Below are 534,221 nucleotides of genomic sequence, written 5' to 3'. Positions count from 1 at the left end.
TGTCTCTCTGTAAGTGAATCGAGTGGATGTACAGAAGGAAGAAACACAGCATTGAAAATCAGCTATACCCCATTATAAAAATTAATTAGAAAAGAAAAAAGAGAAAGACAGTGAGAGGGAGAGAAATTCTTACAAAATTTGTTCAGGAGCTGTGATGCAACCTGGATTGACCACATCTAGACCCACAGAAGAAACAGCCAGAACAAAGGTTCAAGGATAGTGTCCCCAGCATGTTAGAAAGCTTGCAAGAAAGGCAGTGTTGCCGGAGCACAGTGAGCAAAGGAGAGAACAGTGAATGGAGAAGTGATTTCTTCACTTGTTTCCTTCTAGAGTTTAACAATAACTTATTTGATCAGACGTTTCTTTTTAAAAAAATCACTTCCTTGAATAACAATAGCCAAATAAATATAGGAATTGGTTTTTTGTTTGTTTTTTGTTTGTTTGTTTGTTTTGCAGTATGTGGGCCTCTCACTGTTGTGGCCTCTCCCATTGTGGAGCACAGGCTCCGGACACGCAGACTCAGCGGCCATGGCTCACGGGCCCAGCCGCTCCACGGCATGTGGGATCTTCCCGGACCAGGGCACGAACCTGTGTACCCTGCATCGGCAGGTGGACTCTGAACCACTGCGCCACCAGGGAAGCCCAGGAATTGTTTTGATATTTCTTATTCTTCATAATAATGCTAATAGTGAATTGCGTTTATATTATTAAATATATTATTCCATGATAAATGGATCTCACTGGGAGTTATAAAAGGTAAATGGACAGGACCCAATTTATATATGCTGCCTTAAGTGAGAGAGTCACTTCAGTTTTAAGGACACACACGGACTGAAAGTGAAGGGATGGAAAAAGGCATTCCATGCAAACGGAAACCAAAAGAAAGCTGAGGTAATATATAATACAAGATAGACTTTAAGACAAAGATTGTAATAAGAGACAAAGAAGGTCATTATATAATTATAAAGCAGTCAATCCAACAAGAGAATGTAACATTTGTAAATATTTATGCACCCCAAAAAGGAGCACCTAAATATATAATATTAATGACACAAAGGGGGAAAAAAGACAGCAATACAGTAATAGTAAGGGACTTCAACACCCCACTTTCGTCAATGGACAGATATAGAATATCAAACAGAAAATCAACAAGAAAACATTAGATTTAAACAATATGTTAGACCAGATGGACTTAACATGCATTTACACAACATCCATTCAAAAGCAATAGAATACACATACTTCTCATTTACACATGGAACATTCTCCAGTATAGATCATGTATTAAACCACAAAACACATCTTAAACTTAAGACGATTGAAATCATATCAAGTATCTTTTCCAACAACAGTGGTGAGAAACTAGAAATCAATTACAAGAAGAAAACAGGAAAATTCACAAATATGTGGAGATTAAATAGCATGCTACTGAACAACCAGTGGGTTGAAAAGAAATTAAAAAAAAAATTTGACACAAATGAAAATGGTAATACAATATACCAAAACTTACTGGATAGAGTAGTAGCAGTTTTAAGAGGGAAATTTATAAGGATAAACCCCTACATGAAGAAAAAAGAAAATATCAAACAACCTAACTTTGTACCTAAAGGAACTAGAAAAAGGAGAAACTAAGACAAAAGTTAGTAGAAGGAAGAAAATAACAAAGGTCAGAGTAGAAATAAATGAAATCGAGACTAAAAAGGCAACAGAAAAGATCTGTGAAACTAAGAGTTGGGTCTTTGAAAAGATAAACAAAATAGACCATTAGCCAGACTCATTAAGAAAAGAAGAGAGAGGATTCAAATAAATAAAATCAGAAATGAAAGAGATGTTACAATTCATACCTCAGAAATACAAAGGATCACAAGAGTCTACTATAAAAATTATATGCTAACAAATTGGACTATCTACAAGAAATGGATAAATTCCTAGAAACATAGAACATACCAAGACTGAATCATGAATTAACAGAAAATCTGAACAGACCAATTATTAGTAAGGAGAATGAATCAATAATCAAACCTACCAACAAACAGTAGTCCTCACCCAGATGGCTTCACTGGTGAATTCTACCAAACATTTAAAGAAAAATTAACACCAATCTTTCTCAAACTCTCCCAAAAAAGAGAACAGGAGGCAACACTTCCAAACTCATTCTATGATACCACCATTACCCTGATACCAAAACCAGACAAGGACACTACAAGGAAAGAAATTTACAGGCCAATATCCCTGATGAAGATGGATGCAAACACTCTGAACAAAATATTAGCAAACTAAGTCAACAATACATTAAAAAGACCATACACCATGATCAAGTGGGATTTCTTCCAGGGATTCAAGGATGGTTCACTATCTGCAAATCAATGTTATAAACCACATTAACAAAATGAAGGATAAGAATCATATGATCATTTTAATAGACACAGAAAAAGTATTTGACAAAATTCAATATTTATTTATGAAAAAACTCTCAAAAAGGTGGGTATAGAGGGAACATATGTTAACGTAATAAAGGCCATATATGACAAGCCTGCAGCTAATATCATATTCAACAGCGAAAAACATAAAGTTTTTTCTCTAAGATCAGGAATAAGACAAGGATGCCCAGTCTTGTCACATTTATTTGGTATAGGCTTGGAAGGAAGGAAAGAAGAAATAAAACTGTTTCTATTTGCAGATGACATGACATTATATATAGAAAACCTTAAAGACTCCACCAAAAAAAAGTTAGAACTAATCAATGAATTCAGTAAGTTGCAGGATACAAAATCATTACATAAAAATCATTTGCATTTTTATATGCTAATAACAAGTTATTATGAAGAGAAATTAAGAAAACAATCCATTGACAATTACATCAAAATGAATAAAATAGCTAGGAATAAACTTAACCAATGAGGTGAAAGATCTGTACACTGAAACCTATAAGACACTGATGAAAGAAATAGAAGACACAAACAAATGGAAAAATATTCCAGGTTCATAGATTGGAAGAATAGATATTAAAATGTCCATACTATCCAAATCAATCTACAGATTCAATGCAATTCCTATCAAAATACCAATGGCATTTTTCACAGAACTAGAATAAATAATCCTAAAATTTATATAAAACCACAAAGACCTGGAATAGCCAAAACAATCTTAAGAAAGAAGAACAAAAAAAAAGAAAGAAAGAAGAACAAAGCTGGAGGCAACATGCTTCTTGTTTTCAAACCGTATTACAAAGCTACAGTAATTGAAACAGTATGGTACTGGTACAGAAATGGAAACATAGATCAATGGAACAGAATCAAAAGCCCAAAAGTAAACTCTCATATGTATGGTCAATTAATTTACAAAAAAGGAGACAAGAATATACAATGGAGAATGGATAATCTCTTCAATAAATTGTGTTGGTAAAACTAGACAGCCACATGCAAGAGAATGAAGCCCTATCTTACACCATATACAAAAATTAACCCAAAATAGATTAAAGACTTGAACAGAAGACTTGAAACCTTAAAACTCCTAGAAGAAAACATAGGCGGTAAGCTCCTTGACATCAGTTGTAATGACTTTTTGGATTTGACACTAAACAGAAAGGCAAAAAAGCAAAAATAAACAAGTAGGACTATATCAAACTAAAAGACTTCTGCACAGCACAGGAAACGATCAACAAAATGAAAAGGCAACCTATGGAATGGGAGAAAATATTTGCAAATTATGTATCTGATAAGTGGTAAATATCTAAAAAGTATTTAAACTCATACAACTCAGCAGAAAAAAGAAGCAAGAAACAATCTAGTTTAAAAATGGGCAGAATATCTGAATAGAGATTTTTCCAAAGAAGACATACAGAAAGCCAACAGGCACATGAAAAGATGCTCAACATCACTAATCATCAGGGAAATGCAAATCAAAACCATAATTAGATATCACTTCATGCATGTTAGAATAGCTATTATCAAAAAGACAAGAAATAACAAGTGTTGGCAAGGATGTAGAGAAAAGGGAAACGTCGTACATTGTTGGTGGGAATGTAAATTGGTGCAGCCACTGTGGAAAACAGTATGGAGGCTCCTCAAAAAATAAAAATGAGAACTGCCATATGGTCTAGAAATTATATTTCTGGGTATTTATCTAACAGAAACAGAATCTCTGTCTCCAAAAGGTATCTGCAGCCCCATATAGATTGCAGCATTATTTCCAATAGCCAAGGCATGGAAACAAACTAAGTGTCCATGGATGAATGAATGGATAAAGAAAATATAGTGTATATACACAATGAGATATTATTCAGCCATAAAAATGAAGGGAATCCTGCCATTTGTGGCAACATGGATGGATCTGGAGGGTAAGTGAAATAAGACACTCGGAGAAACACAAATACTTATAATATCACTTATATGTGGAATCTTAAAAAATACGTTAAAATTAAAAAAACAAAACTCATGGATACAGAGAACAGATTTGTGATTACCAGAGCAGGTGTGTGTGTGGGGTAGGAGGGTGTGTGGGAAAATGGGAGAAATGAGTCAAGGTGGTGCAAAGGTACAAACTTCCAGTTGTAAGATAAGTAAGTCCTGGGAATGTAATATACAGCATGGTGACTACAGTTAACAATACAGTATTGTATATTTAGAAGTTGCTAAGAGAGTAGATCTTAAAAGTTCTCATCACAAGGAAAAAAATTGTTACTATGTGTTGTAATGGATGTTAACTAAACTCATGTTAATCATTTTGCAATATAAACAGGTATCAGATAATTATATTGTATGATTAAAACTAATACAAAGTTATATGTCATTTATATGTCAATAAAAATAAATTCTGCATAGAGCCCAAATGGCCAGGTCGTTATACTGCCATCTTGCTCAGTCAGTAGAAGTGGGCTGCCCTGGGAAGGACCTAACCTCCACATACGTGGTTCTCTGCAGCTGAGACAGAAGGAGCTGATAGCTAGAGGCTCTCTGCAGACCACATCTGAAAGGTACACTCAAGTATCTACCACAGTAACTTATATAAATGTTTCAGTATGGGGCACTTAGGATTAAGGCTGCTACCAGTAATATAAAAAAAGAAAAAATTAATTTGGAAAAATCCAGTTTTAGAATAAACATTAAATAGATAAACTACCAAGTTCTAAAAGTAAAGTTCAAGGCAATGAAAAATATTCAGAGACCTCATCCTACTACTCCTATTATAGTATCTCCATTAATGTTGGCTAGTTCCAGAATTAGCTTAAGTTTTTCTGGTGATTAGTGTCATCTCTTGGTATAGCACACAAGAGTTTTAAAACATTAGGTTTTCTTTATCATTTTAAGAAAATATCACTTGTCAAATTGGTATAAATTATAGGTGCTTTGGCAACACATAATAATTAATTAAACCTCTTAAAGTTTGTTAAAATAGTTACAAAGGTAATGGGATATTTTTCTCTAAGCAATTTTAATCCAGTTAAGTTTTGGGAGTGTCAAGGAATCTAAGACAGAAGGTTATACCACCACCTTGTGATAAAATGACTGTAGAGCAAACAATTAAATTGTTCTGAAAAAATGCAAAAATGAAAATACTGTTGCCTAATACGGATACCTAATATCTAGGAGAAGAGAAATCTAAATACACAAAGCACTATAAATATTTTAGATGCAAAGGGAAATGTTCTGCTAGCTGTTGTCACTGGATTTCAGTACTTTGTTCATTTTTAAACTTCAGCAGTGTAAAGCTTGTGAGGTGAAATATTACATGCTTTTTAAAAAGTTGGGATCAGTTATGTTAAAGAGATTTTACTAACTCAATATTGCCATATAATATTTGAATTAATAGTTTATATGCGTCCCTAAAAGATAAATTAGAATTTTCAGTGTTTTTAAACTGATAAAGCATTTTATATCTGTTTTTACTACATTGTGTAGTATGAATTTCACCAGGATATTTCTGTAACAGAGCACAAAATACTTTCTTTACATATCACTTTTTTTTTTTTACAATAAAATACAAAAGCATTCACCTCTTTATAATACATCACTTGCCCAAATCCTCAAAATCAGGGTGAAAGTGGTATTGAATGAAACATTATTATAATTTTATAATCTTGATTTTAAAATCTTGAGATAAATGATGCAGTGCTGGAAATAAGTGATTTTAAGCATCTTTTAAGCAAAGCAGTTAAACTCAAAGACAACTAACTATCAATCAATAGTTTTTAAACTTGTTTAACAGTAAGAATCATAAGGGACATTTATTCAAAGTACAGTTTACTAGGCCCCAATTCCAGACCCTCGGAATTAGAATCTTCAGGTTAGGACTCTGCAAAAATTATTTATGGAAAAATGTACCCCCTGGAGATTACTGTCCTGCTAACTCAGGAAACATAGCTCTAATTCAACTATAAAACCTAACATAAGACACAGTAGTAAAAGACCAGATAAATAAGAATCCCTCTTAATATAAGTGTTGGTTTTCTTATCTGCAAAGAGGGTAGCAGTGATTGTATTCAAGTAATGATAGGACAGTAAGCACTGACTCACTGTACGTAAAACACCTCGCACAGTGCCTGGCACAAAATAAGGCCTTAGATAATGTTAGCTGTGATAACTGCACATCATCATCATTATCAGTGACTTCAATTCTTAGAATTTATATATTATTGAAGAAAAATTCATTTGCAATAGAAACATAATTTCTACAGTTATTAAAGCTGTAGAGAAATTAAACTATGAAACAAAAATAAGCCGTTCTCATGAGTTATATTTGTTTTTATAAATCTTGAAATTACACTTTTTGCAAGTTTTTTTTTTTTTACTTCAAAGAGTTATACCACCACCTTGTGGCAAAATGACTGTAGAGAAAACAACCATTTACCAGCTTGTTCCTTAGTCATCACGGAGAAAATAATTATTTATTCAAGTGAAGAAACAAAACGTAATTGTACAAATATTGGCCGATAAACGTAAATGTGTGAATGAATAAGTGAACAAATAAGCAAACCAATCCCTGAACAAAAAAGTAAAACTGAGAAATGCAGCTCTCACTTGAAAATTGCAAATCTTTCAGAGGCAGGAATCTGCCAACTTACTGTCTTGCCAGGTGTTCAAGGTGCCCTGGGCCTGCGGAGCCAAGTGAAGAGCCGCAGTTCAAACTTTGAAAAGACAGCGGTGTCAGGGCATTGGGTATCAGGTCCCGGTTAGAGGCAACTCCCACGATATCTCAGACAGCTCACTGTAGGTAGGACAGTAGGCAGGTGTGTCAGTCAAGTGATGCTTGCCGTAACACGTTTGCAGATAGATACGTTATACACAGAATGGGCATCCCTGAAATCCTAAGTGTGTTGTTCAAATCCTCTTAGAAAAATATTTCGGATGAATTTTACGTGGAATTCCATCTTTCTACCTCCCCTTCCCATCTTGACCATTTTCAAAATGATGGCATAACTGATTTAGAAGGTCAGCACAGCTTTCATGAAAATTTTAGGTTATTTCAATTTTGTTGTTTGAAATGAATGTTCAAAAATCAAACATTTATCTAATCTACCTCAAATGTGAAACGTGTCAATATTTATTTCTCTTCTGACAATTTGTATCAGCTCAAATGTAGATTTTACTGCTTATCCATTTTTTATGACCAGATGAGATTAATTTTAAAAAGCCATTTGGTGTAAAATAAGCAATTGATTGTAAGCTCCTCAGCATTTTCCTATTTTTTTCTTTAAGGAAACGTCTCTGAACTCACCTGGACATTTCCTACTTAATTCTTACCCACTGGTATCCAATTATTACTCTATTAACATATACACCCAATAATAGCTTCCTTAATTTACTTCACCATGCTAATAATTAACAGGAGATTACCCATGAATGTAGGGATGCAGAAGGGAACATTTACTAATATATATTTCTGAATTTAGAGAACTATGATAGTCCATAGACTAACATAATCAGAAAAAAGTTTCCCGTTTAAAAAAAAATGCAGGGGTGGGATAGGGAGGGTGGGAGGGAGGGAGACGCAAGAGGGAAGAGATATGGGAACATATGTATATGTATAACTGATTCACTTTGTTATAAAGCAGAAACTAACACACCATTGTAAAGCAATTATACCCCAATAAAGATGTTAAAAAAAATGCATCTTAAAAAACAAAATGCAGGAAGATGAAACCTAATAAGAACATGAAAAAGCAACCATTGTATAGCACAGGGAACTATATTCAATATCTTGTAATAACCGATAATGGAAAAGAATCTGAAAAAGAATATATATATTATACAATATATATATAACTTAATCTTAATATATGCATATATAAAATTAAATCACTCTCCTGTATACCTGAAACTAGCACAACATTGTTAATTAACTATACTTCAGTAAAAAATCAAATCAAATTAAAGTATATTACAAACACTGAAAAAAAGCCAAGGCTTCAACAAAGCTTACTTATTACTCAATAACAATTAAAAATTTTCCAAATATAATGCACCAAGCCATCCACATATATTGATCAAATTGTACCTTATAAATGTGGTCTTCAATGAGCATCTCAGATAAGGAGAAGAAAAAAAATATACTATGGGAACAATTCACTGCCTAAGTAGCAAATGTGAGGAGACTTCAGAGATGGGAGAGATGACTTCTGAGAGCAGTACCACTCCCCTGCTACTAACTCTTCTCTCCTTGCTAATCACTACTCAACACAGTGTGACCCTTCTCACCATCTAGAAACTTCCTCTTTTTTGGCTACCTTGACAGCCTCTTACCTGGTTACTGAAGTAGGGAAGAAAAAGAGCTGTTTCCTCTACCCTTCTAAGTTCTTGACAGAGACCCCTCTAACAAAAGACAGATGGACAAGAGAAAAGCATACAAATTCGTTTATTGTAAGTTTCACATGACACTGGAAACTTCATTAGAAAAATGAAGACCTGAAGAAGTGGTTAAACCTGGGAGTGTTTCTGTTTGGTTGGAAGAAGACTGGAAAGCCATGGAAAATATGATAGGACAAAAAGCGGTATGAGTTTAATGCGGTAAATTAGGGGAAACAGCAAAGCCTTTTCAGTCTAATTCCTCTTGACGTCTTGGAGATGGGGATGAACATTTTCTCTGGGTAAAGAAAAGGCGCCCCTCACATAAGGGTCTTATGATCTCCTTCAGGGGAAGGTCAGAGAGTCCTTCTTACATATGCTCTTTCTCAAATTCCTTCAGCTTAAAATATTCAGTATGCCACGGTGTCATATTTTGGGTTAGTGTGTCCTGAACCCCAATCAACAGATTCACACAATTAGTTTCATAACAAAATGGAATTTAATTGGCAGCTCTAATTTCCAGAAGTAAGTTGTTCTGCAGACTTCTTCAAAGACACTGAGAATGTAATTTGAAATGAGATCTAAAGGGTGATTATTAGGTGGGCAAAGGGAAAAGCCTAGGCAAATATTGTGTGGCAACATGGAAACAAGGGTGATTTGAGAAACTGCAAAGTAAGCATGGCTGCAGCAGAGAGAAGGAGGGGAGAGTGATGAGAGAAGAGGCGAGGCAGGGGCCCAGTCACATCAGCCTTTGTAGGATCTATCCTAAAAGCAATGGAAGCTCTATTTTTAGTAGATTTTGTTGTTGTTGTTGTTTTTAATTAGTCATCAATTTTATACACATCAGTGTATACATGTCAATCCCAATCGCCCAATTCATCACACCACTACCACCACCCCGCCGGTTTTGTTTGTTTTTAAGGAACCTCCATATTGTTCTCCACAGTGGCTATACCAACTTACATTCCCACCAACAGTGTACAAGGGTTCCCTTTTCTCCACACCCTCTCCAGCATTAATTGTTTTTAGAGCTACCGTAAGTTCTAGCAATCCTGCTCCCAGGCATATATCCAGAGAAGACCATAATTTGAAAAAGATACATGCACCTGAATGTTCATTGCAGCACTATTTACCATAGCGAGGAAACGGAAGCAACCTAAATGTCCATCAACAGATGAATGGATAAAAAAGACACGATGTGTGTGTGTGTGTGTGTGTGTGTGTGTGTATACATATATACATAATGGAATATTATTCGGGCATAAAAAAGAATGACAAAAAATAGTAACATTTGCAACACGATGGACCTAGAGATTGTCATACTGAGTGAAGTAAGTCAGAGAAAGACAAATATTATATAATATTGCTTATATGTGGAATCAAAAATCATGGTCGACTGCACCAGTGGGAGAGAGCTGTGAAGGAGGAAAGGTTTCCACACACTGGGAAGCCCCTTCATGGGCGGAGACTGCGGGTGGCGGAGCGGGAAAGCTTCGGAGCTGCGGAGAAGAGCGCAGCAACAGGGGTGCGGAGGGCAAAGCGGAGAGATTCCTGCACAGAGGATCAGTGCTGACCGGCACTCACCAGCCCGAGAGGCTTGTCTGCTCATCCACCGGGGCGGGCGGGGGCTGGGAGCTGAGGCTCGGGCTTTGGTCAGATCGAAGGGAGAGGACTGGGGTTGGCAGCGTGAACAAAGCCTGCAGGGGTTAGTGCGCCACGGCTAGCCGGGAGGGAGTCCGGGGAAACGTCTGGACCTGCCAAAGAGGCAAGAGACTTTTCCTTCCCTCTTTGTTTCCTGGTGTGTGAGGAGAGGGGACTAAGAGCACTGCTTTAAAGGAGCTCCAGAGATGGGCGTGAGCCGCGGCTAAAAGCGCGGACCCCAGAGACGGGCATGAGATGCTAAGGCTGCTGCTGCCGCCACCAAGAAACCTGTGTGTGAGCACAGGTCACTCTCCACACGCCCCTCCCGGGAGCCTGTGCAGCCCGCCACTGCCATGGTCTCGGGATCCAGGGACAACTTCCCCAGGAGAACGCACGGTGCACCTCAGGCTGGTGCAACGTCACAATGGCCTCTGTCATCGCAGGCTCGCCCCACACTCCGTGCCCCTCCCTCCCCCCAGCCTGAGTGAGCCAGAGCCCCTGAATCAGCGTCTCCTTTAACCCCATCCTGTCTGAGCGAAGAACAGACGCCCTCCGGGGACCTACACGCAGAGGCGGGGCCAAATCCAAAGCTGAGCCTCGGGAGCTGTGCTAACAAAGAAGATAAAGGGAAATCTCTCCCAGCAGCCTCAGGAGCAGCGGATTAAAGCTCCACAATCAGCTTGATGTACCCTGCATCTATGGAATACCTGAAGAGACAACGAATCATCCCAAATTGAGGAGGTGGACTTTGAGAGCAAGATTTATTATTTTTTCCCCTTTTCCTCTTTTTGTGAGTGTGTATGTGTATGCTTCTCTGTGAGATTTTCTCTGTATAGCTTTGCTTCCACCATTTGTCCTAGGGTTCTATCTGTCCGTTTTTTTGTTTGTTTTCTTTTAAAAAATTTTTTTTTCTTAATATTTTTTATTTTAATAAATTTATTTTATTTTATCTTTGTTTTATCTTCTTTCCTTCTTTCCTTCCTCCCTCCCTCCCTCCTTTCTTCTTTTCTTCCTTTCTTCCTTCCTTCCTTTCTTTCTTTCTTCTTTTTCTCCCTTTTATTCTGAGCCATGTGGATAAAAGGCTCTTGGAGCTGCAGCCAGGAGTCAGTGCTGGGCCTCTGAGGTGGGAGAGCCAAATTCAGGACAATGGTCCACAAGACAATTCCCAGCTCCACATAATATCAAATGACGAAAATCTCCCAGAAATCTCCATCTCAACACCAGCACCCAGCTTCACTCAACGACCAGCAAGCTACAGTGCTAGACACCCTATGCCAAACAACTAGCAAGACAGGAACACAACCACACCCATTAGCAGAGAGGCTGCCTAAAATCATAATAAGTCCACAGACACCCCCAAAATGCACCACCAGACGTGGACCTGCCCACCAGAAAGACAAGATCCAGCCTCATCCACCAGAGCACAGGCACTACTCCCCTCCACCAGGAAGCCTACACAACCCACTGAACCAACTTTAGCCACTGTGGACAGACACCAAAAACAACGGGAACTATGAACCTGCAGCCTGCAAAAAGGAGACCCCAAACACAGTAAGATAAGGAAAATAAGAAGACAGAAAAACACACAGCAGATGAAGGAGCAAGATAAAAACCCACCAGACCTAACAAATGAAGAGGAAATAGGCAGTCTACCTGAAAAAGAATTCAGAATAATGATAGTAAAGATGTTACAAAATCTTGGAAATAGAATAGACAAAAGGCAAGAAACATTTAACAAGGAACTAGAAGAACTAAAGATGAAACAAGCAATGATGAACAACACAATAAATGAAATTAAAAATACTCTAGAAGGGATCAATAGCAGAATAACTGAGGCAGAAGAACAGATAAGTGACCTGGAAGATAAAATAGTGGAAATAACTACTTCAGAGCAGAATAAAGAAAAAAGAATGAAAAGAGCTGAGAACAGGCTCAGAGACCTCTGGGACAACATTAAATGCACCAACGTTCGAATTATAGGGGTTCCAGAAGAAGAAGAGAAAAAGAAAGGGACTGAGAAAATATTTGAAGAGATTATAGTTGAAAACTTCCCTAATATGGGAAAGGAAATAGGTAATCAAGTCCAGGAAGCACAGAGAGTCCCATAAAGGATAAATCCAAGGAGAAATACATACACAAGACACATATTAATCACACTGTCAAAAATTAAATACAAAGAAAATATATTAAAATCATAATGGGAAAAACAACAAATAACACACAAGGGAATCCCCATAAGGTTAACAGCTGATCTTTCAGCAGAAACTCTGCAAGCCAGAAGTGACTGGCAGGACATATTTAAAGTGATGAAGGAGAAAAACCTGCAACCAAGATTACTCTACCCAGCAAGGATCTCATTCAGATTTAATGGAGAAATTAAAAACTTTACAGAAAAGTAAAAGCTGAGAGAGTTCAGCACCACAAAACCAGCTTTACAACAAATGCTAAAGGAACTTCTCTAGGCAAGAAATACAAGAGAAGGAATAGACCTACAATAACAAACCCAAAACAATTAAGAAAATGGGAATAGGAACATACATATCAATAATTACCTTAAATGTAAATGGACTAAATGCTCCCACCAAAAGACACAGATTGGCTGAATGGATACAAAAACAAGACCCATATATATGCTGTCTACAAGAGACCCACTTCAGACCTAGAGACACATACAGACTGAAAGAAAGGGGATGGAAAAAGATATTCCACGCAAATGGAAACCAAAAGAAAGCTGGAGTAGCAATTCTCATATCAGACAAAATAGACTTTAAAATAAAGACTATTAGAAGAGACAAATAAGGACACTACATAACAATCAAGGGATCGATCCAAGAAGATATAACAATTGTAAATATTTATGCACCCAACATAGGGGCACCTCAATACATAGGCCAATACTAACAGCCACAAAAGGGTAAATCAACAGTAACACATTCAGAGTAGGGGACTTTAACACCCCACTTTCACCAATGGACAGATCATCCAAAATGAAAATAAATAAGGAAACACAAGCTTTAAATGATACATTAAACAAGCTGGACTTAATTGATATTTATAGGACACTCCATCCAAAAACAACAGAATACACATTTTTCTCAAGTGCTCATGGAACACTCTCCAGGATAGATCATAAATTGGGTCACAAATCAAGCCTTGGTAAATTTAAGAAAATGAAATTGTACTAAGTATCTTTTCCAACCACAACGCTATGAGACTAGATATTAATTACAGGAAAAGATCTGTAAAAAATACAAACACATGGAGGCTAAACAATACACTACTTAATAACGAAGTGATCCCTGAAGAAATCAAAGAGGATATCAAAAAATACCTAGAAACAAATGACAATGGAGACATTATGACCCAAAACCTATGGGATGCAGCAAAAGCAGTTCTAAGAGGGAAGTTTATAGCAATACACTCCTACCTTAAGAAACAGGAAACATCCTGAATAAACAACCTAACCTTGCACCTAAAGCAATTAGAGAAAGAAGAAGAACAACAACAAAAAACCCCAAAGTTATCAGAAGGAAAGAAATCATAAAAATCAGATCAGAAATAAATGAAGGAAACAATAGCAAAGATCAATGAAACTAAAAGCTGGTTCTTTGAGAAGATAAAGAAAATTGATAAACCATTAGCCAAACTCATCAAGAAAAAAAGGGAGAAGACTCAAATCAATAGAATTAGAAATGAAAAAGGAGAAGTAACAACTGACACTGAAGAAATACAAAAAATCATGAGAGATTACTACAAGCAACTCTATGCCAATAAAATGGACAACCTGGAAGAAATGGACAAATTCTTAGAAATGTACAACCTGCCAAGACTGAACCAAGAAGAAAAAGAAAATATGAACAGACCAATCACAAGCACTGAAATTGAAACTGTGATTAAAAATCTTCCAACAAACAAAAGCCCAGGACCAGATGGCTTCACAGGCGAATTCTATCAAACATTTAGAGAAAAGCTAACACCTATCCTTCTCAAACTCTTCCAAAATATAGCAAAGGGAGGAACACTCCCAAATTCATTCTATGAGGCCACCATCACCCTGATACCAAAACCAGACAAGGATGTCACAAAGAAAGAAAACTACAGGCCAATATCACTGATGAACATAGACGTAAAAATCCGCAACAAAATACTAGCAAACAGAATCCACCAGCACATTAAAAGGATCAAACACCATGATCAAGTGGAGTTTATTCCAGGAATGCAAGGATTCTTCAATATACACAAATCAATCAATGTGATACACCATCTTAACAAACTGAAGGAGAAAAACCATATGATCATCTCAATAGATGCAGAGAAAGCTTTCGACAAAATTCAACACCCATTTATGATAAAAACCCTGCAGAAAGTAGGCATAGAGGGAAATTTCCTCAACATAATAAAGGCCATATATGACAAACCCACAGCCAACATCGTCCTCAATGGTGAAAAACTGAAACCATTTCCACTAAGATGAGGAACATGACAAGGTTGCCCACTCTCACCACTCTTATTCAACATAGTTTTGGAAGTTGTAGCCACAGCAATCAGAGAAGAAAAGGAAATAAAAGGAATCCAAATCAGAAAAGAAGTAAAGCTGTCACTGTTTGCAGATGACATGATACTATACATAGAGAATCTTAAAAATGCTACCAGAAAACTACTAGAGCTAATCAATGATTCTAGTAAAGTAGCAGGATACAAAATTAATGCACAGAAATCTCTGGCATTCCTATACACTAATGATGAAAAATCTGAAAGTGAAATCAAGAAAACACTGCCATTTACCAATGCAACAAAAAGAATAAAATATCTAGGAATAAACCTACCTAAGGAGACCAAGGACCTGTATGCAGAAAATTATAAGACACTGATGAAAGAAATTAAAGATGATACAAATAGATGGAGAGATATACCATGTTCTTGGATTGGAAGAATCAACATTGTGAAAATGACTCTACTACACAAAGCAATATACAGATTCAATGCAATCCCTATCAAATCACCACTGGCCTTTTTCACAGAACTAGAACCAAAAAATTCACAATTTGTATGGAAACACAAAAGACCCCGAATAGCCAAAGCAATCTTGAGAATGAAAAACAGAGCTGGAGGAATCAGGCTCCCTGGCTTCAGACTATACTACAAAGCTACAGTAATCAAGACTGTATGGTACTGGCACAAAAACAGAAATATAGATCAATGGAACAGGATAGAAAGCCCAGAGATAAACCCACGCACATATGGCCACCTTATCTTTGATAAAGGAGGCAGGAATGTACAGTGGAGAAAGGACAGCCTCTTCAATAAGTGGTGCTGTGAAAACTGGACAGGTACATGTAAAAGTATGAGATTAGATCACTCCCTAACACCATACACAAAACTGAGCTCAAAGTGGATTAAAGACCTAAATGTAAGGCAGAAACTATCAAACTCTTAGAGGAAAACATAGGCAGAACACTTGATGACATAAATCACAGCAAGATCCTTTTTGACCCACCTCCTAGAGAAATGGAAATAAAAACAAAAATAAACAAATGGGACCTAATGAAACTTCAAAGCTTTTGCACAGCAAAGGAAACCATAAACAAGACCAAAAGACAACCCTCAGAATGGGAGAAAATATTTGCAAATGAAGCAACTGACAAAGGATTAATCTCCAAAATTTATAAGCAGCTCATACAGCTCAATAACAAAAAAACAACCCAATCCAAAAATGGGCAGAAGACCTAAATAGAGATTTCTCCAAAGAAGATATACAGACTGCCAACAAACACATGAAAGAATGCTCAACATCATTTATCATTAGGGAAATGCAAATCAAAACTACAATGAGATATCATTTCACACCAGTCAGAATGGCCGTCATCAAAAAATCTACAAACAATAAATACTGGAGAGGGTGTGGAGAAAAGGGAACACTCTTGCACTGCTGGTGGGAATGTGAATTGGTACAACCACTATGCAGAGCAGTATGGAGGTTCCTTAAAAAAACTACAAATAGAACTACCATAGGACCCAGCAATCCCACTACTGGGCATAGAGTCATGTACCAAAATGTTCATTGCAGCTCTATTTACAATAGCCCAGAGATGGAAACAACCTAAGTGTCCATCATCGGATGAATGGATAAAGAAGATGTGGCACATATACACAATGGAATATTACTCAGCCATAAAAAGAAAGGAAATTGAGCTATTTGTAATGGGGTGGATGGACCTAGAGTCTGTCATACAGAGTGAAGTAAGTCAGAAAGAGAAAAACAAATACCGTATGCTAACACATATATATGGAATTTAAGGAAAAAAAATGTCATGGAGAAGCTAGGGGTAAGACAGGAATAAAGACACAGACCTACTAGAGAATGGATTTGAGGATATGGGGAGGGGGAAGGGTAAGCTGTGACAAAGTGAGAGAGTGGCATGGACATATATACACTACCAAACGTAAAATAGATAGCTAGTGGGAAGCAGCCGCATAGCACAGGGTGATCAGCTCGGTGCTTTGTGACTACATAGAGGGGTGGGATAGGGAGGGTGGGAGCGAAGAGATTTGGGAACATATGTATACGTACAGCTGATTCACTTTGTTATAAAGCAGAAATTAACACACCATTGTAAAGCAATTATACTCCAATAAAGATGTAAAAAAAGAAAAAAATCATTGTCCAAACAGAAGGAGAGTCACAGATGTAGAAAAGAATCTTATGGTTACCAGCGAGGATGGGAGGGAGGGATAAACTTGGAGATTGAGATTGACATATACACACTACTATATATAAAATAGATAGCTAATAAGGACCTACTGTATAGCACAGTGAACTCTACTCAGAACTCTGTAATGACCTATATGGGAAAAGGATCTAAAACAGAGCAGATATATATATATATAATTCATTTTGTTGTACACCAGAAACTGACACAACATTGTAAATCAACTATACTCTAATAAAAAATTTTTTTTAAAAAAGCAATGGAAAAACATTGAATCTTAAAGCTAGGGCGGAAATGATGATATTTCCCTTCTAGGTAAAAATTTTCCTTCAGACAGTTCCTTCTTGCCTAGTGACCATGACGTGCAGCCCATCTCCAGTTGTCCTTCCTCCAGAGTTCGTTGCTCAGGTGTGGGCACGTGACTAATGGACAGCAGATCCAAAGGTGACAGGTAACCAGTGAACTCGATGGACAGGCTCATTAAGATTAGCTAGACCAAACCGATCCACTTTCCAAGGAATTTGAACTAATACATAAAAGTAATATTCCAGTTATCAGAAGCTGTCATGTGGTTGAGGATCTATCCCAAGAAGCCATGAATTAGCTCGTTATATTCATAAAGTTATTCTAGATTTTGACTTGGAAATAAAATTAGGTAATTTTATAATTTTAAAGTCATCTGTAGGGGGCCTCTTAAATTTACCAGCACATGTGCTACATTTTTATTCAATATCTGAAGTCATAGATTGTTGTCTGATTCAATGAGTTTATTTACTTCTACTTAATGAGGTTTGTATTTTTTTTCTTCCCCCCACACACTGACAAACCACCTACTCTATTAAATAAATGTGAATTTCATGAACACAGTGAAGGATTTATGTGTGTCTGTGCACACACATCTCAGTGTCACTTTTGAACTGATCTCAATTATTTTGGAAACTCACTATTTGGTCCTCTGAACACCTCATTTCTAATGTGTGGAGGGAGGGTGTTTCCCACCACCAAGAAGTTTTCTGGACGCCAACTTGGTGTCCTACAGTTCAACTCAATTCTAACACTACATACTTGGAAACAGCATCAGATTCCACAGGTTATGGGCTCAGTCCTACCAGACCACATGGCCCTCCACTGCCACCCACCTCCTTACAAACACACATACACACACACACACACACACACACACACACTTCAGATATGAATCGCAAGTCCAGGTTATCACCTGTGCTTCTGACTGATTGACTATAGATCAGCAATTCCAGCGACCCTCCTTGGTTTGGGGTAAATTTGCTTGAGTGGCTCACAGAGCTCAGAGAAACATTTACTTAACTGATTGCTGGTCTATTATAAAAGAATATGACTCAGAAGTAGCCAGATAGAAGAGATGCCTAGGGTAAGGTATGAGAAAGGGCATGGAGCTTCCTTGCCCTCTTTGGGTGTGACTCCCCAAATCTCCACTTGTTCACCAACTCAGAAGCTCTTGGAACCCCTCTTTTTGAGTTTTTATGGAGGCTTCCTGAAAGGCATGACTGATTACAACACTTATGGCTGAACTCAGTCTCCAGCTCTGTCTTCTCCCTTGAGGCTGGAGGTTCAGGGGTGGGGAGGAAAGCGAAAGTTCCAACATTCTAATCAAATCTTTGACTCAGCTAGCAACCAGCCCCCATCCTTGGGTTCTTTCCAAAAGTCACCTCATTAACATAAAAACACACTTTTGTTGCCCTTATAACTTAGGAAATTCCAAGACTTTTAGGAGATTTGTGGCAGGAACAGGGTTTGAAGACTGAATATATACTTTTTATTATAAATTGCAACATCACACTCACCAAAATAGCTTTCAACATTATAGATTGTGAACTCTATCAGGAAGGACAACTTGATTTAGTCAATTAAGTTTTTGGTGCTGTAGTTTACAGAAAAAATATAACCCTGAATTGTGGTGCTAATGTCACCTGGTTCAATTTTCTCTATCAGCTGACCTCAACTTCGTAATCCCATACCTTATACACAGTTTTGTTAACTCCAAGAGTTTGTTCTTGTAACAGGCCCTCACAAACAGTAGATTATTAAGGACGTCAGTGAAAAGAAAAATTCCATTGAGATAATTTTTAAGTGCCTGACACCTCTGCCTCCTAGTTATCCTAGTTCCTTCACATAAATTGTGTTCAAGTGAGAGAATGTAATTTTATTTATTATTTTTTAAAATATTTATTTATTTATTGGGCTGTGCCAGGTCTTAGTTGTGGCATGAGGGATCTTTTAGTTGTGGCATGTGAACTCTTAGTTTTGGCATGTGGTATCTAATTCCCTGACTAGGGATCAAACCTGGGCCCCCTGCATTGAGAGCACAGAGTCTTAGCCACTGGACACCAGGGAAGTCCCAAAAGAACGTAATTTTAATAATAAATCACAAAATTGGGTGTGTGTTAGCAAGCTGGGGAAAAAACAAATTCCCGAAGTAGCAACCAGGAGGATTCCCTCCAAACAGGACAGAGGAAGACTATGCTTGGGAATTTGAGCAGCCCCAGAGGAAAGCTCTAAATACGCCAACATCGGGATTTCCACAAGGAAGTGTCCCCGCCAGATCACTCTACATAAAGATCACGGTTTAAAAAATTCATCTGCTCTCAGAGTTTCCATTTGGGTTTCTAATGTACCACTCTTAAATATGAGCAAACACGCAAGCAACAGAACAGGTAGAAAAAAAAAGAAAAAGAAAATGTGAATTAAGTGGAGAGAAGAAAAACATTATTAAAATATCATAAGTATCCTCAGAGCCATGAGATATTGCATTCATAAACTAAAATGGATGCTTTGAAAAAGTAACATTCAAAGAACTAATAGAGATATTTTGAAAATTGAAACTATTAGAGCAGAAAAGAAAAAAATTCACAAGATTTGGAATATGAAGTCAACAATTCTCGCATAAAGTAAGGTAAAGAAGCAAATAAATAGGAAACAGTGAGGGGGAAAAAGAAAGGAAACAGTCCAAGAGATCTGATAAAAATTTCCAAAAAGAGAAAAAAAGTCCGTAGAAAGGATAAAGTCATGAATAAAATATTTTTCAAAAGATTAGCAGATCTGGAGAATATAAATTTGCACTCAAAAGGGATTCACACACAGAGTGCCTAACATAATGGAAGGAAACAGAGCCCATCAAAGTATATACCTGCGAATCAGAGGAATATTGACAAGGTGAGAGAGAAAGAGAGAGAGAGAGACAACTAGGTTTCAAAGAAAAGATAAGAATTTGAATGATTTCAGTCACATTTGGGCCTAGAAGACAGCAGAGAAATACCTTCAAAATTTTGTGAGACACCAATTTCCAATCTAGTGTTCTATACTTTGCCAAGCTATTAAGTAGAAAGATGATAGAATAAGGGAATATTCACATATGCAAATTCTCAAAAAATGTTTCACATGCATCCCTTTATTAGGAATATGCTGGAAGATATACTCCACCCAAACAGGAAGTAAACAAACAAACAAACACTCCCTTCTTCCCCAACAGGAACCCAGGAAATAGGAGATCCTACAATGAAGGGAATTAAAATGATAGTGAAGTGTGTCCAGGACCAAAGGTGGTCACAGAGAGGATCGAGTCCAGATTTTAGCAGTTCAGAAGTTTCCAGGAAAGTTATTTTTTAGTAAGAAGAGAAAATTCGGAGAAGACCTAACGTGTTTGGATATAATAAGAAGTTTATAATATAAGAGAAGGAGCCTTTGGGGGTGAATTAGTGAAGAGTACATAAGAAAATATTAGCTCAAAGTTAAACAAAATGTACAAGAAAAAGTGATCATAGTATACGGGATTCAGTCCTAAAAAACGAACCCAAAATTTCACTCTTACCAAGGTGAAAGGATGTGTGTGCATGTGTGTATGTGTGTGTGTGTGTGTGTGTGTGTGTGTGTGTGTGTGTGTATGTGTGTGTGTGTGTGTAGTGGGGGGTGAGAAGGGATTTAGAAAAGATATAAATCCTCATCTTCCAAAAATGGGAAGTCAAAAGGTAATTTCAATGAGAAAATACAAGAAGTAGAAACATGTTTAAACATGTTACATGGAGATGCAGAGGTAAATACCAAAAGATCAAGTTGAAAAATTCAAAGCGGTTGCCACTTGGAAACAGGAAGTGGGATGGTAGAAGCTTAATAGAGTCATTAGAAACTTCAAGCTTTGGGCCAGCCTTTCCATAAATAACAACCTCAAATAAAGGGAGGAAAGTAAAAGGAAGTGAAAAATAATAAAATCTGGAAGAATATAATGAAAAATGATTCTGTGCCTTTCTCTATGGCTTGAATATGTAGCAATGAAGATATATTTATAATAAAAGACTTATTTTAAAAATTAAGTATATACATAAATAAACAAGTAATGTACAAACACACTGGCCTAGCCAGCCTATGGTATAGTGAACACATCATTATTAGCAGCTTTTGGAAACAAAACCTTATTGTTCCTTTAGTTTTATCATTATGAGATTAACATTTTAAAAGGAAAAGAAGCATAAAGGTATAGAAATTTTCTCCCACCGCTGTAAATACTACTCTTCTCTCGTTGCCTTTCATGTGACAGTAACACGTTCTCCAATGATCACAGTGATTTGTGTACTTGAATAGTACTTTTACTTAATTGCCTGATTCTGCTCATGATACTTCTTTTAAAAATTAGACTAGTTTTCTGATATGGGGGGAATTTTCAAATTCTCTAAATTTCACTGTTTTAGGTGTATTGAGTATCAGAAAGTTATAGTCTTCCTATCTTAATACAGACATAGACTTTTGTATATGACAAGACAGGTTTAAATACTAGCTCTGCTGTTCAATAGCTGTGTAAATGCTCAGCTTATATTGTATTTCTGAGTTTCAATTTCCTCATTTAAAAAATGGCAACTATAATGCCTACATTGCAGGTGTGTTATAAAGATTATAAATAATTTGTGTAACATAGTAGGTGCTCAATAAATGATTACTTTTGCTATTAATTTAGGTTCGCTAGGAAAGGGAAAAAATGCATCTTATATCTGAATTTTCTAAAACATGATGTCTCAAATTGATAGAGACCGTGATTTTTTTGACATAAAATACAATGGAATAGTATTGGGGTGTTCTTCACGAACTGCAAACAGCCTGTTTTCTGTTTTCCACAGGAACTGCTTTAGGGATGCTTTTAGGACAGCCTGAGTGGCATATTGGTGGTACTAACGGTATAAAGTATTGATTTTGGTTTATATTAAATGCAATTTTATTTAAACAGGGCCCCCCTCCCCCCTCCCCCCTCCAAATACACTCTCTGCATAAAGACAAAAGTCTCCACAAAATACTGAGAGGTAGAAGTAGGGAAGGGTGCATTTGTATAGGATGTTGACATTTTTTATCTATATAACTATGTATAAGTGAATAGAAAACTAAAACACTTTAAATCTAGATTTTGCTATTAAGGACAAATGATGAAAGCAGAAAGCTGAAGACCCAAAGCTGTCAGAAAAATCTGACTAAGCCACGTTAGTCATTTAAGAAATAAATCATAAATAGATCACAATAGAAAAGCTGTCATCTCTGAGGGACTGCTGAGCATACACTTTGTGCATCTTCTCCATTAGCAGGATTGGCACTGATGAAAGAGCTCTTGGTGCACTTAGTATAATCATGCAGTATTGATCCCACATCTTTAAACCAAAGCTGTAGGACTCCAGCAGAGGGCATGATTCACAAATGCCGCAGAGGGGGAAGCGTTATCTATTTATTCTATCTATCTATCTATCTATCTATCTATCTATCTATCTATCTATCTATCCATCTATCTGGAGATGGATCTGAAATTTCCAATTTCTCTCAACCTCAGATTGCTTTCCTTTTGTAGTGGGCTCCATTCAGGGCGTTAGTAATGAAAGCTAATATACTTCATGTTTTTTACCCTAGAAAATGGCAATGAGGGCTTCCCTGGTGACGCAGTGGTTGAGAGTCCGCCTGCCGATGCAGGGGACACGGGTTTGTGCCCCGGTCCGGGAAGATCCCACATGCCGCGGAGCGGCTGGGCCCGTGAGCCATGGCCGCTGAGCCTGCGCGTCCGGAGCCCGTGCTCTGCGACGGGAGAGGCCACAACAGTGAGAGGCCCGCGTACCGCAAAAAACAAAACAAACAAACAAACGAAAATGGCAATGAGAAACAGGAAGCTGGTTTTCTAGAGCGAGATTAATTATTGAATAAAATATTTAAAAATATTTACTGAAAAATGATTCTTTTTGGCAAATTGCATTTTTCTTTAAAATGCTTATGTTTCTTTCTTTATGGATATGAGCTGCCTTATTGAGTCCAGAATCTGAAGGAGGGGGAAAAAACATATTTTTTAATGCCAAGTTAACAGCCTATCTTAGGAAGGAAAGGTGACTACAGTTGGGAAAGCACCCAGAGCTTGACAAGAGTTCTTAATAATGAATTCTAAACAGCACATGTATGCACACACACATAAACCCCACCACTGAATAATAATTAGCTTTTCTTCTCAGGCGAGTGTCTTAAAATCTATATGTTGTAATTTAAAAATATTCCTGAGGTCAAAAATATTCAGGGAATATGAGGAAACTGGTAGAGGAGCTGAGGGACGAATCTCCATCATCAGGATTTCTCCGCCTACCCAAAATGTCCTGACCTCAGAGGAGCTTCCATACAACGTTCCTCTGTGGGTGGGGTCACCCCACCCCACCGCCGACACCTTGTCCATCATAAACTTTATGATGACTGGAAGAAAAAAATCCCCAATAGCTCTCTCTCACCTTCTGACTCAAGATCCCAACATTTGATCTCGGTGTTTCTGAAAACGATGGGTTTGAGTTTTTAGCTTTAGCTTGTATTTGGCCCTCAGCCCTGAATCTGTCCTGTTGCACATAGGAGATTTCAGACATTATCTCAGATTGGGTAACATATAACACATTGAAGGCAAAGTGATAGTTTTAATAGTGACTTTTGATAATGTTGATGATGGTAATGAAAAACAACACCGTGCAAATAGAACAAAGAACAATAGAGAACATAGAAAACAAATACGAATAGAAAGGGCAATAGGCTGTTTCAACTGAGGTCCTGGACCCCAGTGAAAAAAATAAAATATCCATCTCAATTACATATCTAAATGTATGTAGGCCCTGGGATTTTTCTTCTTCCTTGGGAGCAGACACACTTTCATTTTCCATTTTATGAGAGTACCAAAGAATTGCAGAGGCAGTGGCTCGCCATTCCTTTGAAGTATTTACTAAGGAGGCATTTCAAGCTCTACTAAATGTCTGCTGCACTATCATTAAAAGCCAGTATTAAAATTCAGGGACCAAAAGCATGTTTACACTAGGCTCAAACATTTCTTTCATACATTAAAAGAACATCAAGCCATCCAAAATCATTTGTTAAAAAGGGCTCTTCTTGTTTACTCATCAACAAATAAAGCACTTGGCCAGCATATTCTTAGCATTTTTAGTGTTCTGTTTGTATAATTTTTTTATTATTTTTATTTATTAAAAGTAATAAAGACATAAACACTTATGCTTCCTAAAATTTTTACTATCAGATTCACATTTGATTTTTTTTAAAAATGCTTAACTCTATTCCTGCACTCAAACTTCTCAAATTATTTGAATCTATTTGGCTAGAAGGCATGATTTGTTTTCCAAAACTGTTTTTTTTTTTTAGTAAGCAAACAAAAATTCCAAAAATAAAAAATCTTTTTCTCGAAAGGAAACTTAATAGAACACTAAAATTAGAGTTTGCAGATTCTAACCTAAGACCACTAAATTTCTGACTTTGGGAAACATTTCAAAAGCCTCTCCTCTGAGCTAAAGGAATAAGTAGATAACATAGTTCACACAACATATTTCTGAAAATTCCAAGATCACCAGACTTGAAGCTACAGTTGAAACATTGTATCTCTCTTTAATTGCACATTTATACAATTGCAAATTGTGTAATTTTTTAAAGGGCAAACTTTACCTATGCATTGTATTTGGTGTAAGAAATAGACTATTTGAGGGAAACATATTCATTTGGGTTAAATATCTAAACTTTACTTAAACAAACAAAAGGTCGTGTTCAGTATTTTCTAAAGTAGAATGGAATATGAGGTACACTGGTTTCTAATTCTAAACCCAATCCCAATTTTTCCATAGTCTTAAGTTTTAATTGCCTTTAAACTTCTCTAGCCTGTTTCTGTGTCGTACAGTGGATTCTTGCATGTGAATTGTGGTAGCTGGGGAAGTGGCCACGCCTTCATGAAAACCTGCTGTGTGGAGACTAGGGGATCAAGCACGTTGATGAGCTACCCCCATGAGCCTTGAAGCCATGCATCCCAGCTACTCCCAGCCAATGGCTAAGCAGGACAGGGGATGAGACCCAGCCCAGGCCTGCCTGAAGTCATACTTCTAACGAACGAATTTTCCTTGGAGCCTTCCCTTAGCTTGCCCAAGATTTTCTCAGACTTGTTCTGTGATCTGAGGCTCCCTTGCTTGCCCAGCCTTCCTTTTCTTCTCTGTCTTCAGTTGTCACCCTTCCATCTCATCCTGAACGCTCTCCCTGCCTGCTTCCTCTCCCCACTGCCTTATCCTTCACAGGTAATACCCCAAATCCCTGACACATCCAATCCTGCCCAGATGTCTACTCCAGATGTCTTCTTGGAAGACACAAACTGACACAAATTGTATACAGGTGACGAGATGTGGTTTGGGGTCACTGTCCACTTGGCAAGTGAGACCTCATCTTGAATGAAATGTGAGGCAAAGAAAGTTCCTGAATAAAGAGGCAGCCCAGGGCTTCCCTGGTGGCGCAGTGGTTGAGAGTCTGCCTGCCGATGCAGGGGACACGGGTTCGTGCCCCGGTCCGGGAAGATCCCACATGCCGCGGAGCCTGCGCGTCCGCAACGGGAGAGGCCACAACAGTGAGAGGCCCGCGTACCGCAAAAAAAAAAAATAAATAAATAAGGCAGCCCAATTGCCATGAGTTCATGAGTGGTGACTTAGGAAGATGTCCCCATAGAGAGGAATGTCCTTGCTGGTGTGATGATTAAGGCGTTTTAAAGATATAGGGTTAAAAAAGCCCATAAGGACAGCACAATTGACTGTTTACTACTGAATTAAATTGAGGCTTTATAGAAGGACAATGACAAATTGAGGGCAGTTAACAAATAATTAAAATGTGATGGCTGGAGGACCACTATTGTAGTGTGAAGTAGAAGCCCTTGTTTCCTGTACTGGAAGAGCAGATGCAGTAGGGGAGCTGACCCACATTTCATATTTAGAACTGCAGAGCTCCAGAGACAAATTAAATGTTCAGCACAGACAGTACTGGTACCCTGAGGTCAGGGCAGTGGCTGGAAAAACGTGAACCTTGGAAATGCTGACCAAAATGGCCTTAACGCTCCCCTTTCCTTGACTAAACTTTAGACAGGCTTCATCCTGCCTCTAAGCCCCTGACCTCTCTTTCCTTCGAGCATTTACTTTAGAAAATGTGTTATATATTTTTCTTTGTCCTTTTCCTATGTAAATCCTTTAAAAAAACATCTTGACTGCTTTACAACCCAGGGAAGTATTTCTGGGGTGAACTGGGAGCCATCCTTTCAAAACCTAACCATCAGGAAGCTAGGGCATCTTCTCCCAGTTTCTCTGGGAAAGTAGGAGACTAACTTCCATGGGCACCAATTATACAGAAGGCCTAGTAACAGAGAAGAACATTTGTGAACTCAGGAATGACTCAATGTGCTAGACACACCCCATTGTCAACCCTGCCCCTGACATCCTCCAGCATACTTTTGCTAGCTCACCCCAGAGCTGGAAAACCCTCTTGACATTTGTTTCCATGGGGTTGAGGTCAGATGAGTTCTGGTCTCTCTCCCCTATTTCAACAGCCTTGAGTAAAGTTTTCCTGTGCAATTTTTGTTTTCACAACATCCCTGAGAATAGTAGTTCTTCAGATCCCTCTGACCTTGGGGACTTACAGAGGGGAGGAGGCTGTCCCTCCTTAGTAAGAGCTAATGCTTCTCCAGGCAGGAATAGGCTGCAAGACACCAAGCAGGTGTCCTTCTCAAGAGTTGCCCCTCCCTGCATCCTGGCTACTAGGCTGATGACTATGATTAAATCCTAGCATCATTTAATGAGAGATATGATGGGCCTGAGAAGGGAGGAATGAGGTTATACACTGAAGAAGCTACAAGTGGTAGCCAAGGGAATACCACTGGGATTAGGTTTTGAGGCTGTTTGATCAAGGGGGCCAGAATTAAAAACTGAACAAGAGCAATATATTGACTCGGCAGCATCTTCTTGGAATGTTTGATTTTATACCTGGGTAAGGACCCCAGAAAATGGAACACTCACCGCTAAGAGTGGCTCCTAGAAGCTAAGAATAAGATGGTTCACACTGAGCAAAGTGCAAATGCCTTCGTTGCCTGGCAGTTTGTAGAGGAAGAAGAAGAAGATTCAGGAATGTGGGCCCGGTGGAACTGATGTTATGTGAGGTCAGAAGACCCATTAGAGGATGCCAGCATTCAGGGGAATCCAGCATTCAGCAGGGCAGTCAGGAATGCATTGGGAGGGGTACCAGCATCCATAAGTTCAGGGGCAGCTCATCTCGGAGTGACAGGGCAGTCATTAGAAGAAGTGCTCATAGAGCTGGTCTGATCACTATCCGTGAGGATGAGAAGCCCTGAAGTAATTGAGTCTAGGTGGCAGTGATTAACTGCCGGAAACAAGGGGCCCATAGGATTGGAGTAGTAGCCAAAGGGGGCTGGACTTGCAGGGAGTTACAGAGATTGTTAATAGAACATGACACCACCACACGCAAAATAGACAGGTAGCCACTGAGTGTGATGTTTGACTTGTACAATCAGAAGCAGCCTAGAACGGAAAAGCAGGAAGCTGAGGGCTATTGTCTCAATAAAAACTCGAAATTCCTTGCTCAGTTCTCAAACCTAAAACAGAATTCATGGACTAAAGAGAGGACCACGTATCCAGGAGGAACAAGTCTGTAACGCCACAGCAAGTATATGCTGTACTGATTCCCCAGGTCCTTCTCCAAAGAGACTTACAGACATTTTCTCATGTGATTATATACTGGGGAGACGGAAACACCCAGAGGACTATTAGACACAGAGTCTGAGCTGACAGTGATACTTGTAGATTTAGTGTATCATCATGACACCCTAGTTACTCTGCGGATTACAGGAGCCATGGAATAAATGGAATCCTGCTAAAATCTGGCTTAGAGTGGATCCACTGTGTCAATAGGTATAACTGATAGTCATTTCTTGGTCTCTAAATACACAATTGGCATGTCACTTGGAAGTTGGGGTATTCCCCATGTTGAGTCCTTGAATTTATTGGAAAGACCAAGTGGAAGACTCCAAAATTACTTCCTCTACTCTCCTCCCAGCCAAGATAGTAAATCAAAGCATCCCTGGGGGACAGGAAGGAATATAGAAATTGGCACCACCATTACAGACGTAAAGGATGCATGGCCCTAATGTTCATCATTCTGGCCCTCCGAGAAAATGAATGGATTGTGGAGAGTGACCACAGACTACTATAAGCTCAGGCAAGTAATGGCTCTGGTCGTAGCTGCTATGTTATATGCGGTATTGCTGCTAAAGCTTACTAATAAGGCTTCAAGTGCATGGTATACAGACATGGGTTTTGCAAATGCGCTTTAAAAAAAAATTTGATCACAAAAGATCAGGAAAAAGTTGCATTTTTGTGGAATGGACAACACCATTTACTTATGGCTTTCCCCCAGGACTATATTAACTCTCTCACTCCTCTGACATAATTCAGATTTCTTCTGAATATATTATCTGGACAGATTATCACATTATTACACTGATGACATTACATTGATGCTAAGTTAGGCACTATGAAAAACTGGTGGCTATTAAATTGGAGGCCTTGCTAAGACACATTTCAGAGAACTGCTATTTCAGTAAAGTTTTTAGGGGTCCAGTGGCCAGGGACATTTGCAATATCCCCTGAAAGGTAAAAGACAAATTGATGTGTCTTACAATTCCTATAATAGGAAAGAAACCACAACACATGGTAGAACATTTGGGGTTCTGGCCGGAACACATTGTGCACATAGAAATGTTATGATGCTTAAGTAAAATGATATGGAAGCTTACCAGAATTGAATAAAATCCCAGAGTAGAAAAGCGTTCTGCAGCTGGCCCAGGCTATGGTACAAGCGGTCCTGCTACTCGGGCCACATAATCTTGTAGGTTCTATATTGTTAGAAGTGTCAGTGGTGGGAAAGATGGAATCCAAGTTTACGGCAAACCTTAGCGAGAGAATCCTAATGCATGCTACTGGGCTTCTGGAACAAGGCCATGCCATCTGCAGTGGAGAATTCTACTTCATTAGAGAATCGTCTCCTGGCATGATACGTGACAAAGGGGCACCAAGTGACCATGTGTCTGGAACTGCCCATAATGGGTTGAATTCTCTTAGGCCCACAACCTCAAAAAGCAGAAGGCTGAGCAGCAGTCCCTCATAAGTTAGAAACAGTGCATTTGGGATCAAGTGTAAATGACAACAGAGGGCATAGGCAAGCTGCATGAGCAGGTGGCCCAGACCCATGTCATTCACAATTGTTGTACTAGAGCCCCTTTGTGGGTAAATTCCCTATGACGAGCTGAAGAAAGAGGAAAAGGCCTAAGCTTAATTTCTAGATGGGTATAAGAATGCAAACTGAAACTGGATAACAGTGGAGAGCAGTATTTCTTGATAATAGTGAAGAGAGAAAACCTTCCCAATGGGTAGAAGTCCAAACGGAGAATCTGATCACCCACTCTTTGTGGAAGGAGAAGTGACCTAAGGGGAGAACATATGTACATTTCTGGCCATTTGCTAATGGCCTAGTAGACTGGTCAGGAGCATGGAAGGAAAAGATTGGAAAATCAGAGACGAGAAGGTCTGGGATAGCTGTGGATGGATATGTGGGAGTTGGCACTGAGTATAATTTTTGAATCATATATTAATGCCTAACAGAAAGTATCCACCAAAGAAGAGGCACTGAACAATGAAGTAGACAAAATGATTTGGCTCAGTTGACATTAGCCACTTTTGTCATTGTCCAGTCTAGAACTGGCATTAGGGACACATGAATGGAATGGCCACAGTCACACTACAGGTATTTCTTGATCATGGGCAAAGATTTTTTTTTTAATGGGCAAAGCTTAAATGATGTTTATGCTTACAGCTTTGTCTTTTAATTGTCCCCATACGTTTCTATTGTGTTTAAAATATAGAACGAAGAATTATGATAATTATATAAACAAGTCATGAGGTTTAGAAGAAAATTATCAATACCAGAATTATGTAGCAAGACAGTATTCAACCAGAAGCACAGCAAGTTCCACAGAAAGTGAGCCTTACTTTATTTTATTTATTTATTTATTTATTTATTTTTGCTGTATGCAGGCCTCTCACTGTTGTGGCTTCTCCCGTTGCAGAGCACAGGCTCCGGACGTGCAGGCTCAGCGGCCATGGCTCACGGGTCCAGCTGCTCCGCGGCATGTGAGATCTTCCCGGACCGGGGCACGAACCTGTGTCCCCTGCATCGGCAGGCGGACTCTCAACCACTGCGCCACCAGGGAAGTCCGAGCCTTACTTTTTTTAGCACTTATTTAGATTCAATTTTGACTCAGACTTTGTAGAAAAATCTTGTTTTAAAACATGGCTACTTATAGTGATTTGGTGGGGGTGGGGGGAGAAATTACATAAAATGGGAGCAAATGAGTCAGCAGAAAGGTTTTGTTTCAGGAATGCAATTGCATTCTCAATTTTGTTAGATTTGTGGGGTACCTTGCAGATTATGTAGTTCAACTCTTTAGTCTGGGAAAATCAGGCCTTGAGAAGGGAGACAGTGTCATAGCACTAATTAGTGGTAAAACTAGTGTTAGAATACAGCTATTCTGACAGTCTATTATTTTTCCACTATGTCATATAGTCTATTGTACTTAGAATAATGTTATTTGAAAATACTGTCGTTACCCACATGAAATTCATATTCCTTGAAATAACTGATCTCTTAATTCGTCTTAATGGTGGCCCTGAATAAATCCTGCATTTGCTTTGTCCAAAAGAAGAATTAGGGTTTCCCTGGTGGCGCAGTGGTTGAGAGTCCACCTGCCAATGCAGGGGACCTGGGTTCGTGTCCCGGTCCGGGAAGATCCCACATACCGTGGAGCGGCTGGGTCCGTGAGCCATGGCCGCTGAGCCTGCGCATCCGGAGCCTGTGCTCCGCAACGGGAGAGGCCACAACAGTGAGAGGTCCGCGTACCGCAAAAAAAAAAAGAAGAAGAATTAAAAATGCAACTTGAGGAAATGGTGATAATGCTGAAAAGTATGAACATTGATAACAGGTAACTTTCTAAATTATGAATTTATACCAGCTGTTTTCTCACATATTTAATAGTGCCATTTTTTAGAAAATGTTAATCAACCTATTCTACCCCTGGACACTCCTCTTTGATTACCATGTACCTTCTTGAGATGAGGTTATAGATTATCCATCCTCAACTCTAAGATTTCATTTAAAATTTAAATTTGCTTTTGATCAGTTTAACGACAAGAGCTCACTTTCAGGGTTTTTCCCATTTCCAATTCTAAACTTCAGATTATTTCTGTAGCACTAGCTAATCAGCATTTCACACCGCTTTTCTTGAATTTTTTTTTCTTTCTCAGATTCCTCATCAGTGTAAGTATTTTCATCACTCAGGTGATGATTCTGAGATCATAAGGTGACAAAAGTTTATCTGAGAATAATTTTCTCCTTCTTCTCTATATATTTTATAAATTCAATAGCCTTTTACTGTGAAATATTTTTATTATGTAAAATGTACTTTGTATGAGCACCTTACATTAAATTCATTGACAAAAATATTGAATGACAAGAAATGTTCTATCAGAAATTGTAAGAAAAAAGGTCCACTTGTCTAAGATTTGACTGAATGCTAGAATCAGAAAGGAAATAACATAAGGCCAAGAAAGTTAAAGTGATTTTTCCACTCTCCTATTCTCTAAAGTACTGAAACTTGTGAAAATCTTTTACTGTTATACCAATACCATTCTGGCCTCAAAGTCCTTTTTCCCCTTCTCCCTTTCCACACCACACTTTCTGACAAGCCATCACCTCCCTCCTAACCTTACTGCTTATAAAGACTAAGACAGATGTAACTCTCTGTTCTATCAGTGTTTCTCCTGACTTTCATCCCACCTGGTATTTATCCTTTTTCTTTCAAGAGAAAAGGAAAAGTGTCTGTGTGTATGTAGTATGTATGTGTATGTGTGTGTGTGTGTGTGTGTGTGTGTGTGTCTGTGTGTATGTTGAAGATGGGGGGTGAGTGAGAAATAAGTTAGTGACCAAAATGGCCTTAACATTTCATTCAGCTTTGCCAAAGTTTAGACAAGCTTCTTTCTGCCTCTAGGCCCCTGACCTCTCTTTCCTTAGAGCTTACTTTAATTTTAATTTCTTAATATAATCTTGATATACAAAAGATATATATTTAATGGATAAGATTCAATGAGTTTGGACATATACAAATGTGGAAACCATCACCACAATCAAGTTAGTAAACATATTCATCGCCTCCAAAACTTTCCTCATGTCTCCCTTTTTAGTGATAAGAACACCTAACATGAGATTTACCCACTTACATTTTTAAGTGCACAATTCAGTATTGTTAACCCTAGGCACTACATTGTACAGCAGATCTCTAGAATTTACTCATCTTGCACAACTGAAACTTTATACCCATGGAAAAACAACTCCCCATGCAAGTGGGTGAACCGAACAAGAAGCATTTGCAATAGTTCAAGTGCGAGAGAGAATTAGAAAAACAGAAGGATGCAGTTTTTTTAATGGCTTGAATTTGAGGGGGAGAGTATAAGAGAAGAAGGTGTCAAGGATGTTGTTCAGTTTCTTGGTATGGTTTGGCAATAGGAACCACTATGAAGTTTTAGAAGGGACCTGTTATGGTCAGATATGGATTTTAGATAAGTCACAGGTGACTGTGCAGGGGATGCATTTGAAAGAGAGGAGGTGGCAAAGCCATTAAGAAGCTACTGTGGAAATCCAAGTAGGAGTTGATAGAGTCTGAATGAGGCATAACTGAATCAAATATTCTAGGCAGCTGTAATTCATTTAGTCTGCAAGTCCTAACTACTGTTAAAAGGAAGTAATTCAATAGTGTATGACTTTCTTTTCAAGGTCTACAGCAGATTTGAGTAGTCCCTTTCAAGGGAATATGGGAAGCATTCAAAAGCTCTAATCAATTGACAAAAATAGTTCCTTGAATTTCACAGGTAGAACAGAAAATTAAATTCTCCAGCTCAACAGAATAAAGCTGGCCCCCACATTAGAAACTTTTCTTCATTGAAAGCAGAAATGTCATCTGATGAAGGAAAATTGGTCAGTTTTGCTAATAATCAGTTATTGTCTCTGGTTCAGCTTTTTTCAAACTTTTAGGTGCAATACTGTATATTTTGAAGAAAGTGGTAATCTCTTATTTTTTTTGGAAACATTCTTTGAAGAATAGAGACTAAAATATGTTTAGAAACATATTATTATTATTTGAAAAATTTTCAATTGATAAATAAAAGATAGAATCAGATATTGCCCCCCTGGAATCATAACACTTATTTTATAGCAATACCATTATTACCAAAAATCAGAATTTATGACAGTTTATGCAATCTGATCCTGATACTTTATAAACCTCTCTTTTCAGGTCTTCTTTACCATTGTAAGCTTGGGAAATACAGTTTCTCAGTATTTTTGAAATAAGCAATGCGTTTTCACAACACTTGTTTACAATATTCCCTTAGCCTAATTCTTAGTCTCTTGTTTCAACTGGTAAATTCTAGTCCCCTTCTAAAACTTTACTCATAGTTCCCTAAAATTTCCCTGATTTTCCCAGGAAGAATTAGTTATTCCATCTTACTTAATTTTTTATATTATTCTTTTACCCAATCCAATCATCATTCACTTTCTTTACTTCCCTCCTTAACAATTATACCAGGACTTCCCAGGTGGTCCAGTGGTAAAGGCTCCACCTTCCAATGCAGGGGACATGGGTGGGTTTGATCCCTGGTCAGGGAACTAAGATCCCACATGCAGTGGTGCAACTAAGCCCGCGTGCCACAACTACTGAGCTCGTGTGCCTCAATAAGAGGGCACACTTGTCACAATGAAAGACCCTGTATGCCTCAACAAAGATCCCCCGTGCCACAACAAAGACTTGACACAGCCAAAAAAAACCAAAACAGTTATGCCTTCTATGGTCTGGCAATGTAAAGGTCCTGAGACCTGTGCTCCCTTGCACATCTATCTTTTTGTCTAATTCACTTAATTAAAATTTACAGTGTCTGTTCTCTGCTCCTAGAAATAAACCAAGTCAAGGCAGGGGAAAGCCATATGGAAGGAAGATTGGTGTGACTATGTGCTGTCACTAAGCTCCAAAGAGCCTTCAATACAGCACAGCATCCTTCTCTTCCTGTCTACTTGCTCTCCCACTCATTTCCAGGACTATTTTAAACCTCCTTTGCTCTTCAAATATCTAACTTCTATTCATTTCCTCTTCACTCAAAGCAGATGACCTCATAGCTCACTGAGAAAAATATAGCCATCAGAAGCAAAGACTCTTAACCTCTTCCTATCAAACTTACAATGTCTACTTCTGTACTAAAGATCTCCCTTTCTTTTTTTGTTTCATTAGGGTAGTAGTTTTAAGCCTTGGCTCCACATTGATAGTAGCACCTGGGGAGCTTTCAAAAAATACTTCTACCTGGGCTCAAACACCAGTGATGCTGGTTTAAATAGTCTGGGTTGGAGTTTGGGTATCCATGTTTTTGAAAGCTCCTCATATGATTCTAATGCGTAGTCAAGACTGGGAATCAATCCTTAGAAAAATTTTTCTTTCTCCTCTTAAAGAGGAGTTGCTGAACAAGTATTAACATTCCATCTTCTCATATCATACACTCAAACTAATTTGTTTGTTCTTTATATATAGAGGGAGTTTAGAGAATCACTCCCTCTCAAATTCATTTTTTCCATTGACACTGCAATTTACTCAATCTTCTCTCATATTAAAAACCAAACCAAAGGGAGGACCTTCAAGATGGCGGAGGAGTAAGACGTGGAGATCACCTTCCTCCCCACAAATACATCAAAAATACATCTACATGCGGAACAACTCCTACAGAACACCTACTGAATGCTGGCAGAAGACATCAGACTTCCCAAAAGGCAAGAAACTTCCCACGTACCTGGGTAGGGCAAAAGTAAAAAGGCAAAACAGAGACAAAAGAATAGGGACAGGACCTGTACCTCTGGGAGGGAGCTGTGAAGGAGGAAAGGTTTCCATACACTAGGAAGCCCCTTTGCGGGTGGAGACTGCGGGGGGCAGGGGGGGAAGCTTCGGAGCCACAGAGGAGAGCGCAGCCACAGGGGTGCGGAGGGCAAAGCGGGGAGATTCCCGCACAGAGGATTGGTGCCAACCAGCACTCACCAGCCCAAAAGGCTTGTCTGCTCACCTACCGAGGTGGGTTGGGCCTGGGAGCTGAGGCTTGGGCTTTGGAGGTCAGATGCCAGGGAGAGGACTGGGGTTGGCTGAGTGAACACAGCCTGAAGAGGGCTACTGCACCACAGCTAGTCGGGAGGGAGTCCAGGAAAATGTCTGGATCTGTCTAAGAGGCAAGAGAGCACGAGGAGAGGGGATTCAGAGCACCACCTAAACGAGCTCCAGAGATGACGTGAGCCGTGGCTATCAGCATGGACACCAGAGATGGGCATGAAATGCTAAGGCTGCTGCTGCAGCCACCAAGAAACCTGTGTGCAAGCACAGATCACTATCCCCACCTCCCCTCCTGAGAGTCTGTGCAGCCCGCCACTGACAGGGCTCGTGATCCAGGGACAACTTCCCCAGGAGAACACACGGCACGCCTCAGGCTGTTGCAACGTCATGCCAGCCTCTGCCACCGCAGGCTTACCCTACATTCCGTACCCCTCCCTCCCCCCAGCCTGAGTGAGCCAGAGCCCCCTAATCAGTTGCTACTTTAAACCCGTCCTGTCTGCATGGGGAACAGATGCTCTCAGGCGACCTACATGCAGAGGTGGGGCCAAATTGAAAGCTGAACCCCAGGAGCTGTGTGAACAAAGAAGAGAAAGGGAAATCTCTCCCAGCAGCCTCAGGAGCAGCAGATTAAATCTCCACAATCAACTTGATGTACCCTGCACCTGTGGAATACCTGAATAGACAGTGAATCATCCCAAAACTGAGGTGGTGGATTTTGGGAGCAACTCTAGACTTGGGGTTTGTTTTCCACATCTAATTTGTTCCTATTTTTATGTTTATCTTAGTTTAGTATTTAGAGCTTATTATCATTGGTAGATTTGTTTATTGATTTGGTTGCTCTCTCTCTCTCTCTCTCTCTCTCTATATATATATATATACACATATATTATTCCTTTTTCTCTTTTTGAGAGTGTGTATGTGTATGCTTCTTTCTACGATTTTGTCTGTATAGATTTGTTTTTACCATTTGTCCTAGGGTCCGTCTGCCCATTTTTTTATTATAGTTTTTAGCACTTGTTATAATTGGATTTGTTTATTGGTTTGGCTGCTCTCTTCTTTTTTTAATTACTTTTTAATTTTAATAAATTAAAAATATTTATTTTAATAACTATTTATTTTATCTTTTTTTTTCTTTCTTTTTTCTTTCTTTTCTTCCTTTTCTTCTGAGCCATGTGGCTCACAGGGTCTTGGTACTCTGGCTGGGTGTCAGGCCTGAGCCTCTGAGGTGGGAGAGCCAAGTCCAGGACATTGGTCCACCAGTCTTCCTGGCCCCTCATAATATGAATTGGCAAGAGTTCTGCTAGACATCTCCGTCTCAATGCTAAGAACCAGCTTCACTCAACGACCAGTAAGCTCCAGTGTTGGACACACCATGCCAAACAACTAGCAAGACAGTAACACAATACCACCCATTAGCAGAGAGGCTGCCTAAAATCATAATAAGTTTACAGACATCACAAAACACACCACTGGATGAGGTCCTGCCCAGAAGAAAGACAAGATCCAGCCTCATACATCAGAACAGAGGCACCAACACCCTTCCACCAGGAAGCCTATACAACCCACTGAACCTACCCTGGGGGCAGACACCAAAAACAACGGGAACTATGAACCTGCAGCCTGAGGAAAGGAGACCCCAAACACAGTAAGTTAAGCAAAATGAGATGACAGAGAAATATGCAGCAGATAAACAAGCAAGGTAAAAACCCACCAGGCCAAACAAATGAAGAGGAAATAGGCAGTCTACCTGAAAAAAGAATTCAGAGTAATAGTAAAGATGAGCCAAAATCTTGGAAATAGAATGGAGAAAATACAAGAAACATTTAACAAGGATCTAAAAGAACTAAAGAGCAAACAAACAATGATGAACAATACAATAAATGAAATTTAAAATTCTCTAGAAGGAATCAATAGCAGAATAACTGAAGCAGAAGAGCGGATAAGTGACCTGGAAGAAAAAATACTGGAAATAACTACCACAGAGCAGCATAAAGAAAAAAGAATGAAAAGAATTGAGGACAGTCTCAGAGACCTCTGGGACAATGTTAGACACACCAACATGTGAACTATAGGGGTCCCAGAAGAAGAATTGAAAAAGAAAGGGACTGAGAAAATATTTGAAGAGATTATAGTTGGAAAGTTCCCTAATATGGGAAATGATATAGTTAATAAAGTCCAGAAAGCACAGAGAGTCCCATAAAGGATAAATCCAAGGAGAATCACACCAACATATTAATCAAACTATCAAAAATTAAATAAAAAGAAAAAATTTTAAAGCAGCAAAGGAAACACAACAAATACCATACAAGGGAATCCCCATAAGGTTAACAGCTGATCTTTCAGCAGAAACTCTTCAAGCCAGAAGAGCGTGGCAGGACATATTTAAAGTGATGAAAGGGAAAAAACCTACAACTAAGATTACTCTACCCAGCAAGGATCTCAATCAGATTTGACGGAGACATTAAAAACTTTACAGACAAGCAAAAGCTAAGAGGATGCAGCACCACATAACCTGCTTTACAACAAATGCTAAAGGAACTTCTCTAGGCAGGAAACACAAGAGAAGGAAAAGACCTACAGTAACCAACTCAAAACAATGAAGAAAAGGGTAATAGGAAAATACATACCGATAATTACCTTAAATGAAATGGATCAAATGCTCCAACCAAAAGACATAGACTGGCTGAATGGACACAGAAACAAGACCTGTATATATGCTGTCTACAAGAGACCCACTTCAGACCTAGGGACACATACAGACTGAAAGTGTGTTGATGGAAAAACATATTCCATGCAAATGGAAATCAAAAGAAAGTTGAAGTAGCAATTCTCATAACAGACAAAATAGACTTTAAAATAAAGACTATTACAAGAAACAAAGAAGGACACTACATAATGATGAAGGGATCAATCCAAGAAGAAGATATAACAATTGTAAATATTTATGCACCCAACATAGGAACACCTCAATACATAAGGCAAATGCTAACAGCCACAAAAGGGGAAACTGACAGTAACACAATCATAGTGGGGGACTTTAACAACCCACTTTCACCAATGGAGAGATCATCCAAAGGGAAAATAAATAAGGAAACACAAGCTTTAAATGATACATTAAACAAGATTGACTTAACTGATATTTATAGGATATTCCATCCAGAAACAACAGAACACACTTTCTTCTCAAGAGCTCATGGAACATTCTCCAGGATAGATCTTATCTTGGATCACAAATCAAACCTTGGTAAATTTAAGAAAATTAAAATCATATCAAGTATCTTTTCCTAACAGAATGCTATAAGACTAGATATCAATTACAAGAAAAAAACTGTAAAAAATATATTGGGCTTCCCTGGTGGCACAGCGGTTGAGAGTCTGCCTGCCAATGCAGCGGACATGGGTTCGTACCCTGGTCCAGGAGGATCCCACACGCCATGGAGCGGCTGGGCCCGTGAGCCATGGCCAGTGAGCCTGCGCGTCTGGAGCCTGTGCTCCGCAATGGGAGAGGTCACAACAGTGAGAGGTCCATGTACTGCGGAAAAAAAAAACTAACAAAAAAAACACATGAAGGCTAAACAATACACTCCTAAATAACCAAGAGATCACTGAAGAAATGTAAGAAGAAATAAAAAAATACCTAGAAACAACTGACAATGAAAACACAGTGACCCAAATTCTAAGGAATGAAGCAAAAGCAGTTCTAAGAGGGAAGTTTATAGCAATACAATTCTACCTCAAGAAAAATCTCAAATAAACAACCTAATCTTACAGCTAAAGCAATTAAAGAAAGAATAATTTTAAAAAACCCAAAGTTAGCAGAAGGAAATAAATCATAAAGATGAAATCAGAAATAAATGAAAAAGAAATGAAGGAAACCGTAGCAAAGGTCAATAAAATTAAAAGCTGGTTCTTTGAGAAGATAAACAAAATTGATAGATCATTAGCCACACTCATCAAGAAAAAAAGAGAGAAGACTCAAAACAATAGAATTAGAATTGAAAAAGGAGAAGTAACTGACACTGCAGAAATACAAAGGATCATGAAAGATTACTACAAACAACTATATGCCAATAAAATGGACAACCTAGAAGAAATGGACAAATTCTTAGAAAAGCACAACCTTCCAAGACTGAACCAGGAAGAAATAGAAAATATAAACAGACCAATCACAAACACTGAAATTGATAGTGGGACTGAAAATTTTCCAAAAAAGAAAAGCCCAGGACCAGATGGCTTCACAAGCGAATTCTGTTAAACATTTAGAGAAGAGATAACACCTATCCTTCTCAAAATCTTCCAAAATATAGCAGAGGGTGGAATACTCCCAAACTCATTCTACGAGGCCACCACCACCCTGATACCAAAACCAGACAAAGATGTCACAAAAAAAGAAAACTACAGGCCAATATCACTGAGGAACAAAGATGCAAAAATCCTCAACAAAATACTAGCAAACAGAATCCAACAGCACATTAAAAGGGTCACACACCATGATCAAGTGGGGTTTATCTCAGGAATGCAAGGATTCTTCAATATACACAAATCAATCAATGTGATACACCATATTAACCAACTGAAGGATAAAAACCATATGATCATCTCAAGAGATGCAATAAAAGTTTTGGCAAGGTTCAACACCCATTTATGATAAAAACCCTCCAGAAAGTAGGTACAGAGGGAAATTACCTCAACATAATAAAGGCCATATATGACAAACCACCAGCCAACAATGTTCTGAATGGTGAAAAACTAAAACCATTTCCTCTAAGATGAGGAACATGACAAGGTTGCCAACCCTCACCACTACTATTCAACATAGTTTTGGAAGTTTTAGCCACAGCAATCTGAGAAGGAAAAGAAATAAAAGGAATCCAAATCGGAAAAGAAGAAGTAAAGCTGTCACTGTTTGCAGATGACATGACACTATACGTAGAGAATCTTAAAGATGCTACCAGAAAACTACTAGAGCTAATCAATGAATCTGGTAAAGTAGCAGGATACAAAATTAATGCACAGAAATCTCTGGCATTCCTATACACTAATGATGAAAAATCTGAAAGAGAAATTAAAGAAACTCTCCCATTTAGCATTGCAACAAAAAGAATAAAGTACCTAGGAATAAACCTACATAGGAGACAAAAGACCTGTATGCAGAAAACTATAAGACACTGATGAAAGAAATTAAAGATGATACAAACAAATGGAGCGATATACCATGTTCTTGGATTGGAAGAATCAGCATTGTGAAAATACGTATACTACCCAAAGCAATCTACAGATTCAATGCAATCTCTATCAAACTACCAATGGCATTTTCCACAGAACTAGAACAAAAATTTCACAATTTGTATGGAAACACAAAAGATGCCGAATAGCCAAAAAAATGTTGAGAAAGAAAAATGGAGCTGGAGGAATCAGTCTCTCGGACTTCAGACTCTACTACAAAGCTATAGTAATCAAGACAGTATGGTACTGGCACAAAAACAGAAATATAGATCAATGGAACAGGATAGAAAGTCCAGAGATAAACCCACGCACATATGGTCACCTTATCTTTGATAAAGGTGGCAAGAATATGCAATGGAGAAAAGACAGCCTCTTCAATAAGTGGTGCTGGGAAAACTGGACAGATAGGTATAAAAGAATGAAATTAGAACACTGCCCAACTCCATACACAAAAACACACTCGAAATGGACTGAAGACCTAAATGTAAGGCCAGAAACTGTAAAACTCTTAGAGGAAAACATAGAACACTCTATGACATCAATCACAGCAAGATCCTTTTGAACCCACCTCCTAGAGAAATGGAAATAAAAACAAAAATAAACAAATGTGACCTAATGAAACTTAAAAACATTTGCACAGCAAAGGAAACCATAAACAAGACCAAAAGACAACCATCAGATTGGGAGAAAATATTTGCAAATGAAGCAACTGACAAAGGATTAATCTCCAAAATTTACAAGCAGCTCATGCAGCTCAATATCAAAAACAAACAACCCAATCCAAAAATGGGCAGAAGACCTAAATAGACATTTCTCCAAAGAAGATATACAGACTGCCAACAAACACATGAAAGAATGCTCAACATCACTAATCATTAGAGAAATGCAAATCAAAACTACAATGAGATATCATCTCACACCAGTCAGAATGGCCATCATGAAAATCTACAAACAATAAACGCTGGAGAGGGTGTGGAGAAAATGGAACCCTCTTGCACTGTAGGTGGGAATGTAAATTAATACAGCCACTATGGAGAACAGTATGGAGGTTCCTTAAAAAACTACAAATACAACTACCATAGGACACAGCAATCCCACTACTGGGCATACACCCTGAGTAAACCATAATTCAAAAAGAGTCATGTACCAAAATGTTCATTGCAGCTCTATTTACAATAGCCAGGACATGGAAGCAACCAAAGTGTCCATCAACAGATGAATGGATAAAGAAGATGTGGCACATATATACAATGGAATATTACTCAGCCATAAAAAGGGAAGAAACTGAATTATTTGTAGTGAGGTGGATGGAGCTAGAGTCTGTCATGCAGAGTGAAGTAAGTCAGAGGGAAAAACAAATACCATATGCTAATACATATATATGGAATCTAAAAAATAAAAAAAAGGTCATGAAGAACCTAGGGGCAAGATGGGAATAAAGATGCAGACCTACTAGAGAATGGACTTGAGGACACAGGGAGGGGGAAGGGTAAGCTGGGACAAAGTGGGAGAGTGGTAGTGTATATATGGACATAAATACACTACCAAATGTAAAATAGCTAGTTAGTGGGAAGTAGTCACACAGCACAGGGAGATCAGCTCAGTGATTTGTGACCAGCTAGAAGGGTGGGATAGGAAAGGTGGGAGGGAGACACAAGAGGGAGGGGATATATGTATGCATATGGCCAGGAAATCATTATAAAAATTGTTATTGGCCTTAAAAAACTAAAAACAGAACCAGCATATGACCCAGCAATCCCAGTACTGGGAATATAGCCTGAGAAAACCATAATTCAAAAAGAGTCATGTACCAAAATGTTCACTGCAGTTCTATTTACAAAGCCATGGAAGCAACCTAAGTGTCCATCAACAGATGAATGGATAAAGAGGACGTGGCACATATATACAATGGAATATTACTCAGCCATAAAAAAGAACAAAACTGAGTTATTTGTAGTGAGGTGGATGGAGCTAGAGTCTGTCATGCAGAGTGAAGTAAGTCAGAGAGAAAAACAAATACCGTATGCTAACACATATATATGGACTCTAAAAGAAAAAAATGGTCATGAAGAACCTAGGGGCAGAATGGGAATAAAGACGCAGACCTACTAAAGAAGGGACTTGAGGACACGGGGAGGGGAAAGGGTAAGCTGGGACGAAGTGAGAGAGTGGCATGTACATATATACACTATCAAATGTAAAACCGATAGCTAGTGGGAAGCAGCCGCATAGCACAGGGAGATCAGCTCGGTGCTTTGTGACCACCTAGAGGGGTAGGATAGGGAGGGTGGGAGGGAAGGAGATGCAAGAAGGAAGAGATATCGGGATATATGTATATGTATAGCTGATTCACTTTGTTATAAAGCAGAAACTAACACACCATTTTAAAGCAATTATACTCCAATAAAGGTGTTAAAAAAAAAAAAAAAAGACAAGACAACCCTCAGAATGGGAGAAAATATTTGCAAACGAAGCAACTGACAAAGGATTAATCTCCAAAATTTACAAGCAGCTCATGCAGGTCAATATCAAAAAAACAAACAACCCAATCCAAAAATGGGCAGAAGACCTAAATAGACATTTCTCCAAAGAAGATATACAGATTGCCAACAAACACATGAAAGGATGCTCAACATCACTAATCATTAGAGAAATGCAAATCAAAATTACCAGGTATCACCTCACACCGGTCAGAACGGCCATCATCAAAAAATCTACAAACAATAAATGCCGGAGAGGGTGTGGAGTAAAGGGAACGCTCCTACACTGTTGGTGGGAATGTAAATTGATTCAGCCACTATGGAGAACAGTACGGAGGTTCCTTAGAAAGCTAAAAATAGAACTACCATACGACTCAGCAATCCCACTACTGGTCACATAACCTGAGAAAACCATAACTCAGAAAGAGTCATGTACCACAGTGTTCATTGCAGCTTTATTTACAATAGCCAGGACATGGAAGCAAACTAAGTTTCCATCGACAGATGAATGGATAAAGATGTGGCACATATATACAATGGAATATTTCTCAGCCATAAAAAGAAATGAAATTGAGATATTTGTAATGAGGTGGAAGGACCTAGAGTCTGTCATACAGAGTGAAGTAAGTCAGAAAGAGAAAAATACCGTATGCTAACACATATATATGGAATCTAAAAAAAAAAAAAAAAAAGGTTCTGCAGAACCTAGGAGCAGGATAGGAATAAAGACACAGACGTAGAGAAGGGACTTGAGGACACGGGGAGGGGGAAGGGTAAGCTGGGACGAAGTGAGAGAGTGGCATGAACTTATATATACTACCAAACGTAAAACAGATAGTTAGTGGGAAGAACTGCATAGCCCAGGCAGATCAGCTCGGTGGTTTGTGACCATCTAGAGAGGTGAGTTAGGGAGGGTGGGAGGGAAACGCAAGAGAGAGGAGATATTGGGATATATGTATATGTATGGTTGATTCACTTTATTATAAAGCAGAAACTAACACTCTATTTTAAAGCAATTACACTCTAATAAAGATGTTAAGGAAAAAAAAACCCACAGAGGCGTTAAAAACAAACAAACAGAAGAACAAACCAAACCAATCCACCAGCAAACGAACCAATCAACCAACCAAAACAAAAAACTTTAAATTTCTCCAGCCTACCTGTGGTGAGCAGTTTTCTGTATCAGCTTGGCTAGGCTGTAGCACCCAGTTATTCATCCAAACACGACTGGAGGCATTGCCGGGATGGCGTTTTGTAGAGATATATAACATCTCTAAACAGCTGATTTTAAGTAAGTTGATTATCCTCAATCATCTGCGTGGGTGTGGCTGATCTCATCAGCTGAAAGTCCTAAAAACCTTTCAAAAGCTTAGGCTCCAAAATGAAGAAATTCTACCTGTGGACTGCAGGTCCACTTCTGTCCAAGAGTTTTCAGTCTACCTTTGATACAATCCAGAGGTCTAAAAAGAATTAAATATTTGTTGAGTCCATTAAAAAAAACTGGTTCTGTCCCCATCACTCCACTCAAAACAGGCTACACATGTTCTAATTAACCTTATTTTGCTAAGCACCTTTTTCAAGTGGCTACCCAACTGACCAGTGCTTAGAAAGTTCATGCTTTTTTGCAGCTCTGCTTTATCTCCTGTTAGATATGAAGGGTCCATTCCTGTGCGAGTCGGCTGGTCTCACTATTTTGTTCAGTTGTTCAATTTATAGATATAAATAGATGTTGGATTTTATCAAATGTTTTCCACCATCTTATGATTTTTATACTTTAATATATTAATGTACTGGATTTCGTTAATTCATTTCCCAATATTGAAATAATCTTGTGTAACTGGGATAATTCAACATGGCCATGAGTCTACCACTTTTATACACTGTTTGATTGGGTTTGTTAAATTTTGGCTTTTGGTATTGGCATCTATGTTACACTTGATCTTAGCAAAACATTGAGAAGGGATAGCACATTAGATAAAAGTTTTTCAATCAGTTCAATGCATTCCTAAATTTAATTATTTTATAGAGATAAATAGAAAGAAAAATAAAAGTAAAAATTCAAGTTAAGTAGATTTCCTACACTGTTTTAAGGTTAAAGAAATGATATATAACATTCTTGCCACAGAGAGAAAGTTATCGAATAAACTAAGATACATGTAAGTCCACTCAAAGACTTACCTGCTGGCCCAAGAGGGTAAATTTGAGGATTAATAAGAGTAACAACTTCAATGAATTAAAATGTATCAAATATGTTAGAGTTCAATTTCTTGATCTGGGTGGTGGTTATAAGAATGTCTGATATAATAATTTATTAAGTTATACATTTGTTTAATTCTGTAACCGTGCTGTTTAAAACATACTTTTTAAACTGAGCGAATGTATCCATCATATAATTTTCAGAGAAAATGTTCCAGAAAGTTCCATGTCTATATTAAGTATCAATCTATCAAGTTGATAAACACAAGAAGTCGAAGTTGATATTTTCAATATTTATTAGTAAGGCTGAGGCCACAGCCTTTATACAGCACAATTTGCGTAAGTTATCAAGATACTTCTTGTATACAATCACAAAACCAAGACATATTTTTACATAGAATAAAACTCAAGACAGATTTACAAGCATTTTTATACAAATCTCATGTATTTCAGTTCAATTTACACAACATTTAGCCCAAGAATTTTTATTTGTTCATTAGATTTTCCAGAGAGATTTGGGTAGAACAGAAAAAAAGGACACATTAGCAAATCACCAACACAGCATGCAACATACAGTTAGAAACAAGACATATCTCCAAGTACTCTATTTTTTATCTTGAAATCAATTTTATTAGGTTTTTATTTTTTCAGACAAGAAATTTATTTCCTTTAACATCAGATGTGTTTTTGTTAGGATATCAGCACACACATTAATTGGTAGTGGGAGCACCTGAGCACATCACCAACAAATATACAGACACAATCAAACAAGAATCATATTCACATGCTGAATGCCACAAGGATTTAATATTTCAACTTCGTCTAGGTTACCAAATGTATAATTATGTACAGGGTAACGAATTAAGAAAATGCTGTCAATCTACGTATCAGATAAGGAATCACTTGATTAAATGCTTTTGATTTATTATCTTTAATAATAACAACATGGAACATACAGAAAACATCAATGTGTCATATTCAATGAGATTATCTGTTTCACTCATTCATTCTTGTGTTACATCAAAGGCAAGTTATTATTAAAGAGACAGCTCATAATTATTCATTGAGCTTTCTTTTACTTCCAGCTCCAAGCTCAAAAAGAGGGAAAATCACTCTGTCACACATAGAGTTATAAACACATATATAGCTGTAGTTGGCTGCTTTTGGAATATTAGACATTGTAGCAATGAAAATAAGTTTTTAAAAATATTGTTAGTTATGATTTAAATAATAAAGTAAAAAAATACTATAAACATCTTTATGATATCTTAATGAAATGAAACACTGATCAAATCGTTTCTAATAAATTGGGCACAATATAGTATATTATTTCATTTTATTTCACATCACCACCAACCTAGTTCACTACCTCTATCACCATGATCATCACAACCGTTCCTATAATAAGAATCAATATCAGCTGGTTACCAGCTATAATATTCCCACAATATGACTATCTTAATGTGTGTGATCCACAAAATTAAATCCACTGATATGCTGAAAATATGCATTTACTAGTGTGATTAATTACAATATGGGCAACACTAAGGAGCAAAGACAATCACTACCCCTTAGTCTTGGATACTCTTCCTTTAAACTGAAGTGATAAATAAAGAGTTCAGAGTCGCCAAAAGTCTCCTTAACCTTAAGTAAAACAGGGAAACACCAACTTCTTGCTCCTAGCGTTGTCTGTGTCTGTCACGACCATTCTAGATATCCCTGTCTTTTGTAAAAATTCACTCTGTGCTTTTGCTTCACAGCTAAAGGTTTCTTGAGGACCGAATTTTAAACCAAGAAGCAACTTCCGTCTCTGATGACTCAATGAAGTTGTAGGAAAAATTAAGATGCTTTTCAAGGTATAAGTGCTATAGTCGGACTAATCACGTGTTATTTAGAGACTACAAACTTTGTCTCTATTAGGATAAAAAAAGCTAATTCTGGTAAAACAAATGAAATAAAAAGTGGAAAATCATGTGCTGTGATATATACAAAAAGTAAAAAACACCACGAGCCCTATTTGCAATTAAAAAAGAAATAGTTTTGTTGTAAGAAGGGTAATCAATATCATTCAGAAGAAATGCATTTGTAGAAGGATCAGTGTTGCATAGAATAATTCCAGTACAACCTAGGTGTTTGGTCAGCTGCAAACTTGGCACACTTATGCTCTCTGAAGGGGGATGCTGGTGCACAAAAAGAAGCCCTGTCACTTAACTCTCTGGATTGGCCTGGCCCCATCACCAGTTGTTGGAACAGAGGGGCACCTGTAATGGAAAGACTCCTACTTTTTCAGGTCAAATAGCTACCAAGGTATGACCTTTGTTTCGGTGGCACCTCCTTTTGTGTATCCTAAAAGAAACTGCAGCTGGAATGAAGTAAACTAACTGGTCATAAACCTCTCACGCACACTTCTGGATGTAAGTGGCTGCAGAAAAGGATCCACGGGAGCCAGAGTTTCCTTTAAGGACAAACAGCAGAGCCTTTTTATGTCAGAAAGAGATCTTCCTGAACCCTTCCCTTCCCCAGTTATGAGTGATGATTATAAGCTTCCTAAAGTGCTAAATTCTGCTGGAAATAACCATGGCAACCATCAGCAGATCTAGTTGTCTCTAAAAATAGAATCCTAGCAATATCAAATCCTTAGCGATCCCCTCGCTGCACGTTCATTTTACAGCAATATCAATGATAAATGACATTGCATTTTCGGGGGAGAGGGTCTTAAAAAATAGAGGGAAGAAAAGTGACTTATCTTTCTCAGATTGGAAAGGAGTGAATTTGTATTTTTTATGAATATAATAAAGATATGTAACCTGGTATTTATTAGAAATTATTTTTTAATGTCTTAAATTCAATCAATTCCTCTCAGATTTCAAGTAGGTTTTTCTCTAAAAATGAGAAGATTCAATATCTGAGCAATAGATTTGGAGATGATTTCTTTGATCCCACTAAAACCTCACCTTTGAATAAAGAATCAGCTCTTAAGCTCAGAATTCACAGAGAAGCAATTTAATTAATTTATTTTTGTGGATATGGGAATAGGATAAAATCGGCATAATTTACTTAATTTATGATAATCCGATTTGCAAGTCATTTACATTGAATTTTCTCCCCTTTTTAGGTTAAACGAAAGTTTATATTTTAAAGAAAAAAATAGTTTTGGAGCCAATGTACTGCTTTTATCCATGTCAGTGCTTGCTATTGGTTTGGAAGATGCTTTTTCACATATAAAAATTGGGAAATAAAAAACTGCATAATACTTATTCCTCACTTATGTGTATAAAACTGTATTTGGAAATGTGCTTTCATCTTCTCTCATAGATCACTTAGCTTGATCATCCCAACATCCCATTAGGAAGGCTAGGAATATATAATTATATTTTCCCACAAATAAGAAAACTGAGGAAAATTGAGTTTAAGTGACATGTGCAAGGTGACACAGTTCGTCAGTGGCAGAACCAAGACCAGAAGCCAGGCTTTTAATCCTAGCCGAGTGCATATCCTATAAGTCCACGTTACCTCCTTTGTTCACGTTGTTGGTTGATGGGGAAGAGGATGCTTCATTTTAATGACTTAGACGTTGGTCCTTTATTCCATATTATTAAAATAGCTCAAAGGATATTTTCACTTTAATATAATGTTGATTTTTCACATATTTTCCCAACATTGATGAACTTGATCACTGTGATACTGTCACTAAAGTAGGAAAATAGAGCACTAAAGAGAACTTGAATTTAGTGTCAGGATTTTCATTGTACAAGTTAATGTACTAAGGGGAAAAAAAGACCATTGTGGAAGAGCAGGAAATGACACCAATTTAATCAATGTCACAGATTAATACGATTTGTTTGCCAGAGGAAGAATTTTCTCTCTGTCCATGTATCATTCAAGAGAAAGAAAATATATGGGATAATACATTTATTTGCAATTCCACAAAGAACAAGTTATCATGCTTCCTAGAACATACTAATTTAATCTAGGTCCTTTGCTACGTAGACTGAAAATGTCTTGGATTAAGGGTAAATTATGGAGTTTTTGATGTTTCAACCAAGGTTCCAAAAGTTTGTGGGGCAATATTCTTTTTTGTTAGCCAGTCATGGCTTTATTTCTAGATAAATGTCATTTCATTTCTACTTAGTATTGTCTTAACTATACTTTATTTCAAGTTTTACTAGTGTGCTTTTACAACATGAATTCTAAAACTGGTGATGTTCACCCTTGTAACATTTAGACACAGAGAAAACCTGTACAACATGATCTAAAAGCTATAATTTCTACATCCCTGGTTCCCTTTTTCCTGTAAACACAAGCTCCTTACTTCTAGTCTGGACACATATTGTAGGTGTATCCTATGTCAGAATCTCAAAACAGTTAGTTGTCTGAGAAGATAAGATGAAGAAGAGACTTTTTAAAACTGAGATTTGTTCCATTAGTTTTTTCCTTTCAACCAAGTTCTTTTGCATAAAGGATTACTTTTGTCTGCATTAGAAAACATATTAATCTTTGAGTCTCAGCCTTTAGATAGCTGTAGCTCAACTCTACTCAAAAATTTTTGCATTAAGCAAACAAAATTTCTCTCACCGTTTTTCTTGACAGCCACAAGAAATCCAAGGTTTGAGAACTTTTTTTCTTGTCTTCAATATATGAACTTTTTCATTTGAGGTTTTTTTTTTCTATGTTCCACAACAATACATTTGCAAGCCTTTGAGTATGTTTTTGCCTTTCGTTCTTCTTCTCATGGTTACCCCTGTAAACATAGCTTAGAACAATAGTATTCGACTATAGTCTTGATTTAAGACTGTTTAAAGCACTTTCTATACCCTGAGCAGACACATTTCTTCAGTGGGCTTGAGTAGGACTGACCAAAAGTTTGTGCCAGTTGACTATTCTTTTTCTGAGATCCACTTTGTCTAGCCAGATACAGGCTTCACCAATCAAGGTCTTTTTCATAAACTTCCCTCCATTGGAAAAAAGTAAAATCTAGAAAAAATAGCCAAAATTATATATATTTGTGTGTATATTTTCAACCTCTTTTATGGACATTTGCTCATCAAAGAAGTAACAGAGACAAGAAAGGGTGAGGGTGAGAGAAATAGCAGGCATACTTGTAGGAGAACTAATAACTAACATGTCCTCAAAAGATTTGCATAATATTAATTAATTTACCTCAACATTTCCCAAAGGCAAAGACATATCCTGAAGGACAGGAGAATTCTAGATAATATTAGCTAGCTAGATAAACCTAGCTAACTCTAACTAGGTTTGTGATTAAACTGATTGAAAGTTTCAAAAAAGAAATTTGCTAGGTGCATGTTTTATTACTTAATGAAATATTAACTCAAATACAGAATTATTTGAGTGGTGAGTACATAAATACGAGTTTACAAGGCGGATAGAAAATAATACTGTTTTAAATGGCATTTAATTTACTGGGAATTTTATTATAGGAAGCACTTCCAAAGTGGCTTCTTGTCATATGTAGAGCTTACACTAGTTGAAATTCCACGGGATCTCATACTCAAGGAATATTTTTCTTTTAGGGATCAGTTGAAAGAAAGGTAGAGAAATTGAGATGGAGATAATCATTAATCCTTGACAATTCTTCTCTCATGCTCTCTCTTTCTTTTCAGAATCTCCTTCAGATAATTCATCTTTATTCCTGATTAAAATTTACTGTTATGTTTCTGACTTCAAAATCTACTTTTCTGTCTCTTTTAGCCTCTGGTTTGGGGATTTCAAATGGCACATTATATGTTTTACTTGGACCCTGCCTTCCTATCAAGTTTATCACATTTCAGAAAAACTCATGTTCTTTCTCCCTATCCATCCCTTCTGTAACTACTCAATCTCTGTGATTGACACATTTGTTCACACAGATTTCAGAGTATCCTTTAACTTTTTTACTCCCTTCAACTCTAATGTCAATTAATCCTCTCAGTGCAGTTTTTGCTTTGCAATATCTCTTATATAGGTCTCTAGTACAGGCCTCTAAGTGCCAGTACCATGGTCTTCTCTTCCCACATTTTTTCATCTCTTCCCTCCCTCCTCCTTTTTCCTCTTTCATTCCATGTCTCTCTATCTACTAAAGATATACTATGCACAAGCATTGTGCTAGGCTACAAAACAAAGAGCAACGAAAATCAAGCCTTGCACTAGAGAAGCTGATAGTACAGAAGCAGTGAGAGGTTAAGTACACAAATTGTTGTACAAGACTGGGATTAATGGCCTAATGAGATAAGCAAAACATTATGTGAATAAGGTGTGATAAATTATACCCAGGATCATTATTAAAGAGCTGTTTACATCAAAAGACATGGAAAATTGCGATAGATGGAGAGAGATGGAGAAGGGAGTATTGAAGGAGAGGAAGAATATGAGCAAAGAATTAGAGGTTTAACTTGATTTCAAGATTCTGGTGTGACTGGGGTCAAGCGTGAGTGGAAATGTATACAAGGAGATGAAATTAAGTCAATACAATTAGAACTCACCTTAGAGGACTCTGAATGAGTCAGGTTAATGATGAATCACTGGAGGGTTTCAATGTAACCTAGCCAGTGTTTTTAAAAGATACCTCTGCCATCAGTGTGATAAAATGAATTAAAGGGTAAGATATTGATGGCAAGTAGGCCAGGTATATACTGCTGAGATGATTTGCATAACAAAGATGAGGACACAAAGAGAATTAGTGTGGCAGTAAGCATGGAAAAAATCTATGTAAAAGAAACTGAGTTGGTAGGAGACGCAACTTGGTAGCTAAATGGGTGGGATGAGCGGGTTGGGGAATTTTAAAGGGCCCCTGGGAAGTTACCTCTAAAAATTAACTTATAAAATATCACATAGTGTATGATTGGCATTTAAATATTGAATAATTAAATGGGAAATAACTACAGTATAAATGAAAATCTAAAAATTGGAACTGTATGAGTTACCTGAAGAGAATGTCCAGCAGGACTTAGGCTGAATCTAAAAGTTTCATTGAATGAAGGCTCTCGATCATGTCTACATACTCTTGTTTTTTTCTTGATCACCTTTTTTTGGGTAGAAATATTCATCACATATATTTTCACATATAAATCTGAAAATAAGAATTCAGCTTGTTAAGTGTCCATTAATAATACAATTTTCCACTGAAAGAGTTATAATTTTATATGGACAGTTCTCCTACATTTTACACAAAGCCAGTAGCCTGTGAACAATTTGTTTCAGACAACATAGAGTAATTAAAATATACATCAATTTTCTTAGCAACTTAAATGTTTTCTTGTTGTATAATAAATACATCACTCTACATTTATGTTGAAAAAATCTAATTTTTAACTAGTAAAATATCAACTTGCTCTATATAAGAGAAACTCATTCTTATTTCATATTTTTCAGATATATTTGGTACACAGCCCAAATTTTAATTAGCATTTTTTAGCTATTTAGGACATACTCCTAAAGAGTTCCTAGATACATTATATTGCTCATGATCATAAAATTAGATACCTGGTAAGTGATCAGGAGATTTAAATTTGTAGGTGATATTTCTGCATTGGAGGATTTCAACTATGAGTTGTTCCCCATCTGTCTTCATTTCTTTCTTCAGTGCAATCTTGATTTCTCCCATTACCTGAGTTTTAACTGGAACAATTTAATTAAAAAGTTAAGGAATATGTCATGCCATTAATTAAGTGGTTAGTTCAATAATTTACTCATATTTTCATTTATTGAGTGTTTATCAAGTGCTAAACACCTTATCGCATCCCGTGGATACACAGATGAATAAAATACAGTCCCAGCCCTTAAGGAGAGGAAGGCCTCATGGGGAGACTGATAAATTATATGCTTACAATAAAGTATGTTAAGTATAATGATAAGCAAGTAACAAGAGGGGTATGGAAGAAATGCAAGTAGGTATTACTCAATTGTAGATTTTTAGGCCAAAAGAGGTAATAGATGAGACTACAGGGGACTATAGGAAGACAGTCATACATAAAAATAATAGAATTCTAATATAATATATAGGCAGTATTAAGTCAAGTGAAATGCAAGAAGTTGTTTGCCGACAATTGCTCACTACTTACCAGGCTTGCAAAAGAACACTTGCTAATACAACTAAATGTCGTTGTATATTATATCTACTTCCATTCTATTTTTCTTGTAAAAGAAGTAGGCAACAAGAGTATATGGCAATAACATTACACAAGGGAAAATATGAGTGATTGAAATGAATTCAATGTATTTCTTTCCAGTGTTTATCTTGAATCTTTACATTACTGAAGAAGCTATTCATACTAGGTCAAATTCTTTATAGTTTCATCCTTTTCTCTATCGATGCATATATTTATCCACTTACCATTCACCAACAAATATTTTATTTTCCACCCTACTCTGTGATAAGCACTCTGTTAGGAAGAATGGATACAATGATAAGCCAACATACACATGCTTATTGGTTTTATGGTTTTTCTGTCTATTGGGAAGAAATCCATCAATGAAATATTTTCGTCAATAAGTGTACAATTAGAAAGAGAGGAAAGGTTCTGAAGTACAAGAGCATGGATACAGAAAAGCCTAGGAAAGGGCTTCATGAGCTGAAACCAGAAGAATAAGAAAGAATTAACTAGGTGACATGGGCGGGGAAGAACATTATAAAGAGAAGGAACAGTGTGTTCACAAAAGGCAACATAATGGGACTGAGGAACTAAATAAATATTCGTGTGATTATAAGATACTGTTAAGTGGTACTATGTTAAGAATTTGGGTTTTACCTTTAGAACAACAGGAATCTATTAAAGGTCTTTAACACGGATGTAGATCATTCGTTCTCAAATGTTTCCGTCTCAGGATTTATTTATAGTCTTAAAAAAAATGGTGGTACTCAAAGAACATTAAAATTTCTAATTAAAAAGTAAAATTGGATATTTAAAAATTTATTTATTGATTCAGTTAAAATGACAACAATATATCTATAAATAAGTATTTTAATGAAAAATAACTGTATTTTCCAAAGCAACAAAAAATAGTGAGGAGTGACATTTTATATTTTTCAAATTTCATTAGTGCTTGGCTTAATAGAGGACAGCTGGATTCTCATACCTGTTTCTACACTAAATCCAGATCAATATGCTGTTTTATTTGAAATATATGACAGTCTCACACAGATATATATACATAGTTGGAAAAGGAAGGAGTATTTTAATATCCTTTCAGACAACTGTGGACAATCTTTGATACTACATTAACACTTGAAAAGTGGTAGTTTCTTTAAGATTAGTGTAAATGTGAAATCTGAAACCGTATCAATGAACCTTTGGACTGTTACTTTAAAATACAATTGTCTATCTTGCACCTTGAATGGACCAGTTAACTATGCCTGAATTGGTAACATCCTATATTGTTCGTTTTGGAAAATACCGGTTTACTGAGTTATGCAGGTTTTCAAAAACATTGACACAATTCATACAATATTAAAAGCACATTTGTTAATATCACCATCGATATCATAAAAAAATTCTGACTATTGAAAAGCTGACAAGCTCAGGGAGGCAGGTATAAGTTTTGGAAATTTTTATTTTTACTTAAAAGTTGATTTTTATTATTGACAACAACTATTGCCAATTGTTTTTATCAAAGTGAAAAACTCACTTTGTTAATTTTTGAGAAAATGGCAGCTGAATACAGTCAGCCTTCTGCACCCATGGCTTCTGCATCCATGGATCCAACCAACTGAAGATCAAAATATCAAAAAAAAATTTTTCCAGAAAGTTCAAAAAAGCGAAGCTTGAATTTGCCACATGCAGGCAACTATTTACATAACATTTACATTGTATTAGGTATTATAAGTAATCTAGAGATGATTTAAAGTATATGGGAGGATGTGCATAGGTTATATGCAAATATCACATCATTTTATATAAGGGACTTTAGTGTAAGCAGATTTTGGTATTTGTGGAGGTTGAGGAGGCTCCTGGAAAAAATCTCCCATGGATACCAAGGGTTAACGTTACCAACGTTTGAATAGGCAGAGTTTATCCGTCAGTTGTCTTTCAAGTAAAAATGATATTTCTTGTAAAAAGAGGCTGGCTCAGCTTGCAACTCAAATAAATTGCACTAACATGTTTTCTCAAGTCAACGTTCATATTTTGGTATGCAGCAGAAGTGCTTTGTGTGTAGTTCCCATTTTATCACACAGAATAGTCTAGAACATAGACTATTAGAAACACATGTACTTAAGGGTCTAGGTTTAATAACAAGAATCTTAATTTCTTTATAAAGGATATTGTTAAGTGAAACAGGCAAGTTTTTCATATAAGTGCATGGTGGTAAAAAATAAATAAATACAGTCACTATTACTACAATTTGGTGCTGCTGCCCTGATTTATGCTAAGTCACCATCAGTTTTCTGCAGCATTGCTTTTGCATTATCAATGTAAATGTCAAAACAGTAAAATGGTAAATAATATCTTAGTATACTTAAAAAATAATTTTCACCTGGATGCACTTCAACAGTCTTGGGGACCCACGAGGATTTCTGAACCATGCTTTGAGAATGACTGTTAAAGAATATAGTTGAGTAATCTCCAATTGGAAATTAAAGTAACAAAAGCATCATGTACAAAATCTATTAGATTGTAGTTATTTAATCATTTCAATTTAATTTTATCACACATTTGGATATGGGTTTTTAGAATGCATTTCTTCCCTGCATTAATTTTTGCTTTAATTAACTTATATTTTCATGTCTAGATGTACCCTAACATGTGGAAAACTATCTACCAATACCATACTTTGGCCTGCTCTCTTCCTTCTTTCAAAACACTAAGTTCCCCAAATAGGCAAAGTTGCCCTCCATATGTTTTATAAACTGAAACACAGTTCTTCTAGACATAGTTAAATCGTGATAATTCAGCAGCCAATGATCATAGATACTTCACAGTAGCTGGGTGTTAGCTTTACCCTTGAGAAATTCAAGAAAATAAAGTGCAAGCCAAGGATTTTTTTATACAGCTAAAGTGTCTTTCAAGCAGCAAGCCCATAAGTTTAAGCATAAGGAACTCAAGAATACCATAGAAAAATTCCTTCTCAAGAAATATATGAGAGGATGAATTTCATCACATCAAAGAGATAACTAGAGAGACTTCAGCCAAGGGAGTGATGGTGAATATTTAATACATTTAATTGTAGAACTGAGACTAAAGTAAGAGTCAGAATATAGGTGGGTAGAAGGGCAGCATGTAATTGTCATGTATTCTGATAGAGTATAAAGAATGAAACTGAAAGAGATGGATGACAAAGGGAGAGAAAGGGACAAGTAGAATGAGATTGTTGATTTTTGTATAGGTAAATGGTAGGTGACACAAGTTATACTATTTAAAATTGACAAGACAGATGGTAAATGGTAAGTAAGAAGAGCAAACATAATAAAAGGTATAAAAAAAGACAATGATTGGAACAAAGATACAAAGCTTTCTTAATTACAAAATAAATTTAAAAAAATTAAAGACACCAAACGGAGGAAGAAACACAACAAATCTAACATCATATACACAATAGTTATAAAACAAAATGCAGAGTTGTGATCAAACATATCTGTCATATTAATAAACATGAACAGGCTCAGTGAGCATATTTTTAAAAAGATATTCAGATTGGCCCATAAAGCAAAGCTTATGAGCTATGCTATGCTAAAACTTAGTTTCGTTTCAAATAGTCACAAATACATAAATTGTAAGCATGCCAGATGTATGGAAACAATAAGAGAGTAGGGGTTGATATCTTATTGTGAGGCTAAATAGAAATCAGTTTGAAATGTAGTAAACAAGACCAAAAAAAGGACATGTTATAAAGTTAAACATCCATAAATCATAATGAAGACACAATTATGAATATCTATGCACCATTAAAATAGGTTGAAACTAGAAAATAAGGTGTAAAGATGTAGGAGATGAAAGCCAGAATAAAGAGAATAATAATAAAATACTTTAACACAGTATTTTCAGTACAAGACAGGTGAAGTAGACTAACATACGTAAAGACAGAATACTGAGACACCAGAACCAATATAGCAGATCTCAGGATGTATATATTAAACACTATACTCTGATAAGAAAACAAATATCTTTTCCTCAATTAAATATGGAACATGGATCATATTGATTGATTATGTATTGACTTACAAAGTAGACAACGGTAAGTTCTATAAAATGAAGCTAATACATTGTCTGATAACACACACACACACACACAAAGGCTTTAACGAAACAATTCTTGGCTGAACAGAAAAATACAATGAGAAAATACAGAAGTTCTGAAAAACAATGATAATGAAAACACTATCAGAATCAATGAGAATTAAAATAGTGATCAGAGGAAAATCACCAGTCTTAAACACCTATATCATTTAAAGCAGTGATCAGAAGAAAGTGCATATATGCATTAATATTCCATCAACCAAATTTTAAAAAATACAATAGATTTAAAATTCCAAAAGCTAGAAAAAGAACAACAAAGTAATATACAAGAAAGTACAAGAAAAAAAAATATAGAAAAATAGTAGATAAAATTAATGAATCAAAATTCTGGTACTTTGACTAGCATCAATAAAATAGAAAAACCAATAATGAATTTAGTCAATAACATGTGGCCTTAATATTATGATTTACAAATGGCATGTGGCCTTTTAACTATGACACTATGCTCCTCTCAGTGATTTGGTGTAAACATTTTAGTGTCCTGGATATACCCTAATACTATCAGCTCACATTCTGTTTACACATTCCTGACAGGCAGAAACAGCAAACATGTCTAATATATTTCTTTGAACTTGTGAGGGACCATCTAGCTCAGGTTACTGAACGATTTTAAATAAGTATAAACAAGCCCATTCAAATCAACCTGTTTTATTTTAAAGAACTTTGCAGGAAAATGAAGAATCTTCAATATAAACATGAGAAAAGAAGACAGATGTTAGAATCTCCTTTCTTTAATACCTAGAAAAACTAGGGGAAAAAGTAAAGTTCAGGAAAGTATTAGCCAGTAGCAACTAACCAAAGAATAGTCTCCTGCCAGAAAATGCTGAGTGGTGTGTAGGAATGGAAAGGCAGATTCTGGGAAGGCTCAGCTTAGCAGCATCCCCAACCATACCACGTATCACAAAATTTTGCCAGGAAAAAGAGAGATGAATTGCCAAAATCCTGAGAATTATCACCAAGTCCCCAGCACAGAGAAGTGGATGAACAATGAGTTTAGGCAGCCCCAGAAAAGTTATACTAAACCCTTGAGAGTGGCAGCTTTGGCTAATCGCTAGGAAGATCTGAGGGTTTCACTGAAAATAGGAAAAACAACAAGTGCTCCCCATTTACTGGGGATCCAAGGTTAAGGAGGAGCAAAATCCAAAGCTGAGAGAGTCTTTTCATTGCAGTAAGACATACCTGGGCTTGGTTGAGTGAATGCTGGCAAAACAAAAGCAAAAACAAAACCAAAAACCATTTAAATCAAATCTCAAGAGAGAGCAAAACGTAGTCAATCAGGGCAGCAAATCTACCTGTGAAACAGCTCTATTTCTTTCCTCCAAAGGCATAGAAAATTGGATAGAACTACTACTGCTCCATCTCTCAAACAGTAACTGGGATAGAGGGGAAAAAAGAGTATTCTACCGGATAAGGAGGGAGTCAAGGAAAATACTCCCAGTATTTGGAGCCAATAGGAGTTGTGGACAGAATTGATCACACCACTGAACATGATGAAATGAAACATCAAGACAATTTTTTTCTCAGAAAAATTCACTGTTATGGGTCATATTCCTCTAAAACTCCAACATGCCAAGCATATAAAATTTATTGTTGCTGTTTACCACTTTCTCACTTCAGAAGAAAGGTAGAATTAAACACTTGCTAACTAAAGTTCTCAAAGCATCACATTGCCTGTTTTTTTCTTAGAAGGTTAAATTCACATGCTTCACAGTGTGGTACTTGTGAAGTTCTTGTTAAATTTTTCCTACTCCAGATTGTTCCTTATTTTTTATACTAAAGGAGGAGAGGAACATACTTACTGAGGTGGTCTCAAAGGACGCTTGCATTAATTATGAGTTATCACTATCAATCGTGCTTGCCCTTTCACTGGTTCAGAAAACCTTTGTCATTGGAAACAGATGCATATGGATGGTGACAAAAACCTGTTTTCACTCTCTCCACAGGATGAGGGAGAGTGGTGGGTGGGGGGTCAGAAACTATAGATCTGCTTGGGCCTCTGAACTGAAGAAGACAATGCACACATAGAGGCCATGTGTGTTTTGTCATTGTGTTTGGAGTAGAGAGTAAATGGGCAGTAAAAACTGCTTTGACCAGCCTCCAGGTCTCTTGGTGTCCCAAAATTTATGTTTTGGTTGTAATAAAGAATAAAAATTAATCCTACTCTAGAGAAGATATTTATCTTACAACATGATACATAGCTATGATTAAAAGTAGAAAGAAGACTGTCTTTTCTCCATTGTATGTTGCAAGAATTAATTGACCATAGGTGTGTGGGTTTATTGCTAGGCTCTCTATTCTGTTGCATTGATCCATATGTCTGTTTCTGTGCCAGTACCATGCTGTTTTGATTACTGTAACTTTGTAGTATTGTCTGAAGTCTGGGAGGGTTATACCTCCATCTTTGTTCTTTTTCCTCAGGATTGTTTTGGCATTCTGGGTCTTTTATGGTTCCATGTAAATTTTAGGATTATTTGCTCTAGTTCTGTGAAAAATGTCATGGGTAATTTGATAGGGATAGCATTAAATCTGTATATTGCTTTGGGTAGTATTTTCATTTTAACAATATTAATTCTTCCAATCCAAGAGCATGGGATATTTTTCCATTTCCTTAAGTCATCTTCAATTTCCTTTATTAATGTTTTAGTGTTCTCAGCATGTAAGTCTTTTGCCTCCTTGGTCAGGTTTATTCCTAAGCATGTTTTTCTTTTGGATGCAATTTTATTTTATAATTTTTTATTTTTATTTATTTTATTTTTGGCTGTGTTGGGTCTTCGTTGCTGCGTGCGGGTTTTCTCTAGGTGCAGTGAGCAGGGGCTACTCTTTGTTGTGGTGCACAAGCTTCTCATTGTGGTGGCTTCTCTTGTTGTGGAGCACGGGCTCTAAGTGCACAGGCTTCAGTAGTGGTGACACGTGGGCTCAGTAGTTGTGGTGCATGGGCTTAGTTGCTCCAAGGCATGTGGGATCTTCCTGGACCAGGGCTCGAACCCATGTCCCCTGCATTAGCAGGAGGATTTTTAACTACTGTGCCACCAGGGAAGCCCTTGATGCAATTTTAAAAGGGAGTGTGTTTTTACTTTCTCTTTCTGATATTTCGTTGTTAGTGTAAAGAAATACAACAGATTTCTGTATGTTAATCTTGTATCCTGCTACCTTGCTGAATTCATTTATCAGTTCTAGTAGTTTTTGTGTGGAGTGGTATAGGGAAAGCTAGATAGCCATATATAAATCAATGAAGTTACAACACACCCTCATACCATACACAAAAATAAACTCAAAATGGCTTAAACACTTAAATATAAGACATGGCACCATAAAACTCCTACATAGGCAGAGAACATAGGCAGAACATTCTCTGACATAAGTAATACCAATGTTTTCTTAGGTCAGTCTCCCAAGGCAAGAGAAATAAAAGCAAAAATAAGCAAATGGGACCTAATCAAACTTACAAGCTTTTGCACAGCAAAGGAAACCATAAACAAAATGAAAAGGCAACCTATGGACTGGGAGAAAATACTTGCAAACAGTGTGACCCACATGGGCTTAACTTCCAAAATATACAAACAACTCATACAACTCAGTAACAACAACAACAAAACACCCCAGTCGAAAAATGGGCAGAAGACCTAAGTAGACATTTCTCCAATGAAGACAAACAGATGGCCAATAGGCACATGAAAAGATGCTCAACATCACTAATTATTCGAGAAATGCAAATCAAAACTACATCAGTCAGAATGGCCATCATTAAAAAGTCTACAAATAACAAATGCTGGAGAGTGTGTGAAGAAAAGAGAACCTTTCTACACCGTTGGTTGGAGTGTAAATTGGTGCAGCCACTATGGAAAACAGTATGGAAGTTCCCCAAAAAACTAAAAATAGAGTTGCCACATGATCCAGCAATACCACTCCTGGGCATATATCTGGACAAAGTTATAATTCAAAAAGATACATACACCCCAATGTTCACAGCAGCACTATTTACAATAGCAAAGACATGCAAACAACTTAAATGTCCATCAACAGAAGAATAAAGAAGCTGTGATCAATATATGTATATATAACGGAATACTACTCAGCTATAAAAAAGAATGAAATAATGACATTTGCAGAAACATGGATGGACCTAGAGATTATCATACTAAATGAAGTAAGCCAGAAAGAGAAAGACAAATACCATATGATATCACTTATATGTGGAATCTAAAATATGACACAAATGAACTTATTTATGAAACAGAAACAGACTCACAGACATAGAGAATTTTGGTTGCCAGGGGGGAGAGGGGTGGGAGAGGGGTGCAAACTATTATATATATAAAGGATAAACAATAAAGTCCTACTGTATAGCACAAGGAACTATATTCAATATCCTGCAATAAACCATAATGGAAAAGAATATCAAAAAGAATATATGTATGTACAAATATATACATACACACACACACACACACACACACACATATATAACTGAATCACTTTTCTGTACACCAGAAACTAACACGACATTGTATATCAACTATACTTCAATTAAAAAAAAAAAAGAATTGGGGCTTCCCTGGTGGCGCAGTGGTTGAGAGTCCGCCTGCCGATGCAGGGGACACGGGTTCATGCCCCGGTCTGGGAGGATCCCACATGCCGCGGAGCGGCTCGGTCCATGAGCCATGGCCACTGAGCCTGCGCGTCCAGAGCCTGTGCTCCGCAACGGGAGAGGCCACAGCAGTGAAAAACCCGTGTACAGCAAAAAAAAAAAAAAAAAAAAAAAAAAAAAAGAATAGAAAGAAGAAGAGATGATGGATATATACAGGGCATAGTTCAAAAATGAGATGACAAAATAATAGGTGGGGTGAAAATGGGGATAACAGAGCTAAAACACAAATAATCCCATTTGAAAGCTGTTAATGAATTAGAAACATCCTGGGAACAAAATTAAATAAGATAGAAATCAATATTATTGACATAGAGGGAAGAAGGCTCAGGATGATACAGAGAGAAAAGTAAAGAAGTTACAGAACAATGGCAGATATATTAGAACTGAAAAATATGATCCAATATAACTTATTGCTCAGAAAAAGTAAATTCAAGAGAATAGGAAATAACATCTATTTAAAACATAAAGATATTTCTCTGAAATAACAGGAGAGTGAATCTCTGGACCAAAAAGATCATCCTACACTCACTGAAGTGATAAGTTGGTACACTGATATATCCAGCTTAAGCTACTTCAAGGATACAGAAAACATTCTTTAAAAATCCAGGGGGAAAAAAAAAGTCCTCTGAAAGAGTACATTTGTGTATAAAAGAAACAGCCTTCCTAAAATATTTAAAAGACTATGTCAAGGGTATAGAGGCTATAGTAATGAGGGAATGAAAAAGAGAGGAGAGAGAGGGGGAGAGAGGGAGGGAAGAGGGAATGAAGGGAAAATCTGAAGATGAAATCCAGGCCACCAATAAAACAATGGAAAAGGAAAGTGGAAGAAAGTGGATGAGTGTTGATTTCCTTTAAGCGGAGAGTTAATCAATAAAATTTAAATTTGAAATAGAGTATTAAAAAACATAATTACTCAACCTCTTAATATTTTCCATTTTGTTTCTTAAACTTAGTGAGATCTTTTATAAACTATGGCTAAAATATTTATCGAAATATTTTACATGACTAAAATAGTTATTGAAATTAAGTTATTTCTTTATTTTTACAATGTTATATTCTTTTCTGTTAAATTTAAGAACAATATAATTATTTTTTGACAAAGAACAGGACTAGTTTAATTCTATTTTAACAAAATTGTGTGTGTCCCTCTCTTTAGCTAGCTGAAGTGCTCCAAGTAAGTGGAACTGTACAACTGGCTTACTTTTATCTTGCCCAGCTTTCTTTTTTCACACTCTCCAGTGCTTTATTCTCCTTTAAGATATGCAGTGTTCTTTCCACTTTTTTGTTTTCTTAAAAAAGAGTTTACATATATTTTATCTTTGAAAAAATGTGTATGTTTTATCTGTAAGCAACATTTATACACATACCTAGATCTATATCTCCAACTACTTTATATTTTTAGTAAAGTATATTTTAAGAAAAAATTGCAATTAACAGAACACAATCATTATTTCACAAGAAATAAAGTTGGTAAAATCCCCATTTTACAGATGAGAAAATAGTGGCTTGCATGTGTTAAGTAACTTGCCAAATTGTTAAGCATCCTAGGCAGAACTTTACTCTAGATCTTCTTATTTTAAGCACAGGGCTCTCTTCTCTCATGCACACCTTATATTTTCTTATGTATAATATTTGTAGAACACTGGCTCATTCACGGAAATATTCATTTAAAAATATTTTAAAAAAATATTATCAGAATGAAAGGATTTTTCAGGGGCTATTTTGCTATTTTATTTTACCCAGACATAGGACTTTAGAAAGCAGGGAAGGCATAGCAAACAATTATTTTAGTTGGTTAAACAATAGCTAGAAGTTATCGTCTACCTTTATACATTAGATTGATTATACAGAATATTTATATTAAAGAACAAAAACCAGCAATAAATACTTTCGGAAATATTCATAGTTATATGAGAGTCTATATGGAATTGATTTAGATACACAAAGTAAAAGAAGTGTCTATTGATTAAGAAAATATTTCTTTTTTATTTGCATTATTAGTATTTTTAACACTTAACTGGATGGAGTACAAATTGAGGTTTACGTTTTCCCAAAATTGTAAGCATATTATATTGCAACTTGAGCAGTTTTTGCCAATGCAAGACCATTTCCAGCAAAAGTCTCTTTAGAGGCAATGTTTAATGAGCTGGAAGTGAATAAAATGTGGAAAAGTAAAGAAGCAAAGAATGTTACTTTGTAAAAGGAAAGTCTGTGTAAGGAAAAAAACAGCGAATACAATTCTCAACACTTAGATTTCTTTGCATTTGCAAATTTTCGTTAATAAATACTACATAGCAATGTTGCAGGTCACTGGTGCTAGCTAATACAGTCTGAAATGGTTTTAGGTAAGACGCATATTTAGCTCTGACAGTCTATCACCTCATAATTTGTTTCCTAGCTCCTATCACTCATTCTAAGTCTAAGAAAAGTTCAATATAGAATTAAGATGGATTAAAAACCAGGAATTCTGGCTTCTAGCCCTGTGAGATGGCAGGCCTGTCATTAAATATCTCTGTTTTGTATTTCCTCATATTGTAAAGTGAAAATATGTAATATGATTATTTACAGACCATTTATAATATCTGTCAACTTTACAGAATAATAAATTTTTAGGCATTTTTTGATATTATCTATATATTATTTAGTCCTGACCCTCTACTAAGCATATTCTATCCTAGATAATTTTGTCTGTTTACTCAGGAATTCTAAACCTTCTCATTATAGAAAGTCTTAATAATGTGCTAATACCTGTTAATAGCCAAAGTAGTGATGTATAGTTGTATTTTCCTTCATTTCAATTATTTTTACTCTATCAGTTTTAGTCTAAGTGATGATCCTCTAAAAAAAAGCTAGCACAACAATGGCAAATTGTTAGCGGAATGCCTAAAATGGTAATTATTCAATAAGCATTAATTCTTTTTTATGTCTCAACATTTGATGCAATGGAAGATCAGTTCTAGAAGTAATTGACAGTTTACACCTAGCAAGCGTTTCTATAGCATTAGGTCAATTGCTCAATCTATTCAAAGTAAACAAACAAAACAAAAAAATATATCTTGATATATCCATATAAATCAAGACTTTTTAAATGGAAATTTCTTTAATTAAAGGTCTTCTTCTACTTCACTGAGCCTTTCAGAGAAAGGAAGTGAGCTAACTGTAGCTTGTTCTATTCAACAGTCTCTCTATAATTTGCAACCATGTGTATCAACCCTACCCTACAGCCTATAATAAATTTTACCTTCCATGCTGAAATTCTCTCTCTCTTCCAAAAGTTCAAAGTGGTACTCACTAATTTGATGGTGGTATCCAATAATTATCTAAAATTGGTACTTCCTTTTTCTTTACACCATGTCCTTGAGTAGCAGGGAAAGCTACTAGATCTTTTAACAAGTCTGGTAATCTTATTTGTATTGAATTTCATCTCCTAGTATATTGTTGTTTTCTAGCGGCTGTATTCAAGTCATTGATATGTTTTAAACTTAGTTCTCAGAAACATGTTTTCTGGACAAAGGTTCTTACCTGTATAGAACACTTTATATGCAGGATTGAATAGAAGGAGTGAAGAATTAGTTTTTAAAGGTTTATGCTAGTAATTTAATGTTTGAAAGCAAAAATGAAACTAATTTCTTCATTCTATATTGTATTAAATTCTGTTCCAACTACTCTCACTGTAAGATCTCCTGAAGTTGACGCTCCATAAATCAGCTTGCTCATACAATGAGAATGACACCATGCAGCCAACTCCATTATCTGACTTCTTTGCTACCTTTGTATATAACAGATGACTGTAAATGCTTGGGTCCAGCACTTTTTACTAAAACATACCATTAATAAAGTGTTAGAGAATTCCCAAGACAGGATATGTGAAATGCTTTGTGATTAGATATAAGTAATTCCTTTATAGGACAATTCAATATATTTGGTTTTCAAAATAAATGAATCCTCATCCCAAATATATTTCACAAAATGTAATTTTCCACTCTCTAACAGTTTAAGTATATATTCATCTGTAACCAAGTGAATAAATATTACTATAATATTATGGATAAAGAATACAGATTAAGTAAATTTTAAAATAACATATGTATAGCACAGAGAACTGTATTTAATATTCTATAATAAACCATAATGGAAAAGAATATATAAAAAAAGAAAATGTATATGTATACATATTATAACTGAGTTTTATATATATATATATATATATATATAACTGAGTTACTTTGCTGTACAGCAGAAATTAACACAACATGGCAAATAAACAGTACTTCAATTAAAAAACAAAAAAATAAAATAACATGTAAACATCAGTCATATCATCTCAATTTTTCCTAAACCATTTGAAATAGACAAAGGAATGACTAACTTCACTTTCAAGAAAAGAGACTCTAAAGCTCAGGTTGATTAATCTGCCAAAAGTCACATAGCTAGATTAGATGCTTCCAGCAAGACACCCCAAGGTTAATGCCAAAATTTTGATTATCTATTATGTAACAGCGATTATGTGCCAAATTCATGTATATGCTTGTGAGCATGCCTGTGTTGGGGGGTGTAAATTTCAGGTTTTGTGGGGAAGTTGTGCTGGAAAGACCAGGTACAGACAGGAGCAAATGCTCACCGATTCCCTTTCCAAAGCATTAGTTTGTGATCATATACTTCTTGATTTGCTGCATGTAGGGAATTACAGTATACTCAAATGGTATCCACAATGCATTCAATTTCTTAAACAACTCTCCTATTCCAGGCACATTATGTATGTAGACTACTACAGCCTTTAAAGGGTAAAGACTGTTCCTTATTTATCCTGGTCTTTTTAGCCCACAGAAAAGACACCTAGAATATGTTAGGTATTTAATGAATGAATCTGTAAAACTTTCTCTAATATTTACAGCAAACCTACAAATGAGGTATCATTTTCATTTAGCTCTTAAGAAAGTGATTGATAAGGCTTGACTTAAAAGCCCATGCTCTTCCCATTAAACTAAGCTGAGACCATAGATCTGGAGATATTTTGGAATCTTTTTTCAAACCTATGGTTTTCACCCCCAAATAAATGCTTTTTTGTCAGTTTATTAATTGCATTCTCTGTTTACGTGCATATACAAGCCTCTGTTATTCAAAGCCATGGGGAGACATCCTAATACATGGTCATGTCTCAGGGCTGAATGGAGCCGAAAGAGGAGGCATTTTGTTATGTTTTCATTAAGTTTTTTTTGCAAGGCAAAAGAGTTCTATAAGCTTTCATTAAGGCCCTTATTTGAAATAACCCAGATTCAAGGAGATATTTTATACAATAAGGCAGGCATTTGGGTCTAATATGACTTAAGAGTTTTGTGAAAGTAGGCCAGGCCTGAACATTCTCTATCTCTTTTTACATAAAGAAAGCCTTTCTTTCTGAGACAAAGCCAGAAAGAACATCATTTTAGAAGGAAAAAATAGATTTTTCTGATTGATCTTCAGTGTTTTTGGCATCTTTTGTCCTTTTGGTACATGATTCTTAGCATTCATTTTGCTGTGACTGAAAATAACCAGAGCTCTTTAAAAAAAAACTTTTAATTAAAGCCTCCCATCCATTATCTTGTATGAGACCTAAAAAAAACCCCCAAAATCCTCACAAAAACAAAACAACATCCGCTGTTAGAGAATAAAAATTGAAAACCTAAAAGGACATTACATTTTAAACATGTGCAGTTATGAAATACCCCTCAGATGTGTCAGGAAAACAAATCCTAAAATGACTGAAATGGGAGAGCTGGTATGATATTACAAGAGGGCAGTAATGTTCTTTTCCAGAGAAGCGTCAAGTTTAAGAAACAAGGCTAGTTTCCTGAGTTCACAAGGCATTGACTAGACCTCCCATCTAAACTTCTTGACCTCTGGTCTAAAACCAGGAAGATTACCCACCCAGGAGAAGTGATGGGTCTACACATATTCTCTTTTTACAGAGAAACCTTAGCATCGTCATGTAATGATTTTAGAAAATAAAATCAGGTAAGAGTATAATATTAGGGAAACTAGAAGTTCTTGTGAAAAATAAAAAAGTTTGTCTCTGTAAGAGTGAAGCTACCGATCCACTGTAGAACAATCCCCAGTTTCTTGTGATCAGGCAGTCAGGTAACCTCTGAATAAACCTGAGAAAACCACCTGAATGAGGGTTAAATAGATTATGAGAGTCATATGTTTCCATTGGCCCACTAGGTTACTTATATCATTTTGATTTCTTTGTGTTTAGATTAATTCTACCACTCTTAACGTACAGTACTTTTGATCCTCCTCTCAGTTGTAACCAATTCTCCAGTTTTTCACTTACTACTAATGCAATATTTGTTCCATTCTATAAAACCATTCCTCAATTCCTCAGTACAATTTTTGCAGCAATCACTTTGTCTTCCTTGTCCTCAACTGCCATGCTAGATAAAAGAGCACACTATAATTCTACCTCAGTCTTGTATTCTCAGTCCACTTGGACTGTATGTGTATATATTTGCCATTCCAGTTCCCCTCTTCATCAGTCTTACCTGCTTTGCCCCAAGAAGAACACTCGCTTGCACTTCATCACCGGGGTGTCCTTACCTTAAATGACTTCTGTGGGGTTTTAGAAATGAAGAGCCAGAAGGAGATGTGAGGGTAGGAGCAGAGAGGCTGGGCTATTTTTTGTCTTCTTTGTCTCCATCCTCTTTGTCAGCTAGTTTTGCAGTGGCCGTGCCTTGTTACAAAGGCTACCACTCCTGTCTGCGATCTCCTGTACCGTGGCTGTATATCTTGCTGGGTTCTGGCAATAGCTTCCCTCCCCATGCTTCATTAGACCCAGGGTAGGAATGGCTTTTTGTTGTGGCTGGTCCTTAATACGCATCACCTTTCCTTGTTAGTTCCTTTAACCTTCCCCACCTTGTAAATGGTCATTAAATTCTTTTATACTTCCCCTTTGAATGTGTTACCTGCTTCCCACTAGGGCTTCGCAGGACATCCCCTGTTGCATATAAAGTCAGACAGTAATCCAGGGTTTGTTTTGTTTTGTTTGTTTGCTTTTTCTCTATAGGGAGACATTCTCCCAATTCCATCTATGAAACAGTCCCCTTTGATTTGTGGTGCCACTTTGAGTTCCCATATATTCCTGGGTCTATATCTATGCTTTGTATTCTATGTCATTGTTCCTTTCATCTTGCACAAGTACCAGGCTCTTTTGTCTTTATGTTTTAACACCTTGCAGGGTAACCTCACCCTTGTTTCAGTCAGGATAGATTAGATTCTGCTGTAGTAAGAAACACTACCAAAAGAGATTATCATACTAAGTGAAGTAAGTCAGAGGAAGACAAATATCATATAATATCACTTACATGTGGAATCTAAAAAAAAAAAACAAAAAACAAAAAACAAATGAACTTATTTACAAAACAGAAAAAGACTCACAGACATAGAAAACAAACTTATGGTTACCAAAGAGGAAAGGGATAGGGGAAGGGATAAATTAGGAGTTTGGTATTAACAGATACACACTACTATATATAAAATAGATAACCAACAAGGATGTACTGTATAGCACAGGGAACTATATTCAATATCTTGTGATAACCTATCATGGAAAAAAATCTGAAAAAGCATATATATATATATGTACATATATTCAGTTTGCTGTACACCTGAAACTAAAACACTGTAAATCAACAATACATCAATTAAAAAAAGTTAATTTAAAAAAACTGCAAGATTTTATTCTCTCTCACTGTACATATCCAATAAAGGTTGGCAGGGTCTCTGCTCTTTTTAGTCACACCATCTCAGGCTGATGGGGAGTCACAATTTTCCCCCTTGCTGACTGCCATGTCTGGAGGAAAAGAGAACTCTACAAGTCTCTACCAGCAGTTAAATGTTCAGTCCAAAAATGGCACACATCTTGACCATCCATGACTCATTGGCTAGAACTAGTCAAAGGGTCAACTGTGTCACAAAGGAGCCAAACAGTCTGGGAGTCAGAGAAACAGAAATAATTAGTGAGCAACAATAATGAACACCAAAACTTCCTTTGCTCCTTTTCAAAGTTGACTTGGATGTTGAAAGTTCTCTATTATTTCATATGAATATTCGAATAATTATATTGAGTTCCTCAAAAATATCTAGCTGGTAATTTAATCAGAATTTTATTAGATTTACATTTTCATATTTAAATTGTTTCACTACAAAGCACGGAATGATTCTACATTTATTCAGATTTCCTTTTATGCCCTTTAATAGAGTCTAAAAGTTGCCATGGATATCTTGGTTATTGTACAAGTTAAACCTAAGATACTGTTCAGTTTTGATATTATGAGTGATATTATTATTTTTGTTGCTTTGTTGCTATTGTGTATTTATGATTAATTATTGGTGATCTAGAGTAATTCTTATTAGTTCTAACATTTATCTGTTGATTCCATCAGATTTTCTGCATACATATTCAAATTGTATACAAATAATTTGTTTTATTCTTTCCCTTCCAATCACTGTACCTCTTACTCAATTTTCTTTCCCTATATATTAACCGAGACCAATGCTATGTCAAATATTAATAGTAGACATCCTTGTCAATCCTGATCTTAAAAGGCATGTGCCAAAACTTCACCTATAAGTAAAATAATTTTTAATATAATCTTTACAAAATTAAGGAAAGGCCCTACCTTTCCTAATTTGCTAGGAACTGTCATCAAAAACAGATGTTTAATGTAAATCAAATGATTTTTCTTCATCTATGTAGTTTAATTTATTATATTAGTGAATATATTAAAATTATGTATTAATCTGTCATAAATATAGTTTTCCAATTTACATTATTATAAACAAAGCTAAAATAAACATTTTTTACACAACTCTTCACACATGGATAAAAGAATTTAGCTAGAATATAGTAGAATATTTAGGATATGTTGGAATCATTAGCCAATGATTAATCAAACATAATGCAAATTTTCAAATTTAGTTGTTACTGTCAAATTAGTCTCGAAACAGTTTATACTAACAATTTATGTACTGCTTTTCTATCAGCACTATAATAATTTTGTCACACTTCTGCAAATTCTGAATTTTTTTAAAGGACTTTTAGAAAAATAATATATACATACACATACTGAATCCTGATCCATTTCTTTTATATGCATCACAAATATCTACTTTCAGTCTTCATATTGTTTTTGTTTATGTTATAATTTTTTGAACAAAAGTTTTATTTTAATTGCAATGTGGTCAAATTTGTTAGTTTTTTACACTACAGTTTTGGTTTTGTGTTTAAATAGTTTTGTTTTTTAACAGTTCTTTCATATTTTGCCATTAGGAAGAAAGTCTCTATTTTCTTCTAAAAGTTTTTCACTTTAGATACTCAAAACATCCTCAGTTATTCTTTATTGCTTTTTTACAGTGTGAGGTAGTAGGAATTTATTTTTCTTTGCAGGCAGCCAAATTTTCTTTAATCATTTCTTTATTTGCAATGCAAGTTTTGTTATAAATTAAGGTTTCATATACAGGAAAATATTTTCTGGTCCATCTGCTCTGTTTCATTGTTCTACTAGATAATACATGTGCTGTACCACAGTATTTTGTATACTATAACTCTCTAATTAATCTTGATAACTAGGAATAACCCTACTTTATCATTTTTATTCAAAACTTCCTAGCCTTTACTTCCTTTATATAAATTTCAGGGTCAGCTTTCAAAATTCCACTACAAACTTTTAGTTATTTAATTGAACTTTCATGGTATTCCCATATTAAGTGGGAAACAATTACAATCTTTATGATATTAATCTTTATGACATGCTCTATATGCCTATTCATTCAAGCCTTCTTTTTGGAATTTCAACAGTATTTTGCAATTTTCTCATAAAAGTGTGAGTATTTTGTTAGATTTATCTCCTGGAATCTTAGACTTTATCTCTACTGTGAAGAGTTTCTCTTTTTAAATAATGTTTTTGAATTGGTCATTATAGGTGACATAAGAAGGCTATTATTTCCTGCCTTGATTTTTCTATTTTTTCTGACTCTGATACCATTTCACCAGCTTTATTTTGAATAATAATTGTGTGATGTATATATTTCCACTTCTTTTATTTTCAACTCATCTGTGAGACTTTTACTTTAGGTAGATTTTCTGTAAATAGCAGGCAGCTAGATGTGTTTAACTACTTGGATGAAATTTCTCTTTCATTAGGTGATTTTAATACATCAACAAGTTAGAAGTAATTTGGAATTAATTTTACTTTCTGTTTAACTCCTTTGTTTTAAAACTGCACTTTTCTCTATTGTTTTCCTTCTGCCTCCTTAAGGAATGCTTTCATCTGTAAGTAACAGAAAAACTTACTTAGAATGATTAAACAAATAGGGATTCATTTCTTAATATAAAAGAAATCCAGAGATTAGCACAGGTTTGTCATTTCAGTAATGAGGCAGGCACCCAAGTTCTTTCTTTCTACTATGTCATTTTTAGTACTTGTTTTTTTTGCCCTTTTTGTCTAATGGTTGCAAGATGCATGCTACATATCCAGGCATCACGTCTACCTTCCAGACACAATAATATGGGTCAGAGAGAAAAGGATTTTACACCACAGGGTTCTCACAAAAATCAAATTAGCTAACATAGTGCTCAGCATGTTTAAGCTCTTGACAGATTTAAGTTATTTACATTTCCTCTTTACTATAATGGAAATCATTTCTTATTATCCAATTTTTATAAACCCCAAATCATTTTGATCCCCAAGTCCAGGCAGTATATTGTACCCTATCCTTCTGGCAGGAACTTCACACTGATACCTCCAGAGTGTACCAATCACTAATTGGTTTAGGTGAACAGTGCCTCCTGGAACTGGGCTTTGCTCATCTTACATACATGAGCAGCACTGACCTCAGGCTTCCTAGTAAATGAAGCATGCAAGATCATTGATACTCCTGATAAATACAAAACACAATTACTATTAAAGTTGAAATTATTAAGTAGAGAACTTAGTAACCTATCTTCAAAGAACAAAAAATAGAATGTTCTATGGACTAATTGCTACTGCTTGCCACCACTTCTGAAAACCTGCTACCAATTTTACTATTTCTGATTGACTGAAGCTAAGCCCTTTTCTAATCAAAAATAGCTATCATTTCCTCAAGTGCTTCAACAGCAAAATAAAAGCCTCCTATATTCTCTCTATACTCAGTTTACACAGTGATACTCTGAATAAGTAGTTAATATTAGCTCTCTTTTAAGTCCTCATAAGTCAATCATTTTCCTCAAATGACAAAGATAGTATCTGGTACAAAAGCACTTGGCATTATTATCCCCCAAGTTAGTAAATTAGACTTTCTTTGGTTTCTTTTTTAAAGGTTGAAATTATAGGAAATGGATGAACCATAATTTTAGATTGGCCAAAGTATATTGAGAATATACTACTAGGTATTGCAAAGATCGGCATGTCACTTTAGCTCACAGTAAAATAATCCTTGAAATCAGACTCACATAAAAATGCTTCATCAATAGTGGATTGACATGAGTAAGTTTTCTGAAAAAGAAGAGTAAATTATTTTTAAATAATCAAAACACCAATAAATATTTTAAAAATTAAATAATCAGTGCTTTGAAAAGAAAGGCAATGACCTGTAAATTTTTAATTGAAATTTACCCAAATAATATTATCTTTTTCAAAATAAATTGATTTATTTTACTTTTATTTATTTTTGGCTGCATTGGGTCTTCGTTGCTGCACGCAGGTTTTCTCTAGTTGCGGCGAGTGGGGGCTACTTTTTGTTGCAGTGTGCGGGCTTCTTATTGCAGTGGCTTCTCTTGTTGTGGAACATGGTTTCAGTAGTTGTGGCACATGGGCTCAGTAGCTGCGGCTCGCGGGCTCTAGAGCACAGGCTCAGTAGTTGTGGCGCACGAGCTTAGTTGCTCCGTTGCATGTGGGATATTCCCAGACCAGGGCTCGAACCCATGTCACCTGCATTGGCAGGCGGATTCTTAACCATTGTGCCACCAGGGAAGCCCTATGTCAGTTTTAAGAGGACTGATAATGCAGTAGTGCATCCAAGATTGTAAATCTATTGTGGTGATATATGTTTAGCCAGAAGAAGCCGAAATAAAAAAGAGTAAAATGTTGAATTTCTGGAAATAGTCCCCATGCCACATTGGAAATGATACGCTAAATGAATTATCCATTAATACTTGATGAATTTTGAAACTTTTTTCACGTTATTATAGAATATCAAAACACATTTCAGAAATTTATTCTAGTCCTCTGTTCTGTATTTCATTCCAAGCAAAACTCTTCTACCGTTTCTATGTAATAAGTAGTTATGATACTTATTTTTATTATTATTCTTATTAGTTACATTCTTTATCTATTTAAAAAAATTCCCTTTAATACTTAGTAGAAATTTTTCTAGCATCTATTTAAGAGGTTTTTGTGTGTGTTTGTTTTGTCATATCCCTCACTGCTCCATTCAGATTCATGGATTTCAGTACATGTTTGAAAGTATACGCGGATATATTCTAACATAAATCTCTTATTTTATCTTTCCAGTATCCCTTGTCTTCTTCTACCACTACACTGGGAAGGTCTGCCCCCAAATCCAAATGGATCTGTTAGGTTGAAAACCACCATATTTCATTTTCTTTGCCAGAGTGATTGTTCCAGAGGTGGGCATCTGAGCCACGTAGGAAAAAGTAGAGTGCTTCACTTAGGATATTTGAGACATATTCTCTCTTTCCCTTCAGTTAAGAGCTTAAAAGTGGGTCCCAGAACAGCTGGGAGCTCTGTCCCCAGCCTCATGGAACAGCCTGAGTACAAGGTTAACTTGCAGGGAAAACTGAGAAAAGAGTTGAGAATCTAGAACAGGCTGGAGGCTGGTATTTCCTGAGGCTATTTCCAGCTATCAACTTCTCAGTTATAGCAACCTATAAACATTCTTTTCTTTTAAGTTAGTTTGTGTTGTTATCTGTCTCTCAACAGTGAAAGATACTGCCTTATATAGGTATAGTTGAGGAAATATCATGTTAAAAAATTGCACCCTGGATGTAATGAACAAATAAATGTCAAAATTACTCAATATTGTTTTCTAAAAATTTAAAATACTTTAGATAGGTTTAATGGAGTATAAATAATATGTAGTAAGCACTCATGTAATGACAGGTCAGCTTAAGAAATAAAACATAAATTCAGATGAAGCCAATTATGGAACCCTTCCCCAATTGCGTCCTTTTCCCACATCCCCAAAGTAATCATTATTAATTTGATGATTATATTTTAATACTATTACTATGTATATATGTATCACCTAAGCACTTCTCACTACACTGGACCCTAAACCTGGTCTGAGACATCATCATCTGTTCCCTGGATAAGTGCAATAAATACCCAACAGTTCTTCCTTCTTCTGCTTTTCTTCCCTGCAGAATAGTCTCAAAAGAGTAGTTGGGATGAATGTTTTAAAACTTAAGTCAGACTGTTGCATTCCTTGGCTCAAAACCCTCCAACAATGTCCCACACCACTTTCAATAGGAGGCAAAGTTCATGCTGTGTTCTCCTAGGCTCCTGTTCCTCCTCTGACCTCCTCACCTCTGCTCTTCCTTGACACACTAGCTCCCTTTTCATTGGATGTGTGGGGCTCATTTCTCCTTAAAAACATTTTGTTCTGCCTGGACAATTCTCCCCCCAGGTATCCGCATGGCTCTCTTTCATCTCCTCCAGTGTTGACACAACTGTCTCTCAGTGAAGCTTTCCCAGAAAACACTATTCCCAACTTTTTTTTTAACTGCAGGTGCCCAGAATTGAGCTGCTCACACTCCTCAATTCATAGCCCACAAGCACTCAATCAGCATTGTCTCTGCCAGGATCCTTCTTTGTATAGTATTTAATTATCTTTATAGTTTTCCCTTTCATCCCAATAACTTCAACTCATCACCCTCCCAAAAGCAGCCACCCAATCTTGTATATTTACTACAATCCTTTCAATTCAACTTCCATATATTTGTTTATGTAAATATTTACATAATGAGGTAGCTATAAAAAATCTAGTATTACTTTGTATTTATTTATTTTTAATGGAAATAATATTGTGCTATAAATCTCTTTCTTGATTATGACAAATTATATGCCAACAAATTTGACAACCTAGAAGAAATGGACAAGTTTCTAGAAACATACAGCCTAGAAGAGAAATAGAATCTGTAATTTAAAAACTCCCTACAAAACAAAACTACACTAAAATCTGATACATTTGGGTTGGCCAAAAAGTTTGTTCGGATTTTCCATAGCATCTTACGAAATATTTTTTGCGTAACTATTCACTTCAATTTCACAGGTGTATTACTAGGCTTGATTTATCCTTTAGTCTCTTGGAGTCTTAATGTCTTGATTCAAAAAATATTTATTGTGTGGGTATTTTGTAGAAGTCTCAGTGTTAGACATTGGGAATATCATAAATATTATAATATCTATTTTAGAGGGTTATTGTGAGAATGGAGCTGCCAAATTTTTAAAGATCCCAGCAAAATGTTTAGCAAATAAATATCAGTTGTAATGTTGCCGTGGTTATTGCTGTTAAGGAGGATGTGCTGGGTTTTTTGAGAGGATGAGTCATCAAGTAGAATGGATAATATGTATATGTATTTATTTATTCAATAGCAACAATGTCACAATAAAATATGTAAGGTAAAGCCCTGTTACTGCTACTTAGTATTTCATACACCAGTGATAGTTGTCTGTGTGCCAGAGGGTTATGTAAATTACAGGAATCACAGTGGTATGTTATTTAATGGGTAAGAAGCATCTTCTGTGATAACAGTCTAAAACTGCATTTGCTTGGTGCAGGAAAATACTCAGATGCACAAGATGACTTGAGTAGATAGCAAAGCATATTTTTAAAATAAAACATTTAAACAGGCAAATGCTTCTTTTCTACAATTGTATTGTCGCAAAGCAAACAGTAGAATATACTGATTTTTTTAGAGACCAGCAGTCACTTAATAAAGCAGTGTGGACTTTCCTCAGAGTGTATTATCTCATGCCTGGGTTACTTTCTTACCTGTAAAACTGGTTCCTTTAGGGAAAGTGTTACTTGGTTGAGCAAGGGCTACTTTTGTGAAATGTGCTGTTTTTGTGGGGTTTTTTGGGTCAGTTTTACTCTTTTTTACTTAAATGTAGGGTTTCTTTTTCCTGTAGAAAGTTATATAAATTTCCAAATGACTTTCTGGATAAATCAGAATGTTTCAGTTAGAGAAAGTAACTAATAAACTAAATGGTAGAAAAATGAATTATCTTCAATGAATTTTGCATTTTCCAAAATTCTGAAATTTATTTCTTGCTGGGCATTTAGAAAATTCATTTTGACTTTTGATTGAAGTGAAAAAAAGGTTAAAACTACTTGGTAGTTTGAATTCTACAGCATTTTTTCCCCAGAGATTTTGTATTTTATTGTTATTAGTTACAGTTAAATTTCTTAAAAGTGAAAGAGCTCCCTGTGTATAGCATTGGTGCTATCAGAATATCTTTAATGAGTATGTTAAACAGGGTACTTAGTTGCAATAACTATTACTTAAAAAGCTTTAAGAGAATGGATATTCATAATCATTTAGGGTAATAATAGGAAATTATTTATTACAAACTGCCACTTTTTTTCTCATACTTGTTAACACTGATCATTATCCCTCATTTTTTATTTCCTCATATATCAAAAGGTTGAATCATTTTACATAATTTTATGACTTCTTTTTCAAAAATCAATTCTCCCTTGGCCCAACTCTTCATTTCCCCAAACCCTTAATAAAATTGCCAAGAAAAATCTACTGTCAAGTCTTTTTATATGTTTCTTTGCTTCTTTATATTCATATTTCTCAGAATAATTTTGTATTGCCCTCATTAATTTATTGATATTTAAATTTTGGTAGATGAAGAGTTAGCCTTCCTCCACCTTGACATATAGTTATGTCACAATCTTGATTAAACTAATGTTTGGAATTTACATTAATGTGACTAATATTGTTCACTTCTGAGACCATTGGGTATTTCATGGAGTTCTCAAAGATTTCTTTTGTGTTTTATCCTCAAGTTATTAATTACTCTGTTTTACAATTTGCTTTGCTTTCTATGTACCTATTCCTAACTGTTCCCAAAATTTCCAAGAGTACTCAACCCCTCTGAAGACCATTTTACACTTGGCTAGATACTGACGCCTGTCAATTCCTCTTTTCCTTCCCACACTAACACCTCACTCGTCATCCACTTGCAGCTAGAACTCACCATATCTGCTCAGATTTTCCCACGTGTTCTCTCTGCCTGCTGCATGACTACTGTCTTTAGAATCTCCTCATTTCACCATTGACGTCCCCACTCTTCTTTTCTCTACCCTTCTTGTCTCTTGGCTCTCAAGTTGTGTGTGTGTGCGGGGGTGGGGGGGGGAGGGGTCAGTGTGAGTTTGAGTGTGGTTTATTCTCTATGTTGGTAGAACATACCCTCAAGTAACTTCCAGATAGGTAGCATGGGGACCTAACATTTTTTGAGAACTAGACATCCCAAAATGATTTTATTCAACCCTTATACTTAATGGATAGTTTGTGGATAGAACTTTAGTTTATACTCTCTTCCACTTGGAATTTCAAGGGCATTACGCATGACCCTCTTCTACGTGTCAATTATTGCTGTTGAGACATCGTATGGATTCTTATCCTTCCTCCTTTGTGTGTAATGTATTTTAATTAGGTTTATGGGAATATCGGAATCTTCTTTATATCTCTTGCTGTTTTGAATACAGTAATTTTATGGACATTTTTAATATCAGATAGAACAAGATTTAAAATGGTTTTATAAGCTACATAGTACCTATAATGTAATTGATATCAATCTCGGTTAACTGGCCATAATCATCAACAATGTTAGTTTTCTTTCGAATAGTTGCAGCTAGTTTTATAAATTTATTTTTCATGCAATAGCACTGTAACCATTAATGTTAAAAAATCTTGGAAAGTACAATAGGCAAGAGTCAGTTGATATTAGATTATATATCTGTAGATTTTAACCCACACTGTTTAATTAGTTGACTCTGGGTGAATGGTGTCATTGCTCTATGTCTCTGTTTCCATAACTTTAAAATCGAAATCATTATTCTATGTCTATATCCCCTACTGTTTTGTGACAATGAACCGGATAATGTAAAGGCATTTAGAACAAAGTAAAACTATATATCTGTAATATTTATATGTCTTGTTTTGTTAATTTTCTACAACTATGCTAAGAGAATATTCTTAGTTTATATTCATTCACTACCCTTTGCTATGTTTTAACGTCCTTATCTTGATTCAAAAGCCCCTCTCCCATAAATAAATCAGAGCACCAACTCCCAACGCAAGCAGTTTGGGGACTTCTAGGCAAAGAAGACATTTTCAAAAAATATTAAAAACTGCCATTAGAGATATGAATCCCTGAAAGTCTAAAATATTCTGGGCTTAAATTTAGCAAATGTCAATTCTTTGATGAGTGCTTAAGGATAAGAAACAGTCAAGATCTATTCCAGAAATTTAATTCATTTAATTCGTTTTTAGTGGTCAATTAATAACCTCCAGTGATGCATCTGTCTCACAGTAAAGACCCAGAATTATTTTTTGTTTCAATAATAGACAATTTTTAGGATATGCTTTCAATGTTAAATTCCCAGTCAGTAATCCAGGACTAGAAATCAGTAGCACTGAATTTTAAACTCAGGCCATTTAGTAAAGCATAATAAGGTCTAGAAAAGACATCCTTCATAGAGGGGAGACATTACTATACAAGGGATCACATCAGATTTATTCTGGGAAGAAGAGTAGTTTGAAATACTGTAATAAATATATGTATCATCTTTTCAAAACAAACTGGAAAATGCAGGACCTTGAAAACATCTTTTCTGGTGGAATGCCAAAGGCAGAAAAAGAAACCATTTTAGAAAACATGAGTTTAAAAGTCTTGGGGAAAATCAGGTCAGAAGTATTCACTTACATGATATAGGCGATGACTGGGACAATGACCGCTAGCATTTATTGACTACGTGCCAGCCACAGTGCCAAGCGCCTTACACTCGTTATTTCCATCAATCCTTGCAATACACTGATAAGGTAAAATACTACTGTTATTCTTACTTTTGTAGATTAGGAATCAGAGACTTAGAGAATATGAGTAACTTGTCTAATATCATACATATAAAAATTGTCATGTGCACACTGGCGTATAAAGATATACCATGTCGTGCTTCCCTAGTGGCGCAGTGGTTTAGAGTCTGCCTGCCGATGCAGGGGACGCGGGTTCGTGCCCCGGTCCGGGAAGATCCCACATGCCGCGGAGCGGCTGGGCCCGTGAGCCATGGCCGCTGAGCCTGCGCGTCTGGAGCCTGTGCTCCGCAACGGGAGAGGCCACAACAGTGAGAGGCCCGCGTACCGCAAAAAAAAAAAAAAAAAAAGAAAAAAAGAAAAAAAAAACCCGACAAAATTTACATCATACATATACCTCAAGTCCAACACAAGGTTAAGTCCATATTTCTATGGGGACAAAACAAAATCTTACACTTTAAATTGGTATCTTCTTCTTATCTGCTTAGAACAAATAAATTTCTGTCTGATTCGATAATTTTCTCCCCAACCTCTGCCTATATATTCTTCTTAATGTAAAATTGTTCATAAAGGTTTTTTTTTAAATATCTTTATTGGAATATAATTAGTTTACAATGGTGTGTTAGTTTCTGCTGTACAACAAAGTGAATCAGCTATATGTATACATATATCCCCATATCCCCTCCCTCGTGAGCCTCCCTCCCACCCTCCTTATCCCACCCCTCTAGGTGGACACAAAGCACCAAGCTGATCTCCCTGTGCTATGCAGCAGCTTCCCACTAGCCATCCATTTTAAATCTGGTAGTGTATATATGTCAGTGCTACTCTCTCACTTCATCCCAGCTTCCCTTTCCCCCACCCCTGTGTCCTCAAGTCCGTCCTCTACGTCTGCGTCTTTATTCCTGCCCTGCCACTATGTTCATCAGTACCGTTTTTTTAGATTCCATATATATGCGTTAGCATATGGTATTTGTTTTTCTCTTTCTGACTTACTTCACTCTGTATGACAGACTCTAGGTCCATCCACCTCATTACAAATAACTCAGTTTTGTTCCTTTTTATGGCTGAGTAATATTCCATTGTATAATGTGCCACATCTTCTTTATCACACTTGTAATAAATGTTTAACATTTACTCTTCTTGCTAGATTGTAAGCTCCATGAGGGCAGTCTGTCTTAATCATTGTATGTAGCACAGTACTTGGCACATAGTATTTGCTCAGTAAATATTGTTGTCTGACCATAGTTTAAAAGAAAACTATGTTGAAATATTATTTAAGATTTCTTTTTAAAATTTACTAATGATATGAAAATTTTATTACATGAAGAGCATAGTGAAAAGGTCTTAATGAAATGATTTATAAAATGAATCTATACCAAGAGTTTTGTCTCCTTATTTAGCTATTTCCTTTGATATGATCAGTACCAATTTGTTTTGTGTTTTTGTTATACTATTTCAAAGGAGGGGACTTTCTAGTGCATTAATTGTAAGTGTACACACTACACCCTGTGAAAAATAATACAGAAAAGCAAAGAAATGTGAAAATGAATTTTTTCATAGATTTTGAAGACTCGACTAAATAAATGGAGAAATTTTGTGTTCCATTTTAAAGCTCCTACAAGTATAATGTATATTTACTTGGTATCTAAGTAAAATTTCTTCACTTGGGACTTTAATCATCACAGTACTTCACATAGTACTTCTTTGTTTGTTGTTAGACATGGATGCTTTCTAACTCTGGCACGTGGCTAGGCCTAACTGAGATACCCCTCTCTGTGGTATGCTACTGTTCATGTGGGGGCAGGGACCCTGCTACAGCCAGGGCACTGCTAGCCCACTGGCAGCTTCTCTGAGGCCAGAATATCCCTGTAGCTGGTCCAGGGTATACCTGCTGGATTTTGAAGTATAACTTTCCTATAAAGGTTTAATATTTATTGCAGTTTTCTTTTTCATATTATTAGCAATCTCTTATGTATCTCTTATAGAACTACTCATAACTTCACATAAATGTGTTACCTGTAAATTTGCTTATCGTCAAAATGTCATAAGTAACTCAGTCAAAAATAATTTGTCCAAAATATTGCTGCCAAAAGGGCATGACTCACATTACATTACATATTCCATATGGTTCCCGTCCTCAACTCCCACCCCTCTGCTCAGTAACTAATCTGAGATTAACTGTTGATAAGGGTCAGTTCACTAAAATATAAACACATTGACTCATAAGTTTAAATAAAATATAAAGTAGCCTCCGACTGGCTTCTTCTTGGAAAACAAGCATGTTTTGTGTGGGACTGATAGGAAATAAGAAGGTAGCATTAGGATGAACAATTTCTATTCTTTTCAAATGTTAACATCTATACTAAAATAATTTTATTTATAAACTTTAAGGTTAAGAGAAAGATGAAGTTAAGTAGTTAAAACTTTTGGGAAAAAGCCCCCATGAATTGCTTCTCTGTATACATGAAGTATAGGGTCAGATGAAAATCAATGGCCATTACTTTAATACAAGATTATATTGTTTATTCATTCACTTAAACATTCTTGAAGCAACTTTATGGGCAAGGCTTTCTGCTAAGTGCTGGGACACCAAGATGAATAAATCATAGCTCTGGTCTGAGAGTTGTTCAGCCTGATGAAGGAGACAGGCATAAAAATAGGTAAATTTAAGTCAAAGAACAATAATAACACAAGATGAAAATTACGGTATAAATAGGCACAGATTTTGTGAGTGATAGACAAGTATAGGAGGAGAAAGAGGGAAAACTGAATTCAGGGCATACGTAGTTTGATGCATCTATGGAATTTCCAGGTAAAGTACTGTACCAGCCCTACGCCTGTGTGCCCTTGGATGCATCTTTGGTCTTTCTCTGCCCTGCTTTCAGAAGAGCTGCTCCCTAGCATGTTTTCCAGCCTCCCCTGTTAGTTGGCTTCCAGCTGATTTGACCAGGCCCTGGCAGAGACTGGAGAAGGGGAGGAAGGGAGAAACTGGGATATTTCTCCCCATCCTTGTCTATCTCAATATATATTTCTATCTTTTGTTGTGTCTCTTCCTTACCTGCTGATCCCAGCAGACAGGCTTATCTTGGTTTCAGCTCTCCCTGCCCTCCAGCCTTTAGGGACAGTAGCTTTCTTTTGCTACCTCCGTACCCCCTGCTGGGTTTCTCAGCATCTTCCACACGTATATAATAATTGCCAGCCATAAATGTCCTATTTTTAAAATACGTATATTTTTAATATGGTTTCTATTTTCTTGGTTGGGCACAAATGCCTGGTGGATATCTGAGTCTGAATTCCAGGGAGCTTGGATGGCAATCAACATATAAACAAGAGTTGATGAGTTTATGCAGAAGGAAGATGGGTAAAAGGAATGGTGGATTGAGGATGGGACCGTGGGACCATGGCAACAAGTAGAGGAAGCACAGTCTTTGAATGAGTTCAAATAAAAATTTTTAGTAGAACCAGAAATATGTGATATCTACTTAAGTCCACTAGGAAACTTAAGCATCACTTAGACCCAGCATTTTTCAGATCAGGTTTCTAAAGATAGAAAGATCAGGTCACCAGTCAAGACAAGATTTGAACCTTAAATCTGGGTTTCCTATTTCCTCATCGAATGTCCATGTGGTACCATGGCATTAATGATTCTTTTTAATAGCGTGTGATTTGGTGTCATTTTCATGGATTCAATCACTTGCTCTTACCTTGTGTGATGTTTGCACTTCAGTTTCTTTTCATGTAAAACCAGGTACCTTCATAGGTAATTGTACGAATTAAATGAAATAATATGTGAAAAGTACTTAGAATAGTGTTAAGTACTTAGAATAGTTAAAATTATTGAGAGTGTAAATCATGATGTATACCAGTGCTATCAGATCTTATCAAAACATTAGGAAAAAAATTTTTTAAACGAAGGAAAAGTCATTGTGCACCTTAGAGATACTGATTATGTGTGGAATAAAAGGATTTTTTTTGCATTTTGTAATACACTTATAATACTATTTAATAAAATAAAGTTTAATTTAAAATTAAGTTTTCACTTTAGAAGTTAGTTCAGTCATTATTTTTCTACAAAAAGATTTTTACACCATTAGTTTCCTCTTAGTTCCACATTTTTAAGGCTTGCCATTGACTTAAATGAGGTTTCATGATTTTCTATTTGTATAGTATTTTAAACAAAAACATTTTTTTAAATTTCAAGATATTTTTTCCCAGAGAAAGTCTTCAAGTTTCATTCTGTAATCCTCATTCTTCTTTCCCTTTAAAATTTGTAGTACCCCAAAGTGCTTAAATGTTAAATATGAATGTTAAATGAAGTGACAAAGTCATTCTAATTTAATAGATCATATGGATAATGGTGACTTATTTCCTACTGCTTTTGGTATTAGTACTTAGAAATTAACGTTCATATTAAAACAAAAACAAAGCAAACAGTATAGCATACAGATACAACCAAAATCCAGTGTATTGTAAACTGTAACTTACCTTCAGTGTCTGCTAGTCCTACGCCTACTCCTGGCTGTTTTATAGTCTCTTGCCCATTCTGCCCCATCTTTCCTCTGTTTAAAAAGGAAATAAAAGTTTATATATTCAATTATAATCCTAAATGCAAATGAGGAGTCCAAGTTTGAAAAAATAGAATGATATCATATATTCAGACCTGCAACAAATTACTTGAATGGCAAATGTTGTACGAACACAATAAATCACTCTATATCATATTAATTTTAAAGTGGAAATTTGTTTATCATTCCTATTGAGTCCAAACATAGAACCTCAAAATTCAGTGTCCTATTCATGGACTCATTTATCAAAGACATGACCATCATGAAATCTTCAAATTTTGTTTTAGAATTTTTTTTTTCTGCCATTTTTAACTCAAGAAGGAGAAGGGTTTCTTATATATTCACACTTTGTTATAAGGAGTTGTATAGATCCTTTGGTGGAAGGGAATGTTGAATTGAATAATTTATAAATATAATATTATAATTACATGGATTATTATTTCTTTCAGATCCTTCCTGTATTTTCAGCTGTGTGTAGCACATTGGCTTTTGAAGTCATACAGCTTGGTTTCTACTTCTGGCTTTGCTACTTTAAGCTATACATCATGTAAGGTAAATCTTTCAATCTGGTGAAGACTATTTCTTCTTTTGTAATTTAAGGATAGTAACATGAGCTACCATTTGGTTATGGGAAAATCACATGGAAAATGTAGGTAAGTGCTTAGCATAGTGCCTGAAACATCGTAATATTCGATAAATATAAAGTACTAATAGGTAGATGTGTACATAACAGCTTTAGAATTCAGCCAAAGGCTGCAAACCATTTTTAATTTCAGCCTTAAACGTCTTCGAAGGCCAAACAAATGAAGAATTCATTATACTCTGAGCACTGTGGGTTCAGAATATTGATAACGTAAGAGCCAAACGATGATAGGTCACTTCTTATTTCTTCAGAGAAAAAGCTACATGGCGTACAAAAGATTTGGAAGTTGCCTTTATATGTAGTTATATAAGATGTTCTAAAAAAAATGGAATAAAAATGCTTAAGTGTTAAAAATGGTGCTTGAACAAAGGAATGTCTTGATACTAGACTTTCTAGACAATAATTCAAACATAGCAGTATTTACTAACAATTCATTCTTACTCTCACAAAAAATATTTAGTTTGCCCAACCAGCTGAAAATGTAACCATACTTATTGCTTAAGACTCCAATTAGATCTTACTTGAAAACTGCTCTAACGATCCTCTCATCATTCTACTGAAATGGTTCTGCACATAACGAAAGAGGAACTGATGTAAATTCAAAAATCATTTTATCTTGAAAGCCATTACATTGCTCCAAGATGACAATTCTAGGTCAAAGTTTTAAACACAAATTTTTATTAAGTGATTATGTGAAGGATAAAGTGCATGAAGAAATGTTATAAATTATATCTATAATTATATATAGTTTGCATCTGAATATATACAAAAAAGTCTTGATTAAGCAATGCACAAAACTTCAATTTGTGTAATTACTTCAATGAGATTCAAGACAAACAGCTGATAAATTAAAAAAATTAACTTTGTCTGCCAGGATTAGACATGGAGAAAGCTTAATAACTTAGTAGCAATCTCACCTTTAGCAGTATACTATACAAGCAGAGCGGGCCAAAACACCTCTTGTTACTGAGCCAAACTCAATTGAAAGTGAGGATCGTTTTAGTAGTGCTAATCGAGTAGATGAGAGTCCTGAAAAATTACTATCCTATACTTTGCCAAACTTTAACAAAATAAGTATAATTTTTAGTAATTGTAATAAAAAATTTTTTGATAATTTTTATTTGATCTTGAGGACTGCATTTCATATTTTAATGATGCTATTCAGCTGCAGTATTTGCTTCTAATGAAAACTGATTTTAACATTTGGTATTTAGCCAAAATGTGGATTAGGTGCATTTCTAAGATTATACAGAAAACTTGCAGCACTGTGGAGCTAAATGAAGTACAAAGGAAATGTAACTGTGTGGGTCTTAAAGGATGCAATTTTTCTGAATTCCCAATAAATAATCTTCATCTCAGGACATTCTGACTGCACAGGTTATAATTTATCTTTGTTAAACAATCACCAAATAGTTATTGAATACTTATGCTAGCCCAAGCAAAACTGTGTCAGATACAAAGAGAGACAGAAAAGAACCACCAAATGCTGCTTTTTACTTATATCCGGTAATGCTTTAGAAAAGAGAATTTTCTTTGTGCTCATATGGCAAAAACAAAAGCATCCTACGCAGTTTTAAAAGCTTTTGATTTACAAGAGAAACAGGAAAATGGGAAAAAGCAAAATTGAAATGTGGTTTGTATGTAAAAAAACCAATCTACTTCCACTTCAGACATTCAGATATTGAGGAAATAATGTATTTTACGCTCTGAAAGTTGTAACTTTATCATCAGTGTTAGATTATATATTTTGAAAGATACAGATAAATTGGAAGGATAGTAAGTGATGTGTGGTGCAAAACCTTTACAAATTTATATGATATTCACAGCTTGGAGAGAGGAGTGTAATGAATTTGTAGAAATTCTCTTCAGTTAAATTGGATCATCAGAGTCTGCGGACTAATGAGATCACACTCCTTTTAGAAATAACTGTCAATATAAAAAGAACTGATTAAATACAAATAACTCCATTGAATCCACAGCCTAGGTCTCAAAAAAATAGACAGATAATCCAATAATTAGTCAATTTAAGTAGGAAAAATGTAACCCGAAAATCACAAAATAAACACATTTTTCACCTTACAAATCCATTTTCCCCATTATTTTGCTTTTATAAACGTGAGCCATTATCTAAATATTAGAACTATTCTGGGGATCAAAAGGAAAGATTCATAAAAAACTGTGATATTTAAACAAAAAGAAATAGAAGTTCCACTCCCAGAGATGGTTTCACTTAACAGAGAAAATGAAAAAGACCCTCTAACAAGGGCCCAGACTAGGGATCTTCAAACTCACTTTGCAAAGGGCCAGACAGTGAATGATCTGAATGGTCCCTGTTGTAATTATACAAGTCTGCCCCTAGAGCACAGACAACATTAGGCAACACATAAGCAAACTGGTGTGGCCATGTTCCAATAAAAGTTAATAATGGACACTGAAATTTCAAATTCATGTAATTATCATGTGTCACAAAATGCTAGTCTTCTGGGGTTTTGGGAAACATTTAAAAATGCAAAAGCCATTTTTAGTTCTTCACAGACCTTACAAAACCAGGCAGCAGGCTGGACTCACCCTGGGTTAGATCCTGGAGCTGCATGGCCCAATGTTGTTTTTGTAAACTTAGAAAACTAGTTACTGGAGAAAGTCAGGAAGTTTAGATTTTGATATTGGAATAGAGATAACATATTTATCTTGGATGCTGCTAGATTTTGCCACCGATATGACTAAACCCATTCTAACACATTTTAAATACAGTCTGCTTTAGTTTTGCATTTTATTTGCAATATGATTTTCTCGAGGCTTAACGTATTATAAATTAACTTTATTCCAAGAGTATCTATTTGGGGACCTATGTCCTGCTTGTTATTTGTTCTAGAAAATATGGATCCACTTCAAAATCTTCTATTTTAATGGTAGAGGAATTTATAATTGAAAAGTCTATATGAGTGGCCCAATGTGCTATTTCAAATGTGATATATGAGTTCTTTAAATATGTTCAAATATCTCCTGATTCAAAATCAATTAATCTATGCATTATGCAATTAAAGCAGCCATGTATTACTGCTGCTGAACTTGATTCAGGCATAGCTAAGTTATTATTATTTTAGCAGTTTTTCTATTAAATACAGAATGCACTGATTAAGTAGTCCTGGTGGTGACCAGCATTCATGCTTAGAATTCAATAAGTTAATCCAATCTTTCCTGAACAGTCTATTTTTTACATAGGCATAAACAGCTGAAGTCCTTCAGGGACACTGACTCAGACTTGGATAATTATCTAGTTATTTCCTTTTCAATGTTAAGAAAAGCTTACTCATGAGGCTGTTAACGTTCCAGTGGAAAAAAAAGCAAACAAACCACCACTTACATCCTTGGAATAGGAAATAGATTAGTGTCCCCTGCAGTACTGCTGCTTCCTTCACTGTCCACGCTATACCCACTGCCAAAGCTGCTGCCCGAGGAGCCAGTGGACACGGAGCTTTCTGCAGGCCGGTGATTGGTGGGCTTGGCTGCATGGTGTGGGAAGAGTCAACACCACAGTCAATCAATGAACCTCCCATTGATATCCGAATGCATACTTATATGTTTCTTCATTTACGGGTGTAAAGAAACAGCTCTTGCAAGAACTCCACATCTCTTAACCTGCCTTTCATTTTCTTTTCCTTAACCAGTAACTCTCAGTGGCAACAATAAAGCCCTTGATTGTTTTTGTTGGATATAAAAGAAAAAAAAGATTAACTTCTAGGAATCAACCATCACATTTTTAGACTGAGTTAAACAGTATTATTACTTGTGATTTCTTTATAGAGTATTGCAATAATGATATGGCAAACAAATAAGAATTGTGGCTATTTCATGGAGAAAGGAATTTAGGAAGACTTGGGTAGATAGAAATGACAGAATATGTGAAAATTGCTTAATTATTTCCCATATTAATAACCAGTAATTTGTTTTTCTCCTGAGAAGTGAAGATGCAAAATAGAATAGATAATTTCAGGAAATGACTGAAAATCCTGGACTTGTTTGTATGTAGCTCTATCAACTACCTCCAGCATGTTTTTAAATTTGAAGATATTTATTTCCCCTTAGGCACATCCTAGTTTATGACTGGGATTTGTTTTAAATAACCCATGAGTTTGATTTTTTGTATATAAGAATCCATATTCCCATAGAAGAGTTATGAATTTGTGTTATAAATTATGCAGTAAGAGAATGGTAATATTGTTAGCAGAGTTCTAGATTAGAGATTTGGGAGGAAATTTTGATGCAAAAGGAATGAAAAGAAGGCAGGTGTAGGTGATTGGGATTGACATGTATACAGTGATGTGTATAAAACTGATGACTAGTAAGAATCTGCAGTATAAAAAACAAACAAAAAAACAACTAATACTAAACTTTCTTTGGGTTATTTGTATGGAAATATGTTAATATAAATGTTTCAGACATTACATGAAATTTCTAAACATCTTATATGTTCTGGTATAATGTTATAAATCATAATTCTAGTTATTACTTTAAAATGTATATCTCAGAAATAACTAAAAAAAAAAAGAAACAGAAGGCAAGTGTTTCCTCTTTTTTTGTGGGGGTGGAGATTCTCTAGGCAAATTTTTGAAATTGTCATTTGTCTTGTGACATATGGTCAGAGTTTAAGAGCATAAGCTCTGATCACACGGATCTGGTTTTGTATCCCAACTCCTGCTGAAGTTAACTCTAGGTGGTCTCGGTTTCCTCACTTTAAAATAATGGGGTCAGTAAAGCCCCCCTCATAAGATTGTGATTATGAGGAGTGAGATAAAACTGGAACTCACTCTTCTTTGTCTTGTGATTTAATTTGCTGTACCCCCAAGCTCTTCTTCAGGGCTTTATCGTCAATGGCTGTTCCCCACTGAACAGCACACCTAGTCCCGGACAATGAATTCACCTTGATTCTCTTCTAATTTTAGATGTATTCTAGGCTGCAAAAGTACTTAAGAGTCTCTCTCCTCCATAAATACTCTCCTCCTGTTCACTCAGGAGTTTCTCAAGCAGTTGGACAGATCCACACAACGGGGTAGAGAGTTGATAATCATTTAATGATTCTAAATTATCAACATTTTTCTTAAGGAAATGTATAAAAACACAATGACAAGCCGGTGGGTGGAGTTTTAACCAATATACCCAAATAAAGTGAAAAGCATAGATGCTGTGAGGGAAATCATCTGAGGGCAGGAAACTCTCCATCAGATTAGCCAGGATCAAGTCTTGCAAAGGCTTTAGCTTTTCCTCACTTCTTCCCTTCTATTTCTGAACTAGCAGTTTCTCTAAAGCCACCAGAAATTTTCATACTATCTATTCCAGTGATAGTAGGATTCCTTTCTCAGAATAGAGAAGGAAGAAACATTTGATAATTAGTCAGTTATATATCAGGTATCTATAAATTGGGAATAGCTAGTTAGAAAAGGCTCTGAATCCTGTTACATAGCCAGTCACCAGTGAATTAAGAGTAACTCATAGGACTAGATTTCCAGGAAAAGACTAATAGTCATAATGTTTGTTTAATATTTTCTTCAACTTACGTAGAAGAAACCCAGCTGACGTATTTAGTGTTAAAGACCTTTTAAAAGGATAAGTTAAAAAATGTAAAGGTAATATGACTGATATAAAATTATGAACATTATAAAGAATATTAAACTGTATAAACAACCACATGAGTCAGATAAGTCAACTGATTGTAAACAAGGAAAAGCTATCATACCTTTTGATTGTCATTATATAATACAACCTACTAGATTGTTAACAATTTTTAGTATGATATTGAATGTAAAAATTTAATTTCATCAACTGGAAAATCTCAATATACCATTTTCAAAGACAAACCTTAATTAATAGACATTAATTTTAAAATCAATTTATCTTTACTAATTTAAAACTCTTTTTTATCCCAGAGAAATCTCACAATATATCAAAATATCCACATTATAGAAATGATGTCTTCTTATTTACATATCAAAATATCCAATCTTTCTTTTGCAAACTTTGATTTTACCTGATGCAATTTCTAGTTCTATTCCTCTTCTGGGAAATTTGAGAAATGTGAACAGAATGTAAAACAATATAATAATAGAAAAGGATCAAGGATAGAAATAAATTTAAGGAAAGCCAGTTTTGTCATACTGCCTAGGTGAATAGAAATATCATTTGGAAAACCTGTGCAAGTGTCGTCAATATTTTAAATGCAATATTTTAAACGCAAACAAGTCACAGTTTATAAGAAATATTACAAGAAAGAAAACTAAATATAGGGCATATATACATATTTCAGAATAACTCTAAGTCTGCCTTAACATCTTTGCAAAACAAAATTACACGTAATGTTGAATCTAAAGAAATTCTGGGCGGTTAGGTGAATAATTCAAATGAGTCTAGATATTAGGCATTATCTCAAAACATCTGGTGCATGACTGAATTTTTTTAGACTTAACCTGGTATGTAAGCGTAGAGATAGATAGCCTGACAGTTAGTTTCTGAAAATGACTTAAACTAAAATGCAAAGTGGATCTTCCCTGTACAGGGCTATATATACATAGCATAAAATGAGACTAAAAATACAGAAATGGTGAGGTTTTGATAAGCTGGTGCTAAGAGTCCAAAAATTTTAAAAGTTCTTTTTCAGTTACTTGAAACAACACGTCTATTTGCTGATTTCGTTTAATTGAATCAGCCCCCACATAAGAAACCATCAACTCAATTAAACTGAACTAAATCTGTATTACTGCAAACTTCTTAATGAATAAAGTGCTTTTAGGATTTAATATTGGAGGCCAGGTCGTATGCAATTTCAGGACATCTCACGATTTCAGTCAAATTCTTTAGTTTGCCTCTCGAAGTCCTTTATCGTCTACTTCTTTCCATATATACCTCCCATAATTTTCCTTTGTATACCCTTCACTGAAGCCCATTCAGACCACTCACTCTGAATCCCTATAGTTCGGCTTTTTTTCTCCTGAGCTCTAGCCAAGCCTCTTCTTACCAGTTTTGTTATACCCTCCTCTGACCCTGTCACTTTCTCATATCTAAATTATACTCATCCAGAAAGGCTCAGCTCAGATAGAACCTGCTTCATACATTTTCCTCATCTTTACAATCAGAAGTGAACTTCTATACCTAGACTCTCATAGCACATAATTTTTGTCTTTTATGGCAACTGTCACTTTGTATCTTTAATCGTAGTTGTTACATTCATGTGGTTATTGGAAACAGAACCTACCTATGTTAGCTCCATGGTAGCATTCTTAAAAGCTTAATCCTGGGACTATGCTTAAGCAATATTTAATAAATTGACAGTAAAATTATAATAATGATAACATATTAATAATTCTTTCCTTTAACCAAACAACTTAAAACATCTGAGTGATTTAGTAGATTTTTCATTTTTAATCCAGTTCTGTTGACACAAATCAAAAAAATCTCATCAAAGATACCACAATATAGTTTTTTAACCCCACTTTCTTTGTCAATGAAATTTTGGGTAACCTATTTTTGGCAGCTTTTAAAATCAGAGATTCAACTTTAATCTGTCATACTGTATATAAAAATGTGATCACTCAACCAGATGTTCTGTTATCCCAATTCCCTCAAAACTGGCTTGACTGAAATATTTAATAATACATGAAACATGGGAGAGCATAGGCTTGTGAATTTAAAAAATTCATATCAGACCATGAATATTATATATATATTTCTAAATTGAAGTGACAAAATAATTTGTATGGTAACATTCCATGGGAGGCACTAGATGGTGCTAATACAGACACTAGTACTTAGGCTGATTGCACCTCTTGGTATACAGACAGATGGTGAGCTCCAGTTTATATTTCAGTGTAACGTCTCTCTTTCTATGTTCTTGTAGAAAATATTATTTTAAAACATTAAAACTAAATATGACTTTCCATAATTTTATGATTTCAAAATTAACAATTTAAAAATATTCTACCTGCTTTTTCCAAATCTTGAAATCAGAATTTCAGAAATCCTGTATTATGTACCTGTGTATTACATATGGAAATATTTATTTTACATTAGAATTGAGATTTATTTAATAATGAAAAACATTTTTGGAGCCATTTTCTTAAAGAGTTACATTTTGGGGGGCCTACCTTCTTTTTGAATTTTTATTTGTACTATTAAGTACCAGCCAGAAAAAAGAATGTATCATATAAATATGAGATGGAAGAAGTCCACTCCTACAAAGAGGGTCCCTATATGCTAGAAGAATAAATACTAGCGTGTTGAATAATTTTGTGACTCAGTTATTGAGGGGGCATTTCAGGTAAATGAATTTTATTTTCAGTGAGGCAATTCAATCTGTTTTAAATTATTCTTTGACCTCTTCATTTTCTGCGGCTGCTAGGTGGTTAGAAAACATTTTGTTTTATTACTCCTCTGTGGCTAACCTTAATTAAACCTGGTAGTGTCTCTTTGACTGAACATCTGTCTTCAATTAGTTTGCTCTGTTGATTTTTCCCCTCTACTATATATACATACTTAAAAAAATGCAGAACTATCACTGTGCCTACCACACGATGGCAGCACCATGAGCAAAGTCTCGGATCAGAATTGTAGATGATTTTATAATTGCGGAATCATGGAAATTAAAAGCTGGTAAGGACTCTAAAGATAACCTGTTCCAGAACCATCATCTTGCTTATAGAAAAACTAAGCCCTGGAAAGTTTTAAGTGACTTGTTCCAGGTCACAAATCAAAACTGAAAAGTGCTCATCCACTTTTCTATCATATTGAATTGTCTCAAATTAAGAGAGGTTACCTACCTTAGAATTCAGTGCCTGGAATGTATGAAGCCTCACTTCCATTGGTTTTATATCTTTGGTCTCGCTCAAAGGTATTTCCAAATATTTCAGGAGTAATTTATTATGTAGGTAACCTGTAATTTCCCAAATTACTTGGTTGATGCAGTATTAGTATTATCTTCATAGATACAATGTATAGGATTTTAGGATCAACTGCTTGAAATTAAGAGAAAACAATCAATAATTCTTTTGTTTATTCCAATAGTATAATGATGGAACTGAAATAACTACCTGGCTATTTTAGAAATTATATACTTACAGCATGCTTTTTTTTTTGGTTCTTTAGCTGGTTTAACTTTAATTTAGCTGGTATTAACTTTAGTGACCTTTTCTACTTTATCTCCTTTACCTTTCACTCTCTATTTATCTATCTACCTTTTATTATTGCTGTTGTTTTAGTTGTTATATTTACTAAAGAGACTTTGCAGTTTTATCTCATTTGTTGATTGCATTTGGATGTAGCCCTGAAAAATGTCAACTTTTAATTTCCTCTGTTACCAGCACTGTTGGTAGTTTTCCCCTTGAATTACGTGCAATAACATTTTTAGGTTTTCTACTATCATCCAGGGGTATTAAGAAGGGGTGTTGCATCTTACAAGGACTTTAGAAATTTAATATACTTTTTTCTGAATTTACTTCAGTATATTCATTATCCAATTTGGAAAAATTTAGAAGAAGACACTAGAAAAATGGCATAGGTAGCTTCAATACAACTCTTTGTAGGAATGTTCACATACCTCCAAATTACAAGTTTTCACAAATAAAAGTATTTAAAATAGACAACTCTGATTTCTACAATATATCAGTCATTTGTAAACCCCTAGGTGGGGTCAGTGAAAGGAAGGATGTCACTGAAATACTTTTTAAATGAAAAATTATTGGTGATTATATTACCTCTCTCCCAGGGTCGCTGAGGATGAAATTAACACTAACACTTGGCTTGGTCACTCAGAAAAAATAATTATATATATCAGAAAGTTACAACAAACTTATAAAAAATCAAAACATGTCCCTCAAGATATTCCATATTATTCACATAGTAGCTTCTTTCAGAGAGGGAGAGGAAGATGTGATGCCTCTATTTTCTATGTCGTGGGAAAGGTGGTAAAGCTTTAAATCATGTTCGCACTCTTCCCTCTCCATCCACACTGGCCTTACAACTGACTTTTTCAAGACATTTTAATAATCAGTTCAATCTTTTTTGATCTAATGCATCACTATTTTGCAGGTGTCTCCCATTCACTCCCTAGCTTTATGGATAATAGGATCAATGATCACTTTAGGGAACAAAAGTAAGAGCATATAACTTCAATACAACATGTGTTTGAAATGAGAGTAAAGTTAGCTTAATAACATGGTAGAGAAGGTTTTTTTCTTACACAAATACAATATGTGATGGCTCACTGTACTATAGTTCTTGCATTTATGCTATAATGTTGCCTTTTAGGTGTGTCTTCCTTTCTAAAGGTGTTTTTGGTTCAGAACTTATTTTGGAAGAAGACACTTAAAATAAATACAGTTTAAGTGGGGACCAAAATTTCAGAGTAAATAATGGAGTTTGATTAAGACATCACAAAGATAGTAAATTCATTTTACCTTTAATAAGTTTAGTTTATAATTCTAGCTACGTCCAAATAAATAGAATGAACAAAGAGTTTATCAAGGACCAAGTTTTGGTTTTGTGCTAAAAAAAATGCTAACACAATTAAGATCTTTACCTTTAAATAACACAGGAAAAATCTTTACCTTTAAAAGATTAAGAGTAAGGAGAAATATATTTGACAGAAAAAAATCTTCAAGATCTACATCAATTTTTCAAGGGCAACTCAATTTTTCAATATTTATTTCATTCTCCTTTGAAACTGAAATATTCTCTCTCAGTTTGCTTGCAAAACAAGTGGTCCTGTTTGAGTGAAAGTAATTATAAAAATAGTTTTGAAAAATGTCCTTATATAATCCTGAAACTGATCACCTAGATCATGAATACTAAGATAACAAGGATGTTACCTTTAAACGGAATCCAAATAATTTGATTTATATAAAAATCCTGCCCAAAGGAGACATTTCCAGTGTAAACAAATACAAATTAATAATAGCATACTGATTTACATGGCTAATGCTACAACAAACACTGAGTATTATTTTTCATATCATTCAAATGTAGTCAGTGGCCATAAAGTAAAGAGGAATTTGGACAATTATTTGGTAAACACCTGTCCAGTCCCATGGAATACAATGTCTCTAATTAATTTCATTAATATTCCTACCTTCTCCAAATAGATCATTTTCAAACACTTTCTCTCCTCCTATACTTGGTTATATCCCAGTGAACTGTAAAGATTACGAGAGATAACCAGACCAGAACAAATAACAAAATAATTCTATTTTCAGATATTTCTAAACATGATGGTGTCTGTGTATATAAACTTAAGTCAATGACTAACTGCAATGTTCTACTTCAATTTCAGTTGAAGATAGACAAAAGTCATGCTTTTGTCAGTCTTCAAATTTTTCCCACATATCTTTAATCCGTTATTTGATAAATATTACTAGGATGGGATATTTATGGGGACAGTGATTTTTGTCTATTGTGTCCACTGCAGAATCACTAACACTTTGAAGAGTTTCTGAAACATACTATTCATTAAAAAAACTGTGTGTATGAATGTGAATAAGTGATGAGCAACTAATAGGGGTAATTCAGATAATATTTTCTATAAATGATAAATATTTTCAGAATTCCCTTTTTAGCTTTAATTATTTAAAAACACAATAAATTGTATGTTTGAAATTAAGGATCAAGGATTAAGTAAGAGGTAAGAAGCTTAACATTTCCTCAAATTTGAATCAAAGTGATGATCTTCAGTGTTTCTATTGTTATTTATGCCAACAATGAATTTGCAAAGTATAGGACTACTAATATAGATAATACAATAGAAGATTAAAGAAACAAATAATTTATAAATGTTTTTCCAATAAATTTTATCATCAAAATAAGGACACAAATAAAATGTATTCTACCTTTATAATACTCCCTTTCATTCTACCTTAGGCTAGGAACAACTTGATTAAAGTTGACAGACAACTTACCAGTCAAACTGCAAATGTAAATAATGAAAATGGGCATATAATCATAACTTAATCTAAATCATGCCCAATAAAATATTTAAAATAAGAATATAAAATCATTTGTCAATCTTAAGTTATAAATTAACATTAAATAAGAAAAGAAAGTAGGGGTTCCAAAATGCAATACAAGATAGAAAAGGCATAGAAAATTTAGAGGCAAATATGATAATTATATCTTGTAAGAAATTTCTAATTATTCAACATCATTGACTATTGATAAAATTATGATTGTACCCAGGTATAGATCAGTGGCTCTTAAATATTTTGGTCTCAAGACCCCTTTTCCAGTCTTAAATATTGTTGAATTTCTTAAAGAACTTCGCTTTATGTGAAATATATCTATCAATATTTATCATATTCAAAGTTAAGAAAAATTTAACATAAGCAGTTGACAAATACATATTCCATTAGCCATCAGAGCAATGATGTCATGACATCTCATGGAAATGTAGGAAAAGTCCACTGCACACTAAGGAAGGAATGAGAGTAAAAAAGGCAAATAACATCTTAAGAGTCTTAAGAATTTTTTGACCTTGTAGAGTCCTGAAAAGGTCTCTGGGACACCTAGGGATCAATGGACACACTTTGAGAATGACTGGTCTACATCTACAGTGATGAAAATGAAGTATGAACTGTGAAAATGAAAAAAAAAAAAAACAATTAGCACCAACCTTTTTTGACAATCATCTTAAACCAGTATATACATGACAATCATTCTATGGTGTCTTTTATTTTTTATTTTCTGCACTAAAAAAATCAAGTTCTAACACCTTACTTGAAAAGATTTATTATTATTATCATCACCCTTTGAATTTCTCTAAGCTTCCTCAGAATTTGTTTCACCCAGAACTTCACAACTCTAGAATTATAAGGTCTGAGTTAAAATATTATATGTATCATAAAAATTTGCTTGTCTGTTCTATTTTTGCCTAAAAACCCACAAAAAACTATATTACACAGAAATCCAGAGTAAATAATGAAATTTGGCAGGCATAAAACAATGCAAATTCGTCCCAAAACGGCTTTTCTCTACATTGTCTCTTCAATTTTCTTGTACATTAATAGTTGGATGGAGCCAAAGTAGTTATTTACTTTAAAAATATCAGTAGCAATAAGAATGCTTTACAAGAAACTAAAAGTATATATAGAAAGTATAAATATATCCATATAGAAAGAAATTTGAATTGTGTAGTATAAAAATTACATTTTCTCTCTCTCTAGATTCCGACCTCATTTTACCTAAAGAGTCAGATAAAAATATAATGTGACCAGTATGTATAACTGAATCACTTTGCTGTATACCAGAAACTAACACAACATTGTAAATCAACTATACTTCAAAAATTTTTTTAAATAAAAATAAAAGCTATAAGATCTCTGAAAAAAAATGTGATCTATAGAATTTAAAATAATGTGGTTTTTAGTTTCAAATGTCTTAATGAGGAAAAGTAGATTTTGCTTCTGTGTTCTTTTAAGAATAAAGTAGAAGTAGAAATTTTATTCCATTTTGTTTCTTATGTTTAGAAATAGGGACCTACCTCCTGACATTTTCTCTAATTTTTTTTTTTTTTTTTGGCTGCACTTTGAGGCTTGTGGGATCTTAGCTTCCCAACCAGGGATTGAACCTGGGCCCCTGGCAGTTGAGAGTGTGGAGTCATAACCACTGGACCACCAGGGAATTCCTAACTCCTGATTTTCATCAAACATTTTCTTCTTAAAAACTTATCTGTTCTTGTTTGATTTGTATTATTAATATTTTGATTAGTTTCTGTTCAAATGATCATTTAATTAATTTTAGCTTTCAGTATTTTAAAACACATTGAGGTATAAAGCTATGGTTCTATCTACATTATTTCTCTTTATACATCTGAAAACCGTAATACCCCAATCAAAATATTTCATTTGAAATCCGAAAGTTTTTTTTGTCACCTCAATGATTAAAATATATATTTACAGACTCAACAAAGTAATAAAATAAAAAGGCTATTTTTCACGGTCTGACTCATTATACATAAAGATTCCTTTCATCCTGTCCCATCCCCATATGTCCCCCTCCCTCCCAAAGATTATCTTGCACAACAGAGAATGGGTGAAATATCATGATTTTACATAATGTAGTACATTCGGATGAAAAGTGGGAAAAAAATCAAGTAATTCATGGATAGATATCTGGAATTAGGCAATGTCATTAAGCTTTAGCTATTAAGCTTTAGCTATTAATTTAGCTATTATTAAGCTTTAGCTTAAGCTATTAGCTTTTGGCATTCTTCTGCCTCTCCCCAGGTGGCACTTCACCCAGTTCCAGGATCCTTCCTACCCAGGCGATAACGTTCCCAGCCCCAAGCTCAGATTGTACCCTCTGTCCATGGTCCCGCAGTGTCCCCATCAGCCTTCTCATCTTCCATGCTTCTCATTTCTTTCCTCCATCAGCATTTACTTGCCTGTCTCATTGGCTCTGGGTCCTGCTCTCTGCTGGTAATTTGGTAAATTAACTTTTTAAAAATAAATTTGTTTAAACCTAAAATACAATAATTTGCAATCAAAAAATAAGTTTAACTTTGTTAAAGACATGTCATAAATAGCATTTAAGGCACTTTGACATGTTAAAAATTAGGCCTTTCTCTTCTCGGATCATGTATTAATAGTCCCGCTCAATCATATAGGCCCCTGGTTAGATCACGCGACAAAGGCACACTGCAGTATGAACCAGTAATTCCTTACGTGGATGGCTTGACACACTCATGGCTACTACTAGAAAAGAACAAAAGTATCCATTGATGATACGTCAGTGAATTCACCTTTGGGAGGGAAGGTGCACAAACAAGAGACAGTGTCATATGTTCAGAGCTATATATTTACTGTCTGTGCCTCTGCATGTGCAGCAGAGATATTTCTGGCAATGAATATTAAATGACTATAGAAAGATTTGAAAATGCATAACCAATCTTTCTAAGAAAATATGGAAACTCTTAAAAACCCAGAACTTTAGAAGAACACTTTGATTTTCAGAGACAACAAAGAAATACAACCCTTGCCCCCAGAGAAACAGGCAGAAAACTTTGAAAGCTGAAATCCAATTTGATGCTCTCAGATTTTTGCTGGCTATTTGCTGTGTTCACATCATTACAGTTTGTTTTCTTTCTATTTTAAACTATGCAAAGTTTCCTTTTTAAAGCTTTGCTGCCTTTCTTTTCTTTGCACAAACACATTGAAATGAGGAATGTTAAGTCTGTTTCTATTAACCTCTTACACACATTCCAGAAGACTTCACCTCCAAATGATCTCATTCTGATTTCTTTCCCTTTTGAACCCTCTCCTTTCCAGAAACAGAGAACACCAAATTCTTTCTGATCAAAAGTGACCATCTGCTTCGGGTCAGAACAGAATGGACCACTGATCAACTACTGCCTTTGTAACCAACACTTCTCTCCACTCCCAGTGCCCGCCCTGTTTCCCAACCCAGCCACCCATACCACTTGCCCAAGACAGCAGCTCTCACAGAGAGATGGCTTAGTCAGAGTTCACCACGGCAATATGGATAGGAAACTCTTCTTTGACAGGTGCCGCAAAGGAGCCTTACGGAAAGTGGAGTTTCCAGCAGCGGTCTGTGGAAGTAGCTTCAGGACCTTCTCCTAAAATTCGGCCACAACAAGGGACCTTCAGTCATAGTTCCTCACACAACTCAGTCAATGATTCATCTTCTTACTAACCTCTCCAAGCTCTCATCTTACTGCCCAGGGTGGAGGGATACTTCTATCTATCCTGCATGAGTGTTTCTAAACTTAAAGCTTACCTAAAATCTCAGATCAAACAAAAACAGCTCAGGAATTTAAAAATGCCCTTTATATATATATATATATATATATATATATATATATATATGTAATGTAATATATGCCATAGCAACTAAATTAATTTTCAAGGTTGTAAAAATACTTCAATTTGTTTTAGTTTGGGTATGGTTTTAAAAAACAACCTATTTTGAAACTCTTTTCCCTGGTTGGCGTTACCTTCTAAAACAGCCGGGCCTATATTCCACCAAACCAACTGGCTTGGAAAAAAACATTTCCAGGGATTTCTAAATACAAATGGAGAGTTGTTTAGGTGTCAGGATGACCTGGCACAATCTGTCTAAATCCTGTCCTTCAGGTTTCCTAGCATGCAACTAAACCCTGGAGGGAGAGAAAAAGTTCCTCCTTTCTTACTCCATAATTCTTACCTGACCCATATTTTCTGCTACTTCAAGCAGAAACCCGCTGAAAAACTCACCAAAAAAAAAAAAAAAAAAAAAAAAAAAAAAAAAAATATATATATATATATATATATATATATATATATATGAAAAGCTCTTTAGGGACAATTTCGTCACCCTTGATAGCAATGACTGCAGATGTACACACCGCCTCCTCTACAGAGCCTGCTTACTGCTGCACTCGGCTTGTGCAGTGGGAAGGTTTTACTTCCCTGATTTGTGGCAGTTTAATTATCAGCCTTCAGAAAAGAGGATCAAGTAGGTAGACCAAGTCTAAATTGTATTCCGTCATAATTTCTAGCAACCTCTAATCATTTGTAAGGACTGGAGTGTAAATAGCAAATAAGTAAATGACAATTGTTTTTAGTGAAATCAGGAGGGTTTGATTTCAAAGGTGCCAATGTATTTAAAAAGCAAAGGCTTATTAGGTGCGGTCATAAACAAGGGTTAGATTGCCGATTCTGACAATTTCCAGGTATGTGTTCTTCACCAGTCATGCTGCCACACGCACACCCCGACTCTCTGATGGCTCACTCAGAAAACAGAAATGAAAATATCTGCAACGAATCCCTCACCCACTAGGTGTGACAAAATGAGAAAATGGGTGATGAAACACTTTGCACAATGTGAAGAACTATTCTAAATGTATGAGAATATCCATTAGAGCATTATTCAAAGAAAGGGAGTTAAATGCATTTTGCTGCAAATTTTAAGACCCACATCTAGGAAAACTAGGACAAACTATCATAGGAATACTTAAATCATGATAATTAAAAATAGAGTGAAATAAGAGAAGCATTTGACTACTGTGACATTTACAATTATTAAATATTTGCGGCAAGAAAATGAAGGAAGAAATCAACTGAACTTATTTGATGGAAAAAAAGGTGAGAGGTGAAATTTTAAGTACTCTTGGACAGTACTAGTAAGGCCAACTAGAAAAGGGAAACTGCTTTGGTGATAGTCTATAAACTGGGCTGAGTAAATGCATATTCACAATTATCTTAATATTTAAGCTGTTTCCTTAATTGCCTGCTAATTCAAGGAACATCACAGTGGTTTGGCCTTTGTACTGCCACATACATCCTCCATTGCTCCTAAATGTCTGATTAGTTGGGACAAAAGCATACTAAATTTTAAAAATTTCTGAGAATACAGAGAAATGCAATAGGAAAGTACAAGTCTTAATTTTAGTTTGTGGAAAGTACAGAATCATAGAATCAAGTGTTTTACGGCTGGAAGGGACTTAAGGGGGCAAACGCTGCTATCGTTTTTTTTTTATCCTTTCTTTGATATATGTTTTTGAATTAAAATTAAATTTAAATTTGAATTACAATGAAGATAATTTTATAATCACCCTGGTTTGATCCCTGTCACTGGCAGTGAGTGGCATGCTTTCTTGGGGAAAATTCCACAAATTGTTGGTGTCAAGTTAGGGACAGATATTAACTTGCTTTCCTTCCTAACAAAGCCATGGATCAAGTCTAGGTGCCTGTCTGGAGCAAGACTCATTGGATTTGTCTTCCTTTATCCAGAAAGCTGAGAAGATTGTGAAGTAGATCAGACGTGCAAGAAAGGAAGAGTGGAAGCATTGCCTAGAGTAGCCCAAACCCATTATTTATTGACATGTTTATGTAAGCTCTGGTACTTTTATTTGGTAATAACTCCCCATCTATCTTATGTTTCCGACATGAAACTTTGTCCTGCAACTCAATATTCTATCATTATAGCTTGCACTAGCAACGAAGCAGTAACTTTAAATTCTCTATTGCAAGGAATCAAATGAGAAAGCAAAAACTGACACACTCATTTTAAGCTGCATCATATAACAATGGCTCAGAACCCAGTGGTTTATGAATGAAATAAAGATACTTTATTTATTACACAGGCACTTGGATATTCACATGCCCAACACATCTGATACACTTGAAAACTATGGAAACATGAGTGGAAAAAATGTGTTCGTAGGATCAAGAAAGAACTTTCACCATGTAAAGGTGAATGAGTGCATTAACAATTTTTTCCTTTACTTTCCTCTAAGATTTCCAAAATCCACTGAATTTTTTAAAAAAGTTACACTTGAAATAATATTCAACAAAAACTGATCTACATTCCAACTGGTATGCTAACTCGAATTGTGAGCAGTTTAAACTTTTATCACAGTGCAACATATTTATAGTCATGCTTGAACAGATTATGTTAGTAGCATGCGTTCCATTCTGCAATATGAATACTGTTAATCTATTTCCCAACAAAAGTCAAAAGATGCCCAGTGCATAGAAAAATACAAATCACTGTAGTCAATATATTATGGGACTCATCTTGGGACTTACACAGTGATGATGAAGTCCTGAAATGCCATGCCCACAAAAGCACATTAAAAAGTGGATAAACATACTTTATCAGACAATCTCTAAAAATTAAAAGATGAGGGCTTTAAATTTGGGGGATGTTCTTGCTGTGTGCTTTGAATAGCGCCTTTCTGCTCACCTCCTTCTGGCTTGACTGGTCCATCAGACATCACCTTCCTGAGGGCTAGCTGGCTTTGGTCTTGGTTGCCATTAGCTGGTGGAGGCAGATTATCAGACTGAGTTCTTTGAATGGGGAGGACTCCTGCTATGCTGTGTCTGTGCTGCTTCCTGGCATGATTAGACTGACCGCTTTTATGTGCTGCTGTGGTAGTGTGGGTGAAATGGAAACCCAGAGTATGTATCCTTAGATGGAACCAGCTTGAATGTTATTCATGCAAACAGAAGTGATCTTTTGCTCTATCGAAGGAAGTTTTGTTTTCAAATGCCAAAATGACACCACATGCACAGCACTAAAGGGGGTTAAAACTGGCTGTTTCTTTGTAAATGATGACTTTGGGAGATGGGGAGAACATTCATCTATCTCCGTTGTTTGCCTGATGCCTCTTGGAAGTAACAGTGCTCCTACATTTTAAAGTGTCTGTACTCACTAAGTTCTTATATAATTCTATCAATTGAAATTACAGCAGTTAAGATGGGTGAATTGTTACGCTTTAATTGACATCTTGGCTTCCAAATGATTTCCAGTGGTTAGAAAGAAGAATAACCCTATAAATTCTCTTGTATCGTATACAAAGTGTGATCCAACAGAATGGATCCTTAATGAGGTAACATGGCCTCATCGAATATGCTTAGACATATATTAATACTACATACTTTTTTGAGAATATAGGAAACATTATTTTCTTTACAGATTTTTTTTTCTCCAAAAGACTACAAAGTTTCTCACGTGGAAAGCCTCATTATTTCACATGCATAATCTATTAAAAATTTTAAGCGTAAAATGTTTTTTCCATTTCCCCTAGGTTCTAGAACTTGACTGTTGGTTACATGACTCTTCTGCCTAAAATTTTTTAGTGTTTTTCAGAGGTGAGACTCTCATTGCTAATCTGCTCAATGCTTATGTGTGTGCCTTTTTTTGGTGTAATGCCTGGAAAACTGGCAGCCACTTGTGCTTATAATTCCTGTATTCTAAAGGATATTTAAGTGCACACAAAAAGGACACACAACATAGTTTTGCCTGCACACATCACAGACACAGCTACCAAATACTATGAGCCAGGTTGGATGGATGGTGGAGACAAAGGAGAAACAGCCAGTTTTATTTCGTTCTATGTAAAGTAAAACAAAAAAGAACTAAATGAGAGAGAGCGTATTTATGTATCGATACTGTTCCTACACAGACAAAGGGACAGAGAACAGAGGGAGCAGGGAAAGCACAAAACAAAGCAAATGGGGAAGGACAGCAGGAAAGAAAGGCAACAGATGAACATTAAGCTGCCATGCTGAGGAATTTATTTGCGTCTTTTACTTGGTTGAAGGCGGAGTTGTTGCACGGCGGCTTCGGCAGCGGCTATAGCAGCCCCTGCATCTTCCAAGTGGGTCTGAGTGACGCTGGTTTTGCTTTGACTGCGAGATGGTCCATGAGAGCGGAGATGGCCTTCGGATGAGGATTTCGAGCTACCGGGACTACTATGGGATTTCTCAATGGTGGGAACCTGCATGTCTGGTTACAAAAGGGTAAAACATGAGTTAAATTTGCTCCAGCGTTCCTCCTGTCAAGTTGGGTCTCACATAATTTGAAACCGTCTAAGATTTAAGTTAACTCTGTTTCTTTTTTGGCGCGTTTATGCAACTGCTCACCATACAGCGAGGTGATTCAACATTTGGGAGACAATTTTTGGGAGGAAAGGCAAGAGGATGATAATCTTGAGAAGAGAGGTTTGAGAAGAGGAATAAATACATTCTAAGTAGTCTCATATAAATGAATATATTAACTTACAGTTTCACCAAGCAACTCTGCTAATTCTAGTAGGGACCAGGGAAGAAACAATAGGCTGACATTGCCGCAGGAGGAGTTTTAAGTAAAATTCCTGGAGGAAGGTGTGCGAGTCACTGGGATACATGGAAGTGGGGACTGTATTATATCATCATCTCAGGTGATTTTAGAGAATGTATATATAAGATCACACATTTACTGTGGTAGTCATAGAGAGACAGGTCTTTATACCAATCATCTTCCAGAATGTTAATTAGTGCAGAGCTGGTCTGGCTAAGTGGAATCCAGAAATGATCTATACAACTCATAAGTAATCTACAGCACTTATTGTAGTCAGTTGTTTATTGTATTAACTCAGTGGCCTCCTGGACACGACCTCAGTTTTTCGTCTCCTAGAACACTTGCATTTCCAATCCAAATTGCAAAGAACCACTTTTCAATTTGCTGTACTTCCTGAGAAGAGGCGAAAAGGAAGGAATACTCAGATCCAATATAAAAATTTTTATTTAATACTTATAAATAGCTCAGCATATCCTGGAAACATACTACATGGTTCCCTCATACAGGCAGTAACTCATTTTATGATGAAGATTACTGTTGTGTTGTAGGATAACTGGTTATTGAACCTCCCAAAGGAAAAGCCCATTCCAATGGGAAAGCTGTGCATACTGCCAAACCCAATGTATGATGCTGCAATTAAAAAATAATAATAGTAGTTAAAAAAATCATAGAATTAGTTTGAATGCACCACTTAGGAAAGGTTTAAGTAATTTTCAGCATACCAATTGTTTTGATGACATGAGGAAAATGTTTTTGATATCATTAAAAAGCAGAATGCAAAACTGTTTATGTCCATATATTACATATATGATTTATGAGTAAGAATATACATATGAAAAAATAGGGATTTAAACAGAAGAAACATGCATAAATGGTAATGATGATTATGTCTAGTCAATGAACTGTTGAGGATTTTTATGTTTTCTTTATGAAATACCCCAACGTATTTTATAAAGTCATATTAACCTAGATTTTGAGAGCTGAAAAAGACCCAATAGCTCATATAACCCAACCTCCTCTATTTTAGAGGTTGAAAAACAGAGAACCAGAGGGGTGAAGATCACAAAGGCATCAACCTAATTAAGGGCTGATCTGAGACTAAAGCCCCTTTCTCCTGATTCCACATCCACTACTCTTTGCATGATATTATATTAAATATTTCCCAATATAATACCTTTCAAAAGATATTAAATATACAGGCACTCATATTCAAGAATATACTGAGTGAACAAAAAGACAAAAGCTTTTTTCTACTTGAAATATCTCCTACCCTTGGATGGGTCAGGGAAGATACCATGGCTTCTGCTTTTGATGACAGACGGCTTTGGGGACTGCTGGCTGCTTTGACTGGAATGGGACTTGCCATGATCAATGCTTTCAGTCTGTTCTTTGAGAGGATACCACCTAGGCGTGTTATCGAGGTGAGATGTGCTAGATAAATCAATCAATACCTGGAAAAAAGTGCAATAAGTGAGTAAAATTTATGGATTAAGCTGTAATTCGTTTGTTGTTTTTTTTCTGTGATCTGAAACTTATTCAAGGACATAAGTCAAAGGATATAGTATAACCTTTAGGATGATGAGGTCTTCCTCATTTTTCTTCACCCATGATACTGAGAATGTCTTGTGCATACCAGATGCTGTATAAACGTTTGGTTAACTTGAACTGTATGACATCTCTATTAATTAAATTATTTGGAGATGATGCAAAAAGGTAGAGTCACAAGTCAATCTCTTCATGAAATAAAGTCTTCTTTTGTTAAATGGACACATGATATTCTTAAACTGGGCTAGTGTTTTTTTGCAGATTGTTTGATTTTAGTTACAAGAGGGACAAAATGAAAAAGAATGGCTAATTTTCAATTACTAACTTATTCCCTCTATTTTAAAACATACTTTAGTTCACATTTGAAACAGAGAGATTACCAACAGTTTACAATAAGAAAGCGCTGTGTCATGGTTTAATTGGCAACATTTTTTCTTAGTGGTACATAAACAATGGTGCATTTTACAGTAGTTGGCATCTTATATTTGAGCAGATATTAAAAAATAAAACCACACAATGGATATATGCTTTAGGTTCATGTGAACAATAAATTATAAGGACTTCAATAAATCAGCTTTTTGAAATAGGACAATAAATCAGATATAACCGTACTCTAGAGTAGTCCTGTCTAAGACCAAGATTAGTCCAAGTGGCTATACCACATGGAGCCTGTAGGTGAAGTTCAAATGATCTAGTTTTGATGGGAAAAAGGTACAGAGTGTAGGAGCCAAACAAGACATCATGTCACCTAGACTACTCAACTGTTTTCTATTGTCTCTATCAAAAGGATATTGTATTTTCTAGGTGTTATATATTTTTGGAGATTTATTTTTTTAACATTAATTCATAACTTCTGCTTTAAGCAAAGATCACTAAACAAAATATGTATTTTTGGAATATGATAGATGAAAAATATCACAGAATCTGACCATCCTGCCACACTTCATAATTAGGTTACATTCCTTGTGAATTTATAAAAATTGTTTTTACTGCTTTCTCCTACTTCTAGTTTTGCTTCTTAAAATATTTTGAGATGTTTTGTGGGACACTTAAACGAAGTATGTAAAATGTCACATCAAGTCATTCATACGTGCAATGAGGAATAGCAATTAAATAAACTGAAAATGCATTTGAAAAAAATCCAGCTCATTTTATAATACAATAAATTTATCTCCAATCTTTTACATAATCATTTGGATTCACAGCATGATTATATAACTTTCTATCAAAACAATTAATATTTCATCTTTCAAATTAATTAGAAAGTACATCAAGTGGTAAAGTGAAAATTATTTCTCCAGTTGCTATTCATCTATTCAGAGTCATTTGTAAATAAATTCTATCCACCAAAGAATTTTATCCAGAAATAGTTATCTTATACACTTAAGAAATATGCTTTCCATAAAGATTTAATTGATGGTTTATAATGAAGCAAATAAAAAAAAGGAAACCATAGGCTCACCTCACCAAGAAAATCATTGGAAGAAAATCTATCATAATCCCAGACTGTCACCTCCAGTGTTTTCTTCTTGAGCTACAGTTCAAATCAAAATGTCATTAACCTCGTTTCTCATCATAAATTTTCATTATACTCATATAATAGACTCATTTATATTTTCATTCCTTGAACTCTTTCCGCTTATGTAAAAATACTTTAAGTTTATATAAAACTGTATACTTACATTCAATATTATGTAAACTGTCAATCATTTTGTGGTCCAACCAAGTATTTGGTCATAAGATACCTCACTATTTTGCAAAAAAAAGGGTGATTTTTACTTATTTCCTGTTATTCTACCCCTGCCCATTATTAAAAGTACCAAGCAGAATCTATATATACTCTTTAAATACATGAAATTCATAGGTTGCAAAAATGTCTAGGTTATTCAAAGTATTTGGGTTATAGTTTTTTGTTTCAGTAAATTGCCAAAACACATTAGTAGCACTGTCTTATTTCTGCAGGTGAACGTAACTTATTTTAAACTCAAGAACCCAGATTACAATTTATATCCAGCTTCAATTTCATAGTCAAATTAGAAATCTTCCAAAGGATAAATGAGAAACCTCATTTTGAAAGACAACTCATTTGTAAATTGTTTTCATGGATGTCTTCTTCCTATTCTATTTGTATTCTTTTTTCTCTGAATTCATCTTGATAAACCATCAGTTATTTTCTATTATTGATACAAAGTTATGACATGAAGATTTTCAGAAACACATTGATGCAATTTTGCTTAGAGTCATCTATTTGTTGTGATAATCCTTTACACTAGTCTTCTTCACGCTTTCTTCTGTACAGTTTAGTTGCACAATGCCAGATCCGTAGGAAGCCTCAATTTAGAAAAGAGATGATCCCTAAATTGTTGCCAGGAGGGGTAATTCATTTCAGTGCATCTGAATCTTATTTTTTCTTTGTTTATGAAAGTCAAAATACAGCTAGCTGGAAAATATTTTCCCTCAAAATATGATAAATAGAGCCCAGTCTACTGAAATATTTGATTTTGAAATAATCAGTGGAAAATGTCCCACTAGTCTTATTCATTTTATTTTTTAGCTGTTTTGTGAAAATGTGCACATTTTCTTTCACTGTATCTTCGAACTGCACCCAGTTCCTTTTACTGGCTATATTTCTTGCATGTATTTTACTTAATTTTTTTTGTTTGTATGGAAAAATTGATATGAATCACAATCTTTCAGTAATTCTATCATCACTATTTTTATATTAGCCTGAATCTGTCATATAGAAAATAATCATTGCATACCTGTTCCATGGAGATACTTTTATAAATTACTGTTTGATTCCACTCAGGATTAAGACTTTTCTGAACATATTTAGTCCTTCTCTTGTACTCAGCACTGAATTGGAAAAAGAGAAAGAATTACCCTGATTATTTACCTTGACCGATGACTTCATAGTCAACCTGAAGGGCATGCAGACTTTTAAAGGTATTTTGTTTTGAATCACTATGTAATCATCTCCTCATCCTCATGTCTTAAACTGTATTTTAAGTTGAATGCACAATGACAATTCAAAAATATCTTGGATGCCTTTAGTTTTATTTTCCCTAAGGTATTTTTTTTTTAAAGAAAAGTTTTTAGGTCTTCTAACTAGAATACAATTTTAGAAATCTTAATCTCTCCTGAATGTGTGAGATAATTACATGAACTATACAGTAATGTCAATATCTTCTTGTCCCATAAATAATAATTGGATATTTAACTTTCCAATAGTTTTGCAACTGATCATGTCAGCAAAGCCAAATGGTCTCTCAATTCATTTTTTTGTGTAAAAAGCTGAAATAACTGTACTGACTGAGGAAAGGATGAAAAATGGCTGTTGCTATAGGTGAGATTCCATGAACATTTGTTACCTTATATAGTAGATTTTGACACTCTTGGTAAAGTAGAATACTTAATCTAGTTATGAAACAATCTTAATTAAATACAAATTCTTGGTTTATGTCAATAGCTTATGTTACAAATGATGAACCAAATCAAAATTTTTCCTCATGCATTATAACTTGGGGCATTTCAGTTTATCCTTGACTCTTCCATACCCTCTGATCACCAGTTAGAAGCTTATATCTTACACGTTTAAGCATAACGTACTTTCAAAACTTATTCTAATTAAGTCTGACAAAACATTTATAACAGGCATCAACCAGCTAATGGGGTTGGAATTATTGCTATTTGCTATGAGCCAATGGTGCCCACATAGACAAAGCTTTTCTCTAACACTCACTGGCTTTTTCCAAATGTTCTGCCTAGAAAACAAACCTATTTGTTTGGGGTCCATTCACGTGCCTGGACTTCATAAACTGCCTTACCCTAAAGGTACTGCATCCTGACCCTGGATCTGTAGTTCTATTCCCAACTGCTGTCAGCAGACTAACTCTTGTTATATTCCTGGTCTCAAGCATTGCCAAATTCTGGAATACCTACTATTGTTCCCCAGATGCTAATTTACTTATTCATCCTAGATAAAACTATCCTAGATAAAACTAAAGAATCAAGCTCCAGTTCACCACTCACTTTTAGAGATGGGTCTACAGCCAAGTATCTTTTTTTCTCCCTCTGGCTTTATTCTCTTTCTTATCAGACATACACAAGGGCAATAATTTCCAACGTTGACTGCATATTAGGATCACTTTGGGATCTGAGTTCCCAGGGTGGTAGGTGGGGCAACTAGCACGGCACCCACATCCCCCTGCCCTTCACCCACAAGGAGAGTCTTATTTAACAGGTCTGGGGTGAGGCTTGAGCATCAGAATTTTAAAAATGATCTAGGTAAATCTAAAGTATTGCCAAGATTGAGAACCACTGAGAACCACTGAGCTCACGTCTCCTGAGACCTCACATTTCAGCCACTGTGAACTGAATCCAATTTAAGAAATGAAGCAGCACTATTCTCATTTGTAACCAACCTATCTGAAAGTACAAAAAAAGAGAGCAGGATTTGACAATTTTTTCATTCAGCACAAAGTGCAAATAATTCTGGGGAAATGTATAGGCAATGATTCAAAGACACAGGAACTTTCATAGACTGTGAACAGAAAGTATACATTTGTACATATACTTTTTAGGTAAATTTGTCTATGTCTAGTGAAGTTCATGCACTCAAGTACCCAGAAAATTCCACTTTGACTTAATTCCACTTCTACTTTAGAGAAATTCTCCCACACGTACAAAAGGAATTTGTTAAAGAGCATTCATTGCAACATTGTTTCTAATAGTGTGTTAATAATATAATAAATAAATACATTATGATATATTTATTCAATTAAATTTAAGCAGCAGTTAAATGAAATATACCTTCATTTATCAAGATAGATAAATCTTAAAAAAAATCTTGAGCAAATAATTTGCAGAAGAAAACCTATGGTAAGTTATCATGATATAAAGTTAAAATTACATGAAATAATACTGTAAATTATTTATGTCTACTTGTATATATGTATGACAAACATTAATATCATATGACAGCTTGGGAATTATAGATGTTAAACTCTATTATGTGGTTGTCTCAGGAGGACAGGGGAATGGTTTCAGAGGACTTCAGGGGTACTTGTAATATATTTTTTATTAAAAAAAATCTGAAGCCAATATAGCAAAATGTTACGATTTGATAAAATTGGATAGCAAGAACACAAGTATTTGTGACAGTATTATCTATAATTTTCAGTAAGTTTAAAATATTTTATAACAAAATTCGAAACTATTTTAGCAAATTATGTCTCTTTATACTTTATGATTTTGATTCTTTAAATTAATGACATAAGAAGAATGAATATGACCACTTTTAAGTTAACAGCCAACTCTGGTTGCTATTTAGAATTCATGGCTATTCCTGTAGTAGGTACACTAAGAAAAAAACACATTGTGTAGTATGAGCTTTAAAGTTTCTGTCTGTTTTGGACTTAATTATCCAAGTGGTGAGACCATGGGAAAAACATATTAGGGATTAAGATTCATAATACACTGAACAGTGGTAAAATTGTTATTTTTTCAAATTCTGAAAAATTGAATGCACAAAATTTTAAAATAAGATTGAAGATGGAAAGTTAATGTCAAATGCAAACTCATGTATTTTTACTAAAATTCTAGATATGTCAGTGTATATTAAAATAGCCTGAACTATTGAAATGTCTTCAAAAAGATATATTAGTTAACATATTTTAATTTATAATATTAATAATTGTTATATTTCACATGCATACTTTAGTCATTTTTTCACCCATATGTAGCAAAATTATCGAATGCCAACTCTGCACCAGGAATTATGCTCTATCAAAATGTACAACTGCAAAACTCTTAATTGTACTGACATACCATTATGTCATGAGAAGCACTTTATAAAGTAAGCACATTGAAATAATAACAGCTAACATTTACGAAACGCTACTTTTTCACAGGCGGAGTTCTAAGTGCTTTTCATGTGTTACATTATTTAATCCTCAAAGCAACTCTATGTGTCCAGTATTATTTATTACCCTATTTTATAGCTGATAAGAATTGAAGCTCAGAGGAATTCAGGCACGTTGGCAAGGGCATAATTATTAATTCATAGGACCAGGTTTCAAACACAGGGAAACTAATTTCTTGCTCTGAAACATGAGCTATATGAACTCAGTTGATTAGGCCCATCATAAAATTTCTTAATTGCATATTTCATTAGCTGAAGTGTCTAGTTTGTCTTATTTTACAGTCAAAAACTGTACACTTCAACTTAAATATATGTTTTATATATATAACATAAATTATTTATAGTGTGTGTATATATACACATATAGAAAATGAGGACAGCTTTAGAGTTGCCTAGGGAAATATTGAATGGTATATCCTAAGACTAAGAGAGTGCTGTGGAACAACTAGGGATAATTATTATTAAAATTTACTTTTGCTCAGATACATTCACATATAACCCCAATTAGTCGGGAAAAATCTAGATGTTCACTTTACTAGGTTATCTTAATCTTACTAATAAGTTTGAATCTCTAGTTCTCTCAAGTTTCAAGGTCTGTGTCCTTTAGGGTTAACGAGGGTAAACACACCTTTCTCCTGATCCTGCCTCTACCAGCCCTGGTTGACCTGTGTAAATGCCAATGAGATCTCTTTGCAATCTTTTCACGCTTGAATTTCCTGACACGCAGAGATGGCCACATAAAGCTCTTCCTTCAAGAACCCTTGTCTGATGGCTACCATGTACTGACCATCTTGGGCATGATGTCAATGGGCTGTGTTCCCACTTTACACAATTGAAAACTCCACAGTTCTCATCTCCATATCAAAATCTGTGGATTTACAAGTTGAAGGTGGCCAGGTAAGCAGAGGGATTCTTGAATGTGAGCAGAAATCCAGGCTGAGAAATAAGTGGAGTTCCTTTTCCTTTCCTACCATGTCTGTTAAACACACTGCAATCCCTCATGGGAAGATTGCAATAATGACATTATTTTAGGACAATTAAGCCATATGTAATAATCAGAGAAGTTTTTTAATAAGGGAAAATAAAAAGTCAATTAATCAAGATGGAACATGGTGTTTATCAAACAAAAATCTAGGGACTTCCCCGGTGGTCCAGTGATTAAGACTTTGCCTTCCAATGCAGGAGACGTGGGTTCGATCCCTGGTTGGGGAACTAAGATCCCACATGCCGTGGGGTGCAGCCGAAAACTTAAAAAAAAAAAAATCTAAACCTTTATTTCCTTAAAGTTTTGACTGATTTCCTTTTTCTTTCTCTTTTTCATTATTGGACAATCATTTTCTCATAGGTAGATATGATTTTAAGGCTGGCAGAAAAAGGTATTTAAAATTCAATTACCCTCTCCTAAACCAGAAGAAAAAAAAGTTCTCTCTGTAAAAAAAAAATTGAGAAAGAAGAATGGAATATAATGGCTTGTTTGTTCTTAACTTTCACAGAATTATCTAAAGTACTGAAGGTCTTCATTTCTTTTGTTTTTTCTTGATTGGAAAAAATACATATAAATTTCTTTATTGAAAAAATATATAATGAGTCCAATAAAGATATATATATATATTTGTGTGTGTGTGTGTGTAGTTTTTTTCAAAATTACTCCTCTGAGGATGTTGCCTTTAATTTAGAAAGAAGCACAGAGCATATGCCATTTTATAAGCTCTGTTTCTCTGTGTGCAATAGTGCATTTATGGGCTGTCACTTGATTGTCCTCTGTGCTCCCTGAAGTCTGACACTATGGCTGTGTTCTCAATTCCAGCAGAGTCTGGAGCAGTCTGTGCTAAATAAATGTTTTCCGGATGTATCTTTAAAACATGTTTGTACTTCTCTTTTTCCTTTAAAAATCTATTAAAATAAAATGTTTTGGCCTTCAAATTGTAAATACATACAACACCTGAATCTGCTTTACATTCTTTCCAGAGGAAATAGTTTGAGATGCTAACAAGGCTGTTTAGAGAAAGTCCAGCCAGGAATTAGGCTTCCAGCTATCATGAGAGTAAAAATCAGCTTCAGTCATGGCAAAATCTCATTAGTGTGAAAAAATCTGTACTTTGTCCAACAGTGTAATGAGAGAAAACCACAGCGAAATCCTTCAGATATGCTCATTTCCATTTCTTAATTATCCGGGGACAAATTTTGAGTTCATGGACTCTTCAGGCTATTTCCTTGTCTTTCTTTCACCTCATCTTGGCTGACATTTGGGCTGTCAGAGCTTATGAGTATCTTGATTAAAGGATGGCAAGAGGAAATGAAAGGAGACAAGAAAACTGGACCAGTGAAATTCTTTTAGTTAACAGGACATTTAAAAAAAAAATTTAAGAGTGAAGGATGTATTATACTTATTATTGAAGAAAAGTTGTTTTATTTTCTATATAGTGTTGTTAAATAATTTGGTGTAATTCAGTAGCCCAAGCATTCTGCATTTCTTTTTTGCAGGGATAACTGACCATTGGCTACGTGGAGTTTATTATACATATTTCTAGCAATAATAGCTACTGCCATTTATTGAGAGCTTACTACGTGCCAGACATTATGCTTATCATTTTTGGTGCATTCTCCCTGTGTTTCACAAAAATCCCTGGGAGGGGGGCTATTATGATTCCTAGGTGGAAGAGGAAACAGTTTTAGAGAAACCTCACAACTTTTAAATGGCAGGACTGAAATTCAAATCCAAGTTCTTAAGGACTTCGCTCGTGGGCCTCCTCAGCCTAACTTACAATGTCAGTACCTCATCAGTATAATTCCTTTCCACACTGACAATTCTCGAAGAGATGATGAAAGTGATTTCAAGATGAAAGATATGATGAGAAAGTGACTCTAGATCTTCTAAATTGTAATCTAATACATCCCAGATTATTTCGACCATTATTTACATTTACAGAAAACACGTTCTAAGTTAAATATAGACGATCATTATCATTCTGACAATTTCCCCCTGGTTTCTCTGGATAAAAGAGAGAAGCTTCTGAATAAAGTGACTGATAACGTTTGTTCTAAAATGACACTATCTCTTTGAAACAAAACTCATTTCGCGTATCAGTCTGAGAGATCTGAAGATGAGAGAGCCAGTCATAACAAGCAACCTTTCTCAGTATCAAATTTTACTGGTTGCCATAATTATGTGGTTGCAAAGAAACAGGAAGTTTCTGGGCACCAGAAAGGTTGTACTGACTAATACTATTCTTTGAGATATTTAAATATTTAAGCCTTTACAAATCAGAAACTGCCTCTTTTGGGCAACAGCTTGTCAGGTTTAGTAAAGATGCTGAATTTTAATGTCACAGACAAAAATCCTGTACCACTAATATTCTGGGTGGGACTAAAATTCCCATCACCCTGTTGCTTCAGATGGTACAAGATTCACCTCCCGAATTAAATAACACATTTAATTTACAATGCAATGAGATGTGCAAAAAAATGCTTTTGGCTATGTGTTGAGAAATATCCTTAGCTGACAATGTAATGATGCAACATGCTCTAGCAGAAAACAGACAAACCAAGGAGGTTGCTCTTATGCTGTTGCTAACACCCTAGAGCAGGCAGATTATGGCATCCTATATTACACAGCAATAATTTTGTGGTACAGAAGGTATAAAGGCATGAAAATGTTTCAATATCAGGTCTAAGTGAGGGTAAAAGACCAGACAGCTATCATCTTTAAGATGACATACACACCTAGTACTGGTCATCCAGAAGATCAGTTAATTCCTTTTGAAAAATGACTAGATTTATTTGTTTGGTTGTCATAGAAGACTCAGAAGAATCTGAGCCATAATTTTTGCAAGAGAAGCTAAATGAATTTTAGCAGACAAATTATAAATGAAAACTTTAGTTATATCTCATTTCAAAGTGATAGTTCCTTATTCATACCTTTCTATGTTTTTGCTCTTTTCTACTTTTCTGGGCTCCAATGCACATACCTGCTACACATATTTAGTAATAATGTTGTGGTCAGAATAGTCTGCTATTAGCCTAATTCAACTGATACCAACATGTAGAAAAATAAAAATTACAGCCGAAGTTGAACTGCAGGTGAATGTACTTAAAAGGCAAACAAGAGAACTCTAGACATTTCATTGAAGGGTGACACTGAAAGAGAACCAACTCTACCTTGCATTCTGGACAACCATGACTTGACTGCATTGATTCCAAGAGCGAGAATGAAGGATACAGCAGGAAAGTAGGAAAGACAGGAAGAAAAAAGTTAGGAACAGAAATAAGGAAGAAAATGTGAGAATAAAAACTAGAGGAGCTATACCATAATATATTAACAACATGAGGCAGAAAATAATCTTAGAACTAAAGTGAAAATAATACCTCACAAGTGTAGTAAATTCCAAGGTCTTGGCCACTGTAATAATTAAGAGTAATTTAATGAAAGGGCTAGGAATTGAATACGAGTAAGCACATTAGCCTGCTTTTTGGTCAAATTCCACCCAGAAGGCATATTTTGTTTGACAAATGGCACGGGGATAGCTTTAGGTGGGACCTCACTCTTCATTTCACTATAGTTTCAACACTTTCTCTGTTACCTACTCCAGAATGGATTGACATATTCATGCCACCTGCCTGACCTTTCCAGTTATTCAAGTTTGCAATAGTCTAATGGAAACATATCCTGTAACAAATAAAGGATAACTACTCTCTTATAGTATAAAAGGTGATACTAGGATATTAAAGAAGATAGAAAATAAAAGACAGTGCTTTATTTTCATTCATTCATTAGCAAATGCTGATTGGAGATATACCCTTGGCAGTCATTTCCTCTTGTCCCATAATACTGTCATTAAATAACACTGAAGGTCTAATGACCCAAATCAAAGGCAGAATGAAGTTATCACTTTGTTATATTCATGTTAAAAAAAAAAGTGGTGGGATGAGGGATAAATAAGGAGTTTTAGATTAGTAGATACAAACTACTACATATAAAATATATAAACAACAAGGTCATACTGTGTAGCACAGGAAACTATATTCAATATCTTGTAATAAACTATGATGGAAAAGAATATGAAAAAGAATATATATACATATATATGTATAACAATCACTTTGCTGTATACTACAAACTAATGCAACATTATAAATCAACTATACATCAAAAAGGTAGACAAATTACAGTTATAACTACTACATAAAGATATAAACTAACATAAAATAAAAAATTCCCTTTCCTGTTCTATATGGCTAGTTGGTAGTGTATGAATTAAATTCATTTCAGCCTGCAGAATTCTCTTTAATATTTCTCGAAGGGCAACTCAGCTGGGAAAAAAACTGTTTCTCAGATTTGTTCTTCTGGCAATGTCTTATTTATTTGTTCTTCTGGCAATGTCTTATTTATTTATTTAACATCTTTACTGGAGTATAATTGCTTTACATTGTTGTGTTAGTTTCTGGTGTATAACAAAGTGAATCAGCTATAGGCATATTTCTATCCCCATATCCCCTCCCACTTGTATCTCCCTCCCACCCTCCCTATCCCACCCCTGTAGCTGGTCACAAAACACCAATCTGATCTCCCTGGGCTACACGGCTGCTTCCCCTTAGCTATCTATTTTACATTTGGTAGTGTATATATGTTGATGCCACTCTCTCACTTCGTCACAACTTACCCTTCCCGCTTGCCATGTCCTTAAGTCCATTCTCTATGTCTGTGTCTTTATTCCTGTCCTGCACCTAGGTTCTTCAGAATCATTTTTTTTTTTTTAGATTCCATATATATGTGTAAGGATACAGTACTTGTTTTCCTCTTTCTGACTTACTTCACTCTGCATGACAGACTCTAGGTCCATCCACCTCATTACAAATAACTCAATTTTGTTTCTTTTTATGGCTAAGTAATATTCCATTGTATATATGTGCCACATCTTCTTTATCCATTCATCTGTCTATGGACACTTAGGTTGCTTCCATGTCCTGGCTCTTATAACTAGTGCTGCAATGAATCTTGTGGTACATGACTCTTTTTGAGTTATGGTTTTCTCAGGGTATATGCCCAGGAGTGGGATTGATGGATCATATGGTAGTTCTCTTTTTAGTTTTTTATGGAACGTCCACACTGTTCTCCAAGTGGCTGTATCAATTTGCATTCCCATGAAGTGTAGGAGGGTTCCCTTTTCTCCACACCGTCTCCAGCATTTATTGTTTGTAGATTTTTTGATGATGGCCATTCTGACCAGTGTGCGGTGATACCTCATTGTAGTTTTGATTTGCATTTCTCTAATGATTAGTGATGTTGAACATCCTTTCATGTGTTTGCTGGCAATTGGTATATCTTCTTTGGAGAAATGTCTACTTAGGACTTCTGTCCATTTTTGGTTTGGGTTGGGTTTTTTTGATATTGAGCTGCATGACCTGCTTGTATATTTTGGAGATTAATTCGTTGTCAGTTGCCTCATTGGCAAATATTTTCTCCCATTCTGAGGGTTGTCTTTTCATCTTGTTTGTGGTTTCCTTTGCTGTGCAAAAGGTTTTAAGTTTCATTAGGTCCCACTTGTTTATTTTTGTTTTTATTTCCATTTCTCAATGATGTGGGTCAAAAAGGATCTTGCTGTGATTTATGTCATAGAGTGTTCTGCCTATATTTTCCTCTAAAAGTTTTATAGTGTCTGGCCTTATATTTAGGTCTTTAATCCACTTTGAGTTTATTTTTTTATATGGTGTTAGGGAGTGTTCTAATTTCATTCTTTTACATGTAGCTGTCCAGTTTTGCCAGCACCACTTAATGAAGAGGCTGTCTTTTCTCCATTGTATATTCTTGCCTCCTTATCAAAGATAACATGACAATATGTGCATGGGTTTATCTCTGGGCTTTCTATCCTGTTCCATTGATCTATATTTCTGTTTTTGTGCCAGAACCATACTGTCTTGATGACTGTAGCCTTGCAGTAGAGTCTGAAGTCAGGGAGCCTGATTCCTCCAGCTCCGTTTTTCTTCCTCAAGATTGCTTTGGCTATTCAGGGTCTTTTGTGTTTCCATACAAATTGTGAAATTTTTTGTTCTAGTTCTGTGAAAAATGCCATTGGTAGTTTGACAGGGATTGCATTGAATCTGTAGATTGCTTCGGATACAATAGTCATTTTCACAATGTTGATTCTTCCAATCCAAGAACATGGTATATCTCTCCATCTGTTTGTATCATCTTTAATTTCTTTCATCAGTGTCTTATACTTTTCTGAATACAGGTCTTCTGCCTCCTTAGGTAGGTTTATTCCTAGGTATTTAATTCTTTTTGTTGCAGTGGTAAATAGGAGTGTTTCCTTAATTTCTCTTTCAGATTTTTCAGCATTAGTGTATAGGATTGCAAAAGATTTCTGTGCATTAACTTTGTATCCTGCAATTTTACCAAGTTCACTGGCTAGCTCTAGTAGTTCTCTGGTAGCATCTTTAGGATTCTCTATGTATAGTATCATGTCATCTGCTAACAGTGACAGTTTACTTCTTCTTCTCCGATATGGATTCCTTTTATTTCTTTTTCGTCTCTGACTGCTGTGGCTAAAACTTCCAGAACTATGTTGAATAATAGTGGTGAGAGTGGGAAACCTTATCATGTTCCTGATCTTAGAGGAAATGGTTTCAATTTTTCACCATTGAGAACAATGTTGGCTGTGGGTTTGTCATATATGGCCTTTATTATGTTGAGGTAAGTTTCCTCTCTGCCTACTTTCTGGAGAGTTTTTATCAAAAATGTGTGTTGAATTTTGTCAAAAGCTTTTTCTGCATCTATTGAGAGTATCGTATGTTTTTTTCCCTTCAACTGGTTAATATGGTGTATCACATTGATTAATTTGCATATATTGAAGAATCCTTGCATTCCTGGGATAAACCCCACTTGATCATGGTGTACGATCCTTTTAATGTGCTGTTGGATTCTGTTTGCTAGTATTTTGTTGAGGATTTTTGCACCTCTATTCATCAGTGATATTGGCCTATAGTTTTCTTTTTCTGTGACACCTTTGTCTGGTTTTGGTATCAAGGTGATGGTGGCCTTGTGGAATGAGTTTGGGAGTGTTCTTCCCTCTGCTATATCTTGGAAGATTTTGAGAAGGATAGGTGTTAGCTCTTCTGTAAATGTTTGATAGAATTTGCCTGTGAAGCCATCTGGTCCTGGGCTTTTGTTTGTTGGAAGATTTTTAATCACAGTTTCAATTTCAGTGCTTGTGATTGGTCTGTTCATATTTTCTACTGCTTCCTGGTTCAGTCTCAGAAGGCTGTGCTTCTCTAAGAATTTGTCCATTTCTTCCAGGTTGTCCATTTCATTGGCATATAGTTGCTTGTAGCAATCTCTCATAATCCTTTGTACTTTTGCAGTGTGAGTTGTTACTTCTCCTTTTTCATTTCTAATTCTATTGATTTGAGTCTTCTCCCTTTTTTTCTTGATGAGTCTGGCTAAAGGTTTATTAATTTCGTTTATCTTCTCAACGAGCCAGCTTTTAGTTTTATTGATCCTTGCTATTGTTTCCTTCATTTCTTTTTCATTTATTTCTGATCTGATCTTTATGGTTTCTTTCCTTCTGCTAACTTTGGCAGCTTTTTGTTCTTCTTTCTCTAATTGCTTTAGGTGTAAGGTTAGGTTGTTTATTTGAGATTTTTCTTGCTTTTTGAGGTAGGATCGTATTGCTATGAACTTCCCTCTTAGAACTGCTTTTGCTGGATCCCATAGGTTTTGGGTTGTCGTGTTTTCATTGTCATTTGTTTCTAGGCATTTTTGGACTTCCTCTTTGATTTCTTCAGTGATCTCGTGGTTATTTAGTAGCGTATTGCGTAGCCTCCACGTGTTTGTATTTTTTATAGTTTTTTCCCTGTAGCTGATTTCTAGTTTCATAGCGTTGTGGTCAGAAAAGATACTTGACATGATTTCAATTTTCTTAAATTTACCAAAGCTTGTTTTGTGACCCAAGATACTATCTATCCTGGAGAATGTTCCATGAGCACTTGAGAAGAAAGTGTACTCTGTTGTTTTTGGATGGAGTGTCCTATAAATATCAATCAAATCCATCTTGTTTAATGTGTCATTTAAAGCTTCTGTTTCCTTATTCATTTTCCTTTTGGATGATCTGTCCATTGGTGAAAGTGGTGTGTTAAAGTCTCCTACTATGATTGTGTTACTGTTGATTTCCTCTTTTATGGCTGTTAGCGTTTGCCTTATGTATTGAGGTGCTCCTATGTTGGGTGCATAAATATTTACAATTGTTATATCTTCTTTGAGGATCGATCCCTTGATTGTTATGTAGTGTCCTTCTTTGTCTCTTGTAATAGTTATTATTTTAAAGTCTATTTTGTCTGATATGAGAATTGCTACTCCAGCTTTCGATTTCCATTTGCATGGAATATGTTTTTCCATCAACACTCTTACAGTCTGTACATGTCCCTAGGTCTGAAGTGGGTCTCTTGTAGACAGCATATATACGGGTCTTGTTTTTGTATCCATTCAGGCAGTCTATGTCTTTTGGCTGGAGCATTTAATCCATTTATATTTAAGGTAATTATCGATACATATGTTCCTATTCCCATTTTCTTAATTGTTTTGGCTTTGTTATTGTAGGTCTTTTCCTTCTCTTGTGTTTCCTGCCTAGAGAAGTTCCTTTAGCATTTGTTGTAAAGCTGGTTTGGTGGTGCTGAATTCTCTTAGTTTTGCTTCTCTGTAAAGGTTTTAATTTCTCCATTAAATCTGAATGAGATCCTTGCTGGGTAGAGTAATCTTGGTTGCAGGTTTTTCCGTTTCATCACTTTAAATATGTCCTGCCACTCCCTTCTGGCTTGCAGAGTTTCTGCTGAAAGATCAGCTGTTAACCTTATGGGGATTCCCTTGTATGCTATTTGTTGCTTTTCCCTTGCTGCTTTCAGTATATTTTCTTTGTATTTAATTTTTGATAGATTGATTAATATGTGTCTTGGAGTGTTTCTCCTTGGATTTATCCTGTATGGGACTCTCTGCACTTCCTGGACTTGATTGACTATTTCATTTCCCATATTAGGGAAGTTTCCAACTATAATCTCTTCAAATATTTTCTCAGTCCCTTTCTTTTTCTCTTCTTTTTCTGGGACCCCTATAATTCGAATATTGGTGTGTTTAATGTTGTCCCAGAGGTCTCTGAGACTGTCCTCAATTCTTTTCATTTTTATTCTTTATTCTGCTCTGCAGTAGTTATTTCCACCATTTTATCTTCCAGGTCATTTATCTGTTCTTCTGCCTCAGTTATTCTGCTATTGATTCCTTCTAGAGAATTTTTAATTTCATTTATTGTGCTGTTCATCATTGTTTGCTCTTCAGTTCTTCTAGGTCCTTATTAAACAGTTCTTTTATTTTCTCCACTCTATTTCCAAGATTTGGGATCATCTTTACTATCATCTGAATTCTTTTTCAGGTAGACTGCCTATTTCCTCTTCATTTGTTTGGTCTGGTGGGTATATACCTTTCTCCTTCATCTGGTGCATATTTCTCTGTCTTCTCATTTTGCTTAACTTACTGTATTTGGGGTCTCCTTTTCACAGGTTGCAGGTTCATAGTTCCTGCTGCTTTTGGTGTCTGCCCCAGTGGGTAAGGTTGGCTCAGTGGGTTGTGTATGCTTCCTGGAGGAGGGGACTGGTGCCTGTGTTCTGGTGGATAAGGCTGGATCTTATCTTTCTGATGGGCAGGACAGGGTCTGGTGGTGTGTTTTGGGGTGTCTGTGAACTTATTATGATTTCAGGCAGCCTCTCTGCTAATGGGTGGGGTTGTGTTCCTGTCTTGCTAGTTGTTTGGCATGGGGTTTACAGCACTGGAGCTTGCTGGTCGTTGAGTGGAGATGGATATTAGCGTTGAGACAGAGATCCCTGGGAGAGCTCTTGCTGATTAATGGAGCTGGGAGGTCTCTCATAGTCCAATGTCCTGAACTTGTCTCTTCCACCTCAGAGGCTTAGGCCTGACAGCCAGCCAGAGCACCAACACCCTCTTAGCCAAACGGCTCAGAATAAAAGGGAGAAAAAAAGAAAGAAAGAAAGGAAGAAAGGAAGAAAGGAAGAAAGAAAGGAAGGAAGGAAGGAAGGAAGGAAGAAAGAAAGAAAGAAAGAAAGAAAGAAAGAAAGAAAGAAAGAAAGAAAGAAAGAAAGAAAGAAAGAAAGAAAGAAAGAAAATAAATAAAATTATTAAAATAAAAAATTAAAACAATATTATTAAAATAAAAAAATACATACATAATAAAAAAAGAAGAGAGCAACCAAACCAATAAACAAATCTACCAGTGATAACAAGCGCTAAAAACTAAACTAAGGTAAACATAAAAGTCAGAAACTGGTCAGTTGCATATAGCAAACCCTAAGTCTACAGTTGCTCCCAAAGTCCACTGCCTCAACTTTGGGATGACTCATTGTCTATTCAGGTATTCCACAGATGCCGGGTACATCAAGTTGACTGTGGAGATTTAACCCGCTGCTCCTGAGGCTGCGTGGAGAAATTTCCCTTTTGCTTCTCTGTTCACACAGCTCCTGGTGTTCTGCTTTGGATTTGGCCCCGTCTCTGCATGTAGGTCTCCCTCTGTTCTTTTGGGAAGTCTGAGGTCTTCTGCCAGCATTCAGTAGGTGTTCTGTAGGAGTTTTTCCACATGTAGATGTATTTTTGATGTATCTGTGGGGAGGAAGGTGATCTCCATGTCTTACTCCTCTGGCATCTTGAAGGTCCTCTCCAATGTCTTATTTATTAAAAAAAAAGTCTTTATTTTTGAAGGACAGTTTTGCTGGATACAGAATTCTTGTGGACCATCTTTTTCCTTTAGTACACTGATTATGTCATCTCCCTACCTTCTGGGCTCCATGGTTTCTGATTGGCAATTAGTTGTTTATCTTATAGAGGATCCCTTGGATATGATGAGCCACTTCTCTTGCTTCTTTCAAGATTCTGTCTGTGGATTTTGATAGTATGATTAAGAAGAGACCTGGTATAATTTTTTTCTGTTTATCCTGATTGGATTTTGTTGAGCTTCTTGGCTGTGCAGATTTTTTCCAACAAATGTGAGAAATCTTTTGCCATTATTTCTTCAGAAATGTTTTCTGCCCTTGCCTCTTTCTCTCCTCTTGGAATTGCCTCTCTGTGTATGTTCGTATACTTTATGATATCCTAGGTTTCTAAGGCATTGTTCCCTTTCGTTCATTCTTTTTTCTTTCTGTACCTTAAACTAAACAAACTCAATTGACCTCTCTTCATGATTGCTAATTGTGTCTTCTGACTAAATATATTGTTTATCTCATTATTAAGACAGTAGATCCTAAGACCTCACCACAAGGAGATTTTTTTTCCTTTCATTTTATTTTACCTGTATGAGGCGATAGATGCTAACTAAAGCTTTATTTTATAATTTTAAAACACCCATTTGAAAATATGCATATGAATAATAATATATCAAGTCAGTTAATGAACATTTAATGTATTGAATAATACACATTCTATAAAAGACTAACTGATTAGTCCTTGAACACTGGTTTCACAAATACATTTTGAAAAGTAAACTAATTCTTTAAATCTTCCACAAATAATTCCTGAAATGATTTTACTGTTTACCTGATTGGTCATAGCACAAGTGCTTTCCAGAATTGAAATACTGATGTGTTCTCATCCAGTCAGGTTTTGTTACCATCATGGCTCTCCTAAAACCCTTTAAGGCCTAATTACAAATTTTTAATTCCACCTTACTTACTAATTGGAAATAAATAAATATGACATGTAGATAAAACTAAGGAAAAGATATTAAACTCCTTAAATTAGAGACCAGAAGACACTATCACTATTTTTTAAACCACAGGGCAATATTTACAATACCAAGAATATAGTGCTTCTTTACTTACCCTCGCCCTGGAAGAAGGTACACTTTAACAAAGGGGTCTGAGTAACCATTGTTGTCTCGAGCGACAAGGTTTCTTGCTTGGAGAATATGTATTATGAGATTTCCAAGATCATAGTTGATTTGAAGCTTAAAGGGACAGAAAATATTCCATGAACATTATGTTTTTTTGTATAAAAAACATATAATAGTTATTCAGTATTTTACAGTATTTAAAAAAAGTTCTCATAAGAAGCATCAACTGCTACTTTCATTTTATTTGAAACTGAACAGACCAGTTAATGTCTAATTTAATTGGGAACTCCCAGGCACACATTAATTACTAGTAAATGTGCTGTTCATTCTTTCTACGGTGAAAGTTCTGGCCTGTCAAAAATTCATTTAGGATAATCACACAGTGAATGCTAGTTCCATTTTTAAACTAAATTTGTACTCTTAGGAAAATCAGAAATGTTAACATTCATAAATACAATTGGCAGAATTTTGAAAATAGATTAATTGATGGATTTATTAGAAAATATCTTTTGCATTTCATCAAGTAATTAGCAGTGGGTGGAAACATTATTTAAAGACAAAGATGTTAGTACTGAATTGTAAGAATATTTAAGAATGTGTAGATTTTATCCCTTCCTATATTACATTAGCTGATAAACCTATAGCTATTCTTTCTGTGCGTGCTTTCTTAATAGTGATGCTAAGAAAATGAAATATTGTTCTTTAATTTTAGAAGCTGAAGAGAAAAGAAGAGGCACTGTCTCATAGATGCTTAATGGCTGTTGTAAAACTGTCACTGAATAGTAAAAGACTTACAATTCAAATTAATATTTGAGAAGCCTGCATGATTCAAAATAATCAAATTAACTAATTTTTCACCATTAAAAATGAAAGATTCTTTTGGCATCATTTAGAATAAGACAATTCTGTTGGTTGCTCTTTCTGTTTATCAAATAACAGAAGGGAAGGGATCTATATTTTGAAAAAGAAAATCCATAAATAAAAAATGAATGTATTTTTTATAATCATACAAAACAGATATGCTATGTTTATGTTGAAAATGGAATAATTTAGATGAGATAATCTTCATGTTAATGATTAAAATAATTTCCTAATTTCAGCATAAACTTGATCTGGTTATGTTTTGTGGCAGAAAACAAATCTTTGCTTTCCTCAGTACAGAAAGGCCCAGAGTCTCTCTGACTATCATGGAAGCAATATGAAACATGAAACAAAGGGCTGTGAAGGAAGAGGAGAAATGAAAAGTTTAGAACTGCAGTAACTGTGCTCTAATGGAGTACTGAAATAGAAGAATTATTCTGCAATTAATTTCACTGAGGTTTAGAATGGCTTCCAAATCTTTAAGGAGAAATTCTTTTCAATTTTCTCCTTTCTCTGCTAGCCTGAAAGTCCACTTTTAACTGGTAAGGCAGTAAAATCATTTCTTATTGAAACTGAGATTTGCAGGCTACCCTAAGAGAGTGCTTTCCAAAATGTACTCTGTAAATTTGGTGCCTTAGAGAACACTTAGAGTTGCTTGGAGGTTACATCTGAGAGAGAATGAGATGCCCCCAGTAACCCTCAACCAGAGCTACGCCATGCTGGTAATTCATTGTTTGGGTGTTTACATAAGGTTTCATTTGGAAAAAGGTTTTGCTAAAAGACAAAAGATAAAATGTAAAAAATTGAAATCACTGTCATAAGAAAATATCCCCCCCCAAAAAAAAGGAAAAGAAAAGAAAATAACCTGGGTGTGAAGACGGAAAATTATTAGAGTAAATTTCCACTATAGAATTAAATATAACGACTGAAGGGAAAGGAAAATAAAATAAGGACAAATAAAAACAACAAGCCAAAAAGAAACAGCACATATTGGCCCATGAGCAAGAAGTTTAAAAAAATGAGCAGAGAGAAGGAGATATTATGAATGAGAACACATAGCATTTTCTGTGCTGCATGTGAAATGAAGAAAGATCAGGTCTGTTTTTCTAGAAGTGGGAAATAGCAGCGATACAGCAAGATCAAGAGCACACAGGTGATCCTGACTCCATCCTGCTGGGTCCTTCTTACTAAGGTGCCCACGTTCTGCACTCTTTCTCCATTTCCACTCTCATACTGCGCTTCTGCTTCAATCAGGGTGTACCTAGATAACACTTAATTGATTTCTTTGTCTTTGTGTCCTACCCTTCATAATACTTTCTAGAGGCCAAGGCTCTATGAATTTTCTATCACATATTGCTTTGAATTAGCCTCTCCCTCACTCGAAAATATTTATTTCCTGATCACTCTATTATGTCATGGCTAACATCCCTTGGCTTCTGTTCAAGGTTCTCTTAATTTAGTCTCAACTTACCTCTACAGGAACATTTTCCTGAGCAAAGCAGATCTGTTCCTTTCACTACCCTCTGGCAGAAGAATGTTCCCTTGTACCATTTCTTCCAGGAAAACACTCCCCCTTTCTCTATGCTTACCCTCAAATTAGTTCAAATCTGTTACACTTTGTGAAAATGTACTGTAGATGCAACTAAGACTCACTGTTCTCTTTCCCTTATCTGAAATGTACTATCTTCAAATAGTTATTATTTGGTATTGTGTTAACTCTTTCCACATGACATTTCTTATCTACACTAAATTACTTTTTGGTACCATCTAAAGTACAGTTTTTCTAACATTTTTGAATTTGCCCATGTACAATGCAATATAAACACAGAAACACACATACAAAACTAAATAAGATAGTGATTTACACTATTTTCTTCTATTTTCCTGGTCAAAATACTCTCAATTGATTTGATAAATTACAGATTGGTTATGACCCCCAATATGAAAAACACTGCTCTAAAAGAACTGCTGAGCAATTATTTGACAATTATTGATCAGAGGAAGAAAAGAGGACAGCATTAGACGCATGAAACTCTTAAAGAGGAACCTTCAAATTTCCCGGAGAATCTGTCATGTTTGAAACACTTTCAACATGTATGAAGTAACCGAGGCATAATACATTTATACTGTTATCAGGCAGACTTTGAAGTATAGTATTCCACAGATATCGTTAGATTTAATAAAACACGTATTTGTGTTAAAATACTTTTCTGTAAAATTGTATTTTTTCATTATACATCTACATATGTTATAAAACAGGAAAGGTCCTAACAATGCTTACAATTTCAATAGACCAGTGGGAAAAAGAGCCACAAAAGATGGTATAGCAATGATCTTTTAAAAACTTTCATACCTGAATTTCCCCCGTAATTGGATGAGAGACAACCTTTGTTGCATCAGTAGGCTGCAATATCAAAACACAGATTAATGGATAAACCTTTCATAGGATTTACCATTTCAACTTCCTTCTGAATTAATTTCTGTTGGTCAGAGCACACCCTGCCTGGAGAACACATTTCATCCATTTGGCTGCTCCAGATTAGGGTGTCTACTTACACTTCTCAACACATGTTTAATCTTATAAATACATAAATCCCTTTTTCATTTTGTGAAGCCTGTTTTGAGGCTATAATTTTATACCTGCAGTAATCTACGTTCAATTACCTAAGAAATGGAACAATTTTGGTTGAAAGTATTCAATTTCAATATGAACAGATTTTAAATATCTATAAGAGAATGAAAATGGTACTGTTTTCATTCAACTGCCTAGGAGCCCAGAAGTTATAAAAGTCCATCCGTATATTCCTTTGTTGGGTTCTCAGCCTATTCCTACTCTATTCTAGAGTGGAACACCCAGGCAATCACTTCTTAGTACTTCATACTCCTTTAATTAAAATTCCATCCCAGTCTATATAAGTTCTCATCTCCTTAATAATTTCCTTATGTCAGTAAAGCCTTAAAAACCGTTAGGACTGTGATCTGGTAAAGTGATTCATTCTGCTGATTAAGTGACTAATTGCTGAATTGTTACATTTCAATAGAATGTACAAATCTGTACCAAAAAAGAGATGCTGTTCCTGACTAGATCTATAATAGAATTTCAGGCAACGTGGCATCACTATAGGGAAATATTTACTAAAATGGAGGCAAGCTTGCTACCCTACAAATAAGGTCCTGTCTCCCTATATATACATAATATTGGTTTTATTTTCATAATTAACGAGAAAAGGAGAAATTCATAATACTTAGGTGTATATACTTCTTCTGCTACCTTTTCTTTTATAAATTTATGCTAGAAATGAGAGCAATCAAAGAAGACAGCTATATTCCAGGTCTTGTTCTGTGAAATAAGAATAAAAATAATGTAATCATTGGTAAAGTTATGGAGTAAGGGTTAAATTTTCTAAGCCATATATCCTTTATTAGTTCAGCTCTTTTATAAGAAACTATGCTCTGGCTGCAAAGGATAAACTGCTAGGTAATGAACCATTATATTTACTTAATAATTATTTTACTGTTTAAATTTTAAGAGAAAGAAACTGAATCTAGAAAAAGGACCACACAACTTCCTCAAACTATTTCTATCTCAATTAAAGAAGGGGAGTTTCCTAAAACCAGATATCCTTGCATCTCAGTTAGGAACGTTGGGGAATAACTAGAGATAAAAAGTCAAAAATAAGACCAGAAAAAAAAAAAGAATAATGATAATGTATTTTGTTTTGATTTATTTTTGACAGTTGTAACTCATTTGACATATGATTGTGCAAACATAACTAGATTCAACACAGAGAATAAATGTATGGACCATCTTTAAATGTTCTGGGGTATGGCAGTGAACTCATAAGAGCACAGAAGGATGTTGTAATATCTGTTGTACAGTGGGCAAACTACCAGCTCCAGATAATTACAGTTTAAGATTAGAGACAAGTATTTCTTTTCGATAATGTCATACCTTTGTGAGGCTGGTTTGTGATGACTGTGGTGATAAAAAAAAATGTACTGCAAGAAAATCAGTGAGATCAGTGTGGAACAGGAAATGAGAATGTCAGTGTCCAAACCAATTCCACCATTTGAGTAGCTGTGCAGTGCCCATCAGGCACATACCCCACTGATACATAATTTGAATTATTAACAATGAAATAAATATATTATTTTTATTTCATTTTATGGGTATTATTTTTTCCAATGGTTACTAAGACGTTAGGGTATAAATACTAGTTAAATTGTTAGGACCTAACTCCATAATAAATTAAATTGTTTTATGTATTTCTTTGGGCATAAGGGCATCAGGAAAAAATTACTGAGATGTTGTGTGCCATGATAGAAAAGTTTGGGAAAGCAAGAACCTATTTCATTAGAACACTTAAAACTAGTAAGCACTTAGTTCAATTATTTATTTATACCATGACTTGGAAGAAATTATTCAGATTTTAAAGATAAAATGAAAAAAGTCTGATTAGATTTCAGACATAAAAGACCTTGAGGCAGTAAACTAAAAATTTTGAAGACAAAAATTCATATTGAATTAGTAAGCACAATAATAAAAAGTCTTATATACATAACATTTAACTTAAACATATATCTAAATAGATTCATATTTTACTTACATTTACTCAGAAGTAATCACCTAAACTAGAGTATTAATAGATTAATAATTACTTATGAATAATCATTCAAAATGTTTAATAGATGGTGCTCTAAATATCTAAATGTATAATTATGCTATGATTTAAATTTTTAGTTTTAATACATTCTATTACATTAATGTTTTATTATTTAATATATAGTTAGCCTCATACCTAGTAAAAACAAAAGGATGTTAAAACTATAATTTTCTAAATTAACTGAAGAACATATGCTATATTTTTAAATATTATATTACCTGACTCAGGAACATGTGAGTTTTAGACAACTGCTTGATATTTCTCTAATCTCTCAATATCAATTTTCTTAACATTGCAGAATTTAGAGAACAAATAAAAGTATTGCTTTTTATGCATACTACACGTTGACTGGCCAAGAAATATCGTTAAATTCATTCATTCATTCAGCAAAAATGTTTTAAGAAATTCAGTACCAGCTAAATGTTGATGATACCCCCCCCAAAAGATGAATAGGTGGTAGTACCTTTCTTCAAGAGTGTTAACATCTATTGACTATACATTTCTATATATATATAAAATCTCAAAAATAACCAGATTTGATTATTATTACTACTAATAAGAGTTAAAAAGGAATATACCAACGCTGTCCAGTAGAATATAATGTGAGCCACACAGGTTATTTGAAATATTCTAGTAGTAACATTAAAAATATAAAAATAAATGGGTGAAATGAATTTTTACTGACATATTTTATTTGATCCAAATCATTGAAAATATTATCATTTCACGATTAAATCAATATAAAAGTTGTAATGAGCTATTTTACATTCTTTTTTTATACTAAGTCTTTGAAATTTGCTGTGTAATTCACTTTTACAGCATATCTCAATTAGGACTAGTCACATTTCAAGAGCTCAGCTGTCACATGTGGCTAGCAGCTACTGTCAGGGACAGCGCAGCTCTATAACTCTTTATCTTAGCAAAACTTCTATAAAAACTACATAGGCCACATTCCTGGCACAGAAAAGAATGACCACATATCATAAAACCTGCTCATATTATTTCCTTGATGTTTGTCCTACAATACCTGTTTTCATCTTCTACTCATTACCAAAAAAGTTAACATATTACAAAACAATTATATTTTGTACCCCCATAATATTACAGAGACTCACAGGTGCCACTGACGTTTTAATTTAATTTTAATTTATTCTGTTACGGTCTATGCAAGCTACTCTACCATGCACTTAGGGAGCTAGAAGAAGCAAGATGGTTCTTGGTTCTCAATGAGTTTGCAGCCCATTTGGGAGGATAAAATAAGGAGACAAGTAATTATAATCAAGATACAAATTGTCTTAGGAGGTACATAAAGCATCTGGCACTTTGGATGGAGGGAAGGAGGAAGGAAGGATAACTTCTGACTTAAGGAAGGATTAGAATACGGAAAGACGTTGTGGAGGAAGGCTTCCTGTTATTTTATTTTCACTTATCACTGGCTCTTTATTTTCCACAGATTGTAAAAGCCATACATGGCATGTAATGTCTTCCAGTTTACAATCATCTAGGCTTCTCCTCTATTTCTTACCCCTATATCTTTTGTACACCTATGTCCTAAGCACACAATTTTCTGTTTCTGAGATTTTCTTCATGTTGCATTCTCTTCTTTGGATGTTGGTTCCTTTCTCCCCTTTACCAAACCAGTTCATTAGCTAAATGCCAGCTTTTCTAACCCCACTCTCCTAAGAGTGCTCCGTGTACTTCTTAATGACCACCAACATTACAGCTTTACTAAATTTGTTTATATATCCTCTTCATCTATATGTAGATCAGCACTTTTCAAATTACAAGGGGCACCACACTCACTTGGAGAACTTATTAAAACCCAGGTTGCTTGGTCCCATCCCTGGGGTCTCTGATTCAGAAGGCCTAGGGTGGGATCAAGAGTCTGCATTTTTAACAAGTTCCTAGATGATGCTGGTGCTGTTAGACTGGGAGCACGCTTTAAGAACCACTCATCTACGTAGTATACAGGGAAGGATTTTACCCCTCCTTGTATCTTGGGTACCAATTATGACCCGTGACACTGAGGTGGCATCCAAAAACGTCTGTGGAAAGTAGGAATGAGTTTAAAACCCTAATAAATAGAGTACTTATTAGCAAGGCTATTGTAAAGATCTGACAACATTAAGCTTATGGTGATAATCTTCTAAGGAAAACCATTGACCAGGCTCTCTTAGAATGAGCAGGACAGGGTCTTAGACAGAGGTAGAGAAGCTGACATTCCTGGGAGCAGGGCTTCATTTTTGACAGGACAGTGATCCAATCAGAACATGGTGCCACAGATCAGATAGTTGTAGGGTAGTTTAAGAGGAAGGAAAAGAGACTGGTGAGTGGAGTGACCAGCAGTGAGTGCAATACTGTTGGCCAAAAAAATAATGCTTAGCTAAAGAAGTTGGCAAGTTCAGAGAACATAAAAAATTATTAAAGACTTATTAAAAAAGTAAAATTCACAGGATTAAGATTCAGTGAATGAAGATAAAAGAAGAGGCAAATGTCGTACATTTGTACTTAATTTTCTGGGAGGATGGTGATGTCAAATGCTGAAATAAAAAATATCTGGATGACAGACTTATAGAACTACAATGTGCTTGGTGTGAAAACTTTGCTAGCCAAGTCTGTCATGTCTTTAGTTCTACTGTGTGGAGATACTGAGAAAGGAATCAGAAATGGTATCAGTGTGTAACTCCAGAGACAGGGTGCCTCCACGAGGTAATTCTTCAAAATTAACACATGTGGTAAAATACAGTTGTGTTAAAATTTATTTTGAAATTGAGTCGATCCTTGAACTTATTCCTCACAAAACCTTACTATACTTAGTTTGAAACAAGTCATTTTATGATGCAATGCTTAAGATCATCCTACCATTCTTTTTTGCTTCTGAATAAAAGGGTTTTTTTAGTGACATCTGCTGTGTTTTTACACTTAGTAGAAAAAACTTTATTTTCTGAAGTCTAGTCAACTTATCCAACCACAGCCTGTCCTTCCTATATATCTCAACATATAAAGAAAAAATCTTATTTGTGGTTAAACAAACAAACAAAAAACCTTTTTAAATGTATTTATCAACCATGAAGAGAGTTTCTCTATTAATAATCAAATCTATGGGGGAAAATCACAAATTGTCTATATTATCATCTGATTTTATAAAGTTAAAAAATTAATTCATGTTTTCTTTTAATTCCCCAGTAACTCCAAAATAATAATGTTAGAAACGTTTGTTCTAAATGAAGAGCTGCATCAAGAGAAAATTTATTACTACGGAATTCGGGATAAATTTCAAAATGGCAATACTATATTACTGGCTTTCCTTCTTTCTTGTTGTCCTAAATTATCATCATTTCTTTGTCCGTTTTACCTTCTACTTAAGTTACAAAATCTATTGTAATGTATATCTTGTGTTTCCAAAAAGATACAAAGATATATTTGATATACAGAGGCTCAGATTTGTGTAACAACAACAAAGAAAAAGACCATGAAGCATTAGAGACATTTTTCAAGTTCCCCATAATAATAACTGCTACAATATTTTAAGAGATGTAGAAATACATCATTTTGATACATCCTGATCAGTTATAAACTCAGAAATGGAAACATTTTTTGTTTGTTTCAGTAGATCATTAGGAAAGGAGAAATCACATGAAAAACACCTTAGGAAATAATATTGTATTTCCTATCTCCTAGTCTGAATAAGGAGCTAGAAAATAAGTAACTCAGAGGTTGCATTGGACACTTCTCACCTTGCTGCTGCTGTGTTTCTTTTTGCTCACTGAGGGTGACCCTGGTTGCCCAGGGCTGGGAACAGAACTGGATCCTGCTGATGTAGGACCTGAATGAACGTGAGATCCTTTTTCAACGACGGACGACAGAACCAGTGGTGACTGCTGTAGCGAGACCTTCTGGAGCTCTGCAGCCAACTGCTTAGGATCAACCCCTGGGGATTTTGCTTTATCCACTGCAACAAAATGAAATGGCTTCACACAGTCTCAGTTTCATAGGTACTTAATACCATGGAACTTATCTGAGTTCTAGATAACAAAGTCATCTAGAACTTATAAAAGTTTTATAGTTACTTATAAAACAAGCTAAATAAAAAAAATACATGCAATTGTACCTTTATGAATCTATTTTTAAAGCAGTCTGGAAGGTTCAGAGAAAAGTGAAAGAATACTAAATTACAAAGGAAAATGGAGGTTCCTATTATATCTTCAGAAAAATGTTTTTAAATGTTTTATATAGAGAATTCTATGCATGATAAAATATTGTTTTACTCACTGGCATTTAATTTGCATGACTGGCTGTTTTTCCTTCTTGAAATCTTATATATCTATTTCTCTAAGCGAGAAATTTCAAAGAACATATTTACATTTACAGATGTATGAAAATTTCTATAGGCCTTGGCCTGTTCTCTCAGTGCAGTGACCCAGCCTCTTAGAAATGCTGACTACAACATAGGAAGTGCCCAATAAATATTTGTTGAACAAAGCTATAGTGAAACTTTTAGTCTTATAAGTGATTTAAATGTATAGACTGTATTTGTTATCTAAGAGATAAATCTACCTCATCATGTAGTTATGAAATTATATGTTGAATTTTATTTATCATAAAAGGCAATCAAAAGGTTTAGGAGTAAGTGTTCCAAAACCAACTGCTAAAAAAGAACCAGTATCATCTAAAAATTATATAGAACCCCAAACAAATGGCTCCATGGATTACTTTCATACAATGAATTTAATTTTAAAGAATTAAAAATATAAACTCTCACAGTAAGAATTTCATATGAACTTCTTTAATGGGTCTAACATGTAAATATGTGTTTTCCTAGAACGCTAAAAGTGTAGTTACAATGCTTTTGATTTTCTTTATGATTACATAAATATATAAACATGTCTATAAATTTATTTTTGCCTATATCTATGTATATGTCTATGTCTTCATCTACAGCTACATCTGCCTCTACAATTACTCCTCCATTTAAATCTACATCTTTACCCACAGTTGGAAGCAGACTGCTTTCACCTACCAGCTTTTGGTGGTTCATGAAGTTCTAGGTGCTGGGGATTTTCAGAATCTGATAGCATACTGAGGTCCCTAAAAATTAAAACAAAACAAAAAAAATTAAGAAAGCAACTGAGGAAGTCTGAGACAAAAGGCCTTTTTTCCCAACTATGCTGAATATATTTTTTCAGTAGGTAAATGAGAAGTGGTTAATGATATAAAGCAATTTCAAAGCATGCTCACCCTTCTAACCAAATCTATATTTGCAATGCTGTTAAAAGTCAGCTGATAAAAATGATTATTTAAGGTGAAATCTTTATGGATTAAATATAAGTTCATTTTGAAATACTGTACACATCCATGAAATCTAAATGGGTTTAGGCTTTCATTTAAATGACGCACGTTTCAATAAAAGCATGAAAGGGGACATAATCAGAAACAAAATTAGCTGGATTCTTTCTATGCTTTAGACTTTGATTCTGAACACAAGAAATCTATAAAACTTGTATTCACTTCATGTTCTAATTACAGGAAATCTTGCTGACTGGCAAAGGTTCCACCTTAACAATTTTAAATTAAAAGAGACATGAATAGCCAAAAAATGGAAACAAAAAGATGGGGAAAAACTCACAGTCTTACACATATTTCTGCTTCCCCACTTTGCTGACTAATGATACTCTGCACTTCTTCATATGTTTTGGAAGTTAAAGGAATTCCATTCCATTCCAATACTTGCATGCCTACAAAGACAAATTCAAGTATAAAATAAAAAAGGTGTGCTGTCTCATCTGGGTCCACAAGGCACAGAAGACATTGCTTTGCATGTAAAAACCAACTCAGCACACCATTTCAGAGAACATCAGTTCAAAGTTCTCTGGAACATTAATATCAAAATCATATGAAGTTTGATTTCATCAACTTACCTGAACATATAAAATATGTCAAACAGAACATGCAAAACGTTGCTCTTGAAAATCTATTAAATAGTATCAAACACATGCATTTTGTTCACACTGCTTTAAAGAAAACATTCTTGACTGTATATTGCTTAAACCAATTTTGTGTGGGAAAAAAATAATTGCAACCACCAATATAATTTTTCCACGGGCAACAAGCAACTAGAAGAGTGTAAACTTCCATTCTATTGCAGAATAGGAGTGGTAGAAAAAAGTCATTAGGATTTTGTTGCGAAGCTCCCTTTAAGAAATTGTTACAGCTTCAACTTTGCTCAAATAAAAAAGATTCCCATGGTGTGTGTTTTTCTTCGCTGCATGCAAGACAGTCCTGAGTAGAAGCAGCAGAAATGTTATACAGAGGGCAGCGTCATGGGTGTGTGTGTGGCCTGTGCAATAGTATGCCCTGTGCTCAGAAGGGCCCCATGTTTGGTTTAATGCTTTGCTACTGCCATCTTGAAATTCTTAACACTGTTTGAACAAAGAGTCCTATATTTTTATTTTGCACTGGGTCCCATAAATTATGTTGCTGGACTGATTACAGAGCATTTCATGTTTCCTCTCTTCCTAGAAAGGTAATTTTCATACAAAAAAGTAGTAAAATAATTAATATTTCAATATTTTACATTTAGTATTTTTGTCCATTTTATATGAGCTGTCAAATAATTTTGGGAACGTATTTGGCACAAATCACATGGTCCTAATATGTAGCTATGTGGGCTAGATATAAATTCGATGAAACCATCCAGAGTTATAGTGCCCAGATATTTGTGAATGCTACCAGCTTTACCTGAGAAAAAAATACCTGTATGCCATGACTAGGTTATAATTTAAATAAAAAGAAATACTTGTTGAACAATTAGGTTTTCAATGAGCTTCACAGATGCCAATGTGAAATTCCCTATTACTCACTATTGGCTTCCATGGGAAATTCTCAACATGGCATGACTGGGTCTTTAAAAGTTTTAATGATTTTGATATACATTGGAAAGCATATTACCAGTTGCAAACAAGTAAGGGAAGTTCTTTTACTATTGGGAAATGGCAAAAGAAGTCCATAAAAATGCCCACAATAACACAAACAAGAATGACTTTTCTATAACTTACTCCAAGAAAACTTTATCTTCAGATGGGCCTTAGGTTTATTTCAACAATCCCAGGCTGTTGTACACATAAAATGAGAAAATTACATAAAAGACAGTGATAATACCACTAAAGAAAAATTTAGAGCTGAAAGAGGAAAAGCACACTGAAAAACACACTTTTTCTTAGTCACAAGAAAGAGTACATTTATGAACAGATGATTCTGAATTGAAACAAATTAATAGTGCTATAATTCAGAAATTGCATTGTCATTTTTCTGCAGGAGCAAATTCTATGAAAGGAAATAGCTGCATAATCTTCATGCTTCTTCTGTTGAATTTACCTGTTCATTTTTCACATCTTAAAGGGGCAAACTTATAAAACATATTTATCCAGTGAAATGAATAAATGCTTCTAGTTGTAAACAGGAAAACTATTTAGACACATTAATAAAACTGATGAAAAATACAGATAACTAGGATCTTAACCTAGATATATACCTGAGATCATGAACTACATGATTTGCTCTGTCCTAAGATATACCAGCTGAACTTCTTTTTCCCTTACTGAGTTTCCCACTAGCACTGGGGCAGTACTGCAGTTCAAAAGATTTTGCCAGTTCTTTTATCCTTTTATTTTTGGTTTCAATGGTGAGAATGCGATCTATAGGGAATGTGACTTGAACACAGTTCCCTTTCCTCTGCCTCTCCAACTTCCTACAAATCCTACAAGAACCACAGTAAAATAACCAAGTGAATATACAAACTACTTTTAAATTCATAATATGGCTTTTAGTCATTGTGAGAATTAAGTACTCTTAAGTATGTGTCTTCAAATATGATATCTTTGAAAATACTTTAATTGTAAAATCTTATAAACTATTTTAAAATGCATGCAGAAATTGTTTGATCATACTACACAGAAACCAAGGTAGTATTTTACCATTTCAATGATTTGAATGTAAGCATATTCAATCTTAAACTTTTTACTCTGATTTTGGTTTAGAAATAATTCCCAGAACACAGTGAATACATGAATGGTTTTATCTATTATTTAGCATTATGAGCAAACACATTTTCTTTATGTTGAAATTATATCAACATGTATGTTAACCAGTTGTTCAAGTTTGAGATTGCATAGATGATACTTCAATTATATCCCTAGAAAGTGCCTCTTCTAATAACTTTTAATAGGAAAACTAAGATAATATGAATTTTTTTGAATGTGCAACAGTCATGATAGAATTAGCTGCTCAAAGTCTTACACCTAATAGGTTATTAAAAACTGAAAAAAGACAATAATCAGGTAATTTTTGAATTCTAAAAACATCAATCACTATAAAACATTCTCAAATATGTGTTTTTATAACTTCTGGGATTACTGAATTTCATATGTTTCTCAAATTGGCAAAAGCTATTCTTATCTTTACAATTCAGAAGTTCATGTATGTTATTTCTCTGTCTATAATATTTACCATTACTGCAAAAACATCTTCTGTATTAAAATTATTGCATTAACAGTCAAAATCTTATAAGTTAATGTATATCCAAACATATATCACACGAAAGCTCATGTCTTTTATTTATTCCACAAATATTTATGTGGCAGGCACTATACAATTCATCACCTTTGTGATGATCCCCACCTATGTATCTACTATTTTATGCTGTTATAAAAATTAATAAAAATGATACTCTACTAGAAGAAGCAGAAGTATCTTGGCAATTCGTAAAATGAAGATTCACAGAGAAGGAAATTCAAAAGTGTTTTAAGTATATGAAGAAAAGCCCAGACTCATTAGACATTAGAAAGTTCAAATCAAAGCAATAATGATGTATTACTTAACGCTCATCATATTGAGGAAAGTTTGAAAGCCAGAAAATACAGCATGTTGACCAGGATATGGGATTTAGGGGACCTTGACTTCAAGAGAGATTATAATTGCTTGGAGGTTTTTTAGCTTTATCCCCACTCTATGATGTGAGAATACTATGACTGTTAGGATGAGAAAAAACAACTGCTCATTTACAATTTATAAACATGTAATTATTTTAATGGGAATGCAGACAAATGCAACCACTCTGGAGTGCAGTGTGGCAGAACGTCGTTAAATTAAGCATATGTACACCCTAGGACCCAGAAATCTTCTTGACTTTCTATTTGTGTGGAGGTGGTAGTATCAGGAAAAATGGACAACGAGAGCTTATTAAATACTCATGATGGAAACACTTTGCAGTTTTAGGAAAGAGACCATACCAGGTATTAACACCAAAGGGCAGATCCATCTTAAAATCATCTGCCGAGTAAAAACAAGCGAGAAACAGGATCTGATCTATAGGGCAATGACATTTATGTTCATTAAAATGATATTCACACATACTAACATTATATATCATACAAATAAACAACAGACCATTACATAAATTATCATGGTTTTTCATGGAGGGAAGAACAGATAGGAAAAGAAAGTGAGATAAAAAGAAAGAAACGAGTTAATAAATGAATGAATAAACAAACAAGCAAACAGCCCCCTCCACCACACACACAGAGGAGGGGACCTTATGGGAACCAACAGGGCTGGTGTGCTGTGAAATCAGAATTGGATGCAGCTGGGATAAAAAACCCCACAAAACAATTTAAAAATATGCATATAATAAATTATTTATAATTTATTTTTTATCCTTTTTTCCACTGATATTATTAACTATGACTCTAGATTAATTTTCTAAATTTGGACATCTGCTCTCAATAACCCTCTATAAACTAGCAGCAGTAGGAAAAACTCAGCTGAACTGGTTATCTGCCCTGGCTTTCTAAATAGCAAACAAACCCTGCAAGTGATTTTCAGGAGTCCAATACATTGTCCCCAACAGTTATACTAATTACTCATTCATTTTCAAGTTAGGCAATGTTAGTATAAGAGAAATGCATAGGTAGATGGATTTTATTATTTTTCAAAACTACACTTTAAAATATTTTACAATTTTAGCCTATTTATACATTAATATGAAAGAAAGAAAGAAAGAAAGAAGGGTGGAAAAAAGGAAAGGAAAAAAGAATGGAGGGAGGTAAAGTTAAAAAAATAGTATTTGAGTAGTGTCTTGCTTATTTACAGATTAAAGGAGATGTCCTCAATTATGATAAGATGTTCAATACTGTACACCTGAAACACTTTAAAAATCAGCAAGGTATGGCTTGCATATATAAATTCGCAAATGAAATTTACATATTACAAAATTATCACATTTTGAATATAAAAAATTATCTAGGAAATATCAAAGACTACTGTTGAACTGTCTGAGCTTACCCACAGTTTTTTTTTTCTAGGTCTGAGTCTACTGAAAATATTTAGAATTAATGACTTCCACACTTCCAGATGTAAAACAGATATGCCTCCATTCATTAAAAAAATTGTAAAGAAAACAGATGATCACATATTTTGCAGTATTAATGGTCAATAATAAAAGGGTCATTGAAGGAGGATTACATGAATGAAATGTCTTGCAAAGGCATGTCAACTAATTCATAGACTCATTATAAAGCAAGATCTGTATAGAGGTGCTAGTTTTAGTCTTTTGTACAATACATTAGAGAAGTGAAACATGAAGTGACATGACTTTTCTAACATCACACAGTTAGCTGATGGTAATGCAGAAATATGAACTCCATTTAACTCTCAGGCCAATGCTACTGTCAGTAAAGAGGAAAACTCATTCAAATTATGCTAACCAAAACTACATAGTAGCCCACTTGAATATAAACAATGTTCAAATGTGTAAAACCTAGCACAAAGAATACATATATTATCTATACTGACATATTTAACCACAATAAAGAAAGATAACTTAGAAATTATTTCATTATCTATATGACAATATCATTTGAAGATTTGGGCATGCAAAAATTGAAGATCTTATTGAACAAACAGAAAGTTGTTGTGGGATATATCATTTTATGGTGGGTAAACAGTGACCATTAGGAAAGCTGATTGGTTTTCTCATCTCTTTTCTCCACTTCACTCCCAGAAGGGAAACCAATTTCACATTTCTACAGGCACAACGATGGGAAATTAGGCTGAGGCCCGCTGGAAGGGAAAATGATGTAGGAAGGATTGTTCAATATCACTAATCATCAGGGAAATGCAAATCAAAAGCACAATGAGACATCATCTCACACCTGTTAGGATGGTTATTATTTAAAAAAAACCCAAACAAACAAACAAACAAAACCCCACAAAAGACAATGAAAGTATTGGTAAGGAAGTGAAGAAATTGGAGCTAGTGTACTCTGGTGGTTGCAATGCAAAATGGAGCAGCCACTATGGAAAACAGTATGAAGCTTCCTAAAAATTAAAAGTAGAATTACCACATGATCTAGCAATCTCACTTCCAGGTATTTATCCAAAAGAACTGAAATCAGGATCTTAAAGAGATATCAGCGCTCCTATGTTCTCTGCAGTGCTATACACAAGAGCCAAAATGTGGAGCCAAAATGTGGAAATAACCTAAATATACATTAACAGATAAATGGATAGAGAAAATACGGTTTATAAATATTAAGGAATATTATTCAGCCTTTATTGTTCAGCATTCAGGAAATCCTGTAATATGAGGCATGAATGAACCCTGAAAATATTATGCTAAGTGGAATAAACCAGTCACGGGAGGACAAATACTGCTTGATTCCATCTATATGAGGTATCTAAAATAGTCAAACTCATAGAAGCAAAGAATAGAATGGTGGTTGCCAGGGCCTGGGGGAGGGGGAAATGGGGAATTTCTTATTAACTTGTATAAAAGTTCAGTTATACAGGACAAATAAGCTTTAGATATCTGATAAATAACATTGTGCTTTTAATTAACAATACTGTATCGTACACTTAAAAACCTATGAAGAGGTTTTTAAGTTTCAATGTTAAAAGTACTAAACAGAATTTTAAAAAGAAAAAAAGAAGAATGTAGGGTGAATGAAAGGAAGGGGAGGTAGAGAGTTCTAGGGAGAAGATCTCCCCCAACAATGGTGGCTGGAGGTTGCAAGGGCAGTAGAGAGCAGTATCCTGCTTGCTTATATTATCCAGGGAAGATGGCGTTACCTAAAAGAACAATTTCTGTACGGTGCCATTAGAAAACTTGACCTTAGATTTGGTGGCTCAACCTAGGCAGAATTACTCTCGTGAAAATTTGGTCACAGTTTAAAGGAGCCACCCACTGCCAAGGAAGCATGCAGGCTTGGACACTGCTCTCAATGCGGTGTGGGTCAAGGTACAGAGGCCCAACCCCCAGTGTTCTAGAATGTGTAAGAGCCTCACTGGGAACTTCCCCAGTGCTCGTGGGGCAGGCAACGTCAAAAAATTGAAGTGTTTCAACTTCTCACCAGTAGATGAAGGGAAGATTGGAACTGACTACATTTGATTTACAGAAGAAGTCGTACGTTTCTTACACTCCAGTATAGGTGTTGCAAATTCATGCTTTTTAAACAGAGTTAAGGTAAATAGGGGAATATATCCATGATTTGTGGGTACAATTTGAAGAAGATTATCGTGATAGGATTCTGTTTCTAATCACTCTGATCACTAAAATAATCTATTATTCCAGTTCAATATTTCCTGGAAGGATTGGTACAGATACCAAAGTCACTCTATGGCTACGGTTTATGGTGTTTAGAATTAGATATGTTACTTGAAACAGGCTACAACAGAATGTGGCTGAATAAGGCAGGAAAGGGGTTATGCATAGATTAGTAAAATTTTATTGACCCCCCCCTGAAAATAATATAACATGTGGAGATATCCAATGATAGGTTTGTGATGCTATCATCTCATTTCAAATAGGGTGCAGTTCATAAATTTATAAACTTTTCTCAGTTTAATTTCCCTATTTATTTTGTTAAAATACTCAGAATGGATGTTTTCTATTGACTTTCTAATTAAATGGCATGAACAGATTAATGTCATCAAATCTAAAGGATATCATGACCAGCTAACAGTAACAGATTAATCCAAAATGCACTCAAGATTATATATAGAGATACAGAGTTGGGTTAAATGGACATAGGAAGCTAGGGAAAATGACACAATTGTGCGTGAGAAATGCTTGTCTTAACTGGTGCCTCCTCTACTTGCAGTATCCCTAGCGAACCAGCAAGGATTTTAACTTTAATTATGTTCTTAACCTTTTTTGATACTCATGTGTTCTGTACTATTCCCTTTATAAAGTTATTTAAATGTACCCCACTACTCAGACAATGGATTTTAACATAAAATATCATCAATTTATACCAGGAAAAGTGTTTCTTAATAAATACAGGAAACGTTTGAACCAGTGGCAAAATCATCATCCTCTCCACTGAGCATATATATAGAAGATACAAATTCCACTTCATAACATTATTTGATAGACAAAATGCACAGAGCTTTGCTTTGACTTCTGAGTTGTAACTTTAAATCATGTGCAAAATTGGACAAAAAGGAAACTATGTTTTGAAAAGTAAAGTTATAAAAAGAAATCTCCCAATCAAAATTTAAGAGCAAAAAATTCCAGTACACTATTCTAGAGTATAAGAAAATACATTTTTTTTTTACAAAGAAGGAGAGTTTTTAAAAAAAATCATAACCTAAGTACTCATCACTAGAAATATTACAACATGGTCAATTTCTGTGCATAAAAATGTTGTTTTTATATTTTGCTTATTTTGAGCCAAAGACACTATATAATTATTATGAATGGTATAATCAAAACTAAGAGTAAACTTTAAATACATAAATTCTTTCATCATTTGAAGAGTTAAAGGATAGAAATAAAACAGAGAAGTCATTTCAAACAATAAAAAAATCAATAACCATTTTATCACCCTAAGAGAAACTTTACAAAAATAAAATGAATTATGTGTTAAGTTACTTCATAAGAAGTGCCAGTATTCTATTAACATCATGAAGAAGAACTAGCAAATAATTCACTTTGGCTGGATGGATGTTCAACACATAACAAATGCTATTTGATGGTAGAATTCTATTCAAAAAGTTCTCACAGTAAACAGAATGTAATTTCAATCTCTATATATAATATAGTATATACAACGTATTACAATTATTGATTTTTCCATTAATAAACCAGAGTTGTTTAAGAAGACACCTTAACAGCAATATCTGTCAAATAATAGAGAAAAAACTCAGCTATTTTCCCTCCAGCTCTTTAAAATTCACGTAGAGAAATGATCTCCTCTAATTCAGAAGCAAACATGATTAACAATCACAAAAAATAATGGTAACATATTTTAGATGAATTACACAAAACTTTCAGATGTATACCATCTAATTATAAGAAGTCTTTTTGATTAAAATGAATAAAATTAGATCTATTTCACTTATGTTAATCGTACCAACATGGGACTTCATTGTTGTTTTTTTACGAAGTTATTTTGACCATTTTTTCTCATTGTATCTTTACAGCACTTCAGTAAAATAGGTAGGGTAAATGTAACTATTACTATGTTTACAGATCTGAAATCTGTTTTAGAAATTATACCGAGTGGTAGTTCAAAAAGCCAGGACTCCTGATTCCTCATCTACGTTCAAGAATATTAGCATTCTGAGGGTTTCATTTCTGTTTAGGTTGTATGACTTCTATTAAAGAACGTATATTTATTGTATTAATTAAAATAAGATTTAAGACTTGAATGTTAAATGCTCTGTAGGTCTGTTATATTATGTAGAGATTTAAGTTTTTTAAAAAAATGGTGAAGTACATTTTGGCCTACTAAACTTGAATACTGTGTACAGGAACAAATGAATGAACATATCGAGGTCATTTTCACTGAGCTGAAATTTAATACACATGTTGTATTAGTATTTATAGATATATGATATAATATCATTTATCTCCACATCCCCTGTTTCCACCTTGGTCTGAACAGCCACATTTCATGCCTGGATTATTTCTACAGCATCCTAACTGCTCTCCTTCCTATTCTTTACTCCTTCAAACTGTTCTCCTTATAGCAGTCAGAGTGATTTTATTTAAATGTCATTCAGCTTGTGTCAGCCCAGTGCCTTCTCATTTGACATTAATAGAAGCTGAAGTCCTTACACTGACCTAGAAGATGCTACCTCTGTTACTTCTGTTATTCTGTTACATCGGTTACTTCTCAGCCGGAAATTCCTGCTTTCTTCTCTCTCACTCACATCCTCACTCAGTGCCAGCCATGCTGGCCTCCCTGCGGTCTTATTATTCCTGGCACACACCGGGCAGGCTCTTGCTCTGGGCCTGTGCCCTTTTCATTCCTCTGCCTATAATACCAATAACTCCAAGCTCACTCCTTCCTCTCCTTGGGGGCTTTCCTCATTTTTTGCCTTCTTGGCGAGGCCTTCCCTGACATCCCATCTAAAATTTCAACCCTACCTTCCTATTTGGCATATCCACTCTCCTTGTTATCTTTTTCTCCTTAGCACTTATTACCACTTATTATGTGATACTTATAAGTAGGTTTTACTTTCTGTCTCACCTACTGAAATGTATGGTCCATGTTTTCTTCATTCATATCCCACAGGACCAAGAGAGGTTGCTCTATAGACCATGTATTTACAAACACACACACACACGCGCGCGCGCGCACACGTGCGTGTGCGCACACGCGCTAGAACTTAGAAATCTCAAGCACCATACCTGACAGTGACGGGGATCTAGTAAAAACTAGAGAGTAAAAGAAAACAAAAGTAGCCTAAGAGGAAAAAAAAAGCAAATTTATTTTCTTCCACCACTCTCAGTGTAACTTAGTATATATATGAAAAACCTGTAGTCTGATATGAAAATCTGCATTCCCACAGAATATTCTTTCTGCTCCAGCCTCGTCACTATATCTGGAACATGGCTGTACTCCATCACTATAAATAAGTAAAATATGAACTATGTAAAAAATTAACCAATGAAAGAGATAAAAGTCTAAAAAGATCTGTTTCAGTTCCTGGAGAGTTCTTTGCCCTCAGGAGCTTACAGTCTGTTCTTAGACATTACCTGAAAGTTACCTGGAATTCTCTGGGAGGGGAGGAGGCATATCTGTAACCCACACTTAGTTATGATACTGGTTCTGACAGAAGCCTGCAGAATCAACCAATGTATTCTGCATTTCTATATTTCTCTTACTGAAACTAGAAGAAAATACACATTGTCAAAAAAGTTATTAAATCATGGGTTTTCTTTCCGTAAATACATCTTTCTCCTAGTTCTTCAAGTTTATTTTATATTTTTGTTCATTCAGACCCTGACCAAACTTTTCCTCCACAGTCAACATCCTCTATCCACTGCCCTTCTAGGCTGTAACCACCTTGAAAGCAAGGTGGAATTATAGAATGATAGAATTCTAGGATATACCTGTAGAGTAGTTACTGAAGAAACGTTTTGACCCATTTGCATTCTTTATTATTTCCCATATTCCTGATATTCTCACCTCTACTCCTTCCTAAAACCTTCTTTCTGAACTCCCTTTTTATCACCTCCATCTATCTTGTCAGTATATTACTGCTGCATACCAATACGTCCTTACAGTTCCGCAGTAAGCACTTCAGTGTTCTCCCCCAATAAGAAACAATATCTCATGCAGGGATGAATTCAAGTATTGTAAGGCCTGAAGCTTATGCAATTTTAAGAAAAAAGAGAAAATTATGAATACAAAATTGATACATGTGAATATCTGTTAAAAGGACAAAATAAATCACAACAAATTACAAAAGTTAAAAAGCTGACAAATGCCACAAACATCACATATGTTTTTTAACTTCCTGGAGCCTTGGAAGGGACGTGTACAGGTGAGGAAGGAGCCCTGAGACGTAAGGGTCATGATTTATCCATTCTGATTTCATTCCTTTCATTCTATGTAATTAGTCTCACATTCTTAATTCTAGGGCTCACATTTCCGTCTTATGTAACATACATAACTTATTATAGCACACATACTACTGTTTTGCTTCCTCTTTCCACACCTTAGATTGTATGATTCTTCTCAAGGTTCAATCTCTCTGCATCTCTTCAACAGATAAAGTGTCTCAAAAGTATGCATTACAGAAGGGTCTTGTGGAAGGCCCCCTTCACTTAATGCTGAACACCCAGTGAGTTTCTGTGATTTGTCAACAGCCATAAAAAGGAGTTGATGAGAAAGATCAGTCCACACACTGGGTGCCAGACACCTGACATCTGACACCTACACCACGATTCTATTTACTAACAAGATATGCTTTCAGCGACTTACAGACCATGAGAGTTACATAAGCAGATATTCATTGTATGTATGTCCATAGACTTTAATCAGACATGAGATTAATAAATTGTTGATAAGAAGAAAAACTTAGAAGCCTTTTTATAAGACTAGCCAAAAGTATGGTTTTACGGTTAGGAGGTGATATATTTACATGGGACATGACTTAATCACTTCAGGTTTTAAATTTTTTTAAAATTTATTCAGGCCTAATAAATACCTAAAATGATATTCCATTATAGCAGAATACCTCTAGCAGATCAATGCTCCTTTACAGGAAGCCTGAACTTTGTGAGATTAACTGTCATCTATGAAAATAATTTCGTCTATCCTTAACAAAGTAGTTTCTTTAGTCTAGATCTTCCTAGTTAACTAAGCATGAAAAATACATCAGCTCCTTTCATACTCACAGTTAGCCCCATGAGATAGGTCTTGAAACCTCCTAACTGAAACATCAACCCATCCAGATGAGATAAAAGGAGACTCAGAGGACATAAACAACTTGCCTAACATCATGAGGATGACATTAATTCAGAGTCTTCTGACTTCAAATCTGTGCTTTTTCCATTAGGAATATTCCAAATCCCTGCAGTTCAGAGCTCAGACCTGACCACGGTCAATTATCTACGCATGTTCAGAGAGAGGGGACGGAATTCAAGCTTAAGTAGCACATACTATTCTTATCATCAAAGATCTCCAAAGTAAGTACCATCTTTTCACTACTTCTGTGAAATACTATATCAAACACTATATTAAATGTTTCTGACACATTATTTGTAAACCTGATAACAATTGTGCAGCCACGATTATTATCCCGATTTCCCAAATGAGAACACCAAAGTACTAAAAGTTAAACGACTTATCCAGGCAAAAAGTAGCAGAGCTCAATCTAAATCCTGATGTGTCTGACTCTAAAAACATTCTCTTTATATAATGAAGACCTTGAAGCACTGGCTGTTTGAAGATTTTTTACAGCTATTAAAGACAGTTCAGCATCCTTGCTTCCAAAATAGCAACTCCAAGTTCATACACACCAAAATGTAGCCTGTTATGGCATACTGATTAGACAAATCCAGAAATTTAAAAACAGAAACAACTGTTAATCATTAATCAGTATCACTTGAACATACATATATATTTCAAGCTATACCACTCTTATTGATAAAAGCAATCAAATTAGGATATGGAGTATTATACATACTAAAAAATGTGTAAAAAAAAAGGGCAATTATTTCATTTTCTTGATGTCCCTATCGGAAATACTGACTCAAACATAGTTTCCTCTGATTAATTTCAAAATAAATGGATAAAGAAGAGAAACATCTTTCTTTGTCCTGGCAATACAGCTAATCATTAATATGTAAGTATGATATCACTGCATCTTAAAAATAGTATATTACAACCTACCAGTCCAGGTACCCACAATTTATATTCTTTCTTTCCAGAAGATAGCTTCCTAAATATTTTTTAGAAAAATCCTTGTATCAACAAGAAATATGATCTTGTGCCATGTGTACCTGACACACTATCTTGCAGGAATTCTGAGAAATCTCATGCTAATGACCAATCCGTACCTGGTAATCCCCCTGGAACAAGAATAAGGAAGCTCACTCATCTGTGTGGTGTGTTTCCTGGTCTCCAGCTTTGATCACTGCCATGCCATCTGTAACATATGCCAAAAAAGCATAAGCAGAAGTAGAGACTTTCTTGCCTCGGAACATTATCCTTTAAGTCACACAGGAGTGTGTCCTCTACTGGAATTAGCTCTTCTACCATAGTTCTTCAGGACAGGGAATTCCAGAGGCGAACTTCTAAAATCAAAACCACCATGCCAAAAACACCTAACCTCACCTCCACTCCAATCACTGATTCTCAAATATAAATCCAACAACATTTTCTTGCCCGAAACCCTGTCAGTTCATCTTTAAGAGGTGCTAACTAGCCGAATCAATATCCCCTACACCGAGACAACTAGAAACTGAGAATTTGGAAATATCCATGAACTAGAATTTATGCCACAGGTACATTTCCTCACAGAATAGCATATAGACAAACTAAGATAAACTAATTTCTTTACAGGTCTACCTACTGGCCTGGGAGAAGGTAATTTTCCACATAGCTCTGGCTAAGTCCTTAAGCAAACATTGTATATCATTGGTTATAACTTTTTGCTCTCCTAGTCTATGTTCCTACTGATTCATTAAGAAGCTTCTTGAAGCTACATTCAGAGCTTAACACTATATTCCTATCTTAGCTCCAAACAGCATTGTCCAAACAAATATGATTTTATTATCAATAATAAAGACACAATTTATCTTCAAAATACTTCAACTAAATTGATTTTCAGCTGGAAAACCTAACAATATAAACAAATATCTGTTTTTGGTTCAATGGCTAAAATGTGTTTAGTTCTTATGGGTTCACTGTTCTCTTGTGAAAACTGTTGAAATACGAAAGGTATCATGCAGGTAACATATTTCACAATTATGATGTTATGATACACAATACTAGGGGGAAAATCATTTGGAGAATAATTTCAGAAGTCCAGCGATTAAATAAAGCTTAGAACCAATGATATGCACATAAAGGATTAGGTTTGGCCCATTATACTTCCTAAACAAACTTTTATTTTATTTATATTTTCTACTCTTCCTTTTCTGCAGATATAAAATTGTTGTAAGTTGATACAAAATGATACAACTTGTTAATAAGTCTAACAATTGCTATGTGTTAATTTTTTTAAATGTCCTAATGTATTTTATTGTATTGATTCAAAATACAATGATTAAATCTCTAAGAAGAACAAAGGTCCAGCATTGTGAACCCATGGAAGACTCAAAATAAAAATTTTTTTTTTCTAAATTAACCTATACCTTCAATATAATCACTACCAATTTTCAACAGAGATTTTCCTGAAAACTGACAAGCCGGTTCTAGAATGTATATGCAAGACCAAAGGTCAAGAATTGTCCCAAGAGGATTTTGAATAACAACAGTATGGTAGATTACCTACCATATGTCAGGACTTAAAGTCATCATAATTACAACAGTGTGACGCTGATGTAGGGATAGACAAATAGACAAGCTAGAACAAACATCTCATAAAAGACCCACACATGTACAAAAAAATCAATATATGACAGATGGGGCACTGTAGATCAGTGGGCGCAACGATACACTCTTCAATAAATGGTGCACAGGCAACTGATTATCCATACTGATGGGGGAGAAAACTAAAATTTCCAGTCAGAGCACGATAGACTAAAAATAACTTAATTCTGTGTCTATAAGGACATTATATAAAGAGTACGATTTCACAATTTTTAGAAGGAAATATAGGCTAATATTTGAAGACTTCAGGGCAAGGAGAATTTCCTAAATAATATAGAACATTTATAAAACTTAATAGAAACAAAACAAGCCAACTATGTTAAAATTTCAACTATAAAAAAAAAAAGACACTAAAAAAACAAGCCACATACTGGGAAAAGATATTTACAGCCTACATACTTGACAAACGATTATAACCAGAATACATAAAGATTCTCTAAAATTCAATTTAAAAGACATAAACAATCCAAATAAAGAATAAGCAAAAGAAAAAGCAAATCACAGATGAGGAAAACCCAAGTGCTAACAAGATTAGTAACATATTATCATACTCAACATGACTGAAGGTAAGGTGAACGAAGAAAACAATGGCCTATCATTTCACATTATATTTGAAAAAGAAAATGTTGAGAAAGAGGAACAAGGATATAAAGGTATAAGAACACTAATTTACTACGGATGAATGTAAAAATAGCGTAACACTTTGGAGAGCAACTTGGAAAAATCAACTACTGTTGAAGAAACCACACAACGTTCTCCTATATTATTTAATAAGATAGTCACTATAACCCAGGAATTGAACTTCTTCTAAATTTTTTTGCACTTTTATTATAGAAGAAACTTCTGTACATGTGCAAAAGGAGACTAATTCAAAAAATTAATTACAGCATTGTTGGAAATAGTAAAAAAAACTCATATATAACCGAAATAACCAGAGAATGTTTAAATTAAACTGTAGTAGAGACATACAGTAATAGAATTCTGTCCTGAAGTGAAAATAAATAACTAGAACGACATGTGTGTACACGTAGCTATTTTAGATAAACCATTTTAGATAAAACTCATAAACTCTGGAACTAAAAAAAGTGGCAAAAATACATGTACAGTAAACTATCATTTATATAAAATTTCATAAACAAGCAAAATGAATCCTTATAAAATTTATGAATACATACATAAAACTATAAAGAAAAGCAAGTGAAGGGTAATCTCAAATTAAGTCTAGTGGTTTATTTTGGGCGAGTAAGAGAGATTTGGGAGAGGAGAGGTAACTACAGGAGGCTTTAATTGGTTTATAGGTACTTATCTCTCCTAAAAATATGAAACAAATAAGCAAAATGTTAAGACTTAAAACAATATGGTGAGTACATGGTTGTTTGCCATATTATTCTCTACAGCTTTTTTGTACACTCAAACACTTGTAATGAAAATTACAGGTCAGTGCCCAATTAACTGTTAAACTGCATACATCAAACCGTGAATGCTGAGACGCTCCCTCTGCCCCACTTCCGTCGGGGAAGGCAGAACAGAAGATGTGTGATGTGGAGTTGCACAACCCAATAGATGAGAAATCTTATAAGGCAAATGTTTTTGTTTTTGTTTTTGTTTTTGTTTTGCGGTACGCGGGCCTCTCACTGCTGTGGCCTCTCCCGTTGTGGAGCACAGGCTTCGGACGCGCAGGCTCAGCGGCCATGGCTCACGGGCCCAGCCGCTCCGCGGCATGTGGGATCTTCCCGGACCAGGGCACGAACCCGTGTCCCCTGCATCGGCAGGCGGACTCTCAACCACTGCGCCACCAGGGAAGCCCCCAAAGCAAATATTTTAAGGCAGTTTTCCTGATTGTGGAGGAGGCCCAGACTAAGGAAAATCACATCCACTTTCAACGAATTAGCAAACATCAAACCCTGACTTCCTGTGTTTACCGTGTAACGGAGAAATGCAACCACTGAGCTGCTTCAGTAAAATTTTCCAAGATTGAGAGCAAAGCTCACTCACCATTTAAGTGCAAATGAATCAGAAAGCGACGTGTCAGGCAGCAAACATTTCCATGTAGGACTTGCTATTTTGAGTTTAGATTTTAATTTCTAATTTAAAACTCATCTGTTTTGTGCCCTTCACCCTCTCTCCACCAGACAGCCAACACAAAGACTGGGAGATTCTGGACTGGTGAAGAACCCAGTAGACAACTGTAGATTCTGGGTTGTACTGGCAAAAACAGGATCTAGATATTGACAGTCAAGATAGCATTGTAAGTCTAACAGAAATACTACCAAGAGTTGTAGTAAAGATTTATGTTTTAAGAGAAAATAGAGTAAATCTGGAAATCATAAATAACAAATTATATGTGTGAGTTATGTAACAACTGGATTCTAATAATCAGAGGATCTATAGTCATAGAGAGGCCTGGCTTAGCACTTGGCAAAACTTTGGGAGAATTAATAAATAATACAATTAATAAAAGTAAAATCTTAAGTCACATGCACACAGCTTTTAATGATTTCCCACTTTACCCAATGAAACAAACTGCAAAACTATTATTTCCAAAAAAGATGATGACTTTAATGGCAGTCTCTGAGTTTATAAAATCACAGATGTAATTTTAGGTTCATTTCAGTTTCCTTTCTTGAATGAGTTTGTATTATATCTATTATTAATTTAGGTGCATGAACTTAAAAATGGTCACGTAAGCTGCCAAATGCAAAGAGCATCACTTCATCACAGAGTGCTTCACTGAAACTGTACATAAAAATCATCCTGATTTGTAGCATTTGCTGATTTTCATGGTGTAAGGACAAAGAAGGGTATGAAATTTTATCTTTAAATTATTCGAGTATCTTTGTCAACTATATCAGGCAAAGTTACTGTTGCAAATTTTATCTTAAAATAAAAAGAGCATATTCATTTCTTTCTGAAGTATGCTATCAGAAAGCAATCATATCACTCCCATCCTTACAAACAGGCCTCAATTCCTGTATCTTAACTAGACTGCAATACCAACAGAGTAGCATTAGGCATGATAGGATTATAGTCATAGAAAATTCACAGAGACCCAGTGTTTGCTCATAATGGTTATTTCTTGATTCATATAGTCTTTTCCTTCATTTAGCTATGTGGCTAAACCTCCAATTTTCCCTGTTGTATGAATACCATTAGAATATTTTCAATAATATGCTTTCAGTTATATATGTGGTGATGTCCTGGTAAACTGGCATTCTGAAAATCAACAGGCAAATAAATGGACAAAAAAGGCCTGATTCATAGCATTTGCCTATTTTCATGTTGTAAATACTGTCACCATGGCCAATTCCAGCTAACAATGTGATGGTACTGAGTGTGAAGTTGGGAAGAGATATTCAAAACATCTCTTAGTGAGTTGGGCAAGCTGCTTCCAGCAGAACACTGGGATGAATAAATACTGCCTCACATTTGTGTTTATTCGAATTGTCTATCAAAATATCTAGGGATTTTTTTCAGTAGGTTCCAATATATTTAATTTAAGACAATGACAGGGAATAATCTTAACATAATTGAGTTTCAAACAATAACAGGCAACATTTTATTAAACGATGAAACGACAGAAAAATGCTTTCTAAATAACATTTAATTTAGGATAAAAATAAAAGGATAGACTGAGGCTGCTTTATGATAAATATATTCGTGGTAAGCAATCTAACTGAAACTTGTAAACTATATCTATGTTAGGTTTTGGAAAATGCAAATGACCACATCGTCTAATTAATGACTGAAAATTATCATTGTGTATCTTGAGAATCAAGCTGTAACCTTTTACTGAAAGAAACATCATTTTATGGCCCATAAGACACATCTGTAAAGTTCATTACTTTAAAATACTTTATGATGTAATGAGGTGAATAGAACAGTACCTAGCACAGGAGTTGGCAATTTTTTTTCTTGAAAGGGTCAGAGAGAATATATATATTTTAGGCTTTGTAGACCATACAGTCTCTGTTGTGAATGCAGTTCTGCTATTGTAGTGGGAAAACACCCGTGTTCAATATGTAAATTAATAATCCTGGCTGTGTTCTAATGAAACAATGTTTACAGAAACAGGCAGCAGATGGATTTGGCTTGTGGGTCATCCATAGTTTGCTGACCTGACTTTACCATGTACTGAATCATGTGATGTTTTTATGGCTCTGATTTCAATATAATTTTTCCTGGTGTTTATGAAACACTAATCCTTTTAATCAATGTGTTTTTTAAAAATATAATGTTGCCCCAGTCAGTAAAAAATCTTGACTAATTACTGTTTCTTAAACAAGATATTCCCATAGCACTCCAACTGCCAAAAAGGACAATGCAACTGAAAATAAAATGAATATAGCTGTGGACATACCTTCCTTTATATTACTCTACCAAAATATCATAATTAACCAAAAGGAGAGTTTTACCTAGACAGTAAAAGAAGCAAAAACTTTCATATCAAATTAAGATATATTTAATATGAGCACATTCATTTTAATTTACTCTGAAATCCTTATTCTTACCTTCTACAAGTTTCCCTGTCTGTTCTGCACTTCCCCCAGGAAGAATGTTGGCGATATAAGCTCCAATTTCTCCGCTATGTCCAGGGATTTCTTTACCACCCACAATTCTAATTCCTAATCCATTACCTGTATTGAAAAATTAGCAAATTATTAGCAATAAGTTAAGAAACAACAGTTATCACAAGTTATAAGGTGCACAAAAAATGGGTTCTGGTATCTAGAAGTTAACTACAATATGAATATTGGAACTGGATACCAATATCAAAAGAACAATATTCTGATTTCAATAATTGTTGATAGGAAAGAGAACTTTCTGAGATCTTGGTCGGATCTATAATGATTAATCTGATATTAACAAATAATTTTTATTTTAGCCATATTCAGTAATATAATAAGGCTCTGTCCATTTTGATCAGATATTTTGTAAAAATTTCATATGAGGATGTTCCCAGTATAAGAAATTCCACAGCATATAATTCATTTATGAAATCAAGGAGCATTTAACTTACAAAAAGATACTAACGGCTATCATAAATTGAGAAGACACAATCTAAACATATAAATGACTGCAACTGATAAAGTGAAAACACGATCATAACTTATGAATTATTATTCACATTTCAGCATTAACTCATAAACTAATACTGTTTGTGCATTAATATGGCACTTAGAACAGGGACAATAAAAGCATTCTTGATTGATGAGCAACTGAGTAAACTGTTCCTTATTCCACAGAACAGATTTTTCTGTAATTAGCCACATGAAAGAAAGATGGAGAATGATTATTGTGAGAAATCTAACTGAGACAGAAATAAACTGTTGATATTTTATCTTTTTAAAAAAATAATCTAAAAATTAGCTAGTGTTTACAGCACCAGATATATTTTTGTTACAAATGTCAAGATTTTAAAATGAAAGCACTAAAAGAAAGCAGAATTCTCCTTTACTGAAGACACAATTATCTCTTTAAAATAAACTTCATTCCATTCAGTGATTGAAGTGCCATTTTCAACTCTTTCAAAATCTCCAAAATTAAAAGCCAGCTCTCTTCCAAATCCTGTTCCCTTCCTACTTAACTCTTCAGAAACCATCCCTGGAGTCAGCATCAACGCAGTCCAAACATTCAACAAGTAGTAGCGGAATTATGGAACCCTTCTTCATTGATCTAGTAGGGATATATTTTGGAAAAATACTGTTTCTTATTTCTAGGTGATGTGATACTTCCAAATGAATTTCATCTTTCCTTTTCTTCCCCCCCTTCCCTTCCATCTTTCCATCCTTGTTTTTCCCCTCTTTTCTCCCTCTCTTTCCCTAGTACCCCCACCTCCATCCTTACCCCCCAGACCTACTTTTACAATAGAGCAAGTGTTCTGAAAAATGATTTAGCCTCAAAACAAAAACAAAAACGAAACAAATTAACTGTTCTTCTACAAGGGGTTGTCAAGGGTCAGAGTTAAGTAAGATACTAGCTCTCTCTGGCCCCACTTGTGGACCTTTTCTGTCACAAGTTTCTTGGTTCACTGTTACTGTTCTTTGTAGAGATTAATTGATGATACAAGCTGAACATAACTGGATGAATGAAGACTATCATCTACTATATGATTTTTAGTCTCAACTAAGCCTGGATAGAGACAGTTGATTTCTTAGACATTAGCCTTTAAAGATTCACCAGGACTGATTCTACAGTAAGACATCAGATAGATACTAATAAAGGGTAGAAGATGAAGAAAAGTTATTAGCCACTCTTCATTCAATTAGGTTAGCCTAGTTTTTTTCTTTTTTTAGTGTACTAAGACATTTTAGAAATTACAAAATGAGGACTTAAAAATAGCTGGTCATATTTAAAGGGTTATTCCATGGAATTTATCCAAAAAAATAAAACTAGATTCTTAATCTAAGGTTTGGTTTCACTTTCCATGGTTGAATCACTCACAAATTGTAGTTCATCACTTATTAAAGATTTCATAAAACCCACACAGATCCTGAATTTCTAAGTAGTCAGTATAACCATATCAATTTTAAGACATGGTCAGTCTGAGATCCCAAAAAATGATTCATGAGATTTCCTTAGTGTAAAGCCATAGTTTCAAGACCTTGCCTTATATCAAAATCTATCATAATTTATGCTAGACTACAGTGGAGTATATAGAGTGCTTGTGGCATGGGTCTTACTTCTTTCTTTTTTTAATTTTTAAATTTTACTTATTTTATTTATTTGGTTTTGCCAGGTCTTAGTTGCGGCAGGCGGGCTCCTTAGTTGTGACTTGCCAGCTCCTTAGTTGTGGCACATGGGCTCCTTAGTTGCAGCAGGTGGGCTTCTTAGTTGCAGCTCAAGAGCTCCTTAGTTGTGGCTTGCCAGCTCCTTTGTTGCAGCTAGTGGGCTCCTTAGTTGCAGCTCACCAGCTCCTTAGTTGTGGCATGCGAACTCTTAGTTGCGGTATTCACGTGGGATCTAGTTCTCTGAGCAGGGCTCGAACCCTGGCCCCCTGCATTGGGAGCGCAGAGTCTTAACCACTGCGCCACCAGGGAAGTCCCACTTATTTCTTTTTAAGCTTAAAAATTAGAATATAAATGTAGCTCATAAAAATAATTTCAGCACTATATAATATATGGTGCAGCCATATGCTTAGACTCTACAAAGAGAATTGTTATACCTTGTAAAAGTATAGCTAAAAAGTAGAACTTCAAAATCTATTAACATGTGACTATTTTTAAAAATTTGATTATAGTTTCATTCTGTAGATGACATTGTCTTGAGGATTAAGTAGCTGGGTCCTTCATGTCATTTGATTTTTAGTGACCGAGTACATTCTAAAACCCTGTAGTATAGGATGTGTGATAGGAAATTACAATCATACCTATCTTCATAAAGTAGCATGACACAATAATTTAATTTTGTAAGATACAGTTTCATGCTAGTGAATTCAAAACTTTCTAAATATACTTTATAAGCTTCAGTGTCTTTGGTAAAATGGGAGTAATATACAGCCATGAAAATACTATGAGAAATGATATTTGATATACAGTTGACCATTGAACAACATGGGGATTAGGGGTGCTGACCCTCTGTGCAGACGAAAATCCTCATATAACTTATAGCAGTCTTCCGTAGACAAGGTTCGTCTGTATACTCGGTTCCATAACCCTGGATTCAACCAACCATGGATTGGGTAGTACTGCAGTATTTACTATTGAAAAAATCTGCATATAAGTGGACCTATGCAGTTCAAACTCTTGTTGTTTTCAAGGGTCAACTGTATATAGAAACTACTCAGGCATATAGTAAATTTTCAACAATTACTTTTCCTCTTGTTGATGTTGCTATGGTGGCTCCCACTGTTTTTCACGTATAAAGTACCATAGAAATATTAAAAATCTGTGAAAGAAAAAGCAAGGTAGAAAATAACAACCCAGGAAAGGTAACATTTTTTGTTTATTTTACAATAGTTGCTTGTATCCTACTTTGGATGTCACAAGTACAAATTTAATTTACACAATTTCTAAGAATTTAAATCTGGATGTTTTGATTTAACGCTTATATAGTTGTACTTTTTTTTTTTTTTTTTTGAGGTACGTGGGCCTCACACTGTTGTGGCCTCTCCCATTGTGGAGCACAGGCTCCAGACGCACAGGCTCAGCGGCCATGGCTCACAGGCCTAGCCTCCGCGGCACGTGGGATCCTCCTGGACCGGGGCACGAACCCGCGTCCCCTGCATTGGCAGGCGGACTCTCAACCACTGCACCACCATGGAAACTTTGATATTTTATGTATTGAATGCAGATAAAACAAATAAAGACACTTCTATAAAGATAAAACACCTCAGCTCAAATCTAAAAAGCAGAATGCCAATAAAAGAGTTGATAAACTCAAGAAGCAACATTAATTTTTAACTGAAATGCTTAAATCTAAATGGTCCTTGATAACTGGCATTTATATTATCATTGTTTTCAACTTTTACAAATTTTTATCAACATAAACTTATTTTCTTCTCTGCTTCTAGTCCATCTAGAAACATTGCTAAAATGCTTCCTCAGTTAGATGCCATGAAAATGCACTGGTCTTGCTCTTGAGTTCACAGTATGGCAGAGTAGAGAGGCCAACAGTTACTATAATGAACATAGAAGCTTTAGGAAAAGAGATCACAAAAAGTTAGAGTAACTTCACACCATATAAGCATAAATGTGGTTAAGGAAGTCTCGTAGGGAAATCTGAATTTCTGAAATCCATTAAAATATATAGGAAATATTTATAAAAAAGAGAAGTTCTATCATAAAAGTAACAAAATCACTAAGAAAATGTATTACTGTATCTTGATAACCTTAGGATGAACCTTAGGATTTAAATGCATTGACCTTTTTTTTTTCTTAGAATCCATATATATGTGTTAGCATACGGTATTTGTTTTTCTCTTTCTGACTTACCTACTAGGGGCAAGACGGGAATAAAGACATAGACCTACTAGAGAATGGACTTGAGGAGATGGGGAGGGGGAAGGATAAGCTGTGACAAAGTGAGAGAGTGCTTTTACGTTTACCAAACGTAAAATAGATGCTAATGGGAAGCAGCCACATAGCACAGGGAGATCAGCTCGGTGGTTTGTGACCACCTAGAGGGGTGGGATAGGGAGGGTGGGAGGGAGGGAGACGCAAGAGGGAAGAGATATGGGAACATATATATATGTATAACTGATTCACTTTGTTATAAAGCAGAAACTAACACACCATTGTAAAGCAATTATACTCCAATAAAGATGTTTAAAATAAATAAATAAATAAATAAATGCATTGGTGTTTTCAAGTGTATGTATTTTATAATTATGGGATCAGTATACTATTATGTAGTCAGTTCTAAAGTTCTGGTCCAGGATGGCAGCATAGGAGGCTCCTGAACTCACCTTGTCTCATGGATACATTGAAATATACAGCTATACATGGAGCAATTCCCACTGGAAACAATCCAGAAACTAGCTGAGCAACTCCTACACGTGGGGTGAATGAGAAAATACCCACATCAAAACAGGTCCTGGCATACCCTCAACTACTGGGAGTTGTTGAGAACAAAGAAGGCAGCTTGTACAATCACATAGGTTTGATAGACAATCAAGAGTTTGGGCTAGGTGGAATGATAATGTTTATCTCCTACATGAGACCACTCCATCAAGATTGGGAGAGGTGGCTGTTTTATCCAGTGTGCAGAAACCATCTGAGAGTCAAGGAAAATGAAGAAACAGAGGAATATGTTCCAAATAAAAGAACAAGATAAAAGTCTAGAAACAGATCTTAATGAAATAGAGATAGGTTATTTACTTATAAAAAGTTTAAAATAATGGTCATAAAGATGCTCACCAAGGTAGGAGAACAATGCCTGAACAAAGCGTAAATTTCAACAAACAGAAAATATAAGGACATACCAAACAGAAATTACAGAGCTGAAGAATACAGTAACTGAACTGCAAAGTTCGTAGGCCAGTTCAACAGCAGACTAGAGAACTGAAAGAAAGGATCAGTGAATCTGACAGGGCAGTGGAATCCATCCAAGTAGAGGAGTAAAAAGAAAAAAGCATGAAAAAGAATGAAGGTAGATTAAGGGACTTAAAGGATACCATCAAAATGAAAAGGCAACCTTTGGAAGAGGAGAAAATATTTGCAAATATATTTCTGATAAGGTGTTGATATGAAAATGTATATTACTATATAGACAATTCATACAATTCAATAACAAAAAAAATAAACAGTCTGATTGAAAAAATGGGCAGAGGAAAGGTATAGACATTTTTCCAAAGAAGACATACAAATGGCCAACAGGTACACGTAAAGGTGTTCAAAATCACTATCAGGGAAATACAAATCAAAGCCACAGTGAGATGTGACTACACACCTGTTAGAATGGCTTTTACCAAGAAAAAACAACAAGCATTGGCGAGGATGTGGAGAAAAGTGAACCCTTGTGCATTGTTAGTGGGAATGTAAATTGGTACAGCCACTATGAAAAACAGTTTTGTGCATTGTTAGTGGGAATGTAAATTGGTACAGCCACTATGAAAAACAGTAAGGTAGTTTCTCAAAAAATTAAAAAAAGAACTACCAAATGATCCATGTATCCCACTTCTAGGTATATATCTGAAGGAAATGAAAACAGGATATTGAAGAGATATCTGTACTCCCACGTTCACTACAGCAATACTCACAGTAGCCAAGAAATGGAAACAATATAAGTATCCATTGATGGATGATTGGAAAAAGATGTGGTACATATATACAATAGAATACCGTTCAGCCATGCAAAAGAAGGAAATCCTGCCCTTTGGGACAACATGCATGGACCTTGAGGGCATTATGCTCAGGGATATAAGCCAGACAGAGAAGGACAAATACTGCATGGTATCACTTATATGTGGGGAAAAAAAGTCAAACTCATAGAGAGTGGTTGCCAGAGGTTGGAGATGGGGGAAATAGGGAGAAATTGGTAAAAGGGTATACAGTTTTAGCTATAAGTTGGAAAAGGTCTGACTGGTGACTATAGTTGCTAACACTGTATTTTATTTCTTATTTATTTATTTATTGGCCACACCGCGCAGCACGTGGGATCTTAGTTTTCTGACCAGGGATTGAACCCACGCCCCCTGCAGTGAAAGCATGGAATCTTAAATCTGCCAAGAAAGTAGAACTTAGTCTCATACACAATGTATTCATAAATCAAATCACCACGATGTACACTTTAAATATCTTATAATTTTATAAGTCCATTATACCTTGACAAAGCTGAAATAAAAAAATTAAAAAATAAGCTGTGCATAAAATAAACATGAGCATACTAAGGAAAAATCTTCACATTTGCATTTAAATTTGCAGTTTAAATCTACTTTAATTTTACATGTTTATTAACATGTTACATTAAAAGCTCTGATATTTTAAAGTCTTACAAAAATGTCATTTCTATTATTAAAATAACATGAAAATATTATGATGTTATAATTAGAGCATTAAGTGTGGACAAAACTAAAATACTTGTTTCATTTCAATACTATCATGTTCTACATCTAAGCATCAAGGAAAAGCAAAATTTTTATCAGTGAACATACTATCTTATGAATAGTAGTCTTTAAATCAATAGAGTTTATTATTCATAATAAAGTTATTACAGAAAGAAGATACACTGCATAGTTTAGTCATGTCATTAGTTGGGCTGAAGAAGAAGATTGTCTCTATACATATTAATGCTAATGAAGTACTAAGAATAATGAAAAAGTCTCCAAAGGATAGTTCAATTAAATCTATTTTTATAGTTCTTGTTAATTATATTCCTGCATAAGGCTGTGAAAATTTAGTTTTACACTCTTGCACCGACTAATGTTATCAATTATCCAAGTAAATATTTAGGAAAATAAACCAAATTATATTAGAAGTCCATAATCATTTCCTTTGCATGTCTTATCAAATGGTACATTAATTCATTAATACTTGAATACGAAGACCTAAAGAATATTTCACTATTTGTTTTTTAACTTTACTTACTTTCGCTCACTATAAGAAAAACATTTCTACAAATATAACAAAGTATATCAATTGCCTTATTAGCAATCCCTACTTGACTGTTTCCAGAAACATCAAAATGGCAACACCACATTCATGCCAAATACAATCCAACTCTAAGTCTGGGCATGCAAATTACAAACTCATCTATTCCCATTAACTTTTTCTAATCCAGCCAACTGCTGTATAACATCCTTTTTCCTAGTCTTAAATATGTAAACATACATGAAGAATTTGAAGTGAACATTGTATTTCACATTTCCACGAACAAAAGTTCACCACTTGTCTTTTCTATTGTAGTTTGAATAATATTAAGGCAAAAATGTTGCATGGGATTCATAGCATGTATAAGATGATATTCGCACTTACATCATACTGGATGAGATGGGTCCAAATTGGCCTGCCGTAAGACTGAAATGGCCATTGCCATGGGAAATAAGGAAGATAAGTCATGGATATACATCAAAAGACACTGGTATTTTGGATTTGTTGAGCAACATCTTTCAAATGGCAGATGATGTATGTACTGATAAAGTATTTTTACTAAAAGGGCATAGGATTTCCTCTTCCTGAAATGCTTCAGAAATAATTCTCATGAAGAGTAGTTCTCAGGACTTCCACATCATAAATGCACATTTCATTCACACAATAAGATAAGGATTTTTTTCTTTATTTTAGCTTATATAAGTCAATTGCAAAGCTACAAGCATAAAGACAAAATCTGAGGGGTTTGCACGCTACTCCTATAAAAGGCAATTAAAATAAATTTATTCCCTGGAAGCATCATGCTAATTTTCAAGCAATATTACAAAGCTATAGTAATTGAAACAGTATGGCATTGGCATAAGAACAGACATAGACTAATGGAACAGAAGAGAGAGCCCAGAAATAAACCCAGACAAACATGGTGAATTACAACAAAGGAGCCAAGAATACACAATGGGGAAAGGACAGGCTCTTCAGTGAACGGTGTTGGGGAAGCTGGACAGCTACACACAAAAGAATGAAATTGGACCATTATCTTACACCATACATAAAAATTAACTCAAAATGGATCAGAGAGTTGAATGAAACCATAAAATTCTTGGAAGAAAACACATGTGGTAAGCTTCTTGATACTGACCTTGGCAATGATTTTTTGGACTGACACCAAAAGCAAAAGGCAACCAAAATCAAAAATAAATAAATGGGACTACATCAGACTAAAAGGCATCTGTACAGCACAGGAAACCATCAATGAAATGAAAAAGCAACCTACTGAATGGGAGAAAATATTTGCAAATCATACAGTTGGTAAGGGGTTAATATGCAAAATATATAAAGAATGCATACAACTCAATAACAAAAATAAAAACAATCTGATTGAAAAATGGGCAGAAGATCTGAACAGACATTTTTCCAAAGAGGACATACAGATGGTCAACAGGTACATGAAAAGGTGCTCAAAATCACTAATCATAAGGGAAATGTAAATCACAATGAGATTTCACCTCACACCTGTTACACTGGCTATCATCAAAGACAAGAAATAACAAGTGCTGGTGAGGGTGTGGAGAAAAGGGAACCCTTGTGCACGGTTGGTGGAAATGTAAATTGGTGCAGCCATCATGGAAAACAGTATGGAGGTTCCTCATAAAATTAAAAATTAAATATGATACAGCAAGTCCATTTCTGGGTATTTATCTGAAGAAAATGAAAACACTAACTTGAATAGACACATGCACCCCCGTGTTCACTTCAGCATTATTTACAACAGCCAAGATATGGAAGCAAACTATATCTTGTCTATTTATAGATGAATGGATAAAGACTATGTGGTATATATACACAATGGAATATTATTCAGCCATAAGAAAGAAGGAAATCTTGCCATTTGCAACAACATGGATGGACTTAGAGGGCACTGTACTAAGTAAGTCGGACAGAGAAAGACAAATACTACATGGCATTACTTATATGTGGAATCTTAAAACAAACAGAAAACCAAAAAAACAAAACAATCAAACTCAGGGATACAGAGAACAGATGGCAGTTGCCAGAGGCAGGGGGTGGGAGGGCATGCAAAATAAGTGAAGGGGGTTAAAAGTACAAATATCTAGCTATAAAATAAATTAAGTCATGGGGATGTAATGTACAGCATGGTGACTATATTAATAACACAATATTACATGTTTGAAAGTTGCTGAGAGAGTAGATCTTAAAAGCTTTTATCACAAGAAAAAAAAATTTGTAACTGTGTTTGGTGATGGATGTTAATAGAATTAGCGTGATGATTATTTCCCAATATATACAAATACTGAATCATTATGAGGTATACCTGAAAGTAATATAATATTATATGTCAACTATATCTAAATAAAAAATTATTCCATTTAGCAGTACTTAGGGTCCAAAATGAACTGATTCTTTGATATGAAAGTGGATGCTATGAAGTGAGAAAATAGGGTCAATTTATAGATATGGCTTTAATACTGACTTGTTTAGATACTGATCTCATTGATGGCAGGCCAGGACTTGGGGTAGGGTCATCTACTACATGTGTTAAAGAAAAACGTTGTACTGGGAGATGCTTATGTAACCCTATGATGTCACCGGAAAGAAAATAGTTTACACTTATTTTAGGGTAAAGCTATGATGTGCTTTCCCAAATGGTAGTTTTACTTAAACAAAAGATAGTAGGAAGAAAAATAATATCCTAATTCAAAATAGAGTATTAACTGTTCCTTTTGTACTTCTGAACATAATAGAGATTGTGCAGACATACACTATTGACTCGCAGTGAATTATTTCTGTATAAACCACACCCTTTGAGTCCATGTACCTGTGACTTGTTTTTAACCAATAGGACCTGACAAAGGTGATGTGATAGTCACCACCATGATTATACTATGTAAGACTCCATCTCAGCAGACTAGAATGAATCTTCTGCTGGCCTTGAGAAAAGTAAACTGGGATATGTGAGGGGGACTGAGTGGGCCCCGCAGATGCTGAGAGTGGTCCGCAGCTGACAGCCTGCCAGAAAATGGGGAATTTAGTGCCACAACTTGGAGGAACTGAATTCTGCCAACAATCTCGTGACCCTGGAAGAAGATCCCCAAGCTCTAGAACAAAATACAGCCTGGCCAACACACAGATTGCAGCTTTGTGGGATCCTTACCAGGGCACCCAGTCCATGCTTAATTTCTTGAACCATGAAAACTGTGAGATACTAAATGTGTGTTGTTTTAAGCCATTAAACTTGTGGTAACTTGTTATGCATCAATAGAAAATTAATACGAAGATGAAAGTTGTATTCTCTGCACAAGATATATAGGGACCTTATCTTGGTAGCAAAACCTGTGGAACATTTTATGTTTATAGTAGCTACCACAGTGATTGAGCAGCTACAGAGGATGGACTTAGAGGGCACTGTAAGAAAAAAAATAAGGAGATAAAGGGAAAATAGGCCATGAATAGATAACATTTTGCCCTTCATAAATGAAGAGGAAGAGATTTGTGTATCAGTTCTGCAGTGCTGGGGTTATGGTATAATAGATGTAGCAAGTACATGGCATCTAGGCTGCACTAAATATATAACTGAATGAATAATGAATGGATGAAAATTGAAATGCCTAATTTTCCCCAGGCGGGGCTGATGCATCAGTGACAGTGATGTTAAAAATAATAAATTCGCATTGTATTCTGCTCTTAGAAAATGTCTGTAAAAGTATATTACCTCAATGAATCTTAAAAGTAAAAGAACAAACAAGAAACCCTCTATTTTACACAAATAAAATTAAGTTTTGTGAGGTTAAGTGCTCAAGACAACACCTAATATATGGCAATGCTAAAGCGGAGCCCAAACTCTTAGTCCAAATAAATAAGTGGCTTAGTGATGAGTCTCCTGTTGGGTTAGGGCCAGGGAACCTGGTTTGGAATCAGAAAGGGTGGTTTTGGGAGCAGCATAACCAGTCCTTCCCTTTCTCATTCAGTTGCAGAGGGGAGAGTGATGAGAGACATCACAATCAGGCCATTAAAAGGAGAAACTACCAAGATATAAAAAATGTTGGGGAGTCAGTATCTCTCAGTCAGTAATGAGGAGAGGAAACATTTCTGGCTTAGGCAGTTTGCAGATTATACTGTACCATTTAATCTGAAGCTGTAACTGATCAGTTGGGACAGATTGTGCTCATTTTATCAATATAATTTCCATTTTTCTATTGATGCATAAATGTCTATGACTTGTTTATATCTTTATCAGACATTACAAAGATGAAAGTGTTACTTTTTAAGTATTACAGATTTTATCATTTTTGTATTTTACCATTTGTGTTAAAAAGATGAATGGCATATACATATCTGTTAAATGAATAAGTAGTTAATACTTACATATCTTAGTATACAAATCTATATAGAAGAAAGTATATACAGGCCTGGTACCATAATAATATTACAATTACCACTATTTGGGGGAGTAGTTGAGAAACTGATTTGGAGAGAAAAGTTCTGAATTTGCTGAGTCACTTTAGGGATACTGTAAATAAAATCTAGGTGTCCGTATTATTTTTGTGCTACAGGCTAAACCTGCTCTCGTTGAAATCAATTTGCTTTTGGTGAAGGAGGTATTCAATGAAGTTCAACAGCTTCTCCTGTCCAGTATATGTCAGGGAATATTTTTCACTAAAGAGTTATTTAATAAAATTAATTTGGTTATATTCGTTACCCTATTTAAAAAAACTGTTACTACTATCTGTAATGGAGAAGAAACGTTATATGTTGTTAGGTGACCAGGCTAAGAATAAACATTCCACTGAAATTGTGCTTTAAACAAAAAAAGAGCTGCTTTTATTTATTTTCATCTAGTTTTCTACTACATCAGATTTATTGAACTTTTAGTTGTCAGATGTCTCAAAATATATGACTTGAAACCAATGAATTCTATTTGGTGTCTCTACCTTGTGCCAATATTATTTTATATTTAATATATTATTTGTTCCTAATCTCTTCACTATCATCTTCGGGGATAGAAGGAAAAAGAAAGTAACTAACATTTCTAGAGTTTCTCCTATTTGTCTTATACTATTTTCTGTGTTTTTTAATCATCTCTATAACTTTTCATGTTAGTTACTATCCATACCATTTCAGGACAAAGCAGCTGAGACTAAGGAAGGTTAGAAACTTGTCTAGGTTGGCTAGCAAGTAAAAAAGCTAATATTAGAGCCCATTATCTTCTTGAGTCCCACGTCCTTGTTCTTTCTATATAACTTTGCTCATCGCTCTAATTGTCAAGAAAATATTCCAGAAGATCAGTATAAATCCTTTCTCCTTTAACTTAATCTCATTTCTTATTACCTACTTTCCATGGCCCATTCATATACATTTTACATTTATACCCTTATATTTAACATTAGCATCACCAATTTATCCTCCGTAACCTGTAGGTTAAGTATCTTGAATGTCTTCACCGTATCCTCACAGAATCAATTATTACTTCCTTTAATTTTGCTTTATTAAGAAAAACAGAAAAATATGTTCCTCTATCTCCAGTTAGAAGCATAGCCTATAATGTCACTTCCTTAGCAGGAACACACTTCCACAAGCAATATTTATCTTGACAGATGTCAGGAGAAGTGATGATGTGAATGAGGAACTAGTCCTGACACTAGATACTTCCTTTGTCACTAAGGAAACGCACACAAGCTTTCACTAAGATGTACCAGGAAGAAACTGGGATTTTAGAAGAGATTCAGTCCAAATAGTATTTTATTTCTATAGCTGTATACTTTGTTTATTCCTAAAAATAATTTGAGAGGCTTGCAAGAAATTATGTCATACATAATTTGGACCGCTGCTAAGAATGAAAGAGGAAAAGCCATCCTGAATGGGGAGGGAGAAATTTGGGGGCCAAGGCACCTTGGCAGAATCTGTTCAGTTTCCCAGAACTTGCAGCAGTTACTATGGAACACACATGTTCCCAAATGGACAGTGACACTTTTTCTTCGTGTCCCACAAGAAACAGAAGATATGACAAAACTGTTTTAACTTTCTAAGGCTTGGCCTTAAAAAAAAGTTTTCTCATGAAGTGTTCATGTAAATAACATCGGAGGCATGTTAAGTGTATGTCAGCTATAATTTATATCAACTGCATGGAGCAGAGTTCACCACATTTTTGCCTCAGTTCCCTTTTATTTTATATACCACATGTGAGGACAGCAGTGCAGTCTCAAATAAAAGTGATCAAACATTTTTATTTGATCACCTGGTGCAACTTATTTGATTATGGTTAAGTTTCTTTCAGAATTCAGCTTTGAAGCAAACAAGACAAAATCATGCTTCAATGATTTCAATGATACCCATACCACCTATCAAATTAAATTCAGATTCTTTACTTGTCTGGTCCACCATGATCTGGCCCTAACTTTGGTTCCTTTTATGTACTCTGTGTTCTATCAAAACAAAATGGAAAAAAAAATAAAGAAAAACCCAAACAAAAATAATCTGTCTTCCTGCAATGATAAAGTCATTGAAAAGAAAAAAACAGCACTAATTACGGTCTAAGGCCTAAAATTAAGACTCAGTATTATGTGCTGCCTCATGAACTGCTCAAATTAGCAGGGTCTTAAATGGTCTAACCATAAGATCCCCTCCCTACTCTGGTGGATATAAGGACCCCTAGCCAAACAGCCCCCTTTATCAAGGGGATCAAGTACAATTTCTGCTTATCCCTGAGCAGCTGGGTTTGAGTTTCCTCCAAGTCGAGGAAATTATTCAACCAAGTCAATCATATCTTCCTTCAAGAACCAGGGGAAGTCCAACCTTTTGATACTAAAATGTTGGCCTTCCACAGCTGGTTGTTTACGCTTTTCCTAAGTAGAACCCCCATGTGGCCTATATATTTTAAGGAAATAATGAATATCATGGCAGCATTTTTTCACTGCAGTATTGTGGTATCGTTTATAATACTGAAAAGGGGAAGGCAGCACAAATGTCCAACAATTGAGGAATGGTTGATGTAGATGATTAAATATCTACAAACATGATAAAAACAAGTAATTAAATTTGTTTACGAAGAACTTTTGATGTAACAGGAAAATGTCTTTGTTAGGCAGTTTACACTATATTAAAAATACGTATGTAAGCTACTTTACAATATACTCCTAACTTTTACGGTGTGTGTACATGGGTATAAACAAGATAAAAAGGAAAGAGAATATAAGTTGTCAAATTACGATGGCTTTTATTTTCATCTTTATATTTTTCACTACTACCATAATTTACTGAGGATCGATAGCTCTATCTATCTGTCTATCCATCCATCCGTCCATCCAGCTATCTACACATACACAACACACACACACACACACACACACACACGCTCATTTTACGTATACATACAAAGAACACAGTTGAAAATGATACATGCATTTAGCCATTTAGCTACTGGTAGCTGAAAGCCAGATGGGAGGTTTCCCTTATAGATCTCTAAAAGAGGAAAAAGAAACGAAAATCTTCATGAGAAAAAGGGGAAAGATGTGTTCTCTACATCCCATTGATAAAATTCTTTGAGCAAATGAAGATATGCAGTGCAAAAATTGTATGTGTACAAACATGTACCCGTGGTTTGTGCCATATTTTAATTTTCATTAGATAGTCTCATGTATTCATTGCTTCCTATGTATTAGCTCCACTTCTTCAAGTGTCTTGCAAATTTTTCGAAGCAGAGTGGTCGCCACAGGCTCTTCCCGTATCTGCCTCATAGCTAGGTTAAGGTTGAATCTATATTCAATATGAACTATTTATTTTTTTACAGTGGGCAAGTGAAAGATAGGTCTTTGTTTATCATAACTCTACTTTCTGTAATCCTATATTATTTGAAAAATTTTCAAGTAAATGTAACAGTTAAAAAAGGTAGCTATGGCTTCCCTGGTGGCTCAGTGGTTGAGAGTCCGCCTGCCGATGCAGGGGACACGGGTTCGTGCCTCGGTCCGGGAAGAACCCACATGCCGCGGAGCGGCTGGACCCGTGAGCCATGGCCGCTGAGCCTGCGCATCCGGAGCCTGTGCTCCGCAACGGGAGAGGCCACAGCAGTGAGACGCCTGCGTACCGCAAAAAAAAAAAAAAGGTAGCTAAATTTTTGTTTCAGTATTTTTATTGACTATGGAACATATTCTATGGAACATGGGGGTATTTTTTTAAACTAATTTGCTGATCATATCTTTGAGAAATACTGGGTAAGATATATAGAACTATTCTTACCACCTAGAAGGTTCCATCTAAAGTCTGAATACACATATCTATCTAAGTCACCTCTAAGTTTGTGGATTTTCTCTGTAAACACTCATAAGTAAGAAAAAAAGGAGGAGAATGATATCAGTATTTGGTGGAAATGGTTATACTTTCAATTTCAAAAGTGAACAGAAAATATGCAAGTGCAAAGTAAACAGTATAATTATTTTCATATCTTTTTAACATATTTAAGATTTTCATTTGCTTTCTTAGGATTCTGCATACATAATTTCTTTGGTTGCATATTGGGACAACATAATGGACTGACCAAACTATGTAAATAAGGCAATTATCACAAATGTAATCATTTCCATTAAAAAAATTATTGAAATATAAACCATAGTGAGTATGAGGGTTTATTTGCTGTGTATATACGTATGTATGCATGTATGTAAACTCCCTATCCTCTTCCAAAAATGAAAACATAATTCACTCAATGCCTATTCATATTGCCAGGATTTGAGATCTCCATTGATTCACAAAAGGAAGCGGAAAGTCTGACTAGCTATTGTTTGCTTTTAAAGTTGTTCTTAAATACTTCTGCTCAGATTTTTAAAATTTTAGGCCAATAAAACTCCTTCCAGTGAGTATTAAATGGGAAGAGACGAAGGAATTCTATGGCAGGTGGTACAGTTCCTGCACTGTTGTCACAACGAGTCACTAATGTTCTTTAGGAACAAAGCAGGGATGTCTGCTCTCACTACTCTGTTCAGTATTGTACCACACTTTTAGCAATTGCAATAAGGACAAAAATGAAACTTATCCCTATTGGAATGGAACAAGTAAAACTGTCTTTACTTGCAGATAACATAATCTTGCATGTAGAAAATCCTAAGAACTCCACAAAAAACTATTAGAACTAAAAACACTAGCAAGATTATAAGCCAAAAGGTCAATATACAAAAATCAAATGTATTTCTATAAAATGGCAATGAATAGTCCAAAATTGAAATTAAGAAAACAACTGCATTCTCAATAGCATCAAGAAGAATAAAATAATTTTGGAGACATTTAGCAAATGAAATGCTAGTTTTGTACACTGAAAACTATAAAACTTTACTGAAAAAAATGAAAGGATATCTCAGTAAATGAAGAGGTATTACATGTTCATGAATTAGAAGATTCAATGTTGGTAAGAGAGCAATTCTCTCCAAATTGATCTATAATTTCAATGCAACCTCTATCATAATCCCAGTAAGTTGGTACTAAAAAAATATGGAAGTTAAAAGGATCAAGAAGAGCCAAAACAATTTTGAAAAAAAAAGTTGGAGGACTTCCACTACCAGATTTCAAAACGTAATATAAAGCTATATAGTAAGCAAAGGAGTGTAACAGTTAGGCGTATATTCAAACAGTACAGAATTGAGAATCTAGAAATAAATTCTTGTATTAATGGTAGATTGATTTTTGACAAAGATACCAAGGCAATTCAATGGGGGACATTTTTTTAACAAAAGGTGCTTGTACAATTAGATATCCATTAGTGCTTCAAAAAAATGAACCTGGATCTCAGCCTCATACCATATACAAAAAACAGCACAAAACAGGTCACTGACCTGAATGTTTAAAGCTTCTGGTATAAAACACAAGAGAAAACATTTTGACCTTGGGATAGTTCTTAATACATTATCAAGAACAGCAAGGTTCACAAACAAACAAAATCAATAAATTGAATTCCATTAAAATGTTAAAACTTTTCATTAAAATACACCTTTAAGAAAATAAAAAGACAAAACACAGATTAGAAGGAAATATATGCATGCCATGTATCTTATAAAAGACGCATCCAAATATATAAAGAACTCTTACAACTCTCTATGAGGACAAACAACCCAAATAAATATGGGCAAAATTTCTTAATACATATTTCACCGAAGAATACGTATGCTTTGCTTATAAACCTAAAAATATGCTCATTATCATAAGTCATGAGGAAAATGCAAGCTAAAAATAACCATGAGATATCATCCACACTCACCCCAAAAGACAGACATTACCAAGTGTTGACAATGACATGGAGAAAGTGGAATCCTTACACACTGCTGGTGAGAATGCAACATGGTACCTTCACCTTGGAAAACTATTTGGCAGTTTCTTAAATAGTTAAGAAACTTACCATGTAACTCAGCAGTTCCACTTCTAGGATGCCATACAAAAATATCGTATGTCCAAACTAAAACATGTATGCAAATATTAAGAAAAGCCAGGCAAAATCCAATGGATAAACAAATATACACAATTAAACAATGGAATTCTTCTTAATAATAAAAATAGCAAACTTCTGATACATGTTACAAAATGGATAAACCTAAAAAATACTGGTAAGGGAAAGGAGCCAGACACCAAAACTGTAAACTGTGTGATTTAATGTATGTGAAGTGCCCAGAAAGGGTAAACTCAGAGACATAAATTTCCTGCCTGTGGCTGGGAGAGGAGTGTTGGAAGTGGCTATTGCTATCAGACTCAAGGGAACTTTTTGCAACGATCGAAATGTTCTAAAACAAAATTGTGATGATGGTCACACAACTCCATAAATTTATAAAAGTCATTGATTTGTACACATACAACGTGCATATTTATGATATGTAAAGTTGTTGAAATAATAATTTAAAAAGGGCTATCCACAATGGTATTCCTACCAACTCAGATCCAATGAGATCTGTTATATTTATCTGTTTCTAGAAGCTCATGAAGATGGTGGACTAAAGAGGAATAGAAAATGAGCTGCTATTTCCACAGAAGACACTGCTGTCTTTTGAACCCAAACATTTTTAATGTTCTTCACTATTGCACTTCCTAATTAGTCTTTCTAGCCTTGCAGATGCAGCCAGTCTATTGCAGAACTATACATAAGCAAATATCTTTTTTATAATCAGAAGAATTTCTTTGACTTGTTTCAAACAGCTGTGTTTCTGGAGCCATAAGACGAGTTCTAAATAAAAAAGAGACTAATTTCTTGAGCATTACATTTTATCTTTTTTTCTGATAATTTCTGTCTAAGAGAAGGGGAAATAACATTTGTTGAGTGTATAGTAAGTATAACATTTTGGGCTAGGTGCACTTGCAATTATGTGAGATGGAGAGAGCTGGTCTTATTTTATGGTTGAGCAAACTTATTCTCAAAATTTAAGTAAGGATAGAGCTGCACTCCAACTCAGGTCTTTCTAATTCTAAAACTCATGACCTGTTTTCTCCATTTTGCTGCCTTTTACTTGTTTGAATAAAGGTTTTCAAAACCACTGTACAGTTGTTGATCAACACCTATAAGAGTATCTTTGAAGTTTACGGTAAAAAGTTAAAGTGTCTATTTCCTTAAAATTATGGGCCGCTTAATAGAAAATTGTATGCATGTATTTTTCTCTGCATACATCATAAAAATACTATAAATAATGGTACATATGTATATGTGTGTACACACTTATACATATATACATATGTCTATGAAAAATAAAAGTTTTATAAATTCCCGGCTTTGTCTCAGTTGTTCCTAAAATTTTACTGTAACAATTACTCACATTTCAGATTCTCCTACTAAAGTATGAGTAATTTGTAGATCAAGGTCTTTGTTGGATTCATTCTAGTACTACAGCAACCAACACAATGTAAATCACACCATGGGTGTTCTCTCAATAACTATTAATGAATAAAAATTTTTAAATGAATTCAATATAAGTTTAAAAGCAGTTATAAAATATACTTTATTTGTGTAAGTTTTTTATAGGAAGAAATAAAAGCTTATTTAGAAGTTTTTAAACTTTCTCTATAAAGATCCTTAGAGAAGTATTTCTCAAACATTTTGGTTCCAAGGAGCCATTTATATTTTTTAATATTATTAGAGACCTCAAAAAGCTTTTGTTTATATGGGTTATAATTATGTGTATTTTCTGTATTATAAACTAAAACTGAGAATTTACAGTACTTATGAATGAATTTAAAGTATTAAAAACTCATTCTATGTTAAAATAAATCACATTTTTAATAAAAATGTATTTTAAAAACAAAATATTTATGAGAAAGGTGGCATTGTTTTATATTATTGCAAATCTGCTTGATATTAAGTTAAATAGAAGACAGCTGAATTCTCTTATCTGTTATATACAGTCTGTTGTGATGTCACACATCAATTAATCTCTGAGAAACTCTACTGTATATTCACAGGAAAATAAGAGTGCAAAAGGCAAATGCTACCTTAGCATTACTATGAAAATAATTTTGACCTTGAAAACCCCCTGAAAGAATCTTGGGTAACCATGAGGGTTCCCAGGTCCACATAGTAGAAAGAATTAAGAAAAAAAAACCAACAAACTTTCTAATCCTGTCTGCTATTTTGAAATTACTTTTGCTTCCAATAAATAGAAATATATTTTTTCCTTTTCTGTGATGTATGCTGGTTTCATATAATTCTTATAAAATATTTTAATGCTAGACCCATTTAGAATGGTCTATTAAAATACTAAAAAAGATATATTTTATTTCTACTTTCGATGGGTTTATATAACTAAAATGAAAATTTACTAACGACAATTTGCCCCTCTGTTTAGGAGAGCAGAAATACTACATTTTATTCTTCTCTCCTTCCTTGATTATATCCTTATCTTTTTGACAAAGGGAGTTAAATTATTAGCTTAGATAGCTTTTTCACTATTGATGAAGCTATTGGACACTGCTGTTTTTCTCTAAATGTGAGAGACAAACAGGAATTTAATTATTTTTTATTATGAAAAATTTCATGCATATAAAAAAGTGGTGACAAGACTATAATAAAACCCAGTGTGGTTGGTCTTCCAACTCCAACAATCAAATCATGGTCAGTTTTGTCCCATCTATTTCTTTACCACTCTCTACACAGCTAATTGTGAAGCAAATTCCACACAAGATATTGTTTCATCTGTAAATATTTTAGTATGCATCTCTAAAAGATATATTCCATTTTTAATGAAAACATTAACATAAAAATGACACTGATAGCTACAAATAACTTTAGTGTCACCAAACATTTTGTCACTCACACTAAGCTTCTGGTAGACCAGCAAATAACAGAGATTAGCCAGGAGTGTAAATGCTCTATGACAGGGTTTGCCTACTAACCTCAAATTACTGGAGGCTGTTTGCTAAAAATTGCTGTTTCTGGTTCTAGTCTTGCATATACATGCATTTAAATCCCTTTCAGGTACTTAAAGACTTATCTGAAGACAATACAAATTGCTTCAAAACGTTTACTTTAGAATGAGATCGTGCTACCGGATACATGGAAAATATATTCAGTAGTAACGCAGGGTAAGTACAACAAGGAAAATATTTTTTTTTTTTTTTTTAACATCTTTATTGGGGTATAATTGCTTTACAATGGTGTGTTAGTTTCTGCTTTATAACAAAGTGAATCAGCCATACATAAACATATGTTCCCATATGTCTTCCCTGTTGCGTCTCCCTCCCTCCCACCCTCCCCATCCCACCCCTCCTATTATTACTTTAGGCAAATATCAAAATAAAAAGGAGCTTGAAGAGAGATAATATAATACTCTAGTAAATTTACCGTTCAAACCTATAATGCTCTTTTCTCATTTTGCAAAATCTATATACCAAGGAAAATGAATTTAGTTTTCAGACTAGAATATTATAACAAGAAATCAATAGCTCTTATTTCTGTTATTCTTATATTTTAAAATAAGAATTATTTTTTCTTAATTGTAGTAAAAGAAAACAAATTAAAAATTTTCCTAATTGTAGTAAAAGAAAAATTTAAATAAGCTGCAAAAGAAAAATGATAAAGTTGAAGGGATAATTACTTTGACATAGTATATTAATAGTAATACAACTAGAAAACAGACATATTGATATAGGGTCCTGATGATTTAGTAAAAATGCTTTGAAGATTTTTGTTGTACTCCCTGAAAAAAATAATTTTGGTATTGCTAGAAAGTATTATGTTGTTTTGCTTTATGAGCTGGAGGGAACTGAAATAGTTTGTAGCAGGTAATTATTTCTACAAAAATAGTCCCTGGATTTTAAGTCTCATCCCTGGAATGTTCATCAGTACTTAAAATACAGTCTGCATGCAATAAAATCTTGAAAGGTTGAATTATCTATCTCTGGCAGAAGAAAAATTACCCAATCTCAAAAGGAAAACAACAATATTAGGCTCTAAATCAATTCATTCTCTATGAAAATAAAGAGGACAATTGCTCAAAGCAAAACCTGTTCCGCATCTACATTCTCTAAGGTCTAAAATCTGCAAGGAAAAACAGGAAGAACACTGAAGAAATACCTCTTTTTTATTCTCTATCAGTCCTTAAAAAAAAAACCCTCCAACACATAGGCCATGTTAGCTATACCACCTATACATATATCCATATATATTCATGAATATTTTCTGTTGATGTACGGTGTCTATGAAACAAAGAGTGAGAATATAGGGAAATACTTGAGTGAGAATACAGGTAATTGTCATATTTTAAAAATTTATTAACTTTGAGAAAATTTATACTTCCATCTCACAAATATAAGAGCACTTTTTATTTGTAAACTAAATGCAACTTGAGATCTGGATTAGATTCTGCATCAGAAAAAAAAAATTAGCGGGGATACTCAAAATTTGGATAAGGCTTGTAGATATTTCAGTACTATCATAAAAATGTTGATTTCTTGTTTTGATCATTTTTTGTGGTTAGATAGATGTTAACATTAGTGAAACTGGGTAAAGGGCGGGCAAAAGAACTGACTGTTATTTTCTGGGAGTCCAAAGTATTTCAAAATAACAAGGTTAAAATTTCTGTCATAAGTTTGGTTTACAAAAGAACACAAACAAATAAAAATCAACAAAATTGATACTCTTCAAATTGATAAGGTATAGGGGAATCTATTCTTTAGAAAAATTCAAGTTAGTTTTCTACTTTCTGTGTAAAAATGTTTCATGGTCCTATGACCATATTACTCAACAGTGCAATAATTACGTAGCATTGTAATGTCATGCACATTTTTAAAAATGAAGATAATTAATAGAATGATCTAAATATATATGCCATTTAGTAATGTATCATACTAATGATTATGCCATTATTGTCTTTTATATTCAAATGCACAGCCTGCTTATTTTTTGAAATTTTCCAATACACAACTTTTGACATAAAAAGTGGTGTTTTCTAAAATTTAATGAGTCATCTAAACTGAAATTCAAATACATATCTCAGTGCGACATTAAAGTGAAAAGAACTAGATTATTTGATTTCCTTTACCTGAAACTGTGTGATCCTTGGAGTCTCTTGTTATTTTTATCCTTGCATGAGGAAAGATGTAGTGCACAGTTTTCCCGTTCATCTGTATAATCTAAGACGTACATGTGATAAGGTGAAAAAGCAATGTTAAAGAGACTTAAAAGGCAATTTACAGAATTCACTTATTTTTCAAAGCACATTGATTCAATCAATGAAAATATATTAGAAGACCCTCAAACGATGACAATTTTAAGCATTTAATACTACACAATGACGTTATTGGTTTCTGAGTTCATTATAGTCTTTAGGTTTACAACCCGTTTCTCTTGCAAACTGATTTGTTGTGTTTGGAAAATCAACGAGCACATGTAACACCTAAAGGATGTCTGTTACTATGGTAGTGCATAGTAGTGATGACAGTGGATAGAGGAAGTATATGGAAAATTGATATCTGCTGACTTTGTTCTGGACAGCCTAGAAATAGGCATTGTCAATTTTCAGCAATCAAGTGATCCTAAGGGAGAAAAGCCAGAGAAGATCCTCATACGCTGCAGCTCTATCACTCTACTAGGAATGCATATTTATGTTATTTTGATTTCATTGTGGAATTTTGCTTCTGCTGAGCACATCTACTAGCAGTTTCAATGTATACCTGATGCTGAGACTAATTCTTATAAATAAATCAAATCTTTCCTCATTCTAATATTTCTGAAGCCTTCTTTGTATGCAAAGGTGTTACTTCTCATTTACTTCTGATGTTCCTTCGGGTAGAAGAAACAACACTCAAAGTTCCTGTTACAAGCCTGTGATTTCAATTCTCATTACTGAGACTTGAACATGAGAATACTATAGACTGCATTATTGCTGTTTCCACCTGGCAAAATGAGATTTCTGAAACAAAAGTAAATTAGCAAATCCAAACTTATGCTTTATATTTTATGGAATTTGGCTTTCAAAAGAGATTTGTGAAATAATGAAAGATAGAAATAGTAAAATATTTATATACCTATATTAATAGGATTTTATTAGGATAGAATCTTGTATTTATCACCTCAGGAGAATTTTTGACTATAATTACAAATGAAATAACAGTAAAGAGACATTCAATACTAACAATTTCAGAATACGTTTAAGAAGTTTTTGGAACTACCAAACCAAAATATTAAACAGAATTTAGAACTAAAGGGATCTACATTTTGTGAAGGAAGATTCCTTGTAATACTCTTGTGATATTAATGTGTCTTTGAAAATCCATCAGTAAAACTGCTAGACTTCTGGATTTTAAAAGGAAAATGTACTAAAAAAAATACAAACTTAAATTATAGCCTTTAGCTTTTATTCTCTTCGGCAAAGAATAAGCTTAATCAGGCCTCTGATAGATACAAAACACTCCCCAGTCAACAGCAGAATCCTGTCAAGTCCAAGAATATTATATGAATTCTGCAAAGTAAAGCTAAAGTATTGTTTGCAAGATTGTAAAAATATTATGGTCAGTATAATCAGTCAATCTTGATAATTTATACTGAAGCTAACTTTGTATACCACTGAAAACCTTGTATATATTCATAACAAAAGAGTGTGCATTTTCCTCTTTTCTTCCATACTCTTGCCTCCCATTCTGTCTCTTTCTCTTTCTTACTTTCTCTCCTGGCCTCCTTACTTTCCCTCCCTTCGTCTTTTCTCCTTCTTCTACTTTCCTTCTTCCTCTCCTCCTCTCCTTCCTCCCTCCCCTAATCTGCATTTAAAGATCTTTATTTTTTACTAAAAATCAAACCATGTGCATTGAAAATCCTACAACTATTAGATATAACTCTACTTTGTTACTGTAGATAATTCACTAAAATTATGGATATTATTTCATTTTACTTCAAATGTCTTCTAATTTCACTTGGCCAAAAATAAACTAAGAAAACACAATTTTGCCTTTTACTCTAATTCTCCAGTCTAGGGAGAAGCTGATATAATCTGATAGTCCCCCTACTGCATAGTCTAGAAGAGTAACCAGGTTTCCCAAATGTTTCATCAGTTTTATCAACTAGTCCCTACTGCCTTTCAATATGTATCTATGATGATATTAAGTAGAAGGGATGTTAAGCTTCTTCATTTCCATGAATATTGCTTTCAGAGCATCTCACAGAATTTCCTGTAATTTCAGCTTCATGAATTCGTTTAATCAATTAAAAACATTAAACTGCCTCAATTTTGATCAATGTGACCAAGACTGTGAGGAAAGCAGAAGTATCCATCTCCCATGTTTGCACTAGCTGGATATTGGCTTTTTTCTAACCAACGCAGGTAAGTGTTGAGAGAGTTCTCTAGCAGATGAAGTCTTACGGCAGGTGTTGCTTCTGCCAACTAAGAGTAGGAACAAGGCCAGAGGGCGGGACTGACGTCAAGTAGTGTCTCATACCTCTCCCCAAGAGCCAGGTTTCTGATAGCATAGTCTTTTGATGATTCTACATTGACAGAACTATCACCTGTATGCTGCCCAGAAAAAGGGTTCTTCCTCTTCCCTACCTACAAATATTTCAAGAGAAATTATGTTCATGAACTGGCCCTTCATACTTATGAAATAACAACTCTTGTGTTAATATATCTTTTATTTATACAGTCATTCATGCTTTCCCTCACCTAAATACCTTGTATGACAGATGCAGGGGACAGAGTGCCCCTCTGGGGATCCAAACCCTGTGTTAGGCACTGCACATATACCATGGTGGATGGAGGAGACAGCAATTGCTCTCTAAAAGCCCGTAGACCAAGACACAATGCATGGAGTGCTACTGGAGCACAAAGGAAGAACACTTGTGGGGAGGTGGTGGTGGTAGTGTCAGAGAAGGCTCCTTGCAAGATGAGGCATGTACATGGAGACCTGAGCGATGAATAGGGTTAGCCAAGAGAAGAGAGGAGGGGGAATGATCAGGAAGAGGAAACAAGACATTCAAAAGCCCAGACGAAAGAGAAAGAGTGGCTCTTTCAGAGGAGCTCAATGTACCGCAATATAGCGGTTGCATGGGAATTGCACAAGGCATGGGCATTAGTGCAGAGTGAAGGCATTTTGTACTAGTAGAGAAATGTTGACTTTTGTAACAACCCTGTGAAGGGTATTAGTCCTATTTATAGATGAAGAGACTGAAAAAAATAACAAAAAATAAAAAAGAGAAAGGAGGCAGGTGATCTGTTCAGTTCACAAAGCAGAGTTGAATTTCTACTGAACAGTGCAGAGGTTAAACATAAATATATATATTTGAAAAGAAACAAATATAGTTTTGAAGATTTGGTTTATTTTTATGGTTTATATGATTTTTGACTCTAACTTCAGAAATACTCTTCAATTTCTCTAATGTATGTTTACATTAAATATTTTTTAAAGCAGACAAATTAGTGCTTGCATTAGTCAATTTGGTTTTATTACTTCTGCCTCCAGAGCATTTTATGAACATAAATTCTTATTATGCATAAGTTTTCAAATAAAAGCAGCTGGACTTATTGGTACCAAGAGTTCAATATTACCTTTTTGTGATTAAATATGCAAAGAAGTGACTAAAACAAGAATGCTATTTTGCTATTCCTTCTAGACCAAAATATAGTTTTGATGAGTTAATGAGGAAGACAGTATTTGAAGATAAATATTAATGCAAAAAAGCATGAATTTTGAACTTTATATAAATGTAATCAAAGCATATGTTGCCTTCAATAAAGCTTTTATTTAGAGAAATCTATAAAGCAAAAGAAATTATTGTCACAAAAGTCAGTACATTTGCTACTTGTTTGGGAGAGGTTGAAAATTACAATCTGCAAAGGGCACTTGGAGGTTTCAGTGCGCAGAAAATCCTCCCTTTCTTTGTTTGTGTGGTGGTTATATGGCTGTTCACTTTATAACTAGTTTATAATTCTACATATTTTCAGTTTTGAGTATTGCAGTGTTTTTGTTTGTATGTTAGATAACAAAATACAAATGTAAAAAATATCTTTTAGCAAGAAAATACACATTATTACATTTACCTGTATATAATTCTAACAAGGATCCTTACATTTTCTACGTTATCAAAGAGAGAAATTAATTAAATGATTCTCAAATATAGCCACTCTAATTTTGGTATTAAATTGCTCTATAATTATATATTTAAACATGATGTGCTATGTCTTCAGTGAACCAAAATCATAAATATGTAGATGTAACAGAAAATTATGAACAAAAAAGTCATTAGGAATATTTATGTTTAATCTATATACAATAATTTTAGAAAATATTTTTGGAGATGGACACAGATTATTTTAAAATATATCCTGTATAATATTAGTTGGATAAATTAGTTGGACAAGACTATTCTGATTGGATCCTCAGAAGTTTAGGGAAATAATTGTATGGAAGTTATTATTTCTTTTAGCTCTTCAGTTTTTATAGTTCATCTTATTAGGATTTCTTTAAAGGATCTGTGTTTTCATTAACTTGATCTAGGTTTGTCAGAAATAGTAAACTTCAGAGAAACAAACAAGATGGGTAAGATATAACAAGTAAGTCATTACAGAGAGATTCCTGTAATAAAAAAAATTCAAGAAATTATTTTCAGTTGACAAATTGATTGTTTTAGTAATTATAGATAAGAGGTAAATTGAAATTTTTAAACATGTTCAGAATGATTTTAATCCTTTAATTTTCCCACTTCTGAGCTAGATCTATTCTAGATCTAGAATACTTACAATATACAGAGAAGAACAGATTTCTACAAAATATGATAGCATCTAGAAAAACAAAATAAAATTCTGAGAAAACATTCAGAACAATTCTGAAAAATTTAGAACAAACTTCTGAGAAAAGAAAATTCTCATCAGCTGGAAATTTGTCTATGAAAGCTGAAACTGCTTAGGAAAAAAATCAAATCTAAGACCATAGATAATATGTTTTAGACAGTACTTATACATGTAAAAGTCTTGTTTTCTTTTACACCTTAATGTGACAAACACTGAATTATAGTAAATTCATATGGTTCTTCTGTGTTGTTCAAAATACAGTTGTCATTTACATCAGTAAGTCATTAATCAGACAGGGATGATTTAGGAGTTAATGTACATGATATAAGTAACTATCTCTTTGTGGGTATTTTAATGATCATAATGAATATACAGCCTGCAAAAATCTGGTCTGTTAAGGCAACGGATTTAAGGCCACGTGGCTTACCAGAGGAATCTCCCTCAGATTATCCAACTGTTAATCTCCTAAGATCTATCAAAATTCAATTCAAACATCACCACATTTGTTCTAAAGTGAATAAGATCATGAATTATAATATTATATTTATGTAATAGTGAATAGTACCTCTAAGTTTAAGTTTTTCACCTATAAATAGGTATTAATAAAACATACTTTATGAAAGTTGTTCTGAAGATAAAATCCAAAAATGAATGTAAAACAAAAAAACACTTCCACATAATAGACCCTAAAACATCATCCCTTCACCCGCAACTGACGCCTTCCCTGTCCCCAGCTGACTTGGTTTGGTCATCCTCTTATTTGCTTGACACCTGAACATACTGTTATGGAGTATGTTACCCATACTGTTACCCAAATCTATTTCACCCAATATTCTGTAAGCTCTTTAGGAGCTTCATGTATTCTCTGTGTATGGCAGTGTTGGGTATATTGCACAAACTTAATTATCTGTTAGAGGAAAAAAATCACTTAAATTGCCTTGGTAGAAGCATCATGGTTATGGTGTGACGTCAGTCATGGATGATGAAGTAAGGTTACTTAGTACTTTAAGATACTGAAAAGAAAAATTATTTGTGAACTTGATTGACAAAAGTCCCATTCATTGCAGGATAACTGAGACCATTTTAGGATGAAATGAATTTTTTTTTTTTTAATAAATCTGAAAGAGATTGCTCAATATAGCACTTACCTGCTCTTGATGTTGACTGAGTGGTCTAGAGTGGACCAACCTTTCTGGCAGTTTTCGATCCAGACCGTGTCCATTTTCCAAACGAGATTCCCTGGGTTTGTCAAACCAATCTGTTTCTTCACGACGCAGGTGATAGGCTTTGGAGACCAAGGAAACATCAAACATTCCAACTCTAACAAATACAGATGACAGAGGGCAGCAGATGTTCTGAAGTACTAACATGCTCCAGGCTTATTAATCATTCATGCATTTCAAGCACAATTCCCAACAGGATCAGAAAAATCACTTCCAATACTATGTTAAAAATTTTGTACCATGGAATAACCTAGAAAAAATGATGTGCCACCTGTGAAACTTTTCAAAGCAAAATAAAACAAAATTTAAATTTAGATTAGGTGAAAGAAGAAATTTAGACAGTGATTAAATACATAAATGTACAATGAATATTTCTCAAAGGTCATTCTATTCAACCTCAGTCCATCAGTATCACCTCCTCACCTCTCCCCACTACCCATCACCAAAATCCAAGGAAAATATATTCCTTGAATACAGAAGATTCTGTTATTTCCCCACTCTCATATCAACCCAGTACCACTATGGCTTTGGACATCAAGTGAGCATTTTTTGAAAACGTGACATTTCTATGACATCCATAAATAAACAAAAGCATTTATTTTTAGGAGAATCCCAGGTATCATTGCTAGGAACATGTGTGCCATAATCACCTGGTAGCCTAATACTAAAAATATATCTATTAGCATTTTTCATTAAAAATTAAATAATTATTTTCTGTGGGATCACAGATTTTGGAATTAAAGAGTTGGTTGACTGCTTTTTGTACTTAAAATGTGCCAAAACTTGACATCTTAAAATACTGTTTAAAAAATACAACCATATTTGAGTATATAAATATTATTTAAAAATTTTCACCCCATTCAGTTCTTGGTACTTCCAAGGTCTTTTTCTTATTTAGTACCCCCAAATCATTGTTTACCTAATATACAGAATTTGACTTTATGTAATTTTATTCTTTGTAAAAGGATCCCTAATTAATAGCCTCTGGAAATACATTCTTGCTTCCTAAATGGCAGATGGAGTACCCCTTCTCAGGTGCTCATCCTGAAAGATCTGTTGATGATGCTATCAACCTATGCCTTCTTGAAACTCTAGCTTCTACAATGCCGTACTATTGAGTGTTCCTCTCTATCTCATTACACTTCTCTTTCTGTCTACATCACTGACTTCTCTTCTACTACTTTCTCCCAAGACTTTTTCCCAGGCAATTTCCATTAGCTTTTTACTGGCAGGGCTGGCAAACCCACAGCATATACAGCATTACTCACCTCTACACCTCCCGTGATCTTGGTCAAGGCCACTGATTAACCACAGCACTTTCCCCGAATAAACACAGAATGATAGATGATGTGTCATAATTTAGTCAGTCTTAGATTTGAGGAAATACGATACATACCTGGTTTGTGGCTGCATATGTACTTATCTGATCTCCCCTATTAGACTCTAAGCTGCTTGAGGGTAAGGCTCATGTCTTCTTTTGTTGTTTTTTTTTTCTCCCTCAATACTAAAAACAATGCCTTGCAAATGTCATAATATTCATTAAATATTCAGGAAATGAATGAAACACAGGAAAATTAGTCATCAACTAAAGAAAGCTAAATATCCTAATTATGATAAGCACATGTTAAAATAAATATTAATTTGTCCCTTGAATCTCATTAACAGTTACACAATCTTTTCTCACAATCTACTCAATATTTATTATGGTTTTTCATAGTTTTGACATCAAGTGACTAAATTTATGAAAGAAATATTTAATATAAACTTGATAAGTAAATAGAAAATCCATTATTTAATCTCTAAAACTTATTAGATTATCAACAAACAAACATCATTTTATATTAATTTTTGTATATCTTTATTACATGTTTCTCATAAAAAATAGTCTATACTGATTTTAATAAATGACTATCTTGGATAATGCACTACATGATTTCACTTGAATATACAACTTTGCTTAATGCATTTAAAATAACAATCCTTTAAAATGTTTCCTTGGTTGTGTCTATACAGATAAGGCAGAATCTCAACCTGATATATAAATTTTGTCAATTTATTTCCAATTCTGATGACATACTTTGATTGTGTTATGTCTTATAATGACTCTATACGTAACCAAGTTAGGATGGCTAGCATGTTTTGCATAGGAATTTATAGATCAACGAAGAAAAACCAGATTATATAAATCTGCTCTTATATTGGATTCTGTCTTCATCATTTACAGCAAGTTGGACTTAATTGCTAATTGTTTATAACTGCAATTGTCTGATCTGCCATGGTAGATCAGAACTTTAAAAACTAAATTTTATAATAATAATAATATTTTCCAAATTAAATAATTTTGCTGGAGATTAACATCCCATCGTTTTAAGCCACTGATATTTTTCTTTTCTTAAATGTAAAATGCAAGAAAGCTATTTTGGGGTCTAGCATTATTCACATTATTGACTGTAACAATAGTTATACGAACAGCTTACTTCTATTCTGTACGAAATATTCACTGGAATTTTTTTTTAAAGACTGTATATACCGATGCTTTTTTTCTCTTTTTACATGGAGTATATTTTGAAAGAATGTTTTCAACAAAATATTTGCAGTTGTAGAAATACAATTTGACTGTTTCTAGTTTAGTTTTTCTCTTAACCATGAATGAATATTAAGTTGTAGACTTCAAGCTGATGGTCATAAATAGTAAGCAACATAAATTATGCCTACCTAGATTATACCTCAAATGGGATATTTCAAAATTAATTGGAGTTATACAGAATACACCTGAAAAACATCCTGTTGTCTATAACCTAGAGTTTGAGTTCAGAGAAAGCGCAAAAATTTGAAATCAGTTAAATTTGCTTTGTTTACATGATACTAAATAGCCTGTTGGAATGTTATACTTTTCAAAGTTGTTTTAGTATCATTCAAACACAGATATAGTATATATGTGGTTAATTGTTATTTTAAAAATCCCTAATATTTCATGAGTTTATAATGTCTTGAGTTATGTAATTGGAAAGAATATTTTCTACTATTTTTCTTAATTACCCAAGGAATCCAAGATTTCAAAAGAAAAGCAGACCACTGTTCACCAGAAGAAAAGTGATGTGCTTATGAGATATAAACACAAAGAAAATAGATAGCATTTTAAAACATACATCTTTTAAAGATAATCACTACAATTCACACACATAATATTACATATGTAATTCAGTTTGTTATAGTTTTTCTTTGTAGAATTCTATATCAACATGATTTTTATGACTAAATTTCTTGTCTGCTTAATTTAAAAATACATTTTAACTCAATTTGACTTTGTGTAAATTTCATTGTAATTGTTTACTTCTCTGGTGTCATCGTTACATATTTCATAATTTTGTATGCTGCATGATGTCTTATTCAAATTAGTTTAAATAAGTTTCTGGAGATTAACATGCTTTTTTTAAAGCTGATGATATTTCCAAATACTTACCAAATTGTATTTGATAAGTATTTTTTGATGTGTCTTAATATTTTATCAAGTTTTCATAGTCTTTGATGACTATAAGTACACATCATCCGAACATATGAGAAATAAAAATTTGGTTATTTTTACATGGTTGTACGTAAATGACTGCCGTATTTTGGAATATCTAGAAACATCTGTATGTCTGGAACCATGATGGCAAAACATCTGTGATGAATAAATTAATTTGTCAAATTCTCTCCAGGTATATGTTCATCATGCACACACAGATTTTAGGTGTTTAGTTATGTGATTGACCTGTTAGTTTTTATTTTGCTATTTTACAGATACAATTATTGAAGAGCCTTTTTATTCTTCTGTAGCAGTCATTTTATATATATATTTATATACATATATAATGTGTGTAAAATGTGGATTGTGAAAAAAGAAAAAAAGTAAACGTTTCTGCATTATATAACTTACTTAACTATGTAGATTGATTCAAACAATCGGCTAAATAAAAAAAACACACAGAGTGTTTTATTTAATTGGCTGGTTATCAATAAAAAATGGTCAATCCAATAGCCTGTAGAGAATAAAACAAATCAGGAAGTGAATAGTCTCTTGGAATTTCACTAGAAAAAGCAGTCTCTCCTCCTTCAGATCCAGTGATTACCTCAGTCCTGATCAAACCTACATTTGAACTTCTAAAATTATATTGGTGTCTAGATACAGAAGAAAGAAAATCCTTTTCATGAAAACATATTTTCCTCTAAGTCCTCAGGGAAGATGTTAGATTTAAAATAAGAGATGTTCATGTTAACTTAGTGTTTTGCACTCTCTAAAGCCATGAAGTAATACATTTTTATTTGATGAGAAATATTTTATTTTTAGGACTCAAACCACACCTACATTCAAATGTATACCACAGAGGGGGGAAAAAAAAAGAACCAAGTGTCATGAGTCCTCTTGGCATGGGCAAGACTTCACATCTCTGTACCTGTCAAACCCTGTCTTCAAATTTAGACTTGGTCTAGGTCATTTTCTAAAATCCTTATGGTTCTATATGATTAAACAAAGAAAATTACCATGAACCAGTTTTTAGTTAAGTACGTACTTGCCATAAATCTCTTGTTCAATATGAAAAACCAGTAATGACAATTTAGGTAAAAAAAAAATGGAATAATGCAAAAAGCAAAGTCATGGAAAAGGCTAACTGAACACACAAGGAAGGCTTCAGCTCAAATAGCTAAATTCACAAAAGCAGTGTACAAATTTCCAATTTTAAAATCTAAACAATGCTTCATACATATTGACAAGCATGTGGATAGTACTGTTATTTATTGTCAAAACCATACTTAGTACTAAGCTTTCTAGTATGTAATGCAAAATGTACAAACTTGTCAATTATGACATTCATAATGAGAGAGATTAAAATACAAACCTTTTATTTAAGTAGAATTATAAAACTCTACATTATGTTAACATTAAGGACTTATTTGAAAGTTCTCAAAAAGAGAACATTCTCTGAATTAACGAACACTGATCTCACAAAATGACATAAATAATTTTCTATTACAGAGTCTAGCAGAATAGTACTTAATGGCTCAAAACCTTAATCATTTCACAAACTGAAAGAAACTAATAACTTTAAAAATGCCTTTTAAAAAAATAAAAGAAACATACAATGAAAATATTTCCAACTATAGATTTAAAGGATGACCATATTTTATTGACACAATTATTTGGTAATGGTTTTGGAAAAGTGGACACCAAACAAATCAAGCAAACAACCAAGAAACAACAGTAAAAGAATAAACTAAAAAGAAATAAAGAAGAGCATGCTACGAAATCTATACACAAGATAAAATTTCCATTTACAAGAAATAAAATAGAAGTAAACATGCAAAAGACGCACCAAGAAAAGTAGAATACGTCCTTGGAGTAGGAAAATTAAACATGCAGAAACACAAGAGTTTGAGTTTTGAGAGTAACAAGGTAGTTTGAGGCCCAATTTACCTTCACTGTCTGACATGGCATGTTGGAAGTCATCCATGATGAAAGCTATGTCACGATCGTAGCCTCGAGTCCGTGATTCTTCTCTCATGTGTTGTTGAACTTCAGGCAATGAGTGACTTGATCCAAACTGATCCCTGGTGTCTGCAGATATTGGTGGCAGGGGTCCAGCTGCAGCCCTGGCCATTCCCATTGGCTGGCCAACAGGACTGAGTGGACTTTCCTCTTCAGAATTCTGGGCCACAATTGGTATTCTTCCTCTACTCTGGCTAATCGGCAAACTGGTAGGCTTAGTTCTGCCAGAGGGTGATGCATGACTAAAGGAAACATCTAGAGCTTCCGCCTCTTGAGCTTTCAGTCTTAGAGAAGAGCTGGAAGAATCTCTTTTAATTGATAGATCAAGCCCATAGACAGAGGAAGGTCTGGAAGAAGGTCTGGACCTGCTGCCACTGCTGTATGGCTTATCTGCTTCATCCTGCAGAGCTGACCGTATGGTATTTCCTAATGTGCCCAGCCCTGTGCCAAGAGATGATCCCAAAAATTTGTGTTGGTCTGTAATATTTTTTCTGAGGCCAAAAGTGATATCATCTTGAAGAAGCCTTGCCCTGGAAGAAATGCCACCAATAGATGAACTGCTAGAAGTCATATAGCTCGAATAATCAGGCTCAAGGTCTCTACTTTCTTGAATAGGTGAAAATTTGGACATTTTAGGGTCAATTAGTGGTTTCTTATGCTTTGACTGCTTTTGATAAAGTATGGCTGCTGGCAGTTGTTTTGCTGCTTGTTTTTCAAGTGTGAGTCTACTAATGCTATACTTTTCAGATTTTGGAAAATGTCTATAGCTAGTATCGGCATGGTAATAATGGGAAAGACCAGCGAGGTGATCTAAGCTCTCTGCCCCTCTACGGAATTCTTGTTTAATCTGATGTTTCAGAAGCTTTAACTCATAAGGATCCTCCATCGGGTCTTCCTCTGCTTTCACATAACTATGCAATCTGGAAGAAGTCTGCAGAGGTGCTAGGAAATCTGTCACTTCTTGAGACCTACGTGTCTCAGTGGTTCGAAGGAGACGGTCTGTTTTTGACAGATCTTTTTCATGAAGGCTAAATGCAGTGCTTAAAGCGGCTGTTCCTTTTGTAATCTCTCCAATGTCATCAATTAAGACATAATTTCGTGGAGTATGATGGTCAATATCTGCATAGAAAGAATCTGCAGATATGCTTGATATTGGGCTGCTTGCCATGCTACTTCTTTCCTCCAATCCTATTCTCAAGTCTAAGCTGTTGTACTTACTACCAAGGTGGGAAACAGCATATGTATTATCAGTAGAAACAGGTGCTATCATCAGGGGTTGGTTGCGAATCACCTCATAGTTTGAAGTTATCTTGGGCTCCAAATATAATGCAGTTTGCCGGGGCTTTTGTTGTATTACCATCATCTGTGATGGTAACTGATAAGCAGGTTGTGGTGTTGGTGTAGGTTGAGCTTGAGGTGTGAAGGACATCGTTGCCACAGCTTGGAAGGCTGGCTGAGTCTGATAAGGTGAAACTTCCTGATGGTACAGAGTCTGTTGCTGGAAGTGGGATTGTTGGGTGTATGGGGTGGGTGCTTGGGTAGGAAGAGCAGGGGAAGAGTACTGGTATTGGGTATAAGGACTTGTAGGGGGGACTAGCTGAGATTCTGTTTGGGTTTGTGGTGGTATAAACTGGCTGAACTCAGTTTGGGGAGCAGTCCTCGGTCGCTCTATGCCGTGCTGACTCTCGATTCGGGCGGGTCTGGTGCTGCTGACCTCACTGTCGGACATGTAATCACGATCCTCAGCTACTCCCTGGAGGTAGGCTCTTTCTCTCTTTTCCCTCTCTTTTAACAATGCCTCTTTCCTCCTGTTAATCCCCATTTCCAGGTACCGTAACTTGGCATCAATCTCCTTCTCTTCCTCATCAAGTTCTGCTTGTTTCTTTCTAAGCTTTGCAGATTCCCTCTCCACAAGATCGAGCTCTCTGTCTATATCCTGGAGAATCTTGGCTCGTGCCATCGTGTTGGTTCTGCAGATCCTTCTCCTGGAAACTGTGCCCACAGTGCTGTATGTTGACTGAGTTCCTGTGGAGGTCTCCTCGGGAGGTGGGTTTGGCAGAGTTCTCTTCACTTTTTTCTGAGTGCCAGAGGGTGTCGTGGTTTGAGAACCTTTTGTCTGTAATTAAGTAAACAAAATACTTAACAAAATACTTTATCATCAACGAAAAAAAGTCAAAAAAACCATAATTTACATTTAAATAAAAGTGAGTTCATATATGTTTTAGCTATGAGTGCATAATAAAATTAAAATTCTACACATAATTTCAAGTATTAGTCACAAATGCAGTTAACTGAAAAATAATTTTCCTCTTCTTGGTAAATTGATTATTATTACAACTTTGTAACATTAGAAGTGAGTTCTGAAATCAAGCACAGAGTACACTGCTAGGCAGGATTATATTTTAGTTAGACTCTCAGGAGAACTCTTAAAAACTCATTTTCCATCCTATTGAATATACATAGTATTACTTACTGAAGGTATGCCCAGAGCATTCGTGTTAACTATCTAAAGGTTAAGTTATATTTGTTGAAGATGCTCATTGTGCTGTTCAATTGTTTGCTTCTATCTTCCCATTCCTACTTTCACCCCCTGAAGTGACTGTAATTCCTATTCCAATCATGAAGTGTTTTGAAATGAAATCCTCTCATTTGCTACTGTCTCTTTTTCCCCAAGAGTTATCTGAACCAATTTCCTATTTAATCTTTCAATATTTTTCTGACTATTTGAGTTTTCTATTTTCTTTCAATGCTATTATTCTTTAGTAATTTCAGCTTCTTCTAAATGCTTTAGTAACTTCTACATGAAGCAAAAGGAAGTGACTACAAACAATTCAAAAACTCATTAAAATCTTAAAAAAAATCAGATAAAGTTTATCAGTGAGCTGTCAGATATTTTCAATTTTATTTGGTTAATTTGTCATAAACTTGCATTCTAAGAATCACTGGTCTTGAGAATCATACAATTTTAGCATATCAGAAGACATGAGAGATTATTTTGACTATAATTAAAATAAGCTGATATACTCAGTTACCCAACCATGTAGCAGCATATTCACAACTAGATCTCAGGCCTTCTGCCTTCTAGTTGCATATTCTTTACTTTTTTCTTCTTACTAATAATACAAAGACCTTAATTCTTCCCTTTTTCCCAATCACTAAAAATCAAGGACCCCAAAATAACAAAAAGTATATGGGAATTATGTCTAATTAATTATATCATATTTGTCCAAGACCCCCCTTTTTTTTTTTTTTTTTTTTTTTTGCAGTACGCGGGCCTCTCACTGTTGTGGCCTCTCCCACTGTGGAGCACAGGCTCTGGACGCGCAGGTTCAGCGACCATGGCTCACGGGCCCAGCTGCTCCGCGGCATGTGGTATCTTTGCGAACCGGGGCACGAACCCGTGTCCCCTGCATCGGCAGGCAGAATCTCAACCACTGCGCCACCAGGGAAGCCCAAGACTGTGAACTTTTATTGCCTTTTTACTACTCCCAAATTTGTTACCTTGGTGTTTTTTTAATCTGTTTTCTGTTATTTTTCTGCTCCATTTATCGACCTAATTGTTTAATAGAAATAATCAGAAGCAATATCCTAAAGGTCAATTGAGGTTTATGTGTATTTCTGAAATTTTAAATATCTGAATGCAAATTCACAATGAATAAATGTTGTGAGTTTGTAAAATATGGCAGAGTGATTTTGAAATCATAGCTTATTCATCCTCACAGAGAAATCTCAAGGGGAATTGGAACCACAAAAGCAGCTGTTTGGCATGTTATTTATTCTCTCTCACCCTCAATTATTTTCATTGTATTTAATACTCACAATCAAGTCATAGGGTTGTTATGAAGAGCAAATGAGACCTCTGTGTAAAATATTTAGTACTCATTGTAGGCACCCATTTAAGTATTATTTCCTTATAAAATCCCCTTATTTCCACAGAAAACTGTGGAATTTGGTAAATTCATATTCCAAATATTTTTAAAAACTGTTTTTTAAATAAATGAATGCACATGTTATTATGCTTTTTAATATCAACTGACCATAATAAAATAGTAATAAAATTAAAAATTTACTACTTAATAATTTTCCAAAATACTAACAAATATATGTCTTCTGTTTTTAAAAAGTTTTTTCACAATAATCTTCTCAGTTCTCTGAATATAATGGAGGTCAACAGGAGGCTGAAATTAATGATTGTTTCTTTTCCTAGACTAGCATTTGGAAGATTTGGTATATGCATTAAGAGTTTTCAAATTTAAGATGTTCATGTGTACTACATGATTGTGGTTGTGAAACTGTTTGAGAAAGAGCGTTTAAGTGTATTACTCTGAAAGTGTAATGGCATTGCATAATATGAAGACATTTGAAAAGTCTTACTTTGAAAGTAAGAATTCTCCCTACCAAAGGAGGTTAAAAATGCGCACGAGGGCTTCCCTGGTGGCACAGTGGTTGAGAGTCCGCCTGCCGATGCAGGGGACACGGGTTCGTGCCCCGGACCGGGAAGATCCCACATGCCGCGGAGCAGCTGGGCCCGTGAGCCATGGCCGCTGAGCCTGCGCTCCGCAACGGCAGAGGCCACAGCAGTGAGACGCCCGCGTAGCGCAAACAAACAAAGAAATAAAATATATGAACACTGGTTAGCATACTCCTTTAACTTTGTAAAGTTAGGATGGAGGATGAAGATGAAGCTGTAAGATAAACACAAGGCTGCAAGCTGGAAAATATGACTACACGTCCTTCCTTGAAAAAGGACTAGAAGCAGAGTTTCACTCTCTGAAATGTCAGTGAAAGCATTAATTCACCTTCCAGGGGTCTCTCTACCCCAACATCTACAGTTTCCAGTTTTGACACAAAATAGCAGTTGAATATAAAAATATTCAGCATTCTATCCTATACATTGTATCATTAATAATGTGCTCCCAAAACAGACCCATTATTTACCACCATCCCACCCTTACCCCTACACACAGCTAAAACATTCCAAATGTTGAGTGCAAGGGCTCAGTAATTTCTATTGCTTTAAGATATACAAGAAAAATGAAAGACAACGGAGGAGTGACCTGTGAAAATGAAATTCTAAATGATACCACTCATGGAAAAATACTTTAAAAACTGATACAACATCTAGAATCCACTAGGCATTGCAATAAGGCACAGTGCCTGGCACACACAAAATAAAGCCATCAAATTTCTTCAACTAGAGTACTGTGGAATAATTTCATAACTATTTCCATGAATCAAACTCAAAACAAGCAGTATCATCATTGCTATGAAAATATCACCGAATCACTGAAAAAATATAAAGACCTTTATCAATAAACAGTCTTGAGTCTCTACAGCTATGGGAGAGAATTTACCATTTGTGAATGTACTTGAAATTGTTTTTTTAAAGTAGTTCTTTAATTATTGTAATATTCTAGTAGCTAGAAAAAAGTGAGAAACTGAAACACAAGACGTTATTAGTCAGAAAATAAAAACAAAGTAATAGAACATATTTAAAAGTTACACACAAGTTATTTTTCAAAGTCTAGTAGCAGAGGTAAAAATGTTCTCCAATTAATATTGTGAAAGCGGCACTCAATATTTCATCAGGCATCTTTAAGCTTTTCCTTGATGTGCCTCTTGCCCCAGTTCGTCTTGTTTGCTTGCTGAAAGTCACTGCTCTTGGGCTGGCAGCCAAGCAGAAAACTAGTTTCCACCTCACTGGACAGACGCATCAGAGATGTCAGTCTGTGCAACACGTATTGCCTTCTATTTTCTGGAATGTCCCAAACAGATTAATTTCTTTTCTCCTAAAATCTGTATAAGGTATTTTAGAAAGCCCTCTTAGAAGTTTTTAAGGTGATCATTTTTTATACATATGTATGTGTATGTATTTCTCCCTCCTCCCTTCTACCTTCTATCCCTCCCATCCATCCATCTTTGTTATTTCTAGATTTTACATTTTCATTAGAAAAACACATTTCTGTGCAAGACTACAGATATATTTCTTCACTGGTGTGTTGCTTCATTCAAAATTACGTTTTCTTGATCATTTTCCTAAGAGAAAAGAAAATGCTTAAAGGTACTGATGACCTCCTTTTTCTTTTCCTTTTAGTCTCCCAACATCCAGTTATTACTATGTTTAAAATCACTCTTTTTGTAGTTATTACTTCAAAAATTTATTGGGGCAGCAAAACGTATTTTGCCTATATGCTCTTAGCTAAGCAGAAACAAGGTTTGATAACCAGTGAGTATAAAGAGAAACAAAGAAGTAATTTAAAAGCACTGACTAACCTAAAGGCTATGAAAACATGATAGCATAAGAATTAAAATCAGATCAGATCACTGGAAAATAAACACAGATACCTCCTATTTTCTCATTTCTATACCATTTAACTTGTACATAGTGCTGCTGGACTAGGAGACGGAATGCTATGAAGAACTATCTAACGTTGACTTCTTCTTCAAGGGCAAATCCATTTACAGTTCTAACATGCTACCACAATAACGACTACATCCCTTTACCAGAAAATGTGTTAATGGTTTATACGAGCAATCTGAAGTGGAAAATTAAAGTTAATAAAAATTTCCAAGAATTAACTTGAAAACTTACCCTAAAACATAAATGTATATTTAAAAAGTAAGATACATCTCTTCCACCTGCTTTTTTTTTCAGCATGCTGAATATTATAGTATTGCCTGCCTGTGACTTACTTCATTTTGAGAACAAATTATTGATCCACAAAGAGGGATTGTAGTGATTCCAACGCTTCCAAAAATATCTCCTCATTTGCATTTCTCATTGACAATCTCTCATCAGAACAAAAATAATTGTATTCAGAACAAAAATAACTGTATTTCAAATGCTGTAAAATGTAAATCTCTAATTATGCTACAGTTTTGTACATGGAGTATTAGAATGATGATTGATTACTATGTGATATGTTTTCCAGCACTTCAGATCATTAGCAATTTAAGGGATGATTCAATAACTACTCACCTAAAGCCATGAGAAACATCATGACCTTTTAATAGTGGCACAGTCTTTACTAAATTATCTTGAGATAATAAAGATAATTTATGTTTAGACTCTTGAAATGCCTAACCACAAAATCACAGGAATCTCTGTTATTGTTTTTTGTTCCTTTCTCATTGATTTATTATCCTCTGGCCTATAAAACCTTGGAACATGACATTAAAATACTTCCAAGCTGCTTTGACCTACATGAGTGCAGTAAATAAAAATAGTTATTTTTCATAAACCTAAATCACATGAATAGCTTTCCCCAAGTTAAATTAAACAACAAAATTTCCTTGGCAAGGAGGACCATGGTCCTTCTTCCATATGAACTGGAGAACCATCTGGTTCTTTAGAAGACAGTGCTATTAAGAACTGGTAAAGGATGGCAATTAAATTAAGTGGCAAGAAATATTTTTTTTTGGGCTTCTAAGATGATAAAGCTCATGCATGGACTTATGTAAATTCAACAATATTTTTTCTAAGTGTTATTTTAAGAGGTTAACTTTTCAATCCTTAATTCTATAAATTCAGTTACATGAGAACAGAGGTATACTTGGATGGGTGATTAGATGATTTTCCAAATGGATAATTAATGAAACCTGAGCTTATTGACTGCAGTGCATTTGAGTGAGCATTTACAGGCATCAGCTCATGCCATAAATGGAAGAACTGGTTGAAAGCGCCGCAAAGAAGCTTATTCTAAACAAAATAACATTGTTTTATTAGAAACATTACTATCATTTTAATACCTATGACACACTGAAGAAATTCATGCACATTTATTAATGTCAAAAGGAGAAGTGTCATGATGTTGGGTCTTTCGTGAAGTATCCGGAAACTCTCTACAACTAGCGCTTATTAGTACTTTAAACAGTGATTTCAGCTCGACCTTCTAAAAAGTAAATGACTAACCCATAAAAGTAGCCTCTATGCCCGGAGACTGAGCTCTGTGATTAGGGCTGAGTTTTATCAGAAAAAACACTGGAGACTTGTCTTGTCCCTGTCATGTTAAAATATACTACCCAACAGGTCAGAAATTAAAATGTGGTCCAACTTATTAAGAGTGATTTACTTATGTAGTTAAAATGGTTTATCCGTGAGCCCAAACAATTTTCATATATATCTTTTTCATTCAGTTGAGGAAGGAGGAGGAGAGAGGATGAGTATAATCACTTTTAGCTTCAACTCTTCTAATGTTACTGTTTACTCCCTCATAGGGGTTATTTACTGTTCTTCACAAAGTTAAGCTTTTATTTGTCATCTTATAAAATTTTTTCAACGAAAATAAATAGAGATAGCAGTTCTATAATTTAGCTTAAAGATTTCTTATATTGTGCTCAACCATCGCTTTTCTCTACTGTTTTAATTTGAATCTCTAGCAAACTGTTCTTAAGGAGAAAAAAAATAGATAAAAATTCCCTTTGTTGTTTAAAGCTTTTGACTAAGTTACCTCAGTTTATTTAGCCAGTTCATTTCAGGCTCAATTTACCTCACTATACTTGTTCTGGTGCTTTCCTAATTCAAACTCTACACATAAGTCAAGATACAGAAGAGGAGCAAAAAGAAAATCCTGTTAAATAGAAGAAATTCATTTGCGACAAATGGAGTTAATGTTGGGTGGGTATGGAGGTGCAAAGAACACTGACCTGGACTTCAGATTTCTCATCTTTAAAATATGTAATAAAATAAATATAAAACCTACAGAAAAGAAATGGTTTGGATCTTTACCAAGCAACTGAATTTGAAACTATTTTATTAGTTATATAAGGCTATAAAAGTATTAACTAGCTTATGTATAGATGTATATGTATAGGCATATATGTCTATTACAAACATGTATTTTTATGTTGAACATAGTGATAAGAAAAAGTAAAGCAACTAGTGGAATACATTTTGATGCCGCTATGTACAATATACCTCAAAACTTTTCCAAATTTTTATATCACAATCATTTTAGTTGCTTGTTATTTTATTTCAGTAATAGCACATGTGGCAGATTATAGAATCCTACATAAGTAGTAATTTAAAAAAACATGAACAGGGCTTCCCTGGTGGCGCAGTGGTTGGGAGTTCGCCTGCCGATGCAGGGGACACTGGTTCGTGCCCTGGTCCGGGAAGATCCCACATGCCGCAGAGCGGCTGGGCCCGTGAGCCAGGTCCACTGAGCCTGCGCTCCGCAACGGGAGAGGCCACAACAGTGAGAGGCCCGCGTATCGCAAAAAAAAAACAAAACAAAAACAAAACATAAACAAATATACAAAAGTGCATGTCTGTTTGTTGGGACGAGATGTATTTTCGAGAACATGTAGGTAGCTTTATGTAGAGTCAGTTTTAAACTGCACAACTGTTCGAAACAGGTAGTGTACTGAATTAAGAATATTATGATAAAATACTTAGGAAGCTAATAACTGTTAAATGATGCTCAGTGTTTTTAAACTGGGTCAGTAATAATCAATGCTCTATTAATTCAGAACTCCCCCGTGTTAAACTAGTATTTCCTAATATTTAGGGTTACATTTTCAGCAAAGGTCTTTCACTGAACATTAGGAACATACGTCTGTTTCTTATGTTTATTGGCATAGTTTGAAATGTTGACGTTGAGAAAAAATAACACAAATAATCTGATTTTTTTCCCCTTCAGTCTGAAAAGGTTTGCTTTGAAATTAATCCTTAGATACTGATTACAATGAAATAGCAAAGGTTACCTACTGAACACTAGATTGATGAGATCAATTTAAAAATTTTCTGGTTTTCACTGACATTTGTCTACATGTATACATTCAATCTGATTTTTATCAGACCCTAATAATAATGACCATAAATTATTATTTTACCGCCATTTATTTTGAAAAACACTTTAACATACTATTTCCTATTTTATAATATAATAGTATAATAATATATAATAATATCCAAGATTTTAATCATAAAGAAGAAATATGATAAGAAAAGTGTACTAGCAATGAAGAGGGTGTAAAAGCTATAGAAAAAAATGAGGCCTCAGCTATTTAGAAAGCCAGTCTTTAATATATGAACACTTTTTCTTTCATATATGTAAATACTACCATTATAAAACAGCTTATTTCGTCAAAGTCAGTTTTAATAGACTGGTTTCTTATGTTGCTTTCCAAAGACAGTAATGAAAAACAATCCCTAAAAAATATTATTCTTCAAATCACACTTGGTTATCATGGTCATTATTTCTTAAATCTGTATATTCTGACAGAAATAAAATTGACAGAAATAAAATTTCTCAATTTAGGTTATGGAAATTACTCTCAGAAATAGACATTAAAGGGTTCTAAAAATCTTAAAAATAGCTATCAAAACAGCAGTCAGTGAAGCAAAACACATTCTTGTAAAAATCAGCTCATGAATACCATCTGCTTTGCAATAGGATCCTGGCTTAAACTCTAGAACAAAAATATTTTAATAAGGAGTTTGTCTATTACTAAAAAAGCTCTAAAATTGTTCAACAAGTCTAAGGGTAGGAAAAACAGTTTTAACACTTGGCAGTTTATGTAATTTTAAGACCAGACAGAGGTGACAACATTTTAAATGTAGCTTATTTTAGTGCACAAAAGTGGCATGTATCATTATTGATAAAATGTGCTATTTCTTTTGATAGAAAAAAAATCATTGCTTTTTTTTTGAAGACAGATAAATCTTGGAATGATAAATCTAGTTCCAAACAAATCCTTTGAATTTACACTGCTATTTCTTCCAATGGCTATGACATTCTCTCCTGATTTTGTAGAGAACATGCTACATTAACCTTTTTTTTTTTTTTTATAACATTTTAACAATTTATTTGAGCAAAATCCACTTGAGTCAGGCGGCATCCAATCTAGCAGATAGAAAGAAGCTCTGAAGAGCTGTACAAAATGAGTTTTACAGGTAGAGGTGAGTGGGAACAAGGAAGTTATACTTTGCAAGAGTGAGTTTAACCTCCTTTCTTGACGTTCGTGATCATCTGGGGTCATGATGTAAACAGTTTCATTGTGTGAAAGAAAGAAAAAGAGCATGAGGAACACGTTTTGGTGCTCTGGTTTATGAAAGTTTCATAGGTGTGATGCTCGAGGTAATCCACAGACACACACAAAAATACTGGACTGAAATAAATTTGAGAAAGCGCATTGTCATCCGTTCAGCAAAAGAAGAAAAACACAGGGGAAAGCAGAAGGAAAAACTGTAACCCTGAACTACACAAGAAGTGTCGTACGGATAATGAGTAAGATTTTATTTGTTTTGCTTTGTTTCTATTTTTTTTTTTTTTTTTTTTTTTTTTTGTGGTACGCGGGCCTCTCACTGTTGTGGCCTCTCCCGTTGCAGAGCACAGGCTCCGGACGCGCAGGCTCAGCGGCCATGGCTCACGGGCCCAGCCGCTCCGCGGCATGTGGGATCCTTCCGGACCGGGGCACGAACCCGTGTCCCCTGCATCGGCAGGCAGACTTTCAACCACTGCGCCACCAGGGAAGCCCTGTTTCTATTTTTTGTTTTAGGTGGGCGCAAGGAATTGGTGAATTACCCCCAAATTAAAAGCAGTTTGGCGGATAAAGCGGTCTGTTCACTAATTCATCAAATTAATTTACTGCTATAGAGAACCTACTGTGAACCAGGCATTGTTCTGGGCACTGGGGATATAGCAGTGAATATAATTAACAAAAATGCTCACCCGTAAATTCTGGTTGGGGAAGAAAGACAATACATGAAATTATAAAGGAACAGACATAGTACTGTTGATAATAATATGTGATATGGAGAAAAATCAAGAAAGGCATAAGGATAGAGTGTTAGAAAGGTGGGTGGTTTTCATTTGGTCAGTCAGTAAAGGCCTTATTACCTAAAAGAATAACTTTAAAATGGTTATAAAGAAAAGGAATCTAAAATTTCTAGAGAAGCACCATTATATACTTCATAGACCATGAAAGGTACACAGTTACTAGGAGATTTGAAATTTTTTTCTACTAACCCATAAGGTAAAGCTCTTTAATGACAGTCAGCAAATTTCTGCTGAGGAAATACAGAAACTGCCAAATGTACCCCCCCACCCCCCACCGTGAGGAAAGGGAATTAACAGGATATCTACAATTGCCAGACTTAGTGATGGGAAGGTAGTGTTACTTTCATTCAATCATTACAGATGATTTGATCACTCTCCACTAGTGTCCACTCATTTTTCATTATGTGACTTCCATAAAACATCTTAATTGAAGAAGTCCACTGATGAAAGTTAGAAAAAAAATCTGTGTGCATACCATTTCTTCATTACAAAGCTTATTCCTTTCTGTGTTTTTACTAAATCATGATGAAAATACATTATTTTCAAGTGGTATCTAAGTAGCAAGCTCAGTCCCATGGGAAGGAATACATTCTAAATTTACTTTAGTTGTATCTCTTGGGAATTTTCCTGGGGAGCAATCAGAAGAACTCAAGTAAAAACGTGGTAATTTTTTTCCCATCTTTACTCAGAGTTAAAATTTTCTATTTGTAAAAGGAAGCAGACCACAAGATAAAAGTGTTTGGTTATATAAAGTTGTCAAAAATAGAATTTGGCTTTGGGGCTGTGACTTTGATACCAGAGTGATAAGGTCTAGAAAAGAGATATAGCTCACCTCTTACAGACACAGGGGAATATTACATAACTCAATAAAATGATCTCTGATAACTCCCTGCACCAGTTATGCCCACTCTGTATTATTTTATGATTTTATGTTAATTAGTGCTAATTTAACCAATTAAATCTATGCAATATCTTAGGGCTAAGCATGAACTCAAAGTGTCAGTGAAAGACTAACCAGATGATATAGACTCCTGCCTTGAAATTTGTGTGTCAAAGGTGTAACCACAGTTCCATGATGGAAAAACTCAATCAGAGTTAAAGGATCTCAGATAGTTGGATTCCTATAGAGTAGGAATGGAATAAATTTAAATCTCTAATGTTTAAAATTGCAGAATTAAGACAAATGTTTGGAAACTCCAGGAAGAGAGATTTTACCCATATGGAAGAACTTTGTACTAATGAAAGCTCTCCAAAAAGCTTGGGAAATAGTTATTAAGAAAAAAATAACTGAGTATGGAAAGAGGACCAAATGCAGACAAAGCAACAAACCATAAAAACAGTCTGGGCTTCCCTGGTGGCGCAGTGGTTGAGAGTCCGCCTGCCGATGCAGGGGACGCGGGTTCGTGCCCTGGTCCGGGAAGATCCCACATGCCGTGGAGCGGCTGGGCCCGTGAGCCATGGCCGCTGAGCCTGCGCGTCCGGAACCTGTGCTCCGCAACGGGACAGGCCACAACAGTGAGAGGCCCACGTACCGCCAAAAAAAAAAAAAAAAAAAAAAAAATAGACAACAAGCATGGTACTGAATTAGCGAGAAGAATCAGAAAATGTCCCATAAGCCTCAGAAGAGACTAACAAAGAATAACTGTCAGGCGCCAAGTTTAACATTTTAACCCTGGCCAGGTCACTGGTTTATTAAAGAACCATGATAAAGGCACTAGCCTACTCTGGGCTTTGCTCCTTATCTGTAAGGTGGCTGGACTAATAGCTAAATGCTATTTAACTTGTGCTCAGTTGTTTCAAATATCTATTCCGTAACATCTTACAGAAAAACCCAGACCAACTTTTTGGTCAACCCAATACATAAAAGTAAACAAAGTGGAACTGACACTTTAAACAAAGGAGGTATCGGTTTAGATTATCAGCAGGACTTGCTAGGATGGGTCTGGATTGTGGTAATGAAAAGGTCAGCAGCCAGGGCCTTTTAATGCATGTCTTAACCCATTGCTTCTATGCTTATAATCCTTTCTTTAATACATTTATTCAATAAATATTGAAGGTCTGCTTTGTGCCAGGTGCTCTTCTAGGCTCTTGGGACTACAGAGGCAAACAAAGTAAGATTCCTGATCTTGTACAGGTTATCATCTACTGGAGAAGGAAGATGATATTTGATTAAATATATATTAATAAGTAATACACACAAATTTAGAGGGTGCAGGGATTCATGCTGATAGACATTTAGAGAGTGAGGTAAGGACAGCTTCTTTGTGGAAGTGAAATTTAAGCAGAAAACTGTACACAGGAGCGAGCCAGGCAAAGATCTGGGGAGAGAGAGATCCCAACAGGGGTCCTGGGTGGGGATGAGGTTGGCACATCCAAAGAAAGGCAAGGTCAGTGGTTGGAGCAGAGCGAGAAGGGGGGTAAATGCAGGAGTGACTAATGAGGTTGTGAGTTGGGATCACATGGGTCCTTGTTAAGAAATTTCTAATGTATCCTGATGAACCTGTTGAGAATCTACTGGAGAGTGTGTGACAAAATCTGACGTACACTTAGAAAATCACCCTAGGTGCAGTTCGGAGAATAAACTGTAAGGAAGGCAAGGGTGGTGAGGTCCATGGGCTAGGGCACAGGGTAAACAAAAAATGATGGTGGCTTGGTCTAAGCTCCCCACAGCCAAGGGAAGTAATCCAAACTTGAACTCAGCAAATCAGATCCCCCGGGACCTAGTCCTTCCTTATCTTTCCAGTTTCACTTATAGTAAACCCCTTCCTCCCCCTCTTTGCTTTATGTCTGTTCACCAGTCTGAACCTTTGCACATCTGTTTCCTCTATTTAGAATAACCTCCATTTTTCTCTTCATGGTCCAACAGAGATCTCACCTTCCTGTTTCAGAACCTCCTCTTTGAAACATTTCCTGGAACTTCCAGGAAGAGAAGTTACTATAGAATCTCATATAATATAAAACTGATCTTTCATGCTGAATTACAAGTGTTACTATGTCGAACTGTATGGTGTAATTTTTTTTTCAATTTTATTGGTGTAAGAAAATTAATGATATAGAAATTATTGAGCTAAACTTAAACTCACAACACTATGAATATCACTTAGGTTATTCTTTTCAGTACAACTGACATTTAGTAATTCATGCTTATAATTGAGAAGCTCGTTTTAGTTTAAAACACTCGAAGAGTGTTTAGAAATTTGCCAAGAAATAAATTTAAATATTCACATCTTAGAATCAGAGTATCTAAAGTGCTAAAACCATTGCCTGTATATAAAATGGTCTACCTTGTGTGTGCAATAAAACAGTATTTTTGAGTCTGTATACAATTATTCCATATTAAAGTATGCATTGAGTGTGACCAATTAGAAAAAAGGAACTACTGGATTGTGCTCCAAGGCTCAATACTCTTAGGATTTTTCAGGCTCAGAGTATTTGGTAATTCTGTTCAACTTCTTTTACGATTAGACAGTTAATCAGTATCGCTGGTACAATCAATAATACAACTAATATGACCCACTGTATCTTTCATTTTGTACTTCTAAATCCAAAGTGAATACTGCGAGGAAAAAATATTGACACCTGAATCTCTTCTATCCCAGAGCTCATTTGAATTAAGGCTATAGGGCCATACGTTAAGTAAATGATGAATACACCAAGTGGAAAAGCCTGTTCTTTCTAATGACAGAAGCCTTGAATATAACTTTAAAATACTGTTTAAAAATGTATTTTCAAAGATTTCCAAGTAACTCTTTGGATGAGTTCATAGGGCACAGCTGTAAAAATAAATACCTATACATTATAGCCGAGTTAAAAATATTTTTTGCAATATATTTAATTCTAGAAACAGTTATACATTAAAACAAATCTCTGTAAACTGAATGAAATCTCAGTGCACCAGTGGTTCCCTGACTTAAAACAGTTATGACCTGTCCCCCACATAAAGACAATTACACACTGTTTGAGAAAGTCCATAATAACAAAATGCCCCTACGAAACTAGAAAACTTGTAAGAATTTTTAATTTATTAATATGTCTATCAATATGCCTATATACCTAAAAATTGACTTACATATAGTGACATATTTTTCAGCCCACAGCCAATGTTTAATGTATATGGGTTGCTGGCAACAGAGTGATATCTCAGAAAAACCTATTTAGATGCTTCGGGATTTGAAGATCTAGACTTCAGAAACCAATGCATGAGGGGAACTCTTAATTTGAACATAAATCTAGTTTTAAATAGAACTATCAGATTTATCAATAACCTTCTGAAGAATTATATATTAGGTTTTCTTTAAGTAGGATACACCTTCTTTTATAACTGATTACTAACATTTCTTATTTTCAGCTATAGAGATCTTCACAAATGTGTCCACATACCTATATATGTTCTTTTCCCTTTGAAGCATATTTTTAAATAATTAAACTCTATTATTCAAAGGAACATTAAAAATTAATTTTTCCTCTGTAAGAACTAGGACTAAGGCTTATCTGAGGTAGATTAAGAAAGTTTCCAGAAACAAAATAAACATGGATGAACTATGAAGATTATTTTACACTTTCTGCTCTAGAAATGCTCTCTCTGGAGCAACAAAGGTTAACATTCCGGAGGAAGGAAGAACAGACTGATTAAATGATCTCCACAGATCTTCCCACTAAAGAATCCCAGTATCCATGGGTTTAAATGTTTGGTCATCCTTTGCCTTAGCTATTTATCTTCAATGTTTATTCCATCATACTTGAATATGAATATTAACTGTACTCACCAAAATCAGTCTACAATTGACACCTGGGAGATTTCAAGATTAGAACAAAATTTCAATCTCATTACATCATAATAACCTTCTCTCTCATTTTGGTCTCACATAATATGGTCTTTTTTTTGGCATTTTTACATGGATGTATACTTTTCTATCTTTTCCCCCAAATTTCTAATGAAATAGTCCTCACTGAAATTTAGAATTAGGCACCAGGAGCCTTTACTGCCTCCTAAAGTCTGCAAACACACAGTTAATATCAACTCATCCATTGTCTTCTAACTGAAAAGAAGCACTCTTACCGTGTAGCCCTCGGTATACTGAAAAGGAGCCCTGGAACTTTCGTCTGCTGTTGGACTCAGAGGCTTGGGGTCAGACATGGAGCGTTGCATCATCTTGGCTGTCTTAGGACTTGCTGGGGGAACTTTAGCCATATCGGGGTGCAGTACTTTCTGTGGACTTATATCATCAGGGAGGGGTTTCTCATAAGGTACAAAGGCTGATTCTAAGGCTTTGCCTGGTGAAAGTGGTGAGATGGGTGAATAAAGGACTTTTGGAGATTTGGGTGGGGAAGGAGCCAGCTGTAATGTGGAATCTGCCCGAAGGTGAGATGAATACCCGATCTCTAAAGGTGTTGGGCGTTTCTTGTCTTTGGGTGGAGATGTGGTACCCAGATATTGAGGACTCTGTGTGTCTGAATCTGCTTCTGTTTGACATCCTAAACTGCCCCCTTTGTAAGTCTTTTCTGGTGCTGAAATGTGTTTAATTATTTCTACCTTGGCATCCACGCGTGCCCGTATCGAAGGCGTTCTTATGGTTCCGACTGGTTCAGTTTGCACAGATATCTCTGCTACTGTTTGAACTGCTATACTGGAGACTTTGGAAAGGAGTTTGGCCTTGTCTGCCTCTGTAGTGCTGTCACCGTATTTCCCTACGCGAGCTTTTCTCCTTGATCTAGTAGGCATATCCCATTCATCCTGATCTTCATCATCCGTTTGGACGCTTGTATCGACACTCTTTTTAGTTCTCCTTCTCCTACTCACGTAACTCCGATCCGCTGACTCTTCATCGTCAGTTTGTACCCCGCTGTCCACTATCTTTTTAAAGCAGCGGGGATCATCTGCCAGATTTTCCCCCATCTCATCATAGTGGCCACGGACTTTAGCTCCAGAACTTCTCTTTTTGGGCTGCTTCTCCTCTTTTACAACCACGTCTGTCAGAGGTATTTCTGAAACAGTACTCAGGATGCCAGGTGGGGCAATGTACTGAGTAACCCCGTCCGACTGCACTGTGTACCATCCTTGGCTTTGTGGTATTTCAATCGCCACCACGGCAGAGGCTGTGGTGGTTGCATCTTCGGTCGCCCAAAACTGACCACCTTCTGGGGCAGCATACTGACCTTCCAGAATGGCCTGCTCTGTAGTGGTTTGTGGAGAAGCAGTTCCAGAAGGGTCATAGTTATACTGGTAGATCTGGCGGATCTTTTGCTCCTCGAGCTGCTGGTGAAGCTGTTGCTGCAGCTGCTGGATCTGCTCCAGCTGCAACTGTTGCTGCGCTAACGTCTCCTGTCTCATGATGAACTGGGCTTGCCGCTCCTCTTCTTGCTGATACAGGAGGTGCTGCTTCATTGACTGCAGCTCCTCCAGCTTTTTTTGAACCATGAGCTTTTCCTGTTCTCGGAACCTTTGAATTTCCTGCCGTTCCCACTCTAATTCCTCAGCAAAACGCTGCTGCTTAATTTTCTCCAGTTCCAAGAGCTCGCGCTCCAAGTCCAGTTGCTGTTGTTGCTTACCTTCTTCGGGGACGATTAGAAGCGCACTTTCCTCTCCCACCACTTCAGAAAAGACTTCAGACGCTGTGGTTAAAGTGGGAACCGAGTCCATCGTCTCAGCTGTCAGAGTTTCCATAGTGATAGTTTGCAAACTGGCATTGATATCAACACCAGTCACTGCAATGTCTGTTTCAGATGCCCCTGTTGTCAAGAAATATGATCTAGGCATTGGCTGGCTCTGGTGCAGGGCGGATAATGAAGTCACAGCGTCAGTTGTGTGCACACCAGACAAATCCCTCACGGTTTTGCTGAAAATGGAGCCAGGTTGTGTGGTGATAGCAAATGTGGAAGGAATTGGAGTTGCTACTGAAGAATAGACAACACCATTAGATGACCTCAAAACACTCCCCACACCATACTGAGGTCCTGGAGGTGGAGTCATTCTTGCTGTGGAATACTGTGGGGTACTAATCCCAACTCCTGAAATGACTTGTCGTGTTTCTGGATATGGACCTGTAGTCTTGCTTGAATAATCCATTACCTCACCTGAAACACAGGGTAGAGTTATAGTGCAGTTCCCAGAACGAATGATGCTTTTGGGGTTGGAAAGCCCACTCAGTCTTGAAGAACATAATGAATGGGACTGCATGCAAATCCACAGGCTAACCTACCTAGGTGCGGAATAAAAGCAATGTTGAACATGCAGGCACATGCAGGCGACTTTGCGTGGAACAGATTAAAAAAAAAATGAAGAAACAAAAGCGCACATGTACTCCAAAATATGGTGCCAAAACATCCAAAGAAAGATGAAAAGTAACAAAATTGGGAAAGGGACCACATTGTCATCCTGAAATGAGATGAGGAACACCATAATGGTATTTCACGGAAAGGTCTGTTGCTACATCATACTGACCTGTAGTAATTCTCCCTGAAGTTAGATCTACTGCTGCATCAGTTCCTCCAGAATAATCAAAAGCATTCTTACTTTTATAGAAAAAATGTCCAGCTTCTGCTAAATTAGTGTCAGACATGGAAGGTTTCATTCCCCCAATCCCTCTATAACCATACGGCCCTGCTCGATCATATTGATAGTGATCATCCCTATAACCAAAACGATCCTCAGGAAGAGTTGTTGCAGGCTGCTGTGCCGTGCAGCTCCTTCCAAAAGGTAACTTATAAACCATATCACAGCACACAGCTCTTCTTCCTGCGGTCAGATCAACAGGTTTTTCATCATCTTCTATTATTTTGGTCACCACATTTGAAGTAGCTTCATCCATTGTTACAACAGTTCTATGAGACTTGGAGGTGCTGAGATCCACTACTTCCCCATCAGTGATGCCCTGTGATGTGGTGCTATCAGTCCATCCATTTGTGACACCACCAGGAAGTGCAGTGATGGGTTTCGTAAGAGCTGATGTCACTGGGTGTACAGAAGTGCTTAAAGATAAGTTTATTGGTGCTTCCTCCCTAACTGTAGGAAAGGCCTGGCCACTTGGTACCCTGCATGGGGGCTCTACATGCTTTGATGTAGTGAGCTGGAGTGGCATTGCTGTTGCATGTTCTAGACTCACTAGGCTTTCTGTGGCTGTGGTGTAACTTGCAGTAGCTGTGCACGTGACAACAGTCACTGTCTCAGCGACCAGGGATGTTGGAGTCACTCCTGATGAAGCTGCACTGAGATTTATAATAGAGGGCTGGACAGCACTAATTTGTCTCCCATACATTTCACTTATTGTGGTCTGCCTCTTCACATCCATCATGGAAGCAGAAAGATCCATACATTTTTCAGTTACTTTAACTTCTACTTTGGGTACTGTACGCAGATCAATAGCATCACCAACAAGTTGCAACTTGACATTTTCTTTATACTGTTGCTTCTCTAAATGGAGGTGATCTAGAGCAAGAGGCTCTGGAGGAATGGATATAGAGACGCTGCTGAGACCAGTACTAGCGATTGTACTTTTGGCTGTTGAAAACTCAGCCTTGGAAACTTCAGCTGGGAGAAACTGTGTAACTGAAGTTGGGGGTTCTTGAAATGAAGATAGCGTTGTGACAGGGATAGCAGAAAATGTCTCCAAAGCTCCTGAGATGTACAGGCTCTGTTGTGAAGAACTTGAAATTTCTGTAGCTTTTATAGGAGGAACTACAGAAAATACTGGCTCAATGGAAATCAGATCTTTGGTGGGTGATCCCAAGGGCCAGCTGGTAATCACTTGACTCCCTGAAGAATCTGTTGGAGTCCCAGGTTCAGATGGCAATGTGATAACCACATAAGTTTCCATGAGGGACTTGGAAAATCTTGGCGAGGACTTGTTAGAGTGAGGGGAAAGCGGAGAGGTAGGGGAAGGCAATTTATAATCTGCTGAAGTCACTAAATTTAATGTCATATTTGAAGTTATAGGTAGACCTGTTGGTTTGGGCTGCATATCTGTTGGTTTTGCGGTAGTGACTGGAGGTTCAGGAACTGCTGGTTTAGGGGCAACTGGAGGTTTGCTTGGCTCAGGTCTATGTGTAAATACAAGTCCAGATGGAACTGAAGATGGCTTAGGGGGGACAGGAGGAGGTACAGTGGTACATATTTTTGTTATAGGTAACCCATTACTTCCTGGAGCAGCTGTGGTCTCTACTGTAGCAACAGAATCTACTAGAGGTGGAGCTGCAGTAGTTGCAGTAACTGGAGCTGGAACCGTTACCTTTTTTTTAGGATGAATAGTTGGTTTAGGTGAGGTTGGTGGGGGAAGAGGTGGGGGTGGAGGAGGGGGTGGAGGGGGAGGAGGGGGTGGGGGAGGAGGGGGTGGGGGAGGAGGTTGGGCTGAGGCATCCAAAGAAGAACCTCGAAGGAATGGACGAGCTTTAGTTGGAAGACAGGAAATAGAAGGAGTGCCAGATGGCACCTGAGATGCAGGCTTTGCTGGACCAAAAACGTCTTCAGATAAAAAGCATGTAGTTGAAACCTGCTCCTTCATTGGAAGGGCTGTTAGAGAAGAAGGTGACTGATCAAACACAGTTTCAGAGAGGCTAATTTTTGTTAGTTCGGCCTCCGACTCCTTCCTTGTATCTCTGTAAGCTTCCAAAACTTCCAGAATAATTCCATCCCCTGTTTCCTTCTTGGCTTTCTTCACTGCGTCTTTTTCAGATACAGATAAGTCAGTGGAAATAGTGTCAGCAATTAGCCCCTCAAGTTTAGTTCCTACAGATTCTATGAGAGAAGGTTCCCTATCAGATAAGGAAATCACAATGTGACCAGCACTAGTTCTACCATCTGGTATGCTCGGCCGATCTAAAGATATGTCTTCTGGATAGTCTATAATGCTGCCTGGGAAATATGTTGATGAAGAAATTTCCGCAGAATCTTCAAATTTAGTTACAATGTCCACGGGCTCAGTATAAGCTGTGGTTATGCTATCCAGGGTACTAATGGGCGAGGAGCTATCTGTGGTACAAACTGAAGAAACAGATGATGTGAGAGAGGGTGTGTCAGAGGGTGGGGCAGACGTAGCACTTTCTGAAGGCTCAGAGTAGGTCAAAATCAGTGACTCATGTGCAATTATCTCTTGAATTTCTCTTGTATAATCAGTCACATATTCATCCTCAATTTCTTCTGTTGAAAAATGTTGGGTTATTTTAACATCTGGGATGGAGAGTGTGGCACTGCTGGTCGAATCTGTAAGAGATACGCCTGAGAGAACACTTGATGTCAAAGATGCATCAGGCACCCTGTCAAAGTCCACAGTAGATTCTGTCATATCATCCCTGATGGGGGGCTTGGTTGGGCTGGATCCAGGTGTTAATTGCATCTGTTGCCTTTTTATGAGTTCTTCGTAGGCAGCATCAGCATCTAATAACTGCTTTTCTTCACTGGTAGAAGTTACCATACTACCCAGATCCACAATCTCATGGCTTTCTGGGATGATAAAAGAGCTTGAAACAATGTCTTCTTGAGGCAAAACAGCATGTAAGCTTTCTAGCTCATAAAACTCTTTCTGAAGGTCTGTAATTTTCTGCATGGGATCTTCATAAATCTGTTCTGGAAGTCTTATTTTTTGCTCTCTCCCTCTCTGCTGTAAAAATCCATTTTCTTCTTCTTGCCTCGTGAGCAGACTGCCATCAACGGAACCATTATATGTGTCCTCTACTAAAGATTCATAAATATAATCCTCTATTAACATCCCACCGTACAAAGGCTCTTTTTCAAACATTTCGTCTCGTTCACTTGCAGCTGGAAAAGCTTTATATTTCTGGCTTTTATGCATCATTTCTTCATACATCTCCTCAGCGCTTTTTAATGCCTTTTGGCTACCTTCTTTCTGCAAAATAGATTGCTCATCTGTCGGTGAGTATAAAGACACAGCTGTGGGCAATTTATAAACTTTTTGTACTTCGATTATCTTTTCTGGGCTTATTTCAAAGCCTTCTGGGTCTGACTCTATGCTAGGTGAATATTCAGAACAAGAAGATCGATGGAGCTCTTCCATTTCTGCAGCTTGACGTAATTCTTCTGTTGGAGACGCATCTTCGATGGGAGAGAGATTACTGGGTGGTGTCTTTGGTCTTTCCCTCCTTCTCTGAGCTCGAAGTTCATCTTTGTCTTTCTTTGATTTCTTACTAGAAGTCTTTCTTTGCTGCTGTTCTAATTCCCGTTGCTTTTCTTGCTCCTTCAATAATTCTTCTTCCTCTCTCAATTCTTCTTCTTCTGAAGAATCTTCAATCGTAGGTAAAAGAGGGCCATGCGATCTGTGTCGAGCTTTGCGTTGCTGTTTGCTCTCTCCTTTTTTGTGACTTGGGCTACTGTCGCTGTCCTCATCAAGTGACGAAACTGATGTAGGGGATGTGCCAGGAGTGAAGCTGGAAGCATGAAGACTAGAAGATCCTTCCCCCCTTGACCGATCTTCCGGAGAGTCTGTCAAGCTTTCCATTTCTAATTCTGGCTCTTCATCAAAGTACAAAGCTGTTTTTTTCTGTGATGACTCTGCAGAGTATTTATCTGCGATCGTGCTATTGAGTTCAATCGTTTTGAATCGGCGTAGCCCTCCTCCTCCAGCAACTACAAGTTCTTCACTCTCCTGACTTTTAGTTTCTCTGTATTTAAGTTCAGGACTTTCATCAAAGGTCTCGTCTTCATCATGCCATGAATGGCGTCTCCCTGCATCATCATCAAAGCTTGCACTACTTTTTCGCGTCAGCCGCCTGTGTTTCCCTGCTGTTCCTTTTCCCTTCCCTTTGGTTTCTTCCTTCTTCTGGCTTTCAGTACTACTACTAATCTCTTTGAGCTGGTTCCTAATGAACTCATCATCTTCAGAACCTGAAGCATCTTCATCAGCACTCATTTCTATGATTTGCTTTCGAATGAAGTCTTCCTCTTCACCTGATCCTTGACTATCTTCATGTTTATAGTCATCGCTGCTTGATGAACCAACACTAGTTCTCCGTTTTCTTTGTGGAACAGGTGAGTTTTCACTTTCACTACTGTCTTCAATTGAATCATAAGGCTGTCTTCTTGTAGGCAACTCATCAACAAATTCAGACTTTTCTTCATGGTCCTTTCTGGAAGGGATGCCTTGTTGGCTCTCTTTCTTAACAGTGTCTTTCTCTTCTTGACTCTCTTTAAGCTCCTCTGAAACTGTAGATTCCAGTGTTTCGGCTAAACTCTGAGTTTTCTGTTGGTCCTTAGGCTGCTCAGAAGAAACCTCGTGGGGTTCTGTTTTCTTTTCTGACTTTTCTTCAAGTGTACTTGCCTGAGCTTCCAAAATGGATAGGACCATACTTTCTAACTTAGCCAAATCCGAGGGGCTGGATGGGCTGCTTTCTTGTGAAAAGGAGTCCTTTTTGAGTCCCTTGAGCAAATCCTTTTCGTCACTGGGAATAAGACTTGGAATTTCACCAAGCGAACTTGATATTCCGTCAGAAGAATATCCTGTGTCACTCAGACCTTGTGGGCTTTTTGGCTGCTGAATACTTGAAGTGTCTGATTTGTCATCTTCCTTTTCCTAGCAGGAAGGAAAAGATACAGGAAAACTTAACATGGTTAAACTAATAACATGGCCTCTCCAGTACTCTCAAATAACTATTACAAACTGAGGAATAATTATAGGAATTTTTTCAACTATATAACAGTATTTTTTTTAAAAAAATCTTTGAGCACAAAAATAAAAGTGGTTGATACATATAAAGGTTAGTTTTCATTTAACTTAAGTTTAATTAAATGTCTATTTTCAATCACTAATTGATTTTATTTCATCAATGTTGTATCCTTTTACATCTCAATACCATTTTTCTTCAAAAACATGATTATCTTTCTCTGTACATTTACTTTGGGAAAGAGTTCAAATGGTTGAAGAAAAATTTTAGTAAGTTTCCATTAACATAATTAATACTTTTGGATTATGAGGACAGGCAAACAAAGAATCAGAGGATGGGCACTGTACTTGCCTCCAAGTAGCATGGGATATTGAAAAATTTACTTAACAGAAACAAGTAGGTAACATGGCCACAGTATGATACTCATCTCACCTACCGCTAAGGACTTTTTTTTTTTTTTTTTTGAGAGAGAGATTCGAACAAGGCATTGCCTTTTAAGTACACTTTGAAAGATGCAAAACACTATATTTTACTTAGTATGACTGTTAATATTATTATTCTGTATCACTTGAAATGAATGTTTAGAAAGCGTAAACTTTGAAGAAGCTATGACATAATTGGTCTGACTCAAGGTTTTAGAAAAAGAGAAATATCCAGTGAGTATTTTTCTAGAGTTAAAACACATTTATCTTCAGCAGCCCATCTCAAAGAAATTTAATAAATTTCTTATAAATGTCTTCGGATTTTAAAATACTTGGAATTTTACCTTCACACTATTTCAAAGTCAGCTCCCTTCAACCAGCACCATAACTAACTTGTGAATGTGAACAGGGGCTTTCCAGGGAGCTGGGACACTTCAGAGACACATCAGTCTTAAACAGCTGCTTTCTTTGGGCTGTGATGAGGCCATGCCAGCAGTTTGCTTTAAGAATCAGAGAGGCCTTAAGCGAAAGTATGAAACAGAGACCTTTTTGCATAAATCCAAATTAAAAATACCTATGGGCAAAATGAAACCCAAGTGATCCAGTTAGTTTCCATGTTTTACAGTTAGTTTCCATGTTTTACAGAGTGTCAAAATAACCCCACAGCCCTATGGAATGAAGAGGTCAGAGGAAGAGTTGCAGGAGGACATGCTCTGTCTGACCCTGGCCTATAAGGCCACCTGGATTCTACTAAGTATGTATCTTGAACTAACAATCTTGATATTTTCAGTGGGTGTATGGCCATGGGTTTCTCCTACCTATCCACAGCTCGAATGAACAGATGTCAGGTTGCACAAAAAACAAATACCATGCAAACACCTCTTTCTTCCTTCTTTCCTGCCTTGTTCCTTCCCTACCTTTTTCTTTCATTCTTTTTCTCTTCCTCCTTCCCCTCGTTCTCAAATATAAAAGTTGTTGGGTTGATACTCATTTTACATTCATTTCCATCTCAATATCTGTCTTTATTATGAATGGCTAAGGATGTATCTCGAGCATATAGGGTAAAATGCACATTATATGGTAAAATGCTTTTTGCTGAATTTACAACATGGCAATTCAGAAAGACAGTCGGATACATTCTTTACAACTGTCATGCAAAAGCAATGAATACTCTCTGGTTTACTAAGAATTAACTTTCCTAGACCATTTCAGATGTCTTTCCAGAAAAGGATTACTTATCTGCTGTTGTGAGACTATAGTAGTTGGGTCGACAAGCACGCAACCAATTGGTTTGTTTCTCTTAAGAGCTACTAGACACAAGAAAAAAAAAAAAACAGGAAAAGCAGTGTTCTCATAAAATATTTCTGGATGGTCACAGTGGAGGGATATTTCCACCTCCTCACATCCCACACAATACCAGCACAATATTTTGAGTCCAGTATGCTTTCTATGCCTTTCCTTGTCTGCCTTCCCACCCTTCACTAAATCACAGTAAATACCGTAACCACAAGGGTGGGGTACCTAAACTTCTTGTGGAAAAAAGGTCAAGAAAACGATCTTTCATAATCAAATTTTGATGGTGTCATTTGTGTTCTTTATTTTGAGTCTGCACATATTATAAAACATAACAATGTAATAAAATTATACATATAAGGAGGAAATGCAACTGCGGTTACATATAACAATTCACTGAGTATAATAAAGAATAAATTATAATTGTATACAATGAACTCTGAAGGTTCTACTGACATTTTACAAAAATAAGATTAGGATCAGACATACATAACGTAACAAAGAAAATTAAGGTACACTAGACAGAAGACTCAGACGCATAAACATCAAAATCCCTACCTTACAATCCCCCTTACGTGCCCTTCTGGATGTGTTCATGCTTTCCTGCTTTTCTCAGTGCTATGTTCTACCCACTTCTCCCTCTTGCCACTTTCTTCCTGGTCTCTTTCCTCTCCTCCTCACGGGATTCAATCATCATTTACCTATGATGATGCTGTGATGATTTTTCACCTAAATGACTTCCTCTCCATATTATAAGGTGGCAAAAGTCTGCAAAGATGTTGCCCTACAGGTTTGTGGGTCTAAGATAAAGTGTTTGGAGTGGTTAATAAGGAAATCAAGTTAGGTGACCAAAGGGCATCTGGCTGAACTGTTTAGAAGGAACAACTGGTCATGTACTTATTGTACCACGAGATATTGAAAAAATTCAAAATGTCAATTCTTCTCATACTAACTACCATGGGTATAAATTCCCCTGACAGAGGTGAGTGACCTTCTACTTCATTACTGTTAGCTTGTTAACTATCAGATCATATACCGACTAGCCCTTTTACCTCTTTAAGATACGTACACATTCCTCTTTTCACCTGCTGCTGCTAAAATTTAAAAAAAAAAGCTTTTCTTCACATACAGAGATCAGCATACTGAGGTGCTTATGTGTCCATCCATTTACCCTTTCTGCAGCTCTCCACTCTCATTTGTGAGATATCTGGGTGAAAGTTCTAGTGCAATTTGTTCCCATGCAGGTTAACTGGTCTCTCATAGATTTAACATCACAAACCCTTGCTTTATTGAATAACATTCCTTAACGAGGGAATAATTTGATCAAATAACAAAGAGTAGCTGGCACTGAGAAGAATGTAAAACATAGCATGTAAGTTGGGTCTGGTTTTCTCTATTCAAACTTCAAATGGATGTCTGAAGTACTGTAACCTAGATGACTATATTCAAACGATCCATGTGAGGGAGGCTTATATTCTTTCAAATTTCTAACTCCCTAGGACTAAAAGATTGGCAGTTTTCTCTCAGTTGCCTCAAAAATGTGCAGTTGCATACACATGGAATCTAAGAATAAAAAAAAATAAAAAGGGGCAGGACAGGAGTAAACACATAGAGGTAGAGAATAGACTTGAGGACACGGGGAGGGGGAAGGGTAAGCTGGGACGAAGTGAGAGAGTGGCATGGACATATATACACTACCAAAGGTGAAATAGATAGCTAGTGGGAAGCAGCCGCATAGCACAGGGAGATCAGCTCGGTGCTTTGTGTCCACCTAGAGGGGTGGGATAGGGAGGGTGGGAGGGAGGGAGATGCAAGAGGGAAGAGATATGGGGATATGTGTATACATAGAGCTGATTCACTTTGTTATACAGCAGAAACTAACACACCATTGTAAAGCAGTTATACTCCAATAAAGATGTTAAATTGAAAAAAATGTGTAGTTGTATGCTTATTTCTGAGAAAAATATTAAGTTATTTAGTAACATATTAAGATTTAATAAAATAGATTCAAATGATTCTTCCTAAAGTACATGCGTAGATTACATATATAACACATATATACATATGTGTTTAAATATCACTGAATTTTCTCATTTATGCATTATTTTCTTCATTTGAATAGATAGGAGTTGGAATTAATTATCCATTTAATATTTTACATGTAGTCCAAATACAACCTAGAATGACCTCCAAAATTATTACATAAGAATAAAATTACAGGCCTAGACCCCTTGCATGAGAATTTTGTTTGTCGTCTTAGATTGAGGCAGTGAGTGGGAAGATCCATAACTTAAGCACTTTAAAAAAGAAAAAAAAGCAATGTTATTTTTCAGGAACACATTTTCCCTGATGAACACATTTTCCTTGTATTTTCCTAAGTACATTTAGCATTCAACTCTATTACACTGACTTTTATTTTTTTGTATATATTGCAGTCTTCTCTATGTACAGAATTATGGTACTTGAGCCTTTCTAGTCTGTGTATATGAAACAAATCTTCAAAATTTTCAGAAACCAAGATTCATATTTTTTACTTACTAACGAAAAGCAGAACGCACAGAATTCTTTTCTTTCCAATACTCCACTGCCATTTATTGACCTGAAGACCAGTCAGAGAGAGGCAGTGATGAATTGAGACCCGCTTGAAACCTTCCCATGGTGTCATATCTTGAGGCCTTCCCTAGTACCAAGACACTTGTGTACTGCCAAGCTTAGTTCTGCCCCTTTCACAGATTTTGAAACTTTTAGCCTTCCATGTTGAAGGAAAACGGAAGGTTTTTAAAAACTAGCATTGGGGTTATGAACTGAATTCTTGGTTAAATATAAGACTGTACAAAGAAAGGAGGCAATATTAAGTTTTTGCCTAATGTATCCCAAGTCATTTATATTAATGGGCCAAAGTAAAACAACAGATGAATAATCTTTAATCATTTATACAATGTTTGGGTCCAAATGGATTGCTAGTCTGAGTGTTCCAAGCACTGTAAACAAGATTAAATCCATAAATTCACTGGGTCTGGAGATAAAAACTGGATAGTCCCACATACATGGGAATCCTTTTCACTTCAGAAAACCTCATCATTTTCCATCCTATACAATTATGCTGCCTTTAGATACCATGGCTATATATAACTTGAATACTAACCCTGGGTCATTTTAACCATAAATAGAAGTTTATGCTAAAGGATGTTCAATTTTTTTTTTTTATCAAGAGAGCTATAACGTTTCAATGTAATATATCAAATGTAGACAAGCAGTATTCTGTTTAAGTGTATAGGTAGAAAGCGAATTCTGTAGTGACGTACAATTTTAAAATATTAAACTAAAGAAGGAGAATGTACATTTCAAAATATTTATTATATTTCAGGATAAATTTTAATTCCATTCAACTAACACACTTTGAAAGACAGGAATGAGTGGAGAGACAAAATGATGTAGCAATAAAGAAACGTAAACAGTATACTATAACGATATGAATGACGCAAATGACAAATAAATGAATAAATAAAATAATATAAATATATAAACAAAGTAAAAAAATCACACAAACTGGAAGCTGCTAAGGGAGACGAATACTTAAAATAATAAAAAGGCAGCATCCTAAAGGTGTCACAGGGAAGAAGCATTCTGTGCAGTGTTTAGGAGCCCAGCCTTTATAGGCAGAACAGGACTATAATCTTAGCTTTGCTGCTTCCCAGCCATATGATCTTGGGCACAACAAATTTAGTTTCCCCCTCTTTAAAACAGATATAATATTTACCTCAACAACAAGTTGTGTGGATTAAATGATAACATAACCAACACAATGCCCAGAACACAGTAAGAGATAAATTGAATATTATTTTGATTTCAAACAAAAAGTAATCTAAAACTAATCAGCATAGGGTGTTCAGCAGTAGAAATGACTGCCACCAGGGAGAAGAGTGGCCCAGATGTCCAGGTGGGGTTTTTCTGATAGGATGCAGTGCCAGTGCACAGACAAGAACTGACTGCAGATCCAGAGGGCAGAAAGCATAAGCCACCTTCGGGAATCGTACAAAGGCATATGCGGCTGGTTTTCTACCTCTCACTCATGGGGAATACTAAGTTGCTTGAAAGTTATAGTGGAACCATAGTCCAGAGGGCTGAGAAAGCCAAGCTAGCTATTTAGACAGAAGTCTCGGTTGTGGGGTACAGAATCCTGGGCGGGTGGGCAATATGTAAATATTTTTAGAAAGTATTCGGATCTTTTTGTATTTTTAAACCCAAATAGAAATTACATTTTACTAATATTTAATAAATAGATTGACATCAGTATTCTTTTACTTCTTATGTCAGTTGGTCAGATGTTCTATGAAGACTCCTGGGAGAAAACTGGGAATTACACTGTAAAAATTTATAGCAAGGGCAGTCACTTTATTGCTCACCTTTATATTGAAGGTTTGGCTGGTTTGGTGGTTTGACTATAATCTTAGCTTTGCTGCTTCCCAGCCATGTGATCTTGGGCACAACAAATTTAGTTTCCCCCTCTTTAAAACAGATATAACCAACCAAACCAACGTTCCTATAATAGGTAAGTGGTAGACAAAATATTCTTGCCAAAAAATCATGTGTCAAAGTTAATAGTAATAATGCAAGACATACACAAACACATTAATAAAGAAAACTGACACAAAACTGGCCAAAAAAGTTGGACATTACCAGGAAAACCATTTGATATCTGTCTTACATATGTTATTGCTAATAACAAACCTTGACTAAACACATAATGTTCTTAGGCTACTTATAGCAAGTCATCCTAAGACACTATCACAAACTTCTAGAATTTTTGGCAAATAAATATTCCAGTACTTCACACATTTTCAATGAATTGAAATAAACACTTAAAATCGTCTTTGGAGCTGTCTTATTTAATAGTAAAAGACAAAAAAGTCACATAACATTTGGGGAAACTTGATTTTTCTGCCATGGAAACAATATGGTGACAAATTAAACTACATTTCTTTGTCAGCCAATATTGCTGGAAAGAAAGAAAGAACTGTGGAAGGTTCGGGGGAACATCATTAGAACAAAGTAAGTAGCAAAAGGTCTGGTAATAATAAAATCAACATGCAGATATTTCTAACATGCTCAGTTTATAATATTCACTAGTTCTGTTTCAATAATAAAATACTTAAAGGATTACTACTGTGAGCCACCAAATGGCTCAATATTCAGTGATTTGTTTAAAAAGGTATATATATATATTTAAATGAAAAAACTGTATATTAAATTCTGAGGAGTGGCTCTTTTAATTGGAATTAGTTTTTTGAAAAGGTAAAGTTACATAGATAGCAGTGCATGTGAAATTCATTTACTGCATCTGTTACAAGTAAGCCGGTAATGAAGATGGATAATTGGAAATCATCATGTAATTATGCTACATAAAATGACATATCATTTAAAAAAGTTGTCATGTCTGCCTTTTCAGACAAACTTTAAACAGAATACTTTAATCTTTTTATAAACATTGCAGATGAAGAACTGCAGTGGGTTTTAAAGTCATTTGTTAAAAAACATATTTTAAAACACCACATTTTCTGATAGTTAGCAAGAGGAAATGATTGGTATCACGTTAGAGTAACATTTATTTCTGGAATTTCCACAAGTTAAAAAAAACAGTTTTCAATTCCAAACATAGAAAACAGGTAGCAAGATTTGGCAAGTACAAACTTTGATACACTTCTCTCATTTCTGGTATATCCTGTGGACTAGCTTTTTTGTAATTGAGCGTCATTAAAACTAAAAGTCAAAATATCAAAATAAACTTAAGCTGAATTTCAAAGAACTCTATCATAAAATGTTAGAACAAGATTTTCAAACACTGAAGCACAGTCAATCAAAGCTCTCTCTAAAATGCTATTATTAATCATATTTTACTGTGACCAAATGTATATATTTAAATAAATATAATAAAAATGGTGATTTTAGCTTATTTCACTGACACATTTCTGTGAATGTTTATATTGCAAATAATATGTTAGTAATAGTGCATAGATTTAATTTAGAAATAAATATATATACACATATTGAACTCGTTAAAAGAAAAAGTAGTGGTAAAAGGAAATTATTAAAAATGACACATTTGTAAAATAAAATAAAGTACATTAACAAAATATTTGGATACTTCTTGTTTAGATTATATTTAACAAACAACAGAGGATCATTAGAAATATCTGAGTGACAGAGTTAAATTATCTGAACTCTGGAAAATAATTATCTGATAACTATATACTGGAGAAGGGAAAAAGAGAAGGCCTAGTGACTAGTAATTAGATTACCCAAATCATTGGTAGAAGGTCACGAAGGCCGTTAGGATACTGTCCTTAGGAATAGGAGCTAAGCAGAAACTGCTTCTATAGAGAGTTGGATATGATTTGAACACACTGAGTTCCAGTTTACAGTGAGTTTCTGAAGTGGAATGATCTACTCAGTATTTGAAAATGTAGGTCTAACACTCAAGAGGGGCAGAAGGCGCACAAGGAGAGTTAGGAAATGTTCATGTGGCTCCCCTAAGAGGAAAGAAGACAGAGTTCAAAGAAGAACCGATCGGAAAAGAGAAAGTAATAGAGATAATCAAAGTAGAACTCATAAGGGGTGATCAGAAAGACAAGAATAGAACAAAAAGGGAAGAGTCATGAAGCTTCACAAAGAGAGAAATGGTAAAAAGCATCAAGTTTTGCAAGGTGGTTAACTGGGAGAAGCAGCAGGTGGTGGTGGCGGGGTAGCTAGATCCAGCCATTAGAATGGAGAATACATAGGCATCTGCTTTCTCTGAGTTGGATAAACTCATATAACAAAGGAAGATCAGGATTTATTTAATGAGCGAGGTCTTATATACCAGAGACAGTCTAGTAACCATGTGTTAAAACTGTAAACAATACAACAGCTGAACCAGGGTTGGGATGGACTAAAAGTTCTAATTAGAATTCTAATATTAAGTTTTAATACCAATGAATCATTTCGTTTTCCTGCAAGTCATTGCTGCCATCTGTGAATTAAAATTATTCAGCCTGATATAAGATTTCTTGAAGCTCTAAAGAGTTCAGAGTTCCTCTAGAAATGGTATTATTGCCCGTGCAAATATAGGTTAAGATGAGGTACCCTTAAAAGTTTCCACTAAAGAAAAAGAAAATATATAAAGAATAATATATATTCCAGATGATGCTTGGATTATAAATAACCCTCCAATATTAAACACACTGAATAAAACTGAACAAAATATATTAAACTGATTTCACACTAAATACTAAAATAAACTTTAAAAAAAGTTTCTCCTGAATTTTAGCCATACTTCTTTTTTTAAAATCACAATTATTTAATCATTTTATGGTTGACCACACCTTAAAAAGCTTTCAAGTGAGAAGAAACTTGAGTCTTGCTTAACCAAGTGGCTAAGTAAACAGAAATTCCAAGACAAACATTATTTTATGTTAAAGGAGGATACTGATTTTATGTTCATAGTGGAAGGAAAAAGCAATCATTTAAAATTATAAGAGGGCTTCCCTGGTGGTGCAGTGGATAGAACTCCACGGTCCCAATGCAGGGGGCCCGGTTTCGATCCCTGGTCAGGGAACAGATCCCACACACATGCTGCAACTAAGAGTTCACATAACACAACTAAGGAGCCCACCTGCCGCAACTGAGGAGCCTGCCTGCCACAGCTAACACTCAGCACAACCAAATAAATAAATATTAAAATAAAATAAAATAAAATTATATGAAACCCTTCTTTATCACTCCATAGATTTTTATAAATTATTTGATCAGCATAAAAGCTAATAAATGTTATATCTATGCTTTATTTAAATTAATTAAGCTGTCAGAAAGCCAAAGTTCATCATTTTAGCAAACAACTGTTACATTTTTCTGAAAACGCTATTAATTGAAGGCTTTCACTTACAAAATTACCATTAAGCACTCAGTGTACTTAGGTGGACATTAGTAAATTATAGGGGTAAATCTGCAAAGTTAGGAAAAAAACATAACTTACTGTTTTTTCCTTCCTAGGTTCCATCTGATCAGGCTTTGCCGAGCATGTTGCCTGTGGCTGTTCTTTTATTTTTTGAGTCATTCCATCATCTTTCTTAGACAAACTCTGAGGTGCACCAGATGGTAAATCTTCCATCTTGGTCAGTGGTTGTTTCTTTTCTTGCACTGCCTCTGGAGCCACTCTGCCTTCAGGTTTTTCTTCAGTAATCTGTACTTGAGTTTTAAGTAAGTCATATTTCTGTTCCTCCTCTAGAGCTGATGTTTTTGCTCCTGGGGGTAACTTTTTGTCTTCAAGAGCTGGCCTTTTGTCTTTAAGCGTTGGCTTTGTTTCTTCAAGAGGCGGCTTTTTTTCTTCTACGAGTGGCTTTTTGTCGTCAGGGGTTGGCTTCTTTTCTTGAGGGGCTGAAGTTTTGTCTTTCTCTAGTTTACTCTCCTCCTGGATTTGATCTGTGGTTCCCTTAGGGGGAATTGTTTCAACTGAAGGTGTTTCTTTCACTTCTTCTGGAATGATTTTTTCACCTTCTGTTTTTTCTTCTTGTTCCCTCTTTTTCACTTTTACTTGGGCAGGCATTGCTATTTTCTGAGACGGTTGTTCTGTAGGGACAGGCATAGGAGAGGCTTTTGGTCCTGTCTGTGCAGGTGGCATTTTGCCCATGTCTCCAAGCTGTCCTGATATTGCTCTCTGGGTTTGGCAATTTAAACAAAGCCATTCCTGAATCTGCAGATAAAACAGAAATTAAAAGATTAACTATATTATATACATCTGTTCTGGTGCATTTACCAAGGTTAGCACTTGGCAATTTCTAGCTGCTTTTTTGTATATGGAGAAGGTGGGTCATTGTTTTCTGGATCAATGAAACGGTGACTTAAAGAAGATTGCAAAAAGACTATTTGAAATCTAAAAAGAGGAGCCCTTAGAGATCAGCAATTAACTCACCTCACCATAAAAAAAAAATGCATCAAAGATAGACCCAGGGGAATATCAATTTTTTGGTTAAAAAAAAATCTGAATTTGTTCCAAATACAACTATTTTTAAGCCTCGTGCCTTCAAAATTGTGTTTCCATTCAAAAACTATTAAATTTCATAGTAATTTTAACAGCCAATTAATCATAAGTTTTTTTTAGGACTTAGCCTATAATCTCCTGTCTCTTGACTTGGATCAAATGTAGTTCTATCCACCAGAGCAGAACTTTTACAAGGCACACGTAGAGTTTTCAAGAATCACTTGTGCTAATTCTCCATCTAATTTAAGATTAAAAAACAATGTCATTCTTAATAAGTCACATTTCTCATGCAATTGTGTCAAGAAGCATTCACAGGTTAAAACTGTCTCATATTCTTTTTCCCCAGAGTTTTCTCAATTGCTAATTAAAACACTTCCTTATACCTCTAAGTGTAATCTATGGGCCACCTGCACCAAATCACCTGTGGTTGTCCCTAGACATGCAAATTCTAGGAACTACACCAAAACAAGTTTATCAGAATCCTGGGATAGGAGAAGGAGGATCTGCCTTTTTAATAACCTGTTGGTTAATTTTTTTGCAAACTAAAGGCTGAGAACAACCCTCTCATAATACATATAAATAATCACATGGGAGAGAGATTGTCAGACCAATAATATTGCAGAATTCCCCCCTTATTGTTGTATGTTGTGCTTTTTCTTACATCATACCTATTAAAATGTAAGAAATAAAGACTATACATGTAGCTTCTAATTGTTACCATTTAATGAGTACCTATTCTCTAAAGCGCATGGGTGGAGAGTCATGCAAATAATATCATGTTCGTATATTGTATTGTCTTCTGAGAAGTTCAATTTCAAACTGCTTTTCATATTGGATCATTCTTTCCAGTACCACAACTTTAATTATTTAGAGACAAAAATCATTTATTGTTCTAGAATATTATTGGACATCTGAGATTCATTTCTTACTTCAGCTTTCCATTTCTTTAAAGACATAAAAACGTTGCTTAATACTAATGACTGTTTTGCAATCTGTAAGCTGTTATAATTCTTACTTGGTGATCTAAAAGAGTAAAGACCCAAGTCAGTTATTTAATTTCAGTAAAATGTTGTCTATAAAACATTAGTATGTATTACGGGTTCATTTGCTTTTTGTGTTATGATCATCCAATACCAATTCTGTTCTTGATTTCATGTCTAAGCAGCAAAAAAGTGAACTGTGGCTTCTCTATATAGTAACTTTATACAGAGTCTTGGGAAAGAAACTGATTTGATCCCTATGTCAAATTCTAAAAGCTCCAGCCCTTGTGCTGAATAGTCCCTAGAGGAGGTACTTCCATAATACCTACAGGAAATCAATCTTAACCTGTCCTGTGGTTTTAAAAAACATTACTTGGTGGGGCCACATCTTAGGATATTTTCATTCAGAGACTGACATTTTAAAAAACAAAAACAGACACAAATAGCTGTGTCATTGTGCTGTTTTGTCACATGGACTCTAAAAACCAATGCAGATGTGTGCTATGCATTCCTGTCAGGGCAGGTCTGAATGTAAATAAGTTAGGAAGTTTTTAATATACCAGAAATAAAGGTTTCATCCCACTGGAAATTCTTGTCAATTATAAAAATGTGATTACTTTATCTGAGTTTTAGGGACAAATTATACTTCAAAGGTGTCGCCTCTTGCTACTTATAGCATATGATGCCACAATGGTACACAGCTCTTGTTAAAAGGAAAATGTGTTGAGAAAATAAATGTAGTGATTATTTCAAGGTAGTATACTCATTATTTTCATACATTTGAAAATTTAGGTAAGAGGATAAAGAGTATACTCTATTTAATCTACTATGTCACATAAAATGCTCCATTTTCCTGATTTAAAATAATGTTTGATAAACCTATAAGCAGTGATAACCCACTCACTACTAAAAGCAAACAGAAGGCAATAGCGTCAGTCTAAGAGAAAAAGGACCTTACGTTGAGAGACTCATTGGCTAGTTCAAATTCGTGTTTTGCTTAAATTTGCATCCTGATTCAGTTAAACGTAGTATCTTTTTTTTTTTGGCCGCGCCCTGCAGCTTGTGGGATCTTAGTTCCCCAACGAGAGATGGAACCCAGGGCCCTGTCAGTGAAAGCGAGGAGTCCTAACCACTGGACCGCCAGGGAATTCTCTAAACCTATTCTCTTTAGTCAGTACTATCCTGTAATTATTTTTAACATGATGTTGCTACACGTGGTCACTTGGTTACATGACTGATTTGTGTTTTGAAGAAGATTATAAGGCCAAGCTTAATTTTTTTTGACTTTACACTTTGTCACCAAAATTAATTTGGAAACTGATGTTACTATCATATCAAACAATTATAACAGCATTCACTTATGCATCTATTCTGTATATCTCTAGTCTATTTATAGCTATGGATTACATATACTCTTGGGAAATTATACGTGCAAGGCTTATTTGATCAGGAACTCATACTCGAGTAGAAGAAAGATGACATGGGTTAAAAATAAGTATAATATGCAGGGGAAAAATTAAGGAAGATGGAATGGATTTAAAAGGATTATCTGATGAATCCATTTAGAACATAAGGAATTTGATAAATTGTAAAGCACACAAGAGTATTTTTTCACCAATTAGAAATACTGAATTGGTGGTCTCATATGTGTGTCTCTTCTTTCTGCAGCCCTAGAACCAAAATTAGACCACCAACAAATTCAGCAAGTAGAGGAAATTATAAAATCAAAAAGGACTGAAAGGGAAAAAACACTATAGTAGCATCAAAATTTTGTATTTCTTTAAACATATAAAATTAAATTTTGTTTATTAAGAGAAAAGACAAGAAAAGGCAGAGGCTAGGGTAAAATCCAAAGTAGGAAGGAGAAAAGTAAAATTGATCAAATTTTGACAAAGTGGAGAAAGTAAAAATGAATTTTCAAGAAAGTTCATTCAGGACAATATAGGCCATCATCATTATCACATCATCATTAATTATAGACACAATTACTAGAAAAATTTTCTTCACAAAAGACAATTTGGGAAATACTCTATAACCACATAAGATGATGTAAAAACCTGTGGTTCACAATTTTTTTTGCCTTTTTTATCAAAAATAATCCCAAAGATTTTTGTATCACTGTTCAGGAGCCTAACTTAAGAAGTATTATATTTCTGGGTCCAAAGAAATGTATCTCCACTCTTAGTTCCTCAATAGCCTCGATACTATTAGACACAACATTATTAAATAGTCATAATGTTCCTAGTTCAGCAGCAATCTGGAGAATTAAGCAAGATTTCTTAAATTCTATTAAAATTCAATGCATAATATATCACTGCCATATATGACTTTTACTAGCTGAAAACTCTTTCTATAATAGTTACAGTTGTGACACACATGACTATTCATATTTTGCCTTAAGGTTAAATATAAAGTGAGTTACAGTTTTATCTTTGAAGCATTGCCTTATAAAGACAGTGAGACAATCAGAAAATGAATATATATTATATATAATGTACTGTATATTACATATATAAACTGAAGGCATTTCTATTATATTACTGAGTTTATTACATAGAAAAATAGAAAACATAGATCTTATGGAGGCTTTTTTAAAAACATACTAGTCATTATTATGGATGCTCTCAGGCCATTTCCATTTGTTTTTCTGTGTTTTAAAATATATTTTATTCTCAGTATACTGTAAGTATCTCCTAATGGTATAAACATATTAAAAGTTTACATTTCATCTATATTATTATTAAATGTTTTAAATAAATTCAGAAGAGTCTATACTATGAGACCAATCACATTTTTTAGTACTTTAATGTTAATATCCAGGATATCAAAATTCATCTCCAAGTAGGAACAATTCTGATAAAGTGTATAAAAATAACTCCATGTTGATCATAACGTATTAGAATATATCCAGTTGCCAGCTAGTACACGTTAATAATGTATTTATTTTAACATCAAATCACCAGGGCTTCAAAACAACACTCCAAAAATCCATTAATCTTAAGAGCAGAGTAGGAAATGAAGGCAGTAAAAACCCCCCAAAACGGATGCTGCTGTGCTACTCAGCATTTTTCGATCAATAAGTAATTTTCTTTATATAACATTTCAGCTGTAACTATAGCAACAATACCATTAAGGAAAATCTCAGAACTTCAGGCCCGTCTATTTATTTTTCTAAAAATCTTTTCTGAAGCATGATAATAAGACCTGCAGCAGGTTTAAAATCTGCCATTAGACTATAAATGGTAGAGAAGTGATGGTCCCAAAACCTACACAAGCATTCATATTTGTGTCTGAGAAATCTTAATAGTATCTTAACATGAATTTTCATTAAAAGACCAACTGGACTGATTTGGAAGCTCATATACTTTCCATCAACAGAAGTATTTAAGTAGAGACTGGGTGGCCCCTACTTAAAATTCTGTAAAGGAAAACCAAGCAATCAAGGGGACTGGTACTATAATACCATTGAGTTTCCTGCCTACCATGAAGCTTTTGGGTCAACAATAAATATTTTACACACATTTTTGTCTGTTTATTTGCTTATCATTCAGAATGTTATTTTTTTTTTAAGCTAAGAAATACTTACACTAATAATCTGCTTAGATGTCACTGTTTTACTTACTGACACATTCAAAAACTGGGAAGCAATGTTATCTGCAACTTGTCACTTGTATCTATGCCCCCTATAGTCTCGGCATTAGTGTTGTTCTATTTCTCTAAGGCCCACACACTCTTCAACTTGACATTCTGAAAATCAGATGTTTTGCTTGTTAAATTCCTAAATTTATTTCCTTTGGTCATTTGTAAAAGGGAAAAGGATTGAGTTCACAGTTGACACACTTTTTTTTTTTTCAGATTACACAATTGTTCAGACTACACAATCAGGATATTAAAAATCTGTGATCATTTATGAGACTACATTTTACAAGTGAATGCAGTAATGTGTTTGTGATACTTCTATTACTGTGTCCCTCCTAAAACTGAATGGGATTATTTTTGTTCCTTTTATAATCATTGAAACAAGAATAACTCATATCCAATATATGTAATTGACTGACTGAGGCTCTTCCTTATTTACTTCATATGTAGATGTAAGAATTCTATTAGAGTATATTAGAACATTAACATTGATATGAAAACTAAGAAAAAACCAAGTAGGCAATTTAAACATCAATTTCCAGTGGAGTTAGTGAATGTGAAGGGTAACATATCAATAAGGAAACCTAACAGAATATTCGTACTTTTAGGAACCTGCACTGGGGTTATCATTCTTAGGTCTAAATTGATCATTGGTCATGTCCCTATTCATCTCTTCTTTTATGTTTATTTCTGTAAGACCTCCAAACCCTTATCTATCACATGAAGTCTGTTTCACTCATTTGATGTAAGTTTCTATATAACATGTGTTTCTGCATAATGTAAAACTACATAAACATTTCCATAAATAGCAAGATGCCAACTAAATATACATGCCATCATGTATATTACAACAGGGTTAATATTACTGCATACTGCTGATTGACATTTTTCTACGTCCATTTTTCTTTGAAGAAAACCAGGATCATTTTTCTAGTCACTTTCTCATCACAACTAATAAGTATTTTCCTAAACTAAGAAAGTAAACTCTGGGGCTTCCCTGGTGACGCAGCAGTTAAGAATCCGCCTTCCAATGCAGGGGACACGGGTTAGAGCCCTGGTCCGGGAAGATCCCACATGCCGTGGAGCAACTAAGCCGTGCGCCACAACTACTGAGTCTGCGCTCTAGAGCCCGTGAGCCACAACTACTGAGCCCGTTGTTCCACAACTACTGAAGCCCGCGCGCCTGGAGCCCGCGCTCCTCAACAAGAGAAGCCACCGCAATGAGAGGCCCTCGCACCGCAACAAAGAGTAGCTCCCGCTCGCTGCAACTAGAGAAAGCCTACGTGCAGCAATGAAGACCCAACGCAGCCAAAAATAAATAAATAAATAAAATAAATTTACCAAAAAAAAAAAGTAAACTGTTTGATGTTTTAAATACCATTACATAAATAATATATAAATACACACAAGCATTCATTAAAATACTTCTGAATAATTACATTAACACAATTTTGACAGAATTTGTTGAGGAAAATCAGGGGCTTAGTTTTCTTTTGGAAATATAGATACCTGAAAATGAATACTTATATTTATGTAAATATGTATATTTATTTGCATGGATGAGAACTAAATAGGGTTAATTTCCCTATAATGTCTTCTTTCCTTCTTTCCTTTCTACCTTCTTTCCTCCCACCCTCTCTCCCCTCCTTCCTCTCTCTCTTTCTATCTGGATAGAGGGCAGCAGGAACAGAGAACAGCTCACTAAAACTGTTTTGACTAAGTAATCTACCTGATTTGGGTTCAGTCAGAAGCACTATGATAACTGATCGCCTACCAGTGTGTATAAAGGACAACTCCAAGGACACAGATGATTTCTCACTGGTAACCTATGATGCACTAAACTTAAGGGTAATCATATGTACTTATTATGTTGACCTTAGCTAACTTGGCTCTAAGCAAAAATTGAAGTCTCAAAGGTAAGATATCTGTGGATTCACATTTCTATTTGTGATTAATTGTTCTAGTGTACTACACTTTGGGCTGATATTTATATAAGTTTAACATAAAAAATAAGCAACAGTTTAAAAATGTATTGTTTATGTTATATGAATATCAACTTCAAGTTTTTATATAATCAGTTCTCATCCCTCTGCTTTTATAGACTTGTATTTTATTATCTCCTATTACATGAGGTATATATTTTGCATGCGTGAATAATTACATCAAAGAAAAAATACCTTTTTAGTCTTAGTCACTAGTCAGCACTTCAGGCAATGTGTGACTGAATTTTAAAATAAGATTTATTCTGAAGATTTTAATACACTTCATCACAGATGTTAAAATTACGAAGTTATATGCATTTGGAAGACAGATTATTTAAAGCACATTACAGCTGAATAAAATTTACCGAACATTTTACAGGATAAATAAAAACCAATCCCAATTTTAAATTTAAGCATCATTGTGAATATAATATTCAAAGACAGAATAATCTCACAGACTAGGGAGCCTGAAGTATATCGGAAAGGGGCTTGCACAACTGGATGATAGAGAATGAATGCAAGGTGACTGGGGAGACTGGCTGGGTGTTAAGCCCTCCTACAACGCAGTAGAACGTGGTGCAGTACTGGAGGTTCTTTGTACCTGGAAGAATCAATGTGTTGATTCGGCAAGGTGTAAACTTGTCTAAGCTGAACTATGCTTCCTAGGATTCCCTTCCCTAAACGTTTCCCATTATAGTTTAGCCCCAGAGACCTTCTGTGTGAGATGTGGAGGCCAGAAGTGAAGCAGCAGCCACCTTACTCTTTGGATGCTCAGACAGTTTGGGTACAATCCCCAGGTGCTGTTGAAGTTCATCCATACTGTTGCTTACTGTTTGGCTTCGGGCAGCAGGCAGGCGTGCAGCTGCTCTACTTTCCTCTGAATTCTCCTTCAGCATCTTCATCAGCTTTTAGGCTGGAGGCAGTGAAAACAGACACGTGTTCTGGTCCGTCCCCATGGCTTCCAGCTTGTCCTTGCTCTCAACTACTCTAAATTCATCGTCCTTCCCTCTACCAGCCCTTTGGACTGCAAGCTCCAGAGGGCCTTTCAGCACCTTCCCTGCTCCCACCAATGTGTAAGGACAAATTCCTAAAATAAATCCCTGTTATATACATTCTATACTTGCTAATAGTTTTGCTTTTCTAATTAAAGTCGACGTGATACAGTCACGCTGAGTCTGTCGTTATTCAAGATATGATGACTTTTTATCATGAATGTTGGTGTATGTTCAAAGTAATTATGATAGACTATTTCTGATTTTAAGTTGCATGGCAAAGAAAGTACACTTCACTGGAATTCAACAGAAATAGTGACTGTCTTTTGAGTCTGTCAGTGTGACATGCATAAATGAGTCATTTGAAAGGTTTTACTTTTTAAAACTGTTATGGTAAAATATTAAAAACAGTCATCAAAAATAATTTGTGACATACACATACAATAAAAAAATTTTAAAGGGTTGAACACCCATGTACCCACTATCCACTTAAGAAACAGAACACTGTCAATATCATTAGAGACAACCAGGTGCCCTCTGCAATACCATCCTAGTCTATACTCACCACCAAAAACTGCTATATTAACTGCTGTATCATTAGACCTTTGTTTTTTGTTGTGGTTTTAACATTATACATATACTTTTAATATACTGTTTGCTTCTGGACATTTAAAAACTATATATAAATAGTTTTGTGCTATTCTTATTTTTTCTTTTTATTCTTTTCAGTGAACACTATCTTGGTACAAAAATCATCTATGAAGTAAGTGTGGAGCATAAAGAATAACTTTAGGGCTTCCCTGGTGGCGCAGTGGTTGAGAGTCCACCTGCCGATGTAGGGGACACGGGTTCATGCCCCGGTCCAGGAAGATCCCACATGCCGCGGAGCGGCTGTGCCCGTGAGCCATGGCCGCTGGGCCTGCGCGTCCAGAGCCTGTGCTCCACAACGGGAAAGGCCACAACAGGGAGAGGACTGCGTACCGCAAAAAAAAAAAAAAAAAAAAAGAAAGAAAAACTTTATAGTGAACACCTGCGAGCCACTGATCCAATTAAAGAAATAGAACATTATCATTATATTTAAAGCGTCTTTCAGACTCACTCCTTTATCTTCTCCTTTGAGTTAATTACTATCCTAACTTTTGTGTCTATAGTTATGACATTTTGGGGTATATTTTTACCCTATGTGTTTGGATCCCTAATAATATACTGTTTGCTATTGACAATTTTGAAAGATGGTCACTACATTTCTTTTTTATTTTGATTCCCTATGATTTTAGAGTTAAAATTAAAGTGTCATCTATCTATCTATTTATCTATCTCTTTCAAAATCAAAGTATTTCCTCAAATCCAAGCTATGGTGCCATTAGCAAGTATTGATGATGATAAACATTATGTATAAGACCATAGCTAGATGTAGGCATTGTTACAAACTAGAGAGTGCATGACTTACCTGAACTCATTTAACTACATTTTTTAAAATATTAGAGACCCAACAAAACACATCTGTGTCAAACTCAGGTTAGGAGCTACCAGTGTACACTCCCTTCACTGTAAGGTCTTCACCAAGTTTTTAATTAAAAACTTGGTGAAGACCTTACAATCTGAGTTATCTCAGATTACTCAATTATTAAGAGGCTAATTTTTAAGAGAGACAGTATGATTATTCAAATATTAAAAAATATGGATAGAGTTTAACTGCAGGGCAAGAATAGAGACGCACATGTAGAGAAAAAACGTGTGGGATGAATGGGGAGTGCGGGATTGACATATATACACTACCATGTGTAAAACAGATAGCTACTGAGAACCTGCTATATAGCACAAAGAGCTCAACTTGGTGCTCTGTGGTGACCTAGATGGGTGGGATGGGGGGGGCAGGGAGGTCCAAGAGGGAGGAGTACATGTATACATATAGCTGATTCACTTCGTTGTACAGCAGAAACTGACACAACATTGTAAAGCAACTATACCCCAAGTAAAAAGATTCTGAATACTCAATTTTTAAACAGCTTTTACTTTACACTTAATAACGAACCAATACTGAGAAATCTCAGTGAGACTCTGAAGCAGTGTTATTAAATTCATTCATAGGGTATTTATCACATTTGCTATAATATGCATTTTATTCTGAGTATTAAATGTTTGATCTTTGCTCTTAGAACCAAAGTGATTATATAAGAACCAACAAAAACACAATAAATATATATTCATAAATTACGTGTAAATAATACATACTATAGTATACTATAATATAAATTCATATATATACCTCCTCATTCAGTCAAATGATGTAATTAAGGTAAAAATGATAAAATCAGGATTCGGAAGGTAGCAACCAAATTGGTCAAGTCAAGCAAACCTAAATGCAGTAGAATTTACTGTGGGCTCTATGACAGGCCAGACAGATTCAGAAAACAGAAAAAATGGACCAAAGCTTAAAGGACAGGACACACACACAATGTACATCCTTCTTAGCTGGAATATTACAAAAAAGTAGATAGCTACATGGATAATGAAAACAATATATAATTCATAATTCATATATGGAAGACAATTATCCATTATATAGCCTAGGCTAAAATTAGTAGGAATAAAGAAAAAATATCAAATTCAAGTAAACATTTAAGAAGGACTTTGTTCCTCAATATGGTATGACCAGAAGCATCTGTTTTAAAGCTAGTCATTTCTTTAAGTTGTTCTTCTTCCTGTAGCCATTCATAGACTTTAGATTGAAGTCTCTTATACTGACCCTGAAATCCATTTGTATTTTAAAAATATATATACATAAATATACACACATAAATATATTGAAATATTGCTTTTTTATAGGATTACCTGTTCATGGAAAATTTTTGAACACTTTGAAACAATCACTGACCATTAAATTCAATATTCTGATTCCACTAAATATTTTTTAAGAATGTAATTTTTAGTGATGATGCAATGACCAATTGTGTGGATGGATTTTAATTTATTTAATGATCTCTCTATTAGAGGAATATTTAAAATACGACAATGCAAATGTAAGTCAGAATGTCAATGCAAGGATGCAGAGAGTGGTTTAAAGTAGCTTGTTTAATTTCATATATAAAATATTATTCATTTGCTTCACTATCTGGTACTCAACACTATGCCAATAATGTGTATTATATATTCAAGACATTCATGGTTCAATCTTTTGTTTAGTATTATATTGCTGCCAGCAAATAGGCAGATGTAGCCCGTCTAAGCCTGAAGACTCATTAGTTACTCGTGGAATCTAAGAAAGAAGAGATATTTCAAGTAGGTTTAACTTCCACATGTGTTGCTTGTCTCTGGTCTTAGAGCCAGTAAGGATGGGATGTGGTGATGAGGGATTGAGATTGGCAGACTAGACAGTATGAAAAGTCAAACTGGCAAAGATATTATTAAATATTAGGTATCAAAAACACTACCATTATCCTGTTCATTTGTGCATTGCATATGCTACCAATTGTAGAACTATACTATAGTTTAATGGATACATAATAACAAAAAGTAAATACCAGCTTTTTAATAACCAGGTATTAAATAAAGGGTATAAATTCAATTGATGTTTTTCTTTTTTTTTTTACTGCTAAAGAACAAGCGAATTTACTGATGGATCCTACCAGATTCCAGGTCTTAGCCTCACAACCAGCATCGACTAGAAAGACCACTGAAATAATCTGAGGACTGAGCCCAGTCTGTATACCTTAGCTATCTCGAGGAGCCTACAACACCCCCGTCAATTCTTGCTATCTAGACTCTCATTCTCCATCTCATCAAATTTGCTCAGTGTTTCCCAGACAATGAGAATGTGACAACAGGGATGAGCCAGGGCGAAGGGAGGGGCAGACAAAGAAAAAAGGGAAAAGGTCTCACCAGAAACACATGGGATGTTTAGTTTTCACACCTATTCATATTGCTGTCAGGATCAATGTCAGAGTGGTGTCGTCAGGAACATGTGGTGTTCTAAAGCCCTTCGAACATACCAGAGGCAGAACTGCTCTAAGGGGAAGTTAGCGGTGAGCCTCACTGCCTAAAATGTTCAGCTGAATCAAATGAACATTTCTGAGTCAGAAAGTGGCATGATTGAGTATGTCATCTTGGAAAGAATCTGGTAAATCTACCCTGAAAAAAAACAAGAACAACACTGCTTTCTGAGTCTTTAAGTATGCATAGTGCTCTTGGCTAAAAAAAGAACTATAAGACAGAATTCTCATTTTTAACAGATAACTGATTTCCATTTAGCATGTAACTTCCTCCCTAGGCTATATGCATTTATTTGAAGAGGACAAGTTTTCCCTGAAGGAACGACAGTGCAAGGCAGAGATTACAAGCTTGCACAGATGACTAGGGTGGCAACAGAAGAAACTGAATGAGGGAACTGACAAAGTAAAGAAAAACTATTCTAATTTACAAGTATCCTAATGATTTAAAAATGGAAGGAACACAAGTTTGGGGAGCCAGTCAGTACGCCTAACTCTTTTAATCCTTGTAACAAACCTAGGAAAGAGTTTCTTTAAATATGTTCGTTATACAGATGAAGAAATTGAAGCACAGAAAGAAGTAATATCCTTCTCAATATCTAAAGCTAGAAGTGGCAGATGTCAGAGATGAGGCCATAGCTGTAGATTTCGATCTTAAAAAATATAAGGGATACTTAAACCAGAGTTAGAGGTGGGATTTCCCAGGGATGATGTGGAAAAGAAGAAAACAGAGGGCAGATTCTTGGAGAAGAGCTCCATTTAGACAAGAAGAAAAAACAGCAAAGCATACTAAAACAGGATCATACAAGAAAGTGGGAGGAAAACCAGCAGTGTTTAGTAAACTCAAGCAAAGAAAGGTAAGGACTTCAAGGAAGTGATAGGCAACACTGCCAAGTATTGCACTGAGGTTAAATAACATAGATCTCAAAAAGGTTGGCAGACATGTCTTTTTTTATCATTGAACCAAGTACCCTATTTATATATAAACATATATATATAGATTTCTTAATTGTTTGCTTTGTTCCTCTCATCTTTGCAATAATTGTTTTGATTTTTCTCAAGTGGTCAGCATAACTGACTGTGAACAATTGTTTTACCAGTGATTAAATATGTACTTCTACCTGAAAACAGTGAGTTATGATGTATATTGCATTGTTTCATGTTTATGTGATAAGTTTAAGAATTTAAAAACACAAATGAAAAAACTCTAGAATTAAATTCACGTTCTAAGTTAGAATATTTCTTTAAACAACATTAGATTTTGAAGTAGAAATGTATTTGTGGGTATCATTTTTTCCTTATAGAGCATTAAATAATTAGACTTTATGTGAACTAGTTACCACAGAATGAAACTCAATACTTCTTCCTTTCTTCTCTCCCAGTTTTTAAAATGGAAAAATTGGTTAAGATGTAAATATAAGAATATTCTATATGTTTTGTATATTAATGCATTCACTGAAACTACTGTGATAACCTTTATTCCTGGAGAAGTTACTGAGCTATCATACTGTATAATTCATTCAATTAATTTCTCATTCCACATATTTTCACCAGATACTATTGGGCTCTGTCAAGATAGAGATTAAACACACAGTTATTTAATAGGATGAGCCCAAGGTCTAGCAGAAAAAAACCCCACAAACTTACTATCCTTATGATAAATGTCAGTAGAAAGTGCTCTGAAAGCACGATAAAGATGCAACTAATGTAGAATAGAAGACAATGAGAGTCAGGGAAGGCTTTTCAGAAGAAGTGACAACTGGGATCAACTGTGAAGAACTAGTGTTAGCCAGACAAAGGAGAGCATGCTAGGCTGAGGGGCAAGTTTGACAGGGAATTTATTATGACCAAAGGGAAATGTGCATGGAAAAGGAGAGTGACTAAAACACAGCAAATTCTCAATAAATGGGAGTTTTGCTTTCCTGCATTTCCATAAATTGTTTTATACCATATTATATGTCTTATACCCATATTATAGGTACCCCTTTGCATTGAAGACCAAGCTAAAAAAATATTTCAAACTTCAGGTATTAAAGCTTCATTGATTTTTTTAGAAGGAAAGAAAAACTTGATATTTAGCTTTAAATGTATGTTATATAATTATTAAAGTGGACTGGCTATTTAGCATTGAGATCCATATTATAAAAGTAATACTAACCAATATATAGCTTCCCATAAATTAAGGCACACAACATTTTGGTTGTGTTTTAATACTACTGATATACTGATACAATCTATGCTAAATAAAAAATTTTGTATATTTTGGAGATTAATCCTTTGCCAGTTGCTTCATTTGCAAATATTTTCTCCCATTCTGAGGGTTGTCTTTTCTTCTTGTTTATGGTTTCCTTTACTGTGCAAAAGCTTTTAAGTTTCACTAGGTCCCATTTATTTATTTTTGTTTTTATTTCCATTTCTCTAGGGAGTGGGTCAAAAAGGATCTTGCTGTGATTTATGTCAAAGAGAGGTCTTCCTATAGGGTCAGGACAGGAATAAAGACGCAGACACAGAGAATGGACTTGAGGACACAGGGAGGGGGAAGGGTAAGCTGGGACAAGTGAGAGAGTGGCATTGACATATATACACTACCAAATGTAAAATAGGTAGTGGGAAGCAGCTGCATAGCACAGGGAGATCAGCTCAGTGCTTTGTGACCACCTAGAGGGGTGGGATAGGGAGGGTGGGAGGGAGATGCAAGAGGGAGGGGGTATGGGGATATATGTATACATACAGCTAATTCACTTTGTTATACAGCAGAAACTAACACAACACTGTAAAGCAATTACACTCCAATAAAGATGTTAAAAAATTTTAATGAAATAATAAAATTTTAAATGTAATTTTATTATTTAGGAGACTTTTAAAACCTAATCTTTCTATATTTTCATTTTCTTCCTGCAAAACTAGGACAATCATATTCATACCTATGCTATTTAATTTCCTGATTTAGTCTGGAGAAGAGTGACGTGAAAGTTACTTGGTAATTTATAAGCTGTCTATAAACTTTAGCTGTCCTAAAGTTACTTTTGCTGTTATTTTTAAAACACGCTCTTAAATCAAGTTATACATATTCTTTATTGACATCAGTCTCAGAGAATCTCCTGACTTTTATAAGAAAATATTATTTGTTAATCATAATGTAATTTTATACTCATTTTATACTGTCAATTTTTAAAGGCAATCCTAAAACTACTAAACTATATATGAAATGTAAATAGGACTTTGTCTAGTTTTTAAAACTATCTTTCTATAACAGTCGACAGAAGAATAGGACTTAAAAAAGATATCTCTATATATTCTCACTGGTTTTACAGAATTAAATATATTTCATATCAGTAATATTCTAGCTCATATTTAGCTTATTAAATGCTTATTTCACATTCTGTTTGATTCTATTTGATTTCTTAGAAATTAGGATTAGGAAAAAGAAATGCTATATATATTAACATTTTGCTAAATAATATATAACATATCATTAGCATAAATACTGAAGATCTAACTAAACACTAAATTTTAGTACACGGTGCCAAACTTTCAAATATATATTTACATTAGCATACATACATATTATGTAATTATTTAAAACAACTATAGTTAATAAAATGTAATTTACATTGCAAGTGTGAATGAGGTCTTGGGCAAAAGAGCAAACTGAAGGAAACAGTACTGCTAAAGATATAATCAATCCTTATTTCAGAAGAATCATTTTTCCAAATGCCTTTGGGTAATATGTTCTTTTAGTTTCTGCATAAAAAGTCAAGGTAACCTTACCTCATTAGTCAGAAAAACAGCTAAAGATGATATCTGCCTAGACTGAATAGGACTACTTTAAAACACAAATCTATTTTAGCAGCTACTAGGAAAATAAAATTTAAAAAACTGACACCTTGAGATTAAGCACGTTTCAGTTTCATTTGGTGTTCTATAACGATTTAGGTACGTGAAAAAAGAAAGTTTTTCTAATAATCGCTCAACATCTACAATCATGATATATATTTATGACTATAACAAATATAAAACATTTAGTTGTGTGAAGAAATTAATCTCAGTACTAACACTACCTCAGGCCATATCAAAGGTTGATTTTCTAACATGAAAATTTCCTTTCTCTTTCTGAGGGTTACTTAATTTTGTGGTGTCCTTTTCAAATATTACGATTCCAAGAAATATATTTGTTTTACTCATTTAATCAATATCTCTCATTAACTATTATTATCTTGAACAAAACAGACTTTAATTCTCTTATGGTAATGTCAAAACTGTCCATTCTCCTTAATTTATTCCAAATGTGGGGTACAGATGTGTTGCAGAAATCATGAGACAGGTGTGCATTAAAAAACAAAAAAAAAATAAAATCAGTATTGTAGTCAAGGGCTTAGGTATGGAGATCTTGAGCCTAACTCCAGAAACACTGTCAATATTGTAACAACCTTGAACAACAAAAATGCATCATCTACCTACCATGCGGTAAGGTCCCTCCTGTGACCTTAAACCTGTTTGTTTGTTATTTTGTTTTTCCAGCCTGCTACCAAAGTTCTTGCTCACGTAGCTACATTTAGCCCTGTATATTTTCTTCTCTATTTGAATAGAACATAATATTTTGGACCCTTCATCCCTGAGAAAGCTTTCAGTAAGGTCTATGCATGCTTCTTGCTTCATCTGAAGCTGTTCTGGGATGCTAATTATCAGAACAGGTGTTATTTTAAATGATAAATTTACTTATATTTTAATTTGAAAAATATCCTTGAGTAGAAAACGTGTATCAAATTGAAATATTCTTAGAATGTTGTATAAAATCAAGTGTGAAGCTGAAAGTACTTTCTATTGATAAAGTTGGAGGAATATTACAATAATTTATTGTTACCACCTGAACTTTCCTAAACCTGGAGCTTCTCCCTATATAAACTGACTGAAACTATTTAGTCCAACTAATGTTGCTAGGAGACCAGAAATGGATCCTCACAGAGAGCAGTTACTGACCCATTACATAACCGTATGTCCTTAAATGTCCTCGATAAAGGCTGATGGTATAGTGACAAAAGTTCAAATTATGAAAAACAGTTATAATTGTTATGAAAGCAATTGCCTGGAGGTAGAGCAGGTAAGATTACAGTGCCCAGGCAGATGGCTTTCTGATGTTCTGTTTCAGTCCTAGAGTCCATTTAAAAGGATGAGAAAAAGGGCTTCCCCGGTGGTGCAGTGGTTGAGAGTCCACCTGCCGATGCAGGGGACACGGGTTTGTGCCGTGGTCCAGGAGGATCCCACATGCCGCGGAGCGGCTGCGCCCGTGAGCCATGGCCACTGAGCCTGCGCTCCGCAATGGGAGAGGCCCCAACGGTGAGAGGCCCGCGTACTGCAAAAAATGAGAGGCCCGCGTACCCCCCAAAAAAAAAAAAATGATCAGGAAGAGTCAATAGACTGAACATTCTTCAAGCAAACCTCCATGATGTTTATTTTGACCAAGCTTTAGAAAAATCTGACCTGAGGCTAATTCAGCATTATACTGTGTCAAGCCCCTTCAGTGTAGTTATTTCACATAGCCCACTTGTTGAGGAGCCACGTGTTTTAATATTTAGCCAAACTGGGGTTCTAAATGATATACTGGTATCATCTTGTGAATGCTAATTGCTGAACAAGAGCATATGTTCAACAGGCAGTGCTGTGTATCTCTTTGGACTTGCTTTCTGTAGTGTCTACTATCAGATTCATAAAACATCTTAACTAAATATTTGATCAAAATTGTCAATGTATGTGGAAATAAACCAACATGAATCCAAAGCTACACTTATTACTAAGTACTAAAAATATTATAAACCAAATAGGGGAAAAAATAAAAATGTCCTCCATTTTAAGAATGGATAACAGAAGAAAGTTGATCGCTTTTTACTTATTAAAAATATCTTATAGGGCTTCCCTGGTGGCGCAGTGGTTGAGAGTCCGCCTGCCGATGCAGGGGACACGGGTTCATGCCCTGGTCCGGGAAGATCCCACATGCCGCGGAGCGGCTGGGCCTGTGAGCCATGGCCGCTGAGCCTGCGCGTCCGGAGCCTGTGCTCCGCAACGGGAGAGGCCCCAACGGTGAGAGGCCCGCGTATCGCAAAACAAAAGAAAAAAAAATCTTATAATATGCCCAGTACAGTTATTTAAAAAATCATTCTGCATTTTAACCATGTGCTTAAAAATCAGAGATAATAATACTGTTGTCTATCTATTCTCAAGTATACTTTCTACATTTTTGTATGTGTGAATAAACTCTATTAAGTTTAGAAAAGAGTATTCATTTTATGTACATTTGAAAGAGAAATGGTATCAAATACTTAGTCAATGTCCTTATTTTTCATATACTTTTTTATATCACGCCTACCAATACATTATAATTCAGGGCAAGTCATTCTGATGAGACTACATTTTTCTTATAATTACTTAATAAAGTCACAAATTAGGTTACAACTATATTTAAGAAGGATGAAGGAGGAAAAAAACCCATAAGAACTCTACAATTGAGAGGACCACTGGAATCAGAAAAATAGATTATAGGTTGTTTTCCTTTTAAATCGGTCATCAAATTTCATCATAACTTACAAATATTATTGTTTGCACTCTCTGCAAATGGCCTCACTCATATACGATTTGTAGTAGTTTTCTTCTCAAATATAGTATACACAAAATAAACTAGAAATATGCTGTCATAATTAACAAGATATGGCATTTTTTAATAAGTCCAAATATGTTCCCTCTAAAGTAACAAGCCACTTCTTTTCCCATTAAATACTGAACAATATTTGAGTGAGGAGAGCTTCACTGGCACAAAGGAGAATGATTTTCTTAACTCTTTCATATTTCAATTATTCATATAAGTCCTATTTTAATTTAGCTGATTTTCACATTTTACTATTAATATTAAAATTTAGATCTAAACCAGGTATTGTTCTTTAAACAAATGTATAACACAAGATGCTGAATAAAATCCACTCAAACGAGTTAAATTATTTTAGAAACAAAATTTAAAGTACATTTAATTTAAAGTTCAATTTTCTTATGTGTAAAATGCGGCTGGGTTGGTGAAAAACTATGTGTTACTTTTCAAATTTAAAACTTGAATAAACTTCTATAAACACATAATTTAAAGAAATTAATATGGGGATATTCTATCAAATTATTGCAATATTATTTTTGATCACTCAAGAATTTCATTACCTCCAGAAATTTATTTCATTAAATGAACCTGTGATATTTCATAGAGGCAAATGGAAATTGGCAAGGGCAGAGCAAGTCTTCAACAGTAAAAGTTTTCTTACTTTTATATAATGTATAATCTATCTATCTATATATTGCACCAAAAGAGGTAAGCATACAAAAAAAAAAAAACAACAGAAAGGGGTATTCCATTTTACTTAAATCAAACATATTTTACAACTGATGACTCACAGTAGCTAGTAAGCACATTAAATATATGTAATGTGCTGCCCAGTTTAAACTATCAATCAACTTCAACGGATGAAGATCTGAGGATACAAAATTTTGACTGGGTTTTACAAATAGAATTACAGCAAAGTGGCCAATAGTCTAGGATAGATACTATATAAAGTAAAATCTTCATTTTTCTATATACTACTGACTTGACTTTTGGAAAAATAGTCAACTTTCTCAGTTTCTTCATCTCTGAAGTAGAAATAACAGCACCTATCATCTAAGCCTTTTTGGTTAAGAGAGGTAATGCATGCATAGTGTTTTTCAAAGCAACTGGTGATAATATGCCAGACATAATGGTGTGTGCAGGAAAAAACAGTAAAAATTTAGGGTTGAAATATTTGCTTTATATTATTAAGTCTATTATTATATGTCAAGTATTGAACAGAACTCTGCCTAATCAGGTAATACTTCAGAATCAGGTAGTAGCAAATAAAGTACAATTTTAAATAGTGCTCAAGTGTGCTATATTACGCAAGAATTTCATAAGAAAAATTCCTAATTCAAAGAAGGTTGCAGAAATATGTTTTGCATATAGTAAATTTAAATCTATTAGTTCCAACCAACAATCAGCACTGCTTTATATGTTTATATATTTTATATGTTTAAAGATGAAATTAAAAATGGAGAAAATTAACCTGCCTATTGCTCCCCATGGCCTTAGTCCTTCCCACTCACAGACACAGCTGTTCTTCTTAGATATGAAAGGTGGGAGTTAAAAGGGGAAAAACAAAGTAAGATGAGGGTAAACTCATTCAGATGTTATATGCTAATGGTGGCTAACACTGTAAACAGTTTTAAAAAACTTGGAGATAGCGCATTATCAATTACATAAAATTAAATTTAGTAGGTATTAATAATATAACTCTAAGCAAAATGAATGGATTCACACACATACACAAACACATACTATTTATGCACTTTTTCTCTTTGTTATTAAATAATTTATACAACATATAGGTTATTCTGGTCTCTTATCTTACTACTGTTTGTTTCTCAGAAGTTTGAAGGTTGTTTTTAATTATTAACAATTCTGACAGAAGAAGACTAAAGAAACAGCAGAAATGTCTGTTGATATTTTAAAGGCAGTAAATAAGAATTACTGAAAACTTGGAAAATGGAAGAAATATGAAAAAAATCACATGAACTTGTAATTTGTTATATCTCATTCCAATCTATTTTTTTTATTCCAATATTCTTTTCTACATTAATACAGTCGACATCATATACTACTCATTTACTTTATCTGTATCTATCAATCATCTATGCAGGAGGAGTTATATATTCATTTGGTACATATACACTTTTTCCTGCTACTTCCACTTAAGCTTATAATATGAGCACACTCAATGCTATTTATTAATATCTTTGCTTACATCGTTAAAAACAGAAATAGTATTCCACTATGAAAACAAAAATTATTTAACCATTTTCAATTATTACATACTTAAAATATTTCCAGTTTTCACTAAGGAAGCTCTTAAATTGTATTTCTAGGGCCATCACAAATCCATGTGTAACAATGACTTGGATGAGTAGGGTTTTCTTATCAGAGCATTTATTTCTGAATAGGCTGAATTTCTAAAGTACATATAGATCCTCCTAAATTAAAAAATAAAAGCTGGATTATTATTAGCTGCTATCTGGTGAAGGAGTTGTTTTCTTCTTCTTTGTAGAAAGGTAAAAACTTTTAGGGCAAAAAGCAATCCAATGATGTACAGAAACTAAAAAGTAAAATCCTTGGGTTTCCTGATCAATTACCTCTAGTCAAGAAAGGTTCTACCATTTTCTTTAAAGGCAGAAAAATACCAGACTAAAATCAAGTCTATTTCAAAATACCTTAGAGAACTTATTTGTTTCTGTGCTTCTAGATCCTTAAGAGGATATAATTTATTCAAATGATAAGATAGCATTCTTAATAAAAGAAGAAAAAGCCAGTGATTTTTAAGGTACCACGTTTATAAAAATTATCAGATATATATTCTCTGTAGATAGAATGCTGTTAATTTTGAAATTTTTTTTTCTTATAGAATTTCCCCTTTCCCTTTATTTCCATCATATGGTTTATCGTGTATTGAGTGCCATGGGGAAGAGGTAGAACATGGCTAAGAGAATTAGTAGTTACCTAGTAGTCTCTGGATTTGTGTTTCCCCGAAGTTCAATCCATTAAGGAGAATATGTTTGGTGTATCTGCAGCATCATATAGGGAGTACCTCAGATGAGAAAACATTCAAACTTAAGAGTAAAGAATTTCTTTGTGACTATGAAAAGATTTACTAGCCTTGGATGATAAGAAAGATTAAAGGACGTTTATGAAGAATAGTGAAAGGAGATGGCGGGAGAGGGGCCCTAAGTTATGCTTTCTAGGAAAATGCCTAAATAGGTAAGCATGAAGAAATCCTTCCCCAGAGAAGTTGTGGGAGTTGAGGGCAAGACCCAGAAAGTCCATGGATTCTTTGTGTAGGAATATAGGACCACTGAGTGTCAGAGCTTAATATGACCCAGAATTACACCAAAGCAGAGAAACATTTCTGTAACTCCTTTATTGCTTCCTAAACTAATGGAACCATGGGAAAAGGAAAAGAAATGGCTCACTAAATAGTGCAGACCAAGACCACGGACAAGATAGATTTTTCAATATTTACCTTATAGACACATGACTTAACTAACATACAGGTAATTATATTTAAGGTAACCACCCTGCCATGACTCTTTATAAATCTACTGGATCTTGTACACAGTGGGAGCTAGTCTAGGGGGATTCCAAATTGATTCAGATTAAGTTTTCACCAATTTAATGAATGGGGCTCAAAACAGAACCTGAGTTTGCTTACAGACAAATAAATGAGTGTAAGTTTGTTATGTGCACAAGACAGAATGTCAACTGTAATTCATAATTACTACAAACAGAAAAGACTTTTTTGCCCTCTATGATGTCTTTAGAAAGACTTATTTTGCATAAATGGTGTTGTTATTGATTCAATATGCTATCTCCTGAGAGATATCTAAATGTGATTATGCTCTCTGAGAAACATCATTAAACACTGATATAATTATTATCATATAAACTGAGAAAAAATTATTATAAAACACATTATGAAAAGACAACCTACGGAATGGGAGAAAATATTTGCAAACAATGCAATGGACAAGGGCTTGCTTTCCAAAATACACAAACAGCTCATGCAACTCAACAACAAAAAAACAAACAGCCCAATCGAAAAATGGGCAGAAGACCTAAATAGACATTTCTCCAAAGAAGACATACAGATTGCCAACAAATACATGAAAGGATGCTCAACATCACTAATTATTAGAGAAATGCAAATCAAAACTACAATGAGGTACCACCTCACACCAGTCAGAATGGCCATCATTAAAAAGTCTACAAATAACAAATGCTGAAGAGCATGTGGAGAAAAGGGAGCCCTCCTACACTGTTGGTGGGAATATAAGTTGGTGCAGCCACTATGGAAAACAGTAGAGAGGTTCCTCAGAAAAACTAAAAATAGAATTACCATATGATCCAGCAATCCCACTCCTGGGCATATATCCGGACAAAACTCTAATTCAAAAAGATACATGCACCCCTATGTTCATAGCAGCACTATTCACAATAGCCAAGACATGGAAACAACCTAAATGTCCATCAACAGATGAATGGGATAAACATGATGTGGTACATATGTACAATGGAATACTACTCAGCCATAAAAAAGAACGAAATAATACCATTCGCAGCAACACGGATGCAACTGGGGTTATCATACTAAGTATCAGAAAGAGAAAGACAAATACCATATAATATCACTTATATGTGGAATCTAAAATATGATACAAATTAACCTATCTACAAAGGAGAAACAGACTCATGGACATAGAGAACTGTCTTGTGGTTGCCAAGGGGGAGGGGGGTGGGGGGGATAGACTGGGAGTTTGGGGTTAGTAGATGCAAACTATTACATATAAAATGGATGGACTCTAGAAGGTTCTACTGTACAGCACAGGGAACTATATTCAGTATCCTGGGATAAACCATAATGGGAAAGAATATAAAAATGAATGTATATGTTGTGAGAAAACCATAATTAAAAAAGACACATGTACCCTAATGTTCATAGCAGCACTATTTACAATAGCCAGGACATGGAAGCAACCTAAATGTCCACAGAGGAACAGAGGGCTTCCCTGGTGGCACAGTGGTTGAGAGTCTGCCTGCCGATGCAGGGGGCACGGGTTCGTGCCCCGGTCCGGGAAGATCCCACATGCCGCGGAGCAACTGGGCCCGTGAGCCATGGCCGCTGAGCGTGTGCGTCCGGAGCCTGTGCTCCACAACGGGAGAGGCCACAACCGTGAGAGACCTGTGTACCGCAAAAAAAAACCACACACACGCACACACAAAAAAACCAAAAAAAACCCAGAGGGACAGATAAACAAGATGTGGTACATATATACAATGGAATATTACTCAGCCATAAAAAGGAATGAAATTGGGTCATTTGTAGAGACGTGGATGGACCTAGAGAGGGTCATACAGAGTGAAGTAAGTCAGAAAGGGAAAAACAAATATTTTATATTAACGCATATATGTGGAATCTAGAAAAATGGTATAGATGACCTTATTTGCAAAGCAAAAATAGAGACACAGACATAGAGAACAAATGTATGGATACCAAGGGCAAAGGGGTGGGGTGGGAGGAATTGAGAGATTGGGATTGACACATATACACTATTGATGCTATGTATAAAATAGACAACTGATGGGAACATACTGTACAGCACAGGGAACTCTACTTAATGCACTGTGGTGCCCTAAATGGGAGGAAAATACAAAAGGGAGGGGATATATGTACATGTATGGCTGATTCATTTTGCTGTGCAGTAGAAACTAACACAACATTGTAAAGCAATTACACTCCAATAAAAAATTGTTTTGAAATGTATATATATGTATAACTGAGTCACTTTGCTGTACAGCAGAAATTAATACAATATTGAAAATCAAGTATACTTCAATTAATAAAAATTAAAAAAAATAAAAGCACATTATGATAAAACAGGCAAATGAAATCAACACCAAAGATACAGATCCATAACAGTAAAGCAAATTATCAAATGAAGCATTATGAACTATTTCTAAGTTTTTCAAAAATGGTATTAATTTCTTGCTTATTAATTTTAAAATCAGCTACCACTTGCTAGTAGACCAGTAGTAATGTTTAATCCAAGTTCTCCAAAAAGCAGTCATCTACTTTTGTTTCATTTAATTATTCAATAAATATTTATGAACAATAATGCTCATAAAAAGTAATTATGAACAATAATGTTCCAAGAACTCTTACTATCCAGTGGGGATAAAATGTGAATTAGACGTGGACTTTTCCACCACATAACTGTGTATCTCAGTTATCTTAATACATCTGTCTGTCTATCTGTCTATCCATATTGTTACCATAACTTTAAAATGCTATGCTTTTATATACATTTGTAATATAAATTTTATACCTTCAGACATTTTTAAATGTGCCATGAAACACTGAAGTTAAGAGTGTCAATTTAAAATTTAATATCATGAATTAGCCATAATAATTTATTCATATCTTATTTACTCAAATATTTTATGATATACATTATTAAAACTTTAATGTCCCTTTCTATTCTTATCCTCACAACATCTTTGATAAACATAAAGAAAAGGGTATACATTTGTTATTTGGGAAATTTATATTCATGACAATGAACTGATTTTCTTTGAAGAGACTGACTTGGTGGTATAATGGTAGAAGTCATTTTCATTTTGAGAAGTTGATTAGTAATTTATTCAAATGTTTTGGGGCCACCGTTCCTTCTCACCACCTATCAGCAACCCTTTCAGTCATAACTTGATCATAGCTATATCAATGCTATTATAATTTAATATTTTTCAATAAAATTTTTATTGGAACTATTCAAAGAGATTTTTCAAGGATACACACTAGGAAAAGAAATACATGCCAATTCTAAACATCTAAACACTGCAGGATCATACAGTGATTTTAAAAGCTTTCTGTGTAGACTATTTTAGCCATATTCAGTGAAAAGGCTGTTCATTGTCAAAACAAAATATCAGTGCACTACAGTGCAACATTATCAAACTGCATGTAACAACTACTAGGGTCTCTTCCCAGGGGGAATAATACATAGAGCAAATGTAAAAATGTTCTCAGTACCAGCACTTGCTTAAATTAGTTTCATAGAGCAATCATTTCAGACCTCTGTCCTATATATTCTTATTGGTATGTTAAACGATCTTATGGCATTATTATGTATAGTTCTGAAATTGCATTTAACATCAAAACCTACTACTGGCTCAAGAGACACAGGACTGTCAGACTCAGGAAGTCAGGCATCATCTTCTGCCTACATGAGAAAACACTTAACTCTCTTATTTCTATTTGCCTAAATGCTTAACATTAGTAAACTGACTGACACCAAGCTCAGCCCCACACTGTAAGAGCTACGTGTCTTACTATGTGTGGTCTTCTTTCCACAGACAGCTACAAAGAGAGATGTAGGCTCATCCTCCTAGTTTCCCTCCAAGATCACAGAGCTCAGCCCTGGAGGGGGAAAGAGATGAATGGCTACTCTCTGTGTTCCAGCTGCTCTCCACAATTAATATCAAATAAAAGAGTAATTAGTTAAGAAAGTAGCCTAAACTTCTTCAAAGAGTTTACAGTGATGTGTTGTAATAATGGAACACCCTATTTACCTTGTACTTTAAAGTCATCATACTAGATTGATACACCTCAATGTCTTATAAGACTTCCATAAAAATTGATGCCTTACTTTGTGAATTCAGAAAGAATACTGACATTTATATTATTGCCACTCTTTTAAAGTACATTTCACAAAGGAATTATTTCAGAAATGATTTCAAATTTTTCTGAAGTAGGACAGGAATCATCTAGTCATCTATACTCAATGTGTTGGAGGGGTACTTTAATGATTAAATATACCTAACAGTAACGATACATCTGATAATCAAGATATGTTCTCAGTACTGACTATAAATTTAAGCTCATTGAAGGTGCACTTGATCTTACCACCCAAGGTGAAACTCTATAAAGTGTCATTTTTTCCTCCCTCCAATAAATTGTATCTTTAGAATCAAACATGTTCCATCTCGAAAGAAAACTTGCTACATTTGGTTAAGTTTGTTCATGTATCTTACTCAAAGACAAAATTTACATAAAGGGACACAGCAAATGCAATGTATTTCTGTAGAATCTAAGAGAGTAAAAGATCCACCACTGTCTGCTATAAAGACACTGTAAGCCCTCTGAGGGTAGAAACTGTATCTGTTTATTCACTGTTGTAATAATAGTCTATCAATACCTAGTTATTGAATGATTAATGATACTTTAAAAATAGTTAGCTGTACTTTGAGATTTTATATATTTGTTGTGTTTTATATTGAACCTAAGATTATTGTTTAAATTACTTCATGCAATGAGTCAAAACTGCCTCTCATTTAAAAATTTTAACGTTCAACCTTTTTCCATAATTTAGATGTCCTCACTTCAACCTTTACCTCCCAAGTTAGTGAGATATTACTGCATCCACTAACTAGCTTTCCTAAGGCTTAAAGCCCATTTTTTTTCTTCTTAATAATTTTTTCTCATTAAAACCAGACACAGTCTATTATCATATCTAATTAGCTTTGAAAGTCTCATTTTACGGCTTCAGTTAATTATTTCACTATTTTTCCTATGACAAAAGAGATGGTTAAAATAATTACTCCAAATCAAACTGCTAACATGTGGTAAAGCCAGAATTGAAATTCAGGGCTTTATAAGAGGCTGCAAAGTCACTCCTCATTCTGGATCTGTTCCCGATTATGAAACAAAAGAATTCAGCTTACAGCCTCAGCTTGATAACTGTGTAGTGGACTCCGAGAAAGGAAAGATCCCACTTCCCTGTGGAAGTGACATATGAGGTGAAAACTAGGTAATGCAAAGGGTGAGGTGGTTAAATTGGGAGATGAGAGCTTGTGGATGGAAGTGATAATGTGTGGGAAACTGAGGCCCGAGGGCATAGGCCTTGTCAGGATTTTAAACGTAATATCTAAAGCACTCAAGAGGCCACCAGAGTGTTTAGCCAGGGAATGACTTGATCAGATATCTATTTTCAAAACAGCAGTTTATGTGGGAAATAGATTGGAGAGAGACAAAAATGGATGAAAGACTGGATTGTAAGAGTCCAGATAAGACATGGAGGGTGAGGTTTTGGTAGTGGGAGAAGGAATAAGAAAACTGAAGTTCTTTAAGAAAGTACAACTGATAGACATGAGTGTTTAGCTGAACGTGGGCAGTGAGGAAGAAAAGAAGTGTAAAGGTCACTCCCTGATTACTGGCTCAGATTTCTGAGTGGACTATGGGGTCATTTACTACGATTGCAAAATCAGAGAGAAAAAGATATTTGGATATCCAATATTTTAAAGGCAGTCTTTAAGATATCAAGTGATGATGCTGAGGTAACTGGATATATGGGTCTGAAATTCAGAAAAGAGATATGGTACAGAGAAACACATTTGGGAGTTACAGTGACTAAAGAATCTTTTAAGCTATGGAAACTGATGAACTCCAAGGGAAAGGACGTACAGTGAGAAGACATGTGGAGCCATGGTCAAGCCCTGAAGCTATGTAACATCTGGAAGACAGGCTGAAGACCAAAATCATCTGATGCCCAACAGCAGAGGCTGAGAAGGAGTAGGCAAAGACATAGGTGGAACAGAGGAGGAAGGCTGTATGTACCAGGGAAACCGAGAAAAAAGAGTGAAAGAAGAGTAGCCCCTGCCCTTGGTAGGTTGATAGTACAAACAAATTGGGTAGCCAAAGCATCCCCTGGACTAAAATTCATTAGAGACTCTATAGCAAGAACCAACAGTTTTGGTAAACTGGTATAAGAAAGTGCTGGGGGCTTCCCTGGTGGCGCAGTGGTTGAGAGTCTGCTCGCCGATGCAGGGGACACGGGTTCGTGCCCCGGTCCGGGAAGATCCCACATGCCGCGGAGCGGCTGGGCCCATGAGCCATGGCCGCTGAGCCTGCGCATCCGGAGCCTGCGCTCCGCAATGGGAGGGGCCACAACAGTGAGAGGTCCGCGTACGGCAAAAAAAAAAAAAAGGGTTGGATTGGAGTATGTCACAAAGTGGTAGGGATATGAGGAAATGCAGCCATAAAATACAAATAACTCTTCAAAGAAGTCTGGCTATGACAGGGTGGGTAGAAATAAATCACTGCACAAAGTGAATACAGTATCATGGGAGAAGCAATATTACACACTTTTCAAGGTCATAAAATCTAGAAACAGATGGCCTGGGTTTGGACATTAGCTCTGCTATTTCCTAGTTGTGTGGTCTTAGGTAAGTTATTTAATCTTTCTGTGCTTTAATTTCTTCATCTTAAAATTGGCAACGAGAACAATGTCATAAGGTTTTGCGATAAAAAAGGTTGACATATGTCTAGTACTGAGAATCATGCCTGGTACATAGTAAAAGTGTTTGCTATTGTTTTGTTCAACATGTAAAAATCTTTATTACGTGCAAATGTCGATTGGAAGAATCTAATACAGGAGGGAAAAAGTTAAATATCTTTATTATTATCACAAAGAGAGATCAAAGATGATTCTAATCACCTTATTTTTGCTTAAGAGTAGATTCTATTATTTCATAATGAGCATTTTGTGACTTTTATAATAAATATACTAAATATTGCTTTAGAAGAAAATGCATAATGTCATGAAAATTGCTCATAATATGCTGGGAAGAGAATAAGAATGATGATTAAAAAATAAATATTATAATGATTTTATTGAAATCATATATATATATATATATACAGGAAAATCACTAAAATAATATTTGTCAAAATATCAATAGTAGAGACATGTAGGAAGATGGCGGAAGAGTAAGACGCAGAGATCACCTTCCTCCCCACAGATACACCAGAAATACATCTATACGTGGAACAACTCCTACAGAACACCTACTGAATGCTGGCAAAAGACCTCAGATCTCCCAAAAGGCAAGAAACCCCCCACGTACCTGGGTAGGGCAAAAGAAAAAAAGAAAAAACAGAGACAAAAGAATATGGATGGGACCTGCACCAGTGGGAGGGAGCTGTTTAGGAGGAAAGGTTTCCACACACTAGGAAGCCCCTTCGTGGGCGGAGACTGCGGGTGGCGGTGGCGGGGAGCTTCGGAGCCGCAGAGGAGAGCACAGCAACAGGGGTGCGGAGGGCAAAGCGGAGAGATTCCCGCACAGAGGATCAACAGGACCGACCGGCACTCACCAACCCAAGAGGCTTGTCTGCTCACCGCCAGGGCGGGCAGGGCTGGGAGTTGAGACTCGGGGTTCGGTCGGAGCACAGGGAGAAGACTGGGGTTGGCGGCATGAACACAGCCTGCAGGGGGTTAGTGTGCCACGGCTAGCCGGGAGGGAGTCCGGGAAAAGTCTGGACCTGCCAAAGAGGCAAGAGACTTTTTCTTCCCTCTTTGTTTCCTGGTGCGCAAAGAGAGGGGATTAAGAGTACTGCTTTAAAGGAGCTCCAGAGATGGGCACAAGCCGCGGCTAACAGCACCAACCCCAGAGACGGGCATGAGATGCTAAGGCTGCTGCTGCCGCCACCAAGAAGCCTGTGTGTGAGCACAGGTCACTCTCCACACGCCCCTCCTGGGAGCCTGTGAAGCCCGCCACAGCCAGGGTCCCGGGATTCAGGGACAACTTCCCCAGGAGAACGCACGGCACGCCTCAGGCTGGTGCAACGTCACAACGGCCTCTGCTGCTGCAGGCTCGCGCCGCACTCCATGCCCCTCCCTCCCCCCGGCCTGAGTGAGCCAGAGCCCCCGAATCAGCGGCTCCTTTAACCCCGTCCTGTCTGAGCGAAGAACAGACGCCATCCTGCGACCTACACGCAGAGGCGGGGCCGAATCCAAAGCTGAGTCCCTGGGAGCTGTGAGAACAAAGAAGAGAAAGGGAAATCTCTCCCAGCAGCCTCAGAAGCAGCGGATTAAAGCTCCACAATCAACTTGATGTACCCTGCATCTCTGGAATATATCAATAGACAACGAATCATCCCAAATTATGAAGGTGGACTTTGAGAACAAGATTTATTATTTTTTCCCTTTTTCCTCTTTTTGTGAGTGTGTATGTGTATGCTTCTGTGTGAGATTTTGTCTGTATAGCTTTGCTTCCACCATTTGTCCTGGGTTCTATCCGTCCAGTTTTTTAAATTATTTTTCTTAATAATTATTTTTTATTTTAATAACTTTATTTTACTTTACCTTCTTTCTTTCTTTCCTTCCTTCCATCCTTTAGACAACGAATCATCCCAAATTGAGGAGGTGGACTTTTAGAGCAAGATTTATTAATTTTTCCCCTTTTCCTCTGTTGGTGAGTGTGTATGTGTACGCTTCTGTGTGAGATTTTGTTTGTATAGCTTTGCTTCCACCTATCCGTCCTTTTTTTTTAAATTTTTTTTCTCTTAATAATTATGTTTTATTTTAATAACTTTATTATATTTTATCTTACTTTATTTTATTTTATCTTCTCTCTTTTTTTCCTTCCTTCCCTCCTTTCTCCCTCCCTCCCTCCTTTCTTTCTTTTTCTTTCCCCCTCTCTCTCTCTCTCTCTCTCTCTCTCTTTCTTTCTTCTACTAATTCTTTCTTTCTACTTTTTCTCCCTTTTATTCTGAGCCATGTGGATGAAAGGCTCTTGGTGTTGCAGCCAAGAGTCAGTGCTGTGCCTCTGAGGTGGGAGAGCCAACTTCAGGACAGTGGTCCACAAGAGACCTCCCAGCTCCACATAATATCAAACGGCGAAAATCTCCCAGAGATCTCCATCTTAACACCAGCACCCAGCTCCACTCAACGACCAGCAAGCTACAGTGCTGGACATCCTATGCCAAACAACTAGCAAGACAGGAACACAACCCCACCCATTAGCAGACAGGCTGCCTAAAATCATAATAAGTCCACAGACACCCCAAAACACACAACCAGATGTGGACCTGCCCACCAAAAAGACAAGATCCAGCCACATCCACCAGAACACAGGCACTAGTCCCCTCCACCAGGAAGCCTACACAACCCACTGAACCAACCTTAGCCACTGGCGAAGGACACCAAAAACAACGGGAACTACGAACCTGCAGCCTGCAAAAAGGAGACCCCAAACACAGTAAGATAAGCAAAATGAGAAGACAGAAAAACACACAGCAGAGGAAGGAGCAAGATAAAAACCCACCAGACCTAACAAATGAACAGGAAATAGGCAGTCTACCTGAAAAAGAATTCAGAATAATGATAGTAAAGATGATCCAAAATCTTGGAAATAGAATAGACAAAAGGCAAGAAACATTTAACAAGGACCTAGAAGAACTAAAGATGAAACAAGCAACAATGAACAACACAATAAATGAAATTAAAAATACTCTAGATGGGATCAATAGCAGAATAACTGAGGCAGAAGAACGGATAAGTGACCTGGAAGATAAAATAGTGGAAATAACTACTGCAGAGCAGAATAAAGAAAAAACAATGAAAAGAACGGAGGACAGTCTCAGAGACCTCTGGGACAACATTAAACGTACCAACATTGGAATTATAGGGGTTCCAGAAGAAGAAGAGAAAAAGAAAGGGACTGAGAAAATATTTGAAGAGATTATAGTTGAAAACTTCCCTAATATGGAAAAGGAAATAGTTAATCAAGTCCAGGAAGCACAGAGTCCCATACAGGATAAATCCAAGGAGAAATACGCCAAGACACATATTAATCAAACTGTCAAAAATTAAATACAAAGAAAACATTAAAAGCAGCAAGGGAAAAACAACAAATAACACACAAGGGAATCCCCATAAGGTTAACAGCTGATCTTTCAGCAGAAACTCTGCAAGCCAGAAGTGACTGGCAGGACATATTAAAAGTGATGAAGGAGAAAAACCTGCAACCAAGATTACTCTACCCAGCAAGGATCTCATTCAGATTTGATGGAGAAATTAAAACCTTTACAGACAAGCAAAAGCTGAGAGAGTTCAGCACCACCAAACCAGCTTTACAACAAATGCTAAAGGAACTTCTCTAAGCAGGAAACACAAGAGAAGGAAAAGACCTACAATAACGAACCCAAAACAATTAAGAAAATGGGAATAGGAACATACATATTGATAATTATCTTAAATGTAAATGGACTAAATGCTCCCACCAAAAGACACAGATTGCCTGAATGGATACAAAAACAAGACCCATATATTTGCTGTCTACAAGAGACCCACTTCAGAACTAGAGACACATACAGACTGAAAGTAAGGGGATGGAAAAAGATATTTCATGCAAATGGAAACCAAAAGAAAGCTGGCGTAGCAATTCTCATATCAGACAAAATAGACTTTAAAATAAAGACTATTAGAAGAGACAAAGAAGGACACTACATAATGATCAAGGGATCGATCCAAAAAGAAGATATAACAATTGTAAATATTTATGCACCCAACATAGGAGCACCTCAATACATAAGGCAAATACTAACAGCCATAAAAGGGGAAATCGACAGTAACACATTCATAGTAGGGGACTTTAACACCCCACTCTCACCAATGGACAGATCATCCAAAATGAAAATAAATAAGGAAACACAAGCTTTAAATGATACATTAAACAAGATGGACTTAATTGATATTTATAGGACATTCCATCTGAAAACAACAGAATACACATTTTTCTCAAGTGCTCATGGAACATTCTCCAGGATAGATCATACCTTGGGTCACAAAGCAATCCTTGGTAAATTTAAGAAAATTGAAATTCTTTCAAGTATCTTTTCTGACCACAATGCTACAAGACTAGATATTAATTACAGGAAAAGATCTGTAAAAAATACAAACACATGGAGGCTAAACAATACTTAATAACGTAGTGATCACTGAAGAAATCAAAGAGGAAATCAAAAACTACCTAGAAACAAATGACAATGGAGACATGACGACCCAAAATCTATGGGATGCAGCAAAAGCAGTTCTAAGAGGGAAGTTTATAGCAATACAATCCTACCTTAAGAAACAAGAAACATCTCGAATAAACAACCTAACCTTGCACCTAAATAGAGAATGAAGAACAAAAAAACCCCAAAGTTAGCAGAAGGAAAGAAATCATAAAAATTAGATCAGAAATAAATGAAAAAGAAATGAAGGAAACGATACCAAAGATCAATAAACCTAAAAGCTGGTTCTTTGAGAAGATAAACAAAATTGATAAACCATTAGCCAGACTCATCAAGATAAAAAGAGAGAAGACTCAAATCAATAGAATTAGAAATGAAAAAGGAGAAGTAACAACTGACACTGCAGAAATAAAAAAGATCATGAGAGATTACTACAAGCAACTCTATGCCAATAAAATGGACAACCTGGAAGAAATGGACAAATTCTTAGAAATGCACAACCTGAAAGACTGAATCAGGAAGAAATAGAAAATATCAACAGACCAATCACAAGCACTGAAATTGAAACACTGATTAAAAATCTCCAAAAAACAAAAGCCCAGGAACAGATGGCTTCACAGGCGAATTCTATCACTTAGAGAAGAGCTAACACCTATCCTTCTCAAACTCTTCCAAAATATAGCAGAGGGAGGAACACTCCCAAACTCATTCTACGAGGCCACCATCACACTGATACCAAAACCAGACAAGGATATCACAAAGAAAGAAAACTACAGGCCAATATCACTGATGAACATAGATGCAAAAATCCCCAACAAAATACTAGCAAACAGAATCCAACAGCACATTAAAAGCGTCATACACCATGATCAAGTGGGGTTTATTCCAGGGATGCAAGGATTCTTCAATATACGCAAATCAATCAACGTGATACACCATATTAACAAATTGAAGGAGAAAAACCATATGATCATCTCAATAGATGCAGAGAAAGCTTTCGACAAAATTCAACACCCACTTATGATAAAAACCCTGCAGAAAGCAGGCACAGAGGGAACGTTCCTCAACATAATAAAGGCCATATATGACAAATTGACAGCCAACATCATCCTCAATGGTGAAAAACTGAAACCATTTCCACTACGATCAGGAACAAGACAAGGTTGCCCACTCTCACCACTCTTATTCAACATAGTTTTGGAAGTTTTAGCCACAGCAATCAGAGAAGAAAAGGAAATAAAAGGAATCCAAATCAGAAAAGAAGAAGTAAAGCTGTCACTGTTTGCAGATGACATGATACTATACATAGAGAATCCTAAAGATGCTACCAGAAAACTACTAGAGCTAATCAATGAATTTGGTAAAGTAGCAGGATATAAAATTAATGTACAGAAATCTCTGGCATTCCTGTACACTAATGATGAAAAATCTGAAAGTGATATCAAGAAAACCCTCCCATTTACCACTGCAACAAAAAGAATAAAATATCTAGGAATAAACCTACCTAAGGAGACAAAAGACCTGTATGCAGAAAATTATAAGACACTGATGAAAGAAATTAAAGATGATACAAATAGATGGAAAGATATACCATGTTCTTGGATTGGAAGAATCAACATTGTGAAAACGACTCTACTACCCAAAGCAATATACAGGTTCAATGCAATCCCTATCAAACTACCACTGGCATTTTTCACAGAACTAGAACAAAAAATTCACAATTTGTATGGAAACACAAAAGACCCCGAATAGCCAAAGCAATTCTGAGAACGAAAAATGGAGCTGGAGGAATCAGGCTCCCTGACTTTAGACTATACTACAAAGCTACAGTAATCAAGACAATATGGTATTGGCACAAAAACAGAAATATAGATCAATGGAACAGGAGAGAAAGCCCAGAGATAAACCCACGCACATATGGTCACCTTATCTTTGATAAAGGAGGCAGGAATGTACAGTGGAGAAAGGACAGCCTATTTAACAAGTGGTGCTGGGAAAACTGGACAGGTACATGTACAAGTATGAGATTAGATCACTCCCTAACACCATACACAAAAATAAGCTCAAAATGGATTAAAGACCGAAATGTAAGGTGAGAAACTATCAAACTCTTAGAGGAAAACATAGGCAGAACACTCTATGACATAAATCACAGCAAGATCCTTTTTGACCCACCTCCTAGAGAAATGGAAATAAAAACAAAAATAAACAAATGGGACCTAATGAAACTTCAAAGCTTTTGCACAGCAAAGGAAACCATAAACAAGACCAAAAGACAACCCTCAGAATGGGAGAAAATATTTGCAAATGAAGCAACTGACAAAGGATTAATCTCCAAAATTTATAAGCAGCTCATACAGCTCAATAACAAAAAAACAAACAACCCAGTCCAAAAATGGGTAGAAGACCTAAACAGACATTTCTCCAAAGAAGATATACAGACTGCCAACAAACACATGAAAGAATGCTCAACATCATTAATCATTAGAGAAATGCAAATCAAAACTACAATGAGATATCATCTCACACCAGTCAGAATGGCCATCATCAAAAAATCTGGAAACAATAAATGCTGGACAGGGTGTGGAGAAAAGGGAACCCTCTTGCACTGTTGGTGGGAATGTAAATTGATACATCCACTGTGGAGAACAGTATGGAGGTTCCTTAAAAAACTACAAATAGAACTACCATATGACCCAGCAATCCCACTACTGGGCATATACCCTGAGAAAACCATAATTCAAAAAGAGTCATGTACCAAATGTTCATTGCAGCTCTATTTACAATAGACCACAGATGGAAACAACCTAAGTGTCCATCATCGGATGAATGGATAAAGAAGATGTGGCACATATATACAATGGAATATTACTCAGCCATAAAAGGAAACGAAATTGAGCTATTTGTAATGAGGTGGATAGACCTAGAGTCTGTCATACAGAGTGAAGTAAGTCAGAAAGAAAGACAAATACCGTATGCTAACACATATATATGGAATTTAAGAAAAAAAAATGTCATGAAGAACCTAGGGGTAAGACAGGAATAAAGACACAGACCCTCTAGAGAATGGACTTGAGGATATGGGGAGGGGGAAGGGTAAGCTGTGAGAAAGCGCGAGAGAGGCATGGACATATATACACTACCAAACGTAAGGTAGATAGCTAGTGGGAAGCAGCCGCATAGCACAGGGAGATCAGCCCGGTGCTTTGTGACCGCCTGGAGGGGTGGGATAGGGAGGGTGGGATGGAGGGAGACACAAGAGGGAAGAGATATGGGAACATATTTATATGTATAAGTGATTCAATTTGTTATAAAGCAGAAACTAACACACAATTGTAAAGCAATTATACTCCAATAAAGATGTAAAAAAAAAATATATCAATAGTAGTAACTTATGAGTGGTAGGGTTATAGAGTATTTTGATTTTATTTTCGGTGCTCCTGTATCTTTTTAAAATTTTCTACAATTAACATCAATGGTATTTTTATAAGAGGAAAATTCTATTCAAAAAATTAAAGACATTTTTCTCTGTTGACTGAAAGTCTACAAATAGAGCTTGAGCAGAACGCAAAGCTACTTAGTTGATATTTGCATCAATCTTGGGCAACTGAGTCACCACCAGCCTTTTCAACCCAAATCCCTGAGGTTTAAGCAAAAATCTTGTTATCTACTTACTGCTGTTCAAGCAATTTCACAAAATGCAAATCTGGCCAAGGCAAACTCCTACAGTGACTCTCCTTCCTTATGAATAAAACAGCCTGTTTGCAAGCTCTGCCACATGCATTCAGAAGTGGAAGATTCACTTAATATACTTTCTCTCTCAGGGTTTAATGGGTTTTTTTACATGGTTTATTTACTTAGAGGCCGTTCCTTTCCTTTCTCACATAACCAAATTGTGCCTTTCCTTCAAAGCACTGCTTGGTTACTTAATGCTGCCAAAGCATATACTGTAGTGATCTTCTCTTTCTACAGGTCTTATCTAGACTCTCAGCCACTTGGATGCAAGGACAAGCACGTGCACACACACACAATTTTTATATCTATGCATCTAGCTCAATACATTTTGCTAAGTGAGATGAATTAATTTGAAGCAAACTGGTTAGTGGACTTAAAGATTCTAAAGCCTCTTTGACATTTTGATAAAGAAGTTAGACTTTGAAAAAAGCTGTTGAAAAGAAGAGCAATCCTATACTTTTCTCATTTATGTCCAAGGAAAAACCTAGAATCAGTTTTAAATTTAAAAAATTTAGACAGGAAAGACTAGAGAATTTAGAGTCATAGACCAAATACATTTAGGTCATCACTGCCCTTCAATAGATAATTACACTTAAGCCTTCAATGAAAAGGGTCTTCTCACTACTAACACTGAAGACTAAATTGGGGAATAAGAGTGCACCAGCTGGGCTTCCCTGGTGGTGCAGACGTTGGGAATCCGCCTGCCGGCGCGGGGAACACGGGTTCGCGCCCTGGTCTGGGGGGATCCCGCATGCCGCGGGGCAGCTGCGCCCGTGTGCCACGGCTGCTGAGCCTGCGCTCTGGAGCCCGTGAGCCACAACTACTGAAACCCGTGTGCCTGGAGCCCATGCTCCGCAACGGGAGAGGCCACCGCGATGAGAGGCGTAAGCACCACAGCGAGGAGTGGCCGCTGCTCGCCACAACCAGAGAAAAGCCCACGTTCAGCAATGAAGACCCAACGCAGCCAAAAATAAAAAAAAATTAAAAAAAAAAGACAAACACGATAATGTCCCTTACATGTGGAATCTGAAAAAAAAAAAAAAAGAGTGCACCAGCTGATCTGACCATGGTAAATGGGTAAATAGAATAGCAACCATCTGTTAGGAAAAGCTATTATAGGCTACCTCAGGAGAGTACAAGGTTGAATGCTGTTGGATCCACTCCAAACTGAATTTAAAGCCATTAGCTGGTGGCTCACCTTCTTATATCAGATAATTTTCTCCATAACCCAAGGATAATTATAACCATCATACTCTTTCTGTTATGTTTAAGAAAAGATGGAAGAATATATCTTTTTTCCTTTGCTTTTATGGTTGTCACTTTTCAAATCTTGAATAATTCTTTTAACAAGCCCAAGTGTAACACATAGTAACTGATCAGTAATGATAACTACAACTACAAAGTAAGAAAAGAAATTCTTCCTCCCCACCAAAAAAAAATCTATAAATTGCTTATAAAGAGGTAGAGCTGTGTCAACAAAAATTTTCAAGGTACAAACACATACACCACAGACAAGTTTATAAAGGTCACACATATAAGTCAGCTAGATGTCGTGCCCTCATATCAGTCACATGCATAACATTCCTCCTCAATTCTGGTGAAATCGGTCAAGAGACCTGGCAGGAAACTGCTGTTAGCAAATGAAGAACCAGTTTAAACTCATTCTGATTGGTCACTTAGATGGTAAATGCACATGAAGTCTTCGATTTATGTATATTTTTGTATCTCCAAAGACAGAACATTTTGCTATATCCAAAAGAGACACTACATAGTTAAAGCACAATGTAATAAAAACTGTACAATTAACACAGGACAAAACACAAAAAGGAAACAGTGAAAATGGAGGGGAAAGGAAAGGAAAACAATAAACTCAAGTTTAGTGGAGTCACAGGGGTTAAGCATAAACCATTTGCCGGAGCTTTCTAGAAGTCAAGACAGAGAAAATGGATTGGCTTGTTAAAGTACTAGGGGGAAAACAACAAAAATTAGCTGAAATTTATGATATATTGTAATCACATTTAGTGTAAATATTTCACATATATTGAACTATTCACTAATCACAAATAATTCCTTTTTGTATATGAGGAAATTAAAGAATCTGAGTGACTTGTTCAAATGACCATATTCTCAGTCACAGAGTTCTCCAGAGAATCAATGAGAACCAACAGAATGTGTGTGTGTGTGTGTGTGTGAGAGAGACAGTGAGAGAGTAAGAGGGAGAGAGAGAGTGGGGAGAGGGAGGGGAGGGAAAGAGAGCGAGAGACTGACTGATTTGTCTTAAAGAATTGGCTCACACTATTACAGAAGCTGGCAGGCCAGCAGGCTAGAGACCCAGGGAACAGCTGTTGTTGCTTGAATTCCAAAGTAGCCTAAAGGCAGAATTCTCTCTTCCTTAGGAGACTTTAGTCTTCTTCTCTGATTGGATGAGGCCTACCAACATACAGAGTAATATGGTTTACTCAGTCCACTGATATTAATGTTAATCTCATCTAAAAATACTTTCACAGTAACATCCAGACCGGTGCTTGATCAAATATCTTGGTACTGTGGTCTAGTCAAGCTAACATCACATATGTTTAACATGATTTTGAAGCACATGGAACTTCTTGTGTCCTGTGCCAAAAATATCATTTTATTAATTTTCCACAAGTATATGTTTCAAGCCATTCGCCAATATAATGAGTCAGGATTAAGTAGGTTGATTTCTCAGAGGAGTGATATCCAGATAAATAGATAGGATAGATGATAGATAGATGATAGACAGATGGATGGATGAATAGATAGACAGATGATGGACAGATGATAGATGGATGGATAGATGATAGAGAGATGATAGACGGGTAGACAGATGATAGATAGATGATGGATAGATAGATGATCAATGATAGATGGATGGATGGATAGATAGATGATGGATAGATGATAGACAGATGGACAGATGATAGAGATGATGGATAGATAGATGATAGATGGATAGATAGATGATAGATGATGGATAGATAGATGATACATAGATAAATGGATAGATAGATGATAGATGGATAGATAGATGATGGATAGATAGATGATAGATGGATAGATACATAGATAGATGATAGATAGATGGATAGATAGATAGTCCATGGAAGAGACAGTAGAGTGAACTTGATAAGAACATAGTTAGTGGATTCAGACAGATCTTGATTTCAAGTTCCAGGCTCCACTATGTTCTGTGTGAGCTTAAGCAACTTGTAAACTTCTCTAAACCTTAGTTTTTTCATCTGTAAAATGGAACATAATACCTAATTCACAGAATTGTTGTAGGAGTAAGTGTAGTAATCATTATAAAGCTCTTAATACAGACCTACAACAATTGGTCAAAAACAAGTTGTATTTTTTAACAACAGCAATTCTGATTTGATGATGATGATGACAATTCATGGAAAAATAAGGTTTTACCTCTGCCACAAAAAGAAAATAACCTCCGAAGCAGCTGGGCAAACATACTCTCCTTGGCTTTCTATTATAGTTATAAGAGAAAAACAGCCAAATAATGATGCATTCAATAAGCATGAGATAAATGAGGAAAAACAAAGGAAACGAGAGGATCAAGCAAACCAAACAGTATTGAAGAGGTGGCAATCCACTGGTCCATGGGTTACTGTCAACCCACTTTTATTTTTACCTGTCTCCAACATAATGAAAACAAAATTTTCAAAGCCAAACATTTTCAACTAAAGGATACTACTTAATTTTGAGATCATATCCTTCCTACATTTTTGACGTTAACAATATCCACACCATTTAAAATAATGATAGTAGCATTTAGTCAGGGTTTTTTTCTTTTCTCTTTCTATGACTTTAGGTGACAAAATAAAAATCTGACAGATTTACTTCAGACACACTATTTTCTCTTTAATATTCTGTGAATTCTAAAAGTCTGGAAACCATGGTTCTAATGTATGTCAGTGGAGTTTTAGGTAAGAAGATTTTGAGATGTGTGATTGCACAAAGAGAAATAATCAGGACGCTAGCTATTCCTGTCATGGAAAAGAATACCAATTATTGGAAGGAATATCTATGCATGGTGGAGTGAAACAAGAATCACTAGCATATACAGAAAACCTTCATGACTAATTCACACTCTGTATTACATAACTAAATGTATTAGCAGGTGTGTCAGATAAAAAAAAGAAGAAGAAGAAAATCAAGCCTCTGCCGAGGATCTTCCTTCATTCTCAAATTGAAAAAGAATGTTGGGAACTGAAACAGATATCTATTACTGAGTTTCAAACCTCCCAATACTTAGTTGCACTTCCCATGATCCTGTGTGTTGTCTGGGCTCCCTCCTGTGGTTTCCACTTAGGCTGGGGAAGACTGGGCTGGGCAGAACAAGATGTGGCCTCATGAGCACGCCTGCCACATGGTGCCCCTTACAGCAGGGGCCCACCCTCCACACTGTCTTTCATGCTGGCACGTCATGGTAGTCTCAGAGCAGCATTCCAAAAAGGTCCCAAGGCATACACGCTTATCAAGCCTCAGCCTGTATCAGCATCATGTTTGCTGGTATACAATTCACCAAAGTAAGTCCCTGGGCCAAGTGAGTACACAAAGACTTGGATTCTGAGCGGTGTGCCTCACGGGGGCATGTTACTGCAATATGCTACAGTGGGGACCCCATGCCCAGGTCCTCTGTTTTATCCCAATCATTCTGTACAGGCGTATTTGAAAACATTATGAATGTATACACTTCTTAAGCTCTTTTTGTCCTGGCAAACATAACACTTGATTTTAACTGTACAGAAGTGCGGATGATGAAGGCCTTTATTTAATGCAATTAACAAGGCCCTCCAACAGGATTTCATTAAGATAACAACGTCAACCAGGAGTCTGGGATGGAAAACAGCTACAGCTTCACAAATGATTTCTTCTATTGAATTTTAAATGGGGTCAGATTTACGCTGGGCTATACAATTTAAGAGATAGTGATGAGTTAATAATGCATAGAAATTAAAAACCTTAACCTACAGAATACAGTACTTAAAATTAGAATTTTGTGTTTTAAATATAATAATAAAACTTAAAGTAGCTGTAAAACTTGAAGTAATTGAATACATATCACGTAACCTGGTAAAGTTAATAGATATTTTTAAGGCTTACTTTCCCAATTTTTTGAAAAAAAGATTTTTATGGATTTAAGAATTATGGGGGCTTCCCTGGTGGCGCAGTGGTTGAGAGCCTGCCTGCCAATGCAGGGGATACGGGTTCGAGCCCTGGTCTGGGAAGATGCCACGTGCCGCGGAGCGGCTGGGCCCGTGAGCCATGGCCGCTGAGCCTGCGCATCCGGAGCCTGCGCTCCGCAACGGGAGAGGCCACAACAGTGAGAGGCACACGTACCGCAAAAAAAAAAAAAAAAAAAAGTATGCAAACTTTATAAGTTTAACTGGGGAAGACTTCTTTATCTCTGGCCTAGAATAGTTCACATAATATTGGATTTATTTATCTGATCTTTAAAAGTTATGTAAAACTCAGCTGTGAACCCACCTTGTTTTGTATGTTTCTTAATGACACATCTCTAAGCAGCTTTACAATTTCTTCTGTGGTAATTGGCCTACTCAAGGTTTCCACTTATTATTGGGACAATTTGGGTAATTTATGCTTAATTTGTCTTTTTCCTCTCATTTTCAAAGTATTTGCCATAGTATTACATGTAATATTTCCTTATATTTTTTCTAAGTTCTCTTTTATCTGTGATTCAATTTCTTTTCTCACTTTTATCTTGTATATCTCAACCACTGCGCCACCAGGGAAGCCCAGTTTGCATACCTTTAATAGCAAAACCTGACCAAAAACTTATCAAAAAGGACAATGATACTTTGATAAAGATGGATGTTTCTACTAGAGTTACCAACAGCCCCTTGTAATATTTATAAAACCATACAGCCTGCTTTTCTTCCTCCCTTACTTTTTTTTTTTTTTTTTTTTTTTTTTGGCGGTACTTGGGCCTCCCACTGTTGTGGCCTCTCCCATTGCAGAGCACAGGCTCTGGACGCGCAGGCTCAGTGGCCATGGCTCACGGGCCCAGCCGCTCCACGGCATGTGGGATCTTCCCGGACCGGGGCACGAACCCGTGTCCCCTGCATTGGCAGGCGGACTCTCAACCACTGCGCCACCAGGGAAGCCCCCTCCCTTACTTTTATTACACTCTTTTCATGTCTTTGCTCAACCATTAGCTCCTCATTGATCACTACCTATTGAAAACTGCAATTCTCCTCCATGTCTTAGCCTCCACAATCTCCCTTTATGCTGGTCTGCTTTTAATTTTTTCGTTATCACTTGCCACATTCTAACATGTTAGATTTTCCATATTTATTAGATTAATTCATTTATTATCTGTTTACTGCCATAGATTGGAAACTTCACAAGGACAGGGAAATGTTTTTGTCTATTGTGTTTGCAGATGTATCCCAAGATCCTTAACCATAGCTTGTCAAGTACTAGGACCTCAATAATATTTGTTGAAATAATTATGTTGATTCAAATGAGATATATGTCTCCTCCTTAGAAACTTAAGTATTCTCCAAAAATAGTCAAGGCATATGGCAGGAAATTCTCAAAGGAAAAAAGTAAAGAGGTACAATTTCACTGCAAAACAAACATCAGCGAAAAATCACCCTGAAAAATTATAAAACAGGGTAATGCATAGTGTTGGCAATGAGTTAGTGAGACAAAAGTTGAACATATTGCTCTAAGATATGTAAATTGGTATAATATTTATTGGCTGTTTTGTTAATGTAGAGGGCAATGTAGAATTGCAAATTTAAATAGGTAGTCATCATTGAGGAACTGATATTTGAGCAAAGATTTGAAAAGACTTTGCGTAGTAAAAACAAGGAGGGAAAGGAAAGAAGGCTGTAAAACGTGTGTTATTTTTGATATGAAAATTGGATAAATAATGCAAAAAAGATGGTATTACCTATTTTATAGCTGTGAAAAAATAGAAACAAATTTCTAACAATAGGGAATTACTTAGGCAAATTTGTTCTGTAAATAAGACTACATAGCAATTAAAAGATACTATGATGAGATATCCATTTATTATTACCAAGTGGAAAAAAAGGCAAGGAAACATATGTATCACAAAATATCTATGGGGAGAGGTCATTCAAGGTAAAATTTAAGAGTGTGGGCCTGTGGATTCATATTGCCTGGGTTTGAATCTCTTTTCCATCACTTATAGAACATGAAATAATGGCAAGTTACTTAACTCTGTAGTATCTCTCTAGCCTTAGTCTACACATCTGTAAAATGAGGGCATAATAGTACCTGTTTTAGAAAGTTATGATTAGGCTTGTGTGATAAAGTCTACGTAAAGCATATAGCAGAGTGTCTGAGTCACTGAAATGATGAATAGATGTTAGCTACTTTTGTTGTTTTTGTTGTTGTTATATGCTTTATTTGGACATATGTGTGTGAATAAAAAATATGGAATGATATATAATAAAACAATAATTGTGATTATTTTTAAAGATTGGTTTTCTTGTACTTTTTATGCTTTCTTTCCTGTTTTAAAGCCTACCTGTATATTCCAAGTAATACCTGTTATTTGTGTAATAAATACGTTCACATGAGCAGACACATGAAAACACATACAACATAAGAATATGTAAAACACATGACCAAACTATGTTTACTGCAGGATTCCCCTGTCCTCTAAAGATATAGATTATATACTAGTAATCTCTCCTCAAAGGACTGAATTATTTTTAATCTCTTAAATTTAAAGGCCTAAATAACCACTTTCAAGGTCAAAATAGTCATTTGAATGACGCTATTCGTTAGAAATCAGCTTATATGAAACAAAAAAGGTTCTAGAAGTTTAACTGGCTACATACTATTGGGGCAGGAGTCTAATCTTTTTGAGTGCTTCCCATATATAAGGCCCTTCATGTATTTTGTAATTTGGTGTTTCTACTATTTAATACCAACATTTAGAGTTTGCTAATATGAATACTTGAAATGGCGAAGAATGTGTAGTCAAGAGAAGGAATAAAATATTTTGCATGGGGGAAGTATAGAAAAGAATAATTTCCATAGAAATGTATAGGTTGTCTCAGCACAGCTAGTATTAACAGACTGAAAAATTTCAGCAAATATATCTAAATATATCCATCATCACATTAGTATACATAAAGAAAACTCACTGGTTAAAACTGAGATTACCGGAATATATATATACACACACACACACATATATTCTGTTAATCTCAACTTTATATATATATAAACATATGTGTGTATATATATGTGAATATATATCTATCCAGATAAGATGCACACTCAAAATAAAATGGCATAAAGGGAATGGGATGGAAAAAAATCTCTATCAAGCAAATATACCACTTGCAGCAACATGGATGGACCTAGGGAATATTATGCTTAGTTAAATAAGTCAAACAGAGAGAGACAAATACTGTATGATATCACTTTATGTGGAATCTAAAAAATGAAACAAATGTATACAGCAAAACAGAAACAGACTCACAGATATGGAAAACAAACTAGTGCTTACCAGGGGGGAGAGGAAACGAGGGAGGGACAAGATAGATACTGGATTAAGAGATACAAACCACTATGTATAAAATAGATAAGGAACAAGGGGCTTCCCTGGTGGCACAGTGGTTGAGAATCCGCCTGCCAAAGCAGGGAACACGGGTTCAGGGCTTGGTCCGGAAAGATCCCACATGCCGTGGAGCAACTAGGCCCATGCGCCGCAATAGGTGAGCCTGCGCTCTACCGCCCAGGAGCCAAGACTACTGAGACCCGTGTGCCTGGAGCCCACGCTCCTCAACAAGAGAAGCGATCGTAATGAGAAGCCCACGCACTGCAACGAAGAGTAGCCCCCCGCTCACCATAACTAGAGAAAGCCTGCACACAGCAACAAAGACCCAACACAGCCAAAAATAAATAAAAAAAAAAATTAATTTAAAAAAATAGATAAGCAACAAGGATACACTGTATGGCACAGAGAATTATTATAGTTATTATTTTGTAATAACTTTCAAGGGTGAATAACCTATAAAAATACTGAATTACTATGCTGTACACCTGAAACTAATATAATACTGTAAGCCAGCTATACTTCAAGAAAAAAAGGAGAGGAGATGGGAAAATTCACAATCATGGTATAAAAATTTTAAATAATTTCTTAGTTACTGATTGCTCAAGCTGACCAAAAAATTAGTAAAACTGAACAAATGTGACCTGATGATCATATATATGATCCTGTACTTAAAAAATAACAAAATTAATATTCGTTAGAAGCAGAATTGGCCATTTATAAAAAGTGATTAGATGTCAAGATACAAGGCAAATATCAACAAACAGCAATAAACCAACATCATGCAAATGATGTTATTTAATCACAATACAAAAAATTCAAAATTAATAAAACCCATAATATGAGTCCCTATATAAAGAATTTAGAACACACATCAATACACACACGTACATACACACACACAGGATGTTTCATAGCTAACATTTACATCAATGTATATGTAACATTTTTATTGTATACGTGACTCATATTCAAAGAAAGTATAGCAAAATGCTAATATCTGCCTAATTTTAGTAGTGTTTCTTACATTATACAATTTTTAAACTTTTACTACATGTTGCTGTTTTTTATATATTAAGAAAGAGAGGTAAGGAATGAAATAAAAAAGATCTAAAAAAAGGAGGTACGAAAAGTAGCCACCCAAAAGCATATATGCAATGATTAATTTAAATGTAGAATGAGGCCTTAAAAAGCAACTTGTCACAGGAACTATTCAATCAGAGCCTAAATGGTTACTGATCTGTTATATAAAACAGGTTCCTACGTTTAGTAAGTAAATGCATTAGGCAGCACTTTAAATTCTTAAGATTTTTATATTTCAAAATCTGATTTTGGGGGGGGGGGCCAGGCTGCACTTTCTTGAGATATTTACATAAAGGCTAAGACAAAAATTCATCTCTTTACCAATTTCTATGTCCAGTAATATCCCATACAGAAAAATCACCTTTATCCTGATTCATTTTAGCTTATTTTAAAATAGGATTTTTAGTGGGTACTGTAAAAGGTATTTCAAAATTTCTGAATATAGTGGCTACTGGTTCCTTTTTGCCTCTATTCTTAGCTCCCAGACTAGCAAGTAATGGATCAACCACAGACCTAGAATATTATGTAATATCTGAACATTTTCAGAGATAAATAATTCCACTAGCACCAAATGCACTCACTGGCACAATGTTTAACATAAAGATAGAGAGTAATAATTTGAACAAATCATTTTGGTACTGTGAACTTAACACTAGAGAAGGACAACAGCCTGAAGTTGGCATGTTTTCTCTGTAATTTTTGGGCAGGTTACTTGGTCCATCTGTGACAAAGATTTCCAATTTCTATTTAATTATTTAATTTCTGATTTCTATTTAATTATGAATTCTATAAACTTTAGATAAATGGTTTAAGTGTAATAGAAAAGAGGTAATAGCTTGCTTTTCAAAGAGCATTTTTCATCCTAGGACCTGAAAGCACATAATAAAATCCTTTTCCACTTTTATACTACTTTGAGAGATTAATTAACACAACATTTGAAAACGTACAAAGAATATAAAGCCCATATCAAATCGAATGGCTTCTCAGTATAAGCAACTACCTGGAGCTGAAATAATACAGATTTAAAATAAATACTTATTTCTAACATAAAAATTGGGATTACATTAAAAATTTATGTAAGAGTTTCTTTATTCTAGGAAAAGAAAAATAGTATTAGGTTACATAATGGTTAGATGGGGATTAACTAAGCATGATGTTTAAAAGCACTTTCTAAATATTAGCATCACAAAGTCTTAGGGTTAGAATATAATTTATCATTTACGAAGTATTATCAAGTACTCAATTAAAATTTTTTTCAACAGTATATTAATTTGTAACATGGTAAGTCCTAAACACCACTTCCTTTCTATCTTTTTTTTTTTTTTTTTAACATTTCTAGATTCTACTTCTCACTGTTGAACAAGTTACCTGTTATCTTTCTGCCTCAACTAGCTCCACATTACGCTGTGGATAAGGTCTGCACCTGTTTTATAGGGTAGTTATTAAGGTTAAAGTAGTAACTGCCGTACAATCTTTGTTTCTTATTATATGCATTCATTCTATTCTGCATGCCCTTAATTATCAGTGGCCCCTAGGACTCCGTTCTAGCACCATTTGAAGAGGCACATCCTTTTCCAGTGTTGACTTGAGTTTCAAATCCATATTTAACAACTGTTCTACTTGACATCCACAGTTGACTATTTTTTAGGCATCTCAACTCACCATGCTCCAAACTAAACTCATGATCTTAAACCACATCTCCACCACCAAACTCTTCCCACACTTAGGTATCTCCAAATTCAAACGTAGTGAATAGCACCAACATCCATCCTAGCTGGCTGACAGGCAATTCTAGAAAAATGGAAATTATCCTTTCCTTAGCACCAATACTATTTTGGCCATCAAACAGGATAATTCTGCCTCCTAAATGTCGATTTACTTGCACTCCCACCACCATCCTTCCTTAGCTCTCACCCCAACTTACTGATATTACCTCTTTACTTGTCTCCCTACCTCCAGTTTATCACCCATCTGTAGCTCAGACCACCCACCCTTCACATAGTACCTTAGTGATATTTCCAAAGCACTAATATTATCATGTCACTCCCTGCCCACAATATATGAACATGCTTCCTCATGTAAAGAATAAATCTCCAAATATTTGGTCCAAGAAATCCTTCAATCATTTGCCCTATATCTTATCTGGCCTCATCTCTTACCACTCTCTCTCACTTCACACTCTGCTTTAGACCCATGCAAACACTTGCCAAACTTCAAACACATCATATTCTCTCTTTCCGATTTCAGCCCTACATGCTCTTCTTTCTGGCTTAATACCCACTGCCCATGCATTTGGGAGCCTCAGCACACACATGATCTTCTGTGCAACTATCCGGAATGCTCCCCTTATTTCTGCATAGTTAATTGTGATCCCTTTTGATCATTAATGTCTTGAGCATAATTCTAACATTAATGCCTTGAGCATAACTGCTCTTATAAAACTGCCGTAATGGTTTGTATTCTACTTGTTTTCTCAAGAGAAAACGATGAATTTGTCTTATAGGTCTGATTTCTTAACACCTAGGACAAGACCTAGCATACTCTGGCGACAGAATACAGAAATAAAGGAATAAAAAAAATAGAGATTGGTATGTCCATATATTTAAACACTTTAAGAAAAGTAAATCATATTTCTTCAAATCTACAACAAAAGTTAAATCTTTAAGTTTTACCAGCTATATCTCAGTTTGTATTTTTTGACTGCATTGTTGTTTTTTATCTTTAATTTCCTGTCATTAGTAACCTCCTCCTAATAGCCTAATTTGCTTTATCACTTTTATGTTTATCTTTTATTTTTCTTGTCTTCCCCATACCACCATATAAAATTTATCCAATTTAAAAACAAACATCTTTAACTTCTAAAAATTAACTAGATATATGTTTTATATCCAGTTGTGTACTAGATAAATTTCTTTCCTAAAAATCTATAGCTATTATATTCTTGTTTCTATATGACTATTTCTTACATAACGTTTTTGTTGTCGTTTATTTGTTTAATCTGGTATTTGTTAGATACTTGTTGGATATATTCTATACTGGGAATATACATATTCTACTAAAAGCATAAACACCTGAATTGGAGAGTATTTTTATTCTCTACCAATCTTATTATGTGATTTTATTTTGAGGAGCTTACTAAATAGAGCAAGACAAATTCATAGCACAATGTAAAAGTATGATATAATATTAAAGCTGAAAAACAAAGTCCAAGAGAATTTAAGATATATCTTCTAAATTTAGTTTTAAACTACTGACCTACCTCTTCTAAACTAGACTTCTTAAAACCCAACCACGACTAAATTTTCATCTCACTTTAAACCAGCTAAGAAGCCCAAACAACTAACAAATCAACAGTGGTTGATCTGCACTTTAAAGGTCCCTAGATTAGCTTCTCTATCCCTAGATTAGAGATAGTATTGAAATCTACAATGAGAGTGCATTAATGCATTCATACAACAAACACTGAGCGTCTCCTGAGTGACAGATTCCGCCAGGAACTGAGAATCAGAGAAAAGTATATCAGTCACAATCTCCAAAAACTCACACTTAACAAATTATGGTTTAAAAATTCAAAGGATCGGGCTTCCCTGGTGGCGCAGTGGTGCAGTGGTTGAGAGTCCGCCTGCCGATGCAGGGGACACGGGTTCGGGCCCCGGTCTGGGAGGATCCCACATGCCGCGGAGCGGCTGGGCCCGTGAGCCATGGCCGCTGAGCCTGCGCGTCCGGAGCCTGTGCTCCACAACGGGAGAGGCCACAACAGTGAGAGGCCCGCGTACCAAAAAAAAAAAAAAAAAAAAAACAAAGGATCAAAGTGTCCAGGCAGGAAACACAAACAAGTAAAGCAAATCAGACACAGGAAAAACCACAACGTCAGCATAATGATGTTTTATGGATATTTTTAGGGATATAATAGGACGTGGTACGGGGCTCTTGTGAACTGGAGAATATGGGTCCTTAATACGGAGGGAAATCACTATGGAGAGCTTACTGTTGCCCTAAGGAATTAGCCCAGAGCTGCCTGAAACACAATTTTCAAAGAGAAGCCAGAAACCCTGATTTTCATATAAAACTCCTTGTGGTTCAAGTATTCATAGTTACAACCACTCTAAAAACAAAGCAGAACACTATGGGGACCAGTACAGTACAACTCAAGAAAAAACCCCTGGGGACTGGTTCTGGCCTGTTGGCCACCAGATCCTACCTCTAGGTTAAACTCTAGTTTTATATAATAACATAAATCTATTTAGTTATGGATATTTTCTTTCAACGTCCCACCAAAATGAATTTTATAACTTACAAGATCATATTGGACTTGAGCCAAGGTAGAGAAGGAAAGTCCCCTTGTCCACGCTGCCCCACCGGAGAAAGGCTGATGGGTTTCAAATTAGCTGTGAGTTCAAAGCTCATCCCTCATCCCATGCTTCCCTTCTCTTACTACTGTAGCTTTCTAGTCAGCCTTCTTATACCTCCATCTTCAGTTTGTATATATTTTCCAGATAGGAAATACAAATAAACATGAATATACCATTTATAATAAGAATAAAAATTAGTCACACGTGAAATATTCTATGATGATAATACATTTTATGAAGGCGTCTGATAGAAACTGAGAACTCAACACACGAATAATATGTTTTACCTCTCAATTTGGCAGTATGTATATACGTGAAGTATTGCAGGATTGAACAATTAAATTCTCCTTGGTATGCTACTGTATATTATCAGATGATGCCTCATGAAATCAACATGCCTTCTGATATATTGTGATCCTCAGGCAAATTTTAGAAACTGGTTTCTCTTCCTACTTGATAATGTTCACTTAGTGTCTTGTCTCTTTATAATAAACCAGTTTGGGGAAAAAAAACTCTCTCATACCATTTAAAATATTATTATTTGTCATATACATACACTATATATGTGTGTGTGAGTGTATATATATCTTATATTAAAATACGAGTATGAGGGAATAAAGGAACTTCGGTAACATACAAGTCTTTGTCGCTTGAGTAATCACTCATATCCCTGGATCTCTCTGCTGCTTATTAGCCCTCTTAATAGTTGTAAATCACCAAAAGATGTGAAATTCAATACAATGCTGGGAGAGATAACTGGCTTGATACTTATACCTAACCTTAGATTCCTGCGATTAAGAGACTTCATTAGGCGCTTAAAGGTGAGCTAGAGGCAGAAATAAAATGTAGCAGAAAAAGATAGTCTTAAAAGATAATTTTCAAAATAAGAGCCGCTAAAATTATTCTCATACAGACATAAAATGAACACTTATCAAAGATTTTAATTAGCCCTTAATGAATGAGGTAATTAATACATGTTAAAACTGGTTCACAAGAGAACTCAAAGTACCAGACATTTACAGTCAGATAAGAATACTGAAATGAACTTACAAGTGGATACAAAACGGCTGATCATTACTTACAGTGAGAAAATCAACTGACAGGAAACAATTTTTTTTTTCCTATGGACAGGAATTAGGAATTATTTACATTACTATCAGGTTTCAACAACTTATAGCTCTGTGAAGATGTAAAATGGCCTAATCAAAGGCAAGATAGATATAGACAGATATAGATATATCAGGTACAGATAATCGAGAGGGATAAGCCAGTCAGATTCTACCAAAATTCAGCCTTTTAAGACTTCTCCTTATAATATTCAGGAACATTTGCTAATTTCAGAATTAGGCCAAACACTGGCCCTGAACGAACATTAGCCCTGAAAAATCAGTGCCTAACATTACCTCGAACACATTTCCATCTCAATAAAGAGAGCAGCTCTAGAAATTTTAGCTAGATAACTTCAAATCCTTGATTTGACACACTGAAAACTCATATCAGAAAGAACTTAAAAGAAATGGAATTCCTAACCAGAAGAGACAGAATCAATCTTCACCAATCAGTCTTCACCAATTAATGTAGATATTTCATGCTTTTAAATCAATGTAGTAGAAGTAAAAAATCAGATATCTGAAAATTTGATTCCAGTAGACAAGAAAATTGGCGAAGATAAACTTAAGCACTGAAGTTTAACACAACAAAACTCAGGTTAGAGTATTTGCTCTGGAATGTATTCTCTATGTGATCACAGGCAGTTTAATCTTTTAACCTCTATATGCCTGATGCTCTTCATTCAAAGTGATGAGACTATCGCTCTCTCATGGTTGTCGTCAGGAAAAAATTAAAAGTACATGCACAACAAGACCCAACACAGCAAAAATAAATTAATTAATTAATAAACTCCTACCCCCAGCATCTTCTAAAACAAAAAAAGTACATGCACAGAAGCCTTGCACAATATCTACCACAAGGTACATCTATTTACTACTAGGTAAATGACTTTTATGGATGCTTCCTGGAACAGAAGCTGGAACCTTGATGCCAGAGATGTCAGTCTAAATAAGGCAAATCCCTGCCTCAGAAAATTTTACAGTAGGGGATCCTAATATTTTGTCTGGATTCTAATCAATCCAAATAAAAAAAGTTTTTCAAACTTTCTACATGAGGAAACAACAGATGGAAATGAAACTTCTGAGACTATATTCCAAGAGTTATATAATGGATTTAAAATGGAACAGTGGGGCTTCCCTGGTGGCGCAGTGGTTGAAAGTCTGCCTGCTGATGCAGGGGACACGGGTTCGTGCCCCGGTCCGGGAAGATCCCACATGACGCGGAGCGGCTGGGCCCGTGAGCCATGGCCGCTGAGCCTGCGCGTCCAGAGCCTGTGCTCCGCAGCGGGAGAGGCCACAACAGTGAGAGGCCCGCGTACCGCAAAAAAAAAGGAACAGTGGTGTGAATAAACAAATTTGCAAGGCACTTAATGTTTTTGGAAATATCAGGATAATAATTCCTATAGAAGAATTATTTTAAAATATATATTAGATATTCATAGTATGTTATTAAACATAGTCTGTGAGGAGTTTTATTGCTGTTGTTCCTGTATCCTTTGTAGCATAGCAATTCTTATGACAGTCTTAATATACCATTTTATACCACTAGCCGCTGCAAAGCAGGAGGAAACAATACATGGTTTCATGGAAAACAACCAAATACTTATTCAGCATCAATTCTGGGTCCAGCTTTATGCTTGGCACTGTGAAGAAAGGCATTAGTATTAAACAGTCTCTTAAGAAATTTACTATCTTCCTAGGAAGGCAAGAGACACATATGAGACAGATAAGTCAGCAAGTAAAAAACAAAGTCAGAATGAGTGATATAAATGAGAGGTCAAGTCATGCCTGGAAAGGTCTTCAATTAAATATCTAGCTTGATCTACTGTCAAATCCAACAGAAATATTTATCAGTTGCTAGGAATTTATAAGAATGATGAATTATGCATTTGTATATGCACTGAATAGAGAATACAGGATGATAAAAATAAATTCCCCTCAAGAACTTGGAGCCAAGATGTGAAAGCAACCTGTGTCTATCAACAGATGAATGGATAAAGAAGTTGTGGAATATATATACCAGAATATGACTATACTACTATAATGGAATATTACTCAGCCACAAACAGAAGGAAATTTTGCCATGTGCAACAACATGGATGGACTTGGAGGGCACTATGCTAAGTGAAATAAGTCAGACAGAGAAAGACAAATACTGTATGATATCACCTGCATGTGGAATCTTAAAAATACAACAAACTAGTGAATATAACAAAACAAGAAACAGACTCACAGATACTGAGAACAAACTAGTGGTTACCAGTGGGGAGAGAGTAGGGGGGAGGGGCAACACAGGGATGGGGATTAAGAGGTACAAACTCTTATGTATAAAATAAACTACATGGATATATTGTTCAACACAGGGAATATAGCCAATATTCTATAATAGCTATAAATGGAATGTAACTTTCAAAAACTGTGAATCACTTTATTGTACACCTGTAACTTACATAATACTGCACATCAACTATACTTCAATTAAAAAAGAAGGAATTGGAAATAAGTACAGTTGCCTGCTGAGGTTTAACTATAAAATCAGTACATAATGGATCAATGAATACAGTATTTTCTTTGTGAAGCTCTTAGAGCAAAATTTCCTGAAAGTAACATAAATATAAAAAGAACGTGTGAGTCATAAGGGAGTGGAGGGGAATGGCTGTGTAACACTGGAAATAGAAAAAAGAATAGCAAAGGCTCAAAATTAACAGTACTCATCTCAGCACCAACTGGGAAGAATCCTGATTCATAGACCGACCAACTTTTTGGTTCCCTGATGCAAGACTGCACCATTTATAAAGGTGGATGTACCAGGCTACCTCTTCCTAAATGCATTAGATGATCAAATTCGGCAACTAACATCTCTGCTGTCCTAATCTCTTGCTTAAAACAGCAAAGGCTGGATTGCCTTAGACCTTCTCTGGTAGCTTCCCAAAGGAGAGTAAGAGAAAAATGCCAGAAAAAGGATGCAAGTGTCCTGCTCCTTTTTGGTTGCATTTCTCACAGTAAGTAATTATAGTAGGGAATATTTTTTGAGCAATTACTATATGCTAGACACTTCCCTAAATGTTTTACATGAATTAACTATTTAAACCATCACAACAACCCTATGAGCTATGCCTAGCTACTATCCTCATTTTGCAGATGAGGAAACTGAGGCACAAAGGGGTAATGGTTATTGCTTGAGATCACACAGTATGCCACAGAGACGAGATTCAGAGTCAGGCAATCTGACTCTTAAGTCTTTGATCTTTCTTAAATACTATATACTCTACTGCTTCTTATAGGATCTTATTAGTTGACATTATAATTTTTGTGAGCTTGGTGGGCATAAATCAGTATCTCTAAATCCCCTACCAGTTCTAGACCCTGTAAAGATTAAATTTCTGGGCTCTCAATACTAGGTCTAGATTAAAAAAAAAAAAATCACATTCTTGGGACTTCCCTGGCAATCCAATGGTTAAGACTCCATGCTTCCACTGCAGGGGGCACAGGTTCAATCCCTAGTACGGGAACTCAGATCCCGCATGCTGCACAGTACAGCCAAAAAAAAAAAAATCATATTCTTGGGTGGACATTCAGCCCCTTCCATGTGGAAAATGATCTCAACAGGAGTTTCTTTTTATTGATACATTCATCTGCACATATACTCTACAAAGTTCCACACATTCTCATTTATTTCTATAAAATGTACATAAAACACTTTGTATCTCTGAAATAAGACTATATTTTAAAAATAAACAGATTTAGTAGTAAAAAATTGATATTTGTATATAAGATACTGCTTCCTGATATAAACAGATGGTATAGGCAATGATCTATAACAAATTATCATTAGAAATTTTTACTGTGAAAATCAGGCTAGATAAAAAATAACATGTGACCCATATATGCACCATTTTGAATTAACTAAATGATGCAGAGTCATTATCTTCCCATTTCCTTAACACTGAAATATATCACAATCTTCTACCACATTATGAATTAGTTCCTTTTTTTTTTTTTTTGAGGCAAGGAATACGACTTTATTCAGAAAGCTGGCAGACCGAGAAGAAGGCAAACTAGTATCTCCGAAAAACCATCTTATCGGGGTTCAGATGCCAGTTTCTTTTACAGCACAGAGAGGGGGAGGAGATGAGGAAGTAAAGTAAAAAGGCCATAAGTTTTGCAAATATGCCCTGTAATGGCCAGCCTTGGCGAGGGGATGTGTTAATTTCTTCTCTCTTGCAGCCATCCACAGGTGGACAGGGTCCGGGTGTTTCCCTGTAGTTCCCTTTTTTTAAAGTTTGTTTTTCTCCCACAACAATACAGGTTCTTAAAAAAGATCCAAGAATATAACTCTTTTATTTTACCCTAAAGAACGTATGCTTCTTGGCATGGCCAAAAGCCAGGGTTAAAAAAAACCTTTCCTTCGCACAATTATTCATCACAGACTCTATTTTTTGAGATGTCACACATTCTTATGTCTATTTCCTTAAAATAATGCAGAAAACTGGCAATATCCAAGCACCAGCTCCTAATTTGTTTTCACGAAAGTGCACAGCCTGGGTAGAAAATCAAAAATCGGGAGGCAGGGGATTCTCTTCTCACCAGCTCACTGAGTTCCTGGTGTAGAAAGGACATGGCACAAGGTTGGACACCCACTATCAGAGGCTCAACAACAGATGGACTGACTAAGAATTAGCACTGCTGCCAAAATCTGGAAATGTCACAATAAAATAAACTAAAACACATAGGTTGAGGAAAAAGGGAAAAAAATATGTGTGAAAATGGGGACATGAAATTAGAATCAATGTTGAAGGAAGCACAATTAAACACGTGATTTCAATTGCTGTAAGAAAAACTCAGTTCATGTGTAAATGTTTTAACAGAAGGAATGAAGAGGGATGCTTATTTTTTGATAGTTTTAAATGATGGTCATGACTTTCTTCTGTTTATTTAGGAAGCTTATGCTAAGAAGCAAATATAGAAGTCTGGGCCATTACAGAATGTGTCTTTTGATGTTCGCTTCAAAGGAAAGTTATTTTTTGGACAATTGATAGAGTTGGGAGAGGGTAGAAACATAGAATTGAGTTGATGTTGGAGAAATAGGTCTGTTATGCAGGGTCCTGCACACCAGGTACATGAAGTCATTCTTAAACAAGAGAGAAATCACTGCAGTATTTTGAGTAGAAAAATGTTAAGTATGACATCAAGAAAGTAAATATTCAGAAAATGATTCTGAGTGTTATACAGGGTGAGAAGAACGAAGGCTGGGCAGTAGCTTAGCTGAAAAGTACACTAGATACTCAGAAGTCAGGAGAAATTGAATCAACTTTGCTTTCAGGCTGTGGGAAGGATTCAACCAACACTCCTAGGACAGAGAGCAGAGTCCAAGACAATTCAAGTGATTTACCTGTTGGCATAAACCATGTTAGGAATAAGTAGTCCTCACTGGAGATGGGCTTCAAGTAGATAGAAAGAGGGAAACACGCTGTATTCCCTTTAGGAAGAAACTGTGGCTCTATGAAGGTCTAAAGGAGAACAAGAAAGGTGAAAATTTGAAGATTTGGAAGAAAAATAAATCTCTAAAAATAATTTATAAAGACTCAGAAAAAATAATTAGAAAACAATTTAGCCATTTTAATACAATGTTAAAAATGCTTTTTATAAAGTAGGAGGGGGAGAATTAGCAATGAAAATATATCTTCTATAAGGTTGTAGAAATGGGTGAGGAAAGGAAGAATGGAAAATAAATTAATAATACAGTCACAGGATTAAACTCTATTTTGATGTTAGAAAAGAACAGTATAAACATTAAGAAAAATGTGGAGAACTTTACTGGAAAAAGAAAGAAAAATGAAGACAGACATGAAAAGACACAAAATGAAAGAACTGTAAGTACTCTAGGGAATAAAACCAGAATAACTGGCACAGGAGTAACAATCAGACACATTTGCCAATATCTTTCCAGAGTAGAAAAAAGACCAGATTATGCAGATGGGTTCACTGAATTCCAAGAAAAATCAATGCAAAGAGGTATACCTAGATTTCTTATTTTTAAGTTATTATTATAGCATCATTTTCTTGCGGAGTTAATAAAATACATATTACATTTACATCCACAAAATCAGATTGCTCTTTTGTATCACTAAATACAAAAGCAAACCAAAAAAATTTACATTTTCAGAGAAAAGAGACATTAAAAAACACAAACTATAAACAACTCAGTTATAGTTCCTATATGATGACAGGAAAATACACTATACCATATATAAAGACTTATGATGTAACATTAACTGTAAGATTTTTATGGGGAAAAATACTTGACAACATACTTCAAATGGCTAAGAAATAAATGCAAAGAAGCACTCTGAAATGGCAATGCTGTATTATGAATGAATTGAATTTACTCTCCCTTTATAAGAATCTTTCCTAATGAAACACCTCAAAATGCATAAAATTGTTTATAGCGGTATTATTTATAAAAAAGCTAAATTGTTAGCAAGTTAAGGACTCCACAAACTGTCACACACTGACATAAAATTTATGCATCAAAATGTTTACAAAGTATTTTGGTGCCATAGAAAATGTTTACCACACAACTCTGTTAAGTGAAAAAGATAAAATATAAAGTTGTAAATGTGTGTAGAGAACTAATCTGTACAGAATATCAGAATAAATGTGAGGAATAAAGAAAATAAGTAATGTTAAGACTAGTTTCATCATCAGGGGAAACAGTTATGATACACTGCTTTTGTTTTGTTTTGTAAAATAATTTTATGTATTTTTAAAGTTTTCTAAAATGTTCTACTATAACCAGAAAAAAAAATAGGTACAAAAAATGTTAAACTGTGATATTCTGTCAAAAGAGTTTGTGTATTTTGGTATTTGAGCTGTAATACATGTGACAGAATTACCTAGTTTTAGAATGTTTCTAATATGGGGCATATTAAGAATATTATAAACCCCATTTTAAGTAGGGGTCTATAAATCATTCTGCAAGTATATATATATTAAATATTAATGAATATTTTAAGAGTAATACTAATTTCCCTTTCATTTTAGGGAGGAGTTAAACTACAGTTTAAGTTAGTGTTTTATTGTTTGCTTTAATTATTATACAAATGTCTTTGAAACTCAGTTTGGAAGGCTGTACATCAGGAGATAACTGGAGTGCACTTAGTGAAATATTCCACAACTTCAAAGAATTGATGGCAAGTTTAAAAGTATTCTATGTTTTAAACGTCACTTTCTTTAGAATTCTGTTAGAATACATAATAGAGAGAAACCCTTTTTGAAAATTTAAGTTAGGCAGAAAATACAACTTTGGAAGGAAATAAAGGAGGTGGAATGAACGAAAAGGGCTGGCACACACAAAGGTAGGTGAGAGTTCCAATTTACTTGTATTTTACAATACCTACTATGGAATTTCAATAAATATTGAAATAAAGTTTCAATAAATATTCCTGAAATCAATGTATTTATATATGAATGAATGAATGAGTAAATGAATAAATGAAAGTATCAATGTAAATTGTTAAAAAATCTTACAGAATTTTCAGTTCCCTCAACATATGTGCATTTTGCTTTGCTTGCTAACAGTGTAGCTATTTTAGCTTAAGTAGCCCAAATGAATTTTAAATCTTTTAGGGGTGGAGAAAGGCAGGAAGAAGAGCAGAAATAAAGACCTAAGTTTTGTTTCGATTTAAACCTATTTGGGCAAAAGTATGTAAATCTACGTTATAGTCTAATACACTGCATTTAATCTATTGTAATCAGTTGTCTTCAATCATGAATGTTTAACAGGATGATGAGATTTTAAGAGAAAAACAAATTAATGTAAAGCTATACATGGAATATCATTGGCTGGCCCATTTTTAATAGTCAGATTTGCTTTGCCAGAAGAGTGCAAACAAAGGGCAAGTGTCCGCTGTTAGTCTTTGAAGTTAACAGAAAGGATGGCATAAAATCTGAATGAATTACAGGAATACACAAAGCTATCATGTAGGAGAACCAGTGTCTCATTTTTACTGTATAAAATAATTTCTAATCTCTAGGCACTATGTGGCCCTTATTACGCTCTATCTCTAAGAAGCAGGGTGTTTCTTCCTTACATATATCCCAAATCACTCTTTCTATACAATATATTATGGCTAGAAAACCATTCAGATTTGGAAACAACTGATGAATCAGTAAAAGACACTTAAATACCAGAAAGATGCAATATCTTATTTCAAAAGAGACAGAGAAAGGAAGCACTTGAGAATGACTCTTAGAGCATTTCAAAGTCACTATCAGTTAAAAAACTCTTAGGAGATGAGTGGCTCTCAGAAGTAAACAGAGACATTCACAGAAAGATAGACAAGATGAAAAGGCAGAGGGCTATGAACCAGATGAAGGAACAAGATAAAACCCCAGAAAAACAACTAAATGAAGTGGAGATAGGCAACCTTCCAGAAAAGCAATTCAGAATAATGATAATGAAGATGATCCAGGACCTCGGAAAAAGAATGGAGGCAAATTTCGAAAATATGCAAGAAATGTTTCACAAAGACTTAGAAGAATTAACAAACAAACAGAGATGAACAATACAATGACTGAAATGAAAACTACACTAGAAGGAATCAATAGCAGAACAACTGAGGCAGAAGAACGGATAAGTGACCTGGAAGACAGAATAGTGGAATTCACTGCCACAGAACAGAATAAAGAAAAAAGAATGAAAAGAAATGAAGACAGCCTAAGAGACCTCTGGGACAACATTAAACACAACAACATTTGCATTATAGGGGTCCCAGAAGGAGAAGAGAGAGAGGAAGGACCAGAGAAAGTATCTGAAGAGATTATAATCGAAAACTTCCCTAACATGGGAAAGGAAATAGCCACCCAACTCCAGGAAGTGCAGACAGTCCCATACAGGATAAACCCAAGGAGAAACACGCCAAGACATAGTAATCAAACTGGCAAAAATTAAAGACGAAGAAAAATTATTGAAAGCAACAAGGGAAAAATGACAAATAATATACAAGGGAACTCCCATAAGGTTAACAGCTGATGCCTCAGCAGAAACTCTATAAGCCAGAAGGGAGTGGCATGATATACTTAAAGTGATGAAAGGGAAGAACCTAAAACCAAGATTACTCTACCCGGCGAGGATCTCACTCAGACTTGATGAAGAAATCAAAAGCTTTACAGACAACCAAAAGCTAAGAGAATTCAGCACCACAAAACCAGCTCTACAACAAATGCTAAAGGAACTTCTCTAAGTGGGGAACACAAGAGAAGAAAAGCATCTACAAAAACAAAACAATTAAGAAAATGCACATAGGAACATACATATCGATAATTACCTTAAACGTGAATGGATTAAATGCTCCAATCAAAAGACACAGGCTTGCTGAATGGATACAAAAACAAGACCCATATATATGTTTTCTACAAGAGACCCACTTCAGACCTAGGGACACATACAGACCGAAAGTGAGAGGATGGAAAAAGATATTCCATGCAAATGGAAACCAAAAGAAACCTGGAGTAGCAATACTCATATCACATAAAATAGCCTTGAAAATAAAGAATGTTACAAGAGACAAGGAAGGACACTACATAATGATCAAGGGATCAATCCAAGAAGAAGATATAAGAATTATAAATATATATGCACCCAACATAGGAGCACCTCAATACATAAGGTAACTGCTATAAAACAGGAAATCGACAGTAACACAATAACAGTGGGGGTCTTTAACACCTCACTTACACCAATGGACAGATCATCCAAAATGAAAATAAAGAAGGACACAGAAGCTTTAAATGACACGACAGACCAGATAGATTTAATTGATAATTTATAGGACATTCCATCCCAAAACAGCAGGTTACACTTTCTTCTCAAGTGCACATGCAACATTCTCCAGGACAGATCACATCTTGGGTCACAAATCAAGCCTCAGTAAATTTAAGAAAATTGAAATCATATCAAGCATCTCTTCTGACCACAACACTATGAGATTAGAAATGAATTACAGGGAAAAAAACGTAAAAAACACAAACACATGGAGGCTAAACAATATGTTACTAAATAACCAAGAGATCACTAAAGAAATCAAGGAGGAAATCAAAAAATAGCTAGAGACAAATGACAATGAAAACAAGACGATCCCAAACCTATGGGATGCAGCAAAAGCAGTTCTAAGAGGGAACTTTATAGCTATACAAGCCTACCTCAAGAAACAAGAAAAATCTCAAATTAACAATCTAACCTTACACCTAAAGGAACTAGAGAAAGAAGAACAAACAAAACCCAAAATTAGCAGAAGGAAAGAAATCATAAAGATCAGAGAAGAAATAAATGAAAGAGAAACAAAGAAAACAGGAGCAAAGATCAATAAAACTAAAAGGTGGTTCTTTGAGAAGATAAACAAAATTGATAAACCATTAGCCAGCCTCATCAAGAAAAAGAGGGAGAGGATTCAAATCAATAAAATTACAAATGAAAAAGGAGAAGTTACAACAGACACCACAGAAGTACAAAGCATCCTAAGAGACTACTACAAGCAACTGTATGCCAATAAAATGGACAACCTGGAAGAAATGGACAAATTCGTAGAAAGGTATAACCTTCCAAGACTGAACCAGGAAGAAATAGAAAATATGAACAGACCAATCACAAGCACTGAAATTGAAAGTGTGATTAAAAATCTTTTAACAAACAAAAGTCCAGGACCAGATGGCTTCACAGGTGAATTCTATCAAACATTTAGAGAAGAGCTAACACCCATCCTTCTCAAACTCTTCCAAAACATTGCAGAGGAAGGAACACTCCCATACTCATTCTCTGAAGCCACCATCACCCTGACACCAAAACCAGACAAAGATACTACAAAAAAAGAAAATTACAGACCAATATCACTGATGAATATAGATGCAAAAATCCTCAACAAAATACTAGCAAACAGAATCCAACAACACATTAAAAGGATCATACAGCATGATCAAGTGGGATTTATCCCAGGGATACAAGGAGTCTTCAATATATGCAAATCAATCAATGTGATACACCATATTAACAAACTGAAGAAGAAAAACTATATGAGCATCTCAATAGGTGCAGAAAAAGCTTTTGACAAAATTCAACACCCGCTTATGATAAAAACTCTACAGAAAGTGGGCATAGAGGGAACCTACCTCAACATAATAAAGGCCATATTCGATAAACCCACAGTAAACATCATTCTCAATGGTGAAAAACTGAAAGCATTGCCTCTAAGATCAGGAACAAGACAAGGATGTCCACTGTCACCACTATTATTCAACATAGTTTTGGAAGTCCTAGCCATGGCAATCAGAGAAGAAAAAGAAATAAAAGGAATACAAATTGGAAAAGGAGAAGTAAAACTGTCACTGTTTGCAGATGACATGATACTATACCTAGAGAACCCTAAAAATACCACCAGAAAACTACTAGAGCTAATCAATGATTTGGTAAAGTTGCAGGATACAAAATTAATGCACAGAAATCTCTTGCATTCCTATACACTAATGATGAAAAATCTGAAAGAGAAATTAAGGAAACACTCCCATTTACCACTGCAACAAAAAGAATAAAATACCTAGGAATAAACCTACCTAGGGAGACAAAAGACCTGTATGCAGAAAACTGTAAGACACTGCTGAAAGAAATTAAATATGATACCAACAGATGCAGAGATATACTGTGTTCTTGGACTGGAAGAATCAATATTGTGAAAATGACTATAGTACCCAAAGCAATCTACAGATTCAATGCAATCCCTATCAAGTTACCAATGGCATTTTTTACGAAACTAGAACAAAAAATCTTAAATTTTGTATGGAGACACAAAAGACCCCAAATAGCCAAAGCAGTCTTGAGGGAAAAAAACGGAGCTGGAGGAATCAGACTCCCTGACTTCAGACTATACTACAAAGCTACAGTAATCAAGACAATATGGTACCGGCACAAAAACAGGAACATAGATCAATAGAACAAGATGGAAAGCCCAGGGATAAACCTACGCACCTATGATCAACTAATCTATGACAAAGGAGGCAAGAATATACAATGGAGAAAAGACAACCTCTTCAATAAGTGGTGCTGGGAAAACTGGACAGCTACATGTAAAAGAATGAAATTAGAATACTCCCTAACACCATACACAAAAATAAACTCAAAATGGGTTAGAGACCTAAATGTAAAACCGGACACTATAAAACTCTTAGAGGAAAACATAGGCAGAACACTCTTGGACATAAATCACAGCAAGATCTTTTTTGATCCACCTCCTACAGTAATGGAAATAAAAATAAAAATAAACCAATGGGATCTAATGAAACTTCAAAGCTTTTGCACAGCAAAGGAAACCATAAACAAGACGAGAAGACAACCCTCAGAATGGGAGAAAATATTTGCATACGAATCAATGGACAAAGGATTAATCTCCAAAATATATAAACAGCTCATGCAGCTCAGTATTAAAAAAACAAACGCAATCCAAAAACGGGCAGAAGACCTAAATAGACATTTCTGCAAAGAAGACATACAGATGGCCAAGAAGCACATGAAAAGCTACTCAACATCACTAATTATTAGAGAAATGCAGATCAAAACTACAATGAGGTATCACCTCACACCAGTAAAAATGGCCATCAACAGAAAATCTACAAACAACAAATGCTGGAGAGGGTGTGGAGAAAAGGGAACCCTCTTGCACTGTTGGTGGGAATGTAACTTGATACAGCCACTATGGAGAACAGTATGGAGGTTCCTTAAAAATCTAAAAATAGAATTACCATATGATCCAGCAATCCCACTACTGGGCATATACCCAGAGAAAACCATAATTCAAAAAGACACATGCACCCCAAAGTTCACTGCAGCACTATTTACAATAGCCAGGTCATGGAAGCAACCTAAATGCCCATTGACAGACAAATGGATAAAGAAGATGTGGTACATATATACAATGGAATATTACTCAGCCATAAAAAGGAACGATATTGTGTCATTTGTTGAGAGGTGGATGGATCTAGAGACTGTCATACGGAGTGAAGTAAGTCAGAAAGAGAAAAACAAATATCGTATATTAACGCATATATGTGGAACCTAGAAAAATGGTACAGATGAACTGGTTTGAAGGGCAGAAATTCAGACACAGATGTAGAGAACAAACGTATGGACACCAAGGGGGGAAAGCAGTGCGGGGGTGGTGGTGGTGGCGTGATGAATTGGGCGATTTGGGATTGACATGTATACACTGATGTGTATAAAATTGATGACTAGTAAGAGTTTGCTGTATAAAAAATAAAATTCAAAAAAAAAGAAGTAAACAGAAAGAATCTAAAAGAGGAAGGGGAATATGATAGTCCTGGTTTCAAGTCTTTTTCATTAGATGAATTAGAACTTTTAAATAAGATCATTACTTGGTAATGTATCCTATTTAATTATTCACAATCTGGAAAGCAGTAGCATAGTCCTACATACTAAAATTATTAAATGGCACACATCCAAAGAAGACCTTTAATTACTCAGATGCAGTTTGATCCCTAAGTGTTTATGTGATTATTTCTTTGAAAGAAGTAAGGATTTTAAAAAATCCATGTTTCGTGTGCTGCTGCATTCTGTTACATCCCACTTTTCATAGAGGTGCAGAATTTGCTAAGAGTGGATAACATTTGCTAACGAATGTCATGTTGACTGTGACACTGAGAAGAGCTAACAGAGCCAGAAACCACTGGCCAGAGAGTCCTAGATCTAAACTGAATTCACCATTCACTGGCAATGTGATCTTGGACAAGTTATGTAAAGTTTATGGCCCTCAGTTTCTCCATCTATCTAGCAAAGATAAAAATAGCTACTTCTTAAATCAATATTGAGAATGAAATAAGCAAACATACTGGAAAAACCGAGCACACTATAATATCGTATGTATTCAGTAGATACCCCCCCCCTCTCTTTTTCTCTCCTTGCTTGCCTCTCCCTTCCTTTCCTTCCCTCTTAACCATGCATTTCCTTATATACTTACCATACCATAGAAATAAAAACACATTTTGGCATATTTGGAACAAGATTAGCATGCATTAAAACAAGGTAAAATAATATTATGATTAAGAATAAGGTGTCAATTTTTAGAATGCTTCATTGTAAGTGCTCTGACATATTTTAGTTTTCCTAAAATAGTATTATATATAAAAGGTAAAATTATAATCTTTATCACAAAATACGAAAAATAAAATATATTTATAAGGATCTCTTAAGACTACAAGGAATTGTAGTGTGTATGGTATAAAGCTGTTTATATGGACCCGTAAGCATTCTGGCAAGAGAAAATTATGTAAACTAAAATTTTAAAAATTCTGTATATAATTGTCAATCACATATGCAGTGATTTAGCTCAAAAAGCAAAGTGACTTCAAGGGTAGCTGGAAAATAATGGCAGTGTTACAAAAGGTAAAAAAATACCAAAATCTTATTGCTCAGGACCAACAAAGAGTCTTTACTGGAAGCCCATAGGATTGTTTTAAGAATCATCATCAATATCGGTGGAAAATCCTGTGTTCCATAAATATGTAAAAGACATACAGCAGGTAAACAATATATATCTGTTGAATGAATAAAATAAATCATTCATGTTTCATATATTTGTTATTATAAGATTCCATATTTTCTCTTGAAATAGAAATACCCATTTTTTAGACTCATAGAAACTACTTTAGCTACAGGTCTTTTTTAAGCCTGCACAGAAAAAAATTCTTTAAATTGGAAAAGGTTATAGCACATTTATTTGCTTTATGTAAGAAACACAATAGCTCTTAAGTGCCTCTGGCATGAACAAACTGAAAAGCCTGCATATATGGCTACACATCTTGTCTTATTTGTAAGATAAAGGTATTTTTTTAAACTATATTTTTAATAGATCTTTACTGGAGTTTAATTGCTTCACAAAGGTATTTTTAAGAAAGAGATTTCTTATTTGTTCCCCAAGAACTTTTATGAACAAATGTTGAAAAACAGAAAGCTAACGAGATCTGACTGTGTCCTTAGACACATGACCCTATTTTTATTATTTCGTTTGAAGTAAATATCACATGTAAAATGTATACACCAAATCACAAAATCACACTTTTCAAAAACTGTTACACTAGCTATTTTGACATACAAAATTTACTGTCATAAAGCATGTTAATTTTTACACATGAATTATTGATGGCATATAAAAAGCTGATCTTGGTATATAACAAAGTGAATTTATAATTTCTAAATCTATTCATGTATTGATTTTGCAGATTATAATGTAAAAATTATAGCTGCAAGAGCAAAGTACAAAAAGTTATTCTTTTTTAATAAATTTATTTATTTTATTTATTATTTTTGGCTGTGTTGGGTCTTTGATGCTGCGCGCGGGCTTTCTCTAGTTGTGGCGAGCGGGGGCTACTCTTCGTTGTGGTGTGTGGGCTTCTCATTGCAGTGGCTTCTCTTGTTGCAGAGCACGGGCTCTAGGCACGTGGACTTCAGTAGTTGTGGCTCGCGGGCTCTAGAGAGCAGGCTCAGTAGTTGTGGCGCACAGGCTCAGTTGCTCTGCAGCATGTGGGATCTTCCCGGACCAGGGCTTGAACCCGTGTCCCCGGCATTGGCAGGTGGATTCTTAACCACTGCGCCACCAGGGAAGCCCCAAAAGTTATTATTCTTAAATGTAAAATATTATAGAGCTATTTACAGTATGATGACTGACAACATGACAATCCAGAAACAATTTGAAATGAACAAGAAGGAAAGGTGGTTAAAACACATTTAGAATTCAATAGTATGTTCTATTGGTTTGCTCCATTTAACCACACACCCTCCCACCTGAAACCCTATTCACATAGCCTGTTCACAAGCCACATTCTAACTGGGGGTTAAAGTACCATATAATAGGGCATATCTTTGAATTTGAAACTGATCCCTACATAAAAGTACTAATTTTAGTTCCCAAGTGCTTCAGCACAAAGATTGTGCCCCTGAGCAGCAAGAGAAATGATTAAAGTTACAGCAACAATGTTTTCCCTTGGAAAAAAGATGTATCTGGGTGCTGTGATTAAGGAAAGCTTAATACTGTTTGGGACCAAACTTTCACAGTTCAGTCAAAAACGAAGTCACCATGTCTTGTGCCAGAATGGGACAGGTAGGGAGTGAGACGAATAACTCTAACTTCTTCAGGCCATTGATAGAGAAACAATGGTGCCTAGGAAGTACCATGGTTTACCAATCTTGAAATTTCAGTAAGTCTTCCTGGAAACTTTATTTTCTGGAATGCATTTCAAACTAAGGAGACAGAAGAGCTACCCATTGAGTAATTCCTGAGAGTTGACTCATCTTAACCATTCTGTCACTCCATGACCATTTATTGCCCACTGGCTGTGGGCCAGTCACTATGTGAGGTGTTAATGATACAGACTCAGATAAGAAAGGGCTCCTGCTCAGCTTTAAGAGCCTCACAATCGATGGAGTGAGACTGACATTTAAAACTCTAATACAATTTGATAAGCCCAACAGTTGGGATCTGCACAGGGATCTGTGTATGTAGCAGAGAGCTACAACTAATTAATCTTGTCTGAATATGAAAACAGCTCTACAGAGGATGTACCTTTGATCTGGGATTTGAAAAAAATGCTAGGATTTCTTCAAAGTGAGAGGAAAAAAGCTATGTCAGGCATATAAAATGGCATGAGCAAAGGCGTGGGCAAGTTAGACCACCTGGAACTGTCTATAGACTGTTAGCTGTCTTCTAAAAACAACTGTAAATCAGTCTTTTGCCCTTGATTTATTCCACCTCCGTTTCTTTGGCCCTTTTGCTTTTGTGCAATTTACACTGCAGAGAAGCCAAACAAAGAAGGCTGCTGCAGGGCTGGGATTAGAATCAGGTGAGTGAAGAACACAATTTGGAGCAAATTTAAAGGGGCAGCAGTACTGGAAACGCCCGGCAGCCATGTAATATTTTTAAAAATCAAATTTAGCGCCCAAAACTCCAGGATGAATAAAATATAAAAACATTAAAGACAATAAAATATAAAAACAATAATGCATGGTTTTACAACCTTGCATTATCGTACAATGGGAGGAGTGGTTCCAATCAGCCCAAGGGTTCCAGGTGTGCAAGAGCCCCCCCAGGTCTACTTCAGGCCCTGGAAAGGCTGAGTTTATGAAAACATAATGGCATGCAAACCCACTGGGCAGCGCCGGGCTTTGTATGTACACTCACTTCTTTTTTTGTAGAGCTTTTAGTATTTGGTTCAAAAATACTGGAAGATATTTAGGTAAGTGTATATAGAGGCCCAATTTTCTTTCCTGAGGCCCTCATACGGCTCCAGAAGACACTGCCCTGCGGGAACTGCCATTCCCAGTCCTGCTCTGACTTGCTATAGGATCTTGGGGGAGTCACTTAGCGCCTCTGGCTGCAATGTTCATACTTCCTCATAAATCAGGGATAAGAGCAACTACTGTAACAGTAGAGCTACTGTGAGGAAAATACTTTGAAAAGCCTTTGTAAATTGAATCTACAGCTTACACTATATCAATTTAGCAATCTCTGATCAACTGAAATTCAGCTATACATCACAGGCATGTTCCAAACGTCTATTTCATACCACACTATTAGAAACAGGCAACAGTAATCTCCCCTCAGCAGCCTGGGGCTCTGAGCACAAGTGTGTTTTACCACCAGACTGAAAGGATCGAAGGGTCTTTTACTTAAGAGTCTCTAAGCAGTTAGATCAAAGATCTTGGAACTTTTAAAACTCAGGGCAAAAGCTACCATTTTAAATTTTGTTCCAGGTATTCTCCCTTTTTACCATCTAGCATCCCGGATGCCATGCGGGCGCCATGTCATAGCCTCATTGATAAAATACCACATTACAAGGAGAACGAAAATGGTAAAATCAAGATGGAGTCTTTGAACAAATGCAAAGGCATTCTGACCAGTCATCAGAATCAGATTCTAAACATACTTGTAATGTCTTTTTTAAGAATCGTCTAACAACTACATAAGGAATAAAAAGCTGCACCAAGAAATGAGACTTCAAGGCAACCTCTCTCTCCCTCTCTCTCTCTCTCTGTCGGTCTCTCTCTCTCTCTCTGTCGGTCTCTCTCTCTCTGTCGGTCTCGCTCTCGCTCGCTCTCTCTCTCTATCGCTCTCGCTCTCGCTGTCGCTCCCGCTCCCGCTCCCGCTCCCGCTCTCGCTCTCCCGCACACACACGCGCACACACACGCGCACACACACGCGCACACACACAAATGCTGGCTCCTATTTCAGACCCACTAGAAAAAGTAAGTCCCCTCAAACAAAGATAATCACTGACATTAAGGAGGCTTAATATCACATTTTATATAATCTTTTCAGTAATTCCCCTTCCTTTACTCATTTCCTTTACAGGTCTACCCTTGATATTGTCACTCTTTGCTCTACGAACAGGTTTGTTCTTATTCAGTGAGCTACTTTCTTCAATTCAGCGGCAGGGTTTATGATCTGGATGTGTAAATAGTATGGGATTTTTACCTTGATTTTTCTTACCTACTAAAATTGCGGCATCATCTTAAGACATGCAGTAGAACTGTTTTAACTTCTTCGCTCATGCCCCTTGCATCCACTTGTCTACCAGCCACTCCTATCCCTCTTTCAATCTGCTTCTATTTTCACCACACAGCTCTAACTAGTGTCTTAAGAGTCTTCCTGAGTGTTCCAATTGACAAATTCATTATCCTTTGAGTGCTGGACATTTCCCCTCTACTCCTTCTTCAAACTCTTTTCCTTCTCCTTCTACTGAAAAAGCACAAGGCTCCCCGGCCTCTCTTTTCATCCCGGCTAATCTCTCACTCTCCATTGGCTCCTCTTCTTTCTTTTTTTAACATTAATGTGCTCCAAGATTTTGTTCTCTTGTTACCTTTTTCCTCTCTATCTTGAGCTCAGACTTCTCCTGAACTCCAGAGGCAAATTCTTTTTTATTCGATATAACTTCTTGCAGGTCTACTAGTAACTTTTGATTACCATGCCCACATGAAAACTCTTCACTCACAGTGCTACCGTTTTCCACATCACCCAGACATGAAACACTGGCATCTATTTTGACTACTCTTTTTACTTTAGGCCCTACTTCCAATAATCTAGAGTCAAATCATCAAGTTTTAACATCTGTAACACTTCTAATGCCTGAGATGCAGCTGAATGAAAATGAAGCACAGGGTGAAAGTTAATCAGAAAGGTTTGATTAAGAATACCAGGCCAACTCCCCACTACCTATTTGATTTTATCCCCATTACTTACTAATCCAAATATGATAGTTAAAATATTACCTAATAGGTAAAGATTAAACAAAATAACATTTGGAAAGATGGATACAATATGACACCACTAAACAAATGGTATCATTATTATTATGCCTTTTCTCTATATGTAACCTATTCTTCAAGTAGTATCTAAAGCTTCCTATCTATGTACAAAGGCACCAGTTTTTTCTTACGCTTTGAATATGCTCCATCACATACCACTTAGAGCCTATGCATAATTCAAGGCCCACCTTCAACAGTCCTTCCTCCACGAAGCCTTTGCTGATAAACTACCCTTCCATACTAGTTTAAACTTACTTGTTTGGGACACATGATGCTTTGCACTTCACTTTAGCCACTTTCAGCCCTTTATTTTTCAATTTTTGTTTCTTCTATTTACTAGACATCTCTCTCTCCACCATATTTTCAAATTCCTCAAAATATTCCTGCTGCAATGCCATTGCTCACCTAGACTATTATTGATTTTATCACATTCTTTCTCCCTTTATTTGAAGTCATATTTAGTTCATTCCCAGATAAAATGGTAAATTTCTTGGAGAAACAGTATCAAATTTATCTTTTTTCTTGTTTTCAGGGCGTAGTACATAGCTTTATTTAATGTGCTAAATAAACTTTTGTTAAATAAGTTTAATCTGAATACTTGTAAATTGAAAATGAATCCAGAAGAGTTAAGAAAAAAGTCAAAAGTATATCCTTCTTGCACTTGTTCCATTCCATGACAGAAAATCAGAATACATTTAAAATAAAATAAACTTCTCCTACGTTTTCTCCCCAAGGGCCAACATTTTTTTCTCCAAAACACTTCTGAGAAAAAGAGAACAATCAGATATAACTTTCCCGTAATGATGCAGGACAATTTTTAGAAGCAAATTACCACTCATCTCCTTACCTGAGCACTGCTTCTCCCTAGCCAAGTCTCTGCCACATGACATTATCAATCTAATCTTCATGTATATGCTCTATTAAAAATCATCGTTCAATGCAAACCATACTGGTGACTTAATTACATAAATGTGTTACTGCGCTTAGGCAGCATCCACATCTGTGTTTTATTTCTAGTTAATACGTGATAAGAATTTAAAGCCTCTTGCTGAGGTTTCTGTCTCAAACTGCTGATACCATTTGCATTACAGAAAAATGCACTGAATGTTATACCACAAGTGACACCACAATAAAAATTCCTTATCTATCTTATACCCTTGATTACAGTTTTACTTTGAATAAGAAAATGTTTCATACACCTGAGGTTAATGTTTCATTTGGTTCCTTGACCAGTTGTAATGAAAATATTTTTCAAGTTCAGGGTGTATTTCTCTTCCTTTGTAAGGTATATATCTTTTATACGCTGCAAGGTTCATTCCGATGCTCTGGCAACAAGACTCTGCAATGTTCAGAGCTGTTTTCTTGTTGTTGTTCTCCCACTATCTGCAGGCCCAGGATTCTGAAGTACCAGCCATATCACCTTTGCTTCGGGTCCTGCCTTGTTCCTGTAAATCAATTCCAATAACCTGGCTTCTGCACTCTTTCTTGTGAGACATCCATCAAGAGAAATTATTCCAGAATTGGAAAACAGGTAAAATCCTTAATTGCATGTTCTTTCAGAGTAGTGCGGGGGTACATCTTTGACTGACTGTCTATTGACTAGGCTCTTTTATAACTCTGTAGGCCTAGAGGTTATCTTGCAGCAAATTGATATCAATTCAAATGATCCTTGTGTGAGAGTAATGAAAATGATTCATGTCTACACCAATGTAAATAAATGTTGTCCAGGAAAGGTGCAATTGGTTTTAGTCTGATAAAAACGATAACTCCAAACATTACAATATATTGTTCTGTAGGGTATCATCCAGCTTTACATGTATTAGAAACATTTCAGCATTCTTGACAGATTATATAAACTCCATTCTCCAAAATCTCCTTTGAACTCAATTTTGACATTTTACCAGTTACCTCACTAATTAATGAATTAAAAAAAAAATCTCTGACACGTTTATTTTATGTTACATGAGAGCCATGTTTTTAACTTTAACAAAATTATAATTTAGGAATCGCAAACCTTATATCACAGTTTTAATAATATAAAAATCATGATGTCAGTTCACATCTATTCTGCCCTTACTATGTGACAGACTTATTCTGGGTTTGGTCTCTAGCTCAGTTAATTTTCTCCGTAACTCTACAAAGCTATCGCTATTATTATTAAACTGATTTAGAGATGACAAAACTGAGGCATAAGGAGTCTAGCTTGTTGAAGGTTATACCTATGTGAAGCCAGAATTTTTTTTTTTTTTTTTTTTGGTACGCGGGCCTCTCACTGTTGTGGCCTCTCCCGTTGCGGAGCACAGGCTCCGGACGCGCAGGCTCAGCGGCCATGGCTCACGGGCCCAGCCGCTCCGCGGCACGTGGGATCCTCCCGGACCAGGGCACGAACCCGTGTTTCCTGCATCGGCAGGTGGACTCTCAACCACTGCGTCACCAGGGAAGCCCAGCCAGATATTTTTATTTGACTCTGTATATTGCCTTTTATAGCTATGTAGTTTTCGAAATGGATGGCTTCCTACCCAGTATGCTGTTTTGGGGGGACTGAGGTCCAGTCCTGATTCCTTTCCTTCTGAGACTCACTGTCAACTGATTCCAAAACTATGTTTAATGTCCAATCTGTGAGGTGACTCTCAAATCTTATAAAACATCTTAGTACAGTGATTCTCAAAGTTTACTAGGCATCAGAACTGCCTGGAAGACTTGATAAAATACAAATTATTGAGTCCCATCCCACAAATTTCTGATTCAGTAGGTCTGGGGAGGGGGGGATTTGAAATTCTAAAAAGTTCCCAAGTGACGCTAACACTGCCTGTGTCTGGAGGCCACACTCTGAAAACCACTGCCTTTGTATATACTGCTAAATCTCCTGCAGGATGACTGCCAAGTAATCTGGGTTAGACAATCATCTATTTCTTCTTTTTTTTTAAAACATCTTTACTGGAGTATAATTGCTTTACAATGGTGTGTTAGCTTCTGCTGTATAACAAAGTGAATTCAGCTATACATATACACATATCCCCATATCCCCTCCCTCTTGCATCCCCCTCCCATTCCTCTAGGTGGTCATAGTCATCTATTTCTTGATTATGATACTTGTATTGTTCACCTGCTCTTCCTGGATCAGTTTCACCTCCCCTCTGCCTCCTTTTGTTACCACAGAACACTTGTCCTCATATGCAATATTGTTCCAACGACATATGTAGATAATCTGAAATGTATCGGGGGGGATGACCTGAGCATAGCGACTGAACCTCCTAAAGGCTCCAGTACACAGCCTATTTGTCATGGCTGCCTTAATATGAATACAGGACAGTTAACATTTTGGTGGTGGTGGGGTGAGTGAGTAGGAAGTTCTCTGAGATACCACCTCTCCATTGTCATATGTCTGCAAATAATTACCCTTGAAACAGCTGCTAATTACATTGCTCCTACTGCCATCACTATTGTAATTGCTTCCTTCCTATCCCCTACTGCTTCCTAGCTCCAAGGCTGCTTCTTCATGGCCAAATAACTTTACGGGCACTGTGTCCTTTTTTCAAAGTTACCTCCTGTTCTGGCATTGATTTATGGAGTCAATGCGATATTGTTTAAACCATAATGAGAAACGAAGAGCAACAGATTTGGCATTCAACTCTCTGATGGTGTTCCACTGGGGTTGAAGAAAAGTAAATGGAAAAAATATTTTGGAAAAAAAAAAGAGAAACACGAAAGTGAAGAAATATTGCTTATTATTTATTGACAACTCAAACCTTTTTTTGACAGTTCAGCAAGTCTGTTTGTGATCAAACTATAGCAGGTTGCCAGGCCACGTGAAGCCTAATGCACATTATTGACAGTGGCCTGGCTTGCAAGTGCTTTTAAAACAGCTTTCTTCCATATCATTTTCTTATTAGAAGATTTTCCAATAGCTACCTAGTCTATTACCACATCATAAGACCAAAGTATATGACGCCAGAAGTGTTAATACATTTAGATAGAAGCTGGTTTGAAAGGTTGGATAGATTCTTACTGAAATATAATTTTCTATTGGAGCTTGTGAGCTACAGAACCAAACTGAATGGACATCAGAAAGAGCAGTCTACTTGTTTCTGATGGCTAGCAAGAAGGATCATCAACAGGCTTTGGTCAGGAAGAGACCAAAGGGAAAGAAGCAGTTACTTTTAAAATCATACTTCTAACTCATAAATAGGATGTTTTAACTTTTATAAATAGGATATCAATTCTAACTTGTTTTATGGCAAAGAAAAAAGATATGGCATATCCTGGGGCCCCAGTTTCCTCTGACTTCTTTTATGATACTCCCTCAAAATGAATCATCCAGAAAAATCTAAAGTGAGTGGCAACTATCAAAATGATGCCATACTGTTTACTTTTATTTTAAAACTTAGAACTACCATATGATCAGTAATCCCACTCCTGGGCATATATCCAGAGAAAACCATGATTTGAAAAGATACATTCACCCCAATGTTCACTGAAGAGCTATTTACAATAGCCAAGACATGAAAGCAATCTAAATGTCCACCAACGGAGGAATGGATAAAGAAGATGTGGCACATATATACAATGGAATATTACTCAGCCATAAAAAAGAATGAAATAATGCCATTTGCAGCAATATGGATGGACCTAGAGATTATCATACTAGGTGAAGTCAGATAGAGAAAGACAAATATCATAGGATATCACTGAATAAATAAGTTTACCAAAGGGGAAACGTAGCAGGGGGAGGTGATAAATCAGGAGCTTGGCATTAACATACACACACTACTATATATAAAATAGATAACCAACAATGACCAACTGTATAGAACAGGGAATGTTACTCAATATTCTGTAATATTCTATATGGGAAAAGCATCTGAGAATGAACATATGTATATGTATAACTGAATCACTTTGCTATACACCCGAAAGTAACACAACATTATAAATCAATTATACTCCAATAAAAATTTTTTAAAAATAAATAAATAAAATTAAAACTACCTTATAATTCACCACTTAAAAATACCTTTTAATCTATAAACTGTCATGGTAATGACTGCTTTTATTGGGACCACTGAGGGATAAAGTGCGTATTAACTACTGCCAAATAATGTTGGTTCTGTACAATTTGCTAGAATGTGGATTAAATTTTGAGTAAACTTCCTGTATTAGTTGAAGTGTATAGGTGTGGGGAAAGGGACTTTTTTTTAATAACAGCTTTATTGGTATAATTCACATACCATAAATTCATCCACTTAAAATATACAATTTGACGATTTTCAGTAGATTCACAGATATGTGCAATGATCACCACTATCAAGTTTAGAATATTTTCAACACTTCTAAAAGAAACTCCATACACTTTAGTTATTACCCCCCCATTTTGCCTTTTCCCCTACCCTATCCCCAGTCCTAAGCAGCCCTACTCTCAGCTCAGACTATTTTCCATACATTTTCTTATTTTGTTTTATTTTTAATTGCTCATTTGTAAAGTTATCCTAATCTTTCCTAGCTTTTAACTATTAGAAACTCCTTAATAGTTTTCCTTTGAGTTTGTGAGCTCCTCTTCCTATAGCTCTGAATAGTCAATATACTCTGTGTGAATGCATGGCATGAAACAACTAATTTAAGAGTCTTTTATAAATAAAGTTTGTATTAACTATAAAATAATCACTAATCTACTTCTGTCTCTACAGATTTAACTATGCTGGATTTCACATAAATGAAATCATATATCATGTACTCTTTTGTAACGGGTTTCATTTAGCATAATGTTTTCAAGGTTCAGCCATGTTTCAGTATGTTTATTCACTTTTATGGCTGAGCAATCTTCCACTGTATGAATATATCACATTTTGTTTACCCATTCATCCACTGATGGACATTTGGGGTGTTTCTACCTTTTGGCTATTATGAGTAGCGCTGCTATAAACTCTACGTTTAACTGTATGAAGAACTGCCGGACTATTTTCTAAATTGGCTGCTTGGTTCTATTTGCACCAGCAGTATATTAGGGACTGGTCTGATTTCCCCACATCCTTGCCACCAGTTGTTATTTTCTGACCGATTCTTGTCATCCTAGAAGAAGTATCTCATTGTGGTTTTGATTTGCATTTCCCTGATAATTGAAATTGTCAACCATGTGTTTATTGGCTATTTGTATATTTTCTTTGGAGAAATATCTATGTAGATCTTTTGCCCATTTTTAATAGGTTATTTGTATTACTGAGTTTTAAGAGTTCTTTATATTTTCTGGATACAAGTCCCTTTTCAGATATGTTTTGCAAATATTTTCTCTAATTCTATGGATTTTTTCACCTTCTTGATAGTGTGATTTGAATCATAGAAGTTTTTTATTTTTATAAAGTCCAATTTATTATTTTTTTTCTTTTGTTGTTTGTGTTTTTGACTTCATGCAGATTTACCCCTGTGTTTTCTCCCAAGATTTTTATAGTTTTAGCTCTTACATTACATTTAGGTCTTTGACCCATTTTGAGCTAGTTTTTGTATACAGTGTATAGGCCCAATTTCATTCTTTTGCATGTGAGTATCCAGCTGTCCCAATACTATCTCCCAAAAAGACTATTCTTTCCCTACTGAATTGTCTTGGCACCTTTGTCAAACATCAGTTGACCACAAACATATAAGTTTATTTCTGGACTCAATTATACTGCATTTATCTATATATCTATCCTATGCAGTACCATACTGTCTTGATAACTGTTGCTTTGTATTAAGCTTTGAAACCAGGAATGTGAATCCTCATATTTTGTTCTTTTCTTTCAAGATTATTTTATCTCTTCTGGGTTCCTTGCAATTCCACATGAACTTTAGGATTACCTTGCCCACTTCTATAAAAAAGCCACTGGAATTCTGAGAGGGACTGAATTTAATCAGTAGATCATTTCACAGAGTATTGCCATCTTAACAATATTAAATCTTCCAACCCATTAACATGAAATGTTGTTCATTTAGATCATCTTTAATATCTTTCAACATTATTTTACTGTTTTCAGAGTATAAGTTTGGCATTTCTTTTGTTAAATGTATTTCTAAGTATTTTATTCTATTTAGTGCTATTATAAATAGAATTGTTTTGATTTCCTATTCGGATTGTTCACTGCAAGTATATAGAAATACAATTGATTTTTGTATATTGATCCTGCAACCTTGGTGAAATCATTTATTCTAATAACTTTTAGTAGATACCTTAGGATTTCTTAAATAGAAGATCGTGGTGTTTGAGAATATAGATCGTACTTCCCTGTTTCCTAGCAAGTCTCATAAATTTTTGTTAGAAACTGTATCTTTAGAGAATAAATTATAGCAAATCCTAGCAGAAGTCCTCCAGTATCTATTACTATTTACTTGTTTAACGACTGGCTGGATTATTTCAGTGAAGTGGATTCCCCTACCCTTGTCTGCCTGCATTATGAGGTCTCAGATAATGCTCCTCAGGGATCACTGCCTTGGGAATGCTGACAGTCACCCTGGGAAGACTGCTTTTGACAGGGCTGCCTTTGACGGTCTCTTCCCTGAGATCACAGCAGCTGTTAAACTCCACTAACAGCCAGCGGATTCTTCTATTATTGTCAACAATACCCTGGGGCAGCAATTGTTTCACAGTCTAATCTAATCAAACCCTGGCTCCTTTCAAGGAATAGTTCCCAAGGTCAGTGTTTGAAATTTGTTTTGAGCTCAGGAAAACTCCTCCCAGTAGTCTCTTTCCCTACTTCTCTCCTGCAGACTCCCAGGTCTTCCTGGCTTGCCTTTCTCTGTGCCAGGATCTGGGGTGAGGGCTAGGTGGGCCCCAGTATTCTCAGTAGTGCCCCGCCCACAGCAGAGCATCTGTACCAGGAGTGGGGGCTGGTACTAAGAAGGGAACTATCACCTCTTGGCCATCAAGGCCCAGAACTTAGTTTCAATAATAATAGGTAGCTGGAGGCAAGATAAGAAGTGCTGAGGTCCTGCCCCTTCCAGAAAAACAGCGGTCAGACTGGGAAACCCGGGGAAGAGAAAACTGTGTTCTAGGTAATACCAGAACCCAGTGGAGTTTCCCTCTCACTCAGTAGGAAGAGGGGAAGAAGACAGAGGGTCTTGGTTCAAACACCACAGACTCTCAATTCTTATCGAGACTTAGTGTATCTCTTAAATTAATGTTTCCTCATTTGCTGGATGTCCACAGGGCCATTTCCGGAGACTTTAAATGGCTGTTTGTTTTTCACAATTTTCACCAGTTTCACTGAGTAGCAGATCCTCAGAGCTCCGCATGCTGTCATGGACAGAAGTGGAACTCCAGGGCCTTTTTTTTTTTTTTTTTGCGGTACGCGGGTCTCTCTCTGTTGTGGTCTCTCCCGTTGTGGAGCACAGGCTCCGGACACGCAGGCTTAGCAGCCATGGCTCACGGGCCCAGCCGCTCCGCGGCACATGGGATCTTCCCGGACCGGGACACGAACCCGTGTCCTCTGCATCGGCAGGTGGACTCTCAACCACTGCGCCACCAGGGAAGCCCCAGGGCCTTTATTTTTAATAAGCTTGAACTGCAACGTCTTTTACCAATTAGAGAACCTTTTTTTTTTAAATCAAGTACTAGAATTGCAGGCAGTAACATTACATGGGACAAAATGATAATCATATAGAAAGAGAATTTACTTTCACTTTAGGCCATCAAGAAAAGCTTAGTAGAGCCTAAAACATATAGTTAGCATTTAACATTGTGGGTAGGAGTGTGTGTATGTGCGTATGTGTGCACGTGTGTTCTGAATTGCTGGATTAGGTTTAGGCCCTTGGTAGCAAATACATGAACAGATTTGCAGTACACCAAAACTGAGTTAATTATAAGATGGATTATAACATGATACCTTTCGTATCAATAATTTCCTTTTCAACATTTTTCTTAAAGCTTTTTGATGGGGACCATTTTTTTTTAAGTCTTTATTGAATTTGTTACAATATTGCTCTGTTTTATGTTTTGGTTCTTTGGCCCTGAGGCATGTGGGATCTTAGCTCCCTGAGTACGGATCGAACCCACAGCCCCCTGCATTAGAAGGTGAAGTCCCAACCACTGGACCACCAGGGAAGTCCCTCAACATTTTTTTAAAGTCTCTATGACACTTACAACCTTCTCTCTCTTTAACAAATACACCTAGTTCTATGGTTTTCTCTATATTAAATAACGGAAGAACAGGCAGAAACGCATACACCTTCAACACAAGCAAACTACTAGCCAATTCTGTAATTTACTGACTCAGGAAATTATTAAGCCAAAATTCTACTCTTTCACAGGTAGTCATTAACCTTACCCCTGCGATATAAACTGTATCAATAATATAATCTCCATTAAGGGAGTGAAAAATTAATTATGAACTATATTTTGCTTTCTCCTATGTTTCTAATGTATATATTCAGATAGAATATTCTGCAATGCTGCACTAATCACATAGTAAACAGAATAGTATTTTTATTCATCGTGAGCTCTCACTTCTCTTACATACTTAAACCTCTTTAAAAAGTTTGTATTTTACAGGATAACTGTGAGTGGTTTTTAGACTGACAATACCATTTAATCAGGAAATTTAACTTCTCTGAAACGTCATAGCTTTTAATGACAATTATGATGGGTGTTTTTCCTTTAAAAATTATTAACTGCTGACTTCATCAGTGCTGCTTTAAAAAATATATCAAAACCACAACTATCGTGATGTTCAATGCACTTTATAAAACATTAAAAAATAAATAAAAAATGTTTCTTTTAAAAACCTTAAATGGTTATGAGGCCAATACAAGTTTTATTCAAAAGAAATGAAGACTCAGAAATATCAAAAAGTAAGTGTAGGGCTTCCCTGGTGGCGCAGTGGTTGAGAGTCCACCTGCCAATGCGGGGGACACGTGTTCGTGCCCCCGTCTGGGAAGATCCCACATGCTGCGGAGCGGCTGGGCCCATGTGCCACGGCCGCTGAGCCTGCGTGTCTGGAGCCTGTGCTCCGCAACGGGAGAGGCCGCGGCAGTGAGAGGCCCGCGTACGGGAAAAAAAGAAAAAAAAAAAAAAGTGTACATGTGAAGTGAACCTGCAGTTGCTCACTTCAGAGTAACTGTGAGTGGCCTGCTGTTCCACCTCCTGCCACTACTCCACAGGCTGGCAAAGTCTACCTTTGAAAACTGACTTATTTTCAAAGCAGCAAAGCCTACTTTTCAGTTCTGTCTTAAAAACTCTCCGCCCCAAGTTAATGCATCAGTTTAACTTTCAGTTATTTGCTATAGGAAAAGAATGTATGGTTGATAAAATCCAAAAAACATAACCAAATGACCAACTTCTACAATTCAAACTTTCAAAAAATCTTGTAAAAGCATTATTTTATTTTATTTCCCTAGCAAATACTGCCCTATAAAATAAAGCCATTTTAGAAAGGTGGGGATAAAAATGGGGCAGTCAAGGGCATGAAGCTTTAATATAGTATTTATTCAAGTATCTAGCTTATCATTCAAGAATGTTATGACAATATCAAATTCTAGTTTTTCATAACAGTTTTAACTTTAATTCCTAAAATTACATTTTTTCATGGTATAAAAATACTATGGGACTTGGTCTACATTTATCATTACATACTCCTAAACTGAACTGCTAAGTGTTTCTGAATAATAACATATGAGGCACCAGCTAGGGCTTCCAAAGACATGTGTTTGTTTCATAGGGACAGAAAAGACTAAAAGAGGAATAAAATCTTCTCCTTGAACTCAGATTTTTAATTATTAAAGTCAAATGCATTTTACAGCATAAACACTGATACATTCTGTGGTGCTACAGATGAACTGAAATAGGAGTTGTATTAAAAATGCCTTTTTTTTTTGGAAGATGCACCACTAGTCTTCTGGTTGAGAGGTTTTAGGCAAGGTTAGTGATATTATTTCAAAAATTAATAGACCCAGATTACTGCAGTTATATCACATATAAAGTATGAATACTAACTCCTGTATTTTTCAGCTTCTTTCAATTCTTGCACACTGATAAAAAACAGCATGTGAATCACATTTTAAAATTATTTATTTTTGATAAGATACAAAATGTGATGTTTTGATATATGTATACCCTGTGAAGTAATTAACATAGTCATTTACATAGACATCACCTCAGGTCATTTTTTCTAATGGTGAGAACACTTATGATCTATTCTTTCAGCAAATTTCCAGTATATGATACATTATTACCTATAGTCACCACACTATTCATTAGGTCTCCAATGCACTTATCGTATAACTGAAAATGTGTATCGTTTGATCAATATCTCCATTTTCCCCTATCCTTTAGCATCTGGTGACCACCATTCTACTCTCTATCACTGTGAATTCAATTTCTTTTTTTTAGATTCCATATAAGATCATGCAATATTTGTCTTCATGGTGTCTGACTTATTATTAGCATAATATCCTCCAGATTCATCCATGTTTTTGCAAATGGCAGGACTTACTTCTTTTTTTAAGGCGAATCTACTCCGTTCACACATACCACATTTTCTTTATCCATTCATCTGTAGATAGATACTTAGGTTGTTTCCATATCTGTAAATAATGCTTCTAATGAATACGAGAGTGCAGGTATCTCTCTGAGATACATATTTCATTTCCTTAGGCTACAATCCCAGAGGTAGTATTGCTAGATCAAATAGTAGTACTATTTTTTTTAAAGAAACCTCCACACTGTTTTGAATAAGGTTATACCAGTTTACATCCTCACCAACAGTACACAAGGTTCCCTTTTCTTCGTATCCTCCCCAACACTTATTATCTTTTGACTTTTTGATAACAGCTTCCCAACAGATATGAGGCAAGATCTCCTTGTGGTTTTGCTATGCATTTCCCTGATGATTCATGATGTTGAGCATCTTTTCATATACCTGTTGGCCATCTATATGTCTTCCTTGGAAAAATGTCTATTCTGGTCCTTTGCCCATTTTTAAATTGGGTTATATATTTTTTTACTGTTGAGTTATATCAGTTCCTTATAGATTTTGGATTTTAACCCCTTATCAGATATATGGTTTGCAAATATTTTCTCCCATTCCATAGGTTGCCTTTTCATTTTGTTGATAGTTTCCTTTGCTGTGCAAAACGTTTTACTTTGATGTAGTCACACTTGTTTATTTTTCCTATTGTTGCCTATGCTTTGGTGTTAATGCCAAAAAATCACTGCCAAGGCCACTATCAAGGAAACTTTCCCCTATGTGTTTCCTACTAGGAGTTTTATGGTTTTAGGTCTTACATTCAAGTCTTTAATCCTTTTTGAATTGATGTTTGTGAATGATATAATAGAAGGGTCCAATTACACTCTTGCATGTGCCTATCTAGTTTTCCCAGCATCATTAACTGAAGAAACTATCCTTTCCCCACTGTATATTCTTGGTGCTTTTGTCAAAAATTAGTATGTATGGGTTTATTTTTAGGTTCTCCATTCTGTTCCATTAATCAATGCATCTGGTTTTATACCATTACATACTGTATTGATTACTATAGCTTTGTAATATAGTTTGAAGTCAGAAAGTATGTTGCTTCCAGCTTTATTCTTCTTGCTCAATATTGCTTTAGCTATTTGGGGTCTTCTGTGGTCTCATACAAATTTAAGGACTTTTTTTTTTCTATTTCTGTGAAAAATGTCATTGGAATTTTGATAGATACTGCCTTTGAATCTGTGGACTGGTTTGGGTAGAATGGACATTTTAGCAATACTAATTTTTCAAATCCATGAAAACAGGGTATCTTTCTGTTTGTGTCTTGTTTGATTTCATTCATCAATGTTTTGTGGTTTCCAGTTTTTAGTATATAGATCTTTCACCTCCTTGGTTTAATTTATTCCTAAGTATTTTATTTGTTTTTGTTGCTACAGGAAATTCGACTCTTTCCTTAATGTCTTTTTTTCAGTTAGTTCATTGTTAGTGTATGGAAATGTGACAGATGTGAATCACATTGGTATCTCTGCACTGATGAATACATATTGGGTGTTTCTCCAAGACTATTAACCTAAAAATGATTAAAACTTGAATAACTTAAATGAGCTCTTAAAATAACCCCCCATGTCTTTCCCTCTCATATGAGAAAAGTAGAGATGAATTTTGCAAGATTTATAGACTTAGGTCTCTTGGTAGGTAATATAATCAAAATATTCACTTCATAAATAAGGAAACTAGACCAGGGTGGGGAAATGACTTGTTTAAGACAACAGGGCACCCAAAGTAAAACAGATGACAGAATTGGAAACAACTGTCTATGTCATACTCTGTCCTATCAAGTATTATTTCCTTATAGCAGGTAAACCTGACCCTATTGACATTTGGGGCTGGATGATTATTGTAGAAGGGCTGGTCTGTGCCTTGCAGTACTAACCCTGGCCTCTACCCACTAGATTCAGTAGCATGCATTTCCCAGTTGTGACAATCAAAAATGTCTCCAGACACTGTCACATAGCCCCTGGGGGGCAAATTCTTCCCCAACTTACAACCACTGTTTTAAAATTAATGAAGTTGAAGTTCTGGAGAAAGCCTTAAGTCAAGGCAAATATATATATATATATATATATATATATATATATATATATATATATATGAATTTCGTTGCTGGTCCTCTCCATTTTCTTTGACCTTCAGTATATGTAAGCTCCTTGAATACAGAATTGTATCTGATTGAGTCTTGCTCCTTTACAGCCCTAGCATATTGAAGTGATACACAGTAAATAAGCTGGTATGAAATGACATTATTTCAAAACTGTCCAAAGGAAAAATGTGTTGGGTATTTGATTATGTGCACCCTACTGCATTCCAAAAAGGCATAAAAACTGCCAAAAGATTACATTTAAAAGTCATATGGCAACTTCTTACATAAGTACGGAAGTGAGACATTAATAGAGAATTGAAGTGGTGCTTGTTTCTCTTTCATGCACCATTTGAATTGCCCTCAATTTTCATTTGCATCCCACACACTGGATTTCCTGCATCTATGGAGCCCCCAAAGCTTCTGATAGCAACTTAAAGATTCAGGCTGTGACTGAGGTGCACAGAAGCCTGCCACAGCAAAAATGGCTGCAAATGCTCACAATACAAATCCATTTTTAGCTAAAGGTTTTATTTCCAATTCCAGAAGAGAAACTGAGACCTTGATTGCTTCACACAAAGCAGAAAAGATAGCCTGAAGTCAACTTTACTACTGGTTTTTTCCCCTTATATCTTTATATCATGAATATACCTAAAGTGTGCAAGTATAAGAATTTTGAGCAAATAACACAATTATTTCAACTAGAAGGGTTTTGATAACTATAAAATAGAAATCTGAGTAGTTAAATAACTAGCACCTTCCATACAGGAGATGATCACAAAAATATTAACTACTTGTTTGAGTGGTTGAAATGAACCATGGCACATAACAAATTTTGAACCTACTGCACATAAATTTTGTCTGAACCTACTGCACATAACAAATTTTGTTGAAGATCATATAATAAAGAAAAACAAGTGAGGGACGTGTAGGCGAAAGAGTAAAACGCGGAGATCACCTTCCTCCCCACAGATACATCAGAAATACAGCTACACATGGAAAAACTCCTACAAAACACCTACTGAACGCTGGCAGAAGACCTCAGACCTCCCAAAAGGCAAGAAACTCCCCACGTACCTGGGTAGGGCAAAAGAAAAAAGAATAAAAGAGACAAAAGAATAGGGACGGGACCTGCACCAGTGGGAGGGAGCCATGAAGGAGGAAAGGTTTCCACACACTAGGAAGCCCCTTCGCGGGCGGAGACTGCAGGTGGCGGAGTGGGGAACTTCGGGGCCATGGAAGAGAGCGCAGCAACAGGGGTGCGGAGGGCAAAGCGGAGAGATTCCCACACAGAGGATCGGTGCCGACCAGCACTCACCAGCCCGAGAGGCTTGTCTGCTCACCCGCCGGAGCGGGCGGGGCTGGGAGCTGAGGCTCGGGCTTCGGTCAGATAGAAGGGAGAGGACTGGCAGCGTGAACAGAGCCTGAAAGGGGATAGTGCGCCACGGCTAGCCGGGAGGGAGTCCGGGGAGAAGTCTGGACCTGCCGAAGAGGCAAGAGACTTTTTCTTCCCTCTTTGCTGCCTGGTGCACGAGGAGAGGGGATTAAGAGAGATGCTTAAAAGAGCTCAAGAGACGGCGCGAGCCGCGGCTAAAAGCGCGGACCCCAGAGACGGGTATGAGACGCTAAGGCTGCTGCTGCCGCCACCAAGAAGCCTGGGTGCGATCACAGGTCACTCTCCACACCTCCTCTCCCGGGAGCCTGTGCAGCCCGCCACTGCCAAGGTCCCAGGATCCAGGGACAACTTCCCCGGGAGAACGCATGGGGTACCTCAGGCTGGTGCAATGTCCCGCTGGCCTCTGAGGCGCAGGCCTGCATCGTGCCCCTCCATCCCCCAAGGCTGAGTGAGCCAGAGCCCCCGAATCAGCTGGTCCTTTAACCCCGTCCTGTCTGAGCAAAGAACAGTCGCCCTCAGGTGACCTACACGCAGAGGCGGGGCCAAATCCAAAGCTGAACCCCGGGAGCTGTGCGAACAAAGAAGAGAAAGGGAAATCTCTCCCAGCAGCCTCAGGAGCAGTGGATTAAATCTCCAAAATCAACTTGATGTACCCTGCATCTGTGGAATACCTGAATAGACAACGAATCATCCCAAATTGAGGAGGTGGACTTTGAGAGCAAGATTTATTATTTTTTCCCCTTTTCCTCTTTTTGTGAGTGTGTATGTGTATGCTTCTGTGTGAGATTTTGTCTGTATACCTTTGCTTCCACCATTTGTCCTAGGGTTCTATCCGTCCGTTGCTTTTTTTTTACATTTAAAAAAAAATTTTTTTTAATAATTATTTTTTATTTTAATAACTTTATTTTATTTTATCTTACGTTACTTTATTTTATTTTGTCCTCTTTCTTTCTTTCTTTCTACTTTTTCTCCCTTTTACTCTGAGCCGTGTGGATGAAAGGCTCTTGGTACTGCAGCCAGGAGTCAGGGCTGGGCCTCTGAGGTGGGAGAGCCAACTTCAGGACACTGGTCCACAAGAGCCCTCTCAGCTCCACGTAATATCAAACGGCGAAACTCTCCCAGGGATCTCCATCTCAACACCAGCTTCACTCTACGACCAGCAAGCTACAGTGCTGGACACCCTTTACCAAACAATGAGCAAGACAGGACCACAACCCCACCAATTAGCAGAGAGGCTGCCTAAAGTCATAATAAGTCCACAGACACCCCCAAACACACAAGCAGACGTGGACCTGCCCACCAGAATGACAAGATCCAGCCTCATCCACCAGAACACAGGCACTAGTCACCTCTACTAGGAAGCCTACACAACCCACTGAACCAACTTTAGCCACTGGGGACAGACACCAAAAATAACAGGAACTACGAACCTGCAGCCTGCAAAAAGGAGACCCCAAACACAGTAAGATAAGCAAAATGAGAAGACAGAAAAACACACAGCAGATGAAGGAGCAAGATAAAAACCCACCAGCCCTAACAAATGAACAGGAAATAGGCAGTCTACCTGAAAAAGAATTCAGAATAATGATAGTAAAGATGTTACAAAATCTTGGAAATAGAATAGACAAAAGGCAAGAAACATTTAACAAGGACCTAGAAGAACTAAAGATGAAACAAGCAACAATGAACAACACAATAAATGAAATTAAAAATACTCTAGATGGGATCAATAGCAGAATAACTGAGGCAGAAGAACGGATAAGTGACCTGGAAGATAAAATAGTGGAAATAACTACTGCAGAGCAGAATAAAGAAAAAACAATGAAAAGAACGGAGGACAGTCTCAGAGACCTCTGGGACAACATTAAACACACCAACATTCGAATTATAGGGGTTCCAGAAGAAGAAGAGAAAAAGAAAGGGACTGAGAAAATATTTGAAGAGATTATGTTGAAAACTTCCCTAATATGGGAAAGGAAATAGTTAATCAAGTCCAGGAAGCACAGAGAGTCCCATACAGGATAAATACAAGGAGAAACACGTCAAGACACATATTAATCACACTGTCAAAAATTAAATACAAAGAAAACATACTAAAAGCAGCAAGGGAAAAACAACAAATAACACACAAGGGAATCCCCATAAGGTTAACAGCTGATCTTTCAGCAGAAACTCTGCAAGCAAGAAGGGACTGGCAGGACATATTTAAAGTGATGAAGGAGAAAAAACTACAACCAAGATTACTCTACCCAGCAAGAATCTCATTCAGATTTGATGGAGAAATTAAAACCTTTACAGACACACAAAAGCTGAGAGAGTTCAGCACCACCAAACCAGCTTTACAATAAATGCTAAAGGATCTTCTCTAGGCAGGAGACACAAGAGAAGGCAAAGACCTACAGTAACAAACCCAGAACAATTAAGAAACTAACAAACCCAAAACAATTAAGAAAAACACAAGAGAAGGAAATGACCTGCAATAACAAACCCAAAACAATTAAGAAAACAAGAAACACAAGAGAAGGGAAAGACCTATAATAACAAACCCAAGACAATTAAGAAAATTGGAATAGGAACATACATATCGATAATTACTTTAAATGTAAATGGATTAAATGCTCCCACCAAAAGATACAGAGTGGCTGAATGGATACAAAAACAAGACCCATACATAGGCTGTCTACAAGAGACCCACTTCAGACCTAGAGGCACATACAGACTGAAAGTAAGGGGATGGAAAAAGATCTTCCATGCAAATGGAAACCAAAAGAAAGTTGGCGTAGCAATTCTCATATCAGACAATAAAGACTTTAAAATAAAGAATATTACAAGAGACAAATAAGGACACTACATAACGATCAAGGGATCGATCCAAGAAGATATAACAATTGTAAATATTTATGCACCCAACATAGGAGCACCTCAATACATAAGTCAAATACTAACAGCCATAAAAGGGGAAATCGACAGTAACACATTCATAGTAGGGGACTCTAACACCACACTTTCACCAATGGACAGATCATCCAAAGTGAAAATAAATAAGGAAACACAAGCTTTAAATGATACATTAAACAAGATGGACTTAATTGATATTTATAGGACATTCCATCCAAAAACAACAGAAAACACATTTTTCTCAAGTGCTCATGGAAGATTCTCCAGGATAGATCATATCTTGGGTCACAAAACAAGCCTTGGTAAATTTAAGAAAACTGAAATCGTATCAAGTATCTTTTCCAACCACAACGCTATGAGACTAGATATCAATTACAGGAAAAGATCTGTAAAAAATACAAACACATGGAGGCTAAACAATACACTACTTAATAATGAAGTGATCACTGCAGAAATCAAAGAGGAAATCATAAAATACCTAGAAACAAATGACATTGGAGACACAACAACCCAAAACCTGTGGGATGCAGCAAAGGCAGTTCTAAGAGGGAATTTTATAGCTATACAATCCTACCTTAAGAAACAGGAAACATCTCGAATAAACAACCTAACTTTGCACCTAAAGCAATTAGAGAAAGAACAAAAAAACCCAAAGATAGCAGAAGGAAAGAAATCATAAAGATCAGATCAGAAATAAATGAAAAAGAAATGAAGGAAACGACAGCAAAGATCAATAAAACTAAAAGCTGGTTCTTTGAGAAGATAAACAAAATTGATAAACCATTAGCCAGACTCATCAAGAAAAAAAGGAAGAAGACTCAAATCAATAGAATTAGAAATGAAAAAGGAGAAGTAACAACTGACACTGCAGAAATACAAAGGATCATGAGAGATTACTACAAGCAACTCTATGCCAGTAAAATGGACAACCTGGAAGAAATGGACAAATTCTTAGAAAGGCACAACCTGAAAGACTGAATCAGGAAGAAATAGAAAATATCAACAGACCAATCACAAGCACTGAAATTGAAACACTGATTAAAAACTTCAAACAAACAAAAGCCCAGGACCAGATGGCTTCACAGGTGAATTCTATCAAACATTTAGAGAAGAGCTAACACCTATCCTTCTCAAACTCTTCCAAAATATAGCAGAGGGAGGAACACTCCCAAACTCATTCTACGAGGCCACCATCACCCTGATACCAAAACCAGACACGGATGTCACAAAGAAAGAAAACCACAGGCCAATATTGATGAACATAGATGCAAAAATCCTCAACAAAATACTAGCAAACAGAATCCAACAGCACATTAAAAGGATCATTCACCATGAGCAAGTGGGGTTTATTCCAGGAATGCAAGGATTCTTCAATATACGCAAATCAATCAATGTGATACACCATATTAACAAACTGAAGGAGAAAAACCATATGGTCATCTCAATAGATGCAGAGAAAGCTTTCAACAAAATTCAACACACATTCATGATAAAAACCCTGCAGAAAGTAGGCAAAGAGGGAACTTTCCTCAACATGATAAGGGCCGTATATGACAAATCCACAGCCAACATCATCCTCAATGGTGAAAAACTGAAAGTATTTCCACTAAGATCAGGAACAAGACAAGGTTGCCCATTCTCACCACTCTTATTCAACACAGTTTTGGAAGTTTTAGCCACAGCAATCAGAGAAGGAAAGGTAATAATAGGAATCCAAATTGGAAGAGAAGAAGTAAAGCTGTCACTGTTTGCAGATGACATGATACTATACATAGAGAATCCTCAAGATGCTACCAGAAAACTAGTAGAGCTAACCAGTGAATCTGGTAAAGTTGCAGGATACAAAGTTAATGCACAGAAATCTCTGGCATTCCTATACACTAATGATGAAAAAACTGAAAGTGAAATCAAGGAAACACTCCCATTTACTATCACAACAAAAAGAATAAAATATCTAGGAATAAACCTACCTAAGGAGACCAAGGACCTGTATGCAGAAAATTATAAGACACTGATGAACAAATTAAAGATGATACAAATAGATGGAGAGATATACCATGTTCTTGGATTGGAAGAATCAACACTGTGAAAATGACTCTACTACCGAAAGCAATCTACAGATTCAATGTAATCCCTATCAAACTACCACTGGCATTTTTCACAGAACTAGAACAAAAAATTCACAATTTGTATGGAAACACAAAAGACCCCGAATAGCCAAAGCAATTCTGAGAACGAAAAATGGAGCTGGAGGAATCAGGCTCCCTGACTTTAGACTATACTACAAAGCTACAGTAATCAAGACAATATGGTATTGGCACAAAAACAGAAATATAGATCAATGGAACAGGAGAGAAAGCCCAGAGATAAACCCACGCACATATGGTCACCTTATCTTTGATAAAGGAGGCAGGAATGTACAGTGGAGAAAGGACAGGCTCTTCAATAAGTGGTGCTGGGAAAACTGGACAGGTACATGTAGAAGTATGCGATTAGATCACTCCCTAACACCATACACAAAAGTAAGTTCAAAATGGATTAAAGACCTAAATGTTAGGCCAGAGACTATCAAACTCTTAGAGGAAAATATAGGCAGAACACTTTATGACATAAATCACAGCAAGATCCTTTTTGACCCACCTCCCAGAGAAATGGAAATAAAAACAAAAATAAACCAATGGGACCTAATGAAACTTCAAAGCTTTTGCACAGTAAAGGAAACCATAAACGAGACCAAAAGACAACCCTCAGAATGGGAGAAAATATTTGCAAATGAAGCAACTGACAAAGGATTAATCTCCAAAATTTACAAGCAGCTCATGCAGCTCAATAACAAAAAAACAAACAATCCAATCCAAAAACGGGCAGAAGACCTAAATAGACATTTCTCCAAAGAAGATATACAGACTGCCAACAAACACATGAAAGAATGCTCAACATCACTAATCATTAGAGAAATGCAAATCAAAACTACAATGAGACATCTTCTCATGCCGGTCAGAATGGCCATCATCAAAAAATCTAGAAACAATAAATGCTGGAGAGGGTGTGGAGAAAAGGGAACACTCTTGCACTGTTGGTGGGAATGTGAATTGGTACAGCCACTACGGAGAACAGTATGGAGGTTCCTTAAAAAACTACAAATAGAACTACCATATGACTCAGCAATCCCAGTACTGGGCATATACCCTGAGAAAACCATAATTCAAAAAGAGTCATGTACCAAAATGTTCATTGCAGCTCTATTTACAATAGCCCACAGATGGAAACAACCTAAGTGTCCATCATCGGATGAATGGATAAAGAAGATGTGGCACATATATACAATGGAATATTACTCAGCCATAAAAAGAAACAAAATTGAGCTATTTGTAATGAGGTGGATAGACCTAGAGTCTGTCATACAGAGTGAAGTAAGTCAGAAAGAGAAAGACAAATACCGTATGCTAACACATATATATGGAATTTAAGAAAAAAAAATGTCATGAAGAACCTAGGGGTAAGACGGGAATAAAGACACAGACCTTCTAGAGAATGGACTTGAGGATATGGGGAGAGGGAAGGGTAAGCTGTGAGAAAGCGAGAGAGAGGCATAGACATATATACACTACCAAACGTAAGGTAGACAGCTAGTGGGAAGCAGCCGCGTAGCACGGGGAGATCAGCTTCGTGCTTTGTGACCACCTAGAGGGGTGGGAGGGAGGGAGACGCAAGAGGGAAGAGATATGGGAACATATGTATATGTATAAGTGATTCACTTTGTTATAAAGCAGAAATTAACACACCATTGTAAAGCAATTATACTCCAATAAAGATGTAAAAAATGAAAAAAAAAGAAAAACAAGTAAAGATCAGTCTCTATAAAACAGAAGGAACAACTATTTTACTGATTATTTGGAAGAAAACATTGCACAGGTTACATGTATAGAAAGAACAAGGGGTGGTCAAGTATTGATATTGCTTCAGCTTCTAAAATAAGAACCTTCACAATATTGTGTGAACTATAATTTCTTGCCTATAAATGGTGGGGATATAGTGGGTAGGGACATTATTTGGCTGATTGAAAGTCAAAGTTTTGGAAGATGTTTCTTCTGTCATTTAATGTAGCTCCAGCGAAAAGCAACAATGAAGGAACAAAATCAATCTTCCTAACCACAGTGTAGGCCAAAAATATTTGTAAAATGACCATATACTCCTATTATTCAATGTTTCTTATAAACTGATGGTAGCTTTCAAATCTGTCAGCAAAGCAGTTGTTTAATATGATTAAGACCTGATGATTCTGAAGCAGATACATGCCTGATGCAATTCAACTTTAATGGCATCGTTTAGCTCCCTGTTGAGCTAATATACCAGTCCAATAGTTCTTAGATGGCTAAATTGTCTACTTTCTTCTCAAGTCCAACCTATATCCTTTTGCAGAGAAAAGATCAGCACTCAAGGAAAGGAAAATAGCAGAAAAAGGGTTGTGTTGTTACATTAGGGATGGATAGAAAAGTGAGGTTGGTTTTTCCATGAATTTCAATGCATAAGCAAGTTGCTTATGCATTGCTAATGCGTAAAATGTGATTTGCTCTTAAAAATCATCTGTTAAAAATTCTACTCATCCTCTATGATCCAGCTAAAATGCCCATTGCTCCAAGGAGGTGACTTCCTTAATCTGCCCTCTGGAACAGATAATACAAATGACTAAGGTTTTTTTCTCTTCAGAACTTTCTATATCTGCATGGACCTTTCTCATGACTTGGAGCAGAGTTTGGCTCATATTATAGCTATTTGTGTTTAGAGCTTATCATCACTACTAGTTTGTATGTTCTTTAGGTACATCAGTGACTCTAGTTTATATCCTCCAGATCGTCTAACATAAAAATATTCAATCAATTATTATTTAATTTTTTTTCTTCTACCTAGCCCATAGGCAATGAATCTCCTAGATTCATTGGAGATGATGATCTTTGAGAGATATGCCCTGTGACTCATTCACGGAAATGATGGCTTTACTACAATTGTCCAATACTCCAATAGAGGCAGACCTTTTTCAAGAGGAATACTACCAAGTGGGGATTCTAAGAACCAAAATGTAAATATTATGATATGCAGATACCTGTCTGTATTAGTTTTCTAAGGCTGTCATAACAAAATAACCTAGACTTGGTGGCTTAAACAACAAAAACGTATTTTATCACAGTTATGGAGGACAGAAGTTCAATATCAAGGTGCTGGCAAGTTTGGTTTCTTCTGGGCCTCTCTCCTTGGCCTGATGATGGCCACCTTCTTGCTGTGTCCTCACATAGGCCCTCCTCAGTCTGTGCTGTCTTAATCTCTTCTTATAAGGACACTGGTCATTTGACCCCTTTTAATTTAGTTACCTCTTTAAAAGCCTTATCTCTTAATACAGTCACATTCTGGGGTACTAGGGGCTAGGATTTCAACATATGAATCCGAAGGTCGGTGGGGGCACAACTGAGCCCATAACATGGCCTATTTTAATCTCTAAATTTCTGACTACACCATTGTCACCTTCTTAATATTTTCCCATGTTAAAGTCCCGGAATTAATACAGGTATGTACCTTGTATGTTCTCTATATCCTAACCATGTTGCTTTGGATTTTATAAATAAAGAAATGCTAATTTTTAAGTAAGAAACAGCATCTTCCAAGTCATGATAATAATTCTAGCTCTCCAAAACTTTTTCAAGAAGGAGAATCTGAAAGCATTTCATAAACACTGTTATCTAAATAACTTTCAAAATTCCTGAATTAGATTCTTCTGTGTTTTTAGATCTTAATATTAAATTTGTCCAGATTTGAAATATAAATCACAGACTATAAAAGCACACCCACATTTTCTGAATTATTTCATTCTTATTAATTCTGGCTAAAAAATATTCCTTTCAGGAAAGGAATAAAACTTTATCTATATCCAAGGCTCCAAACACAAATGTGTGCTTGTAATTTAGGTTTTGATTCCATGGCTGAGACATCAATTTTTAAACATGAGCACTTCGGCTACCTTTGGCATTTTTACCCTCTGTGCTTTAACATGCTGACAAATATAGAACAATAAGAGGATAGATGTGTTTTGCCCAGGGGCAATTATTTCAAAAAGAAAAAGAAAAATCAATATGAGACAATAAACTTGTCCAAGTAGAATTAAAGAAATAAAAATAGCTAGTTATTTTAAACTGTTCCGGCTAGGTATAGTATCCTTATCTGTGCTTTCTTATCTTGCGAGCTACTAAAACTTCACTATGAATACAAATCAAACGTAAAAATAGGAAACAGCTCAAACTCTAAATACTAAATATGGAAAAGCAGGATAAAGAAAGCTTCCTATTACAAAAATCACATTTGTTTACTCTTTTTTGCCGGATAACATGGCCACCTCTTTGGAAAGAATGACAATGAGTAAAGTGCCTTTATGTGACCATATTTTCAACATCAAAGAGATTGTGATAGAATTACTTATTATCTACCTACAAATGAATTTATATTTATATGTACAGATATGACATTTGTTAACATCAGAAAACATGTATGATTAAATTTCCAAAGGAGCATAATATACAGTTCCCACCTTAAGTCAAATATAACACATTAGAAATTAAGACATTAAAAATGAGCTGCTTTCTTACAATGTCCAGTGAATATCTGCTGATTTTAAATGTGCTGAAAATATTTTACATTATCATAGTCAACTCGACTTGCATACTGAGTTCAAAATCCGTTTCCCTTGGTTTTCATATTAATGACGATAGAGAGATCACTATAAAGAATCCACAACACATATAAACAATTGCTATCTTGCACTTTTTAGCACAAATACTAGCAATTCCCATTTACTGAGGATTTACTATTTCCCAGGTACTATTTTAAATGCTTAAACATGATCATACCTAATCCACAAAAATCCCTTTAAGAAATATTTCACTCCTTATAAATAGGAGAAAATGGGAATTAGAGAATTGAAATAATTTTCTCAATGTCACCTGTGAATAACTAGCTGTTTCATGATATTAACCCAAGTTTGTTTGACTTCTAGCCACCTCCCCCAACAACACACACACACACACACACACACACACACACACACACACACACCCCTCAGCGAACACACCCACAAAAGAAATGTTGCAAGAACTAAATGGAACTCTTGTAGATAATCACAGAAATAGAAGCAACATATTTTACGTGAGGACCAGGCCCAACAACCAAACTTTGTTCCAGAGTCCAGGGTCCACATCTTGTTTCATGGGGTTCTCCCCCCACTACTCTAGCATACACTGATATCTTCCTTTTCTGAACTCTGATAGTTATCTATGCCCTAAACCACATATTTCAGCACTGAACTGCATATTGCCTTACTACTTTGATGTCTTAGATGTATCTGTCTTCTGTTCCCACCTTTATTTCAAATCTAAATTTTAGATTGCTATAGGATTACAGCAATGTGAGATCTAGCATTGTTATAGCACTATATCTATGTTGTCTGTCCATAGGTCTCATAAAAAGGCGCTGCACACAGCCTGTTCTTTGATAAACATGTTGCTGGCTTGCTTGAGTTGTTGATCCATAGTGCAGACAGTACTTATAAGGACAGATCAGTTTGGATGCCCTAGAATAAGTTACCTTGCTACCTAGAAGAGGAAACCACCGTTGAATCAGATCCTTTCTTTAAGGATCTTCTGCCCAGAAACAAAGTCAGCTACTCCCTTGGATAGCTGGGGTTTTGATCCATGCCCCAGGTCAGACAGAAACCAAACCATCCCTGGAGATATGAGACAATTAAAATATTTTCTTTTCCCCCCACCCCATTTCCCACTAATACTGCAGGCAATTTGGCAAATTTATTTAAAAGCAAAACAGTATTCCCCAAAGAAGACAGTTAGGTAGCTGATTGGCAGAATATCCTTAGAGGTAATAATTATTAGTTTGTGAAACATTCTGAGATTCTTACTGTCTCCTTTATTTATGATAGCTTTTACATTCTCCACACCCTTCATTCTCATGGCTTAAAGAGCACAGTATTGCAAAACTTCACATACTCCTTTCTGCTTTTTCCAATGACAGATGAGAAAACTATTCTGAAACAACTATAATTCACTTATTTGACCATCTAATATATGCTTCACTTACATTTTAATCATAACACATTTCTTACCTTAAACTTTTACACAGTTGGGGAACTTAAGTATTCTGCATATGGAAGCTCTCAGAACAGGTGGCTTACTCATGGTTGACTGTCCTCCCAAATGACAATAATGTACTCTTTGGTACTTTGATGAAGCTGACTTAGCCACCTGCTGCTGATTTCTCACTATCTTAATTTCACCTGGAGTCATCAAGTTCACCTCTTAAGGAAGAGAAGAAAATGCTAAACTTCCATGCTAAACTTCCAGCTTGCACTGTCACTCTCTAATATTTTGACGGAATCTGGCAGTGATGACATGAACGATGAAATGTGTGAAAGATAAATCCACTGACCTCACAGAACATGATCCAAAGCACTTTACGGTCTGATAATATGATGCAATAAGTGTTATATAACAAAATAAGATTAACTGAGGTCTCCTCAGCTTATTGCTAAGAGATGGTACAAAAATTCTGGTCCCCATTCTCTCCTACCTATCCTCCAAATCAAAGATTATATTTTTCATATAATCTTTCCCTTGATAACCCACATATAAAGCTTTCCCAAAGTTCAGGCCTTAGTCTTTTGCTTTTCCCAGTGTATGACAGAGAATTACAATTGTTACTATTACATGGTAGTTGAGGGCTTGAGTTCTAGAATGAGACAATCTGTGTTCAAAACATACTTCCCAGGATCACTACTTAACTCGCTGGTAGTTTAACCTTAACTCATCTGTAAAATGGGGATGAATATAACAGAAAACTAACAGTGCATTTTTAAAGAGTAAATATTTTTAAACCATACACAACACTGCCTGGCATTAAAAAAAACACTAAACAATATAAGCCATTATTATTATTAATGATACTATTAATCTGTTTGCTATCATTTCTTGGCTTCTAACACCACAGCTATCGTTTATATACTGTTGACTCCCAAATTAAAATTTCTCTTCTAGAATACTATAAGGGAGTGATTTAAACATAGGCTCTCAACAAAATGTTAGCAAATCACATCCAACAAAATATTTTAAAGAGTTATACACAAAACCAAGTAGGATTTATTCTGGTTCAACATTCAAAAGTCTGGTTCAACATTCAAAATCAATGAATGTAATCTATCACATCAACAGACAAAATAAGAAAAATCATATGATCATATGAATAGATCTAGAAAAATAATTTTACAAAATCTAATAGCCATTTATGATAAAAACTCAGCCAACTAGGAATAGAGGGGAACTTCCTCAATGCAATAAAGAACATCTACCAAAAACCTACAACTAACATCATACTTAATGATGGAAAACTCTCTGCTTCCCCCTAAGATCAGGAACAGGGCAAGGATATCACCTCTCACCACTTCTATGCAATATCATACTGGAAACCTTAGCTAATACAATAAGACAAGAAAAGGAAATAAAAGGTATAGTGATTAGGAAGAAATAAAGCCATATTTTTAAATTGATGACATGATTATCTCTGTAGAAAATCCCAAAGAATAAACAAAAAAACTCCTGGAACTAAGTGATTATAACAAGGTCACAGGATACAAGGCTAACATACAAAAGTCAATTGCTATCCTACATACTAGCAATGAACTTTTAGAATTTGAAGTTTAAAACACAATACCATTTACATTAGCACTCTAAAAAATGAAATACTTAGGTATAAATATAAGAAACATATATGAGATCTACATGAGGAAAACCATAAAACTCTGATGAAGGAAATAAAAAAAAAAGGATCTAAATAAATGAGGAGATATTTCAAGTTCATTGATAGGAAGATAATATACCATTGTTAAAATGTCAACTCTTCTCAGTTTGATCTACATATTTAATACAATCTCAATCAAAATCCTGAACATTTCTTTTCTGAATATTAACAAAATGATTCTAAAGTTTATACGGAAAGGTAAATGACCTACTATCGCCAACAGACTACTGAAGAAGAAGAAGAGGAAGAATAAAGTTGGAGGACTCTCACTGCACAACATTAAGACTTACTGTAAAGCTATAGTAATCAGAACAGTTTGGTATTGGTGAAAGAACAGACAAATAGATCAAAGGAACGGAATAGAGAGCCCAGAAATAAGCCCCTGCAAATACTGACAACTGTTTTTAGACACAGGAGCAAAGGCAATTCAATAGAGAAAGGATAGTATTTTCAACAACTTGTGCTAAAACAGATGAATATCCACATGTAAGAAATGAACCTAGATTCTGACCTTACACCTTTTACAAAAATTAACTTAAAATGGATCAAAGACCTAAATGTAAAATTCAAAATGATAAAACTCCTAGAAAATAACACAGGAGAAATTTAGGTAATCCTGACTTTGGAGATGACATTTTAGATTCAACACCCAGATTAAGATCCATGAATGAAAAACAATATATCAGTATTGGCTTATCAATTATAACAAATATACCATAGTAATGTAAGATATTAAAAATAGGGGAAACCAGGGCAGTTTGGAAAAGGGAGACAGGGGATATGGGAACTCTGCACTTTCTGATAATTTTTTTTAAATCTAAAACTGCTCTAAAAATAGTCTATTAATTTAAAAAGAAAACAATAAAATCCAAAATGCTGACAATACCAAATGCTGGTGAGAATGTAAAGCAACAGGAACTCTCATTCATTGTTGATGGGTATGCAAAATGGTACAGCCACTTTGGAAGACAGTTTGGTGCTTTCTTACAAAACTAAATATACTCTTACCATATAACCCAGCAAATACACTCCTTGGTTACTTACCCAAAGGAGTCGAAAACTTATATCCACACAAAAACTTGCAAACAGATGTTTACAGCAGCTTTATTCATAACTGCCCAAACGTGGAAGCAACCAAGATGTCCTTTAGTAGACGAACAGATAAACAGTGGTACAGCCAGAGAATGGAATACTTATCACTCAGTGCTCAAGAGAAATGCGCCATCAAACCATGAAAAGACATGGAGAAAACTTAAATGCATGTTACTGAGTGAAGGAAGTCAATGTGAAAAGCCTACAATTAAATGATTCTAACTGTAATTTCAACTATACAGTTCCAACTGGAAAAGACAAAACTATGGACACAGTAAAATGATCAGTGGTTATCTGGAGGTAGGGGTGTGAGGGACTATTTAGGTGGAGCTCAGAAGATTTTTAGGGCCGTGAAAGTTCTCTTTATGACACCATAATAATTGATACATGTCATTATACGTTTGTTCAAACCCACAGAACGTACAACACCAAGAGTAAACTGTAATGCCAACTAAGGGCTTTGGGTAACTCTTAATGTGTCGAGGTAGATACGATTCTAACAAATGTACCACTCTGGTGGGGGATGCTGAAAATGGGGGAGGCCGTGCATGTGTGAGGGCAGAAGGTATACGGAAAATTTCTGTACCTCCTCAATTTTTCTGTGAAACTTAAATTGCTCTATAAAAAGAAAGTCGTAATAAAAACAAAACCAACAAATTAAGCAAACAAAAAAACACAAAGGCTCTAGAGTTGGAAACTTTGAAATTCAATACTATCTCCACTTCTTTCTAGAAATTTGAGCTAAGGTATTACTTCTCTAAGACAACAGTTGTGTCTGTAAAAAGGGAACACTGACAGTCTGACTTAGAATAATATTGATATTTAAGCGACATTTTGCATGCTACATGTTTAGTACAGTGTCTTTAATGGTTTCATTTCAAGATCATATTTGTAAAATACCGATGTCCCACAGGGATTAAAAAAATCACCATGACCCCAAACGAAAGTAAGATCATCCCACTGATTTCACAACTGCTCCCCCTATGTCTCTATCTTGTTGAGTGTTAGACAACCTTGAGCCCAGCTGTACCAGCTACAAACAGGGATGGTCTTGACTCCTCCCTCTCAACTGGACTCCACGTATATCACTGGTCACCAAATCTTCTCAACTGTACCATGTAATTATAGTTCAACCCTATTTACTTTTCTGTACTAATCATCTCTTATCTAATTTATTACATCATCCTCCAAATTGGAGTCTCTGACTTCAGTTTAACCTTTACACTTCCTATTAATTCTCCATGCTCCTGCCTGAGTGATTTTTTTAAAGGCAAATAATGTCCTAGAAATAATTCTCAAGTTGGGTTCACAGTGCTATACAGAAAACGGTCTGGATGACATTTTCCCCAGTAAAATGTAGAGGGCCCTTCATGATCTGGTCTTATTACCTCTTTGGCCTCTTCTGCCAGCATCACAAATTGACATTCAGTATTCAGTTCTCTTAGCTTGCTTAAAGTTTTCTGTACATTCCCTATTCTTTCATGCAATTTCCTCTTCCTAAGGCACATTTTATCTACTTTTTCATCTGAATATTTTCTTTCTTATCCTTTGAGACCCTGACTAATCTTCACCAAATCATTTCCCTTCTCACCCTGTGATAAATAATATACCTTCCCTTCTACATCACTCCTGTAAAATATTACACATTTTCCTATCTGTCTTGCAAACTCAATACAAGCATGTTGCTATCAAGGATTATACTGAGCTCAAAATTATATTCTAACAACTAGCAAGTCATTAGAACATGAAATGTGCTTATTAAATATTTGTGAATACTGACAGAAACGAATGGAGAAAGGAATGGATGGAGAGAAGGATGGAAGGTAACATGGTAGTAAGAAGTGATGGAAGGAAGAAGGAATAGAAGAATTAGATCAGATATTATTCAGGTAAGATCACTTAAACAAATAGAAAATAAAACACTTAGTGAGTTTCACAGAAAACAAGGAACTGAGCTAAGTTTTAGAGTTACCTGAATATGTATCATAGTCTGCAAATTCCTTCTAAATCCACCCAGTCATTTTGAGTTTTCAGTAACTCTTGTTTTCAACCTAATAAGCATTCCCTAAACAATACTATTGTAATATTTTATTTTGTTGAATCTAAGATGGCATCTATATTAAGACTACACTATTTTATGTATCCTGGAGAAAGAAAAATAGTGTCAAATAAACTCTAACCAAATCATAAAATACATCTCCACTTCACAAATGTTAAAATGCAAAAAATATGCATTGTAGAATCTATGAAAAATAGGTAGATATAAGTGAACACAATTCTCATGGACCATTCACTATGTATCCCAAAAGGAAGAGAAACATTTAGCCATTGCTTGTAACCTTGCATGTCTGCAAATATCAGTTAGAGAACCACAGGATAATCTTAATTTTGGCTCTAAAATTTTCACTAGTTGCTGCCAAGAGGGAAACATGATATTTTACATGATTCAGAAGGGTTATAAAATATTAACAAGTTCAGGTATAACAAATTATTCTAAGTTACTAAGACAAGAGAAAACTTTCTAAAATAGGTAAAATCAATTCTTAGGAGAACTCCTATGCAAAAAGGAAAGCTGCAAAGCCAAGTCCTGGAAATGCTCTTATGTCATACAGCTCACCTTCATATTGCAAATCCAACCAAGCTTCTAGAGATAGTGGTTTCCCACCCCCCATGTTTTCCTTTTCAAGGAATGGCATAATATATATAGGCCCAGAAGTAACTATAATCTTTCACAAGTACTTTTCTTCAATATTATAACATTGTTTGAAATATTTAATAAATTAGACATTATTTTAAAACAAACTAAAGTAAAATAGATATAAGTTCTAAGGTAGGAATCAAAGAATCAACTCAAGCATTAATCCAGACACAAAAGAATCAAGTGGCTGAACAAAAATTCTCCCTTGTGGCCAGGAAGCAACATCAAGGTCAAAATTTGCATAACAGCTCATCCACATAAAATCAAAGGTCAACTGGCTCAAAACTGAGTACAATTCTAATACAAATAAGTGGCAGGCAAGTGTGCACTAAGGTAGAAGCATTGCCAATGAGGAGGAATTTCACGCTTGGGCATTAAATTTTGTTCAATCGGTCGAACAACTTCATAGGTACATACATTACCTCAAATGGCATTTAAATGGTCCAACCACAGCACGGTAACGTAAGTGTAAGTTGGCAAATCTAAACATTTTAAATTATTTTCAATTGCACTTCCACATTTGATTTTTAAAAAACACAGTATCCTATTTTTATTTGTTGAAAGAGCCAAATCAGAACCATCCTAGTTGTAAACTCAGTATCTCCACACCTAAAAATCTCCTGAAGTGTTTCAGTATTTACTGCACTGCCACCATAATTTCATAACTACAGGAAAGAGCATGCCTTTGCTAATAAAAATGCTGACCTTTTTCAACACTATTTTCCCCCAGTATCGCAAATAATCCCCAAATGCGTTCAAACCCTAAAGAGGGCCACAAAGACTGTGGAATAAATGGGATGCCTTCTTACCCATTGGGCAGTCAGGGAATATGGAGATGAAAGTGGCTAGAGAAGGATTTTAGAATGAGATCCTTAATGGTCTGTGACATTCTGTCAAAATTACTTATTGATTTTAGTTGAGGAGACTCACTACAACCTTTATGAAGAAATAAAAAATGATAACCTTCTATTTGGGGGCAACTAAGGGAACCTTCTGAAAAATCTATTTTAATCTTAAAACATGAGCATAAAATTATTGAGTTGATCTATTTCCCCCAACACTGCATTTCCATTGTGTATGTGGACTTTTTGTGATTGTCTCCATCAGTCAGACACTTTTTGGGTCTGTTTTTGAAAGGTATGCATTTGCAAAGCTGTCTAAGTCAATTATTTGCAGAGATGAAGGGTGAAAAAGGCTGTCAGTAGGTATAAATGCTTTTAAAAATTTGTGAGTTTTCTGAAAAACAAGACAGAGTTGACTAAAAGAAAGATGTTGGGGTTAAGTGCTCTCTAAACTATTTTATCTTACTCTTAGTTTTTTTCTATATTCAGGTCAAATATACAAATGCTACTATACTTTTACAAATCTAGTAGCACTGAAATCTAGTAGAAATCTTGAAGCACTGAAATGCTTCAAGTCATGAGTGAGAAGACATGTAGCTTCTGTTGGGTAGCTGTTGTGATTAGCATAAAGAGATATTTTAATACAATAGTTTATAAGCAATGAATTTGGAACCAGCGTGCAACCTAAATTTGTTTTCATAATCTAGGCAGTTTAACAGTATTTTTCAGAATATGGCACTTCTAATTTAGAATCACTTAGAGTGTTTATTAAAAATGAAACCCAGTCAAAAAATGGGCAGAAGAGCTAAACAGACATTTCTCCAAAGAAGACATACAGATGGCCAACAGGCACAGGAAAAGATGCTCAACATCGCAAATAATTAGAGAAATGCAAATCAAAACTACAATGAGGTATCACCTTACACTGGGCATCATCAAAAAGTCTACAAATAATAAATGCTGAATAGGGTGTGGAGAAAAGAGACTCCTTCTACATTGTTGGTGGGAATGTAAATTGGTGCAACCACTATGGAAAACAGTATGAAGGTTCCTTATAAAAAACAAAAATGGAGTTACCATATGATGCAGCAATCCCACTCCTGGGCATATATCCAGAGAAAACTCTAATTAAAAAAGATACATGCACCCAATGTTCATAGCAGCCCTATTTACAATAGGCAAGACATAGAAGCAACCCTAGTGTCCATCAACAGATGAATGGATAAAGAAGATGTGTACACACACACACACACACACACACACACACACACACTCAGGAATATTACTCGGCCATAAAAAAGAATGAAATATTGCCATTTACAGCAACATGGATGGACCTAGAGATTATCATGAGTGAAGTAAGTCAGACAAAGACAAATATTATATGATATCCCTTATATGTGGAATCTAAAAAATATTACAAATGAACTTATTTACAAAACAGAAATAGACTCACAGACATAGAAAACAAATTTATGGTTGCTAAAGGGGGAAGGGGGGGAGGGATAAATTAGGAGTACCATGGGATTAATAGATACGCAAAACTATATATAAAATAGATAAACAACAAGAATTTACTGTTGGGAACAGTATTCAGTATCTTGTAATAAGTATATTCAGTATACTGTAATAACCTATAATGGAAAAGAATCATTATTCTATAATAGCACAGGGAACTACATTCACAGGGAACTATAGTCAGTATCTTGTAATAACCTATAATGGAAAACAATCAGAAAATATATATATATGTGTATAACTGAATCATTTTTCTGTATACATGAAATTAACCCAATATTGCAAATCAACTATATTTCAATTTAAAAAAAAATACAAAAAAAATGTAGGTTTCTGAACCTTACACCTCAGATTGAATCTCAAATCATTTTGAAGTACTAGATATTCATAATTTTATTAATCTTGCATTTCCACAATCTAACCCTGAGATCTTTATAAACAATAAAATCTGAGAACCACTGCATTAAAACAAATAGTGTGTGTGCTCCAAGGAAGGCTTCCTCCACATTTCACCGTGAAGAAAGGATCAGTTACTTCTACACTGAAGGGCAGAAAATAAGACTTCTCAAATCTTGGGGTTAAATTCAATTGTACTCAGACATTTTTAGGAAAAAAAATACCTATTTTTATATAGAATTGTGCTCAATCAAGTATTAATTAAAATTAGTCAATAATTATCAACACAGAATAAGGATGATAAATGCGCCTATCCTTACATAGATGTTCAGTCCTGAGTGTTAAGAAAAAAACCATAAACCCACTGTTACTTTGAGAGTTAACAAAGAAAATACTTACCTCCCACCCATATCTTTATGTGTATGCTGAGACTGTTCTCAACAGCCTTCTCAACAGCCTAACATATCATTTTAATCTCCAAACTTTACAAATTCAAGCTAAATGGAGGTGAACCCTTTAGAACTACAGAGATTAAGACTGGAAGAAAGCTCTGGGGTCATTAGTTCACTCATTTCATTTTACAAAGTTGAGCACAGATGTTAATATAAGCCAGAATTCTTTTTTTTTTTTTTTTTTGGCAGTACACGGGCCTCTCACTGTTGTGACCTCTACCGTTGTGGAGCACAGGCTCCGGACGCGCAGGCTCAGCGGCCATGGCTCACGGGCCCAGCTGCTCCGCGGCATGTGGGATCTTCCCGGAGACCGGGGCACGAACCCGTGTCCCCTGCATCGGCAAGCGGACTCTCAACCACTGCGCCACCAGGGAAGCTCAGCCAGAATTCTTGATGTTAACACCATTACTCTTTACTACTGTCTAGACCATACAACCTTCTTACACTGTTGTCTTATAATTTTCTTAAATAATAAAATTTCTTTCAACAGTTTTTAATTGCTTTTTTAGGTTACTACAGTCATCTAGCATGTGTTGCAAATTGTGTTTCTCATAAAGTGAATACAGTACAGAAATGTTACGTACATCAACACTCACCAATGTTTATATCATTAAGCCACACAGCCACTTTTAAAACATTCATTCTTTAATCATTAAGGCTTTTTAAAATAATTTTTTTCTTGGGATTCCATACCTATATAACTATCAAGCAACATACTCTACTTGAAAGACAAAATCAGATCTGGAACTTACAAGGGTTGTAATGAAAAGGAAATCCAAATCTTACAATTTTGTGTATTTTATGATTTCACATAATTAAACTCAAAGTATGATGTATAAATCTCTGAAACAGTAAAGACTTGCAGTGTTTTATATCCACTCTGAAAGTTATCTTACACTGAAAAGAATACAGATAGTATGATTCCAAATCTTTTGACTAAAAGACCATTAGCTAATTTGATTTTATAATAACATGAGACTAGAAAACTGAATACTGAACCTATTGCCAATTCCAAATAGGATAGGACAGAATGAATTAGTGTCTTGGGGAAACAGAAAGTGAGCAGTTTGGGGCTTCTGAGGCTTAACCAGACAAGTTCACTTTAAAGAAGAGAATGGTGAGGCTTGGTAACAGTCTTCATATATATTTAAGGTTCAGTCCTGTTTCATGCAGCTTCAGAACTTAGAACCCTGGATGAAGCTGTAAGAATACAGACCTGAGTTCATTATTTGGAAGAACATTCTCACACTGAGTTGTTTTAAATCAAAACAGTCTGGAAACAGCAATCTCTGCAGCTCAAACTCAAAGTGCAGTATATTCTGAACCACTGTCATGGTACTTAGCTCTGACAATTTATCAAAAAGTACTAAATCCTTCTGGGATACAAAAGCCATAAAAGAATCTGAGACACTTCCCTTATAGACAGTCTGACATCAGCCTAGCATTAAACTACAGACAAAACGAAAACTCTGTTATTTGCTTTGTAGTTAACATTCTCCAGGGCAAGGGTGAAATTCATAAAATATATCAGTATGGATCAATTACATATATATGCTAAAATTTATCAAACAATAAATATGTATCAGGTGCTGTTCTAAGGACATTACCTGAATTAATTCATTTAATCCTCACTAGTACTCTATTATCATTTCCTACGTACAAGTAAAGAAACTGAGAGATGGGGGGAGTTATGTTATATACCCCAATTCATATCATCAGTGAGGGATGGAGTCAAAATTTGAACCTGGCCCATCTGACTCCAGGGCCTGCCCTCTTAACAACTCTGCAATGTCACATCCATGGAGGCAGCCAGGGACTTACCCGGATATTATATGATGGAAATAATGAAATGTTAGCATTTATAAAAGAAGGATTATTAAACATGAACAGTGACAATGTTCACATAAGCAAAATTACCATTCCTACTTTAAGAAATAGCAGCCTCTTCTCTGTTTCTAAAAGGATATAAACTATAAATGAGCTCAGATTAGAAAGAACTAAAAAGTACTTTTATTTTGTTATAAGCACAATTATCAATAGTTTTATAAGCTGCATCTTCTTTAAAATTATGAAAATATGTCTGTATGTATATATGTGGATAGATGTATACCTATACACATCTACAGTAGTATATAAATACATAGTACAGGACCTAAGTATAATTTTAAAATAAGAAAGGATCAACTAATAAAGGAATGGTTTGGGTAACATACATTGATCGGTACGGAATTCCAGCTTTAAAAGGGAGAAATGTATAGATCACAAAACCATGAGAAACTTTCATGCTAGCATAAACAAAAGTAACTATCAATTGATTTTTTTTAATTAAAAAAAAATGAGAGTAGGCTTAAAATACAGTCGTGACAGAAAAATATCTAGCCAACCTTTAATGCATGTTACAACGGTAAGCAATTTCCCAAAAGAGATGGATCTGAGAAAAGCACTGAATCATGCGATTCATTCATATCAGTGGTTAGGAAGTGAAGAGCTATGCCGTCTGAAAGGAATATCAAGATGGAAATCTTGACAAGAGGTCAAAGAGAAGCAGGGTAGGAAACAGCAATCAAGTTTCCCCCACTAAATGGAAAGCAGAAATGGCAGCAGAATGCTAAGAGATACAGAAAGCCATGTAACAAGATAAAATGAATAAAGGAATATTTAAGTCCTTTAGAAATGTGCTGAGTATAAAGCAGTATGTGACGGGAGGTTAAGAAGATGATAGTAGCATTATTCTCTTGCCCTTTGGAATCTGAAAAGAAGCAAAAGTGATCTACAGATTTCTATGGTTTCTAGAAACTTGCAATTAATATTCATTTTCTGTGGCTTAAACCATCTGCACTATGGCTTAAATCATCTTCACTACAGCAAGAAGAGAGCTGCATGGAAATAAAAAACACCTGAATAAACTGCCCTGGTAAAATTATTTTTTAGCTAGTACAACCCAGTGCCTCTAGACTGCAAAGACAGCACGTAAACAAATGCCACCTTAAAAATCCAAACTCAAACTTGATAGTTTGATAGGCTTCATTGGTGAAATGGTTGGACTTCGGTCCCCTTTTAAGCCATGCCCCTCCCCTTCCCTCAACCCCGACACACAGCCCATGGCCTATGCATGAAGAAGTGCCCCACATGCTCCCAGGGATAAAATCAGGATGCTGCCCCTGCTTAGCTCTGGCCGGTGCTGAGGCTGCTGTTCGTGACTGTGCTCCAAGTAACTGCCAGTTGCTCTGCCAGAAATGCCAGCTGACCTGCTGCTCATTACTGCTTGCTCTCTGCTACAGCTTCTATCAGATAAGGGCTGCAAACTTGCCCCAGACTGCTGCTCACAGCACTGCACCTCTGCTTCCAGCCACTGCTCAGCCCTTCCCTCAGTGTGATGACATCACCATTCTACCCTCCATCACAACATTCTCTCTTTTATGATATCAGCAGGCAACTCAATCCTCTTAAGTCCAACTTTCTTAGAGGACACCTCTGAAGCATGAGGTGCACAGAGTCACACTATTCTTCCAATTTTACTCAGGTAACTGTTTTTCCTAGGTGCACAAAAGTCACCTATGGCAGGACGGTGGGTACAGGGTGGCTGTGGACAGGTTCAAGAAGAGTGGACTGCCTAAGTGTCCATCAACAGATGAATGGATAAAGAAGATGTGGCACATATATACAGTGGAATATTACTCAGCCATAAGAAACTGAGTTATTTGTAGTGAGGTGGATGGACCTAGAGTCTGTCATACAGAGTGAAGTCAGTTAGAAAGAGAAAAACAAATACCGTATGCTGACACATATATATGGAATCTAAAAAACAAAACAAAAAAATGGTCATGAAGAACCTAGGGGGCAAGATGGGAATAAAGACACAGACCTACTAGAGAATGGACTTGAGGATACGGGGAGGGGGAAGGGTAAGCTGGCAGAAAGTGAGAGAGTGGCATGGACATATATACACTACCAAACGTAAAACAGATAGCTAGTGGGAAGCAGCCGCATAGCAAGGGAGATCAGTTCGGTGCTTTGTGACCACCTAGAGGGGTGCGGTAGGGAGGGTGGGAGGGAGGGAGACGCAAGAGGGAAGAGATATGGGGATATATGTATATGTATAACTGATTCACTTTGTTATAAAGCAGAAACTAACACACCATTGTAAAGCAATTATACTCCAAAAAAGATGTTAAAAAAAAAAAAACAAAGAAGAGTGGACTGAACCAATACTTATTTGCCCCTTTAGTCAAGGTTGTTGAGTCCAGCTCCAAAATGATGCTATCATGATAAATATATTTTTTTTTATGGGCGACACAGTACATCCTGATAATCTGCCTTCTGCTATTGCTGTCAACCACAGACTGCTGGTCCACAGCTTATTATACCAGAATATGTCTAAAATTCAACTTTGGAACATTTTAATTTATTTCTGTAAAGCTTTTTCTGCTTTATTAATTGGGGATTAAATGAGAATACAAATTATAGAATAAAATGAGAATGAGTATATGAGGGGCGTATTAATTTCTGTTGATGTATAAAAAGTTACCAGAAATTTAGTGGCTTAAAACAGTATGAATGTATCATCTCAGTCTCTGTTGGTCAGAAATAAAGGAAATGACATCACTGGGTCCTCTGCTCAGAATCCTCAAAAGTTGAAATCTAGGTATTGGCTAGACTCTGTTCTCATGTAGAGCTTGGAGACCTCTTTCAAGCTCTCTCAGGTTGCTGGCAGGATTCAGTTCCTTGTGGTTATAGCACTGAGGTGCTCAGCTACTAGTGGCCTCTAGCCATATTCTCTGCCATATGGCCCTCTCCAAAACACAGGAGCTTGCCTTTTTAAGGCCAACTTGTGAACAGTATCTGTTCCCGTTTCTTGTCTTTAAAGGTTTACCTTATTAGGTCAGGATAATCTCTATTTTGATTAACTCAAAGTCAATTGATTAAGAAACTAATTACATCTGCAAAATACCTTTTGCCCTACAGCATAACACAATCAAGGGAGTGCTGATCCATCTTCTTCACAGGTCCAGCTTGTACTCGAGGGGACAAGATTATACAAGGCATGTGCACCAGGTGGTGGAGATTTTAGGGACCATCTTAAAATTCTTCCTACCACAGGTGAATTGGTATTCTAACTACACATGCTAACCATACATGCAGCTTCCAGTTGTTTATTTTTTCCCTAGGTACATTTATTTTCTTGCTGAAGATAAGATCCTTTCTGCCTCTGCAGTTAAGCTGTGAATGATATTACCCCACATGCCCTGTCAACTAGACACAGTCATAAGCCATTAGCTTTAAAGCTAAGAATAATCCTGAGTCAACTCAGGCTTCACTCTCTAATCATTTGGGTTGAATCTGGGTCTTAGGGTACTTGGAATACATACAAAATGACTTAATCCAATCCTACTCCTGAGAACTTGAGGCTATACTGGCATCAAGGTCATATATTTTAAACATCCAGGATTTTTAATTTGACAGTGAAGAGAAGGCAAAGGACTTTCTTATGACCTTACTCAGGTTATCAGAATCTATATGACATTTGGTGACGAAGAGCCAAACGGCATAAAGTCTATGGTTAGCAAAGAAATGTACACCAGGCTTCAAGAAGTATGTCTCTGGATATGCCAAATACAGATCTGGTTCCCTGTAGTTTACCACAAGCCCTATTAAAAGTCTGTCTTAATGAAACTCTTACAAAACACAAACAATTGTATCTGCAATTGGATCTGATTCCAAAGTTCTCACAGAACTGGGGCCAATATAGAATTATGGAGAACTACTGCTCCTGCTAAAAAATATTATTTATCTTCACCAATATGCTATGTCATGGGCGAAATAAAAATATTGTGAAATATAACACTCAGTGTCTCCTCTGGATAAAAGGCAAATTGCATCTAAACCCACATTAAAGGGACAGAGAATAGTCAGCTGAAACTGAACAAACATCCTGGGTTGAAGTGAAAAAAAAATCAGTTTATTTACCTTTCTTTCATTTTCTTTCATGACAGGATCTCTAAATTGGGTATAAATAACAACTGTGTGTGATAAGTAATCCTTATTTAAATAAAAACAAAAACAGCTTCGCCAAAAGCTGGGGGAAGGTAGAACACCCCACTAGTCCTGCCCATCAACAGCAGACATTCATTGACAGACTTGTGTGTGTGATGCTACCTCAAATTTAACACCGCACTACGTGACATCAAACGTCTTAAATCCAGCTTCCATTTCTCTTGGTTTCAACCAGTGCTACTATCCTGTTTTCTGTTGTTCAAGCTCAAAACTTCGCATTCTCCTTGACATATCACATCACCCCTGTTCACCATAAGCAACCCTGTTGATAGTTTTACTGTAATACTCACCATACAAATCCCTTAATTTTCATTCCCCTGTTGTCAAGATTGCGCTAGCTTTCTAACACTGAACTAGATTCCCTGCCTAAAATGACTACTCTTTCCAAACTGTCACATATACAACTGTTCGATTGACATGCCCAAATACCTAGTAGAAGCTAATGTTTTCTGCATACTGGAGTGCCATTCGTCAGATTTTCTTCTAATGACTCTATATGCATTTTGTAAACGTAAACAACCTAGTTGAACCCTCTTTATCTCCATTTTGCAGAGAAAGACTCAATAAATACCAAGGAAGTTTCCTAAGGTAAGTATCTGACCCCAAAGCTACTTCTTACAATCACTACTGTGTTGCCTTCCTTTGTAAATTAACAGCCTGGACCTATGCCCAGTATCCATGAAGCTAAGGCTGAATGCTTCAACCTAGAACTCAAATCTGCTCTTCTTAATCCCATCTGTATTCAAATGGATCACTCCCACCATTGACTTTTCCTGTCATTTGGCACGTCGTCTTTCCCCACCTATTCAAATGTGATTTATCTTTCAAGCTGATCTCAAGTTCAGCCTCTTCCTTGAAGTAGTCCTGACCAACCAGGGTACTGTCTTATCCCCTCCTTTGAATTTCTTGAACATCTATCTCATTTTTGCACTTATGTCTTTTTTTTTTTACTGGGGATATTCAACTTATTTGACTGTGCTTTATGACATCTGACTTATTGAGAGAACATAAATTATTTAGGGATACAGATTTTGCCTTATACTCTCTCTTGCCTTCACAGCATATAGAATAATACCTTACATTAGGAAGTGCTTTGCAGATAGCGGGCCCTCATTCAATACAAACTTAGTAAGAAGTTCCCATGGGCAAGCTCCTACAATGAGAATGGAAGGTACAAACAGCTGAATATACATGTTCCCTGAAAGAGTGTCCTTACTATGAAGCAATTCCTAGTCAAATTTGTAATTTGTTGTATATTTACAATAACCACAGCAAGAGAGACACTGGCATGTACTGTAAGAGAGACTCAGGGAAGGCTTAGTCAAAGTACGATATTTTGAGTGATGATATGCCATATCATGGGAACTGAAAGAAGAAATACGATTAGGGAAGCACAGGTTACATACTTTAGGAGGAGGAAATAGACTAATCTGACAAAAATATAATAGGAAATGAAATGGTGGAAATTAATAAAACAATAGATGGAACAAAGGAGGGAGAACCCTGAATGACAGGCTATGGATTTTGGATTCTCTTTGAATTTCAGCATGTTTTTAAAAAATTATTAGTAAATTAATTAATTAACTAATTAATTAATTTTTTGGCCTGCGTTGTGTCTTCATTGTTGCACGCAGGCTTTCTCTAGTTGAGGCCAGCAGGGCCTAGTCTTCGTTACAGCGCACTGGCCTCTCATTGCGGGGGCTTCTCTTGCTGCAGAGCCCAGGCTCTAGGGGCGTGGGCTTCAGTAGCTGTGGCATGCGGGCTCAGTAGCTGTGGCTCATGGGCTCTAGAGAGCAGGCTCAGTAGTTGTGGTGCACGGGCTTAGTTGCTCCATGTCATGTGGGATCTTCTCGGACAAGGGATTAAACCCGTGTCCCTTGCGTTGACAGGCGATTCTTAACCACTCTGTCACCAGGAAAAACCTCAGCATGGTTTTGAGTACCAGCTCATAATGAACATAGCACACTGCCATGCAGAGCTGCTGTTATGATTAAAGAAGAGAGTGTTTGTAAAACACCTAGTATCGGGCCTGGAAAATCACAGATGTTCACCAAAGGATACCTTGTCATTGTTCACTGATCAGAGTTCTCCTTTAAACAGAAAAATCTGCCTGGATTCCACAGGATGGGGACAAAAAGGAGGCAATGGGAGCAAACTGTCAGTCAATGTGTCCCTGAAAGGAGAGAGATGCTCTTAGGAGAGTAAGACGCTCTTAGTAAGAGCAGTAAGAAAAGCATAAGTTAATTTGTCTTTCCTTGAATGCCACGGACATTCATGTGTCCTCAGAGAGATGTTAAAAAGAATCAAAATGATTAATTCTAAGTAGTCCTTCCTTTTAAATTTACTTTTTATTTTTCCGCTGAAGTGAAGAAACCTCTGAAGGTGGGAGATGGATCCTTTTGGCACACAGAATATGACTGCCTTACCCTTTCCAGCATCTCTGGCATTTCATTTCGTTCACTGGAATCACTTTGCACAAATTACCTCTGGCCAATCATCTTTACAAATGCTTGGCTCCAAGAAAGAAATTAAGTGGAAACCAACCATTTTGACCCATTTGGTCTTCCAGTTTCCAGACGCAGACGCTTAATCAAGGGCTTGAAGACTTGCTGACTGCTCTCTCCTTCCTGGCCGAAAGGCTTCCTATAGTCACAATCATCTCACTACACGTTCTCTTTGCATTCCACTGAATTTCTATAAATTCTTTTTTACCTAATTCTCTTGCTATAGTTATTCTCGTGCTGTATTCCTGTGGCTTTTTTCCTAAGTAATTAGCAGAATAAAAGCTTACCAAAAAACCCCAATATTCTAAGAATTTTCAACATAGAATTCGTGGAGTTCTTTTAAACTTTATTTTACTCGAAAGAGAACAAAAAAGGTTATTAATCCACAAATTCTTTTGCTGTTGAAGAAGTCTGCTTCCATTTGATTCAAGGGTTCTTAAGATTTTTCTGAAATGCAACTAAAAATGAGCATAAATGGTGACTATTCCCCAGACTTCAACTGAACACTGAAGTCCAAAAAGAGAACTAAACTTCTCTCCTGTCCCATGAAATATCATTTTATATTCAACTAAGTTTTATTATGCAAGTATGTTATTTTTAGATAAATATGAAGATAAAATGAAGACAGAGAAATTTAGCTAGAAGTAAATAACAATTGTAATTATTGCTATTATACAACAGAGAGAAAAATAAAACTAGGAAAGCTTTCATTTGTTTTCCCTGTGCCCCAGATAAATGAACAAATACATGAAAATCAGAACACTAGTAATTATACATGAATTTTATTGAAAACAGGTCAAAGTTATGATGCAATTTGGTCACGGGAAGTTGTCCCTAACAATGGTGAAAAAGGGTGAATTTAATAATCTCCTTGTGTCCCTTCTGCCATCGTATGTTCAGCAGACTACAATGGAGGTTCTATTACCTTAAATGTATCCTGCCTGCTGTACTCAGGTTTCTGGGACAGAACTAATCAAGAGAATGTTGCTTTCGCTCTTATATTTTCTTCTGATGATCTCTGGTTCCTTCATGAGTTTCAGTTCTTGTGAGCAAATACAACGTTTTACTTCTTACAGCTTCTCTTCTATGAAAAGTTGTTGCTAACCCAATGACTTCTAGCTCTATATATCAAAGAATAGATTGTCGAAACTTCTAAAACCCTTCCAGAGTCACTAGCCAAACCTTGTTAACGCTAGTCTGATTTGTCAAATTTTATGATTTTTTTATATTGATGGTACTTATTATATTGATGGTACTACATTCTAGCCCTCACACCTATCTTTTATCTGCTATGTCTAACATACACTTTTCTCCATTTTTAAGGTCATTTTGTTTCTCCAACTCATAACTGAATTTTAAATACTTGCTCATTGAAGAAACCATTATACTACTCATATGTACACGTATGTACGCACATAGGTCTAAAGAACAAATTGAAGACAAAGAAGTCTCAGTACCAAAGACTAGGCCTTTGTCCATCTGTATTTTCACATTCCATTTTAATTTATTTTTATTTCCAAAGTAGTTAAATTAAGGATTATTTTCATACTCTTCTTTTTTTTAGCATATCAACACCTGTATCTTTAAAATGTTAGGTTTCTATATATTTATATGATTGAAACATCTGTTGAACTTGGATTATGACTGATAAATAACCAAAGGTACCTCTCTACATTTTCAGTTATACAATATGTGCTCCGTCAAAATGCCACACTAAACTCAGCTCTGAGGCATGTGTGATGAAAGAGAAGGGAAAATGGAAATAATCAGGACCTTAGCTATGAAATTGGGGTTGGATCACTGCTCTTCACGTACGAGAAAAAACGAGTATCCTGTGACTCAGTTTTCTAATCTGTAAAATAACAATGCTATTACCGACCTCGTTCAGTTGATATAAGGATTAACGAGATTACTTGTGAACACATACTGACTGGCTTTCCTGAGGCTTCTTTCTCTTGGCTTCTCACACTTTATTCAGTTTTAGAAACTGCCTCTGAAGTGTTTATCAATTTATATCAAGTCAGTTGGTTGCTTGAGATATTCCTCAAAATAAATTTCAAAGCAGGGAGTTAATTTTTTTTCCTTCTCAGCAGGAGTTTCTTTTGTTTTGTTTTCATTTTCTTGTGTGTGTCCATAGGCACGCCTTTTGAACAAGTTACTGAAATACAGAGAAAGAGTAGAGTACCAAGAGGGTTTTTAATCTGAGTTCCCTGGCTGAAGCCAGAGTGAATGCCCTCAGCAGGGGCCCTCTCCATGTCAGCTGAGCACCGTCCTGTCAAGAGGCCTGGCTTCCACAGCACCCCACTGTTCAGCCACCAGCTTGCTTTGTGTTGGTTACTGAAGATCCATACCTTTCCTTGTTGGACATGTTTGATTTTGTTATGTTGAGTTTTCTTCTCTAAGTAAGATGCACCATCTTTGTACGTGTCCTTCTGCTCTGACACAATTCAGTAGGAAGTTGGTCTATCACATTTAGATTAAAAATGCATACAACGAATCCCTCATGTGCGAAGAAAGGTCAAAGGAACCAATATGCAAGATTTATAAGGAACCTTCTGGGGTACACCTTACAGACTTTGTGTGCGTATCTGAAACCAAGGAGAATTTCCCCTCTATGTTTGAATGAAATTACTTTTTGTTTACTTTTGCTAAGTTTTTTTTTGTTTTTAAACAGGTAATATGGTAAGACATGATATTTTAAAGAGAGGTTTATATAAAAGTTACTGAGAATTCTCTTTGCAGCAGTGTTGGATAATGTATAACTCCAGATTTTTCAATTAAAACTGAAATTTAGGGACTTCCCTGGTGGCACAGTGGTTAAGAATCCGCCTGCCAATGCAGGGGTCACGGGTTCGAACCCTGGTCCAGGAAGATCACACATGCAGTAGAGCAACTAAGCCCGTGTGCCACAACTACTAAGCCTGCACTCTAGAGCCCACGAGCCACAACTACTGAAGCCCACGCACCTAGAGCCCATGCTCTGCAACAAGAGAAGTCACCGCAACGAGAAGTCCATGCACCACAATCCAAGAGTAGGCCCTGCTCGCCGCAACTAGAGAAAGCCCACGCGCAGAAACAAAGACCCAACGCAGCCAAAAATAAACAAATAAAAAACCAAACAAGAAAAACTGAAATTTAGCCACATTTTCAGATACTATCCACATTCAATCAAAATAAGGATTTCTTCCTAACACTAGGCCCTTTGAGATGAAGAAAATGGCCTGACATCCAAGAGTTGTAGATAACAAATAAACAAGAAAGGAAAGATATTAAAGAGAGCCTGCACTACCTCAAACTATCATAGTGGGATCATAGTTAAAGGGAAAGTGAAGAAAATCACTTTTTTTTTAATGAAATATGTATCATTTAAAATTACAAGTTTAAAATCAGTATCAACTTTGTAAAATCAGATTATATACATATATTTACCTATATATATATATCTTTTTGAATCACATGAGTTTGGATTCTAAAACTGCCACTTATAATTTATTCCACTTAAGTTACTTAACTTTTGTTCTTTAGTTCCTTTATCTAAAACAGGAATACTAGTATCTATTTTATAGCATTGTTGGGCAAATTAACAAAATGCTTAGTTCTTAAGTGCCTAGTTCAGTGACTGTGACATAGTAAGCTTTAATGAATATATAAATATGCACGGTCATCATCATCACTATCACCACGCCTCATATCCTTAGCTACTCACCAAGTACTCTAAAGATTCTAATATATATGTGTGTGTATATATACATATATATGTATATATATATCAGTCTGTAGACTGAAGATATGAAACAACCATTGAACTAAAAGATACCCAAAGGAGAGCAAATGGAGAAGTATGTCTGCAAGCCCTGTGGTGGTTTTAAAGTATGTCTACCAATTTGTTGATATACCCTGCTCCGCAGCCCAAGAGGTGAAGCTTAATTCCCATCCCCTTGAGTGTGGGCTGGATTTAGTGATTCACTTCTAAAAACAAGACACAGCAGAAGTAATGGGAAGTCACTTCTAAGATTAGGTTATGAAAACAGCGTGGCTTCCATCTCGGGTGTTCTTTCTGTTGCTCTCTCTTTGATCACTCTTTTTAGGGAAAGCCATATTGGGAGCAGCCCTAAGGAGGATCCTATGGTGAGGAACTAAAGTCTCCTGATGGCAGTAACACAAGTGAGCCTGGAACTTCAAGCCCCAGTTAACTTTCAGACTACAGCCAAGGCCAATAGCTTGAATGCATCTCATTAGAGATCTTGGACAAGAACTACCTCATTCCTACATTCCTGATCCTCAGAAACTATGTGAAATAAATAAATATTTGTTGTTGTAAGTTGTACATTTAACGGTCAGTTATTATGCAGAAATAATACACACCTAAATAGTGACAGAAACTGATCCAAGGGAATGGTGATAGAATCAGACCAGAAAATGGGTATTCAGGAGTTGTCCCTGACTCAGCCATTTCATCATGGAGCACAGCTTCTTGCCTCTTTACTTACGAATTACTCAACCCCAGCTTCTCTATTAAACTCCAATAATATTTGTCATCATCCTACCCATCTCTTGATTATTTGGTTGTACAAAGGCAAGTATCACTATTGTTAATATCTACGTTTGAATTGGATTCTACATGAAAGTTCTTAAATCACTTTAAAATATTTCTAAAATGTGACAATAGTTACATCTTTTTGTGCTTACTATTATTTTCTTTCCATGTAAGGACAGTTAAATCTAGTGGTCTTCTGAACATTTAAAAAACGTGTATTTCTTGTACCTGAAACCATATATCAGCTTCAGGAAAGGAAGACTTGGCAACTGTTTCTAAGTGGATCACTCTTCCAGTAATAAAACAAATGGCACATTTCCCAGACTGAAATAATTATTTTAATCTCAATCAATTACTCTTTCTTTCTCTCATTCCCCTCTTTCTTTCTTCAGAGCGTTATATGGGACAAAAGAGCTTTCTAACTGAATAGCAATCAAGTGCTACCTATCATTAATTAATACATCAGGAATCTCTTATTGCTTTCCACGGGTGAGAGTGAGAAACAACAGAAGTTAGAGCTATGTAGATTTTCTCCACTTAATTTCCAAAGAAATACATGAAGGCTATAATGGTTGTTTGGTCTTGTTATTGGAAAAGGAACGAGTAAAGAAAACACTTTAAAAGGATATTCACAATAATTACATATACCTGGATTTAGAATACAATCATGCAATTGGTTGCTTAAGACCCACCTGGAAGGTAAGAGGAGACCTATTAAATACTGTACACTTCTTACATGAAGAATTATCCATTTGTGGTTGAAACAAATTATTTTATTCAAATTCTTTACTCTAATTTTGTCAATTTTTGTGGATTAAAATAACAGCTTAATATGCACGTTGAAGAGAATCTTTCTCAAAAAGAAAACAATCAACGATTTATCATGGCTCTCTAGATTTGTATAAGTCCACTATAAAGGTTATGCTGTGGTTTTGTTGTTATGGTTTCTATCAAAAGGGCTTAGTATGAAAAACTTATGGGAAAATTCAAATCCATGAGAGAATTTCAATTACGGAAAGCACTTCAACACTTTATGAAGAACAAATATTTCACAACCTAAGCTTGACTACTCAAAATAAAAGTTTCACGAAACTGCCAGAGCCTAAAAAGTTAGGATCAAAAGTCCCTTTCTTCTTGATTTTTAAAATAATATTATCCAACATTTCCAGTGTTCCTTTTTCTCTTTTTCACATCTAAAATAGCCCTCTGGACTCTCCTTTTACTGTACTCCTCACCAAAAATGTTACATTTGTTCCTACATATATTTTCAATTTACAGGTAAGAAAATGGGGAAGAAGGTATTGAGAAAAGAGATGAGGATTACAGTCTTCACTTTGACAGCATCTCTGGGACCTTGGCCATATGACTTCATTCTCCCGGGACTCATTTTCTTCAGCTACCAAATTAAGCTTTGTGCCAGTTCTTGTTCAGCTACAACATTTTATAACTCTCAAATCTGATATTCAAATCCTACACACCTCCTAAGGTGCAAATTTTCTGGTATTTCACCCTTTCTGTACATTTTCCCACTTGCTGTTGCTTCAAATTCAAATTCAGTTAAACTAATGAGAAAGGTCTGCATACAGAGCCATTCCCTGTTTTCCCGGATAAGGACCCCATCATTCTCCACTACCCAGACTTGGAAATCCGTAATTCTTGTCTTAACCGCCCCTTCATCTTCAACATCAAATCACTTGCAAAATACATGTGAGTTTTTCATCTCCATCTCCCTTCAGTCTAGTATCTTTCTATTTCCATCATACTATTTCTGAGTTTTATTGCTACTCCCCTAGACAAATACTAAGGTTCCAACTTAGTTTCCCTGCTTACAGAGTCCCCACCATCCAGCAACAGACTGGAAATATGACTGGGATGCAGGGATAATACCATTCTAACCTCTAAGCCCCATGGCATATGGGGCAATATTTTAGAATTAAAGATGGTATCAATCAGCCCAAAACTTTTGAATATCTTGTAAAATGATTTAAATTACATTTATATTAAAATTATAGTTAAACTAAAAGTCATCACAAAATGATATGAAGCAAATATTTTCCCACACACGTGCCAGATATTATGCTAGATGTTAGGTAAATAGTAATTACTATTTTCTGCATTTGAGAATTCACTGCCTTGTACAGAGGAGACAGAAATGCAAACAAAAAGAAATCACAATATAAACCAAACAAAAGCCCACATTGGAGGAGAAATATACTTTATGCCTTGCATTTAGCTTTTCCCCCATTCAACTACCAAGGAAGAACATTTTTAATGCAAAGTAGCTACCCTGTATTTATCTTGTTACTTTGCTGTAAAAATTTAGTGAAACATATTAATTCTAAAATACCCAAGAAGTACATTGTAATATTGAAATGCAACTACAGATACTGTGATATTATAACTTTGAAAGCTGAAATCGAGTTTTATTTTTAAAATTATAGTCTTTTAAAAAGAATTCAATAATAAAAATGATTTATTGAAATTATGATCATGAAACCAAACTATATGTGGGGATGACAGATAAAAAGAATTTTATTAGTAATTAAAACAAATCCCTTTTAGATATGTTTCTAAACCTTCCACTATTAAACCTCCATACAATCCTGGAGGCATTGGATGTAGAAAGTTAAATTCAGAATATTATTAAATACAAACGAAACACATTATAATTCTGGATAAATGACCTATGTTTCTTCAATATGTCTAGGTTATCTCTTTATAACTGCAAGAAAACTAGACGGAATTTCAAAATAATTCATTTGTAAAATAATTCTATTATATCCGTGTAATATTTCTACGAATACATACAATTCGGTCATTACTTTTTATTTTAGAGTTCATTCACGGGGGCAGGTGGGGAAGAGACAGAGACAGAGAGAAAATCTCTAACAGGTATCTTAACACCTAGAGTTGTCAACATTCCTAGAGAATTTCATAGGTAAAACTGACCCTCTATACATGCAAAATTTAGTACATCCTAGAATCATGTGGAAAGAAGTTTTGTTAACCAAGAAGTGACTGAATAGATACCATTCAGATGCACTACTATTGAAGTAACTTTAATGAGATGAAATTACCTCTGTAGAAATCTTGTAAGAATTAGGCCCAATTACATGCAAGTAGGCCCACATAAGATGCCTAGATAAGCTGGGTGGACACTTCCAAGATGTAGAATGACGGTCAAAGAACACAACAGTGACCATTGATCTGAGCCACATAAGCAATTTAAAAATTCTAAAAGAGACCTTTTCACGGGGAAACTTGATGGAGCAATGAGTTATCAATTTTTTTTTTTATTTAAGTGCTTAATGGTATAGGCCAATTTGGGATATTAGATGAACTGTCACTAGGTATTTGAAAATCTTAAAGCAACTAACAAAAGGTGATGCTTCACACACAAAAATCAGCACCTATTTGGGGTAAAAGAATGTACTTGATCAATCTAAGAACTGTCTGAAACACACACTTCCTCCCAATTTGACATCTGCCATTTGCGTATTCACAGGAAAAAGACAGGGGACATGTGCAACTAATGAAAGAATAATACTTTCATATCTTATGGCTTTAACTATAACCAAATATCTAGTGAGTTACTTTAATAAGGTGATCACAGAATATTTCCTAAAGAAATGAAAGAGAAAAATCTAAGTGCTCCCTAGTAGATAGAATCAATCCAATAAACAGTTGAAGAGGTTGCATCTGAAATGGCTCAGTGATCATGTCGCCAAGTTGATATTTTGAGCCCATTAGAGACCCTTACCAAAATTACAGGTATTTAACAAAATATACTTCTTTGGAAAAGAGATTACTAAACAAATCAATATACCATTCATTTTTCCATTAAAACTAAAAACTACTTTGAAAAGACAAGTAAAGGTTGAAAGATATCATCAAGTGTGAGTGTGAGGTAGTACCAAGAGCTTTTCTGAAATAAAAGCCAGAGTTTTTTTTAGAGGCCTCTCCCGTTGCGGAGCACAGGCTCCGGACGCGCAGGCTCAGAGGCCATGGCTCACACGCCCAGCCGCTCCACAAAAGCCAGACTTTCAATGGCTACACTTTTTGCTCTCTGTCAGGTACTAACTTGATGGATTTGGGAGAGGAGCCAGTCAGGCTCCGATGCTGTTGGTTCCATTTCTGAGCCTTGAAGATACCAGGTCTCCCTTCAATTCTAATAGGTCCCACCTAGTTGAGCTGATCTTTTGTTCCACCCAAAGAAGCCTGAGCTCTAAACTACATTCCACACATTTTTTAATATAAAATGACTGTAGAAAATATAACAAATACCAAAATCCATGGATGATAAAACATGGCAAATGCTGTTTCTGTCAAGAGTAAATTAAATGATATTAAGGACTGATAGAATCCAATCAGTTTATTACTTTGAAATAATCATTAGACTTTAATGCATTTTTAAACACTGCATATCAAAATAGTAAGTCACCATGATTTCCTCTCTGTAACACCAAGTTAAAATCTGGTATATCAAAAGAGAGTATTGGGAAATCGTTCTAATACATATGTATGTATGTGTATATGCATATATAAACTTTCGATTGAATTAGGAAATTTTAATAATTATAAATGTTAACACAAAAAAGCCTAATTTATGTCCTGTAAATAAACACATGTAATATATCCAAGGGATTTTTTGGACACATCTTGTATAGTTTACAGGGAGATAAGAGAAGTGAAAAACAGGAAAAGTTGGTTGAAATTTTTTGAATAGAAAACTCTTTTTAACTCTCAGATATAATTTTGAATGTATCATAACCATAGTTTTGCTATAAACATTAAAATGTTTATAGGACCTGAATTTTTAAAATTAATATCTAGTATAAGATACCACTAAGATTGCATTACTTCAGTGTGACTCTCCAGACCACTTCTAAACTAGCTTTTCTCAGACTTCTATAAAAATTTTCATAAGTCTCCTATACAAGTTCATACTGAAATATCTACAGATCCTTATATCCTTCTGATTTATCCCTGCCATGCAGTTGGCTTATCCAAGGAATAATCCTTCAAAAGGTGAATGGTGGAGAAATTTACTTTTTAGAATCTTTATGTAAAATATTTGCATTCCTCCGGTCAAAAAATAAAACAAAACCAAATGAACAAAAAAGTAAATAAAACACAAAACCCTCTTATATTTCTAATCCTCTGTTCATCAATGAATAACAACTGGGGAACGTGAATTTCTTATGGTTAAAGAGCTATTTAATAATCAGCTCTCCAATCTGTATCTAGTCTAGAAAAAATATAGTGTAGACTAGAAAAGAGCAGTTTCTCTCAAGATACCTTTATGCACTGTTTCTATATCTAGAACGTGATACCCTGCTTTAAACAATTTAAAAGTATAACAATTTTAAAATTAAAAGTACATTGACATGTGTGCATGCATGTGTGTGTCATAAGGCTACATGGTTTCAAAAATGTCTAATATTCCTCCTTTTGGACTAAAATATGATTGATTATATTCTGCACATAGGAGGCCATTTTATAGAATCTCATATACAGAATATAACAAAGAAGTAGCATTAACATTTACATTATAGGGTCCTGCTGCCTTTTAATAATGGTTGCCACTTCTCCCCAGCTCTGCTACTCTATTGATATCATTTCTCTTGTCCACCTTGTGTGAGAAAGAGGTCACTGGAAGAAGGGGCAAAGGCTGTCTCTCAGTCATTAATAAGATGATTCAATTTCAAAGGGGCCAGTACGAATTTGTGAGTGTTCCCTAACTCTTCCTATTCAAATCAGCCATCTCTTTCCCTGGATTCATGCCTGATTCCTGGCCATTGTTACTGTTGTTAGGCTTTGTGAGAGGTTTCACCATCAAAAAAATGCAAGTGTGGAGGCTGGTTCCAGACTCAATGCCAAGTTATAAAAACAAAAACAATTAATACAATTAAAACAATTAATATCTAACTACAGATAAAAATGCATAAGGATGGGGAGGGCGGGTGGTGCGGGGGAAGGATCAGGAGTTTGGGGTTAGCAGATGCAAACTATGATATAGAGAATGGATAAACAACAAGGCCCTACTATAGAGCACAGGGAACTATATTCAATATCCTGTAATAAACTATAATGAAAAGGAATATGAAGAATAAATATAAAATATGTATGCATAACTGAGTCACTTTGCTATACAGCAGAAATTCAACACAACATTGTAAATCAACTATACTTCAATATAATTTTTAAAAGAAGAAATACTCATTAGCACTCTCCTGGAAAAAAATGCACAAGGAAGAGATGCCTTTTTTTTTTTTAAACCAAAAAAGACAACCAAGTCTAGATAAAGTTTCAATCAGATGAAAAACACTTATTTGCTAGCACCGGGAGAAGTTCTTCCTTTTTGTTCTGATTTGAGTAGATTCCAGTTCATGGAATCAAATTGTACCTGGATCACTCTGTCCCACAAATGGATTACTGTTTTTCATATGAAGCCAACATCTGATAAAAAGATTTATCTGAAAAACAGAAGCTCATGAGATCCAACAGGGGGAAATGTTTGAGGTAGAACAGGTAAGACGAAAAAGACAAGAGCTTTCCGGTGCTTTGTGACCGTCAGAGGGGTGCGATAGGGAGGGTGGGAGGGAGGGAGACGCAAAAGGGAAGAGATATGGGAACATATGTATAACTGATTCACTTTGTTATAAAGCAGAAACTTAACACACCATTGTAAAGCAATTATACTCCAATAAAGATGTAAAAAAAATAAAATAAAAAGTATAAATAAAAAACAAAAAAACAAGAGCTTTCAAAACTTAATGGGAGGACTTCCCTGGTGGCGCAGTGGTTGAGAGTCCGCCTGCCGATGCAGGGGACACGGGTTTGTGCCCCGCTCCGGGAAGATCTCACGTGCCGCGGAGAGGCTGGGCCCATGAGCCATGGCAGCTGAGCCTGCGCGTCCGGAGCCTGTGCTCCGCAACGGGAGAGGCCACAACAGTGAGAGGCCACAACAGTGAGAGGCCCGCGTACCGCAAAAAAAAAAAAAAAAGTCCCTGAAGCCCCAATAAAGAGCTGGGAGAAAAGATCCTCTTTGCTTTTAACCCCATACCTTGTTCACTCCATTGTTTCAACTGTCGATGTTTCCAGATTTATGTCAGCAGAGGAGTATATTCAAGCACCGGTGGATTAATTCCACCAGCATATTCCACAAGCACTCACTGCCCTTCCCCCCCGCCACTGATTCATCATTTTTCTCCCACACTGAATACAGACCTGGTCGAGACTCCTCCCTCTCTCTTACCCTCAGCTTCCATTGGTCAGGACATTCTGCACTTCCGGCCTCACGAATACCTCTCAGGTTCTTTTTCCTCTTGTCCATCACCACTGACCCTGCCTGGGTGGACCCTGCCTGGGTGGAGATGTCCTTACTTACCACAGAGGAACTCTGTTGCCTCCCTCAAAAGGTCTCTGCCTACCTTATCTCAATCTCCTCCTGGCTACTCTCCACAATGCTGACAAGACAAGCTATTGAAAAAGCAAAAGTGATCAAAAATCCCTACTGAAAAATCCTTCAATATCATGCCAATTTCTTCAGGATAAAATCAAAATCCTTATTATGGTTTATAAGTTCCTTCAATAGAACTGTATGACACACCAGAAGACCAAGCATGTGTGAGAAAATGAGTCAAGTTCAGCTTTGAGTAAATTGTCTAACAGTCTACAACCAAAATCTGGCAAGAACCTACCATCATTTCAGTATATAGGTAAGTTTTATGTTTTATCAAAAGGATAATATTACATTTATTTTGGATTACACACTCAGAGTGGAGAGATTTACAGGTGCTAAAGCCTTCAGGACTGTCTGATTTCCGCTCTGCCATTTTTGAGGCTACTTTTTCTAACTCACCAGCTTTCTCTCTCCACTTCCACACCTCGACAACATTTCTCCCGTCTTCCTAAAATACCTGCATATTCTAGAACATTTCATGCGCTCTCATGCCCCATCAGTTTGTACTTTTTTTCATCTGAGTGAAATGGTGGTCCTTCCCTTTTCTGGGAGAAATATCTATTAACTCATTAAACCCATTTCGGCTGTCACCTCTCTGGAAATGCCCCCTTGGCTCAGGACTCAAACCACACACTATTATAGATAATGCTTCACCCTCATTTTCTGCCATACAATTTTGCTGACCATGACACCTAGTAATTGTCAAACTCTCTGCTCAGTATTTAATACATCCATCCGTCCACTTACTTGAAAGGATTCGACATTGTTCACTACAGCAGCCAGTGCAATCACCACTGGCAGGAACAGACAGGCAGGACAGGAAGCTTCGGTGCTAATGACCTGAGGTCACTGAGGCAGAACCTGGTGTGCCATGGTCCCACAGCACATCACTCATCTACCCCGGCTTGCCCCAAGGCCCCCTAGGCTTCCAAATCACCTATCCTCGCTTTGTCAGGATTACAGAGTACGGAGACTTCACTAAATTCGGTAGTTCTTTCAGTTCATGAATATTCTGTAGTTTGTGCTCATGTAGAACATGCAACTAACTTTCCCAAATTAACAAAGAAAGTAGAAGTCAACAAGTTTAACCTTCACTCATAAAACCATACATACTAGCTATGCAAACTAATGTGATTTATTGGTTGATATGTGCTAAAGACATAAAGATTTTAAACTATGTAGAGCTAGAAATCCAGGAAGTAAAAAAGTAAATAAAAGGTGACATTTATTTGTCCCTCCAAAACAACAGAAGTTTAATTCCCCTCAAACACAGCATCAATTAGGAAGGTACTAGCATGACAGCATTCCAAAAAGTTTTCCACCAACAATAAACATTCTGCATTCACACAAAATGTCATCAGCTTCAAATCAGGAGTTCTACATTAATCTGTGTGAACCAGGCATACTGCTTAAGATCTGTTAATCTCAGCTTCCTCAATATTAAAGGAACTTGCTTTTCATTAAGGTCCTTTCCCAGATCTAAAATCTCATAATTTAATAACACACAAGGCCCTGTGATGGGTACAGAGGAAAGACATGCGTTTCCGGAGGAACCAAGAGAACCTACAAATTGACTTTTTTTTTTTTTTTTTTTTTTTAGCAGTACGCGGGCCTCTCACTGTTGTGGCCTCTCCCATTGCGGAGCACAGGCTCCGGACGCGCAGGCTCAGCGGCCATGGCTCACGGGCCCAGCCGCTCCGCAGCATACGGGATCTTCCCGGAGCGGGGCACGAACCCGTGTCCCCTGCATCGGCAGGCGGACTCTCAACCACTGCACCACCAGGGAAGCCCTATTATTTTTGTTTGTAAGACTAAAACATTCTGAAAGCTACGTTAAAAATTTACATATTTTCTGATAAACTTGAAATTGGAATATTTAGTTATACTTTCAGGGAAATATCCTTTTTTCCAAGTAAATAAATAAAAGTTGTATTAAGCCTGTGCTAAATTCAAAATATTATACCCTCCTATCATTGTCACCCATCTTTCACGGGAGTGGGATTGCAGACAGATTTTAGTTTCTGAGAGAGAAATTTATGTACACAGTACTTTTTTGTTCCAATTAGAGAAACAATCTTTATATAATGTAAGTCGCCTAAATGATGTTTTGATGAGCAATGAAATATGCTGATTCAATTAACTCATTTTAGTTTCCTAGAAAACAGACTTTTAAAAAATATATAGAACCTTGCTTCTGAAAAGACTTCAAGTGTATGCATATATACATGTAGTACTCACCACTAAATAATGGTAAACAAATTTAAAAAAGAAAGAAAATGTTCATCTTTCTAATGTCAAATCATGTCTGAAAGCTAGAAAATAACTTGCCAACTGAATGACTAGAAAACAACACTCATTAAAAAGTATCAAAGGAATGATGAGACAAAAATAGCAATGGAAAATAGAATCATTCTCTTTAGCCAATTGAAGAAAATGGACTTTTTTCCCTAGTACTGTGCCACTTTTATGAGGGCTTAGGAGAATTACTGAGTAAGAATGGTGTAATCTCACAAGTAAGGACTCAAGTGATTGCAAGAGCTAAAACCTCTAATCAGCTGCCACTCTGTATGCGTTTTCTGCTAAACAGACTTGGGAAGGAATTGCTCCAAAATTTCTCCTCTTTTTTCCCTCACTTACTGATACAGATTTTGGATTTGCTTGTAACAAATATTCAATTGATTTTGCATTTTGAAAAACAAGGCCAGAGCTTGAAAGAAAAATGTGTGTTTCAATGATATAAGAAATAAGGCCATTCAATTGTACTACCAAATTCTTTAAAAAGATTTTACCGGGAAGATTGTAATCATGTGTCATATTAAAACAAATGCTTTTGGTTCAGTGAAGAAAACAACTTCAAAAAATGTACTTAATTGACAGAATTTTCTACGTGCTATGATGAAACATCACTCGGGAGTTACCACCCGAATTGTAACAGTAAGGAAGTAAAATGGAGGTTGTCACTTTCAAATTTCTTTTATTTCTTACTTGTTTGTTAAAAATGTGCCTGTTCCCCACCTGAGTTTAATATGACTATTGAATATTACCTTTGGGTGGGGGAAAAAAGCAGTGTATTCATTAAAAAATTTTTCACTTAGAAAACTCTGACGCAATATGTGGAAAGCACTAAGTCAGGAATAACTGTGGATGCCCCAGAGTCGGCAGCTGCATCTATAACATGATTTGAGTCACCACAGGGGCGTCCTGAACAAAATGTCCTTTTCATTATCTGCCACTAAAATCCTGAAAGCTTTTCAGTCTTGAGAGATTGTCAACTAAACCTGAACACACAGGAAGATAAAACACCATAAGCCATTATCCCTAATTCACATATGGCTTGGAGTTGGCAACCACTTGAGATCCAAGACTCATGGGGTTGGGAAAAAAACAGACAATAGGAAAGAGGACAAGGAAAAGCCCAGAAAAAGGGAGGTGGGGCAGCATCAAATATAGAATTTATCTATTTTACCACTTAGCCTAGGACCAATCCAAAAAGTTAATTCCCAAATTTACTGACAGCATTCAAAGTGAGCCCAGGTCACGTTCTCAGGCTAATGTTCTGGATGCTCAAATCCAATCAAATATGGATCTGTTCTCCATTTATGTAACCTGACATTTCAAGAACGTTATATGAATGGAATCATACAATATGCAACCTTTGGGGATTTTTTCTTCCACATAATTCTCTGGAGGTGCATTCAGGTTGTTGTGTGTATCACGTTTGGGGTTTTTGCTGGTGGTCTTTTCTGAGTATTCCATGCTATGAATGTACCATGGTTTGTTTAGCCATTTACCCACTGAAGAACATCTGGGTTGTTTCCAGTTTGGGGCTATTATGAAAAAATGATGCTATAAACATTTGTGTACAGATATTTGTATGAATATGTCTTCATTTTTTTTGGTACTAAGGGCCCAAGAGTGCAACTGTTGGGTTATATAGTAGTTACATGTTTAGTTTTTTTTTTTTTACATGTTTAGTTTATTAAGAAACTGTCAAATGTTTTACAGATGGTATAATTTCTTTTTATATATGGCTGAATTGTTTTTGCTAATGTATTTGTTAAGCATTTTAGTGTCTATATTAATGAGGTATACTGGTCTGTAATTTTATTTTCTTCTACTGTCTTTGTACTGTTTTGGTATCAGGGTATACTAACTTCACAAAATGAACTGCCAAGCACTCCCTCCTTTTCTATTTTCTGGAGAAGACTGTGTAGAATTGGTGTTAATTCTTCTTCAAGTTCTCCAGAGAAACCATCTGGACTTGGAGATTTCCTGTTTTGGAAATTTCAAAATTACAAAATTCATTTTCCTTAACAGTTACACAGCTATTCAAGTTCTTTTATATCAAATGAGTTATGCTAGTTTGTGTTCTTCAAGGAATTAATCTATTCTGTCAGTGTTGTCAAGTTTATGTGTATGAAGTTGTTTGCATCATTCCCTTATTCTCTTTTTTGATGTCTGCAGGATTTGTACTGATATCCCCTGTTTCATTACTTATATCAACATTTTGTGTCTTTTCTCTTTTCTTTGTCAGTCTTGCTAAAAGTTTGTCAATTTTGATGAACTTTTCAAAGAAACAGGTCTTGGTTTCATTTTCTCTATTTTTTCTATCTTCAATTTCATTGATTTCCGTTCTTTTTTCTTTCTTTCCTTATTCTTGTTTTGGGTTTATTTTGCTCTACTTTTCTAGGTTCTTGAGGTGTGAGCTTAGATTATTAATCTGATCTGAGACCCACTTGGACTTTTTTTTTTTTTAATGTATGCATTCAGTGCTATAAATGCCCTTCTCAGGTGAGCTCCACAAATGTTGATATATTTTCATATTCATTCAGTACCATGTATTTTTTTTTATTTTCTTTAAGGCTTCCACTTTGACGCACGCATTATTTAGATGTGCACTGTTCATCTCAAAGTGTTGGAGATTTTTCTTATATCTTTTTGTTACTAATTGCTAGTTTGTTTCCACGTGGTTTGAGAACATACTTTATATATTTAATTCCTCTAGATTTGTTGAGGTTTGTTTTATGACCCATGATATGATATATCTTAGAATATGTTTCCTTGCTGTTCGAAAAGAACGTAGACTCTTCTGTATCAGATTCTGGTTATAAAATCCCCAAATAAATCTACTCTCCATAAACAATGCGCACCCTATCATTAAATGCCAGGGGCTCTATATCACTTCCATCCCAGATACATTTGTTTAAAAAAAAAGTAATGGTATTGAATGTATCTTAAACTTCCTAACTCTATCCTCTCAGACTTTCGACATTCTTAATACATGAAAAGACTATGATTCGCACTTCACAAGTTTCAGAGTGCTTTCCTATATAGGAACTAACATGACCCTCACACATACTATCTCTCTGGAGTGCTTGCTGATATGATTGGCATCTCCATTTTTTTTTGCTGATGATTAAACTAATACAACTAATGTAAAACAAACATTCTCAACCCCAGGTTCACATTCTGCACTGCAGAAATTTAGTCACTGTTTGAGTTAGTATCGGAAAGTGGTTGGAGTTAAACCCTGGCTCTGAAAATTACTAGTTGAGTGACCTGTACAAGTTAGTTATTAACACTTTAACTCAGTTTTCTCATCTTTAAAATGGGAGTAATGATACCATGTACCTCAAAGGGTTGTGTAAGAGTTAAAAGATCTAATACATGTGACGAGCTTAGAGATCAGTGCACAAGGTATACATGCTATGTGTGTCGGCTATGACTGCACATCTCCTATGATGGAAAAAGAGGGCAAGATCGGCAATGAAATTCAGCACGTCAGTATCCTCTAATTTGACTTACACTGTCACTATTTTAAAGGAATAAAAGTAAAGCAGCAAGGTAAATAAAAGTAAATAAACTTCCAAAGGTAAATTCACAGGTCTGGTTAGTTTTGCTATATATAATATTCTTTTTCATGGATTAAAGTGCTCACCCCTCTGGCTTTTTTCACCACCATGTTTTATAAACTGTGGCCTAGAATACACATGGCTAAATGGACTCGGGTCTAAATAATACATTTCACATTTCTACATTGCAACCCCCTTAAACTGCTTTAGAAAACTGTGGAACAGAGCAAATTGTCCTTGTAAAAAAAATATGCTTAAACTTCAATTAACAAAACTTCACAAGCATGATCATCTTTTGACAACTGGTCTGCCATAACAGGAAAAGCTGAACATCTTCACTATCCATGCTATGCTCTACAAGATGTGGAAGAGATTCTTCTTTGTTTAACAAATAAAAAGTTCTCCAAGACTCTGACTATTCAATGCTTGACGAACATATTTTCTTTCCCCCACTCTCAGTATTTATAATAAATGACACTTAGATTAATATTGTTTGCTGATAAAATCATAATATGAAAAAGATGAAATAAATATTAATAAGAGCTCTTCTAGATTGCCTCATAACTCCACATTGTTATTAAAGAAACGAATGAAGGTATTTGTATAAGTAAATACAAGCCAGACAGGTTAGGTTTATTCAGCTAAGGGAAGTGTCTCTCCATATACCACATATGGATGTCAAAAACATCATTCTAATTTCAGGGGGGTTATGGACATGCCATGACCTAAATTGTTTAGAGGATCAAAGCTTCTCCGGGTGTTTACTAATTCAATAATTAAGATAATCACAAAAAAGATCATTAATATCCACCCCTGGAAATAATTTCTTTACAAACAGATTTCTAATTTGGGGAAGAAATACCATCCTTTTCGATAAATACTACAGAGTGAACGTAGAAGGTACACTCTTTAAGAAGCACCACATACAACCAACCGTATAAATTAATGCATTGTTAGTAATCAAATTACTAAAATAGAAATTAATTAAGCATGTGCTACACATAAAGCCTTGTGTCAGACATCAAGAGAAAGCTGAATTCTCGCCTTCCAAGTTTATAGTCTAGCAAAAGTGACAACCGTAGGTCATAACAGTGAATCCTAAACTTTATGTATCAGTAGAACATCTTTGAATATTAGAATTTTGGATGGCATATATAAAAGAAATAAATAACAGTCCCAAACAATTGCTCCTACTGTTTGCCTTAGCATATGTCCATAAAAGCATCTGCATGTCCTGCAATCTTCTCTGTGATCATCTTTCTGCATTCTCTTACTAAGACAGTAAACTTCCCTGACCAAGTTTTCTTTTATATTCAGGAGGAAACATTCTCTCATGTTTCAGTAAACACGTCACCTTCCTTTGTTGCTGACTTGATATGCTATGTCTCTTGGGTGACATGGATTATAGGAGATCAGCACAGGAAAAGGCAATGATGAGCTGCGCTAGTCAGCAATCATTGCACAGAAGAAGAGGTATTCAAGTTGGGTCTTGAAGGATAAATAGAATTTACATAGCAAAGAAGGGATTTGTGACATCAAGAAGAGTGTGAACAAAGGCCTTGGGATGGTTAAGCACAAGACACATTTGAAGGCCAGGAAGTACATCTGGAAGGTTGGAATGACAAATTAGATCAGTTGAATAGCTTACAAAAATGCTAAGCATAGAAATTAAATACAAATTTAATAGATTTAACATATCACGCTAAGAAATTTCAACTCTCTTCTACAAAGGAAAGCCACTGAATGTTTACTAGCAATGCTTTGCTCTGAGGGCAGCATGATGAGGGAAGGGTAGGAGGGACAGTAGAGGTGACCAGAGCCAACAAGGTACTAAAGGCAAGGGGAGTGTCAAGAAAGCCGGCTGGAGGCGGGAAGGCTCCAAACAAGGATTATGAAAGGAAAAAAATAATTGGATAAAGAAACAACGTAGAAGAAGCAGCAAACAATATGTTGCGACTTACAGTCAAAAGAAATTTGTTTACTTTCTTTTTATTAATATTTATTCATTTTTCTAGCCTTACTGAGGTAGAACTTATAAACAAATATTGTGTATATTTAAGGTGTACAATGTGATAACTATATATGGAATCTAAAAACGCTGAACTCACAGAACCAGAGTACCATGGTGGTTACTCTCTTTCTGTATAATGTACTTGCAAATCTGCTAGGATTACATACATTTTAGATATATATTGATTTAAACATAGATCTAAAAAGTTATATACTCTCCATAAAGCACTTCCAACCATTCTTCCTCCTTCTTCTACTATTGACACTAAATCCCTAAACTGGTAGAGAAACTACTACTGTCAACGTGCTAAAGCCATTTTAGGGCAGTTTATTAGAAAGCATACTATCTTTTTCAAGCTACACACTCTAGACTAAAATCTACTACACTTACTATATTAAATAATATTGTTTACTTAATTTATGGTTTTATTTATATATGTAAATACATGATATTTAGAATATATGAATTTCTCATATATAACATAACCTTTACACCAACTGAATTATCCTTTAGTTGAGGAACTAAACCCCATGCCTTTGTAACTCTAGCTTTGAGCTTCAGCTCATCATTTCCCAGAGCAAATCCTGCTACAAGGATAGAAGGCAAGATTAATTACACAGAAGCTTTACCATAACCACGAGAAAATGTTTCCAGTGTTCTATAGGATTCAAAGAGAACCAGAGAAGGATGTCCTTTCTCACTTGGATGTCTAGAGAGGAGGGCCATATGGGATCAGTACAACTAATCAAAGGAACACAGGCAGATCATTAAATAGGTATCACAGTTTGAGCTCAATCAAGATAATCTTGAGATAAAAGTAGGGCCTTCTTCATTTACAACCATCTATACTCTTCAGATTTCCACTCTGAAGAAGGAAGGAGCACAATAACAGAAGGAAAGATTAAATGTTGGACGAGTTGATCTAAGTTCCGTTTCTCAATATTTTGATTTACGTCAAGATTACTCAATACAATTGTGTTGAGGTTGCACTGTGCAACAGTGGACAACTGACTTAACTCTGCAGTGATGATAATTAATACTAAATAGCTGGAAGTTTTTTAAAAGCATGTCTAGATCTTTCTGAGACATTCTTTCTTCTTTGACTGTACAACTAAAATGAACACAATTACGTTAGTTTAAAAACTCTTTTGCCACGAAAGAGAGAAAACCTCAGTTTTTATTTTAATCAATCTCTCCATCTCTTTCTTTTTTTTTTCTATTTGACTATCCTATACATTACACACTTATATCTCCTGTGGCAAGGAGGCTGAAGGATGTTGACCAGTGTTTACAATGCTGGGCATCCAAAGCAGGTCCCTGAAGTTCAATGCAACTGAACTCTGAAGGTGAGGGATGAGGATGGTGGGGTTGTGTTCATACATATTGACATCATGGTGTCAAGGACACTATAGCTGTGGCTTAACAAAGCCCTATGCTTATTTTCGAACCCTTGGTGACACACACAGGTTTCACTTTGGTTTATTTCAACAGCATGAATAGAGTGTCTATTCTTTAAAATAAGAAGTCTACTCCTGTTCTTCCTAGGATTAAAAAAAGAAAAAAGGGAAAAATATCAAGGCTCTTCTCCCTACAGAGTTTATATTCTGGTATGGGAGAGGCTACTGTATGGCAGGATGTAAGAATGTCACTGAAGCAGAATTTAGAAGACAAAAATGCCAGTCAGGTGTGGTTATAGACACCTGGCGAGACAATGATGAAGCTATATTTAGACTTTAACGCTACATCCAGAAGTTACTTGAGAAACCCTCCTCTCTTCTACTCCACAAGAAAGGCACACATACAATTAAGTTTCATATTTAACATTCTATTACCATTTATTTTAAGTAATAAGCTATCTTTCATAGAGTATGGTGATTTTTGCTTGGTTGTGTGGCCACAAAAGTAGAAAAACAGGAGGAAGATGTGCTTTTCCCTCTTTTATGTAACTGTCAGTGTTTGAGGGAATTAACGGCCTCCTGACCATTGCTAAGAAAATAGAAAGGTTCCATGGAAAGCATCAGACTCTTTTCTAAAATCAGTGATAAGCAAAGTTCCCATCTGGACAAAAAATTCACGTTTTTATTAAGAACCATCACTGTTCTTCTATTTCTGAGCTGAATCACATCTCTGTTCAAGACGAGCAGAATTCTGCAATGGAGGGAATATGCGAGGTGTGAGGGTACCTCAGAGATTAAATGTGTGTATGTACTTAAGGAAGGACTGAGAGCTTCTCAAGAGTGCATGTTACAGAATTAGGTATGTTTCTGCAGTAAATACCAGAGTCAATCTTGAAAATGTAATCAAGTCATTGACGCAGCACACAGCACTATGAAGGCTGAGAGGGAGAAAAGCTGGTATCTGTGCTTGGTTCAGATGTCACTTCCGAAAAGGAGCCTAGGAGTCATCTGTCTCATCGCTGGCATTAACCTCATGGTATATTCTGTTACCACATAAGACCCTCAGCAGTATTTTTTCTTATTATAAGATTATAAATTTACGCTCCCATTTAAAATGACATATATACCTTAGTCCCACATTTGGGGAGTCATAATGTTCAATAATTTGCTCTCAAGAATGAATTTTCTTTTAAAATGTTTTTCATTTAAAATATACCAAAGCCACATTCTACTTTGCTTATTACTCAAGGAATAAAGGGTAGTTTTATATAACATTATGTAAGTATCTACTACTGATGTCTTGACTTTTACATGAGATAGTCTAACTAAAATCTACACATTAAATTCACACAGGACTGATGTATAACCTTAGGAATTAAAATACATTAGAATGTGAACTAAGTGGCTTTTTTTTTAAGGTCTCAAGGAAAAAAAACAACCAGAATCACCTGGCCATTAAAACCACAAATGACACTTGTCATTCTTAATTCTTTGAACTGTGAAATGTGAATAAGACAGTAAAAGAAAATGTTTTAGGTGTGCTAAAGCTCAACCAATTTCAGCATGAACTAAAGCAAAAAAATATATAATAACAATAAATAAATGTAATAAATAAATAAATAAATAAATCTATTTAGCAGATATTACCTGCTGTGTCTTTGGGTAATCAAGCTATTAGCTATATACGGCTGTAGATTCTAAAATGCTCTTAGGATCAGACTTGACAATGGAATTATTTACATATTTTATGACCTTGAACAAATAAGAGGCATACATTTACCTACATGATTGAAAAAAATCGTAACTGCAAAAATTTATTAATATTCCAAACCCCATCCATCCACCTACTCAACACAAATTACTTGTGGGATCTGGCTCAAGAATCAAATACTGCATTTTATTTGAATAGTCAGTTTCCGATATTTTATATAACTTTCTCCTGCCCCTCTGCCCCACCCTACAAATACACAGAACACTCAATTAAGGAAATCATAAAGATAGAGACTTTGGAATTGGAAAGATCTGGGTTTGAATTCTACTTCTGCCATTTTATGATATAAAGCAAGTTAATTAAAAATCTCTGACATTCTACAACTGAAATAGCAATACTCACCTTATATCATAATAATTTAAATTATGCCTCGTAAAGCAATTGTCATAAAGTAAGCACATAATCAATATACAATGAATACATATCTTATTGAAAACTATACAGATTTGTTACTTATAAAACTCAGGAATTTTTTTATCTCTAGCTAAAATATTAATTTTGCTTTCATAAATTTAAAAAATTTCATATTTTTCAGCTCTCTTTGGTTTGACAGCTTTGGTTTAGTTTAAATTACATCCACTGACAAATCTTTCCTCAACTTAATGGTTTATTTCCTTGATGGTTACTTTTGTCATTAAGAAATTCTATGATGTTAGTTACTCCCCACATAAAATGACAGAATTGTTCATGAGTGTTATGTAATGTTAAATACCGTACTTAAATTTCCTTTGGAACTCTGAATCACAAGACAGAATACAATTGTATACAAATATACCTTTAAATTGAAAACATAATTATCAATACAGACAAAGGCTACTAATTGGCGCACTGCTGATGGCTGGTACTTAACTAGTACATGTGGAAGTGAAGGAAAATTTGAATGATACGTTTTACTTTTGGCACAAGAACCTGTGACATTTCAATGCGGCAATGGCTGAAATCTGTTGCTTCTAAGAATAAATCTTCTAAACTTAACTTTGCCAATCACGAGGCAATCCTACCTCACACTCCAAAAAATTTCAAGTTTGTTTATTTAGGTATCATCCTTCCCAGAACTAACCTGAAGTCTAACATTTCTTAGCAGACATCTAAGTATTTCACTGATAGAAGATTAAACTCAAATAAACCCACTTTTTTTCTGCGAAGATAATGTCACCAGTTTTTGTGACTCAGAAATAAAAGAACAATGTGATTTTAATCAAGCAAACAAGTCGACCTGAAACAGTTCTAAGAACTGAATTCACAACTTTAAGAAGTAGAGGGGAAAGTTTTGTTAGAACAAAACATTGTTATGTGTCTTCTAAATTCAACCCCAACATAGTTCATTATGATTTTTCTAATCATGCAGGATGAATAATTAATTACTTCCGATAGTGCACTGTATAGCAGGCTTCTATAATCTAAGTAATGAGTGGGGTGTTTCTTACAGAAGAAAAGATCTGTTATTTCAACAAACCTCAGACATTTATTAATTTGCATACTAAAAAAGGCATGTTTTATTTTCTTAAACATATCAAATGTCTTATAAATACAATTATATGGCATTTATAAACTGAATGTCTATTAAAATATACCTTTCCAAGGAATCTGAAAATTATAATTATATTGAAAAATTTTAAAGGTGATAATTAGGAAGATTGATTGGCTATCCTCAGAAACACGTACCAACAGGATCTTTCTAAACATTATAGGTTTATAACACATGGTTCTTTTTTGTTTAACCATTGTTATAAAAGGAATTATTAATTTTGAGAAGATATACTAACTTTAATCTATTCCAATCTATTTTACTAATACAATACATATTAATGAAAATGAAATTTAGGGCTTCCCTGGTGGCGCAGTGGTTAAAAGTCCGCCTGCTAATGCAGGGGATGCGGGTTCGTGCCCCGGTCTGGGAAGATCCCACATGCCGCAGAGCGGCTGGGCCCGTGAGCCATGGCCGTTGAGCCTGTGCGTCCGGAGTCTGTGCTCCACAATGGGAGAGGCCAAAACAGTGGGAGGCCCGCGTACCACACACAAAAAAAAGATATTTAAAAGATATTTTTATGTTTGTCTTATAAGGTTAGGTTATTAAAAAAATACCTTTTCAAAAGAAGAGAGAAAAAAATGAAGAGGAAAATATACCAATGGACAAAGATAAAAGTTAAGAGTAAATTCAACTTAGAAACAAACTAAATGTTCATCACGAAGAGAATGTATACATTATATGGTATATTCAGAAAACATCCATACGATAAGCCAATCTATACAATAGTTAAGATGAATGAACCAAAGATACACGTATCCTCATGAATTAAAGTTCAGAACAATACTTTATATTGCTTATGATCACATATATGTATAATAAAAATATAAAACCCTGTTTAGGGTAAAAAGATATAACAAATTTAGGATGGTAGTTTTCTCTGAGAAGTGGGGGATGGTAATGGAATCAAAGAGGAGTATCAAGGGTGCTGTGCCTGGACTCATATGATATCTGCCTAAAGCAAATAAGGTTACATATTAAGATTTGACAAGATTGGATGGGGTGTTCATTATGTTTTTCTCTTTGTATCTGAAATACTACCTAATTTGAAATTGTTTTTAAAATTTATCAGTTTCAAGGACTATGTCAGATTTAGCATAAGCAAGCATTGCAATGTGAAGCAATATCTAACTTGCATTGAGATGTCTTAAGAGCCCAAGATATAAGAGTTTTGAGAATCACAATCCCGCCAAAAAATAATTTCTCAATGTATTTCCACCTGGACACATGCAACAAATGATATTTGCATTCTTACTTTCATGGGCATTCTAGAAACTACTTGTGGTGAAATAAAGCATTACAGTAATTTGCAACTACCACAAATATGAAAGGGAAAGAAATAATCCTTTGCTCACTAGAAATAAGGAGCAAATTTAGTGTACCTTCTGCTGCTCTAGTTAATAACCATACTTCTATTTTGACTCACCAAAGCAGCCTATCAGAAAACATTAGAATGAGGACGTAATTCTAGGGTAAACTTCAATTTGCATTAATTTACTTGTGTATGACAGTTATTTACAAGTATTAGTCCTCTATGAACTGGAGAGTGCCATCTCATGACACTTTTCTTTGGCTCTCTCTATTCAACATCACGATCCGGCATTTTCTAACATTCAGAGTCATCTCTGTTTGAATTGCCCTGCACGCCCCTACCCCATTCCCCTGACCCGTCTCACCTCACCAGTCTCACCTAAAATGATCCAACCTCAAAAAGGCCTTCAGGGAACCACCCTGTTTTAGTTGTATTCATTTATTCACTTTTATTCCTCTCTCCCATAGATTGGAACTGCCAGAGCAAGAGGGTGCTTGCCTACTTTATTCACTAGAGTTAGAAGGTGATGCAATGTCTGGCATATCATGAGGATCCAATAGATACAGCCTGATTACATCTGAAACTCATATTTTTAACATACCTCACAAGTAATTACAAAACCCTGTGTGGTGGGGACTTCTATTGTAAAACATTAGTAATTTACTTCTGCTGTTATTACAAATTTTTCTTAAGACTTATAGAGGTAGTAATACCTCAATAAGTGGGTAAAGCACTTAGAACAATGCTCAGAATTTTAAGAAGCTCAATATAAAATTTTGACCAGAAAAACCTTCCAAGATCATCTACCTACTCCCTCTAATAGCCACCCTTATTTTTTTAAGGAAAAAAAAAAGCTATTCATACACAAATCATTAGGTATTCCAGTGTTTATGAGACAAACAATTATGAGAGTCTGATAATTGTCTTAATACATCTGTACTTAACATAGAAAAGGAAGCCTGGAAATTTTTTTCAAAATTAGAATCTCAATTAAATGCAAGTCAGTTTCTAACTCTGCCAAACCATAACAAATACTTCATTTTTATGCTCTTTCTTGCTTATCAAACTGTCATAGAAAAAAAATGATAATCCTAAAACTTCAACATAATATTAATTATGCTGTCATACAAAAGTCAAGACAGACTAAGTCACACAATATTAAGCAACACCAAATGCAAGGAATCCTTCCTCACCATCATTATTTATTATAAAGTCACAAAACAGTTTACTGTATTAAGTTAATGCTTCATAGGCCTTCCCAAAGAGAAACCTCATTTTCTCCAAAGAAGGCTATTTGCCTATACTTAGTAAAAATAAAATTATAATCTCAAGAATATCAATGCACTTTAGCACTGATGGATGCCAGAGACTCATCTAAGGGATTATGGCCTTTGAGCCAAGATTATTATTATTATTTTTAATTTTATATATGTATATTTTTTTAACATCTTTATTGGGGTATAATTGCTTTACAATGGTGTGTTAGTTTCTGCTTTATAACAAAGTGAATCAGTTATACATATACATATGTTCCCATATCTCGTCCCTCTTGCGTCTCCCTCCCTCCCACCCTCCCTATCCCAGCCCTCCAGGTGGTCACAAAGCACCGAGCTGATCTCCCTGTTGAGCCAAGATTATTTTTTAAAGTTGGTTATTGTTTACTTCATTGAGTGGCACATTTAGAGCCTTATAATTTCAAAGTCTTGTTCATTCAAACACACATTCTAAGAAAATACAGTAACAGTACAGGAAATCTGAAAAAGAAACCACATTTTTCAGTTCCAATTTATCTGTAAATGTCTTAAGCTAGTGTGAGTTTGATGAACATAAAAGATAAGAAATAATAAGAATTAGTTTTGATATTATATATGTGCCAGAATACTTTTTTGCTCATCAAAACCCTCATTTTCCTACATTTTTATGATCCTTTTTTTTCATACTTCTACTACAGTAATTACAATGGTCTAACTTTCATTAGCCATTTTATAGGTTTTCCTATTTTACTGAATTATGAGTTTTGTGAGGGCAGATGCTATGTCATTCCTTTTTTTCTAAAATCTTCCAAAGCATTTAAAATTTCAGCTTCATTTTATATGAAACAGTAAAATATGCAAGTAGAAAAGGAAAATATAGGTATGTTTTGTCATTATTATTCAATTTTAATATAACAAATTTAACAAGGTCAACATTTCCAGAAGTTTGTCTCAAATAACATAAACAAATCCCTAGACATATTCAACAAAATAAGTATGAGAAAGGTATTAACATCCCTTTATGGGATGTACCTTACCACATTCAAAATTCTGAGTATTCGCTACAGTAAGAAAAAATATTTAACTTTATTTTAACCAAGATGATCTAATATATCAAACATCTGTGCTTATTAATAGTGTGATTTATCACTTTACCCAGCTTTTTAGAATCACTTAAAAATTATCTGTCTGAGAATTTTTAGCACACTCTCATGCCTGAAGAACTAAACAAAAAGTTAGTAAATATACCTAAATACTTTGAAGACATGCATCAAACACAGACTCACTGCATTTTGAAAGACAAAAAGAGTAGTCAATATATATATAGATTTAAGTGATCAATTTGATGTTTTTTTCTTTTTACTCATACTCACAGATCATATACATGTATGTAGCCATGTGCTGCAGTACTGTGGAATTCTGTCTATAAGTGAAGAAATAACAATCTAATATCAACTGTAGCCTGATTTTATTCTTTCAGTCTAAGTCAATGTTCCAGAATCCTTCTTTCAGGATTTAGATCCCATCCTGAGTGAATACCACCTGCTATAGTTATATTAGCCAGTAACTATAACAAATAAAAGTTATCAAGGATTATTTTACAGGTCAAATTCTTAGTCTTTATTCTCTTTGGAAGTACCTTTCTTTTTTCAAGAAAATTCACTACCTTATTTTATGATCATTCATATGTATTTTACAATACTGAAATCAATTAAATATATTTCTTACCAAAAGCCATCCTACTTAAGAAAAAAAGAAATAATATAAGCAATACTTAAAAGAAAGAAATTTACTATCTATTAATTGCAAGTGGATGTGGACATTTGCCAGAATTACTAAAGAAGCTGTATTATCATTGGTGTCGCACCTATGCACCTATGACTTATCCTGTGACCAACATAACAGGAAGAAAACACAGCTAGATGTCAGCAGTTTCATGTCACCACTGTCATGCCTGGGTGAATTTCATTTAGCACCTGCTGGAGTTAAGTGTTGTGAAGAACAAAATTTAATATTCAATCAAGACCAACATGAATCCATTTTGCCCGAGTCTACCCTTCTGTCATTTGTTAAATACACAAAGTACAATAATGTTTCCTTTACTTAGGCCTTAACTGAGATTTAATTGACTTAAGTTATAAATTAATCATAACTAAAATATCTATTAAAAAGTCAATGCTTAGTCACCTTTACGATTAATAACTTTTAGTTTTGATTTGGATTTTTCAAATATATAGATATACCCAGTTGAATTCATTAGAAAACTTATTCATTGGAAGACCAACACAACTCACAAATGAACAAAACTATACATAAATTATATATATTAAAGAACTCAAGTTTCAAATTATAATAGTTTTCAGATATTTTTGGCAAATTAAAAGTAATATAATTTACATAAAGTAAAATAGTTCATGTGTGCATGTAGGTGTGTATACATGTGAGTGAGAGAAAAATACTCATCTCTAAAAAATCATTGACTTGAAAAAGGAAGAAGCAAAAGTCGCTATTAGCAGTGAAACTGATGAATTTTCTTTTCCTTTGCTCTTCTTTGTATATTAGATCCTAAGTCCATATTTATTTGGTCATTTTTCACACCACATATGTCAACTTTTATCCTAGCCTATAGCATCCACCTGTATACATATCTTTCTACTTTCTTATCTACCTATCATTCTATCTATCATAAGACATTTATCAGAGAAATAGAAATACCTTCACATGGAAAGTTTCACCTAAAATTATCATTTTAAAAGTTCAATTTCCCACTGTATGTGCTGTAAAAAATTAAATACAATTTTATACCCAAGTTTTATCTTTTAAAAATACTACCCAAATTCAAATACTTAAGCAAGTACACAATTCTGAAACAGACTGTACTCATCCTTAGTCCTTTAATCATTAAAGGCAGAAAGGGATAAATGTTCAATATTTTAAGGAGTTATGTGTTTTTATTGTGCAAAACATATTCTCCCTCCTCAATTTTTTACGTGACCACTGTTATTAACCAACCTCCTTCATTAATTCTTACCTGAATCAGGGCTATGTCTGCAAAATGTACTGGACCTAGAAATGTTTGTGGCTACTTGAAATGCCTCTACTATAACTAATGTAACTACTTTGAAAGTTTGGACTTAGTACTCTCTGGACTTCTTGCTTTCAGCCCCCTCACTTCGCTGTGCCTGTAAATAATAATCACAGATCTAAGTACCTGTCCCAACTCTCAAACTCACATACCCACATCTATACCCAGACCTTAACCTTGTACCTCACCAGGTGAACTAAACAGGTGTCTGCAATTCTAGTGGACTCTAAATATGCCCCAAGCAAACCCTGTTTTAATTCTATAACGTTTCCCTCTATTCTTCTGCTTAATTGCCAGCTTTTCCAAAATTATTTTTTTTTTCTTAGACTGATTCCCAAAAATATCTGCATGGGAGTGTGATGGAGTGAGGGGAGTTGTATATCTCCTACTCTCCATTGCTACTTTCCAACCACAGTTCATTCCCTAACAAACTACTCTCCTCTTTTGAAAGCTCTATTGTTTAGTGTACCTTGCCAATGCATGAATCTCATTTCCATAGACCTTCAACACCTTCTCAATAGCTTTAACCCTAACATACAGTTAGCTCCTTTTTCTCTTTATCTTCTGTGGTCTTGATATTGATGTATTTGCTCTTTCTAGCTGTCTGGCTTCATACTGAATAAAATATATCAGTTCGAATGACTGTTCTAGCCGATGATTTTGTAGCATGATGCTATAGACAGCCTCTCTTTCCAATTACTTTTAAAAGATTAAAGACAAAAAATTTCAAGAAAAAATGAAGATAAATCTACCATTCTAATTCATCTATTTTCACTTAAGAATGGTCTTTCCAGCCTTATAAATTATAATAAGAGCAAAACCATATTTTAATTAATATTATTTCATAAATATATGATTTCTCCAAATAACAATCAGTTATTATGTCAATGGTTTCATAACATTCCATCAATTTTGAAAGGCAATCTTGCAGATAAATTCAGATTTCCCAATTTGGAGCCAGACTGAGTTAAAACTCTAATTCTCCAACTTACATTGCAGCGGGAACTTAGTCACTTTTCTGTTCTCAGTATCCCATCTGTAGAATGAGAACAATCATGCATCCTGATGTAGTTCTGTATATCTGGCTCTTAGAACCTGACACCCAGGTCGGTGCTCAATAAGTGTTAGACTGTATAAATTATAATGTGCCATGTTTTCTTTATATAACCATCTCTATTGCTGGAAATGTAGATCTTTATAGTTTGGGGGTTTTATTTGTTTTTACTACTAAAGAAAATGATGCAATAAGCATAGGGCCTTTCTTCTCTTAAATCATTTGTCTGGTAAAACCCTAAGGAATATTAACTAGATCCAAGAATACAGATGCTCTTTGGCTCTGAATATGCCTTTTTAAAAAAAGATTTGTAACAATTTATAATACAGCTATTAGGAGATCAATTTTATCACCATACTGTTGGTACTTAATCACTTGTTTTCCTAAAAAAAAAAAATCTCTCTTCCCTTGTATTTCCAAAATGCCCTCTTTTTTCCTTTCTCTCTAAGCACTCAATATGCTATGTTTTGCGTCCTTTCCTCCTTCCCCACAGATTGTGGCCTTTCCTAGCTCTCCAGCCTCTATGCGTTTCTGTGTTCTCTTCTTTGATATTATAATCTAATTTCATGCTCTGACATCTTTTCTATTCTGATGATATCCAAAACAAGATGGTTATCCCTGAAATATCCTCTGAGATCTGGAACTGAGTAATCTAACTACCCTCTGAAATCAACATTCCAGTAAATGCACAAACTTCAATTTTGCTTGATTTTACAATCGCTGCCCCAATGTTCCAGAATGAAAACCATGGAGTCATGTTTACCTTCCACTTCCAAACAGCCAGCTAGTTGCTAAACCCTGTGGTCCATCTCCTCCCCTAGAGGGAATCCTATACTCTAATTTCCAATATAATCTGGTTCATTTAATAAATTAATGATAAGATTAAAAATTGAGGTCAAGCATTAAACTGTATATTCATAAAGCCCTCTCATTACTATCCCAAATAGAGAGAATAATGCATTACATATTTTTTTTTTTTTTTTGGCCGCACCGTGAAGAATGCAGGATCTTAGTTCCCTGAGCAGGGATCGAACCCATGCCCCCTGCTGTGGAAGGGTGCAGTCTTAACCATTGGACCGCCATGGAACTCCAACTCATTACTATTTTGGAGGGGAAGGCTTTAAAGGAGAGATGACACCATAAAGATCACTTCTGGTATTGCTCTAACTCACTCTCCTTCCAATGGGATCTGAAATAAATTAATTCTGCTTTACATTCAGGCATCAATGAAGTACCCATGTACAATTAAGTATGCATGTCCTATGACAAAATCAATTAAATAGGTGTGTTCTCCTTTACTACTAAGTTCAATAATTCAGTTGTTCTGCTAGGCAGAATTCTAAAATTGATCAAGAGGGAGGAGATATGGGGATATATGTATATGTATAGCTGATTCACTTTGTTATAAAGCAGAAACTAACACACCATTGTAAAGCAATTATACTCCAGTAAAGATGTTAAAAAAAAAGAAAAGAATAATAATAAATAAATAAAATGGATCTCACACCCCTAAGATTTCTGCCCTCTGGTATACACACCTTATTTAATTCCCTCCCCTTTAGTATAGGTGGAGACTGTAAATATGATGGGACATCTCTCAATGATTAGTTTATTAATCAGTTGACTTCTGAGTAAATCCAAAGAGATGATATCTAGTCAGGCTCAATCCAACCAGGTGATCCTTTGGAAGAGCCTGCGTCCTTCTTCAAGCCAGAAATTTAAAGTGTGAGATGGATTCCACATGAGGGAAATTCTCTGTTACTGGCTTTGAAGGTGGGGGAGCCCTAAGACAAGGAAGGCCACCAACCTGCAAGAACTAACAGTGGCTCCGGTGGATAGCCAACAAGGAAACAGAGACCTCAGTCCTACAACCACAAAGAACTGAATTCTGCCAACAACCTGAATAAACTTGGAAGCAGGTTCTTCGGCAGAGCCCCCACAAAGGAACACACCCCAACAATATCTTGATTTTAGTCTTGTAAGATCTGCTCTCAGAACCAAACCACACTATACCAAACTTCAGAGCTACAAAACTGTGAGCTAATAAACTGGTACTGTTTTAAGCTACCAAGTTTGTGACAACTTGTTACAAAGCAATAGAAAACTAACACCCATGCAGGAAAAAAAAAAATCAGTCTTCACTGCACTACTTGAATTTAGAGTAATGTCAGTTTTAAAATTGACTATATTTAGTTTTCCTTTAAATGTTATATAATTTTTTTAAATAGAGAATATAACATCATTTTTATAACTACAAATGATATAATTATTTCTGTGTAACTTAAATAACATTGTATCTGTCAAGAAGTATATTTACAATTTCCCTGAGGGTGACAGAGTGTTTTAATTAGGAAATACACGCTTGTTTTTTAAGAACTAAGATAAATCATTCTAACAATTCTGGCTACTGGGCTTCATTTAGTAAAAAGTCATGATGATATAAAGCCTATAAATACAAAAATGTGAACTCATTTAAATGTGAGGAAAGAAAAAAAATCTCAGCCCATTGCTAACATGAATTAAGCCGTTTAGCCATAATTTTCAGTGAGCATTTCTCATGTCAACATATTCTTGTTGGTAATCATTTATAGGCCATTTTCTAAGGCTTTCCAAATATACTCGCTTGAAGAAAATCCATGCTATAACTTCTCCCAATGAAAATCTTTTCCAAATCTTAGAGATACTTTGCTTCTTTTCATATGTAAAGAATACATTCATATTAATATGCCACAATCACAGAGAAAAGCTCATTAAATAACTAAAAATAGAAGCACTGTTGACATAGCAAATAAAAGCACACAGCAATGCACGTATTTTCTTTTAGTCAGGGCCCATTACGTTTTGCATTATATAAAATAACCTGACATAAGCTTGCAGTAAAGGCTCACACTTACTATTTAACATAAAAACACATTTCATTAAGCAGCTTAACTCTTTTTAGAAGTGAAGCTTCACTTAGAAAGGAATCATTTTCATCCCGTCTATTCAGCAAAAGGTATATCTTGGTACCATAGGCCTTCTAGATCTGCCAACTGTAGTGAGCAAAACTATCGTTTACTGAGTTTCATCAAGTGCAGCGTCATGAACTGTTCCTAAAGCTTAACAGGTATCCACTCTTCTAATCCTCACAACAGCCCCATGAGGGAGGTCCTCTTTGATAGGTGACAAAACCGAGCTACTAGGAGGTGGTATAGGTACCATCTTGACAACTCTGCTATGCTGCCTCTCAACAGATCACCCAACCCATTGTCTCTTTTCCTTGAAACTTAGTTTCATTCGTTTATCCCTCAGCCATAACAGAAGATACAATATCCTTTATGGACTCAATTTTATAATGAGGCTTTACATGCAGAAAGTTCTTCCAAATATGTGGTGTATGTGTCTTCTTTTCACCTTTTGAAATGAGGCATATTGGGAAAAGGTGAGGTAGGAAAGTCGTTAAAAACATTTGCAGCTCACCAGATATGAGTCTGACCAGATCTTAGCATTCTGAATCAACTTTCCAGTATACCTTATTCAGGTACTGCATCTGCAGTAACCATACAGGACTAATTCACTGGTTGTATAAAGATTTCATGACAGTATGCTGCCGTAAGCCAAGTACCTGGATTTGTGAGTCTACTCTGTGCCTTGCATCTAGTGAGGCAGAGACATAATTTTTTTAAAACATAGTAAATTAGTAAATGAAATATTATGTTACAAGGTAGTAAGTGCTCTGGACAAAGAAAAAAGAGAGCAGGGTAAGAAAACATTGCATTATGGGAGGTGCCAGGCAGGTTACAGTAGTAAACAGAGTGGTCTAGGCTGGCCTCATTGCGGTAATATTTAAAGAAATAATTAAAAAATAGAAAGTTCTTACATTTTCATCTTCTTTCTAATACTTCTGTACTTTAAGAACACATGCAAAGATATATATATATTAGTATGTAAGACTTTTTAAGAGGGCTTTAAAAATACTCGCAGCCAATATAGAACTAAATAACCAAGTTTCATACTACTTCTAACTACAATTATGATGCTATTAACACAAAGCATGACTTTTACTCTACATGCCATTTCCCTAAATTCTGTCTTTCCTTCATTGAACAAACACGTATTGACTACCTACCACATGCTGGCATTTTGATAGCACCGACGGTGCTCCAAGGGTCACATTCCCATGGGATGACACGACTAAACAGGCAACTGCAAGATATGTAAGAGGGCTGACTGGAGTATTAGAACATGAAGCAGGGGGTCAAGGGGAAATGGTATCTGAGATGAATCTCAAAGAATGGACAGGAGAGAAAGATGTGGGGAGGTGGAGAATATTGAGGCACATGCAAAGTATTGAGGCACATGGAGGACTGAAAGTATATTCTTTGCTCATGGCACTGAATATAGTCCTAAGTGAGAAAAGACTAAGGGATTCAGTAGAACATGATACACAAGGAAACTGCAGAAATATTCGGCAACTTGTAGGAGAATGAAATTTGAGAAACTGAGTTTCCCCAAATAAAGTATTCATGGTCTATCACATTAGCGAAGACGATAAACAAGGGCTCAAACAAGGCTCTCACAGTAAGACTAAGAAGGAGGCAAGAGAACAGATATCTTTAGCACGTAGAATTGACAACAGTTGAAAGCTACTGCTTCCGGGCGAGTGATAGAGAAAGAGAAGTCTAGAATGACCCTCGGGATCTGTGATGCCTTTCAGTCTGACAGGGGACACATGAAGAGGGACACAAGGAAAAAAATGACGACTCCAACATGGGGCATATTGAACATGAAGTGTGTGTCATACACCTTAATGGAAAATTTCCCTAGATGGTGTCATTTATGTCTCTGGAGGCAAAAGAAAGAATTTTAGGAGTAAGAAAATGAAGGTACTGGGCTTCCCTGGTGGCGCAGTGGTTGAGAGCCCACCTGCTGATGCAGGGGACTCGGGTTCGTGCCCCGGTCCGGGAAGATCCCGCGTGCCGCGGAGCGGCTGGGCCCGTGAGCCATGGCCGCTGAGCCTGCGCGTCCGGAGCCTGTGCTCCGCAACGGGAGAGGCCACAACAGTGAGAGGCCCGCGTACCGCAAAAAAAAAAAAAAAAAAAAGAAAATGAAGGTATTAATTAAAATGTATTTAGTATTTAAACTACTATTTCTTGAGCAATATGTGTCATTTAGAACACTAGTTCTGCCAAATAAGTAAAATGACTATGTGGTAAAATAATTTTTTTTATACTTGGTTCAACAAAGTCCTTTATTAAAAGGATTGTCATAGAAGTAATATATGCAATTCATATCTTTAAGAGAAATTAAATATGAAGCATTTGCAAATTTTCTTGAGGGATATGTTTTTAGTGTAGCATTGTGTGGGATGCACATAAAATGCTTTTTCGAAAAAAAAACCTGTCTTAGATTATTCAGACAGGTATATTATCAAAATATGTTGTGTCCATCATTTAGTGTATCTCTCTTTACACTGTATTACAATGCCATGAGAAAACTGACTCTAGGTCAATTAGATCCCCATAAAAGAGGAAGGCTTTTAAATAGAGGATGATTCTTTTTATAAAAGTCACAAAACACATTCAATCTTTTGTTTTGCATGGCTCAGCTGACACTCTTCATTTCTATTTAAGTCTTTTAAGTCTATTATTAAGATTTTTGTATACTTAGATAATACTTACATAATTACTTCTGTATGAATGTGACTTTTTTTAAAGTGGAGAGTAGTTATTTTTCCAGTAGTTACTCATGTATTGCAGTATGTTGATGAATTAAACAAGAACAAAAGAATAAATACATGATATATAACAGATGAAAGAAGTCCACAGAGTTTCAAGAAGGCTGAGTAAATAGCAAAAGAAATTAACAGGCATTCGGGCATGCCGTTTACTCAATGAAAAAGTAAATTGTTTACTGAGTGCTTTTTTTTTTTTTTTTTTTTTTTTTTGTGGTACGCGGGCCTCTCACTGTTGTGGCCTTTCCCGCTGCGGAGCACAGGCTCCGGATGCGCAGGCTCAGCGACCATGGCTCATGGGCCCAACCCCTACTGAGTGCTTTAATTAGCTTTCCTTTGGAAGTGTGGCTCAGGTAGACAGGTTCTATTTTTAGCAGGTGCAAAAGAATACTGCTTGTGATGGTACTCTGAGCTGATGAGAGCAGTGACAGTGTGTGGTATGTTGAAAAAAAAATCATTCTACTTATAAAGTTATGGAATCGTGAGATAAACTGGGTGACAATGTATAACTGTTATACATGTTTACAGTTATAAATGTATAACTGACATGCTTAAAAGGTAATGTAAGTGAATACAAATCTAATTTAAGGATTTAAAAACAATTAAGATAAACTCACAACCATCATTTACCTATATACTTATTAGCTGTTAAAACAGTCTTCTCATAGACTTAAAAAAAACAGCAACAACAACTAAAAGTGCTTTAAATGAATATCCTTTCTTTCTGTGGATTCCCAGATTGGTAAATTAAAATGACATGTCTTCCCACATCTGACTGTCCATTTTTTTCACATGAAATTTTAAAATATACAAGAGAAGCAAAAAGTACTTAAATCCAAGTTTAAGAATGCCACACACAGACATATGAGGTTATTTTTATTCCAATGGTTAATTCCATGTGCAAGGCATATTTTGCTTTCTCCTGATCATGCTTCTATTTGACACTATACATTTTTTAAAATTGGTAGATGTGATTCACAGTTCTGTATGCTAACACACAACACTGCACGTATGTTATCTCCCCAAATTAAACCTCATGGTATTTTAAGTCCTAATTTCTTCCCAGGGAAATTTCTAATTTTAGCTCTAAAATATATACATATGCATATACACACACACACACACACATCTACTTGTATATATACAGATATACACACAAATAAAATTTTCCAATGTTAAGAAATATTAAAACATTATTTCAATTATTTACATGAATATCTGTTGTTACATTTCCCTCCTAGACTAAGACAGATCTACAATAAGTTGTATAAAATAACCAAGTAAATTACATTATCAATAGTATAGACTGTTATTAGACCAAAACATTATTTTGCTATGTGATTAGATCAATTTTTATAATTTAATAAACGAGTAATCTCAGAGTCATGCCACAACTCCGTGTAGTGAAAATGCCACTGAATTTACTTTCAAATCATATTAACATTATGCTAATATGGGGGGTTATGTAACTCACATATAATAAGGCAAGAAAATATTAATATATATATTAGATTTTGGAGCATGTATTTTCTGCTACAGCAATGCTTGTTTGAATATAAGACTGAGTTGTTTGTTTCACAAATTTTTCTCGTTTCTTTTGTTCACGAGCAAGTCAAGGAGGGAAGTTTTAAAAGAAGATGCAGAAAACAAACAATGAAAAGGGTATTTTTATTTAGTACTTCAGCAACCACTATCTGACCCCAACCTTAAGAAGCATATCATTTCAGTTCCCTGAGCCCATTTTCTTCATCTTTAAAGTAGGAGTTTTGAGAAGTAGCCTTTATTCATGAGTTTCATGGAGCTGGATCAGAGGCAGGCCCAAGAATAAGAGAGGCTGCCAAATGGGCAGCTTCCAGCCCTTAGTCACACAGATGAAGTTGGCCTCAGCCAGCACACTTCCACATTTATCAGCTTTCTACACTTGGTGTCTATATTCAACATCATTGGAAGGAACAGTTGATAATATTTTAAGCTTTAAAACCACTGGATTATTAATACCTTTGGGAAAGACAATCCTCAATGGGTCTCTCCTATACCTACACATCTTACGGGGTTTGTCAACAATGCAAGACCTTTACTGCTCTTCACCTTGGCCATTTCTCAAGCTTCTATGTGGAATAGGCAACAACCTTAGGGATGAGGCCATGTCTCCCTCTGGGACAAAGAGCAGACTAACTTACTGCTTGCTATAAAAGAGGTGGATTCCACAAGCTCAGTGCTCCTCACCTGTCACTCAAACCTACGTGTGTAGCATCAATCTAGGCCCATGTCTCATGTGACCCACATGAGAGTGGGGGACAAGGGGAACTGATGCAAATATGCTGATGTTCACGCTGCCTCCTGTGGTGTGAGTAATAAAGTTCTTTGCATCCAACCCAGGAATCTCACGTCTACTATTGGCATCCATGAAACTGTAACAAGTTAATTTATTAGTTTATAAGTAGAATAAGGTAAAGCCAAATCCTGGGAAGGACAATACCCTATTACTAGACTCTTGCTAAGGTGTTCATGGATATTTAATATCTTTAAATATTAAAACTAGACTAATAAAAATAGTAAGGTGCTGACACTCTGAACTAGATATATAACTAACAGTACAAATTAAAGAATCTAGAACACTGTCTCAATGGAAATTTATTACATGAAGAAAGTGGCAATAAAAACCAGAGGGAAAATGATGTATTACTTAATAAATAACATGGAGATAAGTGGCTATACGTTTTGAATATATAAAGTTAGGCCCTTCACCTCACATCATACCAAAAAAAAATCAATTACAGATAAATAAGTGATCGGAAGTGAAAAATAAAACTACAGATGTTTAGGAGTAAATGTGGAAGGCTATTTTTATAATAAAAATGTGCAAAGGCCTTCTTTAGCAAAATAAGCAATTAAGGAAACATTGGACGATTTGATTGCATAGAAGTTTTTTTTAAAACCTCATGTACAGAAGAAAATTTCATAAAGAAAGTTAAAAACAAGTGATCAACAGGGAAAGTCATTTCAAGATAAGATGACAAAGAATTAAATTCTCTAAAATACTTTAAGAAATATACAACATATGCACATGAAAATATGGCCAATGCGTACAAATGGGCAACTTAAAAAAACAGGAGAAATACAAGTCGTTGATAAGCTCTTGATTTTGATAAATATATAACGTTTACTCTCAAAGTAGGCAGGGAAACTTAATATTATGCAACAATACTATTTAACTTCTGACTCTTGAAACTGATAAATATGAACTACTATCCAGTGTGGGAAACTAGAGACACTAATAGTTTGTTGGCAGGACTATAATTACTACCATTTTTAAAAAAAGTAATATGGAAACTCTGTCAAACATGATTTGCCTTAACCTTGCCTGCCCATTTTAAGGAATTTATCTAACATATCAAGATACAATGGAAAAATATATGTGTTGATGTTTTACTGTAACCTTGTTTGTACAGTAACAGGAACTTGAAACATCTTCAACATCTCAGTTTTCATGAGGAGAATGTGCATCACTATTGAGATACTGCACAGCTATTTCCCTCATAAGTAGAATGAGGCAAGTCAGTGAAAATTCACTTGTCCAATGTATAAAATTTTGTGAAAAAAAAGAATTCAATGAAAATACGGATAGTAAGAAAACACGTTCATTTCAAAATAAATACATTAGTTTTAAAAACAACTAGCCCATAAGACTTTTTGAAAAATCTCAAATCCTTTCCTTTACATTTCACTGTTGGTATAACCATTATAGAAATAAACAAAAAGCAAAAAAAAAAAAAAGACATCTAAATAGATACTAAAGCATTACCATGAAGTGCAAGGGCAAGAGGAAGCTATTCATGTTTCTTCAGACACTTTGGTACTCTACCGATTGTTATAAGGAATACTGCTTTTGTAATACAAATTATTAGAACAGAATTTTAAAAGAAAATAAATTGCCAACAAGAGAAGAAAGGAAGAAAGCAGTGGATGGACCACATGACATATTCAAATTCTAACACTCTGTATTGCTGAGACTTCTGAAAGGAAGTGACCCAAAAACTGATGATATTCACCCAAAGCCACAGGGAGAATAGAAACAGACCCAAAAGTTCTGAAAAGAAATAACAGAGGAAACATTTGGAAACAGAGGAGTTAGTAGAAAAGAGAAGAGATCCTGACCTAAAGGTTGGTATGGCCACAGTACACTAATCAATAGTACAGATATCTCTTACTGATGAGTAGCAGGGCCTAGAACATTGATCTTCAGGCCAGGCTGGGTCAGGCCAGGCATCGGTATTTTACTTCCAGAAGATGAAAGCCCTGAGAACTATCTGCTCAGTAGAGCATGCAAAGAGAACGAGCTATCTTGTGTCACATGAGGAAATTAAGCTCTGGAAAAGCTAATCAGAGTACAGCAAATATAATAATAGTCATGGGGTTTTTTTGTATAAAGAGAAAGAAATATATCCCGCACAGCAATATACCGCAGTACATGCATATGCAACTGCAAAGTGTCATGTGAAAAGGTAGTCGTAACCTCGATATTTAAGGAAGAAAAGCCTTACACAGTAGTAACCAACATAAAATTATCAGTGAGATACTTTACAGTTTTCATGCTAAGTTTTTGAAATCCAGTGTGTTTTTCACACTTTCAGTAATTTTAATTTGAGCCAGCCACGGTGCTCATTAGCTACGTTTGTCCAGTGACTATCTTATCAGACAAAGCATCCCTAGAACAACAGTAGCATGTATGCAAAGTTGGTCAAAATAAAAACTGATAAAACTACTGTGGAGGACCAGTTTAAGATAAATATAACCTATGCTTCATCATTCAGCCATATGCTTTCACCTAAATAAATGTTGACCAGTTGGTAGGCTTATCTGGAAAAAAAAAAGGATGCTGCTGGCCTCTACGTTTCTGAAGCTCTCCATCTGCATGTGATTCTAAATCCAGCCATGTAACACAGCCACCATTATTCTAGGGGCCCCAAATGTTACCTGGTTTTGATGCACATATTAGCAAATTTGTTGATATTAAAGTCCTAGTAATTACCATTGACACAACTTATAGGTAAGCGAGGACAGAAGAAGTGACATTTGTTATCCAGTTCGCCAGGTTACTTAAACATGGTCCAGGAGATAGAGCACTGACTCAGCCTCTGAATGATACCTCTGTGGCTTGGTAACTACCTCTCTGATACTCTTTTCCTGATCTCTAGAGCGGCTGTAAAACCTACCCCACACAGTTGTTGTGAAAAAACGACTGACACAATGCCTTTCACATAGGCCTAGTCAAATACCAGTTTACTTTTTCCGACAATGTCTGCACAATGTTTTGTCCGGATCATAATTAGAATCATCTTTATACATTTAATATTTAAATAAAAGTTCTGGTAATCAAAGAAATACAAACCAAAGGAACCATATTATAGCACTTTTACACTTCTAAATTAACCAATTTCATTTTAAATAATATTCAAATTTGGAAAGTCTGCATTAAGAAAGGAATCACGTATGCTAGTGGCAATGTCAATGACTATCACATCTCCAAAGAGAATCTGATACTTCAGGGTCCTTGTTCTTTGATTCAGTAAACTTAGTAGTAAGCTTTCCTTGGGAAACAGTTAAAACTATCAATATTTACATCCAAAAATGTTCACCTTATTTATAGTGAAAAAATGAAGACATTCTAAATCCCTAATACCAGGAGAATGTGTATGAAAAAAACATACAACCATAGAATTGAATAATATGTAATCATTTCATATAGTATTTAAGAAATGTTTAATCACATGGTAAAATGGTATATAATCATGTTACTACTGGGATATAGAACTACCACATAGAGTAGAATATTAAATACATAAAAATGCACAGAAAAAAAGACTAATGAAGAAACTACTTTTTGAAAAAATCTGTTTAAACAAAATATCTCTATTTTAAACCCACATTTGGATTTTTGTTCAACTAAATATCGCTTAATAAAAAGTTAACATCAAATTTCTCCTAAAGATTAGTAAGTAAAAATTTTGTTTCTACCAACTTATCAATTTTCTTATGTCAGTCAAAAAGTGTCATCAGGTGTCCCTCTTTGCCACGCATGCCAGAAATTTTTAAACAGAATGTAGATCTCCATCATGGAATTCTTTAAAAATGGGTTATTGGTAGAATTATTTTCTCCTTATTGATTTTTGATCACTCTGTCTTTAATTGCTCATATATGTGTATATGCATACTCTTAAACGCTTTTTTGTAACAGATCTATTTCTTCAAGTACTAAGTAATGGTTTTTAAAGTTAAAGCAAGATATTATGTGTTTACTGAACTAAGAAATGCAGCACATCCCCAGCAGGCCTTCCTTAAGGGCATGAGAGAAAATGCAAAAGCCACCTTGACTAGAGAGTAAAGATCTGAAGGGAACTCAGTTACACCACTGGGTCTTAACTGGCTCAAAAGGCCCATTTGTTGCCTGGTGACAAATCTATGCTAGCTACTCCAACATAATTTAGCCCATGAATAATTATCTTACTAAGGAAGCAGAACTATGACTCTAGGGCTTCCTGAAGCATGAGGAAACATAATTTTAAATCGTACTTTCATAGCAAAAATTTACTTTCCAAAAGGGTAGTACAAACAATAAAACAAATACCCAAGATGAGTCATTTTGACTCCTTTTTGTACTTGAATTGACTCAGAATGATTAAAATTCACTAGGTAAACTGACTGCCAATTTAGGCTGTCCTTCTCAGCACGCCTCCAAATTCTGTAAGACTAGAAAGCCTTGCAATCACGTTTAAAACTCCTTCAAAGACAAAATATTTCCTGATTTGGCAGAAATTAAAGCCTAAAAAAAAATGTTCCTTGCTATCAGAGGTTAATGGATTAGAGTACCATTTATACAAACTGGGCATAAAACAGTTAAACCGTAAGGCTTAGGCGGAAGCCTGGCGACACCCCAGGGCCCTGCAGGCAGTCTTGGCACTCTTCAGGTGCTGTGGGAGATGCTAAGTAGGAGATACAGGAAACAACCTTAGAGACAGGTGTGTTTAATGAATGGGCGGGGGAAGGAGGATAGTGTCTATAGCTCCCAACCCATGACAAACTAGGACCAGCTCTTCTCACCCCCAGAACAGGACAGAAAAAGGGGAGGGAAGAGAGACACCAGCAGGAAAAGACATCCTGCCTCACAGTGATGAGAGTAGTAGAAGCAGAGGCTTATAATAGAGTTACATGTGCTTTATTAGAAAAATAAATGGAAATACATAGTTGAATCCTTTCTTGAGGAACACCATTATTCTGCATTACAGGCGAAAGTCTGAGTATTTTCAGAATGTGCTCTTTTCAACTGGAATGAAATTACAGTGCCAGCGCAGCAGAAAATCTTGGATCACAAGAAAAATAACATAAGCAGAACAAAGAAATCATGGAAATAAAACACGGATCAAGGAGGAAATACTTTCTAACCACTCAAAATGAGGAGAGATCAGTAAGTAGTATAAACGCTGGGACAGCACCACAAGTTAAGCATATACACCGAATTCACAATTACCTGGATATACATGGACATGTACGCACGCACACACACACGCAAACACAGAGTGGCTTTTGCTTCAACGAATCCCTTCTGCCAGTCCTCTAAAGTCTTCTAGGTAAAATAGTAGGAACTACGGCGACGGGGATTAACTCCACTGACCTTCATTCACTCCCCTGATGCCAGGTCAGCTAATGGACTTTATTTACCTAGAGACCAGAGGGCATTAAGGCCTTAGACCAGCTAAAAACTTCACTGTGATTAACACAGTCAAGTGGAACCAAGAACATGAGTCGACTGCTTCTGTTACATCAAATTTTTTTCTCCTCTGAAATACGATCTTCCAGATTCAAAGAAATGACCACAGAAAAAAACAATCTGAACAATGACAGATCATCTAAATCCCACTGATCATACTTAAAATAAGACTTCCCCTAAACCATTTGAAAACTTAAAACCACTTATATTTTCAAACTATTTAAATTCCACACACATCCTAGATAATTCTCTGCTTGATTCAAGGAATCTCCTTTCCAAATTACCACTTCTGAAATATAATTTACCAACACACAGAAAATCAAAGATTTTCTTGAAGGTTTACTGTCCCTCTGCCCAAGGACTCTCATTTCACACCTTGAAACACTGACAGAATTCTAATAATCCTTATGGCCCAAATGTGTACATATACATATGTACACACACACACAAGTTATAGCCCTTTTTTCAGTGTGCACAAAATGCACTTTAAATGCAGACATTACGGTTTTGTTTTTAGCGGTGCAGTTTGTTTTCTAACTATTTAAACTAACTGCATGGTGTTGATACCATAGGCTCCTCATTAAAGGGTACAATTTTTAGAATCTATGAAATTAATACAACTGTCCTAGGAAAACCGAAATTTCCCTGTTCATAATTACACAACAGAAAACAACTCTTTTAAAAATATGGAAGACACTTAAGGTTGTTTTGCTTTTACAATGAATGCTGAATTCTGTAAGTAATAATTACAGTTGTTACCACTCGTGAAGTGCTGAGAGAAACCAAATTTTATCTACTTTTCAAATGGGTTGTGGTTAACATTATTCATCACAGTTAGGATAAGAATCAGCTTAAGTCTATAGGGACAACACTTTCATACGGTGTTAAACATGTCAAAGCAACCGAATATCTTTCAAAAGTAAAAAATAAAAATATTTTATAACTTATTATTATTTAAAAAATTTAACTCAAAAACACCACCAAGAATCTCAAAGCTTCTTTTGTATAACTGCTAAAAATCTGTTCCGTTTTTTTTCCAACCCAATGAATTACAAAATCAAGGAGAGGAGAATAAAATAACCCTTAAGTATTTTTGATTTGTATAAAAACAATGAACAATGACCTAAATTCAATCCCAAAATGTTCACTAAAACATCACTGTTACTTATCTAAGACAGCAGCATTATTCAACTTCTCAGTCTCTCAATATCCAAATATTCTAATAGCCCTAACACACGACTAATGCTTACAGATTCATTCTTCTATAACTGTATTAGGTAGAAAATTGTCATCTGCTTTTCAGTCATTTACACTGTATAAAAAGTGTTTCGGTCACCCCATTAAAAAAAAATCCTTCACTTTAGTCACTGAAATCCATATAACTTCTTTTTCTTTCCACAGTTCCTAATAAAGTGCTCTATTATATTTATGTCAGATAACAGTTCAAACAGAATTATAAAAAGTCTAGACATTATATATTTGAACCAATATTTTCTAGCAGACAATATTATTAACTTACTCAAAGCTCTTAACTTTTGTAAGATAACAGATCTCACGTTGTTTATAGATTTGCTATCAATCAAGCTTCTCTTTTTAAGGTATGAAAGAGACTGGAAGGATTAGAGATACTGGGAATAGTAAATTACAACTCTTATTTGGTGTTTTTAGGTGAAAATCAAATAGTGCTCTGAAGCTATAGGTTGTTAATTCATATAAAGGATGGGATAATTGTTATTTTAAGTTGAGCTTATTTCATCATCTTACTTCTGGTACTTTAAGCCAGAAAAATCTAAATTATGTTAACTTTTAGTAAGAGTAAGCCTATAATAAGTAATTGAAACTTCTTCAAAGATACAGGATCAATTTTTCTTTATTAAAAATGTATTTTTTGCTCAGAAACTTGGCCACCAAAATATTTCAGAATAAACACGATATACTCACATTCATATGTGATACAAATACTGCTTACCTCAGTCAAGTGTGGTGTAGGGTTAAATCCACAGAGGTTACACACTTCTTTCTTGCATTCAGTGCAAGTATTGTAGTTAGGAGGATCCTGAGAACCTATGTTGAGTTTAGTTTTGCAGAGAGGACAGGCTGATTCTGGTTTGGGGACTTCCTCCAGTCTGGGGGGAAGAGCAGCCTTTTGAGGCTCGGCTGTTGAAGGTTTGCTGTCCTTAGTGGGCAGAGGCTTCTTTTCCATTTCTGTTCTTTTTACTGTTGAAACTTGTTCAGCTTTGGGCTCTAATTTTTCAGCTACTAGAGCTTTGGTTTCCTTTTTCACAGGGACAGCCTTTGCAGGTGCAGGTGGTGCTGTGGATTTGGGTGGCCCCTGAGAAGCAGGTGGCTGTGAAGGAGGGACTTGTTTTGTCGGGGCCGCTGGCCCACCCTGTGAATGAGACCCAGGCTGGCCTGCTGTGGAGATGAGATTTGACGCCTGGCTGAAAATGGATGCTCCAAACCCAAAGAGTTTCCCAGTCACTGTTTCTTGAGGAGTTGTGGGCTGTGATTTAGGGACGTCAGAAATACTTCCCAGATTCAGACTAAAACGTCTCGACTGCTCCTGAGGTTTCGGGGGCTGTGGAGATGGGGGGGCAGTTTGGCCAGTGGAAGGTCGTGGACCTTGGGGTGTTGGTGCCCCTTTTGGCATAGGCTTGGCATCTGGCTTAGGACTCATTCTGGTTTGTGCTTTCTTGGGTTCGTCCTTCTTCTGAATTGAATCAACTTGTTTTTGACCTTTGCTCTCTGAACTAGGCCCAGGATGTGAAATAAGTTTTGAATCTGACGCAGGTCGAGGGATGACTTTAGAATCGAATGAGGTGACTTTTTCTCCTGTGGGTGGAAAACTCTGTGAGGGTTTGGCAGAGTCTGGTTTTAGAGCAGGAATTGCTTTCTCTTGATCCTGTGATGGTACTTTGGAGCTCGGAACATCCGGTTTTGCTGCTGTTGACAATGAAGACACAACGTCTGTGGCTGGCTTTTCTGTCTTGGGCTGCTTTGGTTTATCATCAGCCACGGAGACCTTGGCCTGTTCAGATGGGACGGAAGGCTCTTTGGGAGGGGCCAGCTTGGAGGAGGACTCTGCCTCGGGAGGCTGCTGGGCTGTGACTGGGGGGGAGCCATGAAGGGTTGGCTGTTTCACTAGTGGTGGGGGCTTTTTAGACTCAGGTGCCTTTGAGACATCCTGTTTGGGTGTAGTATCTTTCTTTGGAGAAATCTGCTGTGACTGTGGGGTTGGCTTGCTCACTGCTGATGTAGGAACAGGGGCAGTCTTCGGTTTGGGCTGGGGTGATGATGGAACTGGAGCCAGGTCACCTCCTAGAGCTCTCTGCATCTGACAGTTTAAACAGAGCCACTCTTTTATCTAGAAATAATATAAATAATATAAAACAATAGTCAGTGAGATAATAACAATGTAGAAACAAAAACATTTTTTAAACTGCATGGTACCTTTTGAAACTATGTCTCTTATTATGCAAAACATAAAATATACATCAAATAATTTTACTTAATTTCTATTAAACTATTAAAATGTTAGGTACATTACAATATAACTAATGAACCTCTGAGCCTTAAGCTCTGAAAACAAAATAAAAATCAGCACAGAATTGTATTTTTCTTCTAATGTTAGTTTTGTTATTCTTTGCCTTTGTAAAACAAAATACTCAGTTTGATTACTCCTAGAAATAGAAAACCATGTATGATAAAAGAAAATTAATTATAACATATTAGATTCTAGAATCAGTTATGTTAGATATTTTCTCTATTGATGGCTCATAAACAATTTTTAGTTATATAACCCGGAGTATGCTTGTCAAATTATTAACACATTGCTACCTTCTTAAATTAGCAAGAGCATCACTTCCCCCTCCAAGGTGATATAATCAAATGTGAGAAAACAAAAAACTTGTATTAGCCACTGTAGGTTAGAAAGAGAACATTCTCTGTTAAGAAAATAAATGAAAAATAATGGCACACCCTCAAATTATCATAGATAGCATCATCTAACAGAGAAAACATTGCTTCCATTTCCTTTTCATTACTGCAAAGAGCAATATAAGTATGCAATATACTTATATGACTGGTGAGATATATATGTGAGATACACATCGTATATGCATCATGTATAGGCGTAAATGCATCTGTTCTTTTCATATCACCTTCATTGTTAAAAGGAGATGTTGAATTTGGTACTACCATATTTTAGAAGATATTTTAAAAGTACCTATGTTTAAAATTTACCTTTTCTTATTCCAAAATAACGTATGCTCATTATACAAAACTTTAAATATTACGAAAGTAATTTTGAAGGGCAAATTCATGATCTAATCTTTAACTCCCAAAGTAACCAATGTTACCAGTTTAGCACTGAAGTTCTTTGTTCAGAAATCTACACAGTGAAAAACTAAATATATGGAGCATAAGTACGAGAAAAGTTTTCTACAGTACAAAATTGTAAAGTATTAGGCTGGCAAACAACATACTCTCTATTTGAAACAATTCCCTTTTGAAAAGAAACCAAACTAGTCATTTCTAAACTTTTAAAAACTTTTTTCACTTGACATTTTATGCTGTTAAACTTTAATGAAAAAAACCTCTACTGTACCTTTTTCTTAATCATTAAAATGGCTTAAAAAAAAAAAAAAAGACACTGAAATTATTTAAACTCAGGTACCAGTATAACAGGGCTTATTTTGCAATCTCATGGAAAGCAAACTTTTGTTTTTAGAAGGTTGAAGGAACATTTTAAACTCTGACAAGTTATATTTCTGTTTAAAAATGTGAATCAAAAAGCAAAATGAAAACATTTGTTACATATGGGTGGAAGGTACTTGGGTGTTCATTACATTTGTTTTCAACATGAGTATTGAGTACTTATGTATTCGCTATATTGTCTTTACCTTCCTGTATGTTTGAGGCATTTCACTAATAAATAACTCTTTAAACATAAAGATATTTGAATCCCAAAACATAATCAAGCAACTGTTACCTATGTAAGTAACACGACTAAAGGTGAGCTTGAATGTAAGGAAATTCTCTCCACTTCGTCCCCTTCTTGATGGAAGGAAATTTCTCCATAAACGTGCCCCTACACATTCAGCCATCTCCCTCCCCTACTGCCAATGTCAATTCTGCTACTCTACTATTTATTTTTTCTCATTTGTTTTCTTCCACAGTCTTAAATGATACCATGTGACCTGATAATCAAGCAGCCAGACAAGACGAAAGAAAATATAATTAAAAGCATAATTCTTTACTTATATTTTATCAATGATTTTTTTCTATAAATTACTATATGAGAGCTATACCCAGATTAACCACTTTAAACTACAAACTTCTAGGGCTAGTGTCTGTCATTGTATTAATTGCTCTATTCTTTCTAACAAATGGCAGAGCCAAAGAAGACGCAAAATGTATTCATCTGTTTCTTTCTTTATTCAAATATTTATTGAGCAACTTCTACTTAGCACATACCACTGAACAAAAGAGACAAAAATCTCTGTCCTCATGGAGACTATATTATAGAAGAATCAGGTAAGAAACAGGTTAAAGCATAATATAATTTCAAGATAATCACAGATATATAATAAGTATCTGATGGTGATACTGTGATGAGTCCATTTATCCTTTCTTCCTGCAAGTTCTCCCTCAAACAAGCCCCCCCCCCCCCGCCAATTTCTTTGGATGCATTTGGTCTTATCAGCAAAATTTTAAGTCTCTTTGTCATAGGAACATTGGAGCGTCATGCATAGCTGGCCAGTAGGCTTTTACTCCATCTTTGGACCACTGCAAAATTAGAACACTACCACAGCATATCTAATGTATGATTTACTTCAATAGTGGGTCACACATACTATACTGTCCTCAATCCAAAATCAAATGTTTCCTTGTAGTTAATAAATGTATGTGACTATGTCTCCCAGTAAGCAGACAAGGGAGAGTTAGGAAAAGAGGGGTGGATAACACAGGTCACTGCTTCTTCATAGGGATACAATTCTACTTTTCTCTTAATACACCCTTTTTTCGAACATCTTTTGTCCTTCTCGTGACCCCATTTTCTTCACTTTGATAAGCAACATATAAAAGACGTCTGATCCCTCAATGTTCCTCCTCACTGTGAGAATACAGGTTAAAATCATTGTCTGTAGCTTTCACAATATGAAAAGCATTTTATCCTCTTAGGATTTTTCAGAAAGAGCCTCTTTTTTATTTAATTCTGGCCAAATCTGTTGAAAACAGAAATGAGTTTTATCTCAGAACTTAATCTACTACTGAACACAGCAGCATTTCCAAGTCCCTGATTGAGCTGAAAACAAAAACAAAAAATCTTTCCTATACATTAATAAAATGAAAAACTCCATAGCCCGCCCTGACATTAATATCATGAACCACCATCTACTTTTTCACAATGCACTGAGGGAGAGTTAAGGAGTAGTAATAGCACCTTTGCCCTCTCACTCATCCGAGTTAAAAATCCCATTATATCTTTACTGCATTTTCAGTTATTTCTAAAGGGTGTCTGCATTGCTTGTGAAAGGTAATTCCCCATTCATTCGTTCACATTTCCAAAGCCACTGTCCCTCATTTGGCCCTTGTCATTTCTCAAATACTTCATACCTCCACCAAATAACACCTGTTTAAAACAAACCACCACAGAAGGGGTTGACTCTACTACTCTTCAAACCTCAACGCCTCTCCAATAACTGTGAAATAAAGTTAATTTTTGCAAGAAATTCAAAATATATAATTTTGCTCCTGTTCTCATGTTAGCACTTACATAATTCTGCTACCTCCAGGGCTGTATTTCCCAAAAGACTGTAAGCAACAAATGATAAAGACTTCCTGGTACGGTCTGACCCTTTAATAATTATAGATGTTCACGAATATTTTTTGAGCTGGTTTCAATTTAAAATGTTTATGCTCTTCAAGCTACAACATTTCTGTGTGTACTCTGTTAATCGCCACTGTTTACCTTGCCTAAATGACAGGCTTCTACCTTCATTTTCTGGTTGCAAGCCATTCTCCCTATACTATACTTTTGCTCATGGATCATACATCCCCATTTTGATTCGAACTGAAGTAACACCCCATACTTACCCCACCTGCTAACCATACATATTTTCACTGCTTGGAGACAATTACTGTCTTGTTTAACTTCTAAAATTAAATGTTTATCTCCAACTATGAAGAGAGATGAACCTGAATTTACTACCATCATTGCCTCAGACACCTGCTGCCCATTCCATTTGGTATCCACATCTATAACACAGCTGGTTCTCCTAGTTCTGCATGATTGGGTCTTCATTTCACTATAGCTATGAATGTGGATCTTAGAAGACTTTAGTCCTTATCCCTTATTACCTATGCCAAAGAAGTCAGACAATAGCCAAGGCCAAGCCTAATTCAGAAGAAGCCTTTCACCAATATTTCATAAACAACTTCCCAGGTGCCCTGACACGAGTAGCACCCGTTCCTCTAATCATCCACATCCATTTGATAAGCAATGGGAGAAATTCAAGAAACAATACCAGGGGAGCCTACAACTGTATCAGTATTTCCAAAGCCACGGTTCCTGATCTGGCCCTCGATGAGTGCTTTTTTCCTTTCTTCCTGCAATTCCCCCCTCAACTCCCCCCTCCCCACTTCTTCGGACGCTTTTGGTCTTATCAGTAAAATTTTAAGTCTCTGTGCAATGTTAACACTAGAGCTTACCTTCAACATACAAGCAGTAAAATGAAAGAATCTGTGTTAGGTAAATATGTCATGCCTTAACTATTCATAAATTCTAGATTTTATATAACAAATAAGGAAAAATAGTCATCTTTTCCTTCCCCCACCTATAGTCTTACTTACAGCAAATGAATAAATGGAATTCATGATCTGGAGACACAAGTGTTTAATGAGCTACTCTAATCCAATTAGCTCTATAGACAGAAGCAAAAAAAAGGCATAAAATTGTTCATTCAGTCTTCTGACAATATGCTATACAAATGGGGGTAAGAGAGTAGTCAGCCAGGATTTCTGCTCATTCTGAGGTCATTGTGTATTCTAATGTGGACCCGCTTATAATTACTAACACAGCTCCCTGTTTAATCCAACTCCCCCGGCTCCCTTTTATGTTATGTATCAGAGCCGAGTCATGTGAAATATAGTAATACAACTTCACTGGCTAAGGCTTTTGCTGGATAATCATAAATGTCTTACTAAATGTTTCAAAGGGTACCACTTGAAAGTTTAATTGTAAATTCCACACAGAGTTTCAATTATTGGTGCCACTATCAAAAAAGTAACTGAAAAATTAGATTCTGATTTTTAAGAGTATGTCTTTAATGATAATTCAAGATAATTAACTCAATACATCTAACAAATAAGATGAGTTGGCAAACACTGGGGTTCCAGAATTAAAGTATATTCCTGCTTGGAACTGTTCTTAGTCTATTCGCTTCAAAAGATAATGGAAGCTTCTCAAAACAAAAGTGTCCAGAAGGCATTATGACTAACATCCACCCTTCAATGTGCTCCAAATTGGACATTTTAAACGCCAAACCTACAGAAGATTTATAATGGAATCTCCACTCAACAACACAGCATAGTAGGAGGCATAATGGACCATCTAAAGAACAAACACAATATTAGGAATTTATATTTGCCGGTGTTCATACCATTCACGTTAGCTACTGAATACATTTTCTTCAATCACACAATCACCCTGCCCTTGTACTAAAATCTGCTGGGTTCTTACTTCTGGATGCATCACAACTCAACTTTTCTGCAAACCACGGTATCTAAATGTACCATTTACTCCATCAAGGCAGTGTTCTCATTCGCTCTTACCTGAGTCACGATTCGAAATCCAATTTGTACTCCTCTTCCATTTACCAAATGCTTCCTAGGCTTTACATGATGACCCCTCTCCTTTACCACTTAACTATTCCATTCTCCATTAAGATCTGCCCCTTCTCAACTATTCCTACTATCGTTTGAAGCACAGCATTTAGACTCAAATAGACACTGCTTTATATATTTTTTCCAATTATTTCCTCTCCTTTCCTATCCTCACATGGACTCTTAAAAAAAGCAACCACTTCTTATGATTACTCTTACCTCTGTATTAGATACCAAGTAAATTTTAGATATTATTTATTGATGAATTATTCTAAACTTGTTTCCTACTTCTCATCAAATGATCTCTAAGTTATCTATGTATTATTTTTATTCATATTATTTTGAATGCCATAGAGAATATAATTAAATAATATGTATCGGATAATAACATATAATATTATCAAGAGAAACCCAAGGTAAAGTTTGGTAACAGATTATGCGTTCTGCTATTCAAGGAATGCCCAAACCACATGACCTCCTCCACAAAGGCAGCTACTAGCTGACAGCAGTTTGGCTGCAGATGGCTCACTGCAGTTGACATCTTTATGTATATTAACGCACAATTTATTTTGGATAAAAACTAGACACTAGCATTCCTCAGAACTGTGATGACATGCTCAGCGACTTGATGAAACTGTTTTATTTATGACAATCCATCCAGAATTTGAATGGATACCTTCTGAAACTGTGTGGATTACAATTTCTGCTGCATAATTCAGAAACCATTAACAAACTTTGTGAAATGTAACCTAAATCTGCACTTTTTTCTTCATAAAGCATAGTAATGTTCACCAAAGGCTAGAAATAACATTTGTTAAATCTTCACAAAATAGGGTCAAATGATAAAAGCATATCTGAGTGTCAGTGCAGCCCAACCAAAAAAAACTGCCACTTTAATCAATTTACAAAATAATTACAGTACAAAGACTTGAAAATATTATTTGTATTTTACTACAGCAACACAGAAGACCCCAAATCAGTAAACTGAACTTACACATATATTAACACTTCTGACTGCCTCTCACATGGTGAATTCAAACTTTTATATCTCAAGTGATTAACACACCTTGAGCTATCACACAATTTTGTAGCCTGCGATCCAATAGTTTCAATTAGGCAATGTTTGTGCAATTATTTAAACAACTTATTGATTGTCCTATTATTTCACTTAAAAGTGAAAAAAATTACATTAGTGAAAAGACTCAAAGGGCTCATAAACTTTGTGAACTCATTATATATGCTGAAATTTAAATATCTTTAATTTGATCAGATAGTAACTGGAATTAAGATAATCATTTGTATGTTAACTTGGAAAGGAAAGAAGTGCTTTTAAAAATACATATATGAGGGACTTCCCTGGCGGTCCATTGGTTAAGACTCTGCTCCCACTGCACGGACCTTGTGTAAAAATACAGTTTCATAAGGGATTTTAGCCTCTTTCAGCTTTCTGTGAATGGGAGCCCCCTATAATTTATTCAAATCTTAAATAGTTTTATGTATGTGCATTTTCAAGAATGTATTTAAGGAAAATCTGACTTTAAAATTAATCAGCTTTACATTATTTTCACCTTTTTTTCACAAATCCTAGCCACATTTTTCATTACCATTGATTTCCTTCTGACCATTTTTTTAAATCCTTCCTCTGTCAAGTTAAAAAACACACAGATCTACATATTAAAATTTTTCCCAACAAATACAATTATAGTTACATGTTCACATGATGAAGCCTGCCATTGACTTCTTTGAATTCTTTTACCTAAGTAGAAATCTGATCCGAAGGTTTGATGAATTCTACTGAAGTTTGATTTTCCTGAATAAATGATAGAAATGTCATATTTGTTTTACCAACTGATTTAAAAATCTTTATTTCTGATTAGATAGAAGAAAATAATAGAAAGGTAGTTTATTGTTTTATATTCAGGTAAGAATGTATCTCATCCAGGGCTTCCCTGGTGGCGCAGTGGTTGAGAGTCCGCCTGCCGATGCAGGGGACACGGGTTCGTGCCCCGGTCCGGGAAGATCCCACATGCCACGGAGCGGCTAGGCCCGTGAGCCATGGCCACTGAGCCTGTGCGTCCGGAGCCTGTGCTCTGCAAGGGGAGAGGCCACAACAGTGAGAGGCCCGCATACCGCAAAAAAAAAAAAAAAAAAAAAAAAAGAATGTATCTCATCCATATGGTGTTTATTATTTTCTATTTTACAAACAAGACTCCATCTGCATTTGCTAAATTATTGACTCTCCCTCTAAACTCTGAGTTCTATTCTTAACAGTGAGCAAAGTTATCAACTTCATTATGTCTATTTTCAAAATCTAACAGAGTGGCTGGCTCATAGTAGGAGCTCATGGCTTTCTAAAGAACAAAAAAGAGCTCAGCAATATAAATAAGGCTTTGGTTTGAGCAAGAGTGAGTAGAAAGGTATAAAGTCAGTGCTCTTACACCTCAATTTTTTACACTAAATTTCAAAAATAAACTCCTGCCAAGAAGGTTAATTTCTTTTTTTTTAATTGAAGTATAGTTGATTTACAATGTTGTTAGTTTCAGGTGTTCAGCAAACTGACTGAGATATACTGATATAGATACATATTAGATATATATGGATACACACATATATATATTCTTTTTCAGATTCTTTTCCATTATAGGTTATTACAAGATATTAAATACAGTACTCTGTGCTATACAGTAGATCCTTGTTGTTTATCTATTTTATATATAGTAGTGTGCACCTGTTAACCCCAAATTCTCAATTTATCCCTCTCCCCACCTTTCCCTTTCGGTAATCATAAACATGTTCTCTATGTCTGTGAGTCTCAAGAAGGTTGATTTCTTATAACTTTAAGAATATGTAAAATTCTCTCTCTCTCTCTCTCTCACACACACACACACACACACACTTTCTGTAATCTAGAAATGACTGGTTTAAAATCAATGTGCTCTTCTATTTAAAAATGTTGCTAAATTTAGATCTACCTTCTTGTATGAGATTCATTGCTAAGTAATTCTGTGACCTTGCAAATTCTTACCCTCGGTTTCCCAGTGACAAACGGAGTTAACAATGATGGCAACATCCCTACTTATTAGAATTTTTATACAGATTAATAATAAATACAAATATTTATTCCTGCCAATTTCAAAGCACTTCCACTTATACTGCCAAATGTAATTTTTTTTTAATGGTTTAGATTTTTTTTTTTAACATCTTTATTGGAGTATAATTGCTTTACAATGGTATGTTAGTTTCAGCTTCACAACAAAATGAATCAGTTATATATATACATATATTCCCATATCTCTTCCCGCTTGCGTCTCCCTCCTTCCCACCCTCCCTATCCCACCCCTCCAGGCGGTCACAAAGCACCGAGCTGATCTCCCTGTGCTATGCGACTGCTTCCCACTAGCTATCTACCTTACGTTTGGTAGTGTATATATGTCCATGCCTCTTTATCGCTTTGTCACCGTTTACCCTTCCCCCTCCCCATAGCCTCAAGTCCATTCTCTAGTAAGTCTGTGTCTTTATTCCTGTTTCACCCCTAGGTTTTTCATGACATTTTTTTTTTTAAATTCCATATATATGTGTTAGCATACGGTATTTGTCTCTCTCTTTCTGACTTACTTCACTCTGTATGACAGACTCTAGGTCTATCCACCTCATTACAAATAGCTCAATTTCGTCTCTTTTTATGGCTGAGTAATATTCCATTGTATATATGTGCCACATCTTCTTTATCCATTCATCTGATGATGGACACTAGTATATGACAAGTCTCACAAATAAGAAAAATAAATACTCAGAAAAGTTAAAATGACCTGACCGAATTACAGTAAGAGTAAAGTAAGAAGACAGGCAAGAAACATTGTCTATAGTGAAGTTACTGCTTCTTTATCAAAGGTAACTAGAACTACTGCTGATTGAATTCAGAGGAATATCAGCGAGAGTATTTATGTGTAAAGGGCAGAGCTAGGACTACAACCCAGGTCTTTATATGCCTTACTGATGCTTTCGATATTGGCATTACTTTAAGGAAGATATATAAACTTCTAATAGATTATTTACATCTTTGTCTTCAATGTAGTACTTTTGAAATGTTTGTAAGTAAGAGCCCAGTTTCACCTAAGCTAATTAAGATATGGAACAGCGGAGAGTGTTAGGTATGTGTGATTTCTCCAGGGACGTGAACAATGAGCAAGTTAACCCATCACTGTATTAAGTTTACTGATCCAATAATGATTCTGTTAGTTGTGGGTATCTGCTTTCACAGCAGAACATCTGTTCTTACTAAGCTATACAGATCATCATACTAGCTGCAATAATATGTAGCAACACTTAGTAGACATTACAAAAAGCTGGACATGCAGAAAGACACCTGAAACATCTAGTTATTTAAAAGCTGAAAGTGGAAAAAAGCTTTGGTTCTAATGATTAAACTTATGGGTAGAGCATGAGGAATACATATTTATTTTATAGGTGCAACATCCAAGTAATGAGGAAAATGCTGCAAACTAGACCTCATGGAAAATGAAAGCTAAACAAACATGGCGTTCGTGAACACATTTAAGTAATAAGGATTTTTAAATGATTATTTCTAGTCCTCTAAATTCATGAGAAAATTATTTTAAATAAATTTTGTTATACTCAGGGTATTTTTGTTTTAAATACTATGAAGGATACCTAAGGATTATTAGAGAATAACAAAACAAACAAAACAAAACAAACCCAGAATATTCTTTGTCTTCTAAAAACTTTATGTTTAGAATCAAGGGACTTTATTTCTCTTTACTGGGTTCATTTAAAATTGTGCCAGTTAAAGTATACATGCCTGTGACAAGCAAAGAACAAATGAAAAAACGGACCAAATCTGGCATTACAGGCATAAGGCATTTCAAATCATTACTGTTATCTAGAACCAAAAATTCCTGACATTTCACCAAGTAGAATGCCAAAGCTAAAGATGTGAAAATCGAGACTCTAATTTACCCATTCCTTCATATCATATAAATTGTTTAATCAGTCATGTGATGAATGAGAATTTTTTAAATTACTCAAGTGTTAATTATAAGATGAATTTCCAAATACTGTATGCTAACACATAATTATGGAATCTAAAAAAAAAAAAAAATGGTTCTGATGAACCTAGGGGCAGAACAGGAATAATGACGCAGATGTAGAGAATGGACTTGAGGACACGGGGTGGGGGGGGAACGGTAAGCTGGGACGAAGTGCGAGAGTGGCATGGACACACATACACTACCAAATGTAAAACAGATAGCTAGTGGGGAGCAGCTGCATAGCACGGAGATCGGCTCGGTGCTTTGTGACCACCTCGACAGGTGGGATAGGGAGGGTGGGAGGGAGACGCAAGAGGGAAGAGATATGGGGAAGAGATATACATATGTATATGTATGGCTGATTCATTTTGTTATACAGCAGAAACTAACACACCATTGTAAAGCAATTATACTCCAATAAAGATGTTTAAAAAAATAATAATAATAAAGCAAAGGAAAATTTTTAAAAAAACAAAAACAAGCAAAAAAAAAAAAAAAACGAATTTCCAAGGTTAAAAAAATAGCACAAAGGGCTTCCCTGGTGGCACTGTGGTTGACAGTCCGCCTGCCGATGCAGGGGACACAGGTTCGTGCCCCTGTCCGGGAAGATCCCACGTGCCGCGGAGCAGCTGGGCCCATGAGCCATGGCCACTGAGCCTGCGCATCCGGAGCCTGTGCTCCGCAACGGGAGAGGCCACAACAGTGAGAGGCCCGTGTACCAAAAAAAAAAAAAACAAAACAAAAAAAAAATAGCACAAAAAGGTTTGACATTAAAAGTAAAAGCCTCTCTCTCAGGCACCAAGCTTGCATCTTCAGAATCAATCAGTGTTAACTTTTGCTGTGACTTTTTCTAGTGGCTGCCATTATAACATCAAATAATAAGTTTTGATTTATAAATTTAAGATGCTATGTATTTTCTCCTTCTATAAAAGCAACATTTTTTTCAAAAAACAACCTTATATTATCATGTTTTAGGGTTGTCTTAAGCAATATCCAAGAAATTATATTTGATGTATTAATTAAATATTTTAACACACAGTTAAAGGATGTATAACTTTTTCAGTTTGATTTGTGTACCATCTAATATCATTTCACATTCCACTACTATTATGCAATCACATTTTAGAAAAAAATGACTTTTTAGTCTTTTTAGTTTTCTTCATTTCTGGGGCATAATCAGCTACTCCTTCCCACTCTTTTCATTTTCCATTTTAATAGAGGAACTCCTACAGTGATTGTGATATATACATACATACACCTACATACACATTTATACATATATACATACACTTATACAGTGCCAATGATTTTTATGGACCCTTAAGTGTGAAAAAAAATTCTTAAGCTGCCCTCACACTCCCTCTTGATATCTTGCCTGGATAGAGGATTCATCTAATCACCATCTCTACAAATTTAAAGAAATTGGCTGTCTTCTCTGTTGACACCTGCCTGATTTCTCATCTTTTTGTAGATGCTAATTTTTTTCTCTGTGGAAGTCTTCCAACTTTTCTCCTTACCCTTGGAAATCAGATTATTTCACCAGGATGTATCTATCAGATGTTTTACTAATCTTGCTTGATCCATTGGTGGATCAAAATCTGAAGACTTACATTTTCTTTCTTCTAAGGCCTGACTCCATAGCCTTCATTCATTTTTTTCTGGAACTCCTGTTAGAGCTCTTAGATATAATTTCCATGATTTTTAATATTTCTCTTAAAGCCTCAGAACTCCCAGAGTCCCAAGGGAGCCCCAGAATTTCAGATGACCACACCCCCAAAATGTCTACAACTCCATGGACAAGAGTTTAGAAAGAGCTCCTTATGCTGGAGTAAAATGCTCATTCCCCAGCCTCCACATCACCACAGGAAGGAGTAAAGAGAGGCATCTCAGAATTGTGCACATTCCTGGGTACATTCCCACTCTTTCCTTAACCCCCCTCGAGCTCCCAGCCTCAGAACTATACAAATTAGACCTTTAGTCACCACTAAAAATTCCAGATTCCTGAGTCATCCCTCAACTCCCAGACTCCAATCCCCCAATTAGAGGGAGTGAGAGGACCCTACCACCACATCACCAACCCTCCCTTGGTCTGTGCTATAACCTTCTACTTCATTTTTCTCCATAACACTTATTACCATCTGTCACACTATACGTTTTATTTATTTGCCACTCTTACTAGAATACATGTCGCACAAGGGAAGAATTTTTGGCTACTTTATTCACTTTTACAACTAGCACAGTCCAGAAAAGTGCCTGAAACATAGTAGGTGCTCAGTTAAATAGCTGGATAATTTGCTCTACAAGCTGGGAAAATTCTGGGTCTTCCTTTTCCAGAACATCAACCAGGCCTATTTTTACCCTCAATCAGCCCACTGAAATTTGAGTGTACTAATTATTGATGAAATACCCTCTCTTAAGTATTTCTCAGGAATAATAAGAATTTTATAAGTTCTTTATATTTCCTGAATGGACTCCTTCCTGTGAGGTCAGGTGTTTTGTTTTGTCTTTCACTAGTTTATCCATGTCCTTCCTGTGATATTATTGCTAAAATGTCAAGTGACTCTCTTCAAACCATTCATTTACAGTGAATGTCTCCATTATTTAGAATGGGTAATCAACAGAGGTTTTTCTGTATTTCTTGACAGTTCTGCTTCCCCATTAGTCCTCTTCTTTGAATAAGAGGAAGTAGGATGGCAGAGGGTCAGTGTCCAAAGTAAGGACAGCTTTACTAGGAGGGTAATAGATTTAGTAAATTTGACTCCTTAAGTGTTTTGTTTGTTTCCTCCTTTAAATCACTCTGTTGTGGGAGAGGAGCATTACTTCTTCTCATTTTCTTTCGAAAGCCCTACTTTTCTCATGAGCGCCCTTCCTCAGGCAGTTCATCCCTTCATTTGGAGAATTCTTTGGCTTTAGCCTAAGCAGAAGAAAATAAAGCCTCTTCTACCTGCTGTCTTCCACTAGAGATTAGGAAAGAGTCCACTTGTCCTGTTTGTTCCTCCTGTAGTTCTGTAATTTATTACTTGATCACTACCTACGACCCACTGTTGCTGTCTGTATTTGTGGATGCTAAGCTCAGAGCTTCACTGAGGCTCCATAAGGAAGCCACCTGACAGTGGTTTCTTTAGCTCTGTTTCTGTCACTACCTTTCCATCTACTTTCTATCTTCTAGGAATTCTTCAACCTGCCAATTTATGTTATTGGTGGTCTTTCCCATTTTTTCAAACTACTACACTTTTTTTTAATGAGTACTTTTTATTATTGGTTTTACTTATTCATTTATTTTTTAACTGAGGTATACAGAACTACTATACTTTCAATCTTTTAAAACTGGGACCTCTAGAGAGGAGGTGAACGCATATGTGCTCAGAACCGTGTTGCTGTCTCTGCTTAGAATTTGGGGTGACAAATCACCTTTGTGCTAAAACAGCAAGCAACTAAAGAGAATATTCCTTTTTCTAAAAGTTCTTTCTGCTACTCCATCATCAGGAATGTCTTACTGGCTTTCTTTCTCCACAAATTCCAGCCTCCTAACATTTGGCATATCTCTACTTTTCTTAACAGATTTTTCCCCCTCAGTTTCTCCTACTAGAAGTAGCAGGCTGATTCACCTAAAAGAGGTGGCCAGTGAAGTCATTTTGCCAACCTAAAAAATTTCAGTCATTTTTTGTTTGTTCTTTAAAAAGTTGAGAGAGTGTATATGGAAGTCTAAGTGCGTTTGTTTTTCATTTTTATTTTTTAGCTCCTGAGAGATGGCCATGTTTTTGTTAAACAAAACATCTAGCTTCAGCCAAGATTAATATATGGGCCATCATGATCGAAATAATATGAGGAAAAAAAACACCCACCTAAACCCACTTTTATCACTAACATTTAGTTCATTATTAACAGTCTAAAAAATGACAAGTCATTTCATATATTACAAAATTTCCTAAGAACCAGGAGAATTATCACACATTAGGAATAAGTCTTTCAATCTCTCCTTAAACCTACCTGGTCCCAGCCTAGATATCAAAAGAGATAAAGTAAATCAACAACAACAAGAACAACAACAAGAAACACTGTAGTTACTAACTGTAAAGCAAATGTTCAGTTTCTGTGTCAGAAAGCAAACCCAAAGAGTGAACCTGTATTGCTGAGATTAACTCCATTAACGGACTAGCAAGAAGAGATACAACTATAAACGCCTCTTAGCAAGAAGAGATACAGCTATAAAGTCTAGGCTTGGAGCCAGTGGATTCTTAAGGTTTTTCTAAACAGCACACATCTTGACAACTACCAGAGAGGACACTTAAACATCATCCCCTTCACACAAACATTTGAGTTATCTAAGGTATGAGTGTGTTTGTTTGTATATGTATGTGTACGTGTGTGTATATGTGTGTCAGGTGGGCAGAGGTGGGAGACAGCTGGCAAATTTAGTTAAGGAAGTAAAAGTCCCCTTTCCTAAAGCTTGTGTCTAGGTGTTGACACCTCTCCAGTCCTCCTCAGATCTAGCAGTCATTTAAGAGCCAGGATGTTCAAAGCAAATATATATAGTCATAATTCTGCTTTGGTGACAAAAATATATCAGAGAAATTCTCCTGATCTTTTCAAGGAGAGATACAAGAGACCAGGATTTTATTTTTATTTTATTTTTACCCAATAGGCTGTAAAAGTAATAATATAGAGAATAACTTGCATATAACTCAAACTTGAAAATAATAAATTCATGTAAATTAAAGTAGTATAGAATGTCTAGTCTCTGGCGCTGTCCTGCATGGTAAAACTGTTTACTCAATCTGAGTATTTTTGGACAATTTGACCCATAAGATTACATTTTTCCTTATAGGGAAAAAAATGAGAATTAAAATGAAATGTTACAATTAATACTGTAGATCAAATGGCTCTTGATTGCTATCTCAGAACCCAACAACTTATGATATTGTATCTATGTAGAAAACAATTTGAGAGTAAGCTGTCAAAGTCAACTCTGTTTAAAATATTAAGATTATCTATGACATCATATTACAACTTCAAAAGAACTTCATATATTGAAAAATACCTTCTCATACAAACGTTCAGCTAATCCTCCTAAAAACCCAATGTGTTTAACAGAGAACATGTTATTTCCATTGTTTATATGGTATCACTGTTACAGAAAGTGTAAGTGACTTGCCCAAGCTCATCTCCTTAATAACGGGGATGCTTTTTTTTTAGCCATTGAGACCCTCTAACTGCCGCCCCCACATTCCCAACTCCTGTCAAGTGTGTCCAAATTCTTATCATTCTTCACATTCCCAGCTCAAATACTTCTATTTCCATGAAGATAGTTGTCATACCCCCCAAAGATAGTGATGACTTCTTCGTTTGATCTCATAGCACTTTCTCTCTTCTTACCACGAGTAAATGGACTTGGAATCAGAAGATTTACTTTGGGTTCTGGTTATTTACTATCAGGATGATCCTAACATAGTAACCACTTGAACACCAATTTTCTCCCATAAGAGAAAACAGAATACATGACCATAGAATTATTTGGAAATTTAATTTTGATAAAACAAATAAGAAGGAACTATGTGAACTGTAAAGACCTATACAAAGTTACTTTTCATATATATCTATTTTTTCCTTTCTTATTTACAACTTTTATTTCCCCAGTTTTCTGGTAGAAGGAAGACTCCATATCTAACACATACTTGATTCTATCAAAGTACTTGATGGTGCTTCGCAACCTGGCATTTGATACACATTTGTAAAATGAATGAAGGATTGAAGGCATGACTACGTTAAACAAGGTAAGTTTCATAAAGGAGAATGCTCACCGCTACCGACTAAATGTGGAAGACCTAAATCTGACTTAAACTTTTCTCCAATCTCATTGAGCATTTCTTCGCCACCACTTCAGGCAACCTAGATTTATGCCTGATTCCCTAAACATACCCTGTATTATTCTGGCTCTAGGTCTTAGGCTAAATCATTACCCCCTTTCATGTTCTTTATCTGTTGAAATAATATCCATCACTATATACCTAGCACAAATGCCATTGTCTCCATGAAGCTTTCCTTATCTCACCCACTGGAAATGGTACTTCCTACTTGGAAGTTCATAATGTTTGCTCATGTCTCACAGCTTTTATCATTTGACCACATACTTCCTTGTGTGTGTATGACCTAAGCTAGTACATTTGGATCATGTTAAGATCAGCATTATGTTTTACTTATCTTTATAGCCTACCGAACGTGTAGTAAAATGTCTTCCACATTGTAGGTACTCAAATAATATATGTGGCTTGAAGGTCCAACTACAGGTTTCTGCCTTATAAATTGCCACAAAAACATGACAAACATTTTATAAAAAGATCATCTACTGTTTGAAGTCATTATTACTACACATTCCTATCAAGATGGTATACTATGAACAGAAACACATCTTTATCAGAATTTTTATATATATATACACACACACACACACATATATATATATATACACACACAATATGGAATATTACTCAGCTGTAAGAAAGAATGAAATTTTGCCATTTGCAACAACATGGATGCACTTGGAGGGCACTATGCTAAGTGAAATAAGTCAGACAGAGAAAGACAAATACTGTATGATATCACTTATACATGGAATCTAAAAAATACAAGAAACTAGGGGCTACAACAAAAAAGAAGCAGACACACAGATGTAGAGAAGAAACTAGTGGTTACCAGTGGGGAGAAAAAAGGGGAAAGGGGCAGCATGTGGGTAAGGGATTAAGAGGTACAAAACTATTATGTATAAAATATGCCACAAGGATATATTGCACAACATGGGGAATACAGCAAATATTTTATAATAACTATAAATAGAATATAACCCTTAAAAATTGTGAATCACTATTGTACACTTGTAACATATTTTATACCTCAACTATACTTCAATAAAAAAATTAAAAGAAAAAAAGAATGTGGAAAACAGTTTAAGATATGAAAAAAAGCTACAAATATATAAACCAACTATTTATAATCTGATTTCCTCCATAACTTAAATGTTCTTATTAATTGCAATTTTACCACTGAAGTATGGCTTATCTAAAAATTTAAAGTACTCAACATGACTTTTGGTAAAAAGAGTAAAAGATACCTTAGCGGAAAACCAGAGGTTGACATATTTTAAATGGACATCATTTTCAACTTTCATCACAGTAAGTATCCAAACTAACGTAACAGCTACCAATAATTATCACTGTTGTTTTTATCAGAACATAGATTGCATTTATAACAAGGGTACACAAGTCTCCTCTCTCGCGGATATTTAAATGACAGAATCCTTCATTGCCTGCTGCCTTCATTCCTTCTTGTGCATTATACAGCCCACTAACAGCTGTTCTCTAGATGGACTCAATGGTTCTGTGCCTTCTCATCGGGTAGGGGCTACTGCATTTCTTTTAAAAATGTATTCTTTCAAACCCTAACCCCTTTTATTCTCACTTATTTTATATTATTATACCATCTTCACTGTATTATTTCTTAACTCCAGAGAATTTCTAAGTTCTGCAGTTTTATGTTTTCTGTCCCTTCCCCTGAACGTCCCCAAATCTCTACCTATTAAAATGCTATTTTATTCAGGGACTTTAAGCACTGAGTTGACAGTAACTGACCTGCTGAGAATAATTTTTCTATCCTGAACCAGAGTAAACAACCTTGAACTCATTTGTGTCACAACTGGCCCCTTCATGATTCAGTCTGCCAGGAAGGCTTACCCAAAGACTTGGAGTTATAAACTGTGATCCGTCTAAGAAGACACCCATAAAGTTGAACCTGTTCTAATGACTTCACTTTTTTGAAGTGACTTACGCTGTTATGAATGACTCTCAACTAATGAGGGAAGCATGCTCTCACAGTGTATAGCAAAATCACTGGCAGGAAAAGGGGATGTGCAGTTTGAAAGAATGTATTCAATTTCGTATCAAAATTGTATTTAGAATCTGAAAACACTGTCCACTTTTTTTCGCAGCATAAATAGGATCCCATTTAAGAATATCATATCAAGAGTGTCATGGTAGGTAGGAGCATGAATTTAATAGCTGATGAAAAAATTAATATAATGTAATAATAGTGTGGATTTTACCCATAGAATGCAATGAGCAAAAGCTCAGCATCTATCAATCAATTCATACTTCCTTTATGTGCCAAATTTATCAGAAATTGTAGCAATATTTTGGAGAAATATTATTGGAGAAAATGTTGAAAAACTCTAATTTACATTTGGCAGAGAAGAAAAAGAGGAAAGTAGGAAGGAAGAAGGGAAAGAAGAAAAGAACCAGAGAAAAACAGTGCCATCCTATCGTTAACAGCAATAAACTAAGCACCATTGTGTAAGATGATGATATGGTTTAAGAGCATGAACATAACAAAAAAATGCACTTACCTCGGTTAAATGAGGATTGGGGTTAAAACCACAGAGGCTACAAACAGTGGTTTGACACTCAGTGCATGTGTTAAAATTGGCCTTTTCTGGAACATTCAACAGAAGTTCAGTGGTATTGCAAAGAGGACAGATGGTTTTGGGGAGGCCTTGTACTGGAGTCTGTGCTGCAGATGGAAAAGTTTGTGGCTGCAGAGGTTTCCCTGTTTGGCTTACAGGTTTTGTAGATTGTTGAGGAGGGGGCTTTGCTGGGCCAGGCTGCTGAGGAGGAGGCTTCATTGGGCCAGGCTGTTGAGCTGGAGTCTTGCCTGGCCCAGGCTGCTGGACCTGAGGTTTCGCTGGCCCAACCTGCTGAGCTGGAGTCTTTGCAGGCCCAGGAGGCTGAGCCAGAGCCTTTGCGGGCCCAGGAGGCTGAGCCGGAGTCTTTGCGGGCCCAGGAGGCTGAGCCGGAGTCTTTGCGGGCCCAGGAGGCTGAGCCGGAGTCTTTGCGGGCCCAGGAGGCTGAGCCGGAGTCTTTGCGGGCCCAGGAGGCTGAGCCGGAGTCTTTGCGGGCCCAGGAGGCTGAGCCGGAGTCTTTGCGGGCCCAGGAGGCTGAGCCGGAGTCTTTGCGGGCCCAGGAGGCTGAGCCGGAGTCTTTGCGGGCCCAGGAGGCTGAGCCGGAGTCTTTGCGGGCCCAGGAGGCTGAGCCGGAGTCTTTGCGGGCCCAGGAGGCTGAGCTGGAGTCTTTGCGGGCCCAGGAGGCTGAGCTGGAGCCTTTGGCCCAGGCTGCTGAGCTGCAGGCTTTGCTGTTCCTGGTGGCTGGGCCGGGGTCTTTGGGGTCCCTGGCTGTTGAGCTAGGGCCTTCGTTGGCCCTGGCTGCTGAGCTGAGGGCTTTGCAGGCCCAGGCTGTGGTGTGGAAAGTTTTCCAGGTCCAGGCTGCTGGGCTGGAGGCTTTCCAGGACTTACTTGGTGAATAGGTGGCTTGGATGGGCTTTGCAGTGAGGGTTTAACTGACTCTCCCCTTACTGTATCTGTCTGTTTAGTCTGAGGCCTGGCTGCATCTCTTTGAAGTGGCAATTTTGCCTGGTCTGTCTGAGGAGCCTGGGTGAGGCCCTGAGTTGGCTTTCCTGTTTCTGGAGGCTGCTGAGGAGACACTGATTTGGGAGAACCGTCCTGCTGAAGCAGGGCCCTCACAGGTCCTGGCTGCTTAGGAACTGGCTTGGGTGACTGTTGTTGTGATGGAGGCTTTGTGATTCCTTCAGGTTTTCCTTGTTCCTTCTGAGACATTTTTTGCTTCTTGGAGGCTTCTTCCTGGGAGGCATCAGGGTCTGATATCAAATCAAAAGGACTGAATTTATTTACAACAGAGGAGACAGCACTTAAAGGATTAACCTCTGAGAGGAAGCCAGGCATCATACTAGACTTGTGCTCTTCCTTAAAATCAGTTCTGGATTTCGATTCTTTCAAGCTAATAGTGGAAGGACTCCTTCCAGGCAATTTCTGCTCCGACCTCAGAGTGTCTGTAGTTCTACTTTTACTGAGACCAGGCTGAACTGGACGCCCTGGGTCCGGCGGTTTTCCTGGCTGCTTTGGAGGTTGACTACTATCCAACTCTTGTTTCCTAGAAGAATGAAACAAAAAGAAGTGAAAATAATGGAAACTATCACAACTCAAAATAATATTTAAAACCCATTACTTTCTTGCATCTTCAAAATTATGATGCATAAATATAACTAAAATCCATTTTTGCAGCATCCTATAAGTAATCATAAAATTTTTAATGTCTTTGTTACTTTCTTTACATGGATACAGATTTTCAACACGGAAGTGAAGAGGAAGGGGAAAAAACCCCATACTTGCTACTATAAGTAATGAACTATTAAGATATCTAGTTAGAAAGTATTTATAATAAAAATAATTTATATTTACTTAATAGAATCTAGCCATACTTCAAACCTATTTAAACATATTAACTCAACAGATCAATGCAAAGCCATGTTCCAGTACTTTTATGCTCACAGGATGTATCCTTTTTAACCAAAAGTTATAGTCAAGGAATGCTAGCCTCCCAAATACCAGCACACTAAGAAGTGAAAATATTCATTTTTAAATGAGATTGCTGCAACTGTTTTTTGTTTTGTTTTTTACTTAATAGTAGAATTTACATTAGCTACATAAGACATACAACATGACATCACAGGACCTGGTAAAGGAGGTTTTTCAGGAACTCTGAAAAAGCTGATCATCTATTCAAGTGTTGACAGAATATCTGTCAAAAAAGGTTAACATCTATCAAATATTGTCCTTATTAAACTTTATAGAGTAAGAATTCCTACTTTAATTAGAAAATTCTGAGAAACAATTCTTTCTTGTGGAAGAACAGTGTTATATCATTCAATTATTTTTCTTAATCTGAGATCTCTCTATGTAACAATATGATGCTTAAAGCATCTTGAGACATACATAGCCTGATGTACAAATAGCAACAATCTGGTTGTGACCCCACTTTTGAAAAGTACTGTTACCTTCCTCAAAGGAAGAAAAAACATAATGATCTCTTTACTTAATGTTTTCTACAACACTTACTATTACCATTGTTAATTAGTCATTATTATTGACAATGACTTAAAAATGCAACAAGTAATTAATTTGCAAGATTTCTTTTAACTCATAGACAAATACACAAGATGGATATTTTTAAAATAGTTTTGGAAACATCAATTTTAAATGACTATGGCTCAATAATTAAAATACTTGTTTCTCATATACACTTTTACCAAGTACGTTAAATTTTAAACAAGCTATTTTTTACTGATAAAATTGCAACTAATAAGAACATGCTGCACTAGAATTATGGGATAAATCAAATTATAAGTACTTTGTTTGATTTATGTAACATTAATTTTGGAAAAGATTTCTTTTTAATTAAAAGAAAAAGAGATAAACAGAGTGATTCAGTAGCACTTAAAATATGAGATGATCACAATAAAGTTCTATAGGTTTTAATTTGTTTGAATAAAATTTACCTGCTAACGGACCAGCCTATAACTTTTTCATTTCAGGTCATCTGGTACTTATTATGAATTAAGTTTTTAAACTACCCCTAATGATACAGAAATTTGAGTATAGATCAAGATGTAAGGCATAGTAGGAAGAAACACAGAAGTATTACTTCTAAATAGCAAAGTGTCAGAAAGAAAATAATCTATAAATGGCAATGTATGCCACAAAATGATTTTCTAATAAAAGGTGAATAAATACAATTCTTAGTTCTGGCCATTTCCTCCAGGAAAAAAGGTTACAAAAGCTTTAGATACTACCATGTCCCTGAAGCCTGTACTTAAATAAGGAACTAAAATTATTATCCTAATTGATTCCAACAGTTCTAAGAGATCTTTCAAAACACACTGCTACATATTTCCATTGGGGAAAATAATTTTGAATGTTTCCTTATAGGCCCCATTATGTGCTCCCTTCCGTATGAAGGCAAAAGAACCATAGTAAACAACCCCAAATAGATTATTTTCAAAAAGTTCCACTGTTTAGATAATCACATTATTCTAGAAATGTTCCATATTCAATTAATAAAGTTTACCATTCCCTTGAGGGGCAGATGCTTAGGAACTATCCTATGAGCGTTTAGGCATTTTATTAAAGAAATCTATATTTAAACGAATACCCAAAAAATCTATTCTTAACTGTGCTCTCTTGAAAATACTATTAAACTTAATCACTGTTTTTGTGATATTTCACTTAATCCAACATACGTACAAAACAAATAAATTTTGTGAATACCAAATATTTGTGACAACAATAAATACCAAAAGTTAAAGGAAGCTACTTGCATTAGAAATTATAACTGCATGTACTTCCTATGAATATTAAGTTCTATTATATTATAGAATCCCCCTGTGAGAAAATACCCATACAGCTATAAAGACTACAATTTAAACTTAGTTTTAGTTGCTATAATTATGTAAATAAACGTCAAACATGGAGATCTGGGAGGGAAAAATAGAAAGACAATCATTAAGAGAAGATACAGGCTTAATACCAAACAAAAATATAAAGATGTCTTAGCTATGTCTTTTGATGAATTTCTGATTGGTATGACAGTTGTGTTAAAAAGAAGAATGACCAAAATGCAATCTGTGTCTTCTGTACTAGACTATGAATTCCTAGGGAGAGATATGTTTCACTCATCTTTTCATCACTAGAACCAAACCTGGTAACTAGCAGATGAGTATTAATGTTTGATGAATCAATGAATGAATGAATAACAGTGAGTGAACAAATGAATGAACATATCAGGTTTTTGTTTCCCTCTAGATTAACGTCTCTTGAATTCTTTTCACTTTAAATTCTTCTACAGGTCTTGTGAGATATAAATGGAAACATTCCATATTCATTTGGGCTTGCTGCTCTAGGAAGAAAAACAATTGTGGAGGTGTCTACCCAGCAGCGGAGGCCTAAAAGAATGCTAAAGAAAATAACTGACTCAGTCAGAATTGTTACTAAATATTCTACTAATCAGAGGTGTTCTTCAGTAAAGCTCTTCTCATATGACACATCTGTAGGTGTAAACAGAATGAGTAGAAGACATAATAAAATTGCATTTCCCTGGATCGACAATGAATCGAAAATCCAGAAGCATTTCATTTGTAAGCTCTAACTTCTAGCTTCTAACTACTCAAGTCTTATACAACTTCCCTTTTCATTTTACTATTGTCATCCTCAGATTAGAATTTTTCTTTCACAGGTTAACAGAAAAAAAATGTTTCAGCAGCAAATGAGATAAACATGTATTCAAGACTAAGAATATAAAAGCAGTTGGAATACTAAAATATTTTTAAATGTAACACAACAGGCAATGACACTTGACAGCGTTAAGTCATAAAATTTTATAATAGAAATATAAGCATCTTTAGGAATGTCCGTTCATTGTATATTGCAGAGGATACCAAGACTTAAACAGGCTAAGAAATTAACTCAAGGTTATAAAACTAGTTAGTCACAGAAATCTGGTATCCTAACTCCTGGTGGGCAGGAAGGGGAGGCAGGATTTCCAGTACATTGCACTGACTTCTCCATATGTAAAAGAGTATAGGTACATCAAAATAACTCACGACAGTGAATAACTCAATATACAACTTGTCTGCAGCCATCACTGCCAGTGCCATTCACTGCTGATACTGATATCACTACTCTTTATATGTATAGGGTTCCTTCAAATTAAAATCCAAGCAAAAATATTCCTGTCAAATTTTAATTAATCCTTACTATGGCTCTACAAGATGAGTAAGATAAGTATTACTGCCTTATTTAGAAGCAAGGAAACTCAGGCACATATGGCTGAGAGTCAGTTAAAATTAATAAGGTCTCTGGGCTCTCAACCCTTATTTCTTTAAAAAAATAAATAAAAAATCAAAGCCCACCCTAATTCGCACCACATAATCTCCTAAAACTTGAAATGATTTGGATATACTTTCTTATATATACTTAAATTAATATGTGTTTATTTGGTTATCACATATGGGGATAACTTTCCAAACTTAAAGACATTTATAGAAATCTCTCAGTAAAATATAAGCAGGTTACCAAAATCAGACACGTTTATATATTTCAATGAAGCTTTCATCAATAACTGTTTAGGCCGCAGACCACCTATTGATAAGAATTCTACCGTAACAAAAACATCAACAGAGAGCTTTAAAAGTATGCTAACTGATACAAATACTGAACAAAACACCACACTTTCATAGGCTAAGATAATATTTTTTAGCCACCCTCTGAATACAAGGAAGAAATGTAGAAATCAAAGCTCACACTCTTCTTGGTATTTGTAACCAGCATGGTAAACCTGTTGCTTGTGCCTCTTAGGAAAAATTGTAGAAGAGTTGGCATACATTTCTAAAGGGTTAATAAAAGTACTGTACCTCATTATTACCCTAGAAAAATCTAGTATATGAACATTCAAAATTTTTTCTAAGTCAGGTTTTAAACAGTAGAGAAAATAGTACATATCATAAACTGTACTCTTAAGGGAATAGGTAAGAAAGGCTTTATACCAGAAATAGCCCAATATATTACTAGTTTAAAAACACAGAAAAATATATTCAATATAATAAAGCTAGTCTTTACTAGTAGTGTTGGTTCCCCTTCAAGAAAATAGGGTTTTTACCTGATATAGTTTACGAATTTAAGATTTTATGTGAAACATATTGCCATTGCCACTATCCACAAAACATTTCTACTGTATTAGTTACCTGACAAAATTATATGTATATACTTATATTATAGCTCCTAAGTGTTTTTATTTTATAAAGTACAGGATAAAAGCCTACACCTATATCCATATCTTTCATATTTCCAGTATCTCTAATGAAAATTGTTAGGTTATCATAAAGTAGGAGTGGTTTCAGGACCACGGACAGAGGAATGTCCTGTCTCTGAACATGCTACGAGGGTGCAAAGTTAAAGGGTTTGTTTACAACAAATAAAGGCAGGGCAGGCACAGTGATTATACCCTCTTAGTACTCTAATTAGAAAACAACTAATTTATTGGGATGGAGGAATACAGAGACCTAGAGAGGAAAATGAATATGTTACTATTATAGATTAGCTCTTAATTGCCTGTCCAAGTTGCTATTTGTCTTTAAAAGTATGTACTGGAAACTAATTTGAAGGTAACACAAATTCACATGTTCTTCCGTAAACTGTAAAACGCTATTCCATATAAAGGAGCGGTGGTTTAAAAAATAGCATATGCTAATTCATAAATACACGTACAGCACCTGCACTGTTGTGACCAAACCATCTGTTTAATGCCACACATATTTTAGGGTTTCTCATTGAATATAAAAGGTGTATTTATTCTATACCTTCTGCCTAAACAGCTCCTGTTCTCCTCTGGGGGGTAGGGTGGGAAGGAAAGACAAATCACCTCCAGGGGAATTAAAGGTATTGTTACAGAAATATTTAGACATCATTCACAGAGAGAAAGACCCCGAAATGACTGAGGAGGTTTAAACAGAAACAGGTAAACACCCAGCTCTCTCCATTTCCTAACACGTCCGTTTTGTATTAATGGAAGACTTCCAGATTAGTAAAACACTGGAGGGCGTCTCTCCACGCCACCCTAGAAAGAAAAGGTTCCAAAAGGCCAGAAATCACAACCTAAAATCACAGTTCCAAGAATGCAACCCTTGACTATCCCATCAGAAACTCTATAAGGCATCATTTTTATCCTGCCCAACAGAAAGCTTATGCTCTCTTTACCACCACCCCATTAGGGAGAATAAAATGAACGGAGGCGACATATATGTACTGCCGTGCCGGCACATACGGGCTGGCACATATGTGCACGGGAAGCTGTACATATATGCCCGGACATATACATCATGCTGTGCGTGCCTGTGCATGGAAGGCGGCTCCGCAGAGGCCGGAGGAATGCTTCCCTTGGGCAGCCCCTGCGCCCTTGACATGACAGCAGCGATCTGTCTCCTCTCCTCTTCGCTCAGCTGGCTCAGATCCGCCTCCATGCCGGCCGGAGTCACGGTGTGCAAGGGGCTCCCCGCCCCGCCAGCCCCTTCTCCGGCAGCCGCTACTGCCGCCGCCAGCCCTTCGGGGAGCCCTTCCCCTTCCAAGCTCGCCTCGTTGCCCATGGCTTAGGGAAACTCGGGGCCACCGCGCTCCCTCCTTGTGCTGCCTCCCCGCCGGGAAGCCCGTGGCCGCAGGAGCAACCGGAGACGGGGGCTGCCGCCGGGCGTGCAGGCGGCGAAGTCCCTGAACACCAGGCGGAGATTAGTCCCTCTTGCAGGTGATGACCGAGGCCAGTGACTCCTCCATGTTGGACAACGCCAGGCAACCTTTGCGGAAGACAACTCCCGACGCCGCCTCAGCGCCCCAAGCCGGGGAAAAGCAGATCTGAGCGGTGCCAGCCGGGCGCCGTCTGCCCCTCCCACCGTGCCCCGCCTCCTCGCCGGCGCCCTCGCAGTGCGCATGCCCCTCTTGGAACAGGTGATGCCTGCGCCCGCACCCATTCCACTCTGCGTCGCTCTGTATCCTTCCTCACTCTCAGCACCGACTTAAAGGAGCCCAGCGAGAGCACAGCTAAAAAGCAGAACAAAACAGCCGACGTTTCTTTCAGGCATATTTCAGGATGCCTCAACCCTAGTTTTAGCGGACTACATTCAAGGAGACCGGGAAGGGGGCTTGAGGGGAGGTGTCTGTTTCCATTCCATCTTTGACTCATGGGATTTGTAGTTTTTTTTCTTTTCTTTTCTTTTCTTTTTTTTTAAGGGAGAACTTGAAAAGATTCTAGGAATGTTTTCAGGTAACTGGAGATTAATAGAGAAGCCAGATGCCTTTGGAACAAATTTCCCCAAAAGAGATAAAACTGGCCGTTTTCATTTATAATTTTGCCAGAACAGTTATTTTATAATCTTAGATACAGTATAAGTAAAAAGGTAAGTTTTTGAATGCTTACCGCTGTGTTGTTCCCTAAAGGGACTACGCAAAAGTAAAGATTTGGAGAAATTGCGGATAGGATACTGTAGTAAGATCCAGATTGTCGAATATTAAAATGTTACAATAGTGTGAAATTTTAAAACGTGTGTTCAACCCTTTTCCGTACAACTGTGGGCCCAGAAAAATTAACTTGTGTAGAGTCACACAGCTGGCTAGCAGCAGAGGTATAACTAATACCCACTCTTTCAGAGCCACCCACCAACATATACTCTTTTCTTGCTACTGCGCGCTTTGGAAGGGAGTGTTTTAGTTCAGCACTGGATCTGCAGCCCCAATTTTGCTACCCATTTCCTAACAAGGTGGACTTAATGTCCCAATTGTTGAAATTAAAGAAAATCAAAAGCTCACAACTGGGAACGAAAGAATAAATCAAACAGAAATGAATGAGTTGCTCAGAAAGTTTCCTAGGTTTTGTAATAATCATTATAATAGTTTGTTATTGTGCATTACACTTGTATCAAAACTAAATAATGGCACAGTTGTAACAGTTTGTACTAAATTTACTGCTTTGGAAGATGGCTAGTCGGCAGATGAACTATTATTACTGGCTGAGTTCCTAGAAAAACTTTGATTCTCTTGTAAGATGCTGAGATGTGACTTCTAAAGTCAAAACTGCAAAGAGTTATTCATTTAAATAAAGAAGAGGATGCTCACACTTCATACAAACAAATCAAGCTGAGGCAACCTGACAGTCCAGTGGCCACATATAGGGGCAAATACACTGTTGTCATACCTCCTGGAAAGGAGTTTGCTTCAAAAAAGTAGATAATTAGGTACACAATTCTGAATCATAATGCCTTCTCTGACAAAATGAGTAACTGCTTCATGGCTCAGGCTACCCTCGGAATAAGTAACACTCTAGATGAAGGTGAGGAAGGAGATGATTCACATGCTGGCTATTTTCTAATAGTATGCTCAAGTTTTGTGAGAATAAAATATACTGATGTACTCAGATTCACAAACCACAAGCTTAAAAAACTGGTAAGATAAATACCCTTTCAAACTCTAGCCTCAGAATAATATCAAAACTGAGAAAATACATTGTTAACTCTATATTCTCTGCCATTGTACATGGAAAGGAGCTTGTCAAGTAGTAAGAAATAAAAAGTGATAGTCAACATGCAAAGTAATGTTGACAGGCTTAACAAAAAGCAGTAATTTGTAAAATAGGAATGTTATAACCCATTGTGCAAATATGTGCATTTACTTTCTCCTTCCCTACTCTCTCCCAGGAGCAAACATCATCAGAAAAGACAAAAATGGAGCGTGTGGTGGGAAGAGTAAATGAACTGTGAAAACAAGAGATGTGATGGTGACACTGGGAAACTTATCGCTTGTTGACTCTTTTTTTTAAAGGATTTTGCCGTGGGGCTTCCCTGGTGGCGCAGTGGTTGAGAGTCCTCCTGCCGATGCAGGAGGACTGGGTTCGTGCCCCAGTCCGGGAGGATTCCACGTGCTGCGGAGCGGCTGGGCCCGTGAGCCATGGCCGCTGAGCCTGCGTGTCCGGAGCCTGTGCTCCGCAACGGGAGAGGCCACAACAGTGAGAGGCCCGCGTACCGCAGGAAAAAAAGGATTTTGCCTTTGGGACCTTTATAACTATTGAGTTTGAGGTAACATTTATTCTTTTAATCCTTTATTTGGGCTTAGTTGCTTGTACTGGGGAGGTGTTTCTGACTTAAAGAGAAATGCTAGAGCAGAGTCCAGGTGCATTCCTTTTGTGTGAATTCTCAGAATTCTAAGGGGATGAGGATGAGAAGTTAAAGGCTAGGATAACTTTATGGAATTTCTCTTTGTTTACTCAGAAAACTATCATAATTACTTTCATTCTGCAAATTAATTAATGGTACTAGATTCAAAATCTTTATTGCTTCCGGTTCATTATATAGTGAATAATCATTTATTTGAATTTTGATTTAACTTAACAAGCTGATAGTTCAGTTCCCATTCACTTAGCTTGATAGGTAGGTCATGAAATGAATCAATTTCTGAAAACCTCCACTCATATACTGTTATGTCTTTCTAACATTTCTCAACTCCAGAAAACCACATCTTTTTTCTTTTAATTCTTGTTTCACTTTCCCAGGTAGTTTCTATTTCGGTAGATTAGAACCAATCTAAATGTGATAGTTAACAACTAAACTAGGTCATGATTCCTTGGAATGGGGTGGCCCAGTCTACCCAAGTCCTTACAGATACCATTCAATGGGGATAAAATCAAACAGACCACCTCATATGTGGTCACATGTGCAATACTTGAATAAATTAAGGACTGCAAGAATTGAAGTTAGAATAGTCATCAAATATCGAAAAATGTGTAGTCTCACTAGTTTTTAAAAACCTACAATTAAATAAACTTCATATAATTTAATGTAGCCTATTTAATTAAAATAATAGCATATGTTTATTAAACTCTAGCAGGCATAATGTGAATACTTATTTATTAAATGCCTTTTATGTCCCTATTAAGACCTTTATAATAATGCTAGTGAGTGTTTTGTAAGCTAAATTCAAAAGTAAAAACAGATTGAACCTTTCTGGAAAATAATTTCACAGTACTTATCAAGAGCCTTAGAAAGATTCATAACCTGTGATACCCTTTTGGAAACCAGTCCTGAAGAGATCATTTGAGTTACAAAAATGATTTTGTGAAAAAAAGTTCACTGCACTATTATTTACAACAGCAATAAAGTAAAACAGTCTTTACTCCTCAAAACAGAGAAGTAAAATCTGGTATAACTAGATGGTAGTATTTTATGAAGATATTTATTTAAAATAATGCTTTTAAAGAGTTCATTATAACATGGGGAAAATTTCTCAAAGTATACACGGGGTAAATTTTCATAAAGTTATATACTCAAATGTGCAAAAAAATGAAACCACTAAAATGCACAGAAAAAGTAATAGAGGAAACAAGACAATGAACAAAATCCATATATATTTAATGGCAAGACCATAGGTAACCTTCCTTTTTCTTTACAATTTTCTATATTTTCCAAAATGAATTTGTAGGTTGTAATGGTGAAACAGCACTAGTAATTATTACTAATCTTTTTTTTTTAACAGCAAAAATAACATAACCCGTTCAGCTAGGGAATCAAAATGTGAACATCTTTTTGTAACAAATGCCTCTGAAGAAGCTGAAGAAAATGATGCAGTATATATCCTAACAGTGAATTCATATGACGCGATGAGTGCTACAACTCAAACAATTCTTGTACTTTCTGTATTTAAAAGTCCATGCATTCCTAGTGTATGTGTGGATGTATATATTCATGTTTGTATAAGTATACTGAACGTGACTTTTTTTGTTGTTTTTTTTGGGGGGGGTTGTTTTGTTTTTTGCGGTACGCGGGCCTCTCACTGTGGAGGCCTCTCCCATTGCGGAGCACAGGCTCCGGACGCGCAGGCTCAGCAGCCGTGGCCCACGGGCCCAGCCGCTCCGCGGCATGTGGGATCTTCCCGGACGGGGCACGAACCCGTGTCCCCTGCATCGGCAGGCGGACTCTCAACCACTGCGACACCAGGGAAGTCCCATGACATATTTTTATATAGACACATATGTTTTTTTAATGTTCCCTCTCTAACAGAAGGTAAGAGAGGATTATTAATTTAGTGGAGGAGGAACCTGCAGTGACTTAAGGTCCAACCTCATTTTTGCTGTGGTTGAGCTGTTTCTCAATTGCTCCTCTCAGCCATTTTTGTGAGCTCTGCTTTTAAATGAGATTTGCAGAAAATGAGATTTGAAGAAAATTCAAGTGAGAGTACAGTTGATTATGAACTGGCTTCTCAATTTTGAGAGAAAAAAAACATGAAAAGTCTTTTAGAGAAAAGTTTGATAAATATATTTTTGAATTCTGACATCTGGAATATCAGGCAGTTTCCTTCCCTTTATACTTTTTCCCAAACTAAATCTGTAATTTAAAATAAAAGAGAAAGTTGCTTGTATTAAAATATGTTCTTATAGGTGTGGAGAAAAGGGAACCCTCCTACACTGTTCGTGGGAATGTAAATTAGTAGGACCACCATGGAGAACAGTATGGAGGTTCCTTAAAAAACTAAAATAGAAGTACCATATGATCCAACAATCCCACTCCTGGGCATATATCTGGATAAAACCATAATCCAAAAGCATATATGCACCCGAATGTTCATAGTAGCGCTATTTACAATAGCCAAGATATGGAAGCAACCTAAATGTCCATCGACAGAGAAATGGATAAAGAAGATGTGGTACATATACACAATGAAATATTACTCAGCCATAAAAAAGAATGAAATAATGCCATTTGCAGCAACATGGATGGACCTAGAGATGATCATACTAAGTGAAGTAAGTCAGACAAAGACAAATATCATATGATATCGTTTCTATGTGGAATCTAAAAAAAAAGGTACAAATGAACTTATTTACAAAACAGAAATAGAGTCAGAGATGTAGGAAACAAACTTACGGTTACCGGGGGAAAAGGTGGGGGGGGGATAAATTGGGAGATTGGGATTGACATATATACACTACTATATATAAAATAGATAACTAATAAGGACTTACTGTATAGCACAGGGAACTCAATATTCTGTGATGACCTACATGGGAAAAAAATCTAAAAAAGAGTGGATATATGTGTATGTATAACTGATTCACTTTGCTGTACAGCAGAAACTAACACAACATTGTAAATCAACTATACTCCAATAAAAATTAAAAAAATAAAAATAAAATAAATGCTACTGAAAAAAGTTCCTATAGACATAAAATGTGTAAAATATTAAGAATAAAATTAGCTTCTATGTCACTTTACAGTATTACTTTGTAAATTGAAAATTATTAGTAAGTCATGAGGTTATAACAGATTATTCAGCGCTATTTATTCACCCATTTTATAAAGAGGCTTTTAGAATTCAGAGCCTACTCTTTGGAAAACCTGGATGAGTGTGCATGTCTTTACCTCATGGTTTTTGGAATGGCAAGGTGTTACTTCACATCCTTGCTCTGCCATCTTACACCTACTTTGGGGTTAGTAAGTCATTGACTCTTCCAGAACTTGAGGTTCCTTTCTCTACTGTGAAAATAGAGAAGATTGTATATTACCTCTCAGGGTTCTTGTGATAATGGGATATGAGAAAAAGATGTGAATGCACTTGTAAACTGGGATGCATAGTAGGGCAGCTGTGATAGATTGTTGCCATACTGGTCCTCAATGAATCACACGTCCATGTATTCACAGCCCTTTACAGTGGGACTGCCATACTTCCCGTCAGAGATAGGGTCTGTTTCCTCACCCCTTGACTGGAAATGAACCCCTGCCTTATTTTTACCAGAAGAATGTGGTGGGAGTGGCATGTAACTTCCCAGGTTAGCCTTCCAATCTGGCCCTCTCCATACCAGGAGACCTCTGTGCTCAGAATAGCCCAGACTCCACGAAGAGAGGAGCCCAGCTGCCGCAGCCTCCAGCAATCTCATCTGCGGTCTTACGAGTCCCCTGGATCACCCTGCCAGCTACAGTCACCTCAGTGAACCAGCTGAAACCAGCAAAACTGCCCAATCAACCCAAGCATCATAAGACAAAATGATAACAGTTATTATAGTAATTATTACCTTAAATCACTACGTTTTGGGGATTTTATTTAAAGTACTTAACTGATCATTCAGTTTTTATACATTATGATTATGTATAACCTCTCAAAGTTCCCTTTTCACTCTTTGAATTCTAGTGACTTTTTACCCATTTACTGTCCAGTTGGGACTTGAGCTATTTGTTCAAAATTTTCAAATACCACCCTTCTAAACTATCAACGGGAAAGAGCCCAATTATACCAAATACTTACATGCTTGTGTTGTGAAACGCTAAAACAATAAAATATATGGGAAGATCTTTGAACTACATAAAGCTGTCCAAAGATAAAGTTATACGAAAAAAGTGGAAAACTTATTCATGAGAATTTTTCTGAGGGAGACCAATTTGAGAAACTGGTGGGAGGGGAGGACACTCAAGGTCCCACTCAAGACAGTGGCTAGATGACAGATGTGCAGACTCCTAGATGAAACGCTTGGAATCAGAGGTTCAAAAATATTTTTAGGATTTTATAAAGTTAATATGATACATAAATTTTAACCGTGCCTTTACTATATATCCAGGAAGACCTATTAATATTCACATTAACTTTTAAAGGATTCAGGATCACATCAACTAGAGGATACTTAGTTTTACTTAGCTGGATGATAGACTGGAGTTCAGACATTTTGGAAGAGAAGATAGGGCTTATGTGAATTGCTCTGCAGAATAAAGAGAGAGCAATTTGAGTTGGTTGAGCAGCATCCACTGGAAGACAAAAGTAGAGAAACGTGTACGGGAAGGAGGGGACCCGATGCCACTTATTTTGTGGAAAGGGGAAATGGAAATGTTCTCACTGTACTAGCTTTGTCTCTCACATGCAAATTACAGGAAAGTCCACATTACTAAGGCATTTGTACATGGATTCTTTGAGAGGTGAGGGGTGGCACAGAAAGAGATGCAAAGCTTTACATCCAAGCTGATAAACATTAAAACTACAGGCACTATACAATAGCTACTGTATAATTACTGTATAAAATTATTGTATAATTTTATTATATTATTATACAATAATTTATACTGTATAATAAAATACTATTTTATTGTTGTATAATTTTTTTCCAAATCCATGTGTAGTGGTAAAGAATTTCATAATTTCCTTTGTATTTGTATATAGAAATACCTTGCAACTAGTGGAATATGATACCTAAATAGGGGAATCTGTTTAGTAAACATGCTAAGGTTCATTATTTTCCCAGTTATAGCTTCTAGATTAATTATAACAAAAAATAAGGAAGTTGATTAATTTTTATTACATGATTAAATTAAGGGTGTTTGTCATTATTGATTTGGATACATTTGTAAAACTTGAGTGATGTACCTCTGGTGAAACCTTGTGAAACATGACCTCTGCATATTGCTAAACTGTCTAAAACTTCTAAATAGAACACTACTATCTCTAAAAATATATATATATACACATATATATGCAGTAAGATATCACATGCATACACACGTGAAGGAGCCGAAGGTCAAAGGACATCTGACCGCTGTGTTTCCGTCATTATTATCATACATGCTAAAGTGCAAGGTTTATTATGGTTTGCAGAGAGCCCCATAATTTTCCCATGTGCTCATTCCAAACTAATGGGAGAAAACTTTGGAAAGTTTTGCTCTTGTCTGTATGCAAGCAGAAAAAGAAGACATAAATTTCAATAGGGATATGTAAAGAGTAATTGGAAAAAATTACAAATTATTCAAACAACAACGGCTCACAGCCCTGAGAGGATCTTACATAGACATTTTGAGAAAGATCAATAGCTAGGCCTCATCTCAGGCAAATTCCATCAGAATCTTGAGGAAGGGGGTGGCATTCGTATTTTTGAAAGCTCCCCAGATGATTGTAATATACAGCTTGAGTTGAGAACTACTGCTTTGAAAGATTAGTGGATTTTAATGTCAATTACAAGACTGAAAACAAGAAAGAGGCACTTGGGAATCAGTGTCAGTGTAGACTTTTCTTTGAAGCTGCAGCCAAAGGCATCTGCAACATAGTAGCCATCATCAGAAATGAATTTTGAAGAAAAAGGTAAAAAAAGACACAGATTTACTCTGTTCAAAATGGTGGTGTATGCATTTGGAATATGGTGTACAATTCTGGCCACTGCATTTTGCAAAATGTGTAACAGAGTTAAGAAAGGTACAGCAAATTAAAGAAAAAGCAATATCAGTCACTTCAATCTAGACGTTTGAAGGGGGAATCTAGAAAGATTGGAGCCTCTTACTGAAGAATATGAATTTGAAATATTCACCAAAATGTGGTAAACTAAAACAAAGGGGCTTTTTAAATACATGGAAAAGACATGCTTAAGAAAAAAAAAATAATAGGGTACAGTACATTTATGGATTTTTTTACATCTCAAATTAGGATGAAGGATGCAAACTCTTCACGAACATCATTTTTCTCCCCTTTTGGGCAAGTAGCTAAGCCACAGTTGCCAATTTCTCTTGCAGTTTTATGTGGCCTTGTGACCCAGCTGCACCTAATGAAAATGTGCTCCTTCCAGGCCTAGCCCAAAGGAATTCTGGTGTTCAGCCTCCTGTGGTTGGTAGGGATGGAGACAACATGTCCACTCCAGTGGGTCCATGGATTGAAGATGACAGAGTCATTGGGTAGGTTCCATCAGGAGGGTTCCCTAGATGACCATGTGTGGAATTCTGCATTCCCCTACTGACACCACTTTCCCTGGACAGTTTTGTAAATGAGGGGGACAATATATGTATTATATTCGAACCACAGTATATTTGTTTTCTTGGTGTTTTTGTTAAAGTAGTCAGCATCATCTTAACTAATCCAAGATAGCAGGAGCTAATTCTATACAGGAGAAACTAACATTAATAAAATACATCCCCTCCCTACCCCCATTCCACATCAGTGATCCTGGTTCCATTTTCCTTTTGGAATAGCAGGATGGGTAAACCTGGGTGCCTCACTGACCCCTGAAAATGCCACGCTCACCTCTTCTCCAGCTTTTGTTCTTTCTTAATCTGGCAAAATTGTGCCCTCACCTCTATCCATCTATGCATTTCTCGAGGCCAAGCTCAAGGCCCATTTACCATAATAAGACCTTTTCCTACTCTGAAGCTGCTATTGTTCTCCATTGTTATTTGACAATCTTACTACCCATTTGACATTTATTTACATATGTTCTTGCTTTATTTGATTAACTGTTTCAGAACTGAGTTCTTAGAATGAATCAAAAGTGTTTCTGTTTCTCTTGCAGTCCTATCAGTATCAAGTGCGCACAGTGCTCAAACCAACAGACATTAAATGCATTACTTAGTGAGGAGTCTTCAGGTTAAAAACACGAATAATGCAAAAAACACATTAGGTTATTTTGCAGAGGACATCTACAAGGGGGGGGGGGAGTAAGGAAATGTTTTCATTGAGATAAAAGAAACCTCTTCTGTAAAGGTACAATTTTTAACCCATAAATAACATATTTAGTATATTACTAAGGTAGTCTCTTCAGTATTTTATCTATTCTTGCCTCAGTTAATCCTTCTGACAGTCCTGTCATTTAACTACTGTTTTGTCCATTTTATAAATGAGAAAACAGAGATTCAAGAAAGTTATTTAAATTTCTTAAGGTCACTTAACCAATAAATAACAAGAGAGAATTCAAACCTAACTCAACCTGAATCTTATAACTACTACTTTCTTCACTTGTATTAAAATACCTTCCATTTCTAACCGGAAAAGACAGTCACTGCTAAAGAGTCTATATGAGGTGGTATGTCTTGTGGCCACTTTCAGAACTTGGCTAATACGTTAAGTATATTAGAGGTACATGTATTTTAACATGCTAATCAAAAATGATAATAATAATTGAAAAATGGCATATAGTACTTTAATTATTTGAGAAATATCCCATGTAGACAGAGAGAGGGGAAAAAATATTTCAGAAAGAAGCAATAGGGCTTCCCTGGTGGCGCACTGTTTAAGAATCCGCTTGCCAATGCAGGGAACATGAGTTCGAGCCCTGGTCTGGGAAGATCCCACATGCCGTGGAGCAACTAAGCCCATGCACCACAACTACTGAGCCTGTGCTCTAGAGCCCGCGATCCACAACTACTGAGCCCACATGCCACAACTACTGAAGCCTGCGCACCTAGAGCCTGTGCTCTTCAACGAGAAGCCACCGCAATGAGAAGCCCGCGCACCGCAACGAAGAGTAGCTCCCACTCGCCACAACTAGAGAAAGCCATGTGCAGCAACAAAGACCCAACACAGCCAAAAATAAATGAATAAAATAAATTAAAAAACAAGAAGTAATAAAACTTTCTCATGATTTTCTAGGCTAATTTAATTTAAAAAGTTGCCTTCATCATTATCAATTTATCATGTTTTATTTGCATTTAATGCTAGATGTCTTGCCACAAATCACAGGGTATGAATTTTTTTGTTCACCATTTCAGGAGCCATTTGGAGAAATTATTTCCCACGAAGTTCTAGATTGGCTAGGTTAATTATTGATGAGCAAGCAGAGGGTGGAAAGGATTTTATATAATTCTGCCTCAGGCTTCCCAAGTCTTCCATTTGACTTAGTACTAATATTAAAAAAAAAAAAAATCAGTGTCTGCTATTGGTGGATGGTCCACAATCTGCCTGTAATAATAACTTCACGTTTTCTAATGGCCTTCACTGCAGGGATCTCCAGCTTTTGAAACCCGACAGCCATACAATACTGCAATAACCATCACAGGTCTGTTTTACAAACGGTTAAACCGCAGAAATGAATCAATGAGCCAGTCTCCAGCTTAACTCTTGAATCATTTATACTTGCCACAAGCGAAGTTTAATTTTTCACACATTTTGTTATCATCATCCATCTCATAAGACCAAAGACATACCAATCACAAATTCAAAATTTGAGCACTTCAAAGAAAAAAAGTAATTGTATCAATCTAATAAATGACACTCCAAGATAATCACGGTCTTTTATTGATTTCTCTGCCATTCTTGGCTGGAAATGGTGGCTATTTTTAATCATAGATAGTAGAAGACTCAAACAGAAACTGCTAGAGAGATCTTCCACAAGTAAAGGCTCCTTCTGAAGAGAACAAGTTAGTTTCTTTCTAGTCATTTTGTGGGTGTCATTCCCTTCTGAAATGCATCCTGAAAAAAGATGAACTATCTGGCAGCAGAAACAGGTCATACCTTGCAGCCCATCAGTTTGCTTTAGGTGTCCAAGAAGTCCATCTTGGAATCATCTCTTTCCTACTTGCCTGCCCTAATGGCTAGTGATGACCTCCTGGCTTTGCTCAGTGGGGCAGGCTGCCTTCATTCAGCAACCAGTTTGAGAACCTACTATGTGCTGATGCTAGAAATATAGTGTGATACAAAGGATTCAAATCCGGCTTCCTGGTTCCTGTGCTTAAAAAGTGTATAATGTAGTGGGGGAAACAGATACTTTTAAAAGTATTTACAGATTGCTTATTTTCAAAAATGTCAAGCCAGCTTATTTGGACAAGTCCTCCCGTTGCAAAAAACTGAGTTGGTCAAAATACGTTTAGAAGAAGGTTAAGATGCATCACAGAGCTGATAATACAGCGAAGTATTACCAGTCCCAAACTGAAGGGACGTAGAAACCCATAAGCTGCTTTTGTGCTGAGAGCATTTGGTGATTCAGAAAAATGTCAGCTTTCCTTTCAACAGCCTTGTAGAGTGATGAAGACTGAAATAAAAGCCCAGAGTCTGCAAATGGTGAAGAGACTGACATGAGATCCTCCCAATAAGCTAGAACACCAAAGTGCTACAGGGCAAGGTGAACTAGAAGGGGAATCACTTCTTTCAATTGCTTAAGTTACGTAGGAAAACGCAAGTCTCAAATTTTACGTTTCCAATGTTAAAGTGGACTGTACGTACCACTAGGTGGAAGGCAAAAGCACAGGAAGGTCTTATCTGGAGGAAGGTACTTTCACCCTAGACTTCTAAAAACTTCTGCTCTTTCTGGGAGACAGGAAGTCAGATGCTGAGATTTAAGGTTGGTTGTTTCAGGGGAGCTAGTGAAATGTAGCTCAAGATTGGAGTTGCTTATGAGAAGAAGGGGAAAGGAAACTAAAAAAAAGAGTAAAATTAAACAAAACGCTGAGGAGTAAGAGATGTCCACCTGATCCTTGCGCCAGAGATTGTAACAACTGTCTGTGATCTTTCTGGGCAAAGTGTGGTGCTTGGACCTTCTACATCAGTTCCGCCTGAGAGCTTGTGGAAAAACAGACTCTCAAGCCTGACTCCAGACCTACTGAATCAGAATCAGCACTTTAACAAAATCCCCAGGTGATTCATATGCACATTAAAATTTGAAATAATGAATGAAATAAATTTGACAGAATGAAAATAATGAAGCATGAAAGGAGAAGGAATGATGGAACTGTAGATGCTGTGTATTTGATTTTAGAGCCCATGCAGTTTCTTAATTTAGGCACCTGGAGAGACGGCTAAGTTGTGCCTTCAACATGCTTTCAAACTGGCACAACAAATTAAAAAAAATAATAATTTAACTATGTTTTCAAAATTAGAAATATTTATGCTACCTTGGTAAACTTCAATGTTACATGAAGCATGAAGATGTGCTACTAACATCTTTCCCAACTTTTTTGTTTCACCATCTATTCTTTCTTTGGCAACACTGTGTTATAATTTGTTAGTAAAATATTCATTATCACGTGTAGAGCCAATATGAAAACAAATTAAATGAAAAACAAAAGATGGGAAGTGAACAAATCCTTAAATTCATCATGAGAACTGAGTTTTGGGCAAGAACATATGGGAAGCTTTAGGAGCCCTCATCCAGGTATAGGTCAGGATAAGATGGTGACCACACACCCATTTCCTCTATCAGTAGTGACTATGACAGCAAGCCAACTACTGCAAGACTGAGTGTGGCCCAGAGATGTTTTGCCTTCCTCACACAGTGATTTTTTACGTGCTATTTCTTTAATTGGGATATTTCCCATTTCAAAGTTCAGATTTCTTCCTTTCATGTTAAAATGAAACTCACAGCACTGTCCTGGTTCTTACTTGGCAACAATCAACTGTAGTGGGGTAGCAGTTTCTCCTTCAGACCTGCTCCTGACTTTGTGGTTGATATTCCTTGTCTGCCTCCTGTAGACATTTTGTATTTGACAATTCTACAGTTTCTACTTCTTACCAAGAGAGGACATAATCTTTCTACCAATTAAAGATGACTTGCTAGGGCTTATGACATTCCTAACTGATTTTAAATGTGGCAATTGAACTACAATTTTAAAAGATGAGGAATGAGACCTGCATTACATTATAGATCTCAGCCACATTTTCTCTTTTGCATCTCCACTGATTCCTTCCACTGATTTTCCTTTGAGCACATTGGTTTGTGTGCCTGACAGGTTGAAATTCCTCTGTACGGCATGTGTCAGACTTGCAATTAACGATCACGTAGGTAGAATAACAGTGATAGCAATATGAAAGAGAAGAGTTCATCCTCCTTAGTGTCTGGAGGGTTTTTTTGTAATTAATCTCTTCCTTTAGCCGCAAAGAACGTTTCCCTCCCAAAATAATAAATGTCATACATGAACTCGCTTTCCATGTAACTCTTCTTATTTCTAAAAATCCTTTTGAAGTCAAAAATTAACACTGCCTGTCTTCTTTGATAAACCCTTGTCTCTGGAGTTCATAAATTCTCTAGGACTTACTAACTTTTGGGAGAAGTTAGCAATATTTGAAAATCTCTTATAGATAATTTGAAAAATTAGCATGTCATATATCTGGCCATAAATTTGATATTAAAATAAAATTCTATTTAATCTTTAAGTCCCGTAATACATTTATAACTTGTTTCAGAAAAAATCTGGCCCAAGCCAGAAATATGTGAGTCACTTCAGACACCTTCCTTTCCTGAAGGTCATTAAATTATATACTCCAAAAACTCTAGAAAAAATATGCCCCTCCTGACTTATTATCCCCTTGTCCCCTATGTGAACTTTTTCCCTTCTAAGATGTCTCATATTATGCCTTTTCTTTTCTGGTGCTCTGAAATCCCCTGGTCTTACGTTCTTACCCCCATCCCAGTCTATCCAAATCCTGCCCAAACTTCACGGACCTTCTCAAATGCATATCCCTCATGAAACCATCCCTGATTACTATATGACTTTCTGAGTCAATCCTTTGGCATATATCATGTGCCAGATTAAAATATTATTCATCTTATTAAGTAAACATGTTTTAATCCCGTTAGTAGTATGTTTGTGAAAGAAATGGACTGTATCCCTTTTTTTTTTTTTTTTTTTTTTTTTGCAGTACGCGGGCCTCTCACTGTTGTGGCCTCTCCCATTACAGAGCACAGGCTCCGGATGCGCAGGCTCAGCGGCCATGGCTCACGGGCCCAGCCGCTCCACAGCATGTGGGATGTTCCCGGACCGGGGCACGAACCCGTGTCTGCTGCATCGGCAGGCGGACTCTCAACCACTGCACCACCAGGGAAGCCCTGTATCCCATTTTTTTAATCCACTAAATTTCTTTCCATAAAACTCTATAAATACACACTGACAGTCTGGTTCTGAGATCTAATAGCTTAAATCAAAGATCTTACACCATCAAACTTTCTCTACATAGAAAATTTTTCTAATCAGCAGACAAACATACTTCTATTCCTAGTATGTTTTTAAAAATATCCTTCTCTTGACCTCATATCTCCCGCTAGCCTTAGTCCATTTCTGTTCCCCTTTGTAGCTGAACTGATGGTCTCACCCAGTATTCATGGATTTAAATGTCCAGCCCATATGATACCTAACAGTTAAATCAAACTTAACATGTTCAAAATAAATACTGATCTCCACCCATGACCCAAAACACTACTCCTGCCATTTCCCACAACTCATGTAACAATAACTATATCTTTCTAGCATTAAGGTCAGATGTCTTTTTCTCTTGCAACCAGTATCCAATCCAATGGCAAATCCTATTGTCTCCAGCCTCAAAATTTATCTGGAATCCAAACACTTGTCACCTCCCACACTGCTACTATGATTACTCAATCATTTCCTGCTTGGATTATTTCAGTAGCATCTATCTGCTCGGCCAGCTTTCACCCTTACCCAGCTTAAGTCTATTCTCTACACATGTGGTCAGAATGCTGCTATCAGATCATGTCACTTCTCTAACTCAAACACATCCAGTGTCTTCCCATCTCAATCAAAAGAAAGGCCAAAGAATTTACAAGGACCTACAAAGCCATATGTCATTTTAAGCCAACTCTCTTTATCCCCTAGTCGTCTCCCCTCTACCTGTATCCTTCCAGCCACATTGGCCAACTTGTTTCTCAAACCTACCAGCCATACTCATGCTGCAGGGCCTTTGCACTTACCATTCTCACTGCTTGGTACAGTCTTCCTTACTAGGTCCACAAAACTTCCTGCCTTTAGGTATTTGCTCCTTAGTTTGCTCCAGTGTAACCTTTTCAGTGAGACCTTACATGAACAGTCTCTTTAAAATGGCAATCTCTCTACTCACCTTAGCACTATTTATTATCCTCCATTACTTACCCATAACTGATATACTGTATATTTTACTTATCTATTTTGTCTTACCAACCAGAATGCATACTTCATTAGAGCAGGGGTTTTCTTTATCTGTTCCATTTGTTGATTTATACCTAATGCCCAGAACAGTGGCTGGCATGTAATAGTTATTTAATAAATATTTTCTGAATGTAAGAATGGTTGAATGAATGACGAGAAGATTAACATTATCTATTGTAAAACTAGATTATAGGTGAAATGCAATTATAATACATTTATCCTGGTAAATTCAGAGGGAAGTTCTCATGCTGTCTTTGGATGATACAAACCACATTTTTGGACTTAGATACCATATACACAGTTAGGTTCTTATAGTTTTTCTCTACCCTCTACTGTTTCCTACTCACCCCTGTGATGGACAAAGCATAAAAATGTTCCTCAGGCATTATAGATTCAACATGCCCCAAACCTCATCATATTCACTCAAACTTACTCATTCTGTCATGCTACCTAACTCACTAAATGGCAACACTTCTTGCCCAAGCCAGATATGTAGCAGTTTTCCCAGAATCCTCCCTCATCTGGTATAAGCAATCTCAGCACTCCAGTAATATTACTCAGCCATAAAAAAAGGATGAAATAATAGCATTTGCAGCAACGTGTATGGACCTGGAGATGATCACACTAAGTGAAGTAAGTCAGACAGAGAGGACAAATATATCACTTATATGTGGAATCTAAAAAAAAAAAAAACAGATGCAAGTGAACTTATTTACAAAAGAGAAACAGAGTCACAGACATAGAAAACAAACTTATGGTTACCAAAGGGGATAGCGGGGGGGCGGGGTAGGGATAAATTAGGAGTTTGGGATTAACAGGTACACACTACTATAAATAAAATAGATGAACAAGGACCTACTGTATAGCACAGGGAACTATATTCAGTATCTTCAATAACTATATTATTGAGTATAGTTATATTATAGGTAATAACTTATAATGGAAAAGAATCTGAAAAATAGACGTATATGTGTGCGTGTGTATATATATATATTTATATATATATATATCTGAATCACCTTGCTGTACACCTGAAACTAACTCAACATTTAACTCAACTATACTTCAATAAAAAAGAAAAAAAAATGAATTGCAGGGGTATCCCAGCCTTTTCCTTCTCTTTCTAAGAAACTACAGCAAGATAATTTTTGAGAGACAAATTTGTGGGGATTTTTTCGTTTGTTTTTCTCTGCTCTTTTACACCAAGCAGGAGAGTAGACCTGTAGTATTTTCTTGGCACAGGAATTTTCAGCATTCAAGTAGAAGCTGAGTATTTACAGGGACAAAAGGAGTGAAAGAGTATGAGGGAGAAAAAAGAGAGAGAGAGAGAGAGAGAGAGAGAGAGAGAGGAGGAGGAGGAGGAGGAGGAGGAGGAGGAGGAGGAGGAGGAGGAAAGAGAGAGAGGAGGAAAATGAGGGGGAGAGAGAGAGAGAAGATTAAGACATTAGAACAAGTAGTTGTATTCGGTACATGGTTCTCCCAGGAAGGCTCTGTCCTAAGCACACTGGTGTTTAGACCTTCCAAAGAGCTACACTCTTCCATTAAAACCTGGGAGCTGGAAAGTCTCCAGACTCAAAGGAATGCAGACTATAATAATGGTACTCTTTTTTTTTTTTTTAATAATGGTACTCTAAATGACACCAAGAGGACCAATGACCAGTGACCTACCTTGTTGTCACAGAAGGTCTTGAAGATCTCGAATGGTAGCAAACACATGGAGCCCTGAATATCCCACCCACTCAGCAGAATGGAGGCTCTATCAACTTTAGTTTTTTTAGTTTTTATTTTGTACTGGAGTATAGTTGATTAACGATGACGTGTTAGTTACAGGTATACGGCAAAGTGACAGGTACACGCTACTATATTTAAAATAGACAACCAACAAGGACCTACTGTATAGCACAGAGAACTCAGCTCAATATTCTGTAATAACCTAAATGGGAAAACAACTTGAAAAAGAATGGATACTCGTATGGGTATAACTGAGTCACTTTGCTCTATGAGCTTTAAATTCATACCCATGGTATTTCAGCATTTGTAGGCTAAGATTTATTTGGCCTAGTCAATTGTTTCTCTCTGTGTCTCTCTATGAAACAAAGTCACCAGTATGACTAACATTTCAGATAAGGACTTTTCTGAACGCCAAGGGAAAAAAAAAAAAACAGGCTCTAAAGCTCCAGAACTTCAACTTTTCATCATGCCTTTTAACCTTGGGAGAGTACAGTCTCTTTTTTTTTCTCTCATTTCCCCATTATTAAATAACATTCAATAAGTAAAACTGTCCACTGACACAAAACAGACTTCTGTACAAAACAGCATCAAGCTGATTTAGGGTCACAATCTTCCCAAGAACCAAAAATCTTAGAAAAGCAATGAATTAGAGAGACTAGGAGCTGGTGGCCTTGCGGAGGTGACGGATAAGGGGAAGAAATGATGAACTTAAGCAAACGAATCTTGACTCAAGCATATTAATGAAGCCATTTTGACTAAGGGACCTTTTTAATGTAGACTAAAACAGAAAATTATAACTACTTTTATTACCCAGAATTAGGAAAAGAAGATATCCTTAACCTTTACACCTCACTTCCTCCCACTCCTATGGATTAACTGGAAAGCAGACACTGTGAAGAACAGACAGGGTGGGGGAAAGGTACTAACAGGTACACAAATTGTATTTAAGAGTCAAATACAATTTGACTCTTATGGTTTGCATCAAAAAGAATAAAATACCTAGGAATAAACCTATCTAAGGAGGTAAAAGACCTATACTTGGAAAACTATAAGATGCCGACGAAAGAAACTGAAGACAACACAAACAGCTGGAAAGACATACCGTGTTTTTGGATTACAAGAATATTGTTAAAATGACAATACTACCCAAGGCAATCTACAGATTCAATACAATCCTTATCAAAATACCACTGGCATTTTTCACAGAACTAGAACAAATAATTTTAAAATTTGTATGGAAATACAAAAGGCCTCAAAAAGCCAAAACAATCTTGAGAAAGAAGAACTGAAAGTATCATGCATCCTGACTTCAGAGTATACTACAAAACTACAGTAATCAAAACAGTATGGTACTGGCACAAAAACAGACATAGATCAACGGAACAGAATAGAGAGTCCAGAAATAAACCCACACACTTATTGTCAATTAATATATGACAAAGGAGACAAGAATATACAGTGGAGAAAAAACAGTCTTTGCAATAAGTGGACAGTTACATGTAAAAGAATGAAATTAGAACACTCCCTAACACCATACACAAAAATAAACGCAAAATGGATTACAGACCTAAATGTAAGACCAGATACCATAAAATTCCTTGAGGAAAAAATAGGCAGAACATTCTTTGACATAAATCACAGCAGTATTTTTTTGGATCTGTCTCCTAAAACAAAGGAAATAAAACCAAAAATAAACAAATGGGATCTAATTAAACTTAAAAGGTTTTGCACAGCAAAGGAAACCATCAACACCACAAAAAGACAACCTACTGAATGGGAGTAAATATTTGCAAATGATATGACCAATAAGGGGTTAACATCCAACATATATAAACAGCTCATACAACCCAACATCAAAAGCAAACAACCCAATTAAGAAATGGGCAGAAGAACCAAATAGATATTTTTCCAGAGAGAAAATGCAGATGGCCAACAGGCACATGAAAAGATGCTCAACACTGCTAATCATCAGGGAAATGCAAATCAAAACCACAGTGAGGTATCACCTTATGCCTGTCAGAATAGCTATCATCAAAAAGAACACAAATCACAAACGTTGGTGAGGATGTGGAGAAAGACAATCCTTTGCACTGTTGGTGGGCATGTAAATTGGTGCAGCCACTGTGGAAAACAGTATGGAGGCTTCTCAAAGAACTAAAAATAGAACTACCATATGACCCAGCAATTCCACTCTTGGGTATATAGCAAAAAAACCCAAAAACACTTATTTGGTAAGACACAGGCACCCCAATGTTCACAGCAGCATTATTTACAAGAGCCAACATGGAAGCAATCTAAGTGTCCAACAACAGGTAAATGAATAAAGAAGACATGGTATATATATGTGTGTGTGTGTGTATATATAGATATATTATATATATCTATATATACACATTTTATACATAAAATATATACACACAATGGAATACTACTCAGCCATTAAAAAAATGAAAATTTGCCATTTGCAAAAACAAGGATGGACTTGGAGGGCATTATGCTAAGTAAAATGTCAGACAGGAAAAGATAAATACTGTATGTTATCACTCATATATTGAATCTAAAAAATACAACAAACTAGTGACTGTAACAAAAAGAAGATTCACAGATATAGAGAACAAACTAGTGGTTACCAGTGGGGAGAGGGAAGGAGGAGGGGCAATATAGAGATAGGAAATTGAGAGGTACAACCTATTACGTATAAAATAAGCTACAAGGATATATTGGGCAACATGGGGAATATAGCCAATATTTGATAATAACTATAAATAGAGTATATATAACCTTTAAAATTGGTGAATCACTATATTGTACACCTTTAACTTACACAACATGGTACAGCAACTATACTTCAATAAAAAAGAATAAAAAAAAGATTCCTATAGTTAACATACTCACCACTAAAGATCGTCATTCTTAAGCAAGGTACAAATTGTCAACATCCTTTTTTATATTAAATAATCTACTTTTCAGATTCTTCTTTCTCAAGACTGGTTTTACTAATTTCAATTTATAAACAGCATTGCATGCTTATTTATGCCATTAAGATTTTTTAAATTTGAAACTCTGAAAGGCAGACATCCCTCCCACTTTTAGGTTTCCTGATTACACTGACTTTGCATGATTAGAAACAAATTTAGGACCCTAGAAGGGGTAGGGTTGCAAAAAGGGCTCTTTGGGTCTTTTGATGAGTGTTGGTCAGTTATTTTGCAGACTATCCTCAGTTTTAGTTTGACATTTTCTCATGAGTAGATTTGGGCCATACATTTTTGGCAAGAATGCCACAGAAATGATGTGGCTTTCTCAATGCCCTCTTGTTCTGAGATCCAGACTGTGTAGAAAATTCCCAACAAATATCTTCCATTTTAGTGGCTAAAAGACTCTCCTTGGTTTTCTTGCTTAACCAGTCTGTGCCTTATTCTTTTCTCTGTAAAATTTAGATACCAATTATGCCTTCCTCATACAGCTGTTGTGATGATTAAACAAGGTTATATTCATAAGAGATGCAGGACAGTATACAGAGTAAACGCTAAACAGTAGCTGTTATTAATATTCATTAATAAAATACTAATAGTTAACATTATTATGCATCCACTGTGCTTTTATTATTTAACCTATTTAAACCACTAAACAACTCCATCAAATAGAAATTCACCACTAAAGTACTGCAGTAATGATGCAAGCAAATTCTATCAATGGATGCTAAATTTAGTGGATAAAAGTTTGAGAAGAAGCAGAATATTTGCTTAGTCTCAATGTGTCTCCCCCTTTGTAATTTGTATTAATTACAAAGAGGAAAAACAGTAACGTTACAAAAGAGAAACCCAGCAGATACCACTGTAACTAAATAAATGATCAAGTTAACATCATATAACTGATCAACATCATGTACTGCCTAATATGATGCAGTGAAAAGAGCAATCATTTGTGGCACTCTATCCAAAAGGGATAACATCAATCTAGCTATGAGAAAACATGACATCTATCTGTATTGACTGACATTCTTCAAAATACCTGACCAATGCTCTTCAAACGTATCAAGGTCATAAAAGACAAGGAAAAATTGAAAACTTGTTACAGGCTGGAGGAAATCAGGAAACATGGAAACTAAATGCAGTGTAGGATCCTAGATGGATGTTGAACCAGGAAATGAACAATAGTGGAAAAACTGGTAAAATCTGTAGTTTAGTTAATAGTATTGTATCAATGTTAATTCCTTAGTTTTAATACATACAGTGGTTTTGTAAGACGTAAACACTTGAAGCTGAGTGAAGAGCATAAGAACCCTCTATTACCTTTTTGACTTACCTGTAAGTCTAAAATTATTTCAAAATTTAAAAAAAGATTGAAAAAATCCAGTAGCTACTACCATGATGAGGTATGAAGGATGAGGATGAAGGTATGAAAGTATGAAGTTACGGAAAAGTACACTGAGTTCACATGGTTAGCAAGTGTAAGAGATGACATTTTAATCCAGTCATTTGGAGTATAACATCTGTACTATTTTATACTGCCTCTCAGTAACATAGATATACACTGATACATAATGATAACTTGGGAAGATTTAAAAACCCACTTAGGAGCTAAACCAATGGTAAAAAAAAAAGTTTCTTTTTATACTTTATGATTTTTTCATTGTATTAGAAATGCCTATTAGTTTAAGAGGTCTAGCTCAAAGAGATCTATGTAAAATTACAGCCTCTACCTCCACTCCTAGCAATTCCACTCTTTTTCCCCCACTTTTCTTTTTCCTCTTAACACTTATCTCCAATACACACACACACACACACACACACACACACAACTCATTAATTTCACTTCTCTTCATCTCTATACTTTAGAATATGAGCTCTACGAAGGCAGGGATTTTTGTCTACTTTATCCCTAGTTCCTTGGTTATAGTGCACAATCAATTTCCTAGATAAATAAATGAAGGAAGGAAGAGTCCCCCCCCTCACAGGGAGGCCAGAATTCCAACTGAAATGGCCAGAGAAGACTTCACTGAGAAGATGGTATTTAAGCAAAGATCTGAAGGAGGTGAGGGAGCAAGCCAGGCATATAACTGAAGAAAGAGAGTTTGGGTCAGGAAAAGCAAATTGAAAAATCCTGTGTTAGCAGGCTGCCTTACTTGTTCCAGAGCAGCAAGAAAGATGCCAGTGTCGTTATATCAGAGCGAGTGGTGGAGGAAGTGAGAGATACAGTGAGGAAGACAGACAGTGGGGACTGCAGACACACAGGAGCTGCCAGAGTACAAGGACTTTCCTCTGGGTGAGATGGGAATCTAGTAGACGGTTGTGAGCAAAGGAGTGATATTACCTGACTTAAATTTTTACAAGAGCACATTCCCTGCTGTGGAGAGATTCTAGTGAGCAAACATGGAAGCAAGGAGACCAGTTAGAAGCTACTCCAAAAACTTAGGCAAAATATTGTGGTGCATGGGCCTGTTTGGAAGCAGAAGTGGTAAGCAGTGGTGCCCACAGTGCCTACATACAGTTTCCACATAGAGTCAGTGTTCAATAGTCCTCTTCTGTAACAATCTTCTCCGATGTCCCAGAAAAAAACTCTGACTTTCAAGGCAGTTCTGAAACCTCTCCTTTTATTGCCTCTATCCTAGAATATGTCTTCTGCTGATTCCTTCCTTAAACAATTATGTCTCTTTCCCTATGACTCCAATCCAGAGAAATGACCTTCACTGTCTTTTTTGTTTTCCTTTCCACACCTTCCAGCTAAATTTCCTGCATATGCTAAAGACCTAACCCAGATGCCTACTTTCTCAGGAAAACATGCCTTCCCCATCCTTAAAACAATTTTATTCCCATCTCCAGAAACTCTACTTAAAGAAACAACTTCTGTTTCAACTCTCTGACAGTCCTCATGTGGCCACCATTGTGGTAGTTGTGCTGTAGAAGGTATAAAAGAAGAATAACCACACTAGCAAATATTAAAACATTTTCTCAGTGTAAAACCTTTTTCAACAAAATCCTGCATGCACTCCCCTTCTGCTCCTCCCAACCACATTCCCACAGGAGCATTCCTTTGTTATCCTTGATTGTGGCTCTGTTATACATACGACAACACGTAGCCTATAGAGCATGACTTATGAATTCAAAACAATCTTGTTTTACAGGTGAGTAAGCAGGAGCATGCAGTCCCTGGAGGTAAGGGATTTATGTGCGGAGCCAAAACTCATGGAAGAGATTACTGACAGTGTTTGCCAAGTTATTCATAAACATGGCATCTCAGGAATGAAAGTAGCAGTAAAGTACATAGTCAAAGTCCTCCCCTAGGGGAGCTCTTGGTGGTGAGAATTGTTATTCAGAAGTAAACGTACAATTAACAAGAAACTTACCGATCTTGTCAGATGCCAGAAAGTCAACAAAGAGGTAAATGAGGAAGAGTAACTAGAGGAAGCTATATTGGATAGAACAGCACGGGAAGAGGTCTCTCAAGAGGTGATATTTGAGCTGAAACCCAAAGGTTGAAGAGGTGAAGACAGGAGGAAAAAGTATTCCATGAAGAAAAAATATCTAAGTCTAAAGATAAGAAAATAACCAAGAGTCTGATTGGAATAAGGAATATAAAAATGGGTAAGCTGGTATGACTAGAAAGGAGGCTGTAAGAGTGAGTCTGAGATGAGGTAGTGAGAAGTAGGTAGAAGCCTGATCATACAGGGCTCTTTAGGCCAAGGCAAAAAAATTGGATTTTATTCCAAGAGCAATGGGAAGTCACTAGAGGCTATTAATTATAAGAGTAACATGGTCTGATTTCCATTTTTAAAAGGTCATTGGGGAAGTGGTGTGAAGAACAATTTCAAAAATATCAAGAGTAGAGGTGTTTTTTTTCATCTTTTTATTTCCAATTCCTTATAGCATACTGGCCGGAGAATGAGTTACAATGACCTTGGGGTAAAAACACAATTATTGGGAGCTTATAGGCAAGCAAGGGGAGAAAGCTAGGATGAGCCATGTGGTAATAGATTACAGTTGAAGACATCAGTAAGAACGCAAGTTAAGCTTAATATAGATACAGCTACATACACACAATTACTTACAGATATGTGTATACATGGGTAGAATACACATGTATTTCATTTCTCTGTCAGAAGAGAGATCTTAGAAATAACAACATTCCAGTGCACTTAGCACACCTAGCGCTAAGTTCTTAGTTTCGTATGCCATTATTCAGTAAAAAGAACCAGAGATCCTTGGGAAAATGACCTAGTCTAGGGCTGAGACAGGGCACATACAAGTTGAGTCTAAGCATCTTGAAGTATCAGAAAGAAAGTACTAAAAAAGGAAGGAAAGAAGGGAGGAAGGGAGGGAGGGAAGGAAAGAAGGAAGGAAGGAAGGCCGGCCAGAATAATGGGAAAGGTCAAAAGGCCACAGGAACCAACTGAAAGAGCTTCCAATGGCCACAGATGGAATAATTTGAACAAAATAAATAAATAACGTAGCATTGGGTTATAACCTGAAGTATAAAATAAAAATCCATGAGTCCATGCTTAATGATATACTTGAATGAAAAGTTGGATAAATAAGTGGGGGAGAAGTGACTCATCTCTCATGCTGAAGAATTCCAAACACTTTATGTAGATACTCCTTGGCAAGAAGATGGAGAATAACTCCACTCCTTATGTGTGGGCTGCACAAAGTAACTTCCTTCCCAAGAGTACAATGTAGAAAGGGGATAAAATATGTAAGAGTGGAGAAACCTGATAAATTGCATCTCAGCTCTGTGTTCAAGGTCAACATTAACAATGGTAAGTTATATCGAGCACATGTACACTTGATATGATGTGATGAAAATGATACTTTATCTCTCCAGTCTTCCTCCCCAAACTCTCAATCTAATCATGAGAAAAATATTGCGCAAATCCCAGTTGAGGGTCATTGTTGACAAAATAGAGACCATTACTCCTTGAAACTCTCAAAGTCATCAAAAACATGGAAAACTGGAGAAACTGGCACAGCCAACATAAGGATGCTTAATACTAATGTTATTTGCTATCCTGGATTGGATCTTGGAACAGAAAAGAGGGCATTAAGTAAAAACAAAGAAAATCTGAGTAAGTGAAGTATAGGCTTTGGTTAATAACAATGTATCAATATTGGTTCTTTGTGACAAATGTGCCACACTAATATAAGGTTTATGAGAGGAAAGTGGATGTGAGGTAAACAGGCTCTCTTTGTACTACCTTCATGACTTTTCTGTCATCTACAGCTATTCTAAAATGAAGAAGTTTATTTAAAAAATCAAACTAACAAAATATACTATCTACCAGGTGAGCCAGTTTGGCCAACTAGACACAGCCTGTCTTTAAGGATCTTCAATAAGTTTAGGTCAGCCTTATAGGTAGGATAGGAAGGCTGGTTAAAAAAAAATAACTTCACCAACTGAAGGGTTTGGCTCAAGGAGCTGACCATGACCCCTGCCTTGAAGGTCTGCTCTGTACTCTGTTGTTTCAGATCAGGAGGCAAATAGAAACAGCTCTGGGCTCTGCAAATTTTGTGTGATTTTGCTCATGGTATCCCTCACACTTACAATGACGCCTGGCGCATAGTAAGTAAACCATCAGTAATTACATGGTGAATCCTTGAATATGGGAAGTCGAAGAGCATAATGGGTATGAACACATACTGGATTTGGTTCTACATTTTCCACTTAGTAACTGTACCATTATTTGCCACGTTTCTTATCCTCCTTTGGCTCAAGCAATATAATGCATCCATTTTGACTCAGTTGCTTTATCTGTTAAATAGATACAATTTTAGCGGTTAATCCAGTTATTATGAAAATTAGATAGCATAACACATGTAAAACAATTAGTGTCTGGACCATAGGAAGTAAGGAAAAAATAATAGTAGCATAAAAGTTCAACCAATAGAGAAATGAATTGTCCTAAGAATTATAATATATTCTCTCTCTCATTTCTGTCTCCTAGTTTAAGAAAGAGAAATGCCTTGTGTGAAAATAATGTAAAAAGCCCAGATTCTTTTCCAGACTGCCATTATCTGATGGGAGAGTCCTGTGAAGACTCGCCCCCTTCAGACCCATGGGATTCCAAAATAGAAGAGCACTGAACAGTTGGACAACCATCTAGACTGTGTGGCCCTGGTGTAGAGAGCAGAAGAGGAACAAAGGACTGAAGGGTATGGTGAAGGAAGATCGTCACCACCATTAGATCCTGACACTCATAATTTTGAGACCCACGAAGCAGTAAGTTTCTGGGGAAGGGAAGATGGGGCAGTAGATCAGAAAGGCTGCTTTGGAATTCCCATCTTCTCAAGTGGATTCTGCATCAACAGTCTGGATCTGTGTATGCCTCACTCAAAGACTATTTAAAACACAAACCGTAGGATGGCATCACCCTCACCCGTCCCAGTTTTTGGCATCCCTAACGAAACTACAGGGCTCAGACTCTGAAACACAGTAGAAAGTCAAAGTCCTCTGTATGAGAAAAACTGGGAAAGAAATCAGGATGCAGGATGTCAGTGGTGTTATTTCTTAATATAAAATCAATAATTTAGTGATTTTTGACAGGGAAATATAGCCTGCCTTTTATAAAGGCTATATAGGAATGACTGCTTCACTGAGATTTACCTGGGACAACTTTTTTGTTCTGAATTATCTCTGTAGAAAACCGCTAAATTTTGAATTCATTTTATGAAGCATATTTTCAAACTAATGGTTGTGAGACTTGGACTCTGTACCCTGAGAAATTAGAGTCACCTTCTTCGGAAAATTATAGTCAAGGCACCAAAGAATACTGTTCTGGGAAAGTTTAGAAGCTGCCCTGTTTGGAGAAAATAACCTTTTGAGAGACTTAGAACTTCTATGACTTCTTTTACCTGAAAATCCTTTCAGAGTTTAAATATTAAAGAAAAGCTGAAGAAATCTTACAACTGAACCCTGCCTCCATCTTTTTTTCCTTATATTGTAGGAAGGCATTTTTAACTTTTTTTTTTTTTTTTTTTTTTTTTTGCAGTACACTGGCCTCTCACCATTGTGGTCTCTCTCATTGCGGAGTATAGGCTCCGGACGCACAGGCCCAGCCGCTCCGCGGCATGTGGGATCTTCCTGGACCGGGGCACGAACCCGTGTCCCCTGCATCGGCAGGCGGACTCTCAACCACTGCACCACCAGGGAAGCCCTAACTATTTTTTGATATAAATCACAGCCAGTCCTACAAGTCAACAGGAAATAAGGGGGCTGTTTATATGGGTACAATCTGAGGGACATTTTCCACAGCACATCCCCTTGTACCTGAACTTTATGCTTCAACATTTCACCTTTCAGTATCATAAGGGAAGAAAGATACCAAGAGTAGAAGAAAATGTGAGAGAAACCTGGAGAAGGAGAAGTAAATGCCCAGGACTTGTGAAGAACATGGGGATCCAGGGAACAGTAGAATAAACCGGAACTGTGAAGAAGAAAGTCAATAGAACCATCACAGTGATTCTGGTAACACTCCAGGATATTCCCCTACCACTTCCTTTAGAGCATCGGAATCGTCATATTCTTAGAAATAGAATTTTAGGAAATCAGAACTTATCTGCTCATTCTTTTCACATGGCATGGTATCCTAGAAAAGACCTTAAGGGGCTTCCCTGGTAGCGCAGTGGTTGAGAGTCCGCCTGCCAATGCAGGGGACACGGGTTCGTGCCCCGGTCCGGGAAGATCCCACATGCCGCGGAGCGGCTGGGCCCGTGAGCCATGGCCGCTGGGCCTGCGCGTCCGGAGCCTGCGTGTATGGAGCCTGTGCTCCGCAACGGGAGAGGCCACATCAGTGAGAGGCCTGCGTAACCCGCCCCCCCCACAAAAAAAAGAAAAGACCTTAAGGAAAAAAGGTGAGTTTTTGGAGGTTCAATTCACCCATTATATTTTCAAATGTATGCCACACTTCCAAATGTAAAATAGATAGCTAGTGGGAAGCAGCCGCATAGCACAGGGAGATCAGCTCGGTGCTCTGTGACCGCCTAGAGGGGTGGGATACGGAGGGTGGGAGGGAGACGCAAGAGGGTGGGGATATGGGGATATATGTATACATACAGCTGATTCACTTTGTTACACAGCAGAAACTAACACACCATTGGAAAGCAATTATACTCTCATAAAGATGTTAAAAAAAATGTATGCCAATGGCTTAGTGGCCCATATGTTAGCGTTTATTGCTAAAAATAAGGGATACATCAAGGCTTGTGCTAAAGGTAAAGGATAAAATATAATCTTATTTATTTCTGAAGTCAAATATTAACAAATAAAATATAAAAAATAAATTATACTTTTCACTTCTATGATGAAAACTTTTCTGAGAGACTGGTTAATAAGTAAATTAGTGATTCAGTTAAAATTTTGTAGTTGTGATTTTCAATGTAACTTTTTCATTACTGACTGAACAAACAATTTAAAAAGCTTTCTAATTATCTGAATGTATATTAAGGGAATACTTATTCTTCTCTTGGAATACATTCAGTACAAGCAGGTAAAACTGTGATACATTGGTCCAGCTAATCTCCCTATATTCTCCTTGGAACAAATGAATGCATTCTCTCTCTCACTACTATATATGGATTGTGAAATAAGTTATATTTTAATGTAAAATACATGTTTGTTTTATCGAAATAAAATTTCTCTAGAATATAATGTTTTATAAAATGAACTTAGAATACATGATTACTCTTCCAGTTAGTAAGGAAATCTGCTCCATAAATAGATAATCCTATATAATTATAAAGTTTATACATATCACATTCAGTGAGTACCAAATACAGCTTAATTAACCTTTTAAATGTATGTTTTCCAAAAGCACATAGTTACTTAAACATGGCTATGTCAGAAATTTTCATTATTCTTTTACTTAAGTATATAATAGAAATGTAGTTAAATTAGACTGAAAAATGAACAAGGATGTTACCAAATAATATGCTTGTTTATTTGTGGTTTATAAGCAGATGATAGGTTTACTTTTTAGAACTGTATGTTGCAAGTAATACCCGAGTTAGAAGTCTGATTTTCTGATTGTTTACAGTCATATTTCAAACCAGTTTGAATGCAGCTCTAGTTTAAGTGACGGCATTTTATCTTGTGGATTTTGGTAACTGCTGCATAATTTGTGTCGTTTCCCTCGCCTAGAGCTTAGGGAAATTTTCAGTATTTTTATGTCATACATTTATTTACAAGTAGAAGAAATAATTAAAAGAAGAAATGAACTTATATACAAAACAGAAATAGACCCACAGACATAGAAAACAAACTTATGGTTACCAAAGGGGAAAGGGGGGGGCGGGGGGATAAATGTGGAGGATGCAATTAACATACTCACACTACTATAAATAGGATAGATAACCAACAAGAACCTACTGTATAGCACAGGGAACTCTACTCAATATTTTGTACTAACCTATAAGGGAAAAGAATCTGAAAAGAATATATATATATACATACACACACACACACACACACACACACACATATATCTGAATCAGTTTGCTGCACACCTGAAACTAACACAACATTGTGAGTCAACTGTACTTCAATAAAAATAAAATATAAAACATTCCCTTAAAAAATAAAATAAACAAGGACCTACTGTATAGCACAGAGAGCTATATTTACTATCTTGTAATAATCTACAATGGAGAAGAATCTGAAAAATAATATATATATATATACACACATATGTCTAACTTAATCACTTTTCTGTACACCTGAAACTAACACATTGTAAATTAACTATACTTCAATAAAAAATGGTTAATAAATAAAAGAAGAAATAAAAATCAAAATAGAAGGAAAAACAGTTTTATGTGGCCACAGTTTACTGTGATTCATTCTGCACTCAGAAAGCCACTCCTTATATGTTTGGGGATACATTATCCTACTGAGAATCATGGCGCAAGGGGGGAAAGTAACAGCAACAGAGAGGCAGTATAACCTCAGACTTCAACACAAAGGTTTAAATCCTAGCTGTGCTCTGTAGCCTGTGCAATTCTCTGAGTAGTAGTAATAGCCAACCTACCTAGGGCATTAAGGGCAGGACAGCTGCTGTTCTAACCACTATGTCATTTAAGTTTCACTAGAGACTTATTCTGTGGATTAGGAAATTGAGGTTACTTTGCTTCTCCATGTCCACTTGAGTAGTGGAATTGAGAGTTTATCTTAGGTGGTCCATCTCCAGAGCCCACGCTCTTAACCACAAATCTATACCTTTAAACCACAAACCTATACCTTTACACCCATACAAAATGATGTCATGGTTGAGTATAACTGTACACTCTGCGTACTATCATAATATAATAAATTCAAGTATGGTTAAATGGATGTCAAAAACCTTTCGCCTAATAAGTTTTAGGTAAGTGCTGACAATTGCTAAGCTGGCGACAGAGTAGCAATAGTGTCTGGAATCATAAAATGAAGTTTTAGAGATTATCTTGTTTTTATTAAATTTAGATTTCTAAATCAGATAAATCAGGCCTAATCTTGAAGGGGAAGAAACTTCCCAGGACCACTGACTATGTTAAATTAAGTAAACTAATTTTGAAATATCAACCCCATTTGGCAGTGCATAGAATTTTGACTTTTGAAAAAGACTTAAGGAATATTTAGCATGCAATGAAGGATTCAAAAAATATTTATCCAAATTACCAAATTCAAAAATCAGTTTTAGGTCCCGATTGGCACTGACAACAATGTTCTAGCTCAGAATTTACGTGGCTGATAGCCTGGTAGTGCCCCCGTGATGCTGAACTCCTATCTTCTCGACTCACATGTAATATTGGTTGTTATTTAAATGTTAGATATCCCTGGCTTCCACCCTAGAGGACAGCTTGGTGAAACACAGAGGGCAGTGACCTTAGACTTAGTCGTTAGACTCAGTTTGCACACCTTTGGGTAAGTCACTAACCCTTGCTGAGCCTTTTCATTAACAACTATAAAGTGTTTTCTTTAAAGAAAGAGGCTGTTAGCACCTTGATATTCCAGGAACTATGCAAGGCAGCTTTAATTTGGGTCCTTAATGTGTGGAGAGAAATTGACAATCTCAAGTACTGAGAAGCTTACACTGTTTTGGTGAAAGTATGTGGTAAGGGGAGGCTGGGGAAGGATCAGCAATGAACTAGAGGTCAATGGCCTGGCTGTATGTCTAAAAACAAATCACATGTGACATGTTATATTTTTAAGTCAACAGATAATATTTGGTTGTCCAAAGTCCAGAACTGAATGATACCTGAACTGAATGATCTCTAGATCTCTGATTAAAATATGTGCACCAATGTTTCCGTGTTGTGCAGCTTAGTGAATTCTTCTTTGTATTTCCTCATTACTTTCACAAACCGTTCTTTCTTTGTAAGACTGCTGCTACTTATTTAAAATTTTCTTTGCATATTTATCATCTCCATAGAGAGCAGCCACATCTAGACATTGATTTTTAAGAAAACACTGTAGTAGCCAGAGAGAAAATATAGCTTTTCAAAGTTGTATTGACATTAACTTGCCTGCCTTTGAGGAGCTGCTTTGAAAAATGACATGAGACTCTAAATTGCATATAAAATTCAGTTATACTACATATAATTTCCTTAAACTTGATTACAAGTATCATTTGTTAAGCAAGTAGTATTTCTTCTATTGCTTTCTACTACTTTGTTACTTTTTAGTAAGAATTTTGAAAGTAATTCATGGGAAAGAGAACACACAGGCAAAGATTTTCTAAAGAAAATAAAAATAAAATAATTTGGCCATAAAAAAGAAAATTATATTCTTAAAAAAGACTTCCATGCTTTTAAAAAACTCACACATAGGGCTTCCCTGGTGGCGCAGTGGTTGAGAGTCTGCCTGCCGATGCAGGGGACATGGGCTCGTACCCCGGTCCGGGAAGATCCCACATGCCGCGGAGCGGCTGGGCCCGTGAGCCACGGCCGCTGAGCCTGCGTGTCCAGAGTCTGTGCTCCGCAACGGGAGAGGCCACAATGGTGAGAGGCCCGCGTAACACACACACACACACACACACACACACACACACACACACACACACACACACACACACACACACACACACACACACACACACACACACACACACACACACACACACACACACACCCCTCACACATATAGCTCCAAATCTGCATAACTAGGAAAATTGTTCACATGCTAGAAATTATTTCCTTTTAGTCAGTTGCCAGATTGTTGCCCTTCATTTAACAGCCCCCCAACTAGGTTAGTGCTACTGCTCTTTTGAATGGGGGAGCCAGCTGTTAGTTGAGCTAAGGCACCATGACGGTCTTTAATAAACAGAAGCACATCCCCCATTAACATAAACATTTGCTGTTAATTTAGGAATATCTAAGACCTACAAGTAAAATAAACAGTTTTGACTGACAACAAACAAAAACAAATAGGATGAATTTTAGAGACACAATAGCTAACGTAACTAGATTACTGAACTAGTTGTCTCGGGTGCCAATAACAGAACATCCACGTGCCTTGAATAATTTACTATTAAACCTTTCATCTGCTAAACCAACCCCAAAACTGCTCCCTTGCTTACTCTCAAATGACAGCTCTGATTTATGGTGACATATGAGTTCAACTGGGGAGATAAATACTCCTAGGAATAAATATACTTTGACCTACATGGGCAAAATAAAACTTTGAATTAAAAATGAAATGAAAATTATTTTTATTTTTACCGTATGAGCTTTCCATTGTGTATCCTTATTTAGCTTGTCAAAGTGTCCTACACATAACTGTGTTTCAAACTTTTGTAGAAAAATAATTTTAGGGGAAAGGACAAATAAAGATGCATACAAACTCAAATTTTAGACTTATTATTCTTTACCTTTCAATTTTTAGTAAGATTTATAAAAACATTTTATGGAATTTTGGCAGATAGCTCAGATCCAGGGCTGGTTTCACGAGCATTCAGCCTGTACTGTCACAGAGACACCGTGTCAGAAGGACCCCATTGTTGGCTTAATCAACGCTTCGTTGTTATCATCTTGAAATTCTTTGAACATTTGAACAAGGTGCCTCACATTTTCTTCTCGCACTGGGCCGTGCAAATTATGTAGCCAGTACTGATCAGATGTTCATTACATCTGTGATTATAATATTGCCTGGATTAGTAAAAGAATTGTAATCAATTTAAAGATTGTGAAAAACCACCTATTAGGTTGTCAGCCCCTTTACCAGGAGAACTGCCCACTCAAGATTGGGCACTGTCAATCACATTGCTGCTTTGCAACCCTGACCAAAGCTAACTGTTCTCTCCTCTCATTTTCCCTACATTTGACTGTCACAGTTAGACAGTTCCTGGGATTACGTGTGATATCCCAGGAACTGTCTAATTAATTCTCTTTTAAGCTTAACCAAGCCTAAGCAGATTTCAGTGAAATTCAACAAAATGAGATTTAACCAATATGCACATCATCACATAGGAATTTGATTAAAGGAAATCATGAAAATTCATTAAATACGGTATAATGCAATATCGAGAAGAATGAAGTGGAGTTATGAATAATGCCAGAAAAGACACAACGTGTCGGGTTTTTGGTTTTTTTTTTTTAAATTTGCAAAACAAATTGAAGCTGCTGTTACACAGCTTCTCCCTTCTGTTTTATTTTTAAAAATACATTTAAATGTGAATAGACTTTGGAAGGTACATTTTCAAACTGTTAACAGAGATGGTTACAGGAGGTGGATATACATATTGTATATATAAGATAGGGACTGCCTATAGGAGAATTTCTATTTCTACAGGACAAATTTTTGCTTTCTTTAAATAGTTTTACCAAAATGTTTCTTTTTTAATTAGAGAAAACTTAAGAATGATATTCCTAACAAAATAAATGTCTACATTAATATGAATTCCCTTGTTGAGGAAATCCATCCACATCTTAGAAAATATTTGCTTGTTTTCTAAATAAATATTTTAACTCTAGTAGAGTTAGGGAACTACTGCAATCATCTATACAAATGCTTCCCTCTAGATCATATTAATTAACCTGTTTTTTCATATTTATGAAAATCAATTCATCTGTTTGAGATTATTAAATATACAGACTCTTTAAGTTCAATATACATCACAGTCAACAAAAATCACTTAAGTAACCCCATGCAGTGATTAAATATAAAAATGTAGTCATCCTCAAAAAACTCAGTTTAGAGAACCAGACAGACAACAAGAAGGACATATTTTAATTCACATTATAAAATAGATGAATGACCTCCTGGAAATTGTTATAAGTTAGACGGCAGAGCCAACTCCCTGTTTTTTTCTCTTCCTGGCCCTAAATAAGACTTTCTTCTAAGAGTATCAATATAAGGGATTGACTGACTAGGAAGCAAGGTAAAGAAAGAATTCTGTGTTGGAGATACAGTTTGAGAAATTATTTTGTTAATCTCAAAATGTTGAGTCTAAATATAATGATGATCTAACAAATAAGAACCACGAAACTTGTCATTCTAAATGATCTTTAGTAATAAATTATATTTACCTAAGAAATTACCATTAGTGGTAAAGTTACTACCCATATCAGCATGTGCATTTTGTTATGCTGTTAACAATTTTTTTTTTTTTTTGCGGTACGCGGGCCTCTCACTGTTGTGGCCTCTCCCGCTGCAGAGCACAGGCTCCGGACACGCAGGCTCAGTGGCCATGGCTCACGGGCCCAGCCGCTCCGCAGCACGTGGGATCCTCCCGGACCGGGGCACGAACCCCTGTCCCCTGCATCGGCAGGCGGACTCTCAACCGCTGCGCCACCAGGGAAGCCCTGCTGTTAACATTTTGATCAATTTGACCATGAAACTGTCAACTGCGCAAATTTTTAGAGTATTCTCATCATCATTTGTAGACCCTCTTTGCCATGTTTTCCAAAAAACCCATTTCACGATTGAAAATTACCATTTATCATCATTTGCCAAACTCAACTATATGAGTTGTCATTAGTGGACAGTAAACCCTTTAGAGTCATGCTCCAGTTAACCATGCTCAGAAATAACCTGTTAAGGTCTTGTTCCAGAAAGTTATGAACTGAACTTATGCTGCTCATGCTGGAAAACACGGGAAACCTCCCATGACAAGAATAGACTTTGCTAACATGACTAATTAAGTTGAGTCCTGCCAACGTGTCTCAAATTTTTAGGAAATTGGAAAACTAAAATGAATTCGAAAGTATCAATTTTCACTTCTTTTTTTTTTGCAGTACATGGGCCTCTCACTGTTGTGGCCTCTTCCGTTGTGGAGCACAGGCTCCAGACGCGCAGGCCCAGCAGCCATGGCTCACGCGCCCCGCCACTCCACAGCATGTGGGATCCTCCCGGACTGGGGCATGAACCCGTGTCCCCCACATTGGAAGGCGGACTCCCAACCACTGCGCCACCAGGGAAGCCCCTGATTTTCACTTCTTATATCAAACCTTATATATCTGAGTAAATTGGTAATCCCACAAGAATTCTGCACACCACACATATGCACACACATACTACACACATCACAGTAGGACATAAAATGAAGCAAGAGTAAAAATATTTTTGTATACAATTAAACTTGATTCTTATTTCCAAACTTGAAGACAATTTTCAAATCTCTCTCTCTCGATACGCCTTGTTATGAATTGTGTTTCAGCCCCCACGAAAAAGTTGTCTGTTGAAGTCCTAACCGCTAGTACCACAAAATGTGAGCGTATTTGGACATAAGGAGGTAATTCAGGTAAAATGAGGTCATATGGGTGGGCCCTAATCAGGTATGACTGGTGTCCTTGTAAAAAAAAAAAAAAAGATTAGGATCCAGACATACACACAGAGGGAAGACTGAGTGTAGATACCAGAAGAAGACAGCAATCTACAAGTTAAGGAGAGAGGGCCTTAGAAGAAACCAACCTTTCCAACACCTTGATCTCAGACTTCTAGCCTCCAGAATTTTGAGAAAATCAGTGTCTGCTGTTTAAGCCACCAAGTCTGCAGTACTTTGTTACAGTAGTTCTAGCCAATTAATACAAGCTTCAACAGTGCTGCTGAAAAATACAATATTGTGAATATATTTTGATGCCAGTTGCACTCAGGAGCAAAAGTAGATTCTTAAAACAAGATAGATAAAACCTTAATAATAATTAATTGAAATGTATTGTATTGAATACAAGGATCATTCAACATAATTATCCTCTACCCCGACAAGCCTTCAGCACAGCGACCCAACCAGCACACTACCTCAGTCATATCTTTACTGTGACAAACACTTCCTTCAAAGAGGGTTCTGAAGGCCAGTTACCGAGGTCTCAATATTAAAAATTAAACGTGAAGCCTCAAATATTTTAAAGTTTTTAAAAGAATAGGGTGGCAAGTATTTAGCAAATGTTGGCTGTCAAATTTAATATGCTCTTAATTTGGTTATAACTTGGGCTACTGATGAATGAACTGATTACCCTGAAGGCTTGCCTTGGTACAGGATAATTGTAGAACTGGGAGAATTATGGGCTACAGCTTGTTGGATATTATATTTATGAAGAACTAAGACCTAAATACTAGATGAGAAAACATGTTTTTCTCAAAAAATTCACACCATTTACCAAGAAAGAGAAGAGATATCCTCTGTGATTGTATCCTTTTTACATCTGCACAGCAAAAGTTTTTGAATCATATGTCCAGAAATGATCATATATCTATTCTCATCTATTATGTCTCACAATTAAAATACTCTAGAAACATGCAAATTTGTGTTTCAATATTTTTATGCAGTTTTTTTCAACTATCAAGAGCTAACCTCTTAGTAGGCCAAGAAAAAGTTCTTGATTCTTTCTCCATGGTTTCAGATCAAATTCCCCCAAGTTATTAAAATGGGTATTTTAAACTTCATAGACTTTTTTGTTACAGTCTACCAAGATTTTTCATTGTCCTTGGTTGAGAACTCTGATGTAATAAATCCTTTTATAATGCATTATTTCTTTTACATAAACTTGAAGCCTCTATAACAACCTGCAGCTATTCTACCAAAGAGACATTCTTTTATAGTCCTTAATAAAGTTTACTTTGTCAGTTATATAACCCATTACAATCTTCTATCAAATTGTATCATGTGTTACTAAGTTAGAGAACTTAGACTTAACAGGTAAAATAATTACTTCAACTTTATGGCTGAGATTGTATTCAATAGCTTTTCTGTAACTGTGTGGGCTAAGGAAACTCAACCACAGTCCGTCCCCATTTGCTTCCCACATATGTGTGGTAATAAATTCACATGTTAGGAAAAAGCATTTCTGTCTAGGTATGGGAAACAAAGGTTAGAAAATTGTTAATCAATCACATTTTTCTAATGGCCTTAAAGTAGCCACCGAATTGCCAGAGTTAAGTGAGTCAGAAGTCTAAAACATCACTTCCATTAAATTCCCTTTTTTAGCCGGCTGCTCTAGTATATTAGGAAATAGATCAGCAATGGACCAGAAGAGAGAAGAGGTTGTAAATATTCAGCCAAATAAATACAAACAGAAAACAACATTTCTTATTGGCTGGTGCTTCCCGCAAGTAAGAGAAAGTAAGAAAGGAAAACAACAGGTGAGAAAATATGGAGTTGTATGGCTCAGAGAACCTGTTGCAAGGCAGCTACCTGCTGACGTGACAGCCTCCAGTGACCACACCCTAACTTTCATCAAGGCCACGCGTCCACTGGACAGCTCCTCGTCACTGACTGGGCAGAACACTGGTATAGAGCCGGTCCGTTTCTACCTGAACCCAGGACTCCTCCAATGGGCCACCAGTGTTCAAAAACTCTTGAAAGTCCTGAGCAAGACTTTCTTAGGCTCCACTGAAGTAGGAAGCCTTTCCTCCCCAATCCTCCTTCCTTCCCTCTCTGTCATGGGTGTCCAGGGTCAGGCATCAGGGACGCAGCCATCTGAGGGATCTCCACACCTCCCTCCACTCCCTATCCTCTTTATCGTTTACATGCGTTTCCCCTGTAAATCACTTGTATATCTACACCCACCGTGGTACCTGCTTCTCAGAGGCCCCAAGGTGACGCAGAAAGTAAGCTCCGTGAAAGAAAAGAACCTGTTTTTCCTTTAAGAAAAATAACTATCTACCTTAACTATTTTGACTCCTTGCCACTTAAGGTTAATGAGGAAAATCTATAATTTGAAAAAATGTTTGACTTTAATGACAGAATAAATTAAAAAACAATTTTTTTCAGCGTTTCTTCCTTTTAACCCTCCCTCCTTCCCTTCTTTCAGTTTTTTAAACAAAAACTGAAACTTGGCAAGGAATTTCATACAAAAGTTCTGTTCTCTTTACTGTAGATTTTAAAACTTGCAAACAATTTTTTGTAGTGTTCTTTGTAATGTCACTTATGGTGATAATTTGGGTAGACTATTTATAAGTGGACACACAACCAACCAAAGTAAGGTTGCTACTACCAGTGTAATTTAATAAAACCCATCACTACAGGGTAACAACTAACATGCATGCATTCTTAAAGACATCCTTAGGAAGATTCCACTCATGACTTTCTATAGGCATGATAATACATGGTAAAACAACGCTACTCAGGGTAATGTTATTATTTATCAGTGGCCCATACACATATTCTTCATATAGATAAGACCAAAGTTTGCCTATCACATCAGCTGAAGCATATTAAAACTCTCTCTTGTATTTGTACACCTGGTCTGTTATATTTTAAATTAATAAAAACAACATAATATTAATTATTACGGTATTCACAATAAGCTATAGCATTATTTGAATTATTATATGGAGGTATAGAAAATTCCACTATCTACCTATCTTACTCATACGAGTGACTTTCAGACTATAGCCAGACCACCACAAAGATAAAATAATTACACGTAAGAACAAAAATATGGAATATAGAAGGAGAGTACTAATTAGCATCATTGTAATTGTATTCTTTTCTGACCAGAAAACAAAAGGCATGAAGACTGGTCCTTGGCAAAACTTTGAGATTGTTTTTATTTTGTTGTTGCTTTGTTCTACTACAAAAAGGTGTTAAAAATAATCAACATTCGGGCTTCCCTTCTGGCACAGTGGTTGAGAGTCCGCCTGCCGATGCAGTCCAGGAGGATCCCACATGCCACGGAGCGGCTGGGCCCGTGAGCCATGGCCGCTGAGCCTGCACGTCCGGAGCCTGTGCTCCGCAACGGGAGAGGCCACAACAGTGAGAGGCCCGCGTACCGCAAAAAAAAAATAATAATAATAATAATCAACATTTTATTTGTTCACTTTAATTTCAATGTCAAGAATCCTCTAATTCTTATCAATGTTTCCATTCTAATCTCCAACTCTTGTCCAACAGTGACTCGGTGTAACTGATGCATTTGCTACTCCTCAAACCCACTTTTTCTTTCCTGTCTCTATGCTTTGTTTATATCACATTCTCTATCTAGAGGCCTGGAAGACCTATTGAAATCACCTACCTTTCACATCCAGAGCAACCTAACTTTCTGATGATCACAGATAAAAGAGATCAGCCTTCACAGTTAACATGACCACTTTTGTTTTGGAAATTTGTGTCTTCCTAAAGTTACAGATTTTTAGAAATAACTGTAAGTTCCTTTAATAATCACTCTCTCTTTTCTAACCACTGCTTCTTAACTATCATGTTATCTCCATTTTTGGACTTACCTTTTGACATACAGTAGTACCTACTTGAGCAAATCTTTAAGAGAAGTTCTAAACATGGTAGGTATAATGTCAGCATCCTTAGACATCTAAAAATATACTTATTTTCCTCCATATATTAATGATAATTTTCCTGGATAATAAATTCTAGGTTCTCTCCCACCTTTTTTAGGACTGTGAAAATATACTTCAGTTTCTGCTTGTATTCGTTATTAAAGATGAGCTGTCTGAAGTCCACCTACTTTTTATCCTTTTAAAAAAGAAAAATTGTAGATGCCTTTCTGTATCGTTGGGGTTGTAACACTTTTTGCAGGGTCTGTATAAGTGCTAGTCTTTTCTCAGTTACGTTGTGCAATCTACAGAGCTCCTTTGAGTATGAAAAAGTATGCTTTTCTTCAAAGCAAGGAAAGATTCTTTTCTTATGTCTTTGATTTTTTTTCCTACTCCTACCTCTTGATCTATTTCCATCTGTAACTCTCTTTAGGAAGCTGTGGAAAGGTTTTGTTTTCTTTAGGAATGTCTGGGGCATTTTTTGACTCTACCTATCAGGTTATTTATTTGCTCTATAGTCATTTAACTTTTAATAACTAGCCCTTTAATTTTTTTTAACTTTTTAATCTATTTTTAATATTCCCCGAACTTTTTGTTCTTCTCTGGTTGTTTCTTTTTTTGGAAGCCTGGTCTTCTTTTCAGAATCAGTATCCTCTGGACTTCCCTGGTGGCGCAGTGGTTAAGAATCCACCTGCCAATGCAGGGGACGTGGGCTCAAGCCCTGGTCTGGGAAGATCCCACATGCCGCGGAGCAACTAAGCCCGCATGCTGCAACTACTGAGCTCGTGTGCTGCAACTACTGAAGCCCACGCACCTAGAGCCCGTGCTCTGCAACAAGAGAAGCCACTGCAATGAGAAGTCCGTGCACCGCAATGAAGAGTAGCCGCCGCTTGCCACTAGAGAAAGCCCCGCACGCAGCAATGGAGACCCAATGCAGCCAAAAATAAACAAAATTTTAAAAAAAGAATCAGCATCCTCTATAATCCCTCCGAGGACACTAATCAAAATTTCTTTCCTTTGTTCCCTAAATTATCTGTTCTCTTCCGTGTCATTTGTTCTGATTGTCTATATTTGGTCTTTCTATTTCATGCTGTTAATTTCTCTCAATTGTGCTGATCCTTGGTTTTCTATACATACTATTAGGTAGCCAGCAAAGGTTTCCCCTGCAGTTGTGTAGAATCGCTCTCTCACACAAGTATCTTTCTCAGTGGTAAGGCTGATAAAACTCAGATATGTTACATCCAGACTTTGCTCTTTCTGTGCAGCACAAACCCTCCCAAATTTTCCCTGGACATTTCCCAGGATGGGCCTAACCAGTCCCTGCATCTGTAAGTACAGTGCTGATTAATTCATTTGCACATGCTTTCTCTTTCTAATGCTATATGCATAAAGCTCTTAACTACTTGATTAATCTCCCACTCTGCCCTCTCTTTCCTCATTTTATAGCCATCAGAAAATAAACACTTACAGTTTTCCTCTCCTTATTCTCTCGATTTCTCCCCCAATGCCCTATTGATCAACCTGTACCCTCTCCTGAACTCATTGCCTCCCTACATTCTGTTTCTACTAACTAATCTGATTTCCTCTCCCTTCAAACATTAGATTTCTCCCCACTCTATTAATCAACTCTGATCACTCCCCAGTCTTCACTGTGAGCTATCTGTGTCCATGTGCTGCTCACTGTGAGAAGTATCTGCCAGTAATCAAAGATGGCAGGGGCAGAGCTCTCTTGTTAAGTGTAGTTCAATGGCGATCTTGTCTAGACAGAGAATCCATTTCCCTGGACTTGGAGTCTCCTACCTGAGCTACTGCATTGACTAGAGAGGAACACACACTCATCGACCTCATATCCCTCAAACAACATTTTCTCCATGTCTTCATCCACCACTTCACTTTCCTTAGCTTCTCTTTCCATCAGCTATTTTTTTTTTTTTTGCATCTTTGATATCTTTGAATTCCAGTCTATAATGGGAGGCAAGAACCACTTGCTGCTGCCGCTTAAGGAAGGCTGCGAATTTGCAGAGGAGAGTGGAAAGGAAACGAGAGGAGGTGGGAGGGCCTTTTTGACTCTGGGTAACAGAGACCAGAAATTGCAAGTATTAAAACATTGATTTTGTTTTGCCCTGAAAACATGTTCCCTTACAGCCTTCCAAGGTTAAGTCCTAATCAGATAGTGTATTATTTAAAAAGGAACAGACAGGGACCACCTAGAACAAAAAAGGTCATTGGTCAGCTTTGAGTCCTGAGGCTGAATTTCCTCACAGGTTTAGTTTCGCAATGGTTATCAATGCCAAAACTACTTATAGAGAAATAAGTCTCTAAATGACTTTAATATTAAAAATATTATATTCAAGCCTAGAGAATTCAGATTATGGTTTTTAGTCCATTCTGCTGAAAGATGACCATGACTCATGTGGTAGGTGATCCAGGAGGCCTATCTTCTAGGACACTAGCAGGATATGAGACAAAGGAAACAAAAAGCCAAAATCTACCTCCTTCCCTCTTGCAGGGCTCACAGAGAAGAAGAGTAATGTAGGAAAAACAGGAATTATAGACTGGAATTTCCAAGTTGAAATCAAATTAACCAGAATAAAACCTAGACACATCTAATTAATGGTGTGTTTCTTTGAGAGAAGAGTCAGAGGTCTGCCGACAACCCTCCCCCATCCACTCCTTGTATATTTCCAGCTTTAGTGATAGCGCCATGTGAAATAGGCATGGGAGAAAGGGCAGAAAGGAAGTCTTTAAAAGGCCAATATAATTACTGCAAGGCAGTGCTCTTGGTCTTTTGTGATGTCTACAAGGAAACCAGAAGTTCCAACATGTCCATGTGAGGGGAAAGGGAAATTTGTGAGGGCCAGTGGGTAAGTATGGGCCTGCATGGATTGTGAACAAAGAAGGCAATTTATTCATGGACATTATGGACGGAGGCAAATAGGTAGGACTATAGCTCTCAACATCTGATGCCAGGACATTGACATTTGAGATCACTCCTACTTTAACTGCAGCAGCGAGCTCAGGAGACTCAGAAGACTCCAACATTAATTCAGTGACCTCCTCACCCCTACTTTGTCATATGGTTACATAAGCTCTTACTATATATACACTGAAGTTATCTAGAGAGGAGCACAAGAGTTAAAACACTGAGCACACACCCGAGACATCCAAGCAGAGGGCGAAGTACCTGACAAGGCCATTTAGATTATTAAGTATGTATTTGTTTACTCATACTTTTATTTAATATATTTATTGGGAACCTACTATGTGCTCAGTAAATATATTAGACATAGAGTGAGCCAAAGAGAGAGAAAAAAATTCTTCATTCTCACAAAGCTTTTATTTTACTGAAATTACTGGATCACACTAACTTCGCCAAGATTGGACCAAACATATTTTCCCTGAGTACTGTGCACTGTTTTCCAGAGTAAGGTATTTAACAGTCTCCTGGCCCTCTTAGCACCTCTGCATATACTTTGTATATCCGAAGGGCAATTAAGGGCCCTATACAGGTGAGCTAACTCAAAGATTGGGTTGTCAGATCCAACTAACACAAAAGTCAGATTCTTATCCACTGTCAAGCTTTACTAATAATGTCAAGAATACAAGTCGTCAGGACCAGATGAAGAAGGGAGAGGTCTGGACACACCAGGTCCCAGGTCCCTTCTTCACACATCATTCTCCACGGCCCAGAATAATGCATGAGGTCTTTAATAAGGTGCACGGGGCTACCACTCATAATAAGGAGTATCATAGGTTACCAAACGTCTCCATTTTGCACTCGGATATTTGCATAGCTTACATGACACTGTTTGAAGTCACATTTCATAAATCCATACATACTAGATTTGTTTACCATAAGCAATCCTAAACCAGGCAACGCCTGCTAAGAGAATACAAGAGGTAAAATTCTACTCCTGATAAATATTGGTCTATTTTCTAGCAGGTGTATTATTAGTATGTTTAGAAGAAGTTTAGACCAGGTGCCTGCTTGCTTTCTTTCCCCGGAGCATCCTTACCTCAACTCCTAAAGGCTAGAAAGGGATCCCAGGCCACATATTTAATTCCATTCTTCCCAATATGCCAAACAAGCTTTGAGGAACCAGGGCCACAGCCTCAGGCTCATCTAGTTACCCACTCTCGTTTGCCTTGTTCATGTCCCTAGTGACAGGGAATTTTAATACGGTTGAACTGAAGGGTAGATATTTCCTAAGAACCTACAGCTTCCTAACACTGCGTTCCCTCAGTTACATTTGGAGACACCTCTACAGCACCAAGCCTGATGTGTAGACGAGGCAGAGGATGAGCAGGGATGAGAGCTTTGGCCTCTGACACCCTCGCCCTTCTTCACTCTCTTTTATTCCCAATCACCCACCAGAACTTAAAAGACTAATTTTCCTCTCTTCAACCTTTATGTAAAATGTGATGCTTTAATAGATTCTGAATACATTAAACAGAGCTAAAGGGATTTATTGATTTTTTAAATTTCAGGACAAAACATGGTTTTCATATCTTCCTAAAGACTCAAGAGGGAAGAGATATGGGGATATATGTATATGTATAGCTGACTCACTTTGTTGTAAAGCAGGAACTAACACACCATTGTAAAGCAATTATACTCCAATAAAGATGTTTAAAAAAAAGAAAACAACAACATAAAAAATAAAAGAGAAACTTTGGCTTTCTCAGACGGCACACAGTTTCTGGAAGAGCTGACATTCTTCCAATAGAATTCCCAGTGACACGGAATTTTCCTGGTATATCTATATATTTAATTAATTTAATTAAATAGGGATGTTTATTCTAAACAAACAAATTTAATTCAAAGCCTCTTTGTTTTAAGTAAAGGGGTTTATTGTCCACACATATCAGGTAGCCTGGGAAGAGATGGCTGCTGAGGCTTGTCCAGCAGCTCAGTGATGTAAGGACCAGTATCTCGGGATCCTCTGACCTTGTCCCCTTTCCCCTCTCCTCATAGCAAATGCATGGATGCTTCAGCTCCAGATTGCACATCCAGGCTTCAGGTGGAAAGAATGATAGAAAGGGAAGTGCCAAACCTATCTTCCCATTTTTCCATTTCCCAGGACATGCAGCAGGATGCTGTTTCTATCTCACAAACCTGAAATATGTTATATGGCAAAGACAAGCTAGAAAAATAAGTATTTTGCCTGGGATAAGATAAAATGTTGCTCCGAACCTAGTGTCATTTTGGTTTAGAAGTAGAGAAGTAAAGAAGGAGAAGGAGAAAATTTAATATTTCTTTTAAAATTCACTTTGTCTGCCACAGACCTAAATATTTACTTCTACTGCATCACACATTTGCACACATACTAGCACAATCTCTCATCATAAGTGAGTTATAGTTTTTACATTTAGATAATCTAGATTTATTTAAATACTATTATACTGCTTTATATAAATCATGTGAGTTATCACTCTGAATGAATTTTTCTCTCACAAACTGTATATAATCTTATGTCTCAAATATTTTTTGCAAGTTGAGTTCTCCACAAAGCAGACTTTGAGAGAAAATTGAACCTATAGGATTTTTATTAGGGGTGTTTGTGGTCAATATCTGCGGAAGAGAGGAGAGGGAAGCAGGGTGGGGCAACTACAAACTTAGCTGATCCCTCAGGGAGGGAGATTTGGCACTAGAATTGTCCTCCCAAGTTGTATTTTGCTTATTAAAAATGCAAAATCGAAAAATGGGCAGAAGACCTAAATAGACATTTCTTCAAAGAAGACATACAGATGGCCAACACACACATAAAATGATGCTCAATATCACTAATTATTAGACAAATGCTACAATCAAAACTACAATGAGGTATTACCTCACACAGGTCAGAATGGCCATCATCAATAAGTCTACAAACAACTGTTGGAGAGGGTGTGGAGAAAAAGGAACTTTCCTACACTGTTGGTGGGAATGTAAATTGGTACAGCCTCTATGGAGAACAGTATGGAGATTCCTTTAAAAAACTAAAAGTAGAGCTACCATATGATCCAGCAATCATACTCCTGGGCATGTATCCAGAGAAAACCATACTTCGAAGACACAAAATGCACCCTAGTGTTCCTTGCTGCACTATTTACAACAACCAAGACATGGAAACAACCTAAATGTACATCTACAGAGGAATGGATAAAGAAGATATGGTACATATATACAATGCAATATTACTCAGCAATAAAAAAGAATGATATAATGCCATTTGCAGCAACATGGATGGATCTAGAGATTATCATACTAAGTGAAGTAAGTCAAAGAAAGACAAATATATCATTTATATGTGGAATCTAAAAAAATGATACAAATGAACTTATTTACAAAACAGAAACAGATTCACAGACCTAGAAAACACACTTATGGTTACCAAAGGGGAAAGATGGGGGAGGGATAAATTAGGAGGTTGGGATTAACATACACACACTACTTCATATAAAATAGATAATCATTCAAGGACCTATTGTATAGCACAAGGAACTCTACTCAATACTCTGTAATAACATGGATGGGAAAAGAATCTGAAAAAGAAATTATGTGTATATGTGTGTGTGTGTATATATATATATATATACATACACACACAGACACACATATATATATACACACAGACACACATATATATAACTAAATCACTTTGCTGTACACCGGAAACTAACACAACGCTGTAACTAAAATATACTCCAATATAAAATTTAAAAGTAAATAAATAAAAAGAAAGTATTCCAAAATATTAAATGTTTAAAAATAGTAGTATTATGAACCATTTTAATATCTTATGATTACAATAAATTATAATTTTTAAAGTTCTATGATAGGTAGTTGTTAATTTTATATTTAGACCTATTATCTCATAATAATTTATAATGGAATATAATCTGCAAAGGTACTGAATCACTATGCTGTACACCTGAAACAGAATACTGTAAATCAACTATATTTCAATTTTAAAAAGTGATATATGGAACGAAGAGCTTTTCTTTATGAAGCAGATATGATAATAGTATCAACCAAGAAGCATATCACTTATTCCTCTATGGAATTTCAGGTAATGTACTAATATCCTTTTAGTGTGCTTTTAAAGGACTCAATACTAATCTGTATAGTTTTCATGCCAACTTCTTTTAGATAGCTTTACATACATGGAAAAGCAAAGTCATGTTTCATTATCTAAGTTGAGCACTCTGAAAAACTTTGCTGTACTTAGTGAAAATTTTATTGATATATCAATTGATATATTGATATATCAATATATATTGATATATTGATCAATATATATATATCGATCAATATATATATAGATATATATATCAATATATATATATCGATCAATATATATATAGATATATATATATCAATATATATATTGATCAATATATATTGATCAATATATATATATCAATATATATTGATATCAATATATCTATATATATATCAATATATATATCAATATATATAGATAGATAGATATATCTATATATATATCTATATATATATATATCAATATATATATATATCAATATATATTGATATCAATATATCTATATATATATCAATATATATATCAATATATATATAGATAGATATATATCTATATATATCTATATATCTATCTATATATATATCAATATATATATATCAATATATTGATATCAATATATCTATATATATATATCAATATATATATCTATATATATATTGATATATATCTATATATATCAATATATATATATTGATATATATCTATATATATCAATATATATATTGATCAATATATATATATCAATATATATTGATATATTGATATATCAATTTGATATTTTAATTAAGAACAAAGGTCAAGATGATCATTATTCTGCTTTGGGAAAGAAGAGTCATTGAAATACTTGGGGGAAAAAGTAAAAATTCTTCACTTAATAGTAAAAAATTACAGGTAAGAACAGAAAAAGACAATCAAATATTTGAGTGTTCAAGCTGGATACTGACATTACAAAAAAATCTAAAATATAAGCTATTTCTTTTGGGGATGGATCAAGGTAGAACCAGAGTGGGGGAATTTCTGAACCCTTATGAGTTGTGGTCCCTCTATAGGCTGACATCAAGAGGCCCCCTTCTGTACTACTTACCCACTTCTAGAGGGGCAGCGGTAAAAATTGCTAAAGGAACTCTCATACATTATATCGAAAAACTGATGATAAAAAAATCCTTCTTTCTTTTCAAAAGGCACAATATTAATTTCTAAACTAAGGAAAGACCCTAAACTCTCATTTTTTAATTTAAGGAAGCTTAAAATACTGAACTATGTTTGATGCTGTATTATAAATATTTCTCAAGAAGAAATGAACTATGGTACAAATAATAAATGTAGATTACTTGACTAGGAAGCTTCATTTCCAAAATCATCTCTGAGAAAGAAATTGCTTTATATTTAAGTCCTTACACAGCCTCTCACTGTAGCAGAATTCTTCCCATTTCTTTACTTTAAAGTGCTGTTTGAGAATGATAGCTTAGCCGACAATGACCTTGATGTATTCTGAATGTTTACTGAGGACATCTGGTGGATTAAGTGAAATAGTGAGAGAGCAAGGTTTATCACGGATGTAGTAATTTTAAGAGGTGTAACTTCACATTGCTAGTGATGGATATCATTATTTCTAAAAGTCTTTTTAAAGATACTTTCTAAAGCCACATAATAAGTAGTATGTTCTGGAGGTATCAATACATACCCGCAGGAAACAATGTTAAAAACAAAACCTAAGCTACCCAAAAGTTATGTGAATCAGTAATTGGGTTGGTATAAAATTTCCAATGATTAGCATCCTAGGCTGATTCAAAAAGTGAATTTAAACAATTTAGGCACCCAGAAGGACCGGCAGTAGGTTCTTAGAAATTGTTAGATGAGTTCAAAAGTGACTCTAGTCATTTCAAAGGTATCAATGTCAAAGTTATGCGTGAAGACTTTAAAATAGTTTCATAAGGTGTGGGAATAGAAATAATGTTCTTTGAAATGCGTTGCATATGGGATTTTAAATACATTTGTAAAAGTGAAAAAACAATTTTATCTAGATCCACAAGAAATTATATCATAACATTTTTGGGACAGTCCAATTAGAAAATGGGTATTAACTTATATCTGGTGTCACTTTATAAATGAACATATGGAGTATTTAAAATTAGGTGAACCAAATTAATAGGCAAGTAATTTTTAAAGTCTTTTTAACTTTAAATTTCAGCTACACTTTCCCTTGATGTAAAATAGCACTTATACATAGCCATATTTCTCTGTGAAAACAATTATTATGTATAAATGATAAATTACCTTTAAAAGGTTGTATAATTTAGGTAAATTACTCCATTCTTGAGTGCAAAAATTAATTTCTACCAAAAAACTGATTAGCTTGTTCATTACAGCTCTATTTACAATAGCCAGGACAAAGAAGCAACCTAACGGTCCATCGACAGATGAATGGATAAAGAAGATGTGGCACATATATACAATGGAATATTACTCAGCCATAAAAAGAAACGAAAGTGGGTTATCTGTAGTGAGGTGGATGGACCTAGAGTCTGTCATACAGAGTGAAGTAAGTCAGAAAGAGAAAAACAAATACCATATGCTAACACATATATATGGAATCTAAAAAACAAAACAAAACAAATGGTCATGAAGAACCTAGGGGCAAGATGGGAACAAAGATGGAGATGTAGAGAATGGACTTGAGGACACGGGGAGGGGGAAGGGTAAGCTGGGACAATGTGAGAGAGTGGCATGGACATATATACACTACCAAACGTAAAACAGATAGCTAGTGGGAAGCAGCCACATAGCACAGGGGGATCAGCTCGGTGCTTTGTGACCACCTAGAGGGGTGGGATAGGGAAGGTGGGAGGGAGACACAAGAGGGAGGAGATATGGGGATATATGTATGCATATAGTTGATTCACTTTGTTACAAAGCAGAAACTAACACAGCATTGTAAAGCAATTATACTCCAATAAAGATGTTTTTAAAAAAACTGATTAGCTTAAGAGGATTTTTTAAAAAAACAATAGTATGTTTTTAAAGTAAAGGAAGAGTAATACATTTTATGATCATAGCATAACTTGCACCTTTAAGCTAAGATATTCAAATCCCCAGATACAAGTCCTTTTCTGATTCTTGTAAGTCATAACTTCTTGTCAGACTTCTACAAAAGATATGTGCAATTTAAGATATGTGAGATTTTTTTTTTCAGATACCAATTACAAATGAGACATCATATAACTCCACACTATTGTTAATTTTGAAAAATCAGATAATGGAGAACATGGAGCATAACCTGTCGAATCATATGTTATCTCTTTTAAACCAGTCCTTAGAAAACAGACTCTCAGCGTGGAGTATTTCTGTGAACGAGATCAGAGAGCACTTAGCTGGCAGAAATTCTGTATTTTTACACAGATAATTTTGAGCCTAAAGAATATTATTTTTATATGTCCCTCTTTTAAGTCAGGGGCTGGCTTTACATCCCTGAAGATATTTCATAGACTATAAGGTGTTCTGATTATCACCGAGGAGACACTGGCTTATATGATCTCATCACATAATATATGAGAGGGGTCAAGAAACATTGCTTTTCTTCCACCTGTTTCAGAATTGTGGCTTCATACAAAGGTCGATTACTGGGCCCCATCTCAGACCAGAAACTAGAGGCAGATATGTAATTTTAAAGCTCCTGGAGTCATCCTATGCATTCTGATATATGAACTCCATCAATCAAAAGAATGACATAGTGACCTAATTCACATAGGAGTCCTTAATAATAGATAAACCTACGCTGATCCCTGTGGAGAGGAATATGATATAGGTCATTGTGAAACAAGACATCTATATAGATATGCTATGTGTCAGCTTATCTTGGAGTGAGTTGTTTAAAAATGAAGGATGTATTTTAGCATTCTGATTAGGCAAAAGGAAGGAAAGTGTAGCAGATTATTGCAGCAGTGGACCACTGATAATATCAATTAGGCTTCACTCCCAGAAGGAAAAGACTGACTATGAGAAAAAATACTGAAATCATTAACAAGACCTGGTAGATGATACCTTGGATGCCAAGGACCTGAGGGAACTGTCTTGGAAAGTGCACAAGATATGATATGACAGTCCCAGGAAGGGACTTCTGGGATAGAATGTGACAGCTTGAAAGATACCATATTTCTTGGAAATTTCTTGGTGAAGGGACGAAAAGAGGTTAAGTGCAAAGAAAGTTCTCAAACAAATAATACAAAAAATCAGAAGAGAAAGAAACATAATAAGAGCCACCATGTATTGTAAAGAAAATGCCCTATACTATAACAAGAGAAGGAAGAAGAAAATGAACCCAGGAACTAAGTAAGTCACATAGGTTGTCACAACAACTCGCCCAGAGGATGACCAAATGTTTTTGTACAGAAAAATACAACACAGTTCAAACAAACAGGGAACAACTTCAACAGCAACCGTTCAAAGTTACTAGTAAATATATATATATATAATATATAAAGTCTATGCTATATAACTTAATATTTTATTTATATTTATAAAATATTTTATTTATATATAATGTTATATAATTATATATGATTCAAATTTTTCAGCAGATGAAAACACACAGATACACATGCACACACAAACTTATATGACAATGCATGGGATCTAGAATTTTATTAGCCAAGATCATTATGAAGAACAAAGTTAAGGAATTTTACCACATGAGATCGAGGCATATACATAAGGTAGTATCTAAGGAGAAACAGATCTATGGAACAGAATAGAGTTCAGAAAGAGATGTACACATATGTTATCCCCTGATTTATAACAATGTTACCATTGCAAACACTTGGTGAAAAGATGGTCTTTTCAATAAAAGGAACTGAGTCAACTGGATATCTGAATGGAAAAAAAAAATCAATCTTGACTCCTACCTTACGCCATACCAAAAAATAATAATAATAAATGGCATAGCTTACATGTGGAGGGAAAAGACATTAATCATTTAAATAAAAATAGAGAATATGTGCATGACTTCAGGGGAGAGAAAGATGTCTCAAACAGGAGACAGAAAGCACAAACCATAAAAAGATTGATAAACTGAACCTCATAAATATTAAGAAATTCTGTTCACCAGAAACATTATCAAGAGGGTGAAAATGTTCCAAATACTCCTACCTGACAAGGGTTCATATTTAGATTTAAAGAACTCCTACAAATGAATAAGAAAAGAAGCAGTCCAGCAACAATAATAATAATAAACTGTTAAAAGACATGAACAGTCGCTTCACAAAAGATACTATCTGAATGGTCAATAAGCACATAAAGTACTACTCATTAGGAGTATAAGTTAAAGCCAAAGTGTGATACCACCAAGCATTGAGTAGAATGGCTGAAATAGGATAGAAATATGTATGTGAATGTTCATAGAAGCACTGTTTATAATTGTAAAAAGTATTTTTAAAAATGAACTGTTCTTCAGGAGAATAGGAAAAACTACTTCATTCATCCAATAGATTATTATAAGGCAATTAAAATAACTGAACTAGTTCTACATGTATCAACATGTATACATCATAACATTTGGTGGTGATGGTAGGAATCCAGGTGCAAAATTGTGTATACCACTTGAAACCATGTATCTGTTTTATGATTACATTCATGTAGTATAAAACAAAAATACATAGTGGAATTAAAAAAAACTTTGGGGAATGGAAGGAGGGAAACCGATGGGGAAAGAGTCTTTAGCTGCATCTATAATGACTTATTTCTAAAAAAGGAATTAAAGAAGAAAACTATAAAGAAAACATTGAAAACATTAATATCTGCTTAATTTTACAGGTTGGTGCATCAATGCATTGTTTACATTGTTTTATGTATTCATCATTTACATTTGAATTCTTCACAGTGGTTAATTGTCAAACCAAGAAATAATTATTGACAGAAAAACATTAAAAAGGACTGTCAACTATTTTAAGAAATATTTGAAATTTGTCTTTTACCTAACCGAGAAATAAGATTTTACTGAAATGAAGTAAATTACAGTGAAAAATATGGTGAATTGTGGTGAAGAGTCACACACTCAGTAAGTGCCCAAGATAAGTAGACATTTTAAGAGCCAATGTTCTGGTGAGAATGAAATACTAGTTTGAAGGGAACTGTATGTTCTGGACAAGACAGTGAGATACCGCAAAGAGACAAACCCCCAAATGTGACATCAACATTCATCATATGAAAAGGATGTTTGAAAATGGCCATATTCCTGAAACTATTCCAGAGATGTGTACATTAAGTCAAAATCTGGTGTCATCATTTTGAGATTTTTACTATTTTGAATTTTAAAAACTAAACAGCATTTTAAGAGAAAATTAAATTTCTAGTCCTCAGTACTCTTGCCTTAATGACTGCAAGGGACACTGTTTCCATTGTATCATATGAAAATATTACATGTATTAAGTGTACATGTGGTGGTCCTGGAGTTCTGCTATAACCCATTTTATGGGGTAGTCATTTTTCCTTGAGATATTCTCCCACTACGAAATTATCTTTCAAAATAGCTGACATCTTTGGTTCTTAACACTGGCTGCACATTTGAATTCCCTAGGGAAATATATATATATATATATATATATATATATATATATATATATGTTTCAGAAATCTTTGTTTAAACATTAAGATATAATTGACATATAACATTGTATAAGTTCAAGGTGTACAGGTGTTGAGTTGATAAATTCATGTATTGCAATATGGTTACCACCCAAGTGTTAGCTAATACGTCAGTTGTGTCACATGATTATCATTTCTTTTTTATGGTGAGAACATTGAAGATCTAGTCTCTTGGCAACTCTGACGTATATAATGAAATATTGTTAACTATAAGCACATGTTGTGCACTAGATCTCCAGGACTTATTCATCTTCTAATTGCAAGTTTGTACCTTTTGACCAACATCTCCCAAATCCCACCCCCCAGCCCCTGATAACCGCCATTTTACTCTCTGTCTCTAGGAGTTTGGCTCTTTTAGTTTATACACATAAATTGTCACTACACAGTATTTGTTTTTCTCTAGTTGGCTTATTTCACTCAGCATATGCTTTCAAGTTCTACTCAAGTGGTCACAAATGGCAGGATTTTCTTCTTTCTCATGGCTGGATAATATTCCACTGTGCATATACACACAACATCTTCTTTACCCATTCATCCATTGATAGACACCTAGGCTGTTTTCATATCTTGGCTACTGTGGGTGATGCTGCACTGAACATGGGAATGCAGATCTCTTCAATATTCTGTTTTCATTTTCTTTGAAATCCTATACAGAGGTAGGATTGCCGGATCATATGATATGCCCAGGTCACACACCAGACCAGTCAAATCAGGGTCTGTGGTTGTGAGTTACAGGTATCAGTATCTTTTGAAGTTCACTAGATTTGTCCAAGGTACAAACTACTTTTAGGGACTGACCTGAGAAATGACTTGGTCCTATACTGAGTTTGTGCCTTCAGCTACTTACTGAAGTTCTTCATACATTTGGCTTTCCCTTTCTCATAGCAACTGTTCCAAATAAATGAGAAAACAAACAACAACAACAAATATATATATATATCTTCAGGACTTGCTCAAATGTCTGCTCCTGGGGAAGTGTTCACATCTCCCTGAGGTTTGTTTATGTGCATGTGTGTGCTCACATGCTCCCAAGCTCTCCTGTGTGTGTGGCACTCCCTGTACTGTAGAGCAACTGTTGACGTGCTTTTCTATTTTCTCCACTAGATCAAACAATTTACGGTAAAGAAATGTGCCTTAATCATTGTTGTATCATCTACCACATAGTAAATACCCAATAAATATTTGTTGAGAGAATGAATAATCCAATGTAGGAGGTATTATTATTTTATTACCTTTTTATAAAATTGATGCATCCTTCATTTCAGAAATCCATTAGTATAAGGACGCTGAATTATTTGTTTTTTATTTTAAAATTATGTAATTTCCTTCTACTACTTCCTGGTATTAAGAATTTGGATTTTTTTTTTTTTCTGGGCTAAGCACCTGTAGCATCTACTGGTGCACCACTGATTAAATGTGGCCACATGTTTATCTTATCTCCCTCCCGAGGAACTCACCACCATACATCTCCAGAATTTTTGTCATCTTGCAAAACTGATACTCTGTACCCATTAAACAGTGACTCCCCATGGCCCCCTTCCCCCAACCCCTAGAAATTACTGTTCTACTTTTTTTACTTTCCTTTTTTCCCCTTACACTAGTGGAATCTTATTCAGCATTTAAAAAGAAGGAGGTTTTCAGTTTGGTTTATTTTTCTTATATTTATCCATGCACAGTTTTAGGGGTTACACGATTTTACAAAGACTCTTACCAAAAAGCAGCTCTTCCTACCCTATGCTATTTTATCCTCCCAGAGGCAGCTATTTTCAACTATTCGCTGTTTCTATCCTATCATCCTTATCATTCAATCAGGTATCAAGATCCCTTGTTTTTTATTTTTCAGTTTTAAGCATTGTGTATTTACTCTGAACAATGGAACATGAAAACTTAGATAATTTTCATAATGTCCCCCACAACCACTACACACTGCATACACCACACAAACTCAGTAATACGCCCACTGCAAATATGCAACCAACCCACACATCCTCCCAACAGAATTACAGCATAATTGTGGATACACCAGTATTTATATTATTATGACAATAAATGTCTTTGATAAGTTACTGTTTCTTCCAAATTATTATTATTTGAGGGTTTAGGTCTCTATTTCATGTTAGGTAATTTTCTAAAATATTCAGTGACTTTTGTCTGCCTACTCATAATTAAGAGCTGTACTTTACAATGCTGAGTGGAAGCTTGTATACATGGACAGATTTGTCAAATATGACTTCATTGTAGAATATGCCTGGATTATATTGGGGGATACCACTAATTTCAGTGTCTTTCAATGTTTTCTGTTAGCCTTTCTGGAGAATAATTCTCACATCTCCTGTTTAGAGGGTGTAAACCTAGTTTCCAAGGCTCTGGGATCCAAGAAATGGACAGAGCTGGAAGACTAATCACCAGGGAAAGCTGTTCAACCTCATTAATCAACAGGGGAAAGAAAATTAAAATTACGACCCTATGTATCAGGTAGTAGCATGTGTTGGTGAAGATGAGAAGCCACTGAAACTCTCATGAGGGCTGAAGGGAGCATGAATTTGCACAGCCACGTTACAGAATGGTTTAGTAACATCTACTAGAGCAGAATATATGCATATACTATGATTTGGCAATCCCACTCCTTAGTATATACCCAACACAAAGGTGTGTATACGTTCATATATATTTCAGTTAATATTATATATGCATGAATCTTACAAACATAATGTTCAGTGAAAGAAACTAGGACAAGAAAAAATACACACTAATTCCATTTATGTAAAGTACAGAAACAGGCAAAGGTAATCTGTGTTGTTAGAAGTCAGAATAAAGGTCCCTCTCAAAAGAAGATAGGAAGTAGCTGAGAGCACAAGGTGGAGATTCTGAGGAACTAGTGATGTTCTGAATGCTTTGTTTTGTTTTCAGTGTTATTTACTTAAGCGTAATCAATGACAAAAAGAAGTTCTCGCTCTCCCAGGCAAAGACTGATTGTCCGATAGCAGTGGTTTCATGGAGTCACCAGAACTGGTTTGAAACTTGCTGAACTGATCAGAAACTCACCTCAGTGAATGTGCTTTTATAATCAGTGACAACCCTGCCTTCCTGAGAGGCAGTTCGTCAGGAATGGATTCTCTGCAATAAGAACGCCTCTGGCTGACAACACATCAATTAAAAATCTCACCTGGGTGAACACTACAGCTAACATTAACTCAGCCGCTACAAAGTGTCAATACCAGAATTCCACACTTCCACCCAACTTTGTATATAAGATCATCATCTGCTCTGCTCAGAGACACTGCATCTAATACAATTCTCCTTCACAAAAATAAGCAATAAATTCAACAATCTTTTTATTTTAGATATTGAGTGGTGGTCTTATCATCCTTTGATTACAGATTATGAACATTTATTCTACTTCATGCTTATGACAGGTTTGCCTTTGCTATATGTATAGAGATTACAATAAAATGTTTTTTCAAAAGGTCATCTACCTCTGACTAAAATGAAGGGATGGGGACCAGATTTCCTCTATTGCCTTAAATAACCAAAAAGCAGACCAGATATATGAGTCACTAGGTTTCAAGTCACTGGACATTAGTCAGTGAAGGAGAGTGCTTTTAGAAGAGGGAAACAACTGACCCCTAGAACTGCCTTCACTTACTGTCTTGAGACACCGGAAAGGGAAGAAAAACCCAGGTGGGTACTGATGGACTCTCTGATTTGAGGAGACAGAGTTAACAATCACCATGTTTTTAAAGCACCCAGAAAATCCTGGTGGTTATCATCCAGGAACCAAAGTTCTAATTGTTCTATAAACATTCATATTGTATTTAGGCTTTCCCCAAATTGTTCTTCTTTACACGTCACTTCAGTTTCTCTTCTGCAATAATGGGGATAATAATAGCAACTACCACATGGGGATGCTTAAGAGTAAATGAATTAAAAGGTATAAAACACACAGAATACAGCCTGGTTAATAAGATTTTTGTCAGTGCAAGCTCTTCCTATGTACTTCTTAACCAGGTAGCAATCGGGGAATGACAGAGCTCCCATGCCTAAACAGAAACCAGGGTTAGCCATGGACATTAGATTGCTGTCACAATCCACTGGGAAAGACTTTGAGATTATCTGATAGACATCAGGCAGTATAGATGTAAAATTGGGAGATTTCCACTTTAGTGGTAATAATATGACATAATGACTTGCTAAAATGTGCTCTGTACAAACTCAGATTATCTTTGATTTACTCTCAAAATTCTTCATGGAAATAATACTCGTGACACACTAAGTGTAAATCTTTTCTAGTATGACATCTGAAATAACATTTGTTTAGGTTTTTTTTTTCTTAAAGTGTAACATATCCTCAATATTCTGAATCATGGCAGAGTACTTATTAATGTAAAGAACAGAACCAAGCATGGAGCCAGGATAGACTTTAATGTTCATCTCTCCCCAAGAGACGGCCAGATGGCTGCTTAATACACTTTAGCCTGGCACTGTTAACACTTATCAACTATTAGAGTTTCAATTTCACGCTGGATGTAATTCCTTGCTTCAACATAAGGGGTTCTCTTTTATAATTACACTAATATATAATCTTCAGTTCTCCTAATGTCTAAAGGTTACTGAAAGATTCTCTTGAAATTATTTTTTACAAAGTCAAGAAATTTTAAAGAGAATAATGTGACAATCTCAGGAAAAGTTTAAAAAGTGTCTATTTGCATATTTATATTTTTGCAGGTAAAATTCTATTTGAAACTAATTCATTTTCAATGTAAATTTTTGTTTGCTGGAGCTACTGCTATGACCTGGAGTGTGACCCACTGTAACTGTTTTGATTTCATAAATTCAATTAACAAAAAATCCTGAAGACCATACACAATCCCAGAAGTACTCATCCTAAAACATAGTAAGTCTGTTTAAAGAAAGTGCTAGTGTTCGGGTTCAATACAGATGCTTGCTTGCTAAATGCATTTGTATTTTGGGGTCTCAGAGGGAAACAGGGTAAAGCCATTGACAGAAAGCTATGGTTAAAGAAGCAAAGCCAAAGATGTCAGCACAAAGAGGAATTGTTTCATTTATACTAAATGGATAGAGGTCCCTCTGTGTAATGGAGTAATATATATTTATTTTCACTTCTTTTCTATTCACCTCTTCTTCTAACCATGTAATCTGGCTTCTGCCTCAGTCACTGTAATTAAACTTGTGTCACATAGTCACTGATGGCCTCCCTATTGCTAAATCAAATAGCTTTTGTTTATAATCTGTCTCAGCATTGTCTGTGCTATTCTCAGGGTGGCGTCTTCTTTAGAACACATGACCCTATACTGTCTTGACAAATTCTATTTTATTATTCCTTCTATTTCATTGACAAGTCTTCGCCCCTTTCTAGATCCTTTTCTCCAACTACATACACCATATACTTCTGCCTCAGAAGCTCCTTAAGTATAACAGTGCTTAAAAGAGTGAATTCTGATCTGCTGCTCCAGTTCTATTCCCAACATTTCCAACACTGTATATTCGAATCCATTCCTATTTCTCTCTATTGGAAAAAAAAAGTTTTAATTTTCCTACCATTTCTGTCATCTGTGCTCGAACGTACATATTGTACTTTTACTCATCATTCTCGTTGAGATTTATTCAACCACAAAGTTCTGCTAGTTTATATAAAATATGCCTCTCATGTCTACTTCATCCTCTTCATTCCCATTGGACTGATCTGAATCTGGATAATTTTCTAGACCCAAATGTTAAGCACTTTCCTAGCTACATTCCTTGTGTTAGCCTCCCCTGCAACCAGTGTTTGTTAGGAAAACAGTTCTCCATGAGTATTTCCACATTTCTGCACAGTCTGGGCTTTCTGAGTAGAGTACTGACAGCCTGGGTGAGAGGATAACTAAATAGTAAACAAGTCTTGGAAGTTAAAGCTAATGAATTGCTCTGGGAAGATCTAAAGGCATGTCTCCCAAAGCCATCTGCTTACATGGTACGGGTAACACTCAGAGGTGCTTTTTCCCCTCCCTCAAAGGCTTTTGCTCACCTCCAGGGCAGCAGTGTCCTCCCATTCCTTGGAGAGGATTTGTTACATTATAGCTGTAGAGAGTGAAAGTCTGTCCCACCTTCTCTACTCTCCCTCCTCCGCTCCTCTTTCCTTCTCTCTCTTATTTTCTCCCTTCCTCCTTCACTCTGTCTCTCTCTCAGCCTTCTTACAGAAGGGCCAAGTCTCAGAATTTGGGGCTGATGCAAACCGCACTGATGCACAGATGACATCAGATGCCGCTTGCTCTGTGTGTGGGGAATTGGGGTGTGGCACTGCAAAGATGCTCTGTGAGTAAAGGTTCTGCTTCCTGATCAACAGGTCTCACGTTTCCTTTTAGGACTGACTAATTAACTAAACCAAGAAACAAACTTAACATCTTGAACAATATTACAAAACGGAAATTGCTTAAACAATAATTTAGCCAATTATTTCTTTGCACAAAATACTTGGGGGATTTTTTCTTGCTTTTTTTTGGCTACTGGGCTTTCAACATCCTTGTTGTTCCCCAACATGACCATATACTATAGTTAGTCTTCTCTGTTTCACAAACACATCACATTTATTGCTGCTTCTGGAGAATGGGACACTTTCTCTTTAGTATTTGTATTGTAATAACAGGATACCCTTATGGGAAAAGAGATTTGGATCCATAACTCATATGACAGGCCAGGATAAACAAATCAGATAATTACATGTAAATAATTAAGCAATAAACATAAGAAAAATATGTGAGACTTTTATGTAACCCTGCAATTGGCAAAACTTGCCCAACTATGACGCAAAATCTAGAAGCATAAAAATTTCAAAAACATGGAAAAGACACTATAAGCAAAGTAAAAAGGTAAATGAGAAACTGCATAAAAATTTTGACACTTAAAAACAAAGGTTTAGGGGGCATTTGAGAAGATGGCGGAAGAGTAAGACGCGGAGATCACCTTCCTCCCCATAAATACATAAATACATCAGAAATACATCTACATGTGGAACAGCTCTTACAGAACACCCACCCACTGAACGCTGGCAGAAGACCTCAGAACTCCCAAAAGGCAAGAAACTCCCCACGACCTGGGTAGGGCAAAAGAAAAAAGAATAGAGACAAAAAGAATAGGGACGGGACCTGCACCAGTGGGAGGCAGCCATGAAGGAGGAAAGGTTTCTACACACTAGGAAGCCCCTTCGCGGGCGGAGACTGCGGGTGGCGGAGGGCGGAAGCTTCGGGGCCGTGGAGGAAAGCACAGCAACAGGGGTGCGGAGGGCAAAGCGGAGAGATTCCCGCACAGAGGATCGGTGCCGACCGGCACTCACCAGCCCGAGAGGCTTGTCTGCTCACCCGCCGGGGCGGGCGGGGCTGGGAGCTGAGGCTCGGGCTTCGGTCAGATAGAAGGGAGAGGACTGGCAGCGTGAACAGAGCCTGAAAGGGGATAGTGCGCCACAGCTAGCCGGGAGGGAGTCCGGGGAGAAGTCTGGACCTGCCGAAGAGGCAAGAGACTTTTTCTTGCCTCTTTGTTTCCTGCTGCGCGAGGCGAGGGGATTCAGAGCGCCACTTAAAGGAGCTCCAGAGACCGGCGCGAGCCGCGGCAATCAGCGCGCACCCCAGAGACGGGCATGAGACACTAAGGCTGCTGCTGCCGCCACCAAGAAGCCTGTCACAGGTCACTCTCCACACCTCCCCTCCCGGGAGCCTGTGCAGCCCGCCATGGCCAGGGTCTCGTGATCCAGGGACAACTTCCCAGGGAAAACTCACGGCTCGCCTCAGGCTGGTGCAACGTCACGCCGGCCTCTGCCGCCGCAGGCTCGCCCCACATCCGTACCCCTCCCTCCCCCGGCCTGAGTGAGCCAGAGACCTCGAATCAGCTGCTCCTTTAACCCCGTCCTGTCTGAGCGAAGAACAGACGCCCTCTGGCGACCTACACGCAGAGGCGGGGCCAAATACAAAGCTGAGCCCCGGGAGCTGTGAGAACAAAGAGAAAGGGAAATCTCTCCCAGCAGCCTCAGAAGCAGCGGATTAAAGCTCCACAATCAACTTGATGTACCTGCATCTGTGGAATACCTGAATAGACAACGAATCATCCCAAATTGAGGAGGTGGACTTTGGAAGCAAGATAGTTTATTTTTTCCCCTTTTCCTTTTTTTGTGAGTGTGTATGTGTACTCTTCTGTGTGAGATTTTGTCTATATAGCTTTGTTTTCACCGTTTGTCCTAGGATTCTGTCCATCCGTGTTTTTTTTTTTACTTTTACTTTTTAAAATTTTTTTCTTAATAATTTTTTTATTTTAATAACTTTATTTTATTTTATCCTCTTTCTTTCTTTCTTTCTATCTTTCCTCCCTTTTATTCTGAGCCATGTGGATGAAAGGCTCTTGGTGCTCCAGCCAGAAGTCAGTGCTCTGCCTCTGAGGTGGGAGAGCCAACTTCAGGACAGTGGTCCACAAGAGACCTCTCAACTCCACGTAATATCAAATGGTGAAAATCTCCCAGAGATCTCCATCTCAACACCAGCACCCAGCTTCACTCAACGACCAGCAAGCTACAGTGCTGGACACCCTCTGCTAAACAACTAGCAAGACAGTAACAGAGCCCCATCCATGAGCACAGAGGCTGCCTAAAATCGTAATAAGTCCACAGACACCCCAAAACACACCACCAGACGTGGACCTGCCCACCAGAATGACAAGATCCAGCCTCATCCACCAGAACACACGCACTACTGCCCTCCACCAGGAAGCCTACACAAACTACTGAACCAACCTTAGCCACTGGGGACAGACACCGAAAATAACAGGAACTACGAACCTGCAGCCTGCAAAAAGGAGACCCCAAACACAGTAAGATAAGCAAAATGAGAAGACAGAAAAACACACAGCAGATGAAGGAGCAAGGCAAAAACCCACCAGACCTAACAAATGAAGAGGAAATAGGCAGTCTACCTGAAAAATAATTCAGAATAATGATAGTAAAGATGATCCAAAATCTTGGAAATAGAGAAAAATGCAAGAAACAGTTAACAAGGACCTAGAAGAACTAAAGAGGAAACAAGCAACGATGAACAACACAATAAATGAAATTAAAAATACTCTAGAAGGGATCAATAGCAGAATAACTGAGGCAGAAGAACGGATAAGTGACCTGGAAGATAAAATAGTGGAAATAACTACTGCAGAGCAGAATAAAAAAAAAAGAATGAAAAGAACGGAGGACAGTCTCAGAGACCTCTGGGACAACATTGAACGCACCAACATTTGAATTATAGGGGTCCCAGAAGAAGAAGAGAAAAAGGGACTGAGAAAATATTTGAAGAGATTATAGTTGAAAACTTCCCTAATATGGGAAACGAAATAGTTAATCAAGTCCAGGAAGCACAGAGAGTCCCATACAGGATAAGTCCAAGGAGAAACATGCCAAGACACATATTAATCAAACTGTCAAATATTAAATACAAAGAAAACATTTTAAAAGGAGCAAGGGAAAAATAACACACAAGGGAATAAGGTTAACAGCTGATCTTTCAGCAGAAACTCTGCAAGCAGGAAGGGACTGGCAGGACATATTTAAAGTGATGAAGGAGAAAAAACTACAACCAAGATTACTCTACCCAGCAAGGATCTCATTCAGATTCAATGGAGAAATTAAAACCTTTACAGACAAGCAAAAGCTCAGAGAGTTCAGCACCACCAAACCAGCTTTACAAAAAAATGCTAAAGGAAATTCTCTAGGCAAGAAACACAAGAGAGGGTAAAGACCTACAATAACAAACCTAAAACAATTAAGAAAATGGAAATAGGAACATACATATCGATAATTACCTTAAATGTAAATGGATTAAATGCTCCCAAGAAAAGACACAGACTGGCTGAATGGATACAAAAACAAGACCCATATATATGCTGTCTACAGGAGACCCATTTCAGACCTAGGGAAACATACAGACTGAAAGTGCGGGGATAGAAAAAGATATTCCATGCAAATGGAAATCAAAAGAAAGCTGGAGTAGCAATTCTCATATCAGACAAAATAGACTTAAAAATAAAGACTATTACAGGAGACAAAGAAGGACACTCCATAATGATCGAGGGATCGATCCAAGAAGATATAACAATTGTAAATATTTATGCACCCAACATAGGAGCATCTCAATACATAAGGCAACTACTAACAGCCATAAAAGGGGAAACTGACAGTAACACATTCATAGTACCCCTACTTTGACACCCCACTTTCACCAATGGACAGATCATCCAAAATGAAAATAAATAAGGAAACACAAGCTTTAAATGATACATTAAACAAGCTGGACTTAATTGATATTTATAGGACACTCTATCCAAAAACAACAGAAAACACATTTTTCTCAAGTGCTCATAGAACATTCTCCAGGATAGATCATATCTTGGGTCACAAAACAAGCCTTGGTAAATTTAAGAAAATTGAAATCGTATCAAGTATCTTTTCTGACCACAACGCTATGAGACTAGATATCAATTACAGGAAAAGATCTGTAAAAGATACAAACACATGGAGGCTAAACAATACACTACTTAATAATGAAATGATCACTGAAGAAATCAAAGAGGAAATCATAAAATACCTAGAAACAAATGACATTGGAGACACAACGACCCAAAACCTGTGGGATGCAGCAAAAGCAGTTCTAAGAGGGAAGTTTATAGCAATACAATCCTACCTCAAGAAACAGGAAACATATCGAATAAACAACCTAACCTTGCACCTAAAGCAATTAGAGAAAGAAGAACAAAAGAACCCCAAAGTTAGCAGAAGGAAAGAAATCATAAAGATCATATCAGAAATAAATAAAAAAGAAATGAAGGAAACGAAAGCAACAATCAATAAAACTAAAAGCTGGTTCTTTGAGAAGATAAACAAAATTGATAAACCATTAACCAGACTCATCACGAAACAAAGGGAGAAGACTCAAATCAATAGAATTAGAAATGAAAAAGGAGAAGTAACTGACACTGCAGAAATACAAAGGATCATGAAAGATTACTACAAGCAACTCTACGCCAATAAAATGGACAAGCTGGAAGAAATGGACAAATTCTGAGAAATGCACAACCTGCCAAGACTGAATCAGCAAGAAAGAGAAAATATGAACAGACCAATCACAAGCACTGAAATTGAAACTGTGATTAAAAATCTTCCAACAAACAAAAGCCCAGGACCAGATGGCTTCACAGGCGAATTCTATCAAACATTTAGAGAAGAGCTAACAACTATCCTTCTCAAACTCTTCCAAAATATAGCAGAGGGTGGAATACTCCCAAACTCATTCTACAAGCCCACCATCACCCTGATACCAAAACCAGACAAAAATGTCACAAAGAAAGAAAACTATAGGCCAATATCACTGATGAACATAGATGCAAAAATCCTCAACAAAATACTAGCAAACAGAATCCAACAGCACATTAAAAGGGTCATACACCATGATCAAGTGGGGTTTATTCCAGGAATGCAAGGATTCTTCCATATACACAAATCAATCAATGTGATACACCATATTAACAAACTGAAGGAGAAAAACCATATGATCATCTCAATAGATGCAGAGAAATCTTTTGACAAAATTCAACACCCATTTATGATAAAAACCCTGCAGAAGGTAGGCAGAGAGGGAACTTTCCTCAAGATAATATAGGCCATATATGACAAACCCACAGCCAACATCGTACTCAATGGTGAAAAACTGAAACCATTTCCACTAATATCAAGAACAAGACAAGATTGCCCACTCTCACCACTGTTATTCAACATAGTTTTGGAAGTTTTAGCCACAGCAATCAGAGAAGGAAAAGAAATAAAAGGAATCCAAATCGGGAAAGAAGAAGTAAAGCTGTCACTGTTTGCAGATGACATGATATTATACATAGAGAATCCTAAAGATGCTACCAGAAAACTACTAGAGCTAATCAATGAATTTGGTAAAGTAGCAGGATACAAAATTAATGCACAGAAATCTCTTGCATTCCTATAAACTAGTGATGAAAAATCTGAAAGTGAAATTAAGAAAACACTCCCATTTACCATTGCAACAAAAAGAATAAAATATCTAGGAATAAACCTACCTAAGGAGGCAAAAGACCTGTATGCAGAAAACTATAAGACACTGATGAAAGAAATTAAAGATGATCCAAACAGATGGAGAGATATACCATGTTTTTGGATTGGAAGAATCAACATTGTGAAAATGACTCTACTACCCAAAGCAATCTACAGATTCAATGCAATCCCTATCAAAATACCGTTGGCATTTTTCACAGAACTAGAACAAAAAATTTCACAGTTTGTATGGAAACACAAAAGACCCCAAATAGTCAAAGCAATCTTGAGAACGAAAAATGGAGCTGGAGGAATCAGGCTCCCTGACTTCAGACTATACTACAAAGCTACAGTAATCAAGACAGTATGGTACTGGCACAAAAACAGAAATATAGATCAATGGAACAGGATAGAAAGCCCAGAGATAAACCCACGCACATATGGTCACCTTATCTTTGATAAAGGAGGCAAGAATATACAGTGGAGAAAAGACAGCCTATTCAATAAGTGGTGCTGGGAAAACTGGACAGGTACATTTAAAAGTATGAGATTAGACCACTCCCTAACTCCATACACAAAAATAAGCTCAAAATGGATTAAAGACCTAAATTTAAAGCCAGAAACTATCAAACTCTTAGAGGAAAACATAGGCAGAACAATCTATGACATAAATCACAGCAAGATCCTTTTTGACCCACCTCCTAGAGAAATGGAAATAAAAACAAAAATAAACAAATGGGACCTAATGAAACTTCAAAGCTTTTGCACAGCAAAGGAAACCATATATAAGACCAAAATACAACCCTCAGAATGGGAGAAAATATTTGCAAATGAAGCAACTGACAAAGGATTAATTTCCAAAATTTACAAGCAGCTCATGCAGCTCAATAACAAAAAAACAAACAACCCAATCCAAAAATGGGCAGAAGCCCTAAATAGACATTTCTCCAAAGAAGATATACAGATTGACAACAAACACATGAAAGAATGCTCAACATCATTAATCATTAGAGAAATGCAAATCAAAACTACAATGAGATATCTTCTCACACTGGTCAGAATGGCCATCATCAAAAAATCTAGAAACAATAAATGCTGGAGTGGGTGTGGAGAAAAGGGAACACTCTTGCACTGCTGGTGGGAATGTAAATTGATACAACCACTATGGAGAAGAGTATGGAGGTTCCTTTAAAATCTACAAATAGAACTACCATACGACCCAGCAATCCCACTACTGGGCATATACCCTGAGAAAACCATAATTCAAAAAGTCATGTACCAAAATGTTCATTGCAGCTCTATTTATAATAGCCAGGAGATGGAAGCAACCTAAGTGTCCATCATTGGATGAATGGATAAAGAAGATGTGGCATGTATATACAATGGAATATTACTCAGCCATAAAAAGAAACGAAATTGAGTTATTTGTAGTGAGGTGGATGGACCTAGAGCCTGTCATACAGAGTGAAGTAAGTCAGAAAGAGAAAAACAAATACCGTATGCTAACACATATATATGGAATCTAAGAAAAAAAACAAGGTCATGAAGAACCTAGGGGTAAGACGGGAATGGAGACACAGACCTACTAGAGAATGACTTGAGGATGTGGGGAGGGGGAAGGGTAAGCTGTGACAAAGTGAGAGAGTGGCATGGACATCTATACACTACCAAATGTAAAATAGATAGCTAGTGGGAAGCAGCTGCATAGCACAGGGAGATCAGCTCGGTGCTTTGTGACCACCTAGATGGGTGAGATGGGGAGGGTGGGAGGGAGGGAGACGCAAGAGGCAAGAGATATGGGAACATATGTATATGTATAACTGATTCACTTTGTTATAAAGCAGAAACTAACACCCCATTGTAAAGCAATTATACTCCAATAAAGATGTTTAAAAAAAAAAAAAAAGCCAGTATTGAATGGGAAACTATTCACTCCAGGTTTACTTAATCTGGCAAACCAGTTCTCTAATACTCTAGATGTGACCTCCAAGGTAGACAGCCAAAATTCTTAGTCTTCAGCTCCAGTAAATGAAGACCCCTAAACAAAACCAAAAATCTACTTCCTGCGATTACTGCAAAGATCCAGGACATTGGAAAAGAGATTGTTAGAAATTTAAGTGCTTTCGACACCTTCTGCCATCTAAGTAGCCTTTCCAACATCCTCCCAATTCTTAATGATGGGCTCTGAGGGACTACAATGGCTCTTCCATTTCCTCCCTATTAATCAGCTTGGGGAAACATTTTTTTTTTTCAGATTGGGGGCAAATCTCTTCCAGTCCAAACTGACATTGGCACTGCAGTCTCGATGCTCAACCTGCCTTCGAGTTTTAAAACAGTTCAGATAGTGGGGTTCTCTAATGAACATCAAGAGACTCCTGTCTCTGAACATATTCCCTTTTGTTTAGGCCCTTTGAGAGCTACCCACCCTTTTCTCCTTATCCATTTATTAGGCTAAGACTTCTTAGAGAAGTATAATGCCAGAATTTCTTTCTCCCAAAACGGGGAAGTAATTCTAGAAATTGACAGTAGTCATCAAAGTAGCTCACCAGGTGAATTAAATTACCGTCTGAAATATTTTATTTGTTTGGTCTCTGGTGGTACTAGAATAGATTCTGAGAACACTGATTTTTTGTCCCTCTTGAATCTGTCACCAGTTTCCTTACTGGCAAAACCTCCAACTGATGATGGCAAAATTCACAGCCCATCCCCCATTAAAGTTCAAATAGATCTCTCAAAATCTCTTCCTGGAATTAATCAATACCTTAGGAGTAAAGAAGCCCTTCAAGGGCTTCAAGAGTCTCTGTAACACTCCCATTTTATTGGTGAGAAAACTGAGGGTGGAGGTCTGTCCAGGACCTCTGAGCAATAAACAACATTATTATCCCTAAACACTCTGTTGTTCCTAACATTCTAATGGATGTTAGGTTACTAACATCCATTCCCACAGGAAACAAATTCTTTACTGTAACTGATTCATGCAGTGCATTCTTTAGTATTCCAGTTGATGAAAGTAGCCAATATCTTTTTGCCTTTACTTGGGAAGAAAAACAATTCTTCCGAACAGTAATTCCTGAGGGTTTCACTGAGATTCCTTCTTTTTTCTCAAAAATCCTGAAGGATAAGGTGGATGATGTAAAGTTCCCCAGAGCTTCTATTGATATTGTTGCAATATATGGATGATTTACTTCTTTGCTCTTCTTCTCAAGCCTTCTCACAGAAAGACAGCATCCACTCACTAAAGCTTTTAGACTTAAATGGACATAAGGCTGCCAAAGAAAAAGTGTAGTTTGCATAAACCCAGGTTTGATATTTAGGGCATCTGATATTAGAACAAGGGCTATACCTAGATGCAGTTAGGCTTCATGGTGTTCTAAGTTTCCCAAAACCCAAAGCTAAGTACCAACTGTGAAGTTTTTCTCAGGCTAGTTGTTTATTTCTGAAATTGGATCCCACATTTCTCTTATGCCCAAACCTCTATATGTTTTACTAAGCAGTAACAACCCCGACCAATTTTATGGGAAGAACCGGACAACACAGCCTTCCAGGCCTTAAAGGAACGTTTGATGACCCCACCTGCCCTTGGGGATCCCAATTATCAGATTTCTTTTTCCCTTATTGTACATGAAAAGGAAAGGAATGCCCCTGAGTACTCACCCGGAATCACAGGGACCTACATCAACCCATAGGGTGTTATATGCAGCAACCTGACCCTGTGGCCCAAGGACACATCCGTTGCCTTAGAGAAATTACAGCCACTGCCTTTTTGCTTAATGCCACTGAGAAAATCATGGGATCTCCTTGAACCATTTTTATACCTCATGCAATAGAGTCTTTCCTATATTCTTGTCATACTCAACATTTCTCAGCCAGCTGCATCACCACCTATGAACTCCTTTTGTCAACTGCTCCTTATATAACTCTTTTAAGTTGTAATAACCTCAACCCAGCTACTCTTCTCCCCTCTATCACCAATAAAGTCCCTCACAACTGCTTAAAAGTGGCAGACCACCTCCTGACTCCCGGCAATGATCTACAGGAAATTCTGTTTGGTATTGCTGACTTCTCATGGTTCACTGATGGCTCTTATTTAAAAGATGACAATGGCAAACACTGTGCTGGGTATGCCATTACAACTCCTTTGGATGTTGTTGAGGCGGCATATTTACCAATGGCTACTTCAGCCTTAAATGGACATAACGTTTCTCAAATGATAATTTAGAAAAAACTGGCTAGAAAGGCCCAACAATTGGCCTTAGAAAAGGTAAAACAAGCTTGGAAATTCAACAATTGTTTGATAAGAAGAGAAAGCTCTGGTTCAGACCAAATAACAACCCAGTTCTACAAGAGACTCTAAAATTCTTTCTCCTCGCCATAGTACATGCATTAAACCACTGGTATATTGACAAAATAATAGCCTTCATGAATCGATATTGGTGGGGAAACACTAACAAGGCCACAGGAATTGCCTACCTCACAGATGCCTTGCTCTGTTTGTCCAAAGTACAATCCAGGGAAGCCTGTTCATACTGCCCCCAGACACTTTAAACTGCCTAATGGACTATTCATGGTCTGACAAATGGCTTTCATACGTCCCCTCGTCTAATGGTTGTATGTTTTAGGCAGGTCTACGTCTTCACACTGGACTGAAGCCTTCCCTTGAAGACAGGCTACTCTACCTGTTCTGTGGCTAAAGTCCTTTTAGAAAAGTTTATCCCTACCGGGAGAATTTCTCCAAACTTCATAGTGATCAAGGAACCCATTTTACTGGCCAGGTGCTTTGACAAGTCTGTGTCATGTGTCTGGATTTACAACACTTTCACTGTGCTTACCACCCTCAATCCTCTGATTTAGTTGAACACACTAATGGCATTATTAAGGCTCCACTGGCAAAATTTGTAGAGACCGTCCAAATACCTTGACCAAAAGCAATGCTATTCATCCTTTTAAATCTCAGATCCACCCCTTATGGAACTCAAACTCTCACCATTTCAAGATAATCACAGGACACCAAATGCACTTGGTTCCTGCTTCTTTTGACCCACAAGTGATAAAAGGAGATATAATCCAATATTTCAAAGGCCTGATTGTTCCTATTGAAAATCACCATGATTTGGTAGAACATTTTTTTCACTCTATGCCTTTGGGAAACTAAGACCTTAAGTATCACGCCTTGCAAACTGGAGATTTCATCTACAGGAAAAGACATCTCCAGAAGAACCCTTTTCAATCTTGCTGGAAAGCCCTCTATCAAGTACTGCTAACCAACCCTTGTGATACCAAACTCGAAGGAATAGACTCATGGATTCCCATGACACACCTAAAGAAATTGCTAAACCCTGACTGGAACTGCACCTCATCTGATGACCTAAAAGTAAAGACATACTGGAATCAAAGCAGAAGAAATTTGATGAGACAGACTTCTCAAGAAGATATCCAGACCAGACCTGTTGGAAGTTTGTTGCCAAACCTTTGATCATGACATAATGCATCAGATTGTCTGCAATGTCTATGCTCTTAATAATATACGAACTTTAGATAAAAATTGCCTGAGAGTTCTCCCTCCCACCCCTCCTTGTTACTTGAATGTGATGTTAACAGGTGTCCAATCTGTGTACTTTCCCTCTGATGTGAGACATTACACCCAAGTCTTTCCTGGCATTGAGGGACAAAAACTGCTGCAACTAGAAAGACTGACTCTTGATCAGCTATGCTTTCAGAGAAAGATCTGATCCAAATGGGAAAATATAAAAAATTAATACATAGAAACCCCAGTTAAATAGAGGTGGGAGACCAAAACGGGAAGCTCTTTCCCCCTGTGACAATGGCAGAAAGAAGAAAGACTCTTCTTTCCTGGGAAGGACTCAGCCAATGAAAAGCCATGGATTCTTTTTTCCCTCTCTATAAAAGCTTTCTCATTCCCTTGTCATGGGAGGACTTGCAAGTGGCTTGCCATGATTGTAGCCCCTGAAACTGCAATTCTCTGCTGATCTCAAATATGTCCATCTTTGATGGAAAAATACCTGGCAGTCTATTTATTTCAAGTCAACAATATATTCTTACATAAAACCAGAAAGACAATCTTTGAGTTTTATTTCTTTCAACCCTTTTTTGTATATTTTCCAGAATTATCCTTTATTGAACAGTAACTTTTTTTTCAGACAGCTCAAATGTTATCATTCTATTCATCCCTACAATTTACATGTAGTTAAGGCATTTTTAAGGCCTTTTTTGATCATGATATTTCTTGCATAAATATCTTACTCTCTAAAAATAATGGCTCAAAATCTTGTACTAAGAGTTACCAGTTGGTTAAACAGGATTCCACTGAAGTTAACAGGAGACCACTAAAGAAGACTCATAGGATCCGAAGTGAAATGTAGCTACAGTTTGCTGTAGGTAAAGAATATAATAGAGCAATATTGAAGTAAGGGTATGCCTCACAGCAAAGGTTCAGGCATAAGCTTTAATTATTTCCCTTCTGCAACGGCATAATGGATGCATTTTCTTTCTTGCCATCAGGAACCACTGGTGTGTATATAAAACATCTCAAAATCAGGTAGGTCAAATGGAATATTGGCTAGACTCTCTTATATACTATTGGTTATGTAAGAACAGTCTTGCTACATAAGCAACCCCAAAGGCATAATCCTTTGGGTCTTACTGTGACTATATATAAATCATCAATCTCTGTTATCAATAGATAATGTTAACAAATTGGTATAAATCATCCTGAAACTCCTTGGATCATGGTTACAATCAATATCATTAATATTATGGTTGTGTTTCTTATTTCAATAAAACAGATCAGGCTAATTCTTGACTTGCTTGAATTAACCCTCACAGCACTGTCAACCTCCCTGATTTACAGGCATGGTCTTGTTATGACAAAATAATCACAAGAGGAAAATGAGGCCTGCAGAACTCCACCCACAAAAAGGAATTAAACAGAGCGGCCCTTTAATGGATGACGTCAGTGTAAATATTGTGACAAACCAGTGAGGGATGATGTGAGGGGTGTCAGAGGTTAGGTGTCATGGAATATTGCAAAGCACGCATTTTAAGAAAGTAAAATTCTGGTTTTAAAACTGCTCCTTCATTTCCTTACACTTCTACATGCTTCTCTGAGTGGGAAAAAGAGGTAGAGTTGGAATAGTCATTCTAAAAACATGACCCTAGCCTTCTCAGGGTTGCAAGGTTCTCCTTTTCTAAACTTGTATCTGTGTGAGGCAAAATTTTTTTTATGATACTGCAAATATACAACATATTACAACACATTGAATGCAGAAGCAGGTATCAGTACTCAACTATCTTCTAGTAAGTTGGCTTTAAAATGATTTGCACAGGTGTAAATAAGAGCATTCTTCTATTTTGGGGGAAAACATTTTTTTTCCACCAATATATCTCATTTCACTTAACATGTAATGAGTTTTTACTGTGATTTTTAAGTAAATTAATACATATGCTTTTAAATTCCAGGTTGTAATTTCTAATATGGTAAATATCAAAAGCAAGTCCTTAATAAATTTTTCGAGTGTAAAAGTGTCCAAGACCCAAGTTTGAGAACTCCAATCTATTCCTCTGTGAATCACACATATCTTGTAGTCTATTATATCTATGAGAAAATAGTAATCTGGGTTTGTCCAGGGGAGCATGTCATCCGCCATGAGCATCAAGGGGAAAAATGACACTTTTTCTCTAGGCTGGTGGGTTCTAATGAGGCAACTACCAAAAGCCTGCCCCTACCAATCCCTTGAACAAAATTTCATTTGAGTTCATATCTGTTTGTTATTTGTGCATGTTTGCCTTCCAAGAAGGAATAAAAATTCTTCTGGTGAAAGATAAACACAATGACTTACTTTAATCGCCATATTTCTTCCCTCATCTCCTTTTCCCACTGAGAATACTGCTTAGTGTAGAACAAAGCACTAAGAATCCTTTGTTACTTAAAACAAAATCAACACCATACTGGGAAAGTATCTATAGAAGCTATCTAGAGAATATAAACCTGATAGCTGGAGAAAAAGAACTGAACCTCAAAAGGTTATGTAAATAGTGTAAAAATAGAGTTAGAGGGGTCATCTACATCTACGTATCTATGTATATCTATATCTATATCTTTACCTATCCATCCTGATCGTGAGAATGACATGGGTAATGGATAAATTGAAAACTTAAAACATTTAAAGTGTTGACACAGAAATTTTGTTAACCCATGTCTTTCTGTTTTTACTAATGAAAAGCATTGCACAATACTTTAGAACATATAGAAACAATGAAGGCACCATTGATTACATGCAGCATGAGATTTAAAATTTTTTTCTTAAGTAGTGAGATATGCATTAGCAAATGCATTACCTTTCAATATTTTATAAGCAGATTTTTAAAAAATCAGCTCATTTTTAGGATTGTTCACCAAACACTATGTCTATTAATGTCACAGGAGAAAAACACAGACTAAAGAACTCTGTCAAATAGTCTACTTCTGTTGTGCTAACATTATATATATACACACACACCCATAGACCCCAGGAGAATCTAGCAGTTATCTTGACCTCTACTTCTTGATTAATGAATCATCCATTGTTAATCTTCAAACATAAAAGTCCAAACCCACAGCCTTTTTTAAGCTTACAAATGGTTTCTTAAAATAATTTAGAAAGCCTTTAATAAATCAAAACAATGAGATCATAGACATGAAACTATACTTATTAGCAGCTTTTCAAAAAAGGTCCTGGAGGAAAGCAGACTATGAATACCTCAAGAAGTTGTAATTCCCTGGTGTTTAAGGAGCATATACTATGGCAAAATTCATCTGCAGCCTTCTTATGAAGGAAAGAAAATGACCAGAAAAAAAGTCCTTCAAGGAGTAATTATTTTCTATTATCTGATTCAAATTGACCCTTTGACAAAAGTCTTAGAAGGATATTTTCTCTATTATCTGTCTTTTCTTACTAATACCAGAATCTAAATTGTGTGACAGTTTACTTGGTGAATTTTGCTTAATTAAAAATCTACAAGTGATTTTTATCTATATTTAAGTATTCTTTCCCAAATATGCGTGAGCCACCTTGTAGCCTTTGACACAAGTTTCCTCTTTGCCTGTAATAATAATAATCACCATCCTTGTGACCATACACTTACCAAGTTAAATATCAAAGTAACCAACAGTATCATACAGAACAAAGACCTGTGTATGTCAATTCTTACAATAAGAATCAAAGTGATACACTTATTTCCCTAAAGATTTACTGGCAACAATAGTTCCTATATTTTAAACATTGCTAAATGTAAAATATGTTCTTCCTTACATTTGGGTTCACAATTCATTAGTAATTACATGGAATGGTTTCAAATTTTGTAATGAAGGAAAATATCAATATAGCAATAATTGACACTATGGTTGTTTATGTTTTAGGCACTTTCTAAGTATATCTAAAAAGGCAAAATGCTACTCATCTGGTGTCAGTCTATGAATTGAAAACAGATACATTGTTTTTCTTCCATTGCCAGAGACGTTACCAGAAGAGGAAGTTTAATGCACAATATTGGGACATTAAATTGTATTCTATGTTCACTGTTTTAAACATTTTGAAGAAATGTTAATTATCTTTGTTTCATTTGATGTTTTCATCCTCCATTCCAAGAAGGTAGCCAGACTTTCTGTGGAGCTGAAAATAGAAGCTTGTGAAGACAACCTTTTTATAAGAGCTTAAACTCACTGTTTGCATAAAAAGCTTCCATCTCTCAAAAAAGCTTCCATCTCTCAAAAAAGCTTCAAGTCACTAGAAGTTTAGACTAGCTAACAGGTGCCCAATATGTGTTTGGGGGTCCCTGAGACTCTTGTAGGGGTCCTCAAGGTTATAACAATTTCTTATTATTAATTACATGGCAGGTGATATCATTATGTTAACAGCTACTAGAATGTGTGCTTGCATGTTCTTATGCTCGAAAATTTTCTCAGTTTTAGTTTCTAATAGGGTATATATCAATAGGATAGAACCCACATAAACAGAGTTCTTCTGATATCCTCAATAACTGTTTAGGAGAGTCAAGGGAAAAAAGTTTAACAACTGCAACATTAGTTAATCTGAAAGGGTAGGGATAAAATTTGACTGCCTTCTTCGGAGTAAGAGGGGTCATGGTGAGAGAGAGGAAGTAAGTTTTCCACACTTGGGAAATAGCAGAGATTAGCTTGACCCAATTCCCTTGCAAGGTCTCTGGGTGGTGGCAGGATCTCAGAAGGCTGAAGACCAAGCTGACACTGTAGCTTGGGAAGAATATAGCTGAATTGCCTGTCTTCATGGAAATAGATAACCACGAGCAATTAGAATATCAGGCACAAACAGATGTACTGAAGTATAAAAAGTTTTCTCTTTTCCAGGCAGAGTATGCAGTCATTTGTTTGTCCAGTAACCTCATATATCTTTGGGAAAACTTCTTTGGTTTGTCTACTCTTGATATGAGGAAGAGTCCATGTTCTTGGTCCTCATTTAGAAGGCAGATTCCCCCTCTTCTTGTACCTTGGTGTAAACAGGAGGTAGGCCTGAGACTAAGGTCTGACAACCCACATTCTCTCTCCTGAGACTGTAAATCTTGAGCTGGTTGACACGGGGATGGAAAGAATGTTTGGAGACTATTCATCATAGTGACTCTGGTGGCAGCAGCAGCAGCGATAAAAGATGTCCTGGCTGCTATGCTTCCTGCCTCTTTCTTTCTAGGACTCCCTGAATTCCTGGCCATCTTGAGTCTGCTGCCCTGGATCCTTTCCAATAAATTTCTCTGTGCTTAAGTCAGCCAGAAATCTCCCCATAACATTACATCCCTAAGGAGATAGAAGACCATTCCCACTCGAACGAACACACAAACACAAACTCCCAAACCACTGTGAATAAATATCTCTCATGTTCATAGAGATGAGGGCATGGAGCTAGACTAAATTTAATTTTTAAAATAATAAAGAAAATACCATGATCCGTTAAGTTAAAAAGACAGGAAACAGTCACTAATTTACAGTAATTTGATATTCACTGTCAACAATTAGCGGCCTCTATAAAATTATCACTTCTGGCTTCAGTTTCATCTACTCAACAATCCTTTTCTGACGTGAATATGTAGATGATAGAATCCAGAATCAGAGACATATAACAAGGTGCCTGGAAAACTAATTTTCTGACCAAATAAGAAAGATGCCATTTAAAAGTTGGCAGCCATTTTATATGCTCCTAAGTGGAATGAGCAAAGTAACTGAAGAGAGATTTTCTATTACTGCAATAAAATCAGATTTAAGTGGTCCTTATTATATAAATGCAATACCAAGGGAAAGAACTTTTTGGTTTATGTATTGACAAAGCATCTGTTTCCAATAATCTTTGATATGCTTAGTGGATTTTAGATAGCACATGGCCTAGTGTGAAGTAGAAGCACTAGGTAGTAATAAAGAGAACAAGCCTTGGAGTCAGACTGCTGGTGAATTTGGATTCCACCACATATTTGCTATATGTACTACTTTGGGCAATTTTCTTAATTCTTCAACTCTCGGTTTCTTTATCTATAATATAGGGATATAATAGTACACACCTCATAGGGTTATTGTGAAGATTAAAAGAAGATATACATATCTAAATAAAGAGGTTAAGAAAGCTATTTAAGGAGCCTGTTTAAGATCCCTAAACATTCCCTTTGCAGTTCACCAATTATTAGGGCCTTCTGAATATTTTGTGATGGGCCTGACTGAGGTTCACCGATAGAGGAAGGGGACCACTATCTCCAAATGTGAACTTATAGAAAGTAAAGAGGAGTCTACTGGGTAACACAAATGGAGGAATCATTAATTTAGTCAAAGAGAAAATTCAAGAGCCATAAAATTCTAAGACTTTTTTCTTCTATTCCAGGTTTGAATTACATTCGCTGAAAAGGATCCGACTGAATCCTTATCAGAATTAAGATAATTATTCAACAAGAAAGCTGACTGAGCAGGAAATAGTTTGCATTGAAGTTGGTAAAATTTTCTTGAGATTTAGTAAGGACTAAATACACGTTTTGTTGGTAAGTTTGAGCCATTCTGTTCGAAACAAATTTTCTGCTGTTTTTATGTAGAGAATGATCAGAATGATTCATGAAGAAGCAATTTAAAAAGAACAAAAGGGGGAAAAAAGAAATGTCTTTGCCAAGCTGGTTAAGTAGTAAATTTTAAAAGTAAAAGCAGAAAAAGAAAATGGCCTCTAAAATAAAGGAAACGTGTAGATTTCAGAATGTTGGAGTTAGATAATTCTCAAATTCAGTGGCTTCCTAGACTAAAACAAAAGTAGTATAAAATGTAAGTTTTATATTAAATAGTAAAAATAAACTTTAGTGATTTAAGGGATAGCAAATATTAATGTTATGTTCATGTTTTATCTTTGATACTGTCCTAGTAATTTTCTCTTTCAAAAAGAAAAGTAAGGAATTAAAATGCCACTAGAGATTGATACTATGTATTTTAATGTCTTTGTATTTCAATAGAATTTGATAAAATGAAGAAGATATACTGAGATTTTCAGTATTTTTCAATTTATTTTCAACAACAGAATTAATGCAGTAATACACTCAGTACTCTAAAGGCAATCTTTGGAAAGTTCTGTTTCCAAAGGAAATGACATAGTCTAAACAGAACATCCTTCAGCCAGAACAACCAAAAATATGCATGTAAACAAAAAAATCATGTATCTATTAAACACGTCTAAGAACAATAAGCACAAAGAAACGCAAAGGAACTAAATCTTACTGACAGACAAGTCCTGTTTGGGCCAGCAGAGATCTGTAGCTACTGTTTGTCACTGGGTCTAGGTGAGCAGAGGACTGGACCTGCTACAGGTACAGGAACTCTGCTTGATTAAAGCGAATCCAGAGGAACTTTTCACAGCCACATGGCCATTCTAAATGATGAGCCTGAGTAAGAGTCCTAGCTGAAGAGCTAGATCTCTTCACGCTGCTTCTAATTCTCCTGTATGGGACTCTTCTTGAGTTTGCAGCAGTGTGGGTACAACAGAATTTGGGATCTTGGCTAGAAAGAAAACATAACCTCAGGTTTCTCCAATTCTTCAATTTTCTACTGGAGCAAGGGGCCTCTCGTATACATAGGACACATAGCCTTTAACAACTTTTGAAACAGGAGGTAAAACAAAACTAACTACAGCAGTAACACTGCTCCAATTCAGCTTAACTACTGATTGGATTGAGTCCAAATGTTTAGCCAGTCATACTAGCTGCCTGGAATATTTCACCTCTGGGGTGAAAATAATATTTACTTCCATTTCTATGGGTCTTTGAAACACAATGTCCGGAAAATAATGAATCATTATGAGATAAAATAAGAGGCAGAAATTGTGATCAATAATCAGGGGAAAAGAAAAATATAAAACAAGAAACAAGTTTTAAAAAGGATCCAGAATTTGGCATTAACAGAATTGGCATTATGTCAATATTTTAAAGAAATTATAGCAAAAAAGAGGTAAATAAAATCAAATGCAAAGATTCAAAGGAAAACATGAGAACAATGTCTCACCAAATCAAGAATACCAATCAAGAGATAGGAATTATTAAAAAAAAGACCCAAATAAAAATTCCAGAACTGACAAGTACAATAATTGATATGAAAAATTCATTAAAAAGGCTTACCAGCAGATTTGAGCAGGTAGAAGAAAGAATCAATGACTTGAAGATAGGAGAGTTGAAATTATCCAGTCTGAGGAGTAGAAAGAAAAAAGAAGGAACAAACATGGACAGAGCCTAAAAGCTCTTGGGAGATCATCACGTATACCAACAGACTCTTAAGAGTATTCCCAGAAGGAGAGAACAGCAAAGGGACAGAAAGACTCTATGAAGAAATAATGGCTGAAAACTTCCAAAATTAGATTCGAAATATTAATATACACATTCAAGAAGCTCAACAAACTGCGAGTAGGATAAAATCAAAGACATCTGCACTGAGGAATGTTATAATCACACTGTTGAAAATCAAAGACAAGAAATCTTGGAAGCAGCAAAAGATAAACAACTCAGCAGATGTTAATCTTATTGAGATTTGTACAAGCTATCTCATCAGAAACCCGGGAGATCAGAAGAAAGTGGGATGACATAGTTCAAATGCTAAAAGAAAAAGAAAAAAGAAAAACTGTTAACCAAGAATTCTATAGCCTGCAAAACCATCCTTCAAAAATGAAGGAGAAATTAAGATATTCTCAGATAAACAAAAACAGAGCTCATTACCAGCATACCTGTGTTGCAAGAAATGCTAAATACTGTCCTTTAGACTGAAATGAAGGAATTTGAATCCACAAGAAGAAATAAAGATCACAGATATAGGTGACTATATAGGTAAATATAAAAGTCAGTATAATTGTATTTATTACTGTAACTTCTCTTTTTAGAAAAGTAGATTCCATATAGTTTAAAAGAAAACTGTAAAGACAATAAGTATAAATCCTTGTGAGTGGGCACACAATATATAAAGATGTAATTTATAACAATAACAACATAAGGGGAGGCCAGAGTTAAATAAGAACAAAGTTTTCATATGCTACTGAAACTAAGTTGGCATTTATTTGAAATAAATTTTTACAAATTCAGATGTTAATCATAATCCCCAAGATAATCACTAAGAAAATAAGTCAAATATATATAGCAAAAGAAACAACCAGGGAATTAAAAGGATATATTAGAAAATATCTATTTAACCCTAAAGGAAGCGGTAGTGCAAGTATTGAGGAAAAAAAGATACAAGACATATAGAGATTGAATAGCAAAGTGGAGGAAGCCCTTATCAGTAATTACATTAAATATAAATAGATTTATCTCTCCAATTAAAATCGATATTGGCAGAATCAATTTTTTAAAAGATCTACTTATATGCTGTCTAAAAGAGACTCATTTTAGATAGAAAGACAAATAAGTTGAAAGTGAAAGAATGGAAATAAATTATTCCACACAAACAGGAACGAGAAAAAGAGCTAAAGTGACTACGCTAACATCAGACAAAACAGACTTTCAGACAAAAATTTTAGTTATATGTCAATTATCTCTCAGTAAATTTGGAACAGAAGTATTAAAAGGGACAAGGAGGGATAATTATAATAATAAAAAAGTGATCTTATCAAGAAGATTTAACAATTATAAACATATAGTCACCTAACAACAGAACACCCAAAATACATGAACAAAAACTGACAAAAATACAGGAAGAATTTAACAGTGCTAACTGGGGACTTCAATACTCCACTTTTGATAATGGATAGAACTAGACAGAAGATGATCACAGAAATATGACTTGAACAATGCTATAAACCAACTAGATCAAAAGACATACACATTCACAGCAGAATACACGTTCTTCTTAAGTGCACATGAAATATTTTCTAGGATAGACCAAATGTTAGGTCACAAAAAAAGTCTCAATACAGTTTTTAAAAAATTTAAGTCACTCAAAACATCTTCTCTGACCACATGAAATTAAAAATCAATAATGGAAGGAAATCTGGAAAATTCTGACACATGAAAATCAAATAAATCAGTCAACCAGTGGACCAAAGAAGAAATCACAATGAATTAGAAAATACTTTGAGATTAATAAATATAAAAACACAGCATGCCAAAACTTACGAGGTGCAGTGTAAGGAAAGGACATTTATAGCCGTAAATATCTATATTAAAAAAGAAGAGAGATCTCAAATCAATAACCTAAATTTCTGCCTTAAGGAAGTAGAAAAAAATGAGCAAACCGAAGTCAAATAAAACAGGAAGAAGGAGATAATAAAGATTAGTGTGGAGATAAAAACAGCTTTGCCTCTCTAGAAGTGACCCAGTAGCAGTAACATCAGAGGCACTTTTCCCATGACTAATACTGACGTATACTCCTAGCCTTCAGATTTTTGATCTACAAGATTAAATATAATGTAATATCTATTTTATATAATGTCTATATGTAATTATATATAATGTAATATGATACTAAGAATACCATAATACCAAAAAGGAAACAGGACTCCTCAAATGTAGTTGATTCTCAAAATTAGAAAAACAGCAGTTTAGGTTAGCAGCTTTTGTTGCCAAAAAGCAAAAATGCCTTTGAGGTTATCTGGGCCAGTGATAGAGGGCAAAAGGTCAACTTAAAATTGACCACCAGCCAAACTGTGAATATATAATGTTAAAAAAAATTGAAATTTTTGTGGAGGGGCAACAAATAGTAACATTTTTCCCTTTCAAGTTAAAAAAAAAAAATTAACCATAAGGGTCAATCTGCTGGAGCTCAAATGTTCACTTTCATTTTTAACAATGAATCCCATCAGAAAATGTGGCATTGGATATACAGCCCAATATATTGGTTAATTCTCTCCCTAAATTAGACTGTGCACCCTGCCCCAGCTGGTTCAGTAGAGAGCCTGCCCTGCATGTTTACGCAAGGCATCCTGCCTTCTGACTGCCTCTGAAGCAGAGAGAAGCTGTAACAGTAGCACCTCCACCCCATCACTCAAAGAACACCCTGTCAACAAGCTTACAACTTTTTTCTTAGTATCAACTCATTTTCCATGAGACAGCGAGATGAATCAAAAAGGAACCGTAGGCTTACATGCGCTATGAAATACATAACTTCACAAAACATTGGTTTTATACTTTTAAACAATATAAATTCCATATTAAGAATATAAGACAATACACACACCTGGCTTAAACGTTTAACAGCATGAAAAAAATAAAATGAAAAAATTCTCCTTTGTATCACAGTGCTTCAGTGCATTTTCCTAGAGAAAACCATGTTAATATTCTTAAATACTCTTTCAGAAGGATTTGATAGGTATTTAAAAGTGTGTGTATACATATTTTCTTTGAACACAAATGGGAGAGTACTGTACTTATAATTCTTCATTTTGCATTTTCATTTTATGATAAATGTTGGGGATGTTTTCATATCAGCACATGTAAATCTACCTTTTTCTTTTTAATAGTTGCAAAGTATTCCAGTGGATGAATGTATTATACATTTAGTGTCCTACTGATAATTGTTTTAATTATTAAAAGTCCCTTATTATTATAATAAAAGCTGCTATAAAAGCTTTTGTCCTATAGATTCTTTCTGTAAAATGGATAAATATTTCTCCCCCCAGCATCCTTGGCATTATTTTATACCACTAAATATTTCATCTTTTGCCAATTCACTGCTCAAAAAAAGCTCATAGATAATCCTATTTGCTTTTCTTTATTTATGAGTGATGGTGAATAACTTTTCATATGGTTAGAATCTATTTTTTGTTAACTCTACATTCATCTCCTCCGTCCATTTTCCTATTGCCTTTTTGAAAGTCCATGGTTCAAAATAATTAAATAGGGCTTCATATTCCAACTTTGAAGCTTACTGTAACATGCAAGATACTACAGAGCTTGTGATATATTCAGGCTCTCAGAGACAGGTCTCAAAGCAGTAGCTTAGATTTTTTTTTCCAAGTCATTACTAAAATTAATATATTAACAATTCAGGTGAGATCAGATGACTTTCCTCCAGCATCACTTACAGATGTAAGAGGTCTTGAGACATACCAACAAAAAATGTTGCTAAATTTACAATGGGTTGTCAAGGACATTTGCCATAAATAAATGTCACATTTTCTATAAAATGTAGCATGGTATCATGATTCGTGTCTATTTACTCAGCACCAATCCACGTGGCTTGAGATTAAGCAGACGCTACAGATTGCCAGTTGCAGAAATGCATGGTTTGTAAGTTTGCCAGCCAAAAATCAAGGAAATTTTCTTCTGCATGGTGATTACTGAAGATGTTCATGACTGATTATGGCCCTTCAGGGAGTCTATAAAACGAGGCTTGGAATATCATCGTAAGATCCTGAAAAGATAACCACTAATAGAAGAATATTATTACAAGATAGACTTGTTTACAAGAGGAAATTAGGTGCATTAGCTCAATGCATTTTCAAAAAATCTAAAGCATGTTGTCAGAGCAGCTATTTTCTGTATTTTTAATATTTAGAGTGATCAAAATATTGAGTAAGCTCATGTTTCAAAGAAGTTATGATTTTTATAATTCCCTTTGCATCAGAGACAATCTTAAACAATGTTCTATCTGTCTTGATAATAAGGGCTTATTTGGGGAGACCAATCTGTAGATTACTCAGTAAATCACCCTGTGAAAGTCTATGAAGACTGCCCAACTTCTAGTTTGTGTCTTTCTGGATTTGATTTCTTAACTGTTTCTTCAATAAAATCTACAATAATTATTCATAAATGTAATAAATTAAGCAAAATAGTTATTAAATATAAAAAGAACCAATAAGGAATCTTTTTAAAATGGCACGAAAGAAAATTTTCTGAAATTATGAGTGACTGATTACCTTCATAGAATCAGAGTTACATTAAAAAATAATCTTACTTGTTTAAGGAATATTTATGGTTTGATTACTATGTACCAAGCAATGTTTTATATGCTAGGATATGGCAATGAACAAAATGGAGAAACACCCCTAACTCATGGAATTTCCATTCAGTTAAGCAAAGAGAAAAATAAAGGAAATCTGAATAGAAATATTCAATGGGGTGACTGTGAAAAAAAAATAACAATTTCTGCCAACATCTTGTTCTAGAGCTTTTTAAGATAAGAATTGATCTTCAGAACTAGAAAGCAACTCAAGATTCTGAAGCATCTAAAAAAAAAATAAGACCACATTATATTAAATATGCTATAGTTAGCAAAATCAGGTTACTATTTTGAGTCTGATTTCTTTACTAAATTTAGTACATCTTTACATTGTCACTACATATAGACCTGTATGATTCTTTGTAAACTGACATTAAAATTAAAAATTGCAGTCCATAAAATGTCCCTAATTGCCTAGTTCCCCTCACACTCAACATGGGGAACCCCTGTTGTTCCTGGTTTCATATGTATCCTTCCTGAGGCTGTTATATATATATATTCAAGCAAATAAATTGTTATCTTCCTCATTTTTATGCAAAAAATAAAAACACATAAGATACTATTCTGTGAATTTTTAAGTTTTCTTTACAACACATGTGGACATCTTTCCACATCAGTATATAAAGAGATCCTTCAATTTCTATAACTGCATGAGATTTCTTTCTACGGATGAACCATGTTTGTGTCTTTTATCTTTCCCCCAATATTTTATATACAACCGTTAAAATCACTCTAAGTAAAAAACACTGGAGGATTTTTAGTGGTATTTTTATTGTAATTACTTAAAATATTCTATTTTATTTTTACCTCCATCATATTTTAATCTGGAAGGAACAAAATGTGACTATTAAGTTTAAACATATTAATGTTATTTTAGGAAATAACGTTTGGATTTGTTGCTTGCAACTAATTTTTTTTTATATATAAAAATAACTACATTGCGCTACTCTTTAAAATAGTCTTGAAAAGAGGGGGATTCAATCCACTTGGGGAATAACTGGAAAAAAAATTGATTGGCAGGAGAGAAAACAGGACTAGGTTAAAATGGCCAGATTGAATGTTGGGGGCTGGATAGAGAAAGATCTATAACCTCTACGACATAAAGAAAATAAATGTAATGGGGGGTTGTTCTACCATAAAAATTCTCTCTTGAAAAATAGATATTTATACACCACTGAAGTAAAATTTTTATGATAAGTTCTCTTAATGCAAAGAGAACACAAGAACACTAAAGCCCATGGGTAAAAGAAGGATGAAAAGGTATGAAAGAAGAGAAGCATCTGGTAGAAATAAGCACGTATTTATTGCATGCCTGTCTATTCCTCCCTTTGCCTCTCCTTATTAGAAGCCAGGTTTCCTTTGGGGAAGTGTCATTTACACTTATTTGTCATTTACACCACATTTACCTAACAGTGTGGCGGCCATGTAGTTGGAGGTAAGACTGAATTCACTCTTGACTCTGGGAAGAGTAATTTTCTTACTGAAAAAATTTGTTCTGGTTACCCAACCCCAAGTAATCAGCAAAGAACTGGAGACTTTGGCCAGGAATACCGTACTAAGAACATTTACCTCCCCCTAAACGATAGCCACGTTGCCACCATGAAGTATGCCTCCTGTGGTGGAAGATAGCGCACAGAAGTGCACATCTCAAGAGAAACACAACGAGTTGACACTATAGCCCTGTTCAAACCATGGCTGCTCATCATACTTCCTTTGGAACGTTTAGGTATATAAACCAAAAAATGCCCCTTAATATTTCAGTAAGTTTGACTTGTGTTTTCTATTTCTTTCAGGTGGAAGTATCCTCACTGATATAAATGAGGGGACGGGGAGAAGAGGGGGATGGTAGGCAGAGGAGCTGAAAGTTAAACTTGGTCTATGGTTTATATTTGTTTATTTAGAAATTCTCTTGAATTTCTCTGTATAATTGTCCTGGAAAAGGACAGGTAAACAGAGCTGGTTCTGTATCAGGCTTCTGAATCTATATCTGTATTTATATCTATTCATATCTCTGGTCTCCTTCCCTAGTTTTCTCTCAATGCTGGTATTCCTGTGCCTTCAGTTCTTTATCTTATTTCAGTTGTATGTTTGTATCATAACAAAGATACCTCTAGCAAAGATAATCTTTACACCCTGTCAGGTTACATTACCTTCCTATTAACTCTGTTCACTTTCTAGTCTCAAAGTATTATATGAAAGTATGCAGTTATTAAACCCATACTGTAATTACTAACTAGTTCAGGGATACTATGGATGGAATCAGGAAAAAAAAATCACTGAATAGTAACATTTAAGCTGTATTTCTATCTTCTGCTAGTCAGTGAGAATTTAAAACATTAGTCATAAAAATAGCTATGTAAAAATACAGCCCAAGTACTGGTGAGCAGAGAGAATGTTGAGTATCTGAACCAAACGCCCAGGACCATTCTCAAAGTCTTCTAGACTTGTGACGTCGAACCAAAAAGTGATATGAATTTGGAATCTGCCAGACCCACTGAGGAAAAAAGCCTCACAATCTCAAACTAGAAACCATTGCCATAGGTTCTTGATAGTTATGAAAGCAAAGTCGCTTTCTAACTAGCTTATCCCTCAGTTCTTTATAAACAAATAACAATATCAAGCATTTTACCAAGAGGTAAACAGAGACTGAAAAATGCAGGCAGAAAGTGACAATTGTACTCTACAATATTTATTACCAAGACAATTATATTCTACATTTGTCAGCAAGTTTGTACACAAGGTGCTATTCTTTGGATGACAATGACCTTACCTAACAAGGAGCAGGGCAAACATACATCACAGCATGCCTGATATTATTCCTGTATATACTTCTTTTATCTGTGTTTGTAATTATTAATACTGCCCTTTCACTTTTAAATATTTTCTGTTTTGGAAGATGTCATATGGTCACCCTACTTATGGGGTGTGTAATCATATATAAATATAAGGAGAGCTAATAAGGGGAAAGATGTGTACTCTGTTAATATATATAGCAAAAATAATCATCCCCTTGTAATCAAAACTTCTGCAAATAGATTCTGAAACTAGGGAGTTTACTGACAATTGGAAAACTTCATCTTCCAATTTTTCCTCCAGAAAAGTATTCTTTCCTGATATATGTTAAAGTACAAATTTTCTGAGTTAAAATAGTCAACTAGTTCTTGATCATGTCAATAGCACAAATAGAGCATTTGCAGTGATCCAGATTCCAGAAAGGAGGACAGGAAAAGATGGGGAGATAGGGAAGGAGGGAGGGAAAGATGAATAACAGCTTATAATCCAATGGATTTTATTATTACATTAAGCATTTTTTCTATTGTGATGAATAATAAAATAACGAACGTGCAAGAGGTAAGTCAGAAGTGAGAAGACATCCTCCAGAAATGTTTATTAATTCAACAAACATTTATACTCACTTGTAAAGTGCCTACCAATCTTACCTCATTTTATTCAACTTTATTCTGCTTTATTAAACTGAATAAGCAGCAAGTGGATTTTCCTTTTAGTCTCATGACTCAGATGCTGTCCTTAGCATCCCCAAATGTACATCCTGAAGACCTCAACCAAGACTCTGAGAGGCCACACATAAAGTGAAGACAGATGTTGTCAAAGTAGCCTCCTACGGAAATGGTACTGGCAGCTTTGTGTCTTTATGTGTAACCAGTAACAAAATCCACTTACACAAATTGAAAGTTTATGAGTAGCACATTGTACTCCAGGCCCTGGATTTTACGTGATTTACAGCTTTGGGTTTTAAGCTGAAGGTTTTACAATCCGTTTTATTTGTTAAACATATTTCTCCTGTTAATCTACATTACGAAGAACAGTCTCATAAGTAGAGCTGTTAATATATCCTTCTCATTTTATTTCCCCTCATTTGCTTGTATATAAACAGAAGTAGGATAGAGAACTATGAAACGGCAGTGCTGCTTGGATGCCTGAGTGACTGGGAGATGCTAGGCTCTAAGGACGTTGCTAGGAAGCTGCTCTCACTATGAAATAGCCAATCCTCGCAGCCAATCAGATCAAGAGCCCTGCGTGGGATGACTAGGGGATTTTGAGCTCTTTACTCCACATTATTGCTGAGGATCATTCTCCTAGCTACATTTCCTTCAACTGATTAAAATGCATATATTTCTCTTACCATTTTATCCTGTCATATGGCTTTACAGTACGTGGCTGAGAAATTGTCACATAGAATCACAGAAGGGATGACTTCAGCAAGGGTGAAAATTCATCTCACATTTTCCTTATTATTTTTAGCTTGCTTTTAGAATGGGCTTTTCTCAGAATCCATTCCCAAGAGGTTTTTTGTTTGTTTGGTTTTTTTTTGACCTCTCACCCAGGAAAGGTGATCGTAGTTGAGTCAAAATTCACTTCAAGCCCTGGTGCTGCTACCAATGTGAAGTTGGGGAGTCTTATGAGTTGCTCTCTCCCCCCTTCCCTCATCCTGGCAATGGTAAGGATTTGTGTACACCTTACCTCAACCATTCATTCTCAGAGTCAAACAAGATTTCACAGGAAAAAGAATTCTGAAAGACTTATAGACTGAAAAACGCAACATAGCATGATAAAGTTTTGTATTTTTGTTTTAGTTATTGCCCTCTAGGCTATAACACTGTTCAGTAGAATTTTCCGCAGTGATCAAAGGAGCACTTGAAATGTGGTGTGAGTGAGGAATCGTTTCATTTTGTTTACTTTTAATTAATTTTAATTTAAATGGGCACATCTTGCTAGTGGTTGCCATAAACAGACAGCACAGCTCTAGGGCATTAAATAGTTTTTATTATTTATTGCCTTCTAAGACTGTTTTTAAACACTTGCAAATTATCAACCACTAACCTAATAATGCAGGTTAGTCTAGAGGATATAAGAATTAATGAGATCTAGATTTCTAGCCTTCTCTAGGGTAGGCCATCTTAGAAATAAAGATTATCTTTAAAATATCTCAGATTAAGAAAGGAACTTGTTAGTGACTATATTGTTAATAACTATATTTTACAACTATATTGTTAAAAGAAAATCTCTTTACACATGACTCTCACTCTGACAATGTGTATACTGATATATACACATACAGTCTCTCTATATAGCATATTATGTCACTTCAGGGATTTGACTGTGGAATGGTTCATTAGGAAATCAGAATGCTTGGTATAAAGTCTTGACAATGATACTTTTCTTGGTCAATTTACTCTTCAAACACCTTCAGTAACTTCCTGTAAGCGACAGAATAACATCCCAAAGCTTTAGCATAAATTTTGAAGCCGCTTCCTCCTCACCATAAGCAATTCACCTCCTTCTCTGCTTTTTCACATGTTCTACAAGTAATTATTGAGAACCTACTATATACAAGACCCTTTGCTAGGTGCTTCAAGTACACTAATGAAAATACAGTGTCTTCCTCTGGTGATGATTACATTTTAGTAGGAAATATCAATAAAAATTATTACTATACTTTTTCATGCCTAATATTAAATTGGGATTTTATGAAACAAAAGTAAAAGATGGGACTGGAGATCTCATGTGGGTCTGGTTTGTGAGGGTCCCAGAAAGCCTTCCCTATGGAACTTAGAGTTAATCCTAAAGGTTGGCAGCAATTAGAGTAGAGCATTCCAAATGGGAAAAACAGCATGACTGGGCTATGGTGTTATCTCGGCCTTTCTTCTCTTCCCCCACATGCTGAAGCACTATTTGTTTGTCTAACTTACAAAGGACCACTTTTGGAAAGCGATCTTATCCCAAAACCCCCATCACAATGAACCTTGCTCTGATACAAAACACATCACAGCTTGACACATTATAACTGCTTGTATTTATGTCAGTCTCCCATTTACACCTTGAATACCTCCACAGAAATTGTCTTCACCCTTACCTCCTCTAGCATTTATTTTTTGTGGGGCCCTGAATAAATTTGAGAGATATAAGAATGTATAACTTAAGTGCCCTTCCCTTTAAAAGTTCAAATTAGAAAGGGAAGGGAGATATGGAACTTAATCTTTGTTATTCTGTTTGATCGTTGCTATAATAGGGACCTGCCAAAAATGTAATGCAGTAATGAATAAGTTTTTTTGTAGGTAGGTACAGAGAGAAAAGTAGCGTGTACCCAAATAAGTATCTTGCGTATGCTGCCAAAATTTAGTCCGGGAGAGCTACTGGAATAAAGATTGGTAAAAACAGCCAGAATATAGTGAGACAGAGGTAATAAAAAATAATGATACGAGTAGATCCATCATTCTGTGGAAATAAATCCACTGTCAACATACTGTGTCCATCAAAAAGAGCCCTGAACTGTTGCTAACGAAATTTGTAGCATGGGCAATCACTAACCTGAGCATGTTTCCTCTTCCATAACATGTAGAGCTTGTATGGATTTGAGTAGTGTTTTCTAAAGGGTCTTCTGTATAGCTTCCTGAAATGTTAATGCTAAAAAGTGATTTGTGGAAGCTCTGGATTAAATAAAATTCTGTAAGTTTCTTAGACTAGGACTTTCCATAATCTATTAGGGCTAATGTGCAAAGTAGCTCGCTAGAGAGGTCCATTAAATGCCTTTCTCAAATCTATCTGAAACATCAAGCCTGTGCATCATTTATGTATATAATTACAACTTATGACAAGAGACATAAAGGAAAAAGAACAGGGGAGACTTCCCCCATAGTCCAGTGGCAAAGAATCTGCCTTCCAATGCAGGAGACATGGGTTCGGATCTCTGGTCGGGGAATTAAGATTCCACATACCATGGCGCAACTAAGACCGTGCACTGCAACTACTGAGCTCGCGAGCCACAAACTACAGAACCCACGTGCCCTGGAGCCCACGTGCCACAACTAGAGAGAAGCCCACGTCCTGCAATGAAAAGATCCCACATGCCTCAAACAAAGATCCCGCGTGCTGCAACTAAGACCCGATGCAACCAAAAAAAAAATTAAAAAAAATAAGGATGGGGGCTATGAAATGGGATAAGCTTCTATAGATTATAGATTAAGTGGCTTGGGAATACCTCTGTGAGATCAGAATTGTGACATGAGGATGAAAAGAAATCACGTAGAGGAAGGTGACAAGTATTTCATCAATAGATGCAGTATGTACAGATGCCCTAATGGTGAAAAATTACTTGGCTCATTAATTTTAGGTGCTAAAAAGCCACAGTGGATTAAGCATATGAAGGGAGAGGGTCAGAAAAAGCAAACAGGCAGAGGTGGGTGGAGGCCTCTAAAATGGCCCTGCTGTGCTGACAGTTAATCAGTGCACTTCTTCCTTCATTGAGAAGCTCTAGGTAAGAAAAGGTGAGCTGAACAGTGTGTTTAATAACATGATTTATCTTTTTCCATCTGTTGTAAGTACATTATGTCACAGCAAAACCGAAACAACGGTTCATAATCCGTGTACTATGAGTAACTCCAGGAGGCAGAAGTTAATTCTGAGCATAATGGAAAGGCATGGAGGATCTTTAAGCCAAAAAGTGATAGTCTTCTGCAAAAATGCACCGAGAATATGATGAAAACCAGAGATGGTTGTTTCTGTCCATTGCTTACCTTTGCATATCTAAAATGTAATGATACCTGATTCTACTGTCCCGTCTGACCCTGTACTTAAGTCCAGTGAGGAAGAAAACGGGAGAAAGGGCTTCTCCTTTCGGCAGTTTCAATGCCTCCACACATTAGGGGCAGGACAGGAATAAAGACGCAGACATAGAGGAAGGACTTGAGGACACGGGGAGGGGGAAGGGGAAGCTGGGATGAAGTGAGAGAGTGGCATGGACATATATACACTACCAAATATAAGATAGATAGCTAGTGAAAAGCAGCTGCATAACAGAGGGAGATCAGCTCGGTGCTTTGTGACCACTTAGAGGGGTGAGATAAGGAGGGTGGGAGGGAGCCACAAGAGGGAGGAGCTATGGGGATATATGTACATGAATACCTAATTCACTTTGTTATACAGCAGAAGCTAACACAACATGGTAAAGCAATTATACTCCAATAAAGATGTTAAAAAAAATATATAGAGAAAAAAGGAAAAAAAAGTAGGTACACACTGCTCAAAATCGCCACTTTAATACTCCTAGTTTTTCATCTTTCCCTTTCATTTTTGTCCTGTCGCTGTTCTATCCAAAAGTGAAGTGAATAAATGACCTGTGTGGGCAGGAACTATTATATTGATGATTACACTATTCTCTTGTTTATTCCACATTAAAATTACTCTCCCTTGGTTTCCATACGTTTGTTCTCTACGTCTGTGTCTCTATTTGTGCTTTGTAAATAGGGGAAAGAGGGGTGGCGGGATGAACTGGGAGATTGGGATTGACAAATAAACAATATTGATACTATGTAGAACACAGATAACTAATGAGGACCTGCTGTATAGCATAGAGTCTACTCAGTGCTCTGTGGTGTCCTAAATGGGAAGGAAATCCAAAAAAGAGGGGATATATGTACACGTATGGCTGATTCACTTTGCTGTACAGTAGAAACTAACACAACATTGTAAAGCAACTATACTCCAATAAAAAAATTTTAAAAATTATTCTCAAGAATGGATTTTAATCCTCTTTCTTTTGACACAAATTTTAAGTTTGGAAAATTGTTTTTCCTTCTGTCTGGCTATCCTGTCTTACTTTCCAATATCACGGAAGCAAAGTATGAGTGTTCAAGGGCTATACTGCTTTCCCTTGAATGATGTAAAATTTCTTTCCTGAGGAAGAATAGCCCATTTAGAACTGCATGCAGTGCCACCTCGTGACAAAGAAGGTAATTGTCTGTAGTGAATAGAGCATCTGCACGTTGCAATCTAGTGCTTTGTGTAATTCACACCAAAAGGTAGAGGGTTTATAAAGTCAGCAGGGAGTGAGAAACAAATATGAGTATCTTGGTTTTTTCCTGCTATTTGTTCTATGAAAACGTGATGACAGAAACTAAAAACAATAAACCCCTGAATTATTCAGTTTTAAGAACCTTCTTTGAAATGGTATATCCTGTTTGTACTAAAAAATGTTAGGTCAATGCAAAGGTAAGCCAGAGGTCACAAGATGGGCCTACATATTTAGCATCTCCCTAGGGTAAAAGCTTCTAGGTAACCAATCAAAATTATCTTATACTGGAGAGAGCGAAGCTGATGACACTTTTCCAAAAGCCCTCCTCTATCAGCAAGCTAAGAAATTACCTCCTGGATTTTCAGTACATAATTCATAGCTAGCACACAATTGTTCTCAAGTAAACGTACACATTACTTGATGGAAGAGAGGCAATTCCTACATGGATGCTTTTGAACACCAAGTTCTGATGTAATTGTTATCACGTGCCTTTCTCCACCTGGCACTTTTCTCTGGAAAACAGTCTACAAGTAGAGAAAACGTTTGAACTCTATAGAAGAGAAACAGTTTCTTTTAAAATGGTGAAAACCAGTTTTTTGCTAAATATTATTGCAAATAGGCATTATGTGACACATTGTAGTTTAGATTTTGCTCTCCTAATTACAAAGCTCTCAAATGCTTATTTAAGAATTCATCTTGTTTTGGCCTCCGGCAAAGAACTGGCTGGGAAAGGATCCCACTCTCAGTTTAGTGAGCAGACTCAAGGAGAGAGACTACAGCTTATTCAAAATGTTGACCACAGAAGCCAGGAACAATCACAGAAGTTTTCCTTTTTTTAATTTTCTAATGAAGTAAAATAAATCTTTGATTAAGTAAACTGCTGGCATTCTAAAGAACAATTAAATGTTAATGATTTCAGAGATTTTTACTAAAGGATGCTTGAGTAGGCTAAAACTCTGTAACAGACACCAGAGGAAACTGCAGGAATAACATGGGGTTTTTAAAAGGGAATTTAATATTGAACAACCTTAATATCAAGAAAAAGATGTAAATTAATGTAGATCTACCATAATCATTCCCATAAGTCACTTGGACTCTGCTTTTTCTAGACTCCGAAAAAGTGACACACGCATTAAAAAGTTCTTTAATTTCTACTCCAACTCTATTTGTGGAATGGAATTTTCCTATACAAATAAATGTGGGCTCTGCTACAGGAATTGAACAAAAGAGCTCGTTTTTCTAAAGAACTGCTTACTTATGAAGTCTTTTGATAACTCAGACATCTGGACAGCTGTGTTTAATCTGTACTTAGTTTCACTAGTTGAATTCAAATTTTCTATAAAAATTCAAAATGTTACGCATGGATACTCAATTTCATCTTTAAACAATTGGATATTTTAATGCGTCAGCTAATGTAGACACAAGAATGAGACCTGAGCATAATTCCCAGGATTGCGGGAGGCACTGCCCTAGCTCCTGTGGAGAAGAAACATGAAGATGGCATTTAGCAACTGTTAACCAGCTACTGAAAGTTACTGCCTAAGCCACAGCTTCAAAGGACGGGAGAAGCATCAAACCAATGGGGAAAACTACAGAAGCTTGGAACGGAAAAATCCTCTTGTACTAACATTTCTGTATCATGTCATTTTTAAAGAACAGCAAAGCATGAACCCCCCCAAAATCTGCCAGAAAGCAATCATCAGGAGAGAGCTTGCTTCCCCTCTCCGCTCTCCACCATGAAAGGACACAAGAAGTTGGCAGAATGCAACCTCCATGAGGGTACTCACCAGAACCCGACCATGCTGGCACCCCGGTCTCAGATTTCTGGCCTCCAGCACTGTGAGAAATAAATTTATGTTGTTCATAAGCCACTCACCCTACGGTAATTTGTTACAGCAGTCTGAACGGACTAAGACAATACCCAGCTGTTTTCACTAAAAGCAACAAAACAACAACAAAACACCCTAACTGAATTACACTGAATGTTGTAAGCGCTCTAAATGAATTCAAAACAGATATTGCGGGACTTAAAAAACAACATAAACTCTTAGCGTTTCCCCTAAACTTAACACGCTTCTCTTACCGCCGAGGCTTTCTCCAAGAGCTTTCCTCTAGAATGCCTCCCAGCGTCCCTTTATTCCCTTCAGCTGATCAAGTTCTACATTGTTTGAGACATCAGCATAAATAACAAACGACTTTCTTGCCCACCTCAAATCAATCAGCCAATCAACTATTTGAGCACCCATTTTACGTATATCCATAGAGTGTACTCACTCCAGCAAAACACACATCACCTGTGTTTCTCATTACACTAAAAAAGGCAAGGGCTCTGCTTGTTTTTTACTCTTCCAATACCAGCACCTACCAGAGTATTGAATAAACCCTAAAGTAGCCAACCTCACCTAATCTAAGGCCACATCTGAAAGATGCCAAAAGTAACAATAGGTTGAAGCTGCTACATCACTGGTGAAAAACTGAAAGCTTATTTATGTGATGATTGGTTCAGTTATCCATCAATTCGATTCAGCTGTTATGCCAGACTAAGACTTCTGGGATTGCCATGCTTATGCATCAGTGTACTTTCATTTATTCTTATCTTCACAGATATTTACTGAGTTCATATGTGCCAGGCACTGTGCAAACTGCAGGGTGTATAATACTTAACAAAACATAGTCCCCTGTTCTTAGAATAAGTGCATGAACCATTTTGCTATTGTGTATTCACCTGACCTGAGTTTGAAAAAGTCCAGATAAAAAGTAGGAAAGGGTAACAGAACTAGGGAAGTCCAGAGAGCAAGCTGTCATATTTTTAGTAGTATGTGAACACTTGAGAAGAAGTACTATGAAGTTAGAAAAGGTATCTTGAATCAAATCTCCTTTTAAAAGTTTAGGAAAACTAAGAATAAGAAAGCAAAAATACCTAATCCCAAACGTAGTTGTAACAGGAAAAATAGAATAAAAACCAGGATAACATTTCTACAAATAATGAAAACACACCAAAGACATGCCCACAAAGAGAACAAAATGAGCTAGAAGATATTTGGAAAATGATTAAAAACATGAGGAAAAAACATTAAAAATAATTTTAAAAACTCAGAAATTGATAAAATGCAGCGAAGACAGAAATTTTTAAAATTCAAACATTAAAACTATAAGAAAAATAATAATGAATAAATAATGTCTTCAGATAGAAATAAAAGGTAAAGATGGAAAATTTTTATTTTAAAAAAGAATGAAAACAGATTAAAAGGGATAAAAAAGTAATATGTATGGTTTTTCGTATATATATATATATATATATATATATATATATATATATATATGAAAATAGAAATCCCTAAAGGCAAAAACAAAAGCAAAGAAAACCAAGCTACTATTAAAAGCTGTAATTCAAGGAAGCATTTGTGAATTTAAAAAATTTTTGAAACTACTTAATGAAAGAATGCATTGCATACTTAAGAATATTAATTTAAGTGAACAACACCAAGACATAGTCAATAAAATTACTGAATATCAAAAAAATAAAAAATTATTTTAGGTGTCAAAAGAGCCCTTTGCTCTTGCAAAAAGAGCAAGTGACTCATAAAGGAAATAAAATTAGCTTGTCATCAGACTTTTCAACAGCAACTCTCTATAGCGGAACAAAGAGGAATAAGATATTTAAGATACTAAAGGAAAGAAAATGTGGACAAAAGACTTTATACCTAGCAAAACTGACATTTTATTATAAAGGGCACAGGTCAATTTTATCATCATGCAAGAACTCAAGAAATATTTTTTTCAAGAATCCCTCTGAGAAATTTACTAGAGAAAAATCTTCAGTTAAAACAAGTAGAGAGGGACTTCCCTGGTGGCGCAGTGGTTAAGAATCCACCTGCCAATGCAGGAGACACGGATTCGAGCCCTGGTCTGGGAAGATCCCACATGCAATGAAGACCCAGTGTAGCCAAAAATAAATAAATAATAATAAATACATTTATAAAAAAATCCCAAAACAACTAGAGAGTCACCTACATAAAAAGTGGTGAGTTTTAAACATACAGTAACTTGTAACATCAAGATGAAACTAGTGGGCTTCCCTGGTGGCGCAGTGGTTGAGAGTCCGCCTGCCGATGCAGGGGACACGGGTTCGTGCCCCGGTCCGGGAGGATCCCGCATGCTGCGGAGCGGCTGGGCCCGTGAGCCATGGCCGCTGAGCCTGCGCGTCTGGAGCCTGTGCTCCGCAACGGGCGAGGCCGCAGCAGTGAGAGGCCCGCGTACCGCAAAAAAAAAAAAAAAAAAAAAAAAAGATGAAACTAGTATTAAAAGAGGAGTGTAGTAATGGCTATATGGTTTGAAAATATATACAAACTATTTTTATTGGTCAAAGAATATGTAAGGTATTTTATTAAATTAAAAAAATTAACATTTTCAGTAAGCTTATCAGTGGTTGTATATTAGTGTTGCCATAGTTGTACTATGTTGTACACATACTTGTATGTGTACCGCCACACACATACTGAAATAGTTGCGTGTGTAATATATTATAAACCAGTGAGTGATTATAGGAAACTCTAATTCCTTTCATCAAATGTGTCTTTGAAAACCAGAAGTCCGGTTGAATGAGTGGAGATACAGATGTAAATAAGATGGAAGTTAAGTAAAAGTCTCGGAGTCCCGAATTTGAATTAGAAATATTAGTATAAACTCATGAGGTTTGTTATTCTTATTATTATTTATTACATATATGTGTGTATATATAACCCCAGATTCCTATCTTGGCTATTCAACCAAATACTTATCTAGATATCCCTGTGAAGGGATTTGCAGGTGTAATTAAAGTCGAAAAGTTATGGAGAGTATCTTGGTTAGCTGACCTAATCACTTGAGTACATTAAAAGCACAGAGTTTTCTCCTGCTGCTTGTATAAGAGGTCAGAGAATCAAAACACAAGAGATATGCATACCAAGCCATCACACTGTATACTTTAAATGTCTTTCAATTTCATTTGTCACTGATACCTCAACAAAGCTGGAAAAAAGGAAACAAGCAAACAAACCGAAACTCCACAAAACACACGGCAGATTTAGCATGCCATTCCTTACGGGAAGTTGGAGAAAGGATCATGTGAAAAGGACCTGATGGAGGCTTCTAGGAGCTGTGAGTGATCACCAGTCAGGAGCCAGCAAGAAAATGGGACTTCAGTCCTACAGCCTGAAGGAACAAGATCTTTGGAAAATCTGAATAAGCCTGAAATCAGATTCTTTCCTTGAGTCTCCAGGTAAGAAGGCAGCTCACCCAACATTTTTATTTCAGCCTTGTTAGACCGTAAGCAGAGAACCCCATAGAGCTGGACTTTGGAACTACACAAGTGTGAAATAATAAACACAGATGTTGTTTTAAGACTTGAAATTTGTGATAATTTTTTACTCAACAATAGAAAACATACAATCTCAGGACATTCTGTTATAGTTGAGAGCAAGGAAGCCATTGGACCACACGGGTAACATCAAAAAGACTCAGGAGCCATTTTCAAGAAACCTCACTGGACAAAGATGAGACAACTTGAGCTTTAAAAATAATAATAATTGAAGTGGATAAATCCAGCATATATGTTTAAGCCCATGTTTAAATCTATGTGGTCATCATAATATAAAACAATAGGTCACATATGGAGGAGGATAGGGAAATTTTTTATCTTGAAAACTGATAAATAAAAGAGAAACCTAGCATATATATCTCTAAGTAAACAAGAGATGAGGGAAGGAGTTCTTTATAGAGGTTTCCCAGCTAAGAAATTATAAGGAAATGATAACTTTAGAATATCATCATTTTGTTACCGCTTAATGGATCTTTGCATTGAGTATCAACATCTACTATCATGAAAAAGAGACAATCAGACATAGTGTTCCTGATTTAAGAATGTAACACCACTTGTACTCTTGTCAAAGGGATATAATCTCCGTCTAATCATGTCTCTGGATCCAGCTGCCAATTATGAGGAAATACAGGACTCATCAACAGCAAACTGGATGATGAGTTTTCAATATGTAAAAATCTAGCCTGTGGGAAATGCTAAGGTTAACTAGCCCAGTTTCTTCACCAGATAAATTATAAGGAAATGAAAGGAAGGAGCGGGAAACTGAAATTGAAAAAGAATAAAGCGGCATATGAAATTTGCAACATGGTCAACAATAATGTCTAGGAAGCACACTAGAGTGATAAAACTGTACAATAAGGCAAGGAAGTGGTTGCTATAAAACCCAGGTTAGTGGTTTCTTTTGCAGGGAGCAGTTCCTTGTGATTGTGTTGGACCACAAGGGCAGGCTTGCTGGCAAAATTTTATTTCTTGACCTGGTTTGTAATTACAAGGATGTTTCCTTTATAATAATGCATTAACCTTTATACTGACTTGTTTTCTTGGTAGTATTTTCTGTCTATATGTTTTATTTTATAACAAAATGATTGTAAAAGACCCTGCCTGGCATGTTTCATTTTCACCTGAGTATATGTGTTGTTACTATCACCATGCGTGTTGCTGCATTTGGGTTGTGTCACATCCCTTTGGATTATGATTAAGAAAATACATGGTATTTCCTGCATGCATCTGAGCTGTGCAGTATTGTTAATTACTTCAATTTTAGATTTCGTGCTGAAGCTGATAAAATTTTACTCACCTGTCTTTTCCACCTTAAGTCATATTTATTAAACATGGGTATTTTCATGACTATGGAGTTTTCTTAAACAAGATGTCACCTCATACCACCTGTTCCCCCCCCTCCCAGGTTTCTCTGAGAAAAACAACCAAGATAACTTCAAACTCCTCCAACCTCACTGCTTTCCTCTGTGATTAAGCTAGCTTTCTAAAGTTGTGTCCAATCTATGAACCAAATCCCCAGGCCTGGCTGCAAATTTTAGCCTGAGAAGTAGGGCATCCCCAAATTCCTCTGCGACACATCCCACCCATTCCGACTAGCATACTCATAGCTTGTTTGAAAAAGATTCATTGCAAGGATTCTCAGCCCTGATTGTTCATTAAAACCAACTGGAGGAACTATGAGAAAATATCCTCTGGTCCTGCCTCAGACCAATTAAATCCGAATTTCTGTGGGTGGTAATATGTGTTTTTTCAAAGCTCCTCAGGAGGTTTTAATATGCAGTTAGGAATGTGAACTACAAAACTACTTATTTGTAAGAAAGTTTAATACACCTAATTCTTTTGTGAAGGGAACCATAAATTAGTTTTTTTTTTTTTTGGCTGCGTTGTGTCTTCGTTGCCGCATGCGGGCTTTCTCTAGTTGCGGCGAGCAGGGGCTACTCTTTGTTGTGGTGCGAGGGCTTCTCATTGTGGTGGCTTCTCTTGTTGTGGAGCACGGGCTCTAGGCGTGCGGGCTTCAGTAGTTGTGGCACTCTGGCCCCAGAGCTCGCGTGCTTCAGTAGTTATTGTGTGCGGGCTCAGGAGTTGTGGTGCACGGGCTTAGTTGCTCCGCAGCATGTGGGATCTCCCTGGACCAGGGATTGAACCCGTGTCCCCTGCATTGACAGGCGGATTCTCAAGCACTGCGCCACCAGAGAAGCCCAAACTCAGTTTTAAAAAGAAAAAATTCTTCTATAAGTTATCTGTGTGTGCTAACATTTGTCTATCAGTTACTCTTAAAGAAAGACATTTTTAATATGCTAGTATATGTTAAGATGACAGGGGAAAATGATAAAATGAGACAGAAGTATTAATTGTATTGTGTCTGAATTAAGTTTGAATTACTGCCAGATCAGAAGAGCCTCTGGAGTACTTACATCTTTTATAACAACACAGTTCAATTTATACATTCTAAGCTACTAGGAAGGTTTTAAAAATGATTCTATTTTCAATTGTATTATACATCTATGGTCATAGTAACTGATTAGCACTGTGAAATAGGAATAATGTATTCAAGTAATACGTTTTTCTGTGTGTGTGTGTGTTGTTTGTTATTTGAAGCAGTGGCGCTAGAGAGGAGAACAATTTAATTCAAAATGCCGACCAGCCAGGCAAATTACATCTCTCCATGGTGATCGGAGATAAATAAATTGAGTACAGGTTGGACCATTTAAGATGCTTTCAGTTGCAAATACCACATTTCTGATTACACATGGCCATTAGAAGTTTAATATATGACATAAGAAATCCAGAATAGATGGTTCTAGATGTGATTCAGTCATGTCAGGCCCCTGGCCTGCTTTCTCTTAACATTTGTTTGATGTCTAGAAGATGCTTGCCAAAGCATTAAGCACCATAACTTGCACAAAATAATCAAAGGAGGAAGAGAAAGAGGTTCTCTTTGCACTTGTCTTTCCATTATAGAAGAAGGTCTCCAGAAGAATTCTCAGTTCCCCTTATCCAGATCAGGTTGAAAGTAAAGCAAATGAATCTTTGGCATTTTCAGCTTTTAATAAGGGGGAGGGGTAACTTCTGCCAGCCAGGAATTAAGGTGGTTAGAAATAGCATTCAGAAGGCAACCGGTAGAAACTGGAGCAATAATTCTTTGTCCAAAATACAGACCTTTAGTAGTCAAACTGTATGCATGGAGTAAACAATTTTCTGCATGATGTAAAAATAAAAGGAGCAGAATTTAAATTAATCAAAGCATGCAGTGTGATGAGTCTCTCTGTCTATATACACCAGTATTTCTCAAACTTCACATACATAAAAATACATGGGGCCCTTGTTAATTGCTCAAGCCTGAAAGATACTAGAGTGGAGCTTAGGGCAGAGTTGAGCTCAGTCAAGGACAAGAACCAGATCGCTGTTTGTCCTGAGCCTATACTTTGGGAAATATACTACACTAACAACTATTAATAATCCCCAATACTTAATCTTGACTTTTTTGCCACTGTTTCAAGTAGCTGAAAATCTCCAGAATCACGTTTATGCCAACCCAGTAGCATTAATGAAACAGCCTCTGAAGTGGATTTTACTTGCTGCTCGACCTTGCACGTAATTAGTTAACCCGCCTCATCACAGAGACTCGGTCATCGTTATTAAGCTAAATCTCTGAGGTTGGCCACAGGTCCCTGAGTGTTTCTGATCTAATGCCCTCCCATTATAAACAGAAAATGTCCACTGCTTCACTCTCTCACTAGTTTTCATTAATTAAAAACTCCCCAGTCATCAGGAAGCCATATACTCAGCATGCCACTGTGACAGCACAATTTATCAAATTACCCTCTTCCTTGGGCAAGTAAATTCACCGCATTGCTAAATTATTTCCTGTTTTTGTTTCCAATGCCAAACGCTTTTTTTTATCCCCACTCTGCCTGATGTAGGATGCCTTAAAAGTCTCAAATCCTTTTTATTTAATAGCATAATCCAGGAAACATAGCCAATGGTTTTTTATTTTAAAAGAAATGAAATTTTCTCACAACGGCCAAATAAAATTACATCATTGACTTACCAAGCAATTTGGTAAACATGCCATAAATAAGTTCAATCCCTTTCTGGTATCATGTCTTACCCATGGCGCTATCTCCATTTTTTTTTTTTTTTTTTTTTTCCCGTACGCGGGCCTCTCACTGCTGTGGCCTCTCCTACCGCGGAGCACAGGCTCCGGACGTGCAGGCTCAGCGGCCATGGCTCACGGGCCCAGCCGCTCCGCACCATGTGGGATCCTCCCGGACCGGGGCACGAACCCGCGTCCCCTGCATCGGCAGGCGGACTCTCAACCACTGCGCCACCAGGGAAGCCCTCCATTATTTTTATTTCAATGTCAGCTGCTTTTCCCTTTATGTCTGTCACCTCAAATCCTGATCATAGGTTGCATATGCTATTCACCCATTATTCAGCCCGTTGTAAATGTAAATAAAAATAAATAATCCCCCTCACTCCCACCAAAGAGAAAAATGCTCAGAAAGAAAACTTGATTTTATTTCATGATGTAAACCCATAAAGAAGACTTTATATGCATTCTAGTGAACACATAACTGGTTCCACTGTGCCCTGTGCCGGTAGCTACAGTAGCACTTAGAGCCCTATGCTCTTTCTAGATCTCATCTCCTATGACTGGTGCTAATAAGTGTGAGAACAGCAACTGTCATCTTTCCCCTTGGCACTTCCATGTATAACACATTGCCCACCACCCAGATATGCACTCAGCAAGCCATTCCCTCCTACCTTTTCTTCCACAGTGCAAAGATTTTATATATCAGAGGACATATTATAAATGTTACTGCCTCACCTCTTTTTAGCTCTACTCTGACTCACACAAAGAAGTAGTTACCATTTTACAGAAATAATCTCATATTAAGATGAAAGTTGAATTTTGTCTGATTGATTTTATTTATTGCTGAATTATGCAAACTGATCGACTGTCCACAAACCAAGTCCCTTAGGTTAACTCAGTAATAATTCCCAAACTGCAAAGTTCAAGTCAACTTTTAGTTTTGAAGAGTCTTGCATTTATCATCAGAGGGTTTTCTAAATATCATTATTCATATTTAAATTTAATATTCCCACTTGGCTGCTGACCAAGAAATGGAAGCTATTGCTCATCTATGAGAATGTTATTATTCTCTGTCAGAGTTTTTCAAATATCTGTCAGTGCGTTTCATAGACCACTCACAGAATGTTCAATGGTGGGGGAAAAAAAAAAGGTTAAACTGTCATATGTGTGAAATTCATTTTGGTTAGGCAAAAACTAAAGACTTTGAAAAACTTCAGGACTTCTTTGCTAAAAACATGGGAATGTGCATTTTGAAATTCTAATGTGGGTGTGAGTACGTAAGTGTGCAAGCATAATATTCTAATAGGCTATATATCAGATTATTTGAGAATTGTATTTCCTTCTATTTTACTTCAAAAAATCATTTTCAGCTGTTCTGTAAAAAAAAAATTAAAAAGTATTCTTTGCTACTGAAATGTGGTTTGAGAAGAAAGAATCGTCCCCAGGCTGGGTGTAAGCAGGTTCTTCTCAGCCGTGAGCGCGTGAGTATGCGGCACAGAGAGCTGGATACCTGCTGTTAATAATCCAGGGGTGTCCGGATTGCAAGCGAGGTGGGAGCTGTTCACACTAGGAAAGGTAGGCTCTTTTGATCTAGACAACCTCAGTAAGCTTAAATGAGGCAGAAATTTGGAGGCTGCTCGGATGCACAAAGCATTGTTCCGGAGGGGAGAGGCTAAGAAAGAGAACATCTTTGCATTGAATACAGGGAATTCCAACGACATGGGGGTTTTGTGACTTTCAGGAAAACAGTTTCAATCTGGAGCCATGTGGTCTATAAGAGACTAGGATATTATTTTCTCCAGAGGAGAGGTCTCAAGGAAAAACATCTCTCTTAGCCTTGTAGATAACCACTGAGGACAAAAGAAACAGGAGAGCTATTGCCACTTGAAACATTTGGAACTGTGACTTGGTAATTTACTGCCTCTGTATGCAAAGAATTTGTCATTGAGGTTCCTTTTATACCACAGTTTCTCCAAGTATGATTCTGAGACTACCTATTCCAGAATCACTTTTTAGGAGAACTTTTAGAAAATACCTATTCCTCACCCAGAACTATGAAATTAAAAGCTCTGAGAGGGCTTCCCTGGTGGCGCAGTGGTTGAGAGTCCACCTGCTGATGCAGGGGAGACGGGTTCGTGTCCCGGTCCGGGAAGATCCCACATGCCGCGGAACAGCTGGGCCCGTGAGCCATGACTGCTGAGACTGCACATTCGGAGCCTGTGCTCCGCAATGGGAGAGGCCACGGCAGTGAGAGGCCCCTGTACCGCAAAAAAAGAAAGAAAGAAAAAAAGCTCTGAGAGTACTCATGGAAGTCTGCATTAAATAACAAGTGATTATGTGCTTACTAAGATTTGTAAAGAGCTACTTGATATTAGAATGACAGGTTTCGAATCCCTTAAGTTGCTCAATGCACATACCGGTTTGTAACGGTGTGTGTGTGTGTGTGTGTGTGTGTGTGTGTGTGTGTGTGTGTGTGTGTGTGTGTGTGTGTGTGTGTGTGTGTGTGTGTGTGTGTGTGTGTGTGTGTGTGTGTGCGCGCGCGCGCGCGCGCTAGGGGTGGGAAGCAATGGATAGAGGTAGGAATAATGTTCAGCCTTGAAGGAACCTGATCGTCTGGGGCTTGGTTACGGAAATGACCATTTTCTCCAGGATGGAGAGTGTGGCAATTAGGGCAATTGAGAGGAGGTATATGACTCTGAGATGTGTCATGTTTATGGGTGATTCATGGCTGTGGTGCACTACGTAAGTCCCTCCCTCTGTGAAATGTCCTGTTACGCTGGGTAGTTTTCAAAAACTGTTATGAAAAATAAACTAGATAGACTGAAGTATATAAAACATGTATTTAAATTTGACCAATGAAATGATGATAAAATAATTATAAAAAATGGTATTTTTAGGGGTGTGGTGTCCTTCTACAGCCCAAACATCTCAGGATTCATTATTTTGGAAAATTGTTACCACCACCCATCACACTCCAACCAATATATAAGTTTAACTTAACAAGCTGTAGCCAACAGGTGAAACAATCTGAACAAAATAGCAGTTTATCTAATTCTTATCTTCAGTGCTCATTAGTCCTGGAACTCTCTCTTCAGAAAGACAAACACACTCTAACTACAGATAATACAGCAAAGTCTTTCCACTCTATTAAAATTTGCCACCAATTTTGAGCTTATCTATTAAAGAGAATGTTTGTGAGCCAAAGGTGTAATTGCGGGGAGGAGATCACTTTTGATACGTCCCTGATTTCACATAGCATGGTGATATTTTTCCGTTTTAAAGTTAACATTTTAATGATGAGATAACCAGCCTTTAAAATAAAGGGTTTTACTGTCTAGTTTATATTGTTCATTACACTTCTTCATCAAACTCCTTAGAAGATTTTTTAAACTGGGGGAAAAAAGCCCCATAGGTTTTAAATACAGCTACATAAATAGCAAGTACTTACTTATCAATACGTGTTATTTCCATTTCCTCCCTCCCTCCCTCTTTCTCACTTTCTTTCTTCCTTTCCAAAATTTTATATTCTAGTATTACTTCCAAATGGGTCAGTAATAAAAAGGTATAAATTGGAAGAGTGAAAATGTTCCTTTCACTCCCCATTAGTCAATTCCCCTTCCTGGAGGAAACAACATATATATTTTAAAATTATTTCCAGAGAAACCTTTTCATGTTCTTATTGTTTTTATATATATATATATATATGTAATATATATAAACAAAAATACAAAATACATATTATATATTTTTTTCCTCTTTATTACACAAAGGGTTTTGTATGCTATTCTGAATCTTAGGTGGCGTTTTAAAATCAACTCATTCTTCTGCCAAATATAAGCAATACTTAAATGAATTTTTTAAAAAACAGTTTAATTCTAGAACAAGCATCATTATAAAGTTGATAAGTAAAACGTAACATGTAGAAAAGTATTATGTCATAAAATAAATTTCATTGGTATTCCCATATTTCTTAGATGGTGGTAATCCCTGTTCCTAACTTACTTTGATTCACTGACAATTTTTAACAGGAATGCTCAAATTTATGAAAACTCCTCTGCATGTGAGTTTAAAAATGAAATTCTGGATAATATACTTACTGTATTTCTACATCAAAATTATCTTTTCTCCGCCTTCTGTTGGTCAGGCTTCTCTTGGAGCTAATAATTTAAGAATATGTCAATTGACCTGAGCCATTTTACAGAAGGAAAGACTGAAGCCATTTTTGTTTTTTATAAAATAGGCCCAAGATATTCTTTGATATCATTCAAGGAGTTTAAGATTTCTCTCAGACTGAAAGCTTAAACCTTTTCTATTTCTCTGCCAGAATGAAAATTTTAACTTTTTCTATTTCTTTTTAATACACAGTAAATGATCCAATAAGTACAGGTGAAGAGTAAATTTATGGTCATCTTCTTTTAAAAAAATCATTTGAATTTTAAAATCATGACTGAACATTAATCTAAAAAAAGACATGACACTTAGCTTTATGGAAAGAAAAAAACCTGGTTCCTACACAAATATCATTGTAACTCATCATATCTACTTTTATCTGGTTATGTTTTCTTGTCTAACAAAGAGAATTTTGCTAGCTCAGCAGAAATCTCTCCCATTCCCTTCAACAAATCTCTAAACCTACTTGAGCCTATATTTATCTTCTATCACAACTAGAAAAGCGCTGTCACTCCTATCAAATGGGAATCTCTCCGGATGCCTCTGGATCCCTTCCAACTCCTCTGCTATCTACTCTGCCCTACATCATTGGACTCGCCCTCTCCGCTGGATTAGCCATTCAGGATACTCCCATTTTTAAGACTGCACATAACCACCCCCCCCCCCGCCACAAAAATAAAATACCATCGACTCCATATTCCAATGCAGCAATCACTCAGTTTTTCTTCCTTCCCTTAGAGCATAACTTGATGCCCAACTTTACTCTCTGAATCTGGTTTCATTCCTTCCCCAGGAAAAAATTCTCCAGAAAAACTGCTTTCTTTCTGTTCTTGAGTTCACCAAGACTTTGTCCTCTAGCGCCTTGCCCTCTTCTTAAAATGTTCATTCTTCAGCTGTTTCCAAAGTTTTATCTTTAGGATCTTTTCTCAGAGATTTGAGTATCTTATGTAAATAAGGTGCATCTCCTACTCCAGTTATCTGCCGACATATATTCTTCCCGTGCCATCGGCACGACCAACCTCCAACTCTTAAATGTATGTGTTTTCTTATTTGCTTATGTTTATGTCTTTCCTTCTAGAATGGAAACTCATGAGGGTAGGTGTCTTTCACATACTAGTCACCCCTCATAAACACCTAATGAATGAGGAAATTGCTGATCTAGGTCCTAGATGCTGTGAGTGTAGATAAAGCCATAATCTTCCTTCTCCAATAACTCTTTGTATAAACTAACACGCATACCAAATGCCTATATGATATCCAGGGCAACATGAAGGAGAGTCATTTACAACCAGTGGAGAAAGTTATAGCTCTAGTTTCTATTCTCTTTGGTCTCGTGAACTGAACTTAAGCGTCTGTGGCTAGTGGAGAGAAGTCCAGCAATAAACAGAACCAGAGTTAGGTTTTTTTGGGTTTTGTTCACTTGTTTTCTTGATTTTTTTTTTGAGTCTTGGGAAGCATACAGGTAAGAAGTGGTCAGAATTTAGCAGAAAAAAATGTGAACTAATCTAGAACTAAAAAGAAGTGGTTCAGGTTCCTGGAGACAAAAGTACAGTTATGACTGGAGGGAAAACAAAAAACAACCTTGGTACCTCGAGGTCTGGAGAACATCTGAAATGAGTCACAGAAAGGCAGTAGTAACTGAACATTATCCAGTGGCTTTGCAGGCAGATAAGCAGACGAGTGAGAGACAGAAAGGGAGAGCAAAACTGGGGTGGATATTGCAGTGATCACAGTTGACAGACTGATTTTGAGAATATATGAGAAGCCCTTTAAACAACTCTTGGAAACAATGGGCAGGTACTTTGAGTGGAACTAATTTCCAGCAATCAGACTAGTAAGGGTTAAAGTTGACAGAATTTATTCATTAACATTAAATATGAATGTATATGTATAAGTGTATGTATATATAATGTGACCTAAAATCTCAGAATGAAAAGTCTAGGAGGACATCTGGGGTATCCTGGTGAGGCTTACACCTGAGGACTGATTTTCATCCTGGAGCATCTTGACCATTTTCCTTGCCATTTTTTAGTGTGTGCTGTGCCATCAGTTTCGTTGCCCAATATGTCACTGTTTTAGTATCACTTTTCTAGGAAAGATTGTATTTTAAGGTTATCAGTGGGCCAAAGACCAGTTGAAAGCAGAATTGCTTAAACTGCAGAATTTGTTATGTATGTGTATGCCTCACGAAAACTCTTGTCAGGAAGCTTGCCCTTCTACCTGATCATTGCCTTTCTGCTGTGCCTGACACAGATCTCAATAGAAGCATCTTCCCATGTTAAATTTTCTGAATATCGAGCAGGCAATAACAGGTTAAAACTCATTAGAATCTACATATAGCTTCCTAAATCTGATTTTGTGGTATTTCTGCTTATTTCAAGAGTGATTTGAACGTTTATTACTATTTTAATATGCTCTAAATAAATAGCATGATGGCGTTTTTTTGAGGAATAACCGAGAACCTGAGAGTAACAGCAAAGTTAGAAGAAAAGATAGATATGTATAAATCTAAACTTCAAATTCCTCCAGAAGTTGGAATAATTATAGTTTGAAATATATAACTTTTATGATATTGATTAGAGATAAAGTACACAGAACTAAGTAAACATAATGTACTCACAATACATAATTATGACCGAAAGATTAGCTTTCTGGTGCAGTACGTAGAATAAAACTAATCCATATTGAGAAAAATCCATATTCACAATTCAAGAACAGTGCTTCCATCTCAATAATATGTAGAAAAGAGACTGACCAGCTGCTTTAACTACACAACAAACAAATTTGGAAAAATGCTCACAGGTAAGGTTTTAATTTCCACTGGTTTTGTAAAGGTATACTACAGTCTAGGATTAACTGGCCCTTTACTTAGAAGAAATTTAAAGCATAAGATTCTCAAAAGAAGAAAGTTCTGATGCTTCCAGTAAGATTTTTTTTTTGAAGAACTATTAAGAGGAAGTAAAGGAGATTATCAGATACAGTGAGTTAAGAAAAAAATCAGGGGGCCTCCTACCTCTCCTCATTTAAAGTTTTGTTTTAAAAAAATGACATCTGTTTTCAACAGTATGGTTGACAACAGGTCCTGAAAACACCTTAAAAAAAAAAAAAAGGATAAAACACAAAGAGACCCTAAGGGAGTGTTAGTGGTAATAGTGTATACTATTTCTTACACTGAGTGGTGGGCTTGAGGGAATATTTCTTTCACTCTTACATTTTATTTCAAATAAACTTATGTTTACATGTATATGTATATATCGTTCCCACATTTTTATTTGTAACAATTATTTTATAATAGTAAAGAAAAAATCAGGATACAAAATTTCACTTATGTATTATAATCAAAACTATTTATAAACAGCAATAAAAATCTTGAGTCTAGAAGAAAACTAGACAGAAACGTACCAAAATAGTAATAGTGACTGATTTTCATTAGCAGGAATGTATGTGATTGCTTTTCCTCCTTTTAAAAGTGTTTTGTAGTTTTAAATTTTCTACAGTGAGTACCTTTTCATACAACTTTTATTTATTTCATTAATAGAAATAAAAATAAGAAAAATGGGAGATGTATGTTCATATAAAAATAGAAATGAACACTATGTCTATACAAAAACCTTACATACTTGTTTATAGCAGCTTTATTTGTAATAGTTAAAAGCTGGAAACAGCCTAGATGTCTTTCCATGGGTGAATGATTAAACAAACCATGTTATACCCATGCAGTGGATACTACACTACAATAAAAAGAAACAAACTAATGATGTACCAGCACTCTGGATGCCTCTCAAGTTCATTATAATGAATGGAAAAAGCCAATCTAAAGTGTTATATACTGTATGGTTCCCCTTTGCACAACATTCTCAAAATAACAAAATTATATAGGGATGGAGAACACAGTAGTGGTTAGGAATGGCAGTGGGGAGGAGGGTGAATGCGACTACACTATAAGGGGTAGTGTGAAGGAGATCTTTGTGACGATGGAATGGTTCTGTGTGTTGGTCGTGGCGTTAGTCACATGAATCTACTACCCATGTGATAACATGTTATAGAACTATTTGCACTTATTGTACCAGTGTTCACTTCCTGAGTCTGATACTATACTATAGTTATATAAAATATGAAATTGGGGAAACAGGGTGAGGGGTACATGAGAACTCTCTGTACTCTCTTTGTAATTTCTTGTGAATCTATAATTATTTCAAAATTAAAATTTGAAATTTTTTCTGAAGTTTCAAATTTTCTATAGTATTCCTTTTAAAATGAATAAAGTTTTATTTATTTTCTTATTTAAGAAGAGGAGTAGCATGTAGAAACATTTTACAGACATTACCTTTCTTCCTTACTTCCTACTCTGGTTGTGTCTCAACACAAGTGAAATAAAAGTTAATTGAAAAATCCAACATGCTATTATCAAATTGAAACATAATGTTGCATTCAAGACTAAAATTTTGTTAAAACCCTAGTTGAGGATAAAATAAACCTGCTTTGGGGCAGAGCGCTAAATGCAGGAGTTACAGTGGTAAGTAACACAGATTTGGTCCCTGATCGCAAGAAGATTACACTGTAGTGAGTGGACAGAAAGTGAAAGGAAAAATTGAAATTAAATGAATGCTTGAAGATATTGGTCCGTTTATGAAGGAAACAGAGAACTGACATAACAAATAACAGTGGAGTCTTAATTTATGAAGGTTGGTCAGGCAGGGAAGGCCTCTCTGGGGAGATATTTAAGCTGAGACTTGAAGTAGTTGGCCACACTTTAATTAAGAAGCTCTCTAGAACATTAAAAAGAATTCTGGCTTTGCAGAATGTGGCTTCGCAACAATGAGGAGCACATATATATTTGACACGTATTTCTACCAGACGCTGTTCTAGCCCCCTCCTGGCACACAAAGGTACTTAGTGTGTGTCGCATCAATTCCTGAGTATTGATTCCATTGGTGGCACATCACAACCAAGTCCTTTGCAGGCAGGGAAACGTAATGAATAAACAAGCAAACAAAAAGAATTTAAAATAGGACCTCTATTTCAGCCACAAAATTGAAATATAGAATTCAAAAATATTTAGAATAATGTTCTCACAGAATTGTTTTAATTTATGTTTTTATGTAAACCCTTTGTCAGCTTTATTATTATTCTTTCAACAGAATTCCATTCCTCTATCTTCTGGTCTCATACTTCAAATATTCGCTTGTAAAGAAAGACATAATACTTTCTAACGTTGTGCCACTTTTAGTGGATTTCTGTCTGCCTAATTCAAAAAAAATGTGTAATGCTTCCAGGGGACACTATTTAAAACTTAAAATATAGTCCAATAATATTAGTAAAATTAATTTTTTACTGTGTTCACTGTGAGAAAAGTTATATGCCAGGTTGGCTGGGTTCCTCTCTGTCCCCTCTGCACAGTCATCATTTGTGGCCGCTTCTGAGTCATCTGATCCTAGTTCTAGAATCTAGAGTGATGATAAATCACGGGGTTCAAAAATGTTGCTCACTCAGCTTCTGACTTAAAGCGATGAAGATTTTTGAGGCTCGGCTTTAATGCCAACGCTTAAAAATAATGGGTCCTGGGCTTCCCTGGTGGCGCAGTGGTTGAGAGTCTGCCTGTCGATGCAGGGGACACGGGTTCGTGCCGCGGTCCGGGAAGATCCCACATGCCGCGGAGTGACTGAGCCCGTGAGCCGTGGCCGCTGGGCCTGCGCGTCCGAAGCCTGTGCTCCGCAACGGGAGGGGCCCCAACGGTGAGAGGCTCGTGTACCGCAAAAAAAAAAAAAAAAAAAAAAAAAAAAAAAAAAGTGGGTCCTTGTTCTTCCTGTTGCTAGTGAATATTTTTCTTAGTTTTACAGAAATTCTCAGTGAGAAATACAGGCCTATTGTGCAGCTCTGTTTAACAGCTGGAAGGGCAGAAGCAGATTAAAATTCAATAAATCTCGAAATACTCTACCTACAGTAATAACCTGACAAGTATTCGTAATAGAATTACAAGCCTTGTTATCTTGGAGGGCTTAGCTAATGGAGGGATTAGCATGTTCTGGGGTTTCATTTCACAGTATAGTGAGCCTGCCACCCAGACAACACCACTTCTCCATCATCAAACACAGCAAAGATGCAAATAAAAGTGTTAGATGGGGGAAATGGAGAGAGCTTAGAAAAAGTGGTTAGGTTAGGGGTATTCGTCTGAATTTTGAATTCTTCAGCCTGTTGTGGCCAACATTATTTCTTTACTCTTGAATTTTTAAAGACCTGTGTGATTTTCACTAGGTTATAAAATGTGGAAGAGCTTACCCTAAGGGTTACTCTAAAAGCATAAGCACTTCAGAGGAAATTCCTAATAAAACATAAAAGCAAAAATGAATGAGAAACTCAAGAGAAAAAGAGAAATAAGATAGAGTAAAAGAACCATTAAATGGTACTCAGATATATTATTTAAGCCATAGAGCAATGACTGTTTGTATACATTTTTTTCATGTACAAAAGTTTTGCTTAACCATAGTCCATATTTGTGTCAAGAAGAACCAAAAAGGAAAGAGAAGAAAGGTATGAGTATTGGCAGCATCCTTCCTAGTGTGAGACTATAAATTCTAAAATTAACTATTTCCATAAAACACGAATCTATGCATTTCTGAATGATATCACAGTCTGCTCAAACAATAATAGAGTATATAAGGATTTTATAATGTCTGCTTCATATCATCATTTTTCCAAGGGTAGCTGTTTTAACAGTAATTCTTAAAACAAAAAATCTAGAAAAAAATTTATTTAAATCTAGAAAAAATGGAAAATTAATTTTTATTTATTTTAATCTCCTAGATGACGTATAGGCTACTGAGCAATCAGAGTAAAATCTCTCTCTTTCTCTAAGGCATTTAACAGAGTACACTTTTGAAGACAAACTATTGATCTATTGAAGTCACATTAGTACAGACAAAATACTGTCTTTTCTAACTTTCCTGCTTCACAGCCAATTAATGACTGGTTATGGTCAATTATAGAATACAGTATAGTGGTACAAACACACTGGGAGATGAAAAGTGTGTTTGTGTTGGTGTGTGCACAATTCTCTTCTACAGTTTTTATATTCTTTGAGAGAAAGTACAATTTAAAGCCCACTGACTAAAGATCACAGGGAACACACTTTTGCTTAAAAAAAAAAAAAAGTTTATTGACTTGCTGCCAGGATGAGATACATATCATAGGAATTGGGCATTACAGTATCCCTGATAGGGTTTGGACTTGTGTTAGATGATTCTAAGGAGGGATAAGGGCTAATTTTGGATGGGACGCTATCAAGAATTAGGGACAATTCACCGATTCAGTGTCTTATTTATGTTTATAATGTGGGAGTGTGACGAGGGAAAGGAGACATCATTGATAAAAAGGCAGCAATTACTCAGAAGGAAAGACGGTTAGTCATTTTGTGCCTGGAAAGTGGCCCTGGTTATATTCTTTTAAACACATTATGTTCTATTGTCCTTGCCCCTGTCTTTTTAGAATCATTGTTGATATTCTCTTAGGAATATCATCATCTCAACAATTACCATGTTACAAAACAAGGCTTTATTTTATCATAGTACTTGTCCATCACCTCCATGAGTCACAAGATTGTAACAAGAAATATACTAACAATTACAGGTTATATAAATGGTTTTGCAAAAGAGGAACTACGAAGTTTCTTAATATTAAAGCAAACCCTCTAAATGCATTGGTTGTACCAAACCATGAGAAAGAGTTAAAATATTTTTTCTAACCCCATTTAGCCAACCTGACGAAAATCATTTACTTTTCTAAGATTCATCGTTCCATTTGAGAAAACTGGGATGATTAATCCACTTAGTCATACTTAAGTGGTTAAAATAAAGAATCAAAGACATAAAGGATCAATACATCAGTGATGTTACTTATTGAAATAATAATAAGCATTTATATGTTGTTCTAAGTAGTTTACATATGTTAATATGTTCTAAGTACTTTTCATAAATTAATCCACTTAATATGGATAATATTTTTTTTTCCAATGAGAGGCTAAGTAACTTGCAAGATCACACAGCTAAATGACAGACATACTGTTCAGATCAATGTTGCCGTCTCCAGAGTCCTTGCTTGTAGAGGATACAGATAAATGGAGTTCACCTTACAAATAGTGTTAAAGGTTCTTGTGTCTGGGGCTTCTGTCTATGTGATTCATTTCTAGTGATGGATATGGTGCTGCAGTCATAAAGCTGGCCTTAGTTTTTAGGGTATAGAGAAATCTCCAACTATTTGCTCAGACTCAGCAACAACAAAACTTAAACTTAAGTCTATGAATCAAATAACAGTTTCTTTTATATATTAATAGTCACAGAGTTGGGAAATTTGTTATAGCTCTTCAATATATAAATAGAGTAAAATAATAAATTGGTTTATCTTTTTCTAATGCTTTCTCTCCACACTCTTTTCTACTCAGCCAACTCTAGTTTATTATTCGAACAGAATTTTATAGATTTTTTTTGTATGTGTGCTGCCAAAGCAAGCACAGATTTTTCTTATAATTACATTTTCTTTAAGAAAATCAGAATCCTAAATATTATAACCCATAACAAGCATAATAGGAATTTTTCTTTCAACCTCATAAAATAACCCAACATATTTTAAAAAATAAAGAAAATTGGAATAATACGGTGCTATTCCATAATGAATGATTACTGAACACCCAAGATGTGTTGCAGAACTTGTTCTAGATTCAGGACAGTCACCAAAGTACACACAAACCTCACATGCTCACATATTGGGTTTGGGGAAAGAAGGAGAAAGGAAGAGACGGAGGAACAGAATGGTATTCCTAGTGTACTTGACACTGGGTGGGGTGCGGGGAGGAGGGCAGATCATTTTTTAGAACCCCCATTTTATGATAAAATTATTTTCAGTAACAATCATGACACGAAATTAATAAAATAATGGCTAGAAAAAAAGACAGGCGGTAAACGTTTTCTTTTATTGAAATATATATGTGTGTATAAAACTATGCCATAATAAGACAAATAAATAATATCACAGTACAAAAAGGGAAAATAGAGTACTAGATTAATACTGCTTAATTACACTAATGCATTTTTTATAAAATGGGGAAGAGTTACACGTATATGTTGGTTTGTTGTGATGATGAATAATAACAGTATGGTTTAATAATGAAAAAGAGCAGCAATTTAAAAAAAATTAGATTTTAATTTTAAAGATATTATTCAAATTTAATAAAATATTTCACTACTGAACTAAAACTTGCATTACCCAATAAAAATATTACATCTTGGGCTTCCCTGGTGGCGCGGTGGTTGAGAGTCCGCCTGCCGATGCAGGGGACGCGGGTTCGGGCCCCGGTCTGGGAGGATCCCGCATGCCGTGGAGCGGCTGGGCCCGTGGGCCGTGGCCGCTGAGCCTGCGCTTCCGGAGCCTATGCTCCGCAGAGGGAGAGGCCGCAGCAGTGAGAAGCCCGCATACCGCAAAAAAAAAAAAAAAAAAAAATTACATCTTGCAACTTGCGCTCTTTCATTGTTTTAATTATATATTAAAAATAACCAAGTGGTCACGTAGAATGGCAGAATTGAATTGACTCAAGCTTTTTCCTTCATTTTTACAATAACTCTGCTGTTCACTGTTTTGAATCTGGTTCTTAAATGTAGAAATATACACTATCAACTGGGGTTGGAGACAGAAATTACAACCAAAGCTAACTTGAATGATTCTAAACGATTATAAGCTTACTCTCCAGATAAGCATGTATAGTTGAGTCCACAGATGTATAACTGGCAGTTCTCCAAATAAGCCGCCATATAAAACATTTTTGAAAAGGTGAGTAATAAAACTGTGTTAATCTGGACTTTAAAACTGAACAGTAACCACCACCATTGTTTAGAGCTGAGGCCAACAGAAGCTTTTATCAGAGAAGAATAATTTATAACTCTTTTAGAATCTATCAATTTTTTAAGAATTGCTGGTGCATTATGACATTAAAAGTAAGACTGACTTTTAGCTGGTTTTGTTATTGACTTTGGATTACAATGCACACCCTTCTCACTTGCACCTAGGCAGACTGCTCTCCTATCTTGGCCTTTGGTAAGCCACAGGAGAGAGAGAAAGAAAGAAGATATAATTAAAAAAATAATTTTAATTAGTCTATTCTGATGGGCTGAAATCACAGATCAAAATAAATGCTTTTTATTCAAATTGAATCTGAAAGATATCTGAATTTTAAAATTAATTTAAATTAGTTTATATTTGTGATAAATTAAAATTCCTAATTGAAATGGAAAAGCATCTAAGGAATTTAAATTAAATTTAATTTAAAATCTAACAGCCAATTTCATTTAAATTATTTTAATTTAAATTAAATTAAAATTCAGAAGCATCTTGAAATGAATCAGAATTAACCATAACATTCACCTCTTTTATGAAATGCTGAAATTTTGATTTCTATCGAGTTATAATCAGGCTATGCTGACTTGGTAGCAGTTTGCAGAATGGTTTGACACAAAAGGTTAAAACAGCCTAAAATAGGTAACAAAAGTAAATATGGTTGGCAGAAATTACTATAATGGGTCATATGATTAATGCCTCAAATCAGATTTATATTAGCTTCAAATATGAAATTGTGGATTGTAGAGAGGATCAGAAAATAATATAAACTGAATCTTTCTATTGAAATGAGAAAAATCTGATTGTTTATGATAGAATATATTTTTCTATGTCTCAATCAGGGTGGCTGTCCCTCTGCTGGCTGAACCTTGCCCACCTCTGGAGTGGTATGAGGGTCCATGAACTTCTAAATGCTCCTGGTGCAACCCCCTAGGTCCATACTATCTGCTTCATTACTGGAAAATTCTTGAGAGAGAAGTTTGACAAGGAAGTTGCAATTAGAACCTATCATCTACACCTTTTTAAGAGATCATCAAGAAAATTTCATCGAGTCCTATAACCCTGTTTATGTCAGTCACTACCAGCCCCATACAGCTCCAATTTCTCGTACCTTTTGCCATTCTCTCTGAATTTATGGTCATAAACAAAACTCCCAAACGGTCAACCTCTTTCCTGATCCAGAGCACCTTCT

At 36.0% G+C, this 534,221-nt stretch overlaps 1 protein-coding gene across 1 annotated transcript; it reads right to left on the bottom strand.

The window, feature by feature from the left end:
* Positions 1-50,461: 50,461 nt before the first annotated feature.
* On the bottom strand, positions 50,462-416,043 carry PCLO (piccolo presynaptic cytomatrix protein; the record flags this gene model as incomplete). Its single annotated transcript, XM_082662011.1, has 25 exons — positions 50,462-50,602; positions 52,552-52,697; positions 53,111-53,245; positions 85,077-85,150; positions 89,164-89,305; positions 105,867-106,061; positions 107,665-107,845; positions 109,402-109,473; positions 110,702-110,795; positions 118,021-118,047; positions 126,730-126,854; positions 129,955-130,005; positions 136,003-136,217; positions 137,286-137,353; positions 137,892-138,000; positions 157,161-157,286; positions 180,194-180,284; positions 186,076-186,212; positions 191,606-193,793; positions 208,520-210,534; positions 210,902-215,978; positions 225,796-226,512; positions 388,044-389,438; positions 408,404-410,000; positions 415,793-416,043. 25 exons carry the CDS (start codon positions 416,041-416,043, stop codon positions 50,462-50,464), a joined length of 15,369 nt encoding a protein of 5,122 aa, XP_082518137.1.
* Between the last annotated feature and the right edge of the window lie 118,178 nt (positions 416,044-534,221).

Source organism: Grampus griseus, assembly GCF_964374135.1.
Source record: "Grampus griseus genome assembly, chromosome: 9".
NCBI lineage: Eukaryota > Metazoa > Chordata > Mammalia > Artiodactyla > Delphinidae > Grampus > Grampus griseus.
Note: the sequence above shows the minus strand (reverse complement) of the source record. Positions and strands in the feature narration are given on the sequence as shown.